Source organism: Fulvia fulva, chromosome 8, assembly GCF_020509005.1.
Source record: "Fulvia fulva chromosome 8, complete sequence".
NCBI lineage: Eukaryota > Fungi > Ascomycota > Dothideomycetes > Mycosphaerellales > Mycosphaerellaceae > Fulvia > Fulvia fulva.
The window spans coordinates 235,278-793,844 of NC_063019.1; the positions used below are offsets into that span (position 1 = coordinate 235,278).

The 558,567-nt window shown below is 48.6% G+C and overlaps 124 protein-coding genes across 124 annotated transcripts; 71 read left to right on the forward strand and 53 right to left on the reverse strand.

The window, feature by feature from the left end:
• Window positions 1–15,492: 15,492 nt before the first annotated feature.
• CLAFUR5_10806 (S-adenosyl-L-methionine-dependent tRNA 4-demethylwyosine synthase) lies at window positions 15,493–17,772 on the reverse strand (the record flags this gene model as incomplete). Its single annotated transcript, XM_047909954.1, has 1 exon — window positions 15,493–17,772. The coding sequence occupies one exon, from the start codon at window positions 17,770–17,772 to the stop codon at window positions 15,493–15,495; it is 2,280 nt and encodes a 759-aa protein (XP_047765404.1).
• A 97,599-nt stretch (window positions 17,773–115,371) lies between these two features.
• CLAFUR5_10807 (uncharacterized protein) lies at window positions 115,372–116,299 on the forward strand (the record flags this gene model as incomplete). Its single annotated transcript, XM_047909955.1, has 2 exons — window positions 115,372–115,697; window positions 115,750–116,299. 2 exons carry the CDS (start codon window positions 115,372–115,374, stop codon window positions 116,297–116,299), a joined length of 876 nt encoding a protein of 291 aa, XP_047765403.1.
• Window positions 116,300–116,903: 604 nt separating this feature from the next.
• CLAFUR5_10808 (uncharacterized protein) lies at window positions 116,904–118,057 on the forward strand (the record flags this gene model as incomplete). Its single annotated transcript, XM_047909956.1, has 3 exons — window positions 116,904–116,932; window positions 117,073–117,305; window positions 117,366–118,057. 3 exons carry the CDS (start codon window positions 116,904–116,906, stop codon window positions 118,055–118,057), a joined length of 954 nt encoding a protein of 317 aa, XP_047765408.1.
• A 434-nt stretch (window positions 118,058–118,491) lies between these two features.
• Window positions 118,492–119,699, reverse strand: CLAFUR5_10809 (uncharacterized protein; the record flags this gene model as incomplete). The annotated part of the gene is made up of 3 exons (XM_047909957.1): window positions 118,492–119,400; window positions 119,455–119,584; window positions 119,638–119,699. 3 exons carry the CDS (start codon window positions 119,697–119,699, stop codon window positions 118,492–118,494), a joined length of 1,101 nt encoding a protein of 366 aa, XP_047765407.1.
• Window positions 119,700–121,186: 1,487 nt separating this feature from the next.
• Window positions 121,187–122,350, reverse strand: CLAFUR5_10810 (uncharacterized protein; the record flags this gene model as incomplete). The annotated part of the gene is made up of 3 exons (XM_047909958.1): window positions 121,187–121,906; window positions 121,971–122,100; window positions 122,151–122,350. 3 exons carry the CDS (start codon window positions 122,348–122,350, stop codon window positions 121,187–121,189), a joined length of 1,050 nt encoding a protein of 349 aa, XP_047764954.1.
• A 196-nt stretch (window positions 122,351–122,546) lies between these two features.
• Window positions 122,547–123,564, reverse strand: CLAFUR5_10811 (uncharacterized protein; the record flags this gene model as incomplete). Its single annotated transcript, XM_047909959.1, has 3 exons — window positions 122,547–123,110; window positions 123,248–123,343; window positions 123,394–123,564. 3 exons carry the CDS (start codon window positions 123,562–123,564, stop codon window positions 122,547–122,549), a joined length of 831 nt encoding a protein of 276 aa, XP_047764955.1.
• A 504-nt stretch (window positions 123,565–124,068) lies between these two features.
• On the forward strand, window positions 124,069–124,658 carry CLAFUR5_10812 (uncharacterized protein; the record flags this gene model as incomplete). The annotated part of the gene is made up of 2 exons (XM_047909960.1): window positions 124,069–124,548; window positions 124,599–124,658. The coding sequence occupies 2 exons, from the start codon at window positions 124,069–124,071 to the stop codon at window positions 124,656–124,658; spliced, it is 540 nt and encodes a 179-aa protein (XP_047764956.1).
• Window positions 124,659–125,053: 395 nt separating this feature from the next.
• On the forward strand, window positions 125,054–125,460 carry CLAFUR5_10813 (uncharacterized protein; the record flags this gene model as incomplete). The annotated part of the gene is made up of 2 exons (XM_047909961.1): window positions 125,054–125,393; window positions 125,450–125,460. 2 exons carry the CDS (start codon window positions 125,054–125,056, stop codon window positions 125,458–125,460), a joined length of 351 nt encoding a protein of 116 aa, XP_047764957.1.
• Window positions 125,461–125,841: 381 nt separating this feature from the next.
• CLAFUR5_10814 (Translation machinery-associated protein 46) lies at window positions 125,842–126,867 on the reverse strand (the record flags this gene model as incomplete). The annotated part of the gene is made up of 1 exon (XM_047909962.1): window positions 125,842–126,867. The coding sequence occupies one exon, from the start codon at window positions 126,865–126,867 to the stop codon at window positions 125,842–125,844; it is 1,026 nt and encodes a 341-aa protein (XP_047764950.1).
• Window positions 126,868–127,381: 514 nt separating this feature from the next.
• CLAFUR5_10815 (uncharacterized protein) lies at window positions 127,382–127,570 on the forward strand (the record flags this gene model as incomplete). The annotated part of the gene is made up of 1 exon (XM_047909963.1): window positions 127,382–127,570. One exon carries the CDS (start codon window positions 127,382–127,384, stop codon window positions 127,568–127,570), a length of 189 nt encoding a protein of 62 aa, XP_047764951.1.
• A 341-nt stretch (window positions 127,571–127,911) lies between these two features.
• On the reverse strand, window positions 127,912–132,227 carry CLAFUR5_10816 (uncharacterized protein; the record flags this gene model as incomplete). The annotated part of the gene is made up of 2 exons (XM_047909964.1): window positions 127,912–128,306; window positions 128,486–132,227. 2 exons carry the CDS (start codon window positions 132,225–132,227, stop codon window positions 127,912–127,914), a joined length of 4,137 nt encoding a protein of 1,378 aa, XP_047764952.1.
• A 396-nt stretch (window positions 132,228–132,623) lies between these two features.
• Window positions 132,624–133,138, forward strand: CLAFUR5_10817 (60S ribosomal protein L26-2; the record flags this gene model as incomplete). The annotated part of the gene is made up of 3 exons (XM_047909965.1): window positions 132,624–132,735; window positions 132,789–132,808; window positions 132,863–133,138. The coding sequence occupies 3 exons, from the start codon at window positions 132,624–132,626 to the stop codon at window positions 133,136–133,138; spliced, it is 408 nt and encodes a 135-aa protein (XP_047764953.1).
• Window positions 133,139–133,960: 822 nt separating this feature from the next.
• CLAFUR5_10818 (uncharacterized protein) lies at window positions 133,961–134,722 on the reverse strand (the record flags this gene model as incomplete). The annotated part of the gene is made up of 3 exons (XM_047909966.1): window positions 133,961–134,090; window positions 134,139–134,461; window positions 134,537–134,722. The coding sequence occupies 3 exons, from the start codon at window positions 134,720–134,722 to the stop codon at window positions 133,961–133,963; spliced, it is 639 nt and encodes a 212-aa protein (XP_047764948.1).
• A 477-nt stretch (window positions 134,723–135,199) lies between these two features.
• CLAFUR5_10819 (uncharacterized protein) lies at window positions 135,200–135,939 on the reverse strand (the record flags this gene model as incomplete). Its single annotated transcript, XM_047909967.1, has 2 exons — window positions 135,200–135,263; window positions 135,314–135,939. The coding sequence occupies 2 exons, from the start codon at window positions 135,937–135,939 to the stop codon at window positions 135,200–135,202; spliced, it is 690 nt and encodes a 229-aa protein (XP_047764949.1).
• Window positions 135,940–136,280: 341 nt separating this feature from the next.
• Window positions 136,281–137,066, reverse strand: CLAFUR5_10820 (uncharacterized protein; the record flags this gene model as incomplete). Its single annotated transcript, XM_047909968.1, has 2 exons — window positions 136,281–136,413; window positions 136,468–137,066. The coding sequence occupies 2 exons, from the start codon at window positions 137,064–137,066 to the stop codon at window positions 136,281–136,283; spliced, it is 732 nt and encodes a 243-aa protein (XP_047765367.1).
• Window positions 137,067–137,636: 570 nt separating this feature from the next.
• On the reverse strand, window positions 137,637–138,134 carry CLAFUR5_10821 (uncharacterized protein; the record flags this gene model as incomplete). The annotated part of the gene is made up of 1 exon (XM_047909969.1): window positions 137,637–138,134. One exon carries the CDS (start codon window positions 138,132–138,134, stop codon window positions 137,637–137,639), a length of 498 nt encoding a protein of 165 aa, XP_047765366.1.
• Window positions 138,135–138,672: 538 nt separating this feature from the next.
• CLAFUR5_10822 (Sodium- and chloride-dependent GABA transporter 1) lies at window positions 138,673–140,854 on the reverse strand (the record flags this gene model as incomplete). Its single annotated transcript, XM_047909970.1, has 2 exons — window positions 138,673–139,161; window positions 139,217–140,854. 2 exons carry the CDS (start codon window positions 140,852–140,854, stop codon window positions 138,673–138,675), a joined length of 2,127 nt encoding a protein of 708 aa, XP_047765369.1.
• A 742-nt stretch (window positions 140,855–141,596) lies between these two features.
• On the reverse strand, window positions 141,597–142,724 carry CLAFUR5_10823 (Vegetative incompatibility protein HET-E-1; the record flags this gene model as incomplete). The annotated part of the gene is made up of 1 exon (XM_047909971.1): window positions 141,597–142,724. One exon carries the CDS (start codon window positions 142,722–142,724, stop codon window positions 141,597–141,599), a length of 1,128 nt encoding a protein of 375 aa, XP_047765368.1.
• Window positions 142,725–143,628: 904 nt separating this feature from the next.
• CLAFUR5_10824 (uncharacterized protein) lies at window positions 143,629–144,274 on the reverse strand (the record flags this gene model as incomplete). The annotated part of the gene is made up of 2 exons (XM_047909972.1): window positions 143,629–143,892; window positions 143,948–144,274. The coding sequence occupies 2 exons, from the start codon at window positions 144,272–144,274 to the stop codon at window positions 143,629–143,631; spliced, it is 591 nt and encodes a 196-aa protein (XP_047765363.1).
• A 1,010-nt stretch (window positions 144,275–145,284) lies between these two features.
• On the forward strand, window positions 145,285–148,101 carry CLAFUR5_10825 (Lon protease 2, peroxisomal; the record flags this gene model as incomplete). Its single annotated transcript, XM_047909973.1, has 1 exon — window positions 145,285–148,101. One exon carries the CDS (start codon window positions 145,285–145,287, stop codon window positions 148,099–148,101), a length of 2,817 nt encoding a protein of 938 aa, XP_047765362.1.
• Window positions 148,102–148,368: 267 nt separating this feature from the next.
• Window positions 148,369–150,297, reverse strand: CLAFUR5_10826 (Vegetative incompatibility protein HET-E-1; the record flags this gene model as incomplete). Its single annotated transcript, XM_047909974.1, has 1 exon — window positions 148,369–150,297. The coding sequence occupies one exon, from the start codon at window positions 150,295–150,297 to the stop codon at window positions 148,369–148,371; it is 1,929 nt and encodes a 642-aa protein (XP_047765365.1).
• Window positions 150,298–150,678: 381 nt separating this feature from the next.
• On the reverse strand, window positions 150,679–154,041 carry CLAFUR5_10827 (uncharacterized protein; the record flags this gene model as incomplete). Its single annotated transcript, XM_047909975.1, has 2 exons — window positions 150,679–151,750; window positions 151,811–154,041. The coding sequence occupies 2 exons, from the start codon at window positions 154,039–154,041 to the stop codon at window positions 150,679–150,681; spliced, it is 3,303 nt and encodes a 1,100-aa protein (XP_047765364.1).
• Window positions 154,042–154,794: 753 nt separating this feature from the next.
• CLAFUR5_10828 (Putative mitochondrial carrier protein) lies at window positions 154,795–155,700 on the forward strand (the record flags this gene model as incomplete). The annotated part of the gene is made up of 2 exons (XM_047909976.1): window positions 154,795–154,851; window positions 154,903–155,700. The coding sequence occupies 2 exons, from the start codon at window positions 154,795–154,797 to the stop codon at window positions 155,698–155,700; spliced, it is 855 nt and encodes a 284-aa protein (XP_047765371.1).
• Window positions 155,701–156,249: 549 nt separating this feature from the next.
• Window positions 156,250–158,215, reverse strand: CLAFUR5_10829 (Pre-mRNA polyadenylation factor; the record flags this gene model as incomplete). The annotated part of the gene is made up of 4 exons (XM_047909977.1): window positions 156,250–156,360; window positions 157,244–157,916; window positions 157,969–158,018; window positions 158,078–158,215. The coding sequence occupies 4 exons, from the start codon at window positions 158,213–158,215 to the stop codon at window positions 156,250–156,252; spliced, it is 972 nt and encodes a 323-aa protein (XP_047765370.1).
• Window positions 158,216–158,387: 172 nt separating this feature from the next.
• On the forward strand, window positions 158,388–161,452 carry CLAFUR5_10830 (Vacuolar protein sorting-associated protein 11; the record flags this gene model as incomplete). Its single annotated transcript, XM_047909978.1, has 3 exons — window positions 158,388–158,402; window positions 158,460–158,537; window positions 158,594–161,452. 3 exons carry the CDS (start codon window positions 158,388–158,390, stop codon window positions 161,450–161,452), a joined length of 2,952 nt encoding a protein of 983 aa, XP_047764924.1.
• A 1,203-nt stretch (window positions 161,453–162,655) lies between these two features.
• Window positions 162,656–163,723, forward strand: CLAFUR5_10831 (uncharacterized protein; the record flags this gene model as incomplete). Its single annotated transcript, XM_047909979.1, has 2 exons — window positions 162,656–163,094; window positions 163,152–163,723. 2 exons carry the CDS (start codon window positions 162,656–162,658, stop codon window positions 163,721–163,723), a joined length of 1,011 nt encoding a protein of 336 aa, XP_047764925.1.
• Window positions 163,724–163,752: 29 nt separating this feature from the next.
• CLAFUR5_20322 (uncharacterized protein) lies at window positions 163,753–164,604 on the reverse strand (the record flags this gene model as incomplete). The annotated part of the gene is made up of 1 exon (XM_059463158.1): window positions 163,753–164,604. One exon carries the CDS (start codon window positions 164,602–164,604, stop codon window positions 163,753–163,755), a length of 852 nt encoding a protein of 283 aa, XP_059319074.1.
• Window positions 164,605–165,054: 450 nt separating this feature from the next.
• On the reverse strand, window positions 165,055–166,543 carry CLAFUR5_10832 (Actin-related protein 3; the record flags this gene model as incomplete). Its single annotated transcript, XM_047909980.1, has 4 exons — window positions 165,055–166,047; window positions 166,103–166,149; window positions 166,204–166,454; window positions 166,509–166,543. The coding sequence occupies 4 exons, from the start codon at window positions 166,541–166,543 to the stop codon at window positions 165,055–165,057; spliced, it is 1,326 nt and encodes a 441-aa protein (XP_047764922.1).
• Window positions 166,544–167,234: 691 nt separating this feature from the next.
• Window positions 167,235–169,223, forward strand: CLAFUR5_10833 (Threonine aspartase 1; the record flags this gene model as incomplete). The annotated part of the gene is made up of 3 exons (XM_047909981.1): window positions 167,235–167,359; window positions 167,410–167,609; window positions 167,665–169,223. The coding sequence occupies 3 exons, from the start codon at window positions 167,235–167,237 to the stop codon at window positions 169,221–169,223; spliced, it is 1,884 nt and encodes a 627-aa protein (XP_047764923.1).
• A 3,542-nt stretch (window positions 169,224–172,765) lies between these two features.
• Window positions 172,766–173,587, forward strand: CLAFUR5_10834 (Short-chain dehydrogenase/reductase; the record flags this gene model as incomplete). Its single annotated transcript, XM_047909982.1, has 2 exons — window positions 172,766–173,164; window positions 173,237–173,587. 2 exons carry the CDS (start codon window positions 172,766–172,768, stop codon window positions 173,585–173,587), a joined length of 750 nt encoding a protein of 249 aa, XP_047764920.1.
• Window positions 173,588–173,928: 341 nt separating this feature from the next.
• CLAFUR5_10835 (Dol-P-Man:Man(5)GlcNAc(2)-PP-Dol alpha-1,3-mannosyltransferase) lies at window positions 173,929–175,324 on the forward strand (the record flags this gene model as incomplete). Its single annotated transcript, XM_047909983.1, has 3 exons — window positions 173,929–174,049; window positions 174,115–174,638; window positions 174,692–175,324. The coding sequence occupies 3 exons, from the start codon at window positions 173,929–173,931 to the stop codon at window positions 175,322–175,324; spliced, it is 1,278 nt and encodes a 425-aa protein (XP_047764921.1).
• Window positions 175,325–175,356: 32 nt separating this feature from the next.
• On the reverse strand, window positions 175,357–175,767 carry CLAFUR5_10836 (S1-like domain-containing protein; the record flags this gene model as incomplete). The annotated part of the gene is made up of 1 exon (XM_047909984.1): window positions 175,357–175,767. The coding sequence occupies one exon, from the start codon at window positions 175,765–175,767 to the stop codon at window positions 175,357–175,359; it is 411 nt and encodes a 136-aa protein (XP_047764918.1).
• A 940-nt stretch (window positions 175,768–176,707) lies between these two features.
• On the forward strand, window positions 176,708–180,598 carry CLAFUR5_10837 (Calcium channel; the record flags this gene model as incomplete). The annotated part of the gene is made up of 1 exon (XM_047909985.1): window positions 176,708–180,598. One exon carries the CDS (start codon window positions 176,708–176,710, stop codon window positions 180,596–180,598), a length of 3,891 nt encoding a protein of 1,296 aa, XP_047764919.1.
• A 354-nt stretch (window positions 180,599–180,952) lies between these two features.
• Window positions 180,953–181,588, forward strand: CLAFUR5_10838 (uncharacterized protein; the record flags this gene model as incomplete). Its single annotated transcript, XM_047909986.1, has 1 exon — window positions 180,953–181,588. One exon carries the CDS (start codon window positions 180,953–180,955, stop codon window positions 181,586–181,588), a length of 636 nt encoding a protein of 211 aa, XP_047764926.1.
• A 252-nt stretch (window positions 181,589–181,840) lies between these two features.
• Window positions 181,841–183,148, reverse strand: CLAFUR5_10839 (uncharacterized protein; the record flags this gene model as incomplete). The annotated part of the gene is made up of 3 exons (XM_047909987.1): window positions 181,841–182,241; window positions 182,319–182,904; window positions 182,969–183,148. 3 exons carry the CDS (start codon window positions 183,146–183,148, stop codon window positions 181,841–181,843), a joined length of 1,167 nt encoding a protein of 388 aa, XP_047764927.1.
• Window positions 183,149–183,555: 407 nt separating this feature from the next.
• Window positions 183,556–184,225, reverse strand: CLAFUR5_10840 (uncharacterized protein; the record flags this gene model as incomplete). Its single annotated transcript, XM_047909988.1, has 2 exons — window positions 183,556–183,959; window positions 184,015–184,225. 2 exons carry the CDS (start codon window positions 184,223–184,225, stop codon window positions 183,556–183,558), a joined length of 615 nt encoding a protein of 204 aa, XP_047765447.1.
• A 1,330-nt stretch (window positions 184,226–185,555) lies between these two features.
• On the forward strand, window positions 185,556–187,295 carry CLAFUR5_10841 (Beta-catenin-like protein 1; the record flags this gene model as incomplete). Its single annotated transcript, XM_047909989.1, has 1 exon — window positions 185,556–187,295. The coding sequence occupies one exon, from the start codon at window positions 185,556–185,558 to the stop codon at window positions 187,293–187,295; it is 1,740 nt and encodes a 579-aa protein (XP_047765446.1).
• Window positions 187,296–187,511: 216 nt separating this feature from the next.
• CLAFUR5_10842 (uncharacterized protein) lies at window positions 187,512–188,222 on the forward strand (the record flags this gene model as incomplete). The annotated part of the gene is made up of 1 exon (XM_047909990.1): window positions 187,512–188,222. The coding sequence occupies one exon, from the start codon at window positions 187,512–187,514 to the stop codon at window positions 188,220–188,222; it is 711 nt and encodes a 236-aa protein (XP_047765445.1).
• Window positions 188,223–189,126: 904 nt separating this feature from the next.
• CLAFUR5_10843 (uncharacterized protein) lies at window positions 189,127–189,558 on the forward strand (the record flags this gene model as incomplete). Its single annotated transcript, XM_047909991.1, has 1 exon — window positions 189,127–189,558. The coding sequence occupies one exon, from the start codon at window positions 189,127–189,129 to the stop codon at window positions 189,556–189,558; it is 432 nt and encodes a 143-aa protein (XP_047765444.1).
• Window positions 189,559–189,817: 259 nt separating this feature from the next.
• On the reverse strand, window positions 189,818–192,504 carry CLAFUR5_10844 (uncharacterized protein; the record flags this gene model as incomplete). Its single annotated transcript, XM_047909992.1, has 2 exons — window positions 189,818–191,056; window positions 191,974–192,504. The coding sequence occupies 2 exons, from the start codon at window positions 192,502–192,504 to the stop codon at window positions 189,818–189,820; spliced, it is 1,770 nt and encodes a 589-aa protein (XP_047765443.1).
• An 811-nt stretch (window positions 192,505–193,315) lies between these two features.
• Window positions 193,316–194,788, reverse strand: CLAFUR5_10845 (DNA polymerase delta subunit 3; the record flags this gene model as incomplete). Its single annotated transcript, XM_047909993.1, has 3 exons — window positions 193,316–194,570; window positions 194,621–194,676; window positions 194,732–194,788. The coding sequence occupies 3 exons, from the start codon at window positions 194,786–194,788 to the stop codon at window positions 193,316–193,318; spliced, it is 1,368 nt and encodes a 455-aa protein (XP_047765442.1).
• Window positions 194,789–195,008: 220 nt separating this feature from the next.
• CLAFUR5_10846 (Elongator complex protein 4) lies at window positions 195,009–196,250 on the forward strand (the record flags this gene model as incomplete). Its single annotated transcript, XM_047909994.1, has 2 exons — window positions 195,009–195,438; window positions 195,529–196,250. 2 exons carry the CDS (start codon window positions 195,009–195,011, stop codon window positions 196,248–196,250), a joined length of 1,152 nt encoding a protein of 383 aa, XP_047765441.1.
• Window positions 196,251–196,991: 741 nt separating this feature from the next.
• Window positions 196,992–198,580, forward strand: CLAFUR5_10847 (uncharacterized protein; the record flags this gene model as incomplete). Its single annotated transcript, XM_047909995.1, has 2 exons — window positions 196,992–198,156; window positions 198,213–198,580. The coding sequence occupies 2 exons, from the start codon at window positions 196,992–196,994 to the stop codon at window positions 198,578–198,580; spliced, it is 1,533 nt and encodes a 510-aa protein (XP_047765440.1).
• A 486-nt stretch (window positions 198,581–199,066) lies between these two features.
• CLAFUR5_10848 (uncharacterized protein) lies at window positions 199,067–200,899 on the reverse strand (the record flags this gene model as incomplete). Its single annotated transcript, XM_047909996.1, has 1 exon — window positions 199,067–200,899. The coding sequence occupies one exon, from the start codon at window positions 200,897–200,899 to the stop codon at window positions 199,067–199,069; it is 1,833 nt and encodes a 610-aa protein (XP_047765449.1).
• Window positions 200,900–203,680: 2,781 nt separating this feature from the next.
• On the forward strand, window positions 203,681–205,312 carry CLAFUR5_20323 (Glycosyltransferase; the record flags this gene model as incomplete). The annotated part of the gene is made up of 3 exons (XM_059463159.1): window positions 203,681–203,855; window positions 204,066–204,418; window positions 204,521–205,312. 3 exons carry the CDS (start codon window positions 203,681–203,683, stop codon window positions 205,310–205,312), a joined length of 1,320 nt encoding a protein of 439 aa, XP_059319075.1.
• A 423-nt stretch (window positions 205,313–205,735) lies between these two features.
• On the forward strand, window positions 205,736–206,152 carry CLAFUR5_10849 (uncharacterized protein; the record flags this gene model as incomplete). Its single annotated transcript, XM_047909997.1, has 2 exons — window positions 205,736–205,795; window positions 205,847–206,152. The coding sequence occupies 2 exons, from the start codon at window positions 205,736–205,738 to the stop codon at window positions 206,150–206,152; spliced, it is 366 nt and encodes a 121-aa protein (XP_047765448.1).
• A 1,527-nt stretch (window positions 206,153–207,679) lies between these two features.
• CLAFUR5_10850 (Histone acetyltransferase) lies at window positions 207,680–209,170 on the reverse strand (the record flags this gene model as incomplete). The annotated part of the gene is made up of 1 exon (XM_047909998.1): window positions 207,680–209,170. The coding sequence occupies one exon, from the start codon at window positions 209,168–209,170 to the stop codon at window positions 207,680–207,682; it is 1,491 nt and encodes a 496-aa protein (XP_047765013.1).
• Window positions 209,171–209,463: 293 nt separating this feature from the next.
• CLAFUR5_10851 (RNA exonuclease 4) lies at window positions 209,464–210,588 on the forward strand (the record flags this gene model as incomplete). The annotated part of the gene is made up of 1 exon (XM_047909999.1): window positions 209,464–210,588. One exon carries the CDS (start codon window positions 209,464–209,466, stop codon window positions 210,586–210,588), a length of 1,125 nt encoding a protein of 374 aa, XP_047765014.1.
• Window positions 210,589–212,607: 2,019 nt separating this feature from the next.
• On the reverse strand, window positions 212,608–214,029 carry CLAFUR5_10852 (Tuberculostearic acid methyltransferase; the record flags this gene model as incomplete). The annotated part of the gene is made up of 1 exon (XM_047910000.1): window positions 212,608–214,029. The coding sequence occupies one exon, from the start codon at window positions 214,027–214,029 to the stop codon at window positions 212,608–212,610; it is 1,422 nt and encodes a 473-aa protein (XP_047765015.1).
• Window positions 214,030–215,186: 1,157 nt separating this feature from the next.
• Window positions 215,187–215,811, forward strand: CLAFUR5_10853 (uncharacterized protein; the record flags this gene model as incomplete). The annotated part of the gene is made up of 3 exons (XM_047910001.1): window positions 215,187–215,509; window positions 215,560–215,630; window positions 215,687–215,811. The coding sequence occupies 3 exons, from the start codon at window positions 215,187–215,189 to the stop codon at window positions 215,809–215,811; spliced, it is 519 nt and encodes a 172-aa protein (XP_047764882.1).
• A 118-nt stretch (window positions 215,812–215,929) lies between these two features.
• On the forward strand, window positions 215,930–216,398 carry CLAFUR5_10854 (uncharacterized protein; the record flags this gene model as incomplete). Its single annotated transcript, XM_047910002.1, has 2 exons — window positions 215,930–216,209; window positions 216,271–216,398. 2 exons carry the CDS (start codon window positions 215,930–215,932, stop codon window positions 216,396–216,398), a joined length of 408 nt encoding a protein of 135 aa, XP_047765016.1.
• Window positions 216,399–216,707: 309 nt separating this feature from the next.
• Window positions 216,708–218,264, reverse strand: CLAFUR5_10855 (Zinc finger protein; the record flags this gene model as incomplete). The annotated part of the gene is made up of 1 exon (XM_047910003.1): window positions 216,708–218,264. One exon carries the CDS (start codon window positions 218,262–218,264, stop codon window positions 216,708–216,710), a length of 1,557 nt encoding a protein of 518 aa, XP_047765017.1.
• A 500-nt stretch (window positions 218,265–218,764) lies between these two features.
• On the forward strand, window positions 218,765–219,856 carry CLAFUR5_10856 (uncharacterized protein; the record flags this gene model as incomplete). The annotated part of the gene is made up of 1 exon (XM_047910004.1): window positions 218,765–219,856. The coding sequence occupies one exon, from the start codon at window positions 218,765–218,767 to the stop codon at window positions 219,854–219,856; it is 1,092 nt and encodes a 363-aa protein (XP_047765018.1).
• Window positions 219,857–220,506: 650 nt separating this feature from the next.
• Window positions 220,507–221,600, forward strand: CLAFUR5_10857 (Translation initiation factor eIF-2B subunit alpha; the record flags this gene model as incomplete). Its single annotated transcript, XM_047910005.1, has 2 exons — window positions 220,507–220,642; window positions 220,708–221,600. The coding sequence occupies 2 exons, from the start codon at window positions 220,507–220,509 to the stop codon at window positions 221,598–221,600; spliced, it is 1,029 nt and encodes a 342-aa protein (XP_047765019.1).
• A 2,756-nt stretch (window positions 221,601–224,356) lies between these two features.
• Window positions 224,357–224,605, forward strand: CLAFUR5_10858 (uncharacterized protein; the record flags this gene model as incomplete). Its single annotated transcript, XM_047910006.1, has 1 exon — window positions 224,357–224,605. One exon carries the CDS (start codon window positions 224,357–224,359, stop codon window positions 224,603–224,605), a length of 249 nt encoding a protein of 82 aa, XP_047765020.1.
• A 268-nt stretch (window positions 224,606–224,873) lies between these two features.
• Window positions 224,874–226,361, reverse strand: CLAFUR5_10859 (GATA-type transcription factor; the record flags this gene model as incomplete). Its single annotated transcript, XM_047910007.1, has 2 exons — window positions 224,874–225,921; window positions 225,973–226,361. The coding sequence occupies 2 exons, from the start codon at window positions 226,359–226,361 to the stop codon at window positions 224,874–224,876; spliced, it is 1,437 nt and encodes a 478-aa protein (XP_047765021.1).
• A 1,849-nt stretch (window positions 226,362–228,210) lies between these two features.
• On the reverse strand, window positions 228,211–228,839 carry CLAFUR5_10860 (Golgi apparatus membrane protein; the record flags this gene model as incomplete). Its single annotated transcript, XM_047910008.1, has 5 exons — window positions 228,211–228,452; window positions 228,510–228,524; window positions 228,584–228,627; window positions 228,687–228,761; window positions 228,820–228,839. The coding sequence occupies 5 exons, from the start codon at window positions 228,837–228,839 to the stop codon at window positions 228,211–228,213; spliced, it is 396 nt and encodes a 131-aa protein (XP_047765421.1).
• Window positions 228,840–230,693: 1,854 nt separating this feature from the next.
• On the forward strand, window positions 230,694–231,875 carry CLAFUR5_10861 (uncharacterized protein; the record flags this gene model as incomplete). Its single annotated transcript, XM_047910009.1, has 1 exon — window positions 230,694–231,875. The coding sequence occupies one exon, from the start codon at window positions 230,694–230,696 to the stop codon at window positions 231,873–231,875; it is 1,182 nt and encodes a 393-aa protein (XP_047765420.1).
• A 1,105-nt stretch (window positions 231,876–232,980) lies between these two features.
• Window positions 232,981–235,227, forward strand: CLAFUR5_10862 (uncharacterized protein; the record flags this gene model as incomplete). The annotated part of the gene is made up of 1 exon (XM_047910010.1): window positions 232,981–235,227. One exon carries the CDS (start codon window positions 232,981–232,983, stop codon window positions 235,225–235,227), a length of 2,247 nt encoding a protein of 748 aa, XP_047765423.1.
• A 1,051-nt stretch (window positions 235,228–236,278) lies between these two features.
• CLAFUR5_10863 (uncharacterized protein) lies at window positions 236,279–238,378 on the forward strand (the record flags this gene model as incomplete). The annotated part of the gene is made up of 2 exons (XM_047910011.1): window positions 236,279–237,040; window positions 237,095–238,378. The coding sequence occupies 2 exons, from the start codon at window positions 236,279–236,281 to the stop codon at window positions 238,376–238,378; spliced, it is 2,046 nt and encodes a 681-aa protein (XP_047765422.1).
• A 1,904-nt stretch (window positions 238,379–240,282) lies between these two features.
• CLAFUR5_10864 (uncharacterized protein) lies at window positions 240,283–241,395 on the forward strand (the record flags this gene model as incomplete). The annotated part of the gene is made up of 3 exons (XM_047910012.1): window positions 240,283–240,639; window positions 240,701–240,890; window positions 240,995–241,395. The coding sequence occupies 3 exons, from the start codon at window positions 240,283–240,285 to the stop codon at window positions 241,393–241,395; spliced, it is 948 nt and encodes a 315-aa protein (XP_047765425.1).
• A 1,035-nt stretch (window positions 241,396–242,430) lies between these two features.
• Window positions 242,431–243,655, reverse strand: CLAFUR5_10865 (uncharacterized protein; the record flags this gene model as incomplete). Its single annotated transcript, XM_047910013.1, has 5 exons — window positions 242,431–242,719; window positions 242,768–242,924; window positions 243,116–243,260; window positions 243,315–243,419; window positions 243,470–243,655. 5 exons carry the CDS (start codon window positions 243,653–243,655, stop codon window positions 242,431–242,433), a joined length of 882 nt encoding a protein of 293 aa, XP_047765424.1.
• A 462-nt stretch (window positions 243,656–244,117) lies between these two features.
• Window positions 244,118–245,938, forward strand: CLAFUR5_10866 (uncharacterized protein; the record flags this gene model as incomplete). The annotated part of the gene is made up of 5 exons (XM_047910014.1): window positions 244,118–244,600; window positions 244,651–244,752; window positions 244,883–244,992; window positions 245,107–245,684; window positions 245,745–245,938. The coding sequence occupies 5 exons, from the start codon at window positions 244,118–244,120 to the stop codon at window positions 245,936–245,938; spliced, it is 1,467 nt and encodes a 488-aa protein (XP_047765427.1).
• Window positions 245,939–246,018: 80 nt separating this feature from the next.
• Window positions 246,019–246,457, forward strand: CLAFUR5_10867 (uncharacterized protein; the record flags this gene model as incomplete). The annotated part of the gene is made up of 3 exons (XM_047910015.1): window positions 246,019–246,153; window positions 246,218–246,263; window positions 246,318–246,457. The coding sequence occupies 3 exons, from the start codon at window positions 246,019–246,021 to the stop codon at window positions 246,455–246,457; spliced, it is 321 nt and encodes a 106-aa protein (XP_047765426.1).
• A 1,264-nt stretch (window positions 246,458–247,721) lies between these two features.
• Window positions 247,722–249,942, forward strand: CLAFUR5_10868 (Tyrosinase; the record flags this gene model as incomplete). The annotated part of the gene is made up of 5 exons (XM_047910016.1): window positions 247,722–247,934; window positions 248,054–248,147; window positions 248,207–248,770; window positions 248,830–249,319; window positions 249,375–249,942. The coding sequence occupies 5 exons, from the start codon at window positions 247,722–247,724 to the stop codon at window positions 249,940–249,942; spliced, it is 1,929 nt and encodes a 642-aa protein (XP_047765419.1).
• A 214-nt stretch (window positions 249,943–250,156) lies between these two features.
• Window positions 250,157–250,972, forward strand: CLAFUR5_10869 (uncharacterized protein; the record flags this gene model as incomplete). The annotated part of the gene is made up of 2 exons (XM_047910017.1): window positions 250,157–250,189; window positions 250,259–250,972. The coding sequence occupies 2 exons, from the start codon at window positions 250,157–250,159 to the stop codon at window positions 250,970–250,972; spliced, it is 747 nt and encodes a 248-aa protein (XP_047765418.1).
• Window positions 250,973–251,184: 212 nt separating this feature from the next.
• On the forward strand, window positions 251,185–251,967 carry CLAFUR5_10870 (uncharacterized protein; the record flags this gene model as incomplete). The annotated part of the gene is made up of 2 exons (XM_047910018.1): window positions 251,185–251,228; window positions 251,283–251,967. 2 exons carry the CDS (start codon window positions 251,185–251,187, stop codon window positions 251,965–251,967), a joined length of 729 nt encoding a protein of 242 aa, XP_047764972.1.
• Window positions 251,968–252,362: 395 nt separating this feature from the next.
• CLAFUR5_10871 (uncharacterized protein) lies at window positions 252,363–253,197 on the reverse strand (the record flags this gene model as incomplete). The annotated part of the gene is made up of 3 exons (XM_047910019.1): window positions 252,363–252,648; window positions 252,708–252,885; window positions 252,939–253,197. 3 exons carry the CDS (start codon window positions 253,195–253,197, stop codon window positions 252,363–252,365), a joined length of 723 nt encoding a protein of 240 aa, XP_047764973.1.
• A 935-nt stretch (window positions 253,198–254,132) lies between these two features.
• On the reverse strand, window positions 254,133–254,773 carry CLAFUR5_10872 (U1 small nuclear ribonucleoprotein; the record flags this gene model as incomplete). The annotated part of the gene is made up of 2 exons (XM_047910020.1): window positions 254,133–254,500; window positions 254,572–254,773. 2 exons carry the CDS (start codon window positions 254,771–254,773, stop codon window positions 254,133–254,135), a joined length of 570 nt encoding a protein of 189 aa, XP_047764970.1.
• A 697-nt stretch (window positions 254,774–255,470) lies between these two features.
• On the forward strand, window positions 255,471–257,159 carry CLAFUR5_10873 (MFS-type transporter; the record flags this gene model as incomplete). Its single annotated transcript, XM_047910021.1, has 2 exons — window positions 255,471–256,058; window positions 256,113–257,159. 2 exons carry the CDS (start codon window positions 255,471–255,473, stop codon window positions 257,157–257,159), a joined length of 1,635 nt encoding a protein of 544 aa, XP_047764971.1.
• A 257-nt stretch (window positions 257,160–257,416) lies between these two features.
• On the reverse strand, window positions 257,417–257,869 carry CLAFUR5_10874 (uncharacterized protein; the record flags this gene model as incomplete). Its single annotated transcript, XM_047910022.1, has 2 exons — window positions 257,417–257,466; window positions 257,524–257,869. 2 exons carry the CDS (start codon window positions 257,867–257,869, stop codon window positions 257,417–257,419), a joined length of 396 nt encoding a protein of 131 aa, XP_047764975.1.
• Window positions 257,870–258,454: 585 nt separating this feature from the next.
• On the reverse strand, window positions 258,455–259,336 carry CLAFUR5_10875 (uncharacterized protein; the record flags this gene model as incomplete). Its single annotated transcript, XM_047910023.1, has 1 exon — window positions 258,455–259,336. One exon carries the CDS (start codon window positions 259,334–259,336, stop codon window positions 258,455–258,457), a length of 882 nt encoding a protein of 293 aa, XP_047764976.1.
• A 162-nt stretch (window positions 259,337–259,498) lies between these two features.
• Window positions 259,499–261,646, reverse strand: CLAFUR5_10876 (ATPase synthesis protein 25, mitochondrial; the record flags this gene model as incomplete). The annotated part of the gene is made up of 1 exon (XM_047910024.1): window positions 259,499–261,646. The coding sequence occupies one exon, from the start codon at window positions 261,644–261,646 to the stop codon at window positions 259,499–259,501; it is 2,148 nt and encodes a 715-aa protein (XP_047764974.1).
• Window positions 261,647–261,810: 164 nt separating this feature from the next.
• Window positions 261,811–262,890, forward strand: CLAFUR5_10877 (37S ribosomal protein S5, mitochondrial; the record flags this gene model as incomplete). Its single annotated transcript, XM_047910025.1, has 2 exons — window positions 261,811–262,615; window positions 262,670–262,890. The coding sequence occupies 2 exons, from the start codon at window positions 261,811–261,813 to the stop codon at window positions 262,888–262,890; spliced, it is 1,026 nt and encodes a 341-aa protein (XP_047765626.1).
• An 816-nt stretch (window positions 262,891–263,706) lies between these two features.
• CLAFUR5_10878 (putative exo-1,4-beta-xylosidase) lies at window positions 263,707–264,447 on the forward strand (the record flags this gene model as incomplete). The annotated part of the gene is given in 3 exon segments (XM_047910026.1): window positions 263,707–263,827; window positions 263,899–264,044; window positions 264,064–264,447. 3 exon segments carry the CDS (start codon window positions 263,707–263,709, stop codon window positions 264,445–264,447), a joined length of 651 nt encoding a protein of 216 aa, XP_047764968.1.
• Window positions 264,448–264,501: 54 nt separating this feature from the next.
• On the forward strand, window positions 264,502–266,175 carry CLAFUR5_10879 (putative exo-1,4-beta-xylosidase; the record flags this gene model as incomplete). Its single annotated transcript, XM_047910027.1, has 2 exons — window positions 264,502–264,586; window positions 264,635–266,175. The coding sequence occupies 2 exons, from the start codon at window positions 264,502–264,504 to the stop codon at window positions 266,173–266,175; spliced, it is 1,626 nt and encodes a 541-aa protein (XP_047764969.1).
• Window positions 266,176–266,511: 336 nt separating this feature from the next.
• Window positions 266,512–267,311, forward strand: CLAFUR5_10880 (uncharacterized protein; the record flags this gene model as incomplete). The annotated part of the gene is made up of 2 exons (XM_047910028.1): window positions 266,512–266,549; window positions 266,600–267,311. The coding sequence occupies 2 exons, from the start codon at window positions 266,512–266,514 to the stop codon at window positions 267,309–267,311; spliced, it is 750 nt and encodes a 249-aa protein (XP_047765283.1).
• Window positions 267,312–267,935: 624 nt separating this feature from the next.
• On the forward strand, window positions 267,936–270,338 carry CLAFUR5_10881 (uncharacterized protein; the record flags this gene model as incomplete). Its single annotated transcript, XM_047910029.1, has 7 exons — window positions 267,936–267,966; window positions 268,016–268,053; window positions 268,098–268,194; window positions 268,244–268,390; window positions 268,441–268,643; window positions 268,693–269,319; window positions 269,367–270,338. The coding sequence occupies 7 exons, from the start codon at window positions 267,936–267,938 to the stop codon at window positions 270,336–270,338; spliced, it is 2,115 nt and encodes a 704-aa protein (XP_047765282.1).
• Window positions 270,339–271,012: 674 nt separating this feature from the next.
• Window positions 271,013–272,300, forward strand: CLAFUR5_10882 (Unsaturated rhamnogalacturonyl hydrolase; the record flags this gene model as incomplete). The annotated part of the gene is made up of 2 exons (XM_047910030.1): window positions 271,013–272,143; window positions 272,208–272,300. 2 exons carry the CDS (start codon window positions 271,013–271,015, stop codon window positions 272,298–272,300), a joined length of 1,224 nt encoding a protein of 407 aa, XP_047765281.1.
• A 1,077-nt stretch (window positions 272,301–273,377) lies between these two features.
• CLAFUR5_10883 (uncharacterized protein) lies at window positions 273,378–273,974 on the reverse strand (the record flags this gene model as incomplete). Its single annotated transcript, XM_047910031.1, has 1 exon — window positions 273,378–273,974. One exon carries the CDS (start codon window positions 273,972–273,974, stop codon window positions 273,378–273,380), a length of 597 nt encoding a protein of 198 aa, XP_047765280.1.
• A 154-nt stretch (window positions 273,975–274,128) lies between these two features.
• On the reverse strand, window positions 274,129–274,761 carry CLAFUR5_10884 (uncharacterized protein; the record flags this gene model as incomplete). Its single annotated transcript, XM_047910032.1, has 1 exon — window positions 274,129–274,761. The coding sequence occupies one exon, from the start codon at window positions 274,759–274,761 to the stop codon at window positions 274,129–274,131; it is 633 nt and encodes a 210-aa protein (XP_047765287.1).
• A 146-nt stretch (window positions 274,762–274,907) lies between these two features.
• Window positions 274,908–276,083, reverse strand: CLAFUR5_10885 (Guanine nucleotide-binding protein negative regulator 1; the record flags this gene model as incomplete). The annotated part of the gene is made up of 1 exon (XM_047910033.1): window positions 274,908–276,083. The coding sequence occupies one exon, from the start codon at window positions 276,081–276,083 to the stop codon at window positions 274,908–274,910; it is 1,176 nt and encodes a 391-aa protein (XP_047765286.1).
• Window positions 276,084–276,307: 224 nt separating this feature from the next.
• On the forward strand, window positions 276,308–278,909 carry CLAFUR5_10886 (heat shock protein, mitochondrial; the record flags this gene model as incomplete). The annotated part of the gene is made up of 5 exons (XM_047910034.1): window positions 276,308–276,310; window positions 276,365–276,592; window positions 276,661–276,719; window positions 277,207–277,415; window positions 277,471–278,909. 5 exons carry the CDS (start codon window positions 276,308–276,310, stop codon window positions 278,907–278,909), a joined length of 1,938 nt encoding a protein of 645 aa, XP_047765285.1.
• Window positions 278,910–279,335: 426 nt separating this feature from the next.
• On the forward strand, window positions 279,336–281,436 carry CLAFUR5_10887 (Gephyrin; the record flags this gene model as incomplete). Its single annotated transcript, XM_047910035.1, has 2 exons — window positions 279,336–280,798; window positions 280,848–281,436. The coding sequence occupies 2 exons, from the start codon at window positions 279,336–279,338 to the stop codon at window positions 281,434–281,436; spliced, it is 2,052 nt and encodes a 683-aa protein (XP_047765284.1).
• A 350-nt stretch (window positions 281,437–281,786) lies between these two features.
• Window positions 281,787–283,921, forward strand: CLAFUR5_10888 (uncharacterized protein; the record flags this gene model as incomplete). The annotated part of the gene is made up of 4 exons (XM_047910036.1): window positions 281,787–282,076; window positions 282,133–282,285; window positions 282,337–282,619; window positions 282,743–283,921. The coding sequence occupies 4 exons, from the start codon at window positions 281,787–281,789 to the stop codon at window positions 283,919–283,921; spliced, it is 1,905 nt and encodes a 634-aa protein (XP_047765279.1).
• Window positions 283,922–284,138: 217 nt separating this feature from the next.
• CLAFUR5_10889 (4-coumarate--CoA ligase 1) lies at window positions 284,139–285,812 on the forward strand (the record flags this gene model as incomplete). The annotated part of the gene is made up of 1 exon (XM_047910037.1): window positions 284,139–285,812. One exon carries the CDS (start codon window positions 284,139–284,141, stop codon window positions 285,810–285,812), a length of 1,674 nt encoding a protein of 557 aa, XP_047765278.1.
• Window positions 285,813–286,620: 808 nt separating this feature from the next.
• On the forward strand, window positions 286,621–287,748 carry CLAFUR5_10890 (tRNA wybutosine-synthesizing protein 2; the record flags this gene model as incomplete). The annotated part of the gene is made up of 1 exon (XM_047910038.1): window positions 286,621–287,748. The coding sequence occupies one exon, from the start codon at window positions 286,621–286,623 to the stop codon at window positions 287,746–287,748; it is 1,128 nt and encodes a 375-aa protein (XP_047765755.1).
• A 294-nt stretch (window positions 287,749–288,042) lies between these two features.
• On the reverse strand, window positions 288,043–288,723 carry CLAFUR5_10891 (uncharacterized protein; the record flags this gene model as incomplete). Its single annotated transcript, XM_047910039.1, has 2 exons — window positions 288,043–288,530; window positions 288,591–288,723. The coding sequence occupies 2 exons, from the start codon at window positions 288,721–288,723 to the stop codon at window positions 288,043–288,045; spliced, it is 621 nt and encodes a 206-aa protein (XP_047765756.1).
• A 383-nt stretch (window positions 288,724–289,106) lies between these two features.
• On the forward strand, window positions 289,107–293,506 carry CLAFUR5_10892 (Vacuolar membrane-associated protein; the record flags this gene model as incomplete). The annotated part of the gene is made up of 2 exons (XM_047910040.1): window positions 289,107–292,635; window positions 292,686–293,506. 2 exons carry the CDS (start codon window positions 289,107–289,109, stop codon window positions 293,504–293,506), a joined length of 4,350 nt encoding a protein of 1,449 aa, XP_047765757.1.
• A 1,224-nt stretch (window positions 293,507–294,730) lies between these two features.
• Window positions 294,731–297,394, reverse strand: CLAFUR5_10893 (uncharacterized protein; the record flags this gene model as incomplete). Its single annotated transcript, XM_047910041.1, has 1 exon — window positions 294,731–297,394. The coding sequence occupies one exon, from the start codon at window positions 297,392–297,394 to the stop codon at window positions 294,731–294,733; it is 2,664 nt and encodes an 887-aa protein (XP_047765758.1).
• A 675-nt stretch (window positions 297,395–298,069) lies between these two features.
• On the forward strand, window positions 298,070–299,491 carry CLAFUR5_10894 (uncharacterized protein; the record flags this gene model as incomplete). Its single annotated transcript, XM_047910042.1, has 1 exon — window positions 298,070–299,491. The coding sequence occupies one exon, from the start codon at window positions 298,070–298,072 to the stop codon at window positions 299,489–299,491; it is 1,422 nt and encodes a 473-aa protein (XP_047765751.1).
• Window positions 299,492–300,082: 591 nt separating this feature from the next.
• On the forward strand, window positions 300,083–304,723 carry CLAFUR5_10895 (Putative serine/threonine-protein kinase; the record flags this gene model as incomplete). The annotated part of the gene is made up of 1 exon (XM_047910043.1): window positions 300,083–304,723. The coding sequence occupies one exon, from the start codon at window positions 300,083–300,085 to the stop codon at window positions 304,721–304,723; it is 4,641 nt and encodes a 1,546-aa protein (XP_047765752.1).
• A 425-nt stretch (window positions 304,724–305,148) lies between these two features.
• CLAFUR5_10896 (uncharacterized protein) lies at window positions 305,149–305,670 on the forward strand (the record flags this gene model as incomplete). The annotated part of the gene is made up of 2 exons (XM_047910044.1): window positions 305,149–305,211; window positions 305,260–305,670. The coding sequence occupies 2 exons, from the start codon at window positions 305,149–305,151 to the stop codon at window positions 305,668–305,670; spliced, it is 474 nt and encodes a 157-aa protein (XP_047765753.1).
• Window positions 305,671–305,711: 41 nt separating this feature from the next.
• On the forward strand, window positions 305,712–306,103 carry CLAFUR5_10897 (uncharacterized protein; the record flags this gene model as incomplete). Its single annotated transcript, XM_047910045.1, has 2 exons — window positions 305,712–305,855; window positions 305,912–306,103. 2 exons carry the CDS (start codon window positions 305,712–305,714, stop codon window positions 306,101–306,103), a joined length of 336 nt encoding a protein of 111 aa, XP_047765754.1.
• A 72-nt stretch (window positions 306,104–306,175) lies between these two features.
• CLAFUR5_10898 (uncharacterized protein) lies at window positions 306,176–306,370 on the forward strand (the record flags this gene model as incomplete). Its single annotated transcript, XM_047910046.1, has 1 exon — window positions 306,176–306,370. One exon carries the CDS (start codon window positions 306,176–306,178, stop codon window positions 306,368–306,370), a length of 195 nt encoding a protein of 64 aa, XP_047765759.1.
• A 1,680-nt stretch (window positions 306,371–308,050) lies between these two features.
• On the forward strand, window positions 308,051–308,588 carry CLAFUR5_10899 (uncharacterized protein; the record flags this gene model as incomplete). The annotated part of the gene is made up of 2 exons (XM_047910047.1): window positions 308,051–308,110; window positions 308,157–308,588. The coding sequence occupies 2 exons, from the start codon at window positions 308,051–308,053 to the stop codon at window positions 308,586–308,588; spliced, it is 492 nt and encodes a 163-aa protein (XP_047765760.1).
• Window positions 308,589–310,367: 1,779 nt separating this feature from the next.
• CLAFUR5_10900 (uncharacterized protein) lies at window positions 310,368–310,875 on the forward strand (the record flags this gene model as incomplete). Its single annotated transcript, XM_047910048.1, has 2 exons — window positions 310,368–310,424; window positions 310,477–310,875. The coding sequence occupies 2 exons, from the start codon at window positions 310,368–310,370 to the stop codon at window positions 310,873–310,875; spliced, it is 456 nt and encodes a 151-aa protein (XP_047765620.1).
• A 287-nt stretch (window positions 310,876–311,162) lies between these two features.
• CLAFUR5_10901 (uncharacterized protein) lies at window positions 311,163–311,759 on the forward strand (the record flags this gene model as incomplete). The annotated part of the gene is made up of 2 exons (XM_047910049.1): window positions 311,163–311,222; window positions 311,280–311,759. 2 exons carry the CDS (start codon window positions 311,163–311,165, stop codon window positions 311,757–311,759), a joined length of 540 nt encoding a protein of 179 aa, XP_047765621.1.
• Window positions 311,760–312,073: 314 nt separating this feature from the next.
• CLAFUR5_10902 (SET domain-containing protein 5) lies at window positions 312,074–313,189 on the reverse strand (the record flags this gene model as incomplete). The annotated part of the gene is made up of 1 exon (XM_047910050.1): window positions 312,074–313,189. One exon carries the CDS (start codon window positions 313,187–313,189, stop codon window positions 312,074–312,076), a length of 1,116 nt encoding a protein of 371 aa, XP_047765618.1.
• A 493-nt stretch (window positions 313,190–313,682) lies between these two features.
• On the reverse strand, window positions 313,683–316,656 carry CLAFUR5_10903 (DNA replication licensing factor mcm6; the record flags this gene model as incomplete). The annotated part of the gene is made up of 3 exons (XM_047910051.1): window positions 313,683–313,802; window positions 313,858–316,315; window positions 316,367–316,656. The coding sequence occupies 3 exons, from the start codon at window positions 316,654–316,656 to the stop codon at window positions 313,683–313,685; spliced, it is 2,868 nt and encodes a 955-aa protein (XP_047765619.1).
• Window positions 316,657–316,974: 318 nt separating this feature from the next.
• CLAFUR5_10904 (Isopentenyl-diphosphate Delta-isomerase) lies at window positions 316,975–317,787 on the forward strand (the record flags this gene model as incomplete). The annotated part of the gene is made up of 1 exon (XM_047910052.1): window positions 316,975–317,787. One exon carries the CDS (start codon window positions 316,975–316,977, stop codon window positions 317,785–317,787), a length of 813 nt encoding a protein of 270 aa, XP_047765624.1.
• A 316-nt stretch (window positions 317,788–318,103) lies between these two features.
• CLAFUR5_10905 (uncharacterized protein) lies at window positions 318,104–320,494 on the forward strand (the record flags this gene model as incomplete). Its single annotated transcript, XM_047910053.1, has 1 exon — window positions 318,104–320,494. The coding sequence occupies one exon, from the start codon at window positions 318,104–318,106 to the stop codon at window positions 320,492–320,494; it is 2,391 nt and encodes a 796-aa protein (XP_047765625.1).
• A 146-nt stretch (window positions 320,495–320,640) lies between these two features.
• Window positions 320,641–322,050, reverse strand: CLAFUR5_10906 (tRNA-aminoacylation cofactor; the record flags this gene model as incomplete). The annotated part of the gene is made up of 2 exons (XM_047910054.1): window positions 320,641–321,882; window positions 321,937–322,050. 2 exons carry the CDS (start codon window positions 322,048–322,050, stop codon window positions 320,641–320,643), a joined length of 1,356 nt encoding a protein of 451 aa, XP_047765622.1.
• Window positions 322,051–322,477: 427 nt separating this feature from the next.
• CLAFUR5_10907 (uncharacterized protein) lies at window positions 322,478–324,987 on the reverse strand (the record flags this gene model as incomplete). Its single annotated transcript, XM_047910055.1, has 2 exons — window positions 322,478–323,004; window positions 323,088–324,987. 2 exons carry the CDS (start codon window positions 324,985–324,987, stop codon window positions 322,478–322,480), a joined length of 2,427 nt encoding a protein of 808 aa, XP_047765623.1.
• Window positions 324,988–325,807: 820 nt separating this feature from the next.
• On the reverse strand, window positions 325,808–326,182 carry CLAFUR5_10908 (uncharacterized protein; the record flags this gene model as incomplete). Its single annotated transcript, XM_047910056.1, has 1 exon — window positions 325,808–326,182. The coding sequence occupies one exon, from the start codon at window positions 326,180–326,182 to the stop codon at window positions 325,808–325,810; it is 375 nt and encodes a 124-aa protein (XP_047765616.1).
• A 385-nt stretch (window positions 326,183–326,567) lies between these two features.
• Window positions 326,568–327,326, reverse strand: CLAFUR5_10909 (uncharacterized protein; the record flags this gene model as incomplete). Its single annotated transcript, XM_047910057.1, has 1 exon — window positions 326,568–327,326. One exon carries the CDS (start codon window positions 327,324–327,326, stop codon window positions 326,568–326,570), a length of 759 nt encoding a protein of 252 aa, XP_047765617.1.
• A 1,251-nt stretch (window positions 327,327–328,577) lies between these two features.
• Window positions 328,578–329,129, reverse strand: CLAFUR5_10910 (Plasma membrane proteolipid 3; the record flags this gene model as incomplete). Its single annotated transcript, XM_047910058.1, has 2 exons — window positions 328,578–328,963; window positions 329,015–329,129. The coding sequence occupies 2 exons, from the start codon at window positions 329,127–329,129 to the stop codon at window positions 328,578–328,580; spliced, it is 501 nt and encodes a 166-aa protein (XP_047765156.1).
• Window positions 329,130–329,367: 238 nt separating this feature from the next.
• Window positions 329,368–330,321, forward strand: CLAFUR5_10911 (Exosome complex component MTR3; the record flags this gene model as incomplete). Its single annotated transcript, XM_047910059.1, has 1 exon — window positions 329,368–330,321. One exon carries the CDS (start codon window positions 329,368–329,370, stop codon window positions 330,319–330,321), a length of 954 nt encoding a protein of 317 aa, XP_047765155.1.
• A 205-nt stretch (window positions 330,322–330,526) lies between these two features.
• CLAFUR5_10912 (uncharacterized protein) lies at window positions 330,527–330,967 on the forward strand (the record flags this gene model as incomplete). The annotated part of the gene is made up of 1 exon (XM_047910060.1): window positions 330,527–330,967. One exon carries the CDS (start codon window positions 330,527–330,529, stop codon window positions 330,965–330,967), a length of 441 nt encoding a protein of 146 aa, XP_047765158.1.
• Window positions 330,968–331,802: 835 nt separating this feature from the next.
• On the forward strand, window positions 331,803–332,518 carry CLAFUR5_10913 (uncharacterized protein; the record flags this gene model as incomplete). Its single annotated transcript, XM_047910061.1, has 3 exons — window positions 331,803–331,851; window positions 331,908–332,281; window positions 332,342–332,518. 3 exons carry the CDS (start codon window positions 331,803–331,805, stop codon window positions 332,516–332,518), a joined length of 600 nt encoding a protein of 199 aa, XP_047765157.1.
• A 370-nt stretch (window positions 332,519–332,888) lies between these two features.
• CLAFUR5_10914 (Short chain dehydrogenase asqE) lies at window positions 332,889–333,695 on the forward strand (the record flags this gene model as incomplete). The annotated part of the gene is made up of 1 exon (XM_047910062.1): window positions 332,889–333,695. One exon carries the CDS (start codon window positions 332,889–332,891, stop codon window positions 333,693–333,695), a length of 807 nt encoding a protein of 268 aa, XP_047765160.1.
• Window positions 333,696–333,953: 258 nt separating this feature from the next.
• CLAFUR5_10915 (Tubulin-specific chaperone D) lies at window positions 333,954–337,431 on the forward strand (the record flags this gene model as incomplete). The annotated part of the gene is made up of 2 exons (XM_047910063.1): window positions 333,954–334,130; window positions 334,186–337,431. The coding sequence occupies 2 exons, from the start codon at window positions 333,954–333,956 to the stop codon at window positions 337,429–337,431; spliced, it is 3,423 nt and encodes a 1,140-aa protein (XP_047765159.1).
• Window positions 337,432–337,573: 142 nt separating this feature from the next.
• Window positions 337,574–339,616, reverse strand: CLAFUR5_10916 (Putative proline--tRNA ligase; the record flags this gene model as incomplete). The annotated part of the gene is made up of 3 exons (XM_047910064.1): window positions 337,574–338,793; window positions 338,891–339,208; window positions 339,430–339,616. The coding sequence occupies 3 exons, from the start codon at window positions 339,614–339,616 to the stop codon at window positions 337,574–337,576; spliced, it is 1,725 nt and encodes a 574-aa protein (XP_047765162.1).
• A 1,696-nt stretch (window positions 339,617–341,312) lies between these two features.
• Window positions 341,313–346,802, reverse strand: CLAFUR5_10917 (Septation initiation network scaffold protein cdc11; the record flags this gene model as incomplete). Its single annotated transcript, XM_047910065.1, has 1 exon — window positions 341,313–346,802. One exon carries the CDS (start codon window positions 346,800–346,802, stop codon window positions 341,313–341,315), a length of 5,490 nt encoding a protein of 1,829 aa, XP_047765161.1.
• Window positions 346,803–347,065: 263 nt separating this feature from the next.
• On the forward strand, window positions 347,066–349,988 carry CLAFUR5_10918 (uncharacterized protein; the record flags this gene model as incomplete). The annotated part of the gene is made up of 2 exons (XM_047910066.1): window positions 347,066–347,118; window positions 347,174–349,988. 2 exons carry the CDS (start codon window positions 347,066–347,068, stop codon window positions 349,986–349,988), a joined length of 2,868 nt encoding a protein of 955 aa, XP_047765154.1.
• Window positions 349,989–351,451: 1,463 nt separating this feature from the next.
• Window positions 351,452–352,820, forward strand: CLAFUR5_10919 (uncharacterized protein; the record flags this gene model as incomplete). Its single annotated transcript, XM_047910067.1, has 7 exons — window positions 351,452–351,568; window positions 351,622–351,757; window positions 351,808–352,050; window positions 352,097–352,164; window positions 352,214–352,555; window positions 352,606–352,726; window positions 352,783–352,820. 7 exons carry the CDS (start codon window positions 351,452–351,454, stop codon window positions 352,818–352,820), a joined length of 1,065 nt encoding a protein of 354 aa, XP_047765153.1.
• A 570-nt stretch (window positions 352,821–353,390) lies between these two features.
• On the forward strand, window positions 353,391–353,762 carry CLAFUR5_10920 (uncharacterized protein; the record flags this gene model as incomplete). The annotated part of the gene is made up of 1 exon (XM_047910068.1): window positions 353,391–353,762. One exon carries the CDS (start codon window positions 353,391–353,393, stop codon window positions 353,760–353,762), a length of 372 nt encoding a protein of 123 aa, XP_047765641.1.
• A 1,559-nt stretch (window positions 353,763–355,321) lies between these two features.
• CLAFUR5_10921 (uncharacterized protein) lies at window positions 355,322–356,029 on the forward strand (the record flags this gene model as incomplete). The annotated part of the gene is made up of 1 exon (XM_047910069.1): window positions 355,322–356,029. The coding sequence occupies one exon, from the start codon at window positions 355,322–355,324 to the stop codon at window positions 356,027–356,029; it is 708 nt and encodes a 235-aa protein (XP_047765642.1).
• A 389-nt stretch (window positions 356,030–356,418) lies between these two features.
• CLAFUR5_10922 (Ribosome biogenesis protein NOP53) lies at window positions 356,419–357,729 on the reverse strand (the record flags this gene model as incomplete). The annotated part of the gene is made up of 1 exon (XM_047910070.1): window positions 356,419–357,729. The coding sequence occupies one exon, from the start codon at window positions 357,727–357,729 to the stop codon at window positions 356,419–356,421; it is 1,311 nt and encodes a 436-aa protein (XP_047765643.1).
• Window positions 357,730–358,152: 423 nt separating this feature from the next.
• On the forward strand, window positions 358,153–358,879 carry CLAFUR5_10923 (Ras-related protein Rab-6B; the record flags this gene model as incomplete). Its single annotated transcript, XM_047910071.1, has 3 exons — window positions 358,153–358,225; window positions 358,278–358,769; window positions 358,821–358,879. The coding sequence occupies 3 exons, from the start codon at window positions 358,153–358,155 to the stop codon at window positions 358,877–358,879; spliced, it is 624 nt and encodes a 207-aa protein (XP_047765644.1).
• Window positions 358,880–359,158: 279 nt separating this feature from the next.
• On the reverse strand, window positions 359,159–360,011 carry CLAFUR5_10924 (uncharacterized protein; the record flags this gene model as incomplete). The annotated part of the gene is made up of 2 exons (XM_047910072.1): window positions 359,159–359,944; window positions 360,000–360,011. The coding sequence occupies 2 exons, from the start codon at window positions 360,009–360,011 to the stop codon at window positions 359,159–359,161; spliced, it is 798 nt and encodes a 265-aa protein (XP_047765645.1).
• Window positions 360,012–360,807: 796 nt separating this feature from the next.
• Window positions 360,808–363,524, reverse strand: CLAFUR5_10925 (uncharacterized protein; the record flags this gene model as incomplete). Its single annotated transcript, XM_047910073.1, has 5 exons — window positions 360,808–361,129; window positions 361,180–361,813; window positions 361,905–362,413; window positions 362,489–363,392; window positions 363,503–363,524. The coding sequence occupies 5 exons, from the start codon at window positions 363,522–363,524 to the stop codon at window positions 360,808–360,810; spliced, it is 2,391 nt and encodes a 796-aa protein (XP_047765646.1).
• Window positions 363,525–363,862: 338 nt separating this feature from the next.
• On the reverse strand, window positions 363,863–364,154 carry CLAFUR5_10926 (uncharacterized protein; the record flags this gene model as incomplete). Its single annotated transcript, XM_047910074.1, has 2 exons — window positions 363,863–363,914; window positions 364,051–364,154. The coding sequence occupies 2 exons, from the start codon at window positions 364,152–364,154 to the stop codon at window positions 363,863–363,865; spliced, it is 156 nt and encodes a 51-aa protein (XP_047765647.1).
• A 176,678-nt stretch (window positions 364,155–540,832) lies between these two features.
• Window positions 540,833–541,163, forward strand: CLAFUR5_14667 (Ecp36-1; the record flags this gene model as incomplete). Its single annotated transcript, XM_047913815.1, has 3 exons — window positions 540,833–540,905; window positions 540,956–541,024; window positions 541,084–541,163. 3 exons carry the CDS (start codon window positions 540,833–540,835, stop codon window positions 541,161–541,163), a joined length of 222 nt encoding a protein of 73 aa, XP_047765557.1.
• Between the last annotated feature and the right edge of the window lie 17,404 nt (window positions 541,164–558,567).

The following is a 558,567-nucleotide window of genomic DNA, read 5'->3' on the forward strand; positions in this document are numbered from 1 at the left end:
TTCTAGGAGATTAGCCGACGAGTCGTCGATAACCTAGAATACCTCCCGGCTTTCGAGATAGTCTCGTAGTATAACGAACTAGCGCTTCTAGTTCTTACGAGTAAGGGTAGGGCCGACCTTCCGGGGGCCCTCGTAACTCGTTAAGTCTTCTATAGCGAAGGTAGCCTTAGATATATAGCAAGCTCTACTTGACTACGGTAGTTAGAATAAGCTTAGACTCCCCGAGTCTATTAGTAGCGTTCTATATAGTAGACTCCCCGAGTCTATTAGTACGTTACCGTACGGATTCCGGGTATAGGGTATAATACCCTACGTCGTACTTCCTTAGTATATCGATGTTCTATTAAGCAAACCCGGGCTTATAACCTATTGAACAGGTATAGTATATATATATACGGAAGTTAGGATACGTAATAGGGAAGGAGGAAGGACTAATATAGCATACGAAGGTATATAGTAGAACAGTGTTTAGTACTAAAGGTGTCTCTACTATCGGTATAGAGACTACGTCTCTTATACCTATATAGAGGGATATTGCTCTAGTCCTAGTTCTGTTTCACTACGCCTTATCGGTTTTACCTATATCTTATCCTATGACGGCAGTTCCTCCGACAGTCTCGTACTAACTAGCTAAGCAACTTTAGGTCCTCTAAGTCGCTCCTACTATTCGTACGGTGTCTCGGTAGTATTGCCGTACTATCGTCTCGACTAGCTTAGTATATACTAAGTTAGTCTTAGTACCGTACGACATGCCTACTAACCTATATTCGTAATAAGGACTAGCTTAAATCACTAGGTCTTTATACTATTCGGTAGACTAGTAGATTATAAGGTATCTAAATAAATCACTATTACTAAGTCCTTAATAGACGCTAAGCTACTCGGGCTTTCGTAAGCCGCCTTAGAGCTTATATAGTAGGAACGAGTCTTCGCTAAAATATACCTTTAGTTTAATTAGCGTACCTACTTATACTACGATAATACGTAGACTATCCGCCTTATTAACTAATAAGTACAAAAGCTTAATACGAAGCTACGCTACGTTAATATCTACTACTACTAGCTCCGATAGCGAGACTAGCGCGGAGACATTAAGATTAAGTATAGTCGTTAAGAAGTGAAAGTCTAGCTTAGTATATAAGCGCTAAGAATCATATGCCCCGTAATATTTACTACGGGACCTAGCCCTCCAAATTCACTACTCTACTAAACCTTAATAGATTCACTTCGGCTCGTAACTATATGACTTACGGCGCTCCCGCGAGCACCCGCGACTACGCTAGACCCTAGAAGAAGCACGTAGAAGACTCGGAACGTAGGGCAGGTTAGAATAAGGTTTTGAGTAAAGCTACTAAGCGCGGCTTCGTACGGGTTAGCCCTATTAATACGGGGATACGTACTCGCGAGGGTCGCGTATAGATATCTAGCCTTCCCTAGGCCTCTCTTACCTTCTTCGTCTTTCGTTTTGTATAGTAATTATACTATACCCTTTGTACCTACACTTCGTACCTACATTCTCGCTTTTACTCTTATATCTTATAGGCTAGGCTCTCGCCCTAATATTACGAAAGACTAACAAACCGTTAACTACTCGAGTTATCCTTATAGGTGACCACGCTACCGATAGAGGTGTCAACCTCGACAACTAAGACACTCTATTCCACTTTAGTAAGTAGGCTAACATTCCCTTCTCTAACGCCGCTACCTTCGGTACCTAGGCAAACGCTAACCCCGACACCGCCTACGCTCTTATTAACCGTACCGTCTCCTCTTTCCGCGAGACCGCCTAGTAGGTCGAGTAAGCAAACAACTAAGTAACCTACCTTTAAGGTATTGTGAATACCTTCTAGAACCTCGCCCCGTACGCCGACGATAACCGCCGCTAGTACTTCTCTAAGAAGGTTAACGACCTAGACGAGTTCGACGGTAATAAGAGTAAGTTTAAGGCATTTAAGACATAGCTTACTATTAAGCTATTAGCTAATACCGACCACTTTCCGTAAGAGAAGGACAAGGTTATATACGTCTTCTCCCTCCTTCGGGGAGACGCCGCGGCTTAGGTATAATACTATATCGATAACGCTACGTAGACTATCGGCTACCCGGACGTCCTTACCTTAATATAGGACCTCCGTACTACCTTTAGTGATCTAGACCGTAGAGCTACCGCCTAGAACGCTATCTATAACCTCCTCTAGAAGAACAAGAGCTTTGCCGAGTACCTCGCGGCCTTTAACCGCGACATTAGGTTTACCGGCTATAACGAAGAGACTAAGAAGAGTACTCTCCGCCGTAGCTTATGAGTAGAGCTTCTTCGAGCCCTCGAGGACAAGGACGTCGGTACTATAAGCTTTCGTAAGCTCGTCGAGACCTACTAGCGCCTCGACTCTAATATAAAACACACCGCCTCTCTCCTCGCTTCCCGTTCTTAAGGTCGTTAGCCTCGTAGTCCCGGAAACCACTTCGCTACTCTACTAGGCGCCGCCGCTCCTACGGCTCTCCCTCCCGTCTCTATAGGTAACGCTATAGATCTTAGCGCTAGTACCGCCGTCCCTTAAGTCTAGGGCCTCGTTAACGGTAAGCTTACTCCCGAAGAGAAGCTTCGCCGTCGCTAGGCCGGACTCTATACCTACTACGGCGGTCTAGGCTATATCGTAGTTAACTATCCGTAGCTCGCTACCTATAACGCCCGTAACCCGGTTCGCGGCGCTATCGGCGCTATCGAGCCTACTCCTACTACTCCCGCTAAGTAGGAAAAAGCCTAGGTCTTCCTTATCGACGCAATAAAGACTAAGAATAACGTTTACCGAAAGTAAAGAGAGGAAAGAAGTTGAAGATTAATATAGTATAGCTAGACCTATACGACGAGACGGGTAAGGACTACGCTTATAAACCGTTTATTACGAATATAAATATCGGCTTAAAGAAACTCTCTTCTTCCAATCTCACTCTTATAGACACTAGCGTACTAGGCGAGTCTTTTATAGACTATAAACTCGCGACCTCTCTTAACCTCGAACCCTAGGAACTAAAGTACCCTCGTACCCTTAAACTCTTTAACGGTATAGAGACTACTACTAGTAAGATTACTTATATTAAATACACGTTAATCACCCTCGGAGGCAAGCGTATATCGATTACTAGCTTCCTTACGTCCCTACCGTATTAGAAGTTTATCCTCGGCCTCCCCTAGTTTAGACGATACTAACCTATTATCGACTAGACTTCCCTTACTATTAGCTTCCCTCTAGAAGCTCCTCCGGCACCTCCGCCTTCTCCGCCGCCTTAGCGCGGTCCTAAGTATACTAAGATCTTCTAGGTAAACGCCGCTACCTTTACTACTACTACTAAGTAGCCTAAAGCTTAAGTCTTCGCCGCCTCTCTCCGCGATATCGACATCGCCCTCGAGAAGCTCGACAAGAAGCGTATACCTACCGACCCTACTACGAAGGTCCCTCCTTAGGCACACTATATCCTCTACGTATTCGATACTAAAGCCGTAGACGAGCTGCCTCCTCATCGCCCTCACGACTATAAGATTGAGCTAGAAGAAGGTGTAGAGATACCGTTCGGACCGCTATATTCTATGTCCCGAGAAGAGCTTATCGTCCTTAAGAGATACCTCGAAGAGAACCTAAAGAAGGGGTTTCTTCGAGCGAGCCGTTCTAGCGCTAGTAGTCCTGTCATGTTCGTTAAGAAGCCCGGCGGTAGTCTACGCTTCTACGTAGACTACCGAGGCTTAAACGCTATTATAAAGAAGAACCGCCACCTAATACCGTTGATTTAGGAGACGCTCGAGCGCCTCTCTAAGGCTAAGTACTTTACTAAGCTCGATGTTATCGCTACGTTCAATAAGTTACGAATAGTAGAAGGACACGAGTATCTTATAGCCTTCCGTACTCGCTACGGGCTATTCGAGTCGCTCGTTATACCCTTCGGCGTTTATAACGGGCCTAGTACCTTCTAGAACTTTATTAACGACATCCTTTAGGAGTTCCTCGATCAGTTCTATACTACCTACATCGACGACATCCTAGTCTATAGCGAGACTAAGGAGGAGCACCGCGAGTACGTCTATAAGGTCCTTTAGAAGCTCGTAGACGCCGGCTTATAGCTCGATATCGACAAGTACGAGTTTAAGGAGACCGAAGTCAAGTTCCTTAGTTTAATTATTACCGTAGACGGTATTAAGATAGACTAAGAGAAGATTGACGCTATCGTCGAATAGGATACTCCTACGAACGTTAAGGAGGTCTAGGGTTTCCTAGGCTTTACTAACTTCTACCGCCGCTTTATCTACGCATTCTCGGGCGTAGTACGCCCTTTAACGAAGCTTACGCGTAAGGTTAAGAAGTTTGCCTAGACCGACGAATACTAGAAGGCTTTTGACTTACTTAAAGCGAAGTTTATTAAGAACCCGCTTCTATAGCACTTCGATTTCGAACTAGAAACCCGTATAGAGACTAACGTATCCGACGGCGTAGTAGGCGGTGTCCTACTATAACGCCGCTCGCCTAAATCTCCCTAGTTACCTATCGCCTTCCTCTCTAAGAAGATGACCGCTACGGAGTATAACTACGAGATCTACAACAAAAAGCTTCTCGCTATCGTTAAAGCTTTTAAAGAGTAGCGCCCCGAGCTCGAAGGCTCTACTATACCCGTCTAAGTAAGCTCCGACTATAAGAACCTCGTCTACTTTATAAAGAGTAAGCTACTTAATCGTCGCTAGGCCCGCTAGAGCGAGTTCCTCTCCCGGTTTAACTTTATAATCTCGTATACGCCCGGTAAGGCTAACTCGATAGCCGACGCCCTTACCCGCCGCCCTAGTAACTCTCTAGTTAATCGAAGAGGGGGCTAGTAAATCGTAGAGCAACAAGTTATTAAAGAGCATAACCTCTCTTCCGAGCTTCGAGAGTACCTATCGAACGGCTAGCCTACGTTCGCCGCTTCCTTTACTACTCTCGTACTCGCTCCTACCTACCTTAATAAAAGTGACAATGAATCCGAGCCTAAAGAATACGCCTCGGACGCTAAGGACTTGAACGACAATAAAGAGGGCTTAGTAACGACCGACGGCTTATCTAAATTAGACTTTAAGGGGTTTAATAATAAGGAGCAACCTAAAGGCATTATAGTACGAGTACGAACAGCGTACGATGCCGACCTAGACGCCTAAGAGTTAGTCTAGGCCCTTGAATCTAGCGCGAGGACATTCCCGGGCTTCTCGCTATCCGAGTATAAGCTCTAGGAAGGTATCGTCTACTTCCGTAAGAAGCTTTACGTACCGTAGCCCGAAGGCTCTAATATCCGAGCTGTTAAATAGGTACGAGTTGCGTAGCAGTGGAAGACGGCGGATCACACAAAAGACGAAGAAGGACCCAATGGGATAGCGTGTATCTACATACAGTATCGCCGGTGTTGGTGTAGGTAGATGCTAGGTGTCCGGATGTTTGCCAGCCTATAGGGGCTGGCAAACCCTAGTCACGTGATCTATCACATGACACACCCACACCTACATGCTTGTCCTGCGGCCTGTATGTTCTCAACACTCCCACTCAGGCCACATGGTCTCCTACAATCCCTTTACGCAAGCTGGAGCTGCCTTACAAAGTTTTGGAACTGCTGGCCATTGAGGGGCTTTGTTAACCCATCAGCAGCCATGTCCTTTGTATGGCAGTAGTCCACTGCAATCTTCTTCTGCCACCAGAGATGTCTGACATAGTTATATGCAACATCAATATGCTTTGACCTTTCATGCACATGGGCATCTTTGACAAGTGTCAAAGCGGCTTGGTTGTCACCCATGAGCTTGACTGGCCTTAGCTCGTCAACAGTGCCCTTGCTTGCCCTTACACTCGGCTGGAAAGAGCTCTTTCCTACCAGTTCTGGGCACCCCATTTCCCTGAGGACAGCAGCAAGAAATTGTGACTGCTTTGCGGCTGCGTTCATAGCCATGAACTTAGCTTCCATTGTTGATGTTGCAACAGACTTCTGCTTCCTACTCATCCAGGACACAGGTGATCCACAAAGGAACCACACGTATCCCAGAATTGAGACTCTATCCACTTTGTCCATAGCGTAGTCAGAGTCCGAGTATCCCTGGAGATTGCCCCCTCCCTTTCTATACATAAGACCTAGGTCTGGGTACGACCGCAGGTATCGGGAGAGCTTCTTCAAAGCCTTCATATGCTGCTGCGAGGGATCAGCAACAAATGAGCTAATTCTTCCAAGGGGGAATGCTAAGTCTGGCCTTGTCATTGTCATTGGCCACATCCAGGTACCATTGTGGCTCTGGTAATCCTGTTTGTTGCACCTCTCATCCATAGGTGCCGTAGGCACTAAATGCTCGTAGCTCTCCATAGGTGAGTGGGTTGGCGTAGCCTTCTCTCTAGCCATGTTCATCTTGGCTAAGTTAGCGTGGACATAGTGTCCTTGATCAAGCTTCAAAGTGCCTTGGGACCTGTCTCTTGTAATCCTCATTCCAAGGATCTTCGTAGGTTCACCAAGATCTTTAATCTTAAACACTTTTCCAAGCTCAGCCTTAAACCACTGAACATCTGACAGCTTCGGAGCTGCAATGGGTATGTCATCCACATGGGTAAGGACCATAAGGTCTCTATCCGTATGGATAAGTAGGCATGGATCTACCTGGGACTGGGTAAATCCAATCTTCTCTAGCTTCGCAACACAGAGCTTGTTCCAGTCTCTAGCTGCTTGCTTAAGCCCATAAAGGCTTCGTAGGACCTTGAACACCATGTTTGGAGGTGCTTCAACTCCTGGGGGTGGGATCATATAGATGTCTTCAAGAAGGCTGCTTTGGGTAAAAGCATTATTCACATCCACTAGGTGCATCTCGAGATCTCTCTCACATACTACTGCCATGAATACTCGGAGAGTATCATGTCTAACAGTAGGTGCAAAGGTCTCTTCGAAGTCAACCCCATATTTCTGTGAAAACCCTCTTGCAACTAGTCTTGCCTTGAACTTCTCAATGGCTCCACTAATCATTCTTTTCACATCAAAGACCCACCTAGAAGTAATTAGATTCGCACCCTTTGGCGGTACAACTGCTTCCCAGGTGTTGTTGCTTGCTAAGGCAATAAGTTCGTTCTCGATTGCCTCTCTCCACATATGTCCCCATTCGGGGTCTCCTACGGCTGCCTTATAGGACTTTGGGATTGGCACTTCCTGCTGATAGGCTATGGCCTGCCCAACAGCAGCAAATGCATGTTCTTCCACGTCGTTCAGAATCTCCTCTACCCAGCTCATTGTAGGGTCTAGATGGAACATCTGGGCGATAAGAGCCTTATGGTGTTTAGCCTCATGCTCTTCAGAGTTATCATCTCCGTCCCCCCTTGACCTCTTGTTGCCTGCAACCTGAGGTGGCGCTGGGTGTTCGGATGGGTCGAACTGAACGACATCTTCTTTTTCTTTCATTGGAGTACCCTGATCTCCAAACTTCTGGTATTCCCCAATGTCCTTTGGGGGAGGGGGAAGTTGCACAAACAGCGGTTGCTGTGGTGTTGATGACTTGGGTAGATTCTGTATAGATCCACCGTTATCGGCCTTCGACAGTGTTGAAACCGCCTCAATATTTTCTCCTGGCCTTCGTAACGGTGTCTCTGATAATCCCCTATCGGAAAATTTCGCCCCAAAGGGCTTCCTCCCAACAGGATTGCGCTGTGGCGCTCGACTCGGCTGGTTAGTGAAGGTGATACCAAGATCCATATCTCCCCCCTTCTCATTCTCAAACCAGTCGACGTGACTATGCGCTTTTATTGCTTTCATGTCGGGATCCCAGAACAGCCATTGTTTTGTGGTGTTTTCTGAGTAGCCCACAAACACGGCTTCTTTTCCTCGGTTCATCAACTTGTCTCTCCTCAAGCCTTGAGGTTGGGCTCTTGGGTCTACATAGACCACAGCTTTGCATCCCCAGACGCGGAAATGGTCGACTGACGGTACTTGGCCAGTAAAGGCTTCTTCTGGTGAAAGAGCAATACCATCAATGATCGGACCATTAGGCAGTCTGTTTCTGATCACAGTCTGTGCTTGCAAAGCTTCTGGCCAGAACTCAACTGGCATGCCAGAGTCTTCAAGCATAGCCCGGACTGTGTTCTCAGAGGCTTGAATTGACCTTTCCACAGGTCCATTTTGAAGAGAGTTGTAGGCATCAGTTGTGTCCATCTGAGTGCCAAACTCCTTCTCCCACTCTTTTAGCAAGGCGAGAATTTCCTTTGCACCATCACTGCGGATCGCAGACAGAAAGCACCTTGACTGCCGTTCTGCCTGGACCTTCCAATCCCGTAGGGCTGCAGGAGCGTCGCTCCTGGCCTTCAAAGGGATTACCCACTTCTTCCTAGAGAAGTTGTCTACAATCTCAAGCCAATATTTGTATCCTAGCCTAGAGACTGCGCCCTGAAAAGGCCCACAGATGTCAATGGAGATGAGGGCCAGCCTCTCCCCTTTCCTCTCTGTGGCAGGTCCTTTGAACTTCCTCATGTTTGCAAGGGAGCAGACCTTGCAATTCTGGTGTTCAGAAGGAACAGGAATGGGATCTTTCTTGTCAGTGACTCTATGCAGGTTTCTTAGCAGTCCCTTGCCAAGGTGTGCACATCTTCTATGCCATAGCTCCCACTGATCTTCGGACTCAGTGTTAGCCATAGCGGTACCGTCACGTTCTTGAGAGAGTATGCCAGCATGCTGTGGCTCAAGAATTTCCGAGATCGAGTGGATAAACGGTACTCCTCCTCGAAGTTTGGTCTGGACAACGGGTTTACCAGACAAGGATTTTAGGGTGAAACTGGGTGGTTGGACAGCAAACTGTTGGCTGAACTGATTCCACGAAACAAGACTAACTCCAAGGCCAGGAACAAACAGGACATTTTCTAAGACAATTTGCTTTCCAGAAGGACCACCCATTACTGCACTTCCCATATGTGTAGCTTGTAGATAGCCACCCCCAACCTTGATCCACTTCCTCTTTTGAAGAGGCTTCAGTGTCCTGAATAGTGAATCTTGGTCAGTCATATGTGATGATGCACAAGAGTCAAGCAACCACTCGGACGAGGGGTACTTGCCTTTGGCTTCCACAGTGGAATGGGCAACCTCATCAACATCATCATCTTCTGATGGTATCTCAGGGTCTGATGCGTCTTCCTGGGTCGCATGGGCCCTTGCAGGCTTACTAGAGGAGGCCTTTGGCTTGCGGCTCTCCTTCATCTGCTTTGCAAGGTCCGTCATCACCTTGAGGACATCACGAAGGTTTGGTGATGATGACCTCCTACGAGGTGGTGACGGTTGTCTCTTAGCAGGGTAGGTAACCCTAGCTAGTTTGTCCTTGTTCCTAACAGCCTGCTGAGCTGCAGAAAGGTGTGGGCACTTGCTCATAAAATGGTCACCACCGCAGAGATGGCACGTGAGCTTGCCCTGGAAACCCTTCTTAGCAAACATGGCTGTCCCTTGATGAATCATTGATTCTTGCTTCTCCCTAAGAATTGCAAGAATGTCTTGTGGTGAGAGATTCACCTGGGCATCAATTGCATCGCGAATTGAGCCAAATGAGTCTGGCAGAGCTGCTAAGAGTTGCTGGATCTTTCTGTCCTCAGTCTTGATGTCTTGGAACTGAGGCGAGATTGAAACAGCCCTCCTTGCAATTGAGCTAAGCTCCTGCCAGGCATCATCTATAGACTGGTCTTCTGTCATCACGAAATTGGTGTATTGCTGAAGCAAACTTCTTCCAGTAGCGAGAAGTCTTCTCTTATATTTAGCTTCAGCCCATTCCCACAACTCCTTCGCATGCCGGATCTCGTATGTCATCTCTTGGTCATCTGTCGACAGACAGATGTACATCTCATACAGGGCCGTTGCAGTGTGCCGTCTGTACGATGCCTTCCTTATCGCTTGATCCAAAGGAAGGGATGACTCCGATGATGCAGAGGGTGTCGCTATAGATGGGGTTGCAGCGGGAATGTCCGTGATGATGTCTTCGAGGACCCAGTCAACCTGCTTTGATACCAGGTGTATTCTCATCAGCTTGAACCATGTTTCGTGGTTCTCTCTTGTCAGAAGAGGTGCTGCTCTCTTTCTTATGAACCCAGTCTCGTTCTCCATTTTTTTGTAAGTTGAGGGACAGGTTGGCTGCCCTCAGGTAAAAGGATGTATTCGGTCGTACGCGATCGGATCGAAATGGGATAAACCGAACGCGAGGTTGATAGCGGAGAGGATGGCTATCCGCCGGGAAGAGGAGGAAAGTCGGTCGGTAAGGATCGTGTTGGTGCTGAGACACTGTAGCGTAACTCTCTCAGCAGAGGGGGTTTCTGAGACACTGCGGCTCTCTCAGAATGAACAGTTAGTCGATGCGAACGCGATGTCCGGAGAGCGACTCTTCTCAGTAAGCTCGCCCACTTGTCTGAGGTATTGGCACAGGCTCCCTGACTCGGAGTCTGACAGTGCCTCACTAGGCTCTTTCACGTCTTATATGCACCTACAGCGCGGCTGTAGCTTCCTGTGCAATGCGGGTGCGGCCTCCAGTCTGCCTTCCTTTTGTTCTGAAGAGGAATAACTCCAATACGACTTTGTCGAGGGTGAAACACCGAGTTGCTAACCCGGGCTCATAACCTGTTAAACAGGTACGAGTTGCGCAGCAGTGGAAGACGGCGGATCACACAAAAGACGAAGAAGGACCCAATGGGATAGCGTGTATCTACATACAGTATCGCCGGTGTTGGTGTAGGTAGATGCTAGGTGTCCGGATGTTTGCCAGCCTATAGGGGCTGGCAAACCCTAGTCACGTGATCTATCACATGACACACCCACACCTACATGCTTGTCCTGCGGCCTGTATGTTCTCAACACGAGCTAAGATTCTTTAAATCGTCTACGACTCCGCCTCTAGGGGTCACCTAGGCGTAGCTAAGACCTATAAGCTCCTCGCTAGGTATTACTAGTAGCCGTATTCCTAGAAGGACGTCCGCCGCTACGTACTAAACTACGCTACTTACCGAAGAGCTAAAGCTAACCGCTACCGCCCCTACGGTCTCTTATACCCTCTCCCGGCTCCTAATTATCCGTAGAAGTACATCACTATAGACTTTATTACCGATCTTCCTTACGGTAAGACCTTTAGCGGCGTAAAGGCAAAGGCCCTTCTAGTGATCGTAGACCGTCACTCTAAGGACCGGTATATAATCCCGTGCTAGAGTATGACCGTAAAGGAGATTACTCGCTTATTCTACGAATTCGTCTAGCGTTTTTAAGGCCTCCCGGATAGTATCACCTCTAACAGAGGCTCCTAGTTCATCTCGTACTTCTAGAAGCGTCTATATACTATCCTAGGCATTAAGTATAACCTCTCGACTAGTTTTTAGCTATAGACCGACGGCTAGACCGAAATTACGAACGCTATCCTCGAGTAGGTCCTTCGTTACTTCGTCAACTACTACTAGAAGGATTGGCCTTAGTATATCCCTACGGTAGAGTTCGCTACTCGTAACTAGGACTCGGAGACTACTAGCTACTCTCCCTTCTATACTACGAGAGGTTACTACCCTCGTATAGGTATAGAACTAGAAGAGCCTCTCCCGCCTACCGAAGACGTAAACGAGTAAGTAGTAGACGAGTTCGCTACTATACTCTTATAGATCTATAAAGAAGTCTACGACGAAATAGTATACGTATAAGCAATCTACGAGATCAAGCTAATCGTTGTCGCTAGCTAGCTCCCGACTACTAAGTAGGCGATATAGTCTACCTTAACTCTAAGAACATTAAGACGGACCGCCCCTTTAAGAACCTAAGCTAGAAGAACCTAGGTCCTTTTGAGATCACTAAGCGTATTAGTTTATACGCCTACCGTCTACCTCTTCCTACGAACATAAAATCCACGACGTCTTCTATCCCGTACGCCTTCGGCCGTCGGCTAAGGACCTATTCCTAAACTAAAACTAAGACATACTAGGTCCTCCCGATAAAGTAGAAGTCGACGAGCCTATTAACCTACCTTCTAACGACTATACCGTCCGTAAGATCCGGGGAATCCGCGTAGAGCCTAACGACGTTAAAGGACTACCGCCGATCAAGTATAAAGTCGAATAGTAAGGTTGCCCTAAGTAGGATACCTTATAGGAACCTATCTAATATATCATCTTCAATCGTTAAGTAATCGAAGAATACTACGCCCGCGTAGACGGCCTAGAAGTCAATATCGGTAGGCTCTTCGAATCTAAGCTCTTTGACGGGGCTTACTAATAGTATATCGACTATAATATTAGGCCTAGGCCTAGTACTAAAGCTGAACATCCTCGATATATAGAACTACTACGGCTTCGTAGGAACTTAGCTTTGTTCGGGGGGGCTACTATTATAGTCTCCCTATAGAGTATATAGAAGGTAGGGACAGAAGAGCCTTAGAGTACTTAGAAGTCGTTAAGAAGTGAAAGTCTAGCTTAGTATATAAGCGCCAAGAATTATATACCCCGTAATATTTACTATAGGACCTAGCCCTCTAAATTTACTACTCTACTAAACCTTAATAGATTCACTTCGGCTCGTGACTATATAACTCACGGCGCTCCCGCGAGCACCCGCGACTACGCTAGACCCTAGAAGAAGCACGTAGAAGACTCGGAACGTAGGGTAGGTTAGAATAAGGTTTTGAGTAAAGCTACTAAGCGCGGCTTCGTACGGGTTAGCCCTATTAATACGGGGACACGTACTCGCGAGGGTCGCGTATAAATATCTAGCCTTCCCTAGGCCTCTCTTACTTTCTTCGTCTTTTGTTTTGTGTAGTAATTATACTATACCCTTTGTACCTATACTTCGTACCTACATTCTCGCTTTTACTCTTGTATCTTATAGGCTAGGCTCTCGCCCTAACAATACCGTTGCTCCGGTATACCTATTAGAGCCCTATTACACCTTATATAGTATAAGCTCTATCGTAGATAGCCTAGTATATTACGCTACTAACTAGTATCTTATACTCCCTAGGAGTAGAGCGAGCTCTCTTACTATTCGCCGGAGCGAAATAACTTAGTATAGAGCAATTATCGGACAATTTAATAAGTTGAGCGGATGACAATATATGTTTAAGTATACGATAGGACTAAGGCTACCCCTAGATTGAACTCCGGACCTTTAATGTTTACCGGTAGGTAAGATGATTATACACTTAAGTGAAAGTCGGTACAACGGGACTATTACCTAAGCTATCTCACCGGCAACAGTCACACAATCTATGCTTTATTATATAGGTAATAATGGTAGTAGTGAAAGTGAGGAATGAGGGAAGGGGTACAAAGCTCACCTCACTCACCTCAGCTCACTTCACTTGAAACAGCTGACCTACCCTTCCTATAGCAGTAGCAATACCGAGGGCCCGACGTCACTACTATAGGTAGGGGGGGGGGTTATGACAGGGTGCACGCGATCACATGGGAATCAGCTCATTCACTCTAGCGCACGAGCTAAGGGGGTGTGTCGCGATCCGAGCGTGCATATGGGCAACATCCTATCATCAAAACTTGAGGCCATGTACGCCAAGAATCAGGTGACTGATTAGTTACCTGCAGCCTCTTCAAGAGCAACACTTGTCTATTCTAGATAGACACATGCAATACACAACCTGCTTTTGAAACACCCTATATGAGCCCGTACAATAACTTCCCACACTTCGAACGTGATATAGGCTGATTCAACCTGATAGAAAGGCTAAAAGGAAGGGAAGTTACCAGATGTGAGAACCTTGGCGAGTGTGAATCTGAGATACAGAAAAGCTACCTGAGAAAACTCTAAATATGGAGCTGAGCGCCAAGCCGACGGTGTGTTCGGATAAGAAAGTCACCAGAGCATTGTCGAGCCCGGTCTTGGTTTCAGCCCTGGAATCCCGGATTAGGCGGCTTAAATTATTCTGGTAGTTTCATACGGCCGAAAAGAAGAGTGTGTATATAATCTATACGATCGAGCGAATACGGCGTGTATCCCAAAAGAGCAGCCTGACAATCCTCCGCCGCGTTCAGAGCAATTCCGCAGAACCCCAGCAATTGATGCTTTGCACGTTGACACCTGGAGTATTGGCCGAGGACGGCGACAAGCGCACTCAATGTCAGTGCCAGGTTTTCTGTTGGATAGTAAGCATTCGAGAACGGCCTCGCCTTGCCCAGCCATTTACAGTAGATGATCGCAGGACGGCCAGGGATATATACGAGCGCGAGCCTTGGAGCGGAAATTCCAGACAAAGCTTATTATTAAGTGTAACGACCTACGAGCGCTAGCCATCCACCGTAGCGACGTGTGAGCTTGCGAACACTCGAGCGTATGTAGGTGGTGGCGTCAGCGAGGAGGGAGTGGAGCTCTATCACCAGCCCTCAACTAGCCTTGGCGCCCGCTCTGATTGGTCGACTTTCAAGTTCTAGGGTCACGTGACCTACCGCACTGTGCCTGTTGGCGAACTCGCAAACATATACTCGTCGCTAACGCCTATGTCGTCGTATAATAAGCACTGTACGTCGGGTAGCGGTAGCGTGGATTGCACGCTACTTTGCAGTCTAGAAGGGTTGGTAGAGAGCTCCACTCCGCTACGCTTACCTTTGGAGGTTCACAACCGCCAACAGCACATTTTTCATTGCGAATCTGCGATTTGCCTCCTTGTGTAAGACCAATGTGGTGTCGCGCAGACACAATTCCATTCCCGATTTCTGCGTTGGAGACATTACTCAGTCTTCTGCCAGCTGCTCCTCACATGCCGCAGTTATATATCATTATTGGTGCGTTCCGCCGCAGTCACTGGTCCTGTGGTGCAGCGGTAAGCACATCCAACGCAAACGAAGAGCCCCGAACCCGAAGCCTGCGAAAGCTAGGCAAGGTAAGGATGTACCGTTAACAACTTAACATACACAAACCACGACAGACTCGTCGCTGCATGATTTGAAAATCTACGTTCGATTCGCATTTAGGACTAACCCACGCCCTTTTGTTGCACAGCATATTCCTATGACAACACAGTAAACAGCCGCCGACCTAGATAGGCAGTCTATATATAACCGACTGTAAACGTTATCGTCCAATCGGTCCCGTAAGCACGTCCCTTGCATGTGAGGATAGCGACCAGCGCACCGTCCGTTTATAGCACACCGGCAACCATGTTGTTGTGCGTGATTGGAAGACCTTCGTTCGATTCGTAGTGGGACCATTGTTTTGGCCATATCCCCTAACAATCCGCAAGACAGCCCATCATTTTGCAACCCCCACCCCATTGTCAACCCATACATACCCTTCCAGCTCCGCTTCCATCATCGATCCCATGGTGCAACGGCCAGCACATCCAACGCACATGAGGAGCGGTGTAACCGGGCTGGGTGCATCAGTCGCGGCCAACATCGACTCCGTTGATAGCAAGTTCGCGGCGACCACGAGTTGCCGGTGCATGGTTGGAAGATCTGCGTTCGATCTGTAGTGGGATCAATACGTGCATTCTTTTTGCACTGATCACGGACCTCATATCTCCATCACCATTGACCCAGGGACACTGCCAGGAGGATACTCCACAGCCTTCACTTCCTTCGGCTTCCCCTTTCTATCAACTCTTTCGTCTCTGGGATCAAACCCACCATTACCCCAAAGTGCCCACTCATGTGTCGGCGCGCCGATGTAGTCCTCCGGTGAGAACGGCTTGCCGCTCTCGACACATTTGAAGAACGCGGGATAGTCAATCGTCGTATGCCACCTGCCATCCTTGTTGAACCTCGTCCGATCCGCCAACAAGATGCAGCAAGAATGCGCATGCTCAGCCCCAATGCCGTACTGGAGGCCTCGTCGATTTAGTTCAGCTTCGAGTGCAAGAACGAACTTTTGCACCTCTTTGTAGAAAGGAACATTCTGCATACTAAGACCAGCGCCGGCTGCAGTACTCGTGCCGCAATACGTCACGCCTTTGACTTCGACAAAGCCGGGAAGGGCACGTTCGACGAGATCGGCGTAGCCAGCTGCTTCCTCTTCGATGTTGAAACCTTTCACTAAGGTGAGGCGGAAGACGGTGCGGTGAGTAAAACGCTTCTCGCGGAGGATGTCCATACAGCGGATGAAGCGTTCCCAAAAGTCGCGGTGGAGAGGGCGATCGATCTTGCGGAGGGATTCTTTGTTTGAGGCGTCGATTGAGACGTAGAGTTGTGTAACGGGTCCGAGTGCTGCGAGTTGGTCTGGGTGTTGTGCATTACAAACCAGGAAGGAGCTGATATGCTCGTTGTGTAGCATTGCTAGCAATTCGTTGATGTGAGGGTAGAAGATCGGCTCTCCTACAAGACTCAAAGCGCAATGCCGTATCCTCATAGCTTCGGAGAAGCGCTCGCTCCTCACGCCAGGTACGCCTCGCATCATCTTGATTTTCTGATAATGACCTTCTTTCATGCCATCGAAGATGAGATCTGGAGGATCGACCTGCCATCGCCATGTAGTACCAACCGGATTTGTGCCGTGTCGCCAGCAGAAGACACATTTGTTGCTGCAGCTTAGCGATGGTGTGGCTTCCATGCAGAGGTGGGAGTTGATGCCGTAGAAGGAGTACTTATAGCACGACCCGCGACCTCGGAGGGCTGACTTCGTCCAGCGACAGATCTTGACGCCCGAGTGGGAGCCGACGATGGTGTAGCCTTGCTTTGTTAGGTTGGTGTAGGTGGGTGATGTCTTGGGTACCATTTCCTTCGGTGTCTGTAAGGTGGATGCAGACTTTCCAGCGGTCGTGAAGTCCACAGGTATAGGTGCCTTCATGTCTTCCAGGTCATCGCCTACTTTCCTGTTCTTGCGAGGCTTTCCAACCAATGTTTCGTCATCTTCATACTCGACAGCATCCTCATCGTCGCTCTCAACAGCGTCTCCACTGCCCGCTACACCTTCACCGAGACCTTTACCTTGGCTCAGGTCCTGCATGACGCTCTGAACTCCTCTTCTCCAATCTGTCAGTCTTTCTTCCAGCTCATCGGCTTTGACGTCTCTCATGCCCAGTGGGAAAGCTCTCTTTCGTCCTGTCAACCTTGCCATCCACTTATCGACTTCAATTGCCTGCTGGCAGTATCCATCTCGTTCTGTAGGCCACTCTGACTGATCTCCGAAGCCAAACACGCTGTATCCTGCCAGACCTGACAACGGGGCTGTGTCGATCCTGAAGTCATGATGTGTCTCTTCCAGATGGGACAGGAAGTTCGACAGCTCTGTATCGATATTGTACCCGGGTATCAGGATCATGTAGAAGTTCGCAGTACTTGGGGAAGAGGTCTTCGGTGGGGAGACAAAGTAGTCTTCGTAATCGATCTCAGTCAAGTCGTGGAGTGCTGGCTGCAGGATTCGCTGGCTGTCATCCTTGGCCGATAGTGCCTCAACAAGCTTGGTCGCATGTTCTCGTGTCGAGCCTCCCAGGCTGAAGTAGAAGACGTATGGCTGTATCTGCTCGATCGCGGGGCCAGTATCTTGCTTCGGTCGTGGGATGCGTTTCCCTTTGATTCGGCGGGGTCCTTTCGATGCTACCGCAGGCTCTACTTTATCTGCTATGACCGGCTCTTTGGACACTTCCCTGCTATGCTCCACAGCAAATGTCTGCTTCTTCTCGTCGATCGGCGAGCCCAATGGTGGAGTCAATGCGATCTTGGACTTTCTCCCTCGCCATTGTATCGCGAGACGCAGAAGCCCAATGACGACCGCAGCTCCTAGCAGTACCTCAGCTCTGTGGGTATGCCAAAGGAACAATAGCTCCCCCGGCAGCTGTAGGAGTCGTTCGGGGTCCATATTGGCATGTCTGCATAGATCCCGAGCATGCAGTGGAGTCGACATTCACTCTCAAAATTCTGACTCAGCACAATTGCCCCACCAAGTCTCATGGTTGCCGGAGCGCGTCGTGTGAAAAGATGGCATAACCTTGCAGCGTGAGATGAGATTATGAGGTTGAAATAAGCATTACAGGGTGCAAGGATATAATAGGTATTGGCCGAGGAGATTGCGATGACTAATTTAGGGCAATAACGTGCCCTACATAAAAGCTAATAAGGCACTACTTTTAAATAATATAGTTTTTTATACCTTATAAACTAATACCCTGTTGAGGACAGGACACGAATGGCGCAGCCGTGGAAGATAGGAATTACAGATTATGTGAATGAAGAAGGACCCAATAGGATAGCGTGTATCTATGTACAGTATCGCTAGTTAATGGTGTAGGTGTTTTAGGAGGGACAGCTACACTCAGGACTTGACTAGCAAGCCCTGATTACTAATCCCCCTAAGCACCTAATGTTGACCCTATGACCTGCACATTCTCAACACTCCCACTCAGGTCAGAAGGTCTCAAACAATCCCTTATGCAAGCTAGAGCTGCCTTACAAAGTTTTGAAACTGCTGGCCATTAAGGGGCTTAGTCAGCCCATCAGCAACCATGTCCTTTGTGTGGCAGTAATCCACTAACTACAATCTTCCTTTGCCACTAGAGATTCCTGACTAAGTGGTATACCACATCAATATGCTTTGACCTGTTATGGACATGGGCATCTTTGACAAAGGTCAAAGTTGCTTAGTTGTCACCTATAAGCTTCACGGGTCTCAGCTCATCAACAGTACTTTTGCTTGCCTTGTTCCTAGGTTGGAATGAACACTCTCCAACCAGGTCAGGACACCTCATCTCTCTAAGGACTGCAGCAAGAAACTGTGACTGCTTGGCTGCTGCATCCATAGCCATGAACTCAGCCTCTATTGTTGATGTGGCAACAGACTTCTGCTTCCTACTTATCTAGGACACAGGTGATCCACAAAGGAACTATACATGTCCAAGGATTGAGACTCTGTCTGCCTTGTCTATAGCATAATCAGAATCTGAGTATCCCTAGAGAATACCTCCTCCTCTTCTGTACATCAAGCCCAGGTCTGGGTATGATCTCAGATATCTAGAGAGTTTCTTCAAAGCTCTAAGATGTTGCTTTGAAGGGTCAGCAATATATAAGCTGATTCTTCTAATGGGGAAAGCAAGGTCTAGCCTTATCATTGTCATTGGCCACATCTAGGTACTATTGCAACTCTGGTACTCCTGTTTGTTGCACCTCTCATCTATAGCAGCTGAAGGTCTCAGATCCTTATAGCTGTCTATAGGTGAGAGTGTGGGTGTGGCCTTCTCTAGAGAAATGCCTATCTTAGCAAGGTTAGTTTGGATATAGTGTCCTTGATCAAGCTTCAAAGTACCTTAGAACCTGTTTCTTATAATCCTCATTCTAAGGATCTTCTTAGGTTCCCTAAGATCTTTGATCTTGAACACTCTTCTAAATTCAGCCTTGAACCACTGAACATCTAACAGCTTTAGAGCTACAATAGGGATGTCATCTACATCGGTGAGGACTATAATGTCTCTTCCTCTATAGATGAGTAGGCATAGATCTACCTAGAACTGGGTGAATCCAATCTGTTCTAGCTTAGTAACACAGAGCTTGTTCTAATCTCTAGCTGCTTGCTTCAGTCTATATAGGCTTCTAAGGACCTTAAAGACCATATTTAGTGGAATATCAACACCTAGGGGTGGGATCATATAGATGTCTTCAAGAAGGCTACTTTCGGTAAAAGCATTGTTCATATCCACCTAGTGCATCTCAAGATCTCTCTTACATACTACAGCTATGAAGACCCTAAGGGTATTATGCCTAACAGTAGGTGCAAAGGTCTCTTCAAAGTCAACACCATATTTCTGTGAAAACCCTCTTATAACCAGTCTTGCCTTGAACTCTTCAATGGCTCTACTGATCATTCTTTTCACATCGAAAACCCACTTAGATGTAACCAGGCTTGCACCCCTTGGTGGTATAACTAGATCCAAGGTGTTGTTGCTTCCTAAGGCAATAAGTTCTTTCGGGATTGCCTCTTTCTATATATGTCCCCAATTGGGGTCTCCCACTGCCTCCTTATAGGAGTTTAGGATTGGCACTTCCTGCTAGTAGGCTATGGCCTGCCTAACAGCAGCAAATGTATGTCCCTCCACATCATTCAGGATTTCCTCAACCTAGCTCATAGTTGGATTAAGATAAAACATCTAAGCAATCAATGCCCTATAATGCTTGGCTTTATGCTCAGCAGAGCCATCATCTTCATCCCCCCTTGACCTCTTGTCGCCTACAAGCTGAGGTGGCTGTTGAGCTTGATCCTCCTGAACAAGTTCCTCTTCCTTTTCTTTTCTTGGAGTCCCCTCTACTCCAATCTTCTGGTACTCTCTAATGTCTTTTGGAGGTTGGGGAAGTTACACAAACAGAGGCTTTGTCTGGAGCTGCTGTGGCTGCATTGATGAACTAGAGACCTGAGCAGGAGGTCTTCCAACAGGGTTTCTCTTTAGGGCTCTGCTTAACTGGTTTGTGAAGGTGATGCCAAGATCCATATCACCCCCCTTCTCATTCTCAAACCAGTCAACTTGCCCGTGTGTTTTAATAGCTTTCATGGCAGGCTCCTAGAAGAGCTATTGCTTTGTGGTGTTCTCCACATAGCTAACAAAGACAACTTCTTTACCCCTATTCATGAGCTTGTCACTTCTCAAGCCTTGAGGTTAGGATCTCGGGTCTACATAGACCACTGCTTTACATCCCTAGACTCTCATATGGTCAACTGATAGTACCTAGCCAGTGAAGGCTTCTTCTAGTGAAAGAGTAGTACCATCTATCATTGGTCCATTTGGAAGTCTGTTTCTGACCACAGTTTGAGCAATAAGGGCCTCTAGCCAGAATTCAACTAGCATATTTGAGTCCTCAAGTATAGCTCTCACTGTGTTCTTAGAGGCTTGGATTGACCTTTCTATAGGTCCATTCTGAAGTGAGTTGTAGGCATCAGTTGTGTCCATCTGAATGCCAAACTCCTTCTCCCACTGTTTTAGCAAGGAAAGAATTTCCCTTATACCATCACCACGGATTGCAGATAAATAACACCTTGAGCTGTTCTCTACCTGAACCTTCCATTCCTTAAGAGCTGCAGGAGCATCACTCCTAGCCTTCAAAGGGATTACCTACTTCTTCCTTAAGAAGTTGTCTACAATCTCAAGCTAGTACTTGAAGCCAAGTCTTGGGACTGCACCTTCAAAAGGCCCACAGATGTCAATGGAGATGAGGGCCAGCCTCTCTCCTTTCCTCTCTGTGGTAGGTCCTTTGAACTTCCTTATGTTTGCAAGGGAGCAGACCTTGCAGTTCTAGTGTTCAGAAGGAACAGGAATGGGATCTTTCTTGTCAGTGACTCTATATAGGTTTCTTAGCAGTCCCTTGCTAAGGTGTGCACATCTTCTATGCTATAGCTCCTACTAGTCCTGGGACTCAGTGGCAGTCATAGCCTGTTCCAATTCACACTCAAAATGTGTACCTAACTTAGACAGATCTAAGTCATGCTCCTGTAGAGAGGCATATGCTTAAGGCATAGCTTCAAGCTGCTCTAAAACACTTTGAATGAATGGAACACCCCCTCTTAGCTTTGTCTAGACAACAGGTTTTCCAGAAAGGGATTTGAGTGTGAAACTGGGTGGTTAGATAGCAAACTGTTGGCTGAACTGATTCTAAGAAACAAGGCTAACTCCAGGAACAAACAAAACATTCTTCGAGACAATCTGCTTCCTAGAAGGACTACCCATCACTGCACTCCCCTCATGTGTGGCATGTAGGTAGCCACCCCCAACCTTGATCCACTTCCTCTTCTGAAGAGGTTTCAGGGTCCTGAAAAGTGAATCCTGGTCAGTCATATAGGATGAAGCACAAGAGTCAAGCAACCACTCTTAGGAGGGGTACTTGCCCTTGGCTTCCACAGTTGAATGGGCAACCTCATCAACTTCATCATCCTCTGATGGTGTCTCAGGGTCTGATGAGTCTTCCTGGGTTGCATAGGCTCTTGCAGGCTTCTTGGTGGATGAGGCTTTCTTCTTCTGGCTGTCACCCACCATCCTTGTAAGGTCCTTCATCACCACTAGGATGTCCCTCAGGCTTAGGGATAGGGACCTCCTTCTTGGTGGTGATGATTGTCTCTTTGTAACAGAGGTGTTTCCTTCGTTGAGCTTGTCCTTCCTGACAGCATGCTTGGCTCTAGAGAGGTGTGGGCAATCCTTGATCACATGATCACTATCATAGAGATGGCAGGTGATCTTGCCCTAGAAACCTCTTCCTACAAACATTACTGTTTCCTTGGATGCAACTTCCAGCCTGGATTCATGTGACTCAAGCAGTTGTAGACAATCTTCATATAACAGTCCTGGCTGGGCCAGGATAGTGTTCTTAGTCTCAAGATACACCTCAGGCAGGGCTTGAAGCAGATGCTTCAGCTTCCTTGTAGGCTCTCTGTAGTGAGCCTCTGCTGGGTCAACTTCAGCAATCCTTCTTACAAGATTGCCAAGGTGGACCTAGGCCTGTCTGATAGTCATACTATCTATTATTCTAAAGTTGATCAATTCTTGAACAACTGTTATTGTATATACAGCATGAACCTTGCTGTATTTTGCCCTTATCTTGAGCTAGATCTCTCTAGCTTGTCTCATCTCTAACACCTCATCTTGGTCATCTTATGAAAGGCAGATGAAGATCTCATATCTTGCCTTTACATTTGCTTTCCTCCTAACTGGACTGTATTTTGACTCTTCAAGTCCAGGTAAGGGATCTGATGACTTAGATAGTGTTAAGGAGCTAGGTGTGCTTGATAATAGATGGCTTCTATCTACAACCTAAAGCACATCTTAAGCTTCAAGATGGTCTTGTATTGATAAGAACTATGTCCTCTAGTTGTCCTTAGTTAGGATAGGTGCTACTCTCCTGCTACTAAGGGTACTATGTCTAGTTTCTATCAGTTGTAGATTGATAGTTAATATTGTTATAGGTCGCTAGGTGTCTAATAGTAGAGATGTAACCTATAACGTTCTTATCCGAACACACCGCCGGCTTAGCGCTTAGCTTTATATTTAGAGTTTTCTTAGGTAGCTTTTCTATATCTTAGATTTACACTCGCTAAGGTTCTTATATCTAGTAGCTTCCCTTCCTTTTAGCCTTTCTATTAGGTTAAACTAGCCTATAAGTAAATCTCCTAAGCTATAAGTCTCTAACTGACGCCTTAGTCGGACCTTAGTACTAAAGCTAAGCGAGGTAATCTTACTAACCTTATCTTAGCTCCTATAAACGGGGCGGGCTACTCAAACCTTTAGTATAGAGGACACTAACTAACACCCTAATTAAGGCGGTTATTACCTACCGGATTAGTAAGGTTTCGCTACTTATCTAGTCGGAGAGGGCCTAGCCTATAGTCGCGCCCTAGGTAATAACTACGCGGCTTAGCCTACTAGCCTAAACGATACCTTTAGGGCCACTTAGGCTATACCCCTAGCTACTCGGTCGTACCGCCGCCCTAACCGCGATAGCGACGCGGAGATAGATAGGGCGGACTACCTAGACGAAGATAACTTCGGCCTATATAACGAGCTAGCTAGTAGAGGTAAGGCGCCTAGGATCAGGGATCCCCCTATTCTAAAGTCTAACGCTTAGAACGACGAGTGCCTTAACTAGATATTGTCTATTAGAGCCTAGATTAGCCTAAATAAGAAATAGATTGTCAAACGACACCTTTCCGACCTAGAGAAACTAGAGCTCGTTAGTAGCTTTGTTAGTAGCGACTTTAACTAGTTATAGTTTAAAGCTATCGAAGAAACGCGCCTAAAGCCCCCTTATCTTAGGCACGGCGATTTCGACGACATAATTACGTAGATCTCGAACTTTATAGTCGACCTAGACTATTAGGAGCAGATCTAGCGTAAGTAGGAGACTACCCGTAAAACTAGGAGTGTTAGGACCTTTATTAGGTTGCTTAGGCTAACTAGGAGCCGTATAACTCCCCTACTAGATAACTTCACCTACCTACGCAAGTTTTTAGCCGGCCTAAAGCCTAATATACTAGCTAAACTAGACAATCGTAACTTCTAAGCGACTAATACGAATATCCGCGTCTACTTCTAGTAGGCTATTATAGCCGACTAGCGACTCTATCTTAGCCGCGGAAGAGACTAGAAGCTAGCCGTAATAATATTAGCCGTCGAGAAGTTCGTAGACGGGGATACTAAAGCCTTTATAGCTCTCCGGAGCGACTTAGGTAGCTCGGCGCGCGGTAGAGGCCGCGGTAGAGGCCGCGGCGGACGTAGACGCGGGCGAGGCAATCGTAGAGGCCCCTCCGGGCGCTTAGACGAATGCTATAACTATAGCAAGACAGGCCACTTTACGCGCGAGTACTCTAAGCTAAAAAAATAGAGCCTAAGACGTCTTAATCGAGGTAGACGTACTTAGGATTATTAGACGCCTCTATACCCCTACCTAGAGAATCCTACTAGGATAGGACGACCCTAGCTACTAAGGGTAAGGCTTAGTAGATATAAGTAGAAGAGGATAGAGCATTATCTTTATCTAAAGAACCCGAGTTAGAGACTAAAGAGGAGGTCGACTATACGATAGAGAGGCTAATAGCGATAGGCGGAGGGCTCTTTACTATCGATACCCGCCTAGGACCTAATTAGGTTCGGGCTAAGGTTACCCTAGACTACGTAGCCTCTAAAGTATACCTCTTAGCCCGAAAATCGAAGCGACTCCCTCAATCGCTTTTTAGGGACTTGCCGCTAGTAAGGATCGTCCTTCTAAACGGTAAGGAGATCATTTCTACTTAGGGTGTCCTTCTACTATATTAGATTAGCACCTAGTAGGATATAGTCCCCGCTAGAGTCATCGATATAGAAGGATTTGACCTTATCCTAGGCCTTAAGTAGTTCTAGGAAGTCAACCCTAACGTAAACTAGTAGTCTAGCTCTACTAGACTACGGGACCGGCGTGGCCGGTACTATACGATTAGGTCGTACTCTAAGGTGTTCGACCTAAAGGACGACGAAGGCGAGCTAGAAATGTTTAACTCTATTAAGAACATAGAGGCCGTAGGACAAGTATGTAGGTGTGGGTGTGTTATATAACTAGATTACGTAACTAGGGTTTACTAGCCTATAGGCTAGCAAACATCCGGACACCTAGCATCTACCTATACTAACACCGGCGATACTATATATAGATACACGCTATCCTATTAGGTCCTTCTTCGTCTTTCGTGTTGTTACGGTTCGAGATTCTAAGGAATTATAGCTACTTATTTTACGGGAGAATCCAAAACTAATTAGCTTAGAGACCTTAGTAACTAAGCGCTTAGTCTAATTAGTATGCTTAGTGATTAGTCTAATTAGTATACTTAGTAATCAGTCTAATCAGTATGCTTAGTAATTAGTCTAGTCAGTGTGCTTAGTAATCAGTCTGATTAGTTAATTAGTTACGCTAAGACATAGTACTATATAGACGACGCTTCTTTACGAGTAGATAGGAGCCTTGTGCTTAACTTATTTTAAGTATATACTATATACTGTTTGGGACCACTACCTTCTTAACGAGTCAGAGACATTACTATAAAGATCTAAGCCCGGTTAGGATAACGTATAGCGGTTCCTAACACGTGTGATCCGCCGTCTTCTACTACTACGTAACTCGTACCTGTTTAATAGGTTATAAGCCCGGGTTAGCAACTCGGTGTTTCACCCTCGACAAAGTCGTATTAGAGTTATTCCTCTTTAGAACAAAAGGAAGGCAGACTAGAGGCCGCACCCGCATTATATAGGAAGCTATAGCCGGGACTAGTCAATAGATAACGCCTAGTAGGAGCTTAGCTCAATTGTAAGGAGGGCTGTTTCAATCTCGCCTTAGTTCTAAGACATTAAGACTAAGTACAGAAAGATCTAGCAACTCTTAGTAGCTCTACTAGACTCATTTGGCTCAATTCGCGATACAATTAATGCCTAGGTGAATCTCTTACTATAAGACATTCTTACAATCCTTAGGGAGAAGTAAGAATCAATGATTTATTAAGGGACAGCTATGTTCGCTAAGAAGGGTTTCTAGGGCAAGCTTACGTGCCATCCCTATAATAGTGACCATTTTATAAGCAAGTGCCTATACCTTTCTGTAGCTCAGTAGGCTATTAGGAACAAGGATAAACTAGCTAGGGTTACCTACCCTACTAAGAGACAACCGTCACTACCTCGTAGGAGGTCATTATTACTAAACCTTCGTAATGTCCTTAAGGTAATAACGGACCTTATAAAGTAGATAAAGGAGAGCCGTAAGCCAAAGGCCTCCTCTAGTAAGCCTATAATCGCCTATACGACCTAGGAAGACGTATCAGACTCTAAGATACTATTAGAAGATAATGATGTTGATGAGGTTGCCTATTCTACTATAGAAGCTAAAGGTAAGTACCCCTCGTCCGAGTGGTTGCTTAACTCTTATGCATCATTATATATAACTGACTAAGATTCACTATTTAGGACACTAAAGCCTCTTTAAAAGAGGAAGTGGATCAAGGTTAGGGGTGGCTATCTACAAGCTATATATATAGGAAGTGTAGTAATAGGTAGTCCTTCTAGAAAGCAAATTGTCTTAGAAAATGTCCTGTTTGTTCCTAGCCTTAGAGTTAGTCTTGTTTCGTAGAATTAGTTTAGCTAATAGTTTACTGTCTAACTACCTAGTTTCACCCTAAAATCCTTGTCTAGTAAACCCGTTGTCTAGACTAAACTTCGAGGAGGAGTACCGTTTATCTACTCGATCTCGGAAATTCTTAAGCTATAGTATACTAGTATACTCTCTTAAGAACGTGACGGTACCGCTATAGCTAATACTGAGTCCGAAGATTAGTAGGAGCTATAGTATAGAAGATGTGTACACCTTGGCAAGGGACTACTAAGAAACCTACATAGAGTTACTAATAAGAAAGATCCTATTCCTGTTCCTTCTAAACACTAGAATTGTAAGGTCTGCTCCCTTATAAACATAAGGAAGTTCAAAGGACCTACTATAGAGAGGAAAGGGGAGAGGCTAGCCCTCATCTCTATTGACATCTATAGGCCTTTTTAGGGCGTAGTCTCTAGGCTAGGATACAAATATTAGCTTGAGATTATAGACAACTTCTCTAGGAAGAAGTGGGTAATCCCTTTGAAGGCTAGGAGCGACGCTCCTACAGCCCTACGGGATTAGAAGGTCTAGGCAGAACGGTAGTTAAGGTGCTTTCTGTCTACGATCCGTAGTGATAGTATAAAGGAAATTCTTGCCTTACTAAAAGAGTAGGAGAAGGAGTTTGGCACTTACATAGACACAACTGATACCTATAACTCTCCTTAGAATAGACCTATAGAAAGGTCAATTCAAGCCTCTAAGAACATAGTCCGGGCTATACTTAAAGACTCTAGTATACTAGTTAAGTTCTAGCTAGAAGCTTTATAAGCACAGACTATAATTAGACACAGACTGCCTAATAGTCCGATTATTAATAGTATTGCTCTTTTACTAGAAGAAGCCTTTACTAGATAAGTACCGTTAGTCGACTATTTCCGCGTCTAGGGATACAAAGCTATAGTCTATATAGACCTAAGAGCCTAACCTTAAGGCTTGAGGAGAGATAAGTTAATGAACCGAGGAAAAGAAATCGTGTTTATAGGCTACTTAGAAAACACTACAAAACAATAGCTGTTCTAGGATCCCGATATAAAGGTAATAAAAGCGTATAGTTACGGCGACTAGTTTAAGAATAAGGAGGGGGGAGATATAGATCTTGGTATCACCTTTACTAACTAGCCGAGTCGAGCGCTATAGCGTAATCCTGTTAGGAGGAAGCCCTTTAGGGCGAAATTTTCCGATAGGGGATTATTAGAAACACTGTTACGAAAGCTAGGAGAAAATATTAAGGCGGTTTTAATACTATCGAAGGCCGATAACGGTGGATCTATACAGAACCTACCCGAGTTATCAGCACTATAGTAACCGCTATCTATACAACTTCCCCCTCCCCTAAAGGACATTAGGGAATACTAGAAGTTTAGAGATCAGGGTACTCTAATAAAAGAAAAAGAAGATGTCGTTCAGTTCGACCTATCTAAACACCTAGCGCCACCTTAGGTTATAGGTAATAAGAGGTTAAGGGGGGACGGAGATGATAACTCTGAAGAGTATAAGGCTAAACACTATAAGGCTCTTATCGCCTAGATGTTCTATCTAGACCCTATAATGAGCTAGGTAGAGGAGATTCTGAACGACGTAGAAGAATATACATTTGCTACTATTAGGTAGGCCATAGCCTATTAGTAGGAAGTGCTGATCCTAAAGTCCTATAAGGTAGCTATAGGAGACCCCGAATAGGGATATATATAGAGAGAGGTAATCGAGAACGAACTTATTACCTTAGTAAGCAACAACACCTAGGAAGTAGTTGTACCGCCAAAGGGTACGACTCTAATTACTTCTAGGTAGGTCTTTGATATAAAAAGAATGATTAGTAGAGCTATTAAGAAGTTCAAGGCAAGACTAGTTATAAGAGGGTTTTTATAGAAATATAGGGTTGACTTCGAAGAGACCTTTATACCTACTATTAGACATAATACTCTCCGAGTATTCATAGTAGTAGTGTGTAAGAGAGATCTCGAGATGCACCTAGTAGATGTGAATAATACTTTTACCTAAAGTAGCCTCCTTAAAGACATCTATATAATCCTACCCCTAGGAGTTGAAGCACCTCTAAACATAGTGTTTAAGGTCCTACGAAGCCTTTATAGGCTTAAGTAAGCAGCTAGAGACTAGAACAAGCTCTGTGTTACGAAGCTAGAGAAGATTAGATTTACCTAGTCCTAGGTAGATCTATACCTACTTGTCTATACGGATAGAAACCTTATAGTCCTTACCTATATAGATAACATACCTATTGTAGCTCCGAAGCTGTTAGATGTTCAGTGGTTTAAGGCTGAGCTTGGAAAAGTATTTAAGATTAAAGATCTTAGTATACCTACGAAGATCCTTAGAATAAGGATTATAAGAGACAGGTCCTAAGGCACTTTGAAGCTTAATTAAGGACACTATATCTACGCTAACTTAGCTAAGATAAACATAGCTAGAGAGAAAGCTACGCTAACCTACTCACCTATAGAGAGCTACGAGCACTTAGTGCCTACGGCACCTATAGATAAGAGGTGTAACAAACAGGATTACTAGAGCTATAATAGTACCTAGATATAGCTAATGATACTGACAAGGCTAGACTTAGCATTACCCCTTAGAAGAATTAGCTTATATGTTGCTAATCCCTCGTAGTAGTATATAAAGGCTTTAAAGAAGCTCTCCCGATACCTACGGTCGTACCTAGACCTAGGTCTTATATATAGAAAGGGAGGGGGCAATCTCTAGGGATACTCGGACTCTAACTACGCTATAGACAAAGTGGATAGAGTCTTAATTCAAGGATACGTATAGTTCCTTTATAGATCACCTATATCCTAGATAAGTAGGAACTAGAAGTCTATTATAACATCAACAATAGAAGCTAAGTTTATAGCTATAAGCGTAGCCGCAAAGCAGTCACAATTTCTTACTACTGTCCTTAGGGAAATGGGGTGCCTAGAACTAGTAGGAAAGAGCTCTTTCTAGCCGAGTATAAGGGTAAGTAAGGGCACTATTAACGAGCTAAGGCTAGTCAAGCTTTTAGGTAACAACTAAGCCGCTTTAACACTTGTTAAAGATGCCTATATATATCAAAGGTCAAAGTATATTAATGTTATATATAACTATATCAGACATCTCTAGTAGTAGAAGAAGATTATAGTAGACTACTACTATATAAAGGACATAGCTACTAATAGGTTAATAAAGCCCCTTAATAGCTAGTAGTTCCAAAACTTTATAAGGTAGCTCTAGCTTACGTAAAGGGATTGTAGGAGACTATGTGGCCTAAGTAGGAGTGTTAAGAACATATAGGCTATAGGACAAGCATGTAGGTGTAGGTGTGTTATATGATTAGCTTACGTGACTAGGGTTTGCTAGCCTATAGGCTAGTAAATATCCGGACACCTAGTATCCACCTATACTAATACCGGCGATACTATATATAGATACACGCTATCCTATTAGGTCCTTCTTCGTCTTTCGTATAATCCGCCGTCTTCTACTACTACGTAACTCGTACCTATTTAATAAACTCTATATATTTAGTAGACTTTGCTATACGATACGAAGGACCCTAGCTCTTCTACTCGCTTAGGCGACTCCCCGACGATGCCCTAGTTAATATCGACTTCGAGGAATACGGCTTAGATAAGGTATACAAACGTCTTATAGCTATAGTAGGGGACCTAGACGACGAGTCTTAGCTACCGTAGGTAGGTAACTAGGTCTTATAGACGTTAGTTAATCTCTTCCTAGAGATCTAGAGAGCTTAGCTCCCGGCTAGACTCCTACGGAAGAGAGCTTTCGACTATACTATCCCTACTAGTAACGCTCGACCTATTAACTAGCCCGTATACCGTCGAAACCCTAATTAGCTTCGAGAACAGGCTCGCTAGATCTAGATACTCCTTAATCGCGGACTAATTAAGGTCTCGTCCTTACCCTAGGGATCCCTAGTCCTCTTTATCCCTAAGCTAGTAAGACTACGTTTAATACTAGGGATAGGAAGTACGAGTTCCTCGTTATACCCTTTAGGCTAATAAACGCCCTAGTCTTGTTTTAGTCTATAATAAACGAGATTTTAAGAGATCTGCTTTAGAAGAAGGTCGTCGTATACCTCGACGACATCCTAGTCTTCTTAGACTCTAAGGAATAGCACGAAAAAGACCTAAAGGACGTCTTCGACTACCTAAAGAAAGCTAAACTGTTCTACTCCCCTAAGAAGTACGATATTAGAGTCAAGTCAGTCACCTTCCACGGGCATTAGATCGAGAAGAATTCGATTAGGCCACTATAAGACAAGATCGACGCGATCAATAGTCAGCCTACGCATACTAATATATAGTAGATTAGGTAGTTCCTTAGCCTCGTAGGCTACTACCGCCGCTTTATTAAGGGCTTTACGAAACTCGTAGTACCCCTCTTAGATCTTCTTAAGGAAAGCGACGAGTCTCTTAGGCGGAAAAAGCGTCGCCTAGTACGATAGAACGCCTAGTACGTATACGCTTTTAAGAGCCTAAAGCTCGCGCTGACCTTAGGGCCTATACTAATCCCGCCTTACCCTAAGAAGCCCTTTATAATTAAGACTAATATATCTAAATAGGCTATAGGCGCTACTCTCTATTAAATAGGAGCTAATAACTAGCTATACCCTATAGCCTTCTCTAGAAGGAAGCTTTAGGGAGCCGAGCTAAAATACCTAGTTTACGAAAAGGAGGGCCTAGTAGTTAAGGAAGCCCTCTAAACCTAGGATAACTACGTAGAAAATGGCTATACGGTTATGATCCTAACCGATTACTAGTCGCTTAGGTACCTTAATAGCACTAAGGGCTAGAGTAAGAGGATCGTACGATAGGCTAAAGAGTTTTAGTAATACAACTTAGACATTAGATATCGTAAGGGAGAAGAGGCGATCGTTCCCGATACGCTCTCCCGTCGGCCTAACTTTATCGGAGAAGGACCTACTAACCTAGCTCAGCCGGTTAAGTAACTCGTAGCTATAAGATTCAAAGCTAACGAGACCGAGTTATTCCCTAAACTAAAAAGGTAGTTCAAGTTAACGGGATAGATACTAACTTACGGTCCCTACCTCGAGAGCTTAATTAAGGTACGAGAAGAGGAATTCGAGCTACTCCTACCGATCGACAAGTCTAAGGAACCTAGATTAGGCTTTATTCTTTCAGACGATAAGGAAACAGCGCCTTTCCTCGTACTAACCTAGCGTCTTAATCTAGTAAACTACGTATACTAGCGATACGGACACTTTACGGCGCCCGGGCTAATAGGTCAGCTCGAGATAAGAGCCTAGTAGCCTAGTATAAGAAAGGACGTACGAAAGTTTATCGAATCCTACCCTAGATACTAGCTAACGTAGAAAAAGAAGCCTAATAAGCCTAAAACACGCGAGCCGCGGTTTTACTAGGTTAACGATAAGCTTAGGCCCTTCGAGAGATAGGCGATTAATGTTATAGAGCCTTTACCGAAGAGTCTACTAGGAAACGAGTATATTATTACGGCGATAGATTACGCTACGGGTTAGCTAGTCGCTTAGGCCGTTCTGCGTACGGATACTAAAGCGACTATAGTATTCCTATACGAGAGAATCTATTAGGACTACGGACCACCCCGCGAGCTCCTCTTAGACAATAGTAAGAACTTCCTAAGTAGGGTTATAAGCTACCTAATAAAGTAGTTTAAGGCTAATTATCGTCTAGTATCCCTATATTATCCTATAACGAATAGGAAGGTAGAAAACCTAAATGGTATACTAGGATCGATACTAACGAAGCTATATATCGGTAACGATATTAGGCTATAGGATACCTTCCTACCTAAAGCGATCTACTATACTAGATACTGCTAGTATATAATAACCTACCTTAGCCCCTTCTACCTTATATATAGCTAATACCTACGAATCCTAGAAGACGAGAACGAGCTACGAGCTAAGAATGTCTTAGTTAACGACTATAGGAAGCGTATCGTCCGCGTCCGCTATACGCGTTAGCTCGTAAATAAAAGACTACTTTCTCTAGTTTAGACTAGGAATCTTATAAGTCTAAAGTTACTTCCGCCGGAGGTATAGCTAAGACGTAAAGTCGGAGAATAGGTCTTACTAATAAACCTAGATCCGCGTAAGCTAGAACCTAAGTACTTTAGACCCTATAAGATCCGTAAAGCGAGCTTCCTAGGGACGTATATGCTTTAGACCCCTACGGGTAGGATTCTAAGGCATCTCGTCTATAGGAATAGGCTTATATTAGCCGTATATAAGGATCTAGCTAAATTCTAGTATCGGTATCTAGCTAGGAGACTTCTAGATAGGTCCGGTATTTTAGAAGATAAGCTAGAACTTAAGGAAGTTCTAGGTACTAGTTAAGATACGAGTCTTGATCTAAAGGACCTTTTAACTATACCGGAGGCTAAGTAGTTAAAGAAACAAGTTGAACTCTAGACTACGAAAGAACGTGACTAACCTTACGTAGGAGCGCGAGGGTTCTTAGTAGAGGAGGAAGGTCAAAGAAGAGAAGCTGACTTACTAGAGTAAGTTTAGCGAGACCTAAGAGTTACGAAGAATACTTAGAGGAAAAGAAGCGAGTAAAAGACTTTAGCTAAAGTACTTAGGTCTTAAAGGCGATCTTATTAGATTAAGTTAAGAAGAGTAGGCGAGGAGTAAGATTAGGTATATTCCCTACTACTCGAGAAGGACACTTAGGAAGATCGTTAGCCTCTATAATAGAGATAGATAGATTTGTCATTCCCCTGTTCTAGGACCCTATCCGGCCTATATAGGTATATATCTATTGTTATGTACAAAGGGAAACCCGAATAGGTGAAAACCCTTCCCGCCCCTAACTTCTCCTTATCTAGATTAGCTTTCCCTCTGAACGTACGTAGTCTATGTCACTACCCCGTTAGCCCCCGCTCCTAGCCGGTCTCGTCGCGCTACGTCGTGTCCTCTCTTCCTACACTACTCCTACTAGGCGGTACTGTTCTAGCCAGCCCTTCTCTAGTATCTAGTTCGTAATACGCCGTAGGTCCTTAGCGTTATTAAGAAGTGCCCCAATCGTCCGGTTCCTCGCCTTTGCTATCTACTCCCCCCTTCCTAGCGACTACCTCGGATAGACGAGGAGTACGTACCGTATATTCTAGGAGTAATAGCCGTAGGGGTAGCTAGTATTCGTGTATCCTAGAACCTTCCTCTATAATAGGTACCCCTAGAGGCCGATGTGTTCGCTTCGTAGTTAGGTTACTATACTACTCTATACCCTCGTAAGGCGGTAGTAGATAAGCTTCGGGGGGTACTTGACCGCGGATTTTGTAGCTAACTATTCCTTAGGTTGTCCCGCTAGCTAAGGGCGTCTACTATGCCCTACAACCTAGTTGTTCTACCTCTCTTTCTATAGTTGCTCTACAAACGATTTCTTACCTTCCTATTATATTGCTAGCTATTCGTCCCTTACCCGGTAGTTCGGCTCGTTTCCGGGTCGAATGCCCTTATACGCTAGTACTAATTTACGGGCCCTTACGACTATACTAGCGATGACCTTCTATACTAGGTACTATACCGACTTACCTAAGTAGGAGGTCCGTAGTCCCTAGATATATAGGTCGATCGGCGGTATAGCGGTCTTATACTTAAGTATCCTCGTTAGTATCGACTTATATACCCCGGTAACCTTCCTTAGGCATTGGTTTTAGATCTTCGCTAGCGGCGCGACGAGTCCCTTCGATAGGTAGGCCCTCTCGCCTAAGGACTATACTTAGCTACTATAGGTAAGGACCGGCTATATAATAGCCGTATATAGAAGTCGTAACTACCGGAAGTCCGCCCCCTATATAGACGTAGTGAGCCTCTAGCATAATGCTATATTCTGTTTAGCTTTCCGTAATATTGCCTATACGTACTTCCTCTACCGTAGCGCCGGGTCCACCTATAGTCCGAGCAAGGAAGGAATCGTATTTAGTAAGCTAGCTACGAGATAAGGTAACAAGTCTTAACCGCGCTTTCCTACTTATCTAGTACTACCGTATAGGCTCGTTTCGAGAGGTTAGCCCGGAGCAAAAGCTTCCCTCTACGCCCTCCCTCCCTATTTGCTCCTTAAGCCAATATCCACCTCTATAGGCCTAAGCCCTTTAGTGCTCTCTATTGACCGATATACGCATCCATCCTCTCGGGCTATATAGACAGTATTAGCCGTCGCTACTAGTATATACCACGCCCTAGGTTTTGACGCCCTTCGCGTTACCGTAGCCTATCTCTAGAAAGCGGCCGTCTATGCCTCGTAGGTTTGCTCGGGGCACACACTACGCCGGGTAGCGTACTCCTTACGTTTCTACCTACTAACCAATATAAAGTTCCTTATTACCCTACCCTCGATCCTCCCCGATTATAGAACTAATCCACTTGTATTATACGTCTTTTCCCCGTCCTAATAGCCGTCTTTTCCTTGCTCAGGCTATCGTCTTTTCCTCGTCGCAATCTACTATGTCAGACTAGGTGCGTTATGTAGCGGGATAGGCAGTGCCTTAGGCAAAACCCTCGTTCCTATACCGGGTGTTTAATAGGCCCTTATAGGCTTCGTCGCGTGTCCACCTACCCACCGTATTGCCCGCTAGCAAACACTAGATTGTTTCGTAGTCCGCTCGACGCCGTTATATAGTCCGCTTAGTTATTGTTCTGTAGTCCGCTCGTCTAATGTTCGTCGCTTAGCCCGCTCGGTTTACGGTCTCCGGAGGTAAAAATTCTGTACTTATACTAGAGGTGTCCTATCGAGCGTATAGGCCACGGTTCCGCGCCCTTCTTATACGTAGAAAGAAGAGGGACTCGCTCCCGACACGAGTACACGCTCGTCGGATAGTTTTTATACCCGTTTTACTAGTAGTCCTCTATTCGCCGCGGCTTCGCCTACGTTACGCGCCCGTCGCGCCTACGACGCTCTAGCGTAAGAATACTTAGCTCTCTCGTAGCTAGACGAGAGGTTCGTAGCCGACACCACGTACAGGTGATTCTCGTCGTCGACCTAGCCTCTATAATAAGAAAGTCCTTAGGAAGCTATCCCTACCCTAGCTAAACCCGCTAAGGTCCCGTAGGAGATACCGGTTAGAGAGATTAAAGTGTTTAGCTCGACGCTCTATCCCTAGGCCGACGAAAAAGAGTTAGCCCTACCTTAGAGAACATTACTTAGATTAAGCGTAGCGGACGAAGTTATAGCTAAACCTAAAGTAGCTAATAGCCTTTTAGATATAGACATACCGGACTTAGTAGATCCGGAGGTTAGATAAGCTAACCTATCGTAGTAGCTACTTTAAGAAGCCGAGGTAGTAGCTAAGACCGCTTGCCTAAAGGGACTAAGGTAGCGGATAACGAAGAAGAAACTATAGGAGTAAGCCTAGTTACCGAAGCGGCGCTAAGGGAGTTAGGTCGTAAGAATCATTAAATAGGGTTGTTAGTCTATAGTACTCTTAAGTTAGGCTACTCGGCTACCTATCGCTTATATAAAATAAGAACGTAGTACTAAATTATAAAGTAGTCTCAGGCTCATTATTATCTAGGCTCTTAGAGCCTTACTTCTAACCTAGGAACCGGAAATTACTAGGCACTACCTCTAGATCCTCTCTATTATTATCCTCTACTATCGGTATAGGCGAACGAGCTAAGGAGCTAGATAGAACTATAGCCCCTCTCGGCCTCTCGGTAATCGAGCCGAATCGTAAAGTACGTCTAGTCGCGATTAACCGCCTAGGGTATAGCGCGGCGACATCTAATAAGGGCTATACCGAGTCCTAGGAGCCGACTTCTTCTTAGCTAAGGCCGCGGGCTTCTTACTAGCTAAAGATACGGGCTTCTTACTAGGAGGCTTCCTAGGTACCTTAGGTATACTAGCGGACTTACTAGGCTTAGTTAGTAATACGAACAAGCCGTCGTCCTCCTTATCTAAGGTGTTCTCCTCCTAGCTAGGTCTATTTATATTAGTCTCGGCGTTCTCGCGAATAAAGGCGCAGACGTAAGCTAAATTAGCCTTTAACGCGGCCTTTAGGCGGCTAGCGGCGTCGCGGGTAGTATAAGGCTTACGGCTAACCTAGAAGACTAGACTATATATAGCTAGGGTCGGGACGTTAATCTAAGCTAGATTACGATACTTAAACTTAGTATTCTAGAACTAACTAGACTCCGTAACCTAAGTAATATCGTAGGCCTAGAGAAGATTAGAGAAGTTATCTACCTTACTAGGGGTAACTAGGCGCTTAGAGTCCTTTGACCGGGAAGACCGCTTAGTATAGCTAAACTTAGTACGAGACCGGCTACGATCGTAGGTAGAGTACTTACTAGTCTAGAAACAATTAGTATAGCCGCCGCGCTCGATAAAGGTAAAGTTACCTATAGTATTAGGCTTAGGATCCTCCTAGTTACATTTCTCTAGCTTACTACTCGGTAGGCTAAGTTACTAGTACTTAGTAAAGGTTCCTAGCGGACGCTCGGTATCGCCCTTAGAACGGTAGCTTTATACGTATCGCGTAGATCTAGAGCGGCCGCTATAGTAGCTAAAGACGATCGCCGCTAGCCTAGTTTATACGGTATACGGTCTAAAAGCGATAGGCTGCCTTAGAATACCGCCCTTAGGGACCTCTTCGAAGACGTCGAAGTCGGAGTCTAACGCGGCTACTAGCTTTAGAACGCCGCTAAACTAGAAGCGGCTATAGCGTAAAGGGAGTATATAAATTATCTTAAAGAATCTAGATCCTCCGTCGATCCTTAGATACTAGCGCGTAACACGGGCTAACTATAGCGCGATCTGATCGTCTAGCTTAATAACGTCGCGAGAGAACTAGACTTTAAACTAGAAGGCGTAGAGCCGAGTCTACTAACTAGCTAACTATCCGGTAGGTATATCCGGAAGGCGCGTCTTAGTACGAACGGGGAGCCGCGGGAAGTTAGTAGATACGGCCGAAGTATAGGTAACGGTAAGGGCGTCTATCTAAGCTATTAACTCCTCGCCTTAAGGAGAGCGCGGGACAGGAGCTATAGTGAGCTATAAGGAAGAAAGGAGTCTAAAACACATTAGTATTACTATATTAACGCCGACACCGCGGCGCGGCTTATATACCTTAATCTAATTAAGAATAAGTTAGCTAAGGCTAAAGAAGGTTAAGTAAGAAGCTACCGAAGGGCGAAGAGGTTGTTAAAGACTTAGTAAGCTTAAAGGTTAATGTTCGTAGTCAGATTGATTTAGAATAAGAGCGTGCTTTTATACTTACGTTCTATACGAGCTATCTAATACTACGAGCTTCTAACGATACGGGAAGGCGCGAACACGCGTAAGAAGCTCGCGGCGAGGTTATCTAACGGGGTTAGTAAGCTCGTAGTAAGCTTGGGTAGTGTTAAGAATATACAGGCCGTAGGACAAGCATGTAGGTGTGGGAGTGTCATGTGATTAGCTCACGTGACTAGGGTTTGCTAGCCTATAGGCTAGCAAACATCCGGACACCTAGTATCTACCTATACTAACACCGGCGATACTATATATAGATACACGCTATCCTATTAGGTCCTTCTTCGTCTTTCGTATAATTCGCCGTCTTCTACTACTACGTAACTCGTACCTATTTAATAGGTAGTAGAGTTAAGCCGCGTAAGGTAGTTATATATACGGAGTGAAGTAAGCTAAAGGGTCGTAGGCTAGGAAGCTACGACGAAGGAAGCTAAAGCTTTAGGATCTCTTTTGTTATCGATTTAAGTATATAGGCGATCAGGCTAGCCGCCTTAGGCTAATATAGGTATATTAGGGTCTAGTAGGGGAGGATATAACGTTCTTATCCGAACATACCGCCGGCTTAGCGCTTAGCTTTATATTTAGAGTTTTCTTAGGTAGCTTTTCTATATCTTAGATTTATACTCGCTAAGGTTCTTATAAACCCTAGTCCGTAGCTAAACGTGACTATATACGCTAGTATACGGGTATTTACTTTAATATCCCCCTTACGCGTTATTCTATTATATACTATCTTGTATATAGTGACGCTAGTACTTTCGTCCGGCTATTAGTATAACGTAAGTCAGTCCCCCTGCTTATTCACTCGTAGTCCCCCTACTTATCTACTTTTAATAGCGTCACGAGGATATAGATAGATAGATAGATAGATATTTCATTAAGCTGTTATAGTGCCCTTTGGCCTATACGGCTATACTATCTTGTTTTTATATATATAGAGGGGAAACCGTATTAGTGAAAACCCCTCCTCCTTCCCGCCTGTCTTTTCCTCCTAGTTATCGTCTTAAATTTCCCTTATTAGGAGTACGCTAGTGTTATAGGCCTGCTCTAATAACTACCCTATCTATAACCCCCCTCGCTTCCGCCTCTTATCTATCTACTCCTCCGTCTTGCTCGCGAGGCTAAACTACTAGAGGTATCCCTACTATAGTATCTACTAAGAGATTCGGCGAATATTGCCTTTGTCCCTAATAATTGACTTATAGTCTCTCCTTCCCGCTTAGTGCCTCTAATTTCCCCTACCTCTCGCCTACTACGGGCATTGTAGTAGTATATGTTCTAGGTTTTGCGATAGGTAGCTATACTAGTAGGCTAGGCTATAGATGTCTAGTACGCGTCTCCTAAATAGGTAGGCCCTTAATCTAATATATTCGGACCTGATTTAGATCGCTATACTTGCTTCGGCCCTTATTAGGTCCTTATATAGCTAGTAATTGTGTCTCTAGAAGGCTCGGAGCGTAATCGGGCCTATTGTCTTAGGGGGCTTCATTTTCTAGTCCTGCTCCTATAGGTAGCTCGCTATCTATTCCGCTAGGCTTTAGGTCTTAGCCTTGCTCCCGCCGGCCTAGCGAGTCCTACGCTCCTCCTCCTTTCGTACTAGCCATTCGGTACTTGTCTATACGGCCGTAAAGGTAGTAAGGTCATCCTCTTTTTGGCTTGTCCTATGTCCTGCCCCTCTCCGGTAGCGGCTTTCTATCTTATTCTTTGCCTCCTAGATCGTAGTTTGTGCTAGGTAACCTGTCGTCTTTACCGCGTATTAAATTCTCATTCCCCGGATATACTAGCCGATTAGTAGTATTCCTGTCTCTATTTCTACCGTACTTATTAACGTTGTCTTATATACGCCTAGTACTCTACGTAGGTTACCTACCTATATCCTGTTTAGGGGTTACTCTATCCGTTTCGGGATCGGCTTACCTACGCCTCCTATTCCCTAAATCTGTGCCCCGTATAATATAGCTAGTCTAACGATCGCCTTATACATTACTCTTACCTTGTCGAATGTTACTCTATATATAGATGCCGTAAGCCTCTTTATCGAGGCTTTATTGACTTACGCTCGACTCTAGGCTTTCTTAATCTATACATTCTAGCTTAGCTTCGGGTCGAGCTAGATCCCTAGTACTCGTAGCTCCGCTAATAGCTTAGTCTCGGAGCCTTAGATTCTTACCGCCGCCTTTATATTATAGTATATTCTCGCTTTACTAAAGTGTATAAGTTGGTACTTTTTAGGGGCGAACCGGGCACTATACTTCTTTGGCTACTCCTCGCATTTCTTGTGCCTATCTTTAAGGGAGCGACAGTTCTCTTCTGTCGAGTCTAACTAGGCTAGGATGTTTATATCGTCTACGAACCCCGATACTAAGGTTTACGGAGAGGTGAGTAGGGGGATTAGATCCGACATAAATATCAGAAATAGGATAGGGGAGAGAGTAGATCCCTAAGGTATTCTAGTCTCTACCTTTACCGGGTCGGACGTATACCTTCCTAGGACTAGGTATGTCGTCCGTTCCTAGAGAAAGGAGTAGACGAACGTCGTTACCTACTAGGGAATACCTTTCTACTATAGGATATGTATTGGCCTTTAGTATAAGACGTTGTCAAAGGCCCCTACGATGTCGAGGGATAGTAAGGACGCCGCTTAATTTCTACCGTAGTGCTAGAGGGTCTGAATTTGCTCCGTAATTAGCTCTATTACTATTAGTATCGATCGCTAGCTTCTTCCCCCTATCTATATTACTAGGAGTACGTAGTTGTCCTCGGTAAGCTACGTAAGTCTCTAGGCTACTATCTTTTCTAGGACTATCCCTATCGTATTTAGAAGTACTATTGGTCTGTACGACTTGGGCTAAGTATAGTCTTCCTTCTATAGCTTACGGAGCACTACTATTATAGACTCTCTATACGGCTTCGGGTGATACCCTAGCCGTAGGTACGCAGTAAATAGGTTTATAAGGCTCGGCGCGATCTCTTCTCTACACTCTTTTAGTAGTACGTTTGGTATCCTGTCTAGGCCTAGGGCTTTTCGTCCTTTTAGCTTACTTATAACTCCTATTACTATATTAGAGCTAACCGCCTAATCTATATCTATAGTAAGGAAGGAATCGTATTTAGTAAGCTAGCTACGAGATAAGGTAACAAGTCTTAACCGCGCTTTCCTACTTATCTAGTACTACCGTATAGGCTCGTTTCGAGAGGTTAGCCCGGAGCAAAAGCTTCCCTCTACGCCCTCCCTCCCTATTTGCTCCTTAAGCTAATATCTACCTCTATAGGCCTAAGCCCTTTAGTGCTCTCTATTGACCGACATACGTATCCGTCCTCTCGGGCTATATAGACAGTATTAGCCGTCGCTACTAGTGTATACTACGCCCTAGGTTTTAACGCCCTTCGCGTTACCGTAGCCTATCTCTAGAAAGCGGCCGTCTATGCCTCGTAGGTTTGCTCGGGGCACACACTACGCCGGGTAGCGTACTCCTTACGTTTCTACCTACTAACTAATATAAAGTTCCTTATTACCCTACCCTCGATCCTCCCCGATTATAGAACTAATCCACTTATATTGTACGTCTTTTCCCCGTCCTAATAGCCGTCTTTTCCTTACTTAGGCTATCGTCATTTCCTCGTCGTAATCTACTATATTAGACTAGGTACGTTATATAGCGGGATAGGCAGTGCCTTAGGCAAAACCCTCGTTCCTCTAGTAGCTTAGTAAGCCTATTAGCAACCTGCTCCTTAGTACTAATATATCGCATTTCGACTATACCGTCTTTAACTTTTTCGCGGACGTAGTACTATTAAATATTAATATCCTTACTACGTCTATAGTAGACTAGATTTTTAGCTATTACGATAGTACCCTAGTTATTACCGTATATAACCGTAGCTATAAGCTGTTCTTTACTAAGTTTCTTAAGTAGTACGCGTAGCTATATAGCCTCTTTTATAGCCTAAGTCTAACCTATATACTCTACTTCGTAGGTAGATAGCGCTACTGTCGCTTATCGCTTACTAGACTAGCTTACGACTACTAATCCGATATTAAAAGCGTAATCCGCTATAGAGCGGCGTAAGTGTATATTACTAGCCTAATCGGAGTCGATATAACTAGCGAGGTACGTAAAGTTACTATATATTAGCTTATAGATAATAGTGCCGCGAAGGTAGCGAAAAATCCCTTTAACTACACTCTAATAGGTCTCGTCGGGGTTAGAGGAATAGCGACTAACTACTGATATAGTATATACTATATTAGGCCTAGTACTAAGTATAGTATATATTAGTAAGCCTACTGCTTACTAATACTATAGCTTGAACTTAGCTATAGTAACGTAGCCGCCTTCCGCCTTACGGAGTCTCGTATTACTGTCTATTAGGGTATAGTTAGGCTTATAGTCCTATATACTATATTGCTTTAGTGCTAACTCTAGGTAGGCACGCTAGTTAAGGTATAGGCGTCTATTAGTACGGTCGCGACGGATAGTTATACCGAGATAATAGTAATAAGGGCCTAGGTTGGTCATTTGAAACCTCTAGCTAAGAGCTGTCTTAAGTTATAAGATCTCGTACTTATTAAGCCCTATAATAAGTAGGTCGTCTATATATACGGCTACGAAGGTATAATCCTTTACGAATATACTATAGTCGCTATCTAGAGTAGTAAACCCCTATGATTTAAGAAGCGTAGCAAGTATAAGATACTAGATACGTAGTGACTACTTAAGGCTATATAGTGCCTTATTAAGCTAGTATACTATGTCTTCGCCTTCCTTATAACTAGTAGGTTATTCGACGTAGATATCGGTATCCGCTTCTCTATATAGAAAGGCTGTCTTAATATCTATCTATTCGATCTCCTAGTCGTACGCGTATACTATAGTAAAGATAAGTTTATAGGTTATTAGCTTTACTACTAACGCGAAGGTGTTATAGTAGTTACTACCGGCGACCTATTCGAAGCCGCGGACTACCTATCTAGCCTTATACTTCTATATCTTACTATTCGTATCTCTCTTAAGCTTATAGACCTACTTACCGCGTAGTATTCGCTTACCCTTAATCTAATCACGTCTATAAAGGACCTATATACGGTTCTCTTTTAGTAAACGGACCTTATCGTCTTCCGCGAGTTACTATTTAGTCTAGTGTCAGGGCGAGAGCCTGGCCTGTAAGATGCAAGGGTGAAAGCGAGAATGTAGGTGCGAAGTGTAGATACAAAAGGGTATAGTATAATTGCTACACAAAACAAAAGACGAAGAAAGCAAGAGAGGCCTGGGGAAGGCCAGATATTTATACGCGACCCTCGCGAGTGCGTGTCCCCGCATCAACAGGGCTAACCCGTGCGAAGCCGCGCTCAGCAGCTTTGCTCAAAACCTTATTCTAACCTGCCCTACGTTCCGAGTCTTCCACGTGCTTCTTCCAGGGTCCAGCGCAGTCGCGGGTGCTCGCGGGAGTGCCGTGAGTCACACAGTCACGAGCCGAAGTGAATCTGTCAAGGTTTGGTAGAGGGGTGAATTTGGAGGGCTGGGTCCCGTAGTGAATGTTACGGGGCATGTGATTCTTGGCGCTCACACACCAAGCTGGACTGTCACTTCTTGACGACTTCTGAGCACTCTGAGGCTCTTCTGTCCCCACCTTCTGTACACTCTGTGGGGAGACCATGACATCTAGTGACCTAACCGCTATACCCAGAGCCTTATCTATAGGTTAAAAGCGTTAGTTACTACCGCTAGTATAAGGACGTAGAAGAGTAGTATATACTAGTCGTTCCTTAGTATACGCTTTCGCTTTCCTATTACAATTCTAGTCTTATCTAGGCGTAATCGGCGGTCGTACGGATATAATGCCTCTTCCGCCGGAATAGGCTACTATTCGTAGCTCGGCCCGGCCTACGGTAGTAGTCGCTCTAGCGATAGTAAGCGCTCTAGTAGTAGCGATTGTTCTAGTATCTCGAGATGACTAGGTACGGAGGGTAGCGAGCTATCGTCGTCACTCTCGTTATACTACTAATAGACCCGGTAAATAGTAATCTTAGCTAGCTATTTAGGTACTAGTTCTATAGTAATAGTCTATAGTACTAGAGCCTTACTTTTAGTATAGGCCCGTATCTTATCTACTATAACGTTATTACGCTATTCGGCCTTACTATCGGCTTTAGCGACTCGATATTAGCTATTGCCTTAAAAGCCGAGTATTAAGCCGTTATATATCCGCTCCTTACTTAGAGCCGCTTTAGGCCTCTTCCGGTTAGGCTATAGTATATATGCCTTACTTCTAATCTTACGGATATTACTAAGGTTCGGCTTCTCGCCGTACCGTACTTCGAACGGTATATACCCTAGTCGTATACTTAGTAAGCGGTTACGAATATAGGTGATACTATACTATAGTACCTCCGGCTACTAGCGCGGGTCGAGCTAGTACTCTATCTCCGCTATTATTAGTATTAGAGTTAGCCTATAACGCTATACTTCTTAAAGCCTCTTAACGGTACTATTTTACTAGTATAAAGTATATATATTAAGATTATATACTAGACCTAAGTAGGATTAAGATCGCTAAATATTAACGAGGACTATCTATTCGATAGTCCGTATTAAGACGAGTAATCTACTCGAGTAGTAGCGATACGCCTATACTAGCGGCGGCGTAATCGTAGTATAAAGAACCCTAAAACAAAGGTTCCGTTCCCCTAACGGTAGACCCTAGAGTTACGGAGTTACGGAGGATAACTACCTAATTAGGAAGCGCGACCTTACCCCGAATAGTAGCGAAGGATAGTAACTACCGAGAGCTATAGCCTTACGAGGCTAACGACAAATAATATAGCGTAGACGACCCTATATACGGAGGCGGAAAACTTACTAGGGGATAACGAATACCTAGCCCGGGTATATAAGAACACTATAGTATAGCTACTAGGAGCGCTAAAAGCGGTATTATACTAAATCCCGAAGACAATCTAATAAGTAATATAGAAGGTAGCCTAGAGACTAACTATATAGATAGATAGATTTGTTATTCCCCTATTCTAGGACCCTATTCGGCCTATATAGGTATATATCTATTATTATATATAAAGGGAAACCCGAATAGGTAGAAACCCTTCCCGCCCCCGACTTGTCCTTATCTAGATTAGCTTTCCCTCTAAACGTATATAGTCTATATTACTACCCCGTTAGCCCCCGCTCCTAGCCGGTCTCGTCGCGCTACGCCGTATCCTCTCTTCCTATACTACTCCTACTAGGCGGTACTGTTCTAGCTAGCCCTTCTCTAGTATCTAGTTCGTAATGCGCCGTAGGTCCTTAGCGTTATTAAGAGGTGCCCTAATCGTCCGGTTCCTCGCCTTTACTATCTACTCCCCCCTTCCTAGCGACTACCTCGGATAGACGAGGAGTACGTACCGTATATTCTAGGAGTAATAGCCGTAGGGGTAGCTAGTATTTGTATATTCTAGAACCTTCCTCTATAATAGGTACCCCTAGAGGCCGATGTGTTTACTTCGTAGTTAGGTTACTATACTACTCTATACCCTCGTAAGGCGGTAGTAGATAAGCTTCGGGGGGTACTTAACCGCGGATTTCGTAGCTAACTATTCCTTAGGTTGTCCCGCTAGCTAAGGGCGTCTACTATACCCTATAACCCAGTTGTTCTACCTCTCTTTCTATAGTTACTCTATAAACGATTCCTTACCTTCCTATTATATTACTAGCTATTCGTCCCTTACCCGGTAGTTCGGCTCGTTTCCGGGTCGAATACCCTTATACGTAAGTACTTATTCGCGGGCCCTTATAACTATACTAGTAATAACCTTCTATACTAGGTACTATACCGACCTACCTAAGTAGGAGGTCCGTAGTCCCTAGATATATAGGTCGATCGGCGGTATAGCGGTCTCGTACTTAAGCATTCTTATTAGTATCGACTTATATACCCCGGTAACCTTCCTTAGGTATTAGTTTTAGATCTTCGCTAGCGGCGCGACGAGTCCCTTTAATAGGTAGGCCCTCTCGCGTAAGGACTATACTTAGCTACTATAGGTAAGGACTAGCCGTATAATAGCCGTATATAGAAGTCGTAACTACCGGAAGTCCGCCCCCTATATAGACGTAGTGAGCCTCTAGTAAAATACTATATTCTGTTTAGCTTTCCGTAATATTACCTATATATACTTCCTCTACCGTAGCGCCGGGTCTACCTATAGTCCGAGGATCCTAAGCTAATTTGCCGGGTTAGTCGTATACTCCTATATCTAGATAGAAGCTTATATATTATAGAACCGTAGCCGGCGCGTAAAGTGTATTAGATTGTACTTTTCTAGGGCAAACCGAGCCCCGTGCCTCCTAGCCTAGTCCTCGTAGATCTTGTGCTTCTCTTCTAGTAGCCTATAGTTCTCCTTAGTCGAGGACGACTACGCTAGGATGTTCGTATTGTCTACGAAGCCGCTCGTAGCGGCGTTCTAGGATTCTAGGGCTAGGAGTAGCGTCGCTATAAAGAAGAGGAATAGGATAGGTACTAGCGTTAAGCCTTACGAGATTCTAATATAGACTACTTAAAATAGGCTTTTATACTAACCGACTAGGATCGACGTACTACGGTTTTAGAGGTAGGACCGTACGAAGTTAATAAGCTACTTAGGGAGTCCTTTCGACCTTAGGATATATAGTAGCCGCGGGTATAATACGTAGTTAAAGGCTCCCGTTATATCTAGACTAAGTAAGGATACTACCTTGTCCCTATTCCTATACTAGATAGCCTTTACCTAAGAGGTAATAAAATCTATCGCGGATGTCACGGGCCTAGGCAGACGTCTAGTGAATGGCAGTCGGTCACGTGATTCGGCACGGGCCGGCCCGTATGCCTCGGCTTATATATTAACTTTCCGTACCTTATACTCCTCTTAGATAGCCTATCTAATAACTTCGTTATTTGCCCTATATTAAGAACGGCTCCCTTATACTTTATTAGACCTCCTTTACTAGCCGTAGAATACGTACTATAAAGGACCTATAAAGTAATAGGTTAAAGATATAGAAATTACGCTTATCGCGAGTTTTCTATACTAATCGCGCGATAAACGCGACAGGTCTAAGTTAATAAGGAACATCTTTATTCGCAAGATACTAGCTAAGAGTATAGGCGGTAGGTACTCCCTACTTACTAGTCGCCCTAAGATCCGCCGCGAGTCGCTTATATTTAATAGTAGCTAGACTTAAGGTCACTAAACCTAACCCTAATAGCTAACTAACGAGCAAATATAGTAGCGTATTAAGTAACTAATATAACTAGTTACCAAACCGCCTAAGACGATTAACCTCTCCGACTATATCCGGGACGACGAAGTAAAAGAATACGCGACGGGACAGGATATCGAGTTTAATTATAACGATAATATAGTAATAGACAAAGGAGAAGGAGAACAATAGGTAGCTAAGACTTTCCGCTATAATCTAGAGGAGCTAAAGAACCTAGATATAACCGAGTTCTAAGCCCTTATAGCTAGTATACCTAAGGTACTATCTAGGATCTACTACCTACTTCGACGCGCTTAAGCCGACGACTATAATACAACCGAGTTGTTAAAGATATTTAGCTAGGCGTATAATAAGCTTTAGGATAAGAGAGCGGTAGTTAGGACAGCCTAGGATAAGCTAAAGTAGGACAAGGCCGAGTTTAAGTAGAAGAAGTAAGATATATAGATGTTATAGTAGAAGGTAGATAAGTAGGTTAAGTATCTTACGAATAAGGTCGATAAGTATAAGAGGAACGAGCCGGATATCGCTAAAGTAAAGGACGATCTAAAGGTAATTATAGCCGATCGTAATAATATCTAGAAGAGCTTAGATAACACGACTAAGGAACGCGATACCGCCGTAAAGGATCGCGACTAGCTAATAGTAGCCCGTAATCTACTCTAATAGTAGGTCGACGATTTTAAGAAACTACCGCCTACGCCGGATATAGCTAAGAACCCCGAATATATACTTAACGCTATGTCGTAGATTTAAGATAAGAACGTAGAGCTCTCTAAACTTAACGCCTAGATCGTAGAGTACGTGAATCGTGTCTAGGACCTCGAGAACTAATAGAGCGACGTCGATAATAAGCTCTCTAACTATAAGTCTACCGCTAAGGACTATAATCGCGAGATCGAGTATATTAAGAAGACTAAGGACGACGAAATTGTAGACCTAAAGAAGCGACTTGCCGAGAAGCCTTAGTAAGGACGTCGCGGCCGCGGATCGCGTAAAGACAGTGCCTAAGACGACAACCTATCTAATAGCTCCAATAGCTCGAGCTCGTCCGACTCCGATTCTAACTCCGAGCCTAGCGACGACGAAGATTGCCGTAAGTACCGTAAGAAGAAGTCTAAGAAGAGCAAGCGTAAGAGTAAGGACGAGGAGCTCGACGCGGACTAGGATATAATACTTAATATCGACCTGGACCTTAATATTATATTTAAGACAGATAAGACGGAGGTAAAGAAGTTTAGCGGTAATAGGAATAAGGACAATACGCCTATCGGGCTAACGTTCGAGGTCTACTAGAACACCTTAGAAACTAAGCTATAGAATACTACGTTCCGTACCTCGAAGGCTACGTTAAAGTTCGTATATAACTATACTAAGGGTAGCGCGTTCTAATTAATCGGACCTTAAATTCCGTCCCTTACTAGCGTAAAGGGCGACCGTATATATAAGATACTTAATAAGCTTATAAAGGACTTACGTAAGCGCTATAGTAAGCGTAACGCGAAGGCTCGCGTACGCGACGACATAGCCGCCTTAAAGTAAGTAGATAGACGTAACGACTCCTTTACCGAGTTTAACGTCTTATTTAGAAAGAGTACGAACATTATATAGCTTCACCGCGATTAAGAGGACTATATCGATATACTTAAGCGTAAGCTAAATTACCGGTACCTCTAGAAGTTTATCTCTAAGGACCTATAGACGATCAAAGCTATAGAAGATTACTAATATCGAGCTAAGGAGTATTTCCGCCTAGTCGATATACTATACCCGGGAAAGTAGCCTACTAAGAAGGATAATAAGAAGGATAGTAAGAAGGACGAGAAGACCGACCTACCTACCGCCGGTTCTAGTAATAATAACGGAGGTAGTAGCGGTAGCGGAGGACGCTCTCGACGTACCCGTAAGGCGTAGGCGGATCGTAGCGAAGTTAGTATATAGGCCGCTAATATCGGTCCTCTCGATATCGCTAAGAATACTCGATATATAAACGAAGGCCGCTATAAGAAGTGTCGTAAGACCGGACACCGCCTTACTAATCGAGTATATAAGCTCTTCGAATACGAGATACTATCCCGTCTACCTACTCTATAATAGCGGGGAAATAGTTAGGCTAGCACTTAAGCGTAGTAAGTATTAGGCCTCTTAGAAGTCTAAAAGAACTAGAGCCACTACCGCTATTAGGTAAAGGGCTAAGGATATCTTCGCGTTCCTTAAGAACGATTCGAAAGGAATAAGAACAGTAACCTAAGGTAGTAATATACTTAGTAATGCCTAGTATAGCGAATAGTATTAAATCTTAGTCGTTCTTTAATATCGGTACTAGAAGACACATTCGAAAGCTCTTATTAAGGCCATTCTAACGATATATAAAGCAGGCCACTGCCCCTAGGACTAAGGGAGTTCTACCTCATTTAATCTAGACAGCTTGAAGCTCTCCTCACCCTGTTTCTTCAGCTCCAAACGCCGCGGAGGTACCTAGCTACATTAGGCAACTCCTAGGCAATAGTAGCCTAGGCTACGGTACTAACGGCGCCTACGGCCCGATAGGCGAAGCCCCCCTAAGACAACTAGTAGCAACTTATAGAGGACGTAAAAAGTATAGAAACTAACGATTAGCTCCCTTACCGGTCTCTATAGGTAATGATCACTTAGCTACGTACGGCGCTTATACTGTCGTATTACCGAGGGCAATAAGAAATAAGGACGACGTCCTAGGCGATTAGTAAGGCCACCCGGAATCAACACCCCTATAGCTAGGCATCGGTCGCGGTATCGATACTAGGCCCCCGCCTAACGCACGATGTAGTTACGATCCGCATTGTAGCAAAGGAAGACCAGGCCGAAGTTGCGAAGCTATCGAACAAGGAGCTCGCCTAACGAATTAACTAACTAGGGGTAGTCGTAGTAAACTAACAGTCTAACGGCACTCTATAGATCTATACTAGCTCTACTACTACTAGGAGGCACCTAGAGGCACAGCTATAGTAGGCATCTAAGGTTGCGGCATTAGCGAAGGTCTTAACGAAACAATTCACGATCCTAGTCCACGACATGCCTAAGGAGTTTGACTAAACTAACTAGGGTCACCTACGCGCTCTCTAAGAGGACAACCCGGTCACTCTTAACTCTCTAATCTAGAACGCGACTTGGCTCTATAAGAAATGGCCAGAAGGCAAGAAGGCCTCGGCGCTAATAGTATAGCTATAAGACGCGAAAGCGGCGGATCTAGCGATAGAATAAGGCCTGGTCTGGCAATATAGCCTCAAGATAGTAGAAAAGTACTCCTTATCCTTTCGTGTCCTCTAATGCTTCAAATGCCAACAGTATAGACACCAAACCTACACGTGCACAAACAAGTAGGCCTGCTCGAACTGTGTAGGAGACTATATGTCTAGGGACTGTACATCGACTACGAGACGGTGCGCGAACTGTCCGGGGCACTACCTATCGTATAGTACGGAATGCCTATAGCGGAAACTAGCGAAAAACAAGGCAATCACAAACAGAACCGTCGCCCTAAGATTCTACGGCGACCGTAAGGCTAGCCCACACCGGAACTAACTAGCGGCGGTCGGGCATAAGCGCCCTAGGGCCGAGAACGATATAAAGGATGCGCAACCTAGGGCGTACGGGAGGCTACGTACTCTGCTAGCTACGGCGAGGGAATCTAACTAGGCCCGGCTCCCCTTTAGTATATAGCCGATAGGCGTAGACCAGGACGTATAGGGTAGTAGGACACAGGACGATATAGAGGAAATGATTGTCGATACCGATAACTAGCCTCGATACGCTTAGCATCATCTAGTATAACGTCAACTATAGCAAGGATATAGTCTAGAACCATTTCCTATACGAGGCGGACCCGCGCGTCCACTACGTCCTTGTAATCTAGGAGCTATAGATTAACCCGCACTATAAGAGACCAACGACCTACAAGTCACTAGGCTACACGACATGCCTACGAGGCGACGGCAGACCCCGCACGTGCTTCTATGTCAGTAAGGTCATACTAGAATCCGACTGGGAGGTAGTGTACTACGTAGACGAAGAAGGCGGGGGCGATATTACCTCCCTCTACGTGGGTAGTAACTAGATACACAACCTATATATACAACCGCTAGCCTCGAGGTCTAGCCGCGACCTAGGGGTCTACAGACACCTAGACAGTACGCTCAAGAGACAAGGGTGCCACATCGTAGTAGGAGACTTCAACATACACTACCCTTCCTAGGAAAGCCTTATGTAGCCGCACCCTATAGCCGACGAAGTACTCGACTTAATAGCGAGCAACGCAATTGCCCTTAATACCCCGAAGGACCTAGGCACCTAGAAGAGAGGGGGACTCTAAGGCACGATCGACCTCTCCTGGATCTTAGATAGCCACTACTACACGGTAACCTACTGTAGGATCGAATATGAACTCGAGGCGTCGTCAGACTATATGCTAGTTAGGACCTCTATTACGACACAGATACAACGCACACTAGCGAGAACCCCTAAGCCAAACTAGGGAAAGGCCTACTAGGCCAACATCTAGGCGTACCTCGATGACTCTAAGAGGCTAGTCTAGATCGCGTAGTAGCAATACAACAGTAAAGACGAGATAGACGAAGCAGTCTAGGGGTTGACAGACGAAATAAGAAAAGCGACCTCACTTCACGTTCCGCTTGCCTAACTAACGACATGGTCTAAACTATACTGGACGCCGGAGTGCACTACGGTAGTAAGAGAAGCAAGGAGAGCCCGCCGGGTATAGACGAGCAGCTATAGCGAGGAGGCCTAGAACGTATATAGGGAGGCATACTAACAGAAGAAAGCCATAATACGAAGGGAGAAAGCAGTCGGCTAGAGGGCCACAGTGGAAGAAATCGCCGGCAAGCTAGAGAGGATATAGAAGCTAGCGAAATAGGCCCGATAGGACCCTATATAGGGCCCCTCCTTCTCTATCCTAGCGCTACAATCGCCTAGTAGCCCGGTTAGCGACCCCGAGGCCAAGGCGCGTCTACTAGCTAGCAAGTTCTTCCCGCCCCTAGTCGAGGCTGATCTAAGCGACATAAACAGCTCTACTCCCCTAGCCCCTAGCATCGCGGTCTAATAGGAGGTGTCCGAGGGAGAAGTTGCCGCTGTGCTAAGGAAGTTGCCGGCGAAGAAAGCCCCGGGGCCGGATAGGATCCCAAACGAGCTACTAAAGAAGTGTAGAGATCAACTAGCCCTAGCAGTTGTAGCGATCTTCAACGCCTACCTATAGACCGGATACCACCCGATAGCTTTTAAACAATCGACGACAGTGGTCCTACGCAAGCCGCAGAAGGAAGACTATACGCAGGTGAAGTCGTACCGCCCAATTGCGCTCCTCAACACTCTTAGGAAGGCGCTTAAGAAGCTGGTTATAACGAGACTCTCCGAGGCGGCAGAGGAACACTCCCTACTCCCGGACACCTAGATAGGTGCGCGCCTATAGCGATCGACGCTATCCGCGATAGAACTTATCACCTCTTAGGTAAAGGCCATCTAGTATAAGAATAGGGACAAGGTGGCTTCCTTACTTAGCCTAGACATATCGGGAGCCTTCGACTACGTGTCATACCCGCGGCTACTCTATATCCTAAGGTCGAAAGGACTCCCTAAGTGGCTTGTCAACTTCGTACGGTCCTACCTCCAAAACCGCAGTACGTCGATCCTAGTCGGCCAGTACAGAAGCCTATTTCAAGCAGTCCACACTAGAATCCCGTAAGGCTTAACACTAGCACCTATTCTGTTCCTCTTCTTTATAGCGACGCTACTCCCAGCCCTAGAATCCCAGAACACCGCTACGAGCGGCTTCGTAGACGACACAAACATCCTAGCGTGGTCTTCCTCGACTAAGGAGAACTGTAGGCTACTAGAAGAGAAGCATAAGATCTGCGAGGACTGGGCTAGGAGGCACGGGGCTCGGTTTGCCCCAGAAAAGTACAATCTGATACACTTTACGCGCCGGCCACGGTTCCACAATATGCAAGCTTCTATCTAGATATAGGGGCATACGACTAACCCGGCAAATCAGCTCAGGATCCTCGGACTATAGGTGGACCCGGCGCTACGGTAGATAAAGTACGTATAGGCAATATTACGGAAAGCTGAACAGAATATAGCATCATGCCAGAGGCTTACTACGTCTATATAGGGGGCGGACTTCCGGTAGTCACGACTTCTATATACGGCTATTATACGGCCAGTCCTTACCTATAGCAGCCAAGTGTAGTCCTTAGGCGAGAGGGCCTGCCTATCGAAGGGACTCGTCGCGCCGCTAGCGAAGATCCAAAACCAATGCCTAAGGAAGGTCATCGGGGCATATAAGTCGATACTAACGAGGATGCTTAAGTACGAGACCGCTATACCGCCGATCGACCTATACATCTAGGGACTACGGACCTCCTACTTAGGCAAGTCGGCACAGTACCTAGTATAGAAGGTCATCGCTAGTGCAGTCGTAAGGGTCCGCGAATCAGTACTAGCGTATAGGGGCATTCGACCTAGAAACGAGCCGAACTACCGGGCAAGGGACGAATAGCTAGCAATACAATAGGAAGGTAAGAAATCGTTTGTAGAGCAACTATAGAAAGAGAGGTGGAACAACCAGGTTGTAGGGTATAGTAGACGCCCTTAGCCAGCGGGACAACCTAAGGAATAGTTAGCTACAAAATCCGCGGTCAAGCACCCCCCGAAGCTCATCTACTACCGCCTTACGAGGGCATAGAGTAGCATAGCAACCCAACTACGAAGCGAACACATCGGCCTCTAGGGGTACCTATTATAGAGGAAGGTTCTAGGATACACGAATACTAGCTGCCCCTACGGCTATCGCTCCTAGAACGTACGGCACGCACTCCTCGTCTGTCCGAGGTGGTCGCTAGGAAGGGGGGAGTGGATAGCAAAGGCGAGGAACCGGACGATTGGGGCACTTCTTAACAACGCTAAGGACCTACGGCGTATTACGAACTGGATACTAGAGAAGGGCTGGCTAGAATAGTACCGCCTAGTAGGAGCAGTATAGGAAGAGAGGACACGACGCAGCGCGACGAGACCGGCTAGGAGCGGGGGCTAACGGGGTAGTGACATAGACTACGTACGTTCAGAGGGAAAGCTAATCTAGATAAGGAGAAGTTAGGGGCGGGAAGGGTTTTCACCTATTCGGGTTTCCCTTTGTACATAACAATAGATATATACCTATATAGGCCGGATAGGGTCCTAGAACAGGGGAATGACAAATCTATCTATCTATCTAATATCGGTACTAACTCTTAGTTTATAGACCGAATATATACGTATAATAACAATTTTAAGGTTTATTCGTTACTAGAGCCTCTACTCCTTACGCTAGCGGATAGCTCTACCTTAAGAGTAGAGATTACGGAATAGACAACGATAGAACTAGACCTAAATGGTTATAAGGAAGTCATAAGTACGTAGCTCGCCGACCTCGAATATAATATAGTCCTCGGTAGGCCTTAGAGTATAGTATATTAGCTAGGTGTCTATTACGAATCTAGGACGCTTACCCTCGACTCGGAGCGCTATAAGGAGCTATACCTATAGGACGGCAAGCCGGTATAGGTATAGTCAGTTTATAATAAAGGAAAGTAGCCTATATAGACGTATTAAACCTTCTATCCGGTAGTAACTATAGAGGATAAACCGGAGCCCCGTCTCTATACTAGACTACCCTTACTAGTAGACGGAAGGGACACTATTAAGAAGCTATATAGGCGCTCCTTAGGAAAGGACCGGAGAACGCCGGTAGAAGTAACCGTAACTATAATACTAGATAATTAGTCACTAGACATCCTAGAAGTAGGAGTAGGAGCTTTTATAATATATATAAGACGAAAGGGTGCTTAAGTCTACCTTATATATATCCGAGAAAAGGATGAACTACTAGGATCGAAGCAAAGTACCGATCCTCTATACTTATATACGATGTTAACGGCTTAGCTAAGCTTATACTCTATACGGCGTATAATAGGCAATTATAGTATAGTAGTAGACAACAAGACTACGTAACGACTAGACGCTCGAGCCGTAGCCTTTATACTAGTAGTAGAAAGATCCGGGCCCTCGTTACGGGCGTATAAAATGTACGCTTAAGTAGATATTGACCGGTTCTACAAATCGCTTAATAAGGACAACATTATAGACCCGGTAGATCACCTACTACCCGAGTACCGTAAGTACGCCCGAACCTTCTCGGCTTAGGCGGTATATAAGCTACTACTATACCGACTAGGTATCGATTATAAGATCAATCTTAAGGAAGGAAGTAAGCTACCTTTTAAGCATCTATTCCGTATATCGCCTTAGGAGGATAAAGTGATCAAGCGTTAGACGGATAGCTACCTAGCCGACTAGAAGATTCGAAGGTACGTAGGACGAGCGGATATAGCTTCGCCCGTACTTATAGTACGTAAGCCTAGTAGTAGACTTCGGGTATATATAGACTATCGCGGCCTAAACGCTATTACGTTAAAGTCTAGATACCCTATCCCCTTAATATAAGATACGCTTAATAGGATAGCGGGCAAGAAGTAGTTTACTAAGCTCGATATAATCGCCGCCTTTAATCGTATCCGTGTTACGGAGGGTTACGAATAGAAGACCGTATTTACTACTAGATATAGACAGTTTAAGTACTTAGTATTACCGTTTAGATTATATAATACGCTAGGCATATTTCAGTCTTATATTAACGATAGTCTTTGCGAGTTCCTAGATAATTTCTGCTCTATACACTTAGACGACATTCTTATCTTTAGCGATACCCGGGAAGAGTATATAGAATATATAAAGAAGGTCCTTTAGAAGATTTAAGGCGCGGGATTGTAACTAGACTTCTCTAAGTACGAGTTCTATACGTAATCTACGAAGTACCTAGGCCTTATTATTAGTAAGGACGGCGTGTCTATAGACCTAGCTAAAGTGTAGGCTATACGAGACTAGGCTACGCCGTAGTCGGCTAAGGATATCCTCGCGTTTAACGGATTCGTAGGCTTTTACCGAAGATTTATTAAGAACTATAGTAAGATCGTCCTACCGCTAGTTAGGCTTACTACGAAGGACGTAGTGTTTATATAGTCCCTAGAATGTCAATCCGTATTCGAGGGACTTAAATAGGCATTTACGGACGCCGAAGGTGTCGTATTAGCTATATTTAAACCCGGAAGAGAGACAGTACTCGAAACTAATATATCTAACTTCGTAACGGCTACTATACTTAGCTAGCGAGATAAAGACGGCGTACTACGGCCTATTGCTTACCTTTCTAAGAAGATGTCCCTATAGGAATGTAATTACGATATCTATAATAAGGAACTACTTACGATCGTTAAGGCCTTCGAAGAATAGCGACCTAAGCTTATAGCCGGAGATATAGATAGCGAGGAAGGCTACTTTAAGAACCTATAAGACGGCGGCAAGCCGGTACTCGTCTACTCCGACTATAAAACCCTAGAGTAGTTTATAACTACGAAAGAGCTAAACCGACGCTAAGTACGCTAGGCCGAATTCCTCTCCTAGTTCTTCTTTAAGATAGTATATCGACCGGGTAAACAAGGTAGAAAGCCCGATAGCCTAATACAACGGACGTAGGACCTACCGGGGCGGTATAATACTAACGACCTACGCCGATAATACTAAAACCGCGTACTACTCGGCCCTAAACGATTCCTTAGTATAGCAGGAATAAAAGTCTCCGCCTCTAAGGCTCTAAGTCTCTTAGCTAGTAGGATTATATCTATAGCCACGACTACGAACACTAGTATAGTTATCGACTAGGGCCTCGAGACCGATATCCGGAATCTATATAACTAAGACAACGCCTAAGAAGCTCTATAGCAACTACACGATCAATAGAAGGTAACTTTACTCCGTAGTAGTAAGCTTAACGACCGCGACGCTATTATTATTAACGATATAATCCATATAAAGAACCGGTTTAGCTAGCTAAGACTGTTTGTACTACCGTCCGAAGATAAGTATTATACGGTCTATAGCCGAATTATTAAGTCCTTCTACGATATACCTACTACCGGACATCTAGGAAGAGCTAAGACGTATAAGAAGGTCACCTAGTACTACGTATAGCCGAGGATAGCGCGTACCGTTCGTACTTTCTACCGTAGTTATCGAGTATATATAAATACTACGACTTTAACTAAAAAGCTATATAGCCTACTATACCCGATACTAATTCTATTCGATACCTAGGAAGACGTAGCTATAGACTTTGTAGTCGAGCTACCCGAAGGACGCTATACTACCGATAGCTAGACCTATTAGAACGTCCTAATAGTAACTAATAGACTAAGTAAGGAGAGGCACCTAATCCTAGTACTGAGTATAAAGGCCGAGTATACCGCGTATATCTATATTAAGTATTAAACAGGTACGGGTAGATAGTAGCGGAGTAGAGTAAGAGATCAATTTTTAACTAACTAATAGCACGAGTATGTAGCAATATATCAGGAACCAATATGTTGATTGTGTTAGATGTCTATCTAAGCTAAAGGGGAGAGAAGGTATCTCCTTACAAGCTGAGTCATCGTGGATGCCTTAGGCTGCCAGATCACTTCCTAATTGTTGACTCCCTTTGAGATGCTACATCTTAACACTCCCACTCATCTCGTATAGGAGGTTACAGTCTGCTCACTTCCTGTCAATAGTACTTGGACCTTTTTATGACAGGTTCAGCTAGCTTACAAACCTCTGGAAGTGTGGACTAGTCTTTGGTTTTGTAAACCCGTCTGCAACCATCTCAGAGGTTGGGGTGTACTCAACAGCAATAAGCCTCCTCCACCAAAGTTTCCTAACAGCGTTATAGGCAATGTCAATGTGCTTCGACTTGTCATGAACATGTGCATCTTTCACTAGGGTGAGGGCAGCTTGATTGTCACCTCTTAATTGGACTGGTCTCAAATTTGATACAGTCTCCTGGTTTCTAGTGATTCTTGGTTGATGGGAACAGTCTCCTACTAACTCTGGACAATCCATTTCCCTTAGCAGTGAAGCTAGGAATTGGGACTGCTTCGCACATACATTCATAGCCATGTATTCAGCCTCCATTGTAAATGTTGCTACAGACTTTTGCTTCTTGCTCATCCAAGAAACTGGTGCCCCACAGAGGAAGAAGACATACCCAAGGATTGAGACTCTGTCTGCTTTGTCCATTGCATAATCAGAATCACAGTATCTAATAAGGTGTCCTTTTCTAGACTTTGAGAACTGAAGTCCTAGATCAGGGTATGATCTTAGGTACCTAGTGATCTTCTTCAAAGCCTTCATGTGGTAGGTGGATGGGTCACTCACAAATGAGCTCATCCTTCCTAGGGCAAAAGCAATGTCTGGCCTTGTGATTGTTGCTGGCCACATCCAAGTACCATTAATACTCTGGTACTCTGCCTTGTCACACCTCTCATCTATGTGGCTTGAAGGTTTGAGGGCCTTATAGCTGTCCATAGGTGAGTGTGTAGGTGCTGCCTTCTCATAGTTCATTTCCATCTTGGCTAGGCTGTCCCTAACAAAGTGTCCTTGGTCAAGTTTCAGGATTCCTCTCTTCCTGTCCCTTGTGACTCTTATGCTAAGGATCTTTTCAGGTTCACCTAGATCTTTGATCTTGAAGATCTTGCCAAGTTCTCTTTTGAACCAGAGAACATCTGTCAACTTTGGTGCAGCAATTGGAATGTCATCCACATGTATAAGGATTATGATCTCCCTCTTCTTATAGATAAGTAGGCATAGATCCACTTCTGACTGTGTGAATCCAATCTCTCTGAGCTTTGACACACAGAGTTGATTCCAATCTCTAGCTGCTTGCTTAAGTCTATACAAGCTTTTGAGGATTTTGAACACCATGTTTGGTGGAAGCTCAACTCCTGGTGGTGGTAACATAAAGATGTCTTTATAGAGGGTGCTTTCTGTGAATGCATTGTTCACATCCACTTGGTGAAGATGAAGATCCTTCTTATACACAATAGCCATAAACACCCTAGGGGTGTCCTGTCTTACTGTAGGTGCAAATGTCTCCATAAAGTCAACACCAAACTTCTGTGAGAAGCCCCTTGCAACTAGTCTAGCCTTGAACTTTTCAATAGCTCCACTAATGCTTCTCTTGATATCGAAGACCTATCTTGATGTAACCAGATTTGCTCCTTTTGGTGGAACAGAATTTTCCCAGGTGTTGTTACTCTGTAGAGCATCTAGTTCCTTTTGGATTGCTTCCTTCCAAAGATGTCCCCATTTCTTGTCATTCACAGCATCCTTATAGGATTTTAGAATTAGGACCTCTTGCTTGTATGCAATGGCTTCTACAGTTGCTACAAAGGCCATTTCCTCAACTTCTTCCAGGAATTCGCTATCCCATGGTATTGAACTGTCCACTAATTGCATAGCTGCAAAGAAAGCTTGGTGAAAAGCAGCAAGGTTCTCTAAGAGGTCCATTGCTTCTCCCACTTCAGTGGTTAGTTCGGGCTTAGGGACCATGGATTTTGGGGCTTTCTGTTTCATGTCATAGCCCTCAACATCATAGTCAGCCTTTCTCTTTCCAAGGGATGATTTAGGGACCGTCACTTGTGACCTAGTAACGTCTATTTCCTAGGGATCTAGGGAGCTTCTCTCAATTGGCTGATCGATTTTCTGAAATTCCCCTACGTTCTCCGGAGGTTAGGGAAGTTACACAAACAGCTTTCTCGGCTAAGCGACTTTAGGGCTCTCAATTAGCTGATCTATTTCGGGGGGGCTCTAATGGACGCCTGAATGGTAGGTAGATTGTCCTAAGGATACGTTCTTCCTCGGCCTTCCTAAGGGCTTCCTAGCTAGTACACTGCTTAGTAGATTCAATGTTGGAACATTGAGACCTATATCACCTCCAGGCTGGTCCTTAAAGAAGTCTGTATGTATGTGTTGTTTAACAGCTCTTATGTCTGGTTCCTAAAAGAGCCAGGCTTTAGCTGTGTTTTTAACATACCTAATAAACACTGCTTCTTTATCCCTATTCATTAGCTTGTCACTTCTTGCCCATTGAGGTTAGGATCTTGTGTCTATATAGACAACAGCTTTGCATCCCCAAACTTTCAAATGGTTGATGGTCGGTTTGATACTATTAAAAGCCTCATCTAGTGAAACCTTGAATCTATCGTAATCTAGGCCATTTGGTAGTTTGTTCCTTATATAAGTTTGGGCCTCTAGTGCTTCAGGCCAAAATTCAACCGGCATTTTAGCCTCTTCAAGCATTGCCCTTATAGAGTCCTCTGAGGTTTGTATTGACCTCTCAACTGGTCCATTCTGTAGAGAGTTGTATGCCTCAGTCGGCTCGAGCCCAATCCCTAAATCCTTCTCCTACTGCTTCACTAATACAATAAGTTCTTTTGCATTGTCAAGTCTTACTGCTTTCAGCTACGCTGATGATTTCCTCTCTGCTTTGATCTTCCAGTTCTGGAGAGCAACTGGAGCATCTTCTCTTTTCCTAAGAGGAAAGGTCCACTTCTTCCTAGAGAAGTTGTCAACAATCTCAAGCCAGTAATTGAATCCTAGTCTTGAGATTGGTAGTAGCCCACATATGTCAATAGATACAAGGGTATGTCTTTCAGGTCTTCTCTCTGTAACTTTGCCTTTGTACTTCTTCATCTTTACTATTGAGCATACTCTGCACTGGTGAAAGCCATCCTTAGGGATAGGAATGGGTTCTTTCAAGTCTGTTACCTTGTGAAGATTCTGGAGCAAATTCTTCCCAAAGTGTGCAAATCTTCTATGCCAAAGCTCCCACTGCTTCAGGTCGGTCTCTAATTGAGCAGTCACAAAGGCATTCTTCATTAGTGGTGCACATAATGAGTAATGTGCCCGTTCTTGTAGGAGAGGAGAAATCTCATCAATGAATAGAACCCCCCCAAGGAGCTTTGTCTGGACAACAGTCTCACCAGAGGGGAAAACAAGAGAAAATGATGGAGGTTGCACACCAAACTGCTTGCTAAACTGGTTCCATGAAACCAGGTTCACTCCTAGCTTAGGTACAAGCAGGACATCTTCTAAAACAACTTTTCTGCCAGCTCTCCTACTCATCTCTGCATTCCTAATATAAGTGGCCAATAAAAACCCACCTCCCACTTTGATCCATTTCTTCCTTGTCAAGGGAGTCATAGATCTAAAGAGGCAGCTTTGGTCAGTCATATAGGATGAAGCACAGGAGTCAAGTAACCACTCTGACGAGGGGAACTTGCCTTAGACTTCTACAGTTAAGTGAGCCACTTCATCATACTCATTATTATTAGACATTGTCTCTAGGGATGAGCTGTATAAGTCACGTGACTCTTGGGCGGAAAACCCTTTTCTAGTCTTCTTTGCTTTAGAGGTATAAGACTAGGCCTAGTTCTTCTAGAGTGACAGCATGTTAGAGCTGAGTTTCTTCAATATTTTCTTAAGTTCTTCTATAGAGGACTTCTCTCTTAGTGTCCTCCTTGAAGTGGGTGGTAGAGTTCTCTTCTTCTTGACATGTGTTGTATTCTAGGAAGATGGTGGTTGGGAATGAGATCTAAGGACCTTTCTTGCCTCAGGCAAACTAGGGCAGTCCTTGATCAGATGATCCTTCTCATAGAGAAGGCAGGAGAGTGGTCTTGCTAGACCTAAGGGCTTGACCCAGGTGGCTGCCATGCCATACTCGGCCTTAGAGGGATCCAACCTGGCTTCTTAAGCTTCAAGGATCTTTAAGGTCCTTTCATGATCCATCTTTGGCTAAGCCATGATAGTATCCCTGGCTACATAGTAGTCAGGTGGCAGTGAGCTTAAGAGCTGGGTCATCCTCACATCAGCTTTCCTGTAATGATGACCCTCTAGGTCAACATCAGCAATCCTTTTTCTAAGAGAAACCAGGTGTGTCTATGCAGATCTGATGGTGAACTCTTCACTCATCTCAAAGGTCACAAATTGCTTTATGAGCTCATGTGCATAGGTTGGTAGCACCTGGCTATACTTGTTCCAGAGATACACCCACTTCTTAGCAGCTCTTCCAGATTCACATGAGCCCTCAAGCTCAAATTCATCTTCTTCTGTGATCCTACTAAGGATACTGAAGTTGCATACTGTATTGTGTCTTGTCCATATTAGCGTATTGAGGATCTCTTTGGTTGTAGCCTCTTCTTAGAGTTTCAGAGTCTTGCCCTTAATGTTGTCAAAAGACACTTCTATTAGGTCATCAATTGCAAAGAATGCTGATTAGCTCTCTATCTTGTATCTCTGAAGGTTGAACCATCTCTTCTAATTGTCCCTCCTAAGAATTGGGATTTTGCCTCCCTTCTCCTCTATCTTCTCTTGGTATAGATCTATAATAAATTGGATGTAATAAAACAAGGTGTGTATGTTCCAAAGTGGTGGCTCAGATCCTGCTGAGGCTTCTAGTGTAGAATGGGAAAGTTCGTAGGTGTGGATACTAAGGCCCGCTTAGTAAAGTAAAGGAGCGGTGTGAGGTCTCGGGGCTAGGACACAGGTCTGTCTCTCCTAGCAGAGCTTCAAATGACTTACTTGAAGTCCTTCTTGATAGTATCTCGATGCAGTTCTGCCTATAGAGTATCTTCAAGGTATTGGCTTTAAGTAAGCCGTATAGAGTCCTTGTCTAGGTTACCTATTACTTAGTATCGAACTAAGCTCCTTAATAGGATAGACGGGGTAGACTTCTGATTCCCAGATGTTTTCTGCTACGATAGCAAGGGATATAAGTAACCTGTACTGATATAGGTTGCTCTTATTCCTATACAAACCCGGGCTCATAACCTATTAAATAGGTACGGGTAGATAGTAGCGGAGTGGAGTAAGAGATTAATCTTTAACTAACTAATAGCACGAGCATATAGCAATATATTAGGAACCAATATATTGATTGTGTTAGATGTCTATCTAAGCTAAAGGGGAGAGAAGGTATCTCCCTATAAGCTAAGTCATCGTAGATACCTTAGGCTACTAGATCACTTCCTAATTGTTAACTCCCTTTAAGATGCTACATCTTAATATTAAGTACGTATTTAGTAGGTACGGGCTCCTAAAGTCGATTACGTCTAATCGCGGTCCGTAATAGTTATTAGTATTCTAGTAACGCCTCTACGAGTTACTATAGATCAAGCAAAAGTTGTCTACTAGATACTACGCCGAGACTAATAGATAGAGCGAGAATACGAATAAGGAAATAGAAAAGTACCTCCGTATTACGAATATAGGTTAGTAGGCATATCGTACGGTACTAAGACTAACTTAGTATATACTAAGCTAGTCGAGACGATAGTACGGCAATACTACCGAGACACCGTACAAATAGTAGGAGCGACTTAGAGGACCTAAAGTTGCTTAGCTAGTTAGTACGAGACTGTCGGAGGAACTGCCGTTATAGGATAAGATATAGGTAAAACCGATAAGGCGTAGTGAAACAGAACTAGGACTAGAGCAATATCCCTCTATATAGGTATAAGAGACGTAGTCTCTATACCGATAGTAGAGACACCTTTAGTACTGAACACTGTTCTACTATATACCTTCGTATACTATATTAGTCCTTCCTCCTTCCCTATTACGTATCCTAACTTCCGTATATATATATACTATACCTGTTTAATAGGTTATAAGCCCGGGTTTGCTTAATAGAACATCGATATACTAAGGAAGTACGACGTAGGGTATTATACCCTATACCTAGAATCCGTACGGTAACGTACTAATAGACTCGGGGAGTCTACTATATAGAACGCTACTAATAGACTCGGGGAGTCTAAGCTTATTCTAACTACCGTAGTCAAGTAGAGCTTACTATATATCTAAGGCTACCTTCGCTATAGAAGACTTAACGAGTTACGAGGGCCCCCGGAAGGTCGGCCCTACCCTTACTTATAAGAACTAGAAGCGCTAGTCCGTTATACTACGAGACTATCTCGAAAGCCGGGAGGTATTCTAGGTTATCGACGACTCGTCGGCTGATCTCCTAGAATCCGTTACGCCTAAGATTACTTCGAAGGCGAACGGTATAGTAAGATATACTATCTTAGTATATTTGTCCGAGGAGGATAACTAAGAAATCTTGGATATACGAGATACGAAAGAGATCTAGAAACTTCTATAGAAGAAGTATAGTAAGGTCTATAAGGCATACGTAGTAGCGCTTATAAAACAGCTAGTATCGTTTAAGCTACCGGACGATTAGACAATTAGATAAGGGTGGACATATCTAGGTAACCTATCTATATAGATTACCGAAATAGATAGTAAAGAGACCTACTATAAGGACCCTATCCGGAGGTTTAAGCACCTACTAAGCAGCCTCCCGGACGTCTATACTAGCACTAGGGACACTATCCTAGCCTAGCTAAACCTAGGCTAGGAATCCGCTATAACCTTACTTAAATCCTACGAATTACGGATCTAAGAGAGTAAGGGCGAGACCACTCTATACTCCTAGAGGCAAGGGGGTAAGAGCGGCTACTTTATCTACGATAGTAACTACCTAGTTATATTGTGCCCGGAACTAGATTCCGTAAAGAAGTTTATTAAAAAGAAGAACACCTAGAAGCAACCGGAGAAGAAGTCCTACGAAGAGCTAGTCCGGGATCTAGAGAAGGCCTAAAACGCCCTTAAGAAGTCTAGGAAACAGTAGAAGGATAGGAGAAGCCAATCCGATAATAAGACAAAGGTAAAGGCGATACGAGCCTATACCTTACGAGAAAGCGATACCGAGGAAACATACGACGACGAAGTCGCCTATTCTACTATAGAAGTAAAAGGCAAGTTTCCCGCCTCCGAATAGTTACTAGACTCCTATACCTCCTTATACATAACTAATAATAAGTCTCTATTCAGATCGCTTAGGAAACTAGCGAGAAGGAAAGTAATTAAAGTCGGTAGGGGGTACCTAGATATATTCTATAAAGGAATAGTAACTATAGGAGGCCTAACGGGGAAACAAAATACGCTAGAGAAAGTCTTATTTGTTCTTAATCTCGGAGTTAATCTAGTTTTATAGAGGCAGTTTAGTAAGCAATTCGATATCGAACCTCTAAACTTTATACTTAAGTATAAGAGCGGAAAGCCTATTATACGAATAGTACTATAAGGGGGGGTACCGGTAGTATCTTCGATATCCGACTCCCTAAACTAGGTAGATAATAGACCCCCGGAGATGCTATACGAGGAAGCTCTAGCCGCGGTAACTACCGAGGATTAGTAGGAGCTTTAGTATAGAAGATTCGTATACCTAGGTAAAGGATTACTCCGGAACTTCTATAGGGTAAGTAATAAGAAGGACCCGATTCCTATCCCGGACGAGTATAACTATAAGGTATGCTCTATCGCGAATATACGGAAGTTTAAAGGCGCTATCGTAGAACGAAAGAACGAAAGACTTACGCTTATATCTATCGACATCTACGGACCCTTCGAAAATACGACATCTAGGCTAGGTTTTAAATACTAGCTATAGATCGTAGATAACTTCTTAAGAAAGAAGTAGGTGATCCCGCTTAAGAACAAATCCGACGTACCGTAAGTACTACGACAATAGCGGCTAACTATAGAGAAAGTATCGAAATGCTACGTAAGAGTAGTACGGAGTAACAATGTACCTAAGCTACTAATAGTTCTAAAAGAATAGGAGAAAGAATCGGGGATTTAATACGATACGACGGATAATTATAACTCTATACAAAACGGAGTAGTAGAAAGGTCAATCTAGGTATCGGAGAACGCGATCCGTATAATACTCGAGGAATCGGGGATACCGGTAGAATTCTAGCCTAAAGCGCTAGAGGTATAGGCGGTTATACGTAACCTACTACTAAACGGACCGTTACTTAACGGTATCTAACTTTCGCCGGAAGAAGTATTTACTAGCAAAGTGCCGACGGTAGATCACCTAAGAGTATAGGGTTGTAGGGTAGTAGTTTACGTAGACCCGAAATTATATCTAAAAGGGCTACGATAGGATAAGTTAATAAACCGGGGTAAGGAAGCTATTTTCGTTAGATACGGTCAATCGACTAAGTAATAGTTGTTTTAGGAGCTAGATGTACGAGCTATTAGGCAGTATAGCCAAGTAGATTAGTTCGAAAACGAGTAGGGGGGAGATCTAGACTTAGGTGTCTCCTTTATAAACTAACCTAGTAGGGTACCTAAACGAAGGCTAGTCGGTCGACTACCGGCGGTCTCGCGACTACTACTAGTTTAGCGACTAGCGGATGCCCCGATAGTAATCTCACGATCCTCGGGTAGTATAATACCCTAACTTCCTACTACTAAAGTAGCCGAGTCCTCTATAGAAGAACCGACCTAGCTAATCCCCGCTCCCTATATAGAGACCGAACCCGCTACGGCTAAGGACAAAGGACTAACTGTCTTAAGACCGCTCTATATCTAACTTCCCGGTAGACTAGATAATATCGCGGACTATAAGAAGATCGAGGAAACCCCGGAGCTACCGGAACTAATCGTCCGGAGGAAAAGGACTAGGGATCCTAACGATAACTACGGCTAGGACTAGGACTCTAAGGTTAAGCACTACAAAGCTATAATAGCTTTATTCTACTACTATAGGTAAATAATAGACTTACTAATACCGACGAACGTATATTTATAGCTATAGTAGAGGAACTGTTCGACGAAGTCTAAGAATACGCCTTTACTATATTCGGACCCGGTATTACCTACTAATAGAAAGTACCTATCCCGAAGATATATAAGGCTACGGTAGGGGATCCTAAATAGGGCCACTTATAGAAGGACGCTATCGATACCGAGCTACTCTCGTTATTAAGTAATAATACCTAGGAAACGGCTATCGCTCTAAGGGGCGCGAATATAGTTACTACTAAGTAGGTCTTTAACGTAAAGAGACTTATTAGCGTAGTAATCGAAAAGTTTAAGGCAAGACTTGTCGTAAGAGGGTTTTTATAGAAATTTGGCGTTAACTTCGAAGAGATATTCGTACCTATAGTACGCTATAACACCCTAAGGGTCTTTATAGTAGTAGTTTACGAGCGAGATCTCGAGATATACTAGGTCGACGTTAATAATGCGTTTACCTAAAGCTACCTAGCCGAAGACATCTATATAAAACCCCTACTAGGAGTCGAAACCCTACTGAACACGGTCCTTAAGGTACTCCGGAGTCTCTACGGCCTAAAGTAGGTAGCTAGAGACTAGAACAAGCTCTATGTCGCTACGTTAGTCAAAATAGGATTCTACTAGTCCGAGGTAGACCTATATCTCCTAACTTATACTAAGAGAGACATTATACTACTTATCTATATAGACGATATACCTATTATAGTACTAAGGTTGGCCGACATCTAATAGTTTAAGAAGCAGTTTGCGTAACATTTTAAGATTAAGGATCTCGGGGAACCGGAGAAACTACTAGGACTAGAGATTACTCGTAATAGGCGTAACGGTACCCTAAAACTCGACTAGGGCTATTATATCCGTAAGGCCCTTACTAAAATAGACATAGCAAAAGAATAGTTAAGCCTAACACTCTCGCTAATAGATAGTTACGATAATCTCCGTCCTATAGCCCCGAACGACGAGAGATATAGTAAGGATGACTACTAGAGCAATAATAGGACCTAGATATAGCTAATAACTATAACGAGACCGGACCTAGCCTTCCTACTCGGGAGAACTAGTATATATGTCGCGGATCTAACAAAGCGGTATATAAAAGTACTAAAGAAGGTCTCGAGATACCCAAGGTCGTTCCCCGACCTAGGGTTAATATTTAGACGTAGTTAGCGGTGCCCTAACCGGATACTTAGACTCCGACTACGCGATAGATCGAGTACATAGGGTCTTAATTCTAGGACATGTCTAGCTAGTATACGATACGCCTATATCCTAGATAAGTAAGAAGTAAAAGTCTATAGTAACCTCTACTATAGAGGTAGAGTTTATAGTAATAAACGCTACCGCAAAATATTCCTAGTCCCTAGTAGCTATCCTCCGAGAGATAAACTGCCCGGGGCTAGTAGGAGACTACTCTTTCTAACTAGTAGTCCTAGCCGATAAGAGCACCGTCGACGAACTAAGACTAGTACGCCTTATAGGGGATAACTAGGCGGCTCTGACCTTAGTTAAGGACGCCTATATCTACGAAAGATCTAAGTATATTAATATTACCTATAACTATATTAGGCACCTCTAGTAGTAGAAGAAGATTAAAGTAGAGTACTACTATACTAAGGAGATAGTAGTAGATAGTTTGACTAAACCGCTAGCCGGTCCCTAGTTCTAGACCTTTATACGATAGCTATAGCTAGTATAGTAGGAATAATCGTTCCTTGCCTTACGACCTAAGTAGGAGTGTTACGAATATAGGTTAGTAGGTATGTCGTACGGTACTAAGACTGACTTAGTACATACTAAGCTAGTCGAGATAATAGTACGGCAATACTACCGAGACAGCGTACGAATAGTAGGAGCGACTTAGAGGACCTAAAGTTGCTTAGCTAGTTAGTACGAGACTGTCGGAGGAACTACCGTTATAGGATAAGATATAGGTAAAACCGATAAGGCGTAGTGAAACAGAACTAGGACTAGAGCAATATCCCTCTATATAGGTATAAGAGACGTAGTCTCTATAATGATAGTAGAGACACCTTTAGTACTAAATACTGTTCTACTATATACCTTCGTATACTACATTAGTCCTTCCTCCTTCCCTATTACGTGTCCTAACTTCCGTATATTTATATACTATATCTATTTAACACTCCGAGCTTTTATTAAATATACCTAGGACGACTAGCCGGATTAGCTACCGCTAGTAGAATTTATAGCTAATAATAGAGTATCTAAAAGTACGGGAGTATTACTATTTATAGCTAGCGCGACCTAGGGGTCTATAGACACCTAGACAGTGCGCTTAAGAGACAAGGGTGCTATATCGTAGTAGGAGACTTTAATATATACTACCCTTCCGAGGAAAGCCTTATGTAGCCGTACCCTATAGCCGACAAAGTACTCGACTTAATAGCGAGTTACGTAATTGCCCTTAATACCCCGAAGGACCTAGGCACCTAGAAGAGAGGGGGACTCTAAGGCACGATCGACCTCTCCTAGATCTTAGATATCCACTACTATACGGTAACCTACTATAGGATCGAATATGAACTCGAGGCGTCGTCAGACTACATACTAGTTAGGACCTCTATTACGACATAGATATAACGTATACTAGCGAGAACCCCTAAGCTAAACTAGGGAAAGGCCTACTAGGCTAACATCTAGGCGTACCTCGATGACTCTAAGAGGCTAGTCTAGATCGCGTAGTAGTAATATAATAGTAAAGACGAGATAGACGAGGTAGTCTAGGGGTTAATAGACAAAATAAGAAAAGCGACCTTACTTTACGTTCCGCTTACCTAACTAACGATATAGTCTAAACTATACTAGACGCCGGAGTATACTACGGTAGTAAGAGAAGTAGGGAGAGCCCGCCGGGTATAGACGAGTAGCTATAGCGAGGAGGCCTAGAACGTATATAGGGAGGCATACTAATAGAAGAAAGCTATAATACGGAGGGAGAAAGCAGTCGGCTAGAGGGCTATAGTAGAAGAAATCGCCGGTAAGCTAGAGAGGATATAGAAGCTAGCGAAATAGGCCCGACAGGACCCTATATAGGGCCCCTCCTTCTCTATCCTAGCGCTACAATCGCCTAGTAGCCCGGTTAGCGACCCCGAGGCTAAGGCGCGTCTACTAGCTAGTAAGTTCTTCCCGCCTCTAGTCGAGGCTAATCTAAGCGAGATAAACAGCTCTACTCCCCTAGCCCCTAGTATCGCGGTCTAATAGGAGGTGTCCGAGGGAGAAGTTGCCGCTATACTAAGGAAGTTACCGGCGAAGAAAGCCCCGGGACCGGATAGGATCCTAAACGAGCTACTAAAGAAGTATAGAGATCAACTAGCCCTAGTAGTTATAGCGATCTTTAACGCCTACCTATAGACCGGATACCACCCGATAGCTTTTAAACAATCGAAGATAGTAGTCCTACGTAAGCCGTAAAAGGAAGACTATATATAGGTGAAGTCGTACCGCCTAATTACGCTCCTTAATACTCTTAGGAAGGGGCTTAAGAAGCTAGTTATAACGAGACTCTCCGAGGCGGTAGAGGGACACTCCCTACTCCCGGATACCTAGATAGGTACGCGCCTATAGCGATCGACGCGATCCGCGATAGAACTTATCACCTCTTAGGTAAACGCTATCTAGTATAAAAATAGGGACAAGGTGGCTTCCTTACTTAGCCTAGATATATCGGGAGCCTTTGACTACGTGTTATACCCGCGGCTACTCTAGATCCTAAGGTCGAAAGGACTCCCTAAGTAGCTTGTTAACTTCGTACGGTCCTACCTCTAAAACCGTAGTACGTCGATCCTAGTCGGCTAGTATAGAAGCCTATTTTAAGTAGTCTATACTAGAATCCCGTAAGGCTTAACGCTAGTACCTACTCTATTCCTCTTCTTTATAGCGACGCTACTCCTAGCCCTAGAATCCTAGAACACCGCTACGAGCGGCTTCGTAGACGACATAAACATCCTAGCGTAGTCTTCCTCGACTAAGGAGAACTATAGGCTACTAGAAGAGAAGTACAAGATCTACGAGGACTAGGCTAGGAGGTACGGGGCTCGGTTTGCCCTAGAAAAGTACAATCTAATACACTTTACGCGCCGGCTACGGTTCTATAATATATAAGCTTCTATCTAGATATAGGGGTATACGACTGACCCGGCAAATCAGCTTAGGATCCTCGGACTATAGGTAGACCCGGCGCTACGGTAGAGGAAGTACGTATAGGTAATATTACGGAAAGCTAAACAGAATATAGTATTTTCCTAGAGGCTCACTACGTCTATATAGGGGGCGGACTTCCGGTAGTTACGACTTCTATATACGGCTATTATACGGCTAGTCCTTACCTATAGTAGCTAAGTATAGTCCTTAGGCGAGAGGGCCTACCTATTAAAGGGACTCGTTACGCCGCTAGCAAAGATCTAAAACCAATACCTAAGGAAGGTTACCGGGGTATATAAGTCGATACTAACGAGGATACTTAAGTATAAGACCGCTATACCGCCGATCGACCTATATATCTAGGGACTACGGACCTCCTACTTAGGTAAGTCGGCATGGTACCTAGTATAGAAGGTCATCGCTAGTGTAGTCGTAAGGGCCCGCGAATTAGTACTAGCGTATAAGGGTATTCGACCCGGAAACGAGCCGAACTACCGGGTAAGGGACAAATAGCTAGTAATACGATAGGAAGGTAAGAAATCGTTTATAGAGCAACTATAGAAGAGAGGTAGAATAACTAGAGTATAGGGTATAGTAGACGCCCTTAGCTAGCGGGACAACCTAAGGAATAGTTAGCTACGAAATCCGTAGTTAAGTACCCCCCGAAGCTTATCTACTACCGCCTTACGAGGGTATAGAGTAGTATAGTAACCTAACTATAAAGCAAACACATCGGCCTCTAGGGGTACCTATCGTAGAGGAAGGTTCTAGAATACACAAATACTAGCTACCCCTACGGCTATTACTCCTAGAACGTACGGTACGTACTCCTCGTCTATCCGAGGTAGTCGCTAGGAAGGGGGGAGTAGATAGTAAAGGCGAGGAACCGGACGATTAGGGCACTTCTTAATAACGTTAAGGACCTACGGCGTATTACGAACTAGATACTAGAGAAGGGCTGGCTAGAATAGTACCGCCTAGTAGGAGTAGTGTAGGAAGAGAGGATACGGCGTAGCGCGACGAGACCGGCTAGGAGCGGGGGCTAACGGGGTAGTGATATAGACTACGTACGTTTAGAGGGAAAGCTAATCTAGACAAGGAGTAGTCGGGGGCGGGAAGGGTTTTCACCTATTCGGGTTTCCCTTTGTATATAATAATAGATATATACCTTTATAGGCCGGATAGGGTCCTAGAATAGGGGAATAACAAATCTATCTATCTATATATACGTAAGTAAGACTATAGACCTTGAGTCGTAGAAGGTTATACTACCGTAATAGGGTAACCTAGGAGACATAACATCAATCTAGATCGACACGATATAAGGCTCTATCTAGATCTATAACGTTTATAACCCGCTACCGCGGGGTCGGACGAGTAGGGAACTAGGAACCCTCGCCTACCTAGAGCGGACCCTAAGCTAAGACACGAAGTAAGTACTCCTCGGTAACTTTAACCTCTACTACCTATAGTAGGGATTCTACTTCACTCCCCCGTACGCGTTTTTAGGGGGAAAGCTACTAGATATAACCGTACGCTACGGAATGGCCTTAGTAATACTAAAGGGAATAAAGACGTAGAAGGCCCGAATAAGTATAAGTGTAATCGACCTAACGTGCTTTACTACCGAGCGGGCTATACTACCGAGCGGGCCACTTTTGCTAAGAACTATACTACTTCGACAGATATAGCTATATAACTACTATTATAGCGTATATTGTCTTTAAACAAGGCCAAACTGACCTTAGCTGTCTAGGCTACGAAACGCGACGCGATAATTACGAATCGACTTGCTATAAAGGTATATGACGCGTCTCGAACTATACTAGGGTATCGATTGAATAGACGACCTTCTCGGGGTGACTATAAGCCTAATTCGAAGAAGCTTATAGAGCTAGAAGAGAGGGTGATACTTAGGTATATACTCGAGCTAGATCTTAGAGGTTTTCCGCTATTAAAGGCTAGTGTACGAGTAATAGCCGATTTATTACTATAAGAGAAGGGTCTTAAGCCCGCTAGTCTTAATTAGACAGACAGGTTTATTAGGCGGTATCGTAAGCTAAAGGTTTGTATAATACGTAGATACGATCGTTAGCGAGCCCTAATAGAAGATCTAGACGTTATCGAGAAGTAGTTCTTACTTATACGTAATATAAAGGAGAAGTATAGCATCCTTAACTAGGACACCTATAACTTCGACGAGATAGGGTTTATAATAGGTGTCATTACGTCTTAGAGCGTCGTTACGGGTTTAGAAAGGCGTAGTAGAAAGAGGAAGGTCGTTTAATAGGGCAATAGAGAGGGAGTAGAGAGATAGCGTATTAGATAGCTCTTATACGAAGCGAGATTAGTAAGCTACGTAAGTCTAACGAGGCCCTTATATAGCGGAAAGTACAAAAGCGTAAGTACATTTAGTCTAGAGGGTCTCTAACCTTCGATAAGGCGTCGTAATTAATACCTCTAGAGGATACTAGAAGGTAGGAAGTGAGTAGAGAGTCGCTAGATAGTGTTCGGCTAGTACTAAGGCTACGACGCTATAAGCGATATAGTAAGTCGGGGTATAACGTACGTACCTATCAAGTAGACTCGCTAGATAGCGAGGAATCTAAAGAGGAATTGTCCTCCTAGTAACGATTCTATAGGATGTCGTCGTGTTAAGATACCGTCGTAATTAAAGTAGAAGTAGTATAGTTCTTAGTAAAAGTAGCCCGCTCGGTAGTATAGCCCGCTCGGTAGTAAAGCACGTTATACTTTCTATTACGAGAACTTAAAGAGAGACTAGTCTAATACCGACCGAACTACGCGCTAGAGGCCTCCTTAGACTATATCCCTATTTAAACGACGCTAGAGGTAAAGGCGATAGAGGAGCCGATAAGCGAACTACGCTATAACTAGAAGAAGGTACGCTAGGACGATATAAGAGGCTTCCTAATAGCGAACCTACCGTAGTATAGAGAACTCGAGACGACAGCTTAGCTAGATCAAGTAGCGGAACAGATTACCTCGGTTATATAGTAAGTAGCGGAACAATATACGCCGTTACTCCGGCCCTTAACGTAGTAGAAGGCCTTCTAGACCGCTAAATACTCTACGAAGGTAAAGGAGGCTAGAAGGGCAAGGCGATAGTAGACGAAGGAGCATACCTAAGAGAAGTAGGAGTAATACTATCGTGTAATATAAGAGAAGAAGGTATAGATAAGACGCGATAAGCTATAGGACTAGAGAGCGACGATCGGGCTCGTTATAGAAAACCCGGAATAGATATAAAGACTAGCTAAATAGGCACGACTACCTAAAGAGTAACAAACCCCTCACTTCCCCCTAATCGTAGACCGCGAAGGGATTGCCTAGGCTACGCCCTGGGGCAAGGCAAAAGTATTAGCCGACTATTTCTTTTCTACGTAAGTAGAGGTAGATCTTACGGATATCGACCCGAGTATATATCCGGAACCCCTAGACATAGATTAGGCGGTTAGCTCTAATATAGTAAAAGGAGTTAAAAGTAAGCTAAAAGGACGAAAAGCCCTAGGCCTAGATAGGATACTAAACATATTACTAAAAGAGTATAGAGAAGAGATCGCGCCGAGCCTTACAAACCTATTTACCGCGTACCTACGGCTAGGGTATTATTCGAGGCCGTATAGAGAGTCTATAATAGTAGTACTACATAAGCTATAGAAGGAGGACTATACTTAGCCCAAATCGTATAGGCTAATCGTACTTCTAAATACGATAGGGAAGGTTCTAGAGAAGATAGTAGCCTAGAGACTTACGTAGCTAGCCGAGAACAACTACGTACTCCTAGTAATATAGATAGGGGGAAGAAGCTAGCGATCGACACTAATAGTAATAGAGCTAATTACGGAGTAAATTTAGACCCTCTAGTACTACGGTAGGAACCGAGCGGCGTCCTTACTATCCGTCGACATTATAGGAGCCTTCGATAACGTCTTATACTAAAGGCTAATATATATCCTATAATATAAAAGGCATCCCCTAGTAGGTAACGAAGTTCGTCTACTCCTTTCTCTAGGACCGGGCGATATACCTAGTCCTAGGGAGGTATGCGTCCGACCCGGTAAAGGTAGAGGCTAGAATACCTTAGGGATCTACTCTCTCTTCTATCCTATTTCTAATATTTATGTCTAACCTAATTCCTCTACTTACCTCTCCGTAAACCTTAGTATCGGAATTCGTAGACGATATAAATATTCTAGCCTAGTTAGACTCGATAGAGGAGAACTGTCGCCTCCTTAAAGATAGGTATAAGAAATGCGAGGAGTAGGTAAAGAAGTACGGTACCCGGTTCGCCCCTAAAAAGTACTAGCTTATATATATATATATTGTTTATTATGCTATTATAGAGCCTATTGGCCTATATAGCTATACTACCTACTTCTAGTTATAAAGGGGAAACTCGTATTATAGAGTAAAAACCCCCTCTCCTCTCCTATACGTTCTTAACCTTACCTTCTTTTATGTTTTCCTTATTAAGGGTATACTAGTATTATAGGCCTGCCCTAATAACTACCCTATCTACACCCCCTTGACCTCCCGCCTCTTCTCTATCTACTCCTTCGTCTCGCTAGCTAGCGCGAACTGTTTAAGAAAGCCCTACTATAGTATCTACTATACTATCCGTCTTACGTCTCGCTTATCCGTTACGATTAACTAGTAGTCGCGTCTTACTACCTTAGCTCTCTACTAGCCTCGTCCTTCTACCTATTACGGGCACCGTAGTATTATATACTCCGGGTTCTATAACGGGTAGTTATACTAGTATACTAGGCTATATACGTCCGGGACTTTCCTTCTATATAGGTAGGCCCTTAACCTAATATATTCGGACCTAATCTATATCGCGATACTTACTTCGGCCCTTATTAGGTTACGGTAGAGTAGGTAGTTATGCCTCTAGAAGGGGCGTAAGGCTAGGGGTCCTCGATTCGGTAGGGGATTCTCTTTTCATCCCTATTCCTAAAGGTAGCCCGCTACCTACTCTACGAGGCTTTATATCTTTACCTTATTGCCCTTTTTCCTCCGTACCTTTTCCTCCTCCTCCTTCCTCTCTAGCCACTCCTAGGTTCGCTTAACAACTTTAAACGTACATAGGTCGTCTTACTTTTAGCTTTAACGTACCCTAAGGCTAGGTAGTCGGTCGTACCTCCTAGTAATCTTCTCCGTAGAGTCCCGAATAGCTTATTATACTAGATAATCCGCCGTCTTCCTAGCGTATTGGATCCTCATTCCCTTAATATAATGCTTAATCGGGGGGGACCCTATCTCTACCTCCGCTACTCTCGTTAGCGTTACCTTATAGGCTCCTAGTATCCGTCTAAGGTTCGCGGCCTACGTCCGGTTTAGGGGTCCCTCTATCCGCTTTAGGATCGGTTTACCTACTCCTCCTATCCCCTATATCTAGGCCCCGTAGAGTATTACTAGTTTTACGATCGTCTTATATATAATCCTTACCTTACGAAATGTAGCTCCCTATATTAACGTTATGAGTCTAGTTATTATAGCCTCGTTAACCTAGGCTCTGTTCTAGGCTTTCCTAATCTAGGGGTTCTAGCTAAGCTTAGGGTCTAGCTAGATTCCTAGGACTCGTAATTCGGGAGAGGGCTTCGTTACGTAACCCTAGATAGTTACCGTTACTTATATACTATAGTAGGTTCTTACCTTACTAAAGTAGATAAGCTAGTACTTTTCCGGGGCGAAACGGACGCCGTGTCGACGTACCTATTCCTCGTATACTTCGTGTCTTTCTATAAGTAGCCGGTAGTGTTCTTTAGTCGTCGTTAACTAGGCTAGGATGTTTATATCGTCGACGAACCCCGAGGCCGACGTTTATAGTAAGGTAAGTAGTAGGATTAGGTCCGCTATAAAGATTAAGAAGAGGATCGGGGATAGTATTAAGCCCTAGGGGATCCCGCATTCTATATATATAAGGTTACCCTCCTTACGCGTCCTAAGGATAATCTACGTTATTCTCTCCTTAAGGAAGGAGTTTACGAAACTTGTTACCTACCGCGGGATTCCTTTTTACCGTAGGATATAGAGGAGTCGCTCGTAGGAGACGTTATTGAATACCCCTAAGATATCGAGAGATAATAGTAATGTAACCCTATTCTATCTATAGTACTAGAGAGTATAAATCTGTTCGGTAATAAGCTCTATAGCCGTTAGGGTAGATCGTTTACTCCTACTACCTATCTATATCTCTAGGAGTAGGTTATTGTCCTCGACGAGCTATATAATTCTTCTTACTACGACCTTCTCTAGTATCTTTCTAATTATGTTTAGGAGTACGATCGGCCTATAGGACTTTAGCTTTGTATAGTCTTCCTTCTATAGCTTCTTTAGGACGACTATAAGGGACCGCCTAAATAGCCGTAGGTAGTACCCCTTACGTAGGTAAGCCGTAAGTAGTTCGGCGAGGTATAGGGCGACTTCTTCTTTATATTCTTTAAGGAGGAGGTTTAGGATTCCGTCGGGTCCCGGGGCCTTACGGCCCTTTAGCTTTCCTATAATCTCCTTTATCTCCTCCTCGCCTACTATCTAGTATATATCGAGTAGCTCCGGGTAGATCGTTCCCTCTATATCCGTTAGGTCGGCCGTTAACTATATTATAAAGAAGTAGTCGGCGAACGCCTTCGCCTTCCCTTCCGGCGTTATCTATATTATGCCTATCGTATCCTAGATTAGGGGGAAGTGTAGTGTCCTGTCCCCGTCTCCGGCCCTTACCTACTTTATAAGCCGCTATATCTACTCCGGGTTCTCTATTATAAGACTTATAGTTGCCCTCTAGTCTTGTCGCTTATCTCGTCGTATTTAGGCCTTCTTTGCCTAACTTGCTTCCTAGTACTCGTCCTACGCTTCTTAGCTTTACTCCTTCGTCTATTTTCGCCTTACCCTCTTTACGTCCTTAACTTTAGCTAAGTACTCTAGGGTCTAGAAGGGCTTCTAGTACTTCGAGGGCCTTAGTTCTAGTGTGTATTCCTCGGCCGCCTACTATATCGTCGTTATTATCTATTCTACCGTACTATTAAGCTCGGCTTCCGTCTCCCCGATACTAGTAATATTTAGGTACTATTTAAGTAGATTCCGGATCTCCTCCTAGGGAGCTTTTTTCTAGTTAAGGCGCTTTTTACCCCGAAGCTCCTCTTCTATCCCCGTCGCTATCGTTGTCTAGATAGGGATATAGTCTAACCCTACCTCTAGGGCAAGGTTAGGTCTATACTCTACTAGCCTTGTTACTACGTCCCTCGATAGAAAGTATAGGTCGATAGTACTCGCGCTTATTCTTGCCTTCTACGTCTCTATACCCTTTAGGGTTACGCGCTCTATAGCCCTACTTTCCGTGATCTCTAGGAGCTTACTACCTAGATATACGTAAGAGGGGGTGAATTCTAGACCCTACGTTAGGTAGTAGAGGTTAAAGTCGCCTAGGAGGATATAGTTTATATCCCCTTAGTCGAGTACCTAGTCAAGTCGTACTAGCGTACCGAGGTCTCTACTCGTTCTTCCCTAAGGAGGAGGGTTATAGACGTTATATATCCGGATAGGTCCTTAACTCGTAGTGATTTAGATAGTCGTAATGTCTCCTTAACTCCCTTCCGGGTACGAGACTACCTTCTAGGCGTCCGTACGTAATACTTTACTAATATATATATATATATGTCCTTAGGGTATAGCCTATACCTCCCTCGATAGCTATATAGTACCGTATGTCGGTATAGGTAGTAGGTCTTCGAGTATATAGGTTTAGCTATAGCTCTTATATCGCTACGATATAATGCCTTTAGTTATCGAGTTCCTAGAGGAAGTAGAGTTAAACCTTATCCTTACTTTTATTAACGTTATACTATATAATAGTAAGGTTGGCTTGTGTTAGTATTACGGACTAGCTAGGATAAGGTCTATTAGGGTGCTCGTTAGCTATATAGCTCCTTTGTTTGTCGCGCTATCCTATTAAATTAGTTAGCGTTCGGTCGTTAGGGGGTGCCCAAAGACTCGTATCTATCTAGCTTCATTTGCCGCCCTCTATAGCCCCCTTAGGCGTCCCGGCGGTAGGTAAGTACTCTACTATATACTTTGTATCGCTTTGTCTATCCTTTTCCTCTTTACGGCCTTAAATCCTCTATACTAGGAATTACCGAGCGTTAGTATAGAGTACCTCGCCGGAGTTATTACCCTAGCCTAGCGGGCCTTTTCTTACGCTACTATCCTTATAGGGCATTAGTTCTAGTATACCGGGTGTTTACGGCCGTAGTACGCGTACCTCGATTCCTCCCGTAGGCATTATTTCCCCTAATACGGTCCTACGTAGTATAGGTACTTAGGGGTCTTCTCGGTATACTTTAGCGCGATATAGCCGTATTGTTAGTAGTTAAAGCATTAGAGCACTCTATAGCTACTCTTATATATCTCTATGTCGAGGCGTTTGTATTACTAGAATAGTCCTCCTTCTAGGACCTAGTTCGCTTATTCCGCGGTAGCTATCTAGACGATTAGAGAGGAGTACGTCTTAGTAGCTTCGACGTTCTTATTTAGCTACGCTACTTTAGTGAAGCGTACTCCCGGTGAGGTGTTCTAGTTCTATATCTAGAGTAGGGCGAGGTCGTTCTCTACCCTAAAGGTCCTTAGTACCCTATAGGCTATTACCGTGAACTACTAGTAAGAGACCTTTACCGACCTCGCTACCTTGACTATCTAGTCCTTAAGGGTCTCGAGCTTTTGTCGGTCTGTCTCCTATACTATAAAGAGGCGTATTACTCCTCTAGGCTCGATTTTGGCTCCTACTATCTCCTTCTAGCCAATCCTATCTACTAGCTCCTTACTTATTAGGCCCTCTAGCTCTCGCTTCTCCTCCGGGTCCGTAACGTATACCCTAATAGCGTTGTTTATCCTTTAGGTCCGTAGGTTAGGGGAGCTAGCTACTACGTTTGCCTATATAGGAGTATACTAGGTAGTAGCTTTCTATATTATCTACTAGATTACTCTCGGGATCTAATGTTCGAGTACTTTAAGGGCTCCGAGGAGTTAGGCGATCGTGTTCTTATACGCCCTAGCTAGGCGCTTATCTACTTCGAGTATCTCTTAAGCCTCTTTATAGAGGTCCTTCTATATAGAGGTTTAGTTAACCCGGAGGGGAGGCTTACCCTATATTTATAGTCGCGGTTACTATAGCTATTACTAGTTTAGCTATTATTACTAGCTATGTTATTGCTAGCTTAGTAGTAGTATACTTTATGTCTGTTTTTAGTAGGCGTGGGTTTCCCTTATAAGTTACTTAATACTCGCTAGCTAGGCTTCTAGTCTAGAGTCTATGTCTCTAGTCCGCCTTCTCCTTTTCGAGAGGACTAGCGGGCGGCCGTTTAAGTTATAGCGTAAGGTATTATAAGTGTTCTATATGTTACGCGAGCTGTATACGTTAAGGGTCTATAGTAGGTTTGTAGTAAATTGCTAGTATAGCTTATAATCTAAGTTAGGTAATGTTCTAGCTAAGTTTCGGCTAGTCTAGAAGGGGGCTTAGGGCCGTAGCTAAGCTATAGAAACGGGGTGACTAGAACCTCGAAATAGGCTAGCTTTAGAGCTATATATCTCGATAGGTATCCGGCGCGGACAGTTACTTTATACGTTCCTAAGTTACTCTCGATACGCGCTATCGAATACGCCGTACTTAGTAATAGAGGCCCTTCGATAAGGCGTCGTAATTAATATACTCTACTAGCTTATATACTTTAGTAAAGCGAGAACATACTATAATATAAAGGCGGCGGTAAGAATCTAAGGCTACGAGAATAAGCTATTAGCGGAGCTACGAGTAGTAGGGATCTAGCTCGACCCGAAGCTAAGCTAGAACGTATAGATTAGGAAAGCCTAGAGTCGAGCGTAAGTTAACGAAGCCTCGATAAAGAGGATCACGGCGTCTATATAGGGAGTAATATTCGATAAGGTAAGGGTAATATATAAGGCGATCGTTAGACTAGCTATATTATACGGGGCATAGATTTAGGGTATAGGAGGCGTAGGTAAGCCGATCCCGAAACGGATAGAGTAACCCCTAAATAGGACTTAGGTAGGTAATCTACGTAGAATACTAGGGGTATGTAAGACAACGTTAATAAGTACGGTAGAAATAGAGACGGGAAAACCTCTAATCGGCTAATATATCCGGGGAATAAGAATTTAATACGCGGTAAAGACGATAGATTACCTAGTATAAACTACGATCTAGGAGGTAAAGAATAAGATAGAAAGCCGCTACCGGAGAGGGGCCGGACATAGGATAAGGTAAAAAGAGAATGACCTTACTACCTTCGCGGCCGTATAGATAAGTACCGAATAGCTAGTACGAAAAGAGGAGGAGCGTAGGACTCGCTAGGCCGGCGGGAGCAAGGCTAAGACCTAAAGTCTAGCGGAATAGATAGTAAGCTACCTATAGGAGTAGGACTAGAAAAGGAAGCCCCCTAAGACAATAGGCCCGATAGTACTCCGAGCTTTCTAGAGACATAATTACTAGCTATATAGGGACCTAATAAGGGCCGAAGTAAGCATAGCGATCCAAATTAGGTCCGAATATATTAGACTAAGGGCCTACCTATTTAGGAGACGCGTACTAGATATCTAAAGCCTAGCCTACTAGTATAGCTACCTATCGAAAAACCTAGGATATATACTACTACGCTGCCCGTAATAGGCGAGGGGTAGGGTAAATTGGAGGTACTAAGCGGGAAGGAGAGACTATAAGTTAATTATTAGGGACAAAGGCAACATTTGCCGAATCGCTCGGTAGATACTATAGTAGAGATACCTCTAGTAGTTTAGCCTCGCTAGCGAGACGGAGGAGTAGATAGATAAGAGGCGGAAGCTAGGGGGTTATAGATAGGGTAGTTATTAGTGCAGGCCTATAATACTAGCGTACCCTTAATAAGGGAAATCTAAGATAATAACGAGGGGGAAAAGATAGGCGCAAAGGAGGAGGGGTTTTTACTAATACGGTTTCCCCTCTATATATATAAAAACAAGATAGTATAGCTATATAGGCTAAAGGGTACTATAATAGCTTAAATGAAATATCTATCTATCTATTTTACTAGTATTACTCGGTACCTATATATTTGTATTAGATGCCCTTATCGTACGTAAAAGCGAACAGCTTATACGACGAGTTCTCCCCTACCCTATCGAGGTAAAAGGTACGGAAGGGACGTTCTAGCGTTTCGCGGTTTAGTACGATATATCGTATATAGTAGAGGAGCTCGTCTTTTATACGCGTAGGGATATTGTCTACCTATTACGTAGTATTATTAAGAACTAATAGCTAGTACCTATACCTACCGAAGCTAGGCTCGAATAGACTAGCAATATCGATATAGGTAAGGTCATTTATATAGGTTTCCTTACGTAGGTAACTACTATATAGCCGTTCCTTTATACGCCCTAGAGTATATATACGGCAGATATAGTTTCTATCCCTTATTCGCTATATACCGGTAGACATAGTTATAAGCTTCTTAATATTATCGTCTAATAGGTACGTAAGCCGCTTATACTAGAGCTTTAGCTTTAGGTCGACCGTATATACGGTATATAGCTATAGGAGTTATATGTCGAGCACGAGTAGTCTATCTATCTAAGATGTACTAAATTAGTGTTCCCCCTACTAGAAGGTAAGTCTATCTTTAGCTTATATAATGTCGCGGATATATAGCTAGAATTGGCTGATTACGATTAGGTTTACGCTAACCATAGGCGAGTAGTAGACTTCTAGTATTTAAAGGCGACGCTTACTAGTTATTGTCTTATATAGCAACTTAATAGTGCCCTTACTAACCGGCGTAACTGACCCCCCTACCCCCTAAGATACTAGGGTAGACGCTAGTTCTTAGTAGGTCCCTTAGATAAAGAGGTCCTTTCTACTAATAAGGCTACCGTTAGTACTACTATCCTAGATAAAGACATCGTATAGGTTGCGGTTATAGATAGATAGATAATTCATTTACCCGTTGTGGTGCCCTCCGGCCTATGCGGGTTTATGTCTATATATGTTACTGCATAAGGTAGGAAACCTATTCCTAGGTAAAAACCTCCTCTCCTTCTCTAATAGCTTCCTTGCCATGAGTTCTCAGTTTTCCTTCCATTAGGGTGCACTAGTGTCATGGTGGTTAGCCTCTGACTACCTTGTCTGCAACCCTAGAGTTGTCCCCCTCTTCCTGCTCTCCTCCTCCTTCTTTCTCTCCTCAATCCATCTCTCTGTTTCCCTAGTAAGAGAGAACTGCTCCAAAAATCCTTGGTGGATGATCCACCTTGTAATTCTCTGGAGGTCTCCCTTATTGCTGATCATGGCTTGGAAGTTTCTGTTCCTTGCCCTTGCCCTCCATTCACCTCTCCCTGTACTCCATTCTTTGCAAACCAGAAGTCTATGTTCGACATTCTGGGACAGGTAGCCGCATGGGCAACTCTTGTCTTCGATACCTGGGACTTTTCTCTGATGCAGGTATGCCCTGACTCCGATGTGTTCAGAGCGGATTTGTATTGCTATGCTTGCTTCTGACCTGGTCAGGTCTGAGTACAGTAGGTAGTTGTGGCTACCAAACTGTTGGAGTGCCTTTGGGGTTCCTGGCCTCTGTGGGGTTCTTGTCCATTCAGTCTTCCAGAGGAGTCCTGCCATCCTTTCAGCTAGAGACTGTTGCTTCTTCCCTTGGCTGGCTGCTGATCCTCTCCCTTGAGCCCTTCTGTCCTGTTCCTGCTGGGCTAGGTGCAGCTGTTCTGTTAGTTCTTTGAACTTCTGCAGGTCCTGCTGCTTCTGTGGGGCTGGATTGGGTCTTGCTTGTCTGTGCCTTCTTGTGCACTGGCTCCTGATTTTGTTGACTGCCTTCTGGATTACTAGCTGGGCTGGGTATGCAGACGTCTTTCCTGCATACTGGTATCTCAACCCTTGAAGGTAGAGCTTGGCTGGTGGGGAGCCAGACTCCATTTCGACCACCCTTGTTGGAGTTGACTTGTATGCTCCAAGCACCTTTTTCAGACAGGAGGCTTGGGCTCTGCTGATGGGATCTGCAATTCTCTTTGGGATCTTGTGTTGGGCTGACCAGATCTGGGCTCCATATAGCATGGCTGGCTTCACAATGGCCTTGTACATAACCTTTGCTTTCGCAAATGTGGCTCCCCATGTGGAGGCTGTAAGCCTGTCAATTGATTGCCTGTTGTTGTCTGCTCTTGCCTGTGCTTTCTTGACCTGTGGTCCCCAGCTGAGCTTTGCATCCATCCATATTCCTAGCACCCTTAATTCACTTGAGGGTTCTGTTGTGTGTCCCTGAATAGTGATTGGGGCTTGCATATTGTGTCTGTTTCTGGCTCTACTGAAGTGGATGAGTTGATACTTCTCTGGGGCAAATCTGGCTCCATGTTTCCTGGCCCATTCCTCACATTCCTTGTGTTTCTTCTGCAAGATTCTGCAGTTCTCTTCTGTGCTGTCTGACCAGGCTAGGATGTTTGTGTCATCTACAAACCCTGAGGCTGATGTGTTTCTGGAGTTTAGCTTTGCTGGCAGGTCTGCCATAAAGAGGAGAAACAGGATTGGAGACATTGTTGATCCCTGTGGGATTCCTGTCTCTGTAGGCATGCTGTCAGATTTGTATCTGCCCAGTCTTAGTCTTGTGGTTCTGCCTCTGAGGAAGGACTGGATAAACTGGACTGTCCAGTTGGGGATAGCCTTCTGTTTCAGGATGTGGATCAGCCTCTGGTGTGAGACATTGTCAAAGGCTCCTGATATGTCTAGTGAGAGGAGTGTGGCTGCTTTGTTGTTCCCAAAGTGCCATAGGGTCTTGATCTGCTCTGTGATAAGTTCCACAGCTGTTAGTGTTGATCTTTGTTTCCTGCCTCCCATCTGTTCTTCAGGAAGGATTCCATGTTCTTCAGCTAGGTTTGTCAGCCTTTCTGCTATGATCTTTTCCAGGAGTTTGCCTAGTGTGTTGAGCAAGACAATAGGTCTGTATGCCTTTAGCTTTGTGTAGTCCTTTTTCTGTGGTTTTCTCAAGACCACAGTCAGTGACTCCTTGAAGTGTTTAGGGCAGTGTCCTTGGGCCATGCACTGTGAAAAGATGTTTGACAGTGCAGGGGAGATCTGGTCCTTGCATGTCTTGATGAACAAGTTTGGAATCCCATCTGGTCCCGGGGCCTTGTTTCCTGAGAGTGTCTTAATGATGCTCTTGATCTCTCCCTCTCCCACTGTGCAGGATTGCTCTAGTGGTGTTGGATACACACTGCCCTCCAGATCCTGCAGGTCAGCTTCTACCTGTGTGCCAAAGAAATGTTTCCCCAATGCCTGTGCCTTTCCTGGGAGAGTGTGTTGGATTACTCCTTCCTGGTCTTCAATGTTTGGAAACTGGGGCAGCATGTTTCTGTCCTGTGTGGGTTGTCTTGCCCACTTTGCTAGTTTCCACATCTTCTCAGGATTCTGGGTAATGGATCCAACTGTTGACCTCCACTCCAGCATCTTGTCCCTCTTGATCTGGGCCTTCTTGTCTCTGGTTGCCTGGTTGTATCTGTCCCATGCTTCCTGGGAGTGGCTCTGGGTAAGGGCTCTCCTGGCCTGCCTGGCTGCCTTGACCTTCTCTGAGCATTCCTTTGTCCAGAATGGCTTCTGGTACAGTGACTGTTTCTTTTCTCTGGTGTGGGCTGCCGCAGTTTCCTGCATTGTTCTAACCAGTTCTGCCACTGCTTGGTCTATGTCTAAGGCTGTTTCCAGTCTCCTGGTCTCTAGTCCAGCTAGCTTCTGTTCCAGGTCTTGTCTGATCTGTTCCCAGTTGGCTGCCTTCCAGGCCAGCTGAGGTTCTAGGTCTGCTTCCTGCTGTGTCTGTGTTTCAAACTCCACCTGAATTGGGAGGTGATCTGATGAGGACTCCAAGTCCTGGTTAACCCAGCATCTGGTGACCTTCTGCTGCAGGTCATGTGATGCAAAGCACAGGTCAATGGTGCTTGAGCTTGCTCTCTGTGACCAGGTAGTTAGGCCCTTTGGGGTAACTAGGTGCATGTTGTTGCTTTGGGTAGTGGAGAGGAGTCTGTTAGCTAGGAAGTGATGGGCAGGTGCAAAGTCTGATCCCCATGTAGGATGGTGCAAGTTGAAGTCTCCCAGCACGATGTGTTGGGAGTCACTCTGCAGGATGTCTGGCAGCTGTTGTAGTGTGCCCAGCTGGGTGCTGCTTCTGGAGCTGGGGGGTGGGTTGTATACACTGTGGATGTGGATGCTGCCTTGGTTGGTGTTGAGTCTGACTGAGGTGATGTCTCCCCCTTCCTGTTGGATTTGTTCCCAGCTGTCTGTTGCCATCTCTTTGCTGATGTACATGCATGTTCTAGGGGTGCCTTGTTTGGCTAGGAGTGTGTGATACCTTGGGTCGTTAGCAGTAGATGGTCTGTTAGATTTGCTGTTGATCCAAGGTTCCTGGACTGCAATAACTAGGTGTTTCTTTGGGTCCAGTGCTTGGAGAAAGCTTCTCTGGACCTTGTGCTGGCTTTTGTTGACGTTGTACTGGATAGTGGTAAGATTAGGTGTCTCAATCATGACTCATCCATGCTGGTCTCCTGCTGGTCTTCTCGTGCTTCCTGCTGCTGGCTGCTATTTGGGATTGTGGTAAGGTTGAGCCTGCTTTGTGACGGGTCTCTTCCTGCAACCACAATTGATTTTGGTCTACCCATAGCAGGGTGGCCTTGGGCCTGTGTGGTCTCTTCTGTTCTGCCTCTTTTCAGAGGGTTGTAGACAGTCCTTAGGGGTTCTTGGGTGATTGTCCCTGTCTGGAATCTGATAGGGGTGTTGATCCTGGCTTCTCTTGCCCTCCTCTTTGCCTCAATCCTAGCTGTGCAGTCTTGGGACCAGGAAGGGTGTTTCTTTCCACAGCATGCACATCTGGCTTCACTCTTTGGGGCTGTGCAATTCTGTACTTTGTGGCTACCAGCACAGTGGGAACAAGTGTCCTTTTGGCTTGGGCATCTAGTAGAGATATGACCATACTGTTGGCACTTGAAGCATTGCAGTAGTCTGTGGGTGCTTCTATGGATTTCTGTGTCCATTCTTTCGCATTCCCAGAAGATGCCCTTGTCAAGCACGGTGTTTGCCTGTTCTACAGTGCCTATCCAGAGCACTAGAGAAGACTCTCTCTTTGTGTCCTTTGTCTTTCTGTTGACCCATGCTGCTTTTGTGATCTGTAGCCCTGGGCATACAGCCTGGTTCTGGTCCTGCAGCCTCTTAAGGTCTCCTTCAATGTCAAACTTTGTGGTCATCCCATGGGCAATAACCATATTTTGTTGGTGTGAGACCTTAGCCGTCTTGCCTAGTTTGACTGTCCACTCCTTCTGTGTCTCTAGCCTCTTCCTGTCTTGCTCCTGTGCTGTGAACAGCTTAAGGACACCTCCCTTCTCTTTCCTGGCTCCAATGATGCCTTGTATCCCAATCTTCTGTATGATCTCCTTGCCTGACAGGCCCTCAATCTCTTTCTGCTCTTGCTGGTCGGAAATGTAGACCTTGATAGCTGTTTTCTGGGGGGGAGGGTTTTGGGATGCAACTGCTGCCCAGGTTGGTTGGCTTAGTTTCTGGCCTTCCTGTGTCCTCTTCTTTGCTGCTGCTGCTACTGTCCTGTTAATGATCTGTCCTGTTTGGCTCCTTAGTGCCTTTAGCCCTCCAAGGAGCTCCAAAATCATCCCCTTAAGTGCTCTTTCTGGGTGCTCGCCATCTCCTGCCATTGCCATTGTTTCTGCCTTCCTGCAGACCTCCTTCCACTCGTTACTCTCCTGCTCCTGGTCGTTTCCTGCGATCGCTATCATCGTGTCACGCCGTTTTTCCAATTGGAATATATAGGTTGCGGTTATAGTAGATAGCTATAGCCTCTTAGCCGTTCTATTAGAAGTAGGTCTAATGTCCGCTACCCTAGATAAATATACGGTATTGCTTCCCTTGTATAGGTATTAGTAGGCCGATTACTAATATACTATCGCTATTATTATCGTCGATACGGCGCCGCTTATTATCCTATCGCTACTACTATTGTTTTTCGGCCTAGCCTACTAGCGTAAGAGAGGGGTTCTTCTTCTAGTACTCCCCTTTATAGTGCTTACGGTAGTATATAGATAGATAGATTTGTCATTCCCCTGTTCTAGGACCCTATCCGGCCTATATAGGTATATATCTATTGTTATATACAAAGGGAAACCCGAATAGGTAAAAACCCTTCCCGCCCCCGACTACTCCTTATCTAGATTAGCTTTCCCTCTAAACGTACGTAGTCTATATCACTACCCCGTTAGCCCCCGCTCCTAGCCGGTCTCGTCGCGCTACGTCGTATCCTCTCTTCCTATACTACTCCTACTAGGCGGTACTGTTCTAGCTAGCCCTTCTCTAGTATCTAGTTCGTAATGCGCCGTAGGTCCTTAGCGTTATTAAGAGGTGCCCTAATCGTCCGGTTCCTCGCCTTTACTATCTACTCCCCCCTTCCTAGCGACTACCTCGGATAGACGAGGAGTACGTACCGTATATTCTAGGAGTAATAGCCGTAGGGGTAGCTAGTATTCGTATATTCTAGAACCTTCCTCTATAATAGGTACCCCTAGAGGCCGATGTGTTTACTTCGTAGTTAGGTTACTATACTACTCTATACCCTCGTAAGGCGGTAGTAGATAAGCTTCGGGGGGTACTTAACCGCGGATTTCGTAGCTAACTATTCCTTAGGTTGTCCCGCTAGCTAAGAGCGTCTACTATACCCTATAACCCAGTTGTTCTACCTCTCTTTCTATAGTTACTCTATAAACGATTCCTTACCTTCCTATTATATTACTAGCTATTCGTCCCTTACCCGGTAGTTCGGCTCGTTTCCGGGTCGAATACCCTTATACGCTAGTACTAATTCGCGGGCCCTAACGACTATACTAGCGATGACCTTCTATACTAGGTACTATACCGACTTGCCTAAGTAGGAGGTCCGTAGTCCCTAGATATATAGGTCGATCGGCGGTATAGCGGTCTCGTACTTAAGCACCCTTATTAGTATCGACTTATATACCCCGGTGACCTTCCTTAGGCATTAGTTTTAGATCTTTACTAACGGCGCGACGAGTCCCTTTGATAGATAGGCCCTCTCGCCTAAGTACTATACTTAGCTACTATAGGTAAGGACTAGCCGTATAATAGCCGTATCTAGAAGTCGTAACTACCGAAAGTCCGCCCCCTATATAGACGTAGTGAGCATCTAGTATAATACTATATTCTATTTAGCTTTCCGTAATATTACCTATACGTACTTCCTCTACCGTAGCGCCGGGTCTACCTATAGTCCGAGGATCCTAAGCTAATTTGCCGGGTTAGTCGTATACCCCTATATTTAGATAGAAGCTTATATATTATAGAACCGTAGCCGGCGCGTAAAGTGTATTAGATTGTACTTTTCTAGGGCAAACCGAGCCCTATACCTCCTAGCCTAGTCCTCGTAGATCTTGTGCTTCTCTTCTAGTAGCCTATAGTTCTCCTTAGTCGAGGAAGACTACGCTAGGATGTTTATATTATCTACGAAGCCGCTCGTAGCGGTGTTCTAGGATTCTAGGGCTAGGAGTAGCGTCGCTATAAAGAAGAGGAATAGAGTAGGTACTAGCGTTAAGCCTTACGGGATTCTAGTATAGACTACTTAAAATAGGCTTCTATACTAGCCGACTAGGATCGACGTACTACGGTTTTAGAGGTAGGACCGTACGAAGTTAACAAGCTACTTAGGGAGTCCTTTCGACCTTAGGATCTAGAGTAGCCGCGGGTATAACACGTAGTCAAAGGCTCCCGATATGTCTAGGCTAAGTAAGGAAGCCACCTTGTCCCTATTTTTATACTAGATAGCGTTTACCTAAGAGGTGATAAGTTCTATCGCGGATAGCGTCGATCGCTATAGGCGCGTACCTATCTAGGTATCCGGGAGTAGGGAGTGTTCCTCTACCGCCTCGGAGAGTCTCGTTATAACTAGCTTCTTAAGCGCCTTCCTAAGAGTATTAAGGAGCGTAATTAGGCGGTACGACTTTACCTACGTATAGTCTTCCTTTTACGGCTTACGTAGGACTACTATCATCGATTATTTAAATACTATCGGGTGGTATCCGGTCTATAGGTAGGCGTTGAAGATCGCTACGACTACTAGGGCTAGTTGATCTCTACACTTCTTTAGTAGCTCGTTCAGGATCCTATCCGGCCCCGGGGCTTTCTTCGCCGGTAACTTCCTAAGTATAGCGGCAACTTCTCCCTCGGACACCTCCTATTAGACCGCGATACTAGGGGCTAGGGGAGTAGAGCTGTTTATCTCGCTTAGATTAGCCTCGACTAGAGGCGGGAAGAACTTACTAGCTAGTAGACGCGCCTTAGCCTCGGGGTCGCTAACCGGGCTACTAGGCGATTATAGCGCTAGGATAGAGAAGGAGGGGCCCTATATAGGGTCCTATCGGGCCTATTTCGCTAGCTTCTACATCCTCGCTAGCTTGCCGGCGATTTCTTCTACTATAGCCCTCTAGCCGACTGCTTTCTCCCTCCGTATTATAGCTTTCTTCTATTAGTATACCTCCCTATATACGTTCTAGGCCTCCTCGCTATAGCTACTCGTCTATACCCGGCGGGCTCTCCTTACTTCTCTTACTACCGTAGTATACTTTAGCGTCTAGTATAGTTTAGACTATGTCGTTAGTTAGGTAAGCGGAACGTAAAGTAAGGTCGCTTTTCTTATTTCGTCTATTAACCCTTAGGCTACCTCGTCTATCTCGTCTTTACTATTATATTGCTACTACGCGATCTAGACTAGCCTCTTAGAGTTATTAAGGTACGCCTAGATATTAGCCTAGTAGGCCTTTCCCTAGTTTAGCTTAGGGGTTATTACTAGTATACGTTATATCTATGTCGTAATAGAGGTCCTGACTAGTATATAGTCTAACGACGCCTCGAGTTTATGTTCGATCCTATAGTAGGTTACCGTATAGTAGTAGCTATCTAAGATCTAGGAGAGGTCGATCGTGCCTTAGAGTCCCCCTCTCTTCTAGGTACCTAGGTCCTTCGGGGTATTAAGGGCAATTACGTTACTCGCTATCAAGTCGAGTACTTCGTCGGCTATAGGGTACGGCTATATAAGGCTTTCCTAGGAAGGGTAGTATAGATTAAAGTCTCCTACTACGATGTGGTACCCTTGTCTCTTAAGCGTACTATCTAGGTATCTATAGACCCTAAGGTCGCGGCTAGACCTCGAGGCTAGCGGTTATATATATAGGCTGTGTATCTAGGTACTACCTACGTAGAGGGAGGTAATATCGCCCCCGCCTTCTTCGTCTACGTAGTATACTACCTCCTAGTCGGATTCTAGTATGTCCTTACTAATATAGAAGTACGTACGGGGTCTACCGTCGCCTCGTAGGTATGTCGTATAGCCTAGTAACTTATAGGTCGTTAGTCTCTTATAGTACGGGTTAATCTATAGCTCCTAGATTGCTAGGACGTAGTAGACGTACGGGTCCGCCTCGTATAGGAAATAGTTCTAGACTATATCCTTACTATAGTTAACGTTATACTAGATAATACTAAGCGTATCGAGGCTAGTTATCGTTATCGACAATTATTTCCTCTATAATGTCCTATATCCTACTACCTTATACGTCCTAGTCTACGCCTATCGGCTATATACTAAAGGGGAGCCGGGCCTAGTTAGATTCCCTCGCCGTAGCTAGTAGAGTACGTGGCCTCCCGTACGCCCTAGGTTACGTATCCTTTATATCGTTCTCGGCCCTAGGGCACTTATACCCGACCGCCGCTAGTTAGTTCCGGTATAGGCTAGCCTTACGGTCGCCGTAGAATCTTAGGGCGACGGTTCTGTTTGTGATTGCCTTGTTTTTCGCTAGTTTCCGCTATAGGTATTCCGTACTATACGATAGGTAGTACCCCGGACAGTTCGCGTACCGTCTCGTAGTCGATATATAGTCCCTAGACATATAGTCTCCTATATAGTTCGAGTAGGCCTACTTGTTTATACACGTAAAGGTTTAGTATCTATACTGTTAGTATTTGAAGCATTAGAGGACACGAAAGGATAAGGAGTACTTTTCTACTATCTTGAGGCTATATTGCTAGACTAGGCCTTGTTCTATTGCTAGATCCGCCGCTTTCGCGTCTTATAGCTATACTATTAGCGCCGAGGCCTTCTTGCCTTCTGGCCATTTCTTATAGAGCCAAGTCGCGTTCTAGATTAGAGAGTTAAGAGTGACCGGGTTGTCCTCTTAGAGAGCGCGTAGGTGACCCTAGTTAGTTAGGTCAAACTCCTTAGGTATGTCGTAGACTAGGATCGTAAATTGTTTTGTTAAGACCTTCGCTAATACCGTAACCTTAGATGCCCACTATAGCTATACCTCTAGGTGCCTCCTAGTAGTAGTAGAGCTAGTATAGATCTATAGAGTGCCGTTAGACTATTAGTTTACTACAACCACCCCTAATTAGTTAATTCGTTAGGCGAGCTCCTTATTCGATAGCTTCGTAACTTCGGCCTAGTCTTCCTTTACTACAATACGGATCGTAACTATATCGTACGTTAGGCGGGGGCCTAGTATCAAAGCCGCGACCGATACCTAGCTATAGGGGTATTAATTCCGGGTGGCCTTATTAATTGCCTAAGACGTCGTTCCTATTTCTTATTACCCTCGGTAATACGATAGTACTAGCGCCGTACGTAGCTAAGTGATCATTACCTATAGAGACCGGTATAGGAGCTAATTGTTAGTCTCTATACTTTTTACGTCCTCTATAAGTTACTACTAGTTATCTTAGGGGAGCTTTACCTATAGAGCCGTAGGCGCCGGTAGTGCCGTAGCCTAGACTACTATTACCTAGGAGTTGCCTAATATAGCTAGGCACCTCCGCGGCGTTTAGAGCTATAGAGCTAAAGAAATAGAGTAAAGAGAACTTTAAGCTATCTAACTTAAATAAGGTAGAACTCCCTTAATTCTAGAGGTAGTAGCCTACTTTATAGATCGTAGGAATGGCCTTAATAAGGGCTTTCGAATGTATCGTGTTTAGCGATAGCGCCGATAGTTACTGATCCGTATTATAGGAAATCTCTTATTAGCGATTCTACTAAATAGTAGCTCTAGCTTTCGTAATACGCTACGGTATATACGAATACCTTATATCGCCGTTCGGCCTCTATAACGGACCCGTAACCTTTTAGTTATACATTAATAAGGTTCTATAAGAATATCTAGATAGCGTCCTTATCTTTAGCGACACTCTAGAGGAATACGTCGAACATATATAAAAGGTATTAATTAAGCTACGAGATACCGGGCTTACTATTAATATCGATAAGTCCGAGTTCTACTAGGAACGTATAAAATATCTAGGCCTTATTATTACACCCTAGGGCATTAATATAGACCCGGAGAAATTGGAATGTATATAGACCTAGGAAGTACTAACTAATCTTAAGGATGTCTAAGCCTTCCTAGGATTCGCGAACTTCTACCGTAGGTTTATCGAGGCCTTCTCTCGTATTACATCCCTATTAACTAACCTAACGAAGTTAGATAGGCCTAGTAATCATAAGAACTATAGAATCAACTAGACTAATGATTACTAGAGGGCATTTAAGGCGTTAAAAGTAGTTTTAGTAAGGCGGGTATACTAGTATACTATATACCGGGTAGGTAGACCGTCCTTAAGACTAACTTCTTAGACTTTATTAATATAGTTATGCTCTTATAATACGACGAGTAGGGAGTGTTACATCCTATAGCTTTCTATTCGAAGAAGCTAAGCCCCTAGGAGTATAATTACGAGATCTACGATAAGGAACTCCTCGCGATTATTAAAGCATTTAAAGAGTAGCGCCCGGAGCTTACTTATAAAGTAGACGAGGACGGCGATCTAGTTAAAGTGTTTATAGACTATAAGAACCTCGATTATTTTATAACTACGAAGTAGCTAAATCGCCGATAAGCGTAATAGGTAGAATTTCTATTACATTTCAACTTCTAGATTATATACCGCCTAGGTATATAAGGATCGAAGCTAGATAGCCTAACGAGACGTAGCTAGGACCTTCCGTAGGGGGTAGACGATCCGAGAAATTAGTACTAGTATTAGACATTACTTCCGCTAGAGCGATTCCTTAATATCGACTCTATACGAGCTACTATTAAAGATACGCCCGAAGAAGAAGAGACGACTCCCCTAAATCCTAAATTAATCGAGTTTATTCTAGAGCTAGAACAGGTACTATTAACATAGCTAGTACTAGCTTAGGAAGTATAGACTACAAATAAAGCCGAAGTCGAAGCTAAACTCGAGTACCGTATAACGACTACTCACGCCCTAGACTAAGAACTTAAGGCGGTAATTAAGATACTACGGAAAGATAGTACTATCCCTCTACTCTTATTAAAGGCGAAGATACACCCTACGTACTATAAGGTAGATAATAATATATTGTATATACGAAACTAGTACGATAGTTAGAGCCTATAGGTACCTAATAACTAGGCCCTACGGACTCGGCTTATTAGAATGAATTATAACGCTCTAGTAGTAGGATATCTAGGACGAGCTCGAACCTATAAACTCGTAGTACGAGAATTCTATTGGCCTAGCTTAGTAAGATTAGTACGTAGATATACCGCGAATTACCGTATATACCGTACGACGAAATCTCTATACTCCTAGCTACCTAGATTATTATACCTACTTTTAGTACCGGACCGACCTTAGAGGTATATCGCGGTAGACTTCGTAGTCGGACTTCCTAATAGTACCCTCAATAGCATAACCTATAATAATATTATAACCGTAATAGATAGGCTAACGAAGGAAGTCGAGCTGATTCCGATCGGAGCGATAACTATATAGAATACGGCAAGACTTTTCCTTAAGTATATATTCTCCCGACGCGGATTTCCTAATACTATTACCTTAGACCGCGGTAAGTAATAGGTTACTACCTTCTAGAAGAAACTTTATAAGATGCTTCGTATAAGTCGTAAGCTAAGTTCTTTATACTACCTAGAAACTAATAAATAGTCGGAACGTACTAACTAAGTAATAGAACAGTATCTCCGTATATTTACTAACGAGGTATAAGATAACTAGGTAGAATAGCTTTATCTAGCTTAGTTCGCGATTAATAACTACCTTTCTAAAACTATTAGTATGTCGCTATCCTACGCTACTTTAGGCTATAACCCTAAGTTTATAGAGCGCGTAGACCTAAGCGCTAGAAAAGAGGGAGGACTAACTACTCTCTAGCGACTAGATACGCGATCGGCTAAAGCCTTCGTACGCCGGATTTACGACCTTTATAAGCACCTTTAAGAAAACATACGGATGTTATAAGCTCTCTAAGCTAAAGTAGTAAACCGCTACCGAACTATCCCGCTAGACTATAAAGTAGGCGACTAGGTATACCTAAGTACTAAGAACATCCGTACGACTCGACTATCTAAGAAACTCGATAGAAGATACGCTAGCCCGTACTAGATTATAGAAGTTATACTAGCTAAGCTCTTATATAAACTAAGATTGTCGGACGCTATAGTAGGACTCGATAACTGCTTTTATACCTCGTTACTTTAGCGAGCCGATCATCTCGACTTCCTACTACTCGAAGGCTAGTATCTAGTACTACTACCGCCGATAACTATCGAGCCCGATACTACCGAAGCCGATATAGCCGCTAATATAGTCGTAATACCTATATATATATATATATATAAAGTAGAGAAGATCTTAGATATATATACCCGTAAGCGAGTAGGCAAAGTGAAGAAGGGGTAGAAGCGTAAAGTAGACACTTATTACAAGGTGAAATAGCTTAGATATTAGAATAAGGAGGATAGTAAGACCTAGTAACCGGCTAAGAATATGTTTAAACACACGGCCGCCGCTATTATAGACTTTTACTATAACCGGCCGGAGTTATCTACGCCTATAGGCTTCGTAGCTCTATCTTATTAGGTCCTCCTAAGTAATAAGGTACTCGGGCTTAATACGATTAGGGTTAATAGTAACACCGTTACGAATAAGTTGTCTCGAGCTATACCTCTAATAGAATCTACTTAGTATATATTTACTACGTACTGCTATACTAGCTAGGTTACGGGAAAGCCTACTATCTTAACTAAGGACTCCGGTGTTACCTACTACCCTTAGCTCTACGATAGTACCGGTAGTTATACCGATACTCGAGTGATACCTATAGAGCCTATAATAATACCTAACCTTAGCTATAAGAATTATACGCGAGTACTAGCCGAAGACAGACTTAGGTCTAGGGTAAGCTAGCTAACTAGGTAGTATGTTTCTCGAAGGGAGCCGGTCGCGGATAGGCTAGTTATAGATAGACAGGATGTAGATATATTACTAGACGATAATAAGGTATTAGAGGATAATTAGATTTTCGTACGGTTATAGAGTAGTACGGGTAAGTAGCTATATAAGATAGATAACGCTTAGAGGACTAAGACGCGTTTGAAGAGGGGGGTACTATTACGGGTAGCCCGCGACCCCTTACTATAGCTACGTCGGCCTAGGTAAACCGCGGATCTTCCGTATTAGGTTAGCGCGGCTAAGCTTTACTTTATAACTTCGCCGCGCCTCGCGCTCCTCTTTCGTAGCTTCGTAGAACAATAACTCTCTTATTCGGACCCTATAGTACGCGCGCCCTTATAAGTATTACTCTTAAAGAGGCTATAGGTAACTAATTAGTCACCTAATTCTTAGTATACGTAGCCTTAAGTTTTAATAATAGGATATTACCTATATATACGCTTAGATCGCGACACTATATACGATATTTAAGGGCTCGTTAATAAGATCGGTAATATACTTAAGAATACCGTTTTACCCTTAAAGAAGCGAGCTAAGAAACCTAGCGATAAGGATAAGAGTAATAACCCTCCCTAAAAGAAGAAGAAGACATCTACTAGTAATAAGAAGGAGATTAAGGACTTAATCAAGGATATTAAGGGTAAGATCAATAAGATAACTATAGCTCTTAAGGCGCTCGGTAAGGAAATTAGAGTCCTAAAGTACCTTACTTTAAAACTCTAAGGGGATATATAAAAAGATAGTATAACCTTATAGCGTAAGATAAGATTGACTTATAAGGTTAAAATAAGTATTAACGTACTTTACTACCGAGCGGGCCACTTTTACTAAGAACTGTACTACTTCTATAGATATAGCTATATAACTACTATTATAGCGTATATTATCTTTAAACGAGTCCAAGCTGATCTTAGCTATCTAGGCTACGAAACGCGACGCGATACTTACGAATCGACTTACTATAAAGATATACGACGCGTCTTAAACTATACTAGGGTATCGATTGAATAGACGACCTCCTCGGGGTGACTACGAGCCTAATTCGAAGAAGCTTATAGAGCTAGAAGAGAGGGTAATACTTAAGTATATACTCGAGCTAGATCTTAGAGGTTTCCCGCTATTAAAGGCTAGTATACGAGCAATAGCCGATTTATTACTATAAGAGAAGGGTCTTAAGCCCGCTAGTCTTAATTAGATAGACAGGTTTATTAGGCGGTATTATGAGCTAAAGGTTCGTATAATACGTAGAAATAATCATTAGCGAGCCCTAATAGAAGATCTAGACATTATCGAGAAGTAGTTCTTACTTATATATAATATAAAGGAGAAGTATAGTATCTGTTAAGAACATATAGGCCGTAGGACAAGTATATAGGTGTGGGTGTGTCATGTGACTAGATCACGTGACTAGGGTCTACTAGCCTATAGGCTAGCAAACATCCGGACACCTAGTATCTACCTATACTAATACCGGCGATACTGTATATAGATACACGCTATCCTATTAGGTCCTTCTTCGTCTTTCGTATAATCCGCCGTCTTCTACTACTACGTAACTCGTACCTATTTAATAGGTTATAAGCCCGGGTTAGCAACTCGGTGTTTCACCCTCGATAAAGTCGTATTAGAGTTATTCCTCTTTAGAACAAAAGGAAGGCAGACTAGAGGCCGCACCCGCCTTATATAGGAAGTTATAGCCGTGCTATAGGTGTATATAAGACGTAAAAGAGCCTAGTAAGGTACTATTAGACTCCGAGTTAGGGAGCCTATACTAATACCTTAGACAAGTAGGCGAGCTTACTAAGAAGAGTCGCTCTCCGGACATCGCGTTCGTATTGACTAACTGTTTATTCTAAGAGAGCCGTAGTGTCTTAGAAACCCCCTCTACTAAGAGAGTTACGCTATAGTGTCTTAGTACTAATACTATCCTTACGACCGACTTTCCTCGCTTTCTAGTAGATAGCTATTCTCTCTACTATCAACCTCGCGTTCGGTTTACCTCCTATCGATCTAATCGCGTACGACCGAATACACCCTATTACCTAAGGGCAGCTAACCTATCCCTTAACTTATAAAAATGGAGAACGAGACTAGGTTTATAAGAAAGAGAGCAGTACCTATTCTAATAAGAGAGAACCACGAAATATAGTTCAAGCTAATAAGAATACACCTAGTATTAAAGTAGGTTGACTAGGTCCTCGAAGGCATTATTACGGACATTCCCGCTACAAACCTATCTATAGCGACACCCTCTACATTATCGGAGTCATCCCTTCCTTTGGATCAAGCGATAAGGAAGGCATCGTATAGACGGCACAATGTAACGGCCCTATATAAGATGTATATCTGTCTGTCGATAGATAACTAAGAGATGATATACGAGATCCGGTATACGAAGGAGTTATAGGAATAGGCTAAAGCTAAATATAAGAGAAGACTTCTCGCTACTAGAAGAAGTTTGCTTTAGCAATACACCAATTTCGTAATAATAGAGGACCAGTCAATAGATAACGCCTAGTAGGAGCTTAGCTTAATTATAAGGAGGGCTGTTTCAATCTCGCCTTAGTTCTAAGACATTAAGACTAAGGACAGAAAGATCTAGTAACTCTTAGTAGCTCTGCTAGACTCATTTGGCTCAATTCGCGATGCAATTAATACCTAGGTGAATCTCTTACTATAAGACATTCTTACAATTCTTAGGGAGAAGTAAGAATCAATGATTTATTAAGGGACAGCTATATTCGCTAAGAAGGGTTCCTAGGGCAAGCTTACGTACTATCTCTACGGTAGTGACTATTTTATAAGTAAGTACCTACACCTTTCTACAGCTTAGTAGGCTGTTAGGAACAAGGACAAACTAGCTAGGGTTACCTACCCTACTAAGATACAACCGTTACTACCTCGTAGGAGGTTATTATTACCAAACCTTCGTGATGTCCTTAAGGTAATAACGGACCTTACAAAGTAGATAAAGGAGAGCCGCAAGCCAAAGGCCTCCTCTAGTAAGCCTATAAGGGCCTATACGACCTAGGAAGACGCATTAGACCCTAAGATACTATTAGAAGATGATGATGTTAATAAGGTTGCCTATTCTACTATAGAAGCTAAAGGTAAGTACCCCTCGTCCGAGTGGTTGCTTGACTCTTATATATTATTATATATGACTAACTAAGATTCACTATTTAGGACACTAAAGCCTCTTCAAAAGAGGAAGTGGATTAAGGTTAGGGGTGGCTATCTACAAGCTATATATATAGGAAGTGCAGTAATAGGTAGTCCTTCTAGAAAGCAAATTGTCTTAGAAAATGTCCTGTTTGTTCCTAGCCTTAGAGTTAGTCTTGTTTCGTAGAATTAGTTTAGCTAACAGTTTGCTGTCTAACTACCTAGTTTCACCCTAAAATCCTTGTCTAGTAAACCCGTTGTCTAGACCAAACTTCGAGGAGGAGTACCGTTTATTTACTCGATCTCGGAAATTCTTAAGCTATAGTATACTAGTATACTCTCTTAAGAACGTGACGGTACCGCTATAGCTAACACTAAGTCCGAAGATCAGTAGGAGCTATAGTATAGAAGATGTATACACCTTAGCAAGGGACTACTAAGAAACCTATATAGAGTCACTAATAAGAAAGATCCTATTCCTATTCCTTCTAAACACTAGAATTGTAAGGTCTGCTCCCTTATAAATATAAGGAAGTTTAAAGGACCTGCTATAGAGAGGAAAGGTGAGAGGCTAGCCCTCATCTCTATTGACATCTATAGGCCTTTTTAGGGCGTAGTCTCTAGGCTAGGATACAAATATTGGCTTGAGATTATAGACAACTTCTCTAGGAAGAAGTGGGTAATCCCTTTGAAGGCTAGGAGCGACGCTCCTATAGCCCTACGGGATTAGAAGGTCTAGGCAGAACGGTAGTCAAGGTGCTTTCTATCTACGATCCGTAGTAATAGTACAAAGGAAATTCTCGCCTTACTAAAAGAGTAGGAGAAGGAGTTTGGCACTTAGATAGACACAACTGATGCCTATAACTCTCTTTAAAATGGACCTATAGAAAGGTCAATTCAAGCCTCTAAGAACACAGTCCGGGCTATACTTAAAGACTCTAGTATGCTAGTTAAGTTCTAGCTAGAAGCTTTATAAGTATAGACTGTGATCAGAAACAGACTGCCTAATGGTCCGATCATTAATAGTATTGCTCTTTCACTAGAAGAAGCCTTTACTAGCTAAGTACCGTTAGTCGACCATTTCCGCGTCTAGGGATATAAAGCTATAGTCTATATAGACCTAAGAGCCCAACCTCAAGGCTTGAGGAGAGACAAGTTAATAAACCGAGGAAAAGAAGCCGTGTTTATAGGCTACTTAGAAAACACTACAAAACAATAGCTGTTCTAGGATCCCGATATAAAAGCAACAAAAGCGTATAGTCACGTCGACTAGTTTAAGAATAAGAAGGGGGGAGATATAGATCTTGGTATCACCTTTACTAACCAGCCGAGTCGAGCGCTATAGCGCAATCCTATTAGGAGGAAGCCCTTTAGGGCGAGATTTTCCGATTGGGGATTATTAGAGACACCGTTACGAAGGCTAGGAGAAAATATTAAGGCGGTTTTAACACTGTCGAAGGCCGATAACGGTGGATCTATATAGAACTTACCCAAGTCATTAACACTATAGTAACCGCTGTTTATACAACTTCTCCCTCCCCTAAAGGACATTAGGGAATACTAGAAGTTTAGAGATTAGGGTACTCTAATAAAAGAAAAAGAAGATGTCGTTCAGTTCGACCTATCCGAACACCTAGCGCTACCTTAGGTTATAGGCAATAAGAGGTTAAGGGGGGACGGAGATAATAACTCTAAAGAGTATAAGGCTAAATACTATAAGGCTCTTATCGCCTAGATGTTCTATCTAGACCCTATAATAAGCTAGGTAGAGGAGATTCTGAACGACGTAGAAGAACATATATTTGCTACTATTAGGTAGGCTATAGCCTATTAGCAGGAAGTGCTAATCCTAAAGTCCTATAAGGTAGCCGTAGGAGACCCCAAAAAGGGATATATATAGAGAGAGGTAATCGAGAACAAACTTATTGCCTTAGTAAGCAACAACACCTAGGAAGCAGTTGTACCGCTAAAGGGTACAAATCTAATTACTTCTAGGTAGGTCTTTAATATAAAAAGAATGATTAGTAGAGCTATTAAGAAGTTTAAGGCAAGACTAGTTATAAGAGGGTTTTTATAGAAATATAGGGTTGACTTCGAAGAGACCTTTGTACCTACTGTTAGACATAATACTCTCCGAGTATTTATAGTAGTAGTGTGTAAGAGAGATCTCGAGATGTACCTAGTAGATGTGAATAATGCTTTTACCTAAAGCAGCCTTCTTGAAGACATCTATATAATCCCACCCCTAGGAGTTAAAGCACCTCTAAACATAGTGTTTAAGGTCCTACGAAGCCTTTATAGGCTTAAGCAAGCAGCTAGAGACTGGAACAAGCTCTATATTACGAAGCTAGAGAAGATTAGATTTACCTAGTCCTAGGTAGATCTATGCCTACGTATCTATACGGATAGAGACCTTATAGTCCTTACCTATATAGATAACATACCTATTACAGTTCCGAAGCTATTAGATGTTTAGTAGTTTAAGGCTAAGCTTAGAAAAGTGTTTAAGATTAAAGATCTTAGTAAACCTACGAAGATCCTTAGAATAAGGATTATAAGAGACAGGTCCTAAGGCACTTTAAAGCTTGATTAAGGACACTATGTCTACGCTAACTTAGCTAAGATGAACATAGCTAGAGAGAAGGCTACGCCAACCTACTTACCTATAGAGAGCTACGAGCATTTAGTGCCTACGGTACCTATAGATAAGAGGTGTAACAAATAGGATTACTAGAGCTATAATAGTACCTAGATGTGGCTAATGACAATAATAAGGCCAGACTTAGCATTCCCCCTTAGAAGAATTAGCTCATTTGTTACTAATCCCTCGCAGTAGTATATAAAGGCTTTGAAGAAGCTCTCCCGATACCTACGGTCGTACCTAGACCTAGGTCTTATATATAGAAAGGGAGGGGGCAATCTCTAGGGATACTCGGACTCTAACTACGCTATAGACAAAGTGGATAGAGTCTCAATTCCGGGATACGTATAGTTCCTTTATAGATCACCTATGTCCTAGATGAGTAGGAAGCAGAAGTCTGTTATAACATTAATAATAGAGGCTGAGTTTATAGCTATAAACGTAGCCGTAAAGCAGTCACAATTTCTTGCTACTGTCCTTAGGGAAATAGGGTGCCTAGAACTGGTGGGAAAGAGCTCTTTCTAGCCGAGTATAAGGGGAAGCAAGGGCACTATTGACGAGCTAAGGCTAGTCAAGCTTATAGGTAACAACTAAGCCGCTTTGACACTTATTAAAGATGCCTATATACATAAAAGGTCAAAGTATATTAATGTTGTATATAACTATATTAGACATCTCTAGTAGTAGAAGAAGATTATAGTGGACTACTACTATATAAAGGACATAGCTACTAATAGGTTAATAAAGCCCCTTAATAGCTAGTAGTTCTAAAACTTTATAAGGCAGCTCTAGCTTACGTAAAGGGATTGTAGGAGACTATATAGCCTAAGTAGGAGTGTTGGGAACATATAGGCCGTAGGACAAGCATGTAGGTATAGGTGTGTTATATAACTAGATCACGTGACTAGGGTCTACTAGCCTATAGGCTAGTAAACATCCGGACACCTAGCATCTACCTATACTAACACCGGCGATACTATATATAGATATACGCTATCCTATTAGGTCCTTCTTCGTCTTTCGTATAATCCGCCGTCTTCTACTACTACGTAACTCGTACCTATTTAATATATTATAATCCCTCTCTTCCTTTATTACCTATCTAAATGTGCCTATTACTAGGGCTTTAGTAAACTCCTTAGCTATAGCTTCGATCTACTATTAGGAGAAGCGGTGTTTTATAGCGGCTCGGTAGTTAGAAGGTTCGGGCGGAAGGTTATCGCGGTGTATAGAGATAGTAGTATTAATACGCCTTAGAGGGCTATTGTCTCTTCGTATAGGGCTTCGATCGCTCTTATCGTAATAGGCGCGTATTCTAGGTCGTATACCGGACATCTAGCCGATAATTATATTAGCGACTATAATCTAGTATAGTATATAGTAGAAGTAGGCCGTTCGTAGGCGCTTTCTATTCTCTATAACTATATAGTTAGACTCCTCTAGTATATAGAGCGCTAGCTCTAGGGGAAAGAGTAGTATATTAGACGCGTTGTTTATTAACGCGTCTTCTAGTAGTATAAATGTAAATAGATATAGCTCGCGATTAGGGTCCGTATTACCTATGATCTCCTTACGGTCTTCTACGGTAAGGGTATCTATTATCTACTACTATAGGGTGTCGTAGTAGTTAGTAGTATTATATACTAACTACTATATATTGTCTTGAGTTACGTGATCTATTACGTGCTCGATTTGCGGGTCCTTTTAGTTATATATTACTAACTCGCGGTGTTACGTCTAGTATAGTTCTTACCTAAGGAGCTTTTAGTAGGCGTCTCGAGGTTATTAGGTATACGACTACTAAGCCTATTCTTCTACCCCCTCGGCCTATACTATATCTTACTTGTAATAAGCGATATATAGGTCGTAGTATTATTTAGGCTCTTTAGCCGGTTCCGCTATTACGATGTTCTCGATAGAGGTCGTATACCCTACTATTAGGCGTAAGGGGTTATAGAACGTAGTCTTATCGAAGAGGACGTCCTTAACTCGTATAACCCTATCTTTTAATAGGTCCTATACGCGGTAGATATTAGTAGAGTCGTATCCTATAAGGTAGCCTATTGTAAGGGCGCGCGTACCATAGGGTCCGAATGAGATAGTTGTTGTTCTACGAAGCTACGAAAGAGGAGCGCGAGGCGCGGCGAAGTTATAAAGTAAAGCCAAGCCGCGCTAACCCGATGCAGAAGGTCCGCGGTTCAGCCGGGCCGACGCAGCTACAGTGAGGGGTCGCGGGCTGCCCGTGACAGTACCCCCCCTCCCAAAACACGCCTCAGTCCTCTGAGCGTTATTCACCTTGTGAGGCCACTTGCCTGTCGAGCTCCATAATCGCGCGAACGCCGAATCATCCTCTAGTGCCCTGTCGTCATCCGATAACATCGCATTCGCTCTATCAAGACTATCCTCGACCGGCTTCCTTCGAGAAACATGTTGCCTAGTTAGCTGGCTTGCCCCAGATCTAAGTCTGTCTTCGGCTCGCACTCGCGTATGATCCTTATGACCAAAGTTGGGTATCATTGCAGGCTCTGTAGGCTCCACTCGAGTATCGAATATGTGCGGAGCAGATTCTATTAGAGGCAAGGCTCGAGGCGACTCATTCGTGACGGTGTCTTTCGGAATGACCCTGATCGAGTTGAGCCCGAGTATCTCAGTGGCTGGTAGGGACCAGTCAGATGGAGCTGCGAAGCCTACAGGCGTAGACAACTCCGGCCGGTTATGGTGAAAGTCTGCAACAGCGGCGGCTGCGTGTTCAAGCATGTCCTCTGCAGGTTGCCAGGTCTCACCATCCTCTTCGTTCTGATATCCAGCCCATTTCACCTTGTACCATGTATCTACTTTGCGCTTGTGCCCCTTCTTCACCTTGCCTGCCCGCTTACGGGTGTACATGTCAAGGATCTTTTCCACCTCGTACATGTGCGTAGGTGCTGCCACTACATCGGCTGCTGCATCAGCCTCGGTGGTGTCAGGTTCGATAGTTATCGGTGGTGGCGGCGCCAGATGCTGCCCTTCAAGTGGTGGGAAATCGGGGTGGTCGGCTCGTTGTAGTAGTGAGGTGTGGAAGCAGTTATCAAGTCCTACTAGAGCGTCTGATAGTTTCAGTCGATAAGAGAGTCTGGCCGGCATAACTTCCGTGATCTGGTAAGGGCCGGCATATCTCCTGTCCAGCTTCTTAGATGGTCGAGTCGTGCGGATGTTCTTGGTGCTAAGATACACCCAATCACCCACCTTGTAGTCTGGAGGAATGCTTCGGTGGCGGTTTGCTGCCTCTGCTTGGAGAGCTTGTGACATTCGCATATTCTCTTGAAGGTGTTTGTGAAGCTCGCAAATTCGACGCACAAAGGTTTCTGCTGATCGCGCGTCCAGTCGCTGGAGAGTGGTCAGTCCTCCCTCCTTTCCAGCGTTCAGGTCAACTCGCTCTATGAACTCAGGGTTGTATCCTAAGGTGGCGTAGAACGGCGACACACCAGTAGTCTCAGACAGGTGATTGTTGATCGCGAACTGAGCAAGGCACAGCCATTCTGCCCAGTCATCCTGTGCCTCGTTGGTGAACATGCGGAGATACTGTTCCATCGCCTGGTTAGTGCGTTCTGACTGTCCATCAGTTTCTGGGTGATACGAAGAACTCAGCTTGCGATTTGTGCGGAGCATCTTGCAGAGTTTCTTCCAGAAGGTAGCAACCCACTGCTTGCCACGGTCTGATGTAATGGTGTCAGGAAACCCGCGCCGACAGAACACATGTTTGAGGAAAAGCCTTGCCGTATTCTGTGCTGTCATTGCGCCAATAGGGATCAGCTCGACTTCCTTAGTGAGCCTGTCAGTGACGGTCATAATGTTGTTGTAGACCATGCCGTCAAGAGTGCTGTCTGGGAGTCCGACAACGAAGTCGACTGCAATGTGTTTCCAAGGCCGATCTGGAACAGGAAGTGGCTGTAGTAATCCTAGTGGCTGGGAGTGCAGAGATTTTGTTGTACGGCAGGTGCGGCAATTCGCGGTGTATCTGCGCACGGATCTCGCTAATCCAGGCCAGTAGAATTCACGTGCTACGAGTTCATAAGTGCGAGCTCGTCCTGGATGGCCTGCTGCTGGAGCGTCATGGTTTATCTTGATTATCCTGGTCTGTAAAGCTTGGTCATTTGGTACCCATAAGCTCCAGCCGTCGTATTGGTTTCGAACATATAGCAGGTCGCCATCCACTTTGCAGTGTGCTGGGTGAATCTTCGCTCTCTGTAGCAGTGTAGGAGTGCGGTCTTTCTGCAGGTCCTTAATCGCGGTCTTGAGCTCGTTATCGGTTACGTACGCCGTCGACATTCGATACTCGAGTTCGGCTTCCCGCTGACTTTCACGCGTCGCCGGTTGTTCAGTAGGCGCATCTCGTTCTGTAGGCATAAACTCTTCAGCTTCAGGGTTTAGCGGTACTGGTTCCTCTTCTTCCGGCGCATCTTCTACTGTTGCCTGTAGTGAGGCGATCTTAAGGAATCGCTTAGGAGGCAGCAATGTCTGATGCTGATGCTGGTTCCGAGGGTCGTCCACCCCCTGCGGAAGGTCCTGGCTGCGTCTCGTCAGGCTGTCTGGCTTTGTACCTTGAAGTCCTGGACGGTATATTATCTTGAAGTTGAACTGTGACAAGAACTCAGCCCAACGCGCTTGTCGCCGATTTAGCTGCTTTGTCGTCATGAAGTATTCCAGGTTCTTGTGGTCGGTGTAAATCTTGACTGGCTGTGAGTCCTCATCATCTGCCTCGCAGGCGAGCTCGGGTCTCCATTCCTCAAAAGCCTTGATGATGGCTAACAGTTCCTTATCATAGATTTCATAATTGCACTCCTGTGGACTCAACTTCTTCGAGTAGAAGGCCACAGGATGTAGCACACCATTCTCGTCATACTGCGAAAGCACGCCGGCGTTCACAAAATCTGAAGAATCTGTCTCTATTACTGTTTCCCTGCCTGGCACGTAATGTGCGAGCATGCCGGCTTTGCTGAACGCAGCTTTCAAATTGTCAAAGGCTCGTTGGCAATCTAGTGACCATTGAATCCTTCTGTTCTTGTGATTGCTTGGTCCGTCCGACTTGGTCAGGTTTGTGAGAGGAGCAGCTATGCGCGAAAATGCTTCGATGAATCGCCTGTAGAAGTTGGCAAATCCAAGGAAGGCCTGGACATCCTTCAGGTTCTCAGGAGCTTCCCATGTCTGAATACATTCGAGTTTCTCGGGGTCCATCTCGATGCCGTCAGGGGTTATGATTAGCCCAAGATACTTCACCTTCTGTTGGTGGAATTCGCTTTTGTCGATGTCCACTGTAAGTCCTGCATCGCGTAGCTTGGTGAGAACCTTCCGCACGTGTTCAATGTGCTCCTCCAAGGTGTCACTGAAGATAAGTACGTCATCCAGGTAGGCCGACACAAAGTCGTCTAGGTGTTCTTGCAAGACCTTGTTGATGTATGATTGGAACGATGCTGGTCCGTTGCACAAGCCGAATGGCAACACTAGACACTCGTAGATGCCGTATCGTGTCGCAAACGCTGTCAACCACTCGTGCCCTTCAGCTATCCGTAACTTGTTGAAGGCTGCTACAATGTCCAGCTTTGTGAAGTACTTCTTGCCGTGCATGCGGTTGAGCGTCTCTTGTATCAAGGGAATCGGATACCGGTTCTTGATAGTGATCGCATTCAATCCTCTGTAGTCGATACAAACACGCAGCCCACCTCCAGGCTTACGTACCACTAGCACTGGTGCAGGAGACTGGTTCGTCTTTTGCCCTGCTTTCCGCACCTTCCCTTCAGATGTTTGCTCGTCTAGCCATTTTTTAACTGCCTCGTTCTCCTTCTCAGCTAGGCCGTAGGGCTTGCGGTATGGTGGCTCTTGTGGACCATCAGGCTTAATGTGAATCTCATGATCTACGCCTAGTCGGTGAGGTGGGAGTCCTTCATGATCCTTAGCTGAGAAAGCGTCCGCAATATCGTGGTACATTGGCGGCAACTTCTCCTTCGGGTTGTGATTGAACTGCTTGTTCAAGAATTGGTCCAGATCATCAGCAGCCATTGCACTCAGCTTAAGCTCTCCGCCGTCGCTCTCACGCCTAGTGGGCATGATGTAGAAGCACTCAGCCCCAGGCCGGTGCGCGTACATCCCCCACGCGCGTTGAGAAACGCCCTGGCAGTCCACTTCTTCATCGTCTATGTCTTCCAGGTCATATGATGAGGCATTCAGCTCTGCTCCTCCTGCTGTGAAGCTCGCTACATCTCCAGTGAAGGGCTCTGGTCCGTACCGTACTGGTGCCTGCTTCTTCTTCTCGCGGTGGTTCAGGGATTGCACTGTTGTCGGTGTCTTATTCTGTAGACAGTGACCAAAGCAGTAATCCGACCTGAATGCCACCTCGCCTGTCTCCCAGAAGATGTTTGGGTTGTGCGCTGTAAGCCACGGCAGGCCAAAGACGATGTCGTATTCGAGGTCGGTGACGTAGCATAACATTTGCTCGTGATGATCGCCTATGACTACGTCTACAGGGGCCGCGTGTGTAATCTGCCGCGCAGTGGCCGTTCCATCTCCCAGTGTTAGTCGTCGGCTTTGCGTCAAAGGGATCAGGGGTATTGTGTATTTGCGTGTGAATTTCCAGTCAAGAAAGAGAGAGGTGGAAGCAGAATCTACAAGGCCTCGAGCCTTTCTCTGTTGTATCATTACGGGTAACACTATGTGAGGGTACACAGCTGGCTGTTGCTTATCCAGTGCGCATGCCGATATCTTAAGCTCCTCACTATAGTCTGTTACCGTCTCTTGCGTTCCGTGTCTCTCAATCTCATGCTCTTTCTGTCCTAGGAAGTTCGGGTGACCGCTGTCTACCACGCTTAGGCAGCGGTCGTGCCATTTCCCTGCCGCGGATCGGCGGCTAGGGAACTGAGGTTCGCGTTCGGATTCGGCGTGGTATTGCGTGGACGCGGTGGGCGATAGTCGCCATCGTACCCATACATTGGGCATTCAGGGTTGGTCGACACGTGAGAACCTGTACGGCAGCGGTAGCACTTACCCTGCTTCTTAAGGTCTTCGCGCTGCTCACGGTTGAGCGTAGGCAGGTTCTGTAGATGTGTCGGCAGATCCTCCTTCTTCTTGGTACCAGCGTACTGTAGTGGGCGCTGTACCAAGGCACCTGCTACACCGGCAGCGGCACTAGCAACTGCGTTGCCGTTGTTCTGGTTGTTCTGGCCGCCATTGCTGTTCGAGTTGCCATTGCCCCGGGGGCGCTCCTTCTGCGGGTATAGTCGATCTGTCTCGTAGAAACTCTCGTCCAGTGCGGTGCACTCCTCGATAACGTCTTGCATGCTGTCTAGGCGGCGGTCGACTTCGCGGTCGCCGAAGGTCTTGATGAAGTACTTGCGGTTCAGTCGGTTACGGAACAGCATGAGCTCGGTCTCATCGGTCCATGACATCCAGGCGCGCAACTTCGAGTAGCGGGCATGGAAGGCTACAAAGGTTTCGCCTTGTTCTTGCTTGCAGGTAGCAATGTCAACCATAGCCTTGGTTCCCTCATTGCGTGTGCCATATTGGCGTGTCATCCAGTCTAATAACTCTTCTCCAGTCTTGAACTCGTTGAAGGACTGCTGTCCAGGCACAGGGATCCTCGGCTTGATGCTTCGCTGAGGATCACCTTGTGTCCACCCATACACGAAGCGCAGACCATCTGCCTCAGTGCGGAAGGTTGCTACAGTCAGCTTTAGGAGAACACTGCTGTACCAGCTGTCGAAATTGGGGTCGTCATCGTTCTTGAAGTGCTTAGGGTCGGGCACACCCTTGCCGATCTCCATGCCGCGAGTGAGGGTGCGGTCAATGGTGAAGAGACGTTCTGGAAGGTCAACCAGTGGTGTCTGGGTGCGGGTGTTGCGCATTCTCGAGTCACGACTGTTGTTGGGTCCTGGTCGCGGACGGTCGTTGTCACGTCCTCGGCCATTGTCGCCACGGTCATCGTCGTCTCCATCGTTATCGTTATCACCACCACCGCCACCGCCCCCTCCACCAGCAGCTTCGCGATACCTACGCAATAGCTGCTCGAGTGAGGTCTCGCGTGGGCGGGAACGAGAGGGTCGGCGGCCTGAGCGGCCCCTACCTCCGTTCTGTGTGGTGTCTCCTGCCTCAAGCCGAGCCTTCAGGTCATCGACTTCTTGTTGTAGGGCCTGGTTCTTCGCCTCAGCATCTTGTGCCTTCTTCTTCTCCTTCTCGCAGATCTCGCTGAACTGCTTGCACAGGTTGTTGGCTTCCTTGTATTTCTTCCCCAGCTCTTGCAACTTAGCTGGGTCGCAATCCTTCTTGCTCTTGAGATCTGCTGCCATTTTCTGTGTGACAAGCTCTTCACTTCGCAGCATCTTGTAGATGCGGTCGTATTCGGTGTACAGCGTGGTGTACTGGGTGTTCTGGAGGTCGTTGGCTCGCTCCATTACATCGAGTTGTCTGCCCTTAGTAATTGCCGTGTTGACTGCTTGTAGCACGAAGTCGTGGGTGGTCTTCGGGTGTTGGGATGCAAGGGTCGTGAGGTTGTCTGGGGTGACATTCTGGTATTCGGATGCGAGAATGTGTTCTGCCTCGTCGAGTGATAGATACACCTCGTCTGGGTCGCCGCCTGGGTTCTCTTCGAGCTTGAACTCGAACAGTTCTGTAAAGTCAATCTCACCACCTTCTTCTCGCTCGAAGGCCTTCTGGTAAGCTTTATCAATCTCTTGTTGTAGCGCGACACCGGTGTCTACTGTGACCCGCCGGTTGTCGTCCTGTGTCTGACTCTGAGGAAAAGAGGAGAGGTCGGGGAAAAGAGATGTGCGCTGCTTGCTTTTGCCCTTAGGCTTAGGTGGCGGTCGCATGCCGCCGTTCGCTGTTTGTGAAGTCATGTTGTCTGGGTTCGGGGGAGGCGTGACGGTGCCTGTATCCTGACTGTCTACGAGCGCGCGACCACCTGCTGATGGTGTCGCCGCGTTGCGTTCTCTAGGCATCTGCGCGCTGTGCGCCTTACCGTGTTCTGTGTTCTGATGCGGCTCTGCGCGTTCTCGAGTTCTGCGGTTCTGTCTGTTCCTGTTGTTACGCGTCCCTTACCTAGATCCGCGATCTGGGTAGTAAGGTAGAACAAACTGTAAGGGCGCGCGTACCATAGGGTCCGAATGAGATAGTTGTTGTTCTACGAAGCTACGAAAGAGGAGCGCGAGGCGCGGCGAAGTTATAAAGTAAAGCCAAGCCGCGCTAACCCGATGCAGAAGGTCCGCGGTTCAGCCGGGCCGACGCAGCTACAGTGAGGGGTCGCGGGCTGCCCGTGACACCTATAAGCGCTCTCTCCTAGAGTTTCTCGCTCTTACTAGGCTAATCTAGTCTATAGATAAACACGTATATAAGGGAGCTATATACTACTATATAACCTACGTTCGGAATTCGTCCTATTACTAATTCGAATAGGGTCTTCTAGCCCTTTAACTAGATAGGGGATCGCTAGAGGATATATACCGCTACTATAGTATATTCTAGCTAAAGCTTTTCCGGTAATCGTACGTAGATACAAATAGTTCTACTTATAGTAATGATTAGAGCTCTAGCTCTTTCTACTAGGTCCTACGTAGGCGCGTATTCCGCGGTTACGTACTATTTAATCTTGTTGTTATTAATGACTAAGCGAAACACCTTCCTAATAGCGGGCTCGTTATCGCTATAGAAGTATACGAACCTACGACTAATAAAGTTAATAAAGCTTAGTAGGCTATTAAAGTAAGCTAATACCGATTACTAATCCCTATTCTTAATAGTAAACTAGAAGTATCTATAGGAATCTAGATCGTAGAAGTAGACGAGGTACCTATTACCGTTATAGGCGATAGTAAATTCTACTAAGTCTATAGCTATATAGCCGTATAGGGTTATTACCCTAATAGGCTAAGACCGATTATATACCTTATAAGCTTTACTAAGCCTATATATTCTATAATATATAGTAAGGGGTACGCTTAGACTATCGTTTATAATCACCTCCTTAACTCTAAGCGGTAACTACTTAATACGTTTAGCGCTAATATAACTAATGATTTGATACTACTAGCGGCTAGAGAGCTTTTGGTGTTTAATAGGGGTCCTACTAGATGTAGCTATACCTTTAGTGCCCCTAGTACTGTTTATAACTACGAGAACGGTATAGTTACTATCCTCTTAAGTAGTTAGCGATACTACGCTATTAGTAGGTTTATTGCCGATGTTTATACGTTTACTAATAGTACTAATAAAGTACGCGTTACGTATCTTTTTAGTGACCTTCGGTAGTACTAGGCTCTCTTTTATAGGCTATTAGTAAATAATAGGTGACTTAGGTAGTATAACTACCTTAAAGAAAGGGATTGTACTAGTAGGGCGGTATAGGTCTATTAATTTAGTGTCGTTGTACTATATTGAATTGCTACGTCCGTACTACTAGAGTCCGGCTATTTCTATACGTATATAAGAGATAACGTTTATATAAAAGCCTAGGTAGTAAGCTATATCTAGTAAGGTGAATAAATAGCCCCTAATTAATATATAAATACACCCTAACGCTATAATTAGAAAGGTAGTTATTCTAGCCTAGATTTCTAAGGTAGTAAGGCGCTCTATTAAGAATATATAGGCCGTAGGACAAGCATGTAGGTATAGGTGTGTTATATAACTAGATCACGTGACTAGGGTTTACTAGCCTATAGGCTAGTAAACATCCGGACACCTAGTATCTACCTACACCTATACTAATACTAGCGATACTATATATAGATATACGCTATCCTATTAGGTCCTTCTTTGTCTTTCGTGTAATCCGCCGTCTTCTACTACTATATAACTCGTACTTGTTTAACACGCTCTATAATAAACTCTATACCCCCCTAGTTATAATAATGAATTATATAAGTGTCTAAACAGTTATTATATACCTAGCAATTCCTAAAGTTGACGCTTAACTTACTAATTGAGCTAGAAAGAACAGTAAGGCCAATAAAGCCCTTATTGCTTAGTAATGCCTTCTTCGTATTAATAATAGCCTTGTTACGTTCCTAGTCCTTACGATTATTACGATTTAACACGCTAAGTAGACGCTCGCCGTCGTCGCTTAAGTAGTAGTTGATAAAGTTTTTCTAGTACTTCTTCTACTACTCTAAGCGCTAATCCTTTACTAGGCGCTTATCGGGGTTAATTATATTGTATAAGAATAGGCCCTTATAATAGGTATCCTTAGGCTCGCCGGTAATGTTCTAGTAGCCGCTTAGCCTATTATTATCCTTGTCTTTGTTCTTATCGCCGCGGCTACTACGACGACCCTTATTACCGCGACTATTACTACGGTTATTACTACGGCTACTACTACGGTCACCCTCCTTTAAGCTAGTACCTATAGGTACTATTTTATCCTCTACTAAGGTTTCTCCGGAGAAGGTTACGAAGACTAATTGACTATTAGTTATTACTAGTACGGTATCGCGTGTCTATTTAAGGTAACGCTTAGTAAGCTTTTATAGTAACATTTTGTTACGCTTCTACTCGTTATATAGAGAAGTACCGTAGGCTAGAGCCTACTTCTACTAAATAGTAAGTAGGAAGTGTCTACTAAGGTCGTCGTACTCGACGTAGTTATACTTAAGTATCTTAGTCTATAAAACTAACTAGTCTAAGTACTAGTTATCGATTCTACGTACGCTAGCCTTCTAAAGCCTATGTTAAACAGATACGAGTTGCGCAGCAGTGGAAGACGGCGGATCACACCAAAGACGAAGAAGGACCCAATGGGATAGCGTGTATCTACATACAGTATCGCCGGTGTTAGTGTAGGTGTTTCAGGAGGGACAGCTGTACTCAGGACTTGACTAGCAAGCCCTGATTACTAATCCCCCTAAGCACTCAATGTTGACCCTATGACCTGCATATTCTCAACAGCCTAGATAGCTTAAGCGTAAGCTACCGCTTACGTAGAATATCGTCTAGACTATACTAATCCTTAAGAGCCTAGTATTTCGCTCTAAGGGTGTTCTAGCCGTGTATTAGCTCTTACCCTAGCTCTGTCGTCGTACGGATAAGGTAGGTAGTAAGCTTTGATCGCGTAGTAGTAAAGATATCGTATATCCGTTACCTTCGGTCTACGTCTATTTGTCGTAGCTTAATAAGGTCTCTTAATATAGCGTCTCCTACCGTATACGCTTATTAGATTTCCTTAAACGTTAAGTAAGTAGGCTCTATTAGCTCGTTACTTAGTTAGTAAGGATCTATATACTTCTAGACATTTAAAGACTCTACGTAGAGCTCTAGCTAATAGTTAAACTTATCCTATTAGTTATAGCTCTTTAGATCTACGGTACCCTAAGGTAGGGTACCGGTAGTTACCGGAGTCTCGGTAGTAGCTATAACTATAAAATAGGTTATAGGCTAGTAAAAGTTCTACGCGGGTTTACTAGGCCTAGGTAGTACTACTATACTAGTTATAGTAGTGGTGTTATAACGATATAAACTCTACTTTAGGGCTTCCTTATCGTAGCGAATGTTAGTAACCGCTAACCGGGCTTATAACTATTTATTAGAAGTATAGGAAGTTATTATACGCGCTTATATAGGGTGTTTCAAAAGTAGGTTATATATTATATATGTCTATCTAGAATAGACAAGTGTTGCTCTTGAAGAGGCTGTAGGTGACTAATTAGTCACCTAATTCTTAGCGTACGTGGCCTTAAGTTTTAATAATATTACGTTAGAAGTGTAGGAAGTTATTGTACGGGCTTATATAGGGTGTTTCAAAAGCAGGTTGTGTATTGCATATGTCTATCTAGAATAGACAAGTGTTGCTCTTGAAGAGGCTGCAGGTGACTAATCAGTCACCTGATTCTTAGCGTACGTGGCCTCAAGTTTTGATGATGGGATGTTGCCCATGTGCACGCTCGGATCGCGACAAATAATAGGATGTTGTCTATATATACGCTCGGATTACGACATAACGTACGTACCTATTAAGTAGACTCGCTAGATAGCGAAGAATCTGAAGAGGAATTGTCCTCCTAGTAACGATTCTGTAGGATGTCGTCGTGTTAAGATACCGTCGCAATTAAAGTGGAAGTAGTATAATTCTTAGTAAAAGTGGCCCGCTCGGTAGTGAAGCACGTTATAGGGTGTAAGGATATAATAAATATTAGCCGAGGAGATTGCAACAACTAATTTAGGGCAACAACGTGCCCTACATAAAAGCTAATAAGGCACTGCTTTCAAATAACATAGTTTTTCACACCTTGCAAATCAATGCCCTGTCCTTTCCAATCGAGATCCCCAGTTTCACACGTCGTGCATTACACCATCCCCAAGCAACGGTGCTGTCATTTCCGACGACACCGCGCATAGTGCCGTCGAAAGCTGTGAGATGCACGAAGCGATGGGGCACTGCAAGGCGCTCGCACACCCAAACTGGTTCGCCACGACAATAGCAGCACTACTCGTTGTCGGCATCCTAGGCTCTTACATACCACAGTTCATCAAGATCTGGCAGAAACGGAGCTCCGCCGGTCTATCACCATACTGGATCTTACTGGGCGGCCTCAGCAGCATCTGCGCCTTTGGAAACATCATCAGCCTTCCCGCTAGTCGCGAGGACATCAGCTGCTGCAAAGAGATCAATGGCGTTGCCTGCGCTGCTGCGCTGTTGGGCGTGGCACAACTGGTTGTACAGTGCACCTGTTTCATGATAATGTGAGTGCTTCGAGCCGACTAACGCAGTGTGAGGTACTGATCTTCCTTCCAGCGTCATCTTGTTCGTCGTCTACTTTCCGACCAACAATCGAGACACAGCAGCAGCCACCGAAACCGAACACCCACACGAGCCTCCAGCAAACGAGAAACACCGCCTTGTCGTTATGCTCACCATCCCCAGCGCCATCTTCACGGTCCTATTCGTCACCATCGTCATCACGAATGCCTTCCACAAATACGACCAATTCTGGGCAGATCTGCTGGGTACAATAGCTGGGATACTCGCTGGGATACAATACGTGCCGCAAATTTTCTACACCTGGAAGTTGCAGGATCTCAAGAGCTTGTCTGTGTTTACACTGCTAGTGCAGGCTCCCGGTGCCTTTGTCTTTGCTGCTTCCTTGGCGAATAGGGTGGGAATCAAGAGAGGGTGGAGCACGTGGTTGCCGTATGTGGTCACTGGCACGCTGCAAATTGCCCTCCTGATCATGGCGGCTTGGTTCAAGAATACGGAATTGAGAAATCACAGCGCTTCTAAGCCAGTGGGCGATGACAATAGCGAGAGAGCACCACTGTTGCCTCAGCGTCAGCCGGACTCGTAGAGTGGGATCCCAAGCAGACCTGATCAGCATGCTCCACACGACAGCGCGCCAGCAATCGACAATGACAGCGAGCTCCCTCTCACCGACACCGACCAACTCCAAGCAGCGGACTCGGCATGGCCAGTAACACGATCCTTCCACCGCGGCGAGCGACCGCCACACAGTTACGAGCCACCCACGCGATTGCGCCCCCATACAAATGCGCGCCGTGCATTGGCTATGCCAGATCCGCGACCATTGCAGTCCGCACACGAACGCTTTCAGGTTGGTTGGGCACCTCAACAGCTCTACTATCCTTCGCGCGTGCCCATAGACCACGTCGAGGTCGACGACATCTCGCTACAATCGCAGCGCGATGATCTCCTCGCAGTACAGGGCAGACTCGATGTCGCGCCAACGCCAGTGTACGTTTTGAGAGCGCGTGCCGCCACAAGGCCGCGCAGACTGCTTTGTCTCCCTTGATCTAGCAAATGCACGACGCGCTAACACATCCTTTTCAGACAAGTACAACGCCGCCGAGCTCAAAGCGAGAACCTGAGACGTATGACTAGCGGTTGGTAGTCTCAACCGAATAGAGAAACACGTTTCAGCATCACGCCAGACGATGCCACTGTGCATGGCATTCGGAATGAGGTACGTGTCTTGAGGTCGAGGGCCGCCCACCGGCGCGGCAGACAGTCACAGAGTGATGGGGATATGCACTGCACGACGCACTTTTCTGTTCGCTAACCTGTTGCTTCACAGCGCTCCCGTCCACCCCATCCGGATGACAGCCTGTCCACGATCCCCGAGTCACAATGGGAGAATACGCGCCCGATTCCTGTGCCTGTGTGCCGAGGCACTCAGGCCCAACAGAGACCGCCAGACGCACCAAAGGGTCTTATCGCGCAGCAGATACAGAAACGGTCTCGAGAGTTGATGCGCGCTCAAGAGACACCGCCGCTGGGATCGATCAGTCCGGCTCACACCAGCGATTTCTTTGATTCAGACGATACACTATCTATTGGTAAGCGCCTGTGCTTCCACTATCAAGCATCGTTCTATGCTAACGATATGCTCCCTTCAGGGTCAAGCCAGGCTGTCGCGTCTGCATCTGAGGAAGAGGAGGATCTGTATGGCTCGACTCCTCCTAATGAAATACAAAACACGAGCCCACCACCTGCAAGTCTACCCAGCGGCACCTCATTTCAGCCTGACGAGGTTGATGGCGTCTCACCGGCAGCGCAGAGCACAACGAGCTCAGAGTCTACCCAGTCGCCTAGCCCGAGCCTGACAACAGAAGAGAATTACCTGTACGATAGCACACCGCCAGAAATGCGAGGCAGGACTGGTTTTGACCCACCACGACCAGATAGCGCAGCAAGCCAGCGGACTGTAATCCCCGAAGAAACGGCTAGTTCTAGGCGCAGGTCAAGTCAGATTGGCCCACTAGACACCTCACACAACGCGAGACCTACAGAAAGCACGGGACTATTCGGGCTGCCGGAGTCTGTACTGGAAAGGCTCGCTCATGGAAGCGTGCCACATGCTTCGAAGAATGAAGGAGAGGCTGAGGTAATGGATTCCGCACTCAAGAAGTTTGCTCATCGACCGTATCAGGGACCGCAGGGGGGTCCGAGTGGACTTAGCGAGCAGCAGCGTAGACAGGACAGTCAGGCTGAGGTAGAGCAGGAAGAGCGAGTAGAGGACGGTGCCAAGGAAGTGCACAAGGGCGAAGGCAAGGATGAGGAGGTGGCAGAAGAGAAATCCGAGGTTTGAGTATAGTTTTGTGAGCTGCAGCAGACTTTCGGTGCTATAGATTTTGACAGTATGCTAGAGGGCCATCTCTTTAGCCAAAGCATTTGGCTGTGCTGCTAGTGGAACGCTCCGCGTCATCTCCTCGCCGATCACCTCTGGGTGGTCTCCTCATTGCCCCTACTCTTTCCTTTCGCATATGCTACTGATGAGCACCAGAAGCATTGCGGCTCAAAACGTTGAGCAATCGCAATGGCTGACACGTTCACCAATCTGCTAGAGACCCCGTTTGCAAGCCACATCACTACGCTGTGCCGCCAGCCTGATCATTCACTTCATCTTCTCGCCGACTGCCTCTGAGCGCCCTCCTCACGACTCCCACCTGTGGAATCTCTAAGTATCAGGCCCTGACGCTCAATCCGAGGATCTAATGCGTCTGCGGCTGCTGCTGCTTGGTTTCATGGAATGGGGATGGGGATTTGGGGGTCTGGTGGTAGTGGACCTTGCAAATTTCGTGTGTTGGGTGCGTTCAGGCGGAAACGCATGGTTTGCGGACCTCCGGTTGAGAAAGATGATGATGACGAGCATGTCGCGGAAGCTGGTGATGCTATGGTCAACGAGCGCAATGGCGGTGGAAAAGGACCTGGCGGTGGGACTCGGATTGGAGCGCTTGTCGTCGGCGGTGGTGGAAAGGGGGTTGGCATCGTGGGGTGATCATGTGGAATGTTTGGTAGCCCGGCGGGAGTGTAGCCACTCGCGGCCGGGAAGGGTCCTGATAGGGTGGGAGATGTGTAGTAAGGGTGGCCGTGTGGGAATGCGGATTTGACGAGTGTGCGGCGCTGGTGCGTTGATTTGTTGTAGTGGGATGTGGAGCCGTCGGGGTGGACCTGTTCTATCCAGGAGTTCTTGGTTTCTTCCTTTGCCTTCTTGTTTTGCTGGATGAGGGTACGGGAGAGGTCGAGGGCGAAGGGTGGGAAGTCGGTCATGAGGTTCTGGCATGTCTTGCTGTCGATGAAAGTCTCGAGGTCTATTCTGGCCAGGAGCGGGGAGATGATGGTGTTGCGGAGGATGTTTTCTGGGTCTGCTGTGTTGGTGTATATCTCGGCGATAGCTTCTGCGAAGACCTCCTCCATCTTGTCGGACGAGACGTTCTCGAGGGCAGGTTTCAGCTTCCCGGCTGCGAGGCGGTCGAGGTTCTTGATGAAGTACTTCTCGGCCAGCGCGAACATGCGGATGTCGAATGTGACGGAGGAAGGATCCGTACTCGAGTCGTATCCGAAGGTGTAGCAGTACTTCAGCATTGCCTCAATGGCCGGTCCTGGATCTTCGAAGTCCTCGTGAAGTTCAATGGATTTCGCATCACGCTCCTGAAGGGTCGGCGGTCAGTACGGGATCTCGATCCATACTCGACATCAACGCACCTTGAACTCGCCACCAAACGCTCGCTCGAACCACTCGGAGGATCTGCTAAGGATGACCTTATGGCAAAGCCATTTCTGCCCGGCGCAGACAATCTCGATATCTGGGTACGCGGCTTGGTTGTTGAAGGTGCTGAAACATCGCGTTAGCATGAGCCATCACCTCCGGTCTCTTGTTCGACGCACTCTGCCATTTTGCTCAGCATCTGGTCTTGCGCGGCTCGGAGATTCAAGTCGTGTTCGCCCATGCCGTCGCAGGTGTGTGTTGGATTTATTTGTACTGTGGGAAGGAATGTGTTTGCGTGGAGAAAGCCGGGCGGTGGAAGTGATCTTTGAAGAGGGCGCGTACCCTTCGCGGCCCGCTTGTGATGACTAAGTGGGATCAAGATTTGCATGTGAAAGCCGCTAGCGTCTTCATTCCGGTGGCGTTCACTGCAATACATAAAGATAAGGAAAGAAGCGTAGTCCGTAATCTCTGCGTACTAATGGCAGCTGCGTTCTCTGATCATCAGGCTAGTGTGTGCATTCCCAAATCATCGCCCTCTCGCCCTAGTCGCTATCTTCCAACCCATATCCTCACTCTGGTCCGCCACAGGAGTGACAGTCATTACTAGACGGATACAACTACATCCACTTTGAGGTCCCTATTCAGGGTCACGCCGAATCGCTTCATCACATTGCAGATACTTTCTCAGGTGCGCTCGACAGAACCGTGTACCCCTCGGCGGGGTGGTGTTACGCCACAGCAAGTGGGCTGGCATACCACCTACGAACGTGGAGTCTATAGCTATCTTGTATTCGAGATACTTGGATGGGGCAAAAGAGTATTGCGGCAGCTTCGAGGAGTTGTGGATACCTCAAGGACCGGACTTCCTAGCCCTCAAGCTTTGCTACGATTAGCACCTTATCAACAGATTCAGTGTTATCTCGAAACACCTGGACTGAGACAGGTCGGTCTCACAAAAGAAGAAGATCTGGCTGGACCTTCGTGTAGCAATCATTCGAGTAACAAACGAGCATCTTCCATCGAGACGCCGCTGGAGAAATACACTCAGTCAATATGAGGCGCAGCACATGAATATCCAGCAAGAACGTCAGCATCAAAGACTGCGACGGAAGAACCACTGGACGAATGGCCGAAGCAGCCCAGGCTTAAGGAGCTGGCGATTTGGATCTTTGCTGTGACCGTGCCTGAAGCGCTCCTCGAATCAGGAAGCCACAGGCTGCTGAATACAGCCATGATGGGCGGAGCAGTAGCTGCAGCCTCATGTACATGTACGTGATGGAAGACTTGGCACTCTATGGTCCGAGGGCTGATGACAAAGTATGTTGCCGGTACATGTGTTGACTATACTTCCGAGATGCTGTCCAAAGGGCGCACAGTCGTGATCTAGATCTATAGCGACCCGCTGTGTGCTCGACCGCATCACGTCGATCTCGCTATCTAGCTACACGCTGGTATGCTCAAGCAAACACCTTTGCTTTATCACTTAGTCAAAGCGCTCGGCAGCATTCAACTTTGTTGCCTGCTCTCGGTCAGGAAGTCGATGAATTCTCATATGATAACCTGTGGTGACCTCTGCGCTATCGAAATCCGTAACGACGGCCTGAGGTGACCTTCAGGCTCTTTGCACTACATTTCCCTCCATCTCGAGACAAAGAACTATCGTGAGTATCGTGGTACAGGACTCAAGTCCCTTTCTCATTTCAGGGGCTCTCCAGGCGCCTGAGCCGTCTATGTACCTTCATCAACCAAGAACTCCTCGGCCCACCGCTGGAATGACATATGGTGGAAAGTATCCATGACCTGGCATGAGTGGTGCCAGTTGCCTGAGCTGCTTCCACCCATCGATGCCGTAAAGACGTCTCCACAGCCGTCCGGACAGTTGTAGCGACATGGCCCAGATAGAATGTGCGGGTCCACTAAATCTTCCCAGTTGTGAGGTTGCAGTATGAGGAGCATCTGCGGTGGACTGAGCCGTGTGGTGACCTCGGTATGAGGGATGGATTTCTCGACCAATGCCATAGTGAGATCAATCGCAAAGTCGGGTAGCTCTTGCATGAGGTCGCGGTATTGAGAGCCTCGAGTGATTTGAGTGCGGCGGGAACTGTTCACGACGTGGGTGATCAGAATGTCGCGAACGTGACGCTGTGGGTCTTTGATGAGGGTGTACGCCTCTCGGATGGCCTGAAGAAAGGTGTCCGAGGTCAGAGGAATAGAGTTCGATGTGGCCTTCAGCATGAGGTCGAGACCATGGCTAGAAACCTCGCAGAGTCCTTGGACGAAGTACTTCTCTCCCAAAGCGAACATGCGGATGCGGAAGAGGATGGGATGGATCTGAGGGTTCGCGACGATGGGGCACGTGCTGGTGTAGCAGTACTGGAGCATGGCTCGGACGAGAATGGCGACGTCGGAAATGTCTTCGTGGAGCTCAATGGCACCGGCACGGCTCTCCTGGCGGGCAGTGTCAGTATCGTGCCGGTGGCTGATTGCGAACTTGGCCCTGTCTCGTGCATACCTGGAAATCTCCTGCGAATGCTCGCCTGAACCACTCGGATCGGCGGCTGGGGATGAGCTTGTGGCAATGCCATTCTTGTCCATTGCACACGATCTTGATGTCGGAAAAAGTAGTAGGATCGTTGAAGGCGCTGGATAGTCATGTCAGTGCTGTGTTTGAGGCAAGTGACATTGTACGCACTTCGCGATACTGGTGAATGCCTCTTGGGTCGGGCGCTGGGTGAAGTCTATCGCCGCCATGATGCCGGTTGTGAGACTTGTGTTGGTAACACTGACGGTATCCGGATGTGAGAGGTCAGCATGCGCAATTTTGCACGGGGCAAAGTGTGAAGGGTCATAGTCGTGGTGATGACTAAGCATGATTGTGAGTGGATTTTGCATGTGAAAGTCATGACCAGAACCCAACACAGCAGTACCGGTGCAAATTCATTGAAAATGATAGTACTAGGTACAGAAATGGAAAGGATCTTCGATGACTTGGTGCTCATGGCAACTTCAGACCTCTTTGCCATGGTCACTCCCCGCCCTGTTCGCTTCAGGACACAGATCCTGTCTTTTTGCTAGACGATGATGGGCTCTACGTACCCAAATAGTAACGCTGCCACTCCCAACCTGTAAGATGATAGAATCTTGTAGTGACGGGACACTGAATGCTGGCAGTCTGGTTCAAGTTCGTGAAGATAAAGGTCCGGGCAGTTCCACAGCCGTCAGGGCAGGCATAGCGGTAGCGTCCCGCTCGATCGGACACAGGCCGTGCTCGCGAAGAGGACTCAGGTGGTGGACTCTCAGCTCGGCGCTTTCGAGTGGCCTGCATCTGCTTCGCGAGCACCCTTGTCACGTCCGCAGCGAAGCCCGGTGTACTCTCCATCAGCTCATTGTACTCCTCCTTTTCACCACTGAAGTTGATGAGAAAGTCCGCCTGCTCGGAGACATGCTTGATGATGGCGTCCTTCAGCAGACGCTCAGAGTCCACGCAGATGGCGTACGCTTCCGAGATAGCCTTAGTCAGGTCTGGAACGGGAGTGCCCTTGCCAACTGAAGCAAGAAACTTGTCGATCGCCAACAGGTCAAGGCCTTTGACGAAATACTTCTCAGCAAGTGAGAATACACGGACTTTGAAGGTAGCTGGCTCGAGCTGCTTCTGATCGTCGTAGTATCAGTTGTAGATTGATGGTTGATATTGTTGTAGGTCGCTAGGTGTCTAATAGTAGAGATGCAACCCTAGTCCGTAGCCACACGTGACTACATACGCTGGTGCACGGGCATTCACTTCAACACGTAGTCGGTGGAGTAGCAGAACCTCAACATTGCTTCAATCGCGTCTTCAGGCTCAGACAGATCCTCTCGTAGATTGATGGTATGGGCTGTACCCTCCTGCTCAGTGTTAGATTAGGCGTTGACGGTGGATGCCATGTGTGGCCTACCTGGAAACCACTCGCGAAGGCTCGCTGAAACCACTCGGACGCGTTGCGAAGGATGAGCTTATGACACTTCCACATGTAGCTGCTGCAGGTAATCTCGATGTCCGGGTCTGTGGCAGTGTTGTTGAAGGCACTTTGAGAATATGAGTTGGAGGTCGGTCGAGTAGCCAACATCACGTAGTGGTCATACCTGGTAAGCTTACTGATGATGCCGTCTTTTGCGACGTCGCGGTTGAATCTGATCGTAGCCATGCTCGATAGGTGGTGGTGAGGTGGTGGTGAGGTGGTGAGCTTGGAGATCATTGCGAGGTTGGTAACTGGTGCAAAGTGGAAAGAGAACTGGTGGAGAGCGAGTCGTGTTATGTGCTGCGCAATCGATTGCACTCACTAGGGGTGGTTCCTGAAGCCCTGAGCCGGGAGTGAGATCTTGAGTCAGCAGCGGGCGAGAACACCATTCGATCATCTTCACATGCTCAGCGCCAAAGACCGCATGATCAACGACTTGCTGCTCGCTGTCACAAGCCGAACCTCTAGCTCGAGCTTCGGGCCTCAACCTCAGGTTCGGCTCGCCCGTTCCTTTCGCCTTCCACTTTCGTCCCATCTCGACTTCCAACCTCGAACACAACCCGCAGATCATGCATCACCCCCCACCAAAGCACCACAAATATCACCACTGACATGACTACCAACATGACTACCACACCTCCCACCATGCGTCAGCGCCTCGAGAGCCTTCCACAAGAGCTCTACGACCAAATCTACAACCTCACCTTCACCGCCGAGCCTGGCGAGCGCAAGATCCGCCAGAGTCAGAGACTTGGCTACCACGTCCTTTCCGGGCGGCAAATAAAAACAGGAGGCGAGTCTGGCAGACCGTTCTGTGGTCATGACAGCATCAAGCTCTTCCTCATCGACCGTGCTAGCAGCCGTCTGTTCGCAAAGTCTTACTACGGCGGCCGTGGGGCAGTCTTCACCCTCAACGGCAACTTCGATTGCAGGAGATGGCTGCAAGACCTCAGCCACGAGCATCGGCAGATGCCTCAGGACATTCGAGTCGTCGTTTCGACCGTTGAACTGGCAAGGTCGGTCAGAATGTATCTGGAGTCCGTTTTCGGGATGCGGATTGCGAGCAAGCTGCGGGTTGGGTCCGCGAAGAAGGTGAGCAAACTGGGCATTGTGGCGATAGGCAGATGTTGACGGTTGAATAGGTTCTACGCGATCTCGTGGAGTACAAGGACCAGGAGCTCGCAGGCTACTGGCCAGCGTAGACTTGAAGGGGTTATCGAAGTCAGATCTGGTAGCACTAAGGCTCGAGTTGGAAGGTGTCGGTGTCGGGTGTAGGGAGGGTGCGAACCAAAGCTCTAACCTGGAACGCAAGCTTAGCCGTTTGCAATTTGACTCCAAGAGCTGTTGACAAAGGGCGCTTCGCATAGGTCGCTGCAATCCATACGTCGCTATGGCACGTCGGTCGGGTCAAGCAATTATGTTGTTGCCGAAGGTAGACGACGCGCTCAGCGGCAACCAATTCTGTCCACAGCCCTTGCTCCACGCTGTTCAACTATCTTTGACCTTTCTTCTTGCCCCAACGGTCGTCAACGGCACTTCACCCGCCCCTACACCACCACTTCCACGGCACATCCCACACTTCTACACCACCAACAATATGGCGGACAACACCCCCACACTCCGCCAACGCCTCGAGTCCCTCCCACAAGAACTCTACGACGAGATCTACACCCTCACCTTCACCGCCGCACCCGGCGAACGCAAGATCTGCGCACCCACCAAGTCCGAATCCCGTGCATCTACCCTATCGCCCGACATCAGCAGATGCTTCCGTGGCCACGACAGCGCAAACCTGTTCCTCGTAGACCGCGCTAGTAGCCAAATGTTCGCAGAGTCGTACTTCGGTGGTGAGGGCGCCGTCTTCACTTTCCATTGTGATATGTGCTGGACTTCCTGGCTGAGTCGCCTTAACGATGAGCATCGTCGTATTCTCCCCAGTATGTGCTGCAGCGGTTTCTCTTGAATTGAAGTCGGCAGCTAACTCTTGGTTCAGGTCTTTGGTGATCTGCCGGAGTACAATGGTGAGGATCGGGAAGAGTAGGCTGAGCGATGCTATGTTGCTACTACGGATCAGCTTCTCCTTCGGAGCCTCCGAAATGGCAGTCCGAGGATATTGGAGGTCACAATCCCACGGAGTGGCAACGCGTGTCAAGATGCGGTGGAAATCAGTAGCAAGGGCACAGTGGGATGCAGACGGATCAAGATAATGGTTCACTGAAAGTCATACGCACAAGTCTTTTGGCCTACCCGCAGGCAGTGCAATAGCAAACGCCTAGCAATGCCAGGCCGTATCCCTTGTGGTGGACTCATGTCGGTGCCCTTCAAGTGGTATCTTCCGCAGCAAAGCTCAGTCGGCACATCGAGTCGAGTCGTCTCACGATGAACTCATATCTCACCGCCCTGTGCCGCCACGCGCTCCGCTTCCTTCTTCTCCCTCGCCGCCTCAGTCTCCCTCCTGAGGGCCTCAAGGTTGAATCCACCATCGTCATCATCATCACTATCATCCTCGGAATCACTACCCTGCCAGTCTCCTTTCTCGAACATAGCACGACCAGTCGCCTCCTTGAGTTTCCTCGCCTCCTCCTCGGCAGCTTTCTTGTCCATCCTCTCCTTCTTCCACTTCGCGAAAGTCTCCGGCGTCACCGGCGTAAGTGTGCCAGTAAGTTTATGTCGCTCTGATTCCAGGAAGTCTTCCAGCGTGAGTGTATTCAATGGCGACTTATCCATAAGCGCCTTCTCCGCCGCCCTCTGCTCTTTCGTCTTCAACACAAACCCAGGCGGAAGTTTATGCTGATACATACAAGTCTCTCCATTCGGACACTGCCAGAACCATCCATACTTCTGATTCTCCACAGCCTCAATGAAGAATTTGCAGACTTTGTCGGTCGTAGTTTTGGGGTTTCCGTGTTTCGACATGACAACTTGCCGTAACTTCTCCTCGTCCCAATCGTCCATATTATCCTTCTTCTTCGCATCGCCTCCCTCTCCTTCCTCTCCTTCGTCGCCTTCGCGCGTGTCGGTATACAAAGATTTCTTCTCTTGCTTACGGCCCACATCAAGATCGTGGGAGAATTTGCACTTCTTTCCTTTTTCACAGTGGCCCTTCTTGAAGAACTGGCAGAGAATCGTCTTCGGATCCACGCCGAACGGAATCTTTTGCGTCTGGACCGGTTTGAAAAGTTCGGCTGCTTCCTTCTGTGCCTTTTCTGCTGCAAGTTTCTCTTTCTCCTTCTGCAACTTCTCGGCCGCTTTCTTCTTCTCTTCGGGTGTGCCGCCGGCTGCTGCCGAGGATTTGATCTGCTTGATCTGTTTCTGCGCGGCACCACCTTTCTTGTTCTTCATGCCAAAGGTCTTGTCATCGACGGTGGCTTTGGCCTTCTTCGGCTCTTGCTGCTTGCCTTTGGGCGCCATGATGGCGGTCTGGAGGGGTTGTTCGCGATTCTGCTATTGAGGACTGTTCTTGGTGGGGTGGGATGTCGTTCGCGTGGCGGTGGTGAAGAAGAGGACGATCAGGTAGCAGGCGAGGGAAAGCTCTCCATGTGTGACTCGCAAAGGATATATGCGGTCGTCGCGGGTGTGAAGAGAGCGAGCACGTGAGGTGTCAGTGAAGGAAAGTTGAATCTTGTGCCGTGGCGGTATTCGAATTCGCAAGCCGACGTCAGTCACTGCATTCAGGCAGAATTTCATGCCTGACGATCGCTGGAGCTCAAAGCTGTCCCTATCGATCAATGCATCGCCGTCCTCAATCACATCCATAGCGCACTCTCACACACCACAACCCTCCACACACTCCTCACAGCCTCTACAATCGCATAGCCAGCCTCCATACCACAATCAACACAAAGGTTCGCTCCACCCCACATCCCACCACCTCAACCATCCCTAACCCCCAACTCCAGACAATCCACAACCACCCAAATCAAAAATGATCTCCGACGCCTCCCTCTACTCCCTCGCCGTCTTCCTCGGCGCGGCCGCCATGCTCCTCATCGTCCTCTACCACTACCTCGAAATCAACAGCGACGAGCACTCCGCGAAAAACTCCCCAGGAAATCCTGGCTCCATCAAGGATTCCGTGCCGGCGGATAAGATCAAGGCGCAGGTTGTGCAGTAGTAGCATAGGCGCATCTGAGCTTGAGGGAGCCAAAAATTGGGTTAAAGGAAGGGTAGAAGGAGATGAAGATGCGACAGTACCCCTCTGTGGGCTATATGGGAATTTTGGGCATCAGCGAGGCGTTCGGCGTTGATAGAGATGGTGTCGTGATATGCTTGAAAGCTAGAGCGAAGAGGGTTGTAATATACGGAGAGGTGTATGTGATACGATATGAAGAGTGGAGAGTGAAGAAGGCAGTACAAACGCCTACCAGTGGCTACTATATGCTACACAGTTCCTCTCAACCCGCTGAAAGCAAAAAGCACAACAACACCTCCACTTCCATCGATGCCCGTCCCCCTTCACGAGAAATCCGGCTCACTATCATAAACCAAATCCTCAAAATCCTCATCATCAAGAAACCCCCGTCTCCGCTTCTCATTGACCAACCTACACCCCTCCTGCCCCATCGACACTCCCTCCGCGCGCTTCTGATTCTCCAACTTCTTAAGCTCCTCCTTCGCCTCAACTTCCTCCTTACTCATACCAACATGCTGCGGGTTCTTTGGCGGTCTGCCGATGCGAGGCCGGGCTGGAACGTCCGATGTCAACACAGGCTGAAACGCTGACGCTGACGCTGGCTCTGCTGGGTCTTCTGCTGGTGACCTCTGCTGCTTTTCCGATGCTGGCACAATGATAGGCGTGACAGATCGGCCATGCCGGTCTGAGAGATATCGATCTGAGTTGGTGAGAGAGTCTGTGATAGAAGGAATTGGTCATCAGTATCGAACAGCATTGCCATGTACGTTCGTTGAAGAACCCAACAACCAAGCGCTCAGCCTATGCAACGCGCAATGTACTGTACAAAGCAGAAGAAAACAAAGCAACATCTTCGAGAATCGTATCAAGCGTCGCTTCGAAGCAAGTCAAACTCACCAGTGACACTGCCACCCCGTGGGCCGTCACCAAGCTTCCACGCCACTTCATTCAAATGCTCCTTGTCGACATGCTTCATCCAGTGATCCATCGTCTCGAAGCTAGTCACGCCAACGTCGCCATCGCGTGCCTTGCCGTTCGCGTCAACATGCTTACCGGCAAACTTGCACGAGCGCCACAAACATTCGAAGTCGCCTTCGTCGTTTGCGCCGCCGTGAAGCTTGACGACATGCTTCTTGAGACGGTCGAGGTTGTCAAGTTCTGCAGTGCAGTCTGTCCACCTGCACTTGTAGACTTGATACTCTGGCTGCACGAGGTCTTCCTTCGCGGCGGTGGGGCCGGTAGACTGACGTTGACGACTAGGCTTGACCTGACTGAGCGACTTGTTGGGAGTCAGTCCTTGGGCTTCACGCGAGTTGACACTCTTGCGCCAGCCGACTGGTCGTCCTTTCTTCTTGATCGGATTGCCGTTCGCGTCGAGTTCACGGAAGGCAGCATATCCAACGGGTGCACCACCAGACATTTTGGCGCTTGCGGACGAGGCGGCGGATGGACGAGGTTGAGGTGTACTGCGGGCTGGTGTCGCGTTGTTTGATGTTGGCAAGTTGGAGTCGCGTCGATTTTTGGGTGGCCGACCGCGTCCTCGGGCTGGCCCGCTCTCACTTCCCCGCAGCTGCTCTTGAACAGAGTCAAGGTGCTGCTGAGAATCGCTTTGCTCGCCAGCAGTGTCAGTCGCGACAACCTCGCTGGCCCTCTTAGTCCGCCGCTTGTCGCCGTACTTTTCTTTGTGTCGCTGGACGTGGATGCGGTTCCTGATCTGCTTGCGCACCATTGGATCTTTGACCTCGAGAAGAGCCTGTTCCATGTCCATACCCTCCTTACGGATCTTGCGCAAGGCTTCTTCTGCTCTCCCAGTCGCCCAGTCACCCTCATCGTCAACATCTGTGACATCATCGTCGTCCTCTTTGGTGCCATCGGCATCCGTCGACTTCTTCTCGCGTCCAGCCGATGCAGATTTCGCCTTCGCTTTGGCATCCTCGGCCGGCTCGCCCGGGTCGATGATGTCCCACTTCACCGTAGCGAGATCACTCTTGTTCCCTGCGCCATCGATGACGCCACCGTGGTCACCCAGCAGCTTCTGCATCGTGTTGAGGTGAGCGTTCAAGGCACGCATGTCGGGATGACGTCCGGTAGCGAGGAGTACATCTCGTGCAATCGTGCGACTGTCATACTTCGACTTACGAGCAACACGGTCACGCATAATTGGCTCCACCAGCATCTTCCCGCGCATACGCTCGTACTGTTTCTGCTCTTCAGTTGGTCCTTTTGTTTTGGTAGCAGGTACAGGCGCAGGAGTTGCCAGTGTCTGACCGGGAATCGTAGGGCGTTGACCAAAGTTCATCCACGAACGCGCTGGAGCGAAGGGATGCAATGCACCCTGTCCTGGCGCTATACCAGCAGTGCCTGCTCGCCTGAACTCATCGAACGACATCGGTTTCCGAAACGCCTCGTTCGAGGGTGCATGCTTCAGTGCGCCATTAGTCGGTCCTCCAAGTGGCTGCTGAATCTTTCGTGGTGGTCCTTCGTCGTCATCTGAATCATCCTTAGAAAGGTCAACCAAGTCAGTGAAGGTGCGCTTCCTTGCAGCCTCTTCCTTGTTGGCTGGAGGGCGACGTGGCTCTTCTGGCTTCTCCTCTGCTTTCATCTCAGGCGTCAGGGCTTGAACGGGGTTGTCAGCGGAGATGGGCTGATCAAAGTATGGACTCTGAACTGCAGGCTGAGCTGCGGCGCTGGTGATTGCAGATGTGAGCGTATTGGACAAGTGAGGTGGATATGATGGGGTGGCATCCATGTTGTGGACCGCTCGTGCTGCGTCACTGAGACTGGTGAACGAAGGCGTTTGATAGTTGACTGGTCCAGCGCTACGCTGTGCATGAGGAACGCCATAGTTCAAGGGCCCATCCTTGCCCGGTCTTCCAGGACCTCTCTCCTGCGAGGTGTTTGCGGGAGAACCTGACGAGCCATTGGCCGCCACGCCAGTCACTGGGGCTGACGGCGTCACAGGCTTATTCGCATTGTTGTTACGGAGCCCGTCTGGCACCGCCTTCAGCAGTTCCTTCGCCAATGCCGAACGTTCGAACTTGATCCCATTTTTCTCGATCGATTCGCAGAGCTGTACATACGACGGGTTGGTATCGAGAATCTTAAGCACGGTCTCCTTCCCAATCGTTTTATTAGCACTGCGATTCTCGGCCAAACCATTCAGCCACTTCGCTGCAGCTTCTGCAAGACTGCCTTTCTTGTGCGGTGGCCATAGCGTAGCGCTGGCTCGCTGTGTGGGAGTTGCAGCAGCGGGAGATGCTTGTGCGACAGGCTTCGTGAAAGGACGCGGTCCCGTGGCGTCTGCCTTTGGTTGCTTGGGTGGCGCTGTTTGTGCAGGCTTGGCGGGTTGAGGTGAACTGGCTTGAGTCGCATGTGCTGTCCTTTCTTCCTCCCAAAGTTTTGCCAGCATCTGGGGGTTCTTCGCGTTGAACTCGCGCATCTTCTTGAACATGGCGCGCATCTCGGCTTCCTCAGCATTTGCAGGCGCGACCGATTCATCGATACCCATCATGGCCATCATTCCGGCGTCACCTCCAGACCCAGATGCCATCTGCGTTAATGCAGTCGCTGCCGTCTTACTTTGACGTTTCTCTTCACGCGCCTTGCGTCGCTGTTCGTTCTTCCGCTCTTGCGCCGCTTTCTTTTTCGCCTCGGCTTCAGCGGCCTTGCTCGCCGTTTCTTCGGCTTCACGCTGCTCCCGTTCTACGCGCTCCTCTTCTTCCTTTCGTGCTGTCTCTGCGTCTTCCTCAGCCTTGCGCTGTGCCGCTTCTGCTTCTCTTTGTCGTCGCTTCACTGCCTCGATTTCCGCCTTTCGCTGCTGTTCGGCACGGAAATCGTAAACTTGTGAAGGGTCAACTGTCATCGCAGAAGGTTCGACGGGTGCGCTTTGCTGTCGCTGGTGCTGGCTTTGTAGCTGCTGCACATTCATCTGAGGTGAAGGTTGGTGATTTGAGCTTGTCGAAGAGTTCTTCGCGTGTCCCTGTGCTTGGACCGCCTGAAACGGACTCGCGTATCTCTGAGGAGGTTGTGTTTGCGACTGCTCTTGAGTGTAAGCTGTGCGATATGACCGGTTCTTCAACCCTGCACTAGAAGGCGCGTTCTGGTACTTGGTAGAAGGCGTGGAGGTGGACTGGTACTGGTTGTTCGCATATGTGTTCGAGGTGGTCTGCGACTGATCTGGTAGACTGAGCCGCCCAAAGGTGGATGCTGCAGTGTTGTAGAGTGGCGACTCGTTCGAATGTGTCCTGCTGGTTGACTGTGCAAAGGCGTTGGAGGGATTGTAGTAGGTGTTGTCGTAGCCACCTGCGGTATCACTGCTGGGCTGCTGATTCGCAAGAGCTGATTGCGCGTAGCCTTGAGCATTCCTCAAAGAACTCAGCGTGTTGGCAGCTCTGCTCGTGCTTGCCGTGCTCGGCTGCTGACTCTGCGTTGTAGAGGCATACTGCTGTCCACCATACGTGTCGGCATAGCTCTGATTGTAGCCCGTCTGGTAGTTCGATGCTGCACTGCTGGCATACTGCGTGGCATTCGAGGACTGCGGTTGCTGCTGGCCAGTGTTGCCCAAGTAGGTGTATCCTGACGGCTGGTTCGCCTGGCTGCCCACCGGATCGTAGTAGTTGTTGTAGTTGTATCGCGACATTGCTTCGAGTAGCAGACGGCTGCTTTCACGTCGTTGTCGCTCCTGTGCTTGGTCCCCTCTTCCCACTCGATCGCATGGCTGGGTCGGCGGTCGGGTTCGTTGGGAGGAAAGTCGCACGTGTTGGGATGAGGTCAGTCGTTACAATGCGAACATGTGATATGACCTCCTCGCCAACGCCAGACCAGTCAACACGTATTGCAGGTACAACACAACAGTCGTGAGCAGCAGGTCGGAAACTCAGAGGCGAGCGCGGAACAACGGCTGATCCTCGGGCTGAAAAGTGCCAAGATCCGCACCTTCTCTCCAGAATTGCTCGAACTTTGCGATCGCTCTTTCCTCTTCCCAACGACGACGTCGAAGAACAGCAGCAACATCAGCTCTCGCCCAACCGACAAGATGACCAAGATCAACACCAACTTGTCCTCCAGCAGGAGAAAGAGCCGCAAGGCTCACTTCTCTGCTCCTTCCAGCGTCCGCCGTGTCATCATGAGCGCACCTCTGTCCAAGGGTAAGACCTGCCAATGGCTTCAATGTACTGAATATCATACTAATGCGTCGCAGAACTCCGCGAGAAGCACAACGTACATCTCACTGCCAGCTCCCTCTCCCCTTCCACGCACTAACCCCATCATCAGGTCCGCGCCCTCCCAATCCGCAAGGACGACGAGGTCATCATCAAGCGTGGCTCCAACAAGGGCCGCGAGGGCAAGGTCACCAGCGTCTACCGCCTCAAATACGTCATCCACATCGAGCGTGTCGCCCGCGAGAAGTCCAACGGCCAGTCCGTCCCCATCGGCATCGCCCCCTCCAAGGTCGAGATCACCAAGATCAAGCTCGACAAGGACCGCGAGTCCATCCTCGAGCGCATCGCCAAGGGCCGCGACCTGAACAAGGAGAAGACCAAGGCATAAATTGCGCATACTCAAGAGCTGATGTGCGACGATAAAACAATGGGTGGATGGGACGGAGTTTGAAAAGCAAGCGAAGACCTACTGCAGGCTACGAGCTGGGATTTTCGTTCTTCGCATGGCGCTTTCGGCATGATGGGATGAGGGGATACCAGATACCATACGAGGCCTTCGTGTCTCCGCGAAAGCACAATTCCTTGACACCCACAACGCTCCCAAGTTTTTCCGTAAAGGTGGGCATCAGCGTCGTGAGGTTGGAAAGTCCCTCGATCAGTCGTCGCCGCTTGGCCATGACTGTCAGGGCATCGTAGGCGGTCTATGCTGCCTCTTTGGAGGTGGCTTGACCGATGCCGCCGCCACATGGCTAGACGAAGCCATGGTGTGTGGGCGCCAAGACCGACCAAACAGTTCAGCTGTTGGGTCAAAAGTAAGTGGAAGCTCGTTGTAAGTGACATCGCTGTCTATATCTCTGCGGCAGCCCTTATCAATGGCAGCAGCAGTATACGTGCAGCGTATACTAAACCTCCAAGGTTGGTCTTATCCAGGTTCTCCTTGGCCCGCCTGCAGAGCGCTGCTTGACGAAGCTGAATGGAAGATGGTGCTTTGATGGTGGGAGACATACTTTGAATGTTCTGGTACTGGAACTTCGTATTCACGACGGTAAGGACAACAGTAGGTACAGCCATTGCCCAAGGTACACAGTTCACCGTCACTCTCCTTCTGACTTCGCATGGTCCGTTCGTCAGAGCATTTAGTTCGGCTCACCCATGTTGCGGCAGTAGCATAATCCGCTTTCTAGCGCATTCCAGTCATTACCATCGACCTTCACGCCAGGATGCCGTACCCGTCATGCTTGCACAATAATCTCGGTGGCCTCATCGATAGCTCCAGTGTGCGTCCGAAGGGATCGTTGTAGACACTGTGAATGGCGTTAAGAATCCTAAGACTGGTGATACTGAGCATTGTCAGTATGATGTTCAAGCTTGCCAAACCTCAAGCTTACTGGTCGTGCTGGTCTCTACGGTCGAGGAGGATGCCCTCGACAAACCGCACCGGATCGCTGGTCCACCACTTCTCCGCATGGCCATACCAGATCGGGAAGCTGATCTTGACCACACCGCTACTCACTCCACCCTTGTGCACGACTCGATCGAGCAAAAGCTTAGCATCTTGAGCGAACGTGCGCAGAGCCTCGGCTGGATCAAAGATGAATGGCGCTTGACTGATGCACCTGGGCATAGGTGCAAGGACGACATCGGTGAGCAAGTTGCGGCGCTGAGGGCCTATCTTCTTGGCCCAGTGGATGAAGTTGTCGGGATTCTTGAACTAGACGGAACGCGTCGCCCAGTAGAGCTAACTGTCTTCTTGGTAGAAGAGGCTGCAGGTCAGGAGTCCTGGGACGTCGAGTCCCTGGCCCTTTGTCCGTGCGCGGTACTTCGGATCCCACTCTTGAACGAAGGTTGGGCTGCCGTCAAAGACGAGAGCGTAAATCATGTTGCGCATCTCAGGTGAGAGCTTCGACAATGGCGACTTGTCTCGAGGAGTGAGTGGCTTAGCCACAGAGGTGAGTGCGAGGGTGGGCGGCATGTCGGCCTTGCTGTGGTCATGCTGAAAGGTTTTCGCGGGCGACCTAGAGCTGGTCGAGTTTTATAAAGGAAAGAGAAGTTCACGAAGTCGAGGAAATACCTTTCATACCTGCAGTGGACGCTAAAAGAGTTGCGATTCAGATGTGATATGAGTGTGAGGCGCATGCGAAAGTGAAGTCATGTGAGTCTGGAAGTACTTCGCACTAACCCCTATCCATCTTGCACGCTGACAGCGTCTTGCAGCTATCTCTTACCTCGCTCGCGCCTGACGGGGAGAAGTGATTCGCCAGTACCCAGCCTTTCCTCGATTGATTGGGGTTGGGCAGCGTCCCAGCGCTCGCAGACGCTGTGCTTGAGCATCAGACCGCTCTAAACAGCCAACTTCGTCCGCTCCCGCATACTAGTCAATGTCCCTTGGTCTGGCGTCTATTCTCCAAGTTCCAAGCTTGCTGAGGGTCCCGCGAGATTCGCTCTCCATCTACGCATCAGCAGGTAAAGCCAAGCGTCGGTTACTCATGTCGCTGCCGATGACTCTCAGGGCCCTGTCAAGATCGTCAGTATCATTCGGGACAAACCAGTGCAGAGGGCATACTTCTTATCAGCCTCAGCAATCACCTCTTCCACAAACTTGATCGGCTCTGTCGTCCACCATTTCTTCTGCCGCGACGCCGAGACTTGCAAGGCCACATTGACCACCTTCGCGCTGACTCCGGTCTTGGCGACTGCCTCATCGAGCACGCCCTGAGCCTTGTTTGCAGTAGCCCTCAATGCTGCTGCCGGATCGCGAATCCCCTCACTGCGCACTGTCTCCCCATTACCGGTGTAGACCGACTTGAAGCTGTAATGCTGGTCGTAGGAGTAGGGGACCATGAGTACGATCTTGCGGATCACTTTCAGCTTCTTGATGCCGATTATTCGAGCCCATCGCGCGAAGTCGTCCGGAATCTTGAACCAGAAAGAGGTACTGGAATAGTACAAGCCAATAGCTTCTTGGTAGATCTGTTTGCATGTGAGGAGCAGACCAGGCGCGCAGACTTTGTTGCAAGGGATGCCCATTTTCGGCCTGCGCCTGGGGATGATGATCGTGTCGGGTAAGGCGAGTTCGTAGATGCGGTTGCGGAGCTCGGCGGGGAGTCTGGTGAGGCGCGAGTCATCTTGCTGCAGTATGTGTGCCTTGACTTTGCTGGAAGCCTTTGGTGGTGGTGTTGTCTTGGCCATGCTGTGGTACTGGGTTGTGCTGGGGTAATGTCTTGGTGTTGCAGTTGGAAAAGATTTGGTTGTGGTTGGATTGAATGGAGCGAGTGCACATGCGCCCAACCGAATCTGGCCTAAGCTTCATGTGAGGCTGGAAATGACAACGCCTGAGGTAAGACGGAGTAAGGCTGAGGTTGCAAATACACGTGACATTCATTGTCTACCTAGGTACTCAACTGTCGCACACTGAAGCGAATTTCCCATCCTCTTTGAGCTTCGCTTGCTCGACATGAAGTTCGTTTTGCTGCATCTTGCTGACCAGCCCAGGCAGTGCTTCCATTAGTAGTCGCTCGTCGATCTAGGGCTTACGACTCCTCGCCAGTCAAAGCTTCTTGAGCAGAATTCGGGACTGGCAATCTCTCCTGATCCATGATCAACACGTCATGTCCCATGAACATGATATCGAGGAACGCGCGCATAAGCAGCCCACGATTCTCCCTACAGCAATGTCAGTCGGGAAGTCCAGAAAATTTTCACGATCGTGACACTCACCTCTTCAGCATACTCTCCATCCTCTCCTCCACCGCCTTCATCGGGCTCGAAGTCCACGCCATCAACTTCGCACCTGCGCCCCCCGCCACCGGTATTCTTGCCTTGACAGCGCCCTTCTTGATGATGTCGCTCAGATGAGCGATAGTAGCCAGCATCTTCTCACCAGTCTCCGCAAACTCTCTAAGCTTCTCCTCGGGGTCATCGAGCACCCACCGATGCATGTACTTGAACTTACTCTCTGGCATGATCAACACGTCTCGAAGCATCTGACATTTCTGTTGTCCGATTGCTCGAGTCCAGTGCTTGAAGCTCAGGGCGTGGCCAAAGAGGAAAGTGGTTTCGGCGTAGAAGACGGGCAAGGCTTCAGCATGAAGCTGCTTGCAGACCATGACGAGAGGCTCGGCGGTCGAGACTGCTTTGTTCTTCCTTGTGTCGAGGGCCTTACCGGGCCACTTTCTGACGGAGCTGAAGAAGACGAAGCCGTAGATGCGGTTGCGGATTTCTGGTGGTAGGCTTAGGAACTTAGAGTCTTGCTGCTCGGAAGACGGGGCGGAAACAGTGCTAAAGTCACCGGACTTAGGGAGGATGTGGCGTCCCATTTTTGCGTTGGGTGTGGTTGATGGGTTCTGTTGTAGGGTGTTCAGCTTTATGGTGTGGAAAAGAAAGAGGGAACCCGGCGTTTTATGGAAGGAAAGTCGGGGATTGTGCTTGCGATTATACTCACAACACCTCCAGTAATTCACATGCCCTACGAATAAGCATGTGAACGAGTGTATGACCCGTAAGTCCCTTCATCTGTCTCGTATTCTTCTTTGAGGCTTCATAACTATCCACCGGGACCCACATTCGATCGGGCTTCCACTGCTATGGTCTCAAGATCGTTGACCTCGGGGATGGCCAATTAGCTGGGAATACACTTGTGCCTCACCTCACTGGCACAGTGTTCATGTACCAAGCACTCCTCTCCTTTGGACCTTGTTCACTGCAATCAGTACTAGTACCCACGACACATCGCAACGTAGTTTTCCAGAAGTTGTTCGAGATCCCTATCACAATAGTCAGCGGTATCCAGTTATCGAGAGTAATCAAGCTTGCTGCTCACATGTCTCCTAGATGTGCCGAGGCTCTCTCGACAGCCGTCTGTGGTGACGAAGTGAAGTAGTAACGCTTCAGAGTATCGCTGCTGTCGGTCGATGGGAACTCTCGATCACACCCTTCTTCACACATCCTTCCAGATGACCAAACCCGGCCAACAGAAGCTGCGCTTGTTGTCCGTACTCTTGAATAGCATCCTTGGGATCTGTTCCAATGCCAAGATATAGATCGTAGTCCCACACAGGCTTGATGCAGACCTCTCTCAGCATATGACAGCGCTCGTGACCGATGGCTCGTGCCCATTGGGTGAATCGAGTGTCATACTTGAAAAGGAAGGTTGCCTCGGCGTAGTATATTGGGGTCGCTTCGGCGTGGGTCTGTTTGCATGCTCGGATGATGGCTGGTATTGGCTCTCTATTGTATGAATCCATCTTGGATTTCGGCGACTTGTAGTTCCAGCGTTGAATGTTGCCAGAGAAGACGTATGCGTAGATGCGATTCCGGACCTCTGGTGGCAAGTTCATGCGCCGCGACTTCTCCTGAGCAGCACTCGGACGCCAATGCATACCCATCGTCGGCAGGTGATACGCACATGCCTCAACCAGCGCTCACAAATCGAACCGATGGCCTTACACCACTGTACAGGAGTCTGTAGCCCATCGAAAATGAACTTGCAGTGCTGTAATAGGAGTAGAGAGCCTCGCTGTGGGTCTGTCGACAGGCGAGTAATATACCAGGAGCCAAGAAATCGTTATAGGTATTAGCCCAGCTGTATCGTGCGAACATGTTGTTCTCGAATACATGCTCGTAGATGCCTGGTGGCATTTTCATGAGTGTGGAGTGCTGTTGAGCTTTCTTGGGTGGCTGCACTGCGCTGAGGCGCTTTGTTCCGAGTGAAACCATAGTAGTGTGCGATTGGGTCTCGTCACCCTAGAGGAGCTATGTGTGTTGTGCTGGAAGGCGACGCGGCAACCGTGGAACCGCCATCTCACGAAGTGCCAAGCAACCTTGAAGGACTGACATAGAGACGTGCAGTAAGAGGTAAGCAGCGAGCTCTAATCTGTGACTCGTAGACTGTTTCGGCTCTTGCAAGACAAGGAGGCATCTCGATCACTTTCTCGAAGCACGCAGGGGATCGACAACCTCTTGTGCCTGCGAATCAACGCCACGGAGCTCATTGACAGACAATCGCTGATCTGCCGCCATGTCCATCTCCTTCTTCCCGACCGTGCTATCATCGCTACTGCTCCGGTTGGCCTCAACCCCCGTCGTGAGCCGTACATCATCAGCTCCAAAGACAACTTGAGGAGCATAGCCTCTATCTCCTTCGTGTCTACGCTCAGCTGGGATGATAGGACTGAGCCATTGCGGGACAATGAACAACGAGACGATGGTGAGTATAGCCAGGTGGCCCATCACAAAGGCGAAGACCATGAGCGGATCAGACCGAACTGCAATAAAGCTCGGGTAGCTGAATGAGAAGACGATGGCCAGGATCGGACAGGAAATGTAGCGAAGGCTCAGTGGCCAGTACCATGTCAACGGCCAGTTCTTTCCAGTCGCCACTGACACGTTGAGGTCGCGGACGAGTTGATTACCCTGTCGGACTTGTTAGCAAGTGCCACAATTCGTATTGAGCTTCTCATCCACTTACCGAGTACGCTGCGAGCCACCAAGCACGGCATAGCAGTGTGTTATTCGACCAAAACCTTGGCGGCATAGAGTCTGGCGTTTTAGCCAAAAGCACAGATACTGCGAAGCAGACGAAGTAGAGTCCAAAGCCGAAAGCGATCCCCCCCGGTATGCTGACCATATGGGCGAGTGCAAGACCGCCGATCATGCCGCCTATATAGCCCAGCTGGTGTACGGCGAAAGCTGGGACTCCACATTGTCCAATCACGTCGACGCTGCGGTAGATGATTGTCGCTGCATAGCACTCTGCGAAGACCGCGAAAGGTAGCACTATGTTATTCGTGTTCAGGTCGACTGCATCAAGCAGATAGGAGCCAAACTGTGTGTTGTAGATCATCGAGACCAGGAAGCCGCAGATGATCACTCCCGTGGTGATGTAAACTCTCGGCCACTTTCGTCCCCAGTCCGAGTCGTGGACGACCGTTACCATGGCGTCTGTCATGACAAACGCCGAACTCACCGCGAGCATGAACAGGGTGAAGAAGAAGATGACCGACCAAACTTGTGCTCCAGGCATGAGAGCCAGACCTTCTGGTAATGTGATGAAGCCCAAGACAAACGATCCAACTCTTCCGGTAGATTCAGGCGTCATTCCCAGGAAGCCGACGACGCCGAAGACAGCAAATCCGCAAGCAATTTCAAAGAGCGAGTTGCAACAGCAGATGATGATGGAGTCCTGTACGGCATTCGCGTTGCGGGAATTATACGATGCGTATGCGGTGTAGTAGCCAAAGCCGACACCGGTTGAGTAGAAGACTTGTCCTAGAGCATCCTGCCATATTTGACCTCCAGCCAGTTGACCAGCGTTGAACTCGCCCACGTAGAGTCGTATACCATCGATCGCGTTGGGAAGAGTGGCGCTCCGTACTATCAGGACAACAACGATCAAAATTGGAAGACCCATAGTGAAGTAGACGACCTTGCCAGTGGTCTTGACACCATTGAACAGGCAAAGCCAGATCACGACCCAAGAGAACGCAGTCCAGCCAACTTGCTCCCCGATGAGGCCCGCACCGGGGTACGACATCATCACGCCCTGCTCGATGGCTTCGGCTGCTGTAGCTGGTATTGGTGCCACATTGGCGACTACAGTCTGCTCGTAGAACTCCGCCACGCGACCTTCCCAAGGCAACGGACTTTCAAACGAAGCTCGGAAGAAGCGCAGAACCCAGGACAGCATTGGCACATAGTACAGGCAGACCAGAGCAGTGACCCACAGATTTCCCAAACCGACGCCACGCGATCGCTTGTTGACGGCATTCCAGGCCAGTATTGGGCCACCACGGAGGGCAGAGCCGATGGAGACTTCCAAGATGAGTACTGGAATCGCTAGTAGAGCCAGCGCCATAAAGTACGGGATGAACCACTGCAGGCCATTGTTGTTGAAGACTTGAGATGGGAATCGCAGAAGGTTTCTAAAGCCGATAGCTCCACACATTGATGCCAGTAGATAGGACGTTCGTGACTGCCATTGATCTCGTCCATCTTCGCTCTTCTGCTCAGGCTTGACAGTGAACGCGTTCCGAATTGCGGTCACCGGGTTTCCGACTTTCGGTATTTTGACCATTTTGTCGAGTGTTTGAGAAGGACTGTTCACCATGCAAGGTGGGTCTCAACTGAAGTTATCCTGCAGATTGTATCGGTTAGACATGGTTGTCCGCGCAAGCTGCCCTCAGGCTCGCGTAGGCCAAGGAATTCAAGGACGTCGCAAGCGTTGGCAGAATGCCCTCCGCGGGACTATACGATCAACGCATTAGTTATTTCGTGCGCTGCAAGATAAACGTGACGATGCCAATACAGTGAGGAGTCTTGTGACCAAATTTGCAGCGAAAGAGACCTTGTCGGGCTGCACACATCCATGTTGGTGGCGTTCTCGGCCAGCGTGCTGAGCTGCAGTTGACAAGAGCTGCATCCACTCTCGAAGATGTCGCCAAGAAGAACGCAGTGTTATCCTTGCTCCATGTTCACAGACTCTAGTGTTCGCTCACGTCGGCCGCACTGCTGTGCAGACCGAGCTGGCTCTTATCTTTGGTGAGGCACAGTCTCTAGCTCAAGCGTCGAAGATCCGGACTGCACCATGTGACCCTTTCCTCGAAGTGCTGTCTTCGCTTGAAGTGTCAGCTACTGTTCGTGGCAGCTGCTCCATGATCTGAAAGTCCTTGGGATCCGAAGCGTAGCCAGAAGTGGTCAGCAGTTGCTGTATCTGCAGCCCAGACATGCCTATGTAAAAGCGCATATCATCGACCTGCTTCCACTTTGACTGTCGAAATTTCGCTTCCACGTCAGCGTCCGTCAAGTAAAGCATGGCCTCATGTAAGCCGACTTCGCGATAGAAAGTCCCGCTATTGGGTCCTATCTCTTGCAAGCCCAGCGAGCAACCTACCGCCTGTCTCTGCTTTCGATGCATCACGGAGCCGACCAGATTGTGGTCCAGCAAATATACACAATTCAATTCGATGAGGCACCCTTCGCCGTGTGAAGCGGGAGCCACGGTCGTTGTAACATGACTCAATCTCGACGGCAGGACCATGTAGATCTAATCCTTTTTGTGTAACCTGAAAAGGTCGTCGTGGCACTCGATCCACAACTCGAATATTAGCACATCCTGCGAACTCGGCCGGATGACAAGCCAGAAGTCCCGAGCGTGCACCTTGTGCAAAGCTTTGGGTGAAGTGGCTCTTCCCACTGGCAGGGAGCCTGCGAGCGAAAATGGACTCATCATTAGACTGTCTGATAATCTCCTGCTGCAAGCGTATGAAGGCGTCCTCGCCCTCCCCGTAGAGCAAAGGCATGTGGACCCCGAAGATGCCTAGAAGACAGTAGGCGGTATCCTCGCTCCGCGTGGTGGTTCTTCCGGATGCCCAGCTCATCTTTTCAGCAACACAAGCAGAGAAGATGCTCTGCGCATGACTGATATAGGGTAGATCAATGCCTGAAGCGGTACAAAGAGCCTCAAGCATCTCGACGTCCTGGAGGTTCGAGCCGGGGGAGAATCCTATGATTTGCCAGTCCGAGGTATAGAAAATGACCTTCTTAGGTGCGAGCAGTTCCTGTAGCGTCCAGCCGCGTCGGAACCAGTTGCTTTCTCGAAAGTTGGCCAAAAGTTCAGCCCTGTTCTCGCACCAAGGGACATCAACGAGATATGCATAGCAGCTTGCAGACTTTTCGTACCAAGACCACATTGAGTTGATTGCCTCGGACAGTTCAGAACTGCTCGCCTTATCGATGCAGCAGGTATCGACCCATGCCCACTCTAGCAGTGGCTCGCCATCTTGGCGAGTCGTATTCGCAGCTCGGATAGCCTTACAGAAGTTCAACACTTTCCTAGACGTCGGAGAATCCTGATTGATGCATCCATGGTACGCCTGATAGGATAGCTCCTTATTGGTCCATCGGTGCGATAGTATAGCGTATGGAGGCGGATCTACCACGCCTCGTAGCTCCAGATTGTACACATGTATCAGCCGCATTGACTTGATTGCGAGACATCAAAGGTGATGCCATGCTACAGTGTCAGTGAGCAAGATCGCGAACGCATCCTCCATAGCTGAGCGTGAAATGTTGCCGTATACATTCTTGGCAAGCGCGGGTGGCTGGAGGCTTTGTACCACCATACACAGCCCACGTGGAGTGACTTCTCATGGCATAAGGCTCAGCCGCAAAAGTTGGGAGAAGAGTGGATGAAAGACTGTGAAATTGGAATTGATGTTGATGGTCGTTGTTTCCTCTTGATCGAATGTTCAAGGTATCGGCTCAAGCCCGGCGGGTGCCATGGCACGTGCTTTACCCCGTGACCGTGGCCCATCGACACGTTCTTCCTTCCACTTCTTGCACTACAGCCAACGTCTCTCGGCCAAGATCATCAAACTACGCTCTCACCACCTGGTCCAAGATTGTACTACAAGCAGTGCATCCAATAAGCTTGGAGTCGTCGTGGCGATGCTAATAGGTCCGAACATAGCATCGCCTTCGTCTCGTCCAACGACCTTGGGGTCATGGCCCGCGGCGGTACAGAATTGCGATAGTACTGAAGGCAACAACGCCAAAGTTTGTGCCTCGTGCGCTGTCAGCGGAGGTTTCTGGTCACAGTCCGACGCTAATGCTGCTGTGCAACACATTCAGCTGCCCCATGGCGACCGAGGGAACCACCAGCTGGCTGCCAGCAGCACACTACATGCGAGTCGCACTTGCCAGGTTGCGGTATTTTCAGGCTGCCGCGCTATGAACTGCGATGACCTTGTGCTCATGAGAGTACCTTTGTCGCGACTGCTGCCCAACAACAAAGAAGGCAGCTTGATGAGTTGTCAAGCGGGATGGAGGTATCTAGGGCTCAGCAGCAGAAGCTGTGCCTGAGGACAGACATCGAGCCTTATTTTAAAGGCGAGACACCAGTGCTTTGCTCACTCTTTCCAAGTTCCACCGCGAGTTGTCTCGGACAGTGCCCACTGAAGACATGCCGAAGCACATGCCGAAGCCAACAAACACCCAGCCAGAGTCCGGTGCCATCGTGACGCTGGACGCTTCTCCAACTGGCGAGACCACGACTGTCAGTGCTCCCAGAGGCAGCGCGCCACTGTCACTGGCAGCATTCTTCACAGGCCCTGGTGCAAACGGCAACGACCCCAACAACATCTGTCGCTTCGCGCAATTCCATACAGACTCTACCGGTTACAACATCTACACCAACACTCACGCCCAGCAATGCCTCTACTGTAAGCAGTGGCAAGCCAACCACGACGCTCTCGAAGCCCACCAGAAGCAGTACCAGCAGACGTGCGAGCGCTGTTGGCGACAGGAGATCATATTTTGTGGTGCCGAAGACTTGTGGTGGCAGTACCCGTACTGTCAGTGGAGCTGTGGCGAGCATAACAGGTGCTTCACGGGCTTGGACAAGATGCTTGATCATGCCAGGAAGTATATGCATGAGCGTTGCTTCTTCGATAGTTGCAGGTCCGATCATCATTTTGAGGCCTGTACTGATGAGGTCGTTGTTCGGCATGTGTTCACGGACCATCGGCATGGATAGCGAGGTGGCATCGGAGTTGCTGGGGTTGCGGGGAAGTGGCAGTGCATTATGGCATGAGACAATTGATAAGGGTGGGTTGCGTAGGTTGTATTCTGATCCAACGCCAGGTTAATGGGAAACGTGTCTTTGTATCTGCCAGTAATGGTTAGTCGGCCAATCAGGGTTGTCCCCATCGTCCTACTCTCCTCTGTCGACAGGTCTGCGAAGATGCTCCGATGCGCAGTCAAGTTCGCGCCGCATAGTTGTATCTTGATGGGCGAAGCACCTGACGCCGTCCACGTTGATAAGGACGCGCAAGCTGAGTGGATGTCGGTTTCCCCAGCTTCCAAGCAAAGAATCGGGAGTAAGACACCACTGGACACGACGTGGATCATGCAGGGCAGCAGGATCTATCCGTGGCCAGACTCCACATGTTATGCGGGATCGCTTCTCTGAATCCATCGGCTGTGCACAGAGAGGAGCACATTCTTATCAAACGATGAGTGGTGATTGTTGGAAGGACGTTTCAGACGGTGTGTTGTAATTGTGATTGTGATGAAGAACATTGAAGGACTTGAGCAGCATGACGCTGCGGTACGGGAGTCTCGGCACACCTGCCGCTTCTGTTCCGATTGAAGCCGTGCTGGCTCTTGCGATCCGAACAGCCTGCGAGGCCTGGCAAGATGAAGGGAACGATGCTTCCTACCAGATCGCGCCAAGAGCTGCGCTGCATCTGGCATCTCATCAAAAGCCTGATCCCAGCACTCAGGACGTCAACACAAACATACGCGCCGTTGCATCGACATGGGAGAGTCAGAGCCGTGACCTCGTGATCACGTCTTCGCCTTCTCGAAGCTGCTGCCGAACCTCGGCCAACACGTGTAGGACCTGTCGGTCAATACATCATCTAATCATTCACCTCGCTATCTCCACGCCACCCATATCGACACCATCACTGTCGCACTCCCATCTAGCACTCTCTCCTTTATCGCTGATGTGAGACAACCTGTCTCGTCCTCTTCAACATGTCGTCACGAACCCTCCCGATTGCCCCGCTTCCACACTCTCTGGTCCTATTGCCGGGCGTCACGACTCGAGTGCCACTGCAGAACCGCGCAGACATCGCAGCGATCCTAGCACATATCTACAGCAAGGCTGCAACACCTCGTCCTGAGGCATCGAGCGTCACAGTCGGCTGCGTGCCACTCACCAGCCCATACCTGGCCTCGGACGGCTATGCGATCCTCGAGGACAAGAAGAAGGCCAAGGCTGACCAAGAGGAACCACAACAGATCCATCCGGCTCAGGCAAGGAAGGCAGACCTCTTCCAATGTGGCACCATGGCTCGCGTCACTGGTGTGCAGGGTCGACGACCGGGCGACTTGGCCCTGGTCGTGGAGGGCGTGCAGCGCTTCAAGGTCAAGAAGGTCATCAGCGAACGGCCATACTTTGAGGCAGAGGTCATCCTGCACCAGGAAGAGCGAGTTCGGGAAGACGACGAGAAGACCAGCACGTTGTTCTCCAACCTGAAGCAGCTGTCGAGAGAGCTGATCGCACTTATTCGGCTATCGAGCTTGTTGCCACGAGGGCCACCTATGAACCTCAGCCCGATCCTGGCACGACGATTGGAGCTGTATATTGTACGGAAGGACCTGCAAGAGGCAGGTGTACTGGCAGACTTCATGACGAATGTGGTTGATTGTACGCATGAGGACAAGCTACGGATACTCTCTGCTCTCGCGCCACAAGAGCGACTCATCCGCATCACCGAGATATTGAAGAGGCAGATCGAGACCATACAGGGCAACAGCCGGATACTCAGCGTTACGACCACACCGAACGCATCGCGAGACGCTCTCATCGATTTCGGTCGACGGGGTGGTAACGGCCAGAAGCTACCGAAAGGCTTTGGTCTACCACCCGGTCTGGGAGGAGGGCAGAATGTTGGCGGGCAGGATGACGAGGTCAACGAGATCGAGGAACTCAAGAAGAAGCTAGACGAGGCTGGTCTAAGTCCCGAGGCGCAAAAGGTGGCAGATCGCGAGTTGAAGAGGCTAGCCAAGATGAACCCAGCACAAGCCGAGCATCAAGTATGCAGGAATTACCTTGAGAATCTGGCCGAGATACCCTGGTCGAAGATGACGGAAGATGGTTTGGACAGCACAACAATGGTCAGAGCGCGGAAGCAGCTTGACGACGACCACTATGGCTTGGACAAGATCAAGAAGAGGCTATTGGAGTACTTGGCTGTTCTTAAGCTCAAGCAATCCGTGAACATGGATCTGGACAAGCAGATCAACGCAATCACTGCTGCGGCTCGGCCAAAACAGGAACAAGCCAAGGAAGCTACAATCGAGGGTGAGGAAGACGTCGCGCCATCGACCGCCCTTGTGAAGAAGGAGAAAGAGGCTGAAGCGCCGAAGGAGAAATCAGCAGAGGAGATCAAGTTGCTCAACCACAAGAAGATGGTGGACAAGTCTCCAATCCTCCTGCTGGTCGGTCCTCCTGGTGTTGGAAAGACCTCGCTGGCAAAGTCTGTTGCAACAGCTCTTGGCCGACAATTCCACCGCATCTCTCTCGGTGGCGTGCGCGATGAAGCTGAGATCAGAGGTCATCGCAGAACATATGTCGCAGCCATGCCTGGTCTCATCATCAACGGTCTGAAGAAGGTTGGTGTGTCGAACCCAGTATTCTTGCTCGATGAGATCGACAAGGTTGGAGCAGCCTCGAACCACGGCGACCCATCCGCCGCAATGCTGGAGGTGCTTGACCCAGAGCAGAACTCGACATTCGTGGACCACTACGTGAATATTCCCTACGATTTGAGCAAGGTGCTCTTCATCGCCACTGCAAACACCCTCGACACCATCCCACCACCACTTCTCGACCGCATGGAGACGATCCAGCTTTCTGGCTACACGACTCTCGAGAAGCGGCACATCGCCACACGACATTTGATCCCTAAGCAGATCACCACAAATGGCCTCAAGCCTGAGAACGTCGCCATGAGTCCCGAGGTCATCGACCAAGTCATCACAGGGTACACGCGCGAGTCCGGCGTCCGCAACCTCGAGCGCGAGATCGGTAGCGTCTGTCGCTCGAAAGCCGTGCAGTATGCCGAAGCTCGAGATACCAACACTCTACCCGCGTACACACCTGTGGTCACAGTCGAAGACCTCGAGGACATCCTGGGCATCGAGCGCTTTGAGGAGGAGATCGCCGCTCGCACTTCCCAACCCGGCGTCGTCACAGGCCTTGTGGCCTACAGCTCCGGCACACAAGGCAGCATCCTCTTCATCGAAATCGCCGACATGCCCGGCTCCGGCCGCGTTCAACTTACCGGCAAGCTCGGCGACGTCCTGAAAGAGAGCGTCGAAGTCGCACTCTCATGGGTCAAATCTCACGCCTACGAACTGGCCCTTACCCACGACCCCAACGAAGACATAATGAAATCCCGCTCCATCCACGTCCACTGCCCCTCCGGCGCAATCCCCAAAGACGGCCCCTCCGCCGGCCTCGCCCACACAGTCGCCCTCATCTCCCTCTTCTCCGGCAAACGAGTCCCTCCCACCATCGCCATGACGGGTGAAGTCGCGCTCCGCGGGAAGGTCATGCCAGTCGGCGGGATCAAGGAGAAGTTGATTGGCGCTTTGAGAGCGGGTGTTAAGAAAGTTCTACTGCCGCAGCAGAATCGGAAGGATGTGAAGGATCTGCCGGTGGAGGTATTGGAGGGGTTGGAGATTGTGCATGTGAGTCATATTTGGGAGGCTCTGCCGCAGATTTGGCCTGAGAGTGAGTGGCCGGGTCAGAGGGGGTGGAGTGGGTTGGAGAGTAGGTTGTAGGGAACAATATGGAGGAAGTGATGGCATGAGATGGGATGAAATAGGATCTTTGTTTTGTATAGTGTTATTAGCGTTTGATGGATTAATGCGAGGATATTGCTACTCTTTGTTGATCATCCATCTCACCGCCAATCTCGACCCACCATCCAGCTCCATCCAACACCACCCTGACAACAGGAACCCCATCTCCCGCCACCACCACCACCACCACCACCACATTCCTCCCCTAGCCAAGCACCTCAACTCCAACCCTCCTCAATCCGCTCCCTAGCCCACTCCCCCGCGCCCTCGGCAAGACTCATACGCTCCATCTCCTCCGCCAGCATAGGAGGTAGCATCACCCTCAATCTCCTCAACGAAATTAGCAGCAAACACGCCCCGGTTCCCCAGGTGATCGTTCCCAGTCCACCATCCCTCATCTACCTTTTCAATCCCGCAGACGACTTCCCCAGCAACGAGGCAGATCTCGTTCTCTTCGACTGCTTCGTAGCTATGCCGGACTAACGCTGCGATATTTCCGTCTCCTCGTTCGGACCTTTCCGGTGTAGAGGTCGACGCCGCAGCATCCTTGACCCTCTTCAACCCGCGGCCGGCACGTTTATGCTGGCGCGCCTTGTCGCGGGCTTTCACGCCTGATGCTGTGGAACTAGCGGTGGAGCGGCGTGTCATTGATGAGGGAGCATGGCTCGGCTGGGTGGTGGTTTCGACCAGTGCGCCCTTTAAGTTGGCTCTCCGTCGCTGCGATGCCCGCTGTCGCTCGACTTGGTCTGAGGGCGGTAATGTCGATACCCAGACTTTGCCGCCGTCACCATCGCCATCTTTCGGCTCGTCCTTGGTGGAGAAGAGACCGCTTAGCCATCGGAAACCTTTCAGGGTGTCGGGTTTCGGGTCGTTGGACTTTTTGTATGCCTCAGATTGGTTCCATTCTGAAGTGTGTAGCGCCGCTGGAGTCGGTTGTGAGGGGGCGTCGGTGGCGTGGGCAGTACCCGCAGAACTCGGCGTCTGCTCTTTAGAGATGGATGCGTCTATCTCCTTCGCATCAATATCGCGGGAAAGGTTTTCGTCTTCGACTGTAGGGGTTTGGAGTGCTGCAGGATCTGGGGATCTCTCTTCGACAACTTTGACAAAGTTCTCTGGGAATAGTCCTTCTTCTCCTTTTGCATTGCGACCCATCCACCAATCTTCGTGTACCTTCTCGATGTGCGTGATACGTTCGTCTTCATGGAAGGAGATTTCATTTTCTTCTCGGGCTTCGTAGTCCCATTGCGCGATGGCTTCCAGTCCCGAGGCATCGTGATGTGAAGCTGTTACCAGCGCGTGTGCAGGGGGATCCTCTCCCAACTGCTTGGTCTTTGCCTTCAAGCTAGCGGTATCTCGTAGATCCTCTCCATACTTCCGCTTGACTTCTTCTCGGAGTCGTTCCATGGCCTGATCTCTCTCACCGTGGATCAACGGCATGAAGATATTGAATATACCCAATTGACAATACGCCATATCTTCCACTCTAGCCGTGGTTCGATTCAGCATCCACCGCTGCTTAGCCTCCAAACTCACATCTCTAGCCCTCACGAAATCTTCCAGAATATCACATGGAACGCCGGTAATGTCCGAAATCAGATCATTGATGTTCGAGCCACCTGATGCCAATAGTATCGGTTCCGTCTTGCTACCTTTGTAGCCCAGAAACCTCCACGTCTCATCCACGAAGAACACTACCGTCGGCGCCAAGAGCTCTTGCAAAGTCCAGCCACGTGTGAACCAAACGCTGTGCTCCACAGACCGTCGCTGTGCTGCTGACATGCCAGTAAAGGGAGCCTGTTCATGGTGATACCCTGGCCTCGGGTTCTCGTGCTTTACGTCGTGCAGGAAAGCAAGACACAACTCCGCCTCAGCGTACCATTGGAACATGGAATTGATAGCCTCAGCCAATTCTGCAGAGCTGCTCTTGTCGATACAGCATGTGTCAATCCAAATCCATTCTATCGATGGTTCATCAGCCTTGATGAGAAATTTCTTCGTATATGCACAAAAAGCCTGAATCTTCTTGAAGCCAGCCGTATCCTGACTGTGGCCTTTGCGTACATCTTTGTACGTCGCTTCGTCGTTGCCCCAGCGGTGCGAGGTGATTACATACGGTGGCTGCTCACGCTCTGCGAACTCTTTCAGCTGAAGAGTGTTGACATTGAGGAGACGCATTGGCGACGTTCAAGGTACATGAAATAAGGAAATGTCATCGATAATATGATGAGGCTTCCATGATGTCGTGCCATCCGCTAGGTGGCGGTTAAGAGGTAGCACCAGCTGATGCCAAGCTAGGAGGATTCTGGCCGATCATCAGGGCCATGCAGAAGCGAGTCCCGCCACGCTAAGGCAGCTACAAAGTAAAGCGTTATGTCTGTGGAGAGAAAGAGAAATACGAAATACATTGTGATTGATATCTTGAAAATTGGGACGAGCAACTGGCAGTGCTGAAAGAATCGGTTGAAAGAAAAGTCTGCCGCTGAGCATTGACCGCATGACCAAACCGCCAGTGGGCTGTCGCACTGCTTGGAGCATAGCAGCGGGAGGTGTATGTAGTTACACCCCCCAGAGCTTTCTCTTGAGCCCCGACTGCTTTACCGGACCGCCAGGAACAGCATTTGGCAAGGTGCGAGATGCTTCCAGTGGTGCAGGGCTTTGAGCACCACCCCACAGCCTTCTCTGGAGGTTCGCCTGGTTGTCCTCATGGTCAGGAGTAGTCACTCGATATGGCTTCGTGGGACTGCGTGCATTGTAATCGTCCCTAGCAGCACTCAGTCTTGCCTTGTTGTCTTCGTGATATGTGGTCTCAGCGCTGGACCTTTGCTTGATTCTCTCCTGCGCGCGTAATTTGTCCCCACCACGCTGCTGCTGCTCGCAGTGACCACGTCTGGACTGATGCGCTATGCCATAGTAGATCTTCTTCTTCTCAGACTCCGTCACCGGCTGAAAGGATTCCCCGAAAAGGTCGAAATATGCTTGATCTCGGTACTTTTTGGCTCTCAGCTCGGCTTTTCGTTGTTCTTGTCGGCAGGCTTGCAACTTTCTGGTCGTTTCCAGATATGTCGAAGACTCCATGACTTTGGCATTGCGTTCGTGCCAGCTTTCGGATCGCTCTATCGCTGGAGTAGAAGGTGGTCGCTCGTCCAGAAACGCTGTCAGTCCGGGAGTGCAGGGAGTCTGAACTGAAGTGGTATGCACTTCATCAGCGCTCAGTGTCGAGTTCACATCAACGTCGATCTTGGGCGGCGTCGGCCGGGTAATGATCATGGACGGAGTCACGGCGTCCAAAGTGATCAACCTATCTGGAGGCGTGAATGGTCTTGTCGTAGAAGCCGATCTCGTGTCAGGAAGTGCAGTGGTACGCTGATCCGAGGCCAGTCGCTTGAGTTGAGACTCGAGTGCAGCACGCTGACTCTCGAGCTGGTCCATCGCTGCGCGCAATTCTCTCTGATTATCACCCGACTTCCTCAAATCATCGTGATGATCCTGTGTCTTCTGCTCCAGTCTCTGCCTGCACTCGCGATGCTCAGCTGCCAGCTCATCGTACTGCCTTTGAAGCTCCTGTGTCGAGTCGTCGATTTCTTGCTTAGTCGAGTCGGCCGGATCCGTGCCACTACTTGTGTATACCCTATTCTCAAAGTTAGCTGCCTTTCGTATGATACATATTTCTGCAGGCCACAATACACACCTTTCGTATGCGCGACGTCTTAGCTCACAATCGGCAAGCTCTTGAACTTGTTCTGCTTGTGCCTGTGCGGCGTCGGCCTTCTGTTTCCAGGTGAGCGTGTGTTGTTTCAGTTCAGCCATCTTGGCCTTCCTCTTCTCGAGGGACGCTTCCAGCTCTCCATTCTCCCCCTCCAAAGCTTGTATTCGCTCTCTTGCTGCCGTCACCTCTTGTTCCAGCTCGGCATGTCTGCTATCTAAGCATCTGACAGTATCGCCGGCCGGTGTGTTATCGATGTGGTTATCACTCGACAGACCACAACGCTGACACTTCTGTCTGAGCTTCTGTTCCAAAGCGGCAACCTCCGTGAAGTTCTGTCCGATCGCTTTTTGGTAATCACTCATGTCTCGCCGCAGCTTATCTCGTTCGCCTCTCAGGCGCTGAACATGTTGAGCTTCTTCGAACAGAAAGGAAACCTTACGCCTTGCTTCGTCTCGCTCATAGCGATAGAAGTGGGCCATAGCTCGAGCAAACTCAGCCCGCTCTCTAGGATCTTCTGGTAGTCGAAGAGGAGCTTGCCTCTCCAAGCCTTGACGACGCAGTAGATAATCCTCGAAGTCCCATTCAAATACTGCCTTGGTTCGCTTTTTGGCCAGCCGCTCACCAGCATCTTTTGGCTTGGTCCCGTTCGCCGGTTCGGACAGTGGGTATTCGTCGCAACGTCGGTTCCACTCTTCGGCCGCAGCAAGTGCTCCCTCCGTGGTCATGCCTGTTGTAGCCACGAGCTCCTGAGCGCTGGTAGGCAAGGGTGATTGTCCTTGCTCGTCTGCGTCACTGCTAATTGGAGAGACAAGATATTCCTCGCTACTCTCTTGAATCGGACCACTTCGTAGAGGTATGTCGAGCCTTGGAGCCAGGTCCCTGCTCGCTGTTCTCGTGTAGTTGAACTGGCGTGACTCAGCGTCGCGATCTGACACTAAGAGTGCTAGTCTCAAGCCTGTATCATCCGACGTCGATGCTTGCTGGCAAGCAGATATAAGTACAGCGAGCGAAGTGTGGTCCAGCTCGACCGACTCCGCGGAGTCCTCATTCAGCAGCTCTGCAAGGCGATTCGAGGTAGTCTCCACGTCCTCTGGCATGATTTGATCTGTTGCATCTTGGCGCCACTTCCTCTTGAGTGCTCGTCTCGTGTCATCGTCAGCCCATCCGCGTCTCTCCTCATCAGAAGGTCGGGGCAACAGTACACAATCAGGAGACCGGGGCTCCGCGACATCTGTTTCGTTCACGATAGCTTTTTCGCTCTCGTACCGTCTCAACGGCGATGGCTTGCGCGGCGTGTTCACGTGCTCCCCTGGCCGTAGATGCGCCTTCACTCGAGGATCGCCCATGCGCTCTCCACCTTCATGAGGGCGTTCGTATGCTGCGAGGCTGTCGAATTTCTTGTCGATACGGTGCATGGCACGTTTGGCGGCAGTCTCGATATTACCTCGACCTCGGCGCAAGTCAAGATCTTTGTATTGGTCGGTGATCGACAACCGGCGACCTCTAAGATGCGGACGACGCTCAAGCGCTAGTTCCTCCTGAGCTCGCCAGAGTGATGGTGATACCGGAGACGATTCATCATCCGCGTCGTTATCTTCAAGAGTTGCTGTTCGAAGCCGTGGCCGAGGCCCGACCTCTTCTACTGCCACATCGCCGCGTCCATCGTCCTCCGCGGACTCGCCAGAGATATCATACGACTCATCGTCCGACCATGCTCCATCAAAATCGGAAAAGAGGTCAGTTTCATCTTCCAAAGGATCCCCGACTGCAACTGCGCTATCAATGCTTCGCGGGGTCGCATCTTTGTCTGCATGATCTGATGCATTGTCAGATGGCCTTCCTCCCGAAATGTCTGCAACGAGTGGTTGCTCCCCTTCCTCTGTTTTGTGTTCAGTAATGACAGCTTCCTGAGCTTCGGTGTCATTCTCATGTTCCGCATCGTCACAAATTTCTTCCATGTCTTCCTCTTCCTCGGACGAAGAAGACCACGCTGACCCGGGATGACTTGTGTTTTCGTCCTGGGCAGCCGGAATATGCACAGTCAGCTGGGCCTCTTGCGCATTCCCTTGTAAAGGGCGTACTTCGATGCCCGAGCGAGTCACATCTGGGTCGTGATGCGCGGTGTTTGATTCGTCCTCCTGACTCAAGTCTTCCTCGCCTGTCATGTATATCTCGTCCTCATTCTCGCAACTCAGATCCCCCATACTAGACATCTTATTGACGTAAAGAAATCGAGGGCCTGCCTCTCGCTTGAATGAATGTGCCAAAAGATTATGTTGATAGTGTGAAGCAAGAAAATGTTACAGGACCGCGATTGCAGCTGTGGAATCCTCCAAGACCATCCTGCTCTTCGCCATCGCTGAGCAAGAATTCTTTGTCTATTCTCGCAAGCACAAGGGAGTCGTGAGATGCTCATCTGCTGACTTTGAATGTCAGTTCCACGTGATATGGCTATCTCGCGGCATAAAGAAAGCATTTCGTAGGCACAAAGCCGCGAGGATTTCAAGGCCATCGACGCCGACTAAATTGAGGCTGGTGATTTGTGAGTCGAGCTGATCAAACGTATCATTGTGCAAGGTAGGAACTTCGATGTGGCGATCTCAGACATCGCCGTCGCGCCATATCAGCTCAGCATTTCGACCAAAGCACATGTTGAGTGTGCATTGTTTTGCTGACCGTAATCAACGGCAGGTCTATAGTCGCATTACATTATTGTCCTCCATTATACGACGAGTGTGGTGGCCGGAGACGTTACTCGATCGGCAAAAACATGGTGTTGTTGTGAAGAAGACGACGGTCAAGGTGAGGTCTGTGAATACAACGCGTCTCGGACTGCTCTCCGCGGCCGCCGATCTCGCTGTCATTGAGCTTCATGAATTTGACCCAGCTCGCGTGGCATTGACCAACACTTTCGCTTGCATTGCACATCTCTGATTTCAGGCGTTCCGGCGTGGACTTTGTAGAGTATGGACGACAAGTCCTCCACTGCATTGGTCAACTCACCATACCTCCGCTCCCTCTTCGTACGCCAACACAGCAGCCCACCTTGCCCACCCCGACACTAACAATCTTAGGCAGGCGGCATAGCAGGCACAACAGTAGACATCTCCCTCTTCCCCCTCGACACCCTCAAAACCCGCCTCCAATCCTCCGCCGGCTTCTGGGCCTCGGGTGGCTTCCGCGGTGTATACAATGGGATTGGCTCCGCCGTAGTTGGATCCGCTCCCGGCGCAGGTCTGTTCTTTGTCACGTACGAGACGACAAAGAAGTACTTCGCTTCGAACACAAGGGATGGGTATGGCGAAGCGGGATTGCATATGGCGGCTGCAAGCTTGGGGGAGATTGCGGCTTGTGCGGTGAGAGTGCCGACGGAGGTGATTAAGCAGAGGGCACAGGCGAAGCAGCACCCTAGCTCTATGGCGGCTTTGACGTCGATATTGAATCTGAGGAAGACACATGGGCTCACCACTGTTTGGAGGGAATTGTATAGAGGGTGGGGAATCACAGTGCTAAGAGAAGTGCCGTTTACGATTATACAATTCCCGCTGTGGGAGGGGTTGAAGAAGTGGTCGCTACAACAAAGAGAACCGCCCAGGCCGACGGAAGTCACTGCGGCGGAGAGTGGTATCTATGGTGCTATTTCGGGAGCCATCGCTGCGGGTCTTACAACACCTCTGGACGTGCTCAAGACGAGGATGATGCTGTCGACTGGCAGGCAGAATGTCTTTGCTATGACTGGGAAGATATGGAGGGAAGAGGGCGGTCGGGTGTTCTTCAGCGGTATTGGACCCCGAACGATGTGGATTAGCATTGGTGGAGCTGTCTTCCTGGGCAGCTACCAGTGGGCGACCAATATGCTCGGCGGACGATAAAAACATCGAGCATTCGGAATCAATTAATAATATTACCAGTATCACCGGGCTTGACGCGCCATGAGCTTAATCAGAATCACCGGTTTCAAGCGCGATTATCCAATTGCATGAGAAGCGCACCCATGGGAGCCATGCTATACCAGGACTGTGCGAGAGATTGCCTGCCCAGGACCTTCTCTGCCTCATAAAGTCCCGCTTCCGGCCGTGAGCAATATCCTCGATAATGCGTCGTCACGACCACTGCCAGCGGTCCCGGCGCTCTATCGGGGGACTTCGTCCTGGACGAGTCGTGCTGTGGGCAACGGCGTCAGTCTGCCTATTGGCGACATAGAGATAGAGATAGACTGAGATGCAAAAATGTACAGTATGTAGACATGTGCTGCATAAACGCCATAACCTCGTCATTTTGTAGGCTCTCAATAATCCCCTCGAATCCCTTCGTGGTAGAGGCTAAACTCCACCGCCTACATTCGTCAGCTACTGTCGCAACAATGGCCCACGTCTATCGTAGTAGTATGTGTGACGGTGATGATACCTGATCGATGCGGCTCAACATGGAACGTGCCCGAGTTCCGAGCCCTGTCCGCTTGCTGTCGCCATCGTACACCAAAGTAGGAACTCGCTACCGCTGCTGTGGTGAAGAGAATTGTGTTGCGTCTCCTACAAGACCAGTAAGCATGCTACCACCAACCCCTTACCAGGGCGAACAAGAAGGGTGGCGAGAGCGGCCAGGCACTTACGTGACATAGTGTTGCCAGGCCATGATCGGTGGAGGAAGCTCGTGCGGGGTTTATGAAGATAGCGATGAGATAGATGTTGATTACTGTAATTGTCTGAGGATGGAGATACGGCTCAGTGTGGTCGAGCGATTGTCACAAGATGATCTAGATGGCTCAGATCTGTGTCTTGGGGGAACGACAAGAGACCATCGCGGTGTGTCGAAGCTCGAAGAATTTAAGGTTAAGCTTCCCCACAAGATCCCCACAGATCACGAGATCGATCGGGTGGGTTGGCAGGCCACGTGAGACGCGTGAAGCGAGCGGCAGGAACAGAGTATGGCTTTGCAGTGACGGTGGCTCTGCTTACATAGGATGGCTCTCGTATGCTTTGACCCGAACTATGAGGTTGCCATCCCGCCCGATAGCATAGCTATCCCTCCCCCTGAGCCATGACGTGGTACTGCAAGCTTTCTTCTTGAGGTGCGGGCTCAAGGGCTTTCACTGCGTGGAGTGAATCTGCCGGACGATCGTACAATTCATTGGGTATCGTAGCACGCCTCTATCATATATTCCCAGTTTCCAGACGCCCTGTGATGGGGAGGTCCTGAGAATCACCTTTTGTGCAACCGTTTGAGGATGCCTGGCGGGATGTCCAGTTCCTACCAACCTCCCCGTCGGCCTCGACCTCGACCGCCTCTACCACCACCGCCTCCACCTCCCATGTTCTGCATCATCTCAAGCTGTTGCTGGCTGTAACCCTCTCCTGCTGCTCCCGGGCCTTGCGGGGCCTGGAAGCCTTGTCCGGGCTGCGGGTTGGGGCTCGCACTGTTCTGCCCATTGCCAAATCCGCCTTGTTGGAACTGTTGTCCACCTCCTTGTCCACCCATACCGCCCATGCCGCCCATTCCAGGCATACCACCCATACCACCTCCAAAGCCGTTCATACCCTGCATGAACTGACTAGGATCCATGCCGAACTGCTGCATCATGTTCGCCATCGCATTGGGATCATTCATATCCATTCCCGGTGGCATAGGCGGCATCCCACCACCACCTTGCTTGTTGTCATCACCGCCAATACCCATGAAGGCCTTCATCTGCGCATCCTCTTGCTTGATCTGACCAATCTGGTTCCCGATCATCTGCTGCTTCACGCAATAGCTGGCCCAGGTGTACTCGTCGAAGCCGTAGTTGAAGAAGTCGGTCGCGTCCGTGCCGGGTAACCGCCAGGGCTTGCTATTTTCTGCGAGGTCTGCATCGATGTCGACGGCTGTGAGGGGTTTGCCGTTGGTCCATGTCGGTATTGCGTTGACGTCGACGGGGTTCTTGGAGCGTACTTCGGGGAAGTCTTTGCCTTCTTTGCCGTTGTGGGTAAGGGTCGTCTTCACTTGTGTGGGAGGTGCGGTAGAGCCTTCGGTTTTGATCGGTGTTGAGGATGTTGCAGGCTTCGATTCGGAGGCTGTGCGCTCGTGCTTGGTCTTCTGCTGCTTTGCGGGACTGTGTCGTGTTAGCTCGAGTGGAAGATGGCTGCACTATGCGACGGACTCACGGCTCTGATGCCTTTGCGCCTTCTGGTTTCTCGAGTGTGATTTGGACGTCCTACAAAACGTATGATCAGGATATCTGTATACATGTGCTAGATATGCGACACGACGTACATCGTCACTATCGTCGTCGTCCTCTTCTTCCTCGCTGACTTCCATTTTGTGCTCATCTTCGTCTTCCTCCTTCGTCTGCTGCTGATTTTGCTGGTCGGCACTACCGCCGCCATAAAGATCGTCGTCGTCTTCGTCCATGTTGGCAATGTTGGTCGTGAGGTTGTGGATGTGGAATGCGACAAGTTGAAGTTAAATGTTGGAAGTCGAGCTCCAAGATCGGCAGGGCCCGTGCTGGGTTCAGCCACACCCATGCACCACACTTCGAGAAGGCATCAACACCCATGCACTCTCCATATGATGGCTCGGTAGTATGGCACTGACATCGGTCTGTGATGATGGTGATTGATGATATGGAGTTACGTGCACATGCTGACTTTGACAGTGGAAAGCCTTCCGCTTCTTCGATGTATCTCACGTCCGCCTTCCGGATGCGAACGGCGAGGATGCCATTTCACTAGATGTATGCTATGGACACACCACAGGTCGCTCGAGTCGAAGGGATTCTGACGTTGTTAGCAATCGAGCATCAGCTGCATAGCTTCTGGAGCGACCAACATATTCGTTGGAACACCCACTGGCCATGTACACCTTCTGGATCAGACGTTCAAGTCGACTCGATCATGGAAAGCTCACGATGCTGGCAGCGTGACCCACATCGAGAAGATTCACGATACTCCATATCTATTGACTCTTGCTGAGACTTTGTCGTCAGAACCTGAGCTGAAGGTATGGACCAAGGACCAGAACGACAAGAAGACCGGCAACCCAAAATGTCTTTGCCACTTGACTGTACAGAACGGACGCAAGAACTTCCCAGTGACTGCCTTTTCTGTGACGAGCGACGTGGCACAACTGGCTGTAGGCTTTGGCAATGGAGCTGTCACCGTCGTCCGTGGTGACTTGATTCACGATCGCGGCACCAGGCAACGTACCGTGTTCGAGTCTGAGGAACCCATCACCGGCCTGGAATTCCGGGAGGCAAACACGACTGCACTCTATATCGCCACGACTTCCCGTATCCTGGCACTCGCAATCACTGGAAAAGCTCAAGGGCAGCCGGCACGGTCACTAGATGAGCACGGTTGTGCCGTGGACTGCATGAAGCTGGATCCCCATTCAAATGAGATTGTGGTTGCCCGAGACGATGCCATCTACACATATGGACCTCGCGGAAAGACTGGCTCGAGCGCTTACGAGGGCGCCAAGAAACTGCTCAGCGTTCACAGTGACTATGTCTTGATTGTGTCTCCGCCTGCCAACAACATCGGCAGAGCGACAGGTCTCCGCGCTTTTGCAGGCACAAGAGCGGATGAGATCTTCAACACCAGCACGTTCTCAATACTCAACATGGACTTGAAGTTCATCGCCATGACTGAGGCAGTCTCGAATCAAATCAACAAAATCTTCACAATCTGGGGCGATATCTTCCTGCTCACGATTGAGGGCAAGCTGTATCGGTACCACGAGAAGACCTTTCAGCAAAAGCTTGAGATCCTGTATCAGCGCAATTTATACGTCCTGGCGATCAACATGGCGCAGAAGTACAAAGTCGATGCCGTACAACAGAACGTCATCTTCCGCAGATATGGCGACTATCTATATCAGCGAGGCGACTACGACACGGCGATGCAGCAGTATCTGCGAGCAATTGACAACACAGAACCTTCACAGATCATACGGAAGTTCTTGGACAATCAGCGCATACACAACCTGATTGAGTATCTGGAAGAGCTGCATGAGCACCACAAAGCCACGTCTGACCACACAACACTTCTACTGAACTGCTATGCCAAATTGAAAGATGTCGACAAGCTTGAAGAGTTCATCAAACAACCAGGTGACTTGCGCTTCGATCTTGACACTGCCATCATAATGTGTCGGCAGGGCGGATACCACGATCAAGCGGCGTTTCTCGCCAGGCGGCACGAAGAACATGGTCTTGTTGTGGATATCTTGATCGAGGACTTGAAGAAGTATGCCGAGGCCCTGGCGTACATCGTGCGATTAGAACCTCAGGAGTCGTATCCCAACTTCATGAAGTATGGCACCGTACTGCTAGAGCACTGCCCAATTGAGGCCACTCAGCTCTTCATCGACTACTTCACTGGCAACTTTAGACCGAAGAAAGACGCAGTCATCGTACAAGAGACGCCAGCGGACCAACAACGAGCCGGCTTTGGTACCATGGCCACATCTGCGGCGCAGAACCTGGCTGCCCTCATACCTTTACCCTATATGAACACAAGTTCGATGCCGACGCCACCTTCGAGAAATGGCACACAGACTACCGTCAGCCAGGCACAAGTCATCGAGACCATTACCGAAGGCGAGTCCATTGAGTACGAAGTACCCAAACCGCGCGTTGCTTTCTCGTCATTTGTGGACCACCCAGATCAGTTCATCACCTTCCTCGAAGCATGCATCAGTAGTAATGGTGTCAAGCCGGAGAACAGATCGGACTTGCAGACAACACTGTTTGAGATCTACTTGCACAAAGCTAGCACCAGCGGCGGCGAGGAGAAGACGCACTGGGAAACAAGTGCCAAGAAGCTCATTGAGGAGAAGAACGGGTCGATCGACACCTCGAATGTGCTCCTCCTCTCGGATCTCGAGAAGTTCAGAGACGGTACGATCATCGTCAGCGAGAAGCAAGGCCTTCGCTTCGACGTGTTCCGCTCTTACACGGCTGCAAAAGACACGGCTGGAGCCATCAAGGCGCTTCGAAAGTATGGCCCAGAAGAGCCACAGCTGTACCCAGCAGCACTGGCATACTTCACATCAGATCCCAAGATTCTGCAAGAAGCCGGCGATGAGGTGGATGCAGTGCTCAAGAAGATTGATGATGATGGCCTCATGGCTCCACTTCAGGTCATTCAGACACTGTCCACCAACGCAGTAGCCACGATGGGACTAGTGAAGAAGTACCTCTCCACTACCGTCCAACGCGAGCGGTCGGAGATTGCATCAAACAGAAAGCTCATCTCATCCTACCGCGCCGATACCGTCCAGAAGCAAAACGAGATCAATGGGCTCAGCACGAAATCTGTCGAGTTCCGCACCACGCGCTGCTCGAACTGTGGATCTCCGCTCGATCTGCCGACCGTGCACTTCTTATGCAAGCATAGCTACCATCAGCGATGCCTTAACATTCCTGAAGGTCAGGATGTGGATGATGCAGAACTGGAATGTCCCACATGCTCGCCACTGAATAGGATCGTGAGGCAGACGAAGCAGGCTCAGGAGGAGAGTGCAGGCAGGCACGAGCTGTTTACGGAAAGCCTGAAGGGAACTGAACGGGATCGCTTCGGTGTCATCGGAGAGTGGTTTGGACGAGGCGTGATGAGTGCTAAGGGTGTGCAGGTTGCTAGTGAGTAATGTATCAGCTAAGAAACCAGTCTGAGGCCCTCAATTTGATTGCCAAAGCATTCCCAGGTGTTCCCGGCATCGAAGCTCGCATCAGCCTCTTCTGATAGAGTCAATGAACTCTTGAGCCCGTTACTGCAGGAAATGATCATGCAAGTGCGTAAGAGAGTCGGTCACCAGCGGCGGAAAAACGGAGAAGCATAAGATCCGAAACCTCACTCTTGAGGGAGGTGTTGACGAAAGAATTGGATTGATATAGGAACCACCCTCGTCGCGATGATGGCGCTTGGCAGGCGATATCATGCTAGACGATCACAAGCGCACGCCAAGTTGCCATCGAACTCGGGCCACAACAAACAGCAGCAACACAAATGCGAACGCAAGCTCTGAGCGAAACGTTCATCGGTGCTATCAGCAGCAGCACTTCGTTCTTCCTCCCTCTACAGAACAACACCTTTCCAAAAAGAAATATCACCAAAAAGAATCCCAGCGCACTCCGCGCTGGGAAATCCTCAAGGTCACAACTTGACATGTTACCATATCAAGTTCACCTGTATTCAACAACCAAGCTCATCAAGCCAATGGCACAGAACGAATAGCTCGATTACAACCAAATATTGATCTCGCATGTGCGGTTATCCCGGTGGACCATTAATCAATATTTGGAGGGAGGTGATATATGCGCAAGTTTGGCAGACGATTGAGACAATCGTGCTAACCTTTGCGTCACCTCAATGCTTGCTTGTGATTGTCTTGGGCTTGGTTGTTGATGCAGGCAGAAAAGGTGGCGTTGCATATGTAGGTTTACTAGTGGGGAGGTCTGTGCGGCGTGACTCACTCGGACGGGAACAGGTCGACAACAGAGGGATCGGGTGGCATTGCCAGTCGTCGCCCAATCATCATATATGACGACTGCTCCCAGTATGAGGACATCATCCTCCGAGGACAGGTGACAAGGTTGAATGCCGCCGAGCGCTTCGACTTATGATTGAAGCAAAGGCCTTTGCTTGCACACGCTAGCGTGCAGCTAAGTAGCAAGGCCTTACCAATGCAGTCGAGCTTGTATCGCGTCGCCGTATTTGTCTTTCTCGGCCACCCGCCTATTGAAAATCACTTCAAGAAGTAAAGTCAAGACCCAAGCCGGCAACATTCTTTGTCACCAGCCCTTGCTCACTTGCTTCTCGGAACATCTTCGCTCTATCCGCCATCAAGATCATGGATCTGAAGGTCGTCCTGGATGTGTGGTGGGTGCCCCAAGATACCACGAACATGGTGATCATTGAGGCAATCCAAGACCTCGCCCACGGCAGACTGGACCCAGACGGTGCAGCCCACAAGATAGACGAGGCCATCTTTTCCGCAGAGCGTGGCGTTGTCCGCAACGACGATGGTATCTGTAGTGTCGCAGTCCCAGATGACCCCGAGCATTTGTCCTATAGACGCGGATTCCTACTGCAGCTGTTACCCAGAGTTGTGGCCCAGATCCCCGCCGACCACCCGGGGCAAGACAGACTCGTGGAATTGTTGAAGAGCATACCGAGTTTACCAGAGCGCCAGATTGCCGTAAATTGGGGAGACGGAACTCAGACAGAAAATCTTTGGGCCCGAGAGAAAGTCAATGATTACCAGAAGCATCTTACATTCATGGAATCAAGTTCGTCTACCATGATCGTCAGGCTTGTAGTGACTGACCCTAATACACATTTCACAGGAGTATTCGGCTTCATGTGGAAATGGAAGTGTCCCGGCGGTCCATACGACACCGAGTCCGATGCACCACGGCCCTCGCTCGAGAACTATGCAGCGTTCTGCGCGAGGCTGTTTGTTGCCGGGATCTACAGCCTCGAGGGCTGCGCCATCGGGCGGGCACCATTTGCAACAATCAATCACTCGAGAGCTCTTCCGGACGACTACGATGAACACGCTTGTGCGGCTGCCCAGTGGATTATCTTTGCAGGAGCTGAGCTGTCTGAGGTGTGTGCATGGAACGCACAGCCGGGACCCAGATGGAAGGACTGGGACTCTTGGCGTGTCAAGTTTCAGGCGATATCAGAGGCCGAGAATTCGAGTGAGCACTGTCGCGAGTTGGCAGATCGGACTTTGCGTATTATGGGTCGTGTTGAAGAAGATGATGTGACGACTGGCGGTGCGCGTGGGTTTGGTATGAGCTACCAGGATGGTGATACGATTGTGTCGACGAACCCTGAGGCGAGGAATTATGTAGGTAAGAAGGACCAGTGGGATGAGTATGGCCAAGATGGACTGTCTGATAATGATGAATGAATCCGGACTTGATTGGGGCTCGGATCGACCTAGGATTCGACATCCTCCACGCTGCAAGGTCCGCTTTCAATCTCTTGGGTCGTGTGTTCTCGGGTTGTTTGGCTTCTTGGTCGTGGCGATGGAATTCTCGAAGCGATCCTGTTCGAGAAATACCCTAGACGCCACGTGCCATCATCGCGTTCCATTCGACGGAGATATTCGACTCTTCTTGCCTCCATCGCGAGAACCCTCCGTCTCTCTTCCACGAACTCAAAATAATCCCTCACCCCCAGATCCTGCTCCAAGCTCGTCCCATCCTCCTCCACCATCGTCTCAAAAATCAAATCCCCATTCCTAGCATACCTCCTCGCCTCAAGCGCATCCAGCTCCATCGCAACATCCACCATATCTCCCAACGTAATCCCCCCATCGCGATGATAAACCAGCCTTTCGCTCCCAAAACCCACCCAATTGGCCCTTCTGGAACTCGATGATATCGTCACCTTAGTCGTCGAAGCACGGAACAAATGCACTTTCCTCCAGGAGCCAGCCTTGCTGTGCATTTCGCAGGTATCTAGACCGCAGGGCATAATGGTCCCATGGACAAGTAGCGGACCACCTGTTCTCTCGCGACGGGCATAGATCCAGGCGAAACCGTCTGGTAGAATGTCCATCAGAGGCGTGAACTCCTTTGTGATATCTTCAGAGCCTGTGAAGATCGGCGTGGGTGTTAGGAGCTTGGAAGAGAGGCGCGAAGAACGCTGCACGATGTCGCGAAAGCCTTTGTTGACTTGCTGGACGCGGAATAGGGCTGTGGCAGGGACTTCGAGGAGAATAGCTTCGAGGAGCTCGTAGATGCCAAGGGTGCGTTCCGCAGCGGTGTGCGACGTGTCGTTAGCCATGGTATTGATGGTACTGGTCGCTAGCAATTCTGTTGTCTGGATATCGAGTCAGGTGGGCGCAGTCGCAGTCACTGGAAGCCAGAGGAGTCGTCCTAGAAAGTTTTCTCATCAGCCGCCGCGCATGGGAAGAGCCGCTGTACCACTCTATCGGGTGTGAAGCTTGCCGATAACGCTCATGTTCCGACTGCACTGCAACTGATGAAGGGTCTTGCATTGCTTGCGTGTCTTGAGCAAAGTCGCCGTGACAGTGCCTGTCTGCAATGCGGACTGCTCCGTAGGCTTCATTCTCATTTCGTCTATGTCGTCTGCCACTACTGAACCTTGACGCTGAAACGCAGCAACACTGTCCATCTACTTTTGCCATGATAGTTGTGCGTCAGAGACTTGCCCTTCAAGTATGCGAGCAAACTTTACGCGCACCTTCCGCCTGTCGCAGCAAGAGCCCTCACATTACGTGCTTCCTGGTGCTCCAAGCAATGCAAATCTCCGCACAATGCTGGGCCCTATCTCGTCGTACTCGGCCTTTGTGTGGCAGTAGCTGCGGAACTCTGGTGTCTGACCGAGCAATGATCCTCCAAACCACGGACCGTGTCGTTGCCTCCGGTGTGTAATGACCTGCACATCAAGACCGCCACTCTTTGCGGCGTTTCCTGCGCGTACTTCTGAAGCGGCGATTCTGGCATCCACCAAGTGACGAATGTCGCGCTGTAGTCGGCGACCGAACTGGTTGTATAGAGTCGAACCACCAGAAAGCACAATGTTCTTGTATAGGCCTCTTCGCACGTCGATCGGTGAAGTCTGAATAACGGCATCGACGATGTTTGGCAGTGGTGTGAGGAAGTCGGAGCTGTAGATCTCTGGGTTGAAGAAGATCTCGGGTGCCAAGAATCGCTCGTATCCGACGTCTACAGTGACGCTTCGGCCATTGGGGTGCTTGACCTCGTACTTCTTGAACCTATCCTCCGGCTCGCGGTCGAAGCGCGAGAACTCCTTGACGATATCCGGGCACACGTAACAAAACTCCTCCTTTATCCGCTCTGCCGTCTTCAAGCTGCTGTCTGGCTCGCCTCGATCACGCAGCAGTGACTGCACGAAGTATGTGATGTCACGACCTGCGATTGGAATGCTCTTGATACTGCTGCCAATGACATATCCTTCCGCGACTGGGATAACGTGCGTCACTCCCTCACCAGAGTCAATGACGGTACCCGTTAATGATCGGTCCTGCACTTTCGAGGATGTCCAGGATGCGGCCAAGGCGAGCACGGCTTGCACGGCGATGTACATACCGGCGACGTTGAAGGACTCGAACATGATCTCGGCGGTGCTCTCGCGGTTCTCGGGTGGGTTCAGCGGTGGTTCGGTGAGGAGGAAGTAGTGGTCTTCGGGTTCGACTCGGAGGTATTTGAAGATGCTGTTCGACCAGAAGCGTTCCATGTGGTCCTGGACAACGTGTTAGCCAGAGCGACTCATCGTAATCCGTACGATCGCATCTTACCCAGTTCTCTATCTGTCCATGCCGTATAGGGTAGTGTAAGCCATAGCCTGTTCCTCGTCAGCTCCAGCCTCCAACTTCACACAATGCACTGCCAAACATACCAGGACCAGCAGCGGCAGTGAGCGCCTCATCGCCAATGAAGAAGTCCAAGTCTTCTGTTCCTCTCTTTGCCGATAGATGCCCACCCGGTCCTGCGCCTCCGGTGAGGAAGGATGGCTTGTTCGCAACAGCTGGTCGCCCTGATCCTGACGAGCCACCTCCAGCATTAGGGCCTTTCGTTGCGATCGCGGTCGGGAAGACAAAGGAGGGGGAGTCGTTGCCGGCGAATCCCAGTTTGGAGTAACCAGTACCGCTGAGTGCCTAGTTAGTGATCGTGTACAGCTTGGAGGTGTGATGGTCGGCATACTTGTCCATGACAACGGCTGGCGTTTGGTTCGCCATGATGGGTGCTCAGATGGATTGCTGTGTTCTGTGTGTTGTGTGTGCTATTGCATTGGACTCCAGGCTGGCGACAGTGAGATGTGGATCAATTGCTGGCGCCTGAGCAGTGAAGCTGGAGCAGGTTCAAGGTACGTAACACGGGCGCATCATTTTGGGAAGGCGGGGCGATCGTCGTTGCGCCAAGTCTTTTGAGCCTCCCTGTCGACTTCACCTTTCACTGTCAAGCGATCAAGATTGTCGGCGATAGACGCAACGCGTCGAAGAGCATAGTGTCAGGCTGAGAATATGATCAAGAGCATGTGATGGCGTAGACAAACGGACAAGAGCATGAAGTGAGGTCAGGGCGACATGGGTGCCGCGTGGAGCAGGAGGACGCTCTTTCCTTCGAGCAACAAGAGGGAAGGTGCAGATGAAGAAGTCCGCTCTTAGACCGTACATCCAGTTCTTCTTCCTCCATTGCACCTATACACCATCACCACTCGAGCACACTTTCGGTCAGTTACGGCTATACGATTTGAGGCATTGGCCATTTGCCGTGTGCGTGCCGCTCGTTGAATATATCACGCATCCTCCTCCACTTGCCATGAGCGACAGCTCAACACGGCCTCCGCTATCGTGATTACAGCACATTCCTACGACTGTATGACGGCACCCTAAGCAGCTTCAACACTCAGCATCAACGCAAACAGCCATGTTCAAGAGTTCATCGTGGTCCAAAGGGCGGAAGGGTATGGATTTGTCTTGCATCTTCGTGCATGCGGGAGCGGGTTTCCACAGCAAGGACAATGAGAACTATCACCTGCAAGCATGCAACGAGTCAGTGACTGTGGCCGCACATTGACCTGCACATGACTGACGGATGACAGCGCATGCAAGGCCGGCATGGCCCTCATGAAGACAGGCGGGTCAGCCACAGACGCAGTCGAGATCGCCATCAAAGTACTCGAAGACCGCGAGATCACGAATGCAGGCTATGGCAGCAACCTCGGCTTCGACGGCGTGGTGGAGTGCGATGCCATCGTGGTGGACCATTTCGGTCGCAGTGGCGCGGTAGGAGCTGTCGCACGTACGATCATATCATTCCCATACCGGAGCCACACCAGGCACTGACATGTATACAGAGATATGGAACCCCATCTCCCTCGCCAGGACACTGCTCGATCATTCTACCCAGTCGCTTTCCCTTCGCCGTGTGCCACCAAACCTGCTCGTCGCGGACGGTGCCACGAAGTTTGCCCAAGAACATAGCATACCCTCTGTGCCTTACGATGCCATGATCTCACCTTTTGCGAAGCATCGGTGGCAGAAGTGGCGAATGGATTTGGTCAAGGCAGAACAGTCAAAGAGGCGTGCGGAGGCTGATCGGTCAGGCGTGCCACCTCCAGAAGAGTCGGCAGACCACTTGACAGGCTTTCAATCTGAGCGAGACAACAACGAAAGTCTGCGTCGTGTCCACGAAAGTGCCATGTCTGCTTCATGCTACAACGACGCACAGCCAATCTCGCCACCTCCTGTCAGCTCTCGCGATGATGGCGATGATTCATCCTCGAACACCGGCCACTCCAAGTCCGCAACCTGGGGCACGCCTACTAGCCACGCAACTCGGGATACTACCCCAGAAGATCATCCAGACCAATACACTGACCCATTTGGACCTCCGGAGTTGGCAGAACAGATGGCACGGCATCCTTTTGCGAACAGCACCCAAAAGCTGTCGCCGCGAGCGAGACTTCCTTCTTCCTTTCAGCCTCGTGGCAACGCTGATGGTGGCCAGACATCGCCAGACTTACCAATGCGTGACTTTGGCGGGCTCGTGATGCAACATCCATTCAGTGATGCAACATCTCCGACTGCCCGGGCACGCTCACATGACGGCTCATCAGGCTATGACTCGGACAATACTGCTACGATTGATGACACCGCGACCGTTGAGGACTACTTTAGTCCCAGCACGGCTCGCAGAGAATCGACATCCACCACTACAGCCACCCTCCCTCATCCAGCAGAAGATCTGCCTTTGCCGGAATCGCCGGAAACAACCCACGCGCCCTTCCCAGTACCATCCCCGTCTATGTTTCCGCCATACCCACCAGTGGAAGAGGGAGAAGACGTGATCACGGACACTGTTGGCGCGATCGCCATCGACACATACGGCAACATTGCCTGTGGCGCTTCGTCTGGCGGTATCGGTATGAAACACCGTGGGCGTATCGGGCCCGCTGGCCTTATTGGCATCGGTGCTCATGTCATACCAATGGATGAGGACGACGAGGAGAAGGCGACACTTGCCACGGTCACCAGCGGCACTGGCGAGCACATGTCAACAACGATGGCGGCCAGTGTTTGCTCGGAGCGGATCTTCAGCAACACCAAGAGGCTTCGTGGCGGCAAGATCGTGGAGTGCAACACCGAAGAGGAGGCGCTGCGCAACTTCATCCAAAACGACTTCATGGGTCATCCTTCGGTCAAGAACTCCGAGTCCAGCGGCGCGATCGGCACATTGACTGTGAAGAAGACGAAAGAGGGCGTGTGGCTCTACTTTGGGCACAACACGGACTCATTCGCCTTGGCGAGCATGCACTCGGACGAGGCCAAGCCGGTCTGTTCCATGAGCAGAAGCATGGGTAATGGCTCTCTGGCGCAGGGCGGGCGAGCGATCCGGTACAGGAAGAAGAAGTGAGGGTGACACCCGGTTGAAGGTGAGATGAGGAGACGTGCCCTTCGATGATCTATGCCTACCTGGGATAAAACCTGCGATAGACTGGGACTGGCTATGGGCACGATGCACGATCTGGAAAGTTTGGACCTTGCTTCTTCTGACTTCTGTAGAGCTGATTTTAAACCTATATATCCTTCGAACGAGCGAATATCTTCTAAAATGCGAGGAGTCTGGCTCACACGTGCTCGTGTCTGACCATTGACTCGAGCAGGTAGAAGACAGGCATGAAACAGCCCGACCCCACGTCGGGTGTGCGAAGGTGTGACATGAAAAGATGGCGGAAGTCAGACGGACGTGCAGGACAACAATACGGTATGGAAGCGGACAAGGCTTAAGTCCATGTTTGGCCACACATTATGTCGGCAATTTGGGACTGTCCACTTCATGAGGAAATAATCCTTGTTCGGTAACGGATGCGCTAAGCGCTTAGCGCCCGCTGTCGAGAATGGCCCTTTCGCTTTCCACTCTCCAACTCTTCCTTCCTTCTCTCACCATCACCCCTTCTTGACACCTTCTTTTGCAGTTACCACACACACACACAAACACATCTTTTACACATCATCAGAAAGAATAAGAGCATACAGAACAGCACTGAACAGAAAAAGCAAGAAAGAACAAGAACATCACATGAAAGAAAATCACAATGCCGCAAAAACATTTCACAGGGCAAGAAAAAAAGAACAAAAAAGAAAACCGAAAACATGCACGACAGCTTTGCTGAACACCCACACCCGACCGGTGCGCACTCGCATGCGCGATACCGGGGCGGGAGGTGCAGCAAGCAAGATCGATGTGGGACGCACTCGAGTTGCGACCACGCGGCCCAAGCATCAAGGTCACATCGCGAGATGTGGCTGGAGTGTCGGGCTGACATGGGAAAGTGCGGTTCAATTCCACGCTTGCAGTAAGTACATAGATCACCATCTCATCGTCAGCAAGAACATCTCAGAAAGAACAGAAAAAGCAAGAACATGAAAATGCCGCAAAAACATGTCAACGGGCACAACAAACACACAAAGAAAAAGCACTTGAACCAAAAAAAACCCAAGAGAGACCGGATTGAGATGCAGCGCGCCTTCCCATGGTCAGACTTGAGAGTCAGGGGCACAACCTCGAAAGAGGCATCCTGCACACAACTTTGCTGACACCCAAACCCAGCCGGTGCTCTTCCCTTGCATTCTACCTGTGGCGGAGCGATACCGGTATGGGAGGTGCAGCAAGTTCAGATTGATCCTCGAGAGAGGACTGCTGGGACGCAAAGGTCGCATCCACTGAGGTGATGGCTGGAGCGTTGAGCCGACATACAATATTGCGAGCGTGGGACAGTGATGGTCAGTGTGAGCGCAATGGGCGCATATCGAGTCGAGGGCGAATGGACCTCACGGTCGACAATGGCGCAAAAGCTATCGTCCGGCTGAGTCGAAGGTGATGCCGCCGATGGGAGGGGTACATAGTCAAACCAAATATCGTCGCCTCTCCAGCGTCCTCAACAACATCACACATTGTTCCTCTTGTCCCGTTGTTCTCTTCGCCTCTGAACTCGCTCAGCCTATCAGTGGTCACCCCTACCGTCCCACTTCAATCGCCAGCCCCTCCCCCATCAACACTTGAAACAACTTGACCCTCGACCTCACCAAATTTGCCACACATTCTGTCACCAAAATCACATGCTGTCCCCTACTTCCCGAACACCAAATGCTGGTCCACGGGAAGCACTAGCGTCCGCAGCGCAGGATATACCTCGCTCCCACTCCTCAACTTCACTTGACTTCCTTTGCTTACTTTCAAACATATCAACACCTTTACCAATCATTCTTTCTTTTCTTCTTTGGCGGTTGGAAGTGACGAGCGAGGTGGACAAGACGAGATAAATGGACAAGAAGGTACGTGTTCTCAATTTCAAATGGCGGAGCAGAGCAAGACAGCAGGCGGGCAGGGCGGCGGCGGGCAGAGAGCAGGGCAGAGCTATCAAGTGCGGCGGCGAGAGATGCAGCGCTCCTCTCCGCAGTACTTGACCCCACAGCTATCGGCACTGAAGACCAGACTCGGTGCACACTCGTTTGTGCGATACCTTGCTGGTGGGTGTACGCTCAGATTGATGTGGCTGGTTCATACTGGTTCACACAGCTCGGGCATGAAGGGCGCGTCGTCAGATGTGTGCTGGAGTGCTGGGCTGATATGGAAGGACGGGGTTGGTGGTAGATAGAGTCTCCAATTCATCGTCGTCTTCACTCTGTCATCGTCGTAGGTTCTCATGTTGTTCCTCTCGTCGCCACCAGGTTTGGAGCATTGTCATAGTCTTGCTATCGTCACCTTCACCTCCCTGGAGAACAAACATGGTGCCACCAAGTTTTCTCAGTACCGCCACCTTCCGCCGTCATGTCGTCGCCATCGCATCGCCAATCGTCCACCTTCCGCGTAGATCTTCAGAAACACATCTTTTGCGTTGTCGCCACACTCACATCGCCTTGACCACACATCATCCGTCAACGTCCAAGCCCGACCGCACAAGAGCGAGCTCCAACACGCCTGAACAAGTTTCCTAATGATTGACACACCCTGGCCATATGAGCTTTCGCAGGTCTCTGGAACATCCTCGACTCCATCATCTTCAATCCTTGCGCGCACTGGCTCGAACGTCGCCGGCCGCCACCCGCAACTCGAAAGCCATCCCCTCCACCCTCCCTGCTACACCCCAGAGCCACAAACGCTCAATCCATCGATGCGACTACCCGGATGACTTGCACACTGTTGACCTGCTTAGCCCCTTCCAAAAACTTCGGGCTGAGAGCAACAGACGCTGTGGCCCTATACGTTGCCGGCAACTTCATGCTTTCTACATTTCCACTACGACTCTGACGCATCAGCATCACCGCCTTCGACCCGAGCGCGGAGAAAAGGAGATCGTTAAAAGGCAACGAAATACTTAGGAGCCGTAGTGCTAAACAGAGGCACGCTAGGTTATGGCGGTGGCTGCTGGCGAGAAGGCAACGCGCAAGAGCACGAGCCGTATGGCGAAACGATAGCGCCGGCCATACTTGTCTGGTCTTGAATGAACTCTTCCTGCCATATCGTGGACAAGGCGTGCGGTTGCCAGTCACGTGCAGAGAAATAGGTCTTCTCGGCCGAGAAGTTCTGGCCTGGCAAATCTGGATCCTTGCGTCCCTTTGCTTCTCGGCCCTGGCGGAAGATTTGACCGGGCACTCATCGTGACCTTTGGCAGTAAGACCGGACGTACTGCCACGATCTCCGTCTTAGGCCTTCCAAGATACTCACTTTCGTGCTATGTCGCGCTCTAGACTGGCTTCAAGAGTAGGCCGTGGCTACGTGGCCGCAGATGTTCGGGGTTAGGCATTTCTGGCCAGGCTGAGGGTCGTCCGAGAGCTGTTTCACCGTCAGTATAAAAGCTGGACGATAATCAGAAACGGTGATGGATAAAATCAAGATTCTCTCGCATCACAGCCTTGGACCTCATCACCCTCACAAGTATTTTTCCATGAACCATGTCTTCAGCAAAGAAAGTCGTCTTCATCACTGGTGCCAACACTGGCCTAGGCCTTGAAGCAGTCAAAGCTCTTCTCAAGTCCAGCGTACAATACGACATCGTCCTCGGCAGCCGCAAAATCGAAAATGGCCACAAAGCAGTGAAAGCTCTGAAGAAGGACTTCCCAGACACCTCAAGCACCCTCTCCGTCGTCCAAGTCGACCTAGAATCCGACGAGTCGATCACAAACGCCCGCGACACCATCTCCACCCAATTCGGCCGCCTCGACATCCTCGCCAACAACGCCGGCGGAAACTTCGACGGAGAGGTCCAAAACGGCACCATATCCTACCGCGAAGGCTGGAACAAAGCCTGGAATTTAAACGTCGCAGGCACCATGGTCATCACCTCCGAATTCGTCCCGCTACTCCTCAAATCCTCGGATCCGCGCTAACTCTTCATCACCAGCGGTACATCCCCACTTTCAGAGCACGTGCGAACAGACACGCCATCTTTCAAAGCCATGAACGCTTCGCCGCCGGCTGGGTGGCCGAAGGAGAAAGTGCTGAATCCGACGGCTATGTATCGCAGCTTCAAGACGGGGATGAATATGGCTATGCTGGAGTGGCATCTGATGCTGAAGAATGATGGTGTGAAGGTGTTTGCGGTGTCGCCGGGGTTTTTGGCGACGGGGTTGGCGGGTGTTGGGGTGGAGAAGTTGAAGAGTATTGGGGCGTTGGATCCGGCTGTTGGTGGGGAGTTTGTTAGGGGTGTTGTTGAGGGCAAGAGGGATCAAGATGTTGGGAAGGCGATTCGGAGGGATAGTGTTCAGCCTTGGTAGATGGAGAATGATGTAGTGCCTCTTCTCGTAGATGCATACTGATTTTGTAGTTGCCCGCTCTTGGAGACAACCGACAACTGCGATGTATGTTGCCTCTACCTGTCGCTCTTGATTCCGTCATCATTGTACGAAGAATTCAGCATCCCGATTAGCATCCATATGATTGTCATCCTGCCTTGTGTCAAAGACCAGCACGCCAAGTTGAAGAACGGAAGACGAAGCTTGCGTGAATTGTGAGGGAGAGGTCATGACGACCGGAACTCGGACCGCTCGCACCCAAACTTCCACCTTTCAAGATCCAGGAGCATCTTCGAACATCGATACCACACCCAGCCACCATCATGCCCCTCCTTTCCACGGCCCGGAAGGCCATAACAGACCCCCGCTCAACCCGCTGGACAGCACCCTTCCAGCTTGCCGGCGATGCAGTCCTCTGCGTCCTCATCATCTACACAATCCCATGCAAGTCATGAACAAACCTTGCCCGATCCCAGATAAGACAACGCCACTAATACGATACATCCCAGACACGGAAATAGACTGGCGCACCTACATGCAACAAATCCACCTCTACACCCTCGGCGAGCGCGACTACGCCAAACTCTCCGGCGACACAGGCCCCCTCGTCTATCCCGCCGCCCACGTCTACATCTACCGCCTCCTCTACACCCTCACAAATGCCGGCCAAAACATCGCCCTCGCCCAATGGCTCTTCGTCACCCTCTACCTTCTCACCCTCTGGACCGTCATGCAATGCTACCGCGCCGCCAACGTCCCACCGTGGGTGTTCCCGCTGTTGAGTTTGAGTAAACGGGCGCATTCTATTTTCATGTTGAGGTTGTTTAATGATTGTTTTGCGGTGCTGTTTTTGTGGGTTGCGGTGGCGTTGTGGCAGAGGAAGTTGTGGACGTTGGGGACGTTGGTGTTTGGTTTTGGGGTCGGGGTGAAGATGAGTTTGTTGCTGGCGTTGCCGGCCGTGGGGGTTGTGTTGTGGCTGGGGATGGGGAGGAATAGGGCGTTTTATCAGGCGCAGGTGATTGGGCAGTTGCAGGTGAGTACGATGGTAAGTGAGATGAGAGATGGCTCGCTGACGATGTTTTGCAGACGTTGCTGGCGTACCCGTTCATTCTGGGTGGTGTGAAGACCTACGTTACGAGGGCTTTTGAGTTCTCGCGGGTCTTCATGTACAAGTGGACTGTTAATTGGCGGTTCGTGGGAGAGGTGGTATTCCTCAGCAAGCCCTTCTCATATGCGTTGATCGGTACGCACTTGACGTTGCTATATACGTTCGGTGTTGGCAGATGGCTGCAACCTGCAGGCTGGAGCGTACAGGATGCGATCAACAACTTCCTCTTCCCTCCATCAAAGGAAGCGTCCGCTCGAATCGCCCGCAGGGTGACACCGGAGTTCATTCTGACGTCCATTCTCTCAGCCATGCTCATCGGCTGCCTCTGCGCAAGAAGCTTGCACTACCAGTTCTACGTCTATATCGTCTGGTCGACGCCGTTCCTGCTCTGGCGGAGCGGGATGCGTCCAGTACTGATATACGCCGTGTGTTTGGCACAAGAATGGGCGTGGAATGTGTATCCCAGCACAGACGTCAGTTCGATGGTGGTCGTCGGTTGTCTGGCAGCAACCCTGGGAAGTGTCTGGGTTGGCACAAGTCCATATCTCGAAGCTAAGCCGGACGCAGCTCCGGCAAAAGCCAGTGGTCATGCGCATGCACATGCAGAGTAAATAGCTCCGAATCAAAAAGCCATCACCGCCTCTCAATCCTCATCATCAGAAGGAGGCATTTGCGGTCCAGCATCGGACTCCTCATCCGAGCTATCTGCCTGAACACTCCTCGTCACCGAGAACTCCTTCGGCCAGAAACTTGCTCTACTCCAAACCTTTACATCGCCAACAATATTCACAATCTCCCCACCCAGCTTATTACCACGCTCAGCTAGCGACGTGGTATCGACCAGCACATACGACCCACGCTTCATCCAGATGGTGGAGCGAAATTTGGCATCCAGCTCGGCCAAAAGTGCCTCACCAGACGGCAGCTCGAGGTTGTACAGATTGTTGCCAGCGGCACTTTTGACGCGAGCGATTTTCTGGCCAGCGGGTAGTGTGGCCGGAGGTGTTAGCGTTTCTTCCTGCACAGCTTGCGTGAGGCGCTTGGGTTTCGGCATGATGCAAGAATTCTCCTCTCCTCTCCTCTGCTACTGAGATGTTGGTGGTGTCTGCACGAGGCGGGTAAGCTGTGTCTGGCGCCCGGGATGAAGCTGTCCTGCACGCACGACAGCTGTTGTGCTGTCGATCCTTCGGGAGTGGTGCGCACGGCAGATGGCGGTCAATGGAGGTACAATGGCGTGTGTCCTGGTGTATGCCGTGATGTCGTCAGAATAGCTTACAGCTTCCCGGCTCGGACAAAAAGCAGTGTAGTGCTTGTTGGTGTTTGTCGAGATTCGTGAATCGCACGTGCAGGGTTCGTCGCCTCAAGATGGATCGAATATGCATGCGATAGTAGCGGCGTGGGGTGCATTCGGCGGCTTATCGCTTGTTTGCAACGTGCGCGAGCTCTGATTGGTGGAGCGGCGTCGATACCATGTCAATATGAGCTGCAGCGGCTGTATTCCTGGGAATTTTAAGCAGTGTCACGAGCACTACAGCAAGATCATCAAGATCCGGTTCACTTCACCGCTCGCTCGCCTCATTTCACGCAAGCTCACGAGATGGGTGAGGGCGTGAATCGGCGGCGGGCCGTGATCGCAACGCTTGAACGTGAGAGGTTGATTGGATCTAGAACTATGCTTCTGCGGTACTAGCGCGGCTCTGTCCGTTGCATGTGCATGTGCATCCGTGTTTCTCAACTCTTTCACGTGGTCGTGTAGCACGGCGATCAGGGTGATAAGCCCGTTGCACGGGACGGAGGGGAGCAGTACTCTTGGGAGGCGAGATACTTGCTGGCAGGCCCTCATACGTGCACCGACATCAACAAGAAAAGTCATCTCGAGGCATTGTTTACTTTCCCGCGTCGTGGTTGTTTGAGCCTGCTCGCGGCCCTGAAACTAGTGGAAAGACGTGTCACCACTGACCAAGGTTGATTTGAAACGCGCAGGAACGGGTCAAATGCTTCGACTCTTCCGGTCGATGAGTCGAGGCCGGAGGAAGAAGGACAACGACGATACACGATCCACATTCACACAATCGCCCGAACGATCGAGACATCGACGAGTTGCGAGAAACATCGAACGATATCACGACGACGAGGACGAGTTCTCACCGCGCCATCCGGCCAATGGCGGGCACGACTACTTTGGCAATGTCGACGACGACGGTATCGAGGATGACGAAGAGTTGGACGACGAGATAGCAGAAGATGAGGACCAAGACGCCATCGACACGCCACTGCTACCCATCTTCTCGGCGGCGCATCTTGACAGGATCCCGTTGTACAATGTCACACACGCGATACGACAGCTTATCGTGCAGAAGTGCGAGACGACTTTGTCGTGGGATCAGCTTCGATCGCCACAGATTAGCCAGTTTCTGGTGAAGCCAGTGCAAGGACAGATCAGGGCAGACCACTTCAATCGCGCCACGATATGCGCGCTCATTGCCAACTGTCTGCAGTTCCAGAAGGAAGGGCAGATGAACCCGGGCAATGTTGGAGTGTCGAGGACAAGGGCGTTGATCAGTGAGCTGTTGGCAATCCGCTTGCTGAAAGAGTACACTACCCGAGAGTTGATCGATTCGTTGTCGTATGACTTCGATCCTCTGTCGGGTATGGATGTCACTGCGAACATGAATGGAAGGCCATCGTTGAACGCAGAGATACTTGCAAGAAGAGCTGCGAATCGTGTTGCGAGAGTCAGTACGATTGAGATCGCAATTCGCGCAGAAGCCAAACGATTCCTGGCACACCCTCTGGTCGTTCAGCATCTCGAAGCAATCTGGGCTGGCAACATCGTCTTCCACTCCGAGGCTGACAATCTCCACCGAAAGCATCGCCAGTCAGAACTGGCCCTCCTTCGGGGTCGCCAGAATGGCTATGGCACAAACGCCGACCACGAGACAAGCGAGCTCCCTGCCGATGCAGTCCTCTCAAAGAAGGCCCAAGGAAACAGGCGCATCAAGAGGCCAGTCGATCCACCTCTCGCTAGACGCACGGTCACCCTATACGACCCTCGAGACGCCTCACTGTTCAAGCTCAGCCGTCTCCGTGTACCGCGATACAGGCAAGTCTTCAGCACGCTCAGCTTCGCTACCATGCTCGCGTTATTCGTGGCAGTCCTTGCTGGACGCAGTCTCCCCATCACCCCACTCGAGGTCATATTCTGGTTCTGGAGTGTGGGCTACATGCTGGACGAAGTGGTCGGCTTCACTGAACAGGGCTTCGGACTGTACATTTTGAGCTTCTGGAACGCCTTCGATCTCGGCATCTTGTTCTTGTTCCTCGTCTACTACTGCCTACGCCTTTACGGCATCGTACTAGCGGATGACAACAGACAAAAGATAGCCGGGATTGCCTACGATGTCCTCGCCTCGACAGCCATTCTGCTCTTCCCGCGCCTCTTCAGTGTGCTCGACCACTACCGGTACTTTTCGCAGCTGCTCATCGCGTTTCGGCTCATGGCCTTAGATCTCGTCGCAGTCCTTGTCCTGATCGTCATCTGCTGCTCGGGCTTCTTCGTAGCGCTGTCGCTGTCGTTTGCAGACACTAGAGATGCTAACGGTGTGGCCTACTCCCTTTTCCAGATCTTGATGGGCTTTACACCAGCAGTCTGGGATCATTGGAATGGCTACAACATCCTCGGGAAGGTGATAATGGCCAGCTTCCTGACACTGTGTCACTTTTTGATTGTCACGATCTTGATCACAGTGCTGACGAACAGTTTCATGGCGATCGTCAGAAATGCCGAAGAAGAACACCAGTTCTTGTTCGCGGTCAACACGATTTCAATGGTCAAGTCAGATGCGCTCTTCAGCTATGTTGCACCTACAAACATAGTAGGGTGGCTGCTAAGCCCCATCCGCTTCATCGTACCCCTGCGACAGTACGTGAAGTTCAACCGTACCATCATCAAAGTATCACACGCCCCAATACTGTTCGTGATCTTCTCCTACGAGCGAACAGTCATGGCAAGAAGCGCATATGCCCCTGTCGAGCAGGTCGAGAGACAGCACATTCATCAGAAGCAGCCGGTTGCCTTCACTCTCAACAAGGCGCCAGAAATGTACACGCCAAGCCACCGACTTCGAGAGCCTTCTGTCATCAGCTTTAACAAGGATCGAGCACTCGACGAGGTCTTCCGTAGACCTTTCAGAGGAGACACTGTCCGTACGACCACGCGAGAGATGGACCCCGAACGACGACATTCGACCAATGCGGTTGATCAGTGGATGCAGGTGGCGGATTTGGAAGGTGGTGCAAGCCCGCCACTCGAGCAACCTAGGAGTGTGCTCGAGCGGCTGGAGCATGGCCGACCAAAGTTCAAGCGGGCAATGACTTCCGGGCATAAGAGGATGCTGAAACAATCGCGAGACTTCTCGACAGCTACGAGGAGTATTGCCAGCGATCCTGACGGTCTGTCTCTTGCAGCTTCCAAGCGACCGCAGAGGATCGTGGAGGAGTCCGAGCCGGATATGAGTAATGACACGCTGCCGCACGATACTGAAGCTGACGGTGACGACGAGATCAATGACGATTCCGACCATGCCGATCCACTATTGGGCGAGAGCGCGCTGTCACTTCAGGAGCGGACTCCTGCTAGCGCGGACGGTTCAGAGTATTTTCAGACACCAATGGGGATGACTTCGCCCATGATGCAGTTGTCGCACGCTGCTCAGGCTCGCTTACAACATTCGCCCGAGATCATGAGATCAGCTGGGCCGCCAAAACGTGGTCAAGCAGTCGCTGCGAAGACTAAGGGCCATGGCCGGCAAGCCTCGAGCGCCACGATTCTGTTCGACCCGCAGCCGACTTACGACTCTTCGACCTCGATGGCTCTGCCCATGAACAGAGCGTCTACCTCAAAGAACAACAGTGGGAATGCAGGCACTGGAACACCCAGAGCACGAACTTTCCTGGATGGCACTCGTACACCAAACCGCAAGCAGCCGGTCCCGGCACCAAGACCTCGTCCAAATATGCCTCAGCGACAGAAAACGGCACCGAACATGCAGAAGACCGGTCTGACATTCATGGACATTCCCACCGGTCGCCGCCGCGAACCATCCTTCAACGCTCGCGCTCTTGACCTCGCTAGCGAGATCGGTGACAACAAGTTCGGGCCATCGGGAGGTTATGATGCTGGTGGTATTTCTGGCATGCCGGCATCTTTCAGCGAGCAGCTTATGCGTGAGCGAGAACTACAGCGCCGAGCAGAAGAAGATCGCCGTCGCAGCGAAGAAGAGGAGACGGGTATGGTGAACCGAATCATGCTCGCCAGGATGCACACGCTGGAGGAAGGCTTCCGAGAAGTGCTCAAAGAGATCAAGGATATGAGCCACAATGCCAACAGCGGGTCACGACGAGATAGCGAAGGCGACTCTGTTGGCCAGATGATCCGTGGTGGACCCAAAGCGATTCGTCCAAGGGTTGATACTCAAGGGTCCACTACTGGTGGTTCTGGATGGCAGACACCCAAGACGCCGATTGGGCGTATTGGAGGTAATGAGAAGAGCAAAGCGCAGAAGAGTCCTCGCAAAGTCGTCCGCCGCAATAGCAAGAAAGGCAAAGAAAACGATCGACCCAGCAGCAGCGAGAAAGCCGGACGACCCAGCAGCGGCGATGGTCCGTCCAAGGTCACGCGAAGTGAAGACTTCGAGTTTGAGTCCCGACAGGCGCTACACCAACTGGCACGCGAGCAGCATCTAGAAGAAATCGAGCAAGAACCCAGCCCGGACTCTATCAAGTCTGTAGTAGAGATATCGCAGGAACAGAGTGAGCAGGCCGCAACTCGACCGTCGACGGCAATAAGGGGTGATGAGGGACATGAACGGAGGAGGGATGAGTAATGGTTACGACAGCATTTGCATAATGGATGGTGGCGACTTCGATTCTGGGTACAGTTGGCAATGGTGTAGAATTGTGTTGGTAGATTTGGCGGCAGTGGGTGGGTGGGCTTTGTTGTTGTGTGAGCGAGCATTGTTTCGGGCATTGTTTTGGGCATGTTCTGGTCTTGCGTAGCAGTGCTGGCGGGGCGTTTTGCATAGTCGGTGTAACTGGTGTTGACATCTCGCGTCGTGGCGCGTAGCGAAGCGCACCGCGCTGTGAGTCTCCTTCCACGCGCCGCCACTTCATACTTCCTCGACTCACGCGCTTGACAGAGCTTCCAAAGCCCTTCACCACCCACAGCACAGCACCTCACCATGACCGAAGAGGACACCGCCACCTCGCGCGCCTTAGGCGTGAACGAACTCCTCGAGATGGTGCTCTCTCACCTCGACGTCGCCACCCTTATGGACGCCCGCCGTGTCTGCAAGACCTGGCACGCCATGGCCGAGTCCTCTGTCGCCCTCCAGCGGCGCCTCTTCCTCCAAGTCGCGCCCACCTACGACGGCCGCGACCTTTTCGAATGCTGCAACTACAACCTCATCTACACCACCCCCGACTGCTGCAGCATCAAGCCCGGCCCCATCTACACCGACGGCTACTTCAACTGCTTCTGGGAGGAGGCCATCCACACCGAGTACTACGAATACGACGTCACCTTCTTCCTCCGCAACACTAAGAATCACGCCTTGCATAGACCGTGGGGTGCGCAGGTGGAGGAGCCGATATGGTATAGGATGTTGCTGTTTCAGTACCCGTTCAAGCTTGGGAAGGTGAAGGTTAAGGTGGAGCTGTATGATCGGGACGTTGAGGAGTTGGAGGTGCCGATTGAGGGTGATAAGGCTGGGGTGAGGTTCAGGGATGTTTGCGAGAGGGTTTTGGCGGTGGCGAGGCAGTGGGGGTTGGAGAGGGCGATGGGGAGGGAGTATATTCATGGAAGGGAGAGGTGGTAGTGAGAGGGACTTGGGACTGGTGCTGGGCTTGGACAGTTTTGAATCGTGTGGTGGGGAGGTTGAAGCAGAAAGCAACAACGCGTCCATGGACTGTGTCTGTCAAGAGTGTGGGTCGACTTGCATTTTCGGATGCGACGATTTCCATCACCTCAAGAACCATGGCACTGATCGAAATGGCACACAATGACTTCCAAGTACACCTCCACCTCTATACATACATGAGCGCTATTCACGACAGCTCCCTGACTGACTTCACATTTGCCTCATCATATCAAGCCAGGATTCCTCAGTGTCTCGATCAACGGTGACATCCTCCAGACCTGTGAGCCTCCGGATGTTCTTTGCCACGCCTTCTTCCATTAGATCCCACCCGTCATCCTCCAGGCCATTGGGTTCGACACACAGGGAGTGCAACTCCAGACGTTGGAGAGTCCGCTGATGCGAAGTGACGAAGTCCACAAGGACTGGAACATCGAACATAAGCTGGTCGTTGCCTTGCAGGTGCAGGGACTCCAGATTGGGAAAGCCTGAGTCTTCAATAGGGAAGACCGTTGCTAAATCGATGTTCTCGCACGACTGGCAATCGATGTACAGATGTCTGATCGTTGTCGAAGATGCAAGACCAGCTAGCAATTGGTTCAGCATCTCGGCATCTACGAGAACGTCAGCATGTCAGTCTACCCACTGAACACGATCTGGCGCGGAGGACACGATGGCATCAGAGACATACCTGCTGGCAATGTTCCATGTCTGCGCCACAGGACCAGGCTCAAAGACTCCACGGGGCTCATGACCCGAGCGAACATATCGAAGTAATCCCAGAGCTCGCACATTGGCATAGCGTATCTAGCATCCTTGTCAATTTCTAGCGTGTCGACGTGTAAGTTGCTTCGATCCAAGCAGTACATGATACCGGCGAAGGCGTGAGCACATGCCCAGTCTGGGTCGCCTTCTAGGTCGAAATCGTGATATCCGCCTGCAAATGTACTCTGATAGCGTTCGTGTCCGACGATGCGTAGTGCCGATACTTGACAAGCGTCAGCCATGTTGGTAAACAACTCGATAATAACATGCCATTCGGCATCTTGCTGCAGGCGTGTGATGAACTCTTCATATGGCTCGGGATCGGCGGTAGTGGGCCCACGAGTGCTGTGTCGATGCTCGACTGTGCACAGCCGGTCGTCCAACCACTTATTACCGCGGTCACATGGATCGATGGAGATGGTGAAGGTCCGCACCGCAGGTCCGAGAAGAGGATGCTTGCAGATAGCGAGGCACTTCTCGACACTTCTGTCGTCGTGGAGATGGAGCAGAAGCTGTGACCCGTCAGTCTCATCCTGCTATTCATTCATCACCCGTCCACTCTGAAACGTCACGCACCCCAGTGAAATGCTCCTTAGCATAAACCTTCGCCACTTTCGCAGCACATTCTCTCGACGTTGCTCTGATTGTGAGAAGATCTTTGGGGTTGACGTCCTTGACGATGTTTTCGAAAAGCTCGAGTGCGAGCTTTGAGAAATGGTTGACCTTTTCTTTGGCTTTTTCTTTGCTTTCCGCCATGGTCCTGGATGATCTATCGGTACCAAGTCTAGGCCATACCCCACTAGATGTAAGTCAGTTAGCAAACAACGTGAACAATGAAGAGGCACGTGGTAAACACCATAGCGACAGCAAATGTTTGGTCAACCGAGACTTCCAACCGTCTTCGGGAATGAGCAGCGCTTGCAAGCCAGAAAAAGCGTAATCATTGAGTGGAGTCCTGCAGCGTGTGGTTGTAAGAAGTAAATTTGAAAGACAGTACGAGCCAGCCAAGCGACTTACCGTACAATGGTACAAGCGAGAGACCCACCCCCCTGAGATTGACGGCCCGGCGTGCTGTCTCATCAGCCTAGAGAGCCGCACTGCAACGAAGCTCGAGATCGTGATTCTGTCCACTCATCCCTCGTTGCGTCTACTACCCCATGTCATCAGTCTTGATCAGGGGGCACGTTACACCACAGCCAGTCCTGCTCGGTGTCAGCCGAGACAACGATATCGCCCGCCCCAGTGAATTTCCGCAAGTTACATGCAATCCCCTTCTCGAACAGCTTCTTGCTCACGATGCATCCTTCGTTCACAACTCTTGCGAGGCCCAGTTCAAAATGCTTCAACGTGGGCCGATGTGTTGTTATGAAGTTTGCCAACTCCGTGAGCTCGAAGTGCATGGCATAGCTGCCACTCCAGCGTAGGGATTCTAGTTGTGGAAAGTGCAGACGATCCAGGCCAATGTAGGTCGAGTTCCATACCCGACCATGCCTAAAGTTGACTGAAAGGTGCTTGAGAGTGGCCGAGGCTTCAAGGCCGCGAAGGAGCATCATGAGGGGCTCCTTGTCTTTTCTATTGTTAGCCTGGCGATGCAGTGGGAGAATTTCATGAATACAACATACCACTTATGGCGTGTCGAGACACTCCATCGGTTGGCATGGAAGCCCACAGCGAGAGTTTCACGCTCTGCATTGAGGACAGAACCCACGTAAACAGTTGGATATCGTTGGCCGTCAGTTCAGTAATCGGCAGGGTCCAGACTTCATCTGTCTCGTCCTCGGTCCCGAGCTCGAGTCTGCTCAGTCTGAGATGACTGTGGTCAAGACATCGCATGATACAGATGACAGTGCTTGCGCAAACCCATTCGTCCCAAGGGTCGTCGAGCTCGACTCGAAGAAGGCGTTTTGCTCGAACCGTTCGACCTAAGACGCGCACCTTCGACAAGCCTTTGCATAATCTGGCAAGTTCATTGAATACCACGTGAAGCTCCGCCCAGTCATCATATTGACCAAGCCAGGTTTCGATCGAAGTATCCATTTCAAGACCACGTTGTAAGGTGGCTCCTCTTGTTGTGTGTCGATGATCGACTGTGCACCATCTCTGTGTCCAGTGACTGTCCTCCTCGCGCTCGCACTCGTCGACCACAATGACGAGGCTACGAACGACTGGGCCAAAGTCCGGGTCGTTGCAAATCTTGAGGCATTTGGCAATACTGGCGTCGTCGTGGATGTGTAATGTTATCTGTACGTCGATCAGCCATCGTCTCCTAGGTTATGCAAGCAAGTTGCGTGTCAGACCTCACTGAAGTACGTCTGGGCGTACGTCTTCAGCACCTTCGCAGCGCAGTCCCTTGATGTCAGTCTCAAGGATAGGAGTGCACGATTGCTTGCTGCTTTCGCAACAAGCTCGAATACCTCTGGCACAAGTTTATGAAGACGAGCCATCTCTTGTCTCTTCCCAGAGCGAACGATTGGCGAGGTTAGCAAAGGGCCTGAAGGTAGGCACGTGGGTTATACACAATGCAGCAAACAGTCGATCTGAATCAGTGAGTCGCCAGAATCTGCCAGCTTAGCAGGGACAAAGACAGCAGAGACTAGCATTCCACCAGCCCTTGAAGATTTTCCAGTATTTCGACCCTCATCACTGCGCCCCCAACTCAGCTGTAAATCGTGGCGGTAAGGCGCGATATTGACATGAGGCAGACTGTGGTCCTAGCATTAATCGGACCCGAACTTATGACAACCAGATTGATAACTGTTGAATGCAACTACCGCAGCCGCACAGTCTCGGCTGGACATCTTTTCGTTCATACACGACCAGCAGACGATCTTTGAGTAGTGCGTGGTTGCCTCAACAGCAGAGCCATGGGCCGGTCATTGAGAAGTAGCAGACCATGATCGGTAAGGTATTTAACGGGCTTCAAGGTTCGTCGCATCATCGGCGTATCATAGTGAGAGGACTGCGTCACGATCATCTGGACACGGAAGTTTATTGCATGTGGTGATGAAGTGAAGTGGTCTTCGAAGGCGCCTTCAAATTTTGATGGACGTGCGCTGCAAGGACGATGCGGTCCGCCAAAACTTTATGCCGGCGCTAGTATGTTGCTGGATCTCGAGCTTCGAGGTCGCAAACATCTTCTCAACGCGACAACAACATTCACAACATGACGAGCGTCGACGAGCTCTTCAGGAAGCCCAACTTGCCGACGGGCTCACACAAACGGAAGCTTGAAGTACCAGACGCAGACGCAGCCTACAAAGCGACAAAACTTACGTCGACTTCTTCACCCAATGGCAACGGCAACCACGCTTCAGTGGAGGACGAGGAGGACGATGATCAGGAAGCCGGGCCCGAACTACCTCCAGACGACGATGGCGATGATGAGGAGGGGCGTTTCTTTGGTACTGGAATGAGCAACGATACTTCCGAAGCTCTCAACTACATCGACGAGCAGGATGGGGAGGAAGTCTACCAGGAAGAGAAGATTGACTCGGCATGGTTGAGGAGGTTATGCACCAGTTTTGAGAAGAAAGTGAAGAAGAACGCAGAACTACGCGCACGCTATGAGGCTGAACCCGCAAAGTTCATAGATTCGGAAGCAGATCTAGATGCTGAGATCAAGAGCTGGAGTCTGCTGAGCGAGCATCCCGAGCTGTACGGCGAATTCGCGGAAGCAGAGTCGGCAGTCACAAGCTTGGTCGGGCTTCTGGCGCATGAGAATACGGATATTGCGATTGGCGCGATCGAGATCGTTGCCGAGCTGCTGGACGAAGATGTACAGGCGGAGCAAGAGCAGTGGGATGCGCTGGTGATTGCGCTACTCGAAGCGGATCTGTTGGATTTGCTGATGAGAAATCTTGCGAGACTCGATGAAGAGAATGAGACAGATCGCAGTGGAGTCTATCACAGTCTGGCCGTGCTTGAGAATCTTGGAGGACAGCAAGCTGTAGCCGAGAGGATCGGGCAGGAGAAAGTATTGAACTGGCTATGTGAGCGGATAGGGAAGCCGGAGAAGCCTCTTGGGCAGAACAAGCAGTATGCAGCAGAAGTGCTGCAAGTTCTGCTTCAATCGAGCTCCATACTGCGAAAACGACTTGCGGTCGACATTGACGGTGTGGATCTCTTCCTACAAGTACTGGCTGCGTACCGGAAACGCGACCCTGCCAAGGACAGCCACGAAGAAGAATACGTGGAAAATGTCTTCGATGCGCTGACTTGCGTCGTGGATGAAGCGGAAGGCAAGGCGAAATTTGTGGCAGCGGAAGGTGTGGAACTTATGCTCATCATGCTCAAAGAAGGCACGAAAAACATATCCCAGCGAGCACTGCGTGTACTGGACCACGCAGTAGGTGGGCAGGGTACTGAGGCCACAGCTGTCTGCGAGACAATTATCCAGGCCGCTGGGCTGAAGACATTGTTCAGTCGGTTCATGAAGAAGAGCGATCACAGCACGGTTGAGCACTTACTTGGCATATTCTCGGCACTGCTTCGACTTTTGCCTGGGGAGTCGGCACCACGAATACGCACGCTTGCGAAGTTTTCCGAGAAGGACTACGAGAAGATTACGAAGCTACTCAAGCTACGAACAGACTATGCGGCCAAGGTTGCAGCTGTCGATTCAGTGATCAAAGAAGAGCGCAAAGGTCTCGATGCCGAGGAAGTCGAAGATCGAGAAGCGGAGTGGTTCTCGAGACGTCTTGAGGGCGGACTATTCTGCCTACAGATGGTCAGCGTTGCGTTGGCATGGCTGATAGCAGAGGATACGGAGATTAGGCGCAGAGTCTCAGCAGAACTGGGTGATCTGACCACTATCCGCGAATCACTGGAGGCGCAGAAGGCTGGCCTTGAGGTCGAGGACGAAGACACCAAGGAGATGCTGGAGACGCTGATCAGCTTCCTATAGTGACGATGCTTGCTCTGGACGCGCTGAACAGCTTGGAACAGGCCATGGTTTCTCCCCCGTTTCAATCAAATTACTCAGCGCCGCGCCCAAACAGACGAGCAATACAACAGGTACGCGATGTCAGCACTGTCGGAAAAGCTTTTCTGCAAATTTGTCCCGTCATAAAATCACAGTTCGTGCATTCTCTCTTCGCGGCCATCGTCCAAGACCAACACCATGGGCGCTATGCAGGTTATCAAAACTGGACTCATCTCGAGAGCAGAGATCATACGCAACAATCGTGAGCGCCTCCTCGAGAAGCTTCCAACACTCCCCCGCTACTTCCTCGAGTACATCATCAAGAAGGGGGAGACCAACACGTATCGCAGTTATATGAGCGTGATAAAGTACAAGTCCGCAGACCAAAGCCTACGAAAACGTATCCAGGCCCTCCCCCAAGAGCTGCAGGACATCGTCTTCGATTTCTGCATCTTTTCGCGCAGTACGAACGACATCACCTACATCACGAACCTCACGAAACCCCCTCTAGGACTCCAGATCAATAGAAAAACTCGTTCGAAATTTGCGCGGCAGTACTATGGCAATGGAAGCATCTTCGAATTCTCTGCTACGAGTACAGGTTGCATCCTTCTTTGCGGCAAGTGGTTGGCGAGCCTACAGTCAGACCACGCACAGCTGCTCCAGGTGGTCAAGGTGCAGTATGAATACGCAGCTATTGTGGATTACCACAGATCGATCAACTGGTCATCTAGGAATCGATTCCAGGGCGTGGTTGTAGGTTTGCGCCGGCAGTTCTTGGCACTGAGAGAAGAGATCTTATACGTCAACCAATACTATTGCCCTTCTGGCAGTAGGGGCCCACTGGACGTGGAAATGTGGTACAATTTGAGAGGTATGATTGGGGTGGAGCAGGTGAGCTGGCTGTGATGTCGACTGAAGGCTTACACTGGATGATCCTGCCGGCGCACAATTTGGCAAACGTGATAAGCAAGCTCCGACGATTGGCGGAAGCAAGCGCAGCAGAATTGTGTGAGAACGAACGATCGAATGCAGAGGGACCACTACAGCGTCATCTTGATGCATCTAAGTCAGCCTTGACAACGACCACGAAGATTTGAGCCCATCTGTACCAAGCCGGGCAAACTGAGCACCGCACGAGCTGTCAAAGGCTTCACAGAATCCTGATTGGAGATACAACAGGCACGGCAAATGGCAATGCACAACAAGAAAAGCTGGTTCTGTTTCACATATTCTTGGACAACCTGAAACATGCTACCAGTAACGGCTCAACCAAAGCAATGGAATTTGGCATGTGCTCAGGGCCGCTCCGAGGCACAACGATGCCTGCCGGAGCACGAAATCCACACTTCATCTCGATGGGGAAGGATATGCTGTGAACCATGCCAAGAGAGTTTTGTCGGCCTTACACCATCTTGACCCACAACAGCAGATCCCTTACGCGATCAGACGACATCTGCTAGCAGAGTCGGCACTTGCATTCATCATCCTGTTCAAGCACGGCACATCGGGCCTCTCGTCACACTGCTTGCAGCACGGAGATGTGCTTCTCAGCATAAGACAGACGGGATGAAATGGGAATGGCAGAGGAAAGCCTTTGACCATCTTGAAGATACTTGTCATCGCTCAAGTCTTAGATGACCAATGTTCTTGAAGAAGAAGTGCACGCCGTTGCTACAGTCGACTCGGACAGACAGCATGGCGACGATGTCGAAACTCATATAAATCCGGTCATTCTCTTTCACAATGCGCTGGAGTGCACCTTGTCCACATCTGCTTACTACTTGGATATCAGAAGACCCATCAGCTCACCATGCACTTCATCACCGCCCTCTCCCTCTTCGCGGCAGCCGTCGTGGCCAGCCCAGTCTCCCACCCAGCAGCACCATCCCATGCAGCACCATCCATCCCAACACACGCACCAATTCCAGTTCCATCCCACGATACAAAGAAGCACCACAGCTGGGCCTCATACCACCACAACAACGAGGAGCGGGCTGTGCCATCGTTCGCCAAGCCATCGTTCGCGGTCCCAAGCTTCCCGGTTCCATCATTCCCGATCCCAAGCTTCTCGATCCCATCATTCCCTATCCCAACGCCATCTTTCCCAGCGATCTTCCCAACGACAACGATTACGATTCCTGGTGGCCCGACTATTACGCTTCCACCGAGGTTCAGCGAGACTGTGATTACGATTACGAAGCCTATTACGACGGAGTTCACTGTACCGGTACCAGTTTTGTAGGCAGCTGCTCTGGAGTTGGGGATTCGACAGAGATGGTGGAGACAGGGAATGGTATGATATCTGGTGCGGGAATATCGATGTGAAATGTGCTGATGATTGGCAGATTGTATACATGAATGGTAGAATCGGATAAGAGGAAATGTCAGGATGTCGATATTCTAGAGGAAAGCATGAGCTATGAGTATCATCAAGGGAGGCGTTCTTAGCATGAAGCAGTTTACGCTCGTACACCAGCTCCTTCACATGTGCAACTCTATCGTCACGCGATTATGACAGTCCTCATTTCCGGCTCACAGACTTTCCAAAGGTCCTTGAAAACTATCCCTCCAGCCACACGCTCGTACACATCCTCGTGTAGAGGATGTGGCTGGACGAGCATGATAAAGTAGACCTCGTTGCTCGGACACGCTGCTTCCGGTCCTACGAAGAACAGATCAATGTAGTCATCGAACCAGGTAGTTGACTCCGTTCTGAGGCGCTCTTTCTTACGTTGAGCTGTCTGAATCGCCACGGCATCGTTCAGCTCGCCTTCTCCGAGAATGACCACGGTGTATTGGGCGCATCTTGTGTCGACCGTGGTGAACTCTGATAGCATACCGATTGATGTGCCTTGGTTTGATCGTAAAGTGATCAGCAGTGGCTGATTTCCGACTATTCGCTCGAATATGTTCAGAGTCACTTCTGCAACCTCTGTCCGGAATATCAGAGCCCCGTCGATGCTTTCGGCGATTCGCGTATAGTGCGCCTCGAATGTATCGCAATTACGAGATGGATTCCAAGACACACAACGACCACGGTGGCCTGCACGGTCCATCAGTTCCATTTCGTGGTCCATAACTAGCTGCGAAAGACCAATTCCGCTACGATTCACGTATAATGTTAGCGAAGTTCGACGGACGTAGGCAGGGATAATGTAATCGTCGGGGATATAGTGACTCGAGTACGAGCCGTACGTCGGCCATTCCCAGGCTGCCCAGCTCCATGAGGGTGCAAGCTGTGACTCGACCCGACGGCGAATCATCGCGGTGCAATCCCACAGAAGTGCCAGGAGGAAGAACCTCTCAGGGGGACCATACAAAGTCGTGGTTTTCAGCTCCCGCGCGGCTCTACTGGAAAGGCCCTGGAAAGCACGAAGTATGTCAGCGTCATATGTAAATTGCCGTCCGATATAGTCACGTAGTGCGAGCTCCCAGTGCAGGTATGTGCGTATTATTCTTGTCGGGTTAGCGTAGTCGGGAACGTCTATAGGTCCGAAGTCCTCCTCGTGCCATCCTTGGCCGCACTGAAAGAAGACTCGATGGTCGCAGACGTAGATGAGTTTCTTGGACAGTACTCGCTCTTGAAAGGTCCACGCGCGCTTGTTCCACTTGCTCTGGTCTACCTCTTCGCGGCTATCATCAATTATTCTTCCATGTCCTGGCCGCCACACTCGTCGTTCGGGTATCCTGACGTGGCGTGGTTCCAATGCCAGCGAAGCCAAGAGTTTTCGGAGAATCAGCTGCAGCAACGATCGTGAGCTTCGCGGCAGAGTAGATGTGATCCGTTGCATTGACCTGACGTTGAACCTCCGCCTTGTCATCTTGCGCAATGCAATATCGATCTACCCACAAGAAGCGATATCCCATGTTCCGACACAGTATCATCCCATTGTTGATCAGCGTCGGAACCCGGAAGGTGACCATTGAGCCCGGTTCAACCAGTCTCCTATATGCGACAATGAGAACTCATCGGAGACCTCAAGCGCGGTGTGACACCAGACGTAGCTCAACGCGACATATGCAAGCGCTGCAGACTCTGGATCTGGCGCTACGACGCACATGTCTTCGACATCGATCAGTCGGAATCCCGGGGGAAGCTGACTTTCTTCGGGCTGACAGGATCGCAATCTGTAAGCAGTTGTCGTAACGCCGCGTTGTCTACAAAGTCTGGTATTTTGTGATGCTGTACCTCCATGAGATCTCCTTTGCGTGTGCGGTATTGTAGCTTCACCCTGACCACCGCTGAACCCTCGCAATGAACGACTGTGTCTTTGTCATCAGCCCCAAGGTCCCGATTGAGAGCTAGCAGATACTGCCTGAGTGAGGCTGCGCGGTCAGGATGAAGTAGTACGAAGAAATCGCAGTCCATTTCGTTGTCCGTCACGCAGGCGCAACAATAAGCGTTGCAGGCCCAACAGAGTCCTCCCGGGCCACGACCGCAACCGTAAGCGTTGCAGGGCTTACAGAACCCGTCCGAAGAATGGACGTATGCTGGGTAGTAGGGTCCGCAATTCAGCAAGCGAAGAGCCTCGAAATCTTCATCATGCCGATCTTGATCGATTGCGCCGTGAAGACTGTCCTTGATAGCTAAGCAGATGATGCACGTTTCGCATTCGGCTAGGAAGACACCGATGGGCTTATCTCGATACACGCTTACCTTCGTGGAGAAGACGTCGTGCTCGGGGTCACGCCTCCAGGCGTTCCATCTTTGACAATGATCACAGAGCCGAGTGTTCCAAGGTGATCCAGAATCGATGAGTTCTGAGGGGTGACCACGCCTGAAACGGGGGACGCGGTCCTCGCCATCCTCGTCCTCATTTTCGTCTCCATCTTCACTGGACTCAAATTCCAAGTCTCCATAACCCTCACCGTCATCTTCAATGCCAACTGACTCCTGCCTACACTGCACTTCAGCCTCAATCGGAGCTGATACAGTATTTTCTTCTTGGCTACTCGGCTCCGAAGATAGCCGCTGCCGTTTTGCGCGATGTCCTGGGTCGTCGGAACTCATAGGAGGTAGTCTGTCAATCCGAACAAAGTTCCATTTTGGTGGTCGATGTTGCTGCTGTTGTTGCATGTCGTCGAGGTGTAACCGGTAGCACAAGTGGCACAGCCCCACAAATTCGCCCTGCATGATCTTCCATGTGGCAGGCGGAAAGGGCGAGCTTGCAGCTCGTAGGTCCTTCATCCCGTAAGATCATGAGCCTTCTTCGTGCTGGACATCGCTTCCATCGTCTAGCTGTGACGTTGAATCCGCTGGAATTGGCAACTCCGCCTCGACCATCTGCACCTGCGTGGGGGCGGAAATATGCAGCTCGCTGACGGTCAGTTTCTCAGACGTAGACACAGCCGCCGGGGCCCAATGCTGCGACGCTCTACTAGAATAACGCCCCAAATAATCTTTAGTCGGCAAATGCACTCTCAAATCCTGCATCTCCCGTGGCAACAACCTCTCCTTCCGCACCCCAAGAACCCCAAGCACCAGAATTAACACCACCGCCAAACACAACCTCTCATGCACCTTACTCCATCTCCTCCTCCTCCTCCCCACCCCACCGGACTCCTCCGGCAACCACCTCAGTCTCGCCGTATCCTTCGGCCAACTCCCATACCTCGGCCTCTGACTATTCCTCACTGGCGACGGGATCCAAGTCCTACCTAAGGACTTTGTCGTATAGAGATTTGACATCGTGGTTGGCGGCGATGAATAGCGCGTTCGAGGAGGAGCATGAGGCTGACGATCACGAGGGAGACGGGGAGGAAGGCCATGTTGTATGTTGTGATTCTGTGCGGTTGTTATCGCCTGCTGTGGTAGACGTGTTGATATTGAGTTCAGCAAGGTGGTGTAAATTTGTTCTGGAATGGAATGTAAGCAAGTACCTGGATGGTCTGGACCATTGGGTCAAGGGGCGATGAGGTAGTGCAACAATCTTATCGTTCGGTAGCCCAAGTTGTGCCTTGCAGTGGTAATGGCATTTCTCTGTACGACTGCAACGCTGTTACTTCTTTTTGAAGAAGGACATGATGTTGCCCGCAGGCTTACCACCCTTCTTTGCGGTCGTCTTGCTCGGGAGCGGTGCGGAAACTTTGGCTTTCTTCGGCGCAGGCTCGTCTTCTGAGAAGGATTCCCAGGCTGCTTCTTCGCGCGTGACGAGATAGCCTTCCTCGTCTTTGACAGTCTTCTTCTTCATAACTCTTCGGCGACCTCTTCTGCGGCCATGCTCGATTGTCACTGTTTCTTTGGGCTCTTCCTTCGGTTCGGGTTTGTCGATCTCGCCTTCGTCGAGCTTTGCCTCGTCTTCTTCGACAGCGGCAGGCGAGTCGGCGTCCTTCATCGGCTCGTCATCTTCGTCCATCAATGCCTCAAGAGCCGCCTTTCGTTCTTTTCTACTGGGCCCTGAGGGCTCCTTGACTTCATCCGGCTCTTCACCCAGCAGATTCGTACCAGTGTCGTCCATGTCGTCGTCCGAAAAGCCAGTCATTGGAACATCTTCCGTGCCATCCTCGGCTGGGGCGGCAGGAGATGGCAGTGCCGCGGGCGATGCTGCTGCAGAACTTCCTTGCGAGTCGGTCTTTCTCGGCTTTGCCGCGCCCTTCGCAAACGATTTGAAGATGTTTGACGATTGTGCCTTTGTGCTGCCTATCGGCTTGCTGTGTACTCCTCTGGCGTCATTTGAAGTCTCGCTCTTCAAGGTGGGTTTCACGGCAGCCTTCACATCTGCAGCACTGGTCTTAGCTGCAGCTGTCGCAGCTGCTTTCGCTTTCACGGCTTCTGGTTTCGCAGGCGCCATCGCCGCCGGTGGAGGACCGTTCTTTCTTGTCCTCCTTCTCACGCTCGGATTCTGTATCGTGCCATATTGTTTCCACTCTTTCATAGGGTCCTCGGAAGCATAATTCACCTGCACTTTGCGGTTGCAGTCAGTCAAGACTTGGACATCGCTCAAACCGCCCGCTTGTAAGGTGTATATGTGCATGCCGGAGATTTGCTCGAACAGCTCCTTTGCTTGGTCCAGATGCTCCTCCTTTACCAGCATGATCGATCGTGTTGATGTAGGCGTCGGTGCTTCGTCCTGTGATTGTGGCATGGAGCTGCCTGGGAGCGGAGGGCTACTCCGCATGACACTGTCCTCGCCATCGTCTTGGCTGTGTACGCCATTTGTCTGAGTGTTTCGCTTCGTGCCGGTGATGACATATGTAGCATGAACACTGCCAGGCTTCTTGCTGTTCTGCTTGCGGTGGAACTCGTATAGCATTCTGTTATATGATCAGATAGGTACCCTTGCTCATCGTCTAGTGCTTCATACTGCTTCGCCAAGTTGCTATGCACCTTCAACGCTCTGCTCAGGTTACGGTAGCTGACCTAGAGCTATGTCAGTTGGAGGGACACGATTATGGCAGGTGCACTGTGTGCTTACATTCTGTTGCTCGTTCAGCACGTTGGTCGCCAAGTACGTGCTATAGTCTTGAGCCATGTTCTCTGGCAGGGAGAAGGTATAGAGGTGTCACTCGAGTCTTGCCTGTCTTTGCTCGACAAAGTGGAAGACGCGTTGAAACACGAAGAGGGCGCGCATGTCGATCATCTTCCAATCGGAAGCAGCCGACGCTAGCTCAGGTCATCGCTAAGCATTCACCAAGCATCAACCGGATTCACTTTTGAAGATCATGACATCCCACTCGCAATACTATTAAGATATGGCATTTCGAAAGCGCAATGTCGCGATCGGTCGTACGCCTGCACAAGCCACGCTCGATGCACCCGTCGATAGTACCCCGCCTGGAGTCCGCCCATCACCTCTCACTTCACATCCAGTGACATCTACCGGCGCACCTTCGCTCGATGGCTTGCTGGGTGGTCATGCTGGCCTTGCGCTGGGATCAAGTCTACTGATCGAGGAGAGCGGTACTACAGACTTCGCGGGTGTGCTATTGAAATACTACGCGGCAGAGGGCATTTCACAAGGGCATATGCTTCACGTCGTCGGTGTAGGAGATGGGTGGATTCGGGAGCTACCTGGAATTGCGGAGTGCAAGCATCGAGAAAAGACGAATAAGACCGCTGTCGATGAAGAGAAGATGAAGATTGCGTGGAGATATGAACGGCTCGGACAAGCAGGAGAAAGAGGTGCGTTCACTGCGCAGCACTGTATAGAGTAGTAGATGCTGCAGACAGCTCCATGTAAGGTCACAAGGTAGGTACTGACGGTAAGTACAGCTCTCCCAGATCGTGGCTCTCCCTCTACTTCAGCATCCAGCACAACTTCACCCACGGAAATCCCCTTCACCCACACCTTCGACCTGACCAAGAAAATCGCCCTCCCACAAGACGCGCGAATCAACCACATCCCAATCACGCCGACGCCCTCACCCTTTGACCGGATCCTCCAATCCCTCACGCAATCCCTTAAAACCACACCACCCTCCACGATCCACCGCCTCATGATCTCCTCCCTCCTCAGTCCAGCCCTCTACCCACCCTCCAGCTGCGACCCCAAGAACTTCCTCACTTTTCTCCGCTCCCTCAAGTCCCTCCTTCATCAACATCCAAACCGCCTAACCGCCCTCCTAACCCTCCCCCTCGAACTCCACCCACGATCTTCCGGCCTCGTCCGCTGGGCAGAAATTCTCGCCGACGGCGTCATCGAGCTCACACCCTTTCCCCACCTCATGGACGCTGTGAACGATCTGGCGCAGAGTGGAGGCGCAAGAGGGACGGAAGAGCAACCACAAGGAATGGTCAAGGTGCATAAGTTACCCATCAGCACAGAGCGAGGCGAGGGCGGTGCTGGGGCGGGAAATAGTATGGGCGAAGATCTGGCATTCACGGTGTCGAGGAGAAAATTCGTGATTCAACCGTTTAGTCTGCCGCCTGTGGAGGGCGATGTTGAGGCGCAGCAGGAGGGTGGGAAGGTTACGGCGAAGGACGTGGAGTTTTGAGAGAAGATACCATCGCGTTAAGGCCTTCAATCATAACCTTCATCGCGTCGAGTGAGCATATTCTCCAGCTCGATATGCTCAGAATGTGTTCCATGGCCTCCTTGACCCATGAATTGCGCGTACTGGAGGCCGTACGTGGTTGGTGGGAGTCTGTTACGACGACCCCATGCTGAGCGGAGTTCGGAGCCGAGGCAGGAGGAGAGGGCGAAGAATGTGAGTGTGAGGATGAGGAAGATGAGGAGCAGGATTAGGATGATGGTGAAGGTGGTCATGTCTGAAGGAGATTATGCTTGGGTGTTCTGCTGGAATGGTCAGATGAAGGGCCACGATCGCTGGGGTTTTGATGGGATCACATCAATGCTTGATTGGGCAAGGTCTTGGCGCGACGCGACTTTCACATCGCTCCTTGTCTGGCTGTTTCATCTTTCAAACACTTCACACATGTATATGTATCATCAAGCGCCGCCACGGCCAACTGACCCTCATTGCCATTCTCGACTGACGCTGTCCGTGTTGCAACGATGAGTCTCTCATCGCCTTGGAGCGCGGGCCGCACCTCCTTCCGGCGAGGACAAAGGTAAGATGTTTGCCTGTTGTGGACGCTTATTGTCTGAGAGCCAATGACTGCTATTGTGCTCCACAGAGACGTCGCGATGATGAAGAGACATTTTCTTTCATTTTTGAGAAGTGCAGCATGCCCTCGCAAACAGTACGAAACACGACACAGGAACAGCGATTCCAATGGCGCCACCGTGGCGTGCATTGCTGCCGACTAAACAGAATTTCAGGGCGTGGCGAGAGTTGCTTTGTGGACAGCGGGATGTTACAATCAGAGTGGAATTACAGCAACCGGCGCCCGAGATAGTGAGACCACAGAAGCCGCCGGCACAGATTGTGGTATCGAATCTCACAGCAACTCAGAGGCCAATCAGGACTTCAGCAGGGTCTGCCAGCCGACCTGCGCGGATTGCGAAGAAGACCAAGCGACAGGCTCGGAGACCATGGGAAAGAGCTGAGTATCTAGCCCGCCTGGAACAACTCATCGATGGCGGAGACTTGGTTGAGGCAACCGAAGAGACGCGGAACGCTCTATCTGCCCAAATCGCCGTCATGCTGGCATCTCCCGAGGACGAAATCTGCAACGATGAGGAGAGGCTGGACTTCCTCGTCACCGAGCAACAACCAGCCGATGCGGAGCTGCGGCAGCAATGGTCAGCTTTACATGGCCAAGCTGAAGAGATCATCGATGCAGTCAAGCTTGACGAAGGGCGCAATCGGCCTTCGATCCTGCCTGATAACTTTCGCGATCAGCTTGAGAAGTATGAGCACGCCAGATCTGCTTTGCTGAAGCGGAAACGGGTAACGCCAGATCTGGAAGGAGAAATAGACGCCGTCAATGCAAGGCTCTCAATGGCTGAAGGGAAACATAATCATCGGGGGTGGACGGCTACCAATGACCATTCGAAGCGGCTCAAGACCAGGAAGGAGAAGCTATCACGATCTCGGGTCGTCATTGATGCGTGCTGTGAGCATGCAAACGGTGAGCTTCGTCGTTTGTGCAAGCATCATGCTTCTAGGGCTCTGCAAGACATGTCGGGTGCGGCAATCGATGCAAATCCATCGGCGCAACCTTTTGTTCCACAAGAAACGGTGCCTTGGCAACGACTTCCCTTGGAGATAACCGAAGATTATGCCGCCTTGAAAGAATTGCGATATGATCTCATTGCAGCTAATGTGAGATATGCAGATCGATGGGTCAATGGTGACTATGGATACAAAGCTGCGTGGAACGAACAGCGTGCCCGGGTGGAGCTGGAGCTGGAGAGGGAGACCACAGATCAAGATGAGGAGGATTTCTCTCGGCAGTGGTTTCAACAGAACATGTCTCTGCTACGTGAGGTCCAAGGTATGTGTTCGTGCCCTCTATACTTGTGAGGTACAGCTGACGGCTAGCTTTCGCAGATCTGGAGACCAGGTATAGAGAATCCCGCGGCCGTGCCATGCTAGCTGGCCACGAGCCCTCCAGGGATTATTCATCGATCGAAGGAGGTTGGGATCATCGAAGCGATGGCCATACTGGCTCCTTGGCCAGTGGACATCTGCGACACAATAAATCGGTCATAAACCATGGTGGATGGAGGAGTCGCTTCCAACCATGGGTGGATGCTCTAATCCTGCCCTCGAAGGAAACAGGCATAGCAGCTGCTCCAGCTGACGTATGGAATGACTGCTCGACTGTCAAGCTAGGTGAAACACGGAGTGCCCCGGATCTTGCGCTTGGCCAGGGCGTTCTGAGCCACACGAGAGCTGGGAAGGCAAGGCTACCATGATCCACATGGACAATTTGCTTGTGTTCGTATGCGACGCTGACACATCTTAGATTCTAAAATGGCAGGAAATTCTCCGTACCATTCGTGAGCAGACAGAACAAGATCTTGAAGCGGCCAAATGTGGAGTGAAAAGAAAGGCTACAATATGGATTGGGGGCACCAGGCTCATATCGTGACATTGCTTGTTACAGTCGCCGTGAGAGCAATACAGAAGACTTTTACCTACAATGCGCAGCTCTCTGATGGCTTTCAATGCCCTACCTTCCATGACATAGACCATCACGACGCCGACCGCCCCTTTGAAATGGGTCACAAGTAATTCCAGCTGCATTCGCAGGCCCGCTTTCTTGCTACCGCTGTGCTCCTTGCCACGCTGAATACGAGCCGCGATGGCCTCGGTCGAGTCTTCTGCTGGCTCGTTGTCGCCGTCCGGGTTCATACGGCTCGCAGCAGCATTGAGCTCGGTGTCTGTTCTCTTGAGCCGCATCACGGGGGCCGATGTCTTGCTACCGCTGTTCTCCTGCCGAATACGAGCCGCGATGGCTTCAGTCGATCCGCAAAGGACTGCTGGTAGTTGCCACCGCCCGCAACAGCCCTTCGCTCCGTATGTGTCCTCTTCAGTAGCATCGGAGGGCCCGAAATCTTACTATCGCTGCTGCTCTGACCACGCTGAACACGAGCCGCAATGGCCTCAACCAAGTCTTCTGCTGGCTCGTCGTCGTCCTTGGGGTGCAAATCGCTTGCAGCAGAAGTCAGCCCAGTCTCGTCCTTCTCCAGTTCTAGTTCAGATTGAGCAACGAGTGCTCGCCTGGTAGCATCTTGCAAGATAGCCTTCTTTCGCTTTGCGTTGATCTCCGCGATGGTGTGGTCGTTTGCAGCAAACCCGTCTGCTCCTGCCGGCTGCTCAACTCCCATGTCTTCGGGGCTGCTCTTCTCTCTGCCCGGTGGTGACTGCGGCATAGGGGAAGAAACGCTTGCCACGCTACTGGTACCTTTGCGCTCGGCGGCCTTTCGCATGTTGATTGACTGCATCGCCTCCCCGTCGCCGCCCATCTGCTTCTTCGCTGGTGGCACAGCCTCGCCGTTACTTCCGTTCTGCCCCAGAATCGCAGATGCCTTACGCTTCACATACTTCGACTCAAGCTCTTCCTTGATTGCCTTCTGCCCAATAGAATTTTCAGCAGCACGCTTCGACAACCTCGCTCTAGCCCGCACCTTGAGTTCATGGATGACCTTGCCGCAGGCCGAGTCGCCGTACAGGTCCAACATGTCCTCGATCTGCTCTTCGATGACAGCAACGTAGTCTTTGCAGTCTGCCTCGATGGTGGCAATGGACTGCTCTCGGCTCTTGCGGACTTTCTCCAAGAACTCGCTCCCTGTGCCGTGCTCGTACTTGATGATCATGTTCTTGAAGGGTTGGAAGATGGTATAGTTGGTGCCGCGCTTCTCGGGCCACTCCTCTCCGTCAATTGTCACCACACAATCGTGCGTAACCTCCACTTTCGCCCCTTTCTTCATAGAGTCGCAGAACTTGTCACGGCACCGACGCTCGACGCGCGGGTCGGCGCACGCCTTGATCTTCTTTTCGGCCAATGCAGTAACTCTCTCGTCCTCGAACAGTGGCACGGGAACCAACACGACCTGCTTGCACCCTGCGCATCTGAGCTTGTAGATCTTGTAGTAGCCGCTCATCACGGCCCACCTGAACTGCCAGTTGCTATTCCCATAGCGAGCACCAAACCGGAGGATTGTGCTGAAAGCCGTGTCGAGCGATGCATACTGGTTGAGAACGTAGGTCTTGTATTGGCCAAGGTATGTTGGCTTCGACTCCATTTCCACGGATCGAGCCACGAAGGCCCGGCCGTCTTCTAGCATTGCGCTGAAGTAGGGGGCTGTCGGTCCGCCTTCGCCCTCGTGCTCGGATATCCACGTCTTGATCACCTTCTTCAGGGCCTGGTCTTGGGCCGCCTTAAGTGCCTCTGAGCGCTCTGTGATCGGTGCAGGCCTCTCCTCAGAGCTGTTCTGGGCTGAGATGCCTTCTGTGTCGATGAAGAAGATCGCGGAGGTGTCGTCTGCTTCTTGGTTGTCGCCGTGTCCATCAGTGCCCTCGAGGACAGAGTCGCGAAAGCTTAGTGGTGGCCGGTCTCCTTTGTTGACGGTGCTTATCGACATGATGGTAGAGCTGATAGATGTGGTTGCTTGCGGGTAACTTATTGGCGTGGGATGCAATCTCGAGACTGAGTTGGCAAGAGTGCGGTCGCTGGCAGCACCAAGATACAGCCCTGACAGCCGTGGTGGAATGTCGGGAGGAGCCGACATGCTCGCGGTCCTGCTGGCCGTGTTGTTTGCGCAGGATGCGTGGGATGTCCTCTATAGACTCGAGGATGTGTCGGAAGTGGTGCAGATCAGTGGTCGTGCAAGATCAGGTCGTCGCCTGCTGCCGACAGTGGCTGTGCGTGGCTGTGCGAGGAAAGTGGTCGCAACAGCGGTCACGGTGGTTGAAAGAATCGGGTGCGTGTTCTGTCTGTTATACAATGAGCAGAAAGAGACTAGAGGGTAGAGCTCCAGGGTGGCCCCACAAAAGTCGCACGTGCAAACTTTGAGCAGTGAATGGAGAGCGCTAAACTTTAGGGACCACGACCATGTTCACCTTCACGCGCCTCGAGCTTGACGGCGGTCATCCATGCTACCAATGGCTTGAATCGAGATGTCGCTAGCCATGTGGCAGACGAGGCACTGGCCCACAAGGCTCGAACACAGCGTGTCGTGATGAGGAGTCCAAACCCGGCGTCACGAGTCACTTGATGGGATGAACCACTGTAAGCACCTGAACCTCGCCATGCACTGGAGGCATTGCAAAGGACTGTCGTGTCAAAAGCTAATGAGGAGTCCCTCGCATACAACTCGTTCCCCAACTGCTCAATACCTTTTCGCGCCGCACGATCTTGTAGTTTCTTCTCCCTGCGCATACGGAACTCTTCGAAACTTCTGAGAGCCACCGTCTCCCGATGACCGTATATCGGATCCCACTTCTTGAACTGCTCCACGTCATCGCTGTAGATGGTGTAAGAACGGCCGTGTCGCCACTTCCAATGCGCATCCCATTACCGCTTGTCTCTAGCCTCTTTCTCCCCTACTGTCTTGTCACAGCGTAGGTTCTTCGCGGCTGCTCTTACATCCGTCGCCTTCGCGCCTCATAGTCGGGATCCCTAGGCGTCCTTTTGTTCTCCCCCAATGGCGCTTTTCCCGCAAAGACGATTGCTCGATGGAGTCGACAGATGATGGTATCCTCTTGGGTGCTCCTAGGCTGCTATTGCTTGCGGACACAGTGGTATTAGATGATGCGCTCGATCCCAGCGGCGCAGAGCCTTTGTCGTCGTTGCTCCGTAGACTAGACATTCGGAACGCCGGTGATGTGCGACAGGGAAAAGTAGGTATGTGGTGAGTTTCAAGAATGACGGAGACGTCTATTGGCGTGGCTGAAGCAATCGTGTTGTGACATGTTTGGATAAGGAAGAGGGATGAACCGTGGCCTGAGAAGCCGGCCAAACACAGTATTCTCACGTGCGGGCAAGTGAATGCGGAACCCGGGCAAACTTCGGCTACAAACACGTTGTTCACTCGCATGGCGTCTCCATACTAGCGACTTGGGCCTGTTCACAGTGTTGGTGTGCAGGAGAGAGCACGCATTGGTCTCTGGGCAACGATCAGAGTTGATTGGTCTCGCTTCAGCATGTGCACCCACTGTGACTGTGGCCAAGGTCAGAAGGATTGGATGGAGTACAGGTCGTCCAGCAAAGTGCTGCCTTCATGCGAAATAAGCGGCATCGAGCCTTGTTTCGACCAAACGACTGGGCTGAGAGAGCCCCTTCCGTCCATCTACTCACTGATGTTCTGTCTCGGTGAAAGCCAGCGCAGAACCGACCACCAGGTGAATATTAGCGCATGGGCGCCGCAAGGTTGTGCGAGCACGGACTCTTTCCGTTCACGAGACGTGCCATGCAAGTTCCGGTGCATTTCCTCCCTCGGACTAGAACATTCCGCAAACACCACCACTGCCACCACTGCACTCATCTCCACCTCGCACGCACGACCATCCAGCATGGCCTCAACCACATCCCCCGCCCACCGAGTCCTCACCCTCCCCGAACTCCTCGAGCAAATCCTCCTCTACCCCGATCCAAACCCCCTCTTTCTCTCTAAACGCACCAACAAGACCTTTCGCTCAGTAATCGCATCCTCCACCAAGCTACAACGCAAACTCTGGAACATCTCAGATCTAAACCGCGACCCCGTCCTGGATCCATATACGAGAGATCTCAAACCAACTACCTTCGCCATCAACCCAATCTTGCACTATCACGGCGACCCCCTCAAGACGACATGGCCGATCAAACTAGCGCTACGAGCTTGCGTCAGCTTTTACTCCTCCGGTCTGGGTACACGGTACACGCCCCCGACTCATGCCGTGGTGGAGTGCACTCGAGAAATCCTGGGTGGTGGGACAGGGGACTGGCAGCGGATGATTATGCTCGAGGGGACTGGGAAGGTGTTCAGTATCCAGTGGTACTGCTACAATGATGAGAATGGTACGAGCATGGGTTTACGTGGCGAGACGAGTATCATTGGTCCATATACTGCTGCGCAGTTTCTAGCGGATGTGGGCGTTGAGGAGCACAAGATGAAGCAGAAATTGAAGGATTCCAGCGACTTGGGGGTTGGAGGCAGGGTGGTATTGCGCGCATCTTGAGTACCTGTATGAGGCGAGGTGTCTGTGACTGGGAGGAGGCTTTCACGTGTCACCAAAGACAGAAACATGGTTCAAACTCACGGTTATGGCGTTGCCGTGTCGTGCTCTTTGTCGAATTCCCTCACTTAATGCAGAACAGTCCCTTTGTCTATAACCTCTCCCATCGCTTCGCCAACTCCAGCATTGTCGTCAAAGAATACCGAATCACCGCATTAGGTACACTGTGGGCTCATCATGGCATTGTCCATAGGCTTGCAGTGTAGAGCGTATTGTCGCCATGTAGCCTTACTGAGCCTAACCTCGTCCTCTGGTGCCCCTGACAGCCTTGCTTGCTCGGTACTCTCGCAGCCATGATCTTCTCCATCCTAACGGCTATCTCACTGATAGCAGCAGCAGCACAGGATAGATACTTTGATCGATTGTTCCCGACTCAGCCGCCACCGAGTAATGCTCATGCGACCCCTGAACCAGCGATCGATGCCGGCCCTAGCACATTCCAAAAGCTCCTTAGCCTTGACATGACTAGTAACTTCGTCAAGCTGTGGCAGCGAGTACTGAATACCTGCACGGAGCTCTACCGTCACCTCAGCCTCGACAGCTTCTTGGCATTCACAAGCCTCCTAACGCACACTCGAGCCAACCAAATCTTCCTCTTCCTATTCGTCTTCCGCTACCTGCGTCTGGTCGTGTACACAATTTCCTTCTACCTCATCTACCGGCCCACACCGATACCAGCTCACCCAAAGCTGCACCCAAGCGACTGCACCATCATAATCCCCACCGTCGACCCCGAGAATGCAGGCTTCAAAGAGTGCCTGACCACCGTCCTGACCAACCATCCAGCCGTCATCTTGATCGTCACAGTCGGCTTAGACAAGCAAGATCTTGTTGAAAGAGTGATCAAGGAGTTTAACCACGGCAAAACAAAAATTCGAGCAATGCAGCAAGCTCTCGCAAACAAACGTCGCCAAGTCGCTTTCGCGCTACCACACGTCCAGACGGAGATTGTGGTGCTGGTGGACGATCACGTTTACTGGCCATCTGAGAAGTTCCTCCCTACCATCCTGGCGCCGTTCGAGGACCCGAAAGTTGGTGGTATGGGCACTGTCAAGGAAGTTTGAAGGACGCATCGATTCGATTGGAAGAAGCCGTTGAGTATATTCTCCGTGGACTCCATCTACAATTTCTAGGACTGTGTTTATCTCAAGCGACACAACTTCGAGATCGCCGCGACTAATGCGATTGATGGTGGAGTCTTTGTGCTGAGTGGGAGGACATCCGCGCATAGGACTGTGATCCTGCAGGATCCGCAGTTTATCGAGGGACTCAGCAATGAGATGTTCTTCTTCGGGAAGTTTGGACCGATCAATCCGGATGATGATAACTTCATTACGAGGTGGGAGGTGAAGAAGGGATGGAAGTTGAGGATCCAATATTGTGATGATGCGAGGATCGAGACGGATCTGGGGAATAAGGAGAAGTGGTCTCAACAGTGTCTGAGGTGGGTCCGGACGACGTGGAGGAGCAATAGCTGTTCCCTCTTCACGGATCGAGTCGTTTGGTGGCGCCAGCCTTGGTGTGTCTATGCTGTGTACTGGACCTCCTTCTTCAACTTTGCGTTGTTCTATGACGCGGCGCTGTTACTGACCCTGTGGAAGACGACTTTTGGTGGGCAAGGCTGGACTCCGACTGTCATTCTTGCTGTTTGGATCTTCTTGAGCAAGATGATCAAGTTGATCCCACATTTCAGGAGATGTCCGGCGGATGTTCTCCTGATTCCGTGGTACCTGGGGTTTGCCTACTACCATAGTTGGCTGAAGCCGAAGGCGCTCTTCACATTCTGGGACTGCACTTGGGGAGGTCGAAACATTGCTGCCATCAATGCTGAGGCGGCGAAGAGTGGTGCTTCTCCAGCGAAGGTTCGGCCGACTACCCCTGGGCGTCAGTCGAGTGGCTGTCATTTCCCAAGAACATCAGAGTAATTCTAGAGAGTCATCCGAGTCGTTGAACATAATCGCCATCCTTCGTTCATGTTTCAGCCTAGTTGGTTCCGGGTTTACACTGCCTGGCGCAGGCGTGACTTCGAAGCATCTTTCACGTAGCCGTCGCGTGTGCTCAGCATGTGAAGACAGCCCTTCCAAAGTCAATCCCGCATCCACGGTCGAACCACTTCTTCAACCCTGTAGGGAAAGCTCACGGATAGCCCTCCTGAGGACTGCATGTAGACGTGTTCGCAGAAGCAGAAAAGAATTCGAGATTCCTGACATGTGATTAACCTTTCTTACCTTAAACTCGTTCATCCCCGCTTTCACAGGCACACTCACAGCTTTCTGCCTCAACTCACGCATTTCGACTTCAACCTCAAGCGTCGAACTCACAATCAACCACCGTACCCACATCCAACCATGAAGGCCATCTCAAGCGAAGACCTCAACCACCTCCTCGGCACTCTACCGCAAGAACTCGCAAGTCGACACTCTAGAACATTTCATGATGCGCCACTGACATATCATCAGTACGACGAGATCTACACCCTCACCTTCACCCCCTCCTCGCACACCCACGCTTTCAGCACATCTTGGCAACCACCTCACCTCCTCCACGTCGACCGCGCAAGCCGCGCCCTTTTTGCCGAGAAATATTTCGGCACGGCCTCTACCTTCACTTCACGCACTTCTGCCGTCATCCACTTTGTCACACTGGCCAAATGGCTCTCACGCCTCGACCCCAAACATCTCGAGCTGATCTCCAGCATCATGGTAACCGATGTCAGGCCACAAGGATCTCAGTCGTGGTCCCAAATCAATCCATCTATTTACTAAAAGTTGTTCCAAAGGGCCGTCAATAACTTCTTGACGATATATGGCTGCGGTAAGGAACATCCAGCACGCAGAGTCGTTTGGAAGATGCAGGTCACCGTGGCGTATGGGACGGAAGGCGAGGCAAGGGTAGAGTCGTAGGCGGAGGGTTTTGTGATTGAGGCTGTGGATGGAAGCGCTGCATTTGCTGGCTTCTGGTGAATACTGCTGGCGGGACTAAGCCGAGGGGCTGGGTGGTTGCATTTGCGCTCGCGACGCGGATGCGGAAGGGGGGCTTGGCCTAGCGTGTGATCAGCTACGCTCACTCCGCCTGAATGATATTAGCCCCACTTCCTCATTGCTGTCCTTTCAAGATACTCACCTCAGGTCTCTTTAATCGTTCACCACACGATCAACACCACCACCTCAAAATGAACCACGTCTCAAGCAAAGACCTCAACCACCTCCTCGGCACACTTCCGCAAGAACTCGTAAGTCCGCGCCACCATCCCGTGTCCAATACAGTATCCAACACCCATTTCAGTACAAAGAAATCTACACCCTAACCTTCACCCCAAAATCCACCGCCCAAAGTCCAGACCCTCACCAAATCCTAGAACCCACCCCACCTCCTCCACACCTCCCACTCCAGCCGCGCCCTCTTCGCCCACCGCTTCTTCAGCGCGAGCTTCATCTTCCCGTACCATCCACATGAGTTCGCTGGAACCGACTACCGCCGCGTCTCCAAGTGGCTCTCGAGCCTCGCACACCCGCACGTGAGCCTGATGCAATCCATCGAGATGGTCCTAGACCTTGCGAAGAGCTGTCTGGCCATGCTACAGACGTCTCTGCGCGCATCCTTGGCGGGAGTGATGGGTTGTGACTACGGACACCCGGCGCTTGAGGCTGTGAGGAGGGCGGGGTTGATGAGCTCTGGGGAGGCGCGGGAGCTGGGGGGTTGGCGAGTGGGTGATGTGAAAAGGCTATGCTCCGACGCGGAGAATGAGGGAGGCCAGGTCGTCATGGTGGACAGGTGGACAGGTGGCGGGCTACTTCCAAGCCCATCGCTGCTGGTGCTCGGTGGGTCCGGTGGAGCGGCTGTTTCAGGCGATAGACGGCGAGTGCGTTCTGATCCAGGGGGCCTAGAGAGGAAACAAATCTTGCTTCAAAGCCATGGCGCATCTACAAGAGCCCCTAGTACTTGTCCGCTCTATTGCGGTAGTCGACGGTTGGAACAGCTACAAATTCGCGTGGCGAAAGAGCATAGACCTCCAACTGCGAGGCACACACACCCTGCACCTTGAGGCTGCTCGGAGATTGAAATCCATTGGTATGGCGGGGATGAGGAAGTGAGGAGTTCGAGGACGAAGCAGTCTGAGGAGGATGAGGGCGTATGGGCGGCGGAAGGAGCGCTGAGAAGAAAACAAGCTTTGCTTCAAGACAATGGGGTATCTACCATATCTCCACTAAAACGCCGTTTCCCCTTCCCTCCAAACACCACAAACCCAACCCAACCTCCCACCTGCCCCAAACAGCAGGTTTATAGCAGCCCTACCAATTCCACGTCCTCGCGCTCGCCGCAAAGACCGGCGGCTTCCAAATCAACTTCTCCGGCTCAATAACCCTCTTCCCCTTAACCCTCTCCTTCTCCTTCCTCCTCTCCTGCGCCTGCAACACCGCATCCGTCAACACAATAACATGATTCTTATTACTATACCTCAGAAGATTAAGCGTGCTAAGCGTATGGAGCACATCATTAGTCGTCATCGCCAACGTGCTGCCAATATCTTCAACTGAAATTGTAGCCGCCGAGCCGGGGTGTTCTTCTTCGCGCTCGAGGAGGAGGTCGACGACGACTTCTTGCCAGTAGGCGCGGTAGCCGAGGAGGCCGAGGTCGGAGAGGGGTTTCTCGGGAGAGCCGAGCTTGCCTTCGATTTTGGAGAGTTCGTAGGAGAATTGGATTAGTAAGGCGCCGTAGCCTTTGCGTTGGTACTGCGGGAGGGTCAGGATACAGGCGAGGTTGTAGCCTTCGGCGCTGTCCTTTTCTTTGGAGAAGTAGCCGACGAGGTGGTGGCCGTGTTCGGAGCGGGCGGTCATGCAGTAGAACATGAACGGGTCGACGTCGTAGTATAAGGTTTTGTGATCGAGGAAGAGTTTTGAGAGGAGGCAGAGGTTCCGGCACCAGGTCCGCTGGCGACGGCCGTCGATTTCGAAGAAGGAGACGTTGTCGTCGCGGTAGATTTCGTTGCCGGGTGGGTGGCGAAGTTGACACTTTTTTCTGTGGCGGGTGAATTGGAGGTTGCTGCCGAAGTAGCAGAGGCAGAATTCGCAGATGAAGACCATGTCGACGTCGCTGAATTCGGCTGGGTAGGGGGAGAAGTACCAGGGTTCGATGATACTATCTCCCATCTGGATCTTCTCGAGGTTGCGGACGCGGCTGACTTCGGTCTGGTTCTGCGTCATGCTGCCGCCTGTGCGTAGCTTTTCGATTTCTGCTTCGCGGGAGTAGGGGACATTTTCGGATCCGGCTTTGGCAGCGATGGCGGCTTCTTGCACGTCGACGAGATCGACGTTGGAGTCGTCATCCGGTTGGGGCGTTCCATCAAGATCTTCTGTGGCGATGACGGTCGTTGCTGGATCAAGATTCTCCTTGGCTCCTGATATCGAAGGGTGTCGACTCAGTTGAGATGCTAGATCTGGCAGAGCTGAGCCTTCCCTAGTGGCGGTACCGCTACGAGGTCGCTTCTGGCCAGTCCTAGTATGTTTCGCGTCCGTCTTCGACACTTGGTGATTCTTCGATTGAGTCTTCTTGTTGTCTTTCTTGTCAGGCTTCTCTGGAGCTGGCCATTCAACTGGCTGGGTAAGGTCCAGTCTCTCTGCCGAGACCCATTCGTCCAGACGCTTGTTGAATTCGACATAGTGGACATAGAATGTTGGCCGGCCTTTCCTGGTTTGCATGGACAGAATCTCGGCCTGACGTTGCTCGCCGTCCTTCTCCACCATGGCTTTGGTGCCAATCCTCAGCGTCGCAAGTGTGGCCATGCCTCGCTCGGCTTTGGAGTCGTCGCCAGCAGCGCCAGCCTTTGCGTCGGGCGCCACGATGGCTGCAGTATTCTCGCGTCACTATGTGTGAGGGTTCGCGATGAAGTCACGAGTGTGTCGATGAAACGGCCGTGTGGTGGTCCTGGTCGTGTCGCGATCCTGAATTGCGCCCGTGGACTCGACGCGGCTGACATTCCGCGCGCGAGCTCTCTCCAAAACTTGCTGGATCTTGTGGAGGTGCGTGCAATCGACATGGTTCTCGACAGTTACGACCATGTCGATGTAAGCATGACATGGCTGGCCCAGCTCTGGCGTCGCTGTCGAGCAACTGGAAGGAACTGCAGAAGACGTTGAAAAGCGACCCGAAGGAGGAGGCACCCAGCAATGCCGTGAAGCGCAAGAGACCAGCACCCGCTACAGCACATCCCTTCAAGGAGACCAGGCTCTCCGACTCGTCCAACTCGGAGAAGCTGGGCAAGAGGCGCAAGATGGGCGGATATCTTTCTCCTCCCTCCACCGCCACGAAAGCCTCGAAGCTGATCGACGACCACGACATCGACCCCTCAGCAGCAGCAGCAGCAGCAGCAGCATACGGCCCACGAGCCAGCAGCGATGGCATACGCCGCGCCTCCGACGACATCAACGGAGGCCTCCACAAAACACACAAGCTCGGCAAATACGTCGCCCTCGACTGCGAAATGGTCGGCACCGGCCCACCACCACACGCCGACAACCTCCTCGCCCGAGCCTCACTCGTCAACTTCCACAACGAGCAAATCTACGACTCCTACGTCCAACCTCCCCCGGGCCTCCGCGTCGAAGACTACCGCACCCACGTCTCTGGCATAAAACCCCACCACATGAAAGCACCCTACGCGCGACCCTTCGCTGAAGTGCAGCGAGAAGTGAGCAAGCTGTTAGATGGGAGGATCCTGGTCGGACATGCTCTGAAGAATGATTTGCAATCGTTGATGCTGACCCATCCGAAGCGAGATCTGCGAGATACTGCGCGACACCCGCAGTATAGGATTGAGAGCAAAGGGAAGCCGCCTGCGTTGCGGAATCTGACCGAGTCGGAGCTGGGCATTGAGATTCAGACGGGGGAGCATAGTTCGATTGAGGATGCGAGGGCGGCGATGATGTTATTTCAGAAGGACAAGGATGGCTTTGAGGCGGAGAATAGAAAGCATTTTGGGCAGAAGAGGCCGCTAGGGAAGGCGGGTGGGAAGGCCAAGTCACCGAGTCCGGAGGATGATAGTGCAGTGGAAGAGGAGGACGAGGACGAGCATGACCTCGACTTGCTGGATGGCGAGGATGGCGATGGGCTGGAAGCGTCTGTGACTGGTGATGCACTAGGTGGAGGTGCTGCTAGGAAGAAGAAGTCAAAGAAGAAGAAGAAGCGGACGAAGAGGAAGTAGATCTATGCGGCTCCTGGGCAAGGAACCGGTCGAGATGCCTCCTCAGTTACCCAGTACGTCGCTGTACTCGAAAGCCATCCAGCATTTTCGCTACGCAGCCTCCTCGCTGCCACCGCCGACACAGTCTGGCCCTCAAAGAATGGCATGCGCCGAAGTATACCAAACCACCCAGCCCATTTCTTCCCTACCATGAGCAGACGTACACACTCAAAACTTGCCAAGATCGAAGCTCTTCTGTCCTTCCTAGTCGCGGCTTCGCAATCCCTGCTTCTCGCATTACCTCGCATTGCACCAACACACCCGTTGTTGGTCAAGCAGTCCGTCGATGAGTATGCCGCTATTGGACATGCGGTTCTCTATGCAGGGTTTGCACTCGTGGTGCAGGGTCTTCGCGTGGTGAGATGGTGAGATGCGATTGCCAGGCGTAAGCGACGTTTCGCGCATTGTGTACTCATGTGGAGCTGTGCTTGGGATCTGCTTCGACGAGGAACGACTAGAAGGTCATCACACCTTTGCTCGACTTTCGGCATCCAACCCCCTCCATCTTCGACTATGAAATCAATTCCACCCGGCAGAGCGGAACCCGCTCAGCACAATGGACGCAGTATGGAAACTCCTGTCCCCCACGCGCAAGAGTTCAGACATCCCACCACGGCCAGAGCACGACGATGATGCGGTGTATCCATTGCATATGCCGGACGATACCCTCGTCGCGCTCTCAATCCCGCATGTTCACACAGATGTGATGGGACAACATGCCCTGCTGCACGCTTGGTCTTTGGTTTTGGCTGGGCGAGAATCTTCTGTCCCTCCCCTTCTTGGATGCCACGAGGATCCTCTCGAAACCGCTCTCGAAAGCACGCCCACTCCCCCCGAACCCTGGACCCTGGCATCCCAGCAAATGGGAACCCTCGGCCTAATCCTCCTAGGCATCCGCATGCTCTGGACAACACTCTGGTCCGGTCCCTCTGCTACTAAAACAATCTACATCCCGGCATCATTCATGCAACGCCTCACAACACTCGCCCGCAAGGACGTCCCCACCAATGATAAGGAGAATTGCTCCTCGATTCATCACCACCTCCGACATCCTAACAACCTACCTCACCCAAACCCTCTTCACCTCCCTCCCTTCCCTCGCCTCAACCCATCACCCTGGCCTCCACCGTCAACGCCCGTTTCCGTCTCCCCTCATTACAACCGCTCAAGGACTCTACATCTCCAACATGGCTCTCTCATCCTGCACCCCCTTCACCGCGGACGGGATGTGCACGCTACCCTTGGGACCCCTCGCGCTCAAGGGACGCCAGACTTTAACGAACCAAGCAACAGAACCCCAACTCCTAGCCCGCCGAAAACACACCAAACCAAGCTGCAACATTACAAAGGACCAAACTCCCGGCACAGTCCTCTGTGGGAGATCTACTGCCGTGCTGGTTCCGTGTACGGATTGGAGTCGGGCGGAGAGTTCCTTTGGCGAGTGGGGAGTTTGGGCCTGCTGTTGTATATCGTAAGGGGCAAGAGGACGGATCCTCCGGACGGGAGAAAAGGACGATTCCTCCAGGAACGATTCTGCATCACCACGCTTGCGCGGGGAAGATAAGTCCCCTGCTGAGAGGAACGTGGTGTGTATTTAGGGTAAAGATGATAGTGGTGGTGGGTATTGGATTACGGGAACGTTTTTCGGAGGGGGTTTTGGGGAGGGTTTGAAGGGACTGTGATTGAAGCAGGCAGATGAGGGCAATGGTAGTGGGATGCCGTGCAAAGCGTAGTTTCTACCATGTCTGTCTATCCAAAAACGAACGCCAATCGCTCACTCGCTAATATTCTGCTCCATCCAAACCGGCACAATGAAGGCCTCGTGGCACAATGTCTATAAAGGATGCGTGCGTGGTCTTTTCTTCACCATCCCGATTAGCCCTGCTCTGCTCGTAAGTAAGAAGGGTAGAAGTATCCATCATCACATTCATCCCAAAACCCCATCCCCATCCTCATCCTCGCCCACCTTACCACTACCCACTACAACGGCACCCCCTCCATAATCTCCAATGCCCCCTCCCTCGCAATAGTAATTATCGCATCCCCCAACGTATTCGTCGCAAACCCGGCTTCGCAATAAGCAAAATAATACTCCCACTTCCTCTTAAACACCTCCACCTCATCCTCCGTCATCTTCCTCTTCTCCCGCTCCGCATACTCCTGCATCAGCGCCGGCCTAATCTCCTTCTGAAACTTCTGCATGAAATCTTGCCTCCAGAGACGCAGCGTTTTCGCATAATGGGGTCCGATGTTCTCGACGGTGTGAGGGATCAGACGGGGCTCGATGCCACGTTTCGAGTTGGAGGAGCCGGAGCGGATGGTGGAGAGGAGCTGGGTTACGGTGGGGAGGTGGCCGCCGGGGAAAATGTAGCGGCGGATGAAGTCGTCGGAGGTGGAGTAGGTGGTGTAGCGGGATTCGGGGATTGTGATGCATTGGAAGACTGCGATGCCGCCGTCGGATTTGAGGAGGGCGTCGATGCAGGAGAAGTATGTGGAGAGGTATTCGGCGCCGACGGCTTCGAGCATTTCGATGGAGACTACTTTGTCGTATTTTTCGGATTCTTCGGGGACTGGGAGGGATCGGTAGTCGCAGAGGAGGACTTTGATGTTCTTTTGCATGCCTCGGGCCTTGATGCGGTCTTCGGCGAGTTTCTTCTGCTCTTCGCTTAGAGTCAAGCTGGTTACTCGGCAGCCTGTCTTCTCCACGGCGAGCATGGCGAAACTGCCCCAGCCTGTTCCAATCTCTAGTACGTGGTCTGTACTCTTTATGCGCGCGTTCTTGATGAAGCGGTTTAGTTTGCGGTATTGTGCGCTTTCCAGTGTCTCTTGTTTGGATTGTGCGTCTGTCGTCGGTAGCCAGATGGGACAGCTGTAGGTCATGTCTGGGCTGAGAAAAGCCGCGAACATCTCGTTGCTGATATCGTAATGCGCTGATATGTTCAGGCGAGCGTTCTGCAGAGTGTTGGTCTTTCTGACTAAAGCAGTCACCTTGCCCAGCAGGTTGCTTGCGAATGTGACACCATTGGACAGGTATTGCTTGTTCAAGATGAACAGCCTGAAGAACGCGGTGAGATCTGAGCAGCTGAACTCTCCCAGCATGTACGATTCGGCAAAGCCCATGTCGGCGAAAATGGCCAACCGCACCCAAAATTGCTCGTTGGTGACGCGAAGCTCGATGTGAGGAATGTGGTTGACCGTTCGCTCATCTTCGGGTTTTGAGACTCGGTCTCGGTTGCCACAGCTGGTTATGCTGCCGTCTGATTCTATGATGGTCAAAGAGCCAATTTGTATGTTTCTCAGCGTCGCGAGGATGGCGCCTCTCGAGAAGGAGAGCAGCGGCGGCCATGCGAAAGTCGTGCCAGCGTAGTTCGCGAGCGCCGTCACTTGTCCCACGATTGTCATGGTTGCGATCGCCCTCTTCGCCGCAGGTTTATCCCAAGCTCTTTATGATTCAGCGGATACCCAATGCGCTCAACGGAATAGAGATAATGATAGGAACAATGTACAAGTACGCAAGTCCACCTCTTGACCGCACGCTCCTAAGCGGAATGTTTTGGGAAACGTGTATGAGGGGAGGAAGCTGCAGAGGGAAAGAAAAGAGAGGTACCTGACTGACAAACCTCGCGCTATTTCCGAATGTTCGTGGCTACAGCAGTAGCTTCTTCCTTCGCCAGGCCGCCCGGCCGTAGTAGGCGTGTTGTTGGTTCCACACATTGTCTTCTAGCAGGCAGGCCATGTCGTCGCGTGTCCGGAATCTCGGGGAGCGAAATGTGCGTATCGGCGCCATGTTTGCATTAGTACAGTATCACTCTTCAGCCGTGAGATTTGTTGATTGCATGACGCACTGGACCAGCTTGCAGAGGCTACGGTTGCTGTGCGGGCATGGATCTTTGACTTTGGCATTTGCCTGGAACCGAGCTGTTGAGGAGGAATGCCGTGTCGGCACATGTGCGGGGCCTTGATATCTCTATACCAGCATCCATATCGTGCGCGTGTCCAGCAGGCATCTCGAGACAAGTCCACACTCATATTCAGCGAGTTGTTGGACGTTGCATTGGTGTTGTGCAGGCTGCCATCTCGCTCCCCGAGCTGCAGGGTCGCGGTGCGGGGCAATCGTCTTCCCGACCGATCGGCTCCATCCTTGGCAGGAACAATCTTCATATGCGTCTGATCGAGAAGAGGCTGTCAAGAGCCACCACGCCCCTTCGACTCGATCACGATGCTGGAGTCCGGGCAACGAGCATTCGATGCTATGTAATGTCCAGACTCTTAAGACCGGATGAGATGAGCATGCCGTCCACGGGTCGTTGTCGATCATACGCCTTGGCAGTCCATATCCGCAAGCTGCATCTCACGAACCCGCGTTGACGAGATGTTGCAATGATACACATATCTGATGGCCTGCGCACCCGGCCTGGGATCAATGGCAGACAGCAAGTGCATCATGTACAACGAGCACCGTGACTGACAGTTCACGACTGTCAAACACAGCGAAGTCCACCTTTTCTCTGCTGGATACTCCAGCAATGAGCGTTGCTCGATCTTATAGCTAAGCCAGCATGGTTCTGTTCACAAAAGGCATTGTTACGATCCTGCTACTAACCAACAGTCTTACCTCAGCAACCATCCAGATCGACAAGAACAACTTCTACTTCGACGATCTGCAGAAAGTCTTCGATGTCGACTTCACAAGCGACAAGCCCGACAGCTGCAAGCAATGGCAACACCACCTCGAAGTCGCCTACGTGGAAGCACTACACATGCTCACCGCGGCGATTGAGGCAGTAGCAGAAATTCATGAGGCGCCGCCAGATGAGGACGACCCAGAGGCGGCTGAAACCCTCTCGTCATGGCGGAAGAGGGCGCATGTGTGGCGTGCAATGTAAGCAGCCTGGACGATTGGAAGCTACGGGAGAGTTGATGTATCGGCAGGCTAGGAGAGTATCCTGGTTGTGAGAGTCCGGAGCAGCCTAATGTGGCTCAACATCTAGGTGAAACCGCAGGTCGGTAACATCGTAATTTGCTCAGAATCATTGCTGCATTTTCTAACACTTACTAGAGCGCTTCCAAAGCCTCCTTGAAGCACACCAACTCAACCGAAGGAAGGATCAAGATATTACTAACGATGTGGCGACGACTTCCTGCAACAGCTCGCGCCCAGCGACCCAGACCCACGAGACATGAACTCCGCTCAAGAGGGCCACTTCACGCTCGAGAAACGTCAGTCATCATCACCCTCATCTCCGACTTCCACTAGCCCACCCACAGCAGCACCCGCCCGCGAAAACTTCCCCCACGGCACATGGTACACCAACTCCCATCCCACCGAACACGGCCCCTTCCTGCCAGACCCGAACACGGAAACCACACCCAACATGTCCTCTGCCACGAGAAACGACACGCAGTCACGAACTTCTGGCTACAGCACACCATCCTCTGCCCGACTTCCTTAAACCGACCCCGACTATGGTGGTCCGTGAACGCCATGCTTCCGCACATCCACGCCGGCGATCCTGTTGATAGGGTTCAGCTGGCACTGGCGCATACGGGGATTCATGGGATGGGGCGTTATGTTCTTGGCTGTGAGCTTCGATACCATGGGGTCTTTATGATGGCAGGTTGCTGACATGGTTGTGCGTGTAGGGGTCGATTACGCGGCTGTCAACGATGATGGGGGACGAGAGAGGTTGAAGAGAGATAGTGCGTATGGCTGGCTGTCTGCACGGCGTCTTGCAGAGTGGGATGAAGATAAGGCGAGAAGGTCTCCTTAGAGCGTAGACTTTATCGCGGCGCCCGATGGTTTTTATACTCTCTCCGTATCGAACTTACTATATACTATGATAAACCTCCGTATAGTTATACGTTATTTACCCCCTGAAAATTATGCCTTCTTTGCTGCTGCGGTGTATGTGAAGGATTGGTATTTGGGATGCGGAAAGGCGGATTGTGAGCCTTCGGCGGGGGATGTTTGGTGTGATGGTATTGAGAACCAGTAGTGGACTCTATCGCTTCGCGGCGAGGTTACTGCTGTTTACTCCAGATCTACACAGCTTTCAAGAGAGATCACATCACACAGATCCTCACGCTGCCTCCTCCTCCACCTGCTCATACCCCTCCGTCTTAATGTCCGCCAACCCCAAATCCTCCTCTTCCTCCTTCGTCCTCTCATAATCCTGCACCTCAATCTTCGGATCCGGTTCAGGTGCCGTCAAGCTCTGTACATAAGACCCAGCCAGTGGATCCTCCAAAGTAAGAGTAAACCCCTTCTTACCCTCAATGGCGTCCGTCAAAGCAGCAAAGAAGTCCTCCCATAACTTCTTGCTATCAGAAGTCATAGAATCGCCGGCTCCCTCGGGCACCTGGGCATCACCGTCTTCCAGACCGAACGCCTGCGCTCGAAGATCTTTGCGAATCTGGGTCATGATGCCTTCAACTGTGGTGAAGCGACCACCCATTGTGCCGGGCTCGACGCGGAGTTGGAGTTCAGGGCAGAAGAGGGATGCGCTCTCGCTCTTGAGGATGTCTCGTGCCAAGTCTTCATTCGTGCTGACTTTGAGAGTAATTCTCCGTCCCTTCTCGGGAACTTCACCGCCGGTCTTAACTTCGTTACTTCGATATCCGCAATGGTCGCAGACTGTGGACATGAGCACGACTTGCTTGAAGTAGGGGATGTTGACCATTTTCATATTCGTGGCGCAAGGTCGTGTGCAGCCTGGACATGAGGCAGGGAAGCTGTAGACTTGGTCTTCGACGATGTCTTCTTCTTGGTCTACGTTGTTTCCTTGTACTGTGGGTACTGAGTCTGCGCCTACGAGGTTGCTGGAGTGGTACTCGGGGCGCATTTCTGTTGGTGGGGCGTCGGATGCTGGGTTTGGTACGTCGTCTCCAAGGCCGAGCATACCGTTTTGTGCTGGGGTTCGGTTGTATTGGGTCTTTGCCCACTTTCCTGCTGAGTCGCCGGGCCGTGGTTCTATTGAGCTGTTGCCACTGGGGTCGTCTGCGGAGATCATGAATGGGTATTTTCGTCCTTCGAGCATGTCCGATAGTGCAGAGATAATGCCTGCGACTTTCACGCCCAATTCTGGCATTTGCTCCATTCTTGCCTCTTGATGTTGCGATAGATCGTCACGAACAGCACTTATTATGCCTTCGATATTTGTATATTGTCCCTTGCCAGCTGGTATCTCCAGGTCGATATCCTCTATCCTGAACAGACACACATCGCTCTTGACCACTTGTCTTTGTAGATCCTCATCTTTCTCGACTCTCAAAGCGTGCTTGCTTCCCTTTGGCTGTATCTCTCCAGCAGACTGAATTTCGTTGCTCTGGTGGCCACAGTGGTCGCATGCGAATGACATGATGACAACCTCGCGGAAGAAGGGGATCTTGGTGAGAAGAAGCTTGGTTATGCCATCTTCATGACAGTTCATGCATAAACTCTCGATCTCTTCAACCACTTTCTGATCCTCGCCATTCGTTTGGTCGACCTTGCGGCCCATGTCTTCGAAGAGATCCTGGGCAATCGACCTGCTGCCGTTCGGCTGGGTATCACCATTTTGGGCCATCTCGACGTCTCTCCTCTTACTTGACTCGGTCTCTGCTGCTGTGTCTGGGTAGGGTCGTTTCAAAGAGTCCATAGTAATAATGTTAGACAGAACTTTTCGACAGAAACTCGAAGTGTGACGCACCTTATCTTAGCGTGCTTTTCTTATCGTCCCTCCTTGCTATCCGAACAGGCTAAACTGTGAACCTTGCTGTGCTTACCAAAACACGCGACACAGCAGAAACATCTGGATCGAAAGTGGTCGCCATATTCGCCGTCAACATCAACATCAACATGCATGTGGAGCTCTCACTGGTTCCTGCGATGAGCCGACTTTGCCTAGACTACATGTATCGCGTATCGTGCTCGCTCTCCAAGACAGACACACCTTCCTAGATAACATGGCGGCTTCCATCCTGCTCAGGAGCGACCTTCTTGCAGGGCGTAATAATCCTTCTATGACTTCGATGGCGATCACTTCCATCGCAATGCGACTGACTCATCCCTATCGCTGATAAGATTGCACTACTCTTAAGTACGATTTGATCCAGCTGACAACCTGACAACATCCCTAGACCAAAGTACATACTCTTGATGACTGGATCTACCGGACCGCAAGAGTGCATCATCTCCGATCGTGGCGGCGTAATCGAGAATACGCACAAGGTACACGCCGCGGTTGTCGACTCCAGCGGCGAGCTACTGTACTCTGTTGGAGATGCCTCTCGATTAACACTACTCCGATCCGCTGCAAAGCCTGCTCAGGCTCTTGCCATCCTGGAAACCAAATGCTTCGATCGATATGACTTCGACGACCAAGACCTAGCTCTCATGTGCGCCTCGCGCAACAGCGAGAAGCGGCACATCCAGCGAGCACGGAAAATCCTCTCCAAGATTGGCCTCTCCGAAAACGACCTTGCGTGTGGTGGGCACCCTTCCATTTCCGAGGCAGTGAATCAAGCTTGGTTCGATGCTCAGTTCCGTCTTACGCCAATATGCAACAACTGCTCGGGAAAACATGCTGGCATGCTGGCAGGAAGCTTGGCGCTGGGAGCTGACAGCCGTGGCTACGAAAAGCCAGATCATCCCATGCAGCTTAACGTCAAAGCTGTCTTCGAGCAGCTTGTGGACGAAGACGAGTTGAAGTGGTCGACAGACGGCTGCAACCTACCAGCACCAGCTTGCTCATTGACGGCTGCAGCATGCGTCTTTATGCAATTCGCATGGGCTGCCGATGAGACTCACGACTCCAAGGACAAGACATCGACCCGAAGACGTGACATGGCCCGCATCTTCAAAGTGATGAGTCACTACCCTGCTATGGTTGGCGGTGAGGGTCGCTTCTGTACCTTACTCATGGACGCCTACCGCGGAGCTCTCATTGGCAAAGTGGGTGCTGATGGATGCTATGGTATTGCGATCCGCGAGTGTGAGCAGACCCGCAAGCTGGGAGCAGAAGGCGCTGTCGGCATTGCTATCAAGATTGAAGATGGCAATCTGGATGCCCTATACTGTGCTGCTGCGGAGATACTGGAGCAGCTTGACATTGGAACGAAGGAGCAGAGACAGAGTGTGGCAACCTTCCATCATGCAAAACGTCTCAATACAGCTGGTGTCGAGATCGGCCGCATGTCAGCTGCGTTTCGCCTCCAACGCACTCGGCAGGACTTGTTGCTGGAGTTGTAAGCGGGGGGGTTTTCTGGGAGGGCTAGGTGCAGCATCTGCTGCAACAGTGATTTTTCACCTCAAGTCAACTTTAACAGCCTATGTAGCACGCTTAGTTTTCCTTTGCAGTGCCCTGGGAGCCCTTTCTGCAGATACCAGAGTCAAATCCTCTGCCAAAACCACCAGATCAAAGGAACCCAGTACATGTTACCCAACCCTCAGGCGCAGGAACGCATAGTTATAGTGAGATGAGAGAGGTGTGTGGGGATGTTAGTAGTAGGGGGTGCACTCAACGTTGATCCAACAGATGGCGTTGGATGAGGCGAGGGTTGCGTGTAGCTAGGAGAATGAGTCGAGCATAGTCATCTCTGCCCATGCGATGGTCCTGCAGTGGAGCTCAGACTCAGATCACTCAAAGGGATACCTTTCAGACTCCAATTCAAGAGGATGTGACTCCAAGAAAAGAGGGCGCCCATGTAAGATTCAGGCTCTCGTGAGGTACAATTCGCATGTGAAAGGGCATCGTGAAATCTAAGCTACTCCCAATGCGGCTTGGCCCCGCTCGGACCCTTCGAGAGTGAGTCGAACTTCAAGTGTGTTGGGACTTCCACAACTGCAAAGATGTGAACCATATCAACATTGCAGCTTAATTGCTGCCAATAGTCCATACAATGTCTACAGACGCCTTCGATGTCGTCTCAACATATCAGCACCTTCTGGCTGAAGACCCGGAGCTTACTATGCCAGTCGCAGCCATCGAAGCTCTGATCTTGGGACTAGCGAATACACCTGCTACTACAGTGTCCGGTATGGCTTGACTGTCTTTAGCTGTGCACATCGTAACGCTATCCACCATGCTAACGCAATCACAGAGACCCTCGATCTAGTCCAAAAACTCACAAAACAGCTCAAAGAAAGCATCCCCAACTCGATATCCCTCTCCGCCGGCACCGACATCTTCCAACAGTACCTCACCTCGAACCTACAACGACCCGGTCCCGGTGGTCTCTCCGGCGACTTCGAGCAGATCCGCAACCACCTCGTGCAGAACGGCAAGCTCTTCGTCGAACGTGCCAAAGCAGCACGAGAAACGATCGCAGGATTCGGACGACAGTTCATCAGAGACGGCAATACGATCCTCACAAATGGTGGCAGTCGTGTGGTGGGAGCACTGTTGAAGAGCGCAGCGGAGTCGAGCAATGCATTAGGACGAGGAAGCATACGGTTCAGAGTGATATACGTGGTGTCTAAAGACAGCGATGACACAGAGAGCGCGGACAACATTGCAGTGCTGCGAGAACGAGACATTCCCGTCGCAACCATACCACCTACCGCGGTTGCATACTGCCTCGACCAGGTGACGCAGTGCTTCGTGGGCGCGGAAGGCGTAGTAGAGAACGGAGGCATCATCAGCAGAATGGGCACATACCAAGTCGCCATGCTAGCGAAAGCCGCAGGCAAGCCCTTCTACGTGGTGTCCGAATCACACAAATTCGTGCGGCTGTATCCGCTCGGCCAGCAGGATCTGGGGATTGAGCAGAGGGTGGTGGACTTCAGGACTGGAAAGGGCTCGGAGAGTGAGGAGATGGATTCGGATGAGGGAGTTGCGGACATGGAGCCTGTCAGGAAGGCTGCGCTGGCTGATTGGCGGCCTGAGGATGCTGTGGATTATACGCCGCCGCACTTGATTTCGGGGATTATTACGGAGTCTGGTGTGCTCTTGCCGAGTGCAGTCAGTGAGCGGCTGATAGAGATTTGGTTCTAGGGAAGTGCAGTAAGTTGCCTTTGTGATGCATTTGGTAATGGAAGGAAGCTACGTAGCAACGCAATTTCTGCGCAAGACGCACGATGCAGGCCGTCTTCTGACGCATCGACCTGGCAGAAGCCTTCTTTGAGACGTTACTACATGCAAGTCGAAGCTCCCGCGGCGGATGCAGCGTTTGTAGTCGCATTCTTGGCGGCCTTGAAGCAGCGCTTATCTTACAAGCACGACCTCGCGGATACCGGGCAAACATTGCAGACGCTATATTGGGAACGTGGAAGAGACATCCTGCCAGCAAAAAGTTCGCCTGCCGTTCGTTCAAGCTGCACAGCAACACCCGACGTCTTCATCTACAACCTCATCCGCGGCAATCACACTTTGACAGCAAGACCAACCATCAATAGCGTCGTGTGACTCCATACAACAGTCCAGACCGCCATCAGCCCCAGGAGTTTCCCGTCGACCCGCCAGCCGAGACAACAATGAACTTCTTCACTATCACCCGCAGCATCGCTTGAGCCATCGCCAGCGCCGCCACCAAGATCTTCTTCACATTCATCCAAATCGTCTTGCTCTCCGTCCTGGTCCTTTTCATCGGCTTCATCTTGTACGAGCCCACAGCCCATGCCAAATGCCAGATAAAGTGTCATAGAAGCAAGGCAATTTGCTACTTCAAGACTGGCATGTTCTTCACCAAAGGTTGCATACCTGCTTGCGAGTTGCTCTGGAGTTGCGGTGTGGCGGCCAACTTTGGGTTGGGGATTGGGCAGTATGCAGCTACCCCGGCGGCAGTCGTTTGCAGTGTGCCGTTTGAAGTTTGCCAAACGGGCTGTGCCTTTGCATAGGGGCGGGAGCTCTCTGGGGCAAGACGTGAGCTGGGTAGGTGTCTGATGCGTTGTGGAGTGACAGTGCAGTCCTGCTGCAGCTGTCCCAGAAGTCTGGTCCACAGCCTGTTGGTGCCTGTGCAACGGTGTTAAATATCCTATGTCTCGTCCACACTTGATGTGCTTCACTAAACCTGTACGGCTCATTCATCCAAGTGTACATCGTTGTCCGAACTCTACATCTACAGGATTACCACAGCAACATCAATCCAACGCGACGCCCCAATTCAGACCAGATCGAATCGCTTCCATCACCTCTATCCGCTCCACCACTTCAAGGCAAACATGGGCTTCCTTGACACCATCGCCAGCACGATCAAATCTATCGCCAAGATCATGATTACCTGCATGCTGGTCGTTGGCCTTGGCCTGGGCCTTGGGGCCGTTTACTACTTTCTGACCGCTACACCTCGAGGCCTTTGCGTAAGCAGTTGCAATCATGAGGCAATGATCTGCGAGATGAACGCTTACGCTGCCTGGACCACTGGCCGAATCTCGGACTGCGATTCGGTTCTGGGCTGCTATTTGGCTGCTGACCCCTGCAGCTGCGAGATGCCATACGAGGTGGATCGACTCATCGTTGCGGGATGCAATCTCACCAACACCATATGCCAGGTGGCCTGCGATGTTCGATATGCCATTTAATCAGCACTGTCCTTCGAAGAGCAGAGTCCTGCGCCAGGAGCTTCGCTAAAGACCAAGAAGCTGCATCGCCTACATCTCCTTTTACTTCAACTGAGCTACAGCCAGGTGTCACCGCAAAGCATATCGACATCCCCTTTCTCAACAGCGGCTCACCAACACCAACACCTTCAACGCGACTACAATTACGATCACACGCACAATCACAGCACAAATAATCCCCAATCAACTATCGACCACCAGCTACAGACCAGGACCCCCACAGCACACAACAAACAACGGCACCGAATCAAGTCCTCAAAAGACACCCAAACGCTTCAGCCTTCTCACCACAACCACCACCGCCTCATTGTCATCATCACGCTACGCCAAAATTCGCTCCAACATCCTCACCAGCATCCCATCCTTACTCCATCGACAGAACGACACAAGCAGGCCCAGACGTATGAGAGCTATGTCAAGCATGGCTACTATGTCGGTCTTGTAGCTTGCTGCGCAACATAGGATAACAGTCTCAGCTGCCTGTTGAGTTGCAACTCAGCCCCCAGATCCACGAGTCTGCCGCAGTCAATGATATCAAAGAAGCATCTAAGATAGAAGTAATTCATCGCGGGGATGGAATGGATATCAATGTCGATCTACGATGTTTTCGAGCATGAGACTTCGATTTGGCAGAGGAATTCACATAGGCATGTAGAGACTGAAATGGTCTGCTGGGTTGCGCTACACTCCTTCCACTTCTCCCTTGTCATCTCCTACATCGCGATCTTGATGATGAACGCTTCTACCACGCCGCCGTCGATCTGCATCAAGGCTTCGCTACGATGCTGGACCACACTAATGCTCATTGTGTTAGACACGAGCATTGTCCTTCCCCAACCAGATGTAGACCATGCTCCGTACAGAAGCTCCGAGCGCACTTAGAAGTCTGATCGAAATGGAGTCAAAGGCCAGTTCGAGACACTTCCAGGTCAGTTTCTTCTCAATAGTCTGAAGCACCAGGTCTTACACGAACATACGCATCGTGTCTCAAAGCACACTCAGCAGCAGTAGCGAGCACACTATATATACCTCCTCCCCACATCCCCAACACCAACAACAGCAACACAACACCCACAATTCCTCCACACCCTCACCAAACCAGCAACATCCACCACGCTTTCACAACCAAACTCACCACTCACCGAACCAAACGAAACCACCCTCCCCCAACCCATCCATCCCCCCACAACAATGTTCCTCCCCATCCTCCCCATCCTCATCGCCCTCGTAGCCCTCCTCCCAACCGCCATCGGCGGCCCAGCAGCCTACGGAATCTGCCAAGCAGGCTGCGCCAGCGTCGTCGTAGCCTGCTACGCAGCCGCCGGCTTCGTCTTCGGCGTCGCACTACCCGCCGCACCACCAGCGATTCTTGCCTGCAACTCTGCTTTTGGGACTTGTCAGGCTGCCTGTGCTGTTGTGGTGTTTGCTCCGACCGTGTGAGTTGAATAAGCTGAGCTGTGAAGTCAGTAAGGAGGAATGAAGGGAAGGGGCAGAGGACGAGGACCGGGGTCATCAACATCATGCCTTTCCGATTACCAAAAGACCGAGCGGAGCGGAGCACACGACCTCAGGCCGTGAGTAACAGCAGTCCAGCTCTATATACCTCCCACGCTAACCACGCAGCAGTTCAACCAAGGTTCCCTCCCCGACAAATCCGAGATAGTGTCTGTCATGTAGTTCATACCATGACCTTCACAATGATCAAGCATTATCCCTCCTCATCCATTTCCCGCAGCTCTCTTTCCTTCTGTTCCAATGCCAGCCTCATCCTCTCTGCCTCTTGACGCAGCTCCAGTCGGCGGCTCTCTTTTGCAGCGGCATTACTTGTTGTTGATCCTCGATGTGGCAGCGCCGGATCGATGTTGTCAGGGTTGAGCTCCACAGCATCCCCCTTCTCGCTCATAGAGAAAGACCGCTTCTTGCTCTCGGAGTGCTCCTCGTTCCGCAGCTGATCATGTTGCCGGAAGGCATGCGTAAAATCCACCGGTATGGGTCCCGCTGCGTGGTGTTCCTGGCTCTGCCTTGCATGACGGCTCTCCTCAGGCTGACTCATCGGTGTCGCTACGATCGACGGCGGTATCGACGCTCGTTCTGATTGTCCAGACCCATCGCTCATCACTTCACTCATAGCCATCCCGATATACGATCCACCCTCCGAAGCCGTCGCATGTGCAGGTACTACTCGTTTCCGACGCTTGATCTCGGCCTTCTTCATCTGCACAGGGCGATGTGCGCCGTGGAGCTTGTAGTAGAGACCGCAGGCGTTGCAGATAGTATGGCCAGCTTCGTCTCGACGCCAAAGCGGGGTGATCGTGGTGCCGCAGTTCTGACAGGCAATGACTACATTCGTGGGCGCCGGAGGATGATGAGGGTGGGCGTGCGGATGCGATGTGCTCGATTGCCCCGGGTCAGTCTGTCGTAACGCGACCTGCGCCGTCTTCGAGATGCGGTTGTTGTAGGCGGGACATCCTTCACACGCTTCCTGCCCTCCCGTACCATTGCATCTGCCTCCACCAGGACATGTCCCTTCGCAGCTCTGATCTGCCGACACATATGTCGCGCCGCCCTGTAGAGAGCCAGGCGAAGGACCCCGATCGTGTTGCTGTCCTTCAGCCTGCTGCATGGTTGGCGCACCTCGCTTTAGTCCAACGGGTCGCATCTGGTTGCGTGCTTTGTAATATAGACCACATGCATTGCAGATGACCGCACCGGCTGGCGATCGTCTCCAGAGTGGGGTCTTGGTGGTTCCGCAGTTGCTTAGGATGGTCAGCCAGCGTTAGTGTTTCAGTGGTACAGACACTACGTACCTGCATACCTGCCCTGCCGGCAGACTGTTTGTCATGGAAAGGGAGGCTCGAGAGACTGATGACGGTCCGGATGACGAGGACATGGCTGGAGATGTCGCCTGGTACTGATGCGCACTCGGACTCGCGCCGGGGAACGTGTGTTCATACGGACGGGAGTCGTGCTGTGTAGGTGTTTGTCGCAGCTCCCCTATCGCATCGCTCGATCTGGGCTGATGCTGCTGCCGGGGCGCTGACATTGACGGTTGAGCACTGTAGTCGACAAGATGTCGGGCGACTTCCAGATCCTGCTGTGACGGCTCTCGCTGCAGTAATGTCGCGATCCTCGGCGAAAAGGGCCTCGTGGTGGGTGTCGCACTCGACATTTCGCTGTCAGCATTACTGGTGGCCATTGTTCGCTCCTGAGTTCACCGCTGGTCACCGACACATGAGTCTTGATGGTTCAGCTGAGGGCAGGATATGTCGAGGGCACTGAGGAGGTCGAGACTGTTGAGAAGGAACCGAGATGCGGTGCGGAGTAGATGATCTGATAACTCGTATGGGTTTCGAGAGTCTTGCACGGTTGACGGCGAGGCGGTATAAGCTGGCACGTTTGTTCGACCAGGCACAGGTTGACGCTGTCAGGGATGTACGCTGGTCGGATCTGGCGTAGGGATGGGCTCGGGCAGGGTCCGTGAGCAAGGCTGGTTGTCTGTGCCTATGTTTCTCCAAGATTGATGCGTGGTGCTCCGACCCGACACTATGGCGATACTGTCATGGCGGCAACGTGTGTCGTCTGCACGCACGGCAACTTCGTCCCGCCGCTCTCGCTGTGCCACGCCGAATCGATGACCCACGGAACTGTTCCTATTGGCGACGCTGAGAAAACGTGACAAGACATTTGCTTATCGAACCTAGCGACACGAATCTGGCAATGTCCTGACTCAGCAGATATATTGTGGCCGAGATGGCCTGTTCAGACGTTCAGCAAGGACACTGGCGGTGAAAGCAGAGCAACATCCTGAGATATCGGCTCATCTGACTGCATACAACCACAACCCCAAGTGGACTACCGAGCGCTTCTCATCCTGTTGTGGGGGTTTCTACTCGGCTACCGAAGCTTCATCCAATCCCACATCTGGTTCAGGCGCGAGCGTGGGTACAGTATGCGCGGCTGCAGGAATTGCTGCTATTCGTGCGGTGAAACTGCTGGAATGCAAGTCATCAATCAGTCCTTCAGGTCGATTTTTATGTGTCGTGAGCTAGGTCAGACATCCGTGGACCACAAACACCTAAATACGACCTCACCTCACCGACTTTGGGCCCATGTAGGAGGTGGTGTAGGCTTGGCAGTGGGATGATGTTGAGCGGTACGTCAGTAAGATGTACCCTTTCAGCCTTATAATCGAAGAGCCTGATACCAATCAGGGCCTGTTGGGATCATGGCAGTCGCTTTTCAGCGTGCATCGGACAGACCGTGCTGCTGCCTGTTCTGTTACACCGAAACAATAGATTCATAATCATAGGATTGCTGTGACGCTTCTGAAGACATTCTGAGAGCTGTGACCGGAGCGAACGATTCATGCTCTAGACACATACTGTCGAGCTGTGCCACCCACGAGCCTTGGGGCATCAGAGAAGATCATGTGAAGTGGCTGCAGACCTGCGTCCGTCCGCTAGAGTTGCTTCGACTGTCGTGAATCAACAGTCCGCGAAGGGTCAGCACCGGATTGACAGGCGCTAAAGCCCAGTGCAGCGTCCTCAATCTCCAGCATATCTCAGACGCGCTTGATCGACAGGCAAGGCAGATCCAAATCCTTGCATCCGTTCGCCGGCATCCCGTGAATTGCCGTAACTTAATAGAGGCTGGGAACAAGTCAGCAGTCAAAACGAGGGCTTCATAGCTCGCGTCCGTCGCGAGCATATCATCTGCTGCCCATCCCAGTTGAAGCAACACATAGGGCTAAACGTTGCTTCTCAGCAAGAGGCACCAGGCCTTTTTGTACAGCTGTGCCTCACTGTCTTAGAGTATCTTCGGGCCATATTGTCTCATACTCTTTACATGCATCTCGATGCGCCGGAGCGCCTTGCTTTCCCAAAATGCTCCGGTCTAGTATCACGCCCGCCTTCTTCTCATATCTCGCTCCTGCCTTGATCATCCTCGTACCTTGCGAATGGTCGACTTGATAGGGTTCACTCGTCGTCCTCGCGACTCCATAGCCGTTCAGGCTCAACATCTGCTTGAGTTTGTCTGCCTCTTTCTTAGACCTGCTCCGCACCCCATCCCTGGTCCGCGTCCCTCATATTGGCAGGTGGCTCAATGCTAGGCACAAACTCCAAGCCAATATACGCGACTCCCACCAACGCGACAATCGCTCCTGCGACGTACTTCCACCAGTAGTCACCCATCGTTATGCAGCCGAGGAAGAGGTAAAGGACGCCGCGACCGATGAAGGAGAACATGAAATTGGCATAGCGGGCGACTTGCGGTGGAATCTGGAATTCTGTAGGGGTTCGTCAGTCTGGCGGCCGGCGCGCAATGAAGGGAGGATCGCAGTTACCGAGGAGTGCGGTTGCTGTGAGGAGGGTGTCAGTAATGCGCTGTGAGAGGAGTGGGGAGTTGTTGTATACGTACAAACACCGAAGATGAAGAGGTAGACTGCGATAATCACGTTTTGTCTGCCGTCCCAGCGTCAGTAGCTGCCTACCACTATGCATCCAGCCGCGCAAGGTCTTACACTCCAATACTCGGAAAGAACTGTCCAACACCGCCCAAGATGAGGAAGACGCCAACCGCAAGGTTGATGAACCGGCTGTGAAGTTCAAGGTCAGCGCAAGCCAGGCAGCTTTCAGGTCGCATCGGTCACTAACAAGGCGTCCGAGTAATCCATCGTGTCGCAGTGCTATCGTATGGAAGGTTTGGTTGTAGACGTCCTGATGGAGGGTGTTTGTAGATCGTTGGTGTGTGTAGGTTGTCGAGGTGGTGGATTGGATGTTTCTGTTGAAGGCTCGATGCGGACAGCAGCAGCCACGTTCTCGAGGACGGACTGGAGCTCTCAAAGGACCCCTGCATCGTACGTCAGCGCCACGTTTAAAGCGCCGGCATGGAACAACATGCCGCCGCTAAGGCATTGCATAGAAAGCACGCGTCGGGCGACCGAGAGACGATTGATACTGCCTGTCGTTCAAGGAAACCATGACTTTGCAGGCTTTGGCTCAGCCAGCATCACGTCGTGTAGGGACACAACACCGACAGTAAGTCAGGCTGCTCGCGGCGGTATCCTAGACGCCATCACCGCTTGCAGCTCGACGTGTTGACACAGTAGAATGCTAGCAGTTAGGCCACGGCAGCTGCGATCGTAAGGATCGACGTGTAGAGACAAGCTATACCTCGACGTTGCAAGATAGGCGCCAGCTCTATCTGTACTGTCCATGACATGATCAGATCCAGTTGATACCATGATGCCTACCCAAGCACAGCAGGCCTACCGTTCAAGTCCGGCGACGTGCCGCACCTTGAGCAACGGCACTGCGCTCACACCGTCAGTACTGCGAGACCAAGCGGGACAAAGAGAGTCAGAGCCTCTAGCCAGAGGAACAACCTCGATCAGAATGAGACAAGTCAGACCGACAATGCTTTGTTCCATATCGAAGTTGTTGCAACATTGGGCTTGATGCTGGTGGGATTTCAGGAACCAGACGTTGGCTTCATGATCCTGTCAAAACTATTGATCGAATTGGTGCCGAATATCGTTCTGTACGACAATCTTTCTCCATGCTGTCTGCGAGTAGTAGCAGAGCACCAAAGACACGGGCCAGAGTTGACCGGACCATAGGCCATCCACTCAAGGGACCGATTGGCAGAGGCACGTAGATGGTTGTTGCCGTGTCTTGATGCTACGAGGGCCTGATGGCATCGCAATATCTCACGCTCTGTTCCAGGGTGCGAGGCTCGCTACAGCAATATCGACGTCCTCTCGACACGAGATACTCTCAGCATGGCAGCAGCACTACTGAAGGCAGTCATGATCTGCAACGCATGACGCGCAGGACCATTGCTTGGTCGATGTGTGTGTGTACTGGTCGCCAGAAGGTTATGAACGTCTTCTCAAGCATGTACGAGGCTCCTGCATGATACGAGACCTATATTAATCGTCCCTCGCATCGTACTGTACGCAAGCATCACGGCCAGATAGCCTTCTGCGTTGCCATTCTGAACGACAATGGGCGTACAGCGCACATCGCTAGCACATCCGAGTGAATCTGAAGTCTTGGGCATAGGTTTATGCAGGTGAGACACCATAGCAACGATTCACTTCCCGCATTGACCAGGCGGGTCCAGGTTCGAATGGACGGTGTCCCGCAGAGGAAGAGTCGTCTTCTAGAAGCTGCACGGGCCTCATGAAGCTCGTCATGGACGGGTCGTGATTGGTGGGAGCTGATGTCAGTGAGTACAGCGCGTGCGCTTGGCGTTCCGGCCTAAGAAGCTATGAACAGTCGCACATTTCTTTACATACGACACCCGACACATCATACTCCCTACATACAACACATCGAGCTGTCGCCAGCGTATGGACGTCGCATATCCTGTAAGTGGTGTCGCATATAATACATCAACACACAAGAGCTAATCTGTGCTTTGTCCAGACTTGAACCTCGACAGCTGCACCATCCGCACCTCTTCCGCCGACCTTTGTACCACTCTTCTCGACATCTAATTACTTGACAAACCGACTTCCGACAACATGCCTATCAAGGTCAACCGCCTTCCTATCAGCGTCGCTGATTTGAGGGTCTTCGAGGGTCCCAAGGATGCTATCAAGCTCGGCGTTCTCTTCGACATCAACCACCGGTTTGGCATCAAGCAGATCGCCCATAACTGGACCGTCATCCACCCCAATGAGCCGCAACTGAAATCCTTGACCCTGTCAAACCGCCTGGTGAATGCCAAGAAGAAGATCACCAGAGACACCGGCAGGACCCACGACGAGCTGTCCCAGGAGCTCGAGGACGCGCTGGACCTTGTCGACTACAAGACCAACGGCAAGAATAAGGAGGTCGAGATCCCGTATCAGCCGACCAGTCAGGCAGCTTCCGGCGCTGCTGGTCCCGCGCCACCACCGCCCCCGCCGGCCCCAACTACCGACGACACGGATGACAAGGACGAGAACAAGAACAAGGTCCAGGCCGGTGGTGGGGAGGTCGAGAACGAGGAGAGTGACGGTGAAAATGGCGCGGCGGGCAGCCTCACAGAGCAGCCCAAGAACAAGGGCAAGAAGCGAGCAGCCTCTGAGGACACCGAGCCTCAAGGCGAGAAGGAGGGCCCACCGTCGAAGCGCGCCAAGGCCAACAGCGCCCCAGGTGAGGAGCCGCCCGAGGGTGGCGAGACTGGCAGTGCTGTCGACGTTGCCGGCGGTCAAGACGCTGCCTCCCCTGATGAGGGCGCTGGTGGTGAGGCGGCTCGCGGCGCGGAGATTGACGACGACGACGACGCTGCCCAAGACGGTGGTGCTGGCGAGGCCGCTGGCTCTGGCGAGGCTCAGCGTCGCGGTGTTGTCTATGGTGGCGCCGTCGAGACCACCCCGGGAGATCCCAGCACTACTACTCCTGGCGCTGAGTGGAATCCAACCCAATATGCCCCGTCCGTCCTCACCAACTCGAGGGAGGATGTCGGCGGAGAGCCTCCTCTCCCAAAACTCCGTCAAGTCCAGTACGAGAAGATGGGCTTGGAGGGCACTGCCCGCTTGCCTAAGAAGGAGCAAGCCAAGCTTGGCAAGACTAAGCTGGACTTCGTCTCCGGCGAGGGCAAGGCTGCTCAAGCTGGCCAGGACGTTCCGGAGGCTGAGGGCAACACCGAGGAGGACGTTGACAAGGACGCAAGCACCGAGGATGTCGAGGAGGACGGCGAGAAAGAGAACGACGTCTAGCTCAAGGCCACCATTAGCATACCCGAGACTCTTGCCTACGGTCTACGTGTTGACGCCAACGGTCATAAGTACTGTTAGGTGGCACTAGATTGTAAGGCAGATAAGAGGAAGCATATGCATGTTTACAAAAGGAGGCAATAATAGCCATAGCGAGATAGCACGTACAAAAGAGATCGTGCGAAACCCGAGTGCCCTCGCTCCCAGTGATCTCGTGAAGCAGCCGTACACTAATCTATCTGTGGACACTTGTAGATAGTTCCGGTCAAGTCGTTGAGCGTATGAGACAGTGACAATTTGCTAGTCTGCTGACCAAAACTACGACTGTGCAAAGTTATGTCATGTCTAGGAGCCTATGCTCGTACAGAACAAAGCCAGCCTCAAGCCCAGCTCGAGCATAATGCACACATTGTCTCTGTCGTGTCGTTGAAGGGCGAGACATATGGCAAAGGCTTATAGGATGATGAAATATTTCTTTTGGATACTACGAAGTCTATCAATGGTGGTCGTTGCTTTACAATGTTTCCTGTCGATTATCAGCTGGGCTGTGTCTGTTCGAGTACATCACTCTTGTATATGACTCTCTCTTAACTATCCTAGACTCGCTAGTACCTATATATAGAATAGGGCTCAGACTTAATCTCGTCGCACTGACATGATTCAAGACACTATGTATGACCAAAGCGTAGGCCTAGCAGTACAGGCTGAGAGGCATGCGGAAATAAAGCTTCATGCTTATCGCCTAGCTTCGTATGGTGTCTATATTTCGACATCAACTCTAGCAGACAGCCTTGAAACGAACAGTCCTTGCGCTGTCGCGAGAATATCAACTAGCTTTCAAAGCGCATCTGCATTCACTTACCCAGCATGAATCGGGAAAACGTCGGAGCGAGCACTAGCGTGACGCGCTTGGCTCGAGCTCAAGCAACGACTATTCAAAAAGGATCTATCTCTTTCGAGCACCTTATCCCATCACGACCACCTCGCCAAAAACCACCATCTCACATCACACTGCACCATCTCTATTACCACAGCAGAGTCACAGAAAACTCTATCTGTACCAGACAGCTTCCTTCTCTGGTCCTCCTCGAGGCAACGCGACTCGAACATGTCGCAATCAGCTCGAGGAGATCCGATGTATCCAGCGTACTACTCACAGCCAGACGGGAACGCGAATGCTCCGTACGATGCCCATGTCTTTTCCAACCTCGCCTGGCAGTCGGGTGCACCACTCGCCATGTACGAAGAAGGACTCTATGGTGGACCACCAACTTTCGCCGGCAGCAACACATATCTGCCAGAGCACGAGGGTGACTCGAAGCTTGCTACGGAAGATATCGACGCGTCCCTGCCATACCCCAACAACTCTGCTGGGCCTTCAACACTTGCACCGAGCAGACTGCGCACAGACGAAATGAGCACGTCGGCTGGTGCACAAGGCTCGACCTCGTACGGGTTTGCCATTGGAGCTGCGCTCACGTCGGCACTTGGAATGTGGAAGCAGTCGAAGCTGGAAGCATCGCGTTCTATACCACCCGCGATGCCACCAAATTCTATACAAGCCCGCCAGGGCAGTGAGACACAGTCACTTGGCTACTCACAGCCCAGCACTCGGACACCTCATCTCGATATCAGCGAGTTCCACTTCAACTCTCAGTATCAAGCACCACTAGGAAGCGACAGGAAGTATACACAGTCGCCCAGCCTTAACTTACAAGCTACGCAGGCCGAGGCGTTCCAAGGTGAGGCAAACCGCCCGCGTGCGAGCAGGTCCGCAACATTTCGCGACTCCGCTGAGACCTTCGCTGGCAGTCCACCAGCCCAAGAGTATCTGCCGACACTTGAAGCAGCCACGAATGATGTACCGACGCAGAAGGGACGAGGAGGCCGTCCCGTTGCAGTCGAGCAGCAACGAAGCACCACCGCCATCCAGTACCAAGCCGGCAGCGGCTTCAGCGACGTCGATGCGGCACGAGCGTTTCTGGAAAACCAAGCACGCAGTATGTCTTTGAAGCGCGTTGACGATTTTGACGCCGTGCGGCCCGGATTCAACGGCTACGTTCAGAGAGTCTACGCTGCTATCTCTCATGCGTCTTCCGAGCCATATGCACATTGGCCGAGCAACCGGCAAATCCTTTACAGAAATGGTCAGGAGACGGCTCGAGTCGAGATAGACAACCAGATGAGCAGCCCCCTACAGTGCAAAGTGGTTGAGGGTCAAGTCTGGCTGATTCTGGATGATGCTATCGAGAAGCATAAGACCTCGAAGGTGCCAGAAGCTGCGTTCTCGAGCAGTCTTAAGCCTGAGGTGAGGTACATTTGCTCAGAGCGAATCGAGCTGGTCATTAAGGCGATCAGCGAGAACAAGCTCTGCGCTCTAGATGTAGTGGAGGGCAACTGGAAGGAGCTGGTGTTGGCACCGAAAGCAGTCCTTAGCCGGAAGCTTTCCAACACGGGCAACAACGCCAGGAAGCAGGGTATGCTCAAGGAAGCGACTCAAGCCAAATCTGCAATCGGAGGGGACACGGATGATGCGGTCAATGGTGTGATAACAGATGAGGCCAAGGCGGCGCCGAAGGCCAGCCGGAAGATGGCGTCGAAGGGCTCGAGCGTGGCTCCTCGCATATCTCCTTTCCAGGCCGAATCTACTTCGATTTCTACACAGCATGAGTCGACGGAAGCCTCACGATTTGACGGCCTCGGAGCGGATGAACCTGATCTCAAGTCAGATCTCTTCATCAACCTCGATGACCACAAGCACATCTTCGGCAACACTTTGACCAGCAGATTCGACGAACACATGGACCATGCAGTCGGATATCTAGAAGCGCGGGCCACCAAGAAGCGTCAGCAGCCATTCGATGAAGACATGCCCGCCAAGAAGACGAGGAAGGCTCCAGCTCGGCGTGCAACTACGGCGGCAAGCGATGGCAACGAGCAACCTAGCGTGCCAAAGCGCGCCTCTCGCAGAAGAGTGAAGCAGCCAAAGCCGTCGAACTCTCCTCTCACACCACAACCGATTCCTGCTGGTCCGGTAGCGCAGTCTATGCCGCCTCCACGGGTAGCGCAGACTTTCGAGCCAGATATCGACTTCGCTCAGCCGGCCCTCCCAAACACTCCAGACTTTGGCAGTGGCGAGGTCGATCTCTCTGCCTTCGACGGCGGTGCCGAGATGGACTACGATCTTCCCGACTTCAGTCTCCAGGAGCTGGTCAATCTCAACAATCTCTTCGGCAGTCGAGAAGACTTGATGCCTCCGCCGAGACGTACCGACAACAACACTGGTTACCTTACCACGCCGACATTGTTGGGAGCGCTGCCTGAGGAGCCGACCGACGGCGGCCATGGCCACTAGACCTCTGAAGTCTCTCCCTACCCTGGCATAGAAGGAGATGCCCCATCTCTGGAAGGCCCGGCAACTCTATGCTTCTTCTCTTCGTACTCATTCGATGAAATACCTACATCCGCAAGCACGGCGGTCTTCTGGAGTGCAAAACCCTTTTGATTAGGGCACGAGCACGGTGTTGGTGGTTACTGCGTTTTGCGTTCACGGTCAAGCGAAGGCGCTTCGGATGTCGTAATGTTTAGCGTACGACCGGGGGTCAAGAGTTTGGGAAGGACTTACGGACGACTACTGTAGCAGATATCGCACAGACTACCACGGCTGCATGGCATTGACTTCCCATTCCAGTAATCAGCTCTCCGCTTTGCAGCATCAACAGCTGCGGCAGTAGACATCAAACGTCTACACAATTTGAATGTAGTGATTAGCGGCAAGCCGTTGGTATTCTTCAGGTTCATGGTGCAAGAGACGAGTGCACGCATCTCTGTTCTTGGTCAAGGACAATATCTTGACGCTCTCAAGGCACAGGAAGCACGATCTTTCTATGGGCTTGTGATTTCGTTGATGCTGACGCAGCTCTTAGTTAGCACGCTTTGTGACCACGATTTAGCAAGCATACCTGAAGGTGTACATGCTAGACCATCTAGACGCTGCTCCGATTGGATTTGCACCACTTTGGCCGCTTGCCGCAACAGTGCCGTGATCTTCTAGGGGACTCTACGTCTCGTTATACTCAGACACTCATTGCTTGCTATAATGTAACATCATCTTTCTTGGATCAAAAGATGAATGGTCTGCTTCAACAGCTCGACGGGCATCCATTCACTTACCTGTCACGCTTCCGGGGATCGGCCGGCGCTAGGCTCGCCCATGGCGGCTGTGGCGTCTGGTCCCTGCACGTCACGTCTTCGACACTCAACTTCACTTCTGATCTATAGAAGCGCGACGACGCTCAACAACCTCACAACTCACCAGCCTCGTCATACCTACCACCTCTCCAGTCCATAACCTCTTGACGCGGTTCCAGCAAGACCACACACTGCTTTCTGGGGCCGCGCTGGCCATGTCAACCGACGACAAGCGTCACGATGCTTGGCTCGCAGATCTCGACGCCGTTGCGGACCTCGACTCCTTGCTCGAAATGGTTCCATCACCTGACCTCGGCCAAGCGCAGGGCGGTACCGAGTCAAGTATGTACAGAGGCGTGGATTTCATCAACCCGAGGGAGCTCGACAGAGACCACCACCATGAGCGCCCTGGGCCTCATCCGGTGCCTAGCCACTTGTACGGCGCAGGTCGCTCTACTACCACTCGAAGCGATAGGCAGATTCGTAACTCCGACAACCCGAGAGACACCTACTCAGACATCTATCAGACCGCCTACGGGCACTCACTACCTGATGCGCCATCTGAGGGACCATTCATGGCGAGACAATCTCGCACACGCGGCCAGAACGAGTTCAACTTCTTCGACACTACTCCGAGTGATGGCATGTCTACCGCTCTGACTACGCACATAGAGCAGAGATCAATGCCACCAAACTACCCGCCAGGCGCGTCAAGTAACAACCTTGGGCTGGAGCGCACATCCGCAGATCTCGTTGCTGGTTCTAGTCAACACCAAGACGATCAACGCCGTGGCACTTTCACCCATCAGAACGCCAAATACATCGACTTCGACGCAGGCGAGGGACTGCGCATTGGAGAGGTGTTCACGTGGCCGGTCGGAGCTGGCAAGACAAACCAATCGAGCAGTCTACCTCAGCTACGTGGAGAAGATCTCGAATGGGGAGATCGGGGCATGCTTGCCAACGTCCTTCCGGAGGTACCATCAGATAGCACTACGCGCCTAGCAGTGGGTGTTGCTGATGTCACACAGTCCAATGCCGACGTCCAGAGCACGAACCGAAAGTCGAGTGTGCGTCAATCAGCAGATTTGACGAAGCCTAACCAAGCGCGTAGCGAAAATGCGCCAATTGTCCCGCCTCGTAAGACTATCAAACCAGTGACACCCGAGCGAGGTGTCGAAAATTACACTTTCCAAGGCAGGTTTACGGCGCTTGCGGCTGCCATGGGGTATCTCGACCAAAAGGAAAAGATCCAGCTAGGCATTAAGAATGACGACGTCGCGCAAGTCAAGCTAGGCATCAACCGATTCTGTCGCCGTGCATTCGAGGCACTCACTCAAGTCCCATCGGCTCCTGGCGAACATTGGAAGCCTGATAGAAAGCTAGAGTACCAGGGCGGCCAGGACAACGCGATGACCGCCGTCACGAACATGATGGCATCACAAGAAGACTGCCTGAGAGCCGAGGCGATGGCCAGTGCCGCAGTCCACCAGGCGGTTGAGCTCCACGAAGTCGGAATGAAGAAGGGCCATTCGGAGAAGGTCAAGATGGAGCGCGGACACACCTGCTCGGGTCGTATTAATGCCCTGATCGCTGCACTACACAGCAACAAGCTATGCTGCAAGGACTTACTTGAAGGCCGGATGGAGTCGCTGATCTACACGCCAAAGCAGGCACTCAAGACGAAGCGCGACAACACTGCGTCGAACGCTGCAAAGGCTGGAGTCTTGAAGAATGCTGCGAAGCTGAAGGCGGAGAAGGCGGCACATCCATTGGAGGATGCTGTTAACGACGAGGGCGGCGAGCAGAAACAGCCACCCAGGAAGAAGCGCAATGTGTCGGCTCATAGATCAACGTCTGGTGACCCATCGCGGCAGCCGACCGAGATCCAGGACTCGCAAGCTGCTGTCTCTCGTGGCGGAAGCAAGAAGGCACCTGCTAGCAACAGACGCGGTGACAGAGCCAAGAAGCCCATCCGATCCAACTTCGAGAGCGATGACACAGCTGAGCTCAGCACATTGGCCAACCAGTCCATGCCATCTCTTCAGACCATGTCGTCGTTCGATCCAGCCTTCGACATGGGTAACAGCATGCATACCAACAACTTTGCGAACAGCGGCGGTACTGGTCTCGATGACGTGCTCCTGCGAGACATTTTTGGTGACGGTATCAGCAGTTTCCCTCGACCAGAGCCACCGGCCCGACGCTTCGACACTGGAGCTATGACAGCGACCTCCTTGCGAAACGCACTGCCCAATGTCTCCGCCACTGAGCACGAAGGCGCAAAAACCACTGGTAGGTCTTCTCGCTTCTAAGCCGGTCAGTGATGCCAGTAGCTATGCACAAGACTGCTACCGCCTGCTTGCCGCTGTTTTGAGAATCTCCCCGGGCATTTCGGCGATGCGATACTCTGCTCGTGTACTCTCGACTCCGGACAGAACCTAATATGGCTGCAGACTTCATTTATCGAAGTGGCGCTAAACATACTATCCTTTTTTCGGGATCGGCGTTTGGGAAGATTGGATGTGCTGAACACACGGCGAAGGGTTTGGAGGCACTTGCGAAGATAAGGACAGGCGATGATAGCCACCGCACCGTAGCAGAAAGCATGATCATTGGCGAAAACTTCGCCGACATCTGAATGCTGAGTCTCTTGTCTCTAGCATTCTCGACATTTCTGCCGTAATGTAGCGCCTCTATTAGTCGGCCATGAATCTCATCAGAGACTCATCACGACCATAGCAACGGGCGACCATTGGCAAAAAATTATACCCCATTTCGAGGTCTTCTCACGAGAGAACGTCTTGCCACAGTGGTAGCGGAACGGCTTTTCGTTCGTGTCCGTTGCCCATCGTCAGACGATCGTCCAGAACAGTGGCAGCTTGTTACAGCTGCTCTCCGTATGATAGTAGACAGTACGCGTTGTAGTGTGTCGGCGTAAATGCTCTTGCCTTGCGAAAGATCCAGCACAGGATCTGCGTCCATGCCATCGCCTCCAGAGTACCTTGCAGGCTGGGTCAGCAATGAGAGTGGTCTGTGGCCAGATTTACAGATCAGCCACCGCGGAGCGCTCTGCAGAAATCACACGACGACTTCATCCAAAAATTGCAAACGTCGAAGTTCTCAGTCCCAATGTAGGATGATTACGCGTCTCCCTGACACATTCTTTTCGAACAGTATCGCTGCGGTGGCCAAGCAACTTCATGACGCGGAACAGCGCGTCCCCGACAAACCATCAAAGTCCTCGAGCAGCGTCCTACGCAGAGGATCACATTCAAAGTTATGAGGATCTTTCCAGCAACAGTGACAGGGTCGATGTCTACTGCCAGAAACCCCTCACATCGGCATATTCCGTGAGCGTCTTTGCATTCCGAACGCTTCTCCTGCGGGAGGATGTGCCGTTCGAGGTGGCGATCTGCCTGAGATGGACTGGTGACAGGGGATCGAGGTGTGACCATGACCGTGCCCCAACGAAGCGCTCAACTTCAAGGAAAAGCCGCGCATCGCTATAGACCGCTTTTTCCGGCAAGGTTGTCTTGCCATGGAGTGGTCCATGTTCGCCAATCGTATGCGCTGGCAACCAGGCGTGCTTTGTGGATGCAGGCTCTGCAATTGCTGATATGCGCGCCAAACATCTATGACGAGGATGACAGTACTACACAAGACTTCAGCCAGAGAAGCGAAGTCAAGGCGCCTGCAAAGTGATCGGCCGTCGCAGTAAGCTTAATGTAGCGTAGCGTTCATCCTGGGAGATGAAAGCTTAACTCCTCAATCTGGCCCAGACAGGAAGTTGACTAACGTCGTCTATACACGCAGGCGTAATCACCTCCGCATGATTGGGCAGCTTCAAGCACGGATGTTTTGTGAGCCGTGGAGAAGAGTGACATTCCGGGCCTGGCCTTGTTAGCCACGTGAGTCTCTTCTTTGTTTGGCTGGGCGCAGAACTCAACCTACTCAAGGACACATTCCAGTGCCAAGTAATCTCCCAAAAGAGAAATGACGAGCCCATCGTGACCGGGAGCGGTAAGGTGCTGCACTAGAGACTGTTGCTCTTATTTCTTGCGTTTGAGATTGGCCCAGGGACGCGTAGGTCGCCATTGAGATATCAATCCACTGGACCCATCCTGCCTGCTGTTTCTGTTATCTCCATCGTTCAAGCCATACCTCACGACAAGCATTCACTCTTTGAACTGTTCAATCGTTCGACAGCATCATCAACATGAAGGCCTCAACTGTTGCTGCCAGCCTTGCGGCTGCCACTGGTGCCGTTGCACAGCGCCCAATGGACATGAGCATCTGTGACTACTACACGACCGCCCTGCTCAAGGAGAACAACGCGACAAACCAGGAGACCCTCCTCACCCTGGTCGTCAACACCGCCGTCATTGGTAACTACACCATGCCGAACGTTGGCATCAAGGTCCCCGGTATCCTTGCCAACGGCACTGGCGAGTACGAGGGCGTCAGCCTTCTCCCATACTTCAGCGGAGGTCTCGTCTCGACCAACGCTGGTGGCATGCCAAAGGCCGTCAACTTCCTCGACGATGGAGGTGCCGCCCCATTGATGATGAACAAGGTAAGCCTTTCGTCCTCTTGGACTTTCTCCCGAGCATTGCTAACAATGTTGTTTCTTCCAGCCTGCCAACGGCACCAACTCGGCTCAGTACCGTCTCCTCACCCACCTGTACCAGTACTTCGGTGGTCTTTTGGGCTGCTCCCAGTTCGCCAACACCACTATGCAGTACCAGGGCGAGACCAGCCAGTACAACGTCCACAAGTACATGGGCCTGAACAAGGCTGAGGTCGGATACTTCATCTCCCAAGTCGGTAAGTTTTTCAATGCCGCTTTGCGACGCTCGTCGAAGTCCAGTAGCATCATCTGCTGTGCTGTTGTCGTATATTCTTTAGCCAAAGCTGACGATCATTTCCAGGCATGTCCGCCGCTTCCTTCGGTGTCACCGAGGATGATGTCAAGGCCGTCGGCATGGCCCTGAACGACGCTTTCGGCTACCGCTGTGCTGCCCCAGCTGCCATCCCAGCAACTGCCACTCCAGCCCTCCAGGCCATCTGCATTGCTGAGGACTGCCCAATTGCCACTGCCAACGCCACCTGCGCTGCCTACGACCCCGTTATGGAGCCAGCTATGGCTACCGGCTCCATGATGGCCGGCGGTGGTATGTCCGGTTCCAACTCCTCCATGCCATCTGGCTCAAGCAGCGGCATGGCCTCCCCAACTGGCATGGAGCCAGCCATGAGCACTGGCGGTGCCGGCTCGCTCGTTGCACCAGTGATCGGTGTCGCCGCCATGGGCTTGGCCGTCATGGCACTTTAAGGGTGTGATGGAAAAATGAAAGAAGGATGATACCCAGCTCGGTGTACATAATCGTTAATGAGAAGAGACATGAGTAGAACGAGATCGCTCCAGAGTCGATGACAATTGCCATCGACACCATTCCGACGCTCATGGAATCACTACTAAAAGACAAGGAGGACTTACTGGCATTGAAGGCCTTTCGCAGCAGTGGAATTCGCAGTAGTGGAGCTGATGCTCGTGGTCAGACGCGCTGTGCATGTCGCGCGTCAAATCGTGTCAAGTCGGAATCTTCGCTTGTTCTTTCTCGTATACCGTAGTCTTGGCGCAGCAATAGTCTTGGCGCAACAACACTTTCTCGAACCCTAACGTTGCAACTCATCTTATTGTATAACATCATACTCCAAGCATCAAGATTATCCGAGGACTTCGTGATTGCGTCCTCTCCTGGGGGAGAGGTGCAGATATTTCGAAACCTTGAATACCACATTGGCGCTGCATGTCGACCTCGTGTATCACGCCATATTGCTTGATGATGGAGGACCGTCGCGACTAGCAATGAGCAAGAAAGACGCGCTTCGACACGTGGAACGCCTGGTGCCAATCATCGCCCATATATCACTCCCCGGGACAGCTCTGGCGATGTCGTGTTGCTTAGAGGCATCTCGGGATGAAGCATTGAGTCCATCACATGTCAATTAGCCCGCCTGGAAGGCTTATGGAGTCCGGACCGGTCCTCGAAAGCGTCTGATGGTCGTCTCTAAACTTTGGTGCCTTGATGCAGGCCTCATCTTTGTTCCTCGCTATCGCTCCATTTCACATCGACCGTATGCCGGACCATAATCTTCTCGCTCCCATCGCTGACGATGCTTTCGGCTCGATCGCGGCCGGCGCTTATTGTCGTCAGGGTGGCATCAACCTGGTAAAGCGCTCGGGACACCGCATCAACATGGCTGTGCTGCCGTCCTGTACCGCCCCTTTGATTACGGGTCGTCTTCTGGTCTCGACTTTTCATGCTGGACATCCCATAGGAATCGCTCTGACTTGTCGAACCCATCATGGTCCCGTGTAGTTGCTCATTGGTTGTACCCAAATAACCTGGGAGTCTTTGGTCAGCTCTGGTTCGAGCAATGGTCTTGTCAGACCGCACTTACCTGTCGAGAACTGGCGCAAGAAGAGATGCATGCAAGGTATTGTGGCGGCCATCAGACTGTAGTGCATTTCGACACTAGTGTAGATCGTCGGTAAGACGTAATCCCAGGTAAAATCGATGTCAACTTGCCCATCTTCGGCAGACAGCATTTTCACCACTGCCAGGACGCGAGCTAGGGCGAGACCGCTGGCACTTCAACAACGTTAGCAGATGCCTCTCGCGAAGGTATGTTGTACTTACGGGATCCGAAATGCGAAACCTACGATCACGGTGATCTTGGCTGACAGCTTCATTTTCAAATTCCAAACCAAAAAGCATGGCAGCACGAACAGCGCCACCTCCAGGAGGATACTCAACGCTCCAAGACCGATCCATGCGCCTCGAACATCCGCCCTAGCTCGCTTGATCTCGAGCGACTACAAACAGAAGGGTGTCAACCACACTCGAGAACCAGGTGGCAGTGTCTCAAACTATGATGGACCGCGTGGGATATGCGCTGAGCGACGCGCCACATTCACACCATAGTCTCAGACACTGCTCGATGCCTTCTGCCCTGCTAAAATGTACCGTGAAGATGGTGGCCAGAACCCCCCCAAGTTATGATCAAGCCAGTGATGACCCGAGCTGCATATATGTGCTGCTTGTATGTCGACAGCCGCAGGAGCAGAAGAGACACAGCTAACTTGGATCCCGTCAAGGCCACGATACTAATCACGTCGCTTGCGTAAAGAGCCTGAGCAACAGTTGGTCAGCACCGGACACTTCGTTGCTTGTGTGCACAGCCTACATGCCACGCCTCCATCGACTGCTCTACACTCAGATCTGAACGATGCACGCCCAATCCACGATCAATGGCAACGAAGACGGCGATGCTTTGCCCGCAGGCGAAAAGCTGTGAGATCGTTAGCAACACGTCTCGTCGAATTGGGCGGGTTCAAATACGCTGCCTAGCATCGTCGCCCAATCATCCCATCCTATGAGCTTCGCCCAAGGCCATCGTATCGTGAGCCTGAAGCCCAAGAAGAGTACCATGGCCACCAGCATCAAACCAGCCGCGATTGTCACCAAAGGACCACGGTCTGACGCGGAAATGGCCGTACTCCATTGTTCACCTCCGGTTTCTGCCATTGTGCCTCCTACATCAACAGCCCTCAGGCTCTGTTCCAGGCCTGTCGGTACCCAAAAGAAATCGTGAGAAACCGAATGTTGAAGGAAAGCTCAACAGGAAGTCCTCCAGATGCGATACATGATCGGGACCACCGCGCGAAGAAGGCAGCATTGCGAGTTGTTGTAGTACGACCCTGTGAAGACTCGGCTATCGCGTTTTCCAATGCCGACCAAAGCGCTGCAAGATGGCGAGGCTGCTGATTCGAGAAGTGTTACTCATCTCGAAGTTCGGCGAGTTGTCCGGTGATTCATCACACATGGCACTATACATGCAGCAGATCGGGGGATTACCGTTCCACACGCATTCATAGGTGCACTACGCGGCCAAGACGTGTACTTCGAGGTCCATACAAGTTCCGAAGTCGGCTCAATCGCGGCACGCCAGGCTGTCTCGCATACCATGACCGGAACTTGTACGGCAGAATGCTTATCGATGCTTGCCCACAGACGCGGCGCAACCCTCACATCTCCTTTCCGGCTATATCGCTTACTGGCGGTGCACCAACAAACCAAAGTCTCCATCCCGCGGTCGGAGGCCTGGACTCTCTTGAGTTATTCCTCCACCTGTGCAGGTCATGCGAGGAGACATTGCTTGAGAACCCTTCTCCCAACGCGGCTCGACACATTCATCCAGTGTCGCTGAGCATTGGTATCGACATCATGGACTACGAGCTGAAGAACAGAGGCCATGTCGCGGTCGAGCGCCAGCAGTCGAACGATGGTGTGGCGGCGGACTGCACGCAGGCAGACTATGTCGATATGCGAAGACTTGGGACGAAGCAAGAATTGAGACGCAACTTCAGATTCACCTCGATTCTAGGCTTCGTCGCGGTGGCGATGGGCACGTGGGAAGTCACGCTGAGTGCTACTGCGGCAGGCCTAACGAATGGCGGTACTGGTGGCATGGTATGTCTTCGCCTCAAGAACAGTCTGACTATACACTGAATCGGGATCAGATCTGGATGTTTTTGGGCTCATTCATCTGCTTCGGCTCAATCGTGCTGTCACTCGCTGAGATGTCATCGATGGCGCCTACAGCTGGCGGACAGTATCATTGGGTGAGTGCTTTGAGAGCGAAGGCGTGAGCTTTTGCAGGGCTGACACGCGACACAGCGCCGAAGAGCACCCTTGGTGCTGGGGCTCTGTTCTATGCTCTCGAGATAGTGACTGACGGCACTGTGTCTACAGGCCAGCGAGTTTGCACCAAGGAGCCATCAGAAGTTCATCTCGTACATTGCTGGCTGGATGAGTACGTTGTCTTGGCAATGCGGTACTTTTTCTGGCATGTTCTTGCTCGGGTACGTATGCCAACGTGTGTCTGTATTATTCGATGCGCTTGGCGTCATTCACTTCGCGCTGAACATAGTCGCCAAGCCAGACATTCTGGGTCCAGGATAGCTGACGTCCTTCAGAACGCAGATACAAGGCCTTATCGCAATAACCCACGATGACTACTCGCCACAACCCTACCAAGGCTATCTCTTCGTCATCGCTATGGTCAGCCTCGGGCTTCTGATCAACACCTGGGGCGCGAAGCACCTCCCACTAGTCGAAGGCGTCATCCTCATCTTCCACGTCTTCGGCTTCGCCACGGTCCTCATCGTCCTCTGGGTCTTATCTCCACGCAACACAGCACGAGAAGTCTTCAGCTCCTTCGAGAATTCCGGCGGATGGTCCACCACGGCTTTGAGCATGCTGGTCGGTCAAGTGACGTCGATTTACGGTCTCATCGGTTCTGATGGTGCGGCACATATGGCTGAAGAGACTCGAGATGCCTCTATCATCGTGCCGAGATGTATGACCTGGAGTTATGTGCTGAATGGCGCCATGGGGTTTGCTATGTTGATCACATACTGCTTCTGCTTGACGGACGTGGATGCCGCGATAAATTCCAGGAGTGGATTCCCCTACATTCACGTCTTTCAGACTGGGACAGGTTCGACTGGAGGTGCTATTGGACTGACGTCGATCATCTTGATTCTGGGGATAGGTAAGTGCAATCTTGACCGAGAGAGTCGGAGCATATCACTGACTCTGATCTGTTCACCAGCCGGAGCCACCTCCTTCTTTGCCTCAACCTCCCGCCAGACCTTCGCTTTCGCACGCGACAAGGGGCTGCCCGGTTGGCAATGGATCGGTAGTGTACATCCTATACTTCACATTCCACTCAATGCCATTCTGGTGACCTATGGATTTACCCTACTTCTTTCCTTGATCAATCTCGGGAGCACAATCGCCTTATAAGTACTGACAGCGTATTAAATATCGCATGCCTATTGACACATTACAGCAACGCCATCATCTCCCTCCAGCTTCTGGCATTGATGTCAACCTACGTCATCAGTGTGGGCTCGATCGCCTGGAAGCGTATTCGAGGCGAAACATTACCGCGTTGCAGATGGTCGCTGGGCTGGGCGGGCTTGCCGATCAATTGCTTTGCTTTTGTCTATTCTTGTTGGGTAAGTTCTCAGAGGCCAAAATACCTTGCAGTGCCGAAGGTCGCTAATCATCATTTACTTACAGGCCATGGTCTGGGTTTGCTTCCCAATCTCGGTACCAGTCGCCGCGGGTAAGTCCAAGTAAAAGATCAAAGGCATCCCCCCAACGGCTAACAACTTCGCAGAAAGCATGAACTACGCCATCGTGATGTTTTCAGGTGTCCTGGTCATTGCACTGATATGCTATGCTGTCCAAGGACGGCATGTCTACCAGGGGCCTGTCGTCAACGTCAATTCGGATGTGTTCGACGAGAGGAACTTCTAGGCACAACGTCTTGCGTGGCCAGCCGAGTGTGAGGAGAGATCACCGTTTCCGCTCTGCAGTACTTCCCGAAGAGTACTCTCCACACAGCTGGCCTTGAAATAGTCATCCGGAGCACTTCGCGCATCAATGCTCAAAGCTGGAACAATCATAGGCTCGCCGTCAATAGTGTTCAAGACTCTATTTGCAGCCATTGTTCCGAGCACCATGGCCATTGTCGTGGTTCCGACTTTTGTTCAGCTCATCGGAACATCATCAGCCGCCACGCGAAAGCTCGTCGCGCACATCTCGCAGCTCTTTCTCGTGATACGATGTTAGTGAAGAAGTCGAGACACACAAATGCACAACAGTGTACAAAAATAGCCTTTGCGGGCGATTTTCACGATGAGCCGGCTTGGCGACAGCATCTAGACGAGCTAGGTTCTAGACGACATCTGAGTTCGTGAGGCGCCAAACTTCTCCTCCCCTTTCTGGTCAGCTCTTGCATCTGAATCTGCGAAGAACCCTTGCAACTCTGCCTACAATGGGGGCGATGACCACGCCGGCCGCTTCCCGATACAATGCACGACCCAGAGATCTACACATCAGCACGACGTACCGCAGTACTTGGATGTCAACATCTCGCCATGCCTCGGGTAGCAACACCAATGCCTTTCGGTCCAGACCGCCACAGCTGAGCATGGCTGCGAGCTTCCAAGAACGAAACGATACGCTGTTTGCTTTTCGGGACGATCTATCCTCGCGGCGCTCTTTCGTTCCGCTCAGCGCACGCCACGCTATTCGTGACAGTCACGCTTCGTCTACACAATTCCATCCGACTGGAAAGCTTGGTGTCCAGACTCGCGGGCCACACACGTGGCTGGCTGAAAGGGCTTGCTCTCGACAGCTTCGGGCGCTCCTCGCCAAGTGAAGACCGGATGCGGCCAGGGCATATACTACTGAACATTACTCGCAGCCAAGCCTTTGCTGGGGCCGTTACCACGTGAGATATGCAGCTGGCCGCCATGATGTGGCGTTCACGGCTCTCCTGGATTGGCTGCAGTCCCGCCAATATCGCTCCCATGCACTTCAGGTGCAGCGAAGTGTAAGTTCGAAAACTGTTCCGCTCGGAATCGATACTAAGCGCAGTTACGAGAAAAGTCATGTTGTGCCTCAGGGTCATTGGAAGCTACGCGGTGCCGTTGCTGCTAACAATGACCTTATATACTCGCGCCCTGGACCTGGACGAACAACCCAAATTTAAGGTATCATCCATTTCACTTTCAAGATGAAGTTCTTTTCAGGAGTCCTCCTGGCCTCTTTGACCTTTACCGCTGCGTACATCCCAGTTCCTAGACGAGATGTCAGCCAGAGCCAAAATGCAAACCCACCGCAGAGGAAGGACATTACGACCATGGGCAAGGAGGAGTTCAGCCTGTATATCCTTGCGATGCAGCAATGGCAGAAGGCTCAACCTTCAGAGATCGGTGGCTACTTCCAGGTAAGTTTCACAATGATAGGCACTGCCGAGACATTGGCTTGTGACCCTTGTCATCGGCCCACTCTGCTGGGACATTGCCACGTGCTCTGCGAGTATAGCTACTGACAACATCTGGACAGGTCTGTGGTATCCACGGCGCACCTCATCAATACTGGGATGATTCTGGCAGCTACCAAGCGAACACTCGGCAGGGTAACAAGGGTGGAGGCTACTGTAAGCATTCCTATATCGACATCGCTGTTGCGCATAACACTGACTCGGTTCTTCTCTAGGTTTTCACGGCACAAAGGACTTCTACTTATGGCACAGACCGTACATCGCGCTATACGAGCAGCAGCTGAAGGCCATCGCCACAAATATCGCCAACAACTGGTACTCACCGCAGAGAGCGACTTACCAGGCCGCCGCGAACACGCTGAGGCTGCCTTACTGGGACTGGGCAAAGTCAGGTACCGTACCTTCGCAAATCGCCAACTCCCAAATCACCATCGTTAGCCAAAGCACCGGCCAATCACAAACCATTGCAAACCCTCTCTTTTCCCATACCACGACTGGATCTCTAGGCAACGGCATTAGCGTAGGACGAAATGGCGGGAGGACAACCTACCGATCCGGGACGTACGTGAAAGACATGAGCAGCCAGTTCTCTGGCCTGAGGCGAGGCGTTGCTCTTCTGTTCAACACGCCGAATGTGTGCTGGAACGTATTTGCAACCTACGATTCCAGTGAAAGATCCAGCTGTGGCGCATCATCGGTCAACAGTCTGGAAGGTGTCCACAACACGGTCCACAACACGATTTGCGGGACGATGTGCAACTTAGACGCCTCTGCGTTCGGTGAGTAGTCCGTTCAGCCCGTCCTGTCGATACGTTGTACTGACTACGTGATCTTCAAGATCCAATCTTCTGGCTCCACCACGCCAACGTCGATAGAATCGGCGCACTGTGGCAGGCCCTGAATCCAAACACTCGTCAACCGACCACGAGGTCCAGCAGTGGCAATTTCGTCTGGGATTCGGGCTCCCAGCGCGGTGATACTTTCTCGTACATGCCATTCCGCACACAAAACACCGGTACTGCTTGGTGGACGCCTGCCATGTCCTACGACGTTCGCATGTCGGGCTATACATACCCAGAGATCGCAGATCGACCAAGCGTGTCAACTCTGCAGAGCCGCCTGAACAACATTTACGGCAACGGTCGTAGTCAACAGGCTGTCAGCACCAACGCAAAGCGTGACGATGAGTTCCTCGCGTTGGAGGAACGCCAGGCTTCAGCGAACTTGATCACGCCACCCTCGCAAGCTGCCTTGGCTCCATTCCGAGCTTCGTTGATCAACGTCAACGGAAGCTACTCTGAGTACAGCGCTGAAGTCACGATTCGGAAGTATGTACTACACTCCACAAGAGTCATGATTCGCCGCTAACGCTTCTTCCCACAGGTCCGTAGCACCCGGCGAGTCTTTCAACCTTCACCTCTTTTTCGGGGACGTCGACGTGAGCAGGATTGCCAACTCGGACTACCTCGATGCATCAAACCGTGTCGGCGGCATCTCCGTGTCTCAAGCATCTTCGACCAACGGCGCCAACGCTGCACACGGTGTTGTGCCCATTACCGATGCCCTCCTCAACACCCTCATCGCTGGTGGCATTAAGGACCTCAAGCCTTCTACAGTCCGTCAATACGTGCGCGCCAAGTTCGTGTGGAGACTCGTCACTGCGAGTGGCAAGGACATTGGCGGAACTAAGGCACGTGGCAATGGTTTGGCTATCAGAGTCAGACGCACTGTTGTAACGCCAGATGGCGGTGCTCAAGCCGTGCCAGTCGTGGCTGCACCAGAGGCTCTGGTTGACACCACCGATAACACGAAGGCGGCGCCACTGCCTGCTGGTGTGGCGGCCTCCTCGGTTTCTAGCGCAGCTCCAGCTTCGACTGGAACATCCAGTGTGTCTTCGAGTGCGGCGGCGAGTTCGACGGCGACAGCTGATGATGCGGAGTCAACGGCATAAGCAGCAGATTTCTTGCATATAGAGTAACGATTTCTTTACCTCACTACTTTCTTCCAGATCCAACAGCTATGGCGATAACAAACATCGCCCCCCTCTTTCCTTGCTCGCATATAAAGAGCTAGAACGTTTGCTCACGGCTTGAAGCAATTGTACTGCCTATAAGACGGCCATTCCAGCCACTGACAATGATGGCTAACAGAAGACGTCAACATTCATGAAGTCCGACACCGACCTAACCAAGAAGACGGTGAAGCAGCTCATGAGGCCATCGTCAATGGATGTCAACGGAGGCTAACCATTGTCAAGTGAGCTACAGTCGGAGTGCCTCATCAGGATCTACATCAACGACCAGGCCGAGCCCTACCTGATACAACAACGGCTACTGCAATCTGCAAGCAAGCTGCTGGGCACAGACACGCGCAAGGAGCAAGGTATCCGTATTGAGTGCAGCAAGGAGGACGCTACATGCTGGAGGATCATACTCTACTGGATCGTCCAGCACGAGCTTCCTGACGACGTTCAAACCGAAGAAACCGATTCTTGGTTCGATGAAAACCACCTCATCATGTGCTGGCTGCTTGCCGACAAGTACGAGATCCGGTCCTTCCAGGACGAGGCCATGACGACTCTCATGGAGTCCTTCAACAGAGCCGGGTGGGACTCAATGACCGTGGAGACCATCCTAAAAGTGTTCAAGCAGACACCACGAGGCTCCAAGCTCCGTGAGCTACTCGCAGAGCACGTGGTCGAGATACAGAAGGTGGAGAAATACGTGCATCCACTTATGGCGGAGTACGTGGAGCCGCATCGTGGGACTGAGTTCTATAAGCTCTACAAGAAGAAAGAGAAGGAATGGGACAGCATTCTTGGTTTGCCGAAGTGGGAGCATAAATTTGCTGATGCGAACGCCGACTTTTGGAAGAAGTACTTGTATGCGCCAGAGAAGTGCAATTTGCTGCGATTTCGTGGCGAGGAGTATGTGCAAGGATGGAGGCCTGGACGAGAATATTTTGGTTTGGATGAGGTATAAGGTAGACTGTCGTTCATGCCTTCACATCAGGACGATGACAAGGATCATCACTAGCGGCATCACTAGCGTGCACACATGCCTCCTGATCCTTGTCGCGGTTTCCTCATTGCTGCAACAGCGAAACGCAATCTTGACTTCACCTCATCTCTCCACTTTGAACTCATCACACGCACTGCACCATCAGCAGCACTACCACAACCACACATCACGACATGGCGGCGGAAACCATCGCACAATCGCTCGACGACCTTGCGAGGTAAGCATTCGCTTTGCCCGTATTTAATAGCATCATGCGCTGACCATGGTATAGCGCACTCCAAACAGACCGCCTCATCAAGCTGCACATCGGCAATCAAGAGCGCCCGTACAACATCCAACAGCTCTTCCTTGTCAACTGCTCGGAGTACTTTGCGAAAGCATTACGCGACAATCAATTCGCCGAGGCACGAAGTGGCACCTTCCGACTACTCGAGGATCGCGAGGATACCTGGAAAGTACTTCTGTACTGGATGACACACCGCGAGTTGCCTGGTGACTATATCAAGAATGATCTCCTGCTGGCTGTTAGATGCTGGATACTGGGCGACAAGTACGACATCAAGCTCTTCCAAGACGACGTGATGCTTATGATGATAAGTTACGGGGCCGAAACCTCCTCTGATCCAACCCCGGAGATGGTTCGTGAAGTCTTCTATAACACACCGCCAGGTTCTAAACTGCGAGACTTCATCACCGAGGAGAGCGTGTATCTGTTTGAGCCGGGAGTACGAAGTGACAGACTGGGAGATGCAGTTCTGCGGAAGAACATCGGCGAGCTGGACGAGACTGGGTTTCTGCCACTGTACACCGAGAAGAAGAGGGAATATAATGCGCAGGGAGGTGATCCAGATTGGTGCGACAGATTTCGTGACGGCTGTTGGAAGCGCTACCTTCGTGGTCCTGCTGAGCGGTATCAGGGATGGGCATTGGACACTGCCGACTGCATGCGAGAATGACAGCGTGGTGACGTTTGGCATTGATGGGCCAGTAGCAGCTCGTCAGGAAGATAGCACGAAAAAGCGTTTATCCAAACATTAACTTTACGTCCATTATCTATGTGTGATTACATGTACTTCGTGTGTCTTCGTTCCACATTCTTCGCCCGCTCCAAACACCATAGCACTCAAAGGCACCGCAAATGGTCTCCATCATCATCCGCCACCATCAACACGCCTATGCACAAGACCGTCGCTAGTCCACTGGGCCGTCCTTCCACCCGCAGCATCAAACATAAAAGCCTCAGCTGCGCAGACACGACAGCACCCAGCGAGCCTTAGAGCCTGATCATGAAGCCGGACGATGAAGTCTCCCCTTCACGCTCGTACCAAATCATCCGACATAGTCAAACAATCTAGTACCCACCATTGCTCTTCCAGCCCGTCTCCTTTGGTGGAGAGTACGGCTTCTCCTCACTCTTCTTGGCTGGGTAGGTCTCCTTTGGTGGGGGTGGAGCATACTCATCCGTCTTTGGCGGAGGTGGGCCGTACTCGCCACCCTTGTTGTCGCAGGTGGAGTAGGGCTTGCAGACGGAGGACGTCTCGGTGCAGACGGACTGGGTGGAGGAGGTGATGTGCTCAACGGTGGTGTAGGGGCAGGGGGCCTTGGTGGTGTAGGCGGTGTGTTCGTAGGTGTGCTTGCTGTTGGGAATGTGTTAGAGGGGGTTGGGTCTGGGTGAGGGGAGAGGGGTTGGACATACACGTCAGTCTTTGGGATCTTGTCAGTCTGTGGGCAGGTGCTGAGCTTGTTGGTGTAGGCGACGGAGGTCTTGTTGAAGTGGACTGCGGAGGTGGTGCAGATGGTGGTGTAGGTGCTGTATGGGATGGTGTAGGTTGTTGTCACTGGGACAGTCTTGGTGATGTTGTAGACTGATGGGACTGCATCGAGAGTTAGCGTCGATGGAGCCATATGAGATAGGTGTTTGACATACTGTAGTTGGTGACGGTGTAGTTCTTCTCAACCTTGGTATTGTACACCTTTGGTGTGTAGCTGGTGAGGGTGACAGTCTTGGTAATCTCGTATGGGACCCACTTGGTAGTGGTGTGGTACGAGGCAGAGCAAGTGCTGCTGGTGATGCAGTGCTTCTCTGGTGGGCTGTAGGCCGGTGGCTGGTACTCTGGCTTGTAGCCTGGGTCACCTGGCATGGCAGCAGCAATGCCAGCGAAGAGGATAGGAGCGATGATCTGCATCTTGGCGGTGATGATGTGTTAGTGGTGTTGGAACGACTGAAGAAGCGAGCGTGGATGAGGGAGAAAGGAAGCAAGTCAGAAAGCAGCTGATGTGACCTTGAAGTAATGCGGCCAGATCGTCTCCCCTCTCGAAGAGACTATTATTATCGTCATGTTGTGCGTATTGAGCCGCAATCTCTTCATCTCATTGCCCGTGCTCCTTGTCCACAGTCCCATCATGATCTTGGGTACAGCGTCGGTGAGAAGAGGGCAATGTGCCAAACGCGGTCGTCGAAGGAGAGGGAAGCACGATTGCTGGCATTTCCATTGGCTCATGCCTGGGCAGAGTCATCATCAAGGTGAATGTATTGTATCACCAATGCCGTTTCCAGGCAGTGAGGAGGGGTCGTGGTATGGCGGAACCACCGGCTTCGTTGTCATAGAAGTGTATGGAGATGGAGTTGTGCGGCTTCCCACCGGATCTCACCTCCGTATCGTTCTCAAGCTTCCTTTGCCTCAACAAAAGGTCGAATGCTTGGCACCCGAGAATCTGGTCGTGCTTTCAGCGTCGCGGCATACAGCATGACCAGCTGTTTAGAGTTTGTTGAGAATTCGCAGCACAAGCCGAACAACAGCGTACATGTAAAGATGATGGAATCCCCTCCTATACAAAGGTGCGGGTCGATGATGAAGAGATGTGTATTGCGGAGCCGCATCGATTTTGGTTGCTTCTGTCTATTTTGATGATCGAAGAAATGCCGCAGCGTTCTCTGGGGTGGTTAGATGATTTTGGAGGCCAGAGACAGCACCCACGACCAAGGCATACGCGCGAGAAGTAAGCTGCGGCACGATGATGGCCAGGATATATCCAAATCCTGTGCCCGGCGCAGATGAGACGCCGTGTTCTGGAGGATTGCCACCTTTTTTCTTTCGCAAAGCTCCGGCCTGCCAACGAATCACTGCCTCTGGAAAGTGACACGAATATTCTTCTCTCCCAGCGTCACGCCATTCATGGCCTCCCTCGCAGCGATAGCACCAGTCTCGTCCTCGTACTCGGCGAAAGCCAAACCCTTGCGACCAGGCACAACACGCACTTCCTTGAAGCCAGGGAAGCGTTGGAAGACAGCTGTGAGAGCCTCCTTGCCATAGTCTTCTGGCAGCTCGCGAAGCAGCAGAATCTTGTTGGGTGGAAGGTACTCGTCCTGGTTCGCGCCGCCTGGGCCAGGCTTCGTAGTCTTTGCAGGCCGCTCGGCGAGCGACTCTGCTGCGGCGCGTTTCGCTGGCTTGGCTTGTGCTTCCGCGGCTTCGATGGCTTGCTTGCGTTCTGGTCGAATGTCAGCATATGCTGTACCGCAGAGCGCGCTGTGCTTCGATAGTATGAACGTGACATCTCACCCTTCTCCGCAATTCTCTGCTTCTTGTGCTGTTCCAGTCCTGCCTCGCCCTCCTCTTTCTGCACTGTCGCATCACTCCTCGTCTTCGCATACTGCACGTTCATAGGCCGCTCGAAGATCTCGAAGCCTTGCAGGGAGTCGAGTGCGATCTCGGCCTCTTCGGCGCTGGAGAAGACAATGAAGGCCTGTCCCTTGGCTTTCATGTTCTTCTTTGCGACAACATCGATAATGTCGCCGAACTCCTCGAATGTCTCGCGGAGCGCTTGTTCGAGCTCTGGCAGTTTGACCTTCTCGTCGAGGTTCTTGACCTAGAAGCGGTGTGTGAGTATGAGTGACATTTAAGCATATGCTCGATCATGAATTGGCGTACGTAGAGACTGCACACATGTCAGTAGATACTCCCTTGACGCGCTTGGTTCGTACGGAGTGCAATGTACGAACGTTGCGTTGGGTGGGATGTCTTCAGCCATTTTGACGTGAAGCGGGTTTGCCTAATAACTGATTGATGGTGGTGGTATGAGGACTGGGTAGTTCTTGTCGTGTTGAAGGAGATCGCAAGTCACAGCTTCAAGAGCCGCTCGAGATCGTCGCGGACTCCTCTCCGATCCTTGCTGTCGCGCTAGTCGATCGTCGACATGTTCACGACAACATCCAACTTCCTCGCCTTCAGTACAATGGAGCAGCTTCCGTAGCTTCATACGGATTCTCTAATCCTCAACATGGATTGCACTCGATACACCTCACGTGGACCCACGACTGAGGACGATGTCACAAAATCGCTCATGCCCGATATAGACTTCGTTCCTGCATCAAGACCATGACGTGCGCGATGCAAACAACATGAATGCTGATCTTCTTCATCAGCCATCCTCCATCGACCACACCCCACCGCCAACACCAATGGCCCGGCCAATCCTGATCTCTGGGCCGTCACGCCTGTCCTTCTACAAGACGTCCCAGCACCAGGAGCACGGCCACGGCATGGCCAAAGCAACAGCATGGGCGAAGTTGCTCAACACTCTCCAGATCAAGACGCATTACAGCATCAAACCGGCCGGCCTGACATGGAGATCCAATACCTTCTTCATCGTCAGCACGGTCGCTGTTGGTCTGTTCACCGATCTGTTCTTGTACGGCTTGATTGTGCCGGTACTGCCTTTCATGCTTCAGCACCGGATCGGCTTGCCTCAGGAACAGGTCCAAAGTCATGTTTCGGGACTGCTTGCGGCTTACGCTGCTGCCAGTGTTCTGTTCTCACCGATTGCTGGTGTCCTTGCCGATCGAGTATCCACAAGACAAGCGCCGTTCTTGTTCGGTCTTGCTGCACTGCTGGCGGCGACCGTACTACTGTTCTTGGGAAGAAGCGTTCCTGTGCTTGTACTTGCGAGAGTCTTGCAAGGAATCTCAGCAGGCTTTGTATGGACAATTGGTCTCGCATTGTGCCTGGAAACTGTGGGACCCGAGAATCTTGGAAAGACGATTGGCTCGGTATGCAACCTTAATGCTGCAGGTTTGCCTTGTGTACGCTGACATGCTACCCAGATTTTCAGCTTTATCGCGGTCGGCAACCTTGCCGCGCCTCTACTTGGTGGTGTGTTGTACAAAAAGACCGGCTACACTGGTGTGTTTGCCATCGGTGCCTCCATCCTCGTCGTCGACTTCATCATGCGTATTATGGTGATCGAGAAGAAGACTGCCATGAAATACGAAGTCGACGATCCCAGCACAGTGAATGATCTCAGTGCCGCCCGCAGCCATGATCAACAAAACGACGAGCAAGACGAAGAGTCTCAACAGCAAGATGGTTCCGCCAACGGCGAGGAAGAACCACTTCTCGGCGGTCAGAAGCCGGATGATGAGTACTATCAGCTTCCACCACGTGAGAAGTGCTCGAAGGCAACACAACTCGTACCAATCTTGCCACTGCTTTCCGACCCAATGCTTCTCACTGCTTTGATGGTAGCATTCGTGCAGGCAGTCTTGCTGGGCGCCTTCGACAGCACTATCCCGACAGTCGCTGGAGAGCTGTTCGGTTTTGACTCACTGAAAGCAGGACTCCTATTCCTACCACTTGGCGCCTTCGATCTAGTAGGAGGCCCCATCTTCGGCTGGTGCGTAGATCGATACGGCACAAAGCCTGTCGCTGTCCTGGCATACGCCTTCCTCGTACCGGTCCTGGTTTTGTTGAGGATACCACAAGCAGGTGGCAAGGAACAGATTATCATATATGCAGCACTTCTGAGTCTGTCTGGTGTTGGGCTTGCTGGAGTGGGATCGCCGTCCATTGTCGAAGCTGGAGCGATCGTGCAGAAGTACTACGAGGTCAATCCGGACTTCTTTGGAGACAAGGGACCATATGCTCAGTTATACAGCTGCAGTAACATCGCCTTCTGCCTCGGTCTGGCTATCGGGCCTGAGCTGGCTGGCGAGCTGAAACAGGCCATTGGATATGGGAACATGAACATGGTGCTTGCGGGACTTTGCGCTTTCACCAGCTTTCTGTCCTTCATCTACATTGGTGGCAAGCCGAAGTCGAGGATTCTGAAGCGCGCGTCGAGGAACACGTACTTGGCTAGGAGACGGGCGTGATGTCTTGAGTCGATGGGGCGAAGCATTTGTTACGACCACTCGCGGACTTTGAGCATTGCTGAGCAACCACAATATCCATTTCCTATGACTTCACCGACACAGCGATCGGAGTGTGTACAGCGCTCAAAAGAGCCAAAGTAACCTCGCTCTTCCTCATGCAGCGAACTAGCTGCGACACCAATGCCAAGACTCCTGCCATCTATTTCCATAGGTATCGTCGATCATAAATACAAGCCGAACATGTCGCACTCCGACCTTCAGTAATCCTCTCCAATGGAGTGCATGTGCTTGCTGTGCGACGCTGCCACTATCAAAGGAATGTCAGCTACACAACTCAACGACACTACCAGGCTTATACACTTACATTTCTTCACTCCTCTGTGCATCAGAACAAACATTGCGTATACCGCAAACGCCATGTTGCAAGCCCACTCCGATGCCTTGAAGACGCCCAGGCCAAAGGCGAGCTGAATGATCGTCCAGACACCTCCACTTGGGAAGACGTCGCTCAAAGCCCAGAGCGACCATATCGATATTGTTAGGGCGATGAGTGTGACTGGTAGACATCCTTGGTGGAAGTACGAGATTGCTGAGGCGGCCCACTCTGGCATTGGCTGCTGCTCGATACTTTGCTCTGACTTGCTGGCAGGTTCGATGGTGCAGAACGCAGCTGGTGTCACGGGTGCCATTGTTGCGACGTTGGCTTGCATCTTGTCTCGCGAGGACGTGTTTGGGCTTGGTGAGGAATGCTCGATGCTGCGATTGTGAGAGTTGGATAACGAAGGATCACAACAAAAACCAACGCTGGACGAATATGCCCCTCTTATTCACCAGCAGTCTTCTCTGCCCCACCACAATGGCTTGCAAAAGGCGTTCTGGCCCCATATCGAGCCCTCTACACGCTCGTGCACGCCGACGAGCTCGCGTGCGTCGAGCAGCCACGAAAGCCGCAAAACGTGGCAGACAGCTCTTCTGTGGTGCGAAAGCGCGTTTGACTTCAAGACACATTCTGCACGCCAAGGGAATCAATGCAGTCGACTTATCTTTTCTGGACAGCGTACAGATGGTGTCAGCTCGTGGCGGTCGTGAGTCCGGCGCGAGGCGTTTGGCGGCTTCGAACTGGAGGCATTGACCAATCATGTGAAAGTGGGTCCGAGCACGTGGCAGAGGGCTGGAACGAGGGCGTTGTTCTAGCGTGGTGTCAGCTTATCTTGAAGCCATCACGTCGGAGATGCCGTTCTGGATGCTGAGTGTGTTCTCAGGGTGAACTTGGGAGGCCCGTTGAACCGGTGGGCTCATCGTCTATGGTGATGTGGTTCACGTGTTGGTCCAGCAGTGGCAGAGAATCCTACGATCGGAGGTAGCATGTGTGCCACGCCGCCTCGCATTGATGGTAATTGCGGTGGTTGGTATGAGTCGAGCTGTGAGAGTATAGCCGTTGCAGCCACGTCGTAAAGCCCGTCAAATTCCTCGCCATCAATGCTCGCAGCACCAGCACCATCTTGATCGCCATCTTTGTCAAGCTGGCCGGTGTTCGGCGAATGGCTGATCAACAAGTTATGTGGATCAATAGCGACATTCGGGTTCAGAATATCCGGAAACGGCGGCCCTTCTTCGAGAAGCAGTGTCGGCAATGTGGGTGCTTCGGTGTCTTTATTGGATCGAAGAAAGCCTCGCTGGGTGAACAGATGATGAAGGTATCTGCAATCCACCTTATGCGCGACACCGTCTCCAACGCCGCACCACATACAGTACACCACTCGACCTAAGCCTTGCTGTTCATAAGCGTTGAAAACATCCATTATGTGTGCGTCCTGGAGGCTGTCGATGGCACGATTACCCTCTGTGTCGCCTTCGGCTGGTTCTGGTACGTGAACAGTGTGTCGACTGGCGTTCGTAGCTTGGAAGCCATCATTCTCAACATCGTCGTATCTCTGCGAGCTGTCCAGATAGCGACGTTGCACAAACGCTTCGGCGTCCTCAGTTGGAATCCTGAGTAACGGCCGCCGGGTCCACAATGCATCATCGTCCTCGCTCAGATCAAGAGATGTTGTCTGAATCGAGCCTCGCCTTGATGTACTACGGTGGTCATGGTCGTAGCCACTGTTCGGACTCGACATGTTGTTTGCTCCATGCTTGGTGGCGTGAGAGCCAGGCGCTGACTTATACACAGACATGTTGACTTGAGTGAATTGAACCCGTCTCTCACACGATGCTTCCACAGTTTTCTGTGAATTGTCTCGACGAAGCTGGCTCACCTTGAGACCGGAACTTGATGTGCGGCTGCTCAATCACTCTCACTTGAGATGAGGTGACTTCACATGCAAGTGCCACAGCTTTCACGTCCTGTTGAGGGCCCTTCGCAATGTATCCTCACTCCGGCTCCTCGCATCGTCCCAGTCTCTCACTTCTCCGTTGGAATCAATACGGCGCAGTGCTTTCAGCACGGACATGGCCAGTTTGATCTCGCCACCATCGAACAAGACTTGTGGCTGCTCGACTTCCATATCGACCAGACATGTAGCAATGACCTCGCGCGCTTGCTTGAAGTCAAGCTGCAGCTTATCCTCGGCGATAAAGTCAAACATGAGAGTATACATGCCCTTGTCTCTTGGCAGCATTCGTCGTGGGTAGCTATGCCATGTGCGCCAGAATCCTGACGTGTCACGATCTTGGACCTGTTTTCGCGGCCTGACGAGACCTAAAGCCGGCACGAGAGACTGCAGTGATACTGACTGACCGCTTGATGCCGGTGGACCGACCAGCACGTGGTAGAGCAGCTCTAGGATCTCTGGCTTGAGCGCATCGTGACCATGATGCTCCATGTCTTCCAACAAGTCGAAGACAGCCGTCAGCTGAGCGTCGTCGGAGGCATTGGTCCGGCGTACATCACGAAGCAGCGCCACCAATACAGCGAGGTAGGTCTTCTCCATTGGCACCAAGCTCGCCAGCTGCATCTGCTCGAGTGCGGCCGTCAGGTTGTTCGCATTCACGTTCGGATGGCGCAAGCGCTGCGCATGACAGAGCAGTTGAATGTACGCATGCCAATGTGAGCGATCGGGGCAGGACGGCATAGCCCGATAGAAGCTTGCCAGATCTGGTGTTGTGTCGTTGTCTGAGAATGGAGTAGGATTGGATTCTTCCAACATGAATGCAGGTCCGAGAGCATCGAGCGCGGCTTCTTCCGACATGTCTTCAAGTTCCTCAAGCCGAGAGTCGAGCTCAATCAGAATTCTGTCGCGGTCTGTGATGTTGTCAGGATCGATCACGTCGGAAGGAGGGTCGCTTGGACCTACAGGTAGTTGAGTGGAAGACACCTGCAATCTGCGAGCAGATGTATGATATGCTCGAACTTGGTGTTGGTGGCCAGGCGAATGAGCCATAGTGAGGTTGTTCAGCGTCTCTTGCCTGCCCAGTAGCCCAGGTTGCGCCGGCTCCTTGGAGGAGGTTGAAATATGTGGCTCGTCCGTCTCCGTAGAAGCAGCCTCCTCTGGCATACCGCCCCCACGTATGTCATCCTGCTCCTTCTTGGACTTCTTCAGCACAGCCGTCCACAATCGTTCAAGCTCGACTTCACCTCGCTTTTCCTCAGTCAAGAGCTGTACCACGATATTCGTACCAGTCATGCCAGTGCCAAAGCCCACCACTTTCTCCTCCCTCGCCAGCTGTTCCTCAGTCTTGGGGATATCACCGCCCTCGACCCTCCCAACGTTGACGCAGACCCAGCCGGTCCTGATGCCCTCTTCAAGCTCTGTATCGGCTGTCTGCTTAGCGCCCACCGCGGATAGCAGCCTCGACTTCTTGGCTCTTCGTCGTAGCTTCAACTTCAGCTCTTGTCGTCCGAGCAGACCATCAGCGACGGGCCTCAATTTGTATTCGGTTCTCAACCATCTGCACAGCTTGTCTGCCGAGAAGTGCAGATGCTTATCTGATCGAGCAGTGCCCACAATCATCAACAGATTCGAACCCAAAGCCGGAGGTGGGTCGATGCCGCGAAGATCAAGCAGTGACAAATCGTCCATGCCGAGTTCGACTGAGATGCGCTCGAGGAGTGGTTGCAGCAGTGCAGGTGGATGTTCTGGCAGATCCGGTCTCCTTTGCCTCGCGGATATAGCATTATCCCGAGGCGGCATAGGCGAGTCGATGTGCAGATACCACGGCACAAAAGCCTCCTGCTGAGGTTGAGACGGTGGTGGTGATGGGTGTTCTGTTTCTGGAGGAGGTCCGGCTTCGGCAGGCTTCTGTCGTTCTGCTCCATTCTTGAAATCCACGTTGATATCGTTCAGGGCATGTTCCGCCGTCTCGGCTTCCTTCTGCAATCGCTCGAGTGCCTCGTTCCATCGTCGTGGTTGCGTTGAGAAGGCCCGTCTTGGTGGCGGAGGGTGCTGTAGGGTAGGACCGCCGATGCTGGCAATGAACGATGGCAGCATCCATGGACGACATCCTGAGCAGGTCAATACCTTTGCTGCCGTGCGTGAAACAGCCATGATGTGGTTGTGTAGGAAATGATCGATGTCGAGATGGCCTGTCGAAGAAATGCTTACCAAGGTCTTTCCCGCGGCCAATGCTTCACCCAACGCCAAGTCGAGCATCCTGCTTGTATTCGACCATCTACCCAGCGACCACGACAACGACACTACCACCCACAGCCATGTCGTCCGCGCAGACATACCGATGCCTATCATGCCGGCTGAAGCCGACCGTCACCCAAACAGCCAACAATGCCCGACGATCATTCCACAGCTCGCCCGCGAACGAGGCACGAAAACGAGCGACCAGACGAGGCGCATTCCCAAAGACCAAATCGCTAGCATCCCATCTCCGGCCATACACAGCACGCGAACAGCAGATCCTGGCCCGGCGATACACCCCGGAACAGATGAACGCCATCAAGCTGGGAGAAAAGGCCGTTTCTGCCAAGGACATGAAGTTGCAAGGTCGCTTCCGCACAGATCCCACCCGAATCGACTACATCGATGACTTTGCAAGTGCGCGACCAGCTCTGGATAACGCGACACCGAACGATGCACCACTCAAAGTTGGCGCCAACGAGACGGAACGCTCACACCGTATGGAGAGGAAGGGCAAGCCACCTAGAAGGCAAGACACGGAAGAGCTAGACCCGCATATGCTGCGGCTGTCACAGCAGACCGGCTTAGACAAGGACCAGATCCGCAAGATCAGAGTCAAGAATTTGATCACGCATCGTGTGGTGAATCAAACACGCATGGGCAAGATTCAGTCGTTGTACTTTTTGACGATCGCGGGCAACCAGAATGGCATGGTTGGTGTTGGGGAGGGTAAGGCGGCGGAAGACGAAGATGGAAGGCGGCAGGCTATGATGAATGCTATCAGGAATATGAAGCCGATTCCGAGGTATGAGGATCGGACTATCTATGGAGAGGTTGAGGCGAAGGTTGGAGCCAGTATTGTGAGGCTCAGCTCGAGGCCGCCAGGTCTGTGGCTTCTTTTCGGCCTATACAGCACTCCATCCACTGACCAGACTCCAGGCTTCGGCAACCGCTGCCAGCATCTCATCTTCGAGCTTGCGCGCGCTGCTGGCATTACCGACCTTGCTGCACGAACACCCCGGTCGCGAAACAAGATGAATGTTGTCAAGGCAGCTTTCCAGGCATTGACGAACCAGCGTCTGCCAGATGACATCGCACGAGCAAGAGGCAGGAAGCTGGTTGATGTAAGAGGTGTATACTATGGCGGACTCGTACACTGAAGAGTAGGACAATGTATAATCTGGCTGCGTACAAGCGTCTTGATCGTAACAGGTTCCTATTCCGTACACTAATCGCAGGGCGTATACACGATCGACACCATAAAACAACTTGGTCCGACGAGCAAAAAGATAAGACGATCGCCGGTGGTCGAACAGCTTGGTCGTCCATGAAGGCTCAATTTTCGACAGGCATAATCTGTGGAAGCAGTGAACCTATCTCCGAAGTTGACTCGCCCATGCTGCCTTGACATACTTGGCGCTAGCTTGCCATTCAACCACTGGTGACCGTGGAGAAGAGCTGGTGCAAATCAGTTTATATACCTCCATGAGTTAGCTGGAGGGGCATGTGACAGCGGTGACAATTGACACGAGAAGCACTCCCTCCTTCGGTACATCTGGCACTTCACTGGCAAAACCCGAAAGCTGCGCATACACTTAACAATCGAGCACATCCTATCTGTGTCATGTCATCGGGATCGACTACACCACAGCATGGCAACCCGCATTACACATCCAGTCCATTTGTACGGATCCGACTGGAGCAAACCTCCAGCGTGCCTACAGGAACTCTGTATGACCTTGATATGCACGTTGTATCGCAATATGACAAAGACGAGTCGATCACACCTTCCACGACTGCATCGACCCTTCTGCACGACTTCGCGTTCGGCAGAATTCTGGGATATTTCGATCGCACCTACTCCTCACGTTGTGCTACCTTCGTGTTCGTATACAATGCCACGACATTCCACAGCTATGGATCTGGGGCTCGCTAGCACCATATTGATGTGCTAGAGGCATCTCCAACCTTCGAACATGTCGATCGCAGACATCCCACCACTGGCAGTCAACTTCTCTGCTATTCTGCCGACGTTTCTCAATGCCTCGACTACCAGGACGTTGCCAGACTGCTCGATCCCTCCACTGAGCAATGTTGGTATTTGTGATACATCGCTGCGTATATCATCTACCACTTCTACCAGGTCCGGCGGAACTGACCCCGAACAGCCATACATGACAGAGCATCATTTCTCATCGCCGAATTCACTCTGGAAGAGAAAATCAACCGCACCGGCTTCCTCCTAGGCGAGATCCCTCGATTAGGACTGCCAAGTTTCTCACTATACTCCCCCGAACTGTGCAGACGAGGATCGGTCACTAACAACACACCAGTTCTGGAACGAAGCCCTCCACGGCGTAGCCAACATCCTCGGCGCCGTCTTCGCCCCAAACAGCAGCGAACCCTACAGCTCCGCCACCTCCTTTCCCCAACCAATCCTCATGGCCGCCGCCTTCGACGACTCCCTCGTCCACTCCGTCGCCTCAATAATCAGCACCGAAGCCCGCGCCTTCGGAAACGCTGGTCGTACAGGCCTAAATTTCTTCACCCCCAACGTGAACCCCTTCCGCGACCCCAGGTGGGGACGAGGGTTGGAGACGCCGGGTGAGGATCCCTTTCATGTTGCGGAGTATACGAAAGCGTTGCTGAAGGGGCTAGAGGCTGAGGAAGATGGGGTGAAGAGGGTGGTGGCGACGTGTAAGCATCTTGCGGCGTAGGATTTGGAGAACTGGGAGGGGGTTACGAGGTATGAGTTTGATGCGGTGGTGGGGATGAGGGATTTGGCGGAGTATTATTTACCGCCGTTTGAGGCTTGTGTGAGGGATGCGGGGTTGGGGAGTGTTATGTGCTCGTACAGTAAGACTGCGAGGCTCAGGTTGACGGTTGTTTGCTGACCATGTGCAGATGCTCTAAATGGTGTACCGACGTGTGCTGATGACTGGCTGCAGAATACGCTCCTTCGCGATCATTGGAAGTGGAATGAGCCTGAGCAGTATATCGTTTCGGACTGCTTCGCCATCGATCAGATTCTGGTCTCGCACAACTACAGCGACACTGCGGAGGAAGCAGCGCAGGCGGCCCTTCAAGCTGGAACAGACCTCGACTGCGGTGTCTTCTACCAGAATTTCCTACCTGGTGCGCTGGATCAAGGCTTGGTCTCGGAAGCAGAAGTCGACGTCGCGCTCAAGCGGATCTACTCAAGTCTGATCAAGGTTGGATACTTTGACCCAACCAACTCGCACCCTTACCAAGAGATAGCCTGGGAGGATTTCAACACGCCGGAAGCGCGGAAGCTGGCACGCAAAGCCGCCACTTCTGGAATGGTTCTGCTGAAGCATGATCACAGCACTTTACCCTTGACAGTACCTACCAAGCGCGATCTTCGAGTCCTCCTCGTTGGTGAATGGGCCAACGCCACAATCGCAATGCTTGGAGGCTACTCTGGTGTATCTCCATACATCCACTCGCCCCTCTACGGCCTCCAGCAAGTCGAGAACGTCTTGGTCGACAGCATCACGTCCCTTGACGATCCGACCTCCGCCGCCACTGTAGCCCAAGCCCATGACGTGATCGTCTACGTTGGCGGCATAGACCAGTCAGTAGAACGCGAAACCCTCGACCGTACGTCCCTCAGCTGCAACACCACACAACTCGCCTTGATAAGCGCCGTCTCCTCAGTCGGCAAACCCACTATCATTGTCCAGTCAGGAGGTGGTCAGCTCGACGATTCAGAGTTCTTGTCCAATCCCAACATCTCCGCAATCCTCTGGGTCGGATATCCAGGTCAAGATGGCGGCGTTGCGATTGCAGACGTTCTCTTCGGTAACGTCGCACCCGCTGGAAGGCTTCCGGTCACGATGTATCCTGCCACCTACGTCTCTTTACCAATGACAGACATGGGTCTCAGGCCTGATGGGGAGAAGCATCTGGGGAGGACGTATAAGTGGCATGATGGAGCGGTATTGCCGTTCGGACATGGGTTGCACTACACGACGTTTGAGGTGGATGCCAGCTTCGTGCCGGTGGGGTCTTTACACATCAGCGAGATCCTCCACAGCTGTGAGAATGGAGAACGACCTGAGCAGGCCATCATCGGCCACGTCCATCTCAGGGTCCATAATATCGGCAACACAACATCTGACTACGTTGCCCTCGCGTTTCTGCGCGGTGATGGTGGGCCACCGCCGTGGCCGATCAAGGAATTGGTTGGTTATGAGCGACTTCATGATCTGGAGCCAGGGTGTTCTGGAGAGGCTGGGACTGTGGTCTTGCCGATCACGGTGGCTTCACTGAGTCGGTGGGATGAGGAGGGAAGGAGAATCTTATATCCGGGACGGTATACCGTTGCTATTGATACGGAGCCCGAGCTTGCGGGGGTCAGCTTTGAAGTTTTGGGGGAGGAAAGGGTTGTTGAGGTGTGGCCTGAGAGACCGGGGCGTGGGTGAAGTGATCTTAAGGGAGAATGCTGGAAGCGCTTACTGGTCTGACGGGTAGCCCACTTGGACAGACGTTGTGATGATAGCAGAGGCATTGACTCTGGTATGTGATTGTGTATCAGAGCGCCTGACTGATCCCCTGTCACTCTTTGCAGTGAATGAGGAGTCAATCTAGGCAACGGCGTTTGTCGCGGCAAGAGCCGGCGCCATTGACTTCACATGGTCACTTCGAATTCAACAAACAGGCTCTCACCCACGACACCAACAAACTCAACACCGTCACCACAACTTCGAGAATCACCGCGACCATTGTCCCTTGGCCCGTCTGTGGTCCGTACCACAAGCATGGCAGAACTACCAGAGATAGTCACTCAGCTCGCACAGTATGTTCCTCGCCAGCGCGCCGTCATGTTCGTTTCACTAACTCGGGTAGGCAACTCAAGGCACAGAGACTCATCAAGATCTTCGTCGGTGACCAGACCGAGCCATACGAGGTCCAACAAAGCGTTCTCGAGAATGCATGCGAGTACTTCGTCAAAGCCATCAAGAATGAGCATTTGGGCGTGGGCAACATTGGTACATTGCGGTTCCAGAATGACAGCAAAGACGCGTGGCAACTGCTACTATACTTCATCGTGCGAGGCCGCCTACCGGAGGACCTCGACCTTCGTGACGACTCAGGGCAGATGCTGCTCATCAGCTGCTGGGTCCTAGGAGACCGATACTTCCTCCCGGACTTCCAGGACTTGGTCATGGTCAAAGTCCTGAACATCCTAGCATTTGACGTGCCCGACTGGGAAACCATCAGATTCGCCTTGGATAATACTTGCAGTGGCTCCAAACTCAGAAGAGCTTTCGCAGACACGGCTATATCGTATGTGTACTCTGACAGCAGCACTGTGGACGATGTGCATGCGGATGATGCAGCAGAGCTCGAGGATCTGATGGGGGTTTCTGGTGCTGTCGTTGAGATCCTGGCCGCTCGCGACCGACTCGAAAAGAACAAGTTTTCATGGGTATGTCCTTTCAATGAGGCCACTGTATCGAACCCGCTGGCAGGAGAATGGCAGGACTACATGGTCGGCGAAGTGACATTCAGCTCAAGAAGCGCTGGGTACATGTTCGAACTTGTGAATGCCGATTGACGTTCGGCTGAAGCTGGCCGGTCAGTCTACCCATGAGCTCAGCCAGATCAAAACGAGCAAACGCCAAATTGCAGAGTTTGGGTGGAGATGAAGAACAGACAACGAATGCGCTTCAGTATTTGATTTGCCAGTTGAAGAGCTAGGCAGGAAGGCGTGAGCGCGGCGAATAGAGAACTTCGACGGCTGGACTTGATAGTGGACAACGGAGGCAGCTGCGCTCGTGCCCCGAGATGCAACAGTGTTCCATCGTATAGGGAAGTCATCAAATGGGCGTCGTCAGGCTAGCTGTCGGGATAGCTGTCAGACACAGTGGAGGCACTCAGTGGGCAGAGTAGTGGCTCGAAGTGAAGGGAACAGCTGTAGCATGTGACACCACAGTCCACAAATAGAGTTCGCGCCACCTGCGCCACAAACCCTGCTCACGCTAGCCAAGCATGAGCGCATCTCGTGAAACAACCATGCCGTCTTCAGGCAGATCGATACACAGCTGAACAATCTCCTTTCCCCTCGCCGTCGTCTCACATGCTACCTGCTTCATATGCTTCATAACACCTCGCCTCTGCCGGACTGTTGGTGTCGAAGTCGCATGGAAACCTCGTCTTACCGCATACCACGACTCTCACAATGGTGTCCTTGATCGAAGCTCAGCGCGAAAGTAAGGATCCGCCTGGGAGCTATGATGAGCTATAGCTGACGGGACATAGTAATTCTCCATACTATACGCCAAATCACGAGGGGCGACGTACGTACCCCGGCTCCCAAAACGAAGCGCAAGCTGAACAATAGCACGAGCAGTGGAAAGTGCTTGTCCTCGACCAGGACAGTAAACGCCTGATAGACAATGTGATTGACCAGGACCTGATATTGAACGAGAATATCACGAGTATGGTCATGACTACCCTCCATTGCCGGACACAGCCTAACATGGCCAGACATCGAACAGATCTTCGACCGCCGGCAAACGAATTGCGATGTCGAAGCTCTATACCTCCTCACGCCCCAGGCGCAGAATGTCGATTGCCTCATGGCCGACTTTGAGAAGAGGAAATACAAGAAGGCGCATCTAGTATGGACGAGCTGTCAGTCAGGACCTGTGTGGAGGGAGGACTTGGAAGCTGACAGCTGGCAGTATTACACCCCTCACTACGAGATCGCATAGACAAGTCCAGCACTGCGCGCGATCAGATTGCACTCTTCAAAGTCCTCAACGTCGAGTTCTACCCACGAGAATCACATCTGGTGACGTTTCGCGATCCTTGGAGCTTCCCGATCCTGTTTCACCCAGCATGCAACAACTTGGTCAGGCAGCACTTGGAGGATATGGCACAGAAGGTGAGGAGTATGAGCGTTGAGGTTGAATGGCATCCTGATACGAGACTAGATCGTGGGCACCTGTGTCTCACTCGGAGAGTACCCGACCATTCGATACTACCGACCGCGAACGCCTACCCACGAAGCCAGCATACTGTGCTCGCACCTCGCGAGGTTCGTTCAGGATGAGCTAGACCTATACGCCAAGTTTCACGAAGACTTTCCACCGCAGACCAGCAGACCTCGGGGAGTCCTCTACATCACAGATCGATCGATGGATCTGGTCGCACCGATTGTGCACGAGTTCACATATCAGGCAATGGCGCACGATCTGTTGCAGATCAAGGACGGCGACAAGGTGACCTACAGAACGTTGGTTAATGAAGGTCAGCCTGATGAGCAGGAGAAAGATGTGGAGATCACAGACAAGGACAAGATATGGATCGACAACCGCCATAAGCACATGAAGGATACCATCGAGAAGCTCATGGGAGACTTTCAGAAGTTTATCAAGGACAACCCCAACTTCACTAAGACTGAAGATGCCACGAGTCTGAATGCGATCAAGGACATGTTGGCAGGTTTGCCGCAGTTCCAGGAGCTGAAGGAAGCGTATGCATTGCACCTTAGCATGGCGCAAGAGAGCATGAATCGCTTCCAGAAGTGGAAGTTACCAGATCTGGCCTCCGTGGAACAGGTATGTTGAGGTGAGCGTTTTGAATGGCATGAATTGACATCGGACAGATCCTTGCTACTGGGCTTGACGAGGAGTACAAGAAACCCAAAGGCCTTGCAGATCAGGTCATTCGTATGCTGGATGAAGACGATGTTATGCCTCCTGATCGCTTGCGTCTGTTGATGCTATTCCTGTTGTGTAAAGATGGCCTCGTACCAGCGGATCTGCAGAAGCTCCTTGCACACGCACAACTTCCTCCACAAGATGGCGAGGCCATTCACAACATGGAACTGCTCGGCGCAAGAATGTCTCGAAACATCAAGGACTCCAGGCCTGTACCACCTCCGCTCTTTCCCAGAAAGCCGCCTCCTCCGCAGATGATGGAAGAATACGCGCTCAGTCGATTCGAGCCAGCCATGCAAAACATGCTAGAAGCGCATGCATCGAACACGCTCGACGCAACCACATTCCCCTACACGAAGCCGCCGCTTGATATGGGTAATGAGATGGCACAACAATCTGCCACTTCACTGCGGTCAGCCAAGCCAACATGGGCCAAGACTCGAATGAACACCAACACCGAGAACAAACAACGAGTGGTGGTGTTCATGGCCGGTGGAGCAACATACTCTGAAGCACGCGTGTGCTACGAAGTCGGTCGTCAGACCAATCGAGAGGTCTTCCTAGTTACATCACATATGCAAACACCGAACCTCTTCGTGCGGCAGTTGGGAGATCTGTCAACGGACAAGCGACGACTTAACATACCCGCCGAAATGCCCAAACCACAGGCGCCACGACATCTGTTTGAGCCAGATCCGCAACCGAAGCCAGTCGCGCCGCCACCGCAGCAAGCAGCACCAGTACAGCAAAGGGCACCGGCGCCGCCGACAGCAGCTATGGGCAACATGAGCCTCAACGGGCAGACTAACGGCCAAAGTCCTCAGAGCAAAGCCAACACTTCCAGCAAGCTGACGAAGGACCCGGAGAAGAAGGAAAAGAAGAAGCATCATTTCGGCTTTGGAAAGAGTCACAAATAGATACTCTGGTTTGTCTGCGTACGGAGCGAGGCGTTATGGCGTTGCACGCAACAGGTGCTTGACGGAGGGAAGGTCGTTGCTGCATACCATGTCACAGACTATACCACCAGAATATCGAGATGTTGTAGATCCAGCCACGAGCATTATGGATATACTGACTACAGCATCTTCAGAATAACAGAGTCCACCCAACGACAGCGACAATCGTGCCTTTGTCCGAGCATGCACAATGGCATTGTGCAAATACGCCCACTGCTTGTGAGCCCTCGGAATCTTCGCTTTCTCGGCACGGCGTTGCGTGACAATGTGGACCGAAATGATCGACAGTGGATGCGGCCGCAGGAACAACAAGGATCATGGTGGAGGGGGCAAGCAAGCCAAGCACGCGCACCCGCCTTGGCTACATGCGCTATGTGAAACGGGACCACTCAAGCTATGCACACATGCTCGTGGTCTTGCATGGAGACGATGGATCTCTTGGCGGCAATGTACTCGATTCTTCCGCTTCGGAGGATTTATTGGGGCAAGGTCTGGCTTTCCTCCTGCATCGACTGGCTGGCGTCCTTCATCTGTCGACTCGGGCCTAACCTGGCAACATCAATATGGATGATATGGGGCACGTGAAGCCCACGAGGTAAGTGACAGCGCGGGCACGGCACGTATAAAGCCACGTCATGCACGCTTCTACTTCCGGTCCTTGCCTCAATCGTTCTCGATCTCGTCTCTGCTTCCGAAAGATGAAGTCCACAGTCCTCCTCGCCGCAGGCGCCACCGCCGCCACCGCGGCATCAGCAAAGACTCCAGGCGACTACCTCACCTGGGCAGCCGACTCCTTCCTCCTCCACAAACCTGCCGTCCCCACAGACTACCACTACACAACCGCCGTCCTCTACGATGGCTACCAAGCCGCCTACAACCTCACCAAGAACGAGACCTACGCCGATTGGTCAAAGTCGCAGATTGATGGCAATGTCGTCCTTGCCAATGGCAGCATCAATGACTGGAACATGACCTACTACTCCCTGGACGACTATCGCATGGCCAACAACTTCCTCTGGTGGTACAACCGCACCGGCGAGGAGAAGTACAAAACCGCTGCCTCTATCGTCAGAGAGCAGTTGAACCGCCACCCACAAAACGCCGAGGGAGGCTTCATGCATCGCTACCCGATCTACACGGACCAGCAATGGCTCGACGGGATTTTCATGGCTGATTCCTTCTATGCCCGCTGGACGGCGCAATTCGATGCCGATAACACCACCGCGTGGGATCATATTGTGCTGCAATTTGAGAACATCGAGAAGCACTGCAGGAACGAAACAACAGGCCTCCTAGTCCACGGCTACGACGAGAGCAAGACTGCAGTCTGGGCTGATCCCATCACGGGCGCGGCGCCAAATGTCTGGTCCCGCGCTGTGGGATGGTACTTCATCGCCCTCCTCGAAGTAATCCCTCTCATCCCCACCGCACATGCCGGATACGCGAAGCTTCTGGAGTACTACACCACCCTCGCGGCCGCGATCAAGGCGCACCAGGATGAGAAGGGTGGGTGGTGGTTGATTATGAATGACCCGTATGTCGGCGCTGAGGGGAATTACATTGAGAGTAGTGCTAGCGCTATGTTTACGTATGGACTGTTGAAGGGGATTGCGGATGGGTATATTGCTGATGCTGAGTACTACGCGAGTGCGGAGAAGGGGTATAATCTTTTGATTGAGGATTTTGTGGTGGAGAATAAGAATGGGACTATTAACTATGACGGCACTGTGGCAGTTGGGAGTTTGAGTGGGAATGGGACGTATGAGGTATGTTTGACTTGCGTGAACGATCATTTGAACTGTTGGGAATGGGAAGCTAACCTGCTCACAGTACTACATTGGCGTCCCGATTGCCATTAACGATTACAAGGGTGTTGGACCGTTCATGTTGGCAAGCCAGCAGCATCTGCACCATTGTGCGTAGACTGCAGGACATCGAGATACAGGACGACTAGGATATCGACTGACGGACGACGACAGAGTGATGACTTGAGTCAGTAGACTGTTGTATACGAATATCAAGCAAACGCCATTCAACACCATCGATTTGCCAAGAGACAGCTTCTAACACGCGTGCTCCAGAGTGGCTGACTGTGCCATGGATTTAGACAATAGTAGGCATCTCCGTTGCATACCCGTCCTCGGAGCAATGACGGGCCAGGCCATGCGTGATCTACGCTCGGAAAGTCCTGGTGCATTCATTGCAGATAGAGTATTGTTGTACCGCGGCTGCCAACGCTATCGCAGCTGCTTGTGACCTCAGTAGTATCAGAAAGCGGTAAACTTGGACGGACTGAAAGCATCGTAGATCGGCTCAGTAGCAGGTACATGAACCATCTAATTGAACAACCGCCTGCCCATTTACAGTAGCAGTTCACATACTCATTCCTCTCCTTCGACACCTTCTTCCACGTTCCGCGCCATGGATTTCTACGCAGTACTCCTAACCAGTAACCTGCTCTTGGGGACGTCAATGCCAACTTTAGCGGCTCCTGCGCCGGAGTCTGAGACTGAGAAGGTAGCCTGTTGTTCTAGGTTCAAGTTTCTCCCCTTTGTAAGTTCAGTACAAGTGACTATAAGGTTGGGTGGATGGCTGATGAGCAGTGTGAGGTAGTGTGATCATTGTTGAGGGAAAGAAACGACAATGAGGGAAAGACGGGGCCGGCGGAAGGAGAAGATCGAGTCTGGTAAAGGATTTGACACGGTCAGGCAGGTGGAAGAGAGTTCTCGTTGTGACTGGGTGTTTTCATTGGTATGGCAAGTCAGAGCCTGTCCAATATGGTTCGTGGAAGCGGGGACTCTTTCTGCGGCCTCAGTGATTTTACTAAGGCCGCTCGTCGAGTTGTCCTCCCACTTCCACTGCTAATCCTCTCCCGTCGTCTCTGCGCCACATCGAGCCTGCATGCAGATTGAGTCCTAGAGTTGGCTAGTAGGTCGACACTCACCCCTTCTTGCTGTCCAGGACGCTTTATCACCCAGCTGGCTCGTTACGCTCGTCTTCTCATCCCAGATACCGCAGCCATTTCCTGCGCACAATGACCAGATTCTCCTCGATCTCGATCTCGGTCATGCACCTACAAGTCCTATCCGAGAGACGAATGAATGCAGTCAGTGTACCCGCGGGCAAGCTCAAACCCTCTTCCTCGAGTCGTGTGTACAAATGCCTCAGTCGGACTAGCATTCTCGGCTTCTGCGCCGTGAGATCCGGCGTCCATTCGTCGAAGCTGTAGATGGTCAGTCCGCGAATCAGAGCACGAGCCTCAGGCCCGATGGCCTTGACCCAGCGTATTAAGTCTTCGTCGGATCGGGTTCGGAAGCTGCCGGTAGAGTAGTACATAGCGAATGTTTCTTGACGAGTTTGCCGGCATGCTTGAAGCAGCGGCGGTGGTCGCTGGTGAGCTTTGCGGTAAATGGGTCGGGCGCCGCCACTTTGTGGTAGGCAATACTCGTAGATCTGAGTGCGAAGCTCCGCTGGAAGCTGAAGGAAGCTCGAGTTTGTGTTGGAGATGGTGGCGTCCGAGACGGTTGCTATGACAGACGACACAATTGGAACTGCCGTCGGAAATGTGGAAGGCGCATGGGGATCGGTGGCTGACATCTTCGTGCTGTGTGGTAGTTTCGCGTTGTGTCAGAGCGCGGATGTAGCGAGAACATTTGAATGCTCGATGCTCAACTCGTGTTAGCAAGCAGCACATGCTTGGCGCGGTCGTGGCTCGCTTGACATTCACCGGTCGAGGTCTTTCACCCCAGGCTTAGAGACACTTGTGAATGCAGCACCAGAGCCCGTCACAGCCAGGTTGGTGAGGCGCCACAATCGCCGCGATCTCGGTCTCATTGAGAGTTTCCATCTTCGTCTCAGAGATACTGTCGCGACTCGTCCGGAAGTAGACCGATGCCTGAAGCGTACGAGGTCGCAAAGCTGAGCCTTCATCGCCCTCGAACTGGGCATAGATCCTCGCCATACGCTCGAGCAGCTGACTTCTCTGGCTAGCGAGAGGCGAGTAGGATGGAGCACTGGCCAGCTTAATGCTGCGAAGAAGTGGAGGGGCTTGCGGTCCGATGGCTTTGGCCCAGCGCACGATATCCTCGTCGAGGCGCGCAATGAAGGTGCAAGTAGTGTAATGGATGGCAATAGTCTCATGCCGGATCTGTCGACACACTTGCATGAGTGGAGGTGGTCGCAACACGGTCCGATCGCAAGGCTTTCGAGATACGGCGGGTTCGGGCATGCAGTAGCTGAAGATTCTGTTCCTGAGTTCTGCTGGCAGCCGAATCAGCATCGAATTGTTGTCGTTATGGATCGTCGCGTTCGAGATGTCAGGTGCGACTGTGCTCTCGGCACCGCTCATCGCAGGTGGTGAATCTTTTGGGGTACTGGTCGACATTCTGGAATGATGTTGTGGTTGGTGGTCTTTCGTGGATGCTGGTGTGATGCTGTTTGTTGAGCGTGCGGGAGTGAAATCCGAACGGCGGTGAAGATCTCTTTGCTGGAATTTGTAGTGTTCAACAATTCACCATATCTTCACCTTGTTCACACCGTCCAGAGCCGGAGCGTGTTATCAATCGAGTCCTCGCACAGGTCGGGTTCTTCATCACTGCCATCAGCAATCGTCGAAGGTCGTTCACCTGAGCAAGTTGCCATCACCACGCCGGAAGGATGCCATACTGCACTCGAGACAGCTGTATCATGCATCTTCATCTCTGTATCCGGACTCTGCGCGCCTCCCTTCGAGCCAGGATTGCTCCACATCCTGACTATTCCATCGGTCCCACCACCCCACACCTCAAAGCCAGCAGCTGTTGGCACGACATCGATGCCAAGTACTTGAGGCGTATTTGCCCTCCTGCCAGCTAGGCTCGCCACCCTCGACTGAGTATTGCGGATGTCAAAGACCTGCACGACATCGCTCTGCCTCTCGGCAACAAGCAGATACTGCCCGTCAGGACTCCACTTCAGTCCGGTGATGCCGCTACCGCCGCGGCCTTCAAGCTCAAAGACTGTCGAGCACTCTCCCAAGCCGTCATCCTCGAACAACGCAATCTCACGCTCATTCGTCCCAATCGCAAGCATGCCTTCACTGCTGATACTCATAGCCGACACAATACCCTTCCGCTGCAGCTGCCAAGTACTGAAGTGCTGCACTTGACCCTTCCCAGGTCGAAGCTTTTGCGTGCTTAGCGGTCCCTCACCGGTCCTGGTGCAGTCGAATGTGGCAAGAACGTTGACACTGCCTGCAATGAAGCGCCTGCCATCTCTGGTGAACGCTAAGCTTCGAGGTGGAAGGTGCTCTTCTGTAGTGGGAGTGACGAAGGGGTATGTTCCATGGATGGTGTCGTAGTGTAATGCATTGCGAAGAGTGATGGGCACGTCTGCACTGCCGGAGAGGACTAGGGTGGTTGCCGGGTTGTGGAGGGAGAAGTGTGGGTAGAGAGCATAGCTTTGGATGTTGCTGCCAGATTGATAGGTGGCGTATGGGATGAGTTGCGTAGGCTCGTCACGATCGTCTAGCAAGTCTGTCGGCAGGACGAACGTTTTCAGGCATTGGTCTTCATTCTGCGTGACTATGGTGGTGCCGTCGCCGCTGAAGGCTGCGTTGCGGAAGAAGTTCGATCTCCCGCTTTTTGTGACATGATTGAACGTGTCTCTTGTCGAACCGACGCACTTTGGCGTGAAGTTCTGTCCCTCTTGATGGATATCCGAAGACATGTTGTTGTCGGCGCAAATACAGTAGCACAGATCAGATCCAATGTCGGCAACTTGAACCGAGGCCGAGAGGCATGGCCAAAGCTCCCAATTCCCTGCGATGTTCTGGAGAATTCTATGGCAGCATAACACCATCAACTCTTCCGTTACCATCACATCCACCAAGAAGACACTCCCGAAACCCACCTCATCGCCCTCCGCACTATCACAAACCTCCATCTGTCAAAATGGTATGATGCATCACGACCTCTACACCTCCGCACCGCTAATCACGCGATGACCAGTCGACCGCCATCAAGTCCATCAAGGCTCTTGCGCCCCTCCTCGACCGAGTCCTCATCCAGCGCGCAAAGGCCGAAGCAAAAACCGCCGGTGGTCTCTTCCTCCCGGAGACAGCCGTGAAGGAGTTGAACGAGGCCAAGGTGTTGGCAGTGGGCCCAGGTGCCATGGACAAGGACGGCAAGAGGATACCAATGGGTGTGCAGGCGGGTGACAGAGTGCTTATCCCACAAGTATGTCGGCCCGGAAGATGCGGAATACGGAGTGGCTGGAGGGTGGACATGCTGACAATGGATTACAGTTCGGCGGCAGCCCGATCAAGGTCGGCGAGGAGGAGTACTCCATTTTCCGGGATCACGAGTATGTCCTCCGATACATCGCTATCACTCTCCCCATAATTGGACAGTGCTGACAATTCGCAGCATCCTCGCGAAGATCAACGAATAGACACGGCCATAAAGATACCCGCGACCCGCAGACCCAAAACTGTAAAATATGCATCGAGCGAGAACGGCGGCGCTGTCGACTGCACAACGAGAGCGCTTGTATGGTATTTGCTGACTGTAGTTATCAATCTTGTGTGAATACATCTCTGCTCTTCGCTGGGACCATCAACATCCAATGCCCGATCATACGTGTACTTATTGATTTTTAAGTTCGAAGCTCGATTGCTTCCAAGGGTCCCTGCTGACTTGCTATACCAGACAAATGTTATGCTTGTTGCCCCCAATGGACAGCATGACTTTTGCGACGGTCCACTGTCGGCAGCAGCGGGACAATAATCGCCAAATGATCCACACGATGCATAAATCCTGTTGTCAACCCACGGTGCTGGCGTTCGATGTAGGCACCTCACGGAAGACAAGGCTCCACAACGATCAATATTCGCGCACACCGAAGGCATTCAAAATGGCGGTCCATTCTGCAGAGCTTCTGCCTTCCTGCTTCAACTTTTCGTCACCACACACGCCGCCATAGGATATCGCCAGAACACCATCTTGAGCTTTGCGCTCCTCTGCGGCCATGCCTTTGCTGCCCCTGCCGTGGAGTCTGCCTGTAACACTCGCAAGCCATCACTGACAGATATCATCGACGACTGACACTTCCGCAGCAGCTACACGTCTCGCAGCCTTCGGCCGAGAGGATGTGCCCGCAGCGACACACATCTCAGTGACTGCCGCACCGTCTGAGCCTACCGCATTGGGGGTTTCCCAATTGGAAGTTGCAGCCAGCTCGCCGTTCTGGCCCTGGTCCAACAACACTGACATCAAGGCACCAGTCCTTGTGCACGGACCGAATGGTACTGTTGCCGTCCATCTCAACTCTACCTCCCGTGTGGCCCATCAAGATATCAACAGCACCAACCACGACTCCCCCGCCCCCCTCTCCGCAGAAAAGGAAAAACTCCTCAAGAAGTACTACAACATCTACAGCAAGTACCACCTCGCAGTAGCCACCAGGGAGCGCTTCACCCGCTACCTCGCCTACACCAAGGCCGCCATCAAGGATGAAGAAGCTCACTTGCACTACGCGCTGGAGGTGTGGGACAACAATCTCTGGTCCATGCAAAAATTTTGCGACGGCAAGCAGGTCTGCATCCTTCCCTACCAGACCCGAATCAACGAGATGAGAGTGACGGCTCAGGACACTGAGAAGGGTCTCGAAAAGCTGGACCATTACCAGAAGCAACTTGAGAAGAAGGTCGCGAAGGCTGAGAAGCAGGTTGAGCGTGCTAGTGAGAAGCTTACGCCGTTGTATGCGGAGTTCTACAAGCAGAACTGGAATGTTACGGTCCCGGTTCATCATGGCCCTACTATCACGATCTTGACTTTGACTCCGACTCCAACCCCGACTCTGCATAGCGCTGCTGGGTATGCTGCACCGACCACGGAGAGTGCCGCTGGGTATGCTGCGACGAGCACGGAGAGTGCCGCTGGGTACACTGCACCAACCTACCATCCCATTGCCAAGCGAGAGGACATCGATGGGCCGATCGACGGTGATGATGACTTCCATATTGATTCCGACTTGATGACCCTCAAGAATCTTGAGGGAAGGTTACGAGCCATCGAGGCATATCTTGCCCAACTCGAGCGCCAAGAGGAACAATCTGCCAAAGAAATCGACTATCTCGGGGCTGCGTATACTCACACTGCCAATAAGCTGCCAGACCTCTACATCAACCGTCTCGACCTGGCAAAGGAGTTGCTGGAGAACTTGGACGGCGACACTCATGATCTGGAGGAAGAGTCTGACCGCACCGGCGAGGCTCTCGAGCAGGCTTGGGGGACCATTGATGACCTCTGGAAGTCTATCGGGGAGACAATGCCTGAGACTATGAAGACGAAGATGAACATCTCTAAGCACGAGGCGATCAAGACAGAGGTGGAGGCCGCTATCGAGGAGGCCCAGGACAAGACTGATGCCACCGCCACCGCCACCACCGCTGCACCTTCCGATGATGCTACCCCGACCGCGCCGGCCCACCTATGCAACGCTCCGAATGATTGTCCAGAGCCCTACCGCCCTGACGCCCTGCATGAAGGATAGGACGGGGACTTGGAGCTATGGATGCTGGGAACAAAAGCATGCGCAGGTCTAATTGGATGGTATGCTTTGTGGTCCAACGGAACATGGAATAGCTAGCTCGCTTGGATGTCTTGCGCCAGTGCGTGGTGATGTATATCAAGAAAAGGGCGTGGATAGGCCGCGAAAAAAGTAGCAAAATGTAGCTTAATAAAATAATGTTTTGGATACTCCTTTCTCTCGTCCTGACTTCTATCCCCGCGTCATCTCTCGATCCGTCTACTTCAGGCGTCTTAACTGTTGGCATCTCCCGCTTCATTGTCAGCATGAACTAGGAGAAGGCAGATGTCGTTCATGCAGCGCGTGAGACTATGCCAAGACCGCTTACTAAGAAACGCTTCTGCCATCTACCAACCACACCATCCTCCCTGCTTCATCTTCATCTGAACGATGTCAAACGCCACCAAATTTCGCGCCGCCATCCTCATCATATCGGAGACTGCCTCGAAAGATCCATCGACTGACAAAGGTATCCCAGCCTTGCAAGATGTTTTCACACAGCAGGGCGGCGACCAGTGGCAAGCGGATGAGACCCGGATTGTGCCCGACAATGTTTTGGACATACAACGAGCAGTCACGAGCTGGACCGACGCTGACAATCCTGTTAACCTTATCGTCACGAGTGGAGGCACTGGGTTTGCGCAGAAGGATGTCACGCCTGAGGCTATCGCACCATTGCTGCATAAACATGCTGCCGGCTTGGTCCATACAATGCTCTCTGCATCACTGGCCATCACCCCGTTTGCCGCTATGGCTCGACCTGTAGCAGGTGTTCGGAACAATACTTTGATACTGACGTTGCCTGGCTCTCCCAAAGGTGCCAAGGAGAATCTCGAAGCAGTTCTGAAACTACTCCCGCACGCTTGCCAACAGGTCGGCGGGCTTGATTCGAGGACCCTTCATGTAGGCGGCACCAAGAAGCTCGAACAGGATGCTGGACTAGTGTCCGGCGCTGGCTCGGGTCATCAGCATGGTCACAATCACTCTCACGGCCACAGTCACGGTCACGGACATGGTCATGGACATCACCACGGCCCTAAGGCGCATACAAAGCCAGAGGATAGACCTACGCCAAACGACCCCAACGCAGGCCCTGCCAAACGACATCGAGAATCACCATACCCGATGCTCTCGGTGGATGAAGCTTTGAAGCAGATTGCAGAGCACACCCCTTCACCGCACGTGGTGCGTACGAAAGTTGACGAGAAATTGGTAGGAACCGTTCTGGCGGAAGACGTGACAGCTAATGAGTCTGTCCCGGCCTTTAAAGCCAGCATAGTGGACGGCTACGCCATAACCGCAGGTAGTCATGTCATGATACCAAGCACGAAGGGCATCTTCCCAGTGACAAGTGTGTCTACAGCTCAAGCTGGACCAGAAGGGGAAGTGGAAAAGCTCCGCCTGGGCGAAGTTGCCCGGATCACTACTGGCGCGCCACTACCACCCGGTGCAACGGCAGTCGTAATGGTCGAAGACACTGTACTCCGTTCAATGACAGACGACGGTCGAGAAGAAAAGGAGATCGAGATCCTGACTGATGAGATCGAAGCTGGAGAGAACGTGCGAGAGCCTGGAAGTGATGTTCAGAAGGGTGATGTGATAATGAGGAAGGGCGAAGGTATTACCGCTGTTGGTGGAGAGTTTGGCTTGCTTGCTTCTGTCGGTACGAGGGAAGTGTCGGTGTATCGCAAGCCTGTTGTTGGTGTACTCAGTACGGGCGATGAGATTGTGGAGTTTGATCGTCCGGATGCACTCAGACTGGGCGAGGTCCGAGACACCAATCGACCTACACTCTTGACGGCCGTCAAGGGTTCTGGCTTTGAGGCCGTAGATCTTCGCATAGCGTCTGATCAGTAAGTGGACGTCACCTTGAATCACATTCAGCTGCTAATAGCCCTACAGACCAGGCGCATTGGAGCAGACTCTGCGAGACGCTATGCGTAAGGTGGACGTCATCATCACTTCTGGTGGTGTTTCTATGGGTGAACTTGACCTGCTCAAGCCCACGATCGAGCGCTCTCTCGGCGGCACAATACACTTCGGCCGTGTCTCCATGAAGCCTGGCAAGCCAACAACATTCGCAACCGTCCCGATCAAGTCCAATGCTGGGGACGATCTGACGAAAGTCATCTTCTCACTACCTGGCAATCCAGCTTCAGCAGTGGTGACATATCACCTTTTCGTCCTGCCTGCTTTGCACAAGATGTCCGGCATAAGTCCAGCAGGACTTCCTAAAGTCAAGGTCGTACTCGACCAGGACGTCAAGCTGGATCCGAAGAGGAGCGAATATCATCGCGTCGTTGTCACTGCTCGGAGTGATGGCCAACTGTATGCCACCAGCACTGGCTTCCAACGCAGCTCGCGCATCGGCAGCTTTAAGGGTGCTAACGCGCTGTTGTGCCTCCCAGCACAGGAGGGCTCTCTACGTAAGGGCGAGAAGGTGGATGCGTTGCTAATGGGTAAGATCGTGAGTGACTTGCCTAACCTGTGATCCATCACTGGATTGCTGCCCCAGTAGGTGTGACGAAGACAGCATGTATGCTTACAAGCCAGGCACATGAAGTCCTCTTCATACATTTGCTCTTCAACTTTTGTCAGCATCCTGGTAAGCCCATGATTTCAACTGTCCGATGTTGTTCCTGCATCTTTGCGAAGCCTAAACTCCTATAACGGGAATACGCTCGGCTGAAAATGGCCTCACTTGAGCTACATAACAGCCACGCACGTCTCAGCCACTCAGTCTGCATGGCGGTGTCGTGCAAACAACGCGATCCTAAAACTTCAAACGACCATACAAGCTGATATACACTACGACGATCTCCAAAACACCCACGACATGCCATGATCCCAACTGGAACGGCGCATGTAAGCCTATCACTAATGGTCATGGACTACATTCCTGTAAAGAAGCCCACGAGGACTTCGCAATGGTCGTACTTCTGGTATCATGCGTTTCTGCACGGACTGTCATTCGTACTGGCCGCCACAGCTGTAGCATTGTTTCCAGCATTCGCCTACAAGCCGTGGAGTGTGTCGATACATTATGATCTGAAGACTACGCAGCAGTATGTCAACTTTGTGGTCATTGCATGTGCCTTGCTGCTGTCATGGCTGCTACAACATTGCCCATAGTGAGTCTGGACTGCGCTAGCGCAACAGTTGGAGCTTGAAGACTAATGACCTGAAGTATCACGAACAAAGCCGAAGCGGAGGCAGAGTTCGCATCGAAAGACCTAAGTCTAGCAGCTCTACAGACTCGCACTGCTGCAAACGACAAAGATGTCATTGACATGCTCCGGTATGCTGTCCGCAACTCTCGATTGTGGTACATCTCAGCTCCGTAAGCATACCACATTCATCTACCCTCCGGAAGCACGACTGACTACTCTAGCTTCGCACTTGCGATCACGGTCTTCAGCGCCATGTCCTGGGTCCTCTCCATCGTCTTCGTCCTTGACTCCAGACTGGTACCGGGCGACAACAGTACAAACGTCTCTGTCACACTTGGAGGCGATGTACCGGCACTTCCGGATGCATGTAGGAGTTCTCTTACTGCCGCTGGATGTACATACGATCTGGCTATGAGCGCACTGACTTCACAGCTTATCACGCACACGCCATATACTTTCGATAACATCACATTCTCCGGCGCAGAAGGGACGATGGGACTGCCTGTCGGTGCTATGAGAGCCTTTGCAGACCAAGCGATACATAGCAGACTCGGCCAGGAGAGGGCAATTTTTTTTTCCAGTTTTCAGGCCGAATCCTGTTACGTGCAAGGAAGTGACTGATAGCAGTCGAGCGAAATCGAGTACATGAGTACTCAATACGACACTTTTCTCAAGATCAACTACGACACTTATCGAATTGTCATCAACCCGAATACTGGGTTCAATCAGACATACGTTCTTACGAGCTCCAATGGCGATGGTGGTGTCATGACTGTTGCTCGTAGTGAGCTAGAGGGCGAAACAGCACTATCGATACTGACTGCACCTGGGCAGTACGCGAATTTGCTCTCGCAGCTTGCAGTTGGAAAAAATGCCACCTTTGAGAAGGAGGCTTACAATGAGACACAATTTACCGTCCTCTGCGACTCTCCCTTCAATGACGATATCTACTCATGGCGTTGGATCGAGTTCTCTCTCGACGGCGGTGTCATGACGACCAACTCCGCTAATGAGACATGTCGAGACGACGAAGGCAAGTCTCCCATGCAATGGCTCGATTATGCACTCGAAGGAGCGACGGCATCAGCTCAACTTCGAGACGGGTACAGCAAGCTGCTGAATACCGACTATCTGGACACAACTGGCGATGATTACGAGCGTATGCAAGCCTACAACATGTCGCCACTCGAGTACATTCTGTCGCATATTGAGATGATACTTCAGACAGCATGGACGGCGACAAATGGCGACATCGCTGCCACCACAAGTGTCGAGCAACAACCCTTCGAGCATCGCTATGTAGTCACGGTCGAGATCAAAAACGTCACGATCTTAGCCCTGGCCGTAGCTTGCATCATCCTCTTATGCACAATCCTCCAAATCTGGCGCTGGCTTCGAGCCGAGCGCAAAGCCGCCAAGATCTGTGGTTCAACCTGGCAGCCTTTGGACCCCGTTCAGCTCCTCATATACGGCGCTCACGCAGCCGAGAGCGTGCAAAAGCTGGACCTCGCGAACGGGAAGCAGAGAGCAGACATTGTGCGGGATCGATACAGTCCCATGATGGGCTTTGGGCCCGGAACTCTGGTTCCACGCGGCGAAGCTACCAGTGCGCATGAGTTGAGGAAGAGACCAACGCATTCGAGGACTATCAGCTCGTCGAGCTCGGTTTATGATGAGCCTGAAGAACGTGATGGCGAAGAGCTGCCGAGTTGGGATAATTTGCAGGCGAGAGGACAGCAAGATAGTGGGCTGAGGCCGCTTATTCTGAGGAGTCCGAATCCGAGTAGGGAGGATGGGTTTGTGTAGTGTGCTACCTTCGTACCTGCATTGAACGTTCCAGGACGCTGGAGAGCTACTTGCCTGATGTGGATAATGCAAAGAGGCGGCTAACCGGAAGGGCGCTAGGGATGTACAGCATGCCCACCGCTCTGGGTCCCTCATGAAAGCATGCTGATGAGAGCTCGCTGCTCTGTGGGTTACACTTGAGCAACAACTCTGTCTTCGCTGACAGTGTACTCTCAAGATGACACTGGGACAGCAGCTGTCAGAAAACCACGGCGGTGAACCCGAGCCACTTCCAGGGTCGCTATGGCACTGGCTTTCCGAAGCAGGTTCTTCCAATCCAAACAATCTCGCGCTGGTAGTCGATAACAAAGGCAAACCCACCGTAACATGGACATATGCTCAGCTCATTGATCGAGTCGAGAAGTTGGCCTCATACTTCACGGCACAGAACGTGGTAGCTGGAGACACCATCTTCACCTTTATTGACAACACCGAAGCCGATGTCTGGACGCTCCTCTTCTGGACCGCCGTCAGGATTGGTGCGATCTTCGCACCTGAAAATCCACACACATTGGGGCGTCCGCAGGAGACGAGGAAGTTGATTGAGACTCTCAGGCCTGCAGTCGTGGTCGTGCAGGACTTCGATGGATCAAGACGGTATGAGGAATATGGACACGAGCCGAAAGTGAGACTCTTGTGCAACGAGCTGTCTAAAGCTGGTACAAGCTCTTCTTGGCTGCCGATGCACTCGATCCAAGACTTGCAGGCTGCAACGAACCCAGCACCGCATCACACTCGCTCATCGGAATCGACTGCACTGGTAATGAACACCTCAGGCTCAACTTCTCTTCCAAAAAGCTGTCCAATCACCACCCGTGCCTTCGTTATTCAGACTAGACAGTACCACTCCTTCCATCGGTCAAACTACACCCCTCGGACAAGGACTCTGACACTGGCCTTCTGCTACCGGCCAATATGCTACCTCGGTTGCCTCAACACCTGGCAACGTGGTGGGACCGTGATCTTCGCGGGCTCCAATATCGATGAACAGAGGACTGTAGAGGTGGTGAGGAAGTGGAAGGTCACGCATGCGTGGTTCGTGCCGGCTATGGTCAATTTGCTCTCTGCTTATCACGACGAAAAGCAAAGCAGGGGCCAGGGACTGGAAAGTCTGGAGTTTGTACTGATGAGTGGAGATGCCAGTGCTTTGAGCACAGTCGAGAAAGCGAAAGCGTTCTTACCCGACTCTTGCAAATTCGCGCCACATTGGGGTATGAGCGAAGGCGCACCGCTATTCGGCTTCACGGAAGAGGAACCGCTCCATCTCGACAAGGACTCCAAGATCGTTGGCGCTGGGAGAGCATTACATGGTTCCAGACTCCGAGTCTGCAAGTCCAACACCACAACTCCTGTCCCCAGAAGAACGCAAGGAGAGTTCCACGTCTCATCCGACGCAACGATCACTCAATACCTCGAGAACCGCAATCCCGAGGACTTCTACAATGACGAATACGGACGCTGGTTCAAGACAGGCGATGTCGCCCTCATGGATGAATCCGGTGTCATCTACATCATCGGCCGGACGAAAGACATTATCGTCTACAAGGGACGGAACATCGTGCCTGCCGTGATTGAGGGGTGTATAAAGGAAGGATTTCCGGGCGTCGAGGCTGTGTGTATTGGTTTGGACGATGAGGTCTATGGCGCTGTGCCAGCTGTGGTCGTGCAAGAGCTGCGTGTGGGGAAGGAGGATGTCGCGAAGGTTGTGGTTGAGAGGTTGGGGGCATGGGCTGCTCTCGCTGGGGGAGTGTATAGCTTGAAGGATCTTGGTATGGACGCTTGGCCGATGAATTCCAGTAATAAGATCGATAAGAAGGGGCTGGTCAGCGCTGTGTTGAAGGCGAGAGAGTAGGTCAGCTACAAGGTCACTGAATGCTCATACTTGAGGCGGCCGTCGTGAAAGCCGAGGGTGCGAGCCATTCTAAAACAGCGAGAGCACGATCTGTAAGCATTGAGGCAGAGAAAGTATCTCCATAGACCAGCAAGCCGCTGAGACCGTCGCTTTTCCTCGCAGCTCCTATCGCCCGTGGCCTACATGCCCTGCTAAAGATCTCTCCCAGCGAGCGTGTGCCTCATTTCGATCGCCAGGAGCCACACCTTGACCGGAAGCTAACCATGAAAATCACCAGCATAAAGACCAGGTGCTTGTCCCGATATGTTGTCTTTGATGTCGAGGAAGAATTGGTTTTCAGGCGGCGTCTTTGGGGTGATGTACATAGGTCAGCCTCCTCTATCGCAGACTCTTCCCGCGACAGCTCCCAGGTGCTTCAGCCTTATAACCCTCCCTTCTGCTGGAAATGGGATCTAGAGAAGTTTGTATGCAGCATAGGAATGTAGTTAATTCGTCGTGATACATCAACACCTTTAAGCCTCAAACATGCTCAGCCCAAGCACCATAGCCGAGGCGGGCACCATGACGTCTCATGCAAGGCCGGCAGATCTGGCCCAATGATTGTGCTAGGCATGGTTTGATGAGTATAGCAGAGCAATTCAAGCCCTCATAGACGTTGTGAAGATGGCTTCGATAGCGATGTTGATGGAAAAGGAAGTTTCCTTCTTCGTCAGCGAGAAAGTCTGTCACACCGTGGACCTCCGCTTCAAGCATCTGCCACCGTGCCGCTTTCACACTCACAGGCCTCATCAACAACCATTAACACACCATGGAAAGAGCCGTAAAGAGATGGCTATCAACCTCGACCGACCCACCATCAATACATCCACCTCAAGACTTAGCCCAAAAGCTCAACAAATCCTACACCATCTACGGCCCCATGCTCCTCCTCCCACCAACCGCCTTCTCAGGCCCCGGGCCCGAATGGGAGAATGTTAATCAAGCCTTCCAGGCCCACGACGCCACCATAACAAGACTGTACGAATACATCTGCAAAGAAGTGAAAGTCACACACATCGCCCTCAACAAACCGATTCCGCTGCATAACACCGCCAAAGAAGACGACCTAGAGGCAAAAGAATCCTTCAACAATCTCCGCTCCCCTCACAACTTCCACCCTCTCTTCGCCCTCCCAGGCTACTCTTTCGGTCCTAGTACGGCCCATTCCCCACCCACGCACGAGGACCTCACCTCCGCCCTCTGGATCACGGCAAAACAGAACTCCATCTACCAAACGTGGTCGCCCCGCTGGACAATGTTCAGCCGTGGCAACATTTCCGAAAAGGCTCGACTCCTCACCCTCCCTTCCGTCCTCCAAGCTGTGGAAGAGGGCGAGTGCACTGCTGTGGATCTCTATGCGGGGATTGGGTACTTTGCATTCAGCTATGTGAAAGCGGGGGTTGGTAAAGTCCTGTGTTGGGATCTGAGTACGTGGAGTTGTGAGGGGTTGAGGAGAGGGGCGGAGCGGAATGGATGGAAGGTGGGGATGTTTGAGGGGGGTGAGGAGGGCGTTGTGGAGGATGGGGCGAGATTGGTGGTGTTTAATGAGAGTAATGAAGCTGCGCCGCAGAGGGTGGAGAAGATGAGGGCGAGATTGCCACCCGTGAGGCATGTCAACTGCGGGATGCTGCCGAGTTCGAGGGATTCATTGAGATTAGCGGCTAGTGTGTTGGATGAGGGTCATGTTGGGTGGGCGCATGTGCACGAGAACTTTCTGGTGGAGGAGATTGAGCAGAAGGCGGAGGAGACGCGGAGAGAGTTGGAGAGTTTGCTGAGGCTACAGCGAGGAGGTGAAGTATCGACAAAGGTCGAGTTCATCAATCGCCTGAAGAGCTATGCTCCTGGCGTTATGCATTGCGTGATAGATATCGTCGTGTATCCCAGAGATCCGTCTTAGTATTTCCCTTTTTGCTGTACATTATCTCATGGCCCTTCGTTTCTCTACAAGGGCACTGTTGTATGGGACCCATGCGGCGAACACCACCGCGTGCACGATAGTTCAAGGCACAGCGATTTCCATGTCGATTCGCATGTCGAGCCGTATGTGCCCCGAAGCCAGCCAACCAGCAACACTCAGTACCACATAGCTCCAAGGACTCCCAAACCGCAACATCTGCGGCTGCATGCGTGCCTTGACCTCCTCAAACTCTTCCTCCGTCATCCTCAACTTCAATATAAACGCTACGCTCTTCTAAAGCTCTGGCCGTCGGAACTTGGCTGGAATATTCGCCTCCACAATCTTCATCCTATCCTGCCTCTCCTGTCGCTCCTCGGCCGCCTCTTTCTCATCATGCATCCGAAAATGCGCAATATCCTCAGGATGTATCAGATCCTCCTCCTTCGTGTTCTCATCGTGGTACTTTTCGAAGTGGTGGATCTCATACTCGTACTCGTCATCACCGTGGTGTCCGGGGCCCCAGCCTAAGTTTGGTAGGATCAGGCCTTGCGCCACGCCGATGGTGTACTCGGCAAACGAAATCGTCCCGCTCAGGTCGCGGTCGAAGGTCTTGATGATGTCCGCTATCGCGGCGTCTTTTTGGGTCTTGGTGATGTGGTTGGTGGATTCGTGGTGGAGGCCGTATGTTTTGTAGAGATCGTCGTGTGTCCACTCGTTGGTTTGATCGAAGTCGTGGAGGTTGAAGAAAGATCCGGCGTCGAATTGAGCAATGTGGTGCTCCTCTGTAAGAGCGGTCAGCAAGGGATGCGAGGATCGCCCAGGTCATCAATGTCTCCCCATACCAGCCATGTGCCGGGTTGCCCAGTCCGCGTCTGCAGCTACGCTGGGTGCGGGATCGTGAGCGAGGTGGCCACCATGCGCCTGCACATGGATCGCGAGGCTGGCAAGAGCGACTGTGGCCAGGGAAGACAACATTGCGAAGCGGTTGTGTACACGAAGGGTGGCAGAGATGCGCAGAACAGCGTGCAATGCGCTCCAATACCTAGCATCCATGTGGAATCCAGGAGATGAGAACGTCATTGGGTGAGGCCGCTTGGACCATGCTAGAAAACGGCCATCTCGAACTTGCCTTTACACGCGTTGGACGTGACTTTCACATCAGCCAGCCCATCAACAGCACAGTGTCTTGTGCTGGCGCTCTACCAATGCACGATGCGCTGCCTTGAACGCTTGAAGCCTCCTGCTGTCCGGCGGGTGGGCTGTTCTTCCTTGGCATTGTATCCGACTTGAACACTGCCAGAACGACCCCTGAATCATCACCAGGCCTGGAATTATCCTTGGTGCCTCAGGAATAGACCATGGCGACCAACGGGGAAGCTGGAGCCCCAGGTCGAGCGTGTACGATTGTCCTTCACGATGATCGCGTCACGAAGGTGGACGTGCTATCTGGCGATCGGGTACTGCACGTTGGAGAATATGCCTGGCTATCCGCTCCAGCTGCCAGGAAACTCTGTATCGCCCCTGCTGGACAGACCACCGGCGCGAATGAGATCTCGCTTCATATCAGCTTGGCCAAGCAGTTTGGATTCGAGAACCGTACTCAGGGCAAGCTGGACATCATCGAGCCCGAGGATCTGGAGCCGTCAACAGCAACACACGTAGAACTTTTCTTCCGCGAACAGTTCTTGTCTCGTGCTGATATGTGGCAACTGATGGGCTGTGTACAGGATACTGTTGTGTATCAAGGCCAGATCGTGAATTATCTGGGAACAGCAGTCGGCGAGATCCAGCAAGTCTACATCTCAGCTCAGGAAGTCGAATCAGCCATCTGCTCCCATCCATATACGAAGCCGATCTTTCGAAGTGGCAGCGCTAGGTACACTCTACTCATTGAGGTATCGCAAGAAATGCTGGAGAACTGGTCCAACGGCGATCTGATGTACGAACGACTTCTGGACGGCTTTCTCCCCGAGCTTTTCCAGCGTTGGGACAGATTGAAAGTTAAGCATCAGGTCGCGGTGGTCTTGTTCGGCCGTAGACGATCTGCCACCGCTGCTGGCAAACGGGACAGCCAACAGAGTGAGCTTCTATCTGAAGACTTCTATCATGTTGTGGTCTCAGACATGACGAGCACAACGTGGCAGCAGATACTACGCAAGCTCAAAGCGGCATTCAACGACTACCGACTCCCTCGAGCTGTGTCTCTCGCTGCCGAGAGCAACCTTCTTGAAGCGATCCATCTTACTGCCATGGACTACGCTGATGACCAAATCGATGCGCATCTGCTAAGCACCGGTTGTTCTATCATTGCAATCACTGCTGGTGCTGGTCTCTTCGACGCTGACCACAAATTACTGAAGCAAACGACAGACTTGCTGGTCGGAAACAGCATTGGCGTTGATGTGGTCGCGTTGACGCCCAAGCCAATGCACCCAGTGCCGCTCTTCCAGTACGACAATGAAGGCATCAAGGAATTCGCCGTGCCCCACTGGGTTGACATCTCCTTCTGGAGCTCACCTCACGACACACAGGATACCTCATGGACTTTGTCGGCCTACCTGGAGCCTGTGGCGGAAATCGCCCTGCCTCCGCTGCTGGCCGATCATGAAGAGGGTATTAGCACTGACGAGATGGATCAGCATGACACTGATGTCTTCTCTGACGCGACTCCCGCCATTGCAAATGCTTTGCAGCCAGTCGATAGTCAAACTGATTCTGATCCGGTCGGCTCTGTCGAGACCATGAAAGGTGTGCCCATCGGCAGGTCGCCAACCAAGCATAGCCGCGAGACAGTGTCGACCGCATCGGCAGATAGTAACCTGTCCAGCTCGCCATCAATGGCAAGCAAAGAGCCAATTAACAGAGCCAAGCGACAGCGGTTGCCTCCGCATCCACTCATGCAGTCTGGTCGTAAGATCAGTGTTGGACCTAAAGGTCTTGCCTTGAGTCGAGGCGTCGCTAGCACAGGACTGGCCTCCATTTCGGCCACATATGCACAGCAGGAGAAGGAGATAGCCGCAGGGACAGTCTCGACCTCCAGTGAGACATCAAGTGGCCTCGCCAAGGCGATTAGAGCGTCTCTCCGTCGGAAGCCATCGCAGCAGAGCGTCATCTCGAACCGCCTTAGTGACCCGAGTGACCCTGAAGAGAATCCTAACTCGAGGCCAATCGCAATACATGCAGTCCAGGAGACCACGAACGGCAGCCCAGATAACCTGGCTAGTGACGTAGAGCAACGGATTGCCGACACTATGGTAGGCAATGTGCTAGAGAATGACACTTCACTCTCGACGACTCCCAAGGCGGGCAATCACTTCCCACGAAAGGGTCCTGCCAACGGCAGTCTGGAGATGAGGTCGCCCTGGGTGACGCTGCTCAATCCGTGCAATCCGAGAAGAGACAACATGGTTGTCACAAGTCAATATCGCAAGTGGCAGCATGTCTTTCCTCGCGCTATTAGCTCTGGAGCTTTCAAGTGGCAGTCAATGTGCACGCCGGCTGCTTTGCCGCTGACTGCAGAGTACAAGCCGTCCGCTTCTGAGCTCGACATCCACTACAACAAGAAAGTCAGACGGCACACACTTGCCAACTCGATCAGCTTGAAAGATGAGACAGCTCGTATATTAGTCGAACGGATGATCGACGTGAGGCTGTGTCAGGGCTTCCAGATCGTGGCCCTCAAGAATACTGGCGGTGACTCCACGTTCCAGAGCAAGAACAGACCGGTACTTTTGTCATTGGGCAGACGCTATCATGAAGTCCAGCGTCTGTCAGACTTTGAGGTGCAGGTTGTTCAATATGACCCGAAGAAAGGCATCGGCAGCGAAGGTGATGGCACGGAACACTACTTGACCAACTACGATCCTAAGATGAAGTTGCCGACGGGCATGTCAGTCAAAGCTGAAGTCACTTATCACTCGGAACTGCCTTTGCGCGATTGGTCTGATCTTGACAATTACATACTTGGCCTCACATCTGAGCTCAAGGAAGAGATCAATGCGACGTTCCAGATGCGCTTGATACTCATCCCGGTCGAGGTCACTAAGTCTGATCGCGATCTCACAGACCAGGAGCGACGTATCGAAGGGATCGGCCGCCTGACTCAGTCGTGGCAACGACAGCGCCACATCTCTGTGGAGGCCCAGCAGCATCTTGCCTCGATGTCTAAGAACAAGTCTACTGCCATTCCCTCAGAACGCGATCCGAATCCTCTTGCAATCGACTATCAGACGAAAGATTCAAGCGTCATAGTCAATGCTCACGGTCCGACTTTGTCTAGCCAGCTGGAAGAGCATGAGCTGTCGCAGCCATTGTTCGCAGAGTCTGAAAAGCACCACAGCAGCAACTTCGATGTTGCTAAGCTAGTCAAGCAGATACAAGATCCCCCTCCGAATGGCGTTGAGATGCGGGACCGGCGATGGCTGACTGTCACACACTTAAGATGTTTCCGTGGAGACCAGATGACGACGTGGCTGCTCGGCGCCTTCAAAGACCTAAAGCTGCGCGAAGACGCGGTCACAATGGGCAACGAGCTAATGTCCCGTGGCATATTCCATCACGTCCGACAGAAGCACAGATTCAGAGATGGACACTACTTCTATCAAATCTCAAGTGCCCATCGCACAACCGAGTATCCAGATACGCAGGGTTTGTTCAGCAAGGTGGCATGGAAGACTGCTCCCTCAGTCCCAGCTACACCTATCTCTGAATCTGTTAAGTCTCCGATGATGCGACCATTCACTGGCGACAGCAGCTCCTCGTCTAGTAACGGCACACCGGCGACAGGTCCACTGCATACGAAACAGATCTTACTGAGTCAGATGATGCAGTACAATGTTGATCCGACTAAGAGGTCTGACCACCTGCAAGTCATTGACCTCCACTACGGTAAGCATGGACACCACTGTACCATGTTGACTAGGCTGACTGATCTATAGATCGTATTCACAACCCCGAGAACTGCTACCACATCCAGCTCGAGTGGCTCAGTGCTTCCACGAAACTTGTCCGTGAAGCAATAGCTCGCTGGTCAAGCCTTGTCGAAGGCTACGGTCTTAAGCTAATGCAAGTACCACTACACGAAGCTTGCAAATATCGCGAGCACCATCCTTTCGACCAGCCACAACCTATCAAGCTAGCAATCATGCCGCCGACCAAGAACATTATACAAACACCTGTGATGGGCCCGTATAGTCCTTTGCCTCAGTCAATCGTGGAAGACCCGGTCGCCTACCACAAAGCCATCCTGCGGAAGCTGAATTTCGTGCTCGACACAGAGGCTGCCAGATCTTTCACGACCGAACTTGACGTCCGATACACCTGGGGTCCGCCCAGCTACGAATACACCCAATTCGTACACAAGTCTGGCCTCATTCTCGCTGAGATCACTTGTGCACCTTTCGGAGACGACAGCGTCAATTTCCTGCTGCTACCAAATCGTCTCGCGGCGAACACGATCAGTGGTTCCGCCAAGTCAGTGGAGACGGGACCGGGGAAGAACGCTGAGCCTGTCAGCGGGACCACTGACACGGTAGAGACTATCGTGAAGGAGTTCAAGCACTTCTGTCATGATGAAGAGGCCTTGAGACAGTTGTACGATGAGGTCAATAAGCGCAAGCCGCCTGTTGCGCCGAGTCCGTTCAGTGGTGCTGGTGGTGGATTTGGCGCTGATCTGGATGTGCCGCCGATGCAGTTGCCGCCGCATCTCAGCCATAGGGGTGGAGGGGGGCATAGGAGTTTGTTGAGTGGGCTGGAATGAGGACAGGCTGTTACGACGGCCATGGCGTAGGAGTGAACAGAAACGTTCACACCACATGACAAGACTCACATGTATCGGTCATTCATTGACGGCGCGAAGTTTGCAGTGCACGGACAGCGGCGAAAATGTGACTCGACCATTATAAAACTTCAAGGATGCACTTTACTATCCGACATCAATCTTCCTTACCGGCATCAACCACAACAATATGCCACCATCACGGCTACTCGGCCTGCCAGCCGAGCTGCGAAACAACATCTACAAGCTGGCTGTCGCATCAGACCTCACCCCATGCAACCTCTACCACGCGAAGCCCCCCATCATGCGCTCTCCTCAGAACTTGCCGCCAGATCAACGACGAAGCAAAGGGTCTGTATCAAGACGCCTGTCACGAATACTGGGCCAAGACCCTCTTCACCGTCGAGGAATCCCGTAAGCAAGATCGAGTCCGAGCCCACCGCGAAACACAACTCTCCCTCCTCCAACACCACCACGTCCTCAGCCTCATCCGTCACCTCGAATTCACACACGCATCCAAGTACTCGACGACAATTCTGCGCTTCAAGCTGCTCGGTCCCCGCGGAGCCTGGGAAGTCGAAGACTACCACGTCCCGGGCAACGGTGCTAGTGTGCTGCGGTATCAATCCCATCTTTGTCGTGACTGTAGCTCAGCCTGAGCTTGGGATCGAGGGACGGTTGTTTGACTTCGACAATGACGAGGAAGCAGCTTTGGCTGCGTGCGCTGGCTTGGAGGGGCAGGCTACGATGGAAGAGAAAGTCTTGGCTGTGGTGAAGAGTTTCGGGTTCATGTATTAGCTTCGCGATTGTTGGTCTTGCGCTCGTCATGGCTACTCGTGTTGCAAGCCACGCCTTCGGCAACACGAGTACCGGACTAGTTCCAGGGCAGCTTGAGTGGGAAGTGTCGAGTAAGCGAGATGAAGCACGAAGGAAGTCGGAAGGTATCAGGAGCGTTCCTTTCTACGCAACGCGTTAGAGTCTCAAGGACAATTGCTCAAGTCTTGGACTCGATGACAATCAAGGCGCGAAGCATTCAATAGTACCGTCAATTCATTCCAGCCGGAGGTAATCGTCCTCTATGGCGCGCAAAAAGCGCTTCATGCTACAGTACGTTATCGCGCGCGTCGCGCATAGGGGTATCTCATTCGTAAAAGCGTCAACCAAGCTCTCCCAGAGCTGCCATCCCATGCAAAAGCATGCTCCCCTTTAGAGCTCCCATTCTCCAGTAAAACCACCATTAATCAACACCGCACTCATCATGCGCCTTGCATCCTCCATGCCCTTTTCATTGCCAAAATCAGTAAAGCCCACTCCGGTCGCGCTAGCCAGCGCGTTGATGCATGTAAATACGCCGCAATCATCGTAATTCTTTTGTTGTTGAGAGCGCACCTTGCTCTCTGTCCACTCTTCGGGAACGTATGCCTCTGCCAGCTCCATCTGGAGCCATTGACGTGCAAGCTTGAAGTATTCTGTGCTCTTGCCCGAAAGGCTGTCCAGGACCTGGATTTCCCGGTTTGGTGCATCGATGATCATTAACAACCAGTGAGCACCGCTGTTGATGGGGAAGAAGATCTTCTTCGTCTTCAGAATCTTGTATTCCTTCGTGTCTTGCGTCTTGCCCTTGATGCCCAGTCGCCGGGCCCAGCCGGTGATCGATTTCATGTCGTAATTCTTGTTTCTGAGGGTCGTCAGCCAGGCGCAGTTGAACGCTGCAACTTCTGGCACTGTGTTGGGACCCTTTTTGTAGCCATTCTGCATGTTGAAGCTTTCGACAATGCACTCATTCCATCCATTGACGACTTCATCGTTGAGCCAGCCGCTAAACTTCACTTTCTTCGCGCCGTCGCTGCTCTTTGGTCTCAAGTCTTGTCCCGAGGCGTCTTTCTGCGGCAACAACTTCATGAAGTCACTGCGACTGAGCGTCGTAGCCGTGCCTGGTGTTGTAGCAACGTCATGGGTCCTGTCTGGGTCCTTCATGACCGTCCGGATCTTGTCGGCCCACTCTTCGCTGATTGGGCGGATGAATCGCGCCTTGAGGGCTCTCTTGGCTCCCTCTGCGGCTTCTTCTGCGGCCCTCCTCTCTTCCTCCTCTGCCTCTTGCGCAGCCCTCCTCTCTTCTGCTTCTGCAGCTCGCTTTCGAAGCTCCTCTGCTTCACGTTCCACGTCGGCCTTTGCCTGTGCCTCGCGCTCTTTCGCGAGCTTGGCATCCTCGATCTTCTGTGCGCGAGTGCGGTAAGACTTGCGGAATGCCCTATCTTCCTCTGACTCAAGCGTGACCTTCTTCGCCTTCGTGATGAGATCGTCCACTTTGGCGTCTTCCATCTTTTGGTCCTCGGGTGAACGGAGGGTTGTCGGCAGTCTGTACTTGCGGCGAATCAGGTGCGTGAGGGTCGACGGGCGTGGCGTTTCTGGTGGAACATAGTCCTCCTCTCTGTCAAGGTACCACTTTCGTGGGGGCGCTTGCATTGTGCTGCGCTTCTGTTGCGTGGCCTCAGTCTGGTTGCGACTGGGCTCTGGCGGTGATGGCTGTTGCCTCATCTCGCGTGATGCGTTTATGTTCTGATGAGTGTCTTGACGCTCGCTGGATACTGGGCGGGAATCAGGTGGCGTGGAGCGCTGATTGTGTGTGGTATTCATCTTTGGTTCGGTGACCGAAGATAGCGCTGGAAACTGTCCAGGCACAAGCTCAACGTCACCCAGCTGTGGCGACGGAGTGGTTCTGCGAATCACGTCTTCTCCTGCGACAGCTCGACGCTTCCGTCCGGTTGTGTCTGTCTCAATTGCGACGATCTGCTGTGGTTGAGGCTTGCCTCGGATAAAGTTCCAGCAGTTGGTAATCAGGCCAGTAAGATAGTTGCCGAGAGTAGTGACTACGGCCATCGCATCGATATAGCGAGGCTCTTCTGACTGCTGTGCCTCCGATCTGTGTGGTGGCTCAGCTCCGAGGTCGTAGTATGAGGCCGATAGAGATGGATATACGGTCTCCAGCGATGATGCTTGCGGAGGTGATGATTGTTGTGTGTATACTGCCTCTGGTGATGATGGCTTCGGGGGTGTGAGCTGTTTCGATGGTGATTGCAGACGGCGAGTTGGAGTCAACTTCGGCCGGTCCGCAACGCTCGAGCTCAGAAGGGCGTTTACCGTCTGGTCTAGTGTACCTGGCGGGAAGCTTTTCAACTGCTCCAGTTCTGAACACTTTCTGTTCAGTACCGCCTGGCGGAGAGTTGGCTTCTTGCTCTGTGTTGGCTGAAACTTGCGCAATCCACTCAGGCCGAGGGCAGACGGCGATGCAGCGGCGGGAACGTGCTGTTGTGTATGGTGCAGCTGCGCGAAGGGAGCGTGTTGTGGTTGGACTCGCTGTCGCTGTTGTGGCTGCTGTTGCTCTTCGAGCTCTTCCTCTTCAATCCATGCGCTCGTGTCCCACAAGAACGGCGAGCCCGGGTTGTAGTCGTCTGGTATAGTGGCGTAGGCTTTCATGCGACTCGCTAGACTCGGCTTCGGCATTTCTCCAGGGCCTCTCTGATCCATTGGTGATGCTGGACACCAGCTGCTTCTTGGCGTAAAGTGCACGCGTCTCCCTTCGGGTTCGACGTCTAGAACAGAGATCTCGGGCAGGTCATTGTCGTCGATGGAGATGTCGCCTTCGTGATCGAGCGGTCTTTCGCCTTCCGCTTCGGGCTTGTACGTCTCGTAGATGCGCCTTCCTCGTCGGGTGTGGAAGTGGTGGGTGTGGAGGTCGGGTCGCGTGGTGGCATCCGCTATCGTGCCTGTTGGGGGTGTAAACCAAGGGTGTGTCGAGTATTGGTATCGCTCGAAGTCGTCGTCTCTGAAAGGTCGCTTTTGGGGGTTGATCCTCGTAGCAAGCGACATGGATGTGTGTCGGTCGCGCTTGGTGGATGATGTTGTGTGGTTTGTGTAACATTAGTGTTTACTTGCCGAATTGACGAAGCGAAAAACGGACCCAGCTCCTCGTGACGCGTGACGAAATGTGTAGTTCTAGCAGATCAAACGCGACGCTCCCACGACTTTTGCGCCTGTAAACAAAGCTCACAACCGCTTTCACTGTGTATTGCGATCTTATCGAGGCACTTTTGAGCTTCTTCCGAGAAGTAAAGGTGACGGTCGCTCTTTCTGCAAAAAGTGAAGATGCCGTTCCTGCACGAGCCAATGTGATCCTTCCCGATGCGGCGCCTTCCCTGCGCCTCTCAGAATGCGCTCCAATCAAAATGCTGGCCGCAGCCGATCTGTCTCAGAAGCGGCAAGCATGTGCATACCGCAAGTCCAAAGTGACTTTGAGTGACAAAGGCAGCCATCCGTTCAACAATGTGACTCCCCTCCATCCGGCGCTCGAGCTTTGAGCCGTCGCACAATACACCAGAACATCATTGTCGACTGCAAGATCACTGCGCCGGATGCAGCAACGACCACCAGCCACGCCAGTCGTGGTCCACCCCTTTCAAGCCAGCGCTGTGAGACTCGATACCGACACGTCTTAGACAATCATACACCATTGTCAATTATCCTCACACCCCACGAAGCGGCGATATGGCGTTGTTGAAGCGGCTGTCCGACAGCTTCTGGGGCTATGTCTCACCGCAGAAACAGACACAGGCTCCAGCGCTGCCGACACCCAAGACCGAGCCAACCTTCAAGAAGCCAGACAGACCGCCAAGACGAACGTCAATGCATGAATTGAAGAGGGGCGCACCGTCGATGAGCCCAAGCGAGCGAGTGGGTAGCTGGCAAGTGCGATCACCAGGACCATCGAGTCGCGCCAGCTCTTCCGCAACTGGCGGCAGTAAAAGGAAGAGACTGTCCACACCAGAGTCAAGCGCAGGTCGCGGAAGGAAGCACAAGATGCCAAGAGTTGATCTCCAGTATACAGGCATTGAAGAGGATGAGGATGTGGAGGATCACGGTGGAGAGACTGCCATCCACGAGGATGAGCTGCATGAGCTGGCCGATCGCACCTCCCGGATGAGGTCCAGGTCCAGCACGCCTCGATCCCAAAGGCACAGGTCGCCTTCGCTCGAGGCAGAGGACTTTGAAGACGATGACATGTCAATCGAGAAGACAGTCGTGGTGAGCGAGGACCAATATGCCCCACTGCCACGGCGCGTGATTGATCTGCCGAAGGAGCACGGTATGCGGCATATCTCGACCGAAGAGCTGCGTGCACAAGGCTGGGACGACGACTACATCACACTGATTCAAAAGATTGGCATGCGTGGGTACGAGCCACTCCTTCCGCGGTACCTCAAGTTCGAGTACATCTTCCTGCCCGATGGACTGTTCGAGGCGACCGACGAGGCTTTTATCGGTAGCGTTCGTGGCTACAAACCGGGTGCTCACTTCAAAGCCGGCAAAGTCTTGACCAGACTACTCGAGCTTGGCAGTCGTGTTCGCGATCGCGCAGAATTGATTGCTGATGGCGAGGGCGTGGTCGAACCAGAAGAACAGACCCGGAAACAGCTCAATGCATTCTTGAAGTGGGCGTTCGAGGATGCACAGATCGACAAAGCCACTGCCATTCCCATCCTCGCTACAGTCTTCCGACCAGCCGGTACAGAAGCTTCAGAATTGCGCACCGAAGCAACGCGAAAGTGTCGCCGTCTCGCAGCACGATACCGTGAGGCCCTTCGTGTGCAACGATCTGTCGAAGTATCTCCAGGATCGAGATCGTCTGTGGGCACCATACTATCTTACGAGCTGCCCACATTTTACGCCTTGGTCGCCTCACACTCGATCGTTGCCCTCATGGCCTACCGGCCTGGAGATGTCAATGCAGAAGTCAAGCCCATGGCATACTTCGACCTTGGCGAGCATGATCACGACGTGTGGAACGCCCTCGCCATCGCGATCCTCGCCTGCCACGTTCGAGATGTGCACATGCGGATTGCGGAAGATACTGGGCTCGGTAAGCGAGAGGGCTCATCTGAGAGTAGCTTTGACGATGAGGACTTGTGAAGTGCGTCGACGCCCACCTTAGTGCTATGGGACATACAGAGAGCCAATGCATTGGCACCACTGGTTGTATTTATTCGCATTGCTCTTTATCATGTGTTGCATGATATACTTATACCCCATGAGCATGGAGTCAGGGGCGGGACAAGAGATGGAACGCTGCGAAGCGAGTGAGTGCAGTATCTTCATGTACTTAGTCCTTACTACTACGAGATACCCAGAATGTTATCAACGCGGTGATCAGCTTTCCCCGGTCTAGATAGCAGTCCAAGTTCGTGTAAGTGATAATGTAAGGTAAATGGTGCGAAAGAGTCCATTCAGTCTCTGCCCACGTGTTCCTGCTGTGGGCCAGTCTTGCCACACTGTGGATTAGCCACCGTGGCCACATGCCTCACCTCAAAGTAACGACCACGACTGCCTTGTGACCACCTAACAAACATATCGCGACGGCACATTCCTGTATCACGATCCACCGTCAATGTCGTTTGACTATGCGATCTGTCTTGACTGCTTCGGATCAGGATGAGAAACATATCACGTGGCGTATCATACCAACACCACGCGTCTCACGCCTCAACATAAGATCGTGAGAAGATGGGCCAAGGCTACTCATCCGTCACGCTCCCGGCTGGACCGAGTGCTATGGAAGCGACTGAACTCTCGGATCTTGCCTTTGAGAAGCCTTTGGGTGGCGCCCGCTTTCTGCGCACGATCCGGGCCAGGCATCAGAATGGCATCGTGGTCGTCAAGTCGTGCCAAAAGGCCAACGCCAGCGTCTCTTTCAAGAAGTATGCGAGATTGCTCAAAGAAGAACGGCAGAAACTGAGAGATATCCCGAACGTCCTGCCATATGCCAGGATCCGTGAGACTAGCACGCTTGGAGTTCTGGTGCGGCAGTATATCCACAATTCGCTCTACGATCGGATCAGCATTCGACCATTTCTGGAGGATATCGAGAAGAAGTGGATTGCTTTCCAGCTTCTTTGCGCTGTTCGTGACTGCCATAGCAGGGGCGTCTTCCATGGCGACATAAAGTCCGAGAATGTGCTGGTCACTTCGTGGGGCTGGGTCTACCTCACAGACTTCGCCTCGACTTTCAAGCCTGTGTACCTGCCAGAGGATAACCCAGCAGACTTCTCCTTCTACTACGATACATCAGCACGTCGGACATGCTACCTTGCACCGGAGCGTTTCTTGGCATCTGGCGAACGCCCCAGCGAGGGAGACATAGTGCAATGGAACATGGACATCTTCAGCTTGGGATGTGTTCTTGCTGAGCTGTTTACCGAAGCGCCAACATTCACGTTGAGTCAGCTCTTTCGATATCGTAAAGGGGAGTATGACCCGACTGTGTCGTTGCTCAATAAGATTGATGACGAGCATGTTCGCGCACTGATCAGCAGCATGATTCGTCTCGATCCGACGGAACGATGGCATGCGAGCGACTACCTGGACGAATACAAAAGCAAAGCGTTCCCATTGTACTTCTACAACCACCTGCATACGCTGATGCAAGAGATTACGGACCCGGCTTCGGGACGAAGATCGATAGTTGCTAGAGATACCAACAATGGAGAAACAGATGATCGTATCGACCGGATCTACGATGATTTTGAGATGCTCTCGGTCTCTCTTGGGTATGCGGACGGCGACTCAGACTCTGCGGCGGGACCGACACCACTGTACCTGCGGGGACTGTTTCCATTGCAGGTGGACTTGCCAAATCGACGGCACACTGCTCAAAACGCCAGGTCGAGCACTGGAGATAATGGCACCTTCGTACTCCTGAATGTCATCACATCATCGATGCGAAGTTCGGCTCGTGCTTCCTCCAAGGTTCGTGCTTGTGAGCTTCTGCTGGCGTTTGCCGAGCAGCTCCCAGACGAAGCGAAGCTCGATCGAATCCTGCCCTACATCATGCCGCTACTTGACGACAGCAACGATATGGTGCTTGTGGCCGCCTTGCGCACAATGACCCAGCTTTTGTCATTGGTGACGGTCGTCTCGCCAGTGAACTCTTTCTTGTTCACTCAGTATATCTTCCCTCGACTGCTGACCTTCACGAAGAGTCCAGGCTTCTTCAAGAACCCACTGGTGAGGGCGACGTACGCAGCATGTCTGGCGAGCCTGGCAGAGACTGCCACGCGCTTTCTGGACATGATGCAAGCGCTTCGAGCAGAAGGATCGTTGCCTTCCACTGACAAGGATGCTGATGCCGACGGCTTCAATGCAAGTGGCGATGCATATGACGCTGCGCGTCTAGAAATGCTGGAGCAATTTGAAGGGCAGATCAAGGTGTTTCTGACAGACACAGATAATGCTGTTCGTCGTGCATTTCTGTCATCGGTGTCAAGCTTGTGTGTCTTTCTCGGCGAGACTAGAGCAGCGGATGTCATCCTGACACACCTCAACACATACCTCAATCATCCAGACTGGCTTCTGAAGTGCGCATTTTTCAAGACGATCGTTGGAGTTGCGGTCTACATCGGAGCAGCGAACCTTGAAGAGTTCATATTGCCACTGATGGTACAATCTCTCACTGATCCGCAAGAGTTTGTAGTGGAACAAACACTAAGATCTATGGCAACGATGGCCGAGATGGGTCTGTTGCAGCGTGAGAAGACCTGGGAACTCATCGACAATGTGGCCCGCTTCGAAGTTCACCCGAACATCTGGATCAAGGAGGCAGCATCGCACTTCATAGCTGCAGCGACAACCTATCTGTCAATGGCGGATATTCGTATCATCGCTGCACCGCTGATACAGCCGTACTTGAAGATCCCGGTCGGGGGCCTCGACGAGTCTGAGCTTCTGGACGCCTTGAAGAAGCCACTTCCGAGGGCGGTCCTCGATCTTGCTGCGCAATGGGCTGCAAGAAGTGAAAGGAGCACATTCTGGAAGGGAGCCGAAAGGTCAAAACAGCTTGTATACCCTGCCACTGGTCACATGCCGCCGCAGTCCTCGGTGGCGGCCTTTGGCCCCAAGTCGCTGGCCAAGGAGCCGAAGACTGACGAGGACGAGCAATGGCTTGGCCGGTTGCGAAATGCCGGGATGCGCAGTGAAGATGACATGAAGCTTTTGGCTCTGCGGGCGTACCTCCTACGAACGGCTAAACGTGCTAGGCGTGATGACGGAACAGCCAACGACAACCTGTACGAGCAAATCATCAGTCTGACCAAGATGAAGATCACTCCTCAGACAGTCATATTCGATGGGGACTTGAAGGCGTATGAGCAGCATGTCTACAACCAAAATCGCACTGTTGCAGAGGCGATAGAGGAGGCTTCGAAACAGCTACCGAACACATCAGGCAGTAAGATTGTGGACAACTCGACAGGCGATACCACTACCAAAGGCGACGAGACGAGTGAAGCTGGTATACCAGTACCACAACAGCTGCGCCGTCTCTCTGGCTTGCGAACAAAAGCTTCTGACAGCTTGTCCTCTTCGCCGAGTTCCGGCCTCGGGCTGCTAGGTCGCGACATGGACCAGGCACTGCGGCAGAAAGGCAACCCAGCAGGTCTGCTAGGTGGCACCGACCTTCGCGGGAAAGCGCATGCTGAGGTGAAGACTGATGGTGTGACGGCAGCTGGTAGACTTGATTCAGGGCGGTCAGTGAGTCGCCGCGCCTCACCAAGACCCAACACAGTCGAGCGGAGGAAAGAGCTCGAACGAGCAGCTAGTCATCGTGCCGTGCATAACTATGCTGGTAACGATCCCACGGTGCTCAAGTTGCTAGACACAGTATATGTCGACAACTTCCCTGCCGAGGCTGCCGACTTTGGCCCTATGGTCCAGCCGTGCTCTGGCACAATACCGACGAATGCAAGCGTTCCGACACCAGGCCCTTGGCGGCCACAAGGGCAGCTACTAGGAGTGCTTGCGGAGCATACTGCAAAATTGACCCGGATCGTGCCAAGCCCTGACCATGTTTTCTTCCTGACTGCGTCTGATGATGGTGCCGTCAAAGTATGGGACACTTCACGGCTCGAAAGAAATGTCACACATCGCTCGCGTCAGACGTATCGTCTTGCAGAGGGCGTCAAAGTTACAAGCTTGTGTTTCGTTGAAGCGACACACTCATTCGTATGCACCGGCTCTGACGGCAGTGTACACGTTGTGAGAGTCGACGTTGCGGAGTCAAATAACGCTACACGTTACGGGAGGCTCCGGATGGTGAGGGAGTGGCATATACCGACAAGAAACGAAAAAGGTGAACATGCCGTCTGGGCGGAGCACTATCGTGGAGACTCAGCCAGCACTCTCGTTCTGGCCACGAATCTCGGGAGGATACTAGCTGTTGACCTGAGGTACATGTCGCTACTCTTCGACCTCCAGAATCCTGCCAACCACGGCACTCCGAGCTCCTTCTGCATAGGACGGAGGCACGACTGGCTTGTCGTCGGTACCTGCCATGGTGTGCTTGATCTATGGGACATGCGATTCCAGGTGCGCGTGCGATCGTGGACGTTCACGAACCCAGCGCCCATCACTCGCGTGCAGCTGCTGCCAGGACGCAAGTCTCGGACTAGGAATCGGTTCTGCATCACTGGCGGCACAGCACCCGGCGATGTGAGTGTCTGGGAACCCGAGAAGGGGGTATGCTATGAAGTCTACAGATCGGCTCATGCTAATAGCAAGGATCGCCTACACGCGCGTGATTACGAGTTCCGGAATGTTGAAGACGAGAAAGCGGAAGGACTGCTAGGTCGTGCGGCTGGCTCGATTGGCACAGATCAAGGCGAGGTTGAACAGAACAGTGATCTTCCCCAGCTTGCCAGCTGCTCGTTCTTCGGAGCACAACCGGCACCCAAAGATCAGGATTCCACAATCGCTTTCGCCATCACAGGTGGCCCCGACAACAAAGTCCGCTTCTGGGACTGCGACCGCCTTGACGGCTGCAGACACGTCAGCGGTGGCAGTCCTGACACGAAGACATCCTACATGATCAGCCAGCTTAGCCAAGACACTCGTGTCATCTCGGAGAAACCTGCAGAGAGCAGTAGCTCGACCGGTGTGGTTGAGTCGAACAAGGTTGCTCCGAACAGCTCAGCAAAGCGGAATACAGCTGCGAATGCAGTCAAGCCGCCATCGAGGTATGAGACGATTCGGATGTCGGCGCAGAATTTGATGAGTGCGCATCTGGATATTATTACTGATGTGGCGCTGGTGGAGCGGCCGTTTGGGATGGTTTTGAGTGCGGATCGGTCGGGGCAGGTTTTTGTGCACCAGTGAAGATCTCATTGTAATCCCGAACACGACTTATGCCTGGCTTCGCCATCACAACTCAGTAGCCGACGTATCCAAGCAAGCGTTCTTTCCACCGGTCCGGGGTAGAGGGATCAGGAGTTCGGGTCCAGGAAAAGGGGCTTGACGCTCAAGCTTCACCACCGCCCGGGGTTTTGGTGCAAGATGGCGAAAATATTGCCTCACTTCTCTTAAGCTGTAGCAAGACGTGCCTCCTGTAGCCGACGTCGCGACTTGGATCATCCGAGTCCTCGTGACTCTTGCGTTCACGTGTGGTCGATGGCAAGCACATCTAGCTCTTCCTCGTGGTGGTGATACCTCTGGACAGCATCAGCACATCCTTAACACAGTTTTTTCAGCAGAAGCTCCATCACAACAACCACAACCACGCGAAGACTGTGGATTCGAGTAGGATGCTGAACATCGAGTCCTCGGAGTTGAGGCGCTTGCTCGAGTCGAAGCTGCCACAGGAGATCGTACGTCTCCTCACATGCAAGCGAGGCATGAGCTGACATGGATTTCAGTACGATGAGATACGGCGCCTCACTTTCGCGTACGAGCCTGGTCTGCACGAGGTCCATCCCGACTGGAAGCCGCCCGTACAGCTACAAGTGTGCAGAGCCATACGTCAAGAGTATGCTCAGTCCTACTTCGGCCATGCCTCTACGTTTCTGGTGGACTTCATCATCGATGCCCAACACCGTCATCTAGTGGGTCGGTGGCTGTCTGGGATGGACCAAGAATACGTGCGGCTCATCGCTGAAGATCACATCATTCTGGTAGACAATAACAGAAAGACTGGCTCTGTCTGGCGGAAGCGTCATGTCTTTGCAGGTCATGATATGGTATTCGTCCTCGCAGTCGTCTCAAGAGCAGAGGCAATCGAGTTGTACGAAGCCAGGATTCGGGAGCTAGGCAAGTCGGAAGTGGGTTGAGTGAATGGCTTGCGGCCGGGCCGCACTTTCTCACGTGCACGATGCGTCTCATTGGGATTGAAATACTGGGAATTTGCTCCTTCTCCGCTCTTGACGCACAACAATCCCGAATCTTCACACCTACTATGACACCACCAACCAGTCAAGACCTGAGGCGTCGCCTCGAGGCGCTCCCACAGGAGCTGGTAAGTACCGCCTGTCCCATGAACATCATGCCCGTGCTGATCTTGCTCGACCTTAGTACGATCAGATCTACGACTTCACTTTCACCTGCGGCACGGTCCACGTCATCACCAAGTCCTGGAGACCATCTCACCTTCTTTACGTCGATCGCTCGAGTCGGAACACTTTCGCCAATGCGTACTTCAGCTCTAGCTCGATCTTCCTGCTCGACGACCCACAGCCACACCTCCATATCAAGCGGAGACTATAGAATTTCGTGGATTGGCTCCTGACACTTCCAGCAGAACACATTTCCATGATCCACCACGTCAAGTTTTCCACCATGAGAGAGTTTGACGTGGAAACTAAGGATCCGGAGAACATTCAGCGCGTGATGACTGAGATCTGCCGCGACCTTGCTTATGAGTACCTCGGACTGGAACGCTCGATTTCGGATGACCATCCTGCAAATGAGGCAGTGGGTAAGCTCGAGTTGATCTCGAGGAGCGAAACATTGGAGCTTAGGAAGAAGGAATGAGTACACGAGGGAGTAGCAAGGTCAAAAAGAGCCAGGTGCGATATGTGTGCGGGTACCACAGAAGTACTTAGGGATAGTGGCTAGCTCGGCAATGCTTTAACCAAGACTGGAAATTATGGCAAAAGGTTTGACCTCCATGCACCTGCCACCAAATAACGCCAAGACCCAACATTTCACTCGCCAGGCACCTCTAAAAGTGCAAAAGAAGACCTATCACTGGAAGTGATAGGACAAGAAACTCGAATTGTTGACCTCCTGAATAGTGCACTGTGTCTAGGATTCTCTCGCTACTACTCTGGATTTATACGAAGCTCAATGTCCATTGCTGGAGTTGAACTCGAGTCCTACTTGAGGACCAGTAACGGCTTTGTTTGCGCAGGCGTTTGGCTGCGGGAGGATTCTGGTTTACTTGATTGATGAGTAAGGGGAATTCTCAGCGGCATGTATAAGTCAGTGCGGGAAGGGGCCTAGAAGTGAGGGCGCGAGATGAGCTCGCTCCATTCTCGCCCGTTATGCACGGTTGCCACTCCGTTCAGCTTCAACGGCCGCACTTGTGGCGTTCAAGCAAACACATTCTCACCTCCGGCCCTGCATGCTCAGCGTCTCAGACCAAGACGCACGTCGTGGTGATGGGGGATGATACCGAATCTATCAAGCGCCACCTCATGGCACTCCCACAAGAACTGGCGAGTCCCAATCATCCCTCTGGGCCTCCACGATAGCTGACATACCTGCAGTACGACGAAATCTACACTCTCACCTTCACACCAACACGCGAGGACTACACCATCACCGAGTCGTGGCGCCCCTCCCACCTTCTCCGTGTCGACTATTCCAGCCGCCAAAAATACCGCGCCTCCTATTTCCACCCTACTGCCACCTTCACCTTCCGATCAGTGCAATGGTCGGACATTGTCGTCGTCATTCTCAAGTGGCTCAGAAAGCGAAATGCAGCGAATCTTGCCCCATCTCAGAACATCGTCGTGATTATCGAGGGGCCATTCTACGACTCAGGGGAGTATGTCGGCATCGAAGTCCTCCAGCTTGAGAAGCGAGTCTTGGCTATGGCTTACGAGGATATTTTCGAGAGAGGCCATCCAGCGCGAGAGACAGCGCGCAACGTTAGATTCGAGTTTGAGGATATGCAGCTGTGGAGTATGCTGGTATCGGCTAGGTGGGGCGGGGAGGGGAGTGAAGATCAAGCTTGGATTGGGCACATGCAGGAGATCAAGCCGTTGCGTCGTCCGATGTGGGAATCGGCGCTGTGGGAGTGAGACCATCAGTGAAGTCTGGAAGTGAGAATGGGAGTTGAGCCTCGTTTGACCGGAAGCTGTCACTATTCGAGTCCGGTATGGAGGCAGATCAATCGCGACCACTGTCCTTTCATCTTCGTGTTCGTCACCACAGCAGCCACCACTGGCGTATAGACAGAACCGGCGCAAGCCCTCACCTCTCGTTATATCCCTTCCGCAGGAGCTGGTAAGCCTTATTTGATACAAGGATGTTTCAGCATGTGATCGGCGGCGGTTCCGGAGCTAAGACCCTTGTCGTCTCCACTTTAGCAGAACAACGGCGGCTCAAGCAGCAACGCCAAATTTGTCACTCTCTTACTCAACTTCATGACCAACACCACCACAAAGAACTGCCACTCTCACCCAAACTTGACAGCAACTGCACAAGATGGCACCAATCAGCACTTCAGACCTCCGGCGCCATCTCGAGTCACTTCTGCAAGAGCCTGTAGGTTTGTCCATGTCAATTGAGTCTCACCTGCTAACAAAACCAGTACGATGAGATCTACAACCTCACCTTCGCGGCCGAGTCAAAAACCCACACGGTGACCGAGTCTTGGAAGCCACCTCACCTGCTCCAAGTAGATCGAGCGAGCCGCCTCACATTCGCTGCTTCCTTCTTCCAAGACGCTACCTTCGTCTTCCGTAGTGCTTCGTTTCCATGTGAAGCGAGGAATATCGCGTCCTCGTGGCTCAAATCGCAGAGCCCGAAGAATCTCGAGCGTGTCAAGGAGATCAGGCCCGTTTTCAAACGGAGGCCGCACAAGGGACACAGCCACGACAGCGCAGACCGGGCCGAAATCGAGCGTCAAATGCTGAAGCTCATCTTGGCTTTGATGCAGACTGCCAAGGACGGGCAAGGCATACACTTTGACCACCCCGCTCACCGACTCGCGAAGAACGCTTGCGCGATGGTAGTTGGGTGAAAAGCTGCAAACATCCGTAGATAATCCAGGACCATCTTGAGAGACATGGGAGAATCTGGGGAGGATAGAGCAAGCGCCTCATCTCAGTCACGAGCGGCAGTGACTGCCTGTCCGACAGATAGCGCTTCACTTTTCCCGCAAGTGGTGCTTCGCAGCTCGATCTGTAATAGCACTTCTTTCCGTCCATATTCCTAGACTCTACGTACGTAAAACAATCTCTGCTCAATCGACACGCTTGTATCATGGCGGAGCCAAGTGCCGAATACCTACAGCGCATCCTGGCATCCCTACTACAAGAACTCGCGAGTGATCATAAGCATGCTGAGGCTGATAGACCCAATTACTGGCTCAAGCAAGTTTGATCAGACGGTGAAATACTCCCATGTCCCTTATTGTGTCAAAAAGTACCGCCATGTCCCTCTTATGTTAAGAAGTTCTCCCGTAGCCCTTATATTATTACAAAAATACTACGATGTCCTTTGTCTGTGTATAGTAATCGTAGTATCGCGGGAACAACGCTAGGGTATATAGAATATACGTTTTAGAGGTTTTATAAGAGGTAGAACGAAGAAAAGTATATAATAATATACTAACTATGTTAAATCTTGTTGAACAGGTACGGGTGGATGGCAGCGGAGTGGAGTGAGAGATCAATCTTCAACTGACTAATAGCACGAGCATGCAGCAGTATATCAGGAACCAATGTGTTGATTGTGTTAGATGTCTATCTAAGCTAAAGGGGAGAGAAGGTATCTCCCTACAAGCTGAGTCATCGTAGATGCCTCAGGCTGCCAGATCACTTCCTGATTGTTGACACCCTTTGAGATGCTACATCTTAACAAATCTAATAACTTAGTTATTCCTTAAATTCTTAAGATCTAAAATCTGTAGATCTTAAGCTTTATATATAACTTATAGTATTATATAATATATATATGTAGAAGGGTATGTTTTATTATATAAAGAGTAACTATGTTAACTATAGATAGTTATAAGAAAAATTGAGAAAAGTCCAAGAATCGCAAGTTTAGATTATGCCTAGGTTATAGCAGTACTTTCCATTACAATAAGGGTTATAGGAGTACTTAAAGTAACACGGCGGTATTTTGCGACACAATAAGGGACATAGGAGTATTTCACCGTTGATCAGATCTACAGCCTCGCTTTCGCTGTGTCACCGGCCACCGAGCCCAAATGCATCAACGAGAAGTGGAAGCCTCCTCACCTCCTTCACATCGATCGCTTCAGCCGTCAGAACTACGCCGCCACCCTCTTCGACTCAACTTTTGCCTTTCGCTTTGAGCCGTACCGGCGAACATACGAGCGACCTGTTGCGAGATGGCTCAAAGCGCAAGAGATAGTCAACCTCAGACATGTGACGGGCATCAGACTGATCCGTCGACGTCGCCGGGTGGGCGAAGCGCTCGGTCCGCTCAGGACGTTTACAGCAGATGTTCGAGGGAGGTGGTCGAGAGTATGGAAGCATCCTCGCCCGAACACCGTCTGGTACGAGAATTTGAACTGGTGGAAGAAGACATATCGGCTACAAAGGCGTTGGCCATATTTCCGCTTGGATGGAGGAGCGATGGCTAGTCGTCGAAGGGCCGGGGGCATAGGGGTGTGTTCCATGACGTTGGTGGAAATTCATCGACATGTGATAGGCACAGGTGGCTTGGCGTCTGGCTCTGATTGCTGCATATCAAATTCCAGCTTCCCTTGAACATTGCAATCAGTACACGCAAAGTCCGAACTCTCTATCTCACACAGCCACCTCACATCATGGAAATCACAAGTGAGGACCTCAAGCGTCATCTAAGCAGTCTACCACAGGAGCTCGTGCGTCTGGCTATATCCTTTAAACTGCGCGGACCTATTCTGACAGATGTAGTACGATGGGATCTACGAGCGCATATTCACGGCAGATGATCGTCAAATTCAGACCATCAGCCGCGCCTGGCATGCTCCACATCTTCTTCACGTCGATCGCTCGAGCCGCCAGAAGTTCGCGAGATCGTATTTCACCACACCTTCGGCCTTCTACATGCCACATTCCAATTATGGCATTGAATACTTTATGCTTGCAAGTTGGCTGGCTGTCCTCGACGACACGCACGCCGACATGATCCAGAGCATTAGTCTCGGGAAAAATGCGATGAACCCAGTTTGGTTCCTGGACCTGATACACAATCTCCTGGAAGCAAGATTGGGAGCGTTCTATCAGCTTACAGCCGGCCATTCCGCGTATCGACTTTTGAAGAAGCTGCGCATGGCTCAAGAATTAGACTAAGACATGATCATGGGACAAACCTTGGTCATCAGGCCTATGAATGAAGAGCAGCGCAGGGTATTGTGTCGTCGACAAATTCAGGGAATTTGCAGACGATAAATTTAGGATCTTCAGATCACGGTAAAGACGGAGTTTGTGTGTAGGGGTGATGTAATGCGCCAAGCAAGCTAATGACTAAGAATGACTTTGCATGCATGTGACACGAGGCTTGTAGCTCACTTCAAGTTTCTCTCGGCTATTCTAGACAAGATCCTCCAAGCGCATCGCGATTCTTGCGACACCACAGCATGGCCGCCATTACCACCACCGACATGCGCAGATTGCTCGGCACTCTGCCACAGGAGCTCGTAAGTCAATTCCGCGTCTAGTTCTATGCGTTGCGACAAGTCTCACACGTGGAACAGTGTGACGAGGTCTACAAGCACACCTTCAGAGCACCAACCGGACCTCACATTATCGATCGAGACTGGCGCTTTCCTGCACAGCTCCACGTCAGCCGCCACATTCGCCAAACATTCGCACGAGCCTACTTTAGCAGCGACTTCCACTTCCGCCTCGAAGATCTAGCAGAGATACTACATCTCCCAATCTACGGTATCCCACGGAACCTGCACGGGGTCACGCGGTACGTGGCCAAATGGCTAGATCTTCTGGCTCCAAACCACGTGTCGTGCGTCAGATCAGTGGCTTTGGTGGCCGATCCTCATCCTGGAACGCCAGGACTTCGACGAGGAAGATTGATCCGTCTGAGTCAGCTGCGTTCCGATGAGGCTATGTGGCCCGTGACAAGGAGGTGGCTAGGGCATGCGATTAGTGGAGCGGCGAACGGCTACATCGCCGCTCTTGTGAGACGTTGCACATTCGTTGGCGTGGAGCGATGCTAGGATGTAGCGGCGCACACATGTCCGTAGGGTGACATACCATTGAAATCAGCGTTCTAAGATTCAGTCAATATTTCAGCCTGTGGGTCTTCATGCTTCACGTTCACCATTCTGTCTTGGGACCTTCAGGATTTGGACGGGTCGGACATGTCATGTTCAAGGATGTAGGTACGTGTAAGAGACGTGGGTGCTGCGATAGTGATATGCATCTTGCCTACACAGCAACAAGGACAACTCTGTGCCCGAGGCCCTCATGGCGCCGTCATTATCTCATCAGTCAACACCAAACCGCAGAACTGCCCACACACCGATACCCTTCAAACACTCCTCACCTGCCCCCATCCCCCCCCCTTCTTCGCCTTCTTCCTCTCCGCCTTCTGCACCTCTTTCTTATTCCTCTTCTCACACATCCTCATCCTCACCATCTCCCCCTTCCCCAAATTCTCCAAATGCCTCATCCAAAACACCGCCCCCTCCATCCCCTCCTTCAAATGCTCCGTCTCCTCCCCTACACAAACCTTCTCCACGTCGAGCTCCGCCTTCGCATAGCCTATCGCTTTCGAATACAGCCCCTCGGCGAGACTGTACTTCGAGCACTCGCGGTATGTCTGAGCCAGGTCCATCCCGAAGATCTGCTCCTGCTTGAGGAGGGAGACGAGTTCTTCGGACCAGGCGAGGGCTTCGAGGGTGGATTTGGGGAAGGAGCCGGGGGCGTGGGAGCGGATGAGGGGGTTGTTGTTTTCGAAGATGGCGAGGCCTTGGTCGATTTCGAACATGCGTTCGCGACGTATCTCGCTGGCTGCGACTTCCTTGTCGTGGCCGGTGCAGAGCTCACACTGACACTTGAAGCCCCACCCTGTCTGGAGCTGTTCCTGGCGCTGCTCCTTGGTGCGGACGTTGAGGATGTAGGTCGTCGTGAGCTCTTCCCCAGCCTTGATGTCTCGAGTGGCGTGGACGGTCAACATGCCGAGTGTGGCATTGTAGGTATTGGCGAGGTTGGGTCGGCACGAGTGGTTGACACGGCTGTACGTCAGGAACAAACCGGCGCCCCACTGTGCCTTACCACCCATCTGCACAGCGTTGGTGAAGTAGATGGCGGCCATCTTAACGTAGTCCTCGAGTGCGGCATCGAGAGCTTTACCAGTGTACTGGTGCTGTGTGGCGAGATGTTTACGGAGGACACTGCGCTGCTTGGTGTTGACTGCGCGCTTGTGGTAGGACAGTTCGGTGTAGAGTTCGCGCTGTTCTGGACTAATGGCTTCGAGTTGCGTGACAATGGTGTCAATGGTGTCGACAGTGGGTGTGGCGATCAGGGCCTTCTCGCAGATGACGCGAGTGCCGGCCTTGATGTCTCGAGTGGCGAAGAGGCCATAGCCTTTGTGTCTGGAGAGCTGAAACTCGAATGGTGCGTCTGGTCGCATGATGGCGGACATGGTAGCTGGTTGCAAGGGACCGGAATCTCTAATGGTTGATAGTGCGGCGTGTATGATGGGGTTGAGGGGATTGCGTTTGTCGCCGTTTGTTCGTGATCTGTGTCAGTTCGAGACGGAGGCAGAACGTGGCGTGCGTTTTATACTGCATTCATACAAAGTAGGTAAGTGTTACAACCATTCACTGGTGCAAAGATGTTCGCAGTGCGAGATAGTCTGGGTCCAACGCAGCCGTTCACTCGACAAACGCGAGAAGTTCAGCGCTAGCGCCGTTGTCGAACGCGACACGGCTGCCTGCAGCTTTCACGAGCGCGATCATCGGCAACGGCGCACATTCCCTGGCAGTGTCCTTCCTTGCATTTGGTAACAGTGCAAACGTGGTGTAATTCGACTGTCAGTGCGAAGTCTCCTATACCAAAACATACCGGGCCCTTCGAGCTGCTTAACGCCACACGCCTTGCCAATTGCCCGTCATCATCATACACAGTCACAATATTCACATCTCGTCCACTGCACAATTCGGATGCACCACGTACATCACCTTGTCGTCCTGCTCGAGACCTTCGCCCTGCTCATCTGCGAGGCCCTCGCCGCGGATCTGCATGAGAACGTTGTCCTGGAGCGATGTTAGTATGCGCTGTAAATATCATTCTGCAATGTGGAGAACTCACCTTGACCATCCTCCTTAGCACCTTCCTCGCCAGTGATCGCTGAGTCTCGAGTTGCTCCTGACTCTCAAGGGAATCCTCAATCTGCTCAAGGTACCAGACCAGTAGATCATCTTCCTCGACACCATCTTCCACCGTGTTCTGATCATCGTTCACACGTCGAAGCAGCATATTTCGAATCTTCATAAACTCGTCAAACTTGATCTGCGTTCTGGGTCGTGGTGCAGGCGCAGGCGTCTGTGATGCTCGGACCGAACCAGCGCCTTCCTCATTGGTGTCCATCTGCTCGTCGTCCTGTGGCTCGTCCTCAGCACCAGCTTCTGCAGCATTCTCGTCTTCCTCCTCGAACTCGACGTCATCTTTCTCGACACTGATGATGGACTGCTGCAGCAGCTTGAAGGCCTCATCGACGAAGTTCGGTGACACTTCATCGACACAGTTGGCCTTCGCAATAGCTTCACTGAGTCGAATGAGCGACTCAAGCTGGCGAACTGTAATGCGGTATGAGTTCCGGCCTATGCCACCCTGTGCATCGTCCGATCGTAGCTCCTTGTACTTCTGGACAAGATATGTCTTGGCTTCTTCCGTGAATACAGGCTGGAAAAGACGAGCGAAGCGAATGTACCGCTGCAGCTGCTCGGTGCTGTACTCTGGCTCGATTGCCTCGTCCTTGAGCTGGTGAATTCCGACAATGTGCTTTGCGAGGTGCTCATCGACTTGTTCGTTGCACTCGTCGAGCACTACAAAGAATAGATCGAAACGAGACATGATGGGTGCGCTCATGTTGATGTTGGCTCGAAGCGTGGTTTTGCGATTGTAGCGACCACCGACAGGATTCGCAGCTGCCAGGATACTGGTTCGCGCGTTCAGTGTTGCTTGGATGCCGGCCTTCGCAATAGAGATCGTCTGTTGTTCCATAGCTTCGTGGATGGCGACTTGATCGGCAATGTCCATCTTGTCGAACTCATCGATAGCGCAGATACCGTTGTCCGCCAGCATAAGCGCACCAGCCTCGATCGTGAACTCTCCAGTCTCCTCGTCCTTGACAACAGCAGCTGTAAGACCAGCAGCGGAGGAAGCCTTTCCAGAAGTGTAGACTGCTCTTGGGATGAAGGAACAGATGTACTTCAAGAACTGCGACTTGCTTGTACTGGGGTCTCCAACGATGCAGATGTTGATGTCACCACGAAGAGCCATGCCCTCCGGAGTGACTTTGCTGACACCACCCATGAGCTGGAGGAGCAATCCCTTCTTCACCACAGTGTGACCATAGACCATAGGTGCGAGTGAGTCTACGAGTCGCATAAAGATGTTGTTCTGCTGCACCATTTGTCGAAGGTCATCGATCTCAGCGGGCGTAAGAGTATCCAGGTAATCTTGTTGTGCCTGCTCGCCAGTGGTTCCACCAATCTCGACAGTCTGACCAAGCGAGCTGAGGATGTTTCCAGCCTGGCCCTTCAATGACTGGTTGGCGGTCTGGCCTTGTGTCGAGGCATCTGGTGTGACCATGTTGGCGAGGAATGCCATTCGGTAGGTCAAGTCTCTCACACCAAGCGCTTTCAGACCACCAACTCCGCTTCCCCCAACATCGCCACCACGAGGAGCTTGCGAATCTCGCATGGCGGTGACCCTTGTGCCTGGCACCTTGAACTGGCTGACGTCTGGCACCACAATCAAAGTGCCGGTGAAGATGCACTTCTCTCCTGCTTTGGCCCGGTCGACCATCTCTCCTCGCAAGATCACGTCCATCGTTCTAGGCATGCTACCAGTAGGTATCTCCGAGCTGTTCTCTTGAATTCGCACCTTCTGCCAGTCGATGAATGTGCTCTGTCGAATATCCAAACGCCAACCTTGACGATTACCGCAGGTTGCATTGGGACATTGTGTTGGCTCGGAGTACTTGAAGATCTGCTCGACGTCGGGCACAACACTGGTGCAGACTTCGCAAATGAAGGTTGCAAGATGCAATTCGGGTCGCACTTCGGATGTTCTGGTCACTGTACCTGATATCGAGACCAAGTGACCAATATGCTCTGTCCGGAGTTGTCGCACTCTCGAAACAAGCGAAAGATTATAGAAGGCAATTGTGAAGATCTTGTCCGTCTGCTGGTTCGGCGTCTTATCGCCCAGGTTGTCCTCTTCGCTCAGACTCTGTGTTGCAAGAGATGTGTCTGTTCGTGCTGTCGTAGATCCAGGCTGCCTATGCTCTCTGTAGTATTGTGGCTCGTACTTTGCAATCAGGTTGTTCAATGCGCGGAGCATGTAAGGCTGGAACCGGTAGAAGTCGCCCTGGATCGCGTTGGCTAGGATGCCTCGTTCGTGGTCCATCAAATGTGTGAAGTCGACATATAGTGTGGAGAGCTTGAATTGACACAACCCATGAATCTGTGCAATGTAGTACTTGTTCGTTGTGACGGCGCTCGATGCTGGCGCCGCAGATGCTGTAGGGTCTTCTGTGAAGCTGGTATATGTCAGTAATAGTCTTGGTTCAGCATATCAGCGTCGATGGTACTTCTCCAAGAAACGCTCAAACTGTATACCAAGCGTCTCTGCTGTAGTATCCACCACGCGCGGTACATCTTGCCCTCCTGGTAGTCTCGGTCTGTTTCCTCTCCTTCCAACTACCTCGTCGTCTGCGAAGCCTTCGATGTCGCTGTGCATTCCTGGTGTGCTGACCGAAGGCGGTCCCCTGGGTCGAGATGAAGAGCGGGCCTGCCGTCTTCCTCCTCTTGTGCCATCGCTTCGTGGTTCCTGAGGTCCAAGTTCCTCTGATCGCATCATCGCATCTACCAGGGACGACATGTTGGCGGCGATACGGTGTTGTGGTAGATGTTGAGGTGTTTGGTGGTGGGGACGATCGAAGCAAAGTGGGAGAAGGATACGCGCTCACCAAATTTGGCTGAAAACGCGTCGGTCGTGGCTGTTTCGCGACACACTTTGACCTCGATACGGTTAGAGTTTCTGGCAGTAAGGCGATCTGGCTCTTCGTTGATGCTTACCACTGCCGAGCTTCAGGGATTCTTTCACTCTTTGTACCTGCATGACTCTCCAAACAATATCGTCCCATTTTCAATTGCCGCCGCATACAAGATCACACACTCGCCATTGCTGGTCGCGACCATGACCGAAACGATCAAAAGCATGACCGAAACCATGGTGCAGACTCATTCTGCTTCTGCAGAGAACATCCTACGCCTTTTCCCAGAGATCAACACCGAGCTCGCTACACAAACCAAATCCGCAACTCAAGATGCCGACCTCGCTGGCTACGACGAGGAGCAGATCCGGCTCATGGACGAGGTCTGCATTGTACTAGACGAGAACGATGTACCAATTGGCAGTGCAAGCAAGAAGGTGTGCCATCTCATGGAGAACATCAACAAAGGCCTCCTTCACCGCGCATTCTCCGTCTTCCTCTTCGACTCGCAGAACCGATTGCTGCTGCAACAACGAGCTTCCGAGAAGATCACCTTCCCAGACCTCTGGACCAACACTTGCTGCTCCCACCCACTTGGCGTGCCAGGCGAGACTGGTGCAACTCTCGATGCAGCGATCGCGGGTGTCAAGCGTGCGGCGGTACGGAAGCTTGACCAAGAGCTGGGCATCAAGGCACATCGAGTACCAATTGAGAAGTTCGACTTCTTGACAAGAATACACTACCTCGCACCGAGCGACGGCAAGTGGGGGGAGCACGAGATTGACTACATCCTGTTCATCAAGGCCGACGTTGATGTGAAGGAGAACCCGAACGAAGTGCAGGCGACCAAATACGTTACGCCAGAAGAGTTGAAGAAGGACTTTCAAGATCCGAGCCTCAAATTCACGCCGTGGTTCAAGCTCATTTGCAACAGCATGCTGTTTGAGTGGTGGGAGAACTTGGACACCGGCTTGGACAAGTACAATGGTGAGAGGGAGCTGAGAAGGATGTTATGATGTGGGGAGGATCCGTGAGCTTCTTGTATAAAGCTCCAATGACGAGGCGTTGAGGTGGATTTTGGGTTGCATTGAGATACCAGAGAGCGAAGGGCCCAGTGAGCTTCTTATGACTATTTGCAGTGTTGGTGGCGCGTTATGGGAGAGCGTGAAGTTCTGTAGAGTCGTTCCTTCCTCCTTCCCTGAACGGGCGTACCGTCACATGGTGTGCCTTCCTTCACGTTGTGAAGAGATCGAAGCCTGAACCTAATGATGACTTCAGACCTCCTTGAATTTGCACCGACACTTCCACTGCTACTGACATGCAGGCACGAAAATGTTTGAGACTGTCGCCCAGAAACGATCCCGGCAGCTGGAGCAGCCCAGTTCAGCGTCGTTCGTTGCACCAGCCAAGCAACGTCCAACAGTCACATACGGAAAGCGCAATCGCAACAGACCTCTTCCACTACAGGGCACACAATTCCTTAGACGAGATAGTTCTATCATCTCACCGGACAACGACAGCGACGATGAAGAAGATTTTGTACCCATTAGGGCAGCAGAGCCGCGACTGAAGAAAGTGGTGGAGCCAGATCCTGATGATTCACCCTTGTCTGAAGACGAGCTGAGGGCAGCATGTCCGAGCAATGCCAGTCCAATACTGTCGCCAAGTAGCAGTCCAGTGCTGGCAACTTCAAGCAGCAAAACAAGCCTTGAACCAAACAGGGAAGCTTCAAGCGCAGAGAAGGGCATTGGAAAGCGGGTGCCGAGGACGGTCAAGAAGCCCACGTACCCACCCAGGAAGATAGATGTTGCCAAGCAGAAGACTCGTGCGGAACCAAGCGCACCCCAGAGGGGCACAGCAGATACGGCAAGCACCAAGCAGAGCACGGAGCCAAGGCCCAAAGCGAGAACGAAAGGCAAGTCGACGACCAGACCCAAGGCGAAGGCTCTCATCAGACTGCCAGTGAACGAGTTGACTCTTTTGCCGGTACCACGGGGCGATCCTCCTTCATCGGCCGCAGCAGAACATGAGCTTGATCAAGAGAACCAAGACCCGATCTCAAACACCACGAGCTCCGGACAGAAACGAACTCTCTCACCTATTCACGACATTAGCGATGACAACGCAAAAGCGCCCCTGACCATAATTAGCAAGCGCCTCAAGACTCCAAGGTTCACTCACAAGTCTATTGCAGCTCTTCGGAAGAAGCAAATCAGGAGATCGTCCATCTTCCAAAACAACGACGTGACTTCTAAGCTTGGCGATGGGTTCGAATCGTCCGAGCTGAAAGTCGACCATGGTCACATCTTCGCGAAGCGACGGCGGAAGACATTGAAGCCGCTTCTTCTGGGCTTCAGCGCTCTTCAGCTCCAGCCAGGTCCGTTGCCTGAAGTCAAGTTCGAGGGCAACAGCTCTGAACTCCAGCTAGAAGCCGCGTCCCGAGACGAGCAGAACTATCGCTGTGCGGAAGACGACGGCCCTAATGCTTACAGTGACCGTGATCAATCTTTGCCTCGAGCCGAGAAGCGGCGAGTAAGCTTCAGCGATCGTGTACTCAGCGACATAGTGCGACAAGAGCTATCGTCCATTGGTGCTCCCAGAAGACCAATCAGTGTCTCGTCTGACCAAAGCGAGAGCGACTTCCAAGAGTTCGATGACAGCGATGCAGAGGCGAACGAGGATGAGGCCAGTGATCGTGGCGCAGAGTCCAACCCAGAGCCAGAGCCACCCGCGCCAACGCCCCCGAGCGACCAGCAGGCTCAGAGCTACAAGAAGTTCATGCGCAGAAGCCCGCCTCCGGAACGCGTTAACCAACATGCAACTCCAAAGTTCTCGTCCGATCGCCGCATTGGCCAGCCACCCCGTACGTTGTCCAGTATCAACCGAACGATGGAGGTCGACGAAGCGATTCTCGATGAACCTGACGACGAGGCGACAAAGCCACGCACACTCCTGCGCAATGAAAACCTAATCGAGGTCGACGACATAATCCTCGATGATATCGAGCCAAAACCTACAACGGAGGAGACTGACCAGCAAGACCCCATCTGGAACCGAGAGCACGACATGCTCGACGAAATGGAAGGCAGCATATACGCACGCTCCTACAACGAGCGTCCACCTCCACCTCCCCCTCTCCCTCCACCACAACGCCCACGCTCCATCCTGAGAATCCCATCCTCGCGCTTCGAGTCACGCGCCACGAAACCGTCAGACACAGCATCCAACACGCGCCGCAACAGTACCCGACAACTCGAAGCTGCAAGCCCTCACTTCCCACCGGCAGGTCCCTCCCGCCGCAGAACAACACTCGTAGACCTCGAAGCCGACGAACAAAGACGCTACTTCTCCACAGCATCTCACTTTCTTCACCAAGCTCAGGCCGATCCACCTCGGATTACAAAGATGCGCTCAAATTACTTTGCGCGCCAAGCATCTCAGCGTGGTGAGACTCATGTACAGGTCTACGATAGCGAGGCGCAAGTCTTAGAGACTTCTCCGGAACCGGTGATGTTGCCGGACTATACCAACTCCACCTCAAGCCAGCTGAATATTCTCCGCAGAGGCGCGGAGGCAACGTGGACCAGCAGCGAGAGTCTGCCTCGCGAGCCGAAATATCTGAAAGCGTTGACGAGGAGCGTGAGTAGAGAGTATGGTACGTTATCACAGAGTGTCAGGAGAAGGCCGAGTTTGCCGTTCCAGAGCCCGACGAAGATAAGGTGAGGTGGAGGTGTGCAATGGACGCACTTGAGTATCTTGGCGGGAGGTATCTAGCTGGCTGGCTATCTTTGAGCCATTTCGCTTTCTTTTGCTGTACATAGCTCGTCGTCGTACAGGCATTTCATCATCTCACCACATCATAGAAGTTCTTACCGCACGGTAGCACCAGTCAAAGTCTTGACACTGCACGTACCTTGCTTCGTCCTCAACTGTGCAACCTCCGTCTTCCCACTATCCTTCAACTTCTCCACCTTGGTCGGCTCAAACGCCACAACCTTGTCCGCAGTCGTTGTGAATCCCACCTGATTATCCTCCCAGACCTTCTTCTTCGGGTTCAGCACCGCATCCGGCTCACCCTCAAAGCCTTCAAAGTACACCCTCTCACCAGCCTCAGCATCCGCGGGTGGGTTCACGAGCTCGACAGGACCGGCATGGTTGTCGACTTCTCCTTCCGCCAGACGTGGCGATGCGGCCAGAACCATAGCTGCGGACTTGATGCCTCGCATAGTGACGGGCTTGAGGTTGCAGACAGCCACGATCTTGCGGCCTTGCATCTCCTCGAGGGGCACGAGGCCTGCTAGGCCTGAGCATACGGTTCTGACGACCTTGCCTTCGTACTCGGATGTGTTGTCGGTTCCTGGTTCGTCGCCGCAGGCAATGGTTGAGACGTAAAGAGAGTCGGCGTTGGGGTGCTTCTCTGCTTTCAGGATGTGGCCGACTCGGAGATCGATGAGGGATGGGGAGAAGGGCTTGTCTGGTGCTGGCGCGTTCTTTGGTGGTTTGGGTTGCTTCTCTTTCTTGGGCTTCTCCTTCTTTTCTGTGGGTACTGCTGAGCCGACTGCAGCTGCTACTGCATCACCTGCGTCCTTTGCCTTCTCCTTCTTCGGCTTGTTGTTCTCAGCCTTCTTCACATCTTCGCTGGCTGCTGTTGTGACTGTGCCTCCTGCTGCCGCCGCATTGTCTGCACCCGCTGCCGCCGCCGCCGCCGCTGCCTTCTCCTTCTTCTTGCGCTCCTTCTCAGCCTTGGCATCGATTGGCTTGATCTTCGCAGCTACGTTGCTTGGGTCGATGTCGACCTTGTCGCTGTCTGAGAGCTTGAGGTCGAAGAGTGGTGCGTTCTGGACGAAGTCGAGATATCGGACGATGTGGTGGTATCCCTGCTCTCCAGTCCGCTGCTCATGTGTCCAGCTCTTCACAACAGGCGCAAGGCGAGCGTAGAGGGCAACATCTGCAACGCTGGGCTTTGCGCCGAGGAGGGTTGTCTTGGAGGAGAGGTGAGTGTTCAGGTGAGATAGTCGTTCGGCAGTCTTCGCGCTGTCTTGGCTCGAATCAGCGATGTGGGAAGAAGTGATGAGCCATTGTTCGATCTCGGCCTTCTCAGCAGACGAGTACTAGCATGTGTTAGTTCCAATGGCTCGCGCAAGATGCTCTGGTCGTGTGCCCACCTCTACTGACGAGAAGATGGCAGAAGACAGTTTAGCTGGATCTTCACTTGCGTCTTTTGCCTGTGGGTAGCTCTTCTCGATCAAGCTCTTGACCTTCTCGTCTATTTGCGCCATGTTTGCGAGTATCTTAGTAATGCGCTGTAAGGTGTTTCGTGGTGCGATTCTGAATGTCGATTTTGGCTGTGGTCTTGCTGCCCGCACGAGCGATCTGGTCAAGCGTAAGGACTTCAGGTTGGCGGTTGGATTGATATGTCCATGTCATTCAAAGAAATGTTTTGGAGGGACAGTCATAGCGGAGGCAGGTACGAGTGGCGCAGATTGTGGCTGAAACAAGACCCCTGTCGACGCGAAATCGTGGACTTCACTTGTTTCTACGGACTTCAGGACATGCCCTCCTCCTAGAGATCAGTGGCCTAAAGCTCATCAACACAATCACGCCTTACCCATAATCCATCATAGTCGCTCTTTGCCGCTGCTGTTGCCGCCCTCGCCGTAGCCCTTTGAAAGCTTTGTTGCTAGTACACAGGAATCACCCTCCTCATTACTCCTCATCCTCGTCATCTTCACCTCTCTCCTCGCCATCATCGTTTCCCTCGTTTCCGTTCTTCTTGCCCGGTGTACCCTCCTTCTCCGGTGTACCCTCCTCCGACGACTCCTTACGCTTCCTCGCATCACCCAAGACCTTGCCAGCAATAGTCGCACCAATGTCGAACGTCAGGCCACTCGCAACACCTCCATTCCTCTTCGGCATTGCCTTGAGCGGCTCAGGGTCTGGTCCGTAGGTGTTGTAGTGAGTACGCTTTGGTGGCGGCATGGAGCCTCCCGCCTGCACAGCTGCTCGCTTTCTAGCCTTCATGGCCAGGTATCTTGGGTCGGCGTTGTCCTCGTCTTCGTCGTCGCCGGCACCTGTGGCAGGGTCGGTGTGGGTGCACTTGCGGTGGAGGCGGAAACAATCGCCGCAGCGGGTGCCTGGTGCGCGACGCGGTGCTTTGCGACCTCCTTTCTTGGCGCCGGTGGCTGCCTTCTTGGATCTTGGTTTTGGGGTGGACTCGAAGTCGGATGATGGATCTGGGGTGGTGTTAATGTGGAGTGACTTGAGGTATTGAAACACTGCTGCTACGTTTGTGGGTGTTGTGGAGGGGACTATCTACCTTCGGTGCCGTCACGTTCGGACACACCCTCGCCGTCCTCGAACTCCTCTTCTGCTCCTGGACTACCTGCGGTACCATCGCTGTAGCCTGGGGCTGGCATGCCGCGCTTTGCGCGGATGTTGTCTTCGGGTGTCATACTGTTTGCAAGTCTGCTGCGGTTGTTGGGGTGTTTGATGGTGTTGGAGAAGAATGAGGGTTTGCGCGGTGCTGACGGCAAGTTAAGTGTGTCTTCTTCTTGTGCATCTTCTTGTTCCGCGGCTTGTGATTGCTGCACGCGATACATGCGTTCTTGCCAAGTGGGGCCGGCGTATGCAGGCCGTGGTGTTGGCTCACCTTGGTCGCCGCCTCGTGCAGTTGGCATGTACTTCTCGAAAGTGAAGAGACCTGTTCCTTTTGGGCGGTCAACTTCTGTGTCCATGAGGTCGTCATCCTCATCTTCCGACTTGATGCTGTCTCCGTCCGCGCCTTCTATAGACGGGACAGGCAGATCGGCACCAGCAGAGTTGCTGTACTCACCACTGGTACGCTTGCCACTATCGGGTGGTGTGGGTGCGTCGTTATCGCCACGCGATGCCATGGTAAAGTGTTCGAGGAGTTGCGCGTGAGGTAGTGGTATTGTGGAGGTGTTCTGAGGTTGTCGTTGAGGTGGTGGTGGGCTGAAACGCTCGCGCGAAGCGATGCGCTTGAGTGAGGAGGAGGAAGCCGCGCCGTTCACATGCGCGCCACTCTCCGTTTCGTCATAGCGCGTCGCTTCCGGCTTTGGCGACGGCGATGCACGCAGCATGTAGTCTGGGGTTGAACCACGAGAGCTGGGTGTTGGCACGCGCTCGCTGACAAAGAGCCCGTCGCTGCTATCAGAGGCAATCGATTCGGCATCATTGTCATCGAAGCCATCTCTCAGGGCCTTCGAGAACTCGTCCGCGCCAAAGAACCGACCTGCACCATCTCCGCGCTCCTTCACGCTTCGGTAGCCAGCGCCTGGCTCTGGCGCGTCACCTGGAACATCATAGGCTTCATCATTTTGTGGAGCTGGATCCTGAGTCTGCGCGTCGCGTCGTGCATCGCTTCGAGCGCGCGAACTGGTGGCTGGCCGCCGGTCGGACTGCGATCTAGGCTGGAACTTGTCGAAAGTGAAGAAGCCTCCTCCTGAAGCGCTTGTGCCGCGGCGCGATACTGGGCTCTCACCATGGTGATCATCTGCTGTGCCGTGCATTGGATCGTCTCCAGTACTTGGTCCGACATCGTTCCCATCTTCTGGGGTATCGACTCTGGCAACTTCGATCTCGCTGCCAGTGGATTGTTGACGGATAGTCTTGCGTCCCTTGCGTTCCTCTGGTGGCGTGTCGCTATCGCTATCGTCCTCCTCATCCGGCACAGTATCATTCTTCCTGCTGGTCCGCCCCCTCCTCGCAGCATCCGCCTTGTCGAACATCTTGCTGGTCTGACTCTGAGCTCGCAGGTTCGACGCAGCGTTCAACTTCGATATCCTCCCCTTCTTAATCTGCTCCAGAAACCTGGCCTGACTCGCCTCCCTCTGTCCTCTCGATACCTTTCCACCCACCTTTTTCTTCACCACACTCCTCTCCACCATCTCATCGTCCTCTTCGACATCGTCCATGTCTTGCAGATTCACCGGCTTCAATAACCTCCTATGTTTCTCTGGATCGTCCTGCTGCATCAACTTGCTACACCCAAGCAGCTCATTCAGCTCTGCAGCTCTCTTCTTGACCTTCTTCAGGTTCTCCTTGAAGACCTCTCCACGCTGGGTGTGGGCTGCCTTCGCTTCGGCAAGCGCAGCTTGCTTCATCTTGACGTGTCGCAGAGAGCGGTCGAGAGCCTGAGTCAGGGTATCCTCTTGTTCGTTGAGACGCCGCATGGCGTGCATGATGCCTTTGGTCATGGCGGGCGATGTTGCGGTGGTGGTGGTTGTGGAGTTGATCGGGGTTGTCGCTCATGTAAGTGTCGTGTTCGATGTGTGTGCGGATATCGCGAGATAGGATGTCGCAGAAACTGTGGCGAAGCGTGGTATGGACTGACTTGATGCTACTCGATTGGATAGGTGCTGCGACTTGCTGGAAGTGAGGCGTGTTGAAGATGTGTCCTGTTTCAAGAGGAGATTTATAGGCTTGCGACAGAGCCAGTGTAGCGCGTGACTGATGCTGAAGCCTGGTGCCGTTGCTGCTATGCACGTGCAAAGTGTGGCGATGCGGCACAGGAAGTTTGCTCGAAGGCGTATGAGGTCAATGGGCAGAAGGCTTTTGCTGGCTATAAACGGCCTTCGTGGTCGAAGTTGTGAAGGAACGTTATGAATCTGGAAAGAGGATTTGATGCCTGGGAGGCGTTTCGAGAAGATGGTGCGCGCGATCAATCGGGAGGGTACAGGAGGAGAAAATCGAAAGTGAGGACCAGGGATTGAAACCAGTCGTAGACACCCAACTCTACCAGTCTTTGCTCGTCTATCTAGCAATCAGCAGCGCCCCTGGCCTGGAATTATGTGTAACCTACCGTCTCGCTCTCTAGCCTCGGCGCCTCGCCAGCTCTTTGCTGCTAAGAAGCCTTCCCATGCAAGCATACGCCTTCGCGTCCTTCTTGATCTCGAGTCACGTCCTTCATTCTGCCTCCAGCTTCACCCATTCACGCCATACACCTTACCGACGTGTGCCTCATAATTCTCTCCCCTCAAGATGAGCCAAGCCGAGCTGCTGGCCTACACGCTCCCTCTACATAGGAACCAGCTTCAGAGGTGCATCGCTTTCAACCTTGAACATCGAAACAGTGTGTTGATCATCCTTCGACGCGTAGATGACTGAAGATGAGGCAGTTGTCCACATGATCATCTCGGGTCGCTCGGGGTCCTTGAAAGGCGCGCGGAAGACTCCGTCTCCGACTTGATATCCTTTCGGGTCCCCGGTGACGGACACTGAAGCGTGTCCGCTTGCAAGGGAAAGAGCAAAAACGCGATCGCTCCTCACGAGATCTGTAGCGTAGCCGCGAATCTGCTTCACCATCTTCGCATTGTCTGGGCCAATGGAAGTGAGCCAATTCCCAAACACCAAAGAACAGACTGACTGGAAGACTTTAAGACCATAGAACATGCCGAGTGCTTCTGATCGTACTTGGCGGCATGTCCGTAGAAATGGCGGATTCGCGACATTTCGAGGTACCCATCCGATGTACTTAGAGTGGCGACGGCGATGTTGCGTGGGTCGGGCGGATAGGTGGATCGGAGAGTCTTCAACGAGCGTGAGGCGGTAGATGTGATTGCGAAGCTCTGGCGGGAGCTCAAGAAGTCGGCAGCGAGTCGAGGCGTTAGGTGGTGCTGGTGAGTGTCTTGGTCTGAGGTCGTAACGGTGAGTCGCCATGTCTGCAACGCGTTGTGTTGTGTTGTTTGCTTGATGTTGATCGAGACGAGATGAAGTCGCTTTTAAGGGCAAGCACGATCCCTGCACGCGCGCCAACGGTGCTTGACACGTTCCGCTTTCAGCTCTTCATCTTGATCGCGGTAGGCACGACCCTCTGTCGCGTCCTCTTCTTTCTTGTCCTCTTCTTTTTCACCTTGAAGCATGCCGTCTCTGGCAGCATTCTCAAGTCATTTCCCTTACGATTTGTGACCAGAGCCGTACACGACCGAAAGTCCAGCCAGAATAGCTTGTCCGGATACGCCTTATGCTTCACCGCAAAGCGAAGTACACCCGGCCTGAGGAACAATTTGAAGCGTATCCTACATTTCTCAGCGTACCGTGCAACGGACCTCCGCCACATATGATGCTTCTGCCCATCACTTCCGAACAAATGCCTTATCATTCTACTCTTCCTCAATCCGATCGATGTCAAGAAGTATTCTGTATCCTTGAAGCTGGCCAAGTTGAAGATGTTCGCACCATAGAACATCGGCAGTCCAGTCTTTCGGAGCCACTTCGATGTGCTTAGCAATGGCGGCTCAGCGAATTTCGCGAAAGAATTGACAGAAGTCTTGTAGCAGGGTCGGCCGGTGTGTTTATCGATATAGCGGATGGACGTCTCAGAAGCACAAAGACGGATGGCGTAGTAATCGACCAATGTATAATTCAGAATATCGTTCAAGATTTCAGGTGGCAGGCTGAGAAGTGGTGATGCTTGCATGGCCTTCGACTCCAGGCCAGCGTCCAGAGATACTTTTCGCCTTACAGCGGAGAAGGTGACTTGTCCGTCCGGCGTTACCTCCACGAATTGCAGCTTGTCTTTGCGATGTGAAGGCATCTCATCTGAACTGGTACACTTTCTTGGCTCGGTCGAGATTGCAGACTGCTCAATCCAGGTCAAAATCTTCGCAAAGCCTCCAGCTTGGCATCAATCCCAATACCATGGCGAGATCGAATCTTACCAGAAAGCCTCCTCAGCACCGGGCTCGCCCTCTCGTCCCCCAATAAGCCAGAAGAAGTCTCGTCATCTTCAATCACCGAATACCTCCCCCTCGACCGCTCGACTCTCCCCGCCCTCGTGACCTCCACAACATCTTCCAGGCCGTTCGTCCAAAATACCAACTCAGGGTGAGTATACACTCCGAATGGCATATGCAGTACACCAGCCCTCAGACTACATCCTTGCTCCATAAGATCTTTCTCAATCCTCCTTACCAACATCTTGCCCCAAGCATAGTTGAAGTACACTGAAGGCCGGAAGCCACGAATCGTGCGGACGAGTCCTGCTTTTCGGATCCGATCGCTTTGAGCCACACTTCAAGGGCATCCTGGGTGTCCGAGAAGAAGACGTTGTCACGGTAGAAGATATGTAGTGCTTCGCGGCGGATTTGATGGCAGGTGAGGAGCAGGGCTGGTTCCGTCGCTTGGTGGTAGCTGAGTTGGACACCTCTGGCTGCTTCGCCGGCGTTCGCTGATCTTTCGCAGAGGCGAATTGGATCGTCTTGTATTAGTGCTGCTTTGTAGATCAATTCACGGAGCTCTCCCGGGAGTTGTAGCAGTCTTGACGCTGACATGATCGATTCGAACGTTAGCTCAGGTTCGTGTGTCCAAGTCGTAGTGAGAGTCGTTGGAAGTATTGCGTCGCTGATATTGTACTAGAGTCTATGAATTAGTCTGATTAGGAGTAGAGCGAGAAGTGCTTGTTGACAGGTCGAGGAAAGACCGATGTTGTCAGTTGACGGATGCCAGCCGATGACCGTCCGAGCAGGAAACCATCAAAGTGCCGACAGTTGACGTCTCCATTGCCCTTCGGGAAATGGCGCATGATCTGAACATATCGCGCTGGCCACCATTAAGCCAGGCTAATCAGCTGCAGATATGGAAACCAAGCTGTATGGGATTGAACAATTCTTGGCTAGGGTACATACCCGCAATGTCACCGCCGCTCTACGCCCTTTCCACCCAAAACTCAGCCATACGCCCAATATCGCAGTTCGTATCCCAATAGTGATGCATTACTTCGTGCTCCATAAACTGCGTTCCGTGTGCCTCGTGTCTGTTACTATGTACACCTCTTCGCATTTCGGCTTCAAGGTCCTTGCACCTTATGATCACCCGCTACAGCCTGCGCATAGCTCGGTGGCACTTCTCCACTCGGTCCTGCTAGGCTCTGTGGCTCAGGTGCTTGCGGTCGATTCGCGTGTGGGTGTGTCGCTTGCTTCTTCGTCTTCGGCTGCTGTGGCTGGACGAACCCTGCCTGCTGGCCTGGGAACTGGGAGTTTGTGGTGCTGTTGACTGTTCCATAATCTCCCTGCTGGCCGCCTTGTGGTCCGTATCGTGGTGCGCCTTGTTGGACGTAGTAATATGTTACTGTGCCGCGCTCTGCGTCCTGCTGTGCCACTTCTTCATAGGTTGGTTCGGGGTAGACTGCGATGATGTACCATGCGTGAAGGAGACCTGGGAGGAAGCCGAGACCTGTGGTGGTGTTAGTTGCGTCCGTGGCCATGAGGAGCAGTGGCGACATACAGCATAGCGCAATGTTGATGAGACTGTCGGCGCTGCAAACGCCTCTCTTCACCCAGACAGCCAGAGGTGGGAAGAGGATGGCGATCAAGCCGAGGAAGACGTCGCTACCGCACATTGTTGCTGAAGTAAGATATGTGTGGTCGGTAGTGTCTGGCGATGTGTATGCTCAAGAAGGAGAGTAGAATGTAGGAGCCTAATAGGTATGCTCGTGGGACATGTGACGCAGTTTAGTGGCGCAGTTGATCTGCGCGAAGTGGCAGCAATTCGGTTTCAGCCGGCGTTTTCGGCCACCGTACAATATCGACTTTGACCTTCCAGAACAACCCACCATTAGAACATCCACTAACATAGCAATGGCAGCGCTGGGAGACCGACGACGCCTCAACGCACCGGCAGGAGGCACAGCGCCACCAGTCTTCGCCACTGCTCAAGATTTTCAGATCGAGCGTCCTTCACGGAGCAGAAACGCAGACGAACATCGCAAAATCTTTCTACGAACAGGCGTAGTGCCATCAGCTAGCGGCAGCGCCTACTACGAGATCCAACCACAAATTACAGATGCCTCAAGCAAGCTCCTTGTACCATCATCCTCAAATCTGAAGATCTCCTGCACCGTCCATGGCCCACGACCTTTACCACGAAATGCAGCATTCAGTCCCAACCTGCTGCTGACAACACATGTCAAATTCGCCCCCTTTGCCACTCGCCAACGACGAGGGTATGTCAGAGATGCGAGCGAGCGAGACTTGGGGGTTCATCTCGAGACTGCGTTACGTGGCGTGATCATCGGTGAGCGTTGGCCGAAGAGTGGCTGCGAAGTCATCATCACTGTATTGGAAGGCGAAGAGGATGGATGGTGGGGAGACGCTCAAAGTGGAGGCAAAGCTGGAGGATGGGGTACGATGAATGTGCTGGCTGGGTGTATCACTGTCGCAAGTGCAGCGCTCGCTGATGCTGGGATCGATTGTGTGGATCTGGTTTCTGGAGGCGTTGCTGCTCTTTCGAGCAATCGAGGCGATACGCTACTGGACCCCTCGCAACCTGAGCAGGATATCAAGGCTGCTTGTGTAGTGGGCTATTTGAAATCGAGAGACGAGATCACCCAGATGTGGATGAAGGGAGATGCCGGTATTCACAGCGAAGCGCTCATTGACAGTGCTGTGAAGGCAGCCGTTTTGACCAGGTCTGTCTTGGCAGAGGCAGTAAAGGAAGCGGCGGAGCTCGAGCTGACAAAGTTGCCTGATACCACCAATGGCAAGCCGGTAGAACCAGTCAAGAAACAGAAGGACGTAGTGATGACTGGGTGATTGCAGCAACGAGGCGCGGAATGTTACAGACATGGGGCATAAGTCACGGTCTGTACGACTCGGGTTCGAGAATTGTTTGGTCCGTTGTAGCAGGGAATCTGCGCGAGACACAATGAATGTATCGGACGAAGCAAACGAACGTCTCTCCATAAGAAGATCAGAGACGGCCCAAGCCCTGGTGACTTCTTTCTAGTCAAAGAATACCATGGCGGAGCAAAACAAGGCCAACGCTGCCAACAAGGCTGCCTTTGCTGCGATGGAAGCACAACCCGAGACGAAAGCAGATGAAGATAACGAAGCGGAGCATAGTGTCGTTGCACAACCCTCTTCCAGACGCCAAAGCCAGCACAAAAGGGCCGCTCAAGATACCGAAGCGGTTGAGAAGTACATGGAAGCGCAACCAAAATCGAAGAACCTCTTGTGGAGCACCCTCAGCGGAGAGGCTCGCCGCCAACTCAGAGCAGCCAGTCGAGCATTGGCAGACAAGATCACAGATCTGAGAGTGGAAGCAGGTGAGCTGAGATTCGACGCTGGCAACCGGCCAGGCGAAGACGCTGAGATCCTAGAGGCCAGAGCTGCCGAACTGGATATCGAACGGGGTCAAGCAGAGGCTTTGCATAAAGCGCAGTTTGGTGGTGGACCTTGAATGGAAGTAGACAATCAGTCGCAAAGAATGAACAGCTTTACTTGATGAGTGCATAGTAATGTCCTATCCGCTGATGGTAAGCGTGAAGTAAGCCGCGCTTTGTCCAAAGCTGTTCCTCTCTGCCCCTTGCTATCCATAGCATATGCTCTTGCTCTCCTGTATTGATTGCTCACAGGCACTGAGGGACCATGAGTATGGATAGCTGATGGTCATCATCACACCGTTCGCTCTCACATCGTTGCAATACTGCCCATCTCAAACCCCACCAGCAGGTGACCTCGACTTCCATTGCTCACTCCCTCTGCTATGACACTCTGTTGATCGCATCGCCACCACACGTCGTGACAAGAACCGTATCGAACAAAGTTTGCCAATAAGAAGAGAACTGCGTCGTGACAAAAAGTGGTTACATCGTGTCTATGCTGTGGGCTTTAACAGGATTTCAGGCCAGTTCGCGCAGACGGCATCTTCGCTATCGAACTCCAATTCACCATCTTCTTCCCGCGGTACTGATGATGGACTCCGAAGCCCTGGAATTGGGTACTTCCACAATCCTATGGGGCGTAGTTCTTGGGAAGGACGTCTTCTATAACATATGTAACAACCCGGCCGGTGAACAATGGTCAAGTCAGGACAAAAAGGTATTGCGCATGCGCTCGAAATGAATGAGCTAGTCGAGTGTAGGGCCGCATGTGATCGATATAGTGAATGGAACTTCGCCACCAGCTGCGTCGGATTATCACCCCACTCCTTTGAGTTAATTGTAGGTCTAGACATTCCACTTCCGACCTTAGACTAACACCACAGCATACGCACCAGCGCAGTCCCCGTCAAGATGTTGGGCTTGAAACACCGACTCGAGGCGCTGCCTCAGGAGCTGTATGGTACGTCCGTGTCGGTACGCCGTGAGGCACGGCAGCTACTGACCTCTCCTTCGCAGACATGATCCACGACCACACCTTCACCATACTGCCTACTTACCAGCTCATTGCCGCTACCTACAAACCGCCATCAATCCTACAAGTCAATAGATCCATTCGTACCGGGCTCTTACCGACCTACTACTCCACCACGACATTCGAGTTCATCAGCCCGGGGATCTACGAAAAGTGGTGGAGCAGACAAGAGTCGCAAGTGTCGGATCTATTCGCTAACCACCGTCCTGACTCCATCAACGGCACTCTCTGCCGGATCGATACCACGGACGTCGAAGAGCTCAGCTCGGGAGTCAACATTCTCCTCGACCAGATGTTTCGCCAGTGGTTTGACATGCCGTTCATTATGCCGGAAGTCGAGTTCGTCGACGAGATGCGGGTAAGGCCCCGTCTGGGTACTGCTTGGGATAGTTCGGATTCCTGCTAATCCTACTTCCAGGTACGGCTTGACTTGCAGCAGTTGTGGCACTTGAAGGCATACAGGCTGTATTGCCTTGGTCAACGGCATGGGGACACGGGAACACTCCAGCGTCCAAGCCGCAGTCGCTATTGGCGGTTTAAATTGACCCGCTGCTGGAAGAAGATGGCCAATGTGCTGAGAGGCAAAAAGGTGTAAATCTTAAAAGAGATGATGAAGCCTTCATGTTTCGAAGTCAGGTGATTGAGGTTCGCAGAGATCGAGAGGAGGATTCGAAGGCGTTGTTGCTTGCCGATGATTTTATGCGAGCAATGTTGAACATAGAGTAACCGCTGGGACTCAAGCTTTCCTGAGATCCTCCGTCTTAGGGCTATGACTGATGCTCTCTTGGCTGCTGAGCAGCTGAACAACCTTGTCAGCCTGCAGATTACTCCACAACTTCGATCCTCTCAAAGTTGGACGATTGCGGGTTTGATGATATCCTATCTCCGAGAGTGTGTAGTATAAGGAGGCAAAGCTCGGGTCCTGCTCAATTTGCTTCACACCTCTCTCACATATCAGAATTAACATGGAGACCATCGCCGCACCTCTCCGTGGCAAGTGCGCGTTGGTCACAGGCGGATCGAGAGGCATCGGCGCAGCCATCGCCATCAAGCTCGCAGAGCAGGGCTGTTCGAAGATCGCCATAACCTATAGCTCGAACCAGATCAAAGCGGAGGAGGTCCTTGCAGCCATCGCCCAGATCTGTCCTGAAATCAAGACTTGCACGTTTTCAGCAAACCTGGCCGACCCAAACTTCGGCGAGGTCGTCATCGAAAGAACTCTGTCTGGCCTAAAGACTGATAAGATTGACATCGTCATCTCCAACGCTGCGAGTGTGGACATCGGACAAATGTCCCCAGCAGCCTCGATGCCAAAGCCAGAATGGGATGCGATGATGACACAGAACGCCTGGAGTCCTCTAGCTTTGGCACGGGCTGCAGTAACCAAAATGCCACCAGGTGGCCGTATCATCATGCTCTCCTCAGGGAGCTCAAAGGTCGCCTTTGGAGATCCGACCGTAGCATACGCAGCATCAAAGGCTGCCATGGACAGTGTCGCCAAGAACCTCGCAGCGATTTGGGGCGTTCAGTACGGCGTTACTGTCAATTCTGTGTCAGTTGGAGCTACTGCGACGGACGCGTTCAAGAAGGGACTCGAGCAATGGGGCGAGGAGTTTGCGAAGTGGTCCGGGGAGCTGAGCTTGCTCGAGAGGCATGGCGAGGCGAGGGAGGTTGCGGCCATTGTTGCGTTCATTGCGAGTCCGGAGGCTAGTTGGATCGTGGGTAATCAGATTCCGGCGAATGGTGGTAGTCTTTCAGTGCTGCAGGGCTAGACATTGCATCGTCCATATTTTCCAATGTGACCTTCATGCTCATGTGTCTCAGTGCCATCTCGAAGTGCCATACGGTCCATGGTAAATCCCCGGCAGCCTACTACACGCACGCTGGTAGTCGTGCTTGATCGGAGGATGGACGATGGTATCGGAAGTGGCGAAGGGTGGAAGGAAAATCGTGCTGACTCATCCAATCTTGAAGCACATGACCTCCAATCGCTCTTGCTTCTTTCATCTGCCACCCACGATGCCCGTGCAATGGACAATGCAGACGAAGACGACGACATCAAGCTGGCGAAGGCCTCCATAGGCTTGCTGAACAGCCTTGAGCAGGATATCCCGAAGCTACTATACAAGTCTGCACTGACCGGAACACGAAGCAAACGCGTGCACACGAGAGTCAAGAGACGCCATCTCGACCATGTCGTCAACCTTGTACGCTACTCCCATCTCCCCCCCAAGATGCAGCCAGGCTCATGACGGGGCCTAGATTGAGCCCTTCCAAGGCGACCCCCAACTGCTCGATGCGAAGCTGAAGACAATTCTGCCTCCGATAGTGGATGCCTACCTGGAGTACCTGGTCAGTGGCGAACGGAAACCCGTAGACAAGCATGTCAACCTTCAATTCGCGGTGTGCAATCTTCTGTACACCTTATGTAAGGTCCGCGGCTATAAGATCATTGTCGCCTTCTTGAACAACGAGCCGCGCTTTCTTGAGCATGTGCTGGAAGCTCTTGAGCAGTATGACTCCGGCGAAGACACCAGCCTCGCGACATGGCAAGTACCATATGTTCTTTTGCTCTGGCTTGGTCATCTGCTACTGGCACCATTCGACCTGAGCTCAATATCTGCAAAGTCTCCGCAGTTGCCAGGATCTGCTCCGGAACAGGACCTTCCTCCACTTGTGCATCGCCTTCTCCACATAGGAAGGAAGTATCTGCACAGCTCTACCAAGGCTCAGGATGCGGCGTCAGCTATGCTCGTACGCTTAGCAATCCGTCCTGATGTCCTTCCTCTAAGACTGGCCGATCGATGGACAGCAGAGCACTTACCAAAGCTCACACAGAGCGCCAGTAACACGCAAAACATGTACGCCACACTGGGATCCCTACGTCTCATGGTCGGTGTGGCCTCAGCATCTGAGCTGAGTCACCTCGTGCCAGACATATATCGACCGTGCGCAGCGGCATTCGATGAACACGACAGCTCTGCTCTTTCCTCCAACGCAGTGGCCAAGAAGCTGATCGTGAAGATCTTCCGCAACATTGCCACCCTGGCTTTGAGGTCAGTCGCCACCTCAGGACCACTACTACATTTTTTGCAGACCACAGACGTGCTAGAAGACGTCATCGACTACCTACTGCGCTCCTTGAGCGACAAAGATACGCCAGTCCGATTCGCGGCCGCAAAAGCGACCAGTCTGATCGTGCTGGAGCTTGACCCTGAAATGGCACATGACGTGATCCAGGCTGTCCTGGACTCCTTCAAAGAGGACATGCCCCGAGATGACGGCAGTCTTGACTTCTCGACCACAAATGCGCTGAGGTGGCATGGTCTAACCCTGACACTCTCGCACATGCTGTTCAAACGATCGGCGTCGGTGCAGCAATTACCTGACATTCTCATCGCTTTAATCGCGGCCCTGCAGTACCAGCAACGCACAGCTACTGGAAGCACTCTGGGCACGAATGTGCGTGATGCGGCCAACTTTGGTATCTGGTCGCTGGCGCGGCGTTACATCACTGCTGAACTTCTTCTTGTACCAATGGAGGCTTTCCACACCAAACAAGAAACCATCATACAGCATCTGGCTGTACAGCTCATACTCTCAGCTTGCTTCGATCCAGCCGGTAATATACGTAGAGGATCCTCTGCTGCGCTACAGGAACTAGTGGGCCGCCATCCTGACCAGGTTCACCAAGGTATCAGCCTCGTGCAGATCGTCGACTACCTAGCAGTAAGCTTACGCAGCCGAGCGATGGTCGACATTGCCAACAAGGCCGCCAGGCTGCATTCGGCGTTCTGGCCAGCAGTGCTCGCTGGCACCTTAGGCTGGCGAGGCTTGGGATCTGCAGATCTTCCCTCGCGTGAGGCAGCAGCAAGCTCCATTGCAGGCCTCATCACATCTGCACAGGACCAAATAACAATCCTGCAGCTTGTCGGCGGGCACCTCTTGATGTGCTCTCCTCGTGACACCGAGTTGCTACATGGCATGTTTCTCGCAGCAGCCAATGTAATAGAGCAAGCCTTGGCTGGCGACCAAGACCGCTATCGATCGCTTCTGGCGTTCCTGCCTTCACTAATTCAGCATGTTGACATACTGCAAGAAGCGATACAGGACTTCTCATCACGTACTCTGCGCTCGGACTTGTCTGCTAGCATGGCACGTTATATCACCGCTCTTTACAAGAGCATGATGCATTCTGAAAGTCCCGCCGTTGATGGTGAGCGATTGAAGGGCCTCGATTCCATCGTGGACAAGCTCTTGACTCGCCACGAAGAGAGCATCATCGCAACCATACCCGAACTTGTAAGAGCCATGCTCGCTCTGAAGCGTGCTCGCAGCCTTCCACTTGGCAACATCGGGGTGCAAACGCTGAGCAAGAGGGTGAGCATTGACGGAGCAATGAGTACAATGCACAGTGCCGGTAGAGCGATCGCCTTGGGCGCCTTAGCGCCCTGCTACGAATCGTCTGGCATGAACAACGAGAAGGCTTTAGCTGCAGCCCAAGTGCTTGCCGATCTGCTACATGCCATGAATGTCGAGTGGCGTGTCATTGGGGTCAAAGCCATTCAGCTCATCGTTGAAACTGCATCAGGTGCCGATGCGATGGCTGCAGATGTGGCCGATGTCATCTGCAAAGCCGTCACTCACGGTCTGAACGACTACACGATCGACGAGCGCGGCGACGTCGGCTCTCTAGTGCGCCTACAATGCATCTCTTGCACATCCAAGATCTCCTCATCCAAAGCCTTCAACGACCACCCCCCACTCCTCGCCACCCTCAAAGCCGAAATCTACCGCCTCTCCCTCGAGAAGCTGGACCGGGTCCGCCTAAGCGCAGCCCACTGCCGCTACCAACACTTCAACCTCCTCACCAACCCCTCCGACGTCGCCAGCGTCTCCTCCCGCTCCTACTTCGAAGCCGCCATCCTTCCCACCTCGCCCTCACACCCCCACCAAGCAGTTCTCGAAGGCCTGATATCCTGCGCCGGCGTCGGCGCTGAGAACGTCCTGCAAGCTTCCCGAGAAGTCCTCGCAGTATACCTCTCCTCCCTCACCAATACAGACCTCGAAGTCCAACTATCACTCTTCACAACAATCATGAAACGTACCCTCGACGACCCTACGAAACCACACCCAGCCCTCGAACTCCTGGCTTTTCTGCTGGATATGCAAATCCCCCAACGCCTCGCCGACTCCGTGACCTTCAAGTGGCGGAACGTCCTCTCCCTCGTGCAGAAATCGCATCACAAGTCTAACGACATTCCCAAGATTCTAGCGGCGGTGCATGTATACGCGGGATTAGCGGACGTACCAGCGATAAGAGGGGAAGTGTTGAAGAAGTTGATAAGTATGCTGAAGACGAACCCTTATCCGCGAGTGAGGGTAGCGGTGGCGGAGACGTTGTGGATGGTGACGAGGGATCAGGGGATGATGGGGGTGGATTGGGCGAGACCGGCGAGGGACAATGCTGGGGTTGTTGAGGGATTGGGGAAGTACGTGACAGTGTGATCACATTCAATACGCTTCTCGCAACGCCACTGACTATCGCGACTACCATCCATGATCATTCGTCACATCGCCCAGCTACTGTCGCTGTAGTATCGTCCCCAACTCCTCGCCACAACACAGCACAGCGTAGCACATTCATCATCTAGTAACTTCGTCCAAACATAACCCACTGCTGCGCCGCCGCATCACACTTGGGGTTGATACACTTCTGCCCCTCCGCAATCGGCTCTGGCTGATCGTGTGGGATGCACAGACTCTTCGCGCCCATAGAAGGAGCACGCGCATCAACTTCCTGACCCTCGACATTACCAGCCGAGTCCTTCTTGATCTCATCCTCGCAATCGCCGCCGAGACAGTGTGCGACCAGTAGCACGTTCTTGGCGTTAAGAGTTGGGACGAAATCCTTCCACTCACGCACAATCTTGCGGTGCGAGGCGTATTCGTCCGAAGCCTTCATGAACAAGTCCTTTTGGATCTGCTCAAGGAGTTTGGGAACGCCGCTGCTGAGCTCCGCGACTGGGATGGTGCCCTTCTCGCTGGTGTCACGGCGGGATGTGGTTACTACGCCATTTGCTGCGTCCTTTGGACCGTACTCGAGACGAAGAGGGGTGCCCTTGAGCTCCCAGTCGGCGAATTTCCAGCCTGGGGAGTAGCCTTCTCGGAGGTCGACTTCAGCGCGGACACCAGCTTCTTCCAGGACAGTCTTGAGGCCGTGCACCTCATCGTAGAGCTTCTCGCGGTCCGCATCGGTGGTCTTCGCGGTCACACCGACTGGGACGATGGCAACTTGTACCTCGGCGACTCTTGGCGGAATGACCAGACCCTTGTCGTCACCGTGAACCAGAACCATGACACCAATGGACCGAGTAGTGAAACCCCAGCTGTTTTGCCAGACGTGCAGCTTGTCCCGCTTCTCGCCCTCCTTGATCTGCTGGTCCGGGTCCTCAACCTTGATATCGAACATCTTCGCGAAGTGCTGGCCAAGGCAATGTGACGTTGCTGCCTGGATACCACGACCCACTGCTGGAATGAAGCCTTCGATGGTCTTGGTGTAGTGCGCGCCTGGGAACTGCTCGTTCTTGGTCTTTTGACCCTTCACGACCGGGACGGCAAGAAGATGCTCGTAGATGTCGGCGTACCAATCAAGAATCTGCATGACCTCGATACCGGCGTCCTTCTCCGTGAGATGTGCGGTGTGGCCTTCTTGCCACAGGAACTCTCGAGATCGTAAGAATGGTACAGCGTGCTTGAACTCCCACCGCACCACGTTGTTCCACTGGTTCAGCTTGAGTGGCAAGTCTCTGTGTGATCGGATCTTCTTTGAGTAGAAGTCGTACATGGCGGTCTCAGATGTTGGGCGAACTGTAACGTAAAAAGGGTCAGTTATGGCCCAAGATCGCAAATCAACAGCTCGGCAGCTATGATCCAGCTCGAAAGCACCCATACACAGCGTACATACCAGCCAACCGCTTCTCCAGCTTACTCTTCCCACCATGCGTAACCCACGCAACCTCAGCCGCAAACCCCTCAATATGGCTCTCCTCCCGCTGCAAATTATCCTCACTTATAAACAGCGGGAAGTACGCATTCTTCACACCAAGCTTTCGAATACGCTCGTTGAAGTACTCCTGGATGAACTCCCATATCCGGTACGATGGTGGGAGGTACACGTAGCAGCCTGGAATGTCGGTGAAGGCGAGCATTTCCGCCTTGAGGATGACTTGCTGGTACCATTCTGAGAGGTCTCCGCGCTTGGGCTCGGTGATGCCTATGAGTTCTGGCATTTTGTTAGTTTTCATTGTGTTGTTGGTTGAGGGAGGGTGTGATATGAGGAGATGTGCCCGATGAAGCAGGCGCGAAGTGAGTCATGCGACTCGTGTTCACGGGTTGCCTCTCTCGGCGCCGACGATTGACAGCGCGACAGTACTGCAACCCTATGGCATATATATATATTCGCTCCTGCCCACATGCGCCTCATTGACCGGGTATGCGACTCACCTGGACCATCCTGCTTCTTCTTGGCCTGTTGTTGCGGCTTCGACTTGTGTGCTACCTTCTGATCTTTGCGCTCCTTGTCTTGCTTCTTAGGCTTTTGCTTGCCAGTCGACGACTCTGCGGTCGACTTTGGTGGCTCCTGTCCATCAACCTTCAGATCCGACATCTTGGACTCAATGCCTTCGCTCATGCTGTCGTACTCGTATGCGTGTGTTTCGTGGGGCGCGTTGCGGACGTCAGTTGCTATGTGCTGACTGTACTTCGGTATGAGTCCTCTGTGCTGTATGACAAGGCCTTCTGTTCAGCAGATACAGAGGCGGTCAGTCGCGTGTTTTGTGACTGTTCCTGCCATTCGAAATTGGCAACAGCTTCCCCCACCACGGACCCCTGTGCCGAGACGCGCACGGAGCAGGTACGCGAGGGGTACAGTTCTGGGCATAGTTTCTACAACCCCTGTTCTTCCACCTTTCCTCATTAGGAAGGATGTATCCACTACTTGGCGTAGCTCACCACCTGGTGTGTCCTCCATTGTTGGCTATTACTGCCTCGCAGCGTTCTCGCATACTCTTGCATATACGTTGTATGTCCTCAGGTGTGAGCTTGGCCCATTCAATCTTGATAGCAGCTATTACCTCATCTCGTGTTGTAGGAAAATGAGCACCTACCCTATGCTTAAGAAGAGCCCATAGATTCTCAATAGGGTTGAGATCTGGTGAATTGGCTGGCCATTCCATAAGGTGTAGGCCCTTCTCCTTAAATAGACTCACCGTTGCCTTCGCCTTGTGGATTGAGGCGTTGTCTTGCATAACAATGTAGTCCTGCGAGCCTGTTGACACTCGCTGCTTCTCAATTGCCGTGTGGATAAGAGGAACAATCTGGCTACGATACACCCCACCGTCGACAGAGCCCTTCTCGAATATATGGACTTCTATAGGCCCATCTGCAGAGATATAGCCCCATATCATACAGGCTGAGAACTTGCGGAAGCGTGCTGTAAGACAGTGTTCGTGATAAGCCTCATCTGCCCTGCGTGTCACATAGACCTGTCCGAATATTCCACACCTGAATGAAGCTTCATCTGTCCAAAGGACCTGAGCCCACTGTTCCACTGTCCATTTAATATGAGCCCTTGCCCATCGAAGCCGTGCCTCCTTGTGTTTCTCAGTCAACAACGGCTTGCGTGTTGCGACATATCGTGAGAAGCCCTCCTTCTCAAACGCAGCTCTTACTGTCCGGACGTCGCTGAAGATGCCCTCTATCGCGACAATCTGTTCGTATCGTAGGCGGCGGCTGTTGGCATCAGTGGTGGCTCGATGGACAAGTCGCTAACGCTTGGAGGTGTTGATTACAGGTGGTGGGCCTCTCTTCTTCGGTGTGGAAGGTGGTACTCTTTCAAGCCGTGAGATTACTGAAGAGACAGAGCCTTTGTTAGTGTGAAGGGCGTCTGCAATCTGCTGCAGCGGCCAGTGGGCGTGTTTGTGAAGAGACCACATCTCGCCCTTCTCGAATTCGGTAAAGACGCGTCCCTTCGGCATGGTGGCGATAGATAGCGCGTGTGTGAGTGTGTGGATAATGAGGTTGAAGGTAACAACACCTTCTGAGATGGACATGGATAGCCGGAAGGGGTTAGCGTAAATACAGGGGTTGTAAGAACTATGCCCAGGACTGTAGTATTTCCGACTTCACCTCCTTCGATCACAATCTATCATGAGACAACGATGGCCGCAAGGACATCTTATGCTTCGACAATAGTACCATCATGCTGGGTGACAACCATGCTGCCCTAAGATACATGTACAAGAACAGCCAAAAGTACAACAAGCCCAATCAACGCCATGCTCTACAATACAAACATGCCTCATTATCATGCCTTCAACTAATGTCCATCAAGGACTAGGCTCATTCTCTTTCAATCCGACGGCGCCACTCTTCCTCAGTACCCCAAGCTCAACCAACTTATGCCAAGTCGCATCCCTAGCCATTGCGCCTTTCTTATCAAACGCCAGTCCATCGAGGAACTCCAATGTAGGACAGCCATTCGCCAATATTGCGTGATATACTTTCCTGCGCAACTTGGCATCCTCGTCCATACGTTCGTAGTGTATACGATCTGCTCCCGGATCGAGAGGTGGAAGAAGATACTTCATTGATTCCCCATCCTCTGCCTTCGTATCTTCGTCGTCCTCCATGCCACCGCATGCACTTCTTCGAATCACGCTCGTTATCGGCTGGGTGCAAGCATGGAGTGGGTAGAAAGGCTGTGTCAGATCGTTGCCGCGGATGTCGACCGTCTTCAGCGTCTTCAATTTCGACAACGTAATCGCGGTCTTGCGTAATCTGTCCAATCGACTGCCGCACACGAGAAGTTGCTCGAGTCTGTTAATGTTGAGCACAGGCCTGATGTCTTTGAGCGAGTTGAAGTTCAAGTTGAGTGTTGCGAGGTTTGGCAACTTCAAGCCGAAGTCAGGTGGTAGCTCTTGGAGACCTACGGATGCCAGCTCGAGGTGTTGGACGCTCAGCAGGTTGTGGGGTAAAGAGATCATTGGCAGGCTGTTGCCAGAGAGGTGGACAGTGCGCGCGACGAGATCTTCCTCAAGCAGAGTGACATCTTGACCAGCAAGCAGAGTCTGCTTTCTCATCGAGATGACATCCAGACGCTTCAGATGTGCAATACCTTGCACGGTCGACAGGCAGTTCTGATCAAGCAGAAGCGTCCTGATACCCGGCAGGCACGTCACATTCAAGTGGCGCAGCTCACAGTCCTTCAGCGATACGAATCTCATCTTGGGCATTCGCTCGTGGAACCTCAGAGGCCCCAAGAGCTTGTTGTGATCAAGCTTCAAGGATCTGAGCGCCGGCAAGAAGTCCACATGCTGCACGGCAGTGATCCCGTTATCGCAAAGATCCAGCTCTTCGAGACGATCGAGCTGACTCTGCGCGAAGTCGATAACCTGCAGTCTGTTTCTCCTTGCCCTGAGCTTGAGCAAACCATCAAGATGTAGGATCCCGTCAAGGCTCTGGATATTGTTGTCATCGGCCTTCAACTCGCGCAAGTGGATCAGGCAGCTCAGACCATCCAGGTTCTGCAATTCGTTCCCGGAGATATCAAGGTACTGCAGGTTCATCAGATGACTCCAGGGTGTCAAGCTGCTCAGCTGATTTGATCGTGCGATAAGGTGCCTCACAGTTGCGGGTGCGCCGTTGAGATATGCTAGCTTGTTGTTTGACACATCGAGATCCTGTGCTCTTCCGCAAAAGCCGTCCAGTCCGTGCAAGGAAGCAAGACCCCGATCGTGGAGATCGAGCTGCTTCAGCTCTTCCCAGTATGGCTCATCCGCCTTCACATCCGTGAGGACCTTGACCATGTCCTTCATAGCCAAGGCGTAGCGATCATCCACCTCGGCTGCAGCATGCCGCGCCAGCCTTTGAGCAAGAGCCTTCTCTGATGGTCTCTCTTTGTCTTCCTCGTGAATCGTGAAGTCTGGCAGATCGCTAAGCATGAAGCTAGGATCGTACTTAGCGGGTGATGATGGTGCCTCGATCACATGTCCTTGCTGACGTTTGCTCATCGGCCTCGAAACACTCAGCGAGACACTCATCATACGATCTCCCGGCAGAGGCGCCACAAACGATAGTTCGCTCTGCTCGTGGGTTTCGGCGTCATTGAATCGACTTGTGAGCGTCTTTCGGCGGAGCGACATCTGCCTAGCAGCTCCGCGGTAAGTCGAGCTTGGCTGATTTGTTGGCATAGTAGGCAATGCGCGTCTAAGCTTCGGTGACTCGAGCTCTTCAACTGCGAGTCCATCCGAGTATCCGGTCTCGTCGACAAGACTGGCTTCAATTGTCTGGTCTTCCAGGCTTGCCGATACGTGACCATGGAGGCCGTGACCTGTGGAAGACATGCAGCTCTCATCCTCCTCCACAACCCCTTGCAGAGTCTCGGTAGCCTCGTTGCGATGAGCGATGGCTAATGCAGCTTGTGCCGCGGCATATGCAAGCGGTTGCTGCTGGGCCTTACCCTGTGCAGCCAGTCGATGCAAGTCGTCATCACCCCATGATGTCGCACGAGTCTCATTGGTCTGTTGCTGACTTGAGGCGAAGGCAGTATACCGCGATGGATCTGAGCTGGAGTAGGTATGACAAGATACTTTACTGTCTCGTGTGGTGGGCCGATTCAGCACTGTCTCTTGTGAGGTTGTACGAGACTCGATCTGCGCAGCCATGTAGAGCTCAGCCCCGGATGCTGAAACAGGCCGGCCTTCAAATTGTACGGCACTCGGCCTTCGTTGCGCGCTGGCTTTCCTAATCTCCTCTTCCTTGTGCTCGTCGACAGGCAGATCCGATATCTCGCGGAACGGATCATCGTCGCTGGTAATGTTACTTGGTGGCTCGAGGAAACTGCCGTAAGCTTGTTTTTTGGGGCTTCGAGCCTTGACCCACTGCTGTCTGTCTCTGTCATATGTCATGGCACCAACTTGTTCGCCGATAAGATGAGCTACGGCATCTGGTGCCAGGTTACCAAGATTCTCAGACTTACGCGAAAGCACCGTCCGGCCTGTAGATGTAGCATCCGAGTTCTGGCTGGAGTGGGAAGCGAGCGAGCTTTGTTGTGAGTGTTGTGTTGATGGGCGGCTATGTTCTTCGTCGGCATGGTGATCGCGCATCAGCATGGGACCCCTGATACGGATGTTGGAGTGCTCGTCTACTACCACATCTGGAACATCATTATCATCAGCATGTGCCGAGATGACAGACTGGGCCAGGAATTCGGTATCATCCCGCTCCTGGAAGCGACGGAGATGGCTGATAACTCTGGCGTCGGTAGGCTGAGAGTTTCGAGGCCGCCACCCACTCACAGCTTCTCGGGATGGTGGTCTAGACACTCGCAGGGATGATAGATCCTGCCCAGACTGATCGCCCTCACTGATGGCTTCTTGGTCAGACTCTGCGACACTACCGAGCCCACTTTGACGGCCAGCTTTCTCGCGAATCAATCGCATGACCATGACGGCCTCGTTAAAGAAGTCTTGGGTGGTAACGGATCGTTTCCGCTCAGCATAGTCGCCGGACGCCTTTTGGACGCGCAGGCTGAACTTGGCGACTTCGTTGGCCACCACATTCGCTTGTTGCTCGATAGATGGAGGAGTTCCTGACACCATAGACGATTCGATCTGCTCCATGACAGCCTCCAATGCTTCAGGCTCCTGCTCGGCAAACTGCTCTGCAGCCTCTCTGATTTCCGCCTCGATCTTATCGCGCCGCCGCTGACTTGGGGTTGGATTTCTAGGCCGAAGCATCTTGCGTTCTGCGAGAACATCGGGGTCGGCGATGTCGTAATGGCGATCATTACGAGAGGCTCTCCGCTTGCTGCCACTCAGAGCTTCCTGGAGCTGGCTATGGTACGATCCGTTGGCCTCAGCCACTTCATCCACTAGCTCAGAAGCGTGCAACGTTCGACGTCGCTTTGGTGTGGGCGCTTTGAATGGTGAGTTCGGCGGTCGCTTGCCGGCTGCAGTGTTGCTGTCTACTCGTCTGGCTACAGATGCTGCTTCAGAGGCATCTTCGACTGTCGGATAACGGTACTGGGTGTTGAGAGTCGAAGTCTTTGAGTTAACCTCGCTCCGTTTGGATATCTTCCGCTTCAGCTTGAATGTGTCACCTGCAGCGGGCGCGTCGTCAAACCTGAAGCCGAGGGGAGCTCTACTGCCCGGAGGCGGTACCTCTGAACCCGGCGAACGATCGCTATCAGCCCTGTCGGAGTCTGATGCGCTCGTTATTGTGATTTCAGCATTGAAGGGGTGGCCACTGAGATCACCACTGCCGAACGAGTTGCCCGACACGTTGCGAAAGCCGGGTTGTCGGACAGCTGACGGGCGATGCTGACGTGTCTCCTCGTCTCCATCGTCTGAGCGAATCTGAGAGAGATCTGGATCCAGTTGACTCATGCGTCTCAACAGTCTGTTGCTGGTGAAGGTATCATGAGGGCCGAACAATTTCAGCGGACTGCCCGATGATCTCGAGCGTGGCTCAGATTGTCCTTGGCTTGGGGTGGCAGGCCGATCGTTTCGTGAGGTAGCATCAACCGGTGAAAGCAACTCGCTCGTTTGATGTCGGACAATTGACGGCTCAGTCTTGGATGGGGATGGGCTGAGTGGCTTCTCTTTGAACGATCCTTCTGCGGACCAGCCACCTCGTCTTGTTTGCACATTCTCTCCAAGGTTCGCGGTTGGTGGTGTGCCAGTTGGGAGGTTTTCTGACAGAGACAGATCTGGCACAGCTGGAAGTACCTCACTCTCGGGTCCGTCAGTGAATCCGGACTGCTCCACTATGGATGGCTCCTGAGGTTCCGCAAGAGTATCATCGGAAGACTGCCCCTGGCTAGGATGTCGAAGGTCGACTGTGCTCTTCTGGAATTGCTTGACAAGTCGCGAGTCCAAAGCCTTGTACTCCACCTGGCCGGTCATTGTTGTATGCTTCGAGACGAAGACCGGACTGAAGTCGTCAAGATCCGTTTGTCCGCTCATAGTGCGGTTGCCCACAACGTTATCGTGCGCAACGTCCGTGATGGGTCGATCAGGACTCGAGTAGGGTACATTCGATGGCTGGTCCAGTTCAGTCCCTGGGATCTCTGGATCTTCTGAGTCCTGCAGATCGTATGGGTTGCTCTCAAAACTGTCTTCATTCTGATACTGCTCGGCTGTTGTCCTGCTCTCATGCTCCTCGTCGACTGTGCCCAGACGATCTCCTTCTTCCACATTCTCATGCTCCTCGTATCGCTCAGACTGATCGTGCTGCGAAGGCCAAGGCGGGGGACTAGACGGCATCGCGGCCACAGCAGATCGGTCCAGCCAGCTCATGCTGCTCGTGGCCTTCTTTGGTCCATCATCTGCAGGTGTTTGGGCGAAAATGTTCTCGAGCCCAGTCGCGCCAAAGAGATCGGTCTGATCACCGTAGCCGACTCTTCCTTGTAGCAGACGTCTCTTCCACTCCAAAGTCTGCTGCTTTTTTGCCGGCGACGAGCTCTTCGACCGCTGGGCGACAGTGTCGTACTGCACCACAGATGTGTCTGACGCGCCAGAGAAGGATCGCGATTGCGTGAGCTTCGACAAGCCGTGAGGACGACGCTGGGTATTGTTGTTACTGTTGCTCAAAGTTGATAGCGGGCTTCGTCGTTTCTGGGTTGTGCCTCGCACTGAGCCCCATGGGCCGCTGACTTTGCGCCTCGAGTTGCGCGTGGAGCCGTATTGTATCGAGTTGGCGTCGTGGCTGGCGGACGAGATGTTGATGTCGGAAGGAATCGGTATATCCCACGACACATCATCATCGTCGCCGAGGCCCGCGAGCCATGGAGCGACGTTCTGTGTGTCTTGTGACATGGTGGTTGTGTCGTGTAGGCCGCCGAATGTGTTCGCGTGTTGTTTACTGGCGAGTATCGTCGCGTGTTCGTTGTTGGCGTGTCGTGCTAGCAAGACATCGTACTACCCTCTACAAGAGCAGCAACATCACTGGGCAACAGAAGTGCGATATCGTGTAGCAATGCGAGTGTGGTGTAGCGTGTTGAAGCTTGGGCGAATTGCATCTCGGGAGCATTTCGCTGCTTGGTGAAGCCGATCGGGCGTTGTCGAAGCAACACCCGAACATGACCAGCAAACGCGACCTCTGCTTTCGAGACACACCCGATCACGGACACGGGTATAAGGTAATGCACAGCTGGCCGGTGGTCCTTGGGCTGATGCATCATGATCAGGAGCCACAGACCGCGAGGATATCGCTGGAACTGTCTGTCTGACTTCCAGCAAACACCCGCATTTCGCCACATTCGCTACGACGAGTGCCTGGCGCCTGAAGACGACGGCTTGCTCACCGACGACGAGGATGACTTTGCACTGCCAGAGCGAGCAGCGAAGCGGAGGCGTGTTGAGCAGCTTGCAGATGACTTTCTGAACGGTGTGGCGCTCGAGATACATTCTGCACGGCTCGTTCCGGAAGCACTTAGGACTGCTGTGGCATTCTCCTCCTTTCCAAGACCCAAGGACTTCCGATATGCAATTGCGGACATCGAGACACAGAACGACTCGGACGACATTTGGGAGGATGTAGATGATGATCAGGACATCTTTCGTAGATTGAGGGGAGCGTGCAAGGCAGATGAAGATGATAGCGGCGTATTCGTCGATGGCACTGTATCTGTGGAGGAACTCGAGGTCACGGAGGTCCAGGCTCAAGCAAGTTGTGGACCCAAACGACGTCTCAGGTCTACTCAAGTCACCGCTGGTCCTAGCGAGGAAGCACTTCGAGTTGCTGCTGCGCTTCGGAACCGAAAGCTGCGACAGACCATCACTTCGTTACCCGTCGAAAGCCAACCTCAGTCTTGTCCTCCGCCTGTCATACCAGAGACGCAAACCCAGAGCTCTGAGTCCTCTTTAGATGAGACTGCATCTGATTGTGGGCCGTCTCCCACGCCAGCCTGGACAAGCTCAAAGTGGCTCAAGACTGGAGCCTTTCAGCCCAAGAAGCACGTTGACGAGGACTGTAGTAGAGACGAGCTCGGGACGTCATCTATCTTCACTCTCTCGCAGAAGTCTCGAAATAGAGAGCGACCACTGGCTCGAGGCAAGGCTGGGCCAAGCAGTGCGGCATCCGGCAGCTTTAGCACGGCACCGAGCGCCACCGCCGCATCTGGAATCAGCGAATCTTTTGTCCTACGAGTCGGAAGCCTGCAAGTACCTGAGAGCAGCAATGTTACTCATGCGCAGTACGATGAACACTCTGTAGAGACCAGTGAGTTGACAGAATTTCAGACTGCACCCCAGGATCACGGAGGAGCCAAAAGCGATGATATCATTCCAGATGACGACAGTCAATCCCGGCTTCTACGACGACAAGGGCTTCGAGTCGCTCCACGAAAGTCGTGGGTCGCAATGAATGACATCTCGGAGCACACAGAGGAGCCCACTTTCGTTAGCCCCGAGGAGCGACAGCCTACGTGTGATGAGACCGTGGGTGGCGTCAACGCAATCGACGAGGAGACCTCAATGCAAGACAAGCAACCAAAAGGGAGGAAGACGAAGTCCACTGGCTGCGCGACCGAAGCGGTCTTACCGCGAAGATCATCATCGAGGCGTCAGTCAGCGCCATCAGAATCTCAGAGTGCCGCTGAAGCTGTGCAGCGACCTCACCGGGACAAAGGCCAGTACATTGAAGTTGAAGTCAATGGCTTCTCGCCTCTTGTCCTCCGAAAACGAGGGTCGAAGCACAACAAGGAGCGGGGCAAGAAAGCAGAGCCACCACAGACAAGGGAGACTCTTTCGGAGAGCACGCCACGGAGGAAAGTTACATTCTCATCTTCAAGCCCAGGTAAGGTCAGACCAATACCAGTGCCAGCGCCGGCACCGCATACTCCACTTGTAGACGAGCATCTCAACACCATATTGCCACAAGCAGCAGGTTCTGGTCGCCGATCCTCTTCTGTAAGACGAGCTCTTCGAGACGAGCTAGAAGCTTCTGGAGCAGAGCTATCACGATGCGGTGACGAGGCATCATCTCAACCAGAGCCGATACGGCGGCCTGCTCTTCACGAGAGTCAAGAGGATGATGATGCCGTGGACCAAGCGCCGGCTGTACCTGAAACACAGTGGCCTGGTACTCAAGCGATGCTGGCTCAAGCTCAAGACGACATGTTCACTTCACCTGAAAAGTCAAACAGCGACCAGTACCTTGGTGACAAGAGCTCACCACAGCTTCACGGACCGAGGCCGAACCCTAGTCGCAGTGCACGGAAGCCTCTAAAGCAGCTGTCACAAGAACCAGTGGCTCTACCAAGCACACAAGCGTTGTTGCAAGACTGGCAGCCTTGGTCGAGCATCAAAAAGCCTGGAGTAACTCGTGAATTTGAAGAGAGTTTGGAGTCACCATCATTGGCAAAGAAGCCAACACCAAGGACCGTGTCTGCAAGCTATCTCGCAGTCGCGAAGACAGCGGCGGCAAGAAGCGCCTCTGGATCGATTCGCTCGCGCGGGTCTGCGAGTGCTCGACGAAGTAGTCTTCGCTTCTCGATGTCCTTTTCTGAGTCACCAGAAAAGATAGACCATCAAAGCGAGCCGAATGCTGCAGTCGCACAAGAGCCAAAGGCCGCTTCGCAGCCATCATTCTCACCTCTTGATAATGACATGGAGAAGCACGACGACACCGTCTCAGACCTCGACATCCACTCACCAAAGAAGACCACCAGAGGAATCTTCTCCTCAATGCGCCTCACTGGCACGCAGAAATCACCCGTGACCGGCAATGCCGCTAGTGGGCTCAGCAAACCACCTACCAGACGCAGCAGCTCAGGCCTCAAATCGACTCTAAGCTTCGGCATATCGTCTCTCGACTTGCCTGTGCATCGCGATGCAGAGAGCCAGCAGGACACGATTCTGCCGCCTGACAGCCAGGATAGCCAGACCTTGATGCAGAATGCACAGCAGGTGCTTGTAGACGAAGATTCACAGGTCCTTGCGAGGACTATTATGGAGGTGACGACGGATGTGTTGGGGACGGCGGATACGTTTAGTTTTTGAGGAGGTGGGATTGCTTGGGTTTCGTAGAATTGTAGCGTGATACGACGTGTACTTTTCAGCTGCGACCATATAGTTTTGGACAAGGCTGAGTTCGTACGGTATGTCATGATTGCGATTGGTCTCTGCAACCCGTCGTGTAGTCCGCACGTACATGTAAGGCTGAGGTGACGGCATTGGCAGCATCATTTTCGAGGTGGTCAATGCTTTCTTCCCGCTTCGGCATCCGCGGCGACGGCTTGCTCTTTCTTCCAATCTCAACTTCATCATGACCACTTCGATGAGGACTGCGAATGCACCAAGCCGCGTCTTATAGCATCGCCATACCAGGATTACGGCCAATCGATGCGCAGCTTTCGATACAACTAGGTAAGGCTCTGCTAACGAAACATCCTTGCGACGTTTCAGAACGCTGTGTTGTGCGGCTTGATTTTCACCAGATCAAGGTGCTGTATACGCAGTCGGCCGTACGGATCAGAGCCTTGCGTTCCTTTGCGATGACTTTTGAGTCCAAGATGTCGCGCGACTTCTTATCACACCCGGCAACAAAAGCCGAGACATATATTTTCTTCACCGCATGCAACAGTTACGTCCTCCGACCTCACACAGCGATATCCGGGCTACCTCCAACTATCATACTTCAGTGCAGTACTACTTTGTGATGTCTCGAAAAAGAGAGACACGGGCAATGCCTTACTAGCATCGCAGACAATGTGGATTGACCCACGCCTAGATTTACAGAACCAGCTCCCCTCGACCATAGCAGAGATTTGCGGGAACGACTGCTTCTTCTGATCTGGTTGTTGTGACCGTGCTTCTGCGTGATCGGCAATTAATTTCAGCACTGCTCATGATCTTCCGGCACTTTCATCTTGGAGCCGATTTAATTCGCTACGTTGTTCTCTTTGCGGCTTAAGGCATTGCACAAGCTGGACAAGGACCTTTGACTCGGGACGTGGAAGGGGAGACACGCGCCGCCTACCCATGATCCTGGTTGACAGCCTTCCGAACGACGCATTCGGGGGCTCGGACTTGCTTCCGCGTGTATTGCATTGAAACTAGTGCATTACATGAGCAACTTAGCCACCATTCAGCGTTCGAAAATCGTTGCTGCAAAAGCTCAAGCTGTCGGGACCGCGTGCACCAAGCGCTTGGAGGCCAGCTTTGCGGTCGAAGTCGCGCAAAGACCCCCGATGAGAGAAGGTCGAGGCTACGATCCGACTCTTCAGATCCTCGCAACAGGTGAAATGGTTCGAACATCGTCAAGTCTTCGCTACACTAGCCTCGTCAACGCCCAGGCGGACTCCGGTGGTACGTGGACATTGTACCCCAGTGGTGTATTGCCTTATAGACTAAATCTAGCATGCACCGGATTGCACTTCGATGTTTACAGCTCTTGCCTTGAGGAGTCATACAACATTCCAATTACCAGTCGCTGGAGATATACTGTGTGATCGTTGGCCGACATGAAGCTGCTATGGAGTCTGATCTTCGTGATCATTGCCTTCATCTTTGTAGCTGAAGCGCAGGACACAACGCTGGACGAAGCACTGAGTATCATTCAGTCGATGCCGCAATGTGGTGTATGTCAATGTCTAGAACCATACAGTATGACATAAAGCTAATTACTGAATAGTCGTCTTGCCTGCTCTCAGGAATCGCCAACTCGACCTGCGAGGTTGGCGATATACCATGCAGCTGCCACAACAAAGAGCTCACTGCAAAAGTGCAAGCTTGCGTCCTGGAGGCGTGTGAGATCAAGGAGCAGCTAAGTACGCAAGATCTGTACAGATGACTCGAAATCCTGCTAATAGCTCAACAGCCACCAAGAACAGAACAGGGACTCTATGCCAGCGGCCAGCTCGTGACAAGCGAGGTCCTGACCAGCGCAGTGTCATTGTCGGCCTCACGTTCTCCTGCCTGGCGTTTGTACTGCGAATAATGTCCAAGATCAACTCTCCATGCACAAACAACCAGGGCTCGTCCCATACGTTGTGGTGGGATGATGCTGTGATGGCATTTGCTGTCGGCTGCGCCATAGCAACGAGCTACTCTGCTATACCATGTACGTGTACCCTTTGGCACCGGAAGACATCGCTAACAATACGTAGTGAATGAGCACGGCCTTGGTACTGACGTCTGGAGCGTGCCGTTCGACGACATCACTACATTGCTCAAGGTGAGTGCGACATTCCATCTGACCACCACACGTTCACTGATCGTCCTAGATATACTACTGGGCGGAGGACGTCTACTTGGCAGCGCTCCCTGCTGTCAAGATCTCCCTACTGCGGACATATCTGCGCTTCTTCCCGGATCTACGCTTCCGTCAGGCGTGTTACGTTGTTATGGGTCTCAACGTGGCGCATGCCATAGCCTTCGTGCTGATATTGGTCTGGCAGTGTGTACCAATACATCTTGCTTGGGAGAGGTGGATGTACAAAGATTCATCGCAGATGCCTGGACGCTGCAGCGACATCAACGCTCAAGGCTGGGCTTCAGCCGCTGCCAATATGGTGCTTGATGTCTGTACACTCAGCTTACCACTGCCTGCTTTGTGGCAGCTTCAGGTGCGCGATGTCAGAACGTGTTGTATGGCCAAGTGCTGACATATCGATAGCTGAACAAGCGCAAGAAGTTCTGGCTGATGCTGATGTTCAGCGTTGGCTTCTCCGTTACAGTCGTCAGTATCGTCCGGCTGCAGGTATTGGTCCGCTTTGGCAACTCACAGAACCTCACCTGTAAGTCAAGACCCGTCACTTCTACAAACTCCTCGCTGACAATTCTCGACCTCTAGGGGACTACACGGCTGTCGGCTACTGGTCCACCGTCTAGATGCACACCTCGACCGTCTGCGCGAGCATGCCCAGCATCCGAAACCTCCTTCGCAAGTTCATGCCTTACGTTATGCGCAACTTGACTGGCGGTACTGGGCGCTCTGGCCCACCAAAGGCGACATCCTCGGGCATATCGAATCGAACAGCAAGATCAGATGGGTTGGGGATAGGGAAGTGGGATAAGAATATTACGATAAGAACGATGGATAGTGCTGAGGAGAATTTTATACCCTTGGATGATGCGATGACGAGTTCGCATGACAAGACAGCGCGGTTGCCGCCTATATGAGGGCCTTGACGGCCGTTGCAATAGGGATTACTGCTTCAAAGACAGGAAGGATCAGATACCACAGAATGATATTACGGTGGAACGGCTGTCAGCAGATTTGCCGAGAATGGCCCCTAGGCGCATCACTCCACAGTGCATGGACGATGGAGAGCATCACATGCCAATGCTTACATGCAAAGTGACGTGATTGCAGATCGCACTTTCAACTGCATGTGACCGCGTTGTTTCGCTGCCAGCTACACTTGGGTCGTTCTGTTACACTCACATCTACCGATCGACATGCACAACCGAAATACGAGCAACACCGAGACGAGCCTGACCAACATGAGCTTAATCAACACGGGTACCACCAACACGGACATCACCAACATGCACGCAATCGACACACGCACCGCCAACATGAGCGCAACCACTGTGTGCGCTGCAGCAAAATCAGATGAGCTTGCGCAACGCATTCGAGACCTGCCACCGGAGCTCTACAACAGTATCCTCGACTACACAACTTTGTCCTTCGAGGACGAAGTCAACATGAAGAAACAGACTTACAAGTTGCCGATCGGACTGCAGATCAATCGCGCTATTCGGGCCGCTGCTGCCTATGCGTACTACAAGAACACTACATTCTTCATGTCTGATCCCTGTCGCGCTTAGCTCGAATCGCTCCCTCGCGACCACATCAGGCACCTGGAAAAGATATACTGGGCTCTCCCGAGTCAGGTTTCTTATCTATCGAGACAGAAGACCTTTCTACCGCGACTTCTCCAGCTATGGCAAGAAAATGCCTACGGGATTGGTCGGGATGTAGTGTATCTCAAGTTTGAACACGTGCCTGCTGGTAAGGCTGAGCCCGTCACTGAGTGGCTCAACTACAGGGAGCTACTGCAGCGAGACGAAGGTATTGACTAATGACCCAAAGGAACATATCTGACAGAGCTGACTGTACTTCACAGAGCCATGACGAGAGACCTGACAACGACCACGGCCTTCACGGTGAGAACATCTTCGGCGTCGCTGGCCGAGCAGGACGCTCGAGAGGTTACGCTTAAGACACCATAAAACGTCATGCTCAGAAAGGAGGAGCTTGAGGTCGATATATGCAGCCAGGAGTAAGCCTGCCAGCCGGCCAAAGGAGGAAGCCAAAAGTTGCAGGAGTCTGCATACAGGCAGGAAAGAGCTCGCAAAGACCTCATAAGGGACTGCATGATAGGCTGGGATACGAGCATCATGTATGGCGTTTCATCCTCTGGGCAATCTGTAATAGCATAGCGACACAGACCGCCGGCGCTCCCTTCTTCCCAGCTCTCTACGCAAGACCAGCACTACGCCATAAGCTTTGCTGACTATAAGTGCTTTCTACGAAGTCCAAGGGCAAGCTAACCCAATTTCTCAAGACACCAGCAGGACGTAATGTCATGATGTGCACCCCCTACGCTCGAACACGACTCATGATCCACCCACTCTCGCTGAGATAAAGTCAGCTATGTAAGACATGATTGAAGTAGTTGCTTGACAGCTCCAAGACTTTGATCCAACTGCTTATGAGTGTACCAAATGATCGGCTCGACTGCAGTCCCGTGGATGAAGAGTATTTCGCGGTCGAGTGGAACCCCTTGGCGGTAGTAGAAGAACAGCGCGTGACTCAGAGCGAACCTTGCAGAGAGCAGAGACCAGTTTCCACACGGGCCCCAGAGATAGTGTACTCGTCGAAGTAGTCCGCGCTGCTCAGCGGTCATTGAATGAGGCCAGTCGACACAGATGTCCTTGTCGCTAAAGCGGAAAGTGGTGTGGCTGTAGTATGCTTGCATAGCTGCAACGCGTAGGGCGCGGTTGATCTGGAGCCCGGTTGGACGTGACATTGGGCCACGGCCTACGTCAACTTCATCGTCCTCTCAGGAAAGTGTGGTGTACTCGAGGATTTGGTTGAAGAGTTCGCCAGGGAGCGCTTGGACTCGAGCTGCGAGTCGTTCCATCGTGGTGGTGATGGTCATGCTGAGTGTTGTGAAGAGGCGAGTCTTAAATAGTAGCCAGGCTTGGAGACCCGGTGAACCGAAGCTCGAGTCCAGCTGACCACCGCGAAAAAGATTGGCGATGACGTAGTTTCCGCCGCTAGCATGTGATCGAAGACTACAACTTGTATCTTCCTTTCTGATCTTCTACATCACTCTTACAACCACTCTTCCTCGACTCTAGACATGGCTACCAATACGAACATGTCGCTCACCCGCCAAGTCCAGGCTCTTCCGCCAGAGCTCTTCAAACAGATTCTCGACTACACTGTCCTTCCCAACACCGGTGGTGTAGTTCACATCAACAGAGACTACCGCCCACCAGTTGGCCTCAGTATCAACCGCGCAACACGCACAGAAGTCGCGCATCTCCACTACGGCACCAGGACCTTCCAATTGATCGGCGACTTCGACTCATCCTCATCCAATATCATCCTTGTGGCTTGGCTCAAGTCGCTTCCAGTCAAGCATCGCGAGATCACCTCCAAGATCCACTGCCCCTGCCAGATCGATAAGACATGCAACAACACGCCACTTTCCGATTCTGGCTACCTCACAGAGAAGGTCAATGCGATGAGGGAGATCGACAGTTGCCTCGAGACGGAAGGTATTAGATGGCAGAGACCGTGTGCTGTATTGATATTGCCGAGAGGTTGGGCCGAGGTGGAGAGGCGCGCTGGTGCAACTATGACAGGTTCGCGGAGATTCTTGTGGCTTCTTGGCAGAGGAGGTGATGGCATCTCGATTGATGGACGAGCGCAGTGGCCAATAACGCCAGACTCTCATGCGTATGACATTTCAATGCAATGGGCGAGGTCGGCGATGTCAAGTCACACCATTTTGTGGCTCGAGTCTGTGTCCGCGAGACATACAGCTTGCAGGGAAGCGAGACTGTGTACAGGGGAGCAGTAAACAGAAAGTCGATGCAAAGATGGAACTCTATGAAGATCAACCTCAAAGTCTTCCCGCTAGTATCTATCCATGAGAACAGCTCTCTCACAGCCTGGAATTCAAATGACTCGAATTCGGCCTCGCTCAACATCTCCTCACCCCGCACTGTCCCTCTCTCGAAGCCGTGCATGGTGCTGCGTATGATCATGGTGAGGTCAACGTCAGGTATCCATCGGGGGTCATCATGAATGGCCAGCAACATTTAGCTCTGCCATGCCTACTATACGCGGTCGATTATATGCCCAGCAATAGTGAGGTGAACTCGAGCGCCCGTGAAAAGCTGGTAGTCTGACGCGTGGGACATCGTCTGGCACCGCACTTTCTTCGCTGATATGTATCATGATCGACTATCAGACCGTAAAGTCCTTATACGTCCACTTCTCCGTCCTGAACGTCTGCTTCTTCTTAACCTGCCCAACCTTCTTCCGCACTTCTAGCTTGCCGTTGATCAAGAGATTGCGGTATCGGTCAGTAAGCAGGTTGCCCTCTGGCTTCAGTCTCCTCAGCGACTCCGTCAGATCATCTGGTAGCGTCACCTCCACTGGTGCCTCTGGTATAGGCAGCTTGCCGAATCTCCTCTTCTGCAGCTCGACCTGGTGATCATTCTCGTCCGAGTCAGATGAGTAGTCCACCTTCTGCAATTCTGTGCCTGGTCTTCGCAGCTTGTCCTTTGCTGAGACTTCCCTCGCAATCTCCCTGATTCGCTTCTCTTGTATGTCTTTCTCCTTTTGCTTCTTCTCCCACTTCTCTCGTGCTTCTCGCTCTTTCCGTGCCTTGACCTTATTCCTCTCTGAAGGTGTTTTGCGGCTCTTCTGCTTCTGTGTATGACTCTCCTTTTCTGCCTCGCTCTGGATGCCTTCCCACTCGCTCTCCCATGCACTTTCGTAGTCGGTGGCGTACTCCTCTTTCTCTGCCGCTTCAACCTTCGCTCCTTCCTCCGCAGCTACGCGTTCACGCTCGGCTTGTGCCGCTTCCGCAGCGAGTCTTGCCTTCTCTGCTTCGACTGCAGCAGCACCCTCGCGCTGGAAGAGGTCTGACCAATCGTGCACGTCAGGCATATACGACTTGCCACTTTCAGGCTTGCGAACGTGTGCAAGCGGCTTCTTGCTGGTGGTGAGAGGTACAGGCGCATGCTTCAGCGTCTTCGGCTCGCGCTTTTGCTTGGGAGGCTCCAGAAAGTCTAGCTTCTTGTATGTCTCATCTTCCACAGGCGCTCCCCAGACATCGTGAACAGCTTGGTCGTCGATCTTGATGCCAATGTTTGCCCCATCTGCCACGTTTCGCAGCCGCTGCAGCTCCCTATGTGAGACGTACTTGCCATTCTTCTGCTTCTTGCCGGTCGTCACTGGCACTTCTTCGGCTTTCCTCTTACGACCAGGACTCAGAGCAGGAACAGCGCTTCGTTGTGCCAAGATGTCGTCTGCCTTCAGCAGCTTCTTTGGCTTGTGTGTCTTCTCAATCTCCGCATCGCCCTCCAAGTCTGTTGCGAACAGCTGATCGGCCGCCCTTTCTGATATAACACCGCCTTTGATGATTTCATCGCGAACATTTTCCAATCCATCCTGCACTTCGCTCACATCGACGTTCTTGCGCCATGCCTTCTTTCCCTTTCGCGAAGGCTGCGAGTGCGTCGCCGGGGCTGTCTTGACTTTGTCGGCCATGTTGATTCGTTGCAATGGTTGGGTTGTGATACATATGCTGAGAGCGTTTCCGCTGGGAGAAATTCTTTAGATCGGAGACAGCGGCTATCTCCGCATACGGGTCTCGGCAAGGATCCGCTTTCATGTGGCCCGCCGCTGTGGGACGAGCCTGGATGAGCCTCCTGAGCATTGCGCAGTGAAAGTGCCGTCTTCTCGCAGTATTCACCGACGACAAGCATCATCCGAATATCGCCAGGCTACCTCGATACCAAGACCTGTCTGCAGTACGGCATTAGCAAGCGACAGAAACAAATCTGTGACCAAAGCGCCACACCCGAATCCGGAATACGAAGCACAAAAGCCACGAGCCATATCCCACATATCACCAACAAGCCTTACATACAGTAGCACCGAAACACCCCAGCGCATTAGGCGGTAGTCACAATGGCGACGAATGTCGGCTCTTACACAAACCCGCTCAAGAAGTTCAAGCTGGTCTTCTTGGGCGAGCAGTCAGGTATGTGAGGTCGCTAGGGTTTGGCGCATACATTGCTTACACCATAGTATAGTCGGCAAGACATCTCTAATCACTCGATTCATGTACGACTCCTTCGACTCAACCTACCAAGCGACGATCGGCATCGACTTCCTCAGCAAAACGATGTACCTCGAAGACCGCACAGTGCGCCTACAACTCTGGGACACAGCGGGGCAAGAGCGGTTCCGATCCTTGATCCCATCATATATCCGCGACAGTAGCGTTGCGGTAGTAGTATACGACATCACGTCGAAGAAGTCCTTCGAGCAGACAAGGAAATGGGTGGATGACGTGAGAGGGGAGCGCGGGAACGATGTGATCATTGTGCTCGTGGGAAACAAGACAGATTTGAGTGAGAAGAGAGAGGTGACAGCACAGATGGGCGAGGAAGAGAGCAAAAGGTTAGGATGCATGTTCGTGGAGACCAGCGCTAAGGTCGGGCATAATGTCAAGGGCCTCTTCAAGAAGATTGCTCAGGCACTGCCTGGCATGGAAGGTGAGGGGCAGCAGGGTGTTGCCAACAGTGAGTATCGATCCCGAACGAGGTCGAAACGAAAGACTGATATGATAATAGCAATCGATGTAAACGTGAACGCACCAAAGCCAGAAAGCGAAGGTGGCTGCAACTGCTAGTCATTCTAGGCAAGAGCAGACAGGTCACGGACCATATATCCTTGTACATCCGTGCGCTGCATTGGAGCAGACATCAAGCTCCAGCTAGGAGTTGAGGCATCGGTGGACGGACAACGCTAAAAGCATGAAGCGAGGCGTAGGAGGCGCAGGAATGTGCTGCATGGAGCACTCAGGTGCGATGACAGGCACGAATGTATGTACTGTTTAGACATAGCCAGAGCCTTGTGCTGCAGCTATGAACCATTTCTCAATCAGCCGCACTTTCCGTGCTCGCAACGCTCAGCAGTACGACCGCTGCGTGCCTTCATCATATCCCGGCCAGTCGATCTTGGTGTACTGCGACTCGAAACACCACAACGTCAGTCCGTGGCTTGCAACATACAAATGGTCCCGGGCTTTCTCCCAGAGGTACTCCAAGATAGCCTCGATGCCCTTTCTGGTCAGGAACAATGAACGATCCGGCGATCTCCGCATGGACCAATGTACGATGGCCGTCGCCATGGCCGTCGACGTGGCCTCGATCTCCTTGTGCTCTTTTTGCAACTCTTCCCATGGAGCTCCAAAAATCGAGTGATAGCGCACGTCCTCCGGTGGGTACGCCATCACATGCCAAACGCCATCCTGCTGTTCAACCGTACAGCAACACTGCACGGACTGCACCGTGATCTGCCGGCTCAAAGGGATCCTCGACGCGCCAAACAATCGCAGCCAGCGCCGGGTTGTCTCGGCTTTTTTCCGCCCGGCTCTGATCTGGAGGGGGCGCGTGCTGTGGTAAACCGGTAGGAATTCTTTCCGAATCTGGCGATTGACTTCGGCAAACCTCGAAATTCGATCTAGCTTTTGGCGAGGATAGCTGTTGATGGTGCTGTTGTCGATTCGAAGTCGTCGGCCGCCATTGAAGCCACAGCCACCTCGCAGCCCGCTCACAGGCACGTTGATATACTCGTATATCTGAGGCCGTATCTCTGCCGGCAGGTCGAAGAATGTCGTCGGTGGTGCTGAGACCATGATTTGGAATGCACTGGAGGTTGAAGGGAGACTGGCGGTACCAGCGGTCATATAAGCCTGCTGGAGTGTGGTACAGTGGGACAACAACTGGTGCTGTGGAATCATGACATACCAATAGGATCATTGGATAGAGCAAGAGTTATTCGTCCAGGCTCGATCGGGCTACCGAGTCGCCGTGTGCAACCAGCAACTGAAATGATGAGAGGCTCACACAGGCGTGCGTCTGAAGGTGGGCTGTCGGCAGCGTACCAAAGAACTTCTCTGACGGTACTGGAGCGAAATCCGGGAGAAGGCTGATCGTCCAACGAACATGGGACTCGAAGCGACAGCCGAGACTTGTTGGTGGCTGATACAGCAAGTCTGGCAACTGATAGATCAGGAGATCAAGGGCTATCGCAGAAAACCTTCATTACTGGACCGATCTGGCTACTGATCTATCCTACTGAACAGCAAAGCATCAATATCCAAACCATCGCAGCCTATCTACACAATATGTGGATGTTCTGGTTCTGCTTTTGATTGAAAGCCCAAACTGCCAGTCTCTATGTCGAGTCCACAGATTACAGAGCCTTTGCCGAACGTCCCCTTAGGCTTTTCAGCATTCCCGACCGTCTTGGTTGTCCGTCCCCCAAACAATCTGCAAAAGTGACAAACAGAAAGCAGACAAGCAGGCCTGAGAAACGACCTCAACATCACTTTGTTCTCCAGATAGAGCTCAAGCCCAGTACCGGTCCAAAATCGAGAGTTGGTTCGCATACCAGACCAATTGACTTCCCAGACCGCTGGTTTCATCCACCCGGAACAGAACACATAATGCAGAGCAGAAACCATGAAATCAGAGCCAAGCAAATATTCTGCAAGACCTAATTCGACCGGTCTGTCCCGCTGTCCGCATACGCAAAGCTGATCTCATGTGCCGCTTATTCGGAATCATCCTGTGGCTGGCAGGTGTTGATCGGGACATATATGTCCTTGCGGTAGTCGTCCCTGCTGGTGAAAACTCCCTTAAATGGACCGCCCGCCTTCTGCGTGACGCCACTGGACCAGTCCATCTTGTCATGGTCATGCATGGCACTCGTCAGCCCGAACCGCGCATAGTGCTCTGGGCTCATAGTGGAAAAGTAGTCCTCCAACTTTGCGGCTCGTGGCTCTGCCTTGTCGAAGAGAGCTATGTAGCCGCACTGTATCGGACCAAGCGCGGAGCCGGGCTGGCTGATGAAGGTGTCTTTCTTGGCGGGAAATCTAGCAGAGGTCAGTGGTGATACATCAAGAGCACCTGAGAATAGACCTACCCCTTTGGCAATCTCATGTTTTGGTCAACATCCGCCCCATAAGGTGGAAAGTCTTCAGTCAGCCGCGCTTTGTCTGAGATGACCTGACCCTCCATGACCAAGTGGAAGAGCTCATGGTACAGCGCCAGGGCGTTCGTTCCCATGGTCGCCAACTCCGTCCCTACAGCATGAGCACCAGTATCCAGCTTCTGCTTCGTGATCGGCGGGACCGCATCCGGCATGGCCTGAAAGGTTTCTGGGCACAGGATCACCAATCCGCGCTTGCGATGAGTACGCTTCTGCCACTCAGAGGCGCTTGTCGGTAATGGATCGCCTGCTCCAAGAGTCTGGGCAGATACCTCTGGATGGTTGCAAATGTGGAAGAGTGTCTCGTCATCTGGATCAGGTGGATATGGGACTGCATCAGGATCGCCGCCCCACGCTTCTTTCTCGTCCTCGCGGCGAGGCATGACGTTGTAGGACTTGTCCAGCTTGTCCCAGTGAACCCAGTAGTCGTGCCATTGCAGGCCTTGATCTTGCATGAAGCGGTAGATGTTTGGCTTGGTGTCTTCGCCATTCTCGTCTTTCATGGGGTCGTTGCTTTCTTGGAAGATCTGGAAGCTGGAGCCGCAGGCGAGGCGCGGTTTCTTGTCACCTTTGAGGAGTCGTGATATAGGTCATCATCTTCTGATGCCAATCTGCCGGGAGTCAGCGCCGCTGGGACGATGGATCGAGTCTGAATTTACCTTGCACTTTCCCGAATGCCAAGCTTTCGATACCTTTAGTCGCCACGCCCTTCTCGCTCATCTCGATCCCAAAGTACAGCTGCATCAGCTTCCGCTTCTCCGCATTCGACGTGTACTTGTCTTCGACAGCCGCTTCGGCTGAGGTAGTGAAGGTGTACACCTGGTCCCAGTATTGATTCAGGTGCTTCTCTGACTTGCCTGGCTCCGCTTTGGGATCATAATACTTCGCGCACGAGTCTCTACTATTGTCGACGAGGACGTCAAATATGTCGCCGAGCTTGATCTGCTTTGCGTTGGACGCAGCCTTACTGGAGCCTGCGGCTGGTCTCAAGGGTAGGTTACCGCCAGGTGTATTCGAACTTCCGCCTGTGTTACCGCTGGGCGGAGCAGCGAGACCTATGCCTAGCAGCAGGGAGGTGGCTGATAGAGTGTCGAGGCGCATCTTTAGCAGTTCAGTGCCGGTGACAAGCCCTGATGGGTTGAAATAGTGTCGGAGAGCTTGAGTAAGCCTAGGAAACCAATGGTGGTTGGGAATGAATTTACATTGCAACGCGAACTATCCTACCTGATATACCGCAGCTCACCAGCACATCAGCGGGCGCTTCGCTGGCACTACATCGTCAGCCTGCTCACGAGCACCCAGCATAGCACAAACACTGGCACGCCTCCCCTCACACGCCTCGCGCACATACGCCGCTTTCTTGGCCATGACCGCCACGTATCTGGAATCGTCCTCTCTGGGTGATGAACAACGCATGCCCCATGATCTGGCTGCACGAACAGCAGCTGGGTCATGCTTGACTGAACTCGGACCAAAGGAGTTGTCGCCACGCTTTAGGTCAGTCAGGATCTGCTGGAAGTAGATCTGATGATGCAGTGCCCAAGATGTGGTGTCAGGCAGCCAGCTCAACGGTTCAAGCGCTGCAATGTCATCGAGCCCTCGCGTCGCATCCTTCTGAATATCATCACGCAGTCGCCGCACTCGCATAGCACGAGTCTCATCGAGCAGCGTCACCGTCAGATCTTGTGCACGCTGCATCAGCCGGTCGATATGCTGCGTACCACCTGGAGTAGGATGGCAAACAGCATTCCTCAAATCAATCACACTATAGATTGTAGCAAGTGTGATCGCTGGTGGCAGTCCGCACATTCCGTTCTGCTGACTGGGGCAATAACTATTCCCAAAGCAGTGCTCGAGCTCACTGTTCCCGAAGCGGACTTGGTCAGGCTCTTCGAGGTAGTACTGCCGTTGTGCTCGCGGCCAGTGGTCTCGGAGCGCATGCCAGAGGGCGCCTTGTGCGAGACTGTAGGCTTTGCGGAGATAGTAGCGCTGTGTCTGTGACGGGAGACAGACTTTGCCTGCTGGGTTGGCGGTGTAGAAATCGTCGTCGCGAAGCCGACTGCGGCTCTCCAGGCTGTCATCTTTCTCTACGATGGCGGTGCAGGGCGGACAGGTACAGGGTGTATCGTCGTATCCTGAAAAATGTGCTGTTGGCGGTTGTGAACCTCCAAAGGTAAGCGTAGCGGAGTGGAGCTCTCTACCAACCCTTCTAGACTGCAAATTAGCGTGCGATCCACGCTACCGCTACCCGACGTACAGTGCTTATTATACGACGACATAGGCGTTAGCGACGAGTATATGTTGGCGAGTTCGCCAACAGGCACAGTGCGGTAGGTCACGTGACCCTAAAATTTGAAAGTTGACCAATCAGAGCGGGCGCCAAGGCTAGTTTAGGGCTGGTATAGAGCTTCACTCCCTCGCTGACGCCTCACCTACGTACTCGCAAGCTCGTACTCCGGTGTGGCTAGCGCTCGGTCGCTACGCTTAATCATAGCCAGAGTCTCCTTCAGATGTGCTGGTGGCTCCCACTTGTTCGAAGTCCGACCAGTGGCCATCATCATCGTCGTCTGTTGTGGAGGACCAGTCCAGACTTTCTAGGAAGGTTTCCGGGTCGTTCTTACTTCTGGACCGAGAGGCTACTGTGGCCTTTGCTAGCTCGCTCGAGCGACCTGTGGTAGCATCAACAACCTACCATTGGCGTCCCGCTTGGCCTCCTTGGAGAACGATGTCCCCGCCGGCGACGGGTCCTCTGAAAATGTCGAAATTGATCTTGTGCCATCGATTTGGCCATACTTTTGTCTGTACCTTTGGAGTTCAGCTTCGAGCCCAGAATTTTGCTGCTGCAGCCTGCTGTTCTCCTGCTTGAGAGCTCGAATTTGCTCAGCGGAGTACATGCCAACGATCTTCATGGTTACATCTTGCTGTATTCTTGATGTCGAGACTGCTCGTGCCAAACGATGCAGTCTTGGATTTACCAAAATTTGAGCAAGCTGTGTGAGGTTTGAGGACTCGAAGAAACAAGCATGCCGTGACGGCCAATCGATATCGGGACACCTCCAACAACGAGGACAATGGATGTTGTGATCGGAGGCGAATAATGTCATTGATATGAGTTCTACCTTTGTACTATATTGGGCAAGACTCAATCCGAGCAAAGGAGGCGCCGTGTTCATGCTGACATGTCCACCCTGCTCTGGGAACGCGGAATGGTCGCCGTGGCTGCTGCTGGGCCTTTGGCACATGTCCTCCGGCCTGGAGTCTTGATCATATGCAGACATCAAAGAAAGTTTCTAGCTTATCGGTGAGCCCAGTTGGAGGCTGCCGTAAACCCTCAGCGCGGCTTGAAGAGAAGAAGCTGTATCGTCTAGGCATCGCCTGTTCGATTTTCACCTTCATGTGTGCAGCCCGACCATTCGGAAGGTCCACTGTATCTCGAGAGTACAGGGAATCGGGTGCGACAGCGAGCAGTGGTGTCACATCACCACTTGCCCACTTGAAAGACCCTACGTGGTAGGAGTGTGACACGTGCGCCAAGGATTCGGATGTGAAAAGTCTAAACATGAGTCTGGATCGCTCGTGGCAGCCACGAATCTCTTGTTTCCTATCGACTCCCCGAACATGCATTGTGGCTGGCTGTAAAAGACTGTACGAAAAGGTTGACATGTAATGAGCTTGTCTATGCTTGTCATCCTCTTCCGATGCTAAGCCCTCTTGGCGTTGGTGCCATGCATGAAGACCTGTCGCCGCATGGAGATGATAACTTGGTCCTCTGCGGTCTCGTTGTCCAACTTGACGCTCCGTCTTTCTCCTTCCTATCGGTGTCTCTTTTCCCGCGACATTCAGCGTGCGGACTTGCTGGGGAATTGTTGCAGCATCGGCAATATTGCAAGGCACAGCCGCTGTCGATGTCTGCCCAATTCTGCCCAGCCAACTGCTCAAAGTGGTGCGTATGTCACTGTCCGTATTGACCAGCTTTAGCTAACTCTTACAGCCCGTCGTCGTCTCCGTCATCAGCAAAGACTGCGAATCGTTTCTTCGCACGGCAATAACGCCAGCTGAGGTGTAGGTGCAGGGCTCCCAAACTTACGCCGGCGTACCTTGCTGATCTCTCACTCACGACTACCATCAATGCTGTGCCAACTACCGTCTCGACCAACGTGGAAAGCACGACCGTCACTACGATCACGAACCTTGACCAGGTGACTGTTGTTTGCCCGGCGGGTGTTCCGCTTCAGGAAACGGACGCATCTGCGTCTAGAAGCGGGCGCAGCCCGTGCAGTGTGCGTATGTATAACTTCGCGACCGCCCGCCCTCGCGTCCTCTTTCTCTTTTCTACTACTCTTCGACATTTAACCCCCCTCCGTCTACGCCGGTGATTCGGCCACACCTTTCTAAGTAGGCCGCTTATAGATAACGAGTAACCGGCACATTATTACGGGTAATTAACGTGTGTCGTTAGTAAGTAACCGCAACTACGACACTCGTGCTATAGCGCGGTATATACGATTACTTGTCGCGATCCGAGCGTGCACATGGGCAACATCCCATCATCAAAACTTGAGGCCACGTACGCCAAGAATCAGGTGACTAATCAGTCACCTGCAGCCCCTTCAAGAGCAACACTTGTCTATTCTAGATAGACACATACAATACACAACCTGCTTTTGAAACACCCTATATAAGCCCGTATAATAACTTCCTACACTTCTAACGTGATATTACTAACGTAGGGAGTCATACCTATTTAGATTACCGGCCTATATATACTAGCGGACGACTATATCCGGACCCCTTATATACCGATATCCTAACCCTACCGATCTAATTATCCTACCCCTCTTCTATAGTCGGCGAAGTAAATACGATATTATATCTATCGAGAGTAGTTTTTATGTTAAAAGTATAGAAAGTTATTAAATAGGCTTATATATATTACGTTAGAAGTATAGGAAGTTATTATACGGGCTTATATAGGTTGTTTCAAAAGCAGGGTATATATTATATATGTCTATCTAGAATAGACAAGTAGTACTCTTAAAGAGGCTATAGGTCACTAATTAGTTATCTAATTCTTAGCGTATATAGCCTTTAGTTTTAATAATAATAGGCTATTTGTTAAACAGGTATAGTATATATATATACGGAAGTCAGGACACGTAATAGGGAAGGAGGAAGGACTAATATAGTATACAAAGGTATATAGTAGAATAGTATTTAGTACTAAAGGTGTCTCTACTATTGGTATAGAGACTACGTCTCTTATACCTATATAGAGGGATATTGCTCTAGTCCTAGTTCTATTTCACTACGCCTTATCGGTTTTACCTATGTCTTATCCTATAACGGTAGTTCCTCCGATAGTCTCGTACTAACTAGCTAATCGACTTTAGGTCCTCTAAGTCGCTCCTACTATTTGTACGGTATCTCGGTAGTATTACCGTACTATTATCTCGACTAGCTTAGTATATACTAAGTCAGTCTTAGTACCGTACGACATGCCTACTGACCTATATTTACAATACTCCTACTTAGGTCGTGAGGTAAGGAACGATTATTCCTACTATACTAGCTATAGCTATTATACGAAGGTCTAGAACTAGGGACCGGCTAGTAGTTTAGTCAAACTATCTGCTACTATCTCCTTAGTATAGTAGTACTCTACTTTGATCTTCCTCTACTACTAGAGGTGCCTAATATAGTTGTAGGTAATATTAATATACTTAGATCTTTCGTAGATATAGGCGTTCTTAACTAAGGTTAGAGCCGCCTAGTTATCCCCTATAAGGCGTACTAGTCTCAGTTCGTCGACGGTACTCTTATCGGCTAGGACTATTAGTTAGAAAGAGTAGTCTCCTACTAGCCCCGGGTAGTTCATCTCTTAGAGAATAGCCGCTAGGAACTAGGATTATTTCGCGGCGGCGTTTATCGCTATAAACTCTACCTCTTTAGTAGAGGTTACTACAGACTTTTGCTTCTTACTTATCTAGGATATAGGCGTACCGTATACTAGCTAGACATGTCCTAGAATTGAGACCCTGTCTACTCGATCTATTACGTAGTTAGAGTCTAAGTATCCGGTTAGGGCACCGCTACTACGTCTAAATATTAACCCTAGGTCGGGGAACAACCTTAGGTATCTCGAGACCTTCTTTAGTACTTTTATATACCGCTTTATTAGATCCGCGACATATGTACTAGTTCTCCCGAGTAGGAAGGCTAGGTCCGGTCTCGTTATAGTTATTAGCTATATCTAGGTCCTATTGTCGCTCTAGTAGTTATCCTTACTATATCTCTTGTCGTTCGGGGCTATAGGACGGAGATTATCGTAACTATCTATTAGCGAGAGTATTAGGCTTGCCTTTTCTTTTACTATGTCTATTTTAGTAAGGGCCTTACGGATATAATAGCCCTAGTCGAGTTTTAGGGTACCGTTACGCCTATCGTAAGTAATCTTTAGTCCTAGTAGTTTCTCCGGTTCCCGAGATCCTTAATCTTAAAGTGTTACGCGAACTGCTTCTTAAACTATTAGATATCGGCTAACCTTAGTACTATAATAGGTATATCGTCTATATAGATAAGTAGTATAATGTCTCTCTTAGTATAAGTTAGGAGATATAGGTCTACCTCGGACTAGTAGAATCCTATTTTAACTAACGTAGCAATATAGAGCTTGTTCTAGTCTCTAGCTACCTACTTTAGGCCGTAGAGACTCCGGAGTACCTTAAGGACCGTATTCGGTAGGGTTTCGACTTCTAGTAGGGGTTTTATATAGATATCTTCGGCTAGGTAGCTTTAGGGAAACGTATCGTTAATGTCGACCTAGTATATCTTAAGATCCCGCTCGTAAACTACTACTATAAAGACCCTTAGGGTGTTATAGCGTACTATAGGTACGAATGTCTCTTCGAAGTTCATACCGAATTTCTATAAAAACCCTCTTACGACAAGTCTTGCCCTAAACTTTTCGATTGCTCCGCTAATAAGTATTATAAGTAGGTATAAGTACGTAGTCGGGTAAGGTATAAGTCGAATAGATATTCTATCTAAGGGAGGCGCGGAGGGCGCAAGAGTTATATATAGGCGCTAAGCCGCTAGTCGGATTAGTTAGCGGGCGCGAGGTCTAGGTACGTGCCCGCGGGTTTAAGTGAATATACGCCGGTACGGTAATAATAAGTCTCTTTACGCTAAAGACCTACTTAGAGGTAACTATATTTGCCCCCCTTAGAGTAATAGCCGTTTCCTAGGTATTATTACTTAATAACGAGAGTAGCTCGGTATTAATAGCGTCCTTCTATAAGTAGCCCTATTTAGGATCCCCTACCGTAGCCTTGTATATCTTTACGATAGGTACTTCCTATTAGTAGGCGATACCGGGTCCGAATATAGTAAAGGCGTATTCTTAGACTTCGTCGAACAGTTCCTCTACCGTAGCTATAAATATACGTTCGTCGGTATCGGTAAGTCTATTGTTTACCTATAGTAGTTAGTAGAACAAAGCTATTATAGCTTTGTAGTGCTTAGCCTTATAGTCCTAGTCCTAGCCGTAGTTATTATTAGGATCCCTAGTCCTTTTCCTCTAGATAATTAGTTCCGGTAGCTCCGGGGTTTCCTTGATCTTCTTATAGTCCGCGATATTATCTAGTCTACCGGGAAGTTAGATATAGAGCGGTTTTAAGACAGTTAGTCCTTTGTCCTTAGCCGTAGCGGATTCGGTCTCTACGTAGGGAGCGGGGATTAGCTAGGTCGGTTCTTCTATAGAGGACTCGGCTACTTTAGTAGTAGAAAGTTAGGGTATTATACTACCCGAGGATCGTAAGATTGCTATCGGGATATCTACTAGTCGCTAAACTAGTAGTAGTCGCGAGACCGCCGGTAGTCGACCGACTAGCCTTCGTTCGGGTACCCTACTAGGTTAGTTTATAAAGGAGATACCTAAGTCTAGATCTCCCCCTTTTTCGTTTTCGAACTAATCTACTTAGCTATACTGCCTAATAGCTCGTATATCTAGCTCCTAGAACAACTATTACTTATTCGATTGACCGTATCTAACGAAAATAGCTTCCCTACCCCGGTTTATTAACTTATCCTACCGTAGCCCTTATAGATATAATTTCGGTTCTACGTAAACTACTACCCTATAGCTCTATACTCTTAGGTGATCTACCGTCGGTACTTTACTAGTAAATACTTCTTCCGGCGAAAGTTAGATACCGTTAAGTAACGGTCCGTTCGGTAGTAGGTTACGTATAACCGCCTATACCTCTAGCGCTTTAGGCTAGAATTCTACCGGTATCCCCGATTCCTCGAGTATTACGCGGATCGCGTTCTCCGATACCTAGATTGACCTTTCTACCACTCCGTTTTATATAGAGTTATAAGTATCCGTCGTATTATATTAAACCCCCGATTATTTCTCCTATTCTTTTAGGACTATTAGTAGCTTAGGTACATTGTTACTCCGTACTACTCTTATATAGTATTTCGATACTTTCTCTATAGTTAGCCGCTATTATCGTAGTGCTTACGGTGCGTCGGATTTGTTCTTAAGCGGGATCACCTACTTCTTTCTTAAGAAGTTATCTACGATCTCTAGCTAGTATTTAAAACCTAGCCTAGATGTCGCATTTTCAAAGGGTCCGTAGATGTCGATAGATATAAGCGTAAGTCTTTCGTTCTTTCGTTCTACGATAGCGCCTTTAAACTTCCGTATATTCGCGATAGAGTATACCTTATAGTTATACTCGTCCGGGATAGGAATCGGGTCCTTCTTATTACTTACCCTATAGACGTTCCGGAGTAATCTTTTACCTAGGTATACAAATCTTCTATACTTAAGCTCCTACTAATCCTCGGTAGTTACCGCGGCTAGAGCTTCCTCTTATAGTATCTCCGGGGGTCTATTATCTACCTAGTTTAGGGAGGCGGATATCGAAGATACTACCGGTACCCCCCCCTCGTAGTACTGTTCGTACGATAGGCTTTCCGCTCTTATACTTAAGTATAAAGTTTAGAGGTTCGACATCGAATTACTTACTAAACTACCTCTATAAAACTAGATTAACTTCAAGATTAGGAATAAATAAGACTTTCTCTAGCGTAATTTGTTTCCCCGTTAGGCCTCCTATAGTTACTATTCCTTTATAGAATATATCTAGGTACCCCCTACCGACTTTAATTACTTTTCTTCTCGCTAGTTTCCTAAGCGATCTGAATAGAGACTTATTGTTAGTTATATATAAGGAGGTATAGGAGTCTAGTAACTATTCGGAGGCGGGAAACTTGCCTTTTACTTCGGTAGTAGAATAGGCGACTTCGTCGTCGTATATTTCCTCGGTATCGCTTTCTCGTAAGGTATAGGCTCGTATCGCCTTTACCTTTGTCTTATTATCGGATTGGCTTCTCCTATCCTTCTACTATTTCCTAGACTTCTTAAGGGCGTTTTAGGCCTTCTCTAGATCCCGGACTAGCTCTTCGTAGGACTTCTTCTCCGGTTACTTCTAGGTATTCTTCTTTTTAATAAACTCCTTTAAGGAATCTAGTTCCGGGCACGATATAACTAGGTAGTTACTATCGTAGATAGAGTAGCCGCTCTTACCCCCTTGCCTCTAGAAATATAGAGCGGTCTCGCCCTTACTCTCTTAGATCCGTGTTTTGTAGGATTTAAGTAAGGTTATAGCGGATTCCTAGCCTAGGTTTAGCTAGGCTAGGATAGTGTCCCTAGTACTAGCGTAGGCGTCCGGGAGGCTACTTAGTAGGTGCTTAAACCTCCGGATAGGGTCCTTATAGTAGGTCTCTTTACTATCTGTTTCGGTAATCTATATAGATAGGTTACCTAGATATATCTACCTTTATCTAATTGTCTAATTGTCCGGTAGCTTAAACGATACTAGCTATTTTATAAGCGCTACTACGTATGCCTTATAGACCTTACTATACTTCTTCTATAGAAGTTTCTAGATCTCTTTCGTATCTCGTATATCTAAGATTTCTTAGTTATTCTCCTCGGATAAATATACTAAGATAGTATATCTCGCTATACCGTTCGCCTTCGAAGTGATCTTAGGCGTAACGGATTCTAGGAGATTAGCCGACGAGTCGTCGATAACCTAGAATACCTCCCGGCTTTCGAGATAGTCTCGTAGTATAACGAACTAGCGCTTCTAGTTCTTACGAGTAAGGGTAGGGCCGACCTTCCGGGGGCCCTCGTAACTCGTTAAGTCTTCTATAGTAAAGGTAGCCTTAGATATATAGTAAGCTCTTGTTATAGTCTCCCTATAGAGTGTATAGAAGGTAGGGATAGAAGAGCCTCAGAGTGCTTAGAAGTCGTTAAGAAGTGACAGTCTAGCTTAGTGTATAAGCGCTAAGAATTATATGCCCCGTAACATTTACTACGGGACCTAGCCCTCTAAATTCACCCCTCTACTAAACCTTAACAGATTTACTTCGGCTCGTAACTATATAACTTACGGCACTCCCGCGAGCACCCGCGACTACGCTGGACCCTAGAAGAAGCACGTGGAAGACTCGGAACGTAGGGCAGGTTAGAATAAGGTTTTAAGCAAAGCTACTAAGCGCGGCTTCGCACGGGTTAGCCCTATTAATGCGGGGACACGTACTCGCGAGGGTCGCGTATAAATATCTAGCCTTCCCTAGGCCTCTCTTACTTTCTTCGTCTTTTGTTTTGTATAGCAATCATACTATACCCTTTTCTATCTACACTTCGTACCTATATTCTCGCTTTTACCCTTATATCCTATAGGCTAGGCTCTCGCCCTAACATCACAAAAGACTAACAAACCGTTAACTACTCGAGTCATCCTTATAGGTGACCACGCTACCGATAGAGGTGTCAACCTCGACAACTAAGACACTCTATTCCACTTTAGTAAGTGGACTAATATCCCCTTCTCGAACGCCGCTACCTTCGGTACCTAGGCAAACGCTAACCCCGACACCGCCTACGCTCTTATTAACCGCACCGTCTCCTCTTTCCGCGAGACCGCCTAGTAGGTCGAGCAAGTAAACAACTAAGCAACATACCTTTAAGGTATTATAAATACCTTCTAGAATCTCGCCCCGTACGCCGACGATAACCGCCGCTAGCATTTCTCTAAGAAGGTTAACGACCTAGACGAGTTCGACGGTAATAAGAGTAAGTTTAAGGCATTTGAGACACAGCTCACTATTAAGCTATTGGCTAATGCCGACCACTTTCTGTAAGAGAAGGACAAAGTTACGTACGTCTTCTCCCTCCTTCGGGGAGACGCCGCGGCTTAGGTATAACACTATATCGACAACGCTACGTAGACTATCGGCTGCCCGGACGTCCTTACCTTAATATAGGACCTCCGTGCTGCCTTTAGTGATCTAGACCGTAGAGCCACCGCCTAGAACGCTATCTATAACCTCCTCTAGAAGAACAAGAGCTTCGCCGAGTACCTCGCGGCCTTTAACCGCGACATCGGGTTCACCGGCTATAACGAAGAGACTAAGAAGAGTACTCTCCGCCGTAGTTTGTTAGTAGAGCTTCTTCGAGCCCTCGAGGACAAGGACGTCGGTACTATAAGCTTCCGTGAGCTCGTCGAGACCTGTTAGCGCCTCGACTCTAACATAAAACACACCGCCTCTCTCCTCGCTTCCCGTTCTCAAGGTCGTCAGCCTCGTGGTCCCGGAAGCCACTTCGCTGCTCCACTAGGCGCCGCCGCTCCTACGGCTCTCCCTCCCGTCTCTATAGGTGACGCTATAGATCTCAGCGCTCGTGCCGCCGTCCCTCGAGTCTAGGGCCTCGTCAACGGTAAGCTCACTCCCGAAGAGAAGCTTCGCCGTCGCTAGGCCGGACTCTACACCTACTGCGGCGGTCCAGGCCACATCGTAGCCAACTGTCCGTAGCTCGCTGCCCGTAACGCCCGCAACCCGGTTCGCGGCGCTGTCGGCGCTATCGAGCCTACTCCTACTGCTCCCGCTAAGTAGGAAAAAGCCTAGGTCTTCCTTATCGACGCGATGAAGACTAAGAATAACGTTTACCGAAAGTAAAGAGAGGAAAGAAGTTGAGGATCAATATAGTATAGCTAGACCTATACGACGAGACGGGCAAGGACTACGCTTATAAACCGTTCGTCACGAATGTAAATATCGGCTTAAAGAAACTCTCTTCTTCCAATCTCACTCTTATAGACACTAGCGTACTAGGCGAGTCTTTTATAGACTATAAACTCGCGACCTCTCTTAACCTCGAACCCTAGGAACTAAAGTACCCTCGTACCCTTGAACTCTTTAACGGCACGGAGACTACTACTAGTAAGATTACTCATATTATATACACGTTAATCACCCTCGGAGGTAAGCGTATGTCGATCACTAGCTTCCTTACGTCCCTACCGTATTAGAAGTTTATCCTCGGCCTTCCCTAGTTTAGACGATACCGACCTATTATCGACTAGACTTCCCTTACTATCAGCTTCCCTCTAGAAGTTCCTCCGGCACCTCCGCCTTCTCCGCCGCCTTAGCGCGGTCCTAAGTATACTAAGATCTTCTAGGTAAACGCCGCTACCTTTACTACTACTACTAAGTAGCCTAAAGCTTAAGTCTTCGCCGCCTCTCTCCGCGATATCGACATCGCCCTCGAGAAGCTCGATAAGAAGCGTATACCTACCGACCCTACTACGAAGGTCCCTCCTTAGGCACACTACATCCTCTACGTATTCGTTACTAAAGCCGTAGACGAGCTGCCTCCTTATCGCCCTTACGACTATAAGATTGAGCTAGAAGAAGGTGTAGAGACACCGTTCGGACCGTTATATTCTATATCCCGAGAAGAGCTTATCATCCTTAAGAGATACCTCGAAGAGAACCTAAAGAAGGGGTTTATTCGAGCGAGCCGTTCTAGCGCTAGGAGTCCCGTCATGTTCGTTAAGAAGCCCGGCGGTAGTCTACGCTTCTACGTAGACTACCGAGGCTTAAACGCTATTATAAAGAAGAACCGCTACCTAATACCGTTGATTTAGGAGACGCTCGAGCGCCTCTCTAAGGCCAAGTACTTCACTAAGCTCGATGTTATCGCTACGTTCAATAAGTTACGAATAGTAGAAGGACACGAGTATCTTATAGCCTTCCGTACTCGCTACGGGCTGTTCGAGTCGCTCGTTATGCCCTTCGGCGTTTATAACGGGCCTAGTACCTTCTAGAACTTTATTAACGACATCCTTTAGGAGTTCCTCGATCAGTTCTACACTACCTATATCGACGACATCCTAGTCTATAGCGAGACTAAGGAGGAGCACCGCGAGCACGTCTATAAGGTCCTTTAGAAGCTCGTAGACGCCGGCTTGTAGCTCGATATCGACAAGTACGAGTTTAAGAAGACCGAAGTCAAGTTCCTTAGTTTAATTATTACCGTAGACGGCATTAAGAAAGACTAAGAGAAGATCGACGCTATCGTCGAATAGGATGCTCCTACGAACGTTAAAGAGGTCTAGGGTTTCCTAGGCTTTACTAACTTCTACCGCCGCTTTATCTACGCATTTTCGGGCGTAGTACGCCCTTTAACGAAGCTTACGCGTAAGGGTGAGAAGTTCGCCTAGACCGACGAATACTAGGAGGCTTTTGACTTGCTTAAAGCGAAGTTTATTAAGAACCCGCTTCTATAGCACTTCGATTTCGAACTAGAGACCCGTATAGAGACCGACGTATCCGACGGCGTAGTAGGCGGTGTCCTACTACAACGCCGCTCGCCTAAATCCCCCTAGTTACCTATCGCCTTCCTCTCTAAGAAGATGACCGCTACGGAGTATAACTACGAGATCTACGACAAGGAGCTTCTCGCTATCGTTAAAGCTTTCGAAGAGTAGCGCCCCGAGCTCGAAGGCTCTACTATACCCGTCTAAGTAAGCTCCGACTATAAGAACCTCGTCTACTTTATAAAGAGCAAGCTACTTAATCGTCGCTAGGCCCGCTAGAGCGAGTTCCTCTCCCGGTTCAACTTCGTGATCTTGTATACGCCCGGTAAGGCTAACTCGATAGCCGACGCCCTTACCCGCCGCCCTAGTAACTCTCTAGTTGATCGAAGAGGGGGCCGGCAAATCGTAGGGCAACAAGTCATTAAAGAGCATAACCTCTCTTCCGAGCTTCGAGAGTACCTATCGAACGGCTAGCCTACGCTCGCCGCTTCCTTTGCTACTCTCGTACTCGCTCCTGCCTACCTTGACGAGAGTGACGATGAATCCGAGCCTAAAGAATACGCCTCGGACGCTAAGGACTTGAACGACGATAAAGAGGGCTTAGTAACGACCGACGGCTCATCCGAATTAGACTTTAAGGGGTTTGATAATAAGGAGCAGCCCGAAGGCATTATAGTACGAGTACGAACAGCGTACGATGCCGATATAGACGCCTAAGAGTTAGTTCAGGCCCTTAGATCTGGCGCGAGGACATTCCCGGGCTTCTCGCTATCCGAGTACGAGCTCTAGGAAGGTGTCGTCTACTTCCGTAAGAAGCTTTACGTACCGTAGCCCGAAGGCTCTAATATCCGAGCTGAGATTCTTCAAATCATCTACGACTCCGCCTCTAGGGGTCACCTAGGCGTAGCCAAGACCCACAAGCTCCTCGCTAGGTGTTACTAGTGGCCGCATTCCTAGAAGGACGTCCGCCGCTACGTGCTAAACTGCGCTACTTACCGAAGAGCCAAAGCTAACCGCTACCGTCCCTACGGTCTCTTACACCCTCTCCCGGCTCCTAATCGTCCGTAGAAGCACATCACTATAGACTTTATCACCGATCTTCCTTATAGCAAGACCTTTAGCGGCGTGAAAGTAAAGGCCCTTCTAGTAATCGTGGACCGTTACTCTAAGGACCGGTATATAATCCCGTACTAGAGCATAACCGTAAAGGAGACTACTCGCTTATTCTACGAATTTGTCTAGCGCTTTTAAGGCCTCCCGGATAGCATCACCTCTAATAGAGGCACCTAGTTCATCTCGTACTTCTAGAAGCGTCTATGTACTATCCTAGGCATTAAGCATAACCTCTCGACTAGTTTTTAGCTACAGACCGACGGCTAGACCGAAATTACGAACGCTATCCTCGAGTAGGTCCTTCGTTACTTCGTCGACTACTACTAGAAGGATTGGCCTTAGTATATCCCTACGGTAGAGTTCGCTACTCGTAACTAGGACTCGGAGACTACTAGCTACTCTCCCTTCTATACTACGAGAGGTTACTACCCTCGTATAGGTATAGAACTAGAAGAACCTCTCCCGCCTACCGAAGACGTAAACGAGTAAGCAGTAGACAAGTTCGCTACTATGCTCTTATAGATCTATAAAGAAGTTCACGACGAGATAGTGTACGTATAAGCAATCTACGAGGATCAAGCTAATCGTCGTCGCTAGCTAGCTCCCGACTACTAAGTAGGCGATATAGTCTACCTTAACTCTAAGAACATCAAGACGGACCGCCCCTCTAAGAAGCTAAACTAGAAGAACCTAGGTCCTTTTAAGATCACCGAGCGTATTAGTTTATACGCCTACCGTCTAGCTCTTCCTACGAACATAAAGATCCACGACGTCTTCTATCCCGTACGCCTTCGGCCGTCGGCTAAGGACCTATTCCCGAACTAAAACTAAGACATGCTAGGTCCTCCCGATAAAGTAGAAGTCGACGAGCCTATTAACCTACCTTCTGACGACTATGCCGTCCGTAAGATCCGGGGAATCCGCGTAGAGCCTAACGACGTTAAAGGACTACCGCCGATCAAGTATAAAGTTGAATAGTAAGGTTGCCCTAAGTAGGATACCTTATAGGAACCTATCTAACATATTATCTTTAATCGTTAAGTAATCGAAGAATACTACGCCCGCGTAGACGGCCTAGAAGTCAATATCGGTAGGCTCTTCGAATCTAAGCTCTTCGACGGGGCTTACTAATAGTGTATCGACTATAACATTAGGCCTAGGCCTAGTACTAAAGCTGAACATCCTCGATATATAGAACTACTACGGCTTCGTAGGAACTTAGCTTTGTTCGGGGGGGCTACTATTATAGTCTCCCTATAGAGTATATAGAAGGTGGGGACAGAAGAGCCTTAGAGTGCTTAGAAGTCGTTAAGAAGTGACAGTCTAGCTTAGTATATAAGCGCTAAGAATTATATGCCCCGTAATATTCACTACGGGACCTAGCCCTCCAAATTCACCCCTCTACCAAACCTTAACAGATTCACTTCGGCTCGTAACTATGTGACTTACGGCACTCCCGCGAGCACCCGCGACTACGCTAGACCCTAGAAGAAGCACGTAGAAGACTCGGAACGTAGGGCAGGTTAGAATAAGGTTTTAAGTAAAGCTACTAAGCGCGGCTTCGTACGGGTTAGCCCTGTTAATGCGGGGACACGTACTCGCGAGGGTCGCGTATAAATATCTAGCCTTCCCTAGGCCTCTCTTACTTTCTTCGTCTTTTGTTTTATGTAGCAATTATACTATACCCTTTTATATCTACACTTCGCACCTACATTCTCGCTTTCACCCTTACATCTTATAGGCCAGGCTCTCGACCTAACAGCTCTACTTGACTACGGTAGTTAGAATAAGCTTAGACTCCCCGAGTCTATTAGTACGTTACCGTACGGATTCCGGGTATAGGGTATAGTACTCTACGTCGTACTTCCTTAGTATATCGATGTCCTATTAAGCAAACCCGGGCTTATAACCTATTAAATAGGTATAGTATATATATACACGGAAGTTAGGACACGTAATAGGGAAGGAGGAAGGACTAATATAGTATATAATGGTATATAGTAGAATAGTGTTTAGTACTAAAGGTATCTCTACTATCGGTATAGAGACTACGTCTCTTATATCTATATAGAGGGATATTACTCTAGTCCTAGTTCTGTTTTACTACGCCTTATCGGTTTTACCTATATCTTATCCTACGACGGTAGTTCCTCCGATAGTCTCGTACTAACTAGCTAAGCGACTTTAGGTCCTCTAAGTCGCTCCTACTATTCGTATAGTATCTCGGTAGTATTACCGTACTATTATCTCGACTAGCTTAGTATATACTAAGTCAGTCTTAGTACCGTACGACATACCTACTAACCTATATTCGTAATACTATTACCTATATATACGCTCGGATCGCGATATACCCCCTTAGCTCGTACGCTAGAGTAAATGAGCTAATTCCTATATAATCGCGTATACCCTATTATAACTACCCCCCCTACCTATAGTAGTAACGTTAGGCCCTCGGCGTTACTACTAAGATAGTAAGGGTAAGTTAGTTATTTTAAGTAAAGTAAGCTATAACTAGTAAGCTTTCTACCCCTTCTTTACTCCTTACTTGCTATTATTATTACCTATATAATAAGGTATAGATTATATAACTATTAGCGGTTAGATAGCTTAGGTAATAGTCCCGTTATATAGACTTTTACTTAGGTATATAATTATCTTACCTACCGGTAAACATTAGAGGTCCTAAGTTTAATCTAGGGGTAGCCTTAGTCCTATTGTATACTTAAATATATATTATCGTCCGCTTAACTTTATTAAATTGTCTAATAATTACTCTATACTAGGTTATTTTGCTCCGGCAAATAGTAAGAGAGCTCGCTCTACCCCTAGGGAGTATAAGATACTAGTTAGTAGCGTAATATACTAGGCTATCTACGATAGAGCTTATACTATATAAGGTATAATAGGGCTCTAATAGGTAATACCGGCGTAACGGTATTAGAAAGTTAAAAAGGTACCTTTAGGGTACCTTACTTTCTATACTATTAAAGGTTATTACCTTAGGGTAGTAATACCTTTTTGTTCTAGGCAAGTATATACTATATATAAGGTACGAAAGTAGCGGATAATATAGTAATAAGGTAGTACTATTATTACTAGTAGTAGGTTAGAGGTATTTCTTATATTCTAATTAGACGCGCTACTTTTTGTCGCGCGCGCGTACGCTACTACTAGTAATAGGGGTATCTCTTGTCCTTACGCTACTAGCTAATAGGAGTCCGAGAAACACCTCTTAATAATAGTAGTACTAGGACTATACCGGTAAATAGTAGATACTTACCCTAGCGCTATTATTGTCTTTAGTATCAGTAGCTACTAGTAGCTATATTTTACGCTTACTAGCGCTTCTAGAGAGGTATCCGTAAAGATAAAGCCGTTCGGTATTCGTTTCGTTAGATAAGGTTTACTAAACCCTAGCTTTTATATACTATATATATCGAGATAGAGAGGCTACTACTATTATAGCGGCCCTAGGTATCTATTTGCCCTAAGTAGCGTAAGTCTACGCTACCTTTAGCTAAATTAAGTAGCTTTACGAAGTATCTATACTTCTATAGTAGTAGTAACTTAGTTAGCCTATCTATAGGTATATCGTTAGTATTAAGATACTTAATCTTAATATCTCTACGCTAGTCTCGCTATTAGTATAAGGGAGTCGTTCTTAATGTAGGACAAATAACGAAGTTATTAGATAGGCTATCTAAGAGGAGTACGAGGTACGGAAAGTTAATATATAAGCCGAGGCATACGGGCCGGCCCGTGCCGAGTCACGTGACCGACTGCTCTTTACTAGACGTCCGCCTAGGCCCGTGACACTACCCCCCTCCAAAAACTCGGTATGTCCTTAGTACTATTCTTCCTTACGACGTAGGCCTATACAAAGGTTATATCGTCCTCTAGATTATCTGTTTTATTATCTATCGCGTTATTATCTATTACTTTATCCTCTATAACGTCGTCTTTGTCGTTAGTCGTTAAGTTCTCTATCGCTACGCTCTTACGCTTTACTATACTATTATTATCCTCGCTATATCCGATACCGAGAGAGTCGTAGCGATTTACGAAGTCTACGAAGGCCTCCGTTATAGGCGCTATTATATAAGTATACTAAGAGCTATAGGACCTAATACTATTCAAAGATAGCGGTACCGTTAAGGTTATAGAGTTATAGAAAGCTTCCTATTTATATTGACGTATATTACTCGTATTCCTACTATCGGTCGCTTTTCTCGGGTCTATACTATACGGGTCTTTATCTAAAGCTACTATCGCTATTAGACTAATATAGTTATCTACCTTATATAGGAGAGTACCCTATATAGGGCCCCTTCTCTATCCTAGCGCTATAATTGCCTAGTAGCCCGGTTAGCGACCCCGAGGCTAAGGCGCATCTACTAGCTAGTAAGTTCTTCTAGCCCCTAGTCGAGGCTAATCTAAGCGATATAAACAGCTCTAATCCCCTAGCCCCTAGTATCGCGGTCTAATAGGAGGTGTCCGAGGGAGAAGTTACCGCTATACTTAGGAAGTTACCGGTAAAGAAAGCCCCGGGGCCGGATAGGATCCTAAACGAGCTACTAAAGAAGTATAGAGATTGACTAGCCCTAGTAGTCGTAGCGATCTTTAATCCCTACCTATAGACCGGATACTACCCGATAGTATTTAAATAATCGACGATAGTAGTCCTACGTAAGCTATAAAAGGAAGACTATACGTAGGTAAAGTCGTACCGCCTAATTACGCTCCTTACCTCCTATAGCTTCGCTATAACCTTCTCGACGTGAACGATATACTCCTCTAGGGTGTCGCTAAATATAAGGAGGCACTAAGCGGGAAGGAGAGACTATAAGTCAATTATTAGGGACAAAGGGAGTTCTACCTTATTTAATCTAGATAGCTTAAAGTTCTCTTCACCCTGTTTCTTTAGCTCTAAACGCCGTAGAGGTGCCTAGCTATATTAGGCAACTCCTAGGTAATAGTAGCCTAGGCTACGGTACTAACGGCGCCTACGGCTCTATAGGCGAAGCTCCCCTAAGACAACTAGTAGTAACTTATAGAGGATATAAAAAGTATAGAAAGTAATGATTAGCTCCTATACCGGTCTCTATAGGTAATGATCACTTAGCTACGTACGGCGCTTATACTATCGTATTACCGAGGGTAATAAGAAATAAGGACGACGTCCTAGGCGATTAATAAGGCCACCCGGAATTAATACCCCTATAGCTAGGTATCGGTCGCGGCATCGATACTAGGCCCCCGCCTAACGTACGATATAGTTACGATCCGTATTATAGCAAAGGAAGACTAGGCCGAAGTTACGAAGCTATCGAACAAGGAGCTCGCCTAACGAATTAACTAACTAGGGGTGGTCGTAGTGAACTAATAGTCTAACGGCACTCTATAGATCTATACTAGCTCTACTACTACTAGGAGGCACCTAGAGGCATAGCTATAGTAGGTATCTAAGGCTACGGCATTAGCGAAGATCTTAACGAAGCAATTTACGATCCTAGTCCACGATATACCTAAGGAGTTCGACCTAACTAACTAAGGTCACCTACGTGCTCTCTAAGAGGACAACCCGGTCACTCTTAACTCTCTAATCTAGAAGGCGACTTGGCTCTACAGGAAATAGCTAGAAGGTAAGAAGGCCTCGGCGCTAATAGTATAGCTATAAGACGTAAAAGCGGCGGATCTAGCGATAGAACAAGGCCTGATCTAGTAATATAGCCTTAAGATAGTAGAAAAGCACTCCTTATCCTTTCGTGTCCTCTAATACTTTAAATACTAATAGTATAGACACCAAACCTACACGTGTATAAATAAGTAGGCCTGCTCGAACTATATAGGAGACTATATGTCTATGGACTATATATCGGCTACGAGACGGTACGCGAACTGTCCGGGGTACTACCTATCGTATAGCGCGGAATGCCTATAGCGGAAACTAGCGAAAAACAAGGTAATTATAAACAGAACCGTCGCCCTAAGGTTCTACGGCGACCGCGAGGCTAGCCTATACCGGAACTAGCTAGCGGCGGTCGGGTATAAGCGCCCTAGGGCCGAGAACGATATAAAGGATACGTAACCTAGGGCGTACGGGAGGCTACGTGCTCTACTAGCTACGGCGAGGGAATCTAACTAGGCCCGGCTCCCCTTTAGTATATAGCCGATAGGCGTAGACTAGGACGTATAAGGTAGTAGGACATAGGACGCTATAGAGGAAATAATTATCGATACTAATAACTAGCCTCGACACGTTTAGCGTTATCTAGTATAACGTCAACTATAGTAAGGACATAGTCTAGAACCATTTCCTATACGAGGCGGACCCGTACGTCCACTACGTCCTAGTAATCTAGGAGCTGTTGAGAATATGCAGGTCATAGGGTCAACATTAAGTGCTTAGGGGGATTAGTAATCAGGGCTTACTAGTCAAGTCCTGAGTACAGCTGTCCCTCCTAAAATACTTACACTAACACCGGCGATACTATATGTAGATACACGCTATCCCATTGGGTCCTTCTTCGTCTTTAGTGTGATCCGCCGTCTTCTACTGCTGCGCAACTCGTACCTATTTAACAGGAGCTATAGATTAACCCGTACTATAAGAGACTAATGACCTATAAGTTACTAGGCTATACGACATACCTACGAGGCGACGGTAGACCCCGCACGTGCTTCTATATTAGTAAGGACATACTAGAATCCGACTAGGAGGTAGTGTACTACGTAGACAAAGAAGGCGAGGGTAATATTACCTCCCTCTACGTAGGTAGCACCTAGATATATAACCTATATATACAACCGCTAGCCTAGAGGTCTAGCCGCGACCTAGGGGTCTATAGACACCTAGACAGTACGCTTAAGAGACAAGGGTGCCACATCGTAGTAGGAGACTTTAATATACACTACCCTTCCTAGGAAAGCCTTATATAGCCGTACCCTATAGCCGACGAAGTACTCGACTTAATAGCGAGTAATGTAATTGCCCTTAATACCCCGAAGGACCTAGGTACCTAGAAGAGAGGGGGACTCTAAGGCACGATCGACCTCTCCTAGATCTTAGATAGCTACTACTATACGGTAACCTACTATAGGATCGAACATAAACTCGAGGCGTCGTTAGACTATATACTAGTCAGGACCTCTATTACAATATAGATATAACGTATACTAGCGAGAACCCCTAAGCTAAACTAGGGAAAGGCCTACTAGGCTAATATCTAGGCGTACCTCGGTGACTCCGAGAGGCTAGTCTAGATCGCGTAGTAGTAATATTATAGTAAAGACGAGATAGACGAGGCAGTCGAAGGGTTAATAGACGAAATAAGAAAAGCGACCTTACTTTACGTTCCGCTTACCTAACTAACGATATAGTCCAAACTATACTAGACGCTAAAGTACACTACGGTAGTAAGAGAAGCTAGGAGAGCCCGCCGGGTGTGGACGAGCAGCTATAGCGATGTCATGGTCTCCCTATAGAGTGTACAGAAGGTGGGGACAGAAGAGCCTCAGAGCGCTCAGAAGTCGTCAAGAAGTGACAGTCCAGCTTAGTGTGTAAGCGCCAAGAATCACATGCCCCGTAACATTTACTACGGGACCTAGCCCTCCAAATTCACCCCTCTACCAAACCTTGAAGCACGTGGAAGACTCGGAACGTAGGGCAGGTTAGAATAAGGTTTTGAGCAAAGCTGCTGAGCGCGGCTTCGCACGGGTTAGCCCTGTTGATACGGGGACACGCACTCGCGAGGGTCGCGTATAAATATCTGGCCTTCCCTAGGCCTCTCTTGCTTTCTTCGTCTTTTGTTTTGTGTAGCAATCATACTATACCCTTTTGTATCTATACTTCGCACCTACATTCTCGCTTTCACCCTTATATCTCATAGGCTAGGCTCTCGCCCTAACATCACAAAAGACTAACAAACCGTCAACCACTCGAGTTATCCTTATAGGTGACCACGCCACCGATAGAGGTGTCAACCTCGACAACCAAGACACTCTATTCTACTTTAGTAAGTAGACTGACATCCCCTTCTCGAACGCCGCTACCTTCGGTGCCTAGGCAAACGCTAACCCCGACACCGCCTACGCTCTTATCAACCGCACCGTCTCCTCTTTCCGCGAGACCGCCCAGTAGGTCGAGCAAGTAAACAACCAAGCAATATACCTTCAAGGTATTGTAAACACCTTCTAGAACCTCGCCCCGTACGCCGACGACAACCGCCGCTAGCACTTCTCTAAGAAGGTCAACGACCCAGACGAGTTCGACGGCAATAAGAGCAAGTTTGAGGCATTTGAGACACAGCTCACCATCAAGCTGTTGGCTAATGCCGACCACTTTCCGTAAGAGAAGGACAAAGTCACGTACGTCTTCTCCCTCCTTCGGGGAGACGCCGCGGCTTAGGTATAACACTACATCGATAACGCCACGCAGACTATCGGCTGCCCGGACGTCCTCACCTTGATATAGGACCTCCGTGCTGCCTTTGGTGATCTAGACCGTAGAGCCACCGCCTAGAACGCTATCTACAACCTCCTCTAGAAGAACAAGAGCTTCGCCGAGTACCTCGCGGCCTTTAACCGCGACATCGGGTTCACCGGCTACAACGAAGAGACCAAGAAGAGCACTCTCCGCCGTGGTTTGTTAGCAGAGCTTCTTCGAGCCCTCGAGGACAAGGACGTCGGTACTATAAGCTTCCGTGAGCTCGTCGAGACCTGTTAGCGCCTCGACTCTAACATAAAACACACCGCCTCTCTCCTCGCTTCCCGTTCTCAAGGTCGTCAGCCTCGTGGTCCCGGAAGCCACTTCGCTGCTCCACTAGGCGCCGCCGCTCCTACGGCTCTCCCTCCCGTCTCTATAGGTGACGCTATAGATCTCAGCGCTCGTGCCGCCGTCCCTCGAGTCTAGGGCCTCGTCAACGGTAAGCTCACTCCCGAAGAGAAGCTTCGCCGTCGCTAGGCCGGACTCTACACCTACTGCGGCGGTCCAGGCCACATCGTAGCCAACTGTCCGTAGCTCGCTGCCCGTAACGCCCGCAACCCGGTTCGCGGCGCTGTCGGCGCTATCGAGCCTACTCCTACTGCTCCCGCTAAGCAGGAAAAAGCCTAGGTCTTCCTTATCGACGCGATGAAGACCAAGAACAACGTTTACCGAAAGTGAAGAGAGGAAAGAAGTTGAGGATCAATACAGCATAGCTAGACCTATACGACGAGACGGGTAAGGACCACGCTTATAAACCGTTCGTCACGAATGTAAATATCGGCTTAAAGAAACTCTCTTCTTCCAATCTCACTCTTATGGACACTAGCGCACTAGGCGAGTCTTTTATAGACTATAAACTCGCGACCTCTCTTAACCTCGAACCCTAGGAACTAAAGTACCCTCGCACCCTTGAACTCTTTGACGGTACGGAGACTACCACTAGTAAGATTACTCATGTTGTACACACGTTAATCACCCTCGGAGGCAAGCGTATGTCGATCACTAGCTTCCTTACGTCCCTACCGCATCAGAAGTTTATCCTCGGCCTCCCCTAGTTTAGACGACACCGACCTATTATCGACTGGACTTCCCTTACTATCAGCTTCCCTCCAGAAGTTCCTCCGGCACCTCCGCCTTCTCCGCCGCCTTAGCGCGGTCCTGAGTATACCAAGATCTTCTAGGTGAACGCCGCTGCCTTCACTACTACTACTAAGTAGCCTAAAGCTCAAGTCTTCGCCGCCTCTCTCCGCGATATCGACATCGCCCTCGAGAAGCTCGACAAGAAGCGTACACCTACCGACCCTACTACGAAGGTCCCTCCTTAGGCACACCATATCCTCTACGTATTCGATGCTAAAGCCGTAGACGAGCTGCCTCCTCATCGCCCTCACGACCACAAGATTAAGCTAGAAGAAGGTGCAGAGACACCGTTCGGACCGTTATATTCTATGTCCCGAGAAGAGCTTATCGTCCTTAAGAGATACCTCGAAGAGAACCTAAAGAAGGGGTTTATTCGAGCGAGCCGTTCTAGCGCTAGCAGTCCCGTCATATTCGTTAAGAAGCCCGGCGGTAGTCTACGCTTCTACGTAGACTACCGAGGCTTAAACGCTATTATAAAGAAGAACCGCTACCTAATACCGTTGATTTAGGAGACGCTCGAGCGCCTCTCTAAGGCCAAGTACTTCACTAAGCTCGATGTCATCGCTACGTTCAACAAGTTACGAATGGCAGAAGGACACGAGTATCTCATAGCCTTCCGTACTCGCTACGGGCTGTTCGAGTCGCTCGTTATGCCCTTCGGCGTTTATAACGGGCCTAGTACCTTCTAGAACTTTATTAACGACATCCTTTAGGAGTTCCTCGATCAGTTCTACACTGCCTATATCGACGACATCCTAGTCTATAGCGAGACCAAGGAGGAGCACCGCGAGCACGTCTATAAGGTCCTTTAGAAGCTCGTAGACGCCGGCTTATAGCTCGATATCGACAAGTACGAGTTTGAGAAGACCGAAGTCAAGTTCCTTAGTTTGATCATTACCGTAGACGGCATTAAGATGGACTAAGAGAAGATCGACGCTATCGTCGAATAGGATGCTCCTACGAACGTCAAAGAGGTCTAGGGTTTCCTAGGCTTTACTAACTTCTACCGCCGCTTCATCTACGCATTTTCGGGCGTAGTACGCCCTTTGACGAAGCTCACGCGTAAGGATGAGAAGTTCGCCTAGACCGACGAATGCTAGGAGGCTTTTGACTTGCTTAAAGCGAAGTTTGTTAAGAACCCGCTTCTACGGCACTTCGATTTCGAACTAGAGACCCGTGTAGAGACCGACGTATCCGACGGCGTAGTGGGCGGTATCCTGCTATAACGCCGCTCGCCTGAATCCCCCTGGTTACCTGTCGCCTTCCTCTCTAAGAAGATGACCGCTACGGAGTGTAACTACGAGATCTACGATAAGGAGCTTCTCGCTATCGTCAAAGCTTTCGAAGAGTAGCGCCCCGAGCTCGAAGGCTCTACTATGCCCGTCCAAGTAAGCTCCGACTATAAGAACCTCGTCTACTTTATAAAGAGCAAGCTGCTCAATCGTCGCCAGGCCCGCTAGAGCGAGTTCCTCTCCCGGTTCAACTTCGTGATCTCGTATACGCCCGGTAAGGCCAACTCGATAGCCGACGCCCTTACCCGCCGCCCTAGTAACTCTCTAGTTGATCGAAGAGGGGGCCGGCAAATCGTAGGGCAACAAGTCATTAAAGAGCACAACCTCTCTTCCGAGCTTCGAGAGTACCTATCGAACGGCTAGCCTACGCTCGCCGCTTCCTTTGCTACTCTCGTGCTCGCTCCTGCCTACCTTGACGAGAGTGACGATGAATCCGAGCCTAAAGAATACGCCTCGGACGCTAAGGACTTGAACGACGATAAAGAGGGCTTAGTAACGACCGACGGCTCATCCGAATTAGACTTTAAGGGGTTTGATAATAAGGAGCAGCCCGAAGGCATTATAGTACGAGTACGAACAGCGTACGATGCCGATATAGACGCCCAAGAGTTAGTTCAGGCCCTTAGATCTGGCGCGAGGACATTCCCGGGCTTCTCGCTATCCGAGTACGAGCTCTAGGAAGGTGTCGTCTACTTCCGTAAGAAGCTTTACGTACCGTAGCCCGAAGGCTCTAATATCCGAGCTGAGATTCTTCAAATCATCCACGACTCCGCCTCTAGGGGTCACCTAGGCGTAGCCAAGACCCACAAGCTCCTCGCTAGGTGTTACTAGTGGCCGCATTCCTAGAAGGACGTCCGCCGCTACGTGCTAAACTGCGCTACTTACCGAAGAGCCAAAGCTAACCGCTACCGTCCCTACGGTCTCTTATACCCTCTCCCGGCTCCTGATCGTCCGTAGAAGTACATCACTATAGACTTTATCACCGATCTTCCTCACGGCAAGACCTTTAGCGGCGTAAAAGCAAAGGCCCTTCTAGTGATCGTGGACCGTTACTCTAAGGACCGGTACATAATCCCGTGCTAGAGCATAACCGTAAAGGAGACTGCTCGCTTGTTCTACGAATTCGTCTGGCGCTTTCAAGGCCTCCCGGATAGCATCACCTCTAATAGAGGCACCTAGTTCATCTCGCACTTCTAGAAGCGTCTATATGCTATCCTAGGCATCAAGCATAACCTCTCGACCAGTTTTTAGCCACAGACCGACGGCTAGACCGAAATTACGAACGCTATCCTCGAGCAGGTCCTTCGTTACTTCGTCGACTACTACTAGAAGGATTGGCCTCAGTATATCCCTACGGTGGAGTTCGCTACTCGTAACTAGGACTCGGAGACTACTAGCTACTCTCCCTTCTATACTACGAGAGGTTACCACCCTCGTATAGGCATAGAACTAGAAGAACCTCTCCCGCCTACCGAAGACGTAAACGAGCAAGCAGTAGACAAGTTCGCTACTATACTCTTACAGATCTATAAAGAAGTTCACGACGAGATGGTGTACGCACAAGCAATCTACGAGGATCAAGCCAATCGTCGTCGCTAGCTAGCTCCCGACTACTAAGTAGGCGATATAGTCTACCTTAACTCTAAGAACATCAAGACGGACCGCCCCTCTAAGAAGCTGAACTAGAAGAACCTAGGTCCTTTTGAGATCACGGAGCGTATTAGTTCACACGCCTACCGTCTAGCTCTTCCTACGAACATAAAGATCCACGACGTCTTCTATCCCGTACGCCTTCGGCCGTCGGCTAAGGACCTATTCCCGAACTAAAACTAAGACATGCTAGGTCCTCCCGATAAAGTAGAAGTCGACGAGCCTGTTAACCTACCTTCTGACGACTATGCCGTCCGTAAGATCCGGGGAATCCGCGTAGAGCCTAACGACGTTAAAGGACTACCGCCGATCAAGTATAAAGTCGAATAGCAAGGTTGCCCTAAGTAGGATACCTTATAGGAACCTATCCAACATATCATCTTCAATCGTCAAGCAATCGAAGAATACCACGCCCGCGTAGACGGCCTAGAAGTTAACATCGGTAGGCTCTTCGAATCTGAGCTCTTCGACGGGGCTTACTAATAGTGTATCGACTATAATATCAGGCCTAGGCCTAGTACTGAAGCTAAACATCCTCGATATATAGAACTACTACGGCTTCGTAGGAACTCAGCTTTGTTCGGGGGGGCTACTGTCATAGTCTCCCTATAGAGTGTATAGAAGGTAGGGACAGAAGAGCCTTAGAGCGCTCAGAAGTCGTTAAGAAGTGATAGTCTAGCTTAGTATATAAGCGCTAAGAATCATATGCCCCGTAACATTTACTACGGGACCCAGCCCTCCAAATTCACCCCTCTACTAAACCTTGAAGCACGTGGAAGACTCGGAACGTAGGGCAGGTTGGAATAAGGTTTTGAGCAAAGCTGCTAAGCGCGGCTTCGTACGGGTTAGCCCTATTAATGCGGGGACACGTACTCGCGAGGGTCGCGTATAAATATCTGGCCTTCCCTAGGCCTCTCTTGCTTTCTTCGTCTTTTGTTTTGTGTAGCAATTATACTATACCCTTTTGCATCTGCACTTCGCACCTATATTCTTGCTTTCACCCTTACATCTTATAGGCCAGGCTCTCGCCCTGATAGCGAGGAGGCCTAGAACGTATATAGGGAGGTATACTAATAGAAGAAAGCTATAATACGGAGGGAGAAAGTAGTCGGCTAGAGGGCTATAGTAGAAGAAATCGCCGGCAAGCTAGCGAGGGTGTAGAAGCTAGCGAAATAGGCCCGATAGGACCCTATATAGGGCCCCTCCTTCTCTATCCTAGCGCTATAATCGCCTAGTAGCCCGGTTAGTAACCCCGAGGCCAAGGCGCGTCTACTAGCTAGCAAGTTCTTCCCGCCCCTAGTCGAGGCTAATCTAAGCGATATAAACAGCTCTACTCCCCTAGCCCCTAGTATCGCGGTCTAATAGGAGGTGTCCGAGGGAGAAGTTGCCGCTATACTTAGGAAGTTACCGGCGAAGAAAGCCCCGGGGCCGGATAGGATCCTAAACGAGCTACTAAAGAAGTGTAGAGCTTAACTAGCCCTAGTAGCTATAGCGATCTTTAACGCCTGCCTATAGACCGGGTACTACCCGATAGCTTTTAAACAATCGATAACAGTGGTCCTACGTAAGCCGTAGAAGGAAGACTATACGTAGGTGAAGTCGTACCGCCCAATTGCGCTCCTTAACACTCTTAGGAAGGCGCTTAAGAAGCTGGTTATAACGAGACTCTCCGAGGCGGTAGAGGAACACTCCCTACTCCCGGACACCTAGATAGGTGCGCGCCTATAGCGATCGACGCTATCCGCGATAGAACTTATCACCTCTTAGGTAAAGGCCATCTGGTATAAGAATAGGGATAAGGTAGTATCCTTACTTAGTCTAGATATATCGGGAGCCTTCGACTACGTGTTATACCCGCGGCTACTCTATATCCTAAGGTCGAAAGGACTCCCTAAGTAGCTTGTTAACTTTGTACGGTCCTACCTCCAAAACCGTAGCACGTCGATCCTAGTCGGCTAGTATAGAAGCCTATTTCAAGCAGTCTATACTAGAATCCCGTAAGGCTTAACGCTAGTACCTATCCTGTTCCTCTTCTTTATAGCGACGCTACTCCTAGCCCTAGAATCCTAGAACACCGCTACGAGCGGCTTCGTAGACGACACGAATATCCTAGCGTAGTCTTCCTCGACTAAGGAGAACTATAGGCTACTAGAAGAGAAGTATAAGATCTATAAGGACTAGGCTAGGAGGTATAGGGCTCGGTTTACCCTAGAAAAGTATAATCTAATACACTTTATATACCGGCTACGGTCCTATAATATATAAGCTTCTATCTAGATATAGAGGTATACGACTAACCCGGCAAATTAGCTTAGGATCCTCGGACTATAGGTAGACCCGGCGCTACGGTAGAGGAAGTACGTATAGGTAATATTACGGAAAGCTAAACAGAATATAGCATTATACTAGAGGCTTACTACGTCTATATAGGGGGCGGACTTCTAGTAGTTACGACTTCTATATACGGCTATTATACGGCCAGTCCTTACCTATAGTAGCTAAGTATAGTCCTTAGGCGAGAGGGCCTACCTATCGAAGGGACTCGTCGCGCCGCTAGCGAAGATCTAAAACCAATGCCTAAGGAAGGTCACCGGGGTATATAAGTCGATACTAACGAGGATACTTAAGTACGAGACCGCTATACCGCCGATCGACCTATATATCTAGGGACTACGGACCTCCTACTTAGGCAAGTCGGTATAGTACCTAGTATAGAAGGTCATCGCTAGTACAGTCGTAAGGGCCCGCGAATTAGTACTAGCGTATAAGGGTATTCGACCCGGAAACGAGCCGAACTACCGGGTAAGGGACGAATAGCTAGCAATATAATAGGAAGGTAAGAAATCGTTTATAGAGCAACTATAGAAAGAGAGGTAGAACAACTAGGTTGTAGGGCATAGTAGACGCCCTTAGCTAGCGGGACAACCTAAGGAATAGTTAGCTACAAAATCCGCGGTTAAGTACCCCCCGAAGCTTATCTACTACCGCCTTACGAGGGCATAGAGTAGCATAGCAACCTAACTACGAAGCGAACACATCGGCCTCTAGGGGTACCTATTATAGAGGAAGGTTCTAGGATATACGAATACTAGCTACCCCTACGGCTATCGCTCCTAGAACGTACGGTACGTACTCCTCGTCTATCCGAGGTAGTCGCTAGGAAGGGGGGAGTAGATAGTAAAGGCGAGGAACCGGACGATTAGGGCACTTCTTAATAACGTTAAGGACCTACGGCGTATTACGAACTAGATACTAGAGAAGGGCTAGCTAGAATAGTACCGCCTAGTAGGAGTAGTATAGGAAGAGAGGATACGGCGTAGCGCGACGAGACCGGCTAGGAGCGGGGGCTAACGGGGTAGTAATATAGACTACGTACGTTTAGAGGGAAAGCTAATCTAGATAAAGAGAAGTCGGGGGCGGGAAGGGTTTTTACCTATTCGGGTTTCCCTTTGTATATAACAATAGATATATACCTATATAGGCCGAATAGGGTCCTAGAATAGGGGAATAACAAATCTATCTATCTATCTATATAGGAGAGCTATAGGCGCTATTTCTACCTAAAGGTAGTACCTACCTATAGTTACTACTTTAGCTATAACTAATACCGACGCGGAGGGATTCGCTTTATTCGCTACCTATCCTTCTAGTACTATAAAGCCGGTAGGTATTAGTTTCCTTAGGCTATTATAGTAGAAGTCTATAATAGAGGCGGCGGCTATCTCTATTATATCCTCCGCTAGCTCCTATATTAGATCCTCGTCGTCTCCTACCTAACTAACTAGATACTTATACTAGCCGTACTTCCTCCGTATATTTAGGATCTTATCTATATACTAGAACTGATCAATTCCCTCTTTATTCTCTACCTCGATCGGCGGTAGGGTTAGTTCTACTTATCTAGGTAACGCTTTATATATAGAGAGTAAGAGGTTGGTATAGAATCCGTTATATAGGTTCCCTAGCGGCCGCGGTAGGCTTAGGTAATACGTATCGTTCGGCAGTACTTCTATTATTATATAGGGGCCTACGTAGCGATAGTTAAGCTTCTTAGATAGCCGAGCGATACGCTAGTTATAGGTACTTAAGTAGACTTTTTTGCCTACCTCGTACGTAGGTACTAGCGTACGATATTATTTAGCGAAGTCGGCTTATAACGTACTTTACTACCGAGCGGGCTATACTACTAAGCGGGCTACTTTTACTAAGAACTATACTACTTCTATAGATATAGCTATATAACTACTATTATAGCGTATATTATCTTTAAACGAGGCCAAACTGACCTTAGCTGTCTAGACTACGAAACGCGACGCGATAATTACGAATCGACTTACTATAAAGGTATACGACGCGTCTCGAACTATACTAGGGTATCGATTGAATAGACGAGCTCCTCGGGGTGACTACGAGCCTAATTCGAAGAAGCTTATAGAGCTAGAAGAGAGGGTAATACTTGAGTATATACTCGAGCTAGATCTTAGAGGTTTCCCGCTATTAAAGGCTAGTATACGAGTAATAGCCGATTTTTTACTATAAGAGAAGGGTCTTAAGCCCGCTAGTCTTAATTAGATAGACAGGTTCATTAGGCGGCATCGTAAGCTAAAGGTTCGTATAACACGTAGATACGATTGTTAGCGAGCCCTAATAGAAGATCTAGACGTTATCGAGAGGTAGTTCTTACTTATACGTAATATAAAGGAGAAGTATAGTATCCTTAACTAGGACACCTATAACTTCGACGAGATAGGATTTATAGTAGGTGTTATTACGTCTTAGAGCGTCGTTACGGGTTTAGAAAGGCGTAGTAGAAAGAGGCAGGTCGTTTAATAGGGTAATAGAGAATAGGTAATAGTGTTTAAGACTATCTATATAGACGGAATAGCGCTCCTACCCTACGTTATCCTTATAGGCAAATAGTACATTAGTACCTAGTACTAAGACGGCAACTTAGGTCTAGACTAGACAATCGGGCTAATAGAGAACGGCTAGACTAATAATAAGTTTAGTATACGGTAGCTAGAGCATTTCTAGAAGTATACTATAGCTCGTACGACTAGGGTATAGAGACTACTTATTATTAATAGCTACGAGAGCTATAACTCGAAGGCATTCTAGAATCTATATAAGGAATATAAGATCTTAGCCCTATATATACTATCGTACGCCTCGTACTTACTCTAGCTATTAGATATAGGTTGCTATTCGCCTTTAAAGAAGGTATACGGTACTTAGCTCTCGGGCTTAGTACGCTAGCGCATTACTTATATCGATAAAGTAGAGTTCCTACGCGCCTTCCGGGTAGCCTATGACGCTATATTTAGATAGGAGAACATCCTATCGAGCTTTAAAGGCGCTAGTTTAGTTCTATTCAATTGATAGACAAGCTTAATATTAAGCTACGTACGCTAACCCCTCTAGCTCCGGACTCTACCCCTTAGGAGTCGAAGACACTACGAACTATAAAAGAATTCGACTCTTAATCGATACTAGTAACGAACAAAATGCGTGCCCGGGTAGGTTTATCGCCAAACTCGTTATAGGAAGGGGTGTATTAGCTTATAAAAGGGAGTAGAGAGGTAGCGTATTAGATAGCTCTTATACGAAGCGAGATTAGTAAGCTACGTAAGTCTAACGAGGCCCTTATATAGCAAAAAGTACGAAAGCGTAAGTATATTCAGTCTAGAGGGTCTCTAACCTTCTATAAGGCGTCGCAATTAATATCTCTAGAGGATACTAGGAGGTAGGAAGTAAGTAGAGAGTCGCTAGATAGTATTCGGCTAGTACTAAGGCTACGACGCTATAAGCGATATAGCGAGTCGGGGCATAACGTACGTACCTATTAAGTAGACTTACTAGATAGCGAAGAATCTAAAGAGGAATTGTCCTCCTAGTAACGATTCTATAGAATGTTGTCGTATTAAGATACCGTCGTAATCAAAGTAGAAGTAGTATAGTTCTTAGCAAAAGTAGCCCGCTCGGTAGTATAGCCCGCTCGGTAGTAAAGCACGTTAAGTCTTATACTATATATATTGCTTTGTATAGATACTCCCGTATATTGCTTATTCTCTTTACGAAAGCGTCGGCCGATTATACGTTAAGCTTCTACTTGGCGGGTATCGCTCGGATCGGAAGGTCTAGCTCGCCGTCTACATATCGCGGTAGTTTACCGTAGTTAGCTATAAATAGTAATACTCCCGTACTTTTAGATACTCTATTATTAGCTATAAATTCTACTAGTAGTAGCTAATCCGGCTAGTCGTCCTAGGTATAGTTAATAAAAGCTCGGAGGTACTTTCTAAGATATAGTATCTTAAAGGGAGTTAATAATTAGGAAGTGATCTAGTAGCCTAAGGCATCTACGATAACTTAGCTTATAGGGAGATACCTTCTCTCCCCTTTAGCTTAGATAGACATCTAATATAATCAATATATTAGTTCCTAATATAATCAATATATTAGTTCCTAATATATTGCTATATACTCGTACTATTAGTTAGTTAAAGATTAATCTCTTACTCTACTCCGCTACTATCTACCCGTACCTATTTAATAGGTTATAAGCCCGGGTTTATATAGGAATAAGAGCAACCTATATTAGTATAGGTCACTTATATCCCTTACTATCGTAGCAGAAAACATCTAGGAATTAGAAGTCTACCCCGTCTATCCTATTAAGGAGCCTAGTTTGATACTAAGTAATAGGTAACCTAGACAAGGACTCTATACGGCTTACTTAAAGCTAGTACCTTAAAGACACTCTATAGGTAGAACTATATTGAGATACTATTAAGAAGGAAGTCGGTATAGTACCTAGTATAGAAGAGACTTAGTATAGATATATATCCTTAGGAGAGCGGAATATCGACGAGGACTATTTATTCGACAGCCCTTATTAAGACGAGCAATCTACTTAAGGAGTAGCGACCCGCCTACGCTAGCGGCGGCGTAATCGTAGTATAAAGAACCCTAAAACTAAGGTTCCGTTTCCCTAAAGGTAGACCCTAGAGTTACGGAGTTACGGAGGACAACTACCTAATTAGGAAGCTCGACCCTAAATAGTAGTAAAGGATAGTAACTAACGAGAGCTATAGCCTTACGAACATTCTATACTAAGAGCTAAACCGGGGAACAAACTAAGAAAAAACCTAGGACATAAGTCAAGGCCTACTATATAGAAAGTAGAGGCTAACGACAAATAATATAGCGTAGACGACTCTATATACGGAGGCGAAAAACTTACTAGAGGATAACGAACACCTAGCCCGGATATATAAAGACACTATAGTATAGCTACTAGGAGCGCTAAAAGCGCTGTTATACTAAATCCCGAAGACAATCTAATAAGTAACACAGAAGGTAGCCTAGAGACTAACTATATAGATAATAGTAGTAGTAGGTAAGAATTAACCCCCTCCGAAGGCAAGTAATACGGTACGCCTATATATTACTAATCCGGCGGAGAAATAAGAAATCGTAGCCCTAATAAGTAAGAAGATTATCGATAGAATCGGCTAAAAGGAGGTAGTTAGAGCGAAGGTTAAGGTAATAGGCGTAGTAAGACTCTTTACCGTATAAGTGTCTAATAGACGAAAGCTAGAGACCTATAAGGAGTAGACTACTAAAGTCGCGAAGTCGGTACGAGTCTCCTACTAATAGTATACCGTCATCGCCTACAGGGTCCCTAGGACATTTACGGTTGAAGACCTTCCCTACCTCTAAGTATAGAACTAGAACACCTCCCTAGGAGTACGACTAACGAAGGCGGCATAGCTATATAAGATAGTAGACCGAGAGAAGACGTATTTATCACTTATTATCTAGGTAGAGATAGCAGAACGAGCTAACTAGATACTAGATAATAGGCTATTCTAGAACTACGAGAGAATAGATACGGAGATCTATTAGAGTAGCTATAGGGTACTATAATACTTCTAATACTAATAGTACGGTTATATAGCTCTAAAATACGGGGAGAAGACCCTAATATATCCTTACTACGTAGGCCTATACTAGGGAAGGGAATGCCTAAAAAAGGAGAGTAGGTATATATACTACGGTAGAAGGTACCTAGCGTATTCAAACTAATGCCTAGCTAGAATAGTAGTATAAGAACGAGCGAGACAAGTAAGGATCTCTATACTAGCTAGGTACCCCTAACGATAGTAGGAGGGACCTACCGTATATAAGGGCTTCGAGCCGAGCAAAAGGAAGAGGGTAGAAGAGACGAATAAGGGAACCTAACCGTAAACGTATCTACCTCCCGGTAGGCCTCGACACCTTAACCGGGCCGCTAACGAACTAGGCTAAATACGAATCTTTAGGGCGCCCTAGCGGCCCTAGGGCTAGCCGGACAGCGGGATATAGGCTTAGGAGATATAGTAGGTTAGTACGGAAATAGACTTTATAGATAACGAATAATACTATACGACGACATTACTATCGTATAGTATAACGTAAACAAAAGTAGGGACAAGGTCTAGCGCTACTTTCTATAAGAGCTAGACCCGCTACGGTACTATATTATTACGGTCTAGGAACTATAGATCAATCCCTACGTAGGACTCCTAGCTACTTATAATGACCGGAGATACTATACCGTAATCGCGGGCTAACGAGGCGTTATCCCGAGGACATATATATACGTAAGTAAGACTATAGACCTTAAGTCGTAGAAGGTTATACTACCGTAGTAGGGCAACCTAGGAGACATAATATCAATCTAGATCGACACGATATAAGGCTCTATCTAGATCTATAATGTTTATAACCCGCTACCGCGGGGTCGGACGAGTAGGGAACTAGGAACCCTCGCCTACCTAGAGCAGACCCTAAGCTAAGATACGAAGTAAGTACTCCTCGGCGACTTTGACCTCTACTACCTATAGTAGGGACTCGAATTCACTCCCCCGTAAGCGTTTCTAGGGGGAAAGCTACTAGACATAACCGTACGCTACGGAATGGCCTTAGTAATACTAAAGGGAATAGAGACGTAGAAGGCCCGTATAAGTATAAGTATAATCGATATATACTTTCTATTACGAGACCTTGAAGAGAGACTAGTCTAATACCGACCGAACTACGCGCTAGAGGCCTCCTTAGACTATATCCCTATTTAAACGACGCTAGGAGTGAAGGCGATAGAGGAGCTAGTAAGCGAACTATACCGTAACTAGAAGAAGATACGCTAGGACGATATAAGAGGCTTCCTAATAGCGAACCTACTATAGTATAGAGAACTCGAGACGATAGCTTAGCTAGATCAAGTAGCGGAATAGATTACCTCGGTTATATAGTAAGTAGCGGAACAATATACGCCGTTACTCCGGCCCTTAACGTAGTAGAAGGCCTTCTAGACCCCTAAATGCTCTACGAAGATAAAGGAGGCTAGAAGGGCAAGGCGACAGTAGACGAAGGAGTATACCTAAGAGACGTAGGAGCAATACTGTCGCGCGACATAAGAGAAGAAGGCATAGATAAGATGCGATAAGCTATAGGACTAGAGAGCGACGATCGGGCTCGTTATAGAAAACCCGGAATAGATATAGAGACTTACTAAATAGGTACGACTACCTAAAGAGCAACAAACCCCTTACTTCCCTCTAATCGTAGACCGTAAAGGGATTGCCTAGGCTACGCCCCGGGGTAAGGCAAAAGTATTAGCCGACCATTTCTTTTCGACGTAAGTAGAGGTAGACCTTACGGATATCGACCCGAGTATATACCCGGAACCCCTAGACATAGATTAGGCGGTTAGCTCTAATATAGTAATAGGAGTTATAAGTAAGCTAAAAGGACGAAAAGCCCTAGGCCTAGACAGGATACTAAACATACTACTAAAAGAGTATAGAGAAGAGATCGCGCCGAGCCTTATAAACCTATTTACCGCGTACCTACGGCTAGGGTATCACCCGAAGCCGTAAAGAGAGTCTACAATAGTAGTACTACATAAGCTATAGAAGGGGGACTATACTTAGCCTAAATCGTATAGACTAATCGTACTTCTAAACACGATAGGGAAGGTCCTAGAAAAGATAGTAGCCTAGAGACTTACGTAGCTAGCCGAGGACAACTACGTACTCCTAGTAATATAGATAGGGGGAAGAAGCTAGCGATCGACACTAATAGTAATAGAGCTAATTACGGAGCAAATTCAGACCCTCTAGTACTACGGTAGGAACCGAGCGGCGTCCTTACTATCCCTCGATATTGTAGGAGCCTTCGACAACGTCTTATACTAAAGGCTAATATATATCCTATAGTAGAAAGGCATACTCTAGTAGGTAACGAAGTTTGTCTACTCCTTTCTCTAGGAACGGACGACATACCTAGTCCTAGGAAGGTATACGTCCGACCCGGTAAAGGTAGAGGCTAGAATACCTTAGGGATCTACTCTCTCCCCTATCCTATTTCTAATATTTATGTCTGATCTAATCCCCCTACTTACCTCTCCGTAAACCTTAGTATTAGGGTTCGTAGACGACATAAACATTCTAGCCTAGTCAGACTCGATAGAAGAGAACTGTCGCCTCCTTAAAGATAGGTATAAGAAATACGAGGAGTAGGCAAAGAAGTATAGTGCCCGGTTCGCCCCTAAAAAGTACTAACTTGTACACTTTAGTAAAGCGAGATCATACTATAATATAAAGGCGGCGGTAAGAATCTAAGGCTACGAGACCAAGCTATTAGCGGAGCTACGAGTACTAGGGATCTAGCTCGACCCGAAGCTAAGCTAGAATGTATAGATTAAGAAAGCCTAGAGTCGAGCGTAAGTTAACAAAGCCTCGATAAAGAGGCTTACGGTATCTATATAGAGAGTAATATTCGATAAGGTAAGAGTAATATATAAGGCGATCGTTAGACTAGCTATGTTATACGGGGTATAGATTTAGGGAATAGTAGGCGTAGGTAAGCCGATCCCGAAACGGATAGAGTAACCCCTAAATAGGATATAGGTAGGTAACCTACGTAGGATACTAGGCGTATATAAGATAACGTTAATAAGCACGGTAGAAATAGAGACGGGAATACTACTAATCGGCTAATATATCTGGGAAATAAGAATTTAATACGCGGTAAAGACGATAGATTACCTAGTATAAACTACGATCTAGGAGGCAAAGAATAAGATAGAAAGCCGCTACCGGAGAGGGGCCGGATATAGGACAAGCTAAAAAGAGGATGACCTTACTACCTTTACGGCCGTATAGATAAGCACCGAATAGCTAGTACAAAAAGAGGAGGAGCGTAGGACTCGCTAGGCCGGCGGGAGCAAGGCTAAGACCTAAAGTCTAGCGGAATAGATAGCGAGCTACCTATAAGAGTAGGACTAGAAAAGGGAGCCCCCTAAGACAATAGGCCCGATAGCACTCCGAGCCTTCTAGAGACATAATTACTAGCTATATAGGGACCTAATAAGGGCCAAAGCAAGTATAGCGATCTAAATCAGGTCCGAATATATTAGATTAAGGGCCTACCTATTTAGGAGACGCGTACTAGACATCTAAAGCCTAGCCTACTAGTATAGCTACCTATCGTAAAACCTAGAATATATACTACTACGATGCCTATAGTAGGCGAGTAGTAGGGGAAATTAGAGGTACTAAGCGGGAAGGAGAGACTATAAGTTAATTATTAGGGATAAAGGTTATATTCGCCGAATCGCTCGGTAGATACTATAGTAGGGATACCTCTAGTAGTTTAGCCTCGCTAGCGGGACGGAGGAGTAGATAGATAAGAGGCGGAAGCTAGGGGGGTTATAGATAGGGTAGTTATTAGGGCAGGCCTATAACACTAGCGTACCCTTAATAAGGGAAATCTAAGACGATAACTAGGGGGAAAAGATAGGCGGGAAGGAGGAGGGGTTCTTACTAATACGGTTTCCCCTCTATATATACGAAAATAAGATAGTATAGCTATATAGGCTAAAGGGTACTATAATAGCTTAATGAAATATCTAACTATCTATCTATCTACTATTAAGAAGGACTTCAAGTAAGTCATTTGAAGCTCTGCTTGGAGAGACAGACCTGTGTCCTAGCCCCGAGACCTCATACCGCTCCTTCTTTACTTTACTAAGTAGGCCTTAGTATCTATACCTACGAACTTTCCCATTCTATACTAGAAGCCTCAGTAGGATCTAAGCCACTACTTTAGAACATACACACCTTGTTTCATTACATCCAATCTATTATAGATTTATACTAAGAGAAGATAGAGGAGAAGGGAGGCAAAATCCTAATTCTTAGGAGAGACAATTAGAAGAGATGGTTCAACCTTTAGAGATATAAGATAGAGAGCTAATCAGCATTCTTTATAATTAATGACCTAATAGAAGTGTCTTTTAACAACATCAAGGGCAAGACTCTAAAACTCTAAGAAGAGGCTACAACTAAAGAGATCCTTAATACGCTAATATAGACATGACATAATATAGTATACAACTTCAGTATCCTTAGTAGGATTATAGAAGAAGATGAATTTGAGCTTAAGGGCTTATGTGAATCTGGAAGAGCTGCTAAGAAGTGGATGTATCTCTAGAACAAGTATAGCCAGGTGCTACTAACTTATATATATAAGCTCACAAAGCAATTTATAACCTTTAAGATAAGTGAAGAGTTCACTATTAGATCTATATAGACATACCTAGTTTCTCTTAGAAAAAGGATTACTAATGTTAACCTAGAGGGTCAGTATTATAGGAAAGCTAATATAAGGATAACCTAGCTCTTAAGCTCACTACTACCTGACTACTATATAGCTAGGGATACTATTATGGCTCAGCTAAAGATAGATTATAAAAGGACCTTAAAGATCCTTAAAGCTTAAGAAGCTAGGTTAGATCCCTCTAAGGCTAAGTATAGTATAGTAGCCACCTAGGTCAAGCCCTTAAGTCTAGTAAGACCACTCTCCTACCTTCTCTATAAGAAGGATCATCTGATCAAGGACTGCCCTAGTCTGCCTAAGGCAAGAAAGGTCCTTAGATCTTATTCCTAACTACTATCTTCCTAGAATATAATATATATTAAGAAGAAGAGAACTCTACTACCTACTTTAAGGAGGACACTAAGAGAGAAGTCCTCTATAGAAGAACTTAAGAAAATGGTGACGAAACTCAGCTCTAATATGCTGTCGCTCTAGAAGAACTAGGCCTAGTCTTATACCTCTAAAGTAAAGAAGACTAGAAAAGGTTTTTCCGCCTAAGAGTCACGTGACTTATGTAGCTCATTCCTAGAGACAATGTCTAATAATGATGAGTATGATAAAGTGGCTTACTTAACTATAGAAGTCTAAGGCAAGTTCCTCTCGTTAGAGTGGTTACTTAACTCCTATCCTTTATCCTATATAACTGACTAAAGCTACCTCTTTAGATCTATAACTCCCTTAATAAGGAAGAAATAGATCAAAGTAGGAGGTAGGCTTTTATTAGCCACTTATATTAGGAATGTAGAGATGAGTAGGAGAGCTGGCAGAAAAGTTGTTTTAGAAGATGTCCTACCTATACCTAAGCTAGGAGTAAACCCGGTTTTATAGAACTAGTTTAGTAAGCAGTTTGGTGTTCAACCTCTATTATTTTCTCTTGTTTCCCCCTCTAGTAAGACTGTTGTCTAGACAAAGCTCCTTAGGGAGGTTCTATTCATTAATAAGATTTCTCCTCTTCTATAAGAACGGGCACATTACTCATTATGTGTACTATTAATAGAGAATGCCTTTATGACTACTCAATTAGAGACCAACCTAAAGCAGTAGGAGCTTTAGTATAGAAGATTTGTACACTTTAGGAAGAATTTGCTCTAGAATCTTTATAAGGTAATAGACTTAAAAGAACCTATTCCTATCCCTAAGGATAGCTTTCACTAGTGCAGAGTATGTTCAATAGCAAAGATAAAGAAGTATAAAGACAAAGTTATAGAGAGAAGACCTAAATGACTTGCCCTTATATCTTTTAATATATATAGCCTACTACTAATCTTAAGACTAGGATTCAAATACTAGCTTAAGATTGTTAACAACTTCTCTAGGAAGAAGTGGACCTTTCCTCTTAGGAAAAGAGAAGATGCTCTAGTTGCTCTCTAGAACTAGAAGATCAAAGTAGAGAGGAAATCATTAGCGTAGCTAAAAGTAGTAAGGCTTAATAATATAAAAGAACTTATTATATTAGTAAAGTAGTAGGAGAAGGATTTAAGGATTAGGCTCGAGCCGACTAAGGCATACAACTCTCTATAGAATAGACTTTTTAAGAGGTCAATATAAACCTTAGAGGACTCAATGAGGGCAATGCTTAAAGAGGCTAAAATGCCGGTTAAATTTTGGCCTAAAGCACTAGAGGCCCAAACTTATATAAGGAACAAACTGCTAAATAGCCTAGATTACGATAGGTTTAAGGTTTTACTAGATGAGGCTTTTGATGGTATCAAACCGACTATTAACTATTTGAAAGTTTAGGGATATAAAGCTGTTGTCTATATAGACATAAGATCCCAACCTTAATAGGCAAGAAGTATCAAGCTAATAAATAGGGGTAAAGAAGCAGTGTTTATTAGGTATATTAAAAACATAGCTAAAGCCTAGCTCTTTTAGGAACTAGACATAAGAGCTGTTAAACAACACATATATATAGACTTCTTTAAGGACTAGCCTAGAGGTGATATAGGTCTTAATGTTCTAACATTGAATCTACTAAGTAGCGTACTAGCTAGGAAGCCCTTAGGAAGGCCGAGGAAGAACGTATCCTTAGGACAATCTACCTACCATTTAGGCGTCTATTAAAGCACTCCCGAAATAGATCAGCTAATTGAGAGCCCTAAAGTCGCTTAGCCGAGAAAGCTGTTTATATAACTTCTCTAACCTCCGGAGAACGTAGGGGGATTTCAGAAAATCGATTAGCTAATTAAGAGAAGCTCCCTAGATCCCTAGGAAATAGACGTTACTAGGTCATAAGTAACGGTCCCTAAATCATCCCTTAGAAAGAGAAAGGCTGACTATAATGTTAAGGGCTATGACATGAAACAGAAAACCTTTAAATCTATAGTCCCTAAGCCCGAACTAACTACTAAAGTAGGAGAAGCAATAGACATTTTAGAGAACCTTGCTGCTTTTCACTAAGCTTACTTTATAGCTATATAATCAGTGGACAGTTCAATACTATAGGATAGCGAATTCCTAGAAGAAGTTGAGGAAATGGCCTTTATAGTAACTATAGAAGCTATTATATATAAGTATGTCACGGGCAGCCCGCGACCCCTCACTGTAGCTGCGTCGGCCCGGCTGAACCGCGGACCTTCTGCATCGGGTTAGCGCGGCTTGGCTTTACTTTATAACTTCGCCGCGCCTCGCGCTCCTCTTTCGTAGCTTCGTAGAACAACAACTATCTCATTCGGACCCTATGGTACGCGCGCCCTTACAGTTTGTTCTACCTTACTACCCAGATCGCGGATCTAGGTAAGGGACGCGTAACAACAGGAACAGACAGAACCGCAGAACTCGAGAACGCGCAGAGCCGCATCAGAACACAGAACACGGTAAGGCGCACAGCGCGCAGATGCCTAGAGAACGCAACGCGGCGACACCATCAGCAGGTGGTCGCGCGCTCGTAGACAGTCAGGATACAGGCACCGTCACGCCTCCCCCGAACCCAGACAACATGACTTCACAAACAGCGAACGGCGGCATGCGACCGCCACCTAAGCCTAAGGGCAAAAGCAAGCAGCGCACATCTCTTTTCCCCGACCTCTCCTCTTTTCCTCAGAGTCAGACACAGGACGACAACCGGCGGGTCACAGTAGACACCGGTGTCGCGCTACAACAAGAGATTGATAAAGCTTACCAGAAGGCCTTCGAGCGAGAAGAAGGTGGTGAGATTGACTTTACAGAACTGTTCGAGTTCAAGCTCGAAGAGAACCCAGGCGGCGACCCAGACGAGGTGTATCTATCACTCGACGAGGCAGAACACATTCTCGCATCCGAATACCAGAATGTCACCCCAGACAACCTCACGACCCTTGCATCCCAACACCCGAAGACCACCCACGACTTCGTGCTACAAGCAGTCAACACGGCAATTACTAAGGGCAGACAACTCGATGTAATGGAGCGAGCCAACGACCTCCAGAACACCCAGTACACCACGCTGTACACCGAATACGACCGCATCTACAAGATGCTGCGAAGTGAAGAGCTTGTCACACAGAAAATGGCAGCAGATCTCAAGAGCAAGAAGGATTGCGACCCAGCTAAGTTGCAAGAGCTGGGGAAGAAATACAAGGAAGCCAACAACCTGTGCAAGCAGTTCAGCGAGATCTGCGAGAAGGAGAAGAAGAAGGCACAAGATGCTGAGGCGAAGAACCAGGCCCTACAACAAGAAGTCGATGACCTGAAGGCTCGGCTTGAGGCAGGAGACACCACACAGAACGGAGGTAGGGGCCGCTCAGGCCGCCGACCCTCTCGTTCCCGCCCACGCGAGACCTCACTCGAGCAGCTATTGCGTAGGTATCGCGAAGCTGCTGGTGGAGGGGGCGGTGGCGGTGGTGGTGATAACGATAACGATGGAGACGACGATGACCGTGGCGACAATGGCCGAGGACGTGACAACGACCGTCCGCGACCAGGACCCAACAACAGTCGTGACTCGAGAATGCGCAACACCCGCACCCAGACACCACTGGTTGACCTTCCAGAACGTCTCTTCACCATTGACCGCACCCTCACTCGCGGCATGGAGATCGGCAAGGGTGTGCCCGACCCTAAGCACTTCAAGAACGATGACGACCCCAATTTCGACAGCTGGTACAGCAGTGTTCTCCTAAAGCTGACTGTAGCAACCTTCCGCACTGAGGCAGATGGTCTGCGCTTCGTGTATGGGTGGACACAAGGTGATCCTCAGCGAAGCATCAAGCCGAGGATCCCTGTGCCTGGACAGCAGTCCTTCAACGAGTTCAAGACTGGAGAAGAGTTATTAGACTGGATGACACGCCAATATGGCACACGCAATGAGGGAACCAAGGCTATGGTTGACATTGCTACCTGCAAGCAAGAACAAGGCGAAACCTTTGTAGCCTTCCATGCCCGCTACTCGAAGTTGCGCGCCTGGATGTCATGGACCGATGAGACCGAGCTCATGCTGTTCCGTAACCGACTGAACCGCAAGTACTTCATCAAGACCTTCGGCGACCGCGAAGTCGACCGCCGCCTAGACAGCATGCAAGACGTTATCGAGGAGTGCACCGCACTGGACGAGAGTTTCTACGAGACAGATCGACTATACCCGCAGAAGGAGCGCCCCCGGGGCAATGGCAACTCGAACAGCAATGGCGGCCAGAACAACCAGAACAACGGCAACGCAGTTGCTAGTGCCGCTGCCGGTGTAGCAGGTGCCTTGGTACAGCGCCCACTACAGTACGCTGGTACCAAGAAGAAGGAGGATCTGCCGACACATCTACAGAACCTGCCTACGCTCAACCGTGAGCAGCGCGAAGACCTTAAGAAGCAGGGTAAGTGCTACCGCTGCCGTACAGGTTCTCACGTGTCGACCAACCCTGAATGCCCAATGTATGGGTACGATGGCGACTATCGCCCACCGCGTCCACGCAATACCACGCCGAATCCGAACGCGAACCTCAGTTCCCTAGCCGCCGATCCGCGGCAGGGAAATGGCACGACCGCTGCCTAAGCGTGGTAGACAGCGGTCACCCGAACTTCCTAGGACAGAAAGAGCATGAGATTGAGAGACACGGAACGCAAGAGACGGTAACAGACTATAGTGAGGAGCTTAAGATATCGGCATGCGCACTGGATAAGCAACAGCCAGCTGTGTACCCTCACATAGTGTTACCCGTAATGATACAACAGAGAAAGGCTCGAGGCCTTGTAGATTCTGCTTCCACCTCTCTCTTTCTTGACTGGAAATTCACACGCAAATACACAATACCCCTGATCCCTTTGACGCAAAGCCGACGACTAACACTGGGAGATGGAACGGCCACTGCGCGGCAGATTACACACGCGGCCCCTGTAGACGTAGTCATAGGCGATCATCACGAGCAAATGTTATGCTACGTCACCGACCTCGAATACGACATCGTCTTTGGCCTGCCGTGGCTTACAGCGCACAACCCAAACATCTTCTGGGAGACAGGCGAGGTGGCATTCAGGTCGGATTACTGCTTTGGTCACTGTCTACAGAATAAGACACCGACAACAGTGCAATCCCTGAACCACCGCGAGAAGAAGAAGCAGGCACCAGTACGGTACGGACCAGAGCCCTTCACTGGAGATGTAGCGAGCTTCACAGCAGGAGGAGCAGAGCTGAATGCCTCATCATATGACCTGGAAGACATAGACGATGAAGAAGTGGACTGCCAGGGCGTTTCTCAACGCGCGTGGGGGATGTACGCGCACCGGCCTGGGGCTGAGTGCTTCTACATCATGCCCACTAGGCGTGAGAGCGACGGCGGAGAGCTTAAGCTGAGTGCAATGGCTGCTGATGATCTGGACCAATTCTTGAACAAGCAGTTCAATCACAACCCAAAGGAGAAGTTGCCGCCAATGTACCACGATATTGCGGACGCTTTCTCAGCTAAGGATCATGAAGGACTCCCACCTCACCGACTAGGCGTAGATCATGAGATTCACATTAAGCCTGATGGTCCACAAGAGCCACCATACCGCAAGCCCTACGGCCTAGCTGAGAAGGAGAACGAGGCAGTTAAAAAATGGCTAGACGAGCAAACATCTGAAGGGAAGGTGCGGAAAGCAGGGCAAAAGACGAACCAGTCTCCTGCACCAGTGCTAGTGGTACGTAAGCCTGGAGGTGGGCTGCGTGTTTGTATCGACTACAGAGGATTGAATGCGATCACTATCAAGAACCGGTATCCGATTCCCTTGATACAAGAGACGCTCAACCGCATGCACGGCAAGAAGTACTTCACAAAGCTGGACATTGTAGCAGCCTTCAACAAGTTACGGATAGCTGAAGGGCACGAGTGGTTGACAGCGTTTGCGACACGATACGGCATCTACGAGTGTCTAGTGTTGCCATTCGGCTTGTGCAACGGACCAGCATCGTTCCAATCATACATCAACAAGGTCTTGCAAGAACACCTAGACGACTTTGTGTCGGCCTACCTGGATGACGTACTTATCTTCAGTGACACCTTGGAGGAGCACATTGAACACGTGCGGAAGGTTCTCACCAAGCTACGCGATGCAGGACTTACAGTGGACATCGACAAAAGCGAATTCCACCAACAGAAGGTGAAGTATCTTGGGCTAATCATAACCCCTGACGGCATCGAGATGGACCCCGAGAAACTCGAATGTATTCAGACATGGGAAGCTCCTGAGAACCTGAAGGATGTCCAGGCCTTCCTTGGATTTGCCAACTTCTACAGGCGATTCATCGAAGCATTTTCGCGCATAGCTGCTCCTCTCACAAACCTGACCAAGTCGGACGGACCAAGCAATCACAAGAACAGAAGGATTCAATGGTCACTAGATTGCCAACGAGCCTTTGACAATTTGAAAGCTGCGTTCAGCAAAGCCGGCATGCTCGCACATTACGTGCCAGGCAGGGAAACAGTAATAGAGACAGATTCTTCAGATTTTGTGAACGCCGGCGTGCTTTCGCAGTATGACGAGAATGGTGTGCTACATCCTGTGGCCTTCTACTCGAAGAAGTTGAGTCCACAGGAGTGCAATTATGAAATCTATGATAAGGAACTGTTAGCCATCATCAAGGCTTTTGAGGAATGGAGACCCGAGCTCGCCTGCGAGGCAGATGATGAGGACTCACAGCCAGTCAAGATTTACACCGACCACAAGAACCTGGAATACTTCATGACGACAAAGCAGCTAAATCGGCGACAAGCGCGTTGGGCTGAGTTCTTGTCACAGTTCAACTTCAAGATAATATACCGTCCAGGACTTCAAGGTACAAAGCCAGACAGCCTGACGAGACGCAGCCAGGACCTTCCGCAGGGGGTGGACGACCCTCGGAACCAGCATCAGCATCAGACATTGCTGCCTCCTAAGCGATTCCTTAAGATCGCCTCACTACAGGCAACAGTAGAAGATGCGCCGGAAGAAGAGGAACCAGTACCGCTAAACCCTGAAGCTGAAGAGTTTATGCCTACAGAACGAGATGCGCCTACTGAACAACCGGCGACGCGTGAAAGTCAGCGGGAAGCCGAACTCGAGTATCGAATGTCGACGGCGTACGTAACCGATAACGAGCTCAAGACCGCGATTAAGGACCTGCAGAAAGACCGCACTCCTACACTGCTACAGAGAGCGAAGATTCACCCAGCACACTGCAAAGTGGATGGCGACCTGCTATATGTTCGAAACCAATACGACGGCTGGAGCTTATGGGTACCAAATGACCAAGCTTTACAGACCAGGATAATCAAGATAAACCATGACGCTCCAGCAGCAGGCCATCCAGGACGAGCTCGCACTTATGAACTCGTAGCACGTGAATTCTACTGGCCTGGATTAGCGAGATCCGTGCGCAGATACACCGCGAATTGCCGCACCTGCCGTACAACAAAATCTCTGCACTCCCAGCCACTAGGATTACTACAGCCACTTCCTGTTCCAGATCGGCCTTGGAAACACATTGCAGTCGACTTCGTTGTCGGACTCCCAGACAGCACTCTTGACGGCATGGTCTACAACAACATTATGACCGTCACTGACAGGCTCACTAAGGAAGTCGAGCTGATCCCTATTGGCGCAATGACAGCACAGAATACGGCAAGGCTTTTCCTCAAACATGTGTTCTGTCGGCGCGGGTTTCCTGACACCATTACATCAGACCGTGGCAAGCAGTGGGTTGCTACCTTCTGGAAGAAACTCTGCAAGATGCTCCGCACAAATCGCAAGCTGAGTTCTTCGTATCACCCAGAAACTGATGGACAGTCAGAACGCACTAACCAGGCGATGGAACAGTATCTCCGCATGTTCACCAACGAGGCACAGGATGACTGGGCAGAATGGCTGTGCCTTGCTCAGTTCGCGATCAACAATCACCTGTCTGAGACTACTGGTGTGTCGCCGTTCTACGCCACCTTAGGATACAACCCTGAGTTCATAGAGCGAGTTGACCTGAACGCTGGAAAGGAGGGAGGACTGACCACTCTCCAGCGACTGGACGCGCGATCAGCAGAAACCTTTGTGCGTCGAATTTGCGAGCTTCACAAACACCTTCAAGAGAATATGCGAATGTCACAAGCTCTCCAAGCAGAGGCAGCAAACCGCCACCGAAGCATTCCTCCAGACTACAAGGTGGGTGATTGGGTGTATCTTAGCACCAAGAACATCCGCACGACTCGACCATCTAAGAAGCTGGACAGGAGATATGCCGGCCCTTACCAGATCACGGAAGTTATGCCGGCCAGACTCTCTTATCGACTGAAACTATCAGACGCTCTAGTAGGACTTGATAACTGCTTCCACACCTCACTACTACAACGAGCCGACCACCCCGATTTCCCACCACTTGAAGGGCAGCATCTGGCGCCGCCACCACCGATAACTATCGAACCTGACACCACCGAGGCTGATGCAGCAGCCGATGTAGTGGCAGCACCTACGCACATGTACGAGGTGGAAAAGATCCTTGACATGTACACCCGTAAGCGGGCAGGCAAGGTGAAGAAGGGGCACAAGCGCAAAGTAGATACATGGTACAAGGTGAAATGGGCTGGATATCAGAACGAAGAGGATGGTGAGACCTGGCAACCTGCAGAGGACATGCTTGAACACGCAGCCGCCGCTGTTGCAGACTTTCACCATAACCGGCCGGAGTTGTCTACGCCTGTAGGCTTCGCAGCTCCATCTGACTGGTCCCTACCAGCCACTGAGATACTCGGGCTCAACTCGATCAGGGTCATTCCGAAAGACACCGTCACGAATGAGTCGCCTCGAGCCTTGCCTCTAATAGAATCTGCTCCGCACATATTCGATACTCGAGTGGAGCCTACAGAGCCTGCAATGATACCCAACTTTGGTCATAAGGATCATACGCGAGTGCGAGCCGAAGACAGACTTAGATCTGGGGCAAGCCAGCTAACTAGGCAACATGTTTCTCGAAGGAAGCCGGTCGAGGATAGTCTTGATAGAGCGAATGCGATGTTATCGGATGACGACAGGGCACTAGAGGATGATTCGGCGTTCGCGCGATTATGGAGCTCGACAGGCAAGTGGCCTCACAAGGTGAATAACGCTCAGAGGACTGAGGCGTGTTTTGGGAGGGGGGGTACTGTCACGGGCAGCCCGCGACCCCTCACTGTAGCTGCGTCGGCCCGGCTGAACCGCGGACCTTCTGCATCGGGTTAGCGCGGCTTGGCTTTACTTTATAACTTCGCCGCGCCTCGCGCTCCTCTTTCGTAGCTTCGTAGAACAACAACTATCTCATTCGGACCCTATGGTACGCGCGCCCTTACAAAGTAAGAGGTCCTAATTCCAAAATCCTATAAGGATGCTATAAATAATAAGAAATAGGGACATCTTTAGAAGGAAGTAATCCAAAAGGAACTAGATGCTCTATAGAGTAATAATACCTAGGAAAATTCTGTTCTACTAAAAGGAGCAAATCTAGTTAGATCAAGATAGGTCTTTAATATTAAGAGAAGCATTAGTAGAGCTATTAAAAGGTTCAAGGCTAGACTAGTTATAAGGGGCTTCTTATAGAAGTTTAGTGTTGACTTTATAGAGACATTTACACCTATAGTAAGATAGGACACCCTTAGGGTGTTTATAGCTATTGTGTGTAAGAAGGATCTTTATCTTCACTAAGTGGATATAAACAATGTATTCATAGAAAGGACCCTCTATAAAGACATCTTTATATTACCACTTCTAGGAGTTGAGCTTCTACTAAACATAGTGTTCAAAATCCTTAAAAGCTTATATAGACTTAAGTAAGCAGCTAGAGATTAGAATCAACTCTATATGTCAAAGCTTAGAGAGATTGGATTCACACAGTCAGAAGTGGATCTATACCTACTTATCTATAAGAAGAGGGAGATCATAATCCTTATATATATAGATGACATTCTAATTGCTACACTAAAGTTAACAGATGTTCTCTAGTTTAAAAGAGAACTTAGCAAGATCTTCAAGATTAAAGATCTAGGTGAACCTGAAAAGATCCTTAGTATAAGAGTCATAAGGGACAGGAAGAGAGGAATCCTAAAACTTGACTAAGGACACTTTATTAGGGACAGCCTAGCTAAGATAGGAATGAACTATAAGAAGGCAGCACCTATACACTTACCTATAGACAGCTATAAGGCCCTTAAACCTTCAAGCTATATAGATAAGAGGTGTGACAAGGCAGAGTACTAGAGTATCAATAGTACTTAGATATAGCTAGTAACAATCACAAGGCTAGACATTGCTTTTGCCCTAGGAAGGATAAGCTCATTTGTGAGTGACCTATCCACCTACTACATAAAGGCTTTGAAGAAGATCACTAGGTACCTAAGATTATACCCTGATCTAGGACTTCAGTTCTTAAAGTCTAGAAAAGGACACCTTATTAGATACTGTGATTCTGATTATACTATAGACAAAGTAGACAGAGTCTTAATCCTGAGGTATGTCTTCTTCCTCTATAGGGCACTAGTTTCTTAGATAAGCAAGAAGCAAAAGTCTGTAGTAACATCTATAATAGAGGCTGAATATATAGCTATAAATGTATATACGAAGCAGTCCCAATTCCTAGCTTCACTACTAAGAGAAATGGATTGTCTAGAGTTAGTAGGAGACTGTTCCTATCAACTAAGAATCACTAGGAACTAGGAGACTGTATCAAATTTGAGACCAGTCCAATTAAGAGGTGACAATCAAGCTGCCCTCACCCTAGTAAAAGATGTATATGTTCATAACAAGTCGAAGCACATTGACATTACCTATAACGCTATTAGGAAACTTTGGTAGAGGAGGCTTATTGCTATTAAGTATACCCTAACCTCTGAGATAGTTATAGACGGGTTTACAAAACTAAAGACTAGTCTATACTTCTAGAGGTTTGTAAGCTAGCTTAACCTGTTATAAAAAGGTCCAAGTAATATTGACAGGAAGTGAGCAGACTATAACCTCCTATACGAGATGAGTAGGAGTGTTAAGATGTAGCATCTTAAAGGGAGTCAACAATCAGGAAGTGATCTAGTAGCCTAAGGCATCTACGATAACTCAGCTTGTAGGGAGATACCTTCTCTCCCCTTTAGCTTAGATAGACATCTAACACAATCAACATATTGGTTCCTAATATATTACTATATACTCGTGCTATTAGTTAGTTAAAGATTGATCTCTTACTCTACTAAGCTACTATCTACCCGTACCTATTTAATAGTACTTTTCTATTTCCTTATTCGTATTCTCGCTCTATCTATCGGTCTCGGGGTAGTATCTAGTAGATAACTTTCGCTTAATCTATAGCAACTCGTAGAGGCGTTACTAGAATACTAATATCTATTACGGACCGTAATCGGACGTATTCGACTTTAGGAGCCCGTACCTACTAAATACGTACTTAATATAGATATACGCGATATACTCGGCCTTTATACTTAATACTAGGATCAGGTACCTCTCCTTACTTAGTCTATTAGTTACTATTAGGACGTTCTAATAGGTCTAGCTATCGGTAGTATAGCGTCCTTCGGGTAGCTCGACTACGAAGTTTATAGCTACGTCTTCCTAGGTATCAAATAGAATCGGTATTGGGTATAGTAGGCTATATAGCTTTTTAGTTAAAGTCGTAGTATTTATATATACTCGATATATAACTATAAATATCTTTATAGGACAGAGCCACTTCTATTACTAAATACGGCGTATTTAATAGCGCGTATTAAGAGTAACTTAGGAACGTATAAAGCAACTATCCGTACCGGATACCTATCGAGATATATAGCTCTAAAGCTAGCCTGTTTCGAGGTTCTAGTCACCCTATTTCTACAGCTTAGCTACGGCCCTAAGCCCCCTTCTAGACTAGCCGAAACTTAGCTAGAACATTACCTGACTTAGATTATAAGCTATACTAGCAATTCACTACAAACCTACTTTATACCCTTAACGTATATAGCTCGCGTAATATATAGAACACTAATAAGACCTTACGCTATAACCTAAACGGCCGCCCGCTAGTCCTCTCGAAAAGGAGAAGGCGAACTAGAGACATAGACTCTAGACTAGAAGCCTAGCTAGCGAGTATTAAGCAACTTATAAGGGAAACCTACGCCTACTAAAAACAGACACAAAGTACACTACTACCGAGCTAGGAATAACATAGCTAGTAATAATAGCTAAACTAGTAATAGCTATAGTAACCGCGACTATAAATATAGGGCAAGCTACCCCTCCGGGTTAACTAAACCTCTATATAGAAGGACCTCTATAAAGAGGCTTAAGAGATACTCGAAGTAGATAAGCGCCTAGCTAGGGCGTATAAGAACACGATCGCCTAACTCCTCGGAGCCCTTAAGGCACTCGAATATTAGATCCTAAGAGCAATCTAGTATATTAAATAGGTACAAGTTACGTAGTAGTGGAAGACGGCGGATCACACGAAAGACGAAGAAGGACCTAATGGGATAGCGTGTATCTATATACAGTATCGCCGGTGTTGGTGTAGGTGGATGCTAGGTGTCCGGGTGTTTGCTAGCCTATAGGCTGGCAAACCCTAGTCACGTGATCTAGTTATATGACACACCTACACCCACATGCTTGTCCTGCGGCCTGTATGTTCTCAACACTCCCACTCAGGCCACATGGTCTCCTACAATCCCTTTACGTAAGCTGGAGCTGCCTCACAAAGTTTTGGAACTGCTGGCCATTAAGGGGCTTTGTTAACCTATTAGCAGCTATGTCCATTATATAGCAGTAGTCCACTGCAATCTTCTTCTGCCACTAGAGATGTCTGACATAGTTATATACAACATCAATATGCTTTGACCTTTCATGCACATGGGCATCTTTGACAAGTGTCAAAGCGGCTTAGTTGTCACCTATGAGCTTGACTGGCCTTAGCTCGTCAATAGTGCCCTTGCTTGCCCTTACACTCGGCTGGAAAGAGCTCTTTCCCACCAGTTCTGGGCACCCCATTTCCCTAAGGACAGCAGCAAGAAATTGTGACTGCTTTGCGGCTGCGTTCATAGCTATGAACTCAGCTTCTATTGTTGATGTTGCAACAGACTTCTGCTTCCTACTCATCTAGGACACAGGTGATCCACAAAGGAACTACACGTATCCCAGAATTGAGACTCTATCCACTTTGTCCATGGCGTAGTCAGAGTCCGAGTATCCCTAGAGATTGCCCCCTCCCTTTCTATACATAAGACCTAGGTCTGGGTACGACCGTAGGTATCGGGAGAGCTTCTTCAAAGCCTTTATATGCTGCTACGAGGGATCAGCAACAAATGAGCTAATTCTTCTAAGGGGGAATGCTAAGTCTGGCCTTGTCATTGTCATTAGCCACATCTAGGTACCATTGTGGCTCTAGTAATCCTGTTTGTTACACCTCTCATCCATAGGTGCCGTAGGCACTAAATGCTCGTAGCTCTCTATAGGTGAGTGGGTTAGCGTAGCCTTCTCTCTAGCCATGTTCATCTTGGCTAAGTTAGCGTGGACATAGTGTCCTTGATCAAGCTTCAAAGTGCCTTAGGACCTGTCTCTTGTAATCCTTATTCTAAGGATCTTCGTAGGTTCACCAAGATCTTTAATCTTAAACACTTTTCCAAGCTCAGCCTTAAACCACTGAACATCTGATAGCTTCGGAGCTGCAATAGGTATGTCATCCACATAGGTAAGGACCATAAGGTCTCTATCCGTATAGATAAGTAGGTATGGATCTACCTAGGACTAGGTAAATCCAATCTTCTCTAGCTTCGTAACACAGAGCTTGTTCCAGTCTCTAGCTGCTTGCTTAAGCCTATAAAGGCTTCGTAGGACCTTGAACACTATGTTTGGAGGTACTTCAGCTCCTAGGGGTAGGATCATATAGATGTCTTCAAGAAGGCTACTTTGGGTAAAAGCATTATTCACATCCACTAGGTGCATCTCGAGATCTCTCTTACACACTACTACTATAAATACTCGGAGAGTATTATGTCTAACAGTAGGTGTAAAGGTCTCTTCGAAGTCAACCCCATATTTCTGTGCAAACCCTCTTACAACTAGTCTTGCCTTGAACTTCTCAATGGCTCCACTAATTATTCTTTTCACATCAAAGACCCACCTAGAAGTAATTAGATTCGCACCCTTTGGCGGTACAACTGCTTCCTAGGTGTTGTTGCTTACTAAGGCAATAAGTTCGTTCTCGATTGCCTCTCTCCACATATGTCCCCATTCGGGGTCTCCTACGGCTGCCTTATAGGACTTTGGGATTGGCACTTCCTGCTGATAGGCTATGGCCTGCCTAATAGTAGCAAATGTATGTTCTTCCACGTCGTTCAGAATCTCCTCTACCTAGCTCATTGTAGGGTCTAGATAGAACATCTGGGCGATAAGAGCCTTATAGTGTTTAGCCTCATGCTCTTCAGAGTTATCATCTCCGTCCCCCCTTGACCTCTTGTTGCCTGCAACCTAAGGTGGCGCTAGGTGTTCGGATGGGTCGAACTGAACGACATCTTCTTTTTCTTTCATTAGAGTACCCTGATCTCCAAACTTCTGGTATTCCCTAATGTCCTTTAGGGGAGGGGGAAGTTGCATAAACAGCGGTTGCTGTGGTGTTGATGACTTGGGTAGGTTCTGTATAGATCCACCGTTATCGGCCTTCGACAGTGTTGAAACCGCCTCAATATTTTCTCCTAGCCTTCGTAACGGTGTCTCTGATAATCCCCTATCGGAAAATTTCGCCCCAAAGGGCTTCCTCCCAACAGGATTGCGCTGTGGCGCTCGACTCGGCTGGTTAGTGAAGGTGATACCAAGATCCATATCTCCCCCCTTCTCATTCTCAAACCAGTCGACGTGACTATGCGCTTTTATTGCTTTCATGTCGGGATCCTAGAACAGCCATTGTTTTGTGGTGTTTTCTGAGTAGCCCACAAACACGGCTTCTTTTCCTCGGTTCATCAACTTGTCTCTCCTCAAGCCTTGAGGTTGAGCTCTTAGGTCTACATAGACCATAGCTTTGCATCCCTAGACGCGGAAATGGTCGACTGACGGTACTTGGCCAGTAAAGGCTTCTTCTGGTGAAAGAGCAATACCATCAATGATCGGACTATTAGGCAGTCTGTTTCTGATCACAGTCTGTGCTTGCAAAGCTTCTGGCTAGAACTCAACTGGCATGCCAGAGTCTTCAAGCATAGCCCGGACTGTGTTCTCAGAGGCTTGAATTGACCTTTCCACAGGTCCATTTTGAAGAGAGTTGTAGGCATCAGTTGTGTCCATCTGAGTGCCAAACTCCTTCTCCCACTCTTTTAGCAAGGCGAGAATTTCCTTTGCACCATCACTGCGGATCGTAGACAGAAAGCACCTTGACTGCCGTTCTGCCTGGACCTTCCAATCCCGTAGGGCTGCAGGAGCGTCGCTCCTGGCCTTCAAAGGGATTACCCACTTCTTCCTAGAGAAGTTGTCTACAATCTCAAGCCAATATTTGTATCCTAGCCTAGAGACTGCGCCCTGAAAAGGCCCACAGATGTCAATGGAGATGAGGGCCAGCCTCTCCCCTTTCCTCTCTGTGGCAGGTCCTTTGAACTTCCTTATGTTTGCAAGGGAGCAGACCTTGCAATTCTGGTGTTCAGAAGGAACAGGAATGGGATCTTTCTTGTCAGTGACTCTATGTAGGTTTCTTAGCAGTCCCTTGCCAAGGTGTGCACATCTTCTATGCTATAGCTCCCACTGATCTTCGGACTCAGTGTTAGCCATAGCGGTACCGTCACGTTCTTGAGAGAGTATGCCAGTATGCTGTGGCTCAAGAATTTCCGAGATCGAGTGGATAAACGGTACTCCTCCTCGAAGTTTGGTCTGGACAACGGGTTTACCAGACAAGGATTTTAGGGTGAAACTGGGTGGTTAGACAGCAAACTGTTGGCTGAACTGATTCCACGAAACAAGACTAACTCCAAGGCCAGGAACAAACAGGACATTTTCTAAGACAATTTGCTTTCTAGAAGGACTACCCATTACTGCACTTCCTATATGTGTAGCTTGTAGATAGCCACCCCCAACCTTGATCCACTTCCTCTTTTGAAGAGGCTTCAGTGTCCTAAATAGTGAATCTTAGTCAGTTATATGTAATGATGCACAAGAGTCAAGCAACCACTCGGACGAGGGGTACTTGCCTTTGGCTTCTACAGTGGAATGGGCAACCTCATCAACACCATCATCTTCTGATAGTATCTCAGAGTCTGATGCGTCTTCCTGGGTCGCATAGGCCCTTACAGGCTTACTAGAGGAGGCCTTTGGCTTGCGGCTCTCCTTCATCTGCTTTGTAAGGTCCGTCATCACCTTGAGGACATCACGAAGGTTTAGTAATGATGACCTCCTACGAGGTGGTGACGGTTGTCTCTTAGCAGGGTAGGTAACCCTAGCTAGTTTGTCCTTGTTCCTAACAGCCTGCTGAGCTGCAGAAAGGTGTGGGCGCTTGCTTATAAAATGGTCACTATTACAGAGATGGCACGTGAGCTTGCCCTAGAAACCCTTCTTAGCGAACATGGCTGTCCCTTGATGAATCATTGATTCTTGCTTCTCCCTAAGGATTGCAAGAATGTCTTGTAGTGAGAGATTCACCTGGGCATCAATTGCATCGCGAATTGAGCCAAATTAGTCTAGTAGAGCTACTAAGAGTTGCTGGATCTTTCTGTCCTCAGTCTTGATGTCTTAGAACTAAGGCGAGATTGAAACAGCCCTCCTTGCAATTGAGCTAAGCTCCTGCCAGGCGTCATCTATTGACTGGTCCTCTGTCATCACGAAATTGGTGTATTGCTAAAGCAAACTTCTTCTAGTAGCGAGAAGTCTTCTCTTGTATTTGGCTTCAGCCCATTCCTACAACTCCTTCGTATGCCGGATCTCGTATGTCATCTCTTGGTCATCTGTCGACAGACAGATGTACATCTTATACAGGGCCGTTGCATTGTGCCGTCTGTACGATGCTTTCCTTATCGCTTGATCCAAAGGAAGGGATGACTCCGATGATGTAGAGGGTGTCGCTAGGGTTATAGCGGGAATGTCCGTAATGATGTCCTCGAGGACCTAGTCAACCTGCTTTGATACCAGGTGTATTCTCATCAGCTTGAACCATGTTTCGTGGTTCTCTCTTGTCAGACGAGGTACTGCTCTCTTTCTTGTGAACCTAGTCTCGTTCTCCATCTTTGTAAGTTAAGGGACAGGTTGGCTACCCTTAGGTAACAGGATGTATTCGGTCGTACGCGATTGGATCGATAGGAGGTGAACCGAACGCGAGGTTGATAGTAGAGAGAATGGCTGTCTACTAGAAAGCGAGGAAAGTCGGTCGTAAGGATAGTGTTAGTACTAAGACACTGTAGCGTAACTCTCTTAGTAGAGGGGGTTTCTGAGACACTGCGGCTCTCTCAGAATGAACAGCTAGTCGATACGAACGCGATGTCCGGAGAGCGACTCTTCTCAGTAAGCTCGCCCACTTGTCTAAGGTATTAGCATAGGCTCCCTGACTCGGAGTCTAACAGTGCCTCACTAGGCTCTTTCACGTCTTATATACACCTACAGCACGGCTATAGCTTCCTATGCAAGGCGGGTGCGGCCTCCAGTCTGCCTTCCTGTTGTTCTGAAGAGGAATAACTCTAATACGACTTTGTCGAGGGTGAAACACCGAGTTACTAACCCGGGCTCATAACCTGTTAAACAGGTACGAGTTGCGTAGTAGTAGAAGACGGCGGATCACACTAAAGACGAAGAAGGACCTAATGGGATAGCGTGTATCTATATACAGTATCGCCGGTGTTAGTATAGGTAGATGCTAGGTGTCCGGATGTTTACTAGCCTATAGGCTGGCAAACCCTAGTCACGTGATCTAGTCACATGACACACCCACACCCACATATTTGTCCTACGGCCTATATGTTCTTAACATAGTAGATAATATAGAAAGCCACTACCTAGTATACTCCTATATAGGCAAACGTAGTAGCTAGCTCCCCTGACCTATAGACCTAAAGGACAAATAACGCTATTAGGGTATACGTTCCGGACCCGGAGGAGAAGCGAGAGCTAGAGGGCCTAATAAGTAAGGAGCTAGTAGACAGGATTAGCTAGAAGGAGATAGTAGGAGCTAAAATCGAGCCTAGAGGAGTAATACGCCTCTTTATAGTACAGGAGACAGACTAATAAAAGCTCGAGACCCTTAAGGACTAAATAGTTAAGGTAGCGAGGTCGGTAAAGGTCTCTTACTAGTAGTTTACGGTAATAGCCTATAGGGTACTAAGGACCTTTAGGATAGAGAACGACCTCGCCCTACTCTAGATATAGAACTAGAACACCTTACTAGGAGTACGCTTTACTAAAGTAGCGTAGCTAAATAAGAACGTCGAAGCTACTAAGACGTACTCCTCTCTAATCGTCTAGATAGCTACCGCGGAACAAGCGAACTAGGTCCTAGAAGGAGGACTATTCTAGTAATACAAACGCCTCGACACGGAGATATATAAGAGTAGCTATAGAGTGCTCTAATGCTTTAACTACTAATAATACGGCTATATCGCGCTAAAGTATACCGAGAAGACCCCTAAGTACCTATACTATATAGGACCGTATTAGGGGAAATAATGCCTATAGGAGGAATCGAGGTACGCGTACTACGGCCGTAAACACCCGGTATACTCGAACAAATGCCCTATAAGGATAGTAGCGTAAGAAAAGGCCCGCTAGGCTAGGGTAATTACTCCGGCGAGGTACTCTATACTAACGCTTAGTAATTCCTAGTATAGAGAATTCGAGGCCGTAAAGAGAAAAAGGACAGACGAAGCGATACAAAATATATAGTAGAGTACTTACCCGCCGCCGGGACGCCTAAGGGGGCTATAGAGGGCGGTAAATAAAGCTAGATAGATATAAATCTTCGGGTACCCCCTAACGACCGGACGCTAACTAACCTAATAGGATAGCGCGATAAACGAGGGAGCTATATAGCTAACGAGTACCCTAATAGACCTTATCCTAGCTAGTCCGTAATACTAACATAAGCCAACCTCACTATTATATAGTCTAACGTCAATAAAAGTAAGGATAAGGTTCAACTCTACTTCCTCTAGGAACTCGACGACTAAAGGTATTATATCGTAGCGATATAAGAGCTATAGCTAAACCTATACACTCGAAGACCTACTACCTATACCGACCTACGGTACTATATAGCTATCGAGGGGGGCATAGGCTATACCCTAAGGATATATATATACTGTTAAACAGGTACGAGTTGCGCAGCAGTGGAAGACGGCGGATCACACGAAAGACGAAGAAGGACCCAATGGGATAGCGTGTATCTACATACAGTATCGCCGGTGTTGGTGTAAGTGTTTCAGGAGGGACAGCTGTACTCAGGACTTGACTAGCAAGCCCTGATTACTAATCCCCCTAAGCACCTAATGTTGACCCTATGACCTGCATATTCTCAACACTCCCACTCAGGTCAGAAGGTCTCAAACAATCCCTTATACAAGCTAGAGCTGCCTCACAAAGTTTTGAAACTGCTGGCCATTGAGGGGCTTAGTCAGCCCATCAGCAACTATGTCCTTTATGTGGCAGTAATCCACTGCAATCTTCTTTTGCCACTAGAGATTCCTGACATAGTAGTATGCCACATCAATATGCTTTGACCTGTCATGGACATGGGCATTTTTGACAAAGGTCAAAGCTGCTTGGTTGTCACCCATAAGCTTCACGGGTCTCAGCTCATCAACAGTACTGCTTGCCTTCATCCTAGGTTGGAATGAACACTCTCCAACCAGGTCAGGACACCTCATCTCTCTAAGGACTGCAGCAAGAAACTGTGACTGCTTGGCTGCTGCATTCATGGCCATGAACTCAGCCTCCATTATTGATGTGGCAACAGACTTCTGCTTCCTACTTATCCAGGACACAGGTGATCCACAAAGGAACCACACATGTCCAAGGATTGAGACTCTGTCTGCCTTGTCCATGGCATAATCAGAATCTGAGTTTCCCTGGAGAATACCTCCTCCTCTTCTGTACATCAAGCCCAGGTCTGGGTATGATCTCAGATATCTGGAGAGTTTCTTCAAGGCTCTAAGATGATGCTTTGAAGGGTCAGCAACATATGAGCTGATTCTTCCAAGGGGGAAAGCAAGGTCTGGCCTTGTCATTGTTATTGGCCACATCCAGGTACCATTGCAACTCTGGTACTCCTGTTTGTTGCACCTCTCATCCATAGTAGCTGAAGGTCTCAGATCCTCATAGCTGTCTATAGGTGAGAGTGTGGGTGTGGCCTTCTCTGGAGAGATGCCCATCTTGGCAAGGTTAGTTTGGATGTAGTGTCCTTGATCAAGCTTTACAGTACCTTGGGACCTGTTTCTTGTAATCCTCATTCCAAGGATCTTCTCAGGTTCCCCAAGATCTTTGATCTTGAACACTCTTCTAAATTCAGCCTTGAACCACTGAACATCTAACAGCTTTGGAGCTGCAATGGAGATGTCATCCACATAGGTGAGGACCATGATGTCTCTTCCTCTGTGGATGAGTAGGCATGGATCCACCTGGGACTAGGTGGATCCAATCTGTTCTAGCTTAGCAACACAGAGCTTGTTCCAATCTCTAGCTGCTTGCTTCAGTCCATACAGGCTTCTAAGGACCTTGAAGACCATATTTGGTGGAATTTCAACACCTGGGGGTGGGGTCATGTAGATGTCTTCAAGAAGGCTGCTTTCGGTGAAAGCATTGTTCACATCCACCTGGTGCATCTCAAGATCTCTCTCACATACTACAGCCATGAAGACCCTAAGGGTATCATGCCTAACAGTAGGTGCAAAGGTCTCTTCAAAGTCAACACCATATTTCTGTGAAAACCCTCTTACAACCAGTCTTGCCTTGAACTTTTCAATGGCTCCACTGATCATTCTTTTCACATCAAAAACCCACTTAGATGTAACCAGATTTGCACCCCTTGGTGGTACAACTGGATCCAAGGTGTTGTTGCTTCCTAAGGCAATAAGTTCTTTCTGGATTGCCTCTTTCCACATATGTCCCCAATTGGGGTCTCCCACTGCCTCCTTATAGGACTTTGGGATTGGCACTTCCTGCCGGTAGGCTATGGCCTGCCTAACAGCAGCAAATGCATATCCCTCCACATCATTCAGGATTTCCTCAACCCAGCTCATAGTTGGATCAAGATGAAACATCTGAGCAATCAATGCCCTATGATGCTTGGCTTCATGCTCAGCAGAGCCATCATCTTCATCCCCCCTTGACCTCTTCTTGCCTGCAAGCTGAGGTGGCTGTTGAGGTTGATCCTCCTGAACAAGTTCCTCTTCCTTTTCTTTTCTTGGAGTCCCCTCTACTCCAATCTTCTGGTACTCTCTAATGTCTTTTGGAGGTTGGGGAAGTTGCACAAACACTGTTTTAGCAAGGAAAGAATTTCCCTTGCACCATCACTACGGATTGCAGATAGAAAACACCTTGAGCTGTTCTCTACCTGATCCTTCCATTCCTTTAGAGCTGTAGGAGCATCACTCCTAGCCTTCAAAGGGACTACCCACTTCTTCCTTAAGAAGTTGTCTACAATCTCAAGCCAGTACTTGAAGCCAAGTCTTGAGACTGCACCTTGAAAAGGCCCACAGATGTCAATAGAGATGAGGGCCAGCCTCTCTCCTTTCCTCTCTGTGGCAGGTCCTTTGAACTTCCTCATGTTTGCAAGGGAGCAGACCTTGCAGTTCTGGTGTTCAGAAGGAACAGGAATGGGATCTTTCTTGTCAGTGACTCTATGCAGGTTTCTTAGCAGTCCCTTGCTAAGGTGTGCACATCTTCTATGCTATAGCTCCCACTGGTCCTGGGGCTCAGTGGCAGTCATAGCCTGTTCCAATTCACACTCAAAATGTGTACCTAACTTGGACAGATCCAAGTCATGCTCCTATAGAGAGGCATATGCTTGAGGCATAGCTTCAAGCTGCTCTGAAACACTTTGAATGAATGGAACACCCCCTCTCAGCTTTGTCTGGACAACAGGTTTTCCAGAAAGGGATTTGAGGGTGAAACTGGGTGGTTGGACAGCAAACTGTTGGCTGAACTGATTCCAAGAAACAAGGCTAACTCCAAGGCCAGGAACAAACAAAACATTCTTCAAGACAATCTGCTTCCCAGAAGGACCACCCATCACTGCACTCCCCTCATGTGTGGCATGTAGGTAGCCACCCCCAACCTTGATCCACTTCCTCTTCTGAAGAGGTTTCAGGGTCCTGAAAAGTGAATCCTGGTCAGTCATATGGGATGAAGCACAAGAGTCAAGCAACCACTCTGAGGAGGGGTACTTGCTTTTGGCTTCCACAGTTGAATGGGCGACCTCATCAACTTCATCATCCTCTGATGGTGTCTCAGGGTCTGATAAGTCTTCCTGGGTTGCACAGGCTCCTCCTTGTAAGGTCCTTCATCACCACTAGGATGTCCCTCAGGCTTGGGGATGGGGACCTCGTTCTCGGTGGTGATGATTGTCTCTTTGCAACAGAGGTGTTTCCTCTGTTGAGCTTGTCCTTCCTGACAGCATGCTTGGCTCCAGAGAGGTGTGGGCAATCCTTGATCACATGATCACCATCACAGAGATGGCAGGTGATCTTGCCCTGGAAACCTCTTCCTACAAACATTGCTGTTTCCTTGGATGCAACTTCCAGCCTGGATTCATGTGACTCAAGCAGTTGTAGACAATCTTCATATGACAGTCCTGGCTAGGCCAGGATAGTGTTCTTGGTCCCAAGATACACCTCAGGCAGGGCTTGAAGCAGATGCTTCAGCTTCCTTGTAGGCTCTCTGTAGTGAGCCTCTGCTGGGTCAACTTCAGCAATCCTTCTTACAAGATTGCCAAGGTGGACCCAGGCCTGTCTGATGGTCATGCCATCTATCATTCTGAAGTTGATCAATTCTTGAACAACTGTCATTGCATATGCAGCATGAACCTTGCTGTACTTTGCCCTCATCTTGAGCCAGATCTCTCCAGCTTGTCTCATCTATTTGCTTTCCTCCCAACTGGACTGTATCTTGACTCTTCAAGTCCAGGTAAGGGATCTGATGACTCAGATGGTGTTGAGGAGCTGGGTGTGCTTGATAATAGATGGCCTCTATCTATAACCCAAAGCACATCTTGAGCTTCAAGATGGTCTTGTATCAATGAGAACCATGTCCTCTAGTTGTCCTTGGTTAGGATAGGTGCTGCTCTCCTCCTACCAAGGGTGCTGTGTCCGGTTTCCTCCATGCTTTTATATATAGGACAGGATGGCTGCCTACAGAAGAAAGGTATTCGTTCGTACGCGATCGGATCGATAGGAGGTGAACCGAACGCGAGGTTGATAGTGGAGAGAATGGCTGTCCACTAGAAAGCGAGGAAAGTCGGTCGTAAGGATCGTGTTTCTGAGACACTGTCTGTAGCTCTCTCAAGGGAGGGTGTTCTGAGACACTACGGCTCTCTCAGACGGAACAGTTAGTTGGTGAGGACAACGCGATGTCCTGAGAGCAACTCTTCCTAGTAGGCTCGCCCACATTTCTAAGGTATTGGCATAGGCTTCTCTTCCAACCCTCTAAGTTGGTCAAAGTCTGACAGTGCCTCACTAGGCTCTTTCACGACTAACATACACCTACAGCGAGCTGTAGCTTCCTGTGTAATGCGGAGGCGGCCTCCAGTCTGCCCTTCCTTTTGGTATTGTAGAGGAATAACTACTACGACTTCAATCTATAAGACCTAAAGGCTAACCCGGGCTTATAACCTGTTAAACAGGTACGGATTGCGCAGCCGTGGAAGATAGGAATTACAGATTATGTGAATGAAGAAGGACCTAATAGGATAGCGTGTATCTATGTACAGTATCGCCAGTTGATGTAGGTGTTTCAGGAGGGACAGCTGTACTCAGGACTTGACTAGCAAGCCCTGATCACTAATCCCCCTAAGCACCTAATGTTGACCCTATGACCTGCATATTCTCAACATATACGTTAGTAAAGTATTACGTACGGACGCCTAGAAGGTAATCTCGTACCCGGAAGGGAGTTAAGGAGACATTACGACTATCTAAATCACTACGAGTTAAGGACCTATCTAGATATATAACGTCTATAACCCTCCTCCTTAGGGAAGAACGAGTAGAGACCTCGGTACGCTAGTACGACTTAACTAGGTACTCGACTAAGGGGACATAAACTATATCTTCCTAGGCGACTTTAACCTCTACTACCTAACGTAGGGTCTAGAATTCACCCCCCCTTACGTATATCTAGGTAGTAAGCTCCTAGAGATCACGGAAAGTAGGGACATAGAGCTCGTAACCCTAAAGGGTATAGAGACGTAGAAGGTAAGAACAAGCGCGAGTACTATCGACCTATACTTTCTATCGAGGGACGTAGTAATAAGGCTAGTAGAGTATAGACCTAACCTTACCCTAGAGGTAGGGTTAGACTATATCCCTATCTAGACAACGATAGCGACGGGGATAGAAGAGGAGCTTCGGTGTAAAAAGCGCCTTAACTAGAAAAAAGCTCCCTAGGAGGAGATCCGGAATCTACTTAAATCGTACCTAAATAACCCTAGTATCGGGGAGACGGAAGCCGAGCTTAATAGTACGGTAGAATAGATAATAACGACGATATAGTAGGCGGCCGAGGAACATACACTAGAACTAGGGCCCTCGAAGTACTAGAAGTCCTTCTAGACCCTAGAGTACTTAGCTAAAGTTAAGGACGTAAGGAGGGCAAGGCGAAAATAGACGAAGGAGTAAAGCTAAGAAGCGTAGGACAAGTACTAGGAAGCAAGTTAGGGAAAGAAGGCCTAAATATAACGAGACAAGCGATAAGACTAGAGGGTAACTATAGGTCTTATAATAGAGAACCCGGAGTAGATATAGCGGCTTATAAAGTAGGTAAGGGCCGGAGTCAGGGACAGGACACTATACTTCCCCCTAATCTAGGATACGATAGGCATAATATAGATAACGCCGGAAGGGAAGGCGAAGGCGTTCGCCGACTACTTCTTTACGACATAGTTAACGGCCGACCTAACGGATATAGAGGGAACGATCTACCCGGAGCTACTCGATATATACTAGATAGTAGGCGAGGAGGAGATAAAGGAGATTATAGGAAAGCTAAAGGGCCGTAAGGCCCCGGGACCCGACGGTATCCTAAACCTCCTCCTTAAAGAATATAAAGAAGAAGTCGCCCTACACCTCGCCGAACTATTTACGGCTTGCCTACGTAAGGGGTACTACCTACGGCTATTTAGGCGGTCCCTTATAGTCGTCCTAAAGAAGCTATAGAAGGAAGACTATATAAAGCTAAAGTCCTATAGGCCGATTGTACTCCTAAACATAATTAGAAAGATACTAGAGAAGGTCGTAGTAAGAAGAATTATATAGCTCGTCGAGGATAACAACCTACTCCTAGAGATATAGATAGGTAGTAGGAGCAAACGATCTACCCTAACGGCTATAGAGCTTATTACCGAACAGATTTACACTCTCTAGTACTATAGACGGAATAGGGTTATATTACTATTGTCTCTCGATATCTTAGGGGAATTTAATAACGTCTCCTACGAGCGACTCCTCTATATCCTACGGTAAAAAGGAATCCCGCGGTAGGTAACAAGTTTCGTAAACTCCTTCCTTAAGGAGAGAATAACGTAGATTGTCCTTAGGAAGCGTAAGGAGGGCAACCTTATATATATAGAATACGGGATCCTCTAGGGCTTAATACTATCCCCGATCCTCTTCTTAATCTTTATAGCGGACCTAATCCTACTACTTACCTTACTATAAACGTCGGCCTCGGGGTTTGTCGACGATACGAATATCCTAGCCTAGTTAACGACGACCGAAGAAAACTACCGGCTACTAATAGAAAGACACGAGGTATATAAGGAATAGGTACATCGACACGGCGCCCGTTTCGCCCCGGAAAAGTACTAGCTTATCTACTTTAGCAAGGTAAGAACCTACTATAATATATAAGTAACGGTAACTAACTAGGGTTACGTAACGAAGCCCTCTCCCGAGTTACGAGTCCTAGGAATCTAGCTAGACCCTAAGCTTAGCTAGAACTCCTAGATTAGGGAAGCCTAGAATAGAGCCTAGGTTAACGAGGCTATAATAACTAGACTTATAACGTTAATATAGGGAGCTACGTTTAATAAGGTAAGGATTATATATAGGACGATCGTAAAACTAGTAATGCTCTACGGGGCCTAGATATAGGGGATAGGAGGAGTAGGCAAACCGATCCCGAAGCGGATAGAGGGACCCCTAAACCGGACGTAGGCCGCGAGCCTTAGACGGATACTAGGAGCCTATAAGATAACGCTAACAAGAGTAGCGGAGGTAGAGATAGGGTCCCCCCCGTTTAAACATTATATTAAGGGAATGAGGATCTAATACGCTAGGAAGACGGCGGATTATCTAGTATAACAAGCTATTCGGGACTCTACGGAGAAGATCGCTAGGAGGTACGACCGACTACCTAGCCCTAGGATACGTTAAAGCTAAAAGTAAGACGACCTACGTACGCTTAAAGTCGTTAAGCGAACCTATAAGTGGCTAGAGAGGAAGGAGGAGGAGGAAAAGGTACGGAGGAAAAAGGGTAATAAGGGAAAGACGTAAAGCCTCGTAGAGTAGGTAGCGGACTGCCTTTAGGAATAGGAATAGAAAGAGATTACCCTACTAAATCGAGGACCCCTAGCCTTACGCCCCTTCTAGAGACATAACTACCTACTCTACTATAACCTAATAAGGACCAAAGTAAGTATCGCGATATAGATTAGGTCCAAATATATCGGGTTAAGGGTCTACCTATATAGAAGGAAAGTCCTGGACGTATATAGCCTAGTATACTAGTATAACTACCCGTTATAGAACGCGGAGTACATAATACTACGGTGCCTATAATAGGTAGAAGGACGAGGCTAGTAGAGAGCTAATGTAGTAAGACGCGACTACTAGTTAATCGTAACGGACAAGCGAGACGTAAGACGGATAGTATAGTAGATACTATAGTAGGGCTTTCTTAAACAGTTCGCGCTAGCTAGCGAGACGGAGGAGTAGATAGAGAAGAGGCGGGAGGTCAAGGGGGTATAGATAGGGTAGTTATTAGGGCAGGCCTATAATACTAGTATACTCTTAATAAGGAAAACACGAAAGAAGGCAAGGTTAAGAACGTATAGAAGAGGAGCGGGGGTTTTTACTCTATAATACGAGTTTCCCCTTTATAACTAGAAGTAGGTAGTATAGCTATATAGGCTAATAGGCTCTATAATAGCATAATGAACAATATATATATATATATATACTCGATAACTACGGTAGAAAGTACGAACGGTACGCGCTATCCTCGGCTATATATAGTACTAGGTGACCTTCTTATACGTCTTAGCTCTTCCTAGATGTCCGGTAGTAGGTATATTATAGAGGGACTTAATAATTCGGCTATAGACCGTATAATGCTTATCTTTAGACGGTAGTACAAATAGTCTAAGCCCGCTAAACCGGTTCTTTATATAAGTTATATTGTTAATAATAATAGCGTCGCGGTTATTAAGCTTACTACTATAGAGTAAAGTTACCTTCTATTTGTCGCGGAGTTACTATAGAGCTTCTTAGGCGTTATCTTAGTTATATAGATTCCGGATATCGGTCTCGAGGCCCTAGTCGGGAACTATACTAGTGTTCGTAGTCGTAGATATAGATATAATCCTACGAGGTCCTACGTCCGTCGTATTAGGCTATCGGACTTTCTACCTTATATACCCGGTCGATATACAATCTTAAAGAAGAACTAGGAGAGGAATTCGGCCTAGCGTACTTAGCGTTAGTTTAGCTCTTTCGTAGTTATAAACTACTCTAGGTTTTAATAGTCGGAGTAGACGAGTACCGGCTTACCGCTATCTTATAGGTTCTTAAAGTAGCCTTCCTCGCTATCTATATCTCCGGCTATAAGCTTAGGTCGCTATTCTTCGAAGGCCTTAACGATTATAAGTAGTTCCTTATCGTAGATATCGTAATTATATTCCTAGGGGGACATCTTCTTAGAAAGGTAAGCGATAGGCCGTAGTACGCCGTCTTTATCTCGCTAGCTAAGTATAGTAACTATTACGAAGTTAGATATGTTAGTTTCGAGCACTATCTCTCTTCCGGGTTTAAATATAGCTAATACGATACCTTCGGCGTCCGTAAATACCTATTTAAGTCCCTCAAATACGGATTGACATTCTAGGGACTATATAAATACTACGCCCTTCTTAGTAAGCCTAACTAGCGGTAGGACGATCTTACTATAGTTCTTAATAAATCTTCGGTAAAAGCCTACGGATCCGTTAAACACGAGGATATCCTTCGGCGTAGCCTAGTCTCGTATAGCCTACACTTTAGCTAGGTCTATAGATACGCCGTCCTTACTAATAATAAGGCCTAGGTACTTCGTAGATTACGTATAGAACTAGTACTTAGAGAAGTTTAGTTATAATCTCGCGTCTTGAATTTTCTAAAGGACCTTCTTTATATATTCTATATACTCTTCTAGGATATCGCTAAAGATAAGAATGTCGTCTAAGTATATAGAGTAGAAATTGTCTAGGAACTCGCGAAGAGTGTCGTTAATATAAGACTGAAATGTACCTAGCGTATTATATAATCCAAACGGTACTACTAAGTACTCGAACTGTCTATATATAGTAGTAGGTCGACGACGAGAATCACCTATACGTGGTGTTGGCTACGAACCTCTCGTCTAGCTACGAGAGAGCCAAGTATTCTCACGCTAGAGCGTCGTAGGCGCGACGGGCGCGTAACGTAGTCGAAGCCGCGGCGAACAGAGGACTACTAGCAAAACGGGTATAAAAACTATCCGACGAGCGTGTACTCGTGTCGGGAGCGAGTCCCTCTTCTTTCTACGTGTAAGAAGGGCGCGGAACCGTGGCCTATACGCTCGACAGGACACCTCTAGTATAAGTGTAGAATTTTCACCTCCGGAGACCGTAAACCGAGCGGGCTAAGCGACGAACATTAGACGAGCGGACTATAGAACAACAACTAAGCGGACTATGTAACGGCGTCGAGCGGACTACGAAACAATCTGGTGTTTACTAGCGGGCAATACGGTGGGTAGGTAGACACGCGACGAAGCCTTTAAGGGCCTATTAAACACCCGGTATAGGAACGAGGGTTTTGCCTAAGGCACTGCCTGTCCCGCTACACAACGCACCTAGTCTAATATAGTAGATTGCGACGAGGAAAAGACGATAGCCTAAGCAAGGAAAAGACGGCTATTAGGACGTAGAAAGACGTATAATACAAGTAGATTAGTTCTATAATCGGGGAGGATCGAGGGCAGGGTGATAAGGAACTTTATATTAGTTAGTAGGTAGAAACGCAAGGAGTACGCTACCCGGCGTAGTGTATGCCCCGAGCAAACCTACGAGGTATAGACGGCCGCTTTCTAGAGATAGGCTACGGTAACGCGAAGGGCGTTAAAACCTAGGGCGTGGTATACACTAGTAGCGACGGCTGATACTGTCTATATAGCCCGAGAGGACGGATACGTATGTCGGTCAATAGAGAGCACTAAAGGGCTTAGGCCTATAGAGGTAGATATTGGCTTAAGGAGCAAATAGGGAGGGAGGGCGTAGAGGGAAGCTTTTACTCCGGGCTAACCTCTCGAAACGAGGCTATACGGTAGTGCTAGATAAGTAGGAAAGCGCGGTTAAGACTTGTCACCTTATCTCGTAGCTAGCTTACTAAATACGATTCCTTCCTTACTAGACATATCGGGAGCCTTCGACTACGTGTTATACCCGCGGCTACTCTATATCCTAAGGTCGAAAGGACTCCCTAAGTAGCTTATTAACTTCGTACGGTCCTACCTCTAGAACCGTAGTACGTCGATCCTAGTCGGCTAGTACAGAAGCCTATTTCAAGCTGTCTATACTAGAATCCCGGAAGGCTTAACGCTAGTACCTATTCTGTTCCTCTTCTTTATAGCGACGCTACTCCTAGCCCTAGAATCCTAGACCACCGCTACGAGCGGCTTCGTAGACGACACAAACATCCTAGCGTAGTCTTCCTCGACTAAGGAGAACTGTAGGCTACTAGAAGAGAAGCACAAGATCTGCGAGGACTAGGCTAGGAGGCACGGGGCTCGGTTTGCCCTAGAAAAGTACAATCTAATACACTCTACGCGCCGGCCACGGTTCCATAATATATAAGCTTCTATCTAGATATAGGGGCATACGACTAACCCGGCAAATCAGCTTAGGATCCTCGGACTATAGGTGGACCCGGCGCTACGGTAGACGAAGCACGTATAGGCAATATTACGGAAAGCTAAACAGAATATAGCATCATACTAGAGGCTTACTACGTCTATATAGGGGGCGGACTTCCGGCAGTTACGACTTCTATATACGGCTATTATATAGCCAGTCCTTGCCTATAGTAGCTAAGTATGGTCCTTAGGCGAGAGGGCCTGCCTATCGAAGGGACTTGTCGCGCCGCTAGCGAAGATCTAAAACCAATGCCTAAGGAAGGTCACCGGGGTATATAAGTCGATACTAACGAGGATGCTTAAGTACGAGACCGCTATACCGCCGATCGACCTATATATCTAGGGACTACGGACCTCCTACTTAGGCAAGTTGGCATAGTACCTAGTATAGAAGGTCATCGCTAGTATAGTCGTAAGGGCCCGCGAATTAGTACTAGCGTATAGAGGCATTCGACCCGGAAACGAGCCGAACTACCGGGCAAGGGACGAACAGCTAGCAATATAATAGGAAGGTAAGAAATCGTTTATAGAGCAACTATAGAAAGAGAGGTGGAACAACTAGGTTGTAGGGTATAGTAGACGCCCTTAGCTAGCGGGACAACCTAAGGAATAGTTAGCTACAAAATCCGCGGTCAAGCACCCCGCGAAGCTTATCTACTACCGCCTTACGAGGGTATAGAGTAGTATAGCAACCTAACTACGAAGCGAACACATCGGCCTCTAGGGGTACCTATTATAGAGGAAGGTTCTAGGATACACGAATACTAGCTGCCCCTACGGCTATCGCTCCTAGAACGTACGGCACGTACTCCTCGTCTGTCCGAGGTGGTCGCTAGGAAGGGGGGAGTAGATAGTAAAGGCGAGGAACCGGACGATTAGGGCACTTCTTAACAACGCTAAGGACCTACGGCGCATTACGAACTAGCTACTAGAGAAGGGCTAGCTAGAATAGTACCGCCTAGTAGGAGTAGTTTTGGAAGAGAGGACACGACGTAGCGCGACGAGACCGGCTAGGAGCGGGGGCTAACGGGGTAGTGACATAGACTACGTACGTTTAGAGGGAAAGCTAAACTAGATAAGGAGTAGTCGGGGGCGGGAAGGGTTTTCACCTATTCGGGTTTCCCTTTGTATATAACAATAGATATATACCTACATAGGCCGGATAGGGTCCTAGAACAGGGGAGTAACAAATCTATCTATCTATCTATATAGTAGTAAATACGGTCTTCTATTCGTAACCCTCCGTAATACGGATATAATTAAAGGCGGCGATTATATCGAGCTTAGTAAACTACTCCTTACCCGCTATCCTATTAAGCGTGTCTTATATTAAGGGGATAAGGTATCTAGACTTTAACGTAATAGCGTTTAGGCCGTAATAGTCTATGTATACCTAAAGTCTACTACTAGGCTTACGTACTATAAGTACGGGCGAAGCTATATCCGCTCGTCCTACGTACCTTCGAATCTTCTAGTCGGCTAGGTAGCTATCCGTCTAACGCTTGAAGACTTTATCCTCCTAAGGCGATATACGGAACAGATACTTAAAAGATAGCTTACTTCCTTCCTTAAGGTTAATCTTATAATCAATACCTAGTCGGTATAGTAGTAGCTTATATACCGCCTAAGCCGAGAAGGTTCGGGCGTACTTACGGTACTCGGGTAGTAGGTAGTCTACCGGGTGTATAATATTGTCCTTATTAAGCGATTTGTAGAACCGGTTAATATCTACTTACGCGTATATTTTATACGCCCGTAACTAGGGCCCGGATCTTTTTACTACTAGTACAAAGGCTACGGCCCGAGCGTCTAGTCGTTACGTAGTCTTATTGTCTACTACTATACTATAATTACCTATTATACGCCGTATAGAGTATAAGCTTAGCTAAGCGATTAATATTACGTATAAGTATAGAGGATTGGTACTTTACTTCGATTCTAGTAGTTTATCTTTTTCTCGGATATATCTAAGGTAGACTTAAGCACTCTTTTATCTTATATATTGTTAAACAGGTACGAGTTGCGCAGCAGTGGAAGACGGCGGATCACACCAAAGACGAAGAAGGACCCAATGGGATAGCGTGTATCTACATACAGTATCGCCGGTGTTGGTGTAGGTGTTTCAGGAGGGACAGCTGTACTCAGGACTTGACTAGCAAGCCCTGATTACTAATCCCCCTAAGCACTCAATGTTGACCCTATGACCTGCATATTCTCAACACTCCCACTCAGGTCAGAAGGTCTCAAACAATCCCTTATACAAGCTAGAGCTGCCTCACAAAGTTTTGGAACTGCTGGCCATTGAGGGGCTTAGTCAGCCCATCAGCAACTATGTCCTTTGTGTGGCAGTAATCCACTGCAATCTTCTTTTGCCACTAGAGATTCCTGACATAGTAGTATGCCACATCAATATGCTTTGACCTGTCATGGACATGGGCATTTTTGACAAAGGTCAAAGCTGCTTGGTTGTCACCCATAAGCTTCACGGGTCTCAGCTCATCAACAGTACTGCTTGCCTTCATCCTAGGTTGGAATGAACACTCTCCAACCAGGTCAGGACACCTCATCTCTCTAAGGACTGCAGCAAGAAACTGTGACTACTTAGCTGCTGCATTCATGGCCATGAACTCAGCCTCCATTGTTGATGTGGCAACAGACTTCTGCTTCCTACTCATCCAGGACACAGGTGATCCACAAAGGAACCACACATGTCCAAGGATTGAGACTCTGTCTGCCTTGTCCATGGCATAATCAGAATCTGAGTATCCCTGGAGAATACCTCCTCCTCTTCTGTACATCAAGCCCAGGTCTGGGTATGATCTCAGATATCTGGAGAGTTTCTTCAAGGCTCTAAGATGTTGCTTTGAAGGGTCAGCAACATATGAGCTGATTCTTCCAAGGGGGAAAGCAAGGTCTGGCCTTGTCATTGTCATTGGCCACATCCAGGTACCATTGCAACTCTGGTACTCCTGTTTGTTGCACCTCTCATCCATAGTAGCTGAAGGTCTCAGATCCCCATAGCTGTCCATAGGTGAGAGTGTGGGTGTGGCCTTCTCTGGAGAGATGCCCATCTTGGCAAGGTTAGTTTGGATGTAGTGTCCTTGATCAAGCTTTACAGTACCTTGGGACCTGTTTCTTGTAATCCTCATTCCAAGGATCTTCTCAGGTTCCCCAAGATCTTTGATCTTGAACACTCTTCTAAATTCAGCCTTGAACCACTGAACATCTAACAGCTTTGGAGCTGCAATGGAGATGTCATCCACATAGGTGAGGACCATGATGTCTCTTCCTCTGTGGATGAGTAGGCATGGATCCACCTGGGACTAGGTGGATCCAATCTGTTCTAGCTTGGCAACACAGAGCTTGTTCCAATCTCTAGCTGCTTGCTTCAGTCCATACAGGCTTCTAAGGACCTTGAAGACCATATTTGGTGGAATTTCGACACCTGGGGGTGGGATCATGTAGATGTCTTCAAGAAGGCTGCTTTCGGTGAAAGCATTGTTCACATCCACCTGGTGCATCTCAAGATCTCTCTCACATACTACAGCCATGAAGACCCTAAGGGTATCATGCCTAACAGTAGGTGCAAAGGTCTTTTCAAAGTCAACACCATATTTCTGTGAAAACCCTCTTACAACCAGTCTTGCCTTGAACTCTTCAATGGCTCCACTGATCATTCTTTTCACATCAAAAACCCACTTAGATGTAACCAGGTTTGCACCCCTTGGTAGTACAACTGGATCCAAGGTGTTGTTGCTTCCTAAGGCAATAAGTTCTTTCTGGATTGCCTCTTTCCACATATGTCCCCAATTGGGGTCTCCCACTGCCTCCTTATAGGACTTTGGGATTGGCACTTCCTGCCGGTAGGCTATGGCCTGCCTAACAGCAGCAAATGCATATCCCTCCACATCATTCAGGATTTCCTCAACCCAGCTCATAGTTGGATCAAGATGAAACATCTGAGCAATCAATGCCCTATGATGCTTGGCTTCATGCTCAGCAGAGCCATCATCTTCATCCCCCCTTGACCTCTTGTTGCCTGCAAGCTGAGGTGGCTGTTGAGGTTGATCCTCCTGAACAAGTTCCTCTTCCTTTTCTTTTCTTGGAGTCCCCTCTACTCCAATCTTCTGGTACTCTGTAATGTCTTTTGGAGGTTGGGGAAGTTGCACAAACACTGTTTTAGCAAGGAAAGAATTTCCCTTGCACCATCACTACGGATTGCAGATAGAAAACACCTTGAGCTGTTCTCTACCTGAACCTTCCATTCCTTTAGAGCTGTAGGAGCATCACTCCTAGCCTTCAAAGGGACTACCCACTTCTTCCTCAAGAAGTTGTCTACAATCTCAAGCCAGTACTTGAAGCCAAGTCTTGAGACTGCACCTTGAAAAGGCCCACAGATGTCAATAGAGATTAGGGCCAGCCTCTCTCCTTTCCTCTCTGTGGCAGGTCCTTTGAACTTCGTCATGTCTGCAAGGGAGCAGACCTTGCAGTTCTGGTGTTCAGAAGGAACAGGAATGGGATCTTTCTTGTCAGTGACTCTATGCAGGTTTCTTAGCAGTCCCTTGCTAAGGTGTGCACATCTTCTATGCTATAGCTCCCACTGGTCCTGGGACTCAGTGGCAGTCATAGCCTGTTCCAATTCACACTCAAAATGTGTACCTAACTTGGACAGATCCAAGTCATGCTCCTATAGAGAGGCATATGCTTGAGGCATAGCTTCAAGCTGCTCTGAAACACTTTGAATGAATGGAACACCCCCTCTCAGCTTTGTCTGGACAACAGGTTTTCCAGGAAGGGATTTGAGGGTGAAACTGGGCGGTTGGACAGCAAACTGTTGGCTGAACTGATTCCAAGAGACAAGGCTAACTCCAAGGCCAGGAACAAACAAAACATTCTTCAAGACAATCTGCTTCCCAGAAGGACCACCCATCACTGCACTCCCCTCATGTGTGGCATGTAGGTAGCCACCCCCAACCTTGATCCACTTCCTCTTCTGAAGAGGTTTCAGGGTCCTGAAAAGTGAATCCTGGTCAGTCATATGGGATGAAGCACAAGAGTCAAGCAACCACTCTGAGGAGGGGTACTTGCTTTTGGCTTCCACAGTTGAATGGGCAACCTCATCAACTTCATCATCCTCTGATGGTGTCTCAGGGTCTGATAAGTCTTCCTGGGTTGCATAGGCTCTTCCTTGTAAGGTCCTTCATCACCACTAGGATGTCCCTCAGGCTTGGGGATGGGGACCTCGTTCTCGGTGGTGATGATTGTCTCTTTGCAACAGAGGTGTTTCCTCTGTTGAGCTTGTCCTTCCTGACAGCATGCTTGGCTCCAGAGAGGTGTGGGCAATCCTTGATCACATGATCACCATCACAGAGATGGCAGGTGATCTTGCCCTGGAAACCTCTTCCTACAAACATTGCTGTTTCCTTGGATGCAACTTCCAGCCTGGATTCATGTGACTCAAGCAGTTGTAGACAATCTTCATATGACAGTCCTGGCTAGGCCAGGATAGTGTTCTTGGTCCCAAGATACACCTCAGGCAGGGCTTGAAGCAGATGCTTCAGCTTCCTTGTAGGCTCTCTGTAGTGAGCCTCTGCTGGGTCAACTTCAGCAATCCTTCTTACAAGATTGCCGAGGTGGACCCAGGCCTGTCTGATGGTCATGCCATCTATCATTCTGAAGTTGATCAATTCTTGAACAACTGTCATTGCATATGCAGCATGAACCTTGCTGTACTTTGCCCTCATCTTGAGCCAGATCTCTCCAGCTTGTCTCATCTATTTGCTTTCCTCCCAAACTGGACTGTATCTTGACTCTTCAAGTCCAGGTAAGGGATCTGATGACTCAGATGGTGTTGAGGAGCTGGGTGTGCTTGATAATAGATGGCCTCCATCTACAACCCAAAGCACATCTTGAGCTTCAAGATGGTCTTGTATCAATGAGAACCATGTCCTCTAGTTGTCCTTGGTTAGGATAGGTGCTGCTCTCCTCCTACCAAGGGTGCTGTGTCCGGTTTCCTCCATGCTTTTATATATAGGACAGGATGGCTGCCTACAGAAGAAAGGTATTCGTTCGTACGCGATCGGATCGATAGGAGGTGAACCGAACGCGAGGTTGATAGTGGAGAGAATGGCTGTCCACAAGAAAGCGAGGAAAGTCGGTCGTAAGGATCGTGTTTCTGAGACACTGTCTGTAGCTCTCTCAGGGGAGGGTGTTCTGAGACACTACGGCTCTCTCAGACGGAACAGTTAGTCGATGCGAACGCGATGTCCGGAGAGCGACTCTTCTCAGTAAGCTCGCCCACTTGTCTGAGGTATTGGCACAGGCTCCCTGACTCGGAGTCTGACAGTGCCTCACTAGGCTCTTTCACGTCTTATATGCACCTACAGCGCGGCTGTAGCTTCCTGTGCAATGCGGGTGCGGCCTCCAGTCTGCCTTCCTTTTGTTCTGAAGAGGAATAACTCCAATACGACTTTGTCGAGGGTGAAACACCGAGTTGCTAACTCGGGCTCATAACCTGTTAAACAGGTACGAGTTGCGCAGCAGTGGAAGACGGCGGATCACACCAAAGACGAAGAAGGACCCAATGGGATAGCGTGTATCTACATACAGTATCGCCGGTGTTGGTGTAGGTGTTTCAGGAGGGACAGCTGTACTCAGGACTTGACTAGCAAGCCCTGATTACTAATCCCCCTAAGCACTCAATGTTGACCCTATGACCTGCATATTCTCAACATATATATTATAAAAGCTCTTACTCCTACTTCTAGGATGTCTAGTAACTAATTATCCGGTATTATAGTTACGGTTACTTCTACCGGCGTTCTCTAGTCCTTTCCTAAGGAGCGCCTATGTAGCTTCTTAATAGTGTCTCTTCCGTCTACTAGTAAGGGTAGTCTAGTATAGAGACGGGGCTCCGGTTTATCCTCTATAGTTACTACCGGACGGAAGGTTTAATACGTCTATATAGGCTACTTTACTTTATTATAAACTGACTATACCTATACCGGCTTACCGTCCTATAGGTATAGCTCCTTATAGCGCTCCGAGTCGAGGGTAAGCGTCTAGATTTGTAATAGACACCTAGCTAATATACTATACTCTAAGGCCTACTAAGGACTATATTATATTTAAGGTCGGCGAGCTACGTACTTATGACTTCCTTATGACTATTTAGGTCTAGTTCTATCGTTATCTATTCCGTAATCTCTACTCCTAAGGTAGAGCTATCCGCTAGCGTAAGGAGTAGAGGCTCTAGTAACGAATAAACCTTAAAATTTTTATTTTACGTATATATTCGGTCTATAAACTTAGAGTTAGTACCGATATTAAAGAACAACTAAGATTTGATACTATTCGCTATACTAGGTATTACTAAGTATATTACTACCTTAGGTTACTGTTCTTATTCCTTTCAAATTGTTCTTAAGGAACGTAAAGATATCCTTAGCCCTTTACCTAGTAGCGGTAGTAGCTCTAGTTCTTTTGAACTTCTAAGAGGCCTAATACCTATTCCGCTTAAGTACTAGCCTAACTATTTCCCCGCTATTATAGAGTAGGTAGACGGGGTAGTATCTCGTAGTCGAAGAGCTTATATACTCGATTAGTAAGGCGGTGTCCGGTCTTACGACACTTCTTATAGCGGCCTTCGTTTATATATCGAGTGTTCTTAGCGTTATCGAGAGGACCGATATGAGCGGCCTATATAATAACCTCGTTATAATCCGCCTACGCCTTACGGGTACGTTAAGAGCGTCCTCCGCTACCGCTACTACCTCCGTTATTATTACTAGAACCGGCGGTAGGTAGGTCGGTCTTCTCGTCGTTCTTACTATCCTTCTTATTATCCTTCTTAGTAGGCTACTTTCTCGGGTATAGTATATCGACTAGGCGGAAATCCTCCTTAGCTCGGTATAAGTAATCTTCTATAGCTTTAAACGTCTATAGGTCCTTAGAGATAAACTTCTAGAGGTACTAGTAATTTAGCTTACGCTTAAGTATATCGATATAGTCCTCTTAATCGCGGTGAAGCTATATAATGTTCGTACTCTTTCTAAATAAGACGTTAAACTCGGTAAAAGAGTCGTTACGTCTATCTACTCACTTTAAGGCGGCTATATCGTCGCGTACGTAAGCTTTCGAGTTACGCTTACTATAGCGCTTACGTAAGTACTTTATAAGCTTATTAAGTATCTTATTTATTCGGTCGCCCTTTACACTAGTAAGGGACGGGATTTAAGGTCCGATTAATTAGAACGCGCTACCCTTAGTATAGTTATATATAAACTTTAACGTAGCCTTTAAGATACGGAACGTAGTATTCTATAGTATTAAATAGGTACGAGTTATATAGTAGTAGAAGACGGCGGATTATACGAAAGACGAAGAAGGACCTAATAGGATAGCGTGTATCTATATATAGTATCGCCGGTATTAGTATAGGTAGATGCTAGGTGTCCGGATGTTTACTAGCCTATAGGCTGGCAAACTCTAGTCACGTGATCTAGTCACATGACACACCCACACCTACATGCTTGTCCTACGGCCTATATGTTCTTAACATATAGCTTAGTTTCTAAGGTGTTCTACTATACCTCGAACGTTAGCCCGATAGGTATATTATCCTTGTTCCTATTACTACTAAACTTCTTTACCCCCGTCTTATCTATCTTAAATATAATATTAAGGTCTAGGTCGATATTAAGTATCGTATCCTAGTCCGCGTCGAGCTCCTCGTCCTTACTCTTACGCTTACTCTTCTTAGACTTCTTCTTACGGTACTTACGGCGATCTTTATCGTCGCTAGGCTCGGAGCTAGAATTAGAGTCGGACAAGCTCGAGCTATCGGAGCTATTAGATAGGTTGTCGTCTTAGGTACTGTCCTTACGTAATCCGCGGCCGCGACGTCCTTACTTATGCTTCTCGGTAAGTCGCTTCTTTAGGTCTATAATTTCGTCGTCCTTAGTCTTCTTAATATACTCGATCTCGCGGTTATAGTCCTTAGCGGTAGACTTATAGTTAGAGAGCTTATTATCAACGTCGCTCTATTAGTTCTCGAGGTCCTAGATACGATTAACGTACTCTACGATCTAGGCGTTAAGTTTAGAGAGCTCTATGTTCTTATCTTAAATCTACGACATAGCGTTAAGTATATATTTACGGTTCTTAGCTATATCCGGCGTAGGCGGTAGTTTCTTAAAATCGTCGACCTACTATTAGAGTAGATTACGGGCTACTATTAGCTAGTCGCGATCCTTTACGGCGGTGTCGCGTTCCTTAGTCGTAGTGTCTAAGCCCTTCTAGATATTATTACGATCGGCTATAATTGCCTTTAGATTATCCTTTACTTTAGCAACATCCGGCTCGTTCCTCTTATACTTATCGACCTTATTCGTAGGATACTTAACCTACTTATCTACCTTCTACTATAATATCTATATATCTAACTTCTTCTACTTAAACTCGGCCTTGTCCTACTTTAGCTTATCCTAGGCTGTCCTAACTACTACTCTCTTATCCTAAAGCTTATTACACACCTAGCCGAATATCTTTAACAACTCAGTGATGTTATAGTCGTCGGCTTAGGCGCGTCGAAGTAGGTAATAGATCGTAGATAGTACTTTAGGTATACTAGCTATAAGGGCTTAGGACTCGGTTATATCTAGGTTCTTTAGCTCCTCTAGATTATAGCGGAAAGTCTTGGCTACCTATTGTTCTCCTTCTCCTTTATCTATTACTATATTATCGTTATAATTAAACTCGATATCCTATCTAGTTATTACGGCTACGTAAGCGGCCCGCTCTAACCCGCGCTACTAGCTCACCTGAATAGGTAAAAGACGAGGTCGTAAAGCTCGTAAGCTTTATACTAGCGGAGCCTTATCTAGGCTCACTTCGGATAATAGACTACCCTAAGTGCCGCCGTGATACTAGTCGTATATTCTTTTACTTCGTCGTCCCGGATATAGTCGGAGAGGTTAATCGTCTTAGGCGGTTTGGTAACTAGTTATATTAGTTACTTAATACGCTAGTATATTTGCTCGTTAGTTAGCTATTAGGGTTAGGTTTAGTGACCTTAAGTCTAGCTACTATTAAATATAAGCGACTCGCGGCGGATCTTAGGGCGACTAGTAAGTAGGGAGTACCTACCGCCTATACTATTAGCTAGTATCTTATTAATAAAGGTACGATTGTTCTTCTTGACTTAGACCTATCGCGTTTATCGCGCGATTAGTATAGAAAACTCGCGATAAGCGTATTTTCTATATCTTTAACCTATTACTTTATAGGTCCTTTATAGTATTTATTCTACGATTAGTAAAGGAGGTCTAATAAAGTATAAGGGAGCCGTTCTTAATATAGGGCAAATAACGAAGTTGTTAGATAGGCTATCTAAGAGGAGCACGAGGTATAGAAAGTTAATATCTAAGCCGAGGTATACGGGCCGGCCCGTACCGAGTTACGTAACCGACTACTATTTACTAGATGTCCGCCTAGGCCCGTAATAATTGGAGCTAGTAGTAGTATATATTAACGTAGCGTAGCTTTATATTAAGCTTTTGCCCGTATTAGTTAATAAGGCGGATAGTCTACGTATTATTGTAGTATAGGTAAGTACCCTAATTAAACTAGAGGTATATCTTAGCGAAGATTATTTCCTACCGTATAAGCTCTAAGGCGGCTTATAAAAGCCCGAGTAGCTTAGCCTCTATTAAGGACTTAGTAATAGTAATTTGTTTAGATACTTTATAATCTACTAGTCTACCGAGTAGTATAAAGACCTAGCTATTTAAGCTAGTCCTATTATTATTTATACCGTAGGACGCGTCCGATACTTTAAAGAACTTATAGTTACTACCGAGGTGTTCTAGTTAGCTATAAAGACTAGTAATATATTTACTAGCGCTATATATAAGGTAGAGGTTCTTAGTCTCTAAGAGATAGCGTAAGTACTAATCTATAAGCTTAAGGTATGTCTTAGTTAGCTTAGTTAGATACTATAGTAGTATAGATAAGGAAAAGGTAATATTAGGCCGCGTATATATAGCGGTAAAGTTAAGGGATCCTATATATTATTAGTACGTATTGAATAGGTACGAGTTACGTAGTAGTAGAAGACGGCGGATTACACGAAAGACGAAGAAGGACCTAATAGGATAGCGTGTATCTATATATAGTATCGCTAGTATTAGTGTAGGTTGATACCAGGTATCCGGATGTTTACTAGCCTATAGGCTAGTAAACCCTAGTTACGTAATCTAGTTATATAATATACCTATATCTATATACTTGTCCTACGGCCTATATGTTCTCAACACTCCTACTTAGGCCATATAGTCTCCTACAATCCCTTTACGTAAGCCAGAGCTACCGTATAAAGTTTTAGAACTACTAGCTATAAAGGGGCTTTATTGACCTATTAGTAGCTATGTCCTTTATATAGTAGTAGTCTACTACAATCTTCTTCTACTACTAGAGATGTCTAATATAGTTATATATAACATTAATATGCTTTGACCTTTTATATATATAGGCATCTTTAATAAGTATTAAAGCGGCTTAGTTATCACCTATAAGCTTAACTAGCCTTAGCTCGTTAATAGTGCCCTTGCTTACCCTTATACTTGGCTAGAAAGAGCTCTTTCCTACTAGTTCTAGGCACCCTATTTCCCTAAGGACAGTAGCAAGAAATTGTGACTACTTTACGGCTACGTTTATAGCTATAAACTTAGCTTCTATTGTTAATGTTATAATAGACTTCTACTTCCTACTTATCTAGGACATAGGTAATCTATAAAGGAACTATACGTATCCTAGAATTGAGACTCTTGACACGGACAAGGCGTAAGACAGGGCGCAAACGTATCAATACCTTAGAATCGAACAAGTTCTACGAAGAAGAGAAGATGAGAAAGTCGCGAAGCCGCGATAAAGTAAACGTCGAGGTCAGGGTCTAGGGTCCGGGCGCGCTAGCGCACTAGGTCACGTGACACCAAGTGCAGCCTTGCGAGGTGAACCGTGACACCACCCCCCTTCTCAAACCGCCGTACGCCCTCGTACGCGGAAACACATCGCCGTAGGATATATCCGTAAGGAAGGACCGTGCTATTAGGAAGCGCTAGCTTACGTCGGGTTAACCGTAGGGAGACTGTATATCTTGCCGTAGCAAGCCGCAAGTCGAGTCTGTATTACACCGTAGTGTGCCTTAGACAAGCTAACTGTGTATCAAGCCTCAGCTTGCCTCAAGTTGTATCTGTGTTACGCGGGCGTCGTAGGGTCGACCATCGGTAACGATGTCTAGATCGTCTAATATCCAACCTTTAGGCTTACGCTATCTAGGTAGTGGACCGGCCGCTAACGGGTTCTTATAATGATAATCTGCTATCGCTTCCTCGGCACTACCTTTCAATTTGCTGTAAGGCACTTCTGTGATAGCACCACCTTCCTAACGGACGGTGTACTTTTTATGCTTCTTGGCTCTACCAGTCCATCTACTGTCCACAATCGCCTTAACTACGTATTTATCTGGCTCCTCGCTATCGCCTTCGGAGGCCTCGATGAGTGGTTGACCTTAGCTTTGATTAGGGAATAGGTCGTCGTTTGCTAGGCGTAGTATACTAGTGTAGAACCTCGGGTATATACGTATGCTTTCCTAAAGGTCGAGCTCGTACACGTCTACGTTGATCTTACGGGTAATCGTGAAGGGACCTACATTCTTATAGTCAAGTTTCTTACAGGGCCTTCGAGTGCGGATATTTCTAGTATCTAGCCAAATCTTATCGCCGATCGCGTATCTTAGTATAGGCTTACGCTTGTTCGCTACGGTGTCTACGTACCGCTCTTAGGTGTATCTGAGCTGTGTAATGTAGTGTGCGTTGACGTTCTCTATAAAAGTCGCGAAATCTTCTACGTACTGCTTCGACAAGGCCTATACTTTCGGAAGCTTAGCACCGTCACCGCTCGTAGCCTAAGGCAATACCTCTATTCGAGGATTGCGGCCTAGCGTTACGAAGAACGGTGATACACCTATAGCAGCGCTCTATTGATTGTTTAGGGCAAACTCTGCGATAGGTAACTACTGGACCCAATCGTCCTACGTATAGTTAACGTACGCGCGTAGGTACTGTTCTATAGCTTGGTTCGTGCGTTCTGACTGCCTATCAGTCTAAGGGTGAAAGGCAGTCGAGATCTTTATGCGTATAGCCAGACGCGCTATTAGAGCCTTCTAGAATTGGCTTACCTACTAGCTACTACGGTCTGACACTACCGTGTCGAACAGGCCCTGATCCTTGATCACGTACTTCAACACGGCGTCGGCCGCTACCTTAGGGGTCAAATCCACCACGGGCATAAGATGCTTCCTCTTAGTAAGTCTGCAGGTCAGGGTGAGGATAGCGTTATACTTCACGCCCTTAGCACTGTAACTGTCCGGCAGCTCTACTACGTAATCGAGTGCTACCTCCTTATAGGCACCCGAGGGCACGGGTAACTATCGGAGTGTACCTTAGTACGCATTATAAAAAGCCTTAGATCGTGTACATAGGTAACAATTCTTGACGTACTTGGCGACATCTGCTACTAGACTAGGCCAGTAGTACGTACGCGTGAGCAGGTCGACTATCTTCTCACGCCTAGGATGCCTAGCCAATAGAGCATCGTGGTGCCTCGCCATCAGCTCCGGACGAAGCTCATACGGTACGTACACACGTCCTTAGATCTTGATCAGGTCACCGTCTAACTTATAGTCGCTAAGCGAGATGTGGCTGGAGCCTTCTAGGTTTCGTAGCAAAGTGCGAGCATTGTCGTCTAGGGCCTTCTCAATACCGTACGCTAGCTCGTCTTTGGTGTAGGCTTCCTCGATAAGTTCTTCGATAGAGGCCTCGTTTGCTTCGAGTACGCAAAGTGCTAATTGATACTAGTCGGCCGCAGTTCGCGGAGTAGTCATAGCTAACAGCTTCAAGCGCTTACGTACATTAGGAGGGAGATTGCGTGGCTTCAACACAGCTTGCTGCCTATGTTTCACATCATCCTCATCGTCTATGTCTTGTCTGCGGCGCGTGAGGCTGTCGGGCTTTGTCCTAAGCTTACTAGGGCGATATTCTATCTAGAAGTCGAACCCGGACAGGAACTCGCTCTAGCGCGCTTGTCGGCGGGTCAGCTGCTTGGTCGTCATAAACCACTGCTAGCGGCTTCTTCCTTATCGACGTGGGCTTTGGTCACATCGAGCTCTAGTTTCGACATGGAATAAGGACGCTTAAAAGGCAGCTTGGCGCCTTTAACGAATTCAATCGCCAAATCTGATTCGGGGCGATAGGGAGGCAGGCCTTTAGCGACAGACGGGTCAAATCCGTGCTTCAGGTCCTTCAGCTATTAGGGCAGTAAGGATTCGACTTCTCGCATAGTCGCTTGCTTCTTGTTCATGTAGATAGCCTGGTCTTCAGCTGACATAGCACTCAGCCGTATGCTAATGTCGTGAATGAGTTCCTCACTCGTAGGCTCTGGCTTGTTAGGGTCAAGAGTCCCCATTTCCTGAACAAGGTAACCTTCGTCCAGGTTTTCTTCGTAGGCTTCGCCAATCGTCATGCTAGACACCTGGATGTTGGGTTCTAGAGTCTATAAATGAGGGATGGCGTGCTACATACGAACCTTCGTGCCCCCGATAGTCGTAGGGCAAGGATCGCAATGATCCGTACAGTACTTTTTAGTGAATGTGAATGTATTAGCTCTCTAGTCTGGCACAGGGCAGTGCTTCTGGAACCAGGGTATGCCAAACACGAAGTCGTAGTCGAGGTCAGTGACGAAGCAACTGACTTCCTCGACATAACCGTTTAGGTCGACCTCAGTCTTGACACATTCCGTAGCTTGACTAGATACTTCAGGGTTAGCTCCCAGGCCTATCTTCTAAGCCTAAGGCAGTCGTGTTCGTGACAGATGTTTCTTCGTAAACTTCGTATTACAAAACAGCGACTCGGCACCGGGATCCATTAGAATGCGTGCCAACTCACCACCCGCTACGCCCACTACCACAATGTACGAGCTTCTTAGCGGAGGGTCTATCGTCTTTATAGCATGTAGTACAACCTCCGGACTGAAGATTATAGGGATGTTACTGATTGCTGTTTCCTGCTATATAGGGTTCCTCTTTCCTCTATGACGGTGATGTAACAAGGGCGTAACCTTAGGAGGTTCTAGTAGTACCGTCTTCGGAGGATTAGTGCTAGGCGCGAGTATAGGCTACTGGTCGGTACGTATACGACCAGAGCCTAGGCTTCCCCCGACTCGGTAGCCTTAAGCTCTACTAGTACGTCGCCGACCTAGATCGATACGTTCTTCGTAGCGTTGTTAGCGTCGCCACTAGTCTTCTTGTACTTCTTAAAGGGACACTTAGGCGACTAGGCACCCTTGTAGTCTATGGCCTTATATACGTAGTAGAACACATCCTCCTTAGGCTTAGCTACTTCTTCCTTAGTGAGATTGCGGAAGGTATGACTATCGTGCTTAGCGGCTTTAAGATCATATTCCTTGCGAATCTTCTCGTTATAGTAGACATGCTTAGGCTTGCCTTCGTCACTACCGCGACGGCTACTACTGTTACGGCCGCTACCGCCTCCGCCGGAACCCTTAATATCGTCTAATTTCAGTTCGACATCGCGAAGGTATCGCTAAAGGGCTAGGAGGTCATCAAAGTCGTCGCGATATACTAGTGCCTACTTCAACTTGTCGTTCAGCTTGTCCTAGATGTCGTCGATAAGTTCCTTATCTGTCTTCTCTAGGTAGTACCCGTGCTCTAGGAACTCAGCACAAAATGCGTCAAATGTGCGATTACCTTAGGTGCAGTTGTTATAAGCCTTCTTGTGCTTCTTAAGCTCATAGTGCTCGCCGTAAGAGTCGTTCAGCACTGTCATTAACTCACGCCAACCGGTCACCTCCTTCTTATATAGCCGTAGGCGGGCGTTAGTATTGCCGACGACGAAGTTGTTAAACACTACTAAGCATGCTATAGATGATCGGCTACATAACTCTTCTATAGTCATATAGTCCTCTACTTTCTCCTTCTACTCTACAAATCCCAGTTCATCCTTATAATTAGGTATGTTAGCTAAGAATATAGGAATCTTCCTCGAGTCATTCGGGTTACGGGTACCGCCGTCACTACGCTAGATAGCGGCGTTAACTAAGACTACCGTAGTGTTGTTATTGTCGCTAGCTACGGTAGAGGTAGCCTTCTTAGTCTTTATTATACCTATCTTAACACTAGGGTCCTCGCCGTCGAGTAGCTTCTCGAGGGCGGACTTCTACCTCGTAGGAGGTAGTAGAGGTGTCGGTTCCTTAGGCTTTAGCTAAGCGATACAGTCATCGCGCTCCTTTAGCTAGGCTTATAGATCCGTAATGAACGCGGTAGTACGCTTACCTAAGCTCTACTTAGTAGCCAACTTAGTCTAGGTCGCTTCGAGTTCGCTAGCTAGATCTATATTACGACTAAGTAAGTTCTTAATCTTAGCGGCCGCCTTCTTACCCAACTTCTTTAGGTGAGCGATCTTAGCTACTAAGTCCTTATCGTCCCTAAGCTCGTCGAGTATTGCTTAGAGCAATACTAACTTATCTTTATACCGATTGGCCTTAGCCTATAGCCGACTCTTCTAAGTAGTCAACACCTCCCGTACCTCCTTAAGACCGAGGTAGGCGAGACGGTGTTCGTCTAGGACATCTAGTAAGGCTTCTAGGTTCTTAGTAACCGAGCGAGAAAGCTCCTCGGCTATAGCGATCTAGAACTCGGTAGGGTTGTACCGTAGCCTATATTCTACCTCTTCGCCCTTCTAGGTAAAGTCAATCGGTATCGTATAGCGGTAGCTAAGATGTTCCTCCTTCCGCGTACGTATGCCCTGTTATAAGGTCTTATCCTCTCTACCTATACGGAGTCGAGTTTCCTTCTTAGACTAACGTCGGTTATACTTATTACGTAGTAGCTCTTAGTGCTTCTAGCGCCGACGTTCTTCCTCTTACTAACGAGCCCACTTAGTGTCTCCGCGACCCTAAGTCTCGTTCTATGTCTCTTACGCTATATTACGTAGTCGTTCTATACCTAAGGTATCGTCGAAATCCGGATCCTACTACGACTCGTCTTCTACCTCTTACTACGCTACGCTAAGTACGCCGTTCCGCTTTTATCGGGCTTCTCGGAGGAACGCCTTTATAAGAGGGTTTAGGTTAAGTCTTAGGATAAAGGATGACTCGTCTAGTCCGATAGTCGTATTAGTACCTACGGCTTTTCGAGTCTCGGTCGTACGCGGTCGTAGTAGCGATACGTAGTCTATAATCGTACGACTCGGCGATCTAAGGGCGGTAGAACTTAATAATACGGACAAGGCGTAAGATAGGGCGTAAACGTATTAATACCTTAGAATCGAATAAGTTCTACGAAGAAGAGAAGATAAGAAAGTCGCGAAGCCGCGGTAAAGTAAACGTCGAGGTCAGGGTCTAGGGTCCGGGCGCGCTAGCGCACTAGGTCACGTGACACCAAGTGCAGCCTTACGAGGTGAACCGTAACAACTCTATCTACTTTATCTATAGCGTAGTTAGAGTCTAAGTATCCCTAGAGATTGCCCCCTCCCTTTCTATATATAAGACCTAGGTCTAGGTACAACCGTAGGTAGCGGGAGAGCTTCTTTAAAGCCTTTATATACTACTACGAGGTATTAGTAATATATAAGCTAATTCTTCTAAGGGAGATAACTAAGTCTAGCCTTGTTATTATTATTAGCTACATCTAGGTACTATTATAGCTCTAGTAATCCTGTTTGTTATACCTCTTATCTATAGGAGCCGTAGGCACTAAATGCTCGTAGCTCTCTATAGATAAGTAGGTTAGCGTAGCCTTCTCTCTAGCTATATTTATCTTAGCTAAGTTAGCGTAGACATAGTGTCCTTGATCAAGCTTCAAAGTGCCTTAAGACCTGTCTCTTATAATCCTTATTCTAAGGATCTTCGTAGGTTTACTAAGATCTTTAATCTTAAACACTTTTCTAAGCTTAGCCTTAAACTACTGAACATCTAGTAGCTTCGGAGCTATAATAGGTATATTATCTATATAGATAAGGACTATAAGGTCTCTATCCGTATAGATAAGTAGGTATAGATCTATCTAGGACTAGGTAAATCTAATCTTCTCTAGCTTCGTAACACAGAGCTTGTTCTAGTCTCTAGCAACTTGTTGAAGCCTATAAAGGCTTCGTAGGACCTTAAACACTATGTTTAGAGAAGCTTTAACTCGTAGAGGTAGGATTATATAGATGTCTTCAAGAAGGCTACTTTAGGTAAAAGCATTATTTATATCTACTAGGTGTATCTCGAGATCTCTCTTACATACTACTACTATAAATACTCGGAGAGTATTATATCTAATAGTAGGTGTAAAGGTCTCTTCGAAGTTAACCCTATATTTCTATAAAAACCCTCTTTTAACTGGTCTTGCCTTAAACTTCTTAATTGCTCTACTAATTATTCTTTTTATATTAAAGACCTACCTAGAAGTAATTAGATTCGTACCCTTTGGCGGTATAACTACTTCCTAGGTGTTATTGCTTACTAAGGCAATAAGTTCGTTCTCGATTGCCTCTCTCTATATATATCCCTATTTAGGGTCTCCTACGACTACCTTATAGGACTTTGGGATTAGCACTTCCTACTAATAGGCTATAGCCTACCTAATAGTAGTAAATGTGTATTCTTCTACGTCGTTTAGAATCTCCTCTACCTAGCTTATTATAAAGTCTAGATAGAAGATCTAGGCGATAAGAGCCTTATAGTGTTTAGCCTTATACTCTTTAGAGTTATTATCTCCGTCCCCCCTTGACCTCTTATTGCCTATAACCTAAGGTAGCGCTAGGTATTCGGATAGGTCGAACTGGACGACATCTTCTTTTTCTTTTATTAGAGTACCCTAATTCTAAACCTCTAGTATTCCCTAATGTCCTTTAGGGGAGGGGGAAGTTGTATAAACAGCGGTTACTATAGTGTTAATGACTTAGGTAGGTTCTGTATAGATCTACTGTTATCGGCCTTCGATAGTGTTAATACCGCCTTAATATTTTCTCCTAGCCTTCGTAACGGTGTCTCTAATAATCCCCTATCGGAAAATTTCGCCCTAAAGGGCTTCCTCCTAATAGGATTGCGCTATAGCGCTCGACTCGGCTAGTCAGTAAAGGTGATACCAAGATCTATATCTCCCCCTTCTTATTCTTAAACTAGTCTACGTAACTATACGCTTTTATAGCTTTTATATCGGGATCCTAGAACAGCTATTATTTTGTAGTGTTTTCTAAGTAGCCTATAAACACGGCTTCTTTTCCTCGGTTTATTAACTTGTCTCTCCTTAAGCCTTAAGGTTAGGCTCTTAGATCTATATAGACTATAGCTTTGTATCTCTAGACGCGGAAATAGTCGACTAACGGTACTTGGCTAGTAAACGCTTCTTCTAGTAAAAGAGCAATACTATCAATAATCGGACTATTAGGTAGTCTGTTTCTAATTATAGTCTATACTTACAAAGCTTCTAGCTAGAACTTAACTAGTATACTAGAGTCTTTAAGTATAGCCCGGACTATGTTCTTAGAGGCTTAAATTGACCTTTCTATAGGTCTATTTTAAAGAGAGTTATAGGCATTAGTTGTGTCTATCTAAGTACTAAACTCCTTCCCCTACTCTTTTAGTAAGGCGAGAATTTCCTTTATACTATTACTACGGATCGTAGATAGAAAGCACCTTAACTACCGCTCTACCTAGACCTTCTAATCCCGTAGGGCTATAGGAGCGTCGCTCCTAGCCTTTAAAGGGATTACCTACTTCTTCCTAGAGAAGTTGTCTATAATCTCAAGCTAATATTTGTATCCTAGCCTAGAGACTGCGCCCTAAAAAGGCCTATAGATGTCAATAGAGATAAGGGCTAGCCTTTCTCCTTTTCTCTCTTTAGTAGGTCCCTTAAACTTCCTTATATTAGCAAGGGAGCATACCTTATAACTTAGGTTTTTAGAAGGAATAGCAATAGGATCTTTCTTATTAGTAACTCTATAAAGGTTTCTTAGTAGTCCCTTGCTAAGGTGTATATATCTTCTATACTATAGCTCCTACTAATCTTCGGACTTAGTATTAGCTATAGCGGTGCCGTTACGTTCTTAAGAGAGTATACTAGTATACTATAGCTTAAGAATTTCCGAGATCGAGTAGATAGACGGTACTCCTCCTCGAAGTTTAGTCTAGATAACGGGTTTACTAGACAAGGATCTTAGGGTGAAACTAGGTAGTTAGATAGCAAACTGTTAGCTTAACTAATTTTACGAAACAAGACTAACTCTAAGGCTAGGAACAAACAAGACATTTTCTAAGACAATTTGCTTTCTAGAAGGACTACCTATTACTACACTTCCTATATATATAGCTTGTAGATAGCCACCCCTAACCTTGATCTACGTCCTCTTTTAAAGAGGCCTTAGTATCCTAAATAGTGAATCTTGGTCAGTTATATATAATAAAGCACAAGAGTTAAGTAACTACTCGGACGAGGGGTACTTATCCTTAGCTTCTATAGTAGAATAGGTAACCTTATTAACATCATTATCTTCTAATAGTATCTCAGAGTCTAATACGTCTTCCTAGGTCGTATAGCCCCTTATAGGCTTACTAGAGGAGGCCTTTAGCTTGCGGCCCTCCTTTATCTACTTTATAAGGTCCGTTATTACCTTAAGGACATTACGAAGGTTTAGTAATAATGACCTCCTACGAGGTAGTAACGGTTGTCTCTTAGTAGGGTAGGTAACCCTAGCTAGTTTATCCTTGTTCCTAACAGCCTACTAAGCTATAGAAAGGTATAGGCACTTGCTAATAAAATGGTCACTACCGTAGAGATAGTACGTAAGCTTACCCTAGAAACCCTTCTTAGCAAACATAGCTGTCCCTTAATAAATCATTAATTCTTACTTCTCCCTAAGGATTATAAGAATGTCTTGTGGTGAGAGATTTACCTAGGCATCAATTACATCGCGAATTGAGCTAAAAAAGTCTAGTAGAGCTACTAAGAGTTGCTAGATCTTTCTGTCCTTAGTCTTAATGTCTTAGAACTAAGGCGAGATTGAAACAGCCCTCCTTATAATTAAGCTAAGCTCCTACTAGGCGTCATCTATTGACTAGTCGTCTGTTATTACGAAATGAGTATATTGCTAAAGCAAACTTCTTCTAGTCGCGAGAAGTCTTCTCTTATATTTAGCTTTAGCCTATTCCTATAACTCCTTTGTATACCGGATCTCGTATATTATCTCTTAATTATCTATTGACAGACAGATATACATCTTATATAGGGCCGTTATATTATACCGTCTATACGATACCTTCCTTATCGCTTAATCTTAAGGAAGAGATAACTAGGATAATATAGAGGGTGTCGCTATAGATAGGGTCATAGCGGGAATGTCCGTAATAATGTCTTTAAGGACCTAGTTAATCTACTTTGATACTAGGTATATTCTTATTAGCTTGAACTATGTTTTGTAGTTCTCTCTTATTAGAATAGGTACTACTCTCTTTCTTATAAACCTAGTCTCGTTCTCTATTTTTTGTAAGTTAAGGGACAGGTTAGCTCCCCTTAGGTAAAAGGATATATTCGGTCGTACGCGATCGGATCGAAATAGGATAAACCGAACGCGAGGTTAATAGCGGAGAGGATAGCTATTCGCCGGGAAGAGGAGGAAAGTCGGTCGGTAAGGATCGTATTAGTACTAAGACACTATAGCGTAACTCTCTTAGTAGAGGGGGTTTCTAAGACACTACGGCTCTCTTAGAATTAACAGTTAGTCGATACGAACGCGATGTCCGGAGAGCGGCTCTTCTTAGTAAGCTCGCCTACTTATCTAAGGTATTAGTATAGGCTCCCTAACTCGGAGTCTAATAGTGCCTTACTAGGCTCTTTTACGTCTTATATATACCTATAGCACGGCTATAGCTTCCCGTATAAGGCGGGTGCGGCCTCTAGTCTGCCTTCCTTTTGTTCTAAAGAAGAATAACTCTAATACAACTTTATCGAGTGTGAAATACCGAGTTACTAACCCGGGCTTATAACCTATTAAATAGGTACGAGTTACGTAGTAGTGAAAGACGACGGATTATACGAAAGACGAAGAAGGACCTAATAGGATAGCGTATATCTATACATAGTATCGCTAGTATTAGTATAGGTTAATACTAGGTGTCCGGATGTTTACTAGCCTATAGGCTAGCAAACCCTAGTTACGTGATCTAGTTACCTAATACACCTACACCTATATACTTGACCTACGGCCTATATGTTCTTAGTAGTACGTAAAGATAGTAATAGAGGTAGGTTAATAACCCTCTAGAACGGTCTAATTAGGTATTAATTTACTAGTACTATCGTTTTACGTATATTTGTAGATATACTAAATTTAGCGGCTAGCTTCTTAATATAGTCTTCTTAAGAGAGCTATAGTAAACGCTTATTTCTATTGCGCGTAACCTTAATACCTAGGAACTAGAAGTGATTACCGCGCTTGTATATCTCGTACTTAGTAAGTAGCCGCTACTTAATATTAGTAGCGTAATCTTTATACTTACGGTAGTAGAGTATAACTAGGTTGTTATCGTAAAAGAAGAATAACATACTTTACTACCGAGCGGGCTATACTACCGAGCGGGCTACTTTTACTAAGAACTATACTACTTCTACTTTAATTACGACGGTATCTTAATACGACGACATCCTATAGAATCGTTACTAGGAGGATAATTCCTCTTTAGATTCTTCGCTATCTAGCGAGTCTACTTAATAGGTACGTACGTTATACCCTAACTCGCTATATTGCTTATAGCGTCGTAGCCTTAGTACTAGCCGAACACTATCTAGCGACTCTCTACTTACTTCCTACCTCCTAGTATCCTCTAGAGGTATTAATTACGACGCCTTATCGAAGGTTAGAGACCCTCTAGACCAAATATACTTGCGCTTTCGTGCTTTCCGCTATATAAGGGCCTCGTAAGACTTACGTAGCTTACTAATCTCGCTTTATATAAGAGCTATCTAATACGCTATCTCTCTACTCCCTCTCTATTACTCTATTAAACGACCTTCCTCTTTCTACTACGCCTTTCTGAACCCGTAACGACGCTCTAAGACGTAATAACACCTATTATAAACCCTATCTCGTCGAAGTTATAGGTGTCCTAGTTAAGGATGCTATACTTCTCCTTTATATTACGTATAAGTAAGAACTACTTCTCGATAACGTCTAGATCTTCTATTAAGGCTCGCTAACGATCGTATCTCCGTATTATACGAACCTTTAGCTCACGATACCGCCTAATAAACCTGTCTATCTAATTAAGACTAGCGGGCTTAAGACCCTTCTCTTATAGTAATAAATCGGCTATTACTCGTATACTAGCCTTTAATAGCGGGAAACCTCTAAGATCTAGCTCGAGTATATACTCAAGTATTACCCTCTCTTATAGCTCTATAAGCTTCTTCGAATTAGGCTCGTAGTTACCCTAAGGAGGTTGTCTATTCAATCGATACCCTAGTATAGTTCGAGACGCGTCGTATACCTTTATAGCAAGTCGATTCGTGATTATCGCGTCGCGTTTCGTGGCCTGGACAGCTAAGGTCAGTTTGGCCTCGTTTAAAGACAATATACGCTATAATAGTAGTTATATAGCTATATCTATAGAAGTAGTACAGTTCTTAGTAAAAGTAGCCCGCTCGGTAGTACAGCCCGCTCGGTAGTAAAGCACGTTATACCCTTATTATTATAGTAGATATATTTAGAGTCTAATAGGGATACTAGGGTAGGGAGGCTAGCGTCTCGGTTAGGAAGTTCTACTATAATAAAGGGGACTCCTTTAGACCGTAGAGGGCCTTAACTAGTTTAAGGGCATTCCTATAGGGTAGCCTATCGATTCTAGGGGTAGTTATAGATATATAGTATATAGTAAGTCCGAGCTTAGGAAGACGTTAATAATATTGAATTGTCCGGCTTCTAGGTCGAAGCTTACGGCTATAGTATAGTAGAGGCGGAATATACTTACTAGTAGTATAGCGGCATATTATATTTAAATATATATCTTATAGATCGCCTCTAATATATAGTCTAGCCTTAAAGCTTTTTAGTATACCGTACTTATCTAGTTTATACTTATATACCTACTTTAGTAGTAGTAGTAGCTAAAGTCCCTGCTCTTACTAAGTATTCTAATCCTTCTCTTTCTAAGTAGCCTATTTAAACGTACCTATCGCTAGGGCTTTAGTAAACTCCTTAGCTATAGCTTCTATCTACTATTATAGGAAGCGATATTTCATAGCGGCTCGGTAGTTAGTAGGTTTAGGCGGAAGGTTATCGTATATTAAGAATATATAGGCCGTAGGTCAAGTATATACGTATAGGTATATTATATAACTAGATTACGTGACTAGGGTATACTAGTCTATAGGCTAGTAAACATCTAGACACCTAGTATCTACTTATACTAACACTAGCGACACTATATATAGATATACGCTATTCTAAAGTATCTCCTTACTAATATAGAAGTACGTACGGGGTCTACCGTCGCCTTATAGGTATATCGTATAGCCTAGTAACTTATAGGTCATTAGTCTCTTATAGTACAAGTTAATCTATAGCTCCTAGATTACTAGGACGTAGTAGACGTACGGGTCCGCCTCGTATAGGAAATAGTTCTAGACTATATCCTTACTATAGTTAACGTTATACTAGATAATACTAAGCGTATCGAGGCTAGTTATCGTTATCGACAATTATCTCCTCTATAATGTCCTATGTCCTACTACCTAGCGCGTCCTAGTCTACGCCTATCGGTTATACACTAAAGGGGAGCCGGGCCTAGTTAGATTCCCTCGCCGTAGCTAGTAGAGTACGTAGCCTCCCGTCCGCCCTAGGTCACGTATCCTTTATATTATTCTCGGCCCTAGGGCGCTTATACCCGACCGCTACTAGCTAGTTCCGGTATAGACTAGCCTTACGGTCGCCGTAGAATCTTAGGGTAACGGTTCTGTTGATAATTGCCTTGTTTTTTACTAGTTTCTACTATAGACATTTCGCGCTATACGATAGGTAGTACCCCGGATAGTTCGCGTACCGCCTCGTAGCTAATATATAGTCCCTAGATATATAGTCTTCTAAATAGTTCGAGTAGGCCTACTTGTTTATATACGTATAGGTTTAGTATCTATACTATTAGTATTTAAAGTATTAGAGGACACGAAAGGATAAGGAGTACTTTTCGACTATCTTAAGGCTCTATTACTAGATTAGGCCTTGTTCTATTACTAGATCCGCCGCTTTCGTATCTAATAGCTATATAATTAGCGTGGTCGACGACGAGAATTACCTGTACGTAGTGTCGGCTACGAACCTCTCGTCTAGCTACGAGAGAGCCAAGTATTCTCACGCTAGAGCGTCGTAGGCGCGACGGGCGCGCAACGTAGTCGAAGCCGCGGCGAACAGAGGACTACTAGCAAAACGGGTATAAAAACTATCCGACGAGCGTGTACTCGTGTCGGGAGCGAGTCCCTCTTCTTTCTACGTGTAAGAAGGGCGCGGAACCGTGGCCTATACGCTCGACAGGACACCTCTAGTATAAGTGCAGAATTTTCACCTCCGGAGACCGTAAACCGAGCGGGCTAAGCGACGAACATTAGACGAGCGGACTATAGAACAACAACTGAGCGGACTATATAACGGCGTCGAGCGGACTACGAAACAATCTGGTGTTTACTAGCGGGCAATGCGGTGGGTAGGTAGACACGCGACGAAGCCTTTAAGGGCCTATTAAACACCCGGTATAGGAACGAGGGTTTTGCCTAAGGCACTGCCTGTCCCGCTACACAACGCACCTAGTCTAACATAGTAGATTGCGACGAGGAAAAGACGATAGCCTAAGCAAGGAAAAGACGGCTATTAGGACGTAGAAAAGACGTATAATACAAGTAGATTAGTTCTATAATCGGGGAGGATCGAGGGCAGGGTGATAAGGAACTTTATATTAGTTAGTAGGTGGAAACGCAAGGAGTACGCTGCCCGGCGTGGTGTGTGCCCCGAGCAAACCTGCGAGGCATGGACGGCCGCTTTCTAGAGATAGGCTGCGGTAACGCGAAGGGCGTCAAAACCTGGGGCGTGGTGTACACTAGCAGCGACGGCTAACACTGTCTGTACAGCCCGAGAGGACGGATGCGCATGTCGGTCAATAGAGAGCACTAAAGGGCTTAGGCCTATAGAGGTGGATATTGGCTTAAGGAGCAAACAGGGAGGGAGGGCGTAGAGGGAAGCTTTTGCTCCGGGCTAACCTCTCGAAACGAGGCTACACGGTGGTGCTAGATGAGTGGGAAAGCGCGGTTAAGACTTGTCACCTTATCTCGTAGCTAGCTTGCTAAATACGATTCCTTCCTTGCCAACACCACTAGAGCAATCCTGCACAGTGGGAGAGGGAGAGATCAAGAGCATCATTAAGACACTCTCAGGAAACAAGGCCCCGGGACCAGATGGGATTCCAAACTTGTTCATCAAGACATGCAAGGACCAGATCTCCCCTGCACTGTCAAACATCTTTTCACAGTGCATGGCCCAAGGACACTGCCCCAAACACTTCAAGGAGTCACTGACTGTGGTCTTGAGAAAACCACAGAAAGAGGACTACACAAAGCTAAAGGCATACAGACCTATTGCCTTGCTCAACACACTAGGCAAACTCCTGGAAAAGATCATAGCAGAAAGGCTGACAAACCTAGCTGAATAACATGGAATCCTTCCTGAAGAACAGATGGGAGGCAGGAAACAAAGATCAACACTAACAGCTGTGGAACTTATCACAGAGCAGATCAAGACCCTATGGCACTTTGGGAACAACAAAGCAGCCACACTCCTCTGACTAGACATATCAGGAGCCTTTGACAATGTCTCACACCAGAGGCTGATCCACATCCTGAAACAGAAGGCTATCCCCAACTGGACAGTCCAGTTTATCCAGTCCTTCCTCAGAGGCAGAACCACAAGACTAAGACTGGGCAGATACAAATCTGACAGCATGCCTACAGAGACAGGAATCCCACAGGGATCAACAATGTCTCCAATCCTGTTTCTCCTCTTTATGGCAGACCTGCCAGCAAAGCTAAACTCCAGAAACACATCAGCCTCAGGGTTTGTAGATGACACAAACATCCTAGCCTGGTCAGACAGCACAGAAGAGAACTGCAGAATCTTGCAGAAGAAACACAAGGAATGTGAGGAATGGGCCAGGAAACATGGAGCCAGATTTGCCCCAGAGAAGTATCAACTCATCCACTTCAGTAGAGCCAGAAACAGACACAATATGCAAGCCCCAATCACTATTCAGGGACACACAACAGAACCCTCAAGTGAATTAAGGGTGCTAGGAATATGGATGGATCCAAAGCTCAGCTGGGGACCACAGGTCAAGAAAGCACAGGCAAGAGCAGACAACAACAGGCAATCAATTGACAGGCTTACAGCCTCCACATAGGGAGCCACATTTGCGAAAGCAAAGGTTATGTACAAGGCCATTGTGAAGCCAGCCATGCTATATGGAGCCCAGATCTGGTCAGCCCAAGACAAGATCCCAAAGAGAATTGCAGATCCCATCAGCAGAGCCCAAGCCTCCTGTCTGAAAAAGGTGCTTGGAGCATACAAGTCAACTCCAACAAGGGCGGTCGAAATGGAGTCTGGCTCCCCACCAGCCAAGCTCTACCTTCAAGGGTTGAGATACCAGTATGCAGGAAAGACGTCTGCATACCCAGCCCAGCTAGTAATCCAGAAGGCAGTCAACAAAATCAGGAGCCAGTGCACAAGAAGGCACAGACAAGCAAGACCCAATCCAGCCCCACAGAAGCAGCAGGACCTGCAGAAGTTCAAAGAACTAACAGAACAGCTGCACCTAGCCCAGCAGGAACAGGACAGAAGGGCTCAAGGGAGAGGATCAGCAGCCAGCCAAGGGAAGAAGCAACAGTCTCTAGCTGAAAGGATGGCAGGACTCCTCTGGAAGACTGAATGGACAAGAACCCCACAGAGGCCAGGAACCCCAAAGGCACTCCAACAGTTTGGTAGCCACAACTACCTACTGTACTCAGACCTGACCAGGTCAGAAGCAAGCATAGCAATACAAATCCGCTCTGAACACATCGGAGTCAGGGCATACCTGCATCAGAGAAAAGTCCCAGGTATCGAAGACAAGAGTTGCCCATGCGGCTACCTGTCCCAGAATGTCGAACATAGACTTCTGGTTTGCAAAGAATGGAGTACAGGGAGAGGTGAATGGAGGGCAAGGGCAAGGAACAGAAACTTCCAAGCCATGATCAGCAATAAGGGAGACCTCCAGAGAATTACAAGGTGGATCATCCACCAAGGATTTTTGGAGCAGTTCTCTCTTACTAGGGAAACAGAGAGATGGATTGAGGAGAGAAAGAAGGAGGAGGAGAGCAGGAAGAGGGGGACAACTCTAGGGTTGCAGACAAGGTAGTCAGAGGCTAACCACCATGACACTAGTGCACCCTAATGGAAGGAAAACTGAGAACTCATGGCAAGGAAGCTATTAGAGAAGGAGAGGAGGTTTTTACCTAGGAATAGGTTTCCTACCTTATGCAGTAACATATATAGACATAAACCCGCATGGGCCGGAGGGCACCACAACGGGTAAATGAATTATCTATCTATCTATATAATTAGCGTACTACTTACCGAGGCCCTATATATTGTATAGATAGGAGGGAGAGCGGAACATCGACGAGGACTACTTATTCGATAGGCCTTATTAAGACGAGCAATCTACTTAAGTAGTAGCGACCCGCCTACGCTAGTAGCGGCGTAATCGTAGTATAAAGAACCCTAAAACTAAGGTTCCGTTCCCCTAAAGGTAGACCCTAGAGTTACGGAGTTACGGAGGATAACTACCTAATTAGGAAGCGCGACCCCTAATAGTAGTAAAGGATAGTAACTAACGAGAGCTATAGCCCTACGAACAATCTATACTAAGAGCTAAACCGGGAAACAAACTAAGAAAAAACCTAGGACATAAGCCAAGGCCTACTATATAGAAAGTAGAGGCTAACGATAAACAATCTAGTATAGACGACCCTATATACGGAGGCGGAAAACTTACTAGGGGATAACGAACACCTAGCCCGGATCTATAAGAACACTATAGTATAGCTACTAGGAGCGTTAAAAGCGCTATTATACAAAATCCCGAAGACAATCTAACAAGTAATATAGAAGGCAGCCTAGAGACTAACTATATAGGTAATAGTAGTAGTAGGTAAGAATTAACCCCCTCCGAAGGCAAGTAAGGCGGTACGCCTATATATTACTAATCCGGCGGAGAAACAAGAAATCGTAGCCCTAATTAGTAAGGAGATTGTCGATAGAATCAGCTAAAAGGAGGTAGTTAGAGCGAGGGTTAAGGTAATAGGCGTAGTAAGACTCTTTACCGTATAAGAGTCTAATAGACAAAAGCTAGAGACCTATAAGGAGTAGACTACTAAAGTCGCGAAGTCGGTACGAGTCTCCTACTAATAGTATATGTTAAACAGGTACGAGTTGCGCAGCAGTGGAAGACGGCGGATCACACAAAAGACGAAGAAGGACCCAATGGGATAGCGTGTATCTACATACAGTATCGCCGGTGTTGGTGTAGGTAGATGCTAGGTGTCCGGATGTTTGCCAGCCTATAGGGGCTGGCAAACCCTAGTCACGTGATCTATCACATGACACACCCACACCTACATGCTTGTCCTGCGGCCTGTATGTTCTCAACACTCCCACTCAGGCCACATGGTCTCCTACAATCCCTTTACGCAAGCTGGAGCTGCCTTACAAAGTTTTGGAACTGCTGGCCATTGAGGGGCTTTGTTAACCCATCAGCAGCCATGTCCTTTGTATGGCAGTAGTCCACTGCAATCTTCTTCTGCCACCAGAGATGTCTGACATAGTTATATGCAACATCAATATGCTTTGACCTTTCATGCACATGGGCATCTTTGACAAGTGTCAAAGCGGCTTGGTTGTCACCCATGAGCTTGACTGGCCTTAGCTCGTCAACAGTGCCCTTGCTTGCCCTTACACTCGGCTGGAAAGAGCTCTTTCCTACCAGTTCTGGGCACCCCATTTCCCTGAGGACAGCAGCAAGAAATTGTGACTGCTTTGCGGCTGCGTTCATAGCCATGAACTCAGCTTCCATTGTTGATGTTGCAACAGACTTCTGCTTCCTACTCATCCAGGACACAGGTGATCCACAAAGGAACCACACGTATCCCAGAATTGAGACTCTATCCACTTTGTCCATAGCGTAGTCAGAGTCCGAGTATCCCTGGAGATTGCCCCCTCCCTTTCTATACATAAGACCTAGGTCTGGGTACGACCGCAGGTATCGGGAGAGCTTCTTCAAAGCCTTCATATGCTGCTGCGAGGGATCAGCAACAAATGAGCTAATTCTTCCAAGGGGGAATGCTAAGTCTGGCCTTGTCATTGTCATTGGCCACATCCAGGTACCATTGTGGCTCTGGTAATCCTGTTTGTTGCACCTCTCATCCATAGGTGCCGTAGGCACTAAATGCTCGTAGCTCTCCATAGGTGAGTGGGTTGGCGTAGCCTTCTCTCTAGCCATGTTCATCTTGGCTAAGTTAGCGTGGACATAGTGTCCTTGATCAAGCTTCAAAGTGCCTTGGGACCTGTCTCTTGTAATCCTCATTCCAAGAATCTTCGTAGGTTCACCAAGATCTTTAATCTTAAACACTTTTCCAAGCTCAGCCTTAAACCACTGAACATCTGACAGCTTCGGAGCTGCAATGGGTATGTCATCCACATGGGTAAGGACCATAAGGTCTCTATCCGTATGGATAAGTAGGCATGGATCTACCTGGGACTGGGTAAATCCAATCTTCTCTAGCTTCGCAACACAGAGCTTGTTCCAGTCTCTAGCTGCTTGCTTAAGCCCATAAAGGCTTCGTAGGACCTTGAACACCATGTTTGGAGGTGCTTCAACTCCTGGGGGTGGGATCATATAGATGTCTTCAAGAAGGCTGCTTTGGGTAAAAGCATTATTCACATCCACTAGGTGCATCTCGAGATCTCTCTCACATACTACTGCCATGAATACTCGGAGAGTATCATGTCTAACAGTAGGTGCAAAGGTCTCTTCGAAGTCAACCCCATATTTCTGTGAAAACCCTCTTGCAACTAGTCTTGCCTTGAACTTCTCAATGGCTCCACTAATCATTCTTTTCACATCAAAGACCCACCTAGAAGTAATTAGATTCGCACCCTTTGGCGGTACAACTGCTTCCCAGGTGTTGTTGCTTGCTAAGGCAATAAGTTCGTTCTCGATTGCCTCTCTCCACATATGTCCCCATTCGGGGTCTCCTACGGCTGCCTTATAGGACTTTGGGATTGGCACTTCCTGCTGATAGGCTATGGCCTGCCCAACAGCAGCAAATGCATGTTCTTCCACGTCGTTCAGAATCTCCTCTACCCAGCTCATTGTAGGGTCTAGATGGAACATCTGGGCGATAAGAGCCTTATGGTGTTTAGCCTCATGCTCTTCAGAGTTATCATCTCCGTCCCCCCTTGACCTCTTGTTGCCTGCAACCTGAGGTGGCGCTGGGTGTTCGGATGGGTCGAACTGAACGACATCTTCTTTTTCTTTCATTGGAGTACCCTGATCTCCAAACTTCTGGTATTCCCCAATGTCCTTTGGGGGAGGGGGAAGTTGCACAAACAGCGGTTGCTGTGGTGTTGATGACTTGGGTAGGTTCTGTATAGATCCACCGTTATCGGCCTTCGACAGTGTTGAAACCGCCTCAATATTTTCTCCTGGCCTTCGTAACGGTGTCTCTGATAATCCCCTATCGGAAAATTTCGCCCCAAAGGGCTTCCTCCCAACAGGATTGCGCTGTGGCGCTCGACTCGGCTGGTTAGTGAAGGTGATACCAAGATCCATATCTCCCCCCTTCTCATTCTCAAACCAGTCGACGTGACTATGCGCTTTTATTGCTTTCATGTCGGGATCCCAGAACAGCCATTGTTTTGTGGTGTTTTCTGAGTAGCCCACAAACACGGCTTCTTTTCCTCGGTTCATCAACTTGTCTCTCCTCAAGCCTTGAGGTTGGGCTCTTGGGTCTACATAGACCACAGCTTTGCATCCCCAGACGCGGAAATGGTCGACTGACGGTACTTGGCCAGTAAAGGCTTCTTCTGGTGAAAGAGCAATACCATCAATGATCGGACCATTAGGCAGTCTGTTTCTGATCACAGTCTGTGCTTGCAAAGCTTCTGGCCAGAACTCAACTGGCATGCCAGAGTCTTCAAGCATAGCCCGGACTGTGTTCTCAGAGGCTTGAATTGACCTTTCCACAGGTCCATTTTGAAGAGAGTTGTAGGCATCAGTTGTGTCCATCTGAGTGCCAAACTCCTTCTCCCACTCTTTTAGCAAGGCGAGAATTTCCTTTGCACCATCACTGCGGATCGCAGACAGAAAGCACCTTGACTGCCGTTCTGCCTGGACCTTCCAATCCCGTAGGGCTGCAGGAGCGTCGCTCCTGGCCTTCAAAGGGATTACCCACTTCTTCCTAGAGAAGTTGTCTACAATCTCAAGCCAATATTTGTATCCTAGCCTAGAGACTGCGCCCTGAAAAGGCCCACAGATGTCAATGGAGATGAGGGCCAGCCTCTCCCCTTTCCTCTCTGTGGCAGGTCCTTTGAACTTCCTCATGTTTGCAAGGGAGCAGACCTTGCAATTCTGGTGTTCAGAAGGAACAGGAATGGGATCTTTCTTGTCAGTGACTCTATGCAGGTTTCTTAGCAGTCCCTTGCCAAGGTGTGCACATCTTCTATGCCATAGCTCCCACTGATCTTCGGACTCAGTGTTAGCCATAGCGGTACCGTCACGTTCTTGAGAGAGTATGCCAGCATGCTGTGGCTCAAGAATTTCCGAGATCGAGTGGATAAACGGTACTCCTCCTCGAAGTTTGGTCTGGACAACGGGTTTACCAGACAAGGATTTTAGGGTGAAACTGGGTGGTTGGACAGCAAACTGTTGGCTGAACTGATTCCACGAAACAAGACTAACTCCAAGGCCAGGAACAAACAGGACATTTTCTAAGACAATTTGCTTTCCAGAAGGACCACCCATTACTGCACTTCCCATATGTGTAGCTTGTAGATAGCCACCCCCAACCTTGATCCACTTCCTCTTTTGAAGAGGCTTCAGTGTCCTGAATAGTGAATCTTGGTCAGTCATATGTGATGATGCACAAGAGTCAAGCAACCACTCGGACGAGGGGTACTTGCCTTTGGCTTCCACAGTGGAATGGGCAACCTCATCAACATCATCATCTTCTGATGGTATCTCAGGGTCTGATGCGTCTTCCTGGGTCGCATGGGCCCTTGCAGGCTTACTAGAGGAGGCCTTTGGCTTGCGGCTCTCCTTCATCTGCTTTGCAAGGTCCGTCATCACCTTGAGGACATCACGAAGGTTTGGTGATGATGACCTCCTACGAGGTGGTGACGGTTGTCTCTTAGCAGGGTAGGTAACCCTAGCTAGTTTGTCCTTGTTCCTAACAGCCTGCTGAGCTGCAGAAAGGTGTGGGCACTTGCTCATAAAATGGTCACCACCGCAGAGATGGCACGTGAGCTTGCCCTGGAAACCCTTCTTAGCAAACATGGCTGTCCCTTGATGAATCATTGATTCTTGCTTCTCCCTAAGAATTGCAAGAATGTCTTGTGGTGAGAGATTCACCTGGGCATCAATTGCATCGCGAATTGAGCCAAATGAGTCTGGCAGAGCTGCTAAGAGTTGCTGGATCTTTCTGTCCTCAGTCTTGATGTCTTGGAACTGAGGCGAGATTGAAACAGCCCTCCTTGCAATTGAGCTAAGCTCCTGCCAGGCATCATCTATAGACTGGTCTTCTGTCATCACGAAATTGGTGTATTGCTGAAGCAAACTTCTTCCAGTAGCGAGAAGTCTTCTCTTATATTTAGCTTCAGCCCATTCCCACAACTCCTTCGCATGCCGGATCTCGTATGTCATCTCTTGGTCATCTGTCGACAGACAGATGTACATCTCATACAGGGCCGTTGCATTGTGCCGTCTGTACGATGCCTTCCTTATCGCTTGATCCAAAGGAAGGGATGACTCCGATGATGCAGAGGGTGTCGCTATAGATGGGGTTGCAGCGGGAATGTCCGTGATGATGTCTTCGAGGACCCAGTCAACCTGCTTTGATACCAGGTGTATTCTCATCAGCTTGAACCATGTTTCGTGGTTCTCTCTTGTCAGAAGAGGTGCTGCTCTCTTTCTTATGAACCCAGTCTCGTTCTCCATTTTTTGTAAGTTGAGGGACAGGTTGGCTGCCCTCAGGTAAAAGGATGTATTCGGTCGTACGCGATCGGATCGAAATGGGATAAACCGAACGCGAGGTTGATAGCGGAGAGGATGGCTATCCGCCGGGAAGAGGAGGAAAGTCGGTCGGTAAGGATCGTGTTGGTGCTGAGACACTGTAGCGTAACTCTCTCAGCAGAGGGGGTTTCTGAGACACTGCGGCTCTCTCAGAATGAACAGTTAGTCGATGCGAACGCGATGTCCGGAGAGCGACTCTTCTCAGTAAGCTCGCCCACTTGTCTGAGGTATTGGCACAGGCTCCCTGACTCGGAGTCTGACAGTGCCTCACTAGGCTCTTTCACGTCTTATATGCACCTACAGCGCGGCTGTAGCTTCCTGTGCAATGCGGGTGCGGCCTCCAGTCTGCCTTCCTTTTGTTCTGAAGAGGAATAACTCCAATACGACTTTGTCGAGGGTGAAACACCGAGTTGCTAACCCGGGCTCATAACCTGTTAAACAGGTACGAGTTGCGCAGCAGTGGAAGACGGCGGATCACACAAAAGACGAAGAAGGACCCAATGGGATAGCGTGTATCTACATACAGTATCGCCGGTGTTGGTGTAGGTAGATGCTAGGTGTCCGGATGTTTGCCAGCCTATAGGGGCTGGCAAACCCTAGTCACGTGATCTATCACATGACACACCCACACCTACATGCTTGTCCTGCGGCCTGTATGTTCTCAACAGTATACCGTCATTGCCTACAGGGTCCCTAGGACATTTACGGTCGAAGACCTTCCCTACCTCTAAGTATAGAACTAGAACACCTCCCTAGGAGTACGACTAACGAAGGCGGCATAGCTATATAAGATAGTAGACCGAGAGAAGACGTATTTATCACTTATTATCTAGGTAGAGATAGCGGAACGAGCTAACTAGATACTAGATAATAGGCTATTCTAGAACTACGAGAGAATAGATACGGAGATCTATTAGAGTAGCTATAGGGTACTATAATACTTCTAATACTAATAGTACGGTTATATAGCCCTAAAATACGGGGAGAAGACCCTAAGGTGTCCTTACTACGTAGGCCTATACTAGGGAAGGGAATGCCTAAAAAAGGAGAGTAGGTATATATACTACGGTAGAAGGCACCTATAAGGGCGCGCGTACTATAGGGTCCGAGAGAGATAGTTATTGTTCTACAAAGCTACGAAAGAGGGGCGCGAGGCGCGGCGAAGTTATATAGTTATGCCAAGCCGTGCTAACCTAATATAGGAGGTCCGCGGAATAGCCGGTCCGACGCTTCGGTAGTAAAGGGTCGCGGGTAGCCCGTAATAGTACCCCCCTCTTAAAAGTCGTCTTAGTTCTCTAAGCGTCTATATTTACTCGTACGCCTACCGTCTTATACGGCCACTTACTCGTTAAACTCTATACCCTTATAAAAGCCTAGTTATCCTCTAGATCTTGCTCTATCTACCGTATAGCCTCCTTATCTTTAGCCTTTACCGTTTACGAAACACGTTACTTAGTTAGCTAGTACGCCCTAAGCCTAAGCCTATCTTCGGCGAACACTCGCGTATAATCCTTATAACTACGGTTAGGTATTATTATAGGCCCTACGGGTCCTACTCGAGTATTAGTATAACTACCGTTACGGTTATAGAGCTAAGGGCGGCGAGTTTCACTTATACTAGTAACCCTAGTTACGAGAGTAGGCTTTCCCGTAACCTGACTTATATAGCGGTACGTAGTAAATATATACGGATTAGATTCTATTAAAGGTAAGGCTCGAGTCGACTTATTCGTAACGGTATCTCTATTAATCCTAATCGTATTAAGTCCGAGTACCTTAGCGTCTAGCGGTAACTAGTTAGATAGAGCTACAAAACCTATAGGCGTAGATAACTCCGGCCGGTTATAGTGAAAGTCTATAATAGCGGCGGCTACCCTCGTAAACAGGTCCTTAGTAGGTTACTAAGTTTTACTATCCTCTATATCCTAATATCCGACCTATCGCACCTTATACTATATGTCGACCTTACGCTTATACCTCTTCTTTACCTTCCTAGTACGCTTCCTCGTATATATATCTAAGATCTTGTCTACCTCGTACTCGATCGCCGCGGGTACCGCTATAATGTCGGCCTCGGTATTAGCTTCCGTCGTGTTAGAAACTATAACTACGGGTAGCGGCGGTATAAGGTACTGTCCCTCTAGCGGCGGTAGGTTAGTATTGTCGGCGCGCTATAGTAGCGACGTATAGAAATAGTTATCGAGTCTAGCTAATATATCGGAGAGCTTTAGCTTATAGGAGAGCTTCAAGGGCATGACTTTTACGATCTAGTATAGTCTAGTATATCGTCGATCTAGTTTCTTAGAAGGGCGTATCGTACGGATGTTCTTCGTACTAAGGATCACCTAATCGCCTACCTTATAGTCGGGCGAGATACGGCGATATCGGTTAGCGGCCCTAGCTTATAAGGCTTAGGACATTCTTATATTCTCTTAGAGGAACTAATATAGCTCGTAAAGGCGTCGGGCGAATGCTTCGGCGGATTTGCTATCGAGTCGCTAAAGAGTCGTTATCTAGCGGCGATCCCCGCCTACCTATAAGTCGATACGTTCCGTAAACTCGGGGTTATATCTAAGGTTTACGTAGAAAGGTAAGACACCGGTAGTCTCTAATACGTAGTTATTAATAGCAAACTAAGCTAGGCATAGCTATTTAGCCTAGTCGCTCTATATCTTATTAACGTAGGCGCGTAAGTACTGTTCTATATTCTAATTAGTACGCTTAGACTGACTATCCGTCTCGGGGTGATATAATAAACTTAGCTTACGTTAAATCCGTAGCATCTTATATAGCTACTTCTAGAAAGTTGCGATAAACTGTTTCCCTCTATTAGAGGTGATCGTGTCCGGAAGCCTACGTCGACTAAATACGTACTTTAAGAATAGGCGCGCTACATTCTTCGCCGTTATAGCTCTAATAGGAATAAGTTCTACTTCTTTCGTTAGGCGGTCCGTAACGGTTATAATATTATTATAAGTTATACCGTCGAGTTCGCTATCTAGTAAGTCTACTATAAAGTCGACTAATATATAGCGCTAAGGTCGTTCTAGTATAGAAAGTAGATGTAACAATCTAGGTGGCTAGGTATATAGAGATTACGTCGTACGGTATACTCGGCAATTTACGGTATATCTATATACTAATCTTACTTAGCTAGGCTAGTAAAACTCACGTACTACGAGCTTATATATACGGGCTCTACTAGGATAGCCTACTACTAGTACGTCGTAGTTTATCTTTACTATTCGAGTCCGTAGCTTCTAGTTATCCGGTACCTATAAGCTCTAGTCGCCGTACTAACTACGGACGTAGAGTATGTCTCCTTCTACCTTATAGTATACTAGGTGTACCTTCGCCTTTTAAAGAAGTAGCGGGATTACGTTACCTTTCTATAGCATCTTAATTACTACCTTGAGCTCCTAGTCTACGGCGTACGCTATTACTATTCGATACTCGAGTTTAGCCTCGTAATTAGCCTCTGTCGTAGGCTTCGATACGGTAGTAGCTTCTACCGGTATAGCGGCTTCGGCTAGTATAAATTCTGTTACTTCTAGGTTTAGCGGAGTTTCCGTCTCTTTAGTAATATCTTCTATAGTTACGCGTATAGAGTCGATCTTAAGGAATCGCTTAGGCGGTAGTAACGTCTAGTGCTAATACTAATTACGCGGATCGTCTACCCCCTACGGAAGGTCCTAGCTACGTCTCGTTAGACTGTCTAGCTTTATACCTTAAATACCGGGCCTATAGACGATACGGAAGTTGAACTAAGAGAGGAACTTAGCCTACCTCGCCTAACGTCGATTAAGCTACTTCGTCGTTATAAAGTACTCTAGGTTCTTATAATCTATAAACACTTTGACCGGTTCGATAGTATTATTATCTACTTCGTAGGCCAATTTAGGCCTCTACTCTTTAAACGCCTTAATAATAGCTAATAGCTCCTTGTCGTAGATCTTATAGTTATACTCTTATAGACTTAACTTCTTAGAGTAAAACGCTACCGGGTGTCAGATGCCTTCTTCGTTATATTAAGAGAGGACGCCGGTATTAACGAAATCCGAGGAGTCCGTCTTAACGACTGTCTACCTCCCCGGTACGTAATGTACTAATATGCCCGCTCTACTAAATACTGCCTTTAATACGTCAAACGCCTTCTAGTACTCTAGTGTCTAATCGATTCTTCTGTTCTTATAGTTACTAGGGCTATCGGACTTGGTCAAGTTAGTTAGCGGCGATATAAGTCGCGAGAACGCTTCGATAAACCGTCTATAGAAGTTAGTAAAGCCTAGGAACGCTTATATATCCTTTAGGTTAGTTAGAGCCTCCTAGCTTTAGATACATTCTAGCTTGTCGCGGTCCATTTTAATGCCTTCTAGCGTAATAATTAGGCCTAGGTATTTGACTCTCTACTAATAGAATTCGTATTTATTAATATCTATAGTTAACCCGGTATCGCGTAGTTTTATTAAAACCTTCGTTACGTACTCGATATACTCTTCGAGTATATCGCTAAAAATTAGCACATTATCTAGGTATACCGATACGAAGTCGTCAAGGTGTTCCTATAGTACACTATTAATGTATAACTGAAACAATACCGGGCCGTTATATAGACTAAACGGTAACACTAGACATTTATATACTCCGTACCGCGTAGCGACCGCTATTAGCTATTTATGCCCCTTAGTAATACGAAGCTTATTAAAGGCTACGACAATGTCTAGCTTCGTAAAGTACTTCTTACTATATATCCTATTAAGGGTTTCCTAGATCAAAGGTATAGGGTACCTATTCTTAATAGTTATTACATTTAGCCCTCGATAGTTAATATATACTCGGAGTCCTCCTCCTAGCTTACGTACTACTAGAACAGGAGCTAGGGACTAGCTTGTCTTCTAACTAGCCTTACGGACTTTCCCTTCGCTCTCCTACTTAGTGACCTATTTCTTAACTACTTTATTCTCTTACGGTACAAGCCTATAGGGTTTGCGGTAAGGAGGCTCTTATAGGCCGTCGGGCTTAATATAGATTTTATAGTTAATACCCGGCCTATAAGGCGGGAGCTCTTTATAGTCTTTAGCTAAGAACGCGTCCGTAATATAATAGTACTCGGGCGGAAGCTTCTCCTTCGGGTTGTAGTTAAATTGCTTGTTTAGGAACTGATTAAGGTCGTTAGCTAATATTACGCTTAGCTTTAACTCGCCGTTACTATCCGTTTTGCTAGACTCGTTACTAGTAGGTAGAATATAGAAGTACTCGGCCCTAGGCCGGTACGTATACATCTCCTAAGCGTAATGACTAACGCCTTAATAGTCTACTTTCTTATCGTCGTCTATATATAAGGACGAGACGTTCAACTCCGCCGCTCCTACCGTAAATCCTAGCGACTCCCCGGTAAAGGGCTCTAGTCCGTATTTCGTACGTTACCGGTATTAGTAGTTTAGGGACTAAACTGTTATCGAAGTCTTCCTACGAAGATAGTAACTAAAGTAGTAGTCTAATCTAAGGGCCACTTCGCCGGTTTCCTAGATAATGTTAGGGTTATACTAGCTTAACTAAGGTATGCCGAGGACGATCTTATATTCGAGGTCGGTTACGTAGTATATCATTTGCTCGTAATAATGACCGCCGATAATAACGTCGACTAAGGCTACGTGTATAATACGCCTAGTACTCGCCTTCCTATCGCCTAGTATTAAGTTCTTACTCTAAACTAGGGGTATTAGAGGGATGTTATGTTTGCGTATATATTTCTAATCGAGAAAGAGAGAGGTTAAAGCAGAATCTAGTAGGCCTCGTGCTTTTCCATTTTATATTATTATAGGTAGTACTACATAAGGGTATATATCCGGTAACTATAGTTCTAATATATAGGCCGATATCTTAAGTTCTCCGCTATAGTCCGTCTCTTATATTCTATACCTCTCGATCTTATACTCTTTCTAATTCTTGTTCTAACTACTATCTACTATACTTAGGTAGTAGCCCCGGTATTTTCCTACTCGGTAGCGAGGGCGCTTAAGTTCGGAGTCGCGTTACGTAGTCGAGGTAGGCGGTAGTCGCCGTCGTAGCCGTATATCTCGTACTCGGGGTTACTAGTAATATATAGTCCGGTATAGTAACGGAAGTACTTACCCTACTTCTTTAGATCTTCGCGACCCTCGTAGTTAAGCGGTAGTAGATTCTAAAGGTGTACTAGTAAGTCTTCCTTCTTCTTAATACCTAAGTACTATAGTAGACGCTATACGATCGCGCCGGTCGCGCTAGCTACGGTAGCTATAGTAGTTATTACGTTACTAGTAGGGCCTAGGTTCTAGTTACCTCCTCCGCCGCTAATACGAGGGCGGTTATTATCCTACTAAGGGTATAGCTACTCGGTCTCGTAGAAGGTCTCGTCTAACTCGGTGTACTCCTTAATAACATCCTATATACTATCTAGGCGACGGTTAACCTCTCGGTCGCCGAATATCTTAACGAGGTACTTACGGTTTAGGCGGTTACGGGAAAGTATTAGCTCGGTATTATCCCCCTAGTCTATCTAGGTACGTAACTTCAAGTAACGTACGAAGAATACGACAAAGGATTCCTTCTACTACTACTTATAGGTTATAATATCGACTATAGCCTTTATAGCTTCGTTCCGGGTGCCGTACTATCGAGTTATCTAGTCTAGTAGCTCCTCGCCGGTACTAAACTCGTTATATAACTAATATCCTAGGATAGGGATACGTAGCTTAATAGTAGTCTAGACTTTACTATTAGTCTATCTATATAGGAAGCGGAGGGTATCCTACTCGGCACGGAAGGTCGCTACTATAAGCTTTAGTAGGATACTCGTATACTAACTATAGAAAGATAGGTCGGTATCGTTCTTAAACTTCTTAGGATCTAGTACTCCCTTACCGATCTCTATACTACGCTCTAAGGTACGGTCGATATTAATAAGACGCTCGGCGAGGTTTACTAGCGGTATCTATATACAATTAGTACGTCCTCCTCTAGTACGTACGTCTCTTAGCGCTCGTTACGGCGGCGATTATCGCGGCCTCGAAACTTATCCTTATTACTACGGCCTAGGCCGTTATTATTATCGTTATCTCTACTACTACCCCTACCGCCCCCGGTAGCGGCTTTACGATATATACGCTAAAGCTTCTCGAGGGGGGTCTCTCGCGGGTAAGAGCGCGAGCGTAACGGACTACGCCCTCGACGCCTATTACCGTTAGTAGTATTGTCCTCTATAGCTTAGAGTCGAGTCTTTAAGTTATCGATCTCCTTCTATAATGCCTAGTTTATACTCTTAGTATCTTATACCTTCTTCTTAGCCTCTTATACCTTCTTCTTCTCCTTTTCGCTAAGATCGTGAAATTGCTTATATAGATTATTAGCTTGCTTATACTTATCCTAGACCTCCTTTATCTTAGCTAGGTCTAGTACGTTCTTAAGATCCTATAATATCTTCTATAAGGCGGACTTCTTAGTTCTAAGTATTTAATAGATACGGTCGTATTCGGCTTAGAGGTTACGGTACTAGTCGTTCTAGAGGGCGTTTATACGTTATAAGACGTCGACTTACTCGGTAGCGGTCTAAGCGGTATTAAATCCTCGTAGGATAAAGTCGTATAAAGTCTTAGGATAGTCTCGGACCAACTCGGCGAGGTCGTTCGCGTCGACGTTCTAGAAATCGCTAGCGGCGATATATTAGGCTTCGTCGAGGGAGTAGTAAATAGGTAGTATATCGTCGCTACCCTTCTCCTAGTACTCCTTTAGCTCGTAGAGTTCTATAAAGTTAATAGCGCCTCTCTATTCCCTATCGAGTACCTTCTCCTATACTATATCTAACTCCTACTAGAGAGTAACGCCGGTGTTAATCGTAATACGCCGGTCGTTATCTTAAGTCTAGGACTATAGAAAAGATAAGAGATCTAGGAAAAGAGATATACGCTTACCTAAGGGCTTTGCCGGTAGTAGTATACCGTTCTAGGTCTATAAGTCCTACTAACTCGTTATAGTATCGGTATTAACGCGACCTATCGCTATCGCTAAGGTCTTCGCGGCGTTAACTTCTCTAGGTATCTACGTACTCGGCGCCTTACCGTATTCTACTATACGCTCGTAGTCGCGTATTCTTTAGTTCTATAAGTCTATTCCTAATATTACGCGTCCCTTACCTAAATCTATAATCTAGGTAGGGATATAGAACAAACTATAAGGGCGCGCGTACTATAGGGTCCGAGAGAGATAGTTATTGTTCTACGAAGCTACGAAAGAGGAGCGCGAGGCACGGCGAAGTTATATAGTTATACTAAGCCGCGCTAACCCGATACGGAAGGTCCGCGGAATGGCCGGGCCGACGCTTCGGTAGTAAAGGGTCGCGGGTAGCCCGTAATAGTACCTAGCGTATTTAAACTAATGCCTAGCTACAATAGTAGTATAAGAACGAGCGAGACAAGTAAGGATCTCTATACTAGCTAGGTATCCCTAACAATAGTAGGAGGGACCTACTATATATAAGGGCTTCGAGCCGAGTAAAAGGAAGAGAGTAGAAGAGACGAATAAGGGAACCTAACCGTAAACGTATCTACCTCCCGGTAGGCCTCGACACCTTAACCGGGCCGCTAACGAACTAGGTCAAATATAAATCTTTAGGGCGCCCTAGCGGCCCTAGGGCTAGCCGGATAGCAGGATATAGGCTTAGGAGATATAGTAGGTTAGTACGGAAATAGACCTTATAGATAACGAATAATACTATACGACGACATTACTATCGTATAGTATAACGTAAACAAAAGTAGGGACAAGGTCTAGCGCCACTTTATATAAGAGCTAGACCCGCTACGGTACTACGTTATTACGGTATAGGAACTATAGATCAACCCCTACGTAGGACTCCTAGCTACTTATAATGACCGGAGATACTATACCGTAATCGCGGGCTAACGAGGCGTTATCCCGAGGATATATATATACGTAAGTAAGACTATAGACCTTGAGTCGTAGAAGGATATACTACCGTAGTAGGGCAACCTAGGAGACATAATATCAATCTAGATCGACACGATACAAGGCTCTATCTAGATCTATAACGTTTATAACCCGCTACTACGGGGTCGGACCAGTAGGGAACTAGGAACCCTCGCCTACCTAGAGCGGACCCTAAGCTAAGATACGAAGTAAGTACTCCTCGGCGACTTTAACCTCTACTACCTATAGTAGGGACTCGGATTCACTTCCCCGTACGTGTTTCTAGGGGGAAAGCTACTAGATATAACCGTACGCTACGGAATAGCCTTAGTAGTACTAAAGGGAATAGAGATATAGAAGGCCCGTATAAGTATAAGTATAATCGACCTATACTTTCTATCATAAGAACTTAAAGAGAGACTAGTCTAATGCCGACCGAACTACGCGCTAGAAGCCTCCTTAGACCATTTCCCTATTAAAACGACGCTAGGGGTAAAGGCAATAGAGGAGCTAGTAAGTAAACTACGCCGTAACTAGAAGAAAGTACAATAGGACGATATAAGAGGCTTCCTAATAGCGAACCTACTATAGTATAGAGAACTCGAGACGATAGCTTAGCTAGATCAAGTAGCGGAATAGATTACCTCGGTTATATAGTAAGTAGCGGAACAATATACACCGTTACTCCGGCCCTTAACGTAGTAGAAGGCCTTCTAGACCCCTAAATGCTCTACGAAGATAAAGGAGGCTAGAAGGGCAAGGCGATAGTAGACGAAGGAGTATACCTAAGAGACGTAGGAGCAATACTGTCGCGCGACATAAGAGAAGAAGGCATAGATAAGATGCGATAAGCTATAGGACTAGAGAGCGACGATCGGGCTCGTTATGGAAAACCCGGAATAGATATAGAGACTTACTAAATAGGTACGACTACCTAAAGAGCAACAAACCCCTCACTTCCCTCTAATCGTAGACCGTAAAGGGATTGCCTAGGCTACGCCCCGGGGTAAGGCAAAAGTATTAGCCGACCATTTCTTTTCGACGTAAGTAGAGGTAGACCTTACGGATATCGACCCGAGTATATACCCGGAATCCCTAGACATAGATTAGGCGGTTAGCTCTAATATAGTAACAGGAGTTATAAGTAAGCTAAAAGGACGAAAAGCCCTAGGCCTAGACAGGATACTAAACATACTACTAAAAGAGTATAGAGAAGAGATCGCGCCGAGCCTTATAAACCTATTTACCGCGTGCCTACGGCTAGGGTATCACCCGAAGCCGTAAAGAGAGTCTACAATAGTAGTACTACATAAGCTATAGAAGGGGGACTATACTTAGCCTAAATCGTATAGACTAATCGTACTTCTAAACACGATAGGGAAGGTCCTAGAAAAGATAGTAGCCTAGAGACTTACGTAGCTAGCCGAGGACAACTACGTACTCCTAGTAATATAGATAGGGGGAAGAAGCTAGCGATCGACACTAATAGTAATAGAGCTAATTACGGAGCAAATTCAGACCCTCTAGTACTACGGTAGGAACCGAGCGGCGTCCTTACTATCCCTCGATATTATAGGAGCCTTCGACAACGTCTTATACTAAAGGCTAATATATATCCTATAGTAGAAAGGCATACTCTAGTAGGTAACGAAGTTTGTCTACTCCTTTCTCTAGGAACGGACGACATACCTAGTCCTAGGAAGGTATACGTCCGACCCGGTAAAGGTAGAGGCTAGAATACCTTAGGGATCTACTCTCTCCCCTATCCTATTTCTAATATTTATGTCTGATCTAATCCCCCTACTTACCTCTCCGTAAACCTTAGTATTAGGGTTCGTAGACGACATAAACATTCTAGCCTAGTCAGACTCGACAGAAGAGAACTGTCGCCTCCTTAAAGATAGGTATAAGAAATACGAGGAGTAGGCAAAGAAGTATAGTGCCCGGTTCGCCCCTAAAAAGTACTAACTTATACACTTTAGTAAAGCGAGATCATACTATAATATAAAGGCGGCGGTAAGAATCTAAGGCTACGAGACCAAGCTATTAGCGGAGCTACGAGTACTAGGGATCTAGCTCGACCCGAAGCTAAGCTAGAATGTATAGATTAAGAAAGCCTAGAGTCGAGCGTAAGTTAACAAAGCCTCGATAAAGAGGCTTACGGTATCTATATAGAGAGTAACATTCAATAAGGTAAGAGTAATATACAAGGCGATCGTTAGACTAGCTATGTTATACGGGGTATAGATTTAGGGAATAGTAGGCGTAGGTAAGCCGATCCCGAAACGGATAGAGTAACCCCTAAATAGGATATAGGTAGGTAACCTACGTAGGATACTAGGCGTATATAAGATAACGTTAATAAGCACGGTAGAAATAGAGACGGGAATACTACTAATCGGCTAATGTATCTGGGAAATAAGAATTTAATACGCGGTAAAGACGATAGGTTACCTAGTATAAACTACGATCTAGGAGGCAAAGAATAAGATAGAAAGCCGCTACCGGAGAGGGGCCGGATATAGGACAAGCTAAAAAGAGGATGACCTTACTACCTTTACGGCCGTATAGATAAGCACCGAATAGCTAGTACAAAAAGAGGAGGAGCGTAGGACTCGCTAGGCCGGCGGGAGCAAGGCTAAGACCTAAAGTCTAGCGGAATAGATAGCGAGCTACCTATAAGAGTAGGACTAGAAAAGGGAGCCCCCTAAGACAATAGGCCCGATAGCACTCCGAGCCTTCTAGAGACATAATTACTAGCTATATAGGGACCTAATAAGGGCCAAAGCAAGTATAGCGATCTAAATCAGGTCCGAATATATTAGATTAAGGGCCTACCTATTTAGGAGACGCGTACTAGACATCTAAAGCCTAGCCTACTAGTATAGCTACCTATCGTAAAACCTAGAATATATACTACTACGATGCCTATAGTAGGCGAGTAGTAGGGGAAATTAGAGGTACTAAGCGGGAAGGAGAGACCATAAGTTAATTATTAGGGATAAAGGTTATATTCGCCGAATCGCTCGGTAGATACTATAGTAGGGATACCTCTAGTAGTTTAGCCTCGCTAGCGGGACGGAGGAGTAGATAGATAAGAGGCGGAAGCTAGGGGGGTTATAGATAGGGTAGTTATTAGGGCAGGCCTATAACACTAGCGTACCCTTAATAAGGGAAATCTAAGACGATAACTAGGGGGAAAAGATAGGCGGGAAGGAGGAGGGGTTCTTACTAATACGGTTTCCCCTCTATATATACGAAAATAAGATAGTATAGCTATATAGGCTAAAGGGTACTATAATAGCTTAATGAAATATCTAACTATCTATCTATCTACTATTAAGAAGGACTTCAAGTAAGTCATTTGAAGCTCTGCTTAGAGAGACAGACCTGTGTCCTAGCCCCGAGACCTCATACCGCTCCTTCTTTACTTTACTAAGTAGGCCTTAGTATCTATACCTACGAACTTTCCTATTCTATACTAGAAGCCTCAGTAGGATCTAAGCCACTACTTTAGAACATACACACCTTGTTTCATTACATCCAATCTATTATAGATTTATACTAAGAGAAGATAGAGGAGAAGGGAGGCAAAATCCTAATTCTTAGGAGAGACAATTAGAAGAGATAGTTCAATCTTTAGAGATATAAGATAGAGAGCTAATCAGCATTCTTTATAATTAATGACCTAATAGAAGTGTCTTTTAACAACATCAAGGGCAAGACTCTAAAACTCTAAGAAGAGGCTACAACTAAAGAGATCCTTAATACGCTAATATAGACATGACATAATATAGTATACAACTTCAGTATCCTTAGTAGGATTATAGAAGAAGATGAATTTGAGCTTAAGGGCTTATGTGAATCTAGAAGAGCTGCTAAGAAGTGGGTGTATCTCTAGAACAAGTATAGCCAGGTACTACTAACTTATATATATAAGCTCACAAAGCAATTTATAACCTTTAAGATAAGTAAAGAGTTCACTATTAGATCTATATAGACATACCTAGTTTCTCTTAGAAAAAGGATTACTAATGTTAACCTAGAGGGTCAGTATTATAGGAAAGCTAATATAAGGATGACCTAGCTCTTAAGCTTACTACTACCTAACCACTATATAGCTAGGGATACTATTATAGCTTAGCTAAAGATAGATTATAAAAGGACCTTAAAGATCCTTAAAGCTTAAGAAGCTAGGTTAGATCCCTCTAAGGCTAAGTATAATATAGTAGCTACCTAGGTCAAGCCCTTAGGTCTAGTAAGACTACTCTCCTACCTTCTCTATAAGAAGGATCATCTAATCAAGGACTGCCCTAGTCTGCCCAAGGTAAGAAAGGTCCTTAGATCTTATTCCTAACCACTATCTTCCTAGAATATAATATATGTCAAGAAGAAGAGAACTCTACTACCTACTTTAAGGAGGACACTAAGAGAGAAGCCCTCTATAGAAGAACTTAAGAAATCAATCAAGAAAGACAACTTCTAGGGTCGCTTCGAGCGTAACTACAAGACTACTATCCGACGTTTAGTAATAAGGTTAGAGGGATAGCAAGTGAGGCGGAGCACCTTTAGGAGGTCTTTCTTAGCTAAATTTTCGAGATTCGATACCTATTCGATATTAGGAAGTCGAGAATATCTTGAAGAGATAGTCCGGGCCGAGAAAGGGAAAAGCCCTAAGGAATAGGATATAAAGGAGTTTATCCGTCTCTTCGTAGCCTCTAGTAACCTAATTGATCCCGAAGACCTCGATAATAGCTCCCGTAGCCGTCTCCTACTTTAGGGGCTCCTAGAGTTAGTTACTAAGGCAGTTTATAAGAAATGTAGGCTCTATCCGAAGTAGCCTAAGAAATTTCGGCGCCTTTAAAAGATACTAGACGAGGCGACAAGTATCGATAATAGTAAAGAAGGATAGAAGGCCGTATATACGGACTTTCTACTTACTTTACCGTAGCTTTATCGGTTAGTTATAAAGTAGATACCGCGCTTGATCCCTAAGATTAATATACTTAATAAAATAGCTATTTCTACTACTATCGACGATGACCTTTTTTAGAAAATAGTAGAAATAAGTATTCGAGCTTACTAACGAGGTCGCGCGGCGGAGGTTAGATCCTTTAACCCTAGTGAAAATTAAAGGTCTATATAACTAGAGAACCCCGATCGAGTGCCTAAACTATAGGTTTACTTAATATAGCGCCCGTAGTTATAGAACCGCGAGTAGTCTAAAGCGCTTAATAGGTACTATTATAACTATAGTAGTACGGAACATTAGGCTAATAGGTGCCCCGCGATGCTATTCCTTATCTTATAAGGGTATGTCTTTTTAGCGACTAATAACTAGTAGTACCTAGGAAAGCAGACCGATCTAAATCCCCCTAAGTTCAACTTCTAACGGGACTATAGCAAACCTAAGCTCCTTTATATACTTCCGTAGCTTAAGGAACACTATAGCTCGATTCTATTTAATAAGGACATGAAAATCCCTACGCTTCGGAAACAATAGATAGGTCGAGATTATACTAGTGTCTTAAGCGTAAAGCTTCCTAACTACTCTAAACCTCTACCTAATAACCGACACCTTATAGAATACGGCCCTTAAGATACTAGATCTAGGTAGTAACCGACGGCCGCTAGTAGTTATGAGATCTAGTTTAAGGAAGAAGAACCGGCTCTATAGGGGAGTAGGATTATAAACTACGACGAGGTTAAGGTTAAGGCCTACCTAATCTAGAGTAATAAATCTCGAGGTAAAGCTCTAGTAGGGATTATAAAGAACCCGAATCCTCGAACTAGGTCTAGTATATAGGCATTAAGAGTACGAGCCGAGGCCGCTAAAGCTTTACGTTAAGAACTCGAAGAGGAGATCTAATAGGAAGAACTCGGTTAGTAGGAGGTAGAGATAATTAGAGACGCCGGTTCTAGGGCTAGTAGAAGCTAGTTAACGGTAGCGTTAGGGGAGACTCTTAGAAGAAGGACGCCTAAGCCTCGAGCTAAGTTAAGGCCTACGCCCTCGGAATAGCCGGTAGGGCCTATTAATGCCCTATTTGTATAGCGTAAACGGCTATAGAATATAAAGACGATAAGAATTAATAACTACGTCCGATAGTACGGTATAGGAGATAGGCCCGTTACTAAGGAGGAGGGAGTGACCTATTAGATTGATCAAATCCTTTAGACTACGTTTCTAAACGTTAATGCCCGGGACTAGTTTCGTTATAGTCGCTAGTTTAAGACTACCTTATTTAGGAGAGTAGTAAATACCTCTAATCTATAGTCTAAGCTTACTACCGTCCGTAAGTTAGCTAGCTAAGAAGGGACTGAAGTCCGTACGAGTCATATCGCTACCTATAAAGACGAGGAAGAAGGGGCTAATAAAGAAGTCTTTCGGGATAATTATTAAGCTCGCTATATAGGTGTGTTCTTAACGATATTATATAGTAAGGATGCTGTCCCTACCGCCGAGTTATACGAAAACATTAAAAAGATCGGTCTCTCTAGTATACTAGACAATTTTATAATAGTACCTAGTCCTTAGGTAGTTACCGAGCTTAGGAATAGTAAAGGTTAGACTCGAGCCCTACTTAACGAGGGATCTAAAGTCAACATTATTAGCCCGAGGATAGTATATAATTTTGGCTTACCTATCGTACCTAGCGCCTACTTGTCCTTTTAAGGAGCGGGTAGAAGAGCGAAGTTTAAGGGAGTAATTTCAAAGCTTAATACTTAGGTATTTAGTATATACTACCAGATCGATATGTTTGTCTCCGCTAATCTAGATTTGCCTACGATCCTTAGCCGCCCTTAGTATAGGAAGGTACGACTAATAGGCCGTAACTATAACGATAGATTGTAGGAGGGAACAATCGCTAGTAGGAAAGGTAAAAGTATAATGTTCACGGCTATTATAGGTACTAATAAGTACAAAACTCTTTAAGAACTTCTATAGTCCTCGAAAAATACGAACGCGGGTTGATTTACGGTAGTTAACCCGCTATAAGTATTAGAAGTCCGGTTTTGAAACAAGTCCGCTTTTCTAGTCTAGTTAAGGAGACCTTAGTAAATATATTAGGGGCGGAGTGTTCTAATAATACGGCGTATCGATATCGATAAGAAGGCATAACGAAGCTAAAACCTAAGCCTATAGACACGACTGTCTTCGACTACTTTAAGAACCACCGCGGCCCCGTATTATAATAAAGAGAAAATGTCCTCGACCTTAGCCCGTATTCGAAGAAATTACTAGGACTACTCGGGTACCGCTAATACTTAAGCGCTAAGGTGACTACTAACGCTCTAGGAGAGTAGGTTATTATAAATATATACTCCGTATAGGGCGACTAGTGTACGGAGATCCTAAAACAGGGCCAGATTATAAGGTAGGCTTAGAAACGAGACGTAGGGTTATATAGACCCGGTATTAAGATACCGTATATATTTACTATATATAAGCGTAAAGCTAATAAGAAAAGACCTATTAATACGAACGTTTACGAAAGGCCTTAGTCGAAAGTAGATAGTGACATAGATTAGAAGCGGAAGGTCCTTTACTAGGAATCTCTAATACTAGTAGGGTAAGGCCCGTTTAATAGGAGGTATCTTATTAAAAATTTCTCTAGTATCGAGCGCGGCTCGAGGATAAAACCTAAAAGGCTCGCTAGTATTAAGGTTAGTATCGCTCTCTCGGCTAAGGAAAGACAAATATTGAATAAAATACTCTTTAACTAAGAAGGTGTCCTAGCGTAGGATTTTAGCTATATACGGCAGATCAGACATAATATTGTACCTCCTTAGAAGATTATAACGATTGTATATAAATCGTAGTAGGCGCGGAACATTCGGTTATACCTAAGCTTACGAGCGATTATAGAATAGATAATCCGCACTCGAATTAAGAACAGAATTTTTAAGTATAGTTAAGGTACTTATACGAATACTTAGTTCTTAGTAGCGAAGAAGGTCGAGCTAAATAGCAAAGCTATACTATATAGGTTGATTAACTCCGCTATACTCTTAAACGAGGTAATAATAAGGGATGTAAACATTCCCCGAGATACGGACGGGTTCTCGGAAGACTCTACTAGGTATAGAGTAGCCTCTTTAGTAGACTTGTTTTCGGGGTACGACTAGATTACGCTTGACGAAAGTAGCCGAGACTTAACGGCCTTTATAACGCCTCTTAGGCTTATACGGTATATAACGTTACTATAGGGTACGACGAACTCAGTTACTTAGTTCGTACGGGTAGTAACTAAGGTGTTAATAGACTATATTTCTTACCGAGCAAAACTATTTCTTAACGATATCGGCGTAAAAGGTCCTACTAAGAACTATAGTAACGCTAAGGTAGAGCCTAGCCTTCAACGATAGGTCGTAGAATATATTATGTCCCTTAATCTTATTCTTACGGACTTAGAGAGGGCCGGAGCGGTAGTCGTAGGGGAGAAGTCGTAGTGGCTTTATAAGACCCTAAAGATTGTAGGCTATATTACTAGCCCGAGCGGCCGCTATCTAGATCCTAAGGTAGTAGCTAAGATCTTAAACTAGCTAACTCTTAAGTATGTAAAGGACGTTCGAGTTTATATTAGGATCTATATTTACTTCCGGATTTAGGTCCCCTAGTTCGTAATCGTCGCTCGGCTAATATATAAGCTTTTAAGGAAGGACGTTGAGTTTGTCTAGACTAAGAATAAGTAGTTCTCGAAAGAGAACCTAGCAAGATTCTTAGTAATAGTACTAGCGTTAGTAAGTATCTCCTACGCCCTAGGAGCTAGTAGGATCTTTGTCTCTATTAACGCGAGTAGTATTAGGTAGGGTTATATAATATCGTAGGAATTACTAGATAACACTCGACGAAGATACCTAGTAAGGTATAAGAGCGGCACCTAGAACGTAAACGAGGCTAAGTATAATATAGGAAAGCGGGAGTACCTCGGAGTACTAAAGGGCCTTAAGAAGTTATAGCGCTACCTCGTAGGAGTAGACTTTATCCTCGAAGTTAATGCCAAAACGCTAGTATAGTAGTTAAATCGGCTAGTATCCGACATTCTAAACTCTATAATAGTAAGGCGGGTTACTTAGATCCGGCTGTTCACCTTTAAAGTAAGGCATGTCGATAGGAAGAAGCACTCGGGACCGGATACACTGTCTCGTAAACTACCTATAGCTAAGGAGCTTACGGAACCTAACGATAATATTAATAAGATAATTAACGACAAATTCTTCCGTTACGCCGAGCTAATTAATACTTTCCCGTTATTCTAGAGCGTGAACGACTCCTCGAACCCTAGTATAGTATTAATTCCGAGCTTATAGCTTATATTCTAGTATATCGAATACGACCGGAAGGGGTCACCCGGGCTAAGTATCGAAACCTTGATAAGAAGAGTCCTCGGTACTACTTAAGAGACAAGCTCTTGTTTTATTAGTAGCGAAGGGGTGTACCGATATAGCTAGTAGTAGACGATAATAGTACTTAGAAAGAGATCGTAATACACTAGTACGAAAAGTATAGTCACCGGAGTATAGAGCTAGTATATAATCTTATTACTAGCCGGTATTACTAGGAGGGCTACTTCTCTAATGTATCGAGTTGGGTAAGGACTTATACTCCTTATAACTTTTGCGAAGGCAACTAGAGAGTAGGAGAAATATACTTGTCGACTTAGTAGGTTATAGGAGAGAGGTAGTACTACGATCCCGTTTATATATATAGAAACGGGTACTTACTTATCGCCCGAGAAGCTCTAAGTAGGTAGATTAAGACAAAGGTCGTACGGAAGCCTCTAAGTTTACGGGCGATTACTAAGTTCTTATATAAGAGAGTGTTTAGCCGGCATAGATACTACTATAAACTTATGCTTAATAACGCTAGTATTAATAGAGGGGAGGTAGAGAGGATACTTATTAGTATAGGCATTAAGTATATCCGGATCTTACCCTACTACCCGTAGTTAAATATAACTATAGAAGTAGGATATCGACCTATTCTAGCTATATTGACTAAGCTTACTAAGAACACCTATAAGTTCTAGGAACGATAGATTACTACGGTACTTTAGGCTAATAGAACTACGGTATCTAGAACTACGGGTATAACTCCGGCGGAGGTCCTATATAGCTATCGTACTATTCTCCCGATCGAGGTAGGATATCCGATATAGGCGAACTATAAAAAGGGATCTATTAGATTAACGGAGGAGCTATTAGCTATTTAGGCGCGTCAATTATAGGTACGAGACAAAAGTCTTTAGGAGTTATAGTTACGGAGAGTAAGGCTTCGTACCCTAAGTAAGGAATGCTTCGATACTAAACCTAGTATTAACTTCTAGGGGTTCTAGGTCGGGGATCTTGTAGTCAAGTTCAACAAGCCGTATAAGGATGACCTCTCTAGAGAGATTAGTTACCGCTAGCTTAGGCCGTATTATATAGCTAAGGTGTACTCGGGGTTTAGTATATACGTTCTCGAAGAGCTTAATAGTATAAGGTTAAAGGGTATATAAGCCCGAGAGAACCTAAAGCTAATCCTATAGTTAAGACCGGACCCGGAGCTTAATCTTCCTAAAGCTAAAGACATTATAGCACTAGAGGATAGGATTAATATCGCGAATGTCGAAAAAGGCGATCTTCCGAACGAGAATAGACCTACTACGTCTAAATCTAACGATAAAGAAGATGACGATATACTTCTAATAGGCATTAATAGAGCTACTACACTTCCGGAACTAGAATCTGAGCCGACGAGACTATAGGTACGGCCTTATAACCTTACTACGGAGGAGATAGTCAAATTTACTAGGATTTAGGTTAAAGGAGGGATAGGATTTTATTGTTTCTTTTTCTTAGGCGTAAGGAGTTTACTAACTTATAGTTTACTAGCACGATAGATATATAATAGGCTTTAGAAAATGCTTAGAAGGAGGCTCTTACTTCCTAGTCGTACCTCCTTTACTAAGGGGTTCACTTAGTAGTTTTGGTTTCTGACCTTAGTTTAACTAGCTTCTAGTTATAGTACCTAGTTTCTAGCGTACTTAACTGATTTCTAGGCTATATCCTTAATTTGAGAGTAGGCTTACTACGAAGACTAGACTTTGACTTAGCCTCCTTAGCCCCCTTAGCCCCTTATAGAATGAACTTCCGATCTCCTTAATATCTCTAGACTAACTACTTGACTAGACGCCGGATCCGCCTTCCTTACGTATGACTTATAGGTATAGTTTCTTAGTTTATATTAGCGTGGCGGAGGTGAAACTAGGGACAGTTTCGTAATAGGGAAGGATATATTAACGAGCTAAGGGCCCCTTTAGACCCTGAAATTTGCGTGTCGAATCTTATTAACCTTTAACGGTTAATTACGTAGTAGGGGTATATAGAGGTACTACTGAGATATATATAGTTAGGAGGCGACCTTAGTACAAAGGTAGGATTTACGAAGAATCTCTCTATAAGGCGAAAATACGGGAATCTAAAAATTTCAGATTTATTATCTTTTAGGACTACTATATATATTTCACGGCCCGTAGACCGGTAAGTATATATACCTATACGCAAGCTATCCTAAGGTCACTAGGCGCGCCCTTACTTACTAGGGTAGTTAGTTGTCTATACTAGGAAGAGGGGAGTAGATAGCAAAGGCGAGGAACCGGACGATTAGGGTACTTCTTAATAACGTTAAGGACCTACGGCGTTTTACGATCTAGATACTAGAGAAGGGCTGGCTAGAATAGTACCGCCTAGTAGGAGTAGTATAGGAAGAGAGGATACGGCATAGCGCGACGAGACCGGCTAGGAGCGGGGGCTAACGGGGTAGTAATATAGACTATATACGTTTAGAGGGACCACAGGTCAAGAAAGCACAGGCAAGAGCAGACAACAACAGGCAATCAATTGACAGGCTTACAGCCTCCACATAGGGAGCCACATTTGCGAAAGCAAAGGTTATGTACAAGGCCATTGTGAAGCCAGCCATGCTATATGGAGCCCAGATCTGGTCAGCCCAAGACAAGATCCCAAAGAGAATTGCAGATCCCATCAGCAGAGCCCAAGCCTCCTGTCTGAAAAAGGTGCTTGGAGCATACAAGTCAACTCCAACAAGGGCGGTCGAAATGGAGTCTGGCTCCCCACCAGCCAAGCTCTACCTTCAAGGGTTGAGATACCAGTATGCAGGAAAGACGTCTGCATACCCAGCCCAGCTAGTAATCCAGAAGGCAGTCAACAAAATCAGGAGCCAGTGCACAAGAAGGCACAGACAAGCAAGACCCAATCCAGCCCCACAGAAGCAGCAGGACCTGCAGAAGTTCAAAGAACTAACAGAACAGCTGCACCTAGCCCAGCAGGAACAGGACAGAAGGGCTCAAGGGAGAGGATCAGCAGCCAGCCAAGGGAAGAAGCAACAGTCTCTAGCTGAAAGGATGGCAGGACTCCTCTGGAAGACTGAATGGACAAGAACCCCACAGAGGCCAGGAACCCCAAAGGCACTCCAACAGTTTGGTAGCCACAACTACCTACTGTACTCAGACCTGACCAGGTCAGAAGCAAGCATAGCAATACAAATCCGCTCTGAACACATCGGAGTCAGGGCATACCTGCATCAGAGAAAAGTCCCAGGTATCGAAGACAAGAGTTGCCCATGCGGCTACCTGTCCCAGAATGTCGAACATAGACTTCTGGTTTGCAAAGAATGGAGTACAGGGAGAGGTGAATGGAGGGCAAGGGCAAGGAACAGAAACTTCCAAGCCATGATCAGCAATAAGGGAGACCTCCAGAGAATTACAAGGTGGATCATCCACCAAGGATTTTTGGAGCAGTTCTCTCTTACTAGGGAAACAGAGAGATGGATTGAGGAGAGAAAGAAGGAGGAGGAGAGCAGGAAGAGGGGGACAACTCTAGGGTTGCAGACAAGGTAGTCAGAGGCTAACCACTATGACACTAGTGCACCCTAATGGAAGGAAAACTGAGAACTCATGGCAAGGAAGCTATTAGAGAAGGAGAGGAGGTTTTTACCTAGGAATAGGTTTCCTACCTTATGCAGTAACATATATAGACATAAACCCGCATGGGCCGGAGGGCACCACAACGGGTAAATGAATAATCTATCTATATACGTTTAGAGGGAAAGCTAATCTAGATAAGGAGAAGTCGGGGGCGGGAAGGGTTTTCACCTTTTCGGGTTTTCCTTAATATATAACAATAGATATATACCTATATAGGCCGAATAGGGTCCTAGAACAGGGGAATAACAAATCTATCTATCTATTATTATACTAGAGGCAAAGTAGATGCCAAGTTAGTGTTCGTTATACTAGGGCCTTCCGAGTACGATATCGTATTTAAGATAAGTTACCTAGAAAGTTCTTGTCTCTATACAATCGTTACTAAGTATAAGTTCTAGAGTTATACGGTACTCTATTATTTCTTTAGCTATTGATCTATTCACTAACCCGAGAGCTAGTAGGTTATTAAGCTTAATCAGAGGTAGGTTATGTTTTTACGTATAGAAGAAGTCGATATATTAAGAGTTAGTGTTAATTTATAGATAGATAGATAGATTTGTTATTCCCTAATTCTAGGACCCTATTCGGCCTATATAGGTATATATCTATTGTTATATATAAAGGCAAACCCGAATAGGTGAAAACCCTTCCCGCCCCCGACTTCTCCTTATCTAGATTAGCTTTCCCTCTAAACGTACGTAGTCTATATTACTACCCCGTTAGCCCCCGCTCCTAGCCGGTCTCGTCGCGCTACGTCGTGTCCTCTCTTCCTATACTACTCCTACTAGGCGGTACTATTCTAGCCAGCCCTTCTCTAGTATCTAGTTCGTAATACGCCGTAGGTCTTTAGCGTTGTTAAGAAGTGCCCTAATCGTCCGGTTCCTCGCCTTTGCTATCTACTCCCCCCTTCCTAGCGACTACCTCGGATAGACGAGGAGTACGTACCGTACGTTCTAGGAGCGATAGCCATAGGGGTAGCTAGTATTCGTGTATCCTAGAACCTTCCTCTATAATAGGTACCCCTAGAGGCCGATATGTTCGCTTCGTAGTTAGGTTGCTATGCTACTCTATACCCTCGTAAGGCGGTAGTAGATAAGCTTCGGGGGATGCTTGACCGCGGATTTTGTAGCTAACTATTCCTTACGTTGTCCCGCTAGCTAAGGGCGTCTACTATGCCCTACAACCTAGTTGTTCCACCTCTCTTTCTATAGTTGCTCTACAAACGATTTCTTACCTTCCTATTATGTTACTAGCTATTCGTCCCTTACCCGGTAGTTCGGCTCGTTTCCGGGTCGAATGCCCCTATACGCTAGTACTAATTCGCGGGCCCTTACGACTGTACTAGCGATGACCTTCTATACTAGGTACTATGCCGACTTGCCTAAGTAGGAGGTCTGTAGTCCCTAGATGTATAGGTCGATCGGCGGTATAGCGGTCTCGTGCTTAAGTATCCTCGTTAGTATCGACTTATATGCCCCGGTGACCTTTCTTAGGCATTAGTTTTAGATCTTTACTAACGGCGCGACAAGCCCCTTTAATAGATAGGCCCTCTCGCCTAAGTACTATACTTAGCTACTATAGGTAAGGACTAGCCGTATAATAGCCGTATATCGAAGTCGTAACTACCGAAAGTCCGCCCCCTATATAGACGTAGTGAGCATCTAGTATAATACTATATTCTATTTAGCTTTCCGTAATATTACCTATACATACTTCCTCTACCGTAGCGCCGGGTCTACCTATAGTCCGAGGATCCTAAGCTAATTTGCCGGGTTAGTCGTATACCCCTATATTTAGATAGAAGCTTATATATTATAGAACTGTAGCCGGCGCGTAAAGTGTATTAGATTGTACTTTTCTGGGGTAAACCGAGCCCCGTGCCTCCTAGCCTAGTCCTCGTAGATCTTGTGCTTCTCTTCTAGTAGCCTATAGTTCTCCTTAGTCGAGGAAGACTACGCTAGGATGTTTATATCGTCTACGAAGCCGCTCGCAGCGGTGTTCTAGGATTCTAGGGCTGGGAGTAGCGTCGCTATAAAGAAGAGGAACAGAATAGGTGCTAGCGATAAGCCTTACGGGATTCTAGTATAGACTACTTAAAATAGGCTTCTATACTAGCCGACTAGGATCGACGTACTACGGTTTTGGAGGTAGGACCGTACGAAGTTAACAAGCTACTTAGGGAGTCCTTTCGACCTTAGGATATAGAGTAGCCGCGGGTATAACACGTAGTCGAAGGCTCCCGATATGTCTAGGCTAAGTAAGGAAGCCACCTTGTCCCTATTCTTATACTAGATAGCCTTTACCTAAGAGGTAATAAGTTCTATCGCGGATAGCGTCGATCGCTATAGGCGCGCACCTATCTAGGTGTCCGGGAGTAGGGAGTGTTCCTCTACCGCCTCGGAGAGTCTCGTTATAACTAGCTTCTTAAGAGCCTTCCTAAGAGTATTAAGGAGCGCAATTAGGCGGTACGACTTCACCTACGTATAGTCTTCCTTCTACGGCTTACGTAGGACCACTGTCGTCGATTCTTTAAAAGCTATCGGGTGGTACCCGGTCTATAGGCAGGCGTTGAAGATCGCTATAACTACTAGGGCTAGTTGATCTCTACACTTCTTTAGTAGCTCGTTTGGGATCCTATCCGGCCCCGGGGCTTTCTTCGCCGGCAACTTCCTTAGTATAGCGGCAACTTCTCCCTCGGACACCTCCTATTAGACCGCGATACTAGGGGCTAGGGGAGTAGAGCTGTTTATGTCGCTTAGATCAGCCTCGACTAGGGGCGGGAAGAACTTACTAGCTAGTAGACGCGCCTTGGCCTCGGGGTCGCTAACCGGGCCACTAGGCGATTATAGCGCTAGGATAGAGAAGGAGGGGCCCTGTGTAGGGTCCTATCGGGCCTATTTCGCTAGCTTCTACATCCTCTCTAGCTTGCCGGCGATTTCTTCTACTATAGCCCTCTAGCCGACTGCTTTCTCCCTTCGTATTATAGCTTTCTTCTGTTAGTATACCTCCCTATATACGTTCTAGGCCTCCTCGCTATAGCTGCTCGTCTACACCCGGCGGGCTCTCCTTACTTCTCTTACTACCGTAGTACACTCCGGCGTCTAGTATAGTTTAGACTATATCGTTAGTTAGGCAAGCGGAACGTAAAGTGAGGTCGCTTTATTATTTCGTCTATCAACCCCTAGACTACTTCGTCTATCTCGTCTTTACTATTGTATTGCTACTACGCGATCTGGACTAGCCTCTTAGAGTTATCGAGGTACGCCTAGATGTTGGCCTAGTAGGCCTTTCCCTAGTTTAGCTTAGGGGCTCTCGCTAGTATACGTTATATCTATGTCGTAATAGAGGTCCTAACTAGTATGTGGTCTAACGACGCCTCGAGTTCATGTTCGATCCTATAGTAGGTTACCGTGTAGTAGTGGCTATCTAAGATCTAGGAGAGGTCGATCGTGCCCTAGAGTCCCCCTCTCTTCTAGGTACCTAGGTCCTTCGGGGTATTAAGGGCAATTACGTTACTCGCCATCAAGTCGAGTACTTCGTCGGCTATAGGGTGCGGCTATATAAGGCTTTCCTAGGAAGGGTAGTGTATATTAAAGTCTCCTACTACGATGTAGCACCCTTATCTCTTAAGCGTACTGTCTAGGTGTCTATAGCCCCCTAGGTCGCGGCTAGACCTCGAGGCTAGCGGTTATATATATAGGTTGTATATCTAGGTGCTACCTACGTAGAGGGAGGTAATATCGCCCCCGCCTTCTTCGTCTACGTAGTATACTACCTCCTAGTCGGATTCTAGTATGTCCTTGCTGACATAGAAGCACGTACGGGGTCTACCGTCGCCTCGTAGGCATGTCGTATAGCCTAGTGACTTGTAGGTCGTTAGTCTCTTATAGTGCGGGTTAATCTATAGCTCCTGGATTATAAGGACGTAGTGGACGCGCGGGTCCGCCTCGTATAGGAAATAGTTCTAGACTATATCCTTGCTATAGTTGACGTTATACTAGATAATACTAAGCGTGTCGAGGCTAGTTATAGGCATCGACAATCATTTCCTCTATATCGTCCTATATCCTACTGCCCTATACGTCCTAGTCTACGCCTATCGGCTATATACTAAAGGGGTTCCGGGCCTAGTTAGATTCCCTCGCCGTAGCTAGTAGAGTACGTAGCCTCCCGTACGCCCTAGGTTACGTATCCTTTATATCGTTCTCGGCCCTAGGGCGCTTATACCCGACCGCCGCTAGTTAGTTCCGGTATAGGCTAGCCTTACGGTCGCCGTAGAATCTTAGGGCGACGGTTCTGTTTGTGATTGCCGTGTTTTTCGCTAGTTTCCGCTATAGGCATTCCGCACTATACGATAGGTAGTGCCCCGGACAGTTCGCGTACCGTCTCGTAGTCGATGTATAGTCCCTAGATATATAGTCTCCTATATAGTTCGAGTAGGCCTACTTGTTTGTGTACGTATAGGTTTAGTGTCTATACTGTTAGTATTTGAAGCATTAGAGGACACGAAAGGATAAGGAGTGCTTTTCTACTATCTTAAGGCTATATTGCTAGACTAGGCCTTGTTCTATCGCTAGATCCGCCGCTTTCGCGTCTTATAGCTATACTATTAGCGCCGAGGCCTTCTTACCTTCTAGCCATTTCCTATAGAGCCAAGTCGCCTTCTAGATTAGAGAGTTAAGAGTGACCGGGTTGTCCTCTTAGAGAGCGCGTAGGTGACCCTAGTTAGTTAGGTCAAACTCCTTAGGTATATCGTGGACTAGGATCGTGAATTGTTTCGTTAAGACCTTCGCTAATGCCGCAACCTTAGATGCCTACTATAGCTATGCCTCTAGGTACCTCCTAGCAGTAGTAGAGCTAGTATAGATCTATAGAGTACCGTTAGACTATTAGTTCACTACGACCACCCCTAGTTAGTTAATTCGTTAGGCGAGCTCCTTGTTCGATAGCTTCGTAACTTCGGCCTAGTCTTCCTTTGCTATAATACGGATCGTAACTACATCGTACGTTAGGCGGGGGCCTAGTATTAATGCCGCGACCGATACCTAGCTATAGGGGTGTTAATTCCGAGTGGCCTTACTAATCGCCTAGGACGTCGTCCTCATTTCTTGTTACCCTCGGTAATACGACAGTACAAGCGCCGTACGTAGCTAAGTGATCATTACCTATAGAGACCGGTAAGGGAGCTAATCGTTAGTTTCTATACTTTTTGCGTCCTCTATAAGTTGCTACTAGTTGTCTTAGGGGGGCTTCGCCTATAGGGCCGTAGGCGCCGTTAGTGCCGTAGCCTAGGCTACTATTGCCTAGGAGTTGCCTAATGTAGCTAGGCACCTCCGCGGCGTTTAGAGCTGAAGAAACAGGGTGAAGAGAGCTTTAAGCTATCTAGATTAAGTGAGGTAGAACTCCCTCAGTCCTAGGGGCAGTGGCCTGCTTTATATATCGTTAGAATAGCCTTAATAAGAGCTTTCGAATGTGTCTTGTTTTGGCGTAGAGATCGATAAGCGTTTTTTTACCTCGTATATATCGGTGTTCTATCTATATTATATATACTTTATAGCCCTTCCTCCGGCTTATACGCTAAAGTACTTCTATATTAATAGGCTTGATGTCGATCTCCGGCTTAGTCTTAACCTTCGGTTCTTTCTTCGTTCGACGCGCTAGGCGCTTAAGTATTTTAACTCTATCGGCGGGTAGTAGCTAGCGGACGTAATAAGACGGTTCCGGTTTATCGTAGATATCGACGGTATGTCGTATTACTACCTTCGTCGTATACGTCTCCTATACTACTATAGGTTCGTCTTTATTCTCTACGTAGGGCTTGACGTAATTATATAGAGATTAAGGTCGCGAACTCTCTAGTACTAGTATCTCGGTCTAAAGAACGCCTATTAGTATAATACCCTTATCATTAATAGACTATACGTATACTAGTTCAGTTCCGAGTGTATAGTTCTGTCGACAATATAGTAAGAATAGGGTAATAGTTCCTAACGTATAGTAGAACGTAGGTTAATACTCGTTATACTAGGGACGGCCGAGGACTCTATCGTATTCTAGTAATACGTAGTAGCTAGACCTAGTCTCTACGTAGTTACCGATCTAAATCCATACCGTTGTTCTATAAGTAATAAGGTTACTAGTAGGTCGGCTATCTACTAATATTAGCCCTAACGGATTAGGTAGCTATATTATATTAAGGTTGTTCTTATACTTAAAGTTAATATTAAAGTATATAGAGTTAGTACTATTATTATAAAGGGTTTAAGTAGGGATCTTTCTATTTACTATATATAGTATAACTAGATAAGAAGCTATTACCGGATTGTGCTTATCTCTAGAGTAGTTTATAGCTAGTAGGGAGTGTACCGATATACTCAAAACCTTGCCTCTCTTAGGAGGTCTATATTTATATTTATACTTTTTCTCGTTTTCTCGTAACTTAGATTTTCTACTATCTTATCTATAGAAGCGTACTAAGTAGTCGTGCCTTCCGTAGACTTAGTAAGACTAGGGATTTTTAAGTCGATATAGGTCTATAAACCGTTCTTTAACTAGCTCTAGACGTTCTAAAGGGAGTCCTTTATAGTACGGTACTTCGAGGCTTAGAGCTTAGCTTTAGTAGTACGCTACTACTCTTAGAACTTAATATAGTCGCTCTTTAGGTCGAACTTAGTACGGGCCTTTAGCTCGTTAGAGGACTTGATACTAGTAGTTATATCGGCGTCGTAAGTCGTATATACGGAGATAGGGTTACTATCTAAGTCGGTACTCGGGCAATTCTTCCTACCCTTACGACTATTCTTACGGCCCTTATTACCGTCGTCCTCGTCGTCTAATAAGTCCGATAAATCCGGGTCCGACTTCTTCTTATTAGGTTTGCATCTATTTTACCGACGCTCTAGTAACTCTTTAGACTCGGTATACTAAGGTAGTAGGTCTTACTTTTCCTTAGACCGGCTACGGTCTATCTCTTACTTCTTAAGCTTAGTAATACGCTTCTCGGCTACTACGAGCTTAGTCTCGGTCTCTACTAGCTTACTCTCCGCTACCTTATACTACGTACGATACACCTTCTTTATATCTTTAGCCCTCGTAAGCTCTTCTAGGTCGATAACGATAGTGTTATTACGCTTAGCGAGCTCCTCCTTTAGTCGCGTAACCTCCTCTTCTAGGGACTATCTAGTCGCCTATTCCGTATCGATTATATCCTCGAGTCGGTCTATCTAGTCCTTAGCATCTTACGCCTTACGGAGGTTAATACGGTTAGCTATATCGAGCGTAGTATTAAGTATATACGTACGTCGGTAATCGGACTCGATATTATAGAGGGTCTTATAGATCTACTAGGGATGATTATTGACCGTCTTCTTGAACTTGTCTATATTCAACCCGTTTAACGAGTCGAAGGCTTCCTAGAAGTTGTCGATAGTAACCCCCCTCTTCCTCGGTACCTTAGTACCCTTATCTTCTATCTTATTCTCGATAAACTCCGCCCTATATAGGTTAGTCAAGTTTAGCTCTATCTCGACCTCCTCTTCCTTAATCGCCTTAAGTTAGTCGAATACCTTCTTATACTACTTACGGTACTAGTTATTCTCGTCGGGGAGCCTATTTACGATATCCTTTTCACGTCCTTAAGTCTATATTGCCGGGTTCGCGCTATCGTTATTAGGTAGATCGGATAGTAGGGTAAAGAAAGATAATCTATTAAGGGACGCGCGATAAACGCGTCTATTAGTATTCTCTACACTTACGCCTAGTACGCCGGTACCGGTCTGTCTCGCTATTATTACTATATTGGCTATAATCTACTTTAAGGTACGACTTAGTAAGTACGATACCTAATCTTAGTACTTCCTCGTATACTATCGCGGTCTCTCTATAATCTCCCGAATATAGCTTCTTGTATCTCTCTATACGTTAGTAATAATCTATTCGAAGTGTTATAAGTAGGTATAAGTACGTAGTCGGGTAAGGTACAAGTCGAATAGATGTTCTATCTAAGGGAGGCGCGGAGGGCGCGAGCGTTATATACGGGCGCTAAGCCGCTAGTCGGATTAGTTAGCGGGCGCGAGGTCTAGGTACGTACCCGCGGGTTTAAGTAAATATACGCCGGTACGGTAACGCCTCGACACGGAGATATATAAGAGTAGCTATAGAGTACTCTAATGCTTTAACTACTAATAGTACGGACATATCGCCCCGAAATATACGGAGAAGACCCTAAAGTACCTATACTACGTAGGCCTATACTACGGAAAGTAATGCCTACGAGAAGAAGTAAGGTACGTATACTATAGCCGGAAACACCTAACGTACTCGAGCCAATTCCTAACCCGGATCGCCGCGAAAGGGAAGGCTAACTAAGTACGAATAACGACCCTAGCGAGGTACCCTACCCCGTAGTAAGGTAGCGCTTAATATAAAGGCTTTAAGGCGGTAAAAAGAAAGAGAACGGAGGGGGTAACAAGGGGCACCCTACCGAGTACGTACCCGCCGCTAGGACGGCTAATAGGGCTAAATAGGGCGGTAAACGAGATAGGATAGATACGGATTTTTAGAACACCCCTACCGGCCGAAGGCCTACTAACCTAAGAGGAAGATATAATAACCGTAGGTACTACCTAAGCCCGGAGCACCCCTATAGACATTATCCTAGCTAGCCCTTAATAGTAGTATAGGACAACCTTACTATTATATAGTATAACGTTAATAAAAGTAAAGATAAGGTCTAACTCTACTTTCTATAAGAACTCGACTACTAAAAGCACTATATCGTAGCGCTATAGGAACCTTAGACTAACCTATATATAAGCAAACCGGTAACCTATAACGACTAACGATACTATACGGTAATCGGTAGGGGTATAGGACATACCCTAAGAATATATACCTACGTAAGTAAGGCTATTAGTATAGAAGTATAGAAGGTCGTACTATAGCTAGAGGGCTACTAGGGGGACATAAAGACAGTCGAAATAGCAATAGGCTAGGGAACCGTCCGAATCTATAACGTCTATAACCCTCCCCTATAAGGACGAACGAGTAGAGACCTAGGAACCCTAGCTATACTAGACCGGATACTCGAACAAGGGGATATATACTAAGTCCTAGTAGGCGACTTCAACCTTTACTACCCGTAATAGGGTCTAGACTTCACCCCCCTATACGTATACCTAGGAGGCAAGTTACTAGAAATCACCGCGAGCCGCGATATAGAACTAGCGACCCTAAAGGGCATAGAGATATAGAAGGCGAGATAAAGCGTAAGTACGATTAACCTATACTTCCTCTCGAGAGAGCTAGTAACGAGACTAGACAAGTGCCGCCCGAACCTCTTACTCGAAGTAGGATTAGACTACATCCCGATCTAGACAATAATCGAGGTAGGAGTCGAGGAGGAACCTATAGCGGAGCTACGCCTAAACTAGAAGAAGGCCCCGTAGGAAGAAATCCGAGGTGAACTAGCGGTACGACTATACGATAATAGAGCAAATACGGGACTAGAAGTAGGAATAGAAGTAGAATAAGAAGCCGAGCTCGATAAAGAAGCCGAACGGATAACGATAGTCGTATAGGAGGTAGCTCGTTAGTATATACCCTATATTCGACCTTCTTAAAGACAGAAGCTATTCTAGACTCCGGCGTATACGGAAAGGGTAAAGGAGGCGAGGAGAGCTAGACGAGAGTAGACGAAGGAGTATATATAAGCAATATAGGACGTATACTAAAGGGCTAGCTAAGCTAAGAAAGCCTAGATACGTCGGGACAAACAGCTAGACTAGAGAACGACGGTAGGGCTCGTAATAGAGAATCCTAACTAGATATAGCGACTAGCGAGGTAGGCGAGAGCTAGAGGGATAGAGAAGACGCCTTACTTTCCGCCTATAGTCGATATAACGGGGACGCTAAAGTTAACGCTGGAGGTAAAAACAAAGGCGTTTACGGACTACTTCTTCTTAATATAAGTCGACGCGGACCTAACGGATATAGTAGGCACGTCGTACCCGGAACTACGAGACATATACTAGATAGTCTAGCTAGGCGAGGTTAAGGCCGTAATAGGACAGCTTAAGGGAAGAAAGGCCCTAGGGCCCGACAAAATCCTAAACCTCCTACTAAAGGAATATAAAGAGGAAATCGCCCCGAGCCTAGCTAAGCTCTTTACTACTTGTCTACGGAAAGGCTACTATCCGAAGCCGTATAGAGACTCCCTAATAGTAGTTATCCGGAAGCTATAGAAGGAAGACTATAATAGGCTTAAGTTATATAGACCGATTACGCTCCTAAATATAGTAGGAAAGATCCTAGAGAAGGTAGTAGCCTAGAGACTTATAAAACTAGTCGAGGAGAACAATATCCTCCCGGAGACATAGATAGGAGGGAGAAGTAACCGCTTAACCCTTACGGTAATAGAACTAATAACCGAATAGATCTAAACCCTCTAGTACTATAGACGGAATAGAATAGTATCGCTACTCTCCCTAGACATCTCCGGAGTATTCGATAACGTCTCCTACGAAAGACTACTCTATATACTCCGATAGAAGGGAGTCCCCGTATAGGATACGAAATTTATATACTCCTTCCTTAAAGAGAGGACTACGAGAATAGTCCTCGGGAGGTATAAATTCGATAGGGTATACGTAGAGACCGGAATCCCCTAAGGATCTACGCTATCCCCGATCCTATTCCTAATCTTTATAGCCGACCTCATCCCCTTACTTACGTCCCCTTAGACTTCGGCGTTAGGCTTCGTAGACGATATAAACATCTAAGCCTAGTCTATAATAGATAGATATTTCATTAAGCTGTTATAGTGCCCTTTAGCCTATGTAGCTATACTATCTTGTTTTCGTAAATATAGAGGGGAAACCGTGTTAGTGAAAACCCCTCCTCCTTCCCGCCTGTCTTTTCCTCCTAGTTGTTGTCTTAATTTTCCCTTATTAGGGGTACGCTAGTGTTATAGGCCTGCCCTAATAACTACCCTATCTATAACCCCCCTAGTTTCCGCCTCTTGTCTATCTACTCCTCCGTCTCGCTAGCGAGAGTAAACTACTAGAGGTATCCCTACTATAGTATCTACCGAGAGATTCGGCGAATGTTACCTTTGTCCCTAATAATTGACTTATAGTCTCTTGTCATAGTCTCCCTATAGAGAGTATAGAAGGTAGGGACAGAAGAGCCTCAGAGTGCTCAGAAGTCGTTAAGAAGTGACAGTCTAGCTTGGTATAAGAGCGCTAAGAATCATATGCCCCGTAATATTCACTACGGGACCTAGCCCTCCAAATTCACCCCTCTACCAAACCTTGACAGATTCACTTCGGCTCGTGACTATGTGACTCACGGCACTCCCGCGAGCACCCGCGACTACGCTAGACCCTGGAAGAAGTACGTGGAAGACTCGGAACGTAGGGCAGGTTAGAATAAGGTTTTAAGCAAAGCTACTAAGCGCGGCTTCGTACGGGTTAGCCCTATTAATGCGGGGACACGCACTCGCGAGGGTCGCGTATAAATATCTAGCCTTCCCTAGGCCTCTCTTACTTCCTTCGTCTTTTGTTTTGTGTAGCAATTATACTATACCCTTTTGTATCTACACTTCGCACCTATATTCTCGCTTTCACCCTTATATCTTATAGGCCAGGCTCTCGCCCTGACATCACAAAAGACTAACAAACCGTCAACCACTCGAGTCATCCTTATAGGTGACTACGCTACCGATAGAGGTGTTAACCTCGACAACTAAGACACTCTATTCCACTTCAGTAAGTGGACTAACATCCCCTTCTCGAACGCCGCTACCTTCGGTGCCTAGGCAAACGCTAACCCCGACACCGCCTACGCTCTTATCAACCGCACCGTCTCCTCTTTCCGCGAGACCGCCTAGCAGGTCGAGCAAGCAAACAACTAAGCAACATACCTTTAAGGTATTGTGAACACCTTCTAGAACCTCGCCCCGTACGCCGACGATAACCGCCGCTAGCACTTCTCTAAGAAGGTTAACGACCTAGACGAGTTCGACGGTAACAAGAGCAAGTTTGAGGCATTTGAGACACAGCTCACTATCAAGCTGTTGGCTAATGCCGACCACTTTCCGTAAGAGAAGGACAACGTTACGTACGTCTTCTCCCTCCTTCGGGGAGACGCCGCGGCTTAGGTACAACACTATATCGACAACGCTACGTAGACTATCGGCTGCCCGGACGTCCTCACCTTAATACAGGACCTCCGTGCTGCCTTTAGTGATCCAGACCGTAGAGCTACCGCCTAGAACGCCATCTACAACCTCCTCTAGAAGAACAAGAGCTTCGCCGAGTACCTCGCGGCCTTTAACCGCGACATCGGGTTCACCGGCTATAACGAAGAGACCAAGAAGAGCACTCTCCGCCGTGGTTTGTTAGTAGAGCTTCTTCGAGCCCTCGAGGACAAGGACGTCGGTACTATAAGCTTCCGTAAGCTCGTCGAGACCTACTAGCGCCTCGACTCTAACATGAAACACACCGCCTCTCTCCTCGCTTCCCGTTCTTAAGGTCGTTAGCCTCGTGGTCCCGGAAGCCACTTCGCTGCTCTACTAGGCGCCGCCGCTCCTACGGCTCTCCCTCCCGTCTCTATAGGTGACGCTATAGATCTTAGCGCTAGTGCCGCCGTCCCTCGAGTCTAGGGCCTCGTTAACGGTAAGCTTACTCCCGAAGAGAAGCTTCGCCGTCGCTAGGCCGGACTCTACACCTACTACGGCGGTCTAGGCCACATCGTAGCTAACTGTCCGTAGCTCGCTACCCGTAACGCCCGCAACCCGGTTCGCGGCGCTGTCGGCGCTATCGAGCCTACTCCTACTGCTCCCGCTAAGTAGGAAAAAGCCTAGGTCTTCCTCATCGACGCGATGAAGACCAAGAATAACGTTTACCGAAAGTGAAGAGAGGAAAGAAGTTGAGGATCAATACAGCATAGCTAGACCTATACGACGAGACGGGCAAGGACTACGCTTACAAACCGTTCGTCACGAATGTAAATATCGGCTCAAAGAAACTCTCTTCTTCCAATCTCACTCTTATAGACACTGGCGTACTAGGCGAGTCTTTTATAGACTATAAACTCGCGACCTCTCTCAACCTCGAACCCTAGGAACTGAAGTACCCTCGTACCCTTGAACTCTTTAACGGTACGGAGACTACTACTAGTAAGATTACTTATGTTATATATACGTCAATCACCCTCGGAGGCAAGCGTATATCGATCACTAGCTTCCTTACGTCCCTACCGCATTAGAAGTTTATCCTCGGCCTCCCCTAGTTCAGACGATACCGACCTATCATCGACTGGACTTCCCTTACTATCAGCTTCCCTCTAGAAGTTCCTCCGGTACCTCCGCCTTCTCCGCCGCCTTAGCGCGGTCCTGAGTATACTAAGATCTTCTAGGTAAACGCCGCTGCCTTCACTACTACTACTAAGTAGCCTAAAGCTCAAGTCTTCGCCGCCTCTCTCCGCGATATCGACATCGCCCTCGAGAAGCTCGACAAGAAGCGTATACCTACCGACCCTACTACGAAGGTCCCTCCTTAGGCACACTACATCCTCTACGTATTCGATGCTAAAGCCGTAGACGAGCTACCTCCTTATCGCCCTTACGACTATAAGATTGAGCTAGAAGAAGGTGTAGAGACACCGTTCGGACCGTTATATTCTATGTCCCGAGAAGAGCTTATCGTCCTTAAGAGATACCTCGAAGAGAACCTAAAGAAGGGGTTCATTCGAGCGAGCCGTTCTAGCGCTAGCAGTCCCGTCATATTCGTTAAGAAGCCCGGCGGTAGTTTACGCTTCTACGTAGACTACCGAGGCTTAAACGCTATTATAAAGAAGAACCGCTACCCAATACCGTTGATTTAGGAGACGCTCGAGCGCCTCTCTAAGGCTAAGTACTTCACCAAGCTCGATGTCATCGCTACGTTCAATAAGTTACGAATGGCAGAAGGACACGAGTATCTTATAGCCTTCCGTACTCGCTACGGGCTGTTCGAGTCGCTCGTTATGCCCTTCGGCGTTTGTAACGGGCCTAGTACCTTCTAGAACTTCATTAACGACATCCTTTAGGAGTTCCTCGATCAGTTCTACACTGCCTACATCGACGACATCCTAGTCTATAGCGAGACCAAGGAGGAGCACCGCGAGTACGTCTATAAGGTCCTTTAGAAGCTCGTAGACGCCGGCTTGTAGCTCGACATCGACAAGTACGAGTTTAAGAAGACCGAAGTCAAGTTCCTTAGTTTGATCATTACCGCAGACGGCATCAAGATGGACTAAGAGAAGATCGACGCTATCGTCGAATAGGATGCTCCTACGAACGTCAAAGAGGTCTAGGGTTTCCTAGGCTTTACCAACTTCTACCGCCGCTTTATCCACGCATTTTCGGGCGTAGTACGCCCTTTAACGAAGCTTACGCGTAAGGGTAAGAAGTTCGCCTAGACCGACGAATGCTAGGAGGCTTTTGACTTGCTTAAAGCGAAGTTTGTTAAGAACCCGCTTCTACGGCACTTCGATTTCGAACTAGAGACCCGTGTAGAGACCGACGCATCCGACGGCGTAGTAGGCGGTGTCCTGCTACAACGCCGCTCGCCTGAATCCCCCTGGTTACCTGTCGCCTTCCTCTCTAAGAAGATGACCGCTACGGAGTGTAACTACGAGATCTACGACAAGGAGCTTCTCGCCATCGTCAAAGCTTTCGAAGAGTAGCGCCCCGAGCTCGAAGGCTCTGCTATGCCCGTCTAAGTAAGCTCCGACTATAAGAACCTCGTCTACTTTATAAAGAGCAAGCTGCTCAATCGTCGCTAGGCCCGCTAGAGCGAGTTCCTCTCCCGGTTCAACTTCGTGATCTCGTACACGCCCGGTAAGGCTAACTCGATAGCCGACGCCCTTACCCGCCGCCCTAGTGACTCTCTAGTTGATCGAAGAGGGGGCCGGCAAATCGTAGGGCAATAAGTCATTAAAGAGCACAACCTCTCTTCCGAGCTTCGAGAGTACCTATCGAACGGCTAGCCTACGCTCGCCGCTTCCTTTACTACTCTCGTACTCGCTCCTACCTACCTTAACGAGAGTGACGATGAATCCGAGCCTGAAAAATACGCCTCGGACGCTAAGGACTTAAACGACGATAAAGAGGGCTTAGTAACGACCGACGGCTTATCCGAATCAGACTTTAAGGGGTTTGATAATAAGGAGCAGCCCGAAGGCATTATAGCACGAGTACGAACAGCGTACGATGCCGACATAGAGGCCTAAGAGTTAGTTCAGGCCCTTAAATCTGGCGCGAGGACATTCCCGGGCTTCTCGCTATCCGAGTACGAGCTCTAGGGAGGTGTCGTCTACTTCCGTAAGAAGCTTTACGTACCGTAGCCCGAAGGCTCTAATATCCGAGCTGAGATTCTTCAAATCATCTACGACTCCGCCTCTAGGGGTCACCTAGGCGTAGCTAAGACCTATAAGCTCCTCGCTAGGTATTACTAGTAGCCGTATTCCTAGAAGGACGTCCGCCGCTACGTGCTAAACTGCGCTACTTACCGAAGAGCTAAAGCTAACCGCTACCGTCCTTACGGTCTCTTACACCCTCTCCCGGCTCCTGATCGTCTATAGAAGCACATCACTATAGACTTTATTACCGATCTTCCTTACGGTAAGACCTTTAGCGGCGTAAAAGCAAAGGCCCTTCTAGTGATCGTAGACCGTTACTCTAAGGACCGGTATATAATCCCGTGCTAGAGCATAACCGTAAAGGAGACTGCTCGCTTGTTCTACGAATTCGTCTAGCGCTTTTAAGGCCTCCCGGATAGCATCACCTCTAATAGAGGCACCCAGTTCATCTCGTACTTCTAGAAGCGTCTATGTGCTATCCTAGGCATCAAGCATAACCTCTCGACCAGTTTTTAGCTACAGACCGACGGCCAGACCGAAATTACGAACGCTATCCTCGAGCAGGTCCTTCGTTGCTTCGTCGACTACTACTAGAAGGATTGGCCTCAGTATATCCCTACGGTAGAGTTCGCTACTCGTAACTAGGACTCGGAGACTACTAGCTACTCTCCCTTCTATACTACGAGAGGTTACTACCCTCGTATAGGCATAGAACTAGAAGAACCTCTCCCGCCTACCGAAGACGTAAACGAGTAAGTAGCAGACGAGTTCGCTACTATACTCTTATAGATCTATAAAGAAGTTCACGACGAGATGGTGTACGTATAAGCAATCTACGAGGATCAAGCTAATCGTCGTCGCTAGCTAGCTCCCGACTACTAAGTAGGCGATATAGTCTACCTTAACTCTAAGAACATCAAGACAGACCGCCCCTCTAAGAAGCTGAACTGGAAGAACCTAGGTCCTTTTGAGATCACCGAGCGTATTAGTTCACACGCCTACCGTCTAGCTCTTTCTACGAACATAAAGATCTACGACGTCTTCTATCCCGTACGCCTTCGGCCGTCGGCTAAGGACCCATTCCCGAACTAAAACTAAGACATACTAGGTCCTTCCGATAAAGTAGAAGTCGACGAGCCTATTAACCTACCTTCTGACGACTATACCGTCCGTAAGATCCGGGGAATCCGCGTAGAGCCTAACGACGTTAAAGGACTACCGCCGATCAAGTATAAAGTCGAATAGCAAGGTTGCCCTAAGTAGGATACCTTATAGGAACCTATCTAACATATCATCTTCAATCGTCAAGCAATCGAAGAATACTACGCCCGCGTAGACGGCCTAGAAGTCAATATCGGTAGGCTCTTCGAATCTAAGCTCTTCGACGGGGCTTACTAATAGTGTATCGACTATGACATTAGGCCTAGGCCTAGTACTAAAGCTGAACATCCTCGATATATAGAACTACTACGGCTTCGTAGGAACTTAGCTTTATTCGGGGGGGCTACTGTTATAGTCTCCCTATAGAGAGTACAGAAGGTAGGGACAGAAGAGCCTTAGAGTGCTTAGAAGTCGTCAAGAAGTGACAGTCCAGCTTAGTATAAGAGCGCTAAGAATTATATACCCCGTAACATTTACTACGGGACCTAGCCCTCCAAATTCACCCCTCTACTAAACCTTGACAGATTCACTTCGGCTCGTAACTATATGACTTACGGCACTCCCGCGAGCACCCGCGACTACGCTAGACCCTAGAAGAAGCACGTAGAAGACTCGGAACGTAGGGCAGGTTGGAATAAGGTTTTGAGCAAAGCTACTAAGCGCGGCTTCGTACGGGTTAGCCCTGTTAATGCGGGGACACGTACTCGCGAGGGTCGCGTATAAATATCTAGCCTTCCCTAGGCCTCTCTTACTTCCTTCGTCTTTTGTTTTGTGTAGCAATTATACTATACCCTTTTGTATCTACACTTCGTACCTACATTCTCGCTTTTACCCTTATATCTTATAGGCCAGGCTCTCGCCCTAACATCTCTCCTTCCCGCTTAGTACCTCTAATTTCCTCTACCTCTCGCCTACTACGGGCATCGTAGTAGTATATATTCTAGTAAGGAAGGAATCGTATTTAGTAAGCTAGCTACGAGATAAGGTGACAAGTCTTAACCGCGCTTTCCTACTTATCTAGTACTACCGTATAGCCTCGTTTCGAGAGGTTAGCCCGGAGCAAAAGCTTCCCTCTACGCCCTCCCTCCCTATTTGCTCCTTAAGCCAATATCCACCTCTATAGGCCTAAGCCCTTTAGTACTCTCTATTGACCGACATGCGTATCCGTCCTCTCGGGCTATATAGACAGTATTAGCCGTCGCTACTAGTGTACACCACGCCCTAGGTTTTGACGCCCTTCGCGTTACCGTAGCCTATCTCTAGAAAGCGGCCGTCTATACCTCGTAGGTTTGCTCGGGGCACACACTACGCCGGGTAGCGTACTCCTTGCGTTTCTACCTACTAACTAATATGAAGTTCCTTATTACCCTGCCCTCGATCCTCCCCGATCACAGAACTAATCTACTTACATTATACGTCTTTTCCCCGTCCTAATAGCCGTCTTTTCCTTGCTTAGGCTATCGTCTTTTCCTCGTCGCAATCTACTATGTCAGACTAGGTACGTTGTGTAGCGGGATAGGTAGTGCCTTAGGCAAAACCCTCGTTCCTATACCGGGTGTTTAATAGGCCCTTATAGGCTTCGTCGCGTGTCTACCTACCTACCGTATTGCCCGCTAGCAAACACTAGATTGTTTCGTAGTCCGCTCGACGCCGTTATATAGTCCGCTTAGTTGTTGTTCTATAATCCGCTCGTCTAATGTTCGTCGCTTAGCCCGCTCGGTTTACGGTCTCTAGAGGTGAAAATTCTACACTTATACTAGAGGTGTCCTATCGAGCGTATAGGCCACGGTTCCGCGCCCTTCTTATACGTAGAAAGAAGAGGGACTCGCTCCCGATACGAGTACACGCTCGTCGGATGGTTTTTATACCCGTTTTGCTAGTAGTCCTCTATTCGCCGCGGCTTCGCCTACGTTACGCGCCCGTCGCGCCTACGACGCTCTAGCGTAAGAATACTTGGCTCTCTCGTAGCTAGACAAGAGGTTCGTAGCCGACACTACGTATAGGTAATTCTCGTCGTCGACCCCTAGTCTATAATAACGGAGGAAAACTATAGACTACTTACGGAGAGATATAGAGTATACGAGGACTAGGCTAGACGCTACGGCGTCCGTTTTGCCCTAGGGAAATACTAGCTGATCTACTTTAGTAAAGCGAGGACCTACTACAATATATAGGCAACTATAATAATCTAGGGATACGAGACGAAGCCCTCCCCCGAACTCCGAGTACTAGGAATCTAGCTAGACCCGAAGCTAAGCTAGAACCTATAGATTAAGAAGGCCTAGAACAGAGTATAAGTAAACGAGGCATTAATAACACGTCTTACTAAGTCAACGTAGGGGGCGACCTTCGATAAAGTAAGAATAATGTATAAAGTAATCGTTCGACTAGCGATACTTTACGGAGTATAAATCTAGGGTACGGGGGGAGTCGATAAGCTAATACCGCGACGGATCGAACAGCCTCTTAATCGAACCTAAGTAGGTAACTTAAGAAGAATTCTCGGAGCGTATAAGACTATACCGACGAGAGTAGCCGAGATAGAGACCGGGACACTATCTATCCGTTACTATATCGAAGGGATAAGGATCTAATATACGGCGAAGACGATAGGGTACCTAGTATAGTCAACTATATACGACGAGACAGCACGAATTGTATAGAGATATAGCCGGCTATATATAGGACCGTACGTAAGGAGGAGTTAGAAGCGGGACGACGTACGGGCTTTTAGGAAAATATAAGGAACGCCGGAGTAGCTAGCGAGGGAGGAGGAGGGACGAAGAAACCGGTAAAGGAAGAGGAATAAGGGAAAGTCCTAGAGTCTCGTAGAGTAGGTAGCCGGCTACCTATAGGAATAGGAATGGAACAGTAACTCGCTAGCGAGAATAGGCCCCCTAGCCCTACGAACCTTCTAGAGACATAACTACCTCCTATACCGCGACCTTATAAGGGTAGGAGCAAGCGTAATAATCCAAATCCGGTCCGAATATATCGGGCTTCGGGCTTACTTATATAAGAGGAACGTCCTAGATATAGACAACCTAGCGTACGAGTATAGCTACCCGTTATAGAGCCCGGAATATATAGTCGTACGGTGCCTATAGTAGGTAGAAGGGCGGAGTATATAGAGAGCGAGAGTAGCTAGACGCGACTACTAGTCGATCGTTACGAACAAGAGCGACGTATAGAGGATAGCACGTTAGGTCCTAAGATAAGGATACCTTACCTAGTTTAAACTAGCTAATAAGACGGAGGAGTGGATAGAGAAGAGGAGGGAGACTAAGGGGATGTAGACAAGGTAGTTATTAGGGCAGGCCTATAACACTAGTATACCCTTTATAAGGAAAGCGGGAAGGCACATAACGGACAATAGTAGTATAGAAGAGGAGAGGGGTTTTTACCGCGAGCGGTTTCCTCTTCGAAAGACAGAAGTACGTAGAATAGCTATATAGGCTAGGAGGTACTATAACAGCTTCATGAATAATATATATTACTACGTCCCTTAATAGGAAGTATAGGTCGATAGTACTCGCGCTTATTCTTACCTTCTACGTCTCTATACCCTTTAGGGTTACGAGCTCTATATCCCTACTTTCCGTAATCTCTAGGAGCTTACTACCTAGATATACGTAAGGGGGGGGGGGTGAATTCTACTCCCTACGTTAGGTAGTAGAGGTTAAAGTCGCCTAGAAGGATATAGTTTATATCTCCTTAGTCGAGTACCTAGTTAAGTCGTACTAACGTACCGAGGTCTCTGCTCGTTCTTTACTAAGGAGGAGGGTTATAGACGTTATATATCTAGATACGTCCTTAACTCGTAGTAATTTAGATAGTCGTAATGTCTCCTTAACTCCCTTCCGGGTACGAGATTACCTTCTAGGCGTCCGTACGTAATACTTTACTAACGTATATATATATCCTTAGGGTATAGCCTATGCCTCCCTCGATAGCTATATAGTACCGTAGGTCGGTATAGGTAGTAGGTCTTCGAGTGTATAGGTTTATCTATAGCTATTATATCGCTACGATAGTATACCTTTAGTCGTCGAGTTCCTAGAGGAAGTAGAGCTAAACCTTATTATTACTTTTATTAACGTTATACTATATAATAGTAAGGTTAGCTTATGTTAGTATTACGGACTAGCTAGGATAAGGTCTATTAGGGTGCTCGTTAGCTATATAGCTCCTTTATTTATCGCGCTATCCTCTTAGGTTAGTAGGCCTTCGGCCGGTAGGGGTGTTCTAAAAATCCGTATCTATCCTATCTCGTTTACCGCCTTATTTAGCCCTATTAGCCGCCCTAGCGGCGGGTACGTACTCGGTAGGGTGCCCCTTGTTACCCCCTCCGTTCTCTTTCTTTTTACCGCCTTAAAGCCTTTATATTAAGCGCTACCTTACTACGGGGTAGGGTACCTCGCTAGGGTCGTTATTCGTACTTAGTTAGCCTTCCCTTTCGCGGCGATCCGGGTTAGGAATTGGCTCGAGTACGTTAGGTGTTTCCGGCTATAGTATACGTACCTTACTTCTTCTCGTAGGCATTACTTTCCGTAGTATAGGCCTACGTAGTATAGGTACTTTAGGGTCTTCTCCGTATATTTCGGGGCGATATGTCCGTACTATTAGTAGTTAAAGCATTAGAGTACTCTATAGCTACTCTTATATATCTCCGTATTAAGACGATCGTAGTTCTAGTATAGTCCTTTGTCTAGGACTAGGTTTACTTGTTCCGTATTTACTATCTAGACGATTAACGAGGAGTATATCTTTATTAGTTCGACGCTTCTATATAGCCAGACGGCCTTAGAGAAGCGTACTCCTAGGGATATGCTCTAGTTCTATATTTATAGCTAGGTCGACGACGAGAATCACCTGTACGTGGTGTCGGCTACGAACCTCTCGTCTAGCTACGAGAGAGCCAAGTATTCTCACGCTAGAGCGTCGTGGGCGCGACGGGCGCGTAGCGTAGGCGAAGCCGCGGCGAACAGAGGACTACTAGCAAAACGGGTATGAAAACCATCCGACGAGCGTGTACTCGTGTCGGGAGCGAGTCCCTCTTCTTTCTACGTATAAGAAGGGCGCGGAACTATGGCCTATACGCTCGACAGGACACCTCTAGTATAAGTACAGAATTTTCACCTCCGGAGACCGCAAACCGAGCGGGCTAAGCGACGAACATTAGACGAGCGGACTACAGAACAACAACTAAGCGGACTATATAACGGCGTCGAGCGGACTACGAAACAATCTAGTGTTTGCTAGCGGGCAATACGGTGGGTAGGTAGACACGCGACGAAGCCTATAAGGGCCTATTAAACACCCGGTATAGGAACGAGGGTTTTGCCTAAGGCACTGCCTATCCCGCTACACAACGCACCTAGTCTAATATAGTAGATTGCGACGAGGAAAAGACGATAGCCTAAGCAAGGAAAAGACGGCTATTAGGACGGGGAAAAGACGTATAATGCAAGTGGATTAGTTCTATGATCGGGGAGGATCGAGGGTAGGGTGATAAGGAACTTTATATTAGTTAGTAGGTAGAAACGTAAGGAGTACGCTGCCCGGCGTAGTGTGTGCCCCGAGCAAACCTACGAGGCATAGACGGCCGCTTTCTAGAAATAGGCTGCGGTAACGCGAAGGGCGTCAAAACCTAGGGCGTAGTGTACACTAGTAGCGACGGCTAACACTGTCTGTACAGCCCGAGAGGACGGATGCGCATGTCGGTCAATAGAGAGCACTAAAGGGCTTAGGCCTATAGAGGTGGATATTGGCTTAAGGAGTAAACAGGGAGGGAGGGCGTAGAGGGAAGCTTTTGCTCCGGGCTAACCTCTCGAAACGAGGCTACACGGTAGTGCTAGATAAGTAGGAAAGCGCGGTTAAGACTTATCACCTTATCTCGTAGCTAGCTTGCTAAATACGATTCCTTCCTTGCCCCTACTCACCTCTCCGCAAACTTCAGCATCGGGGTTCGTAGACGATATAAATATCCTAGCCTGGTCAGACTCGACAGAAGAGAACTGTCGCCTCCTTGAAGATAGGCACAAGAAATGCGAGGAGTGGGCAAAGAAGCATAGTGCCCGGTTCGCCCCTAAAAAGTACCAACTTATACACTTCAGTAAAGCGAGAACACACTATAATATAAAGGCGGCGGTAAGAATCCAAGGCTACGAGACCAAGCCATTAGCGGAGCTACGAGTACTAGGGATCTGGCTCGACCCGAAGCTAAGCTGGAATGTACAGATTAAGAAAGCCTAGAGTCGAGCGCAAGTCAATGAAGCCTCGATAAAGAGGCTTACGGCATCTATATAGGGAGCAACATTCGACAAGGCAAGAGTAATGTATAAGGCGATCGTCAGACCAGCTATGTTGTACGGGGCACAGATTTGGGGAACAGGAGGCGTAGGCAAGCCGATCCCGAAACGGATAGAGCAACCCCTAAACAGGACATAGGCAGGCAACCTACGTAGGGTACTAGGCGCATATAAGACAACGTTAACAAGCACGGTAGAAATGGAGACAGGAATACTACCAATCGGCCAGTACATCCGGGGAATGAGAATTCAATACGCGGCAAAGACGACAGGTTACCTAGTACAAACCACGATCTAGGAGGTAAAGAATAAGATAGAAAGCCGCTACCGGAGAGGGGTAGGATATAGGACAAGCCAAAAAGAGGATGACCTTACTACCTTTACGGCCGTACAGACAAGCACCGAATGGCTAGCACGAAAGGAGGAGGAGCGTAGGACTCGCCAGGCCGGCGGGAGCAAGGCTAAGACCTAAAACCTAGCGGAACAGATAGCGAGCTGCCTATAGGAGCAGGACTAGAAAAGGAAGCCCCCTAAGACAACAGGCCCGATAGCGCTCCGGGCCTTCTAGAGACACAATTACCAGCTATATAGGGACCTGACAAGGGCCGAAGCAAGCATAGCGATCCAAATCAGGTCCGAACACATTAGATTAAGGGCCTACCTGTTCAGGACACGCGCACTAGACATCTATAGCCTAGCCTACTAGTGTGGCTACCTATCGCAAAACCTAGAACATATACTACTACGATGCCCGTAGTGGGCGAGAGGCAGGGGAAATTGGAGGCACCAAGCGGGAAGGAGAGACTACAAGTCAATTATTAGGGACAAAGGCAACATTCGCCGAATCTCTCGGTAGATACTACAGCAGGGATACCTCTAGCAGTTTAGCCTCGCGAGCGAGACGGAGGAGTGGATAGACAAGAGGCGGAAGCGAGGGGGGTTGTAGATAGGGTAGTCATCAGGGCAGGCCCATGACACTAGCGTACCCCTAACAAGGGAAATTTAAGACGACAACGAGGAGGAAAAGACAGGCGGGAAGGAGGAGGGGTTTTCACCAACACGGTTTCCCCTCTATATGTACAAAAACAAGATAGTATAGCTGTATAGGTCAAAGGGCACTACAACAGCTTAATGAAATATCTATCTATCTATCTATATTTATAGCTAGGGGAGGTCGTTTTCGACCTTAAAGGTTCTAGGGACCCCGTAGGCTATTACTATAAATTGTTAGTAGGAGACCTTTGCTGACTTTACTACTTTAGTTATCTATTCCTTATACGTCTCGAGTCTTTACCGGTCTGTCTCCTATACGGTAAAAAGTCTTACTACCCCCCTTAGCTCTACTTTCGCTCCTACGATCTCCTTCCGGCCGATTCTATCTACGAGCTCCTTACACGTAAGGCCCTCGAGTTCCCTTTTCTCCTCCGGGTCGGTAACGTAGACTCGGATCGCGTTATTAGTCCTCTAGGGCTAGGCCGGGTAGTGTCCCGCGGCGATTATAGCCTACGTAGGGTTCTTCTATTATATTACGTACTATATAGTCTAGTAGATCGTTCTTAGGGTCTAGTGTTCGAGTGCCTTAAGTATACTAAGGAGCTACGCGATTGTATTTTATATACTCGGGCTAGGTATTCGTCTTCGTCTAGTATTACCTAGGCTTCTTTATATAATTCTATCTATACGGAGGGGCCGGGGGCGGCTAGGGTTCGTTATGCTTTTCCTAGGCCCTTAGCTTATTATCGTTAGCCGTTATCTTACTATTACTAGGTTAGTTATTAGCTTAGCTATTAATAGGTTAGTTACTACTAGCTAGGTTCCTATATTATATCCCCGTTTATAGAGATTTAGGTGTCCCTTACGAGCTACCTAATACTCGCGAGTTAGGCTTAGGATCTAGTCTCTATGTCGCTATACTTTAGCTACGGCCAAGGTTAGAAGTTGCCTAAATAGGTAATTCACCTCCGCGGCTCCGTAATTTTAGGGTCCTATCGGATAGGAGGTAGATCTCTGTTTTCTAGTCGCTTTCCGTAGCAATTACGTGGTCGCTAGTATAGGCGCGCTACTCTTATTCTCGTTAGGTAATAGCCTTAATAGGCGCTTTCGAATAGTACGTCGTACGAGGTCCGTCGACTTTAGATAATAATATAGAAGAGTATATCGACGTAGTAATAAGGCTAGTAGAGTATAGACCTAACCTTGCCCTAGAGGTAGGGTTAGACTATATCTCTATCTAGATAACGATAGCGACGGGGATAGAAGAGGAGCTTCGGTATAAAAAGCGCCTTAACTAGAAAAAAGCTCCCTAGGAGGAGATCCGGAATCCACTTAAATCGTACCTGAATAACCCTAGTATTAGGGAGACGGAAGCCGAGCTTAATAGCACGGCAGAATAGATAATAACGACGATATAGTAGGTAGCCGAGGAATATATACTAGAACTAAGGCCCTCGAAGTACTAGAAGCCCTTCTAGACCCTAGAGTACTTAGCTAAAGTTAAGGACATAAGGAGGGTAATGTTAAATAGGTATAGTATATATATATACGGAACTTAGGACACTTAATAGGGAAGGAGGAAGGACTAATATAGTATACGAAGGTATATAGTAGAACAGTGTTTAGTATTAAAGGTGTCTCTACTATTAATATAGAGACTACGTCTCTTATACCTATATAGAGAGATATTGCTCTAGTCCTAGTTCTGTTTCACTACGCCTTATCGGTTTTGCCTATATCTTATCCTACGACGGCAGTTCCTCCGACAGTCTCGTACTAACTAGCTAAGCGACTTCAGGTCCTCTAAGTCGCTCCTACTATTTATACGGTATCTCGGTAGTATTACCGTACTATTGTCTCGACTAGCTTAGTGTGTACTAAGTTAGTCTTAGTACCGTACGACATGCCTACTAACCTATATTTGTAACACTCCTACTTAGATCGTAAGGTAAGGAACGATTATTCCTACTATACTAGCTATAGCTATCGTACGAAGGTCTAGAACTAGGGACCGGCTAGTAGTTTAGTCAAACTATCTGCTACTATCTCCTTAGTACAGTAGTACTCTACTTTAATCTTCCTCTACTACTAGAGGTGCCTAATATAGTTATAGGTAATATTAATATACTTAGATCTTTCGTAGATATAGGCGTTCTTAACTAAGGTTAGAGCCGCCTAGTTATCCCCTATAAGGCGTACTAGTCTCAGTTCGTCGACGGTACTCTTATCGGCTAGGACTATTAGTTAGAAAGAGTAGTCTCCTACTAGCCCCGGGTAGTTCATCTCTTAGAGAATAGCCGCTAGGAACTAGGATTATTTCGCGGCGGCGTTTATCGCTATAAACTCTATCTCTATAGTAGAGGTTACTACAGACTTTTGCTTCTTACTTATCTAGGATATAGGCGTACCGTATACTAGCTAGACATGTCCTATAATTAAGACCCTGTCTACTCGATCTATCGCGTAGTTAGAGTCTAAGTATCCGGTTAGGGCACCGCTACTACGTCTGAATATTAACCCTAGGTCGAAGAACAACCTTAGGTATCTCGAGACCTTCTTTAGTACTTTTATATACCGCTTTATTAGATCCGTGACATATGTACTAGTTCTCCCGAGTAGGAAGGCTAGGTCCGGTCTCGTTATAGTTATTAGCTATATCTAGGTCCTATTGTCGCTCTAGTAGTTATCCTTACTATATCTCTTGTCGTTCGGGGCTATAGGACGGAGATTATCGTAACTATCTATTAGCGAGATTGTTAGGCTTGCCTTTTCTTTTACTATGTCTATTTTAGTAAGGGCCTTACGGATATAATAGCCCTAGTCGAGTTTTAGGGTACCGTTACGCCTATCGCGAGTAATCTTTAGTCCTAGTAGTTTCTCCGGTTCCCCGAGATCCTTAATCTTAAAGTGTTACGCGAACTACTTCTTAAACTATTAGATGTCGGCTAACCTTAGTACTATAATAGGTATGTCGTCTATATAGATAAGTAGTATAATGTCTCTCTTAGTATAAGTTAGGAGATATAGGTCTACCTCGGACTAGTAGAATCCTATTTTAACTAACGTAGTAACATAGAGCTTATTCTAGTCTCTAGCTACCTACTTTAGGCCGTAGAGACTCCGGAGTACCTTAAGGACCGTGTTCGGTAGGGTTTCGACTCCTAGTAGGGGTTTTATATAGATGTCTTCGGCTAGGTAGCTTTAGGTAAACGTATTATTGACGTCGACCTAGTACATCTCGAGATCCCGCTCGTAAACTACTACTATAAAGACTCTTAGGGTGTTATAGCGCACTATAGGTACGAATGTCTCTTTGAAGTTAACGCCGAATTTCTATAAAAACCCTCTTACGACAAGTCTTGCCTTGAGCTTTTCGATTGCTCCGCTAATAAGTCTCTTTACGCTAAAGACCTACTTAGAGGTAACTATATTTGCCCCCCTTAGAGTAATAGCCGTTTCCTAGGTATTATTACTTAATAACGAGAGTAGCTCGGTATTAATAGCGTCCTTCTATAAGTAGCCCTATTTAGGATCCCCTACCGTAGCCTTGTATGTCTTTACGATAGGTACTTCCTATTAGTAGGCGATACCGGGTCCGAATATAGTAAAGGCGTATTCTTAGACTTCGTCGAACAGTTCCTCTACCGTAGCTATAAATATACGTTCGTCGGTATCGGTAAGTCTATTGTTCACCTATAGTAGTTAGTAGAACAAAGCTATTATAGCTTTGTAGTGCTTAGCCTTATAGTCCCAGTCCTAGCCGTAGTTATTATTAGGATCCCTAGTCCTTTTCCTCTAGATAATTAGTTCCGGTAGCTCCGGGGTTTCCTTAATCTTCTTATAGTCCGCGATATTATCTAGTCTACCGGGAAGTTAGATATAGAGCGGTTTTAAGACAGTTAGTCCTTTGTCCTTAGCCGTAGCGGATTCGGTCTCTACGTAGGGAGCGGGGATTAGCTAGGTCGGTTCTTCTATAGAGGACTCGGCTACTTTAGTAGTAGAAAGTTAGGGTATTATACTACCCGAGGATCGTAAGATTGCTATCGGGGTATCCGCTAGTCGCTAAACCAGTAGTAGTCGCGAGACCGCCGGTAGTCGACCGACTAGCCTTCGTTCGGGTACCCTACTAGGTTAGTTTATAAAGGAGATACCTAAGTCTAGATCTCCCCCTTTTTCGTTTTCGAACTAATCTACTTAGCTATACTGCCTAATAGCTCGTATATCTAGCTCCTAGAACAACTATTACTCATTCGATTGACCGTATCTAACGAAAATAGCTTCCCTACCCCGGTTTATTAACTTATCCTACCGTAGCCCTTATAGATATAATTTCGGTTCTACGTAAACTACTACCCTATAGCTCTATACTCTTAGGTGATCTACCGTCGGTACTTTACTAGTAAATACTTCTTCCGGCAAAAGTTAGATACCGTTAAGTAACGGTCCGTTCGGTAGTAGGTTACGTATAACCGCCTATACCTCTAGCGCTTTAGGCTAGAATTCTACCGGTATCCCCGATTCCTCGAGTATTACGCGGATCGCGTTCTCCGATACCTAGATTGACCTTTCTACCACTCCGTTTTATATAGAGTTGTAAGTATCCGTCGTATTGTATTAAACCCCCGATTATTTCTCCTATTCTTTTAGGACTATTAGTAGCTTAGGTACATTGTTACTCCGTACTACTCTTATATAGTATTTCGATACTTTCTCTATAGTTAGCCGCTATTATCGTAGTGCTTACGGTGCGTCGGATTTGTTCTTAAGCGGGATCACCTACTTCTTTCTTAAGAAGTTATCTACGATCTCTAGCTAGTATTTAAAACCTAGCCTAGATGTCGCATTTTTAAAGGGTCCGTAGATGTCGATAGATATAAGCGTAAGTCTTTCGTTCTTTCGTTCTACGATAGCGCCTTTAAACTTCCGTATATTCGCGATAGAGTATACCTTATAGTTATACTCGTCCGGGATAGGAATCGGGTCCTTCTTATTACTTACCCTATAGACGTTCCGGAGTAATCTTTTACCTAGGTATACAAATCTTCTATACTTAAGCTCCTACTAATCCTCGGTAGTTACCGCGGCTAGAGCTTCCTCTTATAGTATCTCCGGGGGTCTATTATCTACCTAGTTTAGGGAGGCGGATATCGAAGATACTACCGGTACCCCCCCCTCGTAGTACTGTTCGTACGATAGGCTTTCCGCTCTTATACTTAAGTATAAAGTTTAGAGGTTCGACATCGAATTACTTACTAAACTACCTCTATAAAACTAGATTAACTCCGAGATTAGGAATAAACAAGACTTTCTCTAGCGTAATTTGTTTCCCCGTTAGGCCTCCTATAGTTACTATTCTTTTATAGAATATATCTAGGTACCCCCTACCGACTTTAATTACTTTTCTTCTCGCTAGTTTCCTAAGCGATCTGAATAGAGACTTATTGTTAGTTATATATAAGGAGGTATAGGAGTCTAGTAACTATTCGGAGGCGGGAAACTTGCCTTTTACTTCGGTAGTAGAATAGGCGACTTCGTCGTCGTATATTTCCTCGGTATCGCTTTCTCGTAAGGTATAGGCTCGTATCGCCTTTACCTTTGTCTTATTATCGGATTGGCTTCTCCTATCCTTCTACTATTTCCTAGACTTCTTAAGGGCGTTTTAGGCCTTCTCTAGATCCCGGACTAGCTCTTCGTAGGACTTCTTCTCCGGTTACTTCTAGGTATTCTTCTTTTTAATAAACTCCTTTAAGGAATCTAGTTCCGGGCACGATATAACTAGGTAGTTACTATCGTAGATAGAGTAGCCGCTCTTACCCCCTTGCCTCTAGAAATATAGAGCGGTCTCGCCCTTACTCTCTTAGATCCGTGTTTTGTAGGATTTAAGTAAGGTTATAGCGGATTCCTAGCCTAGGTTTAGCTAGGCTAGGATAGTGTCCCTAGTACTAGCGTAGGCGTCCGGGAGGCTACTTAGTAGGTGCTTAAACCTCCGGATAGGGTCCTTATAGTAGGTCTCTTTACTATCTGTTTCGGTAATCTATATAGATAGGTTACCTAGATATATCTACCTTTGTCTAATTATCTAATCGTCTAGTAGCTTAAACGATACTAGCTATTTTATAAGCGCTACTACGTATACCTTATAGACCTTACTATACTTCTTCTATAGAAGTTTCTAGATGTCTTTCGTATCTCGTATATTGTTAAGAATATATAGGCCGTAGGACAAGTATATAGGTATAGGTATGTTATATAACTAGATCACGTGACTAGGGTTTGCTAGTCTATAGGCTAGTAAATATCTAGACACCTAGTATCGACCTATACTAATACTAGCGGTACTATATATAGATACATGCTATCCTATTAGGTCCTTCTTCGTCTTTCGTATAATCCGCCGTCTTCTACTACTATATAACTCGTACCTATTTAATATATATATAGAATACGGGATCCCCTAGGGCTTAATACTATCCCCGATCCTCTTCTTAATCTTTATAGCGGACCTAATCCTACTACTTACCTTATTATAGACGTCGGCCTCGGGGTTTGTCGACGATATAAACATCCTAGCTAAGTTAACGACAATTAAAGAAAACTACCGGCTACTTATAGAAAGACACGAGGTATACGAGGAATAGGCACGTCGATACGGCGCCCGTTTCGCCCCGGAAAAGTACTAGCTTATCTACTTTAGTAAGGCAAGAACCTACTATAATATATAAGTAACAGTAACTATCTAGGGTTACGTAACAAAGCCCTCCTCCGAATTACGAGTCCTAGGAATCTAGTTAGACCCTAAGATTAGCTAGGACCCCTAGATTAGGAAAGCCTAGAATAGAGCCTAGGTTAACGAAGCTATAATAACTAGACTTATAATATTAATATAGGAAGCTACGTTAAATAAGACAAGGTTAATATATAAGACGATCGTAAAACTAGTAATACTCTACGGGGCCTAGATATATAGGATAGGAGGAGTAGGCAAACCGATCCCGAAGCGGATAGAGGGACTCCTAAACCGGACGTAGGCCGCGAACCTTAGACGGATACTAGGAGCCTATAAGACAACGCTAATAAGAGTAGCGGAGGTAGAGATAGGGTCCCCCCGGTTGAACATTTCATTAAGGGAATGAGGATCTAATACGCTAGGAAGACGGCGAATTATCTAGAATAATAAGCTATCCGGGACTCTACGGAGAAGATCGCTAAGAGGTACAACCGACTACCTAGCCTTAGGGTACGTTAAAGCTAAGAGCAAGACGACCTATATACGTTTAAAGTCGTTAAGTGAACCTAGGAGTAGCTAGAGAGGAAGGAGGGGGAGTAAAAGGTACGGAGGAAAAAGGGTAATAAGATAAAGACGTAAAGCCTCGTAGAGTAGGTAGCGGGCTACCTTCTAGAATAGGAATAGAAAGAGAATCCCCTACTAAATAGAGGACCCCGAGCCTTACGCCCCTTCTAGAGACATAACTACCTACTCTACCGTAACCTAATAAGGGCCGAAGCAAGTATCGCGATATAGATTAGGTCTAAATATATCGGGTTAAGGGCCTACCTATTTAGAAGGAAAGTCCTAGACGTATATAGCCTAGTATACTAGTATAACTACCCGTTATAGAACCCGGAGTATATAATACTACGGTACCCGTAATAGGTAGAAGGACGAGGCTAGTAGACAGCTAAGGTAGTGAGACGCGACTACTAGTTAATCGTAACGGATAAGCGGGACGTAAGACAGATAGTATAGTAGATACTATAGTAGGGCTTTCTTAAATAGTTTGCGCTAGCTAGCGAGAGGGAGGAGTAGATAGAGAAGAGGCGGGAGGTTAAGGGGGTGTAGATAGGGTAGTTATTAGGGTAGGCCTATAATACTAGTATACCCTTAATAAGGAAAACACGAAAGAAGGTAAGGTTAGGAATGTATAGGAAAGAAAAGGGGTTTTCACTTTATAATACGAGTTTCCCCTTTATAACTAGAAGTAGGTAGTATAGCTATATAGGCTAATAGGCTCTATAACCGTATAATAAACAATATATATATATATATATATATATATCTATACTATTACAAAACCTTATAATAATATATAGGTCTTTTCTAATATATAGTGATTTTAATACCTATAACGTGCTTCACTACCGAGCGGGCTATACTACCGAGCGGACTACTTTTGCTAAGAACTATACTACTTCTACTTTAATTACGACGGTATCTTAACACGACGACATCCTATAGAATCGTTACTAGGAGGACAATTCCTCTTTAGATTCTTCGCTATCTAGCGAGTCTACTTAATAGGTACGTACGTTATACCCCGACTCGCTATATCGCTTATAGCATCGTAGCCTTAGTACTAGCCGAACACTATCTAGCGACTCTCTACTTACTTCCTACCTCCTAGTATCCTCTAGAGGTATCAATTACGACGACTTATCGAAGGTTAGAGACCCTCTAGACTGAATGTACTTGCGCTTTCGTGCTTTCCGCTGTATAAGGGCCTCGTTAGACTTGCGTAGCTTACTAATCTCGCTTCGTATAAGAGCTATCTAATACGCTATCTCTCCACTCCCTCTCTATCACCCTATTAAACGACCTTCCTCTTTCTACTACGCCTTTCTAAACCCGTAACGACGCTCTAAGACGTAATGACACCTATTATAAACCCTATCTCGTCGAAGTTATAGGTGTCCTAGTTAAGGATACTATACTTCTCCTTTATATTACGTATAAGTAAGAACTACTTCTCGATAACGTCTAGATCTTCTATTAGGGCTCGCTAACGATTATATCTACGTGTTATACGAACCTTTAGCTCACGATACCGCCTAATAAACCTGTCTATCTAATTAAGACTAGCGGGCTTAAGACCCTTCTCTTATAGTAATAAATCGGCTATTACTCGTATACTAGCCTTTAATAGCGGGAAACCTCTAAGATCTAGCTCGAGTATATACTTAAGTATCACCCTCTCTTCTAGCTCTATAAGCTTCTTTGAGTTAGGCTCGTAGTTACCCCGAGGAGGTCGTCTATTCAATCGATACCCTAGTATAGTTCGAGACGCGTCGTATACCTTTATAGCAAGTCGATTCGTAATTATCGCGTCGCGTTTCGTAGCCTAGACAGCTAAGGTCAGTTTGGCCTCGTTTGAAGACAATATACGCTATAATAGTAGTTATATAGCTATATTTATAGAAGTAGTACAGTTCTTAGTCAAAGTAGCCTGCTCGGTTGTATAGCCCGCTCGGTAGTATAGCCCGCTCGGTAGTAAAGCACGTTATATATTATACGTATAATATATATTAAGCGTATTATAATTAAAAAAGAAGCGGGGTTCTCTATAGAACGGAGAATTACTTTAGCTATTTCTATTAACGTATTTTACTACCGAGCAGGCTATACTATTAAGCGGGCCACTTTTACTAAGAACTGTACTACTTCTCTAGATATAGCTATATAACTACTATTATAACGTATATTGTCTTTAAACGAGACCAAATTTACCTTAGCTATCTAGGCTACAAAACGCGACGCGATAATTACAAATCGACTTACTATAAAGGTATATAACGCGTCTCAAACTATACTAGGGTATCGATTGAATAGACGAGCTCCTCGGGGTGACTACGAGCCTAATTCGAAGAAGCTTATAGAGCTAGAAGAGAGGGTAATACTTAAGTACATACTCGAGCGAGGGATCTTTAAGTCGATATAGGTCTATATACCGTTCTTTTACGGGTAAGCTATTTAAGACGGTTATTAAAGATACTCTTTAGTCAAGTCTAGTACAAAAAATAGCGACGACGACGGTAGTAGACGACCGAGAGCAAGGGGGAGACGAGTAGAGGACGCTCTATAAGAAGGCGGAAGAGATAGTAGCGGTAGAAGAGGGGAGATTTGCGAAGAGAGTACTAAAAGGAGTAATAAGCGAACTGCTCGGGGGACTAAAGGCGCTCAAACGACAAATAAGCACTACGATTAACATAGCAATCGAGGCAGCAACACGAAACGTAAGAAACAACCCTTAAAGAGACCCGAGACAGACCTAGGGCCTAACGACCTAGGCAATAATCGCGAGCCAACCCCCCCCCTAGAGTATAGTACTACGAGTTTATATTACGGACTAGAAAGAGAAGGAAGAGATAGGAAAGATGACCGGGAGGGAGATAGTCGAGAAGATTAGAGTAAAGGGAATAGTAGGGGCAAGGGTAGATAACAAAGGGGTCAAGCTGTTTATAGTATACGTATAGGATAAGAAGGCCCTCGAGATAAATAAGGAGTAGACACTAAAGATCGGGAGTATAGCGGAAGTCTCCTATTAATAGTACATAGTAATTACGTATAGGGTCCTACGAACCTTTGATATATAAAGGGATATACTAAACCTCTAGGGGCAAAACTAGGTAACAGTACTATGACTATAGATTATAAAGATAGCGTAGGTCAAGAAGAAGATAGAGGAGAGCAAGATGGCCTCCTCGCTAATCTTATAGGTTGTAATACTAGAGTAAGCGAACAAGGTCTTAGACTAAGGGTTGTACTAGGACTTTAAGAGGCTAGATATAGAAATCTATTAGAGTAACTATAGAGTCCTTTAATGTTTTAACTATTAATAGTACGGACATATTGCCCTAAAGTATAGCAAAGCTATACTAGTCAACTCCTACTATACTAGTAATTACGCGCCCTAAGAGTACTAAAAACGGAAGGAGGATATAAGATACGTAGTATATAGGAGAAAACACCCGGTATAGTTAAACTAATTCCTAGTTAGACTATTAGCCTAGTAGAGAGCGCGGGAAGTAAGTGTATAACACTAACTAGGTTCCTAGTAGGTAAACAGAAACAACTAGAGAGAACTACCTACCCGAATAAGAGACCCCGGCTATAAGAGGAGCTATAAATAGTACTAGTAATAGGGAGACTAACGTTCTTATATATCAAGAACATATAGGCCGTAGGACAAGTATATAGGTGTAGGTATGTCATATAACTAGATCACGTGACTAGGGTTTGCTAGCCTATAGGCTAGTAAACATCCGGACACCTAGTATCTACCTACACCTATACTAATACCGGCGATACTATATATAGATATACGCTATCCTATTAGGTCCTTCTTCGTCTTTCGTATAATCCGCCGACTTCTACTACTACGTAACTCGTACCTATTTAACATTATATAAGGCAGCGTAGAGTAATAGACAAATAAGAAATAACCAAATGATAGGGAGCTAACCCTAAAGGAAAGAACAGGAGGAGGGACGGGAAAACTAATAGTAAGACTAATAGTAAGACCAAACGGACCTAGACATAAACATGTCCTAATGCCTTATACTAGTAGACTATTAATCATTTAGTATAATGTGAACAGAAGTAAAGACAAGGTCTAAGGGAGCTTTCTACAAGCCTTAGACCCGGAGAAACACTATATTATAGCAATATAGGAACCGTAGATCAACCTATACTCTAGGATTCTATTAACTATACGAGACCCGAGATACTACGTAGTAATAAACAGAACCGAGGGAGTCCTACGAACATATATCTATATTAGTAAGAAGGTACTAGTAGAGGACTAGTAGGCCTAGCCGAGAACCGATAGGGATATTACTATAGTATAGCTTAAAACAACTTAAAGCTAGGTCCTAATCTATAGCGTATACAACCTACCTCTAGAGTCTAGAAGTAGTACATAACTATATACGCTAGGAAGGCTCCCGGAAGTAATAGACTAACAAAACTACAATATCGTAATAGGAGATTTCAACCTCTACTACCTAAAGTAGAGATCGGACTTCACCCTAGCACACTACTTCTTAGTAGGGAGGCTTATTAGTCAGATAGAAACAGCCTAAATAGACTTGATCACGCCAAAGGGAACAGAAACTTAGGCTAGAAACAACAGTTCTAGTACGCTAGACCTATACTTTATGTCCTACGCCTTAATACGACGGGTAGAAAGCTATATAGTTAATAACTAACTAGAGTCCTTATTAGACCACTATCTAACCCAGACCGACATCTAACTTACGGTTAAAGAGGAGAGGGAACCTAAGAGGAAGCTCTACTAGAAGTAGGCCGAGTAGACACTAGTATAGTAGCGGCTAGAAGGCGAACTAGAACAGGTGAACATTAACGATATATATATAACGGAGGGGATCGACCAAGTAGTAGAACAGCTAATAGAAGCTATACAAAGGGCAGCCTAGGCCTATATACCTAAGAAGAGATGGTCGCTATACTAGAAGCTATACTAGATACTAGAGTATATAGCTAAAGTCAAGGAGTTAAGGAGAGTAAGAAGGAGATAGGAGTAACGACGTACCTAAGCGAACTAGGAAGCCTATAATAACGCGTATAAAGTAAAGAAGGTGTAGATCAGAAGAGACAAGACGTAGGAGTAGAGGTCAACTATAGGGATGATTATAGAACACCCGGAACAAATCTAGAGACTAGTAGAATAGGCTAAGAAACTAGACGAGGAACGAAACTCCCCGCCCTAGTTTCCCTTAATATAGGACTAAGACGGGGAAACGCAAACTACTCCGATAGGGAAAGCGAAAGCATTCGTAGACTACTTCTTCGGGACTTAGGTAGAGGTAGACCTAAGTAACATCCTAGGAACACACATTCCTCCGCTAAGGGAGGCTAACTAGTAAGTATCTACTATAGAGATCGGAAACATTATTAAGAAACTAAAGGGCAACAAAGCCCTAGGCCTAGATAAGATCCCTAACTATTATCTAAAAGCTAGTAGTAGCCTTATTACTCTAGTACTTACGCCAATCTTTACCTAGTATATAAAGTAGGGGTATTACCTAAAGGCCTTTAGGTAATTACTAACTTACGTCCTAAGGAAACCCTAAAAGGAAGACTATACTAAGTTGAAGTTATATAGACCAAATACGTTACTAAATATACTAGGGAAGCTCCTAGAGAAGGTCGTAGCTATAAGGCTTACCGGAATAGTAGAAGAATATAACCTCCTCCCGGTAACGTAAATAGGGGGGAGATAAAAGAGATCTACCCTTATAGTAGTCGAACTGATTATAGAGCAAATTAGACACATCTAGTACTATAGCAATAATAAGATAGCCTTACTACTTTTACTAGACATATTAGGGGCTTTCGACAACGTGTCCTACGTAAGGCTCCTATATATCCTTAGAATAAAAAGTATCCTAGCCTAGATAGTATACTTTATGTAGTTATTCCTTAAGGACAGAACAACCTAGATCCTCCTAGGGTCCTTTAAAGCCCCGTAGACCCTAATTACGAACACAGGCATCCTATAGGGCTCTATACTCTCCCTAATTCTGTTCCTCCTCTTTATAGCCGACCTGACCCTACTCCTAGAAATAGTAAACACCTTAGTATCGGGGTTTGTAGATAACATAAATATCCTAGCGTAGTCGGGGTCTATAGAGGAAAAATACGTACTCCTAGAGGAGAGACATAGACAATACGAAAAGTAGGTAAGAGAGTATAGTACAAAATTCGTACCGGATAAGTACTAACTTATCTATTTTAGTAAGGTAAAGACAAAACACAACTTAGTAGCACTAGTAAAAATCTAGGGGTTCGAGACCTATCCTATAAGGGAACTTAGAGTCCTTAGGATATAGCTAGACCCAAAACTTAGCTAGGGACTATAAGTGAAGAAGGCGTAAGCGAGAGCGGGTACTAATAGATAATTAATCGAGAGACTCACTACGTTAACTTAGAGGGCGACCTTTATAAAGGCCTAGACTATATATAAGGCTATTATTAAGCCCGTAATACTATATAGAGTAGCAATTTAGGTAGCGGAAAAACACATCCCGAAGAGAATTAAGAACCCCCTTAATAGAGCGTAGGTAGCTTACCTAAAGAGAGTACTAGGGGTATATAAGTCAACCCCTTATAGGACAATAGAAATAGAATTAGGTATAGCCCCTATTAGGGAGTACCTCTAGGGCATAAGGTGTTAATACGTAGAGAAGACATTAGTATACCTAGCCTAGGAACTATCTAAGTAGCTACTTAAAGGATAAGAACCTAGTAGGAGAGGAGGAGAAGATCTAACCGGCTATATATAATCCTATAGAAGGAAGCAGACCTAAAAACATTATAGGAAATCCTAGTAGCCCTTGAACAGAGAGAAGCTCTAAGGGAGTAAGCTAATATAGGAGATAAAGGGAAAAAGAGCTAAAGCTAAGTAGAAAGGATCGTAGGTCACCTATAGGAAACTCGTTAGAACTAAAAACCGGTAAGGCTAGGAGCCCTACTAGCGGCTAGGACCTTCGGGAGGTATAACTACCTTATCTATAAAGACCTAAAGAGGGCGGAAGCAAGCATAGCTATCTAGACTCGCTCTAAGCACATTGGGCTAAGAGTATACTTATACTAAAGAAGAGTCCTAGGATACGATTCTAAACGTTACCCCTATAGCTACCTATTCTAAAACCTGGAGCATATAGTACTAAACTGTACTAAGTGGGTAAAAGGGAGAAGCTAGTAGAGGGCGAAGGTAAGAGATAGGCAATACTAGGCTATTATCTAGAACAGACAAGATATAAGGAGAGTGACAAGATAGATCCTTAACGAGGACTACCTAGAGCAATTCTCCCTAGTAGTAGAAACGGAAAGGTGGATAGAGAGGAGGGAGAGAGAGAGAAGAGCCGGGGAAATAGAAGGGAGAAAGGGAATCGAGAGGAGGACATTACTAGGGTTACGGGCAAGGTAGTTATAGGGTAACAACTATAACACTAGCGTACCCTATAGGAAGGAGAACGAAAGGACAAGACAGGAAAGAACGAGGAGGGCAAAGACGAGGTGGTTTTTATCCGTTAATCGGGTTTCCTATCTACACAAATAGACCTAAATAGCGAGAGACCTATATAGGCTATAGGGCACTAAAACAGGCGAATAAATAATCTATCTATCTATATACTCGAGCTAGATCTTAAAGGTTTCCCGCTATTAAAGGCTAGTGTACGAGCAATAGCCGATTTATTACTATAAGAGAAGGGTCTTAAGCCCGCTAGTCTTAATTAGATAGACAGGTTTATTAGGCGGTATCGTGAGCTAAAGGTTCGTATAACACGTAGATATAATCGTTAGCGAGCCCTAATAGAAGATCTAGACGTTATCGAGAAGTAGTTCTTACTTATACGTAATATAAAGGAGAAGTATAGTATCCTTAACTAGGACACCTATAACTTCGACGAGATAGGGTTTATAATAGGTGTCATTACGTCTTAGAGCGTCGTTACGGGTTTAGAAAGGCGTAGTAGAAAGAGGAAGGTCGTTAAATAGGGCAATAGAGAATAGGTAATAGTGATTAAGACCATCTATATAGACGAAATAGCGCTCCTACTCTACGTTATCCTTATAGGTAAATAGTATATAAGTACCTAGTACTAAGACGGTAACTTAGGTCTAGACTAGATAATCGGGCTAATAGAGAACGGCTAGACTAATAATAAGTTCGGTATACGGTAGCTAGAGTATTTCTAGAAGTATACTATAGCTCGTACAACTAGGGTATAGAGACTACTTATTATAGATAGCTACGAGAGCTATAACTCGAAGGCATTCTAGAATCTATATAAGGAATACAAGATCTTGGCCCTATATATACTATCGTACGCCTTATATTTACTCTTGCTATTAGATATAGGTTGCTATTCGCCTTTAAAGAAGATATACGGTACTTAGCTCTCGGGCTTAGTACGCTAGCGCATTACTTATATCGATAAAGTAGAGTTCTTACGCGCCTTCTAGGTAGCCTATAACGCTATATTTAGATAGGAGAATGTCCTATCGAGCTTTAGAGGCGCTAGTTTAGTTCTATTTAATCTGTAGGTAGTAATAGACAAGCTTAATATTAAGCTACGTACGCTAACCCCTCTAGCTCTAGACTCTACCCCTTAGGAGTCGAAGACACTACGAACTATAAAAGTATTCGACTCTTAATCGATACTAGTAACGAACAAAATGCGTGCCCGGGCAGGTTTATTACTAAACTCGTTATAGAAAAGGGTGTATCAGCTTATAAAAGGGAGTAGAGAGATAGCGTATTAGATAGCTCTTATATAAAGCGAGATTAGTAAGCTACGTAAGTCTAACGAGGCCCTTATATAGCGGAAAGTACAAAAGCGTAAGTATATTTAGTCTAGAGGGTCTCTAACCTTCGATAAGGCGTCGTAATTAATACCTCTAGAGGATACTAGGAGGTAGGAAGTGAGTAGAGAGTCGCTAGATAGTATTCGGCTAGTACTAAGGCTACGACGCTATAAGTAATATAGCGAGTCGGGGTATAACGTATATACCTATTAAGTAGACTTACTAGATAGTAAAGAATCTAAAGAGGAATTGTCCTCCTAATAACAATTCTATAGGATGTTGTTATATTAAGTTCCCGTCGTAATTAAAGTAGAAGTAGTATAGTTCTTAGTAAAAGTAGCCCGCTCGGTAGTATAGCCCGCTCGGTAGTAAAGTACGTTATAAGTTATAATACAGAAGTTGGTAATAGTCGCTTATTATTATTAGAGGTAGGTATATACGCTTAGTAGGTGTTAATAACGCGATAGTAATAGTAAGAACGCTTAATACTAATAGTAGTAAGGCGTTATTAATAATAGTATAAAAGAGCGGTAATATAAGTAGCTATTATAGATAGAGTAGGTAACGAAGATAACTACGCTAAAGGCGCGTTATAAGAGGTACTAGAGCGTAAGAAATCGGAGCGCTAATTAGTAAGCGTTAGCGAGCTCCGTTTAGCGCTACGCTTTCTAGCGCTATATATAAGTCTATAAATACTCGAGTAAAGGTTATTACGCCTAGGGGAGCGATACTACGAAACGGAGTATATAGCTTATATAAAACTAGGGATCTTGATTAGAAAGTCTAGGGTATTAGTATATAAGGTATAAAAGACTATCTGATTTAAAAGTAGTACCTTGTTAGCTCTTATATAGGGTAAGTTCTTATCCTAAATTAGTTATTATAATCTCCTCGGCTAATACGTATTATATCCTTATACTCTATAAAACTTATTTCAACCTTAATATATACTATTAGCGGTTATAAACCTCTAAAGGTAAGCGTAGCGGAGTAGAGCTCTCTACTAACCCTTCTAGACTATAAAGTAGCGTACGATCTACGCTACTACTACCCGATATATAGTGCTTGTTATACGACGACATAAGCGTTAGCGACGCGTATATATTTACGAGTTCGCTTATAGACATAGTACGGTAGGTCACGTGACCTTAAAACTTGAAAGTTAACTAATTAGACCGGGCGCTAAGGCTAGTTAAGGGCTAGTATATAGTTTTACTCCCTCGCTAACGCCTTACCTACGTACTAGTAAGCTCGTACTCCGGTTTAGCTAGCGCTCGGTCGCTACGCTTAATAATCTTATCTTACGCTATAAGGTTATACTATTAAGAACATATAGGCCGTAGGACAAGTATATAGGTGTGGGTGTGTCATATGACTAAATTACGTGACTAGGGTTTGCTAGCCTATAGGCTAGTAAACATCCGGACACCTAGTATCTACCTATACTAATACTAGCGATACTATATATAGATATACGCTATCCTGTTAGGTCCTTCTTCGTCTTTCGTATAATCTGCCGTCTTCTACTACTACGTAACTCGTACCTATTTAATAGGTTATAAGCCCGGGTTAGTAACTCGGTGTTTCACCCTTAATAAAGTCGTATTAGAGTTATTCTTCTTTAGAACAAAAGGAAGGTAGACTAGAGGCCGTACCCGTATTATATAGGAAGCTATAGCCGTGCTATAGGTATATATAAGACGTAAGAGAGCCTAGTAAGGTACTATTAGACTCCGAGTTAGGGAGTCTATACTAATACCTTAGACAAGTAGGCGAGCTTACTAAGACGAGTCGCTCTCCGGACATCGCGTTCGTATCGACTAACTGTTAATTCTAAGAGAGCCGTAGTGTCTTAGAAACCCCCTCTACTAAGAGAGTTACGCTATAGTGTCTTAGTACTAATACGATCCTTACCGACCGACTTTCCTCCTCTTCCCGGCGGATAGCTATCCTCTCCGCTATTAACCTCGCGTTTGTTTTATCCTATTTCGATCCGATCGCGTACGACCGAATACATCCTTTTACCTAAGGGTAGCTAACCTATCCCTTAACTTACAAAAAATAGAGAACGAGACTAGGTTTATAAGAAAGAAAGCAGTACCTATTCTAATAAGAGAGAACTACAAAATATAGTTCAAGCTAATAAGAATACACCTAGTATTAAAGTAGGTTGACTAGGTCCTCGAAGACATTATTACGGACATTCCCGCTACAACCCTATCTATAGCAACACCCTCTATATTATCGGAGTTATCCCTTCTTTTAGATCAAGCGATAAGGAAGGTATCGTATAGACGGCATAATGTAACGGCCCTATATAAGATGTATATCTGTCTGTCGATAGATAACTAAGAGATAATATACGAGATCCGCTATACGAAGGAGTTATAGAAATGGGCTAAAGCTAAATACAAGAGAAGGCTTCTCGCTACTAGAAGAAGTTTGCTTTAGTAATATACTAATTTCGTAATAATAGAGGACTAGTCAATAGATAACGCCTAGTAGGAGCTTAGCTCAATTATAAGGAGGGCTGTTTTAATCTCGCCTTAGTTCTAAGACATTAAGACTAAGGACAGAAAGATCTAGCAACTCTTAGTAGCTCTACTAGACTCATTTGGCTCAATTCGCAATGCAATTGATGCCTAGGTGAATCTCTCACTACAAGACATTCTTATAATTCTTAGGGAGAAGTAAGAATCAATGATTTATTAAGGGACAGCTATGTTCGCTAAGAAGGGTTTCTAGGGCAAGCTTACGTACTATCTCTACGGTAGTGACTATTTTATAAGCAAGTGCCTACACCTTTCTATAGCTTAGTAGGCTGTTAGGAACAAGGACAAACTAGCTAGGGTTACCTACCCTGCTAAGAGACAACCGTCACCACCTCGTAGGAGGTCATTATTACTAAACCTTCGTGATGTCCTTAAGGTAATAACGGACCTTATAAAGTAGATAAAGGAGAGCCGCAAGCCAAAGGCCTCCTCTAGTAAGCCTATAAGGGGCCAAACGACCTAGGAAGACGTATTAGACTCTGAGATACTATTAGAAGATAATGATGTTAATAAGGTTACCTATTCTACTATAGAAGCCAAAGGTAAGTACCCCTCGTCCGAGTAGTTACTTGACTCTTGTACATCATTATATATAACTGACTAAGATTCACTATTTAGGACACTAAAGCCTCTTCAAAAGAGGAAGTAGATCAAGGTTAGGGGTGGCTATCTACAAGCTATATATATAGGAAGTGTAGTAATAGGTGGTCCTTCTAGAAAGCAAATTGTCTTAGAAAATGTCCTGTTTATTCCTGGCCTTAGAGTTAGTCTTGTTTCGTAGAATTAGTTTAGCTAACAGTTTGCTATCTAACTACCTAGTTTCATCCTAAAATCCTTGTCTAGTAAACCCGTTGTCTAGACTAAACTTCGAGGAGGAGTACCGTTTATCTACTCGATCTCGGAAATTCTTAAGCTATAGTATACTAGTATACTCTCTTAAGAACGTGACGGTACCGCTATAGCTAACACTAAGTCCGAAGATCAGTAGGAGCTATAGTATAGAAGATGTACACACCTTAGCAAGGGACTGCTAAGAAACCTATATAGAGTCACTAATAAGAAAGATCCTATTCCTATTCCTTCTAAACACTAGAATTACAAGGTCTGCTCCCTTACAAACATAAGGAAGTTCAAAGGACCTGCTATAGAGAGGAAAGGGGAGAGGCTGGCCCTTATCTCTATTGACATCTATAGGCCTTTTCAGGGCGTAGTCTCTAGGCTAGGATATAAATATTAGCTTAAGATTGTAGACAACTTCTCTAGAAAGAAGTGGGTATTCCCTTTAAAGGCTAGGAGCGACGCTCCTATAGCCCTACGGGATTAGAAGGTCTAGGTAGAACGGTAGTTAAGGTGCTTTCTGTCTACGATCCGTAGTGATAGTACAAAGGAAATTCTCGCCTTACTAAAAGAGTAGGAGAAGGAGTTTAGTACTCAGATAGACACAACTGATGCCTATAACTCTCTTCAAAATGGACCTATAGAAAGGTCAATTCAAGCCTCTAAGAACACAGTCCGGGCTATACTTAAAGACTCTAGTATACTAGTTAAGTTCTAGCTAGAAGCTTTATAAGTATAGACTATAATCAGAAACAGACTACCTAATAGTCTAATCATTAATAGTATTGCTCTTTTACTAGAAGAAGCCTTTACTAGCTAAGTACCGTTAGTCGACCATTTCCGCGTCTAGGGATACAAAGCTATAGTCTATATAGACCTAAGAGCCTAACCTCAAGGCTTGAGGAGAGACAAGTTGATAAACCGAGGAAAAGAAGCCGTGTTTATAGGCTACTTAGAAAACACTACAAAACAATAGCTGTTCTAGGATCCCGACATAAAAGCTATAAAAGCGTATAGTCACATCGACTAGTTTAAGAATAAGAAGGGGGGAGATATAGATCTTGGTATTACCTTTACTAACTAGCCGAGTCGAGCGCTATAGCGCAATCCTATTAGGAGGAAGCCCTTTAGGGCGAAATTTTCCGATAGGGGATTATTAGAGACACTGTTACAAAGGCTAGGAGAAAATATTAAGGCGGTTTTAACACTATCGAAGGCCGATAACGGTGGATCTATACAGAACCTACCTAAGTCATTAACACTATCGCAACCGCTGTTTCTGTAACTTCCCCCTCCCCTAAAGGACATTAGGGAATACTAGAAGTTTAGAGATTAGGGTACTCTAATAAAAGAAAAAGAAGATGTCGTTCAGTTCGACCTATCTGAACACCTAGTACTACTCTAGGTTATAGGCAACAAGAGGTTAAGGGGGGACGGAGATGATAACTCTGAAGAGTATAAGGCTAAACACTATAAGGCTCTTATCGCCTAGATGTTCTATCTAGACCCTATAATAAGCTAGGTAGAGGAGATTCTAAACGACGTAGAAGAATATACATTTGCTACTATTGGGCAGGCTATAGCCTATTAGTAGGAAGTGCTAATCCTAAAGTCCTATAAGGTAGCCGTAGGAGACCCTAAATAGGGATATATATAGAGAGAGGTAATCGAGAACGAACTTATTGCCTTAGTAAGCAACAATACCTAGGAAGCAGTTATACCGTCAAAGGGTACGAATCTAATTACTTCTAGGTAGGTCTTTAATATAAAAAGAATGATTAGTAGAGCTATAAAGAAGTTTAAGGTAAGACTAGTTATAAGAGGGTTTTTATAGAAATATAGGGTTGACTTCGAAGAGACCTTTACACCTACTATTAGACATAATACTCTTCGAGTATTTATAGTAGTAGTGTATAAGAGAGATCTCGAGATGCACCTAGTAGATGTGAATAATGCCTTTACCTAAAGTAGCCTTCTTGAAGGCATCTATATAATCCTACCCCTAGGAGTTGAAGTACCTCTAAATGTAGTGTTTAAGGTCCTACGAAGCCTTTATAGGCTTAAGTAAGTAGCTAGAGACTGGAACAAGCTCTATGTTACAAAGCTAGAGAAGATTAGATTTACCTAGTCCTAGGTAGATCTATGTCTACTTATCTATACGGATAGAGACCTTATAGTCCTTACCTATATAGATGACATACCTATTATAGCTCCGAAGCTGTCAGATATTTAGTGGTTTAAGGCTAAGCTTAGAAAAGTGTTTAAGATTAGAGATCTTAGTGAACCTATAAAGATCCTTAGAATAAGGATTATAAGAGACAGGTCCTAAGGCACTGTCATGGTCTCCCTACAGAGTGTACAGAAGGTGGGGACAGAAGAGCCTCAGAGTGCTTAGAAGTCGTTAAGAAGTGACAGTCCAGCTTGGTGTATAAGCGCTAAGAATCATATGCCCCGTAACATTCACTACGGGACCTAGCCCTCCAAATTCACCCCTCTACCAAACCTTGACAGATTCACTTCGGCTCGTGACTGTGTGACTCACGGCACTCCCGCGAGCACCCGCGACTGCGCTAAACCCTAGAAGAAGCACGTAGAAGACTCGGAACGTAGGGCAGGTTAGAATAAGGTTTTGAGCAAAGCTACTAAGCGCGGCTCCGCACGGGTTAGCCCTGTTGATGCGGGGACACGCACTCGCGAGGGTCGCGTATAAATATCTGGCCTTCCCTAGGCCTCTCTTGCTTTCTTCGTCTTTTGTTTTGTGTAGCAATTATACTATACCCTTTTGTATCTACACTTCGTACCTACATTCTCGCTTTCACCCTTGCATCTCATAGGCCAGGCTCTCGCCCTGACAGGCACTTTGAAGCTTAATTAAGGACACTATGTCTACGCTAACTTAGCTAAGATGAACATAGCTAGAGAGAAGGCTACGCTAACCTACTTACCTATAGAGAGCTACGAGTATTTAGTGCCTACGGCTCCTATAGATAAGAGGTGTAATAAATAGGATTACTAGAGCTATAATAGTACCTAGATGTGGCTAATAACAATGACAAGGCCAGACTTAGCATTCCCCCTTAGAAGAATTAGCTTATATGTTACTAATCCCTCGTAGCAGTATATAAAGGGTTTAAAGAAGCTCTCCCGATACCTACGGTCGTACCTAGACCTAGGTCTTATATATAGAAAGGGAGGGGACAATCTCTAGGGATACTCGGACTCTAACTACGCTATAGACAAAGTGGATAGAGTCTTAATTCTAGGATACGTGTAGTTCCTTTATAGATCACCTATGTCCTAGATAAGTAGGAAGCAGAAGTCTATTATAACATTAATAATAGAAGCTGAGTTTATAGCTATAATCGTAGCCGTAAAGTAGTTACAATTTCTTGCTACTGTCCTTAGGGAAATAGGGTGCCTAGAACTAGTAGGAAAGAGCTCTTTCTAGCCGAGTATAAGGGCAAGCAAGGGCACTGTTAACGAGCTAAGGCTAGTTAAGCTTATAGGTAACAACTAAGCCGCTTTAATACTTGTCTAAGATACCTATATATATAAAAGGTCAAAGTATATTAATGTTATATATAACTATATCAGACATCTCTAGTAGTAGAAGAAGATTGTAGTGGACTACTACTATATAAAAGACATAGCTACTAATAGGTTAATAAAGCCCCTTAATAGCTAGTAGTTCCAAAACTTTATAAGGTAGCTCTAGCTTACGTAAAGGGATTGTAGGAGACTATGTGGCCTAAGTAGGAGTGTTAAGAACATATAGGCCGTAGGACAAGCATGTGGGTGTAGGTGTGTTATATAACTAGATCACCTAACTAGGGTTTACTAGCCTATAGGCTAGCAAACATCCGGACACCTAGTATCTACCTATACTAACACTAGCGATACTATATATAGATATAATCGATCTCTGCGCCAAAACAAGACATATTCGAAAGCTCTTATCAAGGCCATTCTAATGATATACAAAGCAGGCCACTGCCCCTAGGACTAAGGGAGTTCTACCTTATTCAATCTAGATAGCTTGAAGCTCTCTTCACCCTGTTTCTTTAGCTCTAAACGCCGCGGAGGTGCCTAGCTACATTAGGCAACTCCTAGGCAATAGTAGCCTAGGCTACGGCACTAACGGCGCCTACGGCTCTATAGGCGAAGCCCCCCTAAGACAACTAGTAGCAACTTATAGAGGACGTAAAAAGTATAGAAACTAACGATCAGCTCCCTTACCGGTCTCTATAGGTAATGATCACTTAGCTACGCACGGCGCTTGTACTGTCGTATTACCGAGGGCAATAAGAAATAAGGACGACGTCCTAGGCGATTAGTAAGGCCACCCGGAATCAACACCCCTATAGCTAGGTATCGGTCGCGGCATCGATACTAGGCCCCCGCCTAACGTACGATATAGTTACGATCCGTATTATAGTAAAGGAAGACTAGGCCGAAGTTACGAAGCTATCGAACAAGGAGCTCGCCTAACGAATTAACTAACTAGGGGTGGTCGTAGTGAACTAATAGTCTAACGGTACTCTATAGATCTATACTAGCTCTACTACTGCTAGGAGGCACCTAGAGGCATAGCTATAGTGGGTATCTAAGGTTGCGGCATCAGCGAAGGTCTTAACGAAACAATTCACGATCCTAGTCCACGACATGCCTAAGGAGTTTGACCTAACTAACTAGGGTCACCTACGCGCTCTCTAAGAGGACAACCCGGTCACTCTTAACTCTCTAATCCAGAAGGCGACTTGGCTCTATAGGAAATGGCTAGAAGGCAAGAAGGCCTCGGCGCTAATAGTATAGCTATAAGACGCGAAAGCGGCGGATCTAGCGATAGAACAAGGCCTAGTCTAGCAATATAGCCTTAAGACAGTAGAAAAGCACTCCTTATCCTTTCGTGTCCTCTAATGCTTCAAATACTAACAGTATAGACACCAAACCTACACGTATATAAACAAGTAGGCCTACTCGAACTATATAGGAGACTATATATCTAGGGACTATATATCGACTACAAGACGGTACGCGAACTATCCGGGGCACTACCTATCGTATAGTACGGAATGCCTATAGCGGAAACTAGCGAAAAACAAGGCAATCACAAACAGAACCGTCGCCCTAAGATTCTACGGCGACCGTAAGGCTAGCCTATACCGGAACTAACTAGCGGCGGTCGGGTATAAGCGCCCTAGGGCCGAGAACGATATAAAGGATACGTAACCTAGGGCGTACGGGGGGCCACGTACTCTGCTAGCTACGGCGAGGGAATCTAACTAGGCCCGGCTCCCCTTTAGTATATAGCCGATAGGCGTAGACTAGGACGTATAGGGCAGTAGGACATAGGACGATATAGAGGAAATGATTGTCGATGCCGATAACTAGCCTCGACACGCTTAGCATCATCTAGTATAACGTTAACTATAGTAAGGATATAGTCCAGAACCATTTCCTATACGAGGCGGACCCGCGCGTCCACTACGTCCTTATAATCTAGGAGCTATAGATTAACCCGCACTATAAGAGACTAACGACCTACAAGTCACTAGGCTACACGACATGCCTACGAGGCGACGGCAGACCCCGCACGTGCTTCTATATCAGCAAGGACATACTAGAATCCGACTGGGAGGTAGTGTACTACGTAGACGAAGAAGGCGGGGGCGATATTACCTCCCTCTACGTAGGTAGCACCTAGATACACAATCTATATATATAACCGCTAGCCTCGAGGTCTAGCCGCGACCTAGGGGTCTATAGACACCTAGACAGTGCGCTTAAGAGACAAGGGTGCCACATTGTAGTAGGAGACTTCAACATATACTACCCTTCCTAGGAAAGCCTTATGTAGCCGTACCCTATAGCCGACGAAGTACTCGACTTAATGGCGAGCAACGCAATTGCCCTTAATACCCCGAAGGACCTAGGCACCTAGAAGAGAGGGGGACTCTAAGGCACGATCGACCTCTCCTAGATCTCAGATAGCTACTACTATACGGTAACCTACTATAGGATCGAACATGAACTCGAGGCGTCGTCAGACTATATGCCAGTCAGGACCTCTATTACGACATAGATACAACGCACACTAGCGAGAACCCCTAAGCTAAACTAGGGAAAGGCCCACTGGGCTAACATCTAGGCGTACCTCGATGACTCTAAGAGGCTAGTCCAGATCGCGTAGTAGCAATATAACAGTAAAGACGAGATAGACGAAGTAGTCCAGGGGTTGACAGACGAAATAAGAAAAGCGACCTCACTTCACGTTCCGCTTGCCTAACCAACGACATAGTCCAAACTATACTAGACGCCGGAGTGCACTACGGTAGTAAGAGAAGCAAGGAGAGCCCGCCGGGTGTAGACGAGCAGCTATAGCGAGGAGGCCTAGAACGTATATAGGGAGGCATACTAACAGAAGAAAGCTATAATACGAAGGGAGAAAGCAGTCGGCTAGAGGGCCATAGTAGAAGAAATCGCCGGCAAGCTAGAGAGGATGTAGAAGCTAGCGAAATGGGCCCGACAGGACCCTACACAGGGCCCCTCCTTCTCTATCCTAGCGCTACAATCGCCTAGTGGCCCGGTCAGCGACCCCGAGGCCAAGGCGCGTCTACTAGCTAGTAAGTTCTTCCCGCCCCTAGTCGAGGCTGATCTAAGCGACATAAACAGCTCTACTTCCCTAGCCCCTAGCATCGCGGTCTAATAGGAGGTGTCCGAGGGAGAAGTTGCCGCTGTACTAAGGAAGTTGCCGGCGAAGAAAGCCCCGGGGCCGGATAGGATCCTAAACGAGCTACTAAAGAAGTGTAGAGATCAACTAGCCCTAGTAGCTACAGCGATCTTTAACGCCTGCCTACAGACCGGGTACCACCCGATAGCTTTTAAACAATCGACGACAGTGGTCCTACGCAAGCCGCAGAAGGAAAACTATACGCAGGTGAAGTCGTACCGCCCAATTGCGCTCCTTAACACTCTTAGGAAGGCGCTTGAGAAGCTAGTTACAACGAGACTCTCCGAGGCGGTAGAGGAACACTCCCTACTCCCGGACACCTAGATAGGTGCGCGCCTATAGCGATCGACGCTATCCGCGATGGAACTTATCACCTCTTAGGTACAGGCCATCTAGTATAAGAATAGGGACAAGGTGGCTTCCTTACTTAGCCTAGACATATCGGGAGCCTTCGACTACGTGTCATACCCGCGGCTACTCTACATCCTAAGGTCGAAGGGACTCCCTGAGTGGCTTATTAACTTCGTACGGTCCTACCTCTAAAACCGTAGTACGTCGATCCTGGTCGGCTAGTACAGAAGCCCATTTCAAGCAGTCCACACTAGAATCCCGCAAGGCTCAACGCTAGTACCTATTCTGTTCCTCTTCTTTATAGCGACGCTGCTCCTAGCCCTAGAATCCCAGAACACCGCTACGAGCGGCTTCGTAGACGACATAAACATCCTAGCGTGGTCTTCCTCGACTAAGGAGAACTGTAGGCTACTAGAAGAGAAGCACAAGATCTGCGAGGACTGGGCTAGGAGGCACGGGGCTCGGTTTGCCCTAGAAAAGTACAATCTGATACACTTTACGCGCCGGCCACGGTTCCACAATATGCAAGCTTCTATCCAGATACTAGGGCACACGACTAACCCGGCAAATCAGCTTAGGATCCTCGGACTATAGGTGGACCCGGCGCTATGGTGGAGGAAGCACGTATAGGCAATATTACGGAAAGCTAAACAGAATATAGCATCATACTAGAGGCTCACTACGTCTATATAGGGGGCGGACTTCCGGTAGTCACGACTTCTATATACGGCTATTATACGGCCAGTCCTTACCTATAGCAGCCAAGTGTAGTCCTTAGGCGAGAGGGCCTGCCTATCGAAGGGACTCGTCGCGCCGCTAGCGAAGATCCAAAACTAATGCCTAAGGAAGGTCACCGGGGCATATAAGTCGACACTAACGAGGATGCTTAAGCACGAGACCGCTATACCGCCGATCGACCTATATATCTAGGGACTACGGACCTCCTACTTAGGCAAGTCGGCACAGTACCTAGTATAGAAGGTCATCGCCAGTGCAGTCGCAAGGGCCCGCGAATTAGTACTAGCGTATAGGGGCATTCGACCCGGAAACGAGCCGAACTACCGGGCAAGGGACGAACAGCTAGTAACATAATAGGAAGGTGAGAAATCGTTTGTAGAGCAACTATAGAAAGAGAGGTGGAACAACTAGGTTGTAGGGCATAGTGGACGCCCTTAGCTAGCGGGACAACCTAAGGAATAGTCAGCTACAAAATCCGCGGTCAAGCACCCCCCGAAGCTTATCTACTACCGCCTTACGAGGGCATAGAGTAGCATAGCAACCCAACTGCGAAGCGAATACATCGGCCTCTAGGGGTACCTATTATGGAGGAAGGTTCTAGGATATACGAATACTAGCTGCCCCTACGGCTATCGCTCCCAGAACGTACGGCACGTACTCCTCGTCTGTCCGAGGTGGTCGCTAGGAAGGGGGGAGTGGATGGCAAAGGCGAGGAACCGGAGGATTGGGGCACTTCTTAATAACGCTAAGGACCTACGGCGCATTACGAACTGGATACTAGAGAAGGGCTGGCTAGAACAGTACCGCCTAGTAGGAACAGTGCAGGAAGAGAGGACACGACGTAGCGCGACTAGACCGGCTAGGAGCGGGGGCTAACGGGGTAGTGACATGGACTACGTACGTTCAGAGGGAAAGCTAAACTAGATAAGGAGTAGTCGGGGGCGGGAAGGGTTTTCACCTATTCGGGTTTCCCTTTGTACATAACAATAGATATATACCTGCATAGCCCGGATAGGGTCCTAGAACAGGGGAATGACAAATCTATCTATCTATTTAACTCAGGCTACGTACTATGCAAGACGCATCTAATCCCATCGTCTATTCATCCACGCACTGTTACAAAATACGAAGCACTACGATTCCTCACTTGACTCTCTCTACTTCCCAGCTACGATGTATTTTCTACGACTTCTCTCGGTAATACTATTGGCTGCATCCCCAACTCTAGCAAAACGTGGATCGGGCGGTAAGTTGAGGTCGGTCGGCGACAAGTTACAAGTCCTAACCGACAGCTAGGCGAGTGTAGGACACAGTCGGATTGCTGCTACTGTGACCCTGGTAGTGGCTGTATACTCAGTTGTCAAGGTATGATTCCCTCGCCTAGTATAGCTATAATGACTTTCACTAATCCACCGTTCGTATAGCCGATAGAAGTTCTACCACAGGCTATAGATGCATTACTTCTCGACAATCAGCTTGTAACGTAGCTGGTTGTAGTTGTTAGACTAGGCGATTCGCTTCGAGACGCAAGAAGGAGCACGTGCAGATCGACTGCTCATAGATGTTAATGCAGACTTAGTGCCAATTTATTCAATTCCATTCCTATAACATGTTGGGCATAGAGGGAGATGCAATCGAGGTGTTCAATCTTTCATCGCAGCGACGACCAAGATTAAAATGAAAGTTCGCTACCGCGCCACGCAGACATGTTACGTACAGCCAACACGAACAAGTGCTCCGATCCCGAGCGCTACCTTGTACGGAATCATTTAGCAACTTGTCTATAGATAGGAACCAGTACCTGTCCTGGAGCTTGACCTCGTAGCCACAAGCTTCGCCGCACCCCAGCAATCGCCGCACCCCAGCTCGGATTCTCGCGTTCCGACACATGGTGTTGCTGGCTTGTATCAATTGCCACACACGCTCAAAATACACGATATGTAGCTCAAATTGCTCAGAATAGCATCGCGAATACAGAATTTGAGAGCCTGTGGGCACTATAGTGGGCTCCATGGTGTGTTGTTGTATGTGGTGAGGTGGTGAGAAAGCAAGAAACGCGTGAATCTCGACACGGGCGCATGAAGCTTTGGTGGGGCTCTCACCAAAATCCCATGCCGAAGCGTCAACACCAACCTCTCGGCAACACAACGTGTTTTTACGCGATATGAGTATGCAGAATATGGAAACAGATAGCTGCGAACACATTGGGAAAAAAATCAAGTTGATATGAGCAATATTGGTGGTGTTGAAGATAAAAAGTCACTGGGGTGCGGCGATTGCTGGGGTGCGGCGAAGCTTGTGGCGACCTCGTAGCTGACTACGGCTTAGATCGTATAGCGACCGCTGCAAGCGACGAGGGAGTTGCCTCTAGCACAGCCGTCATTAAGGGAGACATCGTCGGGCTCATATCTGCTAGGATCATTTCGCATCCTTAGCATCTCGCAAGCGTGCCGGGAAATCCGCCGCTCCGACAGCAAACATATCCTGGTCGTAAGAAGATTACCTATGAAGAGATGGCACAACCTTGCAGCGTAAGATGAGATTATAAGGTTGAAAGAAGCGTTATCGGGTGTAAGGATATAATGTGTATTAGCCGAGGAGATTGCGATGATTAATGTAGGGCAATAACTTCCCCTATATAAGAGCTAATAAGGCACTACTTTTAAATAATATAACGTAAAGTACTAGTAAGCTAGAAATACTAGTAAGCTAGGAATTTTGTCTTAGTACGACTAACTCGTATTCTTCATTAATCATTTTCACTACTATTAAATAGAGAACTAGTGGACTCAATACTCTTATCTGATTTAGAATTATTCTCTTTATCTTCCTAGTACGTTCGTACGTTATAGCTAGTCCGACCGTAATTACTATACCGCCGTCTACTTAGCTAGTACTCTTTTATACCCTCTGACCTACGACTCTTCTATAACTATTCTATAGCCTTTAACAACTCGACGACTACCTATAACGAGCTAACTCTATACTCTAAGACCCCGCCGTACTAGAGACGCTTTTATTTACGAGATCGGCGCTTTATAAGAGTCTTAACTTATCGTTTAAGCTTAGAGTTACGAGCTCTAAGAAGCGTATTCTCTTATAGTATTCCTTCGCCGCCTTTTATAAGCTAAGAGAAGCTATTATAAGCTATTTTAGAGTTACTTAGTATAGCGTAGTATATAAGGTTAGATTACGATATAAACTCCTTCGAATTACTTAGAGTTTAAGACTACTATAATGTCGTCTAAGGCGGGGGTAGTCCTAGCGGGACTCGTAGGCGTATATTAAGGCGATTAAGTACTACTTACGCGTTAATAGGAACTAACCTTATAGCCTTAAAGGCCTTCTTATAGTTTAACGCGGTAAATACGTCGAAAAACGAGTCTTTAAACGCCGGAAGGAAGGGTACTTTATTAATATAGAAGACGCGCTAACGCGCTAAGTCCCGTACGCGTTATAAGTACTTTAGCTTTAACGGCGTAAAACAAACTACGTTAAGAGGCTATAGGATATATAACGAATACGCTAGTATATAGAGCGTAAGGATCTTATAGCCTAGATAGTAGTCCTTAAAACCCTAGTTTAAATAGCTCTTATAGCTGTCCAAAATAAGTAATATATAGCTACCTATAGAACGCGCCTCTATATACGTATTACGGGCGAGAGTACTATAATAGGGTCGGGTAAAGACATATATAGTTACGCGAGCTATCTAAGAGAGCGCGAGAAGCGCGAGAAGATAAAGTCGCGCGAATCGAGCTAGCGGGTACTAGCGGCCGCTAGCGCGCGGGTATACGGCCGACGATACTATATTACGAGGTAGTTCGTAGAAAAGGCTATCTCGTAATAGTACCCCCCCTCCTCGAATAAGGAGCTCCTACGACGTTTCTATATCTAATACTCGGAGCGTATAGAGGACTATCGCTAGTACTAATACCGGTACTAGTTTTAAGGGCTTTATCGAGGAAGCTATAGTTATACCGCGTTTATATCTACGGTCCGAGGATTAGCGTTAGCCCGTATTAAGTTACCGGCTAATCGAGTCCGTTAAAGGTAGGCTTAGATTTATCTAGGTATCGCTAGTAGAACGCGATTACAAGTTCTTTATATCTAGGTAGTATAGCTGACTACTTAGCCTAGCTCCGCGTACGATTCTTCTAAATAACTATATACTTTATATCGTTATACCTAATCTTAGAATCTACTAGATCCTCTACTTCGTGTTCCTCCGATACCTAGCCTTCGCGTTCAACAATTACGGGCGCTAGTAGTAGTTTACGTTATCTAGGTATCCCTTCGGTTACTACGCGGCGTAACTTACTCGTATAGAACACGTTATAGATTTATATCCTATCGCTAAGTTCGAGTTCGTACGAGCGTCTACCTACGGCCCTAACGACTCAAAACGGTCTAAGGAACTTATAATCGAGTTTCTTACTTAGGCGTATAGTCTTAGTATTACGGGCATCTAGTAGAACTATATCGTTAGGCTAGTATATAGGCGCTAGCGCTCGCCGAGTGTTTACGGCGTCGGCCGTTCGTACTTACGTAAAAGTATATACGTCGCGTAGCTCGTCTAGGCGGTCGCGGCGTATAGACTCGAGCACCCGCTATATTTATACTTAAGTGTCTTATATATTATTAACTAACGCGTTAGCGGCCTCGACGTTAGATACTTCCCGAGCTATAACTTATAGTTTAGCTAGGCTACTAAACTCTATCCGCGGGTAGTAGCTAGAGTCGGCGAAGAATAGAGTTATTCCGGTACTTATAGACTCGTAATTATTAAGGGCGAACTCGGCGTCGGGTAGTAACTCGACCTAGTTATCTTGTTAATAGTTAGTATAGGCGTAGATATACTATTCGAGTACTTAGTTTATACGTTCTAATTGCCTATCCGTTTCTAGATAGAAGGCTATAGAAAGATTTTAGTAGATACTAAGCCTTACGTAGAGTCTACGGAAGAGCGCGCTAACGAATTACGTACCTCTATCGCTTACGACCACTTCCGGTAGGCCGTATACGGGGAATATATACTTATAGAACAAGGTAGCGGCGTGCTTAGCGTTCAAGTTATTAGTAACGAGTAGCCGTACGCGTTTAGTTAGTATATCGGTAACTATTATAACGTGTTTATAGATTAGTCTAGTATCGAGATCTTTACTAGCGGGTAGGTCGACAATAAAGTCTACGGCAATATACTTCTATTCGTAACCGGGCGTATAGTATAGGGATAGGGTGCCTTACTTTATTAGTTTTAATAGAGTCGAGCGCCTATATACTCGGAAGTATAGTACGTATCTTATAACGTTACGTACTATACTAGGCTAGAAGAGGTTTTGCCTCTATAGTAGATTAAAAGTCCTTACTATACCTTAGTAGCTAGCTGCTCTACTATTATAGTATTTACGTACTATCCGGGTACGGAGGTTCTAAAAGGCTAGGATATATAAGGCTTTATTGACGTATAGTCGATCCGCGATAATTTCGTAATCTAATACGGCGATCTTCTATTATTATAGCTATACGTTAGCGATCCCTTACTAGAGATCGAACTTTAGTTCAAGTATACGTATCGTTATAGACCGGCTATTATATACTTCTATATATAGTTCTTCTTTATATAACTCCGTTTGCTCCCGTTCCTCTAGTAGCGTAAATTCGTCTAACGGCTCTATACTTCCTTCGATAGGTTGCTCGTTACTAGGCGTCTCTTCGACCAGGACTCTACTATCTAGTTCCGAGTCGACGTTACTACCTGCCTCGGCGTCGTTTAGTTCGAGTAACGGCTATATTACGTCTCGCTAGGCGAGGCGGGTTGATCGCCGGGGGGTAGCGACATCGCTAGTATAGTAGTCGTCTTCTTTATCGTCCGAGTCGTAAATTAATAGTACTTAATAGTTCATTAGTAGGTCGTCCTATACTTATATAGCGAACTAAGTAACGATGTCTAGGTTATAGGGTTTTAGAATAGTCTATTAATAATACTACCTTCTAGTATCGTCCACCCCCGCCGGTATGTCCTAAGAGCGACGGGTAAGACTATCTAGTTTTGTTCCTTAGGCGCCCGGGCGATAGGTGATCTTAAAGTTAAACTAGGATAGAAACTTAGTCTAGCGTACCTAGCGCTAGTTAAGCTACTTAGTAGTTATAAAGTACTTAAGATTACGGTAATCGGTAAGCACCCGAACTAGCTTATCGTCTATAGCGCCGATAAGTTCCGGTTACTATTCCTCGAACGCCTTGACGAGAGCTAGTAGCTCTTTATCGTAAATGTCGTAGTTATATTCTTACGGACTAAGCTTCTTCGAGTAGAACGCTACGGGTCTAAGGACGCCGTTAACTATCTATAATAGTACCCCTATATTAACCTAGTCGCTAGAGTCTGTTTCTACCTAAATCTGCTCGCCTAGTTAATAATAGGCTAGTATATCTACTTGGCTAAAGCGCTACTTAAGTTCCTTAAAGGCTATATCGTACTATTAGGTCTATACGAAGGGTAGCTTCTTAACTACCTTACGGTCGACTTTACTCTTTTTACCTATCTTCGTAAGGTCTATAAGGCACGCGGTTACTTCAGAGAAAGCGTAGATAAACTTCCTATAGAATCTAGTAAAGCTAAGAAATGTAAGAACGTCCTTAACGTTACGAGGCACCTCCTAGTTTATAATAGCTTTAATCTTTATAGGGTCGATCTTAACGCCCTCCGTCGTGATAATAAGGCCTAGGTATTTGATTCGTTTAACGTAGAATTTATACTTGTCGATGTCTACTAGTAGCCCTATATTCCGTAGTCTATATAGGACCTTTTGTACGTAAGCTCTATAATTATCTAAGGAGCCGTCCGTATAAATCAGGATATTATCGAGGTATACTTTAGCAAAGTCGTCTAGGAATTCTCGGAGGATGTTATTGATCTTGCGCTACTAACTACTAGGGCTATTATAGAGGCCGAACGGAAGGACCTTAAACTAGTATAATCTATACCTAGTAATAGAGGCGGTTATCTATTCGTCCCCCTTACGGATACGTATATTGTTAAATACGGCGACGATATTAAGCTTAGTAAACTACTTGGCCTTAGAAACTCGCTTAAGTGTCTCCCTTAATAGAGGTATTAGGTATCGGTCCTTAACTATAATAGTATTTAGGGCGCGGTAGTCGGCGTAGACGCGGAGTCCGCCTCCTAGCTTTTTAACAATTAATACGGGGGACGACATGTCTAATTTGGATAGTTCGACCGTACCGTTAGCTATACTATTATCAATAAATTTCTTAACGACTACTAGCTGATCCGGGTTTATACTAAAGGGCTTCTTATAGGGTCGCTACGTCTCTAATCCTAGTTTTAAGTTGATTATATAGTCGGACGGGCTGTACTTAGGTAGCTTGAACTCGCTCTTATACCTAAAGGCGTCGGCTAGGTCGTAATATTCGGGCGGTAGCTTGACCTTCGGGTCCTATACCTTGTTCTTATTTATAAAGATTTCTAAATTATCTAGCGATATAGCGAAGGTAGAGGTATACTCCTCGTCGTCGAAATCCTCCGGCTATAGTACGAAGAGCTTATTAGCGTCTAGCTCGTCTTATCGCTTCTAGGCTCGCCTTACTATACGATAATAGGCGTCCGCGCTAATAAAATAGATATCGGGTTCTAGCTCGGGTAATACTAGTTTCGGCGCCTTAGGCTTACTATTATCGGCTTCTATTATAATCGTGTAAGGCATACCGTTCTAGTAATAATATTAGTAGTAGGTAGGCTTGTCAAAGCTAAGTGTCTTATGTTTAAAGCTGTACGAAGGGTCGTGTTCATTGAGCTAGGAGATGCCTAGTACTAGGTCGTACTTATCGAGGTTAGTAACGTAGTATAGCTCTTAACTAGTATAGCTACCGATAGTAACGTCTATTAGTACTACTTCGAGTAGTTGTATAGCCGCTCCGTTAGCTATACGTAGGCGTCTTGGCCTTTCTAGCTTAAAGGTAGGGACTTTGTTTACGCGAACAAATCTTAGGTTAATAAACTTAGAGGAGGCGCTAGTACTAGAGAGGGTGAGTACGTTTGCTCTTCTACCTAATATACTAGTTATAGTACTAGTATATACTATATACTTTCTATACATTAGTTATATATATATAGGCGTATAGGTATTACCCTTAGCTATTACTATATATACATATTCTTCCTCTTAGATATATATCTCGTAGTCTTGTTCTTCGTATTCATAATTCGTAGATTCGTATATTACTCCTTTAGCGCGACGGTACTAAGGAGCTAGGCATTTCCCTATACGGGTAGTACTTCGATCTAGAGGGCTAGCGCGTCGGTTATAGCGTTAAGAGCAATAGGTATCTCGCGGTCGACGTCGCCGGTACGCTACTTACTACGGGAGTTATAAAGAATATATACGGGGTCGAGGCCGGTATGTCTAGGTTTACGATAGCGGAAGTAGCGGCCTTACTAGCGTAGCCGGTCCCGGAGTTCGTCGGTAAGCTTAGGTAGTATAGTATAACGCTAGGGGATAAGGCGTACGGCCGGGCTAGCGTTCTAGGTACGCGTAGAGACCGTAAGCGTATTGTTTATAGTAGGCGGCGCGGCTCGTAGTACTATACTAGCGCTCTGTTGTCTAAAGCCCTATTAGCCTAGTCCTTAACTACTACGACGCCCGTTACTACCTTACTAGGTATCCTTGTCCTTATCCCTCTTACTATATATACTCTTTACGGTATTATATACCTCTTCTTTGGCTTTAGCGATACGAATAAACTGGCTAACGGGTTCTATAAGCTAGTAGTCCTCTATCCTCTTTATCTAGAACTCGTTTAGGCTAATCTATAGCTCGTACGACACTATAGGCTTACCGGCCTTAGCGCTAAGGCGGCGGTATTTGACGATATATTTACTGAACTCCTAGCCGTACTTCTACTTTAGCTAGTATAGGTCGCGTCTAGCCTTAAGCTTAATATCTCGAGGATTCTTACCAAAGTTATCGTCTAACTCGTCCTATATATCCTCGAGGCTTACCTAATCGACGTTCTCGATAGTAGTACGGATAATATCCCTAGGGGTACCGAGAGTATAACGCTTAACGTAGTTAAAGATATTAAGGCAAGGTGTTTATATAGTATATCGTACCGTAATAGAGTCCTTATAGCTCTCTTTCTAGTCGATATAGGAGAGCTCGCCTAAGTTGTCGAACTCTTTAGGATAGGGGAAACGTTAGTCGGTCTAGGCGGCAAATATCGTAGTATTATTAGTACGGGCTATCAAGGGTATAAGAGAACCGGCGCGGGTAGTACGGTTATAGGTACGGGCCCGATAGCCGCTACCTACTAGAGTCTAAGAACGACGGGTACCGGCTTATAGGAATCCTTCTAGACTAGTAGTCTACTATTCTTACTACTACGACTATTACTAGGGTCGTAACTACTTAGGGAAAGTGAGCGGGCGGTCTCGCTCGCTTAGTAAGGCGGTAAGCTAGGCTTATGTCTTAAGTTACGAGATCTTAGTATCCTACTATATAATCTTGGCCTTAAGTTAGTCGACTTCGTCCTCTACTTACTCGAGATAGCTATTAGTAGTGCTAATACGGCCTACTAGCTTATCGGTAATCTTCTTATAGTGTTCCTTAGTTACGGCGTCGTCTAAGGCTATTTATAGTATCTAGATACGGGCCTTAGTATCTTCCTAGGATGTTTGATATATTATAGTATCGGCTTATATCTTATCTCGCTCGGTCGCTATATCCTATCGGTCTTCGAAGACGACATTCTATTCTTCTTAGAGCTTCGCGAGTTTAGTATCGACTTGATCGCGTTCCTCGCGATAGCGTGGTACCTAGGCTTAGGAGTAGTCGAGTATAACCTTCTAGTAGGCGTACCTATCTATAGTACTCTTAACCTTAAGATATATAGTATTAGGCCGTAAGGTAACTACCCTCTTAAATACTTCGGTATCGGCGATCTTATAGTTTATTAGATCGTACTCGAAGTCTATGTCGTCGAAGTCGATCTAGTCTATACGAGGAGGTCGTATACTATTAATAAACTATATAAAGTCGATACCTTTACTATCGTCCTCGTAAGACAAGAGACGAGTGTCTTCGATATCTAGTCGTACTAGCTTCTTACCTTCTTCCCTACTACCCTCGTGTCGTATCAAAGACTAAGGCGTATTATTAGTTATAGGAATTTGTAACTCGGGTATATAAAGATAAGAGAGAGTAGACCTGTCTGTTCTATTTCCTTACTTATACTATATCCTACTTACGCGGTCCGGATATATACTATTACTAAGGATCGAGTTGAGCTAGTTCTAAAGTTCTAGGCTCTAAGAGTCTCCGGTTAGTAACTCGGCTAAGATAGAGGGCGTACGATATAGGTGTTACTATCGCTAAATAGTATCGCTAGGTCATATACTTAAAGGTCGTAGGGGAGGGCGTCGAGAGGTCTCGTTAGCGTTCTCTATTATCGTAAATGAATCGTACGGTCTAGTACTATCGTACTGTCTCGGGCGGTCTTAGTATCGTACGTAGAGGTTAGCTCTCTACTCGTAGGTAGGCGTAACTAACTATTACGGGCGAGAGTACTATAATAGGGTCGGGTAAAGACATATATAGTTACGTAAGCTATCTAAGAGAGCGCGAGAAGCGCGAGAAGATAAAGTCGCGCGAATCGAGCTAGCGGGTACTAGCGGCCGCTAGCGCGCGGGCGTACGGCCGACGATACTATATTACGAGGTAGTTCGTAGAAAAGGCTATCTCGTAATAATACGTTAAAGTGCTTTAACTACTCGAGGCTAAGTACGTTATTTATCTATCTATTCTCGGAGACCGTAAGCTTCGAATTCCGCGGTATATCTATCTCTTCGTACTATACTAAAATATAGACGCGCCCTTTATAGATAATAAAGGGTAGGGTCGAGTAGCTAGCGGTATAGATACTCTAAATAACTATAACCTACTCTCTATTACTAGGCTAAGTAGCTATAGGGCGAGAGCGTCGTTCTAAGCTAGTACCGGCTCGTTAGCGTCGAATAAGGTACGTAATATAGATAGATAGATTTGTTATTCTCCTATTCTAGGACCCTATTCGGCCTATATAGGTATATATCTATTGTTATATATTAAGGGAAACCCGAATAGGTAAAAACCCTTCCCGCCCCTAACCTCTCCTTATCTAGATTAGCTTTCCCTCTAAACGTACGTAGTCTATATTACTACCCCGTTAGCCGCCGCTCCTAGCCGGTCTTATCGCGCTACGCCGTGTCCTCTCTTCCTATACTATTAAATAGGTACGAGTTGCGTAGTAGTAGAAGACGGCGGATTATACGAAAGACGAAGAAGGACCTAATAGGATAGCGTATATCTATATATAGTATCGCTAGTGTTAGTGTAGGTGTTTTAGGAGGGACAGCTGTACTTAGGACTTGACTAGCAAGCCCTGATTACTAATCCCCCTAAGCACTCAATGTTGACCCTATGACCTGCATATTCTCAACACTCCCACTCGGGTCAGAAGGTCTCAAACAATCCCTTATATAAGCTAGAGCTGCCTCACAAAGTTTTGAAACTGCTGGCCATTGAGGGGCTTGGTCAGCCCATCAGTAACTATGTCCTTTGTGTGGCAGTAATCCACTGCAATCTTCTTTTGCCACTAGAGATTCCTGACATAGTAGTATGCCACATCAATATGCTTTGACCTGTTATGGATATAGGCATCTTTGACAAAGGTTAAAGCTGCTTGGTTGTCACCTATAAGCTCTACGGGTCTCAGCTCATCAACAGTACTGCTTGCCTTAATCCTAGGTTAGAATGAACACTCTCTAACCAGGTCAGGACACCTCATCTCTCTAGGGACTGTAGCAAGAAACTGTGACTACTTAGCTGCTACATTTATAGCCATGAACTCAGCCTCCATTGTTGATGTGGCAACAGACTTCTGCTTCCTACTCATCTAGGACACAGGTGATCTATAAAGGAACCACACATGTCTAAGGATTGAGACTCTGTCTGCCTTGTCTATAGCATAACCAGAATCTGAGTATCCCTAGAGAATACCTCCTCCTCTTCTATACATCAAGCCTAGGTCTAGGTATGATCTCAGATATCTGGAGAGTTTCTTCAAGGCTCTAAGATGTTGCTTTGAAGGGTCAGCAACATATGAGCTGATTCTTCCAAGGGGGAAAGCAAGGTCTGGCCTTGTCATTGTCATTGGTCAAATCTAGGTACTATTGCAACTCTGGTACTCCTGTTTGTTGCACCTCTTATCCATAGCAGCTGAAGGTCTCAGATCCTCATAGCTGTCCATAGGTGAGAGTGTGGGTGTGGCCTTCTCTGGAGAGATGCCCATCTTGGCAAGGTTAGTTTGGATGTAGTGTCCTTGATCAAGCTTCAAAGTACCTTAGGACCTGTTTCTTGTAATCCTCATTCCAAGGATCTTCTCAGGTTCCCTAAGATCTTTGATCTTGAACACTCTTCTAAATTCAGCCTTGAACCACTGAACATCTGACAGCTTTAGAGCTGCAATAGGGATGTCATTTACATAGGTGAGGACAATGATGTCTCTTCCTCTGTGGATGAGTAGACATGGATCCACCTAGGACTAGGTGAATCTAATCTGTTCTAGCTTAGCAACACAGAGCTTGTTCTAATCTCTAGCTGCTTGCTTTAGTCTATACAGGCTTCTAAGGACCTTAAAGACCATATTTGGTGGAATTTCAACAACTGGGGGTGGGATCATGTAGATGTCTTCAAGAAGGCTGCTTTCGGTGAAAGCATTGTTCACATCCACCTAGTGCATCTCAAGATCTCTCTCACATACTACAGCCATGAAGACCCTAAGGGTATCATGCCTAATAGTAGGTACGAAGGTCTCTTCAAAGTCAACACCATATTTCTGTGAAAACCCTCTTGCAACTAGTCTTGCCTTGAACTCTTCAATAGCTCCACTGATCATTCTTTTCACATCAAAAGCCCACTTAGATGTAACCAGGCTTGCACCCCTTGGTAGTACAACTGGATCCAAGGTGTTGTTGCTTCCTAAGGCAATAAGTTCTTTCTGGATTGCCCCTTTCCATATATGTCCCCAATTGGGGTCTCCCACTGCCTCCTTATAGGACTTTGGGATTGGCACTTCCTGCTAGTAGGCTATGGCCTGCCTAACAGCAGCAAATGCACATCCCTCCACATCATTCAGGATTTCCTCAACCCAGCTGATAGTTAGATCAAAATGAAACATCTGAGCAATCAATGCCCTATAATGCTTGGCTTCATGCTCAGCAGAGCCATCATCTTCATCCCCCCTTAACCTCTTATTGCCTGCAAGCTGAGGTGGCTGTTGAGGTTGATCCTCCTGAACAAGTTCCTCTTCCTTTTCTTTTCTTGGAGTCCCCTCTACTCCACTCTTCTGGTACACTCTAATGTCTTTTGGAGGTTGGGGAAGTTGCACAAACAGAGGCTTTGCCTAGAGCTGCTGTGGCTGTATTGATGAACTAGAGACCTGAGCAGGAGGTCTTCCAACGGGGTTTCTTTTCAGGGCTCTGCTAGACTGGTTTGTGAAGGTGATGCCAAGATCCATATCACCCCCCTTCTCATTCTCAAACCAGTCAACTTGCCCGTGTGTTTTGATGGCTTTCATGTCAGGCTCCTAGAAGAGCCATTGCTTTATGGTGTTCTCTATATAGCTAACAAAGACAACTTCTTTACCCCTATTCATGAGCTCGTCACTTCTTAAGCCTTGAGGTTGGGATCTCGGGTCTATATAGACCACTGCTTTACATCCCTAGACTCTCAAATGGTCAACTGATAGTACCTAGCCAGTGAAGGCTTCTTCTAGTGAAAGAGTAGTACCATCTATCATTGGTCTATTTGGAAGTCTGTTTCTGACCACAGTTTGAGCAATAAGGGCCTCTAGCTAGAATTCAACTAGCATACTCGAGTCCTTAAGTATAGCTCTCACTGTATTCTTAGAGGCTTGGATTGACCTTTCTACAGGTCCATTCTGAAGTGAGTTGTAGGCATCAGTTATGTCTATCTAAATGCCAAACTCCTTCTCCTACTGTTTTAGCAAGGAAAGAATTTCCCTTGCACCATCACTACGGATTGCAGATAGAAAACACCTTGAGCTGTTCTCTACCTGAACCTTCCATTCCTTTAGAGCTGTAGGAGCATCACTCCTAGCCTTCAAAGGGACTACCCACTTCTTCCTCAAGAAGTTGTCTACAATCTCAAGCCAGTACTTGAAGCCAAGTCTTGAGACTGCACCTTGAAAAGGCCCACAGATGTCAATAGAGATGAAGGCCAGCCTCTCTCCTTTCCTCTTTGTAGCAGGTCCTTTGAACTTCCTTATGTTTGTAAGGGAGCAGACCTTGCAGTTCTGGTGTTCAGAAGGAACAGGAATAGGATCTTTCTTGTTAGTGACTCTATACAGGTTTCTTAGCAGTCCCTTACTAAGGTGTACACATCTTCTATGCTATAGCTCCCACTGGTCCTAGGACTCAGTGGCAGTCATAGCCTGTTCCAATTCACACTCAAAATATGTACCTAACTTGGACAGATCCAAGTCATGCTCCTGTAGAGAGGCATATGCTTGAGGCATAGCTTCAAGCTGCTCTAAAACACTTTGAATGAATAGAACACCCCCTCTCAGCTTTGTCTGGACAACAGGTTTTCTAGAAAGGGATTTAAGGGTGAAACTGGGTAGTTAGACAGCAAACTGTTGGCTGAACTGATTCTACGAAACAAGACTAACTCTAAGGCCAGGAACAAACAAGACATTTTCTAAGACAATTTGCTTTCTAGAAGGACCACCCATTACTGCACTTCCTACATGTGTAGCTTGTAGATAGCCACCCCTAACCTTGATCTACTTCCTCTTTTGAAGAGGCTTCAGTGTCCTGAATAGTGAATCTTGGTCAGTCATATGTAATGAAGCACAAGAGTCAAGCAACCACTCGGACGAGGGGTACTTGCCCTTGGCTTCCACAGTAGAATAGGCAACCTCATCAACATCATCATCTTCTGATGGTATCTCAGAGTCTGATACGTCTTCCTGGGTCGTATAGGCCCTTGTAGGCTTCTTACTAGAGGAGGCCTTTGGCTTGCGGCTCTCCTTTATCTACTTTGCAAGGTCCATTATCACCTTGAGGACATCACGAAGGTTTAGTAATGATGACCTCCTACGAGGTAGTGACGGTTGTCTCTTAGTAGGGTAGGTAACCCTAGCTAGTTTGTCCTTGTTCCTAACAGCCTACTGAGCTGTAGAAAGGTGTAGGCACTTGCTTATAAAATGGTCACTACCGTAGAGATGGCACGTGAGCTTGCCCTAGAAACCCTTCTTAGCGAACATGGCTATCCCTTAATAAATTATTGATTCTTGCTTCTCCCTAAAAATTGCAAGAATGTCTTGTAGTAAGAGATTCACCTAGGCATCAATTGTATCGCGAATTGAGCCAAATAAGTCTAGTAGAGCTACTAAGAGTTACTAGATCTTTCTGTCCTTAGTCTTGATGTCTTAGAACTAAGGCGAGATTGAAACAGCCCTCCTTATAATTGAGCTAAGCTCCTACTAGGCGTCATCTACTGACTAGTCCTCTGTTATCACGAAATTAGTGTATTACTAAAGCAAACTTCTTCTAGTAGCGAGAAGTCTTCTCTTATATTTGACTTTAGCCTATTCCTACAACTTCTTCGTATACCGGATCTCGTATATTATCTCTTAATCATCTGTCGATAGACAGATATATATCTTATATAGGGCCGTTATATTGTACCATCTATACGATGCCTTCCTTATCGCTTGATCTAAAGGAAGGGATGACTCTGATAATGTAGAGGGTGTCGCTATAGATAGGGTTATAGCGGGAATGTCCGTAATAATGTCTTCGAGGACCTAGTCAATCTGCTTTAATACTAGGTGTATTTTTATTAGCTTGAACTATGTTTTATAGTTCTCTCTTATTAGAACAGGTGCTACTCTCTTTCTTATAAACCTAGTCTCGTTCTCTATTTTTTGTAAGTTAAGGGACAGGTTAGCTGCCCTTAGGTAAAAGGATATATTCGGTCGTACGCGATCGGATCGAAATGGGATAAACCGAACGCGAGGTTAATAGCGGAGAGGATAGCTATCCGCCGGGAAGAGGAGGAAAGTTGGTCGGTAAGGATCGTGTTAGTACTAAGACACTATAGCGTAACTCTCTTAGTAGAGGGGGTTTCTAAGACACTACGGCTCTCTTAGAATAAACAGTTAGTCGATACGAACGCGATGTCCGGAGAGCGACTCTTCTTAGTAAGCTCGCCTACTTGTCTAAGGTATTAGTATAGGCTCCCTAACTCGGAGTTTAACAGTGCCTTACTAGGCTCTTTCACGTCTTATATACACCTATAGCACGGCTATAGCTTCCTATATAAGGCGGGTACGGCCTCTAGTCTACCTTCCTTTTTTCTAGAGAGGAATAACTCTAATACGACTTTGTCGAGGGTGAAACACCGAGTTACTAACCCGGGCTTATAACCTATTAAACAGGTCCGAGTTACGTAGTAGTAGAAGACGGCGGATTATACGAAAGACGAAGAAGGACCTAATAGGATAGCGTGTATCTATATATAGTATCGCTAGTGTTAGTATAGGTGTTTTAGGAGGGATAGCTATACTTAGGACTTGACTAGTAAGCCCTAATTACTAATTCCCCTAAGTACCTAATGTTGACCCTATAACCTATATATTCTTAATATATACTACTCCTACTAGGCGGTACTATTCTAGCTAGCCCTTCTCTAGTATCTAGTTCGTTATACGCCGTAGGTCCTTAACGTTATTAAGAAGTGCCCTAATCGTCCGGTCCCTCGCCTTTACTATCTACTCCTACCTTCCTAGTAGCTACCTCGGATAGACGAGGACTACGTGCCGTATATTCTAGGAGTAATAGCCGTAGGGGTAGCTAGTATTTGTATATTATAGAACCTTCCTCTATAATAGGTACCCCTAGAGGCCGATATGTTGGCTTTGTAGCTAGGTTACTATACTACTCTATACCCTCGTAAGGCGGTAGTAGATAAGCTTCGGGGGATGCTTGACCGCGGATTTTGTAGCTAACTATTCCTTACGTTGTCCCGCTAGCTAAGGGCGTCTACTATGCCCTACAACCTAGTTGTTCCACCTCTCTTTCTATAGTTGCTCTACAAACGATTTCTTACCTTCCTATTATGTTGCTAGCTATTCGTCCCTTACCCGGTAGTTCGGCTCGTTTCCGGGTCGAATACCCTTATACGCTAGTACTAATTTACGGGCCCTTACGACTATACTAGTAATAACCTTCTATACTAGGTGCTTTACCGACTTGCCTAAGTAGGAGGTCCGTAGTCCCTAGATATATAGGTCGATCGGCGGTATAGCGGTCTCGTACTTAAGTATCCTCGTTAGTGTCGACCTATATGCCCCGGTGACCTTCCTTAGGCATTAGTTTTAGATCTTTACTAACGGCGCGACGAGTCCCTTTAATAGATAGGCCCTCTCGCCTAAGTACTATACTTAGCTACTATAGGTAAGGACTAGCCGTATAATAGCCGTATATAGAAGTCGTAACTACCGAAAGTCTACCCTCTATATAGACGTAGTAAGCCTCTAGTATAATACTATATTCTGTTAAGCTTTCCGTAATATTGTCTATACGTACTTCCTATACTATAGCGCCGGGTCTACCTATAGTCCGAGGATCCTAACATGATTTGCCGGGTTAGTCGTATACCCCTATATCTAGATAGAAGCTTATATATTATAGAACCGTAGCCGGCGCGTAAAGTGTATTAGATTGTACTTTTCTAGAGTAGACCGAGCCCTATACCTCCTAGCCTAGTCCTTATAGATCTCGTACTTCTCTTCTAGTAGCCTATAGTTCTTCTTAGTCGAGGAAGACTACGCTAGGATGTTTGTGTCGTCTACGAAGCCGCTCGTAGCGGTGTTCTAGGATTCTAGGGCTGGGAGCAGCGTCGCTATAAAGAAGAGGAACAGAATAGGTGCTAGCGTTAAGCCTTACGGGATTCTAGTATAGACTGCTTGAAATGGGCTTCTATACTAGCCGACTAGGATTGACGTACTACGGTTTTGGAGGTAGGACCGTACGAAGTTGACAAGCCACTTAGGGAGTCCTTTCGACCTTAGGATTAGAGTAGCCGCGGGTATAATATGTAGTTAAAGGCTCTCGATATGTCTAGACTAAGTAAGGATACTACCTTATCTCTATTCCTTAACTAGATAGCCTTTACCTAAAAGGTAAAAAGTTCTATCGCGGATAGCGTCGATCGCTATAGACCCGTACCTATCTAGGTGTCCGGGAGTAGGGAGTGCTCCTCTACCGCCTTAGAGAGTCTCGTTATAACTAGCTTCTTAAGCGCCTTCCTAAGAGTAGTAAAGAGCGTAATTAGGCGGTACGTCTTTACCTACTATAGACGACTAACTATCCTAGTAAGTAAGGGCGCGCCTAGTGACCCTAGGATAGCTTACGCGTAGGTATATATACCTACCGGTCCGCGGGCCGTAAAATATATATAGTGATCCTAAAAGATAATTAATCTGAAATTTTTAGATTCCCGTATTTTTGCCTTATAGAGAGATTCCTCGTAAATCCTACCTTTCTACTAAGGTCGCCTCTTAACTATATATAGCTTAGTAGTACCCCTATATACCCCCGCTACGTAATTAACCGTTGAAGGTTAATAAGATTCGACGCGCAAATTTCAGGGTCTAAAGGGGCCCTTAGCTCGGTATTATATACTCTCCTATTACGAGACTGTCCCTAGTTTCACCTCTACTACGCCTAATATAAACTAAGAAACTATACCTATAAGTTATACGTAAGGAAGGCGGATCCGGCGTCTAGTCAAGTAGTTAGTCTAGAGATATTAAGGAGATCG